General features: G+C 34.5%; 7 protein-coding genes and 3 long non-coding RNA genes across 17 annotated transcripts; 6 read left to right on the top strand and 4 right to left on the bottom strand.

The window, feature by feature from the left end:
• The first annotated feature begins 18,154 nt into the window (after positions 1–18,154).
• LOC114932449 (DNA helicase MCM9) lies at positions 18,155–21,702 on the top strand. 2 transcript variants are annotated; one of them, XM_085479835.1, is made up of 12 exons: positions 18,155–18,209; positions 18,316–18,461; positions 18,624–18,765; positions 18,901–19,062; positions 19,189–19,314; positions 19,377–19,483; positions 19,593–19,809; positions 19,901–20,134; positions 20,226–20,596; positions 20,669–20,878; positions 20,995–21,149; positions 21,247–21,702. In XM_085479835.1, exons 2-12 carry the CDS (start codon positions 18,367–18,369, stop codon positions 21,297–21,299), a joined length of 1,872 nt encoding a protein of 623 aa, XP_085335961.1. In that variant the 5' UTR covers positions 18,155–18,209; positions 18,316–18,366; the 3' UTR covers positions 21,300–21,702. The 2 variants fall into 2 exon arrangements, with proteins under 2 accessions (XP_085335961.1, XP_085335960.1); XM_085479834.1 differs by lacking the exon at positions 18,155–18,209 and having other exon boundaries at positions 18,224–18,461; positions 21,247–21,701.
• Positions 21,703–22,280: 578 nt separating this feature from the next.
• On the bottom strand, positions 22,281–24,801 carry Scamp (secretory carrier membrane protein). Its single transcript, XM_029304652.2, has 8 exons — positions 24,547–24,801; positions 23,736–23,999; positions 23,577–23,640; positions 23,369–23,497; positions 23,131–23,287; positions 22,952–23,053; positions 22,736–22,862; positions 22,281–22,659 (listed from the first exon to the last, which is right to left on the bottom strand). Exons 1-8 carry the CDS (start codon positions 24,601–24,603, stop codon positions 22,495–22,497), a joined length of 1,065 nt encoding a protein of 354 aa, XP_029160485.1. The 5' UTR covers positions 24,604–24,801; the 3' UTR covers positions 22,281–22,494.
• A 1,415-nt stretch (positions 24,802–26,216) lies between these two features.
• Positions 26,217–26,810, top strand: LOC146724477 (uncharacterized). The gene is made up of 3 exons (XR_014924047.1): positions 26,217–26,262; positions 26,473–26,554; positions 26,737–26,810. It is a non-coding gene; the product is annotated as an uncharacterized LOC146724477 (long non-coding RNA).
• A 6,566-nt stretch (positions 26,811–33,376) lies between these two features.
• Positions 33,377–45,846, top strand: LOC146724476 (uncharacterized). Its single transcript, XM_085479833.1, has 10 exons — positions 33,377–33,551; positions 33,837–34,055; positions 34,710–34,906; positions 35,833–35,955; positions 39,125–39,414; positions 39,852–40,062; positions 40,471–40,593; positions 40,684–40,904; positions 41,562–41,895; positions 42,418–45,846. Exons 2-10 carry the CDS (start codon positions 33,838–33,840, stop codon positions 42,597–42,599), a joined length of 1,899 nt encoding a protein of 632 aa, XP_085335959.1. The 5' UTR covers positions 33,377–33,551; position 33,837; the 3' UTR covers positions 42,600–45,846.
• On the bottom strand, positions 44,852–316,920 carry FoxP (forkhead box transcription factor P). Its single transcript, XM_085479832.1, is given in 20 exon segments — positions 44,852–51,232; positions 51,845–51,945; positions 52,301–52,376; positions 58,381–58,511; positions 61,666–61,767; positions 62,304–62,380; positions 64,025–64,093; positions 64,874–65,171; positions 66,705–66,891; positions 68,355–68,529; positions 68,655–68,765; positions 70,475–70,724; positions 72,156–72,218; positions 72,676–73,263; positions 141,654–141,788; positions 178,555–178,662; positions 284,002–284,050; positions 288,733–288,750; positions 288,752–288,804; positions 316,671–316,920. Coding segments are annotated over 20 exon segments (2,871 nt in total). The 5' UTR covers positions 316,701–316,920; the 3' UTR covers positions 44,852–50,982.
• On the top strand, positions 168,571–180,042 carry LOC114932531 (uncharacterized). The gene is made up of 4 exons (XR_003819914.2): positions 168,571–169,301; positions 172,677–173,097; positions 173,458–173,622; positions 173,866–180,042. It is a non-coding gene; the product is annotated as an uncharacterized LOC114932531 (long non-coding RNA).
• LOC146724475 (uncharacterized) lies at positions 223,421–274,809 on the bottom strand. Its single transcript, XR_014924061.1, has 3 exons — positions 274,056–274,809; positions 273,350–273,600; positions 223,421–223,479 (listed from the first exon to the last, which is right to left on the bottom strand). It is a non-coding gene; the product is annotated as an uncharacterized LOC146724475 (long non-coding RNA).
• Positions 316,921–370,821: 53,901 nt separating the features above from the next.
• Bin1 (histone deacetylase complex subunit SAP18) lies at positions 370,822–371,951 on the bottom strand. The gene is made up of 4 exons (XM_029304843.2): positions 371,707–371,951; positions 371,455–371,561; positions 371,142–371,336; positions 370,822–371,049 (listed from the first exon to the last, which is right to left on the bottom strand). Exons 1-4 carry the CDS (start codon positions 371,776–371,778, stop codon positions 370,956–370,958), a joined length of 468 nt encoding a protein of 155 aa, XP_029160676.1. The 5' UTR covers positions 371,779–371,951; the 3' UTR covers positions 370,822–370,955.
• Positions 371,952–372,463: 512 nt separating this feature from the next.
• On the top strand, positions 372,464–378,197 carry Ripk5 (receptor interacting protein kinase 5). 3 transcript variants are annotated; one of them, XM_029304759.2, is made up of 5 exons: positions 372,464–372,955; positions 373,495–373,668; positions 373,750–376,185; positions 376,553–376,798; positions 377,722–378,197. In XM_029304759.2, exons 2-5 carry the CDS (start codon positions 373,545–373,547, stop codon positions 377,751–377,753), a joined length of 2,838 nt encoding a protein of 945 aa, XP_029160592.1. In that variant the 5' UTR covers positions 372,464–372,955; positions 373,495–373,544; the 3' UTR covers positions 377,754–378,197. The 3 variants fall into 3 exon arrangements, with proteins under 3 accessions (XP_029160592.1, XP_029160591.1, XP_029160593.1); XM_029304760.2 differs by having other exon boundaries at positions 372,465–372,955; positions 376,553–376,696; XM_029304758.2 differs by lacking the exon at positions 377,722–378,197 and having other exon boundaries at positions 376,553–377,392.
• A 24,787-nt stretch (positions 378,198–402,984) lies between these two features.
• Positions 402,985–491,425, top strand: LOC114932492 (lachesin). 5 transcript variants are annotated; one of them, XM_029304719.2, is made up of 6 exons: positions 402,985–403,446; positions 409,745–409,841; positions 431,946–432,163; positions 454,459–454,670; positions 477,318–477,531; positions 486,203–491,425. In XM_029304719.2, the coding sequence occupies exons 3-6, from the start codon at positions 432,031–432,033 to the stop codon at positions 486,613–486,615; spliced, it is 972 nt and encodes a 323-aa protein (XP_029160552.1). In that variant the 5' UTR covers positions 402,985–403,446; positions 409,745–409,841; positions 431,946–432,030; the 3' UTR covers positions 486,616–491,425. The 5 variants fall into 5 exon arrangements, with proteins under 5 accessions (XP_029160552.1, XP_029160551.1, XP_085335957.1 ...); XM_029304718.2 differs by lacking the exon at positions 409,745–409,841; XM_085479831.1 differs by lacking the exons at positions 402,985–403,446; positions 409,745–409,841 and adding an exon at positions 404,701–405,080.
• Positions 491,426–495,430: the final 4,005 nt, after the last annotated feature.

The raw sequence follows: 495,430 nt of genomic DNA, 5'->3' as shown, positions 1-495,430 counted from the left end.
GCATTTTTTAGATGTATTGCAAAAAAGAAATTTTGCGTTTTTCAATTTAGAGAAAAAAGTCTAGATTTTTATACCGTTCAAAGTGTGTAAATGTTATACATTTTATAATTTATTGTTAGATTTGAAAACGCGAATGCAATTCTAATTAGTTACACATACTTGGTTGTATCATTATCATAAACATAATAGAAAAACATGTGTACCTAGTATATGGTAGATGTTGTTTAATTAAGCTCCTATTACATTATCTCAAATTATGTGTTTGTGCATTATTAACCATACAAATATTTTCTCGTTTGATCCGCGATGTTCGTATCCCTTGCACGCTCGCGATTCGCGAAATGTCAAATATTTTCTCTAAAATTTAAATTATAGAAACATTTTAATATAATATCATTGTTATTAATTTAAATGAATAAAACTAAGTGCTGCATTGCATAGACATACAAATCGAGCACTTTGTTACAATAGTACAATACACGGACGATGAGAATTGTCGGAAATAATATGGAGCAAAAATATTTCGTTGGCTACGATGAATATGTGGCAATCGCCCAACGATGAACCTGACGTCCTGCCTCGCTTAATCATATAAATCACTCGTAACGGACGGCTCGTCAATTCGAGGCAAGCAGCGTTAAAGGGTTAAGGGCTGACATCTGCACACAGTGAACTCTGCTTATCGGGCAACACGTAGTAACGCCGCGTATCAAGCGCGCCGGGAATTCGCGACCTGTTCATCGACGCGATCCGCGCTCGCAAAAGCGCAGCATCCGAGCGTGCATATCTCGCGCAATCGATCGTTCCCGACATTGTACGCCGCTAACCACTATTGCATACAGAATTTGCAAGTCATTGCGTCGAACGTGTGCTCCGCTTCTAATACGGGCAATCATAGCAGCGAGCTCGTGTCCCGCTCGCGGCAAACGCGCGACAGAGATTTTATATGTCTCCCGCGGTACACTCTTGAGACCTGTACATGAACATGAGAAGAGGCGCGCGCGTGGAATTTTTGTACGTAGGAAAATTTTATTAAGCGGCCCACTGAGCTTTGTGAAGTTTTCTGTACGTGGGTAAATTTAAATTTCCACCACGCGGTTTCTCTGACCGCAGGAAAGGAGTATTTAGTCTTTATCCTACGTATCTCGGGCATTTTGTATGCCAACTTGCTAAGCGCATTTTTTTTTAACAGAGAGCACGTCATATAGCAAGCAAATTAATTAATTAAATTCTTATTTCTAATCTTCGTCAGTGTTTGGGTTTTTAAATATTAAATATATTGTTACTATTTGTTATTTTACAGCAACAAATTCCGCTTTCAATTCTTTTGTTCAACGTTTACTATGTTGACAGTTTTAACATTTAATAGATCGCGAAAATATCGCTATTGATATTGCGACACACACCGACCATCACGCAACGTATACGATATGACATATATTAGCGTATAAAATCATGGCGCAACATACGTCGACAGCAAAACGCGACGCGTCTATTAACAACGTTTCATGGCAAACAACATTACTTTTGGCACGCAACATTACCCATCACACGCATCATGTAACGACGTCCTGACTTTACGTTCGGCCCATTTCGCGGCGGTCCATGAAGCTTGTTATCCCCTCGATTCCGTCCGACTTGCGGTGTCCGTATCCCTTGCGCGCGCGCGATTCGCGAAAACGCATGCCGTCCTTTTTCAGCTCGTGTGAAAATCGCGGATACGAGTGTGAGATCTTCAATTCGACACTCGACACACCGGCGCCGCCGTGAACACGATACGAGTCTGCAGGACGACGTACGTTATAGCCACCGTCTCTATAAGTAATGTCTAACGAGATGACAGAAAACGAGAGGAGACGGTGAAAGGGAGATAGAATCGGCATACACGTGCGCGAGTGTGACGTAACATGCCGCTGAATGTGTGTGTTGGAAATATTATGCAGATAAAATATTCATGGTTATCGAAACTCGGCGATCGAAACCGGCTTTATTTTGCGCGATGAATAGAAATGGTGCCACCCCATGCCGCGCAATCCGTGGAACGCGAATTCTTTCTTCTCCCTTCGGCGACGCCAAAAGGCACCGAATGGATTTGATATGCTATCATGTACGTGAAAATAATTATCGGGGTATTTGCGCACGTCTAAAGTAAGAGATTATCGATTATTACCCTATTATGTGTTAGACATTCGTTCAGGTTAATTAAATAATCATGTTTGTGCTTAATTATAGAACATTTACGTTCATTTAACAATAAGGTTTTCAGATTTAATTAATTTTTTAGCTATATACAAAACATAAATTTGAAATAGAATTCCTGTTTTCATTCCATGTGCTATGAAACAATCATGATAAGAAACAATATATATATTTCTAATTATTATTGCCTATTATACTTTATTAAAATATAACGTTATTGTTCGGCATAAATACATGTCTCACATTTTACTAACTTTTGGACTACTGAATTACAATTGGTCCATCTTATCCATCGCAAAAAAATGGAACTCCTTACTTTTTAAGTTCAACAATTGTTATTGAGTAACTATCGTAGATACAGCGAGACAGATTTTGTTTATTGCAATGGACGGAATTTTAGAATTCTATCCATTGCAATAAACAAAAGCTGTCTCGCAAAAATTTTTATGTTAATTACTGTTAGCTGTGATTACTTTCGTGATAGTACATACGATTTATAGACAGTTTTTGGACGTTGTAACAGACAATTGAATAAGCAATACTTATAATAAAGCATTGAAATTCATAAATTGTAATCAATTCTCAGTCATTTTTCTTTTTCATGGGAAACACAAGACTACGCAAATGATTTGTGGAACTTAATAACGGCATGTCGGATTTAATTGCCATTTTTGTGCGTGGCCACGGCCGAAATGACTGCCGAGATTTGATTAAATTCCTAATTTGCGTGGGTGAAATTAACTCGGTCGCAGAAATATAAGTTTGCGGAATTAATTATCAAGGGCTCGAAACTCATTAAGGAACTATTGAAATTTTCATTAAAGTACAACTTCTATATTTTATGATAAATTAATCCTACCTGCATTTGAATGAAATTAAGTAATATTCTTAGAGTTTAAATACGTCGAAATAACAACAAAATATAAATATGACTTTAGAGAAGTAAAGAAAAAATATAGCATTTGCAGTTTGAAACGTTTACATTAAATTTTAAACATTAAATATTTTTATTCTTTGAAAATATTCTTTTTGATAATAAAAGAAAGATCAATAAAAAAGCTAGATTGCAGATATTATTGTATAAATATCAATATATATACATATGATTGCTTCCGCAATTGATTGCGCCAAACATTTCGATTTGCTTTGAACTCTCATCAATGATAAACTATATTTAGATATTTTATTATCAGAGTCAAGTTATTTTTTCTTCTGCATTAATTTTTTATCGCAAAAAATATAACTGAAAAATATAATATAAATAATAAAATATTACTTAAAAAAATTTTTTAGACCGTTATTTCTCTTTTCTCAATATAGATGATTTGTAAAAAGAAAAAAATAAATATAATAATGTCATAAAGGATACATTTTATAATTAATCAAAATAATATTACTTTAATGTCGTTATATATCATGGTGTAATGCTCGAATGGAACAAAATATACGGATTTACAAAATATATATGAAGCCATTCATTGCAATGTAATTGCATATATATATATATATACATATATATATGTATATATATATATATATATATATATATATATGTGTGTGTGTGTGTGTGTGTGTGTGTGTGTATGTATGTATATAATTTCACCTATATAAATATATATAAACATAACAGACATAAAAAGGGCTATTTTAAAAAAGACCGACCGTAAAATCAAATGGGATTCTCTGGGCTATCTCCGTTTTTATAATTGGTCGAAAATGAAATATGATTAAATTGCGCCTACGTTACGCGCCGACTACGATGTAAGCCGGATGTGCTCGCAAAATAATTGGAAATATAATTGGACAAAGATACCGTACAGGTATAATAGCAGCAGTGATACCGTGCGTTTCTCTTTTCTACTTTTATAAATCAGCTCTCCCTCTCGTTATCGTAAAATCCAAAAATATTCCGAGGATTAAAATTCAATCACTCGAATGTTTAATATAGCATCCATAAAATAAATTTTAACTTCTTGCGTGATTGATCGTCGTTGAGGCATCAAATTAAATTCAATTAATTTCGTATGTTTACCGCAAGCTTATAAAATCACCGCTCTTCATAAATATAATTCAACTGTTCTTTTCAAATAATTGAGTGTATAATTGATCAAATTTACATACATATTTAAATATACACGTCTAGATATATGCATGATTGGGGGTATGATTGTATGTGGATGTGTGTGTTGTATGACCGAGATAGAGAGCCAACAGATTTAATCATCAAAATTATCTTTTAACTATTTTGTTTAATAATATGCAAAATTAATATTGCAGTTACAAAAATTTATTATATTTACACTGTTTGATCTGCAAAATCCTGTCAAAATATTACCACATACAATGTCTTCTGTTCTATGTTAATTTACGCATTCTATACGAAACGAGATAAGACGATGAAGAATAATAGACGACAGTGGCAGTGAATAGTAGCAGTCACTGTCTTACACTGCCCCAATATACTCGTCTTTTACATATGTTAATATCCGCGTATAACGGTTTCTAAGTTAATTACGTAATAGCAGATGGCAATTAAATTCTGTAAAAAAACAGTGACAACATGCAACTCGGAATAATAATAGAACGACAGATAAAATATGGTCTGTACCTCTCAGTGTCTTCTCCCCATTTCTATTTATAATCGTATTCTCTTTATAAGCGCATAAATGCGAGACCGTCATGGCGGGACCCACATTATCCTCGTTATCACGTTATATAATTAGTTTCTCTTTGCGCTACTGCCAGAAATGTAACCAGACGATATAATACTTTAAGGATCGAAACGATATGTTTTGCACACTTGGCGTACTCATTAAGAACGAGTCGTCTGTGTGAAACTATAGCTGTTTAATGCTAGTTTAAGTGGTAATTAGATTTTAAAGATGAAGTGAAATAAAGCAACAAAAGGATTGTATCTATTTATACTCTAGTATATGTATATAAGTTCTAATACTTTAATGATGCACGTTTTGTAACGATTATTGCACAGAATATATTCAGCTTTAAATTTTTGCTAATATAAATGCTATCGTGCATAAACATTTCATTGACCTGCATAGTTTAACGCCATTATTGCTTAGTCATTTAGCAAAAATTGCTGTTTAGTGAAGAGACTATAGATAGAGAATATTTGTCTACGATAAGAATGACAAGGAGATAATAGATAAATGATTATAGTTATAAGCTTTATAATTATCACGATTCTAATACAATTTTATGTACATATATACATACACAGGGTGTTCAGTAATAATCATTTCCATCGTCTGTAGGTAGAGCGGATTAAACTGACAATGAGTAGGAAAATTCTCTACCATTTTGTAATTTCGCATTGAAAATGGACTTTCCTATTTGGTTTAATTCGCTTTATCCGCACACGAGTTGCGATTATTCCAAGACATCATGTATGGAACTTATTTCTTGCGATTCGATTGTTTTACAGTGCGTTCTCGATTGGAACGAGTAAATAAAATAAAAATATATATTGTTACTGTTAATACTGAAAACTGTATATTAAAGGCAGCCACTTATGACATCCAAGAACCGTGATTCTATAGTACACCCTGGTGTGTGGTCGCGCTTAAGCAGCGGCAGATTTACAGAGAGGCTTATAGAGGTGTGCGCGCGCTGTAAGTCTTTGATTATGGCCCATCTGGGGAGAGTTTGAATCACGAGGAAGCGCGTAAGATGATATTCCTGAATGGAATGACCGGAAGTCGGAGCTGTGCGGTACACCCGCATGAAGGAGGAGAACGCTTTGCTATCCGTGAGAGAGAGCGCGTGCGGATACCGGTTCACCTCGCGCGCCAGGATAACGCCATAGTCAACGTGTATCGCGTCCGGTCCTCGTCGCTGGTAATGAAATACAGTAACACAATATCCGCGATATGCATTTGCGGTGTGCAGTTACACGCGATGGGTTATACCCGGTCCTGCGAACGCGATGCACGACTAAGGGTATCGTGTGATATCTGGATTAATTCGACTACGCGGAAACCTGCGACGGTGTGTCGCGGGTTTCTTCGTGGGAATCACCGGGAATATTAATCATCGTTCCCGCCGCGAGACGGAAATTACTTGGTTGCGCTCCCCGAGCTTTTTCGTTCCGAGTAAATCGATCCTGTTAACGTCCGGATTTGGCGACCTGTTTCCTCCTTGACGGCTTTCGTCGTATGTTTTAATAAGTAGCCTACTTTCTTCGCGCGATTCATTAAGTTTATTATCATTTTTTTGCCCCTTGCTCTACTTTACTGTTCTTCTTCACGAGCTCTTTTCTCGCTTCTCCGGATGATTTTTGTTTGTTCGTAAAGATATGTCTTTCGCACGTTAGTTTCGCGTAACTTTGACATTAATCAAATATCTTATATTTCTTTTTATTTCACTGTCGTTATTGGCGCAATTTCACAGTGTATTTGAACAATATTCACTTGTACGCGCGAGCGGCTGGCCATACGGAAGCGCCATAAAGCTAATGATGCCTAAGTGATCCGTACCACGACGACATGATGACTGTTGTGCCAGAGAGAATGGGACTACAAGCGAATGGAATGGATGGAACATCCTATCATTATTCAATGATCTACATCTCTTTACCAACTACGCAAAACACACCTCGAAATGAACACGCATAAAAAGTTTCACAGGACATTAAAGCTCGCAGACTTTATTGTCATTTTTTACTCCTCGTTAATTTTTTTATTATGTTACGTCTTTACGCGAGTAATATTTTACTTTACTAGCAATACAAAATCATATATTATTTACAATTCTTTTAGTTCATTGAGATAAAGTGAGATTTGTCATGATTATTATAAAGTTAATAGGTTTAACATAACTTAACATAACTTTCTTTGATATGGTAAATCAATATTTAAATTTTAAATATTTTTCTAAAAAGTGTATACTAAATTTTCTAAGTATTTCTCTCGACTAATTAGAAGTTAGAAATAAAAATAACGTGGGAAAGAATGTCGTTGACAAAGATGGAAAAAAGAGAATGCAGAATGATCTAAAAAAGACCACATGCATTTTAAGCTAGGAGGAAAAACACGCGCGGTACGCTTTGTGTCTCACAAATCATAGTGTGACGGCAAAAAAAGTTGTTGATTTGAGGTTTAATGGTTCTAGAGAATCAACAGAATTAATCAAAGAAAGAAAGAGAGAGAGAGAGAGAGAGAGAGAGAGACAGAGAGAGAGAGATATGTATATGTGTGTATGTATATATAGCCTGTCTAACATATATTATAATTTAAATTATGATTTAAAAAAAGTATTGTGGGATTTTCTAAATATGGAATTATTTTTTTCTAACCAAATACGTATATTAAAATTCATGCAATATATTTTTTATAGATTCTCTTAAACAAATTTATTAATTTTTTAGCAAAAAGTTAATTGAAGAAAATATCTTTCTCACAAGATCTTTAATGAAAACATAAATATGTGTATACATATATGTATATATATGTTTTATTAGAATATTAATTTAATTATTATTACAATTATTAATTTTATAAATATAAATTAATTATAATTTTCATTTTAAAAAAAATCATAAACTTCTTAAGTAATTCTTTTTTAATATTTAAAATAGAGAAACAAACTAATGTTTCTGCAAGTGTACACATGCGCGACGAGATCAAACGTCAAACACGTGGAATCTCGCAACGAGAACGCGCCGATGCATCTCCATAAAACGAGCACGAGGCTGCCGAGTCCGTCAAAGCTTTGTTAAACTACACCGAACGCCCCACCGTGTTAACGTATCAGTATGTTTGGCGTCTAAACCACGAGGCACCGCAAGATCGGTACCGGCCATCCATCAAGCTCTATTCCCGCTGTACGGGATGACCACCTGTATCTCGCTAAACAAGATTTACTCCGCTATAGATCATCCCGCGTGATCGAGTGGCCCGTCCGTGTGCTCGACGAAAGAAACAATTAGTCGTCGGATGATGATGAGCCGGTGTGCAACCCAAGGAAAGAAATGGATCACGTAGGGTATCGCGATGGTCTTGCCGGCTTAGCGCCACTTTTTTTGGACTTTGATGCCCATTTATATATATAAATCTTACGAACACTAGAGCCGAAAATAGGCATTGGAATCTAATCGATCAAATCGAATAAATCTATGCCGTAAGCGGTTCCCTACGACGAGGCTTTAAGGATTTGAAAGGAAGAATATTTAATGAATTTGATAAGATGTGACACACATCTGTTTAAAAAAAGGATATATTCGTAGGTAAGATAAATGTTTAGTGACAAAAAAATTTTACGACATATCTAAACTTTAATATGTGTATATTATACACTCCAATCGCGCGTGGAAACTATAAAATTATACGGTATTAATTTTTTAAATTTCTTTCATATTTATATTCAAAATTGTGATTGCATTTCATGTTCTAAAAATATGTAGATTTGCAATTGTATTATATTTACTTTGCGTGACGGTGCAAGTTTTAGAAGAATAATATCAACAGCCTTATCAAGCGTTTGTAATATACGTAATTAATTTATTAAATACCAACGTCATAAATTTTCATTAAAACAATATTAATTTTTTTCTCAAAATTTCAATAACTTTATTAATTTCGAGACGCTTCACTGCAAAATCGCGATCTTAACAAACTGTAGCCGAGTTGAACATTTAAACAAATCATATTTGACACAAAACTTGATTTGCTATAATGTGCATCGTAATGTTGCATTTAAAATAGTAGAGCTAAACATCTTCTTAGGCATCAAATATAAATGTCAAGGTTTAAAGACAGCGAGAAGTCGATCACCAACTGCGAGTTGCAGAGTCACCGCGCTCTCATAATTCAAAATTCTAGACGACTCCAGTCATCCAAAGTCATGTGCCCAAAGTGGGATCCTACGCTCAACTCCCGCTGATAATATATGAGGTGCAACCCTCGTCGAAGCTAGCTGTTCAATTTTTGAACGGGCGTGTAGTCATGTGTAATATCGGGAAGATTATATCGTATCCGTCCGCGTGAAAGTTACTGACTAAGAAAATATCGATCCCTAAGTAATACATCTTGTAGTTATACGTGAGAAGAAAGATGGACCATGTGTGTATTCTTTTATAGATTTGGTAAAAAATTATTTAGCGCATTGTTAATAACTTTCTATCTCTGGGTACCTCCAGTACAGTAATTGTGGTAATTATATAAATGAGTTTAAATTTCTCCTGCGTAAGGTCAATTATTATGAATATATCTTCTTTGAAATGTTTTTCATGCAGGCGTGCATAATATGAATAGGACAACAGAAGATGCATGAAAACGATGTTTTGTTTTCACTTCTACATCTCCTAGAAACTTTTTTAAAACAACGGTTATACTGCGCGCGCGTATAAAGTATAGCCGAAGGCAATGTGTTTTTATTATATCCGAGCATATTTTCCCTATCCATAGACCGAAGGTGGATAAAACATTATATCAGAATATTCTTTTTGGGCATAAAAGCTTCAGTCTTGACATTAAATATCGTAAAGTCCTTTTTCTTACATTTTGATAGTAGAAAGAACTATATAAAATAATGACAGAATAGTATTACTAAAAAGTATGAGAAATTATATTTGTGCTAAAGTTTAAAAATATTCAGTCATTCAGAAAATGACAACTCATTGTTAGCAGAATACAATAATGATTTTTTAATTAAAATAAACTTTAAAAATTAATTTTTTAAGTTCTATAATAAAGTTAAAATATTAAAAATATATATTTTCTGTTAAAACTATTAGATCTAAATTACCCTTTTTAATTCTATAAATAAATAATCAGCTAAAATTAGCGTTTAATCGATGTAGATACATCATCTTTTGATATTGTTGCATTCTTATTGTTAGTTAATAAATAATTATTGTCTCATAGTTCTTTCCGCGTGATGTCATCGCGCAATGCATTCTTAAGGTGCACAGCAATTTTTTAACTTTAAAGCATCTAAGCGCAGCATGAAGAAGGCAGAAGAAGATGGATGAAAATGAAGTTCTTTTCTCTGAACTTATAGCCACAAGAAATGGTTCTAAAGTACCGTTACACGACATAGCATGATGCACACCGTGAGAGACAATAATATTTCTTTATTATGCGTGTCCACATGTTTTGAGATTAATACAGCATAAAAATAAGTATCTTGGATTTTTTGTGTATAATTTTACCATTAAATAGTACGACTTAAATTCAAAAAATTAATTATTACCAATTTTATGTAATGTATACAAAATATGCAGAAAGCATTTCAACTGCTGCAAAATATGTTTTTTTTTCAAAGTGAATATTTAATGAATAAATTCAGCTCAGCGTTGATACGGTAATCAAAATACGCATATACCATACATGTATATACATATATATGTATGTACTTACATTGTACATATATGTATATATAAACGCAAATTTTTCTGAATAATTAATAAATAATGTTCACAGAGAAAAAACTTTAATATTCAGTTATTATGTAATATGAAAAATATACGTCTAAAAAATTATTGAGCGAATTTGTGGTAATTTCTTTTAGAAGCAAATCAATCATATAATATGTAGAAAGAAATATTGGAGAAAACGAATGTCTATCCAGTCAAAGAAATTAGTCAAGTTAACGTGGTCCGTTTGAATCTGCGAAATCAAAAGATGATTTATGGATTGATTTAATGTCTTTCTTCGAAAATTGTTAGAGATATTTCTTGGAAATTATTCGAAGTACAATCTCGAGAAAAAACTGTAAAATATTTATTCTACATAGATAGTAGCGAAGACTTTAAACTTATTGCGTAATATAATATCATAAAGCATAAAAAAATATAAAATCTTTTTGGAGATAATGTAACATCTCATTATTGTCAGTAACCAATTTAAATATAAACTTACTCTTTTTCAATTTCTTTTCTTATAAAAAAAAAATTTGCTTTTATATACTATTCATATTGATTAAAAATATCAACTATTTTGAATCGTTTAAAACTTGATTTAATTTCAATAATTTTAAATAGAACGACTACAATGTAGTAAGTTCTGATTGTTACGGACTCTGAATCTATCTATAATCTACGACTACGATTTATGATCGTTACTTTAAATTAAATAAAATTTTTCTCACTCACCGACACCGATGCACAACAGGGATAGTAGTTGATATTGAAGCTACGTTGTCTCTTTGTCACATACAAATATAAAATCTAAATTATAGCAGCATTCAAATTAATTACTATTTAAAAAAATATTATTAGACGCGTCGAACTTTATATTTGATACATAACAATAAATAAGAATATTTACCTTAGGGTTACTTCGATGGTGCTCGATGCCTTTCCTAGGCCTCCTCCTCTTCTCAGATTATCAAAGTCATCAAAATTAACACGCACGATACTTTTTACGATACTCTCGCACTCACACGCGCGATACTTTAAACGACACTCTCGCACTCATATGCGCGATACTTTTAACAGCACTCCCGAATTTTACATTGTCCTGCAACATATAAATATAAAATCTAAATTATAATAACGTTCAAATTAATTATTATTTCAAAAAATTATCATTGGACGCACCAAACTTTATATTTGGCACATAAACTCTATAATAGATTATATATAAATATAAATAATATAATTTTATAAATTAAAAAAAATGATTTTTTTAAATTGGTTCAGTAATTTTTTAGATTACCCCCGAAAAATGGAACAAAAAACTTTACCTTTTTCTTTATTAGTATAAATATGCATATAAAATGAAATATTCTCTTAAAATTTTTTATGCAAATTTTTATTTGTACTTGTATTCCTTTTTGTGTTTAATAGTTAAATATATATTGTTTATTATCTTAATAAGAGAACAATTATTATTTGAAAATATATAATATTTTAATTTTCCATAGATTATCACTTTCTCTAATAATTAATTCAATTAATTTATTAGATATAGGGCCGGTTGTTCCAACTCTTGATAAGTTTTACCCGACAAATAGCATATCTTTGTCTTTTTTTAGAACTTATTTGAAAAGAGACGAAAATATGCTACCTATCAGGTAAAACTTACCGAGAAGTTGAAAAAATCGGCCCATAATCCATACACACTATTTAAATTAAGAAAAACGTGTTTATTTCTGTTGTCATTTAAAATTGAACCGTGATTGATCAATCTATTTTATCTAAGTTTAGATTGCCAAATTACGTCTCAAATTGTCGGAAACACCTCTGTTCATCGAAATTGCCGACATTGCCATCATCGTCTTGATTCGGTTTGCAACAACAGATTCTACTCCCACGAGTGTCACACAAAGATCGAAAAGAGCATGTTTGAGAGAACATCATCAGTACAAATGCCGGTAATAACGAAGACTTCTTCTTCAAGTAAGTAGATAGTCCCCTTTGGATCAATATAATCAATATCTACGTGATCATAGAACCTTTCTCGTAGATCTCTATTGCTTTATAAATGGAAGAACAAAACTCTTCAAGATTCGAAGCTTTAAAACTACATTATTGTAAAAGAGATAAAACTTTGTTTTCAGTCGGAGATAAAATAAAATCCATTTTTTTATTTTTTATAAAATCAACAGTTTGTGACTATTACTATTGCATATTCCATATATTTTTTAGATAAGTATCAAATTAATATTAGATTATTATTAAGCTAACATACACTTTTAATTTCAATAAAATACTTAAATCGAAATATATCTATATATAAATAGCATAAAAATGTAGCATTATAAATTGGACGCAGTTATGTAATATGCAATCAATCACCAATTTTTTCGATTAAATGTATCAAGCACAATTTACAATAAAAATCTCGAAATAAAAAAAATTGATGATTGGTTCCATATTGCATAACTACGTCTAATTATTTATCAAAATATGCAACAAGTGCATACACATTTTGATAATGTATACGCTTATCGATTTATAGAAGAATAATTTTGCGTCTATGTATGTATATTGGATACTTGAAAGAATATTAATAAAAATAATATGAGAAAAAGTTAAGAAAATTATTTGCTAAGACTATCTGAATAATATCGAGACCTATACCTATATTCGATCGATATATTTCAATCTTTTTTATTTTTATATAATACCTCTGATGTGATTATGTACCCAGATTTATTCTGATTCGTTATATAATATATAATATAAACCGCTACAATGACACGGATATCTTATTGATTGAATATTATATATGTAAGTGCCCGGATTGGTTCCATTGCTATTCGCGAAGGTAGAGGACCACTCGGCCGTTCCATATATGAAGGAATCCGAATTGGTAGGCTATTGAGTGTGGCTGAGTGGACGAATGTAATGTACAGCCCACACATGCCTTTCACGAGTGCCTATAGCAGAAGGGTCGTTCACGAATACCCAACCCTTTATCGTTATTGCACGTTCAGGGTGGCGCACGGGAATCTCTTGTAGGTGGCACGTTTGCCGCGTGTTTCCCGACCGTTCATCATTTTTAGTGGTCGTCCCTTGGTCGGTGAAGTATTAAATTATATTTCATCGATGTGATTAACGGGCCTGAAATGTATTATTAAAGCACAGGACCCAGCAGGACATGGAGTCCTTGCTGGACAAGACGCAACCGCCACTTCTCTTTTACCAGTGCTTGTTCGCGAGATATTTCTTTCGGATCGCAATTCACTACCCTTCGATAAAATGGTAAACGGATGATAAAATGCCTCGCATGCTGAATGAAAATATTGTCTAATCGTTAAATGGTCATTTTTATAGAGAGATACACATGTGTATGTATCTTAATTAAAATATATTCTCCCCATTAAACTTTCTTGGATATTTTATAATAGTAATATGGTAATTAAGTTTCATTTATTTCAAAAATTTAAATAGATCAAAAGTTGTGTTATGAAGATGCAAACATTATAACTGTGTTTTCGATATGCATTATCAAATAAAATCGTCGAATAATCCTATAATATTACATACAGTTTTAACAAAATATAAATCACATAAAGAAAAAGTGGTTTCAAAATAGATTTTTTAAATAACTCTTAAAATATGTGATAATAATATTGTTCACATTTATTTTCGTGATTTACGCGATTTAATTAATCGAGGGCGACAAGTGGTTTTTAAAATTTTAAATTCACAATTCTTGTTGGAAATGAAAAAGTAGTTAAAGATATAATTATTATATAAGTACAGAAAAGAAATTTAATAACTTCATAATTATTTTGTGGAAGTTATTTATAAAATATTACGAAATGAGAAACACACAAATTTAAGTATAATTTAAATATAAGGATTGCTATGTTTTTCTTTTGGTAGTATCATGAATAATACATATTACATTTATTAGAATTTAAAGATGCGTAATGTAAAACTTGATTAATAGGAATTATAAAGTAATTTTACATTTATACAATAAATTAATTAAATATCAATTATTTATTTGATTAAAAATTTTATCCATTATATGAAATAATTAAAGAACTTAAGAAGAGTGAAATACATTAAAAGTCCATCTCGCGGATAATGCTTTTCCCAACTTGACAAAAACATTTCAATAAAAACGTAAAAATTGTTTCAGAAATAAATAAATATATAAATATAATATATAAAATATTGAAAATAGTTTCAAATTTATATAGGTACATGTTATTTTTATTTTGACTATTTATTCTACAAAATGAATTTGTCATACTCTATTTAAATAAAAATTGGATGTTAATGCTATGTCGTTCGACACATCTGTTATCGTAGATTTAATTAATATAATATTTTAATTTGTATTTGTTTTAGGAAAAGCTATATTTTGCTCAAAAATCTCATTGTGTAATTGTAAAAATCGATAAAATTAATGTGTGTAGAATTTATATCCGTATATATAACTACTAAACCAATAAGTTAAATGTCACGTTTCTGTGAGAAAGAATATTATATTTCAAAATATTTAAAATTTGATATTAATGACATATTTTTCTTACAATGGATAAATGTTATTTTTTAAAAGTGACATATAAAAATGTATTACATATTTGAAAACAAAATATAAAATTACATATACGTTTGCATATCACGCATAGAATTAAAGACGAAACTATGCAAAGTCGGCGATGAAGTAAAAGAACAATATCAATTTAATCGATTTTATTTATTGTAGATCAGCGAAAGATCCAGTTATTAGCAGTTATTTGAATTGTAATATTTGGAAATATATAATAACCGTGTATTATAAAAAGATTAACAAAATATATATAAAATTAAACCCAATCCAAAAATATTGTTAATGATTTAAAATGTATTTTCTTATGTGCAATATTTTCTAAAACTTTGATCTATTTTTCTTGAGTTTATTATTTTATACTTTCATGTTATCCAACGTTAGTAGATGCAGCGATGGACAAATAAATACGTAGTATATTAATGGTTCGAGAGAGAACGCAATATTTCTGGATATTCCGATGACATTCAACTTTCTGTAATTTCATCTGGAAAGGTCTAGCTGTGCAGCCTGCGGCTGACAACTTGTATAGAATTGTACTTACAGGAAATGCAGTATACGTGTGACTTGAATTCCAGCGATTCATCCTGCTACCGCTCGATGGAATAGGGCGAAAATTTGCGTTTCGTGGAATTTCAAGTACAAGAATAGACGTCTGCTGAGCGAATGATCCCGTAGTTATTGTTGGCACAACGTCGAGGAATTTCAATGGAAAACGATTTGTGTCTCGTTACGAGCTCATCGTTTACTTTTATCCGGATGGCGTTCCTCGACGAATCGTTAACACTGAAAAATCAAATAGTACGATCATACATCCTATATTCCTTTAAGGAGAAATAATGTTAACAGAGTTAAAAATGCATGATACTGTTTATTAATTCAATATATGTAATGCATATCGTCATAACGGATAGCACATTTTTTAATTTGTGCAAATTTATTATCTTTATATATTTTATGTTCAGTATATGGTTTTGTCAAGAATTTTTATTATTTAACTAGGATAAAAAATAAAGTTTTCTATGTTAGAAAAATGTATTGCAAACTTTGTCCAAGGAAAATTGCTTAATCATTTAACACATTTTATTTCTATATTTATATACATATATGTCCTGATCATATACATTTAAAGCAATACGAGCCTGATAATGTGATATTATAATTATCTAATATCTGCAGGTATAATGTATATAAATGGGCTGAAAAAATTTAAACAAAGCTGCTTTGAAGAGATTCGCGAGATCAGAAGACTTATGCTGGCGACGTTAAAGTACAAAACGGATGAGGCAAGTTTTGATCGTGTGCAGACCAATTATACATTCGCATATATATATCTGGTGCGCGCACAGTAACGCTAATTACACTGTTTCTCTCCACCATCGTGTATCCGACTAGTAATTTATAACTCAGAAACAGGTCGTAAAGGGAATCGTTACTAATGACATTGTAAAACCAATACAGATGACATATATTTAATGTACATTATCCCCACTTGAAACGTCGTCGTATACTCCAATTTAAATCAAATCCCTCCGGGTATCAAACTCGGAGAAGAAATAGTGCCGGATGAGAATCGACAAATAAAAAGGTGAGTTACGTTGCGCTACGTATCCCAAATCGGATATTGTTAAAACGTTGATTAACGAACGCTTTGTTCCCAGACACACGACTCTGGTTTACTGTTTTTTCTTTGCCTAATAAAAAGCATTTTGTTCGTGAAAGAAACAAATATATTAATAATTTGATTTATAAGTAGAGGAAACTGTGGGGTCCACAATAAAAATGAGAAAAAATTATAGTTTATATATGTATATGAAGGCACTATTTTAAATATATATTATGTTTTTTTTTCTCTTCTGCATCGTTTCAAGTAATTTTTATTTATATAATATTGTTGAATTAAATATTTAAATAACATTAATATAAACAATAAATACATATTCTTCGTTTTCGTTAAACAACGAAAAAAGGTGTATAAATATTTGGAGAACTTTTCGTTTTTCTCATCTACAAACAATTATTTTTATATATAGGCAGTAAAAAATCCGCAGCGTGAAAAATTGCATAAAAGTCGAACGGAAAACTTTCATCTCACTCGGATAGTATTATCATTGCTATGTGTATATATTTTCACCGATTTCCGTTTGCTTCGCTGCTATTTGAACGAGCACAAAATTCGATTTTATCGTAACTCAAATATTCGGAAGCCCGGAATATCTATTTTCAGCCGCTTACATTTATTTCCCCCAAATGTGTGTGTATATGTGTGTGTGTATAAATATGTGTGCGTATATGTGTGTATGTGTAAGTGTGTGTGTTCCTATTGAAATGCATCCCGCAAACACCCTCACGTTGACGAAAATTAGGAGCAGAAAAGGTTTCCGATGTTGCGGAAGAAGTTTCGCCGCAGAGTTCCGCACGAAACCGCGACGCAGAATTATGAGACAAATAAATGTCGAAACATAGAAATCGATTAATGGAAGCTAGCCATCAATGCGGTTTGGCGAAAAGTAACCGAAACTGCGACCAAGCCTCAAAGCGAGAGAATGCTTTTTGACTCAAATGGAATTTCAAACATTTAACTGATAGCTGAAGAATTTGCGGCATTGATAGTGTTTTAGCAAATAAAATCTTTATTTGCTAGGCGCAAAATAAATAAATGTGTTAAAAATACAAACTTGTTTCGACAAAAAGGAGAAGTCAAATGTAGGAAAAAATATGTGTAATAGATTTGAAAATACAAATTTAATTAATAAAAATATATATGTACCTTTGAATTCTTTGACCAGTGATCACGATGCAAACGGATGTTGCACGATATAATGACAAGAACAACGATAATCTTATTTATCCGCACTATGATTCTGCGATGCGTGCGTGCGTAATTCACTCCCGCTTTTATTACGCTTTGAAGTGAGGTGCGCTTTCTGCGCCACTTTCATTTTTGAAGTCAAATTCTTCGCCCTGATTGGTCCATCGATGCTTCGAGACTTCGAGTTACGATCTATGACTATCGATTGATGACTCTCGTTGAATGGTTTGGTTAGTATAGCTAACCTATAAATTGTAAACAGTTTTATGTGTTTAATAGGAAAATAATTTTGTTTGTGTCATTTATATTAATATTATAAAACATATCTTATTTCAGATTAAAGTTGAACTGTTGAGGATTATCACAGTAATATTTTATATAATCAATATGCTTGAAAAATATTTTTTAGAGCATCACACAAAAGATTTGGAAGAAATATTAAATGCTGCAAATGATCATGTATTCTATTCGATAGAAGTAAAGTAAGTGATTTTCTATATATTTGCCTTGCATTTATAACAAAAAAAATATATATATATATATAATTTAGAATAATCCGTTTTAAATGTATCATAAGAAATTAAGTTATGTGATACATCTCTTCTTTCCATAATAATGTTTTTATTATACGTTCTACTTTTCAGTTTTGTGTCGTTATTTGAAGCCGATGTAGAGAATGCACAAAAAATCTTACGCAATCCTAGACATTATTTACCACTGTGCGATGAAGCAGCAGTAAAAGCTCAGGAACAATTATGCAAAACAGGTCAAACAGTAAAAACCAAAGTATGAATTTTTATGTTATTAATTATTTATATAATTCATCAATTATGCAATACCTGATAAAAAACATTATTTTTATTTATAGTCTGATAACCGTTTTTATTATTAATCTCATTCTTCATTATAACATCAAAATAGGTTCACATGAGAATCACTACAGTACCAATAAAAATCGACACAGGTCAAATTGGTGAATTAGTTTCAACATCTGGAATTGTGGTCCGTATGTCTCAATCTACAATTATGAAATTGAAAAAACGTTTTGCTTGTAAAAAATGCAAACATGTCAGTGTGGTTAAGGTATATATAAATTTCATATTTAACAAAAAGTACAACATCAGATAAATTATTATGAAGCACATTCTCTTTTTCTAATGTATATATATATATATGAATATATATAAATTATAGATTATTTTGTTACAGCTAGAATGGGAAAGGCAATTGTTCAGAAATATTAAGTATTGTGATGCATGTCGTTCACCAAATATAACAGCTTTAACATCTTTAGAACAAGATGATTGTTCAGATTATCAAGAAATAAAAATTCAGGTAAAAAAGTTTTGTCTTATTACTATTATATATCATATTTTTTACATAAATATTTAATACAGGACAAATGTAAAACAGATACAAAGAATTATTGTTCAATGGGCCTACAAGTAGTTTTGTTAGATGATCTGATTGACAAATGTAAACCTGGTGATAATGTAGACATCAGGTTAGTAGCTTATTTATATTTAATTGTGAAATAAATGAGAAAAAAAATGAAATACAATTATTAAAACGTGATTTTAACTCTTTAGTCTTAATTATAAAAATTATTTTAGTGGAATAGTTATACGAAAATGGAATAAATTAAAAGTTGGCCATCGCACAGAAGCTACGACATTCCTGATGGCTAATAGCATCTCAATACGCAAAAAAATCTCAGAAGCAGCATTTTCTACTGCTGAAATAAAAGATCTTTTTACAGCATATTGGGAACATTATCGAGATAATCCATTAGCTGGCAGAGACAATATTCTTGCCTCTATTTGTCCCCAGGTACTTATATTTTCAAACATTTATAAAATGTACATAGTAAAAATATATTTTTTATATAATTTAAACAATAACTTCTTGATCGCTCTTACAGCTATATGGAATGTATATCGCGAAATTAGCATTGGCCATTGTTATGTGTGGTGGAGTAACAAAAACTAGCGAAACAGGAACACGTGTAAGAGGTGAACCTCATCTTCTTCTGATTGGAGATCCTGGAACTGGTAAATCGCAATTGCTTCATACTGCGTCTCGATTAACTACACGGTCTGTCTTTACAACTGGTATTGGTACTACTGCTGCTGGACTTACAGCAGCTGCTGTCAGAGTTAGTACATTTTAAATACTTTATATTTATCTTATTTTTCAAGTCTAAGCACAATTATTTCGTAAATAATCTGTCATAAGATGTATTACAGGATTCGGATGGTTGGCATTTAGAAGCCGGCGCTTTAGTCCTTGCAGATGGAGGTATATGTTGTGTAGATGAGTTTACAACAATGAATTCGCATGATAGAACCTCTGTACATGAAGCAATGGAACAACAAACAATCTCCATAGCTAAAGCCGGCATGCTGACCACTTTAAATAGTCGTTGTTCCGTCATTGCAGCTATTAACCCAGATGGTGGATGTTTTACGGGTGAAGAATGGAAAACCTGTTTAGGAAATCCTCTTTTGTCGCGTTTCGATTTGATTCTCCTTTTAAAAGATACTAGAAATCCCGAGTGGGATAGAATGACGTCGAGTCATATTATAAAAGCTGCCTGTGAAGATGAAGAAAATAATTCGTAATGTAACATATGTATTTTATAATGCCGTATAATTTACAGTATTAAAACATCTATAAAATTATTTTCCAGATATTCCGAAATATATAAAGGTCCCTCGAACTTAACAGGTCTGTGGACAGAGGAGACTCTCTGTGAATATTTCGCGCACGTGCATACATGGAAACCAGTGTTAACTGAAGAGGCAACAAAAATACTTAGTGCAGCTTATCTTTATCACAGATCAGATCCATATAGAAGGCCTGAGAGAACAACAGTGCGACTTTTAGATAGTCTTATCAGGTATAATAAAAATTAATCATTTGTGATAACTTTCTTGTATGCTATTTGTTCTAAATTATAATTCAAATTATCAATTATATATGAAATAGTAATATCAGTAAACTTATTGATTTTAGATTAGCAGAAGGTCATGCAAAACTTATGTATCGAACTAAAGTAGAAGTTATTGATGCTATAACTGCAGCAGAATTAATTGGAACTACTCTATTAAATAAGTCTGATGTTGGTTGCCCTTTTCCTACAGATCCAATTGCAACATATCATTCTAAAGGTATATACATATTAAACATTTACAAAGTTATATAAATGTATAACATGTTTTGACATTTCTTTTACATAATTAAATTTTTAATAACATTTTCTTGCAGCAAAAGACTTACTTAAAAGACTTGACTTACAAGAATTAGAATCATATATATAAATATCAATAAAATATTCACTAATTATACTAATAAAATATTTTTATAATAAATATCTATTAAGTTATTAAGAAGAAAAAAAACGAACTGTGATTTTAGAAATAGAAACTTATATCTAATATTTTAATAATTTTATAATGATTAGTTTTAAGATTTTCAATATAGTAATTATATACATATATAATGTTTATTATTATTATAATACGTGAAGAAATACAAATAAACATAAGTATATATCAGTTTCAACAAACAATAACCACATTATTTAACATTTTGATTGGAAAAAATATAAATAAGTTCTTAATAACAATCATGAATTATTTTCTTCGACATATTTGTATAAGTTATAAAACAATATGTTTATAAATATATATGTATGGGTATATATATATATATAATCATAGTTTTTTTTATAATAAACCCTAACTTCTTTCTGTTATATAACTCGCAAAAAACGAGAATTTAATTACAAAATAACAGAACAAAAAATTTAACACATCTATATATATATATATAAAAAGGAATGTATGTAAAATTTTGTAAGTTTTATAAAAAGTTTTGTGTTAATATTCATAAGTAAATTAGCGTTTATGTTAATATTTAATACATGAATTTAAATTATGTTTTTATAATCAATCTTTCGATTATTTGAATTTGGAAATAGATTTGTTTCGTTTTTTATAAAAAAATAATTAGTTTTATAGCTTATACATGATTATTGTTATGAAACTGTGCTAAAATATTAAAACTAGTTAATGTAAACAAATATATAATATTAAAATAATAGATAATTATAGATTATCAATAGCTCACTCATATCATTGTAATCTAATTTGTAGACCTTGATAAATAAATGTAATACATGTAGATACGATAATAATGATAATATGATTAAAAAATAAAAGACAGTTTTGAAAGATTTTAAAATATCCATTAATGTTTCAATATTTTGCTATAGCTGTACAATTAATGTTAATACAACATACATCAAAGAATAAATTTAATCGTGAAGCATAATTTTCGTATATTACAGTGTTTCATTGTAAGAATAAGTTTTGTAAACATATTTTGCATTTCTATGATCATCATTTTGCATAATCTGTAAACAGTGGAACTAATGAGATCTATCCACTTACTTGAATGATGTAAAGCCATATAGTGTATATCCGAAGAGAACAAATAAATGATAAAAGTTATTTAATAACGTGGCTGGCTAGCAGCATTAGTCATTTGTTGACGAACTGCACTTGCCGCGACGTTGCTCGCAGCATTTTGCACATGCTCATTTCGCAAAAATGTTGTAGCAAACTCTTGTTGCGCCTTCGTAACACTCGCATCAGAATTACGATAAATGCGATGAATCTGTAAATAAATAATCTCATCTGTGCTTCATTGAAATCAATAAATGAGTTTTTCTTTTTCGATGTATCTCCTTTACCTTAGTGAGCAATAAGAGATCACCACCTGCAGCAAGAAGAAAACAAATAGCGATGAAGAGCATGAGCAGACCAACAAAAATACCTTTGGCTGATGAATCCAATGTCTTAATAGCCGTTATTATACCACTGCAATATAAAAAATGCAATTTACATTAGCATATAAGTACTTATATGCCACAAAACTAAAATGTAATAAATTAAAGAAAATATATTACCAAGTTCCTGCACCAGGAATACCTATAGCCTGTATACCTGTGACAATTAGTTGAAAGAAGAAGACGAAGAAAAAGACCATAAAGTTGAAAGAACTGTCATTCCTGAAAAAATTAAAGCAATTTATTTCTAATTCTTATGTGATTCTTATTTGATTTTTGTGATATCAAACAAATTTTACTTGAAAGCCCTGTAAGCTGGTCTAAACCAGCACATGAAGGAAAATGGAGTAAAGAGTATAAGATACAAAATTCCAAGACCAAATGCTGAGAAATCCTGGTCACAAAGCATCAAAACAAATCCTCCAATTACATTCATTAGCAGAACACATCCATGAACTGTAAATAATATTATTAAATATATAAAAACATTGCTCATATAACATTAATAAATAAATATAAGTGTTTATGAAAACTTACACATCCATAGATAATACAATTGCCTCACTATTTTTTGAAAATCAGTATGAATTTCTACATCAATATCTTGATAAAAGCATGGTTGAAAACAACATTTTTCTGGTAATGGTGGCCAATTATTTCGCCTTGCTATAATATAATATTAAGAATTTCAATAAATGTTTACTATTTAAACTAAGAATTGTTAGTATAAAGATGGTATACTAACGATAGTAAGGAGTATTTCTTAGTTCTTCTTCTGCTCTAGCTTTCCATTCTGGTTCAGCTCGTTGCTAAAATATATTAAAATATTATCTTATCTTAAAACACTTGAAAAAGTTTATAACAAAAATTTCATAAAAAAATTAAATATTCAGTATAAACTTACATCTGATGAAGGTGATAAAGAACTACCAATTGCTGCATTGACTGTTTGTTGAGGAGTACGAGCATATGCAGGAGGAGGTGCTTCTTGATTAGTAGGTTGAAGTGTGGCTGGCTGTTGCGTTGCACCAACTCCACCATAAATTGGTGGATTCACTGCTCCTCTGACTTGTGTAGTTCCTTGAGTACCTTGATCAGCAAAAGGATTATAATCCTCAAGACCTCTACTAGCAGGTGTAGAAGTCACTGCTCTTCGTATCGCTGGATCCTATAATTCATATAATTCACTAATATTCTCTCTTACAGCTTTTGTTAATTTGTGTTTCATCTTATTATTCTATCTTCTTTATTACATTTAAATATGAAATTGTTTTTCCAAAGGTAGGTTCCAAAATACAAAAAAATATAGAATATATTCTGATAAATTATTATTAGAAGTTACAATTTTATAAATCGTACTTTAAATATCCTAAAAAAATATATATATTAGCATAGTATATTTTCAGTCCAGCATTACAAAATTGCATAAAAGATACATACTGATGCAATTATTCACTAATGACAGAAAAAAAAATTATTAATGTAAAGACGCACAAAGGTATTTTTACCAATTAGAATGACAATCAATAATCATCAAATTGAATTTTGTAAGTGTCACTTATCGTTCAATAGATCATGATTAATTTTTTCCGAGAAAGATAATGACAAAAAATACTGACACAAAAGGCCGATGAATTTTGACAGATACGCGAGCAATATTGCAGTACGGAGTTGCGTGTTTCACTTTCGTCATTCGTTGGACACACGCTACTTACCGAGAAAGGATCGTTAATCGTAGGCTCCCCGAAGGGATTCTCGTCAAAGCCGGACATCTTTTGTTCTCGTTCTTGCGCCAATAATATGCCGAAGTGAATCAGAATTCGCACGACTTCAATATACTTGATTAATCTTATCTACCTAAATCAGACGGACCATGGTTCAGCCGTTATATACGATAACACCGACTGTTTCATTCATTCCAGATGACATCTAGCATTACCAACCTATCACTACCGCAAAGAGAAGCGAAAGAGTAGAGTGGTTTTTCATAGAACGCACTCCGTCATCTACATCCATATTAAACTGTCTAGAATTACGCAAATATTTCTTTTAATTATCAATAAAATCAACATTATATACATAATTAAATAAATCCATGATGTCACAAAGTATGTCAAGTGTTTTTTTTCATATTTTTTTATTATATTTCGGAGGACCATTTTATCGATTGGTTAAATTTCGCGCTTCGACCAATCGGAGAGCGAGGCTCTCTTGATTGGTCATCACGCGCTTCACTCTGGGCGATATATTTCCGAACACAATTTAGAATGTTGCTGCCCTCTGGTGTACTTTCTCATTTCTCATCGTTCACGACCAACGTTCGCGCGCTCTTCATCGCCGGTCCGCCAAAAGTACAAGCGTGAGTATATATTAATTAATGTCTTTACGTCTTTAATTATCATACAAATCCGATCGCATTGCATGTATCGACATCGTGATCGCGATAGTACATGCCAGATTGATCTCGTTGGCCGCAAATCTCGCTCAATATTCGTCCTTCCAAACCGCGCGATATTACCTCCAATTCGAGCCGCCGAAAGTTGGAGAAAATCACGATCACAAGCGTGAAATTGATCATTTTGTCGACTGCGAATTTCGGACGTTTCCCTCCAAAAACGTGACTTCACAGCTCCGATTCGAGCCGCCAAAAGTTTATTTGCGCGTGCAAGTTTACAAGGACGAATCACGAGAATTACTGGGTGCTTTATTCGGCGCGAAAATTTTCCGTTTTTTTCGGCGTTCTCGTATTCTAATGCGTTTCTGGTTGTACTTTCTCATCATCGTGTCGAAGTATCGTTCGGCGACGAATTAGGTTCGTAATTTTGGTAAAAATCGTAGGTTGATTATGACAACGGTTCTTACATTGCCAATGGTATTTCAATATTATCGTACTCATTTTTAGTTATAATCCGGACGTCGTGTCGCCGCGCATCGCGAACAAAAAAAGTAACGCAATTATAAGTGCGTTAAAAAGTTTTAGAATAATTAATTTTTCTATATATTACAGATGAAAAAACGTAACAACATAGCAATAAAAAGGACTCAAAAGTTTGAAAGCCGCAAAAGAAATGGTATCCGAATGCCGAAGGAGAAATTTCTAGGTATTTATTATTATTATTAATTACATTAATAAATAATAAATAAATAATTACATTAATAAATAAAAATTTATTAATAAATGTATATATATTAAATATATATTGTATAATAAAATTAAATATATTTGTTTGTGTTTATTATTGCGTACATATCGAGTAAAAAATTCAATGCATATATAATAATTATTTTTTTACATGTTAATTTATTTTAGACACTCTTACAATATTGATTTAATTTTTATTTTACAGATCAATTTTGCTGAAGACATTATTAACAATTCTATAAGGATAAAGTATAAGAGAGACATAAAGTGCAGATGGAATAATTTTTGGGTATTTATTATTCGTTTATTTAATTGTTAGACTTTTTTTATTTAATTATTATAATTGGATGCACCAAATATAAAATTGAAAATATACATAATCATTAAAATTTTGATTTCAATAAATAATAATCTTTTATCTCTTTCAATAATAAATAATCTTTTTACTTATTAACAATTTAGGCAATCTTACAATGTGAATTTAATTTCTATCTTACAGATCTTTGTTGAAGATATTGACAATCTTAGAGGAGAAGAAAGTCTTTAGGAAAGGCATAAAACACAGATGGAGCTGTTTTAGGGTATTTATTTTTTTATTATTAAATAAAAAATCATAAAATAAATAAATTATTATCCTTATTGTACACATCAAATATAAAATTCAATGCATATAATAATTATGCATTGAATTCAATGGATAATTGTTTTACGTTAATCGTTTTAGAAGCTGCTACAATTTAAGGATTTAATTTTTATTTTGCAGATAATTTGAATACAGAGGACATTGACCTGAGAGGAGGAGGAGGCCTGGGAGAGGCATCGGGCACTGATGGAACAACCCTGAGGTGAGGATTTATTATTGTCTATTAATTGTATTGAATTAAAATTCATAAAATGTTTTAATTATACTTCTGCTGAATATTGTACGCGCGTAAAAAAATATATAATATTCAATGCACATACACACAATAATAATTTACTAAAATATTAATTAATAGTAGCGTTATTATAATTTGGATTTTATTTTTATTTTACAGATCAGTGCGACGTCGTAACTCCGCTGTTACGCATCGACCGATGAGTAATAAATTATATTATTACGAGGTAACGGTGTAGATTAGATTGTAGATATAGATCTAGATTGTAGATTGTAGATTGTAGATTGTAGATTGGTTCCGTTACTTCAAATTTTATTAATTACATAATTACTTATTGTTATAATGTATCGAAACATTATACTACTGTTTTGTAATCCATTCATTTATATTGATACCTACATAGTTTATGTGTATTACATAGTTAAAACAAAATTGTGCAAAATAATGTGAGAAAAGATATTTTGCGGATATTTTATCGCGATTATATAAAAAAATTAAAAATTTGCGACAATAATAATTTACGATAATAATTTACGACAATATTTTACAACTTTTAATACAAATTCTAGTACGTATTACTTTATTTAATTTTTCCTTACTTTGAAATTGGTCGGTTATACTGATTTATTATTGAATTCTCGATAATTGACGCGTGATAAAAATATTAAAATATTAAAATAATTTTAATACAAAAATAATAATTCTATTTAAAAATAGGTATAAAAAATATCGCTTGTTTTATTGTTAGTGTGGAAATACCGTTAAAAATATCGCACGTTCAGTGCGGGGTTTTTGCTGAAAGTATTGCGTATTTAATACGGGAGTGTCGTCCAAAGTATCGCGCGTTTAGTGCGGGAGTTTCGTTTGAAGTGTCGCGCGTTTAGTGCGGGAGTGCCTTTCAAAATATTTCGCGCGTGTTTCGGAAATGGACGGACTGTAAACAATGAACGAACAATTCTGATCAACTCGACCTGAGAGAAGGAGCAGCCCTATAGGATGAGGCATCAGGTCAGCCAGCGGAGCAACTCTGGGGTGAGTATTGTAATTTGTAATATTATATATAATACTTGTTATAAATTAGATATGTTATATTATTTTATTTCTATATATTAGAATGATTTAAACAAGAGAGAATTCAAAAGAAATACTTTTGATAAGTCGCTTATAAAAGTTTATTATAGTATATAATCTTTATAAAATTTATAAAATTTATAAAATAAATAAATTAATTAATTAAAATTAAGATAATAAATTAAAACTTATAAAGTTACTCAATTACAATCTACTGATAATTGTACGCATTTAATATAGAATTTAATGGACACATTAATCATTTTTTTAAATATTAATTATGCAAAGCGCTGCTATAATTTCGATTTTATTTACATGTTACAGGTCAACGTAGCTTCGATGCAGTGATTACTCCGCTGTTGCGCATCGGCCGGTGAGTGATTAATTATTATTTTATTAGGAGGTTTAATGCGGTAGAGAGTAGTTTGTGTATAGATGTAGATGGTAAATATAAATCCAGATCATAGATTGTAATTAGTTCCCGTTACCTCAAAATTGTAGGTGTAGATCGTAGATTGTAGTTAGTTCTTGTTATCTCAAAATGATTATTAAATTAATAAGAATATGTACATATACCACAGAAAAAATATACAACAGAGATTATAAGATATAAAACAGTATACATAGAACTGAAAAGGAAACATTTCATATTTTTATTACACATTCACTTTAAAAATCTGCAATCTGCGCGATTTTATACATATATATACAAAATTTCTATAATTTTAATTTAATAAATTCTATAAATTCATAAGTTTAAATTTATAATATAATTATCTTTAAAAAAGAAATCAGCAAAGTTTGTATATAAAATTATTTATATGAGATAAAATTGATTTTAATAAGAATGTGATATTAATGACGTTAAGTATGTTTTTTTACTGTTTCAATTAATTTAAGATGAGATTAATGTATGCTTTTTAATGTTACAATTATGTTGAGTTAGATAACACTAAATTATTTGACATTCTGCAATATTGCATTTCTTGCAATTGTCCCCCTACCGCGATATTTTAATATGTTTTCATCTTATATTGAAATAAAAATCTACTTTATACTATATAGGTATATACGCTATTATTTAAATATTTTAGATATATTTTCAGATATACATACCGTATTTAACGTAATGTAGTATTTATATAATTTTACAGTTGTAATAACTTAGTCTTATAATAGTACCGAATATATATTTTAATTTTTTGTGGTATATTATAAAAAAAATAATCTGAAAGATAATTTTTTTATCTAATATAATTTTTTTTATTAATAATGTAATTTTTTTACTCTAACTAGCGTAAAACTAAATTATCAATCAACATAGATGAATAAAAAAAAAAGACTACAAAAAATTAGAATATATTTAATGCTATTATAAATTTAAGTTATTACAACTGTAGAATTATTTATATACATATACTGGATTACATCAAATATAGTATGTATATCTGAGAAAATATTTAAAAGATATTTTAGATAGCGGATTCTTAAACGTGATCAGATATTTGTATTAAAATATTTCAATGCTAATCGTGCAAAGCTTTAATGAAACATTGTTTTGATAAATGACGAGAAATGTTATTGTAAAGCTTACAAATACATTTCTTCTGAGATTGCATTTTTATTCGCCATATATTTATCGCTCTCTTAACTCGAATGCATATCCTCCAATATGTGATATTGAAATATTAAGCGCGATTTATATGTTACAATTATCGCTCGTGAGGAAAAATTATAAACGTGACTCTGAGGTATCATAAACCTTATGTCTGGGATATTTTCTACATAACAAAACAAAGAATAGGAAGATTTCTTTTTTTAAAGAGTTTTGAGAACGTTTGTATAATATTTTATGTAAAATATTATTGTATTCAATATACATATAAACTCATCTGCAAAAAAATCCACCAAATAGCGCAATTCTTTTGGCATTTTTATTAAGTTATTATATCTTCATATTGAGATGAGAAACGAGCGCTTAAATTAAAACTTGAACATTTTTCTTAATAATACAAAAGATTAAGATTAAAGTATTATAAAATGTTGTACAAAATGTTATATAAAATGAAGGACATTGAAGATTAAAAAAATGAAAAAAAGTCTCACATTTTTTGCATAGTCCAGAGAAATCAGTTCCCAGATATTAAAAAAATATAAGTTTGAAGCTCATTAATTTCTTAACAATCCATATTTAAGAAAATTTTTCTACGATTTTGTTTTTTTGACAAAGTTATACCGTTTTGAAGAAAATGTTGCAAAATAAATCTTTTCTTGTAAAATCTTCAATTTAGAAACAAATTATTGTGAACAACTTTTTCAAAATGGAAATTAAAATATAAACTTTAAATCTGAAAACCTTTTTACCGATAATAAACAAAAAGAATAGCCGATAATGAAAAATTGTAATCTAGGTTTGTTACAAATGTTTATTACAATTTTTTTTATTTATCATTGGCAAAAAGGTTTTTAGATTTAAAGTTTACATTTAATTTTCTATTTGAAAAAGTTTTTCACAATAATTTGCGTGTGTACATACGTCTAAATTGCAAATTTTACAAGAAAAAATCCATTTTATTACATTTTTTCCGAACGGTATAACTTTGTAAAAAAAATTGTAGAAACATTTTAAAAAAAAATATGGATTTGTTAGAAAATTAATAAACTTCAAAATATTTTTATATTTTTTATATCTAGGAGCCAATTTCCCTAAGCTATGCAAAAATTTAAGACATTTTTTTCTCATTTTTTAACGTCTTCAACGTCCGTCATTTTGTATAACATTTTTATAATTCAATTTTGATCTTTTGATTAAAAAAAATATTCAAGCTTTAATTTAAATGCTGATTCATCTCAATACAATGTTTTTTACTGATAACTACAATAGATAACACAAGCGCGCGCTTTGCGCGCCGATTACGCAGCTGCTTAGATACTGCATTGCGAAAAAAGTTTATTTTTCTCTGTAAAGAGATTTAAACGACATCCGATACTCTAATTAATCGAATTACGTTTAATTCGACAATTTAGTCTATATATATAGAAGTATATGTTATTTTAGAATTTAAAAAACAAAGTACGCTGCCTTAAATTTGGGCTCTCTCTATTCCATGAATTTGTATAGCATATACGTAATTCATATCATGAATTATTGCCAAATCCTTTAGAAAGTACTATATTGTCTTAATATTGACAGATACATTTACGGAACTTTGCGAATTGTGTGACGTAATGTTTGTTAGACTTTTGCTAAATCTTTGTAATGCTTTGTAACGTTTTAGGAAGTAATAGTTTTGGCCATGCTTTAACAACAATTGCCATATCTCTTTAAAATTGAACCATAACATTAATTGAAATAATATATTTGAAGAGAAAATACATTTCCTCATTTTTGTATGTGTTAAAAAATATTCAATTATTATCAGTATTAATTGTCATTGAATACTGAAAAGACTCAACAGTAGATTGAAAAAAAAGTAGATAACTCTGTTATATACATAAAGATAAATTTTAATCTTTTAAATAAATAACTTTAAATAGCAATTAGTTTGCCTGTTTTTTCTGATACTTTTTGGTAATATGTGATTACAAACAAATGTAATTAATTAATTTTTAATTATAATTTTTGAGAAACTCATTTTTTTGAGAAATTATTTTCAGACACTAACAACATCTTGTCTAGATATTAAAATTAGTTTTTAATGCTATAAAATTATGCATTAATATAACGTAAAATGTGTAGAATTATATGACATCCGATATCATTAAGATTTTGACAAATAAATTTATTTAAATGCTACAAAATATTGACAATATTGTTGCAAAATATTGAATTTAAATTACTTTTACATTAATTTTTGGCATAATTATTGCCGCCCATAAAATTATATAAAATTTAATAATAATTATATAAAATTATTATTCAATTACGATCAATTTGCATATAAGTGGGTGTGCGTAAGGTACAGGGAAAGTGTTGGAATATATGTGACTACACTATATATACGCTTGATAGAGCAGACATCCATAGCTAATTCATTCAGTCATATGCTCTGACTTATTGTTACCTGTCATTCCTCTCCTATAATTTATGCACGCGACATGATTGCGTTCCTTTGTCCGTGAATTGTTAATAACTTAGATTTTATATCAAAAGAGTAGTAACGAATTGATATAAACTGTGTATGAAAGTTTAAAAAGTAACAATTAATGAGGCATTTTATATTATTATATGTTATATGCATTATTTCAGATTTAATTTTGAAGGACTTTATATTATATTTAGTAGAATATTATTTTACGACAATTATATAATATTAGATATTAATATATCAATAATAAATGAATTTGTTATTATTCTGATTTTTCATATAATTGATTTTATGTATATTACTTTTGGTAATTCTGTTATAATTAAGTTCAATATATTAACATTTTTGTAATTAATATTTAAAGAAATAATTTGATTGAATTGACATAAAACACATTTCCTTGCAGCAAAATATGCTTTTAGGTGAATAAACAAACGTATCTACATATAATAACATTAATATCTATGCAAAATAATGCATAATGTATACATGCAAAACGGTATATTATGATTTGATCGCAGAATTTGGAAATATCTATAATATGAAGTGTTATGTTCTTATTCCGTTCTTATTGTGCCATGATAGTAATGAATAGTACATGCACACACATCTAATCTTATTATTAATTAAATAATAATTAGAACAAAAGAATTTTATGAAAACTTAAGAAATTTTGGATCACTAATTCTGGATTACTAGCAAAATAAAAATTCATACTTTTATCCAAAAAAGTGCCAAATGTATAATAAAATATTTAAAACACACATTCAATCACAATATAAAAAAATTTTATAAATAATATTGTTCAATTTAATTAACATTTTATGTTTCAGTTTTTAATACGATTAAAATAGTATTTAACATTCAATATTTCACCTTCTTGGAATAATGAATATATGTATACATAAACTATTCATTTATTCACTGATTGCAATAAATTACATTCTCTTACAGGCTGTTGGATATGTATGATCTTCATTTATTAATAGATTTTATTTATTTATTAATTATTTATTTATGTAATTCAGAATTTAATGATTTTTCACATTACTAAATATTTCTAATGTGTGACTTAAACTTTTAATGCTTTTTTCTTTATGCGCTTAAAAAACTTAGGAAAAAATAGTTTTTAACATGCAATTTTAATTAATTTTATCTTTGTGATCATAATGTCATAGGCCTCAAATTGCATTTTACCGTATGTATTAAATTCTACATTTACAAGCATTTCGAATAATCGTACAAATAGCATATATGCATGCAAAAAAATTTCATGATTACTAGCTCTGCCCGACGCAGGCGCAACCCCTTTGTGTTTCATAGATAAAGCGGCGTTATGGTAGCGGAGCTGCCAGTCGCTATGCGCTTGTCCTATAGTGCGTTAACTTTTTTATATTGACCGCTTCGTACGTTAAACCCGCGTCGCGTGTCTACGTGCACGGTTTAATAGTTGATGAACGAGACTGATTAGTATAAAAACGATTCCTATTTTCGATTATAACTATGAGATGGATGAAAGGCGCGTAAACATTTTCACAAATGTATGTGTTATTATCTTGTGTGCTCACATTTCAAAAAATTTTTTTCAAATTGTTATAAAAATTTTATCTTTTTACGCTTAATATGTTATTTTACAAGAGCATGTAATTTTATGTTATACGTGAAACGTGATTGTTATTTGTATCAAAATATATTGTTATATATAATTCTTTTTTTTTCTTTAAAATTATATATTTATTTTATAGATTTTATAATATATATTTCTCTTAAAGTTTCTTTTAAATTAAAGTACGATTATTGTTATAATTAGGTTTTATTCGTTATAGAATGGATATAAGTTCATTAGTTCCGGCAGGTCTTCAAAGTGGGCAAACAGATAGATGCGAGGTTCAAGCGGGATATAATAAGTTTTCGGAAAATTTGCGAAGGTTTACACCACAGGCTATACAGTGCGCCATTTTTTGTGGTGGATCCAGATGCAAGTATGAAAATCCAAAGGCTTGGCCACCTGTCCACATGGCAATACAGAACATATTTTCACATTGGTGTGTGTGTGTGTGTGAGAGCACTATCACTATTTGTTAAATTTTAATAGGATAACAAGAAAACTAAGAAAATAGACAATATAAAATATTGTCAATAAAATAGTTCTTACTTTTTGATAATTTTATAATTTAATAGATAAAATTTGGAGAGAAACCATACCTTTTTAAATAAAAAATAATAAATAAATTCTATTATCTATAATTATAAAACATTATTATTTTTTAACAATTTTAATGTTAGATTAGCATTATTTAGTATTATATTATTGAATTATTGTGTGGAATGCATTTGCTTAAATATATAATATATACATAATTCTAAATGTTTTGAAAAATATAAATATTTATAATATAATATTATTCTCTCTCTGAAAATGTTTATAATTTGTTACATAATTTTTATTGCTAGAGATATGCAATCTATACTAAGGCCTTCTTATTGATGTTCTATCGATACTCAACTGCACCGAAGCCTTATAAATTATGGTTATAATAATCAAATATGTAATGGCCATATTACCATATCCCCTTCGTTGCATCGAGATATGAATAATTAACATAAAAATCAAACTTCTTAAATTGGTTATTACATGTCCAACTAGTATCGAGCAATACCTGTATTACGTTTCGATATAAATGATTCAAATATTTTAGGGTGACTGATGATGTCCTTGCGATGGCACGGCCTAATACCGCTCAGATAATAAAGAAAGATATAATTGCCCAATTTCATGGTTGGAGCATAAAAACTATAATAAACTTGCAAACACCTGGCGAACACGCGAGCTGTGGTGGTCCACTCGAAGAAAGCGGTTTCACATATGATCCCAATCTTTTTATGAAAAATAATAGTAGGTATTAATATTGCTTATTTTATGTAGAACTCAATTTCAGTGCTTATTTATTGTAACTGTATTCCTATTTTATTCATCACCGAGAATAATTTTGGAAAACATGGATTATGATCTTCCAAATATTTTTCGTGATAGATACAAGTCATATGTAAGGTATATATAACTTTTATATAATATAGGTATATAACTTTTATATAATATTAAATATTACATATTTTATAATTATTACTTAATATGATATATATTTACTACGCTACAATATATATGTATACATATATAATATTTATATATTGTGATATATAACGCAATAATAGTAATTATAATGTTTATATTATTTTTTAAAAATGCAACATTTCTTGTTTTTATTTACTTTTACTTATTTTCTACTTAGTTTTAACTTTCATTTATTATGCATTATTTTACGACAATATTTTTTATATTTTTATATTTTATAATGGGCTAATTAAAAAACATATATATTAATATTTTAATAAAAGTCGCTTTCGTGATCATATACATTCCAGATAATATAATATTCCAAAAGTTATTTAATTGTATAAATTGCTCTAACTTTATTGCGTCTCATTTGTATCACAATATGCAAATTGTATATTGATGATAAAGACTGTAATAAAACAGCAAAGAAATTTGATTTTATGCTAATCAAAGTCACTATGATAAAATAAAATGGAGGGAATTCTGACCTTGGTTAAAAGTTCGAATCGCAAAAGCGTCTCTTCCCCATTCCTTAACAACCACTAGCTAGATCGAAGAGCTTCACAATATAACATGCAATGCAGCAAACGCATATATCTATATGGAGAAAGAAAAGCTCCGAAATAGCAGCCGTTGCTATTGCTTATTTCCTCTACCATAGATATATTCAGTATCAAATGTAGTTCCAATTAGCGAATTTGTTGCAGTTTACTATTACAATTTTGCCTTGAAAGATTATGGTGATGCTACAATGGGAAAGCTCCTAGATATGGTCAAGGTTGTGGCCTTCGCTGTGCAAGAAGGAAGAGTGGCCATTCACTGTCATGCTGGTAAATCGATTTTTCACACACAATACACTTGACCTAATTGCATCCCTTATTCCGACTATCATGGCTTTTTGAGTGCACGCTTGTATCAGATGTTTATATATATACATATAGCTACAATGTTATTCGTAATATTTTCTCTTTGATATATTTTTATTCATTAATCCTTTTTCATATTAACTTTATTTATATTTTTATACGAATTTAAATTTATATGAATTTTTATTGGTGCAAATAATGTATATTTTTATCAACATTGCGATCTAAGCAGCGCATAATGTTTATCGTGTATGTATTACCGTGGTACATTGCATGCATACAAAATTGGCTGATGCATATGTGTACCGTGCATTTGAATCTTTACGCTGCACACGCGAACAACTTTTATTAAATATTAAAAAGAAGCAGTAAATATAATAATCTCGATTAAAAACGTACACTGTAAAATTTATAATTTACAGCTAGCAATATATTCAATATGATTTTTATTAATATTTTCATTAATTATTTGATGTTTTTTTTCATAATTTTCTGTCTAGTTACTAAACCAATTTTAATAATTATAGAAGACTAGAATACGAAATCAAAATAAAAATATATAAATTAAAATATGAAAAAAATTCTCCGAATAGTCCTTTATTAAAAATAAAATTGTATACAAAATAATTTTAAAATTTTATACAAAATACTTGAAACATTTTTTCAAAATATATGATTTGAAGCTCTTCTAAAGTGTCTCAACAATTGTTGAATAATTATATGATTTTTGTAGAAAGTAATTGGTTCATAAAAGTTACTGTTAATGTTACCCTATAATTACACAAATAATTATATAATTAGATAAAAAGGTATGATTACTGACGAACTAGTTTCTATTACGTTTCATTTCGCACGTAATTTATTAGCATCACGAACATACATTACCGCAACACAATGAGAGATTTCCTTTCCATTAAAGCACAAACGGGTGAAACGATAAGCGAACTATCGAACGTAACGGTGATATTTTTATACCTACATCACTATATCATGTTCGTTTACATGTTATATGTAAATAGTGTAGACGCGGAAGAAAATATTCAGACATACATCTAAGAAAAATTACATTTGAAAATTAGAGATCTAATCGCGAAGGTCAGCCGTAACAAATTAATTTTTTATGATGCGTAAAAAGAAAAGTTAATTGCCATTTAGATGGGACTATTTATTTTTAAATATATTAATAATGTTTCGTGTGCTTGGTTATATCGAATTAATAAATTGAGACTAATGAAAAATGTGTAATTCCAAATATGCAATTTTAATATAAAGTATGCCATAAAAATTTGAATTTTTATCATGTACTTATTTCAATATATGATAAGTTTCTATAAAATACGAATAAGGTAGGAATAATTCGAAAAAATTTTATTTTATCGGATTTTATTTTTCATTTATTTTAGCAGTTTTTATCAATAATTTTTTAGCAGTTATTAAAAATGTATATCTTAGAATTATGAGATTGTAATTTTTTTACTACATAATCAGATTTAAATTATATTAGACATAATAAAGTAACTTTAGAGGAGCATTTCAGAAAAAACCACGCGCAACAGTTATTAAAATTAAGTGTAGCTGCATAATTGAAAACAAAATTTAAGCAAGAAATTAAGATTTTCTGTTTCATTGCCAAAATATAATATTATGAAATATATAATATTGTAAAGTTATACATTTTTTATTTTAAGTAATAAAATATAATTTTGTTTAAAACTAGATTTATCTCGATACATTTATATTTTCTCTAAAATATTTTTTTTACAAATTTTTAGTCTTTTCGACACAAGTACACATATCGTATTTTTTTATCGAATGTTTAATTGATATGTTTTTATTATATTATATTTAATAATATATATTAATTAATGTATATATTATATTAATATAATATTATATTAATATATAATAGATTAAAATATGAAAAATATATAAGCTCTATTGATTTTATCAATCAATAATTAAAGAGATGTATTTTAGAACCATACCATTATTCAAAGTGGCACTATATAGGATAACTACCCATTTAAATCGATCAATTGATTTTCCCGTAAAGGTTGTTCTACAGATAGTTTAACAATCATAAAAATTAATATTATAGCTCACATTTAGTTAATGAAAGTTACAGGATAATTAATTTGTGACTCTGAAGATATCGCAAAATTAATTGCTCTATTAAAGTATTAATTATTCATAATTATATTCATTCAAGTGCTTTTGACTTCTGCGAAACTGATATATAATGTATTTTAATTCTTTTAACATTTTTTTATTGACATAATTTTGTAAATTTAATAAGATCAACTCCAGCAGAAAAGGATTATTAAATAACAATGCGAATATAATCAAATTAAATTACTTAAGAAATCAAGTTCAATTACGCAGAATTTATTCACATCGATGTTATTGCGCTTTATTATGGCTTGGTTAGAATTCTGTAATTCCAGAAATATAATATGTGCGCATATTACATAACTTTATAAAAAGGAAAATATAAAAGATTCCAATATTTTAATTTACATTAATCAGCCGTATATTATATCATTCAGCAAGTATGTCATTACATACAAATTTTTATTTTCTGCTTCGCAATTATAATTCACAGTTTTTTTATTTTTAATGCTTATACTAATTTATAAAATTTTGCAAATAACGTAGGATCGATAAGGCAATGTTTTATCAATAAAGTGATGACTATAGTTACAATAGTTAACACAGTTAATTAACGTGACTACTCTTAGGAATCTATAATGAGAAATCTTTCAATTCTAATTCTTAAGTTTTAAAAGAGATTGAAGAATGCTTTCACTTATAAATGATGAACTTTTGTTTCAATACGATCTCTTTTTAGATCTTATATAATCTAGAATTATCTAGATCTTATATAATCTAGAAATCGCTCCTCTTTATTTGAGAAAAAGATGATCACAGATTGATAAGCACAGTTTTATTGATTATTTTTGCATATACATATGGTATATAAAAATTTACATAATTTTTATGTTATCTCTTAATTATAATTTTTGGCTATAATTTTTGGCTTATTTTATACAACTTACTTACTTGTATTTGATTAATAAATAAGCAATTTTAGGCCCACAATAAGGAAACATTGTGGAAAGTATTGAACTTTCAGGTCTTGGCAGAACTGGCGTTTTGATCGCGTGCTACCTTATTTACAGTCTTCGTGTGAGGGCAAACGATGCTATAAGATTTGTCCGTATGAAACGCCCGTCCGCTATACAAACACGCGGACAGATACTTTGTATTCAGGAATTCGAGCACTTCGTGCTTCCGCAGATGATAGTATTTCCTTTACACAGTACAACCGGGGATCGCAAACCCTACAGTCTTCAAACATACCTGAAAAAGCAGTACAACATGCTTCATGGATATGAACAGCGGAATTTTAAGCATATTCCAAAAGTACGATGCATTTGCTTTTAATAGTTATGTAACATTATGAACGTTTTTAATGTTTATAATTAAATATTATTTATCTGTATTTAAATTTAGTTTGATGCATTGCATTAAATTTAAATTATATTTTTTGTTTAGAGTGAAAAATGTTGTGTTGGAATTATTCATAAAATCAATTTAAAAATTAAATTATTTTTACAGCTAATTTTTTTGAGGACATACATACGTACATATTTTTAATCTTATAATATTGTTATAAAGTATAAAACAATATTTGTTTTAAAGTTCTCTTATGGCTTACAATAGTATTATATTAATAATATATAAATCCATAAATAATTATTAATGTTTAATTGTTAATTTAATTGTTATAATGGTTATTATTAAAATTATTTTTATTGTTAGACGAGACATACAGTTATCTAATTGCTGAAATTTCTCAGATTATTTTCATTATTTGCGAACGGATACTACAGCTTTGTGATTGCCAAGAAGACAATTCGCCTTCCGAAATTGCATATATAGTCTCTAATGTGCCTTTCACACAGAAATTTATCTGCCACGTGCTGGAAAAATTCCGTGATGGCACGGGCAATATACGGCACTCCTATTCATGGGCGGAATCCCTTACGGACTCATCCTACGAATATTCAAGTGAGAAATATTGCACGCATTAGTAATTAAGTAATCTTATAATATCCAATTAACCTCCATCCGTGCCAGAGATTATCCGATTAAATAACTGAATTATGGTTCGTTATGGCCTACAACTCTATTATACGATATTATAAATCGATCTCTATATTGATCTATATATATAATTTGCAATAATTTTGTTTTTATTAATTTAAACTAAAAGTAAAATATATATATAATATACTATTGTTTTAAACATATTTCTTTATTGCGATTAATTTTAATGTATTTATTGTATACATATATGTACTCTAAAGTATTTAACATGTGTATATGGTATATATGCATATATATATATATATATATATATATATATATATATTTCGAAATATTATATACTATATAAGAAAGTTATATATATTACAGCATCCACTAAAGCTTGCAATAGTAGTCAAGGATCATCTCGGGATACTTGTGATGATATAGGAAGATTGAGCGATGTATTTTGTATGTCACCAGATACTCCTTCCTGTGATTCTATATTTGCAGGTCTCTTATTGACAAATTCAAGATGTTTGATTATTTAATCTATTTTGCTAAAATAGTATGCATATTTGACAGTATGATCTTATGCGACAGGTCTCGACGATAATTGTGTAGACGATGTCCTAGGTGATGGTATTCACGATCAGGATTTATTTGATAATGATTGTTATAAGGAAATTCAGTCACATATGGATTTAAGAAATGTCGCCCGTAATGATTATGAGACGGTGACTGCTGAGGAAGTTATCAAAGCATTTATTAGAAATAGCGCCTCTCTTCCGGATTCTATAAAGAAACGTTTGCATGATTATCAGGTACTTACACGTGTGCATGAGAATATAATTTTTAATGTTATAACATTGCAAATAAATAGAATTATTCACATTCTTCAAACCATACTTTTCATTTATTAATAATGCTCCATACACGATATATATCTCTGTGTTTATAAATATTCTATAATCGTGAATAGTGAATGGCACATGATCTTTATATGCTTTATCTAAAACACGCACATATGTACATATATATGTATTTCTAACTAAATAAATCAGTTTAATGTTTAGTATAGTTAAATCGCAAAATAAATTATGAATTGTACAGTTTTGATTATTATATCATCTACAATTATCTGTGTTGCACATATTAATTAGAAAACTAATACATTATTTCTCTTTCTCTCTTCTAGAAAAAATTAAAATATTTTTTCATCTTTTACATAAGTATTAATAAAACAATTAGTGAAAACGTGATGATATGACATATTTACTCGATAATATTATAATAATAATTAATTTTTAACTACAGTTTTTTATAATATAATGGCACGTTAATAACATTATATATTTATAATACATAATAATACATTAAATATAATAAATATAATATAATAAAATAATAAATAATACATATTTAACAATAGGTTGCATACATTTAATATTATAGTATTATTATTAAAAAAATATTTTTAGAGTGATTTGAATCATCGATGTACTGCCTGGCAACGATTAGAATTGGAAACTAATTTAGAGATATTGTCAACACTGCTGTTCGAATGGCTGGAAAATCTTAAACACCCGCTTCTTGATACTGACAGTCTTAGTTATATTGTCGTGTGGAATTCAAAGCCGCAGAAGTGTCTTGGAAAACTGCCCGTCTGTACAAGATACTTATTAGAATACCTTTTACGATTTGTTACTCGTTTAAGGCCTATGACAACAGAGAGTCAGAGTCTAATTACTAAAAGACTTATGGCAGCTTTGACACAACAAACAATCTGGATTAAAAATTCTTTTCATCCTTCAAGTATGTATTTTTTATTTATAATTATATGTACATTATTATAAATGAAATAGTTAGTTATGTATGTAACATATATTGAAATATCCCTAGCGAGAAATGATGGCCGAATCGATGTCAAATTAGTCGAATCAACGTCAAACCGATTCGACCAATTATTTCTCGGTCGTTCTATTAACCGTGCTAGTTTATAGATCATACATAATTATATATCAAGATAATACAATAGATAGTTTTCAAAAGTAGTATTTGCTCAAAGATGTGTTTAAAGTAAAGTGTGGAATGCTTGTTCTCTACTCATCGTTTCTACATCCTGGTTTGCGACATGTCATGAATACTCAAATATTGATTTATACTACAGTCCACTTTTAGTCTATTTATATTTCAGCATCAATAATCATAGCGTCTTATGACGACAGTAGGCAGATTCATATTCATTATTTTATCGCTGATATTTTCGAAACATCTTGAATTCCAAGATATATTTATAACACAAATTTGGAGATAATGAGAACATTTGCATTTCAGATAAACATTTTCAGAAACTACGACGCGGCACCGCTGGAAAGCTTAATGAATTTTTTATTCGTTTAATGAATTTGATAGAGGAAGTTAACACTCAAGGATTAGACAAGCCTCCATTGACATCTAAATGGGAATTATTATCCAAACATTTGCGTGATATGGATCATCAAAAAAACAACGAATGAGCGTAATACATTTTATATTTAGCATTCTGACGAATTTCTTTCTAATTGCCAACGATGATGTACCCTTCATTTTTTGTTTCATCAGATATGAACTACGAAAAGAAAATAACTTATAATTGATGCAACTTTTATTTATAATATGCTAATTTTCTTGTTTAAAAAAATATAAAAAATTTTTATCTAATAACAACTATAAATAGCTATGCAAACAGGATTTGACATTAAGACCAAAGGGATATAAGAGTATTGTAAATATAATATAAAATATAGTAATAAACAGTAATGAACAGTTTATTACTATACATACATATATCTTATATTAAGACCGATATTACATTTGTCATACAACAAACTTTTTAAACGCATTGATTGGCTGCAATATAGAAAATTTCTTTAGTCTCTATTTTGTATATAGTCAATTAATGTATTTCAAAAGTTTATTGTACAATTGTAATATTGGCCTGATACTGTAAATCATTGCTGTTCTGCTTATAAAAACTTGACAATCGCGCACTGCAATATATTATTTGTAAGCACTGTTAATTTTTTTAAATCTGTGATAATGTTAGAATTGATTTCCAATACTAGCAGCGATTACGCGAATTTCTAGATTGCTTAATTTAATAACTATATATATATATATTATAATACATGGATGCAAAAAATATATTCTTGATTAACTCTGAATGTTAACTATGATAATTCTATAATATTTATTTTTGTAATAAATTACATTATTAAAATTAATACAATAGAAAAAGGCTTTTACACGAGCAAATATGAATGAATATGTATAATTACTGTATTTAAATATAAATTTTACAATAAATTCATGCAAGACGACGTTTCGTCACTTACTTGTGATATTCAGCCTAATAGTCGATAAAGAATAACACACTATTATGGAGATCGAGGCAAAAAATAAAAAAGATATTGAATATTAATTATTACCGACCACCGAAATTAATACGAAGAACATGGACATATTAATATATTTTACATTGCCAACAAGACAACTATAGCTTTAAGATGAAATTTATAGACTGTTATTATATGTAATTGTATTACATTTAGCGATTGAGAAGTCACAAGTAAGTGACGAAACGTCTTGCATGAATTTATTGTAAAATTTATATTTAAATACAGTAATTATACATATTCATCCATATTTGCTCGTGTAAAAGCCTTTTTCTATTGTATTAATTTTCATTTGATACGAGCTTGATTATCACATTGTTATACATTATTAAATTTTATTTTTTTAAATCAAATAACAAATTTAATAAACACATCCTAGTAAGAAATGATCGGTCGAATCAACATCGATTCGACCAATTTGACATCGATTCAACGTCGATTTAATTATCATTTCTCGCTGGAATCATACAATATAAGCAATTTTATTGTATTATAATAAAGGAGAATATTTCAGCCATAGCAGTAGGCACTGATAAAATATTGTATGTACACTCTGCTATTTTCATACAAATGTTGCCATCAGATTACAAAATAATAGACCAAGACACGCATGCTAGGTAATATAAATATTTGAAATGCAGCACGTGTTGAATTATTCGAAATAAGTAGGCTACATTTCAACAGAAATAACAAAATATTAGAGCTTCGCAGAAATACCCTCGCATTTCATTTACAGTAAATTCAGATTTTTTTAAATTAAAAATAATAGCATATTATGTGCCAGCTGATAAAATTCCAACTGTAGATAATATTTTTATTCCTCATCTCGTTTTACCTTTCTGATGCCAAATTTTATATTTAAGCATCAGTATTATAATTTTATGACAAGTTTATAATGTATTATTTTATGATATTTATTATATTGTATTAAATTATATCTCCAATTGTCTATATGTACCATATAAACATATAACATATCAATATTATAATTCAAATTTACCTCCCACAATTAGTATTAAATGTGATCGTCCAAGTCTTATAATTAATTTGATCGCTGTCATTAATGGTGAATCTGATAAATATGTACAATCTAATACATATAATATTCAAAATTACATGCATGATCACATTTGATGTAAGATGTGGTCATAAATGAGAATCTATATATCTTGGCAATAAACAAAATGGATGTTAGAAAAATATTTTTTCTTGTTCAGTAATAGAAGAATTATAGATCGATATAAAATTTTTTAATAATGATAAGTACTTGAAATAATAAAAAGATAATAAAAAGCATTAAAGCGCGCGCGCAGAAAGTGATAACAAGTAGCAAGAAGTGTTTAAGATCCCTTTATTAAATGCATTAACAGGGAATTTGAAAACAGAATTCTTAAAGAGCATAAGGTTCTTGTGTTTTATATATCGCAGTTTTATTAAGTATATACCCTTTCAAGATAATTCTATATTAGCTAGGATCTTAATACTAACGCTTATATCGAACTAGAAAATGCGATTTCGTAAATTCTCTATTTACAGTATGATATAAGTGTTTCCTGCAATCTATATATAGACATATATTCCCTAGATACATTAATTTACGTATATAAATCTCGATACGTCTAATGGGATTATCAAGCATTATACAAACGATATCAGTCTTATACAAAGAAAGTACGGTGAAAATTATAATTTATTGGTACTTACAATTATTACTTTTAATCAACTACTCCTACGCTCCGTCATTACCATTCTCGACGTAAAGAACGGAAGTTGATAAAAACAGTTGAAGAGAACTTGTGCATGGTTTTCTTTCAGTAACACATTTAATTTCTTAGTAAAATCGGTACATTTTTACAAGGCAACTTATCATACAAATACTTAACAAAGTAATTCAGACAATAAACGTTCTAGAAGATTTTGTAATAATTTTTAACTTGTGCCGGCGGTCTCCTATTCGATCGATTATATACGGTCAATTTTCATGAAATGCGTAATTTTTATGAGAACTCGAATTGCGATAACAATCTCCTTGTTTTTTTTTCTTTTTACATAAGTTATTACAAATGATAACGAAAGAACAAAAAAAGTTAAAAAAATGTAGACGCTGAAGAAATAATTTCTAAATTTTTCGATGGCAGATTATAGAGGTATATTTTTTATGTTTTAAAATCATTTAAACATTATTGTAACACGTTTGATTTTCTTGCAAGGGAATACTTTATTTAATGAGAATCAGTATGATGTATTATGTACATATTTTCGTGAGAACGTTAAATAGGACGCGATAAAATTTGTCACACAAGAATATGCCCGTTTCAATCACAGCTGTGCAGTACATTGAAATTGTTATTCGGACATTATATAATTTATGTATAACAATACTTAATTATTCCATAAAATATAATAAACCGTTTATACGTTTATTTTGTCGGCATGTCATACTGCTTTTCTCTACAACAGTTTTACAGTGAAAGATGAAGAATTTGACAAAAAGTTTACAAAGTTTTCTTCTTTCAGGAAAAAGTTTTCCTTCTTTTTTTAATACGATTTGTTTTTCTCTACTATATCTTGATTCACTCATTAAATAAAAATTTGCATCGATTTGGCACAGTTCACGTCGGATACTTCGATCTTATCTGATATATAATTGCAGAGAATCGCCATCGCTATTTATTATATTATCAGAGCAAAATAATAAAATGTTCAAGTGATACATCAGGAGCCGTGATCGCTTATCGGGTTCGTTATCAGTAATTATTTTCGAGCATTTTATCAACAAAGTTCTATACGCGGCACAATGAATAGCTAGAATTTCTAGAGCATTGTGTAAGCAAAATAATGAAATATGAAATCGATTCGTCCGAATACCCATATCGGAATGATCGATCGCAATGCCCGCGTAAATCTAATAAATTCAATTTGCTCTCATTAAAACAAACATAACAAAAAAAAACATTAGTAATAAAGCATCTGTGTGTGTTTAACATTGTCACTATAATACAAAAAGATACAGAAATAGATACGTGTTTGAGCGGAGCTCGCCCAGGACACGTCACGCGACGCGGCGCATGATCGATCAATTAACCGATTATATTTTAATTAATTTTCCAGTCGATAGGCCCGCTCTTTCTTGCGACGTGACAAACGTTTCACCCGGCAAAACGAGAAAATGTCTTCCATCGAGTTATTCTCCCAGGAGGAAAATTTCGTGATCTCGAGTCGAAATTATAAATGCAGACGGGATACGGAATATACGCGTGCACTCACATATATGCAATTACATCCACACACATACACACGTATGTATACGCACGCACAAGCCGCGATATCGGTTCAATCATTCACAAATGACATATGCGCAAATTCCTAATGCCTCGATAATTTTAATTATTTACAGAGGAGTTTTCTCTATATTTTGTATGTGTGTTTGTTGTGTGTGTATATGCGTATATATGTGTATGTATCAAGTTCTTATAATTCATAATACATATAGACTTAGATTATTAATAGTACCATACGCGAAAGCGAGCCCAAACTCGCAAGTTTCATCGGTAAACGAGAGATGTTACCGAACTATTATGGCATTCTGCACAAGTGCACACATACACATACATACTCCCATTCTCTCTCGCTCTTTGTGTTTTTTTCTTTATTCCTTTTATCCGCGCGCGTGTGATTTAATTATTCCTTAACCCTGCAGATTTACATTCAAGACAAGTATATGCATTAGTTTCGTGTTTTAAATTATTCAGCGACAAATTTGTCAAGCCTCATAACGCAGATATGTATGTTTTGTTAATTAAAGTTGGGACTCAATCAATTTTAAATTATTTTTAACTTGGAAAATAAAATAGCTGTTTCCAATTTTGTAATATTTACTTAATCATTCATTGACAAATAATAATATTTAATAATATAAATTGTGACTGTGAACATAAAAAAATGTTTGCTAAATTAAGACTTTAGAATATATATTTTTTCTTGAAAATGATATGAATGATGAAATAATATTTGCAATAAAGTAAATAAAGCGATTTGATGCTATATATGTATTAGAAATATAAAATGTAAAGTCTCTCTTAATAATAGAAATTGCAGAATTGCAGATCGCTGATGGAAAAGATTTACTCGAATTATACATACAAGTTTAGTTGATTTAAATATCGAAAATTTGAAAATATAAAACTCACAATATTTGTATTATATCAATAATATTGCAATCTTCTTATTTTTATTTGATTGTTACAGAAACACTAATCCGTACATTCGCACTGTATTATAGTTTATTTTCCCGAAATAGGATTTGTTTATCTCGATAAACAGAGACGAGATAATTTATCTAAGGTAATAAAATTGAATATTTCCGAATGTCATAGAATATAGAAGTTTATGAAAAAAAAAATTTCACGCCTTGAGAGTCATTATGCGGATGATCTGAATATACGTTGCTATTTTGACAACGCTATTTTAGCATTTGATAAACTCATTGCGAAAATCCATAAACTGCCATACTCTATATATTTTTTTGTATCTTCATTGAAATATTAATATTCATTATTAATCCTGTGTACGCATATACGATAACGTTTAATAAAATTATATTAATTACAACGGAACTCTAAGATTGAATAACTATGATAATAAGTAAACGTGGAAATATAAAGTTCTCTTCTAAACTTGTCTCAAAGAAATTCTCACGATATTTAACAACGCAGCAAAATTACTTAGTTTGAAATGAAATATTCTGTGGCACAAAATATAACTTTGCATTATTTTCCCAAATTGTGCAAATAATAATTTTTCAAATTGCACATAATCGTCTCGCGTTATGACCTAATAAAATACATAATTATACTTTCCATCTCCATCAGTCACTGTGTAAAGATGATATTATAGGCGTTTTACGATGGCAACTAAATCAGCTTCTAAGCACGACAAACATTTATCGTTAAACACATATGGGGATAAAAAAAATACACTGATATCTTAAGACAGATTTGAATTGTCCGTGTTACCGGTAGACTGTGAACAATTCAAAGTATTAGTACCGATATGAGCGCATTTTCTATACTTGTTTTCGAGACCACGCACTCTTTAGAAGAAATCTACTGGCCTCGATTGGTGTGTTTATATAGTAGGACTAGGATTGGACGAGGATTGGGGGAAAAAAGTTTGATGGAGAGGATTATCGACATCTAATTCCTTATAATTTCGATACGTATACGTATTAATATATGTATATATGCATACATAGTGTACTTTATTTATAGACTTCATGTTTAGAGAAGTAGGGAGATCATTAACGTGATACCTTAGCATTTTTTATGTAATATTTTTCCATACATATATCTCAATAGCGTGTGGCACACATTAATTGCCTGTAATTGATCGATATAATATTGATATACAATAGACTTAGCAACCAAAAACGATTTGTAACGTATATATAAGTCCCTTAATTATATATATATTATATGTATATAATTAAATATAGAGGTCTTACTATATCCGTCACGTATCACAGAAGGAAGTGCTAATAACTCTAATATAATCTTCTTGAACGCGCAATGCCTAACAGTTCGAAATTTTATGTTAATTATCCAAAACGTTGAAATACTAGCTTTCAATGCATTGGAACTTGAAAAGCACCATCTCGCCACGGGATGCTGAGTCTATCTTATACCTAATATAATAGAAACGGCCAAGTTAAATACATCGTACAAAAAACTGCTAATATTTGCGTAAGATCTGAAATTTTATCTGTCGTATAATGTAATGTATACGCATATATGTAAATATAAAACGTCGCGTTAGCGATCTTCCCACTTATCCCCGTTCGTAACATTCATCGATCGTCTCGCAGAGCTACGTTCATCTATATCATATATCGTTCTGCATCACGGATTCCTGACCGGCTCGATCGGAAAGTAATTTGAAAGATCGTCGCGCGCGTGTTTGTCGTATCGTAGCGCTCATTTACAAATATCTCGACCGTGTCTCTCGGTTCGAGAGCGTGTTAATTACCGTTTAATGAATACGAAACTACTTACGTTCAACTTTGCTAGACTATACAGAGTGCTACCAACAGTAGCGGACGGGTACGCCGGGACGCATCCGGTCTTGTCACTCGGATGCGATTCTTAGTTTAACTTGTCTGATACTGGGCCTCTTCGAGACGGTAGGACCCGCTTAATCGCGAGAATAGTACTAGCATTGCTCTTCATTCGTCAAAAACGAACGCCTAAACTTAAAGACTAAACTCAGTCGCTCCCGTACGTACCCACCACCACCACCACCACCACGGCTTCATCGATTTATTTCCTAGATTCAATCCCGCCGGACTCTCTGATCGACTCTCTTCTCTGGAAGGAACCGCGCGATGCTTCCTGGCGATTCTCACTTTTTTGTTTATCGACAAATTTGAATCTGAGCTCGTCGAGACAAGCACATTGTCTCTCGCGTCAAACAGTATGTAATATGTTTTCGCAAAGCCACGTAAAGTTTTTTAATTATTCTTTTTTCATTCATTTTATAATTTATTCGCATAATCAAAATAAAAATAATGTTATTGTTTGGAAATATAAAAACATATACAGTAGATTGTATTAATATACATATAGTTAATTTCTCAATTTAACGTAAGAGTTTTATTTGTAGCAAAAATTATATTGCTATCAGTTCGGTGCAACTTAATGCAAAAAAGTTTGAAGATTTATTGATGCATTGCCGAATTACTGCTGTCCGAATTTGATTTATGCACGCATATCGGTATGCATATTCACGCAAATGTATAATCGCGAGGCTACATCGGTTCCTCCGGCGAAGAATACTTTCTGTCATACATACGTGCTCGCCGGTAAGGCGCGCCCTGTGCGCGGTGCCTCACTGTCGTCACATTAATTTCTAATGCAATGTACACGAGAGAGAGATATATGTATATGTATATGTATATATTTATGTATATATCTATTAGAGATATAACCGCGGCTCCGGAACGGAAAAGATCGAGAGGAAAATAAAATACATCGTTGTTCGCAATTGCTTGAGTAAGGATATGGATCGAAGGATCGCTCCCCGAATATCGCCGAGATTTTCACGCTTAACATCATCCGGTGGTACGCTCGTCACTGTCATCATCCATCGTTCAGCGTCTTTTCTCAAACACATTCGCGCTTGCCTCCTTCTCGTTATTTTAAAACCGCGATTGGGGTGTCGCGGTACAGATATGATACGTTGAGGGGGATTCGTACGAAGGAGAAGTGGAGGGGGTGGGTGGTCCTGGGGGGTCTTCATCGTCCTCTTCGCTTCCGTTATTCTCTGCTTCCCATCCTTTCCCTCTTTCTTCTTCTCTCAGCCTACCGTCTTTACTCTAGCCAGAGGGTAGAGTTTCCTCCTCTCATGACCGGAATAAACGGGACATCTTGTACATATCTCGTTTCTACTGGTTTATCACGACGAAGCGATACTACGCCTCGACCTGATCCTCCGGGATCATTATGTCAGGTGCCATCGATAGGTCCTCCGCCATGTCCTCGTCCTGGCCGGAATCGTGACCGTGGCTCTCCGAGTATTCTCTATCGTCCGTCTGATCTTCCTCCGTCTCCTGTTCCATAGGACCGTCCGGTAGCTCGCGCTTTATTAATCTCGTGTGTTTCCCTCCTTCCGGGCTCTGGCTCTCCTGTTTTATGTGCATGGCCGGTTCATCCAGCGGCGACCTGTTGAATCGACGAGACGCGCGAACGCGCGTTGTGTACGCTCATGAGTGAAAAACTTGCGAGTGCCGCGTGTCAGTATATTGACGTATGTATTTCATAGAGCGTGATGCCAACACACGCAAAGCGATATTTTTTTTAGCAACACGTTTCCTGTACCGCGCCGACGAGAGAATAACGATTTCGCTTTTCCGGGATTGTTTCGCTGCTGCGGTTTTAAGCGGTTTGTCAAGCAACGAATAGTTTGTGTTTCGCGAAAGTGAGTCACGAAAACAAGTGGCTTTTTCACGATTTCTGTACCGCGCGCGATGGAATTGTACAAACCGTTCGTAAATATATCCGCGAATGAAAACGAAAAATTCACGGTGTTGAATGAAAAATGAATAATCTAAACGCACGTGATAATATACTTATAAGCTGAAATAATGTTGTAAGAATATAAAAATGTAGATATATGCAGATACGGAAATACGAGTATTTTGTAACGCGAAAGAATCATTACGAGGATTCTAACAACTCTTTGTAAATTTAATAAAATGTATCTATATAGATAAAATATATTTGATAAAACATTCAAAGAAATGAACGAGTTATGCATTTGTATAAATCACTTACATTAAATCATTATGAGGTAACACATGTTCCTTATCGGGACTTGTCGCTGTCGACGTGCACATCGGATTGTTTAAAAATCCCATATTAGACTCCCCGAGCGCCTGAAAATACTCAAATTGCATTAGATGGTTAGTTATTACCGATTTAACACCAAAATCTACTAATATCTAATCACTTAGATATTAGTAATATTTTTTATCAATTTTTAATACATTTATTATCTTATCAAGTATTACAGCAATAAATTTCTAATTAATATAGCTTACTAAAATTTTATTCAAAAACATGAGAGTATGCGAAAATTCGTAAAATCTCTAATCTTCAGAAAAGGGTAATTCATTTAATATTAAATATTTTTTATTCAATATTATTTACCTAATCACGACATTAACAAGGTAGACGTAAAAGTTATTTATGAAAGAAATTTTTTACGCTAAATTAATTATTAATAGTTACCTGCAGGTTGGCATTAAGCGCATCACCGTACATAGTAGGACTGTGCGTTAGAGTTGGACTCTTCGATGGAACGCCCCTAGATATTGACAGAGAAAAATATGTTAATAATATTCGAAATTCAGCCATGCGTATTTCCTGAAACAAAACGCGTATGTGTTTTTTTTTAAATTTGTGTCAATGTTAAAACGGATTCGAGAAAGAGAGGGGAATTAAAGTAGGCTGTATATTGTGACCATGTGTTTGTGCATGTATTGAAGTCGTAGATATGTAGACGTATAAAGACAAAAGGAGAAAGATAGAGAGATAGAGAAAGAGATAGAGAAATAGAGAAGATGTAAAGTAGAAGAGAAGAGAGACAAAGAGAATTATATAAATATGAAAAATGTATACATATAAATATATATCAAAAAGAGATATTAAAAAAGAGCGAAAAAAGAGTTCAAAAAACTCTTACCTATTTACACAGTGCCTCTTACAGTTTGCCCTCCAGTATCGGTTCATTGGTGATTGAGTGAGATTAGATAAAAATTGCGAAAAGTGTATAAAAAAGCGCTCCCGTTTCGAAACTTTATAAATGACATTATATCAATTTGTGTCGATTTCTTTTCTTCTTTTATTTTTAATATAACATTACATCAGTTTCGAAACAAATATACTTATAAACGGTCACTAGGTTACCTGTGCTTACCTTTCACTTGTGTTATTTTGTAAAATCGTGTAATACATACTTGATTTAATTAAATGACCATTGACCAATGGTTTTTCTTTTGACATTTGGTAAAAAGAACACTTTTTTCATAGTATTCTTTATAAGAAATACCATCAAATAACCGGACAAATGTATCCAGTTTTAATATACATCGTCAGAGATCTTGTTCCGAGAGAAAAATGCATGCGAAGAAAAAGATAAGAAAAAAATTTTCCTGTGACCGTTTATCAAGTTATATGAAGCGCTAAATAGATAGAAAAGAGATTGTAAAAATAGAGATAGAAGAAGGAAGAGTTTTGAATAGAAAGAGAGAGAGAGAGAGAGAGAAAGAGAGAGAAAGAGAGAGAGAGAGAAAGAGAGAGAAGTTAAGAGATTTTTTGAATAAGAATAGATAAAATTTTAAAAAGTATTAAAGTTGAACAATAAATATATTTAAAGAATTATAATTATTAAATATTACTGAGATTATATATTGAGTCCCATATAATACCTGTGATACAAGACGAGTCGCTCGATGAAGATTGAAGAATTCCACTCGAGGAATATAGTTGTATAACGCACAGTATACACAATTTACACATGCGCAAATAGCTCTGACACATAGTCACTCAGATCAAGAACCATTCGCTCATTGCGGAAGCAAGATAATGTAAGATGCTTAAAATCTATACTGCAAATCTCAACTTTATTTGTTTTATTTTTTAATAATTAATAATCAATTATTGAAACATTTTATACATAACATAAGAATATTTTGTTTGATAGAGAACTTTTTTGAGTTTCTAACTTTAATTATTATTATAATTTGCTTTTGTCCAAAAAAATCTTACTCACATATATCTATTTTTAAATGTAATTACAATTAACCATTATATGAAAGACGCCTCTTAAGATAGTTATAACAAATTATATGCTAAAATTGAAAAATTTTTAGGCGTGCATCTAACAAACGTTAGCATATAATTCTAAGACATTTATTAGTTGAGAATTGCATCGATTTGCAAAGAAACTCGCATCGATAAAAATTGAAGAAACAAAACTTTGCCAGGGGATGCTATTACGACACTCTGTGGAAATCGATCAAAAATAAGAAGAATGAAGAACATAAGAGACTACAAACGTCTATTAACGTCATGGCAATTCTAGGCAAAAGAAGAGAAAAGTAATTCTCTGCTATTATGAGAGGACGGAACAAAGACGGAAACGGAAGAGCAAAACTTCAACACAAAAGAACGCTTGCCCGCACAAACACACACCACTTTCACACGAGAGATTACAAACAGCATCACATTAAGCATCATACGTTTATAAGCAGTGTTTTCAAACTAGGCGGGACAGTTTTAGAGGGCTTCATCGGGAAATGAATGTCAAGGATCCATGGTAATTCATGCAAGGCTAATTAGTACATTAGAGATCCCGCATCTCTGACCAATCGTCCTGATGCTGGTGTTCTACAGGACCGTGCAGGATTCAAGCTATCACGAAGTGCAAGAATTTTTAAGCTACAATACTAATCATGTATACGGGAATATCCTATAAACCGTGACCGTCATTTGCAAAAGTGCACAAGATTTTTATAGGAAATAGAGTAAAATATTTTTTTTTATTATAATATATTTGATCAAATTAAAATTGATTTTTCGTTAGCACAAATGTTTGGCCGAATATCTTTTTTCTGCTTCTAAATTTTCAACTTTAACTTACAATTAGCTATATAAATAAAATCTTTTTATCCGTTCTCAAACTCAACTCTATAAAACTTACAAAGTTTTTCTGTCTATAATCTCTATACCGCTAAATGTCAATCTGCAAAAAACTGTTGAGTTTAATAATTCTCGAATAATTCGAGACAAAAAAAATTTAGATACTTTTTATTTAAAGTTAACTATAATTTTATATATATATATATATATATATATATATATATAAATTTTAGATCACACCATGTACACACATATATATTAATGCTTAAACATATAGCAAACTTTTTAGCTTTAGTTAATCTTACAAATCTCAATTTCACAGAAAATTTGATTTTCATGTATCAGCACATATAATATGTATAGTATATATATAGTAATAATTATAATTAAATAAATAAACTAGATAAATTTAAAAAAAAAAATTAAAAACCTAAAAAAAGAAAATATAAGTTATATATACAATTTTACCTTATATTTTTTTGCATTTAAACAACTGCTTATATTATTAAGAAATATGTGTTCGTGTGTGTAATCGAAAATCAAGTTAACATTGCACACTTTTAACAAATAAACGGGCAAGGTAATAATGGTATGAAACTAGTCCAATTTTTTAAGGAATCGGTCTTTAAAGGCGCTTGAGGCAGGCATAATGCGGAAATCATTTCCAGAGGGATTGGATAAACTGCATAGAGCTACTTCCTGCTGCCTTAATGCCTAATATAATTAAGTATTTATCAATATTATTTTTAATATCAATACTATTTCCAATATAATTTATAATATAATTCAAAAATAAAAAAAAAATTTTATTACAAAGATGAAAGAGACATTGATATTTTATAGCAAATGATTTTTATACAATCTAACTGATCCAAAAAATATATATTTAATTATCACATCTATAATTGCAGCTGTTAGCATCATAATAGATAATTTAGAGTGAAGATCTCATTTAAGAAATTGTTCTGATGCATGAAGCATTTATAATTAGAATACTACAATTTAAGTTATTAGAAAGGTTGAAGAAAAAATATGAATATTAAATTAAATTAAAACGTATCTATTTTTATAAATTATAAAATATATATAATATTAAGCAAATTATATATATGTATTATAACAAAACATTTTATAAAATGTAAATTTTTTAAAAAATATTGTTTGTATATTCTAGTCTCTATTTCATTATATAACACGTTGAAACTTTTTTATTTAGTTTATATAGCAAGGATGATGCGATGGAATAGATTTACTATTTCAAAGATTTTTTAAGAATTTTTTTACAATTTTTTGTGATTGTTTTATGCTTCAAGATATAAACATAAAACATCATAACAGCTGCAATCATGCACAATTTTCTAGTAAGTGTGCACAAGACTTTTAAAGGCAGCAGGTAGGAAAGCCCATTTAGCGGTTCAATTTGTAGACAACGACCAAGCGAAAACGTCCCGGTCGCCGCGTTCATAAAAAAGTACCGCGGTAAGGTCAACGTCGCGCCAGCCAGCCAGCAGAATTCTAAAAAGTGGTAGTGCTTACTGTGCGGAGAGGTGGGGTGGAGTGGGTGATGGGGTTGGGTCATATTTCCTGGGGCGGCCGCGGGACAGATGCCGCCGCTTTACGAACTCGGCGTCGTCCACCATCCAGAATGACCCGAAGTCGTCCTCATAGCGCACAAAACACTTGTGCAATGATAGATTGGTGCGGATCGCGTTCTGTATACACAGACAAGACCACCAAGAAATAGAGAAAAAGAGAGTAAAAAAGACAAGGTTTCTGGTTTTTTGCAGTTGATTGCGCGTACATTTTCGCTTTTCTTTTTTTTTTTTTCTTAATTTGCGCTCGGCCCCCATCGCCATTCACTACTCTTCGTAACAGAGAGGAGCCTCACATATGCGCGTGCCCCAGTTATCGCTTGCCGTCATGCTCAGACGGACTCTGGATGCACCAATTAACCCCGGCGCGTCTTTCGCACCGACAACTCCATCGCTCTATCATGTTGCCGGGGACACATCATGAATGATCTCGAAACGTCGACTTTTAGAAAGAACAAACAGCAGCACAGATTCGCAAAGAAGGGATGGATAAATCAAAGAAAATAAAACAGAGACGTAGTAATAAATATGTAGTAAGGCGGCTTATTCTCTCACTACCTGACAAAGTGCAACACTGCGGTTCTCACTCTGTTCCGGGCAATTCTGCTTCCGGGCTTCCGGGCTTTCGAGACTAGACTTGGGCCAGATAGACTTGGCCCTGCCGTTCTCGATCGGGTTAGTCGCTGCAAAGCTCACATGCTCGTTATGAAAGCACATACGACGTACTACTGATTGCCCCGTTCTTCAAGAACGAGATTAGCATTTTTCAACTCTCTTCCTATCTTTTTTTCTTTTTTCCCCCTTTCATCTGTTGCAGCTCTTTCATCGGCGACGCACTCTCACGCACATCCACGCACCCATCAGACTGCCGACTATACCATCACATGACGACGGGCAAGTAAGAAGTTCACACACACGCGGGTTCAAACACAGTGATAGTTTCTCGAGTATTAATCGAAATGTGTGTAAACGTTAGATAGAGATTTATTTATATAAATATAAATATATTTTCCATCTATCATTAATCGATTGAAACAAAATTCCGAGATGTGATAAGCATATTAATGTCATAATATAAACTGTGACGTTTCGGTCTAAAAATAATTTTGCAGTGACTGATAGCTATTTATTGAAACAAGATACCTCGAGAAACTGAATTTATTAGCAGCAAACAGACAGACGACATAAGCGATGTATACTAAAGATTGTTATGGCGTTTAGGTGTATAAAAAGGTTTATACACACACAGATCAATACGTATGAATGCGCACGTATCAAGTACAAACAGGTACAGTATATACTATGAAGAGAAATGTAAAACAGGGAACACACGACGTAGAATATCGTGAGAAGGCGATTAAATATATCTTATGATTAAAAAAGAGAAAGAGAGAGAGAAATGCACAGGAGAGCGTGCGTGTATGTGCGTATACATACATATGAAGGCCATAAACGCACTGAAATGTGCGTTTGCCTTTAAATCGCATATGGAAATATATATATAATATATAAAACAGATATAATATTAAAAATACATATATAAATATATAAAAAGAGCTATATGTATATAAGATAGAATATTAAATATTCTTAATGTATATATAAACATGTGTATATAAATATTGATATAAAAATATGTAAAAAGTATGTAAAAAGTTATATAAATATGATATAAAATTGTAGAAAAATGGGGGGGGGGGCAGTATAAGGGGCGGGGGAATGACGATACGACTATAAATATAAGAAGAGTAAAAGCGAATAAGTGAATATATATATGTATATATATAAGTATATATAAAAAGGCAGAAAGAGAGAAAGAGAAAGAAATATAGACATATAAAAGGGAGATAGTGAAATCGTAAGGAAGTTTGTGATCTGAAAGAAACTATTGCTCCGACATCTCAAGGGAAGGAAAAAGGGTGGAGGTTTCAGTCCGTCGGTCTCTCCGAAGGTGATAAGAAATATTGGTGTAAAAGACAGAGAGATATAGTAAAAGAGAGAGAATAAAGAGAGTAAAAAGCGCGGTTGTAATTATATTTTTTTCTGATCGATGGAGCATGGGGATGGGCAACGTACCCGGTCGTGCTGCAAGCGCGCTGTGGCCGTCTCTTGTAAAACTCCACTTCGTCCACCGTCCATACGGCCCCTTTCACGTTTTCGACTCGCATGAAACATTTGTGGAGAGACAGGTTGTGTCGCACTGCGTTCTATACAAAATAATACACAGACTAAATAAGCAACGCAAAAAACGAACGAAGCCAACTCAATCACGGCCCCGGTAGTCGGCGGAGGAAAGAGGAGATATAAGGATCACGGCTGTTGGATCATGGAGCGCGTATGCATGTATGATGGCTTTGTGTTACGCAGGCGATGGAGAGTCCTCGACATCTCGGATGACGATGACCGGCCACGCTGATGAGGCAAGGATGGATGATGATCGTGAGACCGAGACGCGAAGTAGAGTCGCTAAGTGAGAACGTGCGATATTGTGCATATGTCGTATGATTTGTCAAGGTGCCAACGAGCAGCGTTGCGAACGATCTCGTCGAGTGCTCAAACATGAAATACTTTATGGGAGTATGTGATATGTGATGGATTTTTCATCAAAATATGTCTTATCATATTTTCTATTAGTATCTTAAATTAATATCCGTGCATAAACATATTAACTGTTATATACTTTTGCTCCATATATACATATATTTATATGAATTTGTATTATATAATATATTTTTCTTTTTTTCAGAAACTTTTTTTATATGGCGAAATAAATGCTTTTATAATATTGCAAATTGATAATTTTAATGATGAATAAAATTTTTGCGTTACTTGTAAAATATCAATATAAAAGATATAATAGCATTTGTTAACAAGGAACTAGTAAAATTTATTTATCCAAAGGAATATTGTGTAAAATATAATAAGAAATTTTATTTTTATCCGATAGATTTTAGCTTTGCAGTTTTATAATATATATTTTGATCTATTATATATTCTACATTTTATATTATCTTATTTTTAATTGCGATTAAAATTTTAGATAATAATTGAGTTGAGTGAAATTTAAAATAATCTATTCAACAACGCTGTTCTTAAGAGCTCATAACAACCATCTTTGAGAGTGTCAGAAATACGTCCAGGATATATTTATAAACAGACAATTTTGTATAAATAAACTATATAAATATCTTTATATATTTAACAAATAATATTTATTAGACAAAAAATACTTTTTTAAAAATATACGTTTCTATTTTGCTCATAAGATGTTTTCATTGTTCAAAGATAATATTTCAATTTTTAATTTTTGTAATATAAAAATTTTTAATATAATATAGGTTTCTCATTTTATTTTCAAAGATGGATGCAATGGTCACTCAGCAACCCTTGAGAATGTAAGCAAAGCTGCCACCTTAAGTTTAGATTTGTATGGCAAGAAATGCTGCTATATCGGTCTTACTTTTCTCCGGAATAGCATTAGCTCTTTCCAAAAATAATATTGTGCAACTTAATAAATATTCGCGACATTCTAAGAAAAATTCTTTCGCAGGACGTATATAAAATAGAAGCGCTAAGCAAATAAAAATATAATACAAATTAATACAAATTAATGTATAAACGATAAGTATAAAATAAGCACTGCATATCACTACATAAGTAATAGTATTGTGTAATACTATTGCGTTTTATCTATCTATAAATGCTATTATTCAAAAGCATTACTAGTTTTATTATTTCAGAAAACTCGGGGGCAAGTATTTTTTTAGGTGGCAGCTAACGAGAACGGAAATCCGCAATGCGTGTGACATATATATAAAATAATAATACAATAAATACAGAAAGTCTAATCAACTGATAATCAATAATAACTATAACGCGATATCTGTTGACAATAATAACAATGACGACGATGGTGATGATGATGGCAATGATGATGATGAGCACTGTTAGTACAGAAGGAAATTGGCAATAAGATCGCGACGTCGAAGCCCGCAAGAGGATATAACGAACCAAAATGATTAATCGAAAGAGATACGATTTGTGGCATTCCTTTATATATCGTTAATGCACAGCTAATCATCTAAATCTAGGGGCAACGACAACAATTATTCATGCCGCAGGGCCGAATAAAATTCAACGGGGCTGCACTCGCTGACGTATAGCCGCCAAGACATCGTCATCAGCGTGTAAATCTCGCTGCAGATTCTGCTCTGCTCGCCGCCTGGTAAACCTGTTTTTATGCGTCTTTATGTCTTCATGTACACATAACCATGCGAGGCGAAGCGTCATGGCAAACGTCAATTACTTTCACGCGCACTCGCACACACGCAAAGAAAAACGCACTCGCGCAAACATTCTTGCCAACAAGCGGATTGTCACGTCGGCTTAAAAATCAATCACGAACCATCGGCACATTATATTCCATTGTTTTTTGAAATGTTATGTACAAACTGTGATATGGAATTTTAATTATTGGTCGTTTATAGTTGGTAATTTTATTTTTGTCAATTCGTTTAGGATTAAATGATCATTATTCGTTATCATTATAATTATTTTCAAAATGCATTTTTTCCAGGTTGCATTAACAGCAAAATTTACTTTTAAAAATGAAATAAATTAATATATACGTTTATAAAAATATATATTATTATTGCAATAATTATCTATAAAAACTTTTTGATAATAAATTCTATTTACACTATTATAATTTAAATTTTTAGCCGACTTTTAATTTAGGTGCATTACTGTTATTCTGATATGCGATGGTATCGAGTGATCTGTGAACGAAAAAAAATAGAGAAGAATATAATGATAGATGGCTCATAAATGATTCGTAATATGTCATATTTCACATGTTACCAGTTCTTCTTCCTATTTAAGAAAGTAACACAACTATTATCTATTACCAGCTGCTCTGCCCGGCACGTCACTTAGCCTGTTAATTCAAATCAATACATATATATAATTATACGAGATTTTCATACCCTTTCTAGTTAAGCGCATTCAACTTAACCTGATCGTAAATGCAAATCATTTTAATCTTGCGACTCCCTTTGCACAAGAAGATTCACATTAAATGCATCCAGTTAAAGAAGAATTATTTCCATTTTGTCGCTATTAAAGATAGCCGTGATTTTCTTTTAATGGAAAATATTAAAACTGCTATAAGAAAATTAATTCTTTACCGAGATATTTTGCATCTTGTATAAATAAATAATTATAAATAACTATAATGCGTAAAATTAAAATCATGATGAATTTGAATCTCTTGATTATTAAATTAAAAGTTAATTTTCCTTTCATTTTCTTTCATTTTATGACGATTGTAATTAAATTATTATTTAAAATTATAAGATATACCTTCCACGTTGCTGCGTTGCGCCGGAAGTAGCAGAATGTATTTTGGAACCAGTTGTAAATTTCGTTGAGCGTCAGTTGCTTCTCGGGAGATTCAATGATAGACTATATGAAAAGAGCAACATTAGAATTATATCAACTTCTTTGATTTACTTCTAAGACAAATTTCACAATCAAGGAATTAAAAAAATAAAATTAAAAATAAGAATTTCTTGTGTAAGCAATATTGCTTTTCTTTCTTCCATAAAATTTTCTTTCGCTTCTGCATAGTGATGTTACATAATAATTCGAAAAAATATTCTAATTCTCTAATAAAATATAATAACTCGAATTAATAAATAATAGAATACAAATTTTATCGCATTTAGATAATTAAGAAATAATGATATAATTAAGAAGTATAATTTTTAGCATAAAAGATTATTATAAATTATAATAATATTTAATGTAACGCTTATAATAAAAAAATGGAAATTAATTCTTAATATATTTAAGAAGTTACTAAAGTAATGATAATAATACGATGCATTTATTTCATGTTGTGAGAGGAAATCCAGCATATAATTCCAGTAATGTTAATACAACGCGATGGGAAAATGTGATATCTGCAGGATCCTTTGATAATTTTATTAGCCACTCACCTGCCGAATTAAGGATGCATACGTGAACGGTGGTCTGACGTCTGCATTCTTGTAGAATTCCCTATTTCGCTGAATTTCTGAAACCGGACGCAATAAATTTCATTTACCTTATATTATTAAAAATTCTGGTAGGAGAGAACTAATATTCTTATCATTGATCAAAAGTAATTATATCGTAATTATTTTTTGCGCAAAAAGGTTGAAACAATGAAATCACAACAAACAAGCAAACATTGTGCTGGTCATATGAAATTACCATATGATAAAAATCTTGCCTTTAAATGCTGAATGAACTGTATATATCATGTATGTTTTGCATTAAATTATTTTTCTGATTACAATTTTAAACCTTTTTAGCAACGAATTTTTAAAGAAAATATAAAATACAAATAATAAATCAAATCAATTAAAAATTGTACGTAAAGAATGCTGATGGTAATAGAAAGAACAGAAATAAGATATTTTTAAAATAATAATATGATTTTTAGAATTGTGAAAAAAAATCTATAAATGCATGCTTTTGCAAGAAAAAAATTGTACTTGATGTCGGAAAGAGACAATCCAATCCAAATTAAAGTTTTCATAATTTTTAATATGCAACAATTGTTAATTGAGTATATATTATAAATAATTTCTATTTTCCTATTAAGGTTGTATTAATAATAAAATTTGTGTGCATATATTTGCAATGAATTGACATGGCTTAAACATGGATTGTCTCTTTTTCGCGTGAAAGAAAAAGCAAATGATAGACTTAGAAAATGATAAACTATGATTAATCAATTTATCCAGTCCCAAGTATTTCCATGGGATTTTGGAATATTCGTAATCTCAATTATCTTAGGAATTATCAGCAAAATTACAAATGATAAATGCGGTGCTACAAAGATGTGTGAAGATGAAGATAAGGAGGGAGGTGAGATCTCATGCAGGGTGCACACATCCTTTCACAAGAAAATCTTTAAGCCACAAAAGGGAGCGTGGAAAGTAGGTTGACAGTACCTTGTTGGACGTCAAGGCCAGCACGCTCCAGCATGTAGGGCAGCCCTACACGGTGGGGAGGGCAGGCAGCACAAGAAATAAGGAAACAACAAAAGCATCGATAAGAAAGAGGTTCGAGCTGGCGGATGTAAGAATTTTTTTTCATCTTATATTATTTTTCTCATCGCATATAAAATTCCTTGTATCTCTCTCTACACCCTATGCTCGTCCTACACCGCCAACAAGGTGTCGAATAATGTCGCATCACGTGACACAGTCGCTACCATAAGTAATCTGTGCGTGTGGTACAATTTACGACAGGAAGAGGCACGAGACCAAGAGAGGACCGTAAAGAGCACTTGCTACAGGATCGGTATTATTTTTCTTATTTCGTCGGAGTGAGAATAAATCTGCGACGAACCTCGAAATGCCAAAAGTAAATAATTTATGCAATTAACTTTATTATAGATTGAGAAAATCTTATACATTTTTCATAAACTTTTATTGTTTATCACGAACAAGAAATATTTTCCATATATATTCGTATTCTTTTTATTTTTCATGCTTTCTTCGATTTAATAATATTTATTAATCATTTATGTGTATGTTTAAATGTCATATCATCTCTGTTTGCTAAATACGTTTATAATAATTTAATAAGAGTTTGATTAGAAATGAGAAATTTTTCATGGTATTTCGAAGCTCGCATCACTCCGAGTATGATCTTGTATTATCGTTACCTTCGTTAATATCTAATCCAGATCTATCGACGGATACTCTGCGCCTTACAATGCCCTCGTCATACAGTCCTACGAATAGTATTCAATTTCTGAATTGTCATTTCTTTCGTTTCACCTTTCTTTGAGACGATATTAATCCACTTCCAAGGTCTTATTGTATGCATCTCAAATTAAAGCTATACGTTCGGAAAATGGTTATATCAAAAATATTTTAACTAAAAATTATTTACAGTATATTATCACGACTTTGGTACATGATATATGTATATCTATGAATAAATGAAATATGAACCATTATATTAAAAAATCGCAAAGGGATATCAATCAATAACATAAATTTATCTGACAGAAAATTCTAACAATAGTGTTATATAATATATTTGTCTCTTTCTATATATATATATATATATATATATATATATTATATAGCTGAATTTAAAAGTTTGATTAATAAAATATTAGAGAAAGTCAATATTTCCAAATTCGTGTACTTTTCTTCTAAAAGATTTATTACTAATAAGCGGCCAACATGGAATGTATATTATACATTATGCATTAATATTTAATATTTAAGTTATATATTTGAGCTATACTAGTTATATATTTATGCAAATATAAATATAAATTTTGTCTTCAATAATACTAATTTGTAATCAACCATTTTCTTCGAAACAGGTAAAACGGAAGAGCTTTTGTAAAATTAATTTTGATATAACAGAATTGATGCTGGTACGCGAAATATGCGATTCTGATTCCTCTATTAATTCGAATTATTCGAAGACGCTATTTCTATAATCTCACCTCTTAGATGACATCATTGAAGAATAAAAGATGGAAAGACGATCTTACCTCCTGCTAAAGAAAGAGCTGATTTATCGCTGATTCGCCGTCTAATTGGACCAGCCATGCTCGGCATGCTGCCGGGCATATTGGGCATCGGCGGTAAACCGGCCATATTAGGTATGGTCGGAAGTGGCGGTATCGGTCCACCACCAGCCGACGGGGGTAGTTGACCCCCACCAGGTGACCTCACAGCGGACACCAGAGCGGACATGGACACCGGAGACACCTGAGAGACCCCGAAGTTAGGTGGCGGTTGACTCATCAGCGCGGTAGAAAAATTCAGCTTTGGTAAATTCGAGCCCGTCTGAAACAAAGTTTATAAAATAGAAAACAAAATTAAAGGGCAACAATAATGTAAGTAGGTATAAACAGCGTATGAGAGTTTAATCGGTGTGACGGATATCGAATAGGTATCTTCTCGGTACTATAATAAGTTACGAGTTGCAGATAATTTGTTCAATGTATTGAATTAAGAATAATACTAGGTTAAAAAAATTAGATATCAAGAAATAGATAAGGTAAGAGAATCGAAAATATATTTGATTGATCGATTAAAAATAATATAAATGAGAAATAACAAAAAATAATTTCTCCTTTTATAGGCCTAGAGAGAAGTACGTATTTATTTAATATACAAAAATGAAAGAAATAGAGAAGAAATAAAATCTTTAATTATATTATATATGTTTGTGTATATAACAGAGTTATTCCTGCAGAGGTAATAGTTTTCATAAACTTGAAAAAATAGTAGTCTTATTAAAAAGCTTTGAACGCGAGATCTTATATAATATATAATCATAAGAAAAATATATATTTAAAATATTTTTTTTCCACGATAATATTTAATGCAGCCAAAGCGTTATGTAATGTAAAAAATGCGAATATCTTATTATATTTCACAATGGTCTGCAAACTTTACGATGTATATGAACTATACGCGCAATCCGATCTTCGTAGCGCTATCACTCACACAGCCGCGTTAAAATAATTAAACCGTCGGTCGTCGGGCGTTGTCGCTGGCGGAGGGCTAATGCGATATTGGTATTCTCCGACTGCCCAACTTGTTAGGGGTTTTAATTAAGGCGATATAAAATCACCGCGGCTCCGATGAATTATTAATGCAAACTTTATGTATAAATTAGCACTCGACTCGGCGGCGCGTTAAAACTGAAACTCGCGTTGTTGTTAGCGGGCCGCGAGGAGATCGTAAAATCTTCCAACGAGCTGGTCTGTCGTGAAAATTCGACTTTACGATCTTGTAGTGGTGCCACAGCGGGGAAAGTTTACGCGTCGCTCTCGGATGGTTTTTCCGGATTCGACTTTCAATATCCATTCTAAAGCGTACTCTTAAGTATATTATAATTGCGGCTTAAAATGGAAACTTTCTGTTGTTTCAAATATCATAATATTACACAATTGATTTTTTCATTCGCGATAAAACGAATAACAAAATTATTACAGCTTTCAATAACAATTAATTTATTCATAAAAATTTTGTGCAAAAAGTCTGTAGAAATGTATAACAAGTATTTACAAATTGTTACATTAATAAATTAAGTTTTATATTGTTATTAATAATAATATTCGAAATGAAATCGCATCAATTTGTCGATTAATTTCGAGATGCAATCATAAGTTAAAGATGATCATTGAATATTTAAAGTAAAATGTGTATTATTTTCATTTTAAATTTCTTTTGTAAAAAATTAGATTGCAAAAAATTTGCATTATAATTATTATCATTATGCATTTTTTCATTTAGTGCAATAAATAATTATAAATGGCAAAGTGCATTAAATTATGAATATAAAATTATAATGCAGTAAAGAAACCTTACCGATGATTCGGATGATTTTGGTGGTTCCGGAGAAGCCATCTGTTTCGCCATATGCAGATGATGCATCATAGCGTTCAGTCGATCTCGTTCTTTTTGCAATTGAATTTCTAGCTGTGATACTACTTGCATCTGGACCCTAGCTTGCGCTGTCGATCGGTCATCCAACGTGTGTTCTGTATTTAAGTGTCTGCAATATTTCACGATCAATTATATATCTTAGTATTCAATACATTGCACTTTTTAATTGCTAAATAACAGAATATTACATAAATACTATAAGAAAGAACTAACAAAGCAGGTATAATGCAAGTAAAATGTTTATAATATTTAACATCGTGATCATATATCGATCCTTCTGTTAAATTAGATCAAATGACACGATAAAAAGACATGCACGACCGCGATAAAACCAGAAATAAAACTGAATTAAAATAAATTAATCATATGAAGTGGCATTACACATTTATATTTCCTATAAATTTTATTTTAAGTTATATAATATTTTAGCGTAATCTATTTCCTATCTCGTGCCGTGTACTTAATAAAAATTCGTGTATCGATTTGAAAATTATAATCTTTAACACGATTTATAATTTTGGGTTCTCATTGAAAATTATATGATATTCTTGTAACAGTTTATGCGTATCGATGAAATCACGGAAAAGCAATGAAGATATAGCCACACAATTATCTTGCAAGAGCTGCGAATAAACTCTTCCGTCAGAAGAAAGCCACGAAAAATCCCGGACACGTAACGCTTTCGTTCTCCAACCACGGGGACCCGTTCTTTCACCGCCCCAGGAGACGGCAGGACAGAAAATTAAGCTTCGCCGCGTCATAGGAACAGGGATGGGGGTGCCAACACCGCCAACAAGATTCCGTATTTAAGAATTTCCGTAATCCTTCTTCGTCGTCGAAACGGCTGTATCGAGGGTGAGGAGAATGGTGAGGAGTGGGTTGGTCGGTTAAGAACGAAGATGCGGGAAGGTCGAGGGAGCTTGAACGGACGAATTGGCGGGAGGAGGAGGGCAGAAAGGGATTAGACTGAGGGGCATAACGATGCGGTCGAATGTCGTGAATATTAATGAGACAAAGGTAATTAGCGTTTTTTTTTTTAAGTAACGGCTTGTTTGAGGGAGTTTGCGCCGACGAACTACGTGATTACGAAAGATCCCTCCCGGCGAGACGGAGCTTGCGGTTGTGGCTCGAAGCCGATGGGCGAAAGCGTCTGATGTCAATGAGATACGCTGACACGAGCGATTTTTCTACACTTCCTTTGCCTCATCTTTTCCAATTTAATTGCTGACTTTATTCCCATTTCTTCAGCCTTTCATACTCGAAGCACTGAGCTTCTTCCGCGCATTTATCTACTTACTTGGAAACAGTTTCCCGCCTGCTAAAATATATCGTACCATGGACGACAAGTCTGACTTTTATGTAACACGAATAATAAATGTTTTCGTTTCGATTGATTTAAATCACTTAAAGATAAATTACTTAATTCTTCGTAATATTAATAAAAAATGTTAATATTGCGCTGGTAAAGATTTGCATCAGATGTACGAGCAAAATAATCGCACGACGATATGTGATTTTTAAATGTCGGAAACACAATTGACGCATATAAACAAATTAGATTGCAAAACTCACTTAAGGAATGCTTGATAGTCTTCACAAATTACTTCACAGCCTGGCCACTTGCAAACTCCATGGCCATAGAGGGGATGAACTTTATCGTTGCAGGAGGCGTCCAGCGGCTTCTCATCCATCGGCGTTGTACCATTTACCTCGGATCGCCGGCTTGAAACTATCGAATTCAGAATGCCTGCGATAGTTCGGCAAACGAACGTCGCATTCACAAAAGTAAAACATATAAGCAAGGAGAAATTGGAATAGAAAAACGAGCGCGAGATCGAGACAAACAGAGAGGCATGAGACTATATGTTTTACCGTTTAATCCGGAGTTGGACTTCGGCACGTTGGAATTCTGATGGGATTCCGGAGTATCCGACGGCTCTGATTTGATCGGCCATGATGATAGATTATCGCTTGGTGGCAAACCTGCTTAAAATTTAAGAAAATAATTATTTGAAAAACTGATTGAGTAAAGAGATTAGGCAAATGATTTTTATTGTAGTTTATGCGGACATATTTTTATCGTCAAATTTTTATAATTAGTTTAATAAGAAAACCATTTCTTAGAAATATATATAAATATATTTTATATATATAATACATAACATTCTCTCTCAGATTATGTCTTGATTTAAACAACGCTGTATAATAGATATTGAAATTTATAACATGAAATGATATTCGGCGCGTATCTCGAAATAATCACGTGTGAAGCAAACATGTGTGCGGACGAAAGACGAAGCTACGCGCCAGATGAGGAGGCATATGAGGAATATAATAAGAATAACAGGGGACGAGACATGCGAGGTGGAAGAGCAATGAGACTGAAGGAGGTAGATAGTTAGATATCCGAGAGATGAAGAAAACAGAAATGGGATACAGCAATTAAGTGGACCAACGGATACAGAGTCAAGGATGGTCGGCAAGTTTGTTTCACACGTGAACTATCGAATTCGAAGCAACCGTATATTACAGCTGCTATTTCAAATGGTCCTTCCTACATTTTACTTATGTGTATATACATGTATATATACACGTGTTAGAAAGAAAAACATCGTCGAAGCGAGTACCGACGTAATCGAAACACTTCTACGTGAAAAGCTTTGCCCAGGGTGAAATGGAAAGCAAGAAAGGGAGACAGTGAGAATGTGGAAGCAAAAGAGAGGAAGAACTGAGAGGTACCAAGACAAAAGAGAAGGAATAGATGCGTATGTAGGCTCAAAAGGGTTTGATAGAACAAGTGGATCGTTTTAGTTTAAACCAAGGAGATGCCTCCAACATCAGAGCTTACCTTCGTCTTTGCACACGTGCTGCCGATCACACGTGACTCCCACGGTAGCGTGTTATACGTCGCTGCAAATACATGCGTGTGTTTTGTTGTGACACGTGACCGATCGTCTTTGTGATGTTTACGCGAATTCTCCTATGTTTGTATGATGCATCCGTGTTAGAATGTAAAAGCGTGACAACGATACGCGATAGCTAAAAATATGCGTTTGCATAATCCCTTCATTTACGAACGTGAGCATGTGTTAATAGAAAACATCGCCTTCCTCATGATTGATTGTGAAATATACCATACATACATACTGACGCTGAGTGTATGTGCAAGACATTGAAACAATTGTATCAGTAAGTATAATCTTTAACAAAGTTGTTTATATTTTTGTAATGTGCGGATATATTCAATTAATAAAAAAAATTTTTTTTTTAAATCTTAATCAATTTTTTAGAATAAGTAATTCCTTGTATTTCATATATAGAAAATTTTATGCACCATAAAGATTTGTAAGATGGGATTTTATAAATTTATAAATTATTTTACTTTATTTTTTAGCTCTAAATATTTCATATATTATCGCCTTATAATTTTATTTAACATAGCTATTGATTAAGATTTAATATAAAACAATAATTGAATTATCATATATAATATTACGAAAATTCTATTATTTATTTTCTGAGGAATATAATTTTTTAATATAATTACAGACAGTTTTATTGTAATCATGAATATATCGCATATATTTGCAATATTCGCTATCAATATCTGTTAACAACATTTAAATCTATTTGATACTAAATACTATATTAGATCTTTAATAGAGCATTTTGTGATTTCAGTGTATAAATACCTGAAGAAGGATTATGGCCTTGAAGACTTAGTCCTTGTTGCAACAGATATTGCCTCTGTGTTATCTGTAATTGCTGTATCAGCTGCTGCTGCTGAATCGCTAATTGTTGAAGAGGTGCCGATGCCTTTTTCTTGTCTGCCGTTTGCAATAAATGCGTCTGCTGAAATAAATTCAGTTGCAACTGTTCCTGCAGTTGTTGCATCGCTTGCTCCAACTGTTTTTTATTGAGTTCCGCAAGTTGATGTTGATGCTGAAATAAAACAAATGTCGCCTTGTTTAAACATAGGTTTGTTCTTTATTGCTATTAAATCGGTAATTATATTTTTATTACCGATTTAATAGCAATAAATATATTTATATTTTATAAGTATTAATTACATTTTATATAAATTTCTCATAGAATATTTTTTTAAATTAAACGATCGAAACAATTAATTATGAATCAAACAGTATCGTCGGTGGTTTATTATTAAACGTCAGGGAAGTGAACAATTCATTCCTGTCAAATTAGTTGGCCGGAATAAAAAGGAAAAGAAAAAGGGCGAAGGCGGCACTTGCGTCTTGGAATGATGAATAAATCACGGGCGTAGATAATTCGCAGCACCAAGGGGGCAAAAAGATAGAGGGCAGTTGATGGGCACCTCGAAGACAAACAATGAGACACAACGACTGATGGCGATGCTTAATTGCTTACCTCATCCTCTAGACTAACCCCCTCTGCCTATTTCATTTCTCGGTCTCTCGTGTACGCCTCGAGGATATTTTAAAACAAACTTCGAGGTATATACATGCTCTTTATCATATTACTAAACTGTACGATTAATGAGTGCAAACACGTTCTCATTGATAAGCATCTTCCGTGTTCATGTTAAATAACATATGATCTTTTTATATCTCATATTTGTTTGTCATTATGTCGTGCATCTTTTTCGTAATTCTAAATTTGGATACTGAGGATAGTAAAAAATTTCCAAGCAAAGTTTTAATTTGTAAACTATAATTTAAACTTTTATTTATTGTTATTAATTTGTGTAAATATTAATGTCATGGTTTTATTATTTCATCTTTCGAAAATGATTGAGCCAAATATATATATCCGATATGAAGTTCGACACACTTCTTCTTCGAAGAATCATTTCTGCTGTAATAAACTACACGTTGCTATATGAAAAATATTTGTTGTCGGGTGCGTAGGTATTTTTGAAAAAGAATATCAGAGTGCTTATTGGATCGTAGGCGCCAAGATAACACCGCAGCTAGATAGCAAAAGTGGTTCGTGCGACGTGTATTGTTATTGTAACGATATAGAAGGGACTACTTGTTTACACAGACCGAGTATCAACCCTCTCGCTACAGCATTGAAGTTCCCAGCAGTTCTGTCGGCTACGAATTGCGCGTACACCGAAATTCAAAACCTCTTTTAAGATTAGTTTCCTCACAAAAGTATCTTATGTTTCCATTTCGTTTATTCAATCAGGAATTTAATTTAAAATTTGTCATCAAGTTACAGGCATAACAGTTGTGCTATAAAATGCATTATGTTCTCCAACTAGATATAAATATGTCGATATATATTTGTATAAAAACTATCAAAATACTTTGCTAAAAATTTATGCCTCTGTATCTGTCAAATAAATAACTTTGTAAAATAATACGTGTAAAAATTAAAAATTTCACTTACGTTTTTTAAAGAAGAGAAGTAGCCAAAACGTTCCTGGTTAGATGCATGATCGGAAGATGAATCCTGCAATTAAGCAATATTTGAATAAAGCAATCTAAATATGAAAATGGAAGATGCAAAAATAGAATGTAAAAGCTTTGTAAACTCCAAAATTATATGACAAATGTTAATTTTTAAGCTTTTGAAGAACAGATTGATCTATTATGTATCTAATAACATTCGACAACATTTAACAGCAATGTTTTACAATCTGAAGATATTATCACAGTACGCATTATAATAAAATAAAATTATAAATAATAATTGTTTCATAAAAAATATAACATGGAAATATATTTAGCATATATTCATCAAGATGTTTATCATCGATACCTTATCTGAAGTTCAAAAAATAATAAAAAGAAATAAATAATCACAATATATATCTTGCTGAATGTTCATAATTACATAAATAAAATATACTTATAAAGTATGTATAACGTGAAGGTATTAATAATAAAAGATAATAAAAGATTCTGACCTGATGATGCTGTTGTTGCTGTTGTTGCATATACAATGTGTGCTGCTGCATAAAGGATTGCAACTGCGTAGGACTGAGTATGTGTTGTTGCAGCAGCTGTTGCATCTGATGGAGACCGCTCGCCGAGCTGAGCATCATCTGCGAGGGAGTCTGCGACGGCGGTGCCCCTGGCGGGCCACCGGGTGGCGGACCCTGGGAAGGATTCGGCGGTGAACTCCTCTGTGGAGCTTGCGGACTCTGATGCGGACTAGGTTGGGGTCCTGGCGCCCCCGAGCTGGGCTGTTGCGACTGCTGCGTAATGATCGGCTGCTTTTGCTGGGTCATGGGTGCTGCTGTCACTGTGTGTCCGGCGGGACTGAGCTTCCCATTGCTTTGGTACCCGATACTAAGATCCTGCTGCTGCTGCTGCTGCTGCTGCTGATCAGCAGCCCCGTTGCCGCCGGTCTCCGCAATGTTACCCCTGCCGGAGTCACGATTGCGTGTCGTAGACAGGCGATCCCTGTCGCGACAGTCGCGGTCTCGCGACGAGAAGACGCTGTCGCGCGTTTGTTGTTGCTGCTGTTTCAGGGCTGCAAACAGCGAGGTAGCCTGAAAGACGAAAATGGAGATCGAAAGTTCGATCAAAGGCTGTTGCGAACTGCCTCGTGGAAGAATCATACTTTTTTGATAAAACGTTCGCCAAGAAGTTACATTTTCAACATCGAGATTTGAATTGGTATTTACGTAGCGACAAATTTGAAGATAAGGAACGAGGGTTAAATGAGAAAGATACCACGACACAGAATAGCAAGGGAGTTAAGAGCAGCTTCGGGCGGAATATTCATGATATAAATGCCATGTAATGTACATGCGTTAAACTTCTACCGTATTTTGAACAATATTGATCTTATCTAATGGTATTCGTGCGGGCCAGCTCTCGGCTGCTCCGTCATCATTGGCTGGCTCGAAGGAAAACTCGCTGTTGTCTGAATGACGTCGGCTCGAGTCTCCTCGGCTGTTTACACAGCGGGATTTGTTTTATTAAGTTCTATCATCAAGCAGATTGTCGAGTGTAAAGGCGGAATCGAGCACTCAGCTTCTCTTCCGCTCACTTCTTGCTGCGAGAGAACGATCGAGGGTCGAAACTTTCGAGCGCGTTCCAAATGTCTCGATAAGTTCTTCATTATTATTGTATTATTGTATGATAAAGTGGGACGATATTAGAGACACGATGTTTTAAAAAAAAGTTATTACCCTTTGTTATCTTAATCAAATTTATCATTATAGAAATAACGTGGAATTACAAACTTTCGATTCCGACAGGTTTACGCAATAATTGATAAATTTTGTAATTTACAGGTAATAACTCTGGATGTGTATATTGTAAGTATTGTTCTTCAAATTCTCTGTAAGTATTCTTTACATTCTCTGTATGAAGACATACATTCTCTTATGTTGTTAAAACTTAATTTTAAAATTTGTATAGTTGATTTTTCTGTCTGTTTCTCATTGTGAGATTTTTCAATATATAATTTTAAGAATTTAAATTGTAAAAAATAATAAAAGTAATTTTAATATAAATATTTTTTAATAAATTATTTTAACAGTAGATGTAAATATATTCTCATTGTGAGATTTTACAATATATAGTTTTAAGAATTTAAATTGTAAAAAATAATAAAAGTAATTTTAATATAAATATTTTTTTAATAAATTATTTTAACAGTAGATGTAAATATACCAAATAATGATGCAAACCGCAAATTATAATAAACACTGATAAATAAGCTACTTATTATATATATATATATATATATATATATATATCGCTCTAATCAATTACTTGTTTTTGTAAATATTTATCTTAAACATATGTTATATCACGTACAATAACAAGTGAAATGTTGTACAAGACACGCTCAGTTAAAAATATTTCCAATTCGAGTGCCCGTTGGCCTCGCACTTCGTGCCTTCGTCAGAGAACCGAATTGCATAACAAACAATCGTCACGCAACAAAGTAATTACCACAAACACACGTGTCTCGGGACGCATTGCTTGTGCAAATATTTATCAATCCAAGGATCCAACAGAACAGCAAAACACCTTGTCGAAGACAAGCGCATATGCGTTTTCCAATGTATTTATCCCGCAAAAATATTCCCTCGCTCTTTTACGTCTTTACACAGTAAAACTTTTATCGTATCTAACATCGCTAAAATATTAAAACACCGTCGACTCTATAAATTACACTCTAATCAATAGAAACGATTGTGAAATAATATGTATGCTCATCATACATCTATTTATAATGAAATTATGTTTGTGTAATTGCATACGTCATTTTCTCTGAAAAATTTTACAAAATTTCGTTAATATCCAGTAAGTAATTCCGTAAATAAATATTATAATTACGGTTGACAGCTGCAAAAATGATATAAAAATCAATTTTGCATAAAAATAATTTATTATTTGCGTTATAGATTTATGCGTAATATATAACGCATAATAACGTCATTTTGTGCTATTCAATTGTGTTGACTAGCCATTCTTATACGAGCCAGTCAAAGACTGGCTTTCTGAATCAAATATCCCATCGACCGCGAAAGACGGAAATAAATTTAAAATACGTTTGTGCCTTTGTGCGCGATGCTATGAAACGATTGTCTCGCGAACGGGAGGCCGTGTGTCTCTTGCAAATCCAGCATGCCGAGTCCTATGCTAATCTTATTTGTGTACGATTACGTATGTTTATAACATGCAAAGAAATTCCGTGGCTCACGTTATCAGTGTTTAGTCAGGAGCGCCAGCGCGTGGCGTTTCGGAGCGAAGTCTGTGAGGCAGAGGAAAGAAAGAAAAGGGGAAAAAGGACGGTATAAAGTTAGGAGGCGATGAAGGAAAACAGAAGAAAGGGCACATCACTTTGCAGAATTTTGCTCGTGTGTCTGAAGCTCTTTTCTTGTTTTTTCCCGTACTGTAATCACGAACTCTGCAGTTAACGTCAAAATTTGAATTTTTCCATTTTACATAGACTGCTCAATTTGTAATTCATATAATTATATATGTAGCCACATCTTTTTATTATATCATTGATAAACAAGAAATTCATTTTGTTCTATATAGGAAACCATATACAATTTTATTTTTAACTGCATTAGTATATATAAACGATAAAAATAAATATGTATGTTGTCTTAATTCGCCAAAGAATAACGTTATTTTCTAATTACAAAAATAATGCAATATTGAACAAGTTTCATTTTTATGTACATCAAGCAAATCAATCAGATCTTTGTTTTGTTTCAGTTCTGTTCTTATTTAGGAATATTTTAAGAGACTTCATTTTATTATTAAAATACAGCTCGATCACTAATGAATAAAATCACACGTATTCGCTCATAGATTACTCAGAATAATGTCGTTTGCCCACGAAATGCGACGATCCGTAGAATGGTTTAATCTACTTCGGCCGATCCTCGCAGTCGTCCTTTAATTCATTATGTCGACTCAGCGTCTCTCTTAATGAAGAAGCGAAAATATTCTTAAACCAAAACCGCGAACGTCGCGGAGGAAAGGGTTACTCGTTATTCGTCGCGAAAACGTAAGGGTTTTTAGGGGAAAGGGAGAGAGGACAAGAGAAAAAGATGATGAAACTCAACGTGTGTACACGGGGACCAAAGGAAAAAGATATAAGAGTACGGAAGAATGAAAGTATAAGGACCGACGTTGAAGGACCATCGACTGCAGATAAGAGGGACTCCTAAGACTCTTTTAAGAAAAGGTTAAATAAAGGTCGGAGGCCGCGCTTGTTGTTGGCTGTTCAGATTCCTACCCTGCCCTCCCCGCCCTCTCACCCTCGCGGGTACCTCGCGTAACGCCACTTATTTGAATCCCGGAGGCTTCCTCCAGTTCAACCCCCTCGCGCGGCCTCTCATATCTTTTATATATTAGAATTTTCACCAACGTTTTCTCTCTCCCCGCAAGCTCCGCTCTGTTTACTGTTTGGATTTATTCCTTCCTTCCTTCTTCTCCATACCGCAGCAAACCTCCCATACCAAAACTCCCATGGCTGTATATGAGTTCCTTATGTACACCCTCGTCGTGATACTTTCGGTTCTGCGCGCTGCCGAACTTTCTACTACGCCTCGTCTTCCGCTTCATCTGTTGGAATGAGGGTAGTCGAGATATTTAGACAACTATGACTCACCAATTTTCGATTGAATATGTAAAATATCGATTTTTTCACAAATATATAGGTATTTAATTTAAGGGTTTTTATTTCGTTTTCATCTTTAATACTTCTCTAAAATAAAAAAAATTCATGAATTACGCAAAAATATATCCGTGATAAATAATAATTTTCTTTTTATAGTCGCAAGTAATAACATTTTTAATTTAGAATTATCTATTTAATCGCAATGAGTTTGTAAAAATCATGCATTAAAAAAAAAAAAAAAAAACAAAAGGATATAGCGGTATAATAACACGATTATCCACGATTTCATAACGAACAATCAACCCCAATCGTTTTATAACCGCTAGGTAGAAAAAAGGGAAGATATCAATATCAGCCGATAGGCGGGAATGAATACAAAACGGGTATCGAAATTTCTGTTGTACAGGCGATTGTTCGATAGCTGGAGAGTGGCGAGCCTCGGCCGTGTTTCAAACCGATGGGATATCGTTAGATTTTAAACTCGTTACAAGCACGCTATCAGGAGTGTTTATTTAGCGCGCTTTTCTGCATGTCGACGATGCACGAGCTAAACTACGTGCGTCGAACCTCGTTCGACACGCTTCGTGTGTGCACGCTCACTCACGTTACAGATGCTTTTGCACGAGGAAAAAAAAAGCGACGTTTAAATCGACACTGGTGCCGACGATCCGCTCGCACGGTGAATTCAATCAGATTTGGCTTTTAATATATACATATTTTGCATCACAATATCTGCCTGTTTCGCAATCCCCTTCACTGTTTTACATGTAGTTGTTTTATCAAGACGTTCAATAGGTCGTACATTTTCGTATTTAAAATCTAATTTAGTCTAGATCGAAATTGAAAAGAAAACTGTGTATCGATAATTTTACTTATTTTTTATTTATAAACTCATTTGAATGATATATATTTTTTATATAAAAATAAGGCAGATAAGAAATATGGAATTATTCTTGGATTTAAATTAATTGAAACATATAGGACATTTATATAAGAGAGAATATCTTGTCTTTTCTTTATTCTTTAATTAATATCTGAAAAGATTTTATGATAACTCTTAAAATGACCGAAATGAAATGGAGATTGTCAAAATTATTATACACTTGTACGCGACGTAGATTCTCTCAAGATACAAAAAAGGATAATAGTATTAAAAACCGAAAGACCGCGTTTTCAACTGGATTAACACCTGGTCCCCTTCTCCGCTTTATCTGTCAGAATACTCTTCTGAGTTTCAGTCGCAGGAGCAAAAAGGGAACAGTTTGTGAAGGGCAAAACAAGGGTTGGCGAGGTGTCCCTGTCTCTCGTTTCGTATTCACGCGGTCGCGAGCCAATCAGAAGCGCGTCTCTTTACACCCGCCTCCTGTTGACGTTTGTCATAATATTTTAATATTAAATCGCGTTACGGGCAGCCATGCGCTCGCATAATCAGACGTTACTCACTGGCCCGAGTGTGTGTAAGAGTCTTACGGACGTACGTGAGAGAGAGAGAGAGTGAAAGAAGGGAGGATGAGAAAGCAGACGCGACACGAGTGTTCGACGCCCCCATCGTTTCGCGAGAAATGTGGAATACAAATTACCCCGCAGATTCCGACCGACTGTCGCCAAGTGTTCGAAGAGAACGAGAATTTGGAGATAATAAATAAACGGGACCGCAGAAAGTATTTGCTTCTTAAAGATGGAAATAATTTTTTTCGAGTTTTGCGATATACCTAATTAACAAATATACTTTGGCAGTCTGTATTCTCATAAAGATATACGATCTGTATTTTTATTAAGAACTGTTTTATATATATATAGTTTTTAAAACGATCGCGCGCGAACGAACGAAAGCTGTGCAATTAGAGGTGCTTTCCTCGAGCAAAAGAAAACCCGAGCCGTGAAATGTGTCCCCCGACTTTGCGCTTCCTGTTCGCGCTGCAAAACGTCCATCTCGGAGAAAATAATCGCGAATCGAGTTCAGTTAGAAACGCCACTTACGCCCTTTTGGCCAGCGAAGGGACACATCCGCCGGTGACTTGACGTGGCTTCTGAAAAGGACGTGCAATATTGAGAGGAATTAACGATTCCGCGGGCGTCCGTTTTGGTCGACGAACGTTTCACGTGCTCGGCTGCGGAAAAGAGAAAAGAGGCAGAATTGCCTGGGCGGTGGCGGAGGGTGCGGGCAGACAGGTTTCCTGGAACGATTGACCAGCCGTGGCGGATATTTGGAGAATGGCTAGGACCAAGCGAACGGAATGTCTCTGGTCTCAATCGTTAACGGGCTGTGTACATTATAGATGGCCCCGTGATTGGTTCGTCAGCCTCTCAAAAACTCGGACTCATCGCCGTCGACCTCTTCCGCTTTCCCTCCCGACTCTTTTCCCTCAATACCGGAGTTCCGGAGTTACCTGGTCGCCGCCGTTCGTTTCGAAGGTTTATTTTAGTGTAACGACGCGACCGAACGGATCACGATGACGACCCCAGACGGACTTTTATCGGAGCTGATTCTTTCGGTTGACAATGTAGAAACGCCCTTCCATCGGTATCAATTAGTACGATTCGCTAACCTTCGTTCCGCCCTGTCGTTCCCTTGCAGAGTTTGTCAATTGCCTGATAGTTTCTCGAACGTGTCGATCGTTACAAAGGTTCTCGATTCAATTATCGTCATCATTAGCGATCGCCTGCATATATTAAAGTGTTTGATAATAACTATATATAATTGACATTATTATTTATTTCCAGTATGTAAATACTTTTTGAAATAACAAAAAAAAAACTGATTTTCTAAATGCATATCATGTAATTTAACTATGTATGTAAGAGAGAATTCTTCATCAGAGATAATTGCAAAAAATAATTCAGCCAATTTATATAGTTTGCGTTTTTTTCTTGAATAATTAATGGTGCAAATAATCATCGCGCTAGCTATCTGCAGGAAAATATTTACACGAGTATTAAATGTGTTTACATTGTCCTCGACGTATTTTGTAAATGATGAAAGTTTAGTGAAAAAGTGGCCTCTCGAAATAATGTGACGGACGTGGCGCAAAGGAAGAAACAAAGATCGCCGGCATTATGCAAGGTAAACGTTGTGCCCGCGGTATGTTCTCCCGTAGGTATCCGTTGTCTGTGTGTACAGGAATTAACGCATAGAGGTATGGGATTGTCGCAGCTGGATAGGCGAGATACAGAAGGTCGAGAGTGGCCAGTGGAGAGACGAAGCCGAGGAGACGGAGGGAGCGAGAAAGTGTGCGTGCACCCGCGAAAGCGTAAGGCCGACATTCGGAGGAGGGTGAGAGAACGAGAACGGATGAACAGAGAAACCGGAACAGAGGGTGCATCGGAGAGAGTAATTTCGACGTTCTGCGGGTTTGCTTACATCTATCGGTTCAGCGATTTTCGCGTACGCACTGCGAAATGTGCGACGTCGTACGTGTCGCCGTAACGGCAATCTCCAATTTCTTCTCCCGTTTCTATACAGACGGGATATATGTGCTTCCGGCCGGATACACGGGTAGGCAACGAAAAGAATTGAACAAATATACAGGGCCTTTCAGATCTTGCATTTCATTCGCTTCTTTGAAATGCTTGTAGACTATTCTTCGACAGAAACCTTCTTCCTGAGACTTCGACAAGTTATCGAATAATTGAAAATTAAATATCTCTGCGATTATATATTTCTTAAAGTTCGAATTTCAATTTAAGAAAGCGGAAACGCGCTTTATTTTCAATGGCTAATGACAAAAAGATTACGATTTTAAAATATTTTGATGAATTTCATGAAATATAGGTACTATTTTATGTTATCATAAATTTTAATTAACAAATTTGTATAATCGATGATTCTAAATATTATATAACTATTAATATAAAAATTCATAATAATGATTGGAAAATCAGAATTGACTGAAAGCAAGAAATATTAAAATAAAAAAAGAGTTGATTTTCAACCGCAGCAAAGTGAAACGTTATTTGTACGAATACAAAACAATTTATTGTACTGTTAAAATAATATTTTCCTATTTCGGGAAAACGGGAACCAGATCCTTAGGCAATGGCCAGGTAATCTCTTCGCGCCGGAGGAGGCTGTGTTTTACTTTCGTTCCAGTTAATAATTCAGTACCAATTAGTGGCCGTTTGAATTATGAAAAGACCTTTCTTCGCTCCTGACTTTCCGGCTGGCGGATCTCGTGGCTTCCTTGCCAAAGGAATAAAGCAAAAAACGGGATACCTGAGCTCGCGCAGTGTATCGCGCCCTTTTAGATTAAATTGAGTCAATTGTCGCAATAACTACGTTCAAAGCGCGCGTTTTTACACGATTAAGAGGAAATTATTCGAAACGTCTAAGCGTGTCAAACTTGAAAAATTGAGTGTGATAAGAGTTTACATGAATTCTTAAAATTAAAGTATAATAAAATATCAATCTGTATATCGAGAAAGAAACATATACATCCTCGTAAAATCTCAAGTAATACGCACGTTTGAAATACTCTTTTATTTCGGTTTTCCGAAAAAGATAGCTCAAACATTACCACGAAGAAACAACAGTTTTCAGACTTCTGTTGTAATTGTGCAAACACAGTCCGTTAGACTTTCCCGTTACATTGAACGCGATATTGTAATATCGAGCAGCGGCAAACACGACTTCTGTTAATTCCATTTTCGCAAAGATACAGTAGATTAACGAAGGATGAGCGCAGGGAGAGAAGACCGAACAAGAGAGGAAGAGAAGAGGCTACTGAAAGAATATAGTGGACCAAGAGAGGCCGCCAGAAGCCCTCGCTGATGCAGTGGAGGAAAGGAAAGGCTGACGAAGGCAAAACCGCCCCTGAAAAGTCTCAGGGGTGGAAAAGACTGAAACGATGGTTACCGCCAAGTGGATGTAATTTTTCCGTTGTTTGATTTTCATTAACGACTTGTGGCCAACACGGGCTGGCAACAACGTGGCTCGAAGGCAGGGGTGGTCCAAGAAACGGGAAATTATGCTCCACCAAACAGATGTATCCTTTATTTCATTTTCTTCGGCGGAACACGTAGTCAGAAGTTTATTCTCGCCGCCAGAGGCGACTATGCGATAATGGCGAGAGTCAGCAGAAGAAACAAAATATCTCGTGTTTTATCGCGCGGCGTTATATATCGTTCAGCTACGAAATATCTGAAATAAGGTCGACGAAGAAGCTACGGAATGAATCTATTCAATATTAGAAACAAAGCAATGTAATGAAACGAGAAAATCAATTTAACAATCCTTAATTCGAATAAGCTTTTTGAATGTCTATTGTAATCAAAAGCTTCAGTGTATCAGACTGACTGATAGAGAAGGATAAACAGATTTAATTTAAATTGAGTTATCGATTTGATTGTTCTTTTATGTACTGTGTCGCGAAAAATGGTAACGCTGAGAATTATTAATGTAAATCATCCATAATATATTTAAAGTAAAAAAAAGTTAGTAACACACATATACAAAACTTTTAATATAAAATGATTAATACATATATATTAAACATAATTAAATAATAATAATTTACATGCACTAAATCTTGCATTTCTTATTGCGTATTCAACATAATTAAAAAATGTACATATACTTAAAAAATAAAAAATATTAATTATATTTTTGTACAAAAAATAGAATCGTATAATGTCAAAAGCGCTTTTTATTATATGCGTTTGATAAGTAGGAAATGTTCGACATATGTAAATAAAATATTGTAGTTTCCCTTAAAACAGGAAAGTGTTGAATTTGTTATAACTCTCACACGATTTTCACAAAAAGGCGAACGCGACGCGATAAAAAAAACGACGCAGAATAAATAATGGAAAGTGGCGAATTCCTTTTCTGATAGTCGCCGAGCAGACGAGCTCCATTAAAGGTCCCTAAATCCCCGACATATCCTGCCCCCTCGCACTACGCGATTTACTCATCCCTGCGATTCCTCCGCAGCCTCACCGCGCACATGGACGGATCATGACCCGGCATACGGGCATTCGCTTTTGCTCGTAGACGCATATTTATTCGTAGTCCATTTTGGTTTGTTTGCACAAACGAGAGAGTCCGTCAAGCCGACGACGAACCTCCGACCGTCGTCGCCTCACTTTTCCAGCACTTTGCTGTTGCATTCCTGCGCGTTTCCGCTTACAGAGATGGAAAACGCAAGAAAGGCTTTCGTCCTCAGCTTTGATCGCTTTATCTTTTATGGCAATGTTTGATACAGCTAATCAAAAATATATAATTTTTTAATATTTTCACTTTTTTAAAAATCATTGTACATTAAATAATAATTATGTTGATATATTTATTTCGTCGGACTAAAATAATAATTTGTAATTTTTTGTGAAATATATTTTTCTACTTATATAGAAGAGAACGACTCGACAATAATCCATAGGACATACAAAAGAAATCATAAGTAAGAAAATCATGATACACAAAAAAAAGGAGAGCATTCGATTTTCATATGGATAATCCAGTTTGAATTTCTAATCCGACGTGGCCGGAATACCGAAGGAAATTGCGGTTAAAAATTGTACGATATTATTTAAGTCTCGTCTTGCCGAACTCGAGTTCTTGATGATACAATTAAGTCGGGCAACAGCGGATTTTCTGACTCGGAAAATTATCCAATATTTTTCACGCGCTGCGCGAGGGTACGTCGCCGGTCGAGGGACGAGCAAAAAGGGTGAGAAAAATGCCAGGTTGTTTCAGACTCAGGAATTAGAAGTGAAATAGGGTGCAAAAATATTGAGAGAAGTACAAGGCGTCTTTAGATAGTAAGAAAGGGTAGATTTCTTCTAATGAAAGGTGGATCCGCCGAAATGTTTCTCGACAAGAATAAAAGGTTTCTTACAACACGTAACTTAAATAACATCGATCTCTCTTGATATCGTCGCGATATAAAAGTGATAAAAAAATCTAAGTGTTTGCGAGAGTTACGTGAATGTACTGTCTAAACGTTGCAACTATAGCGTGTGAAATTCCGTAGATGGTATAACTGATCTTTTATTATGCTGTTTGTAAAGCATTGTATGCTGACACAGATATTTAGATCTATAATGTTGGCTGTCGTATACATATCTCGTATAGGAAAATTAGCCTATATTATTATATAATTATTATCGATTTATAGTTCATGTATACATGCGCACAACTCAGAATGGATTTTACTTTAAGATATATGTATATGTAGGTATATCTGAAAGTAAAATTTATTCTGATTTCTAAAAAATTTAGATACCCTAGATATTATATGTAATTTAATTTTCTTTTCTCATATATACTTTGCAAATATTGCATTAAGTATACATCCAAAATTTTATTTTAAGAAATATTTTAAGAAATTTAATAACTAAGGTTATTAAAAATTATTGCATGAGTACAATAAAACGTCGTTTGTTTATATTGCGTTATGTATAACTTTTAGATAAAAGTAGAAATTGAATAGTGCATTAGAGGGTTAAAACGATTACTGCGTTTAATATTCATTTCGTTCGCTGTCTTGAATATTAACGTCGATATAAAGTAGAGGGTGTAGAAAATTCCAAAGAGCAACGCGAAAAGATACATGAATAAAATAAACAAAAACATTTTTGTGGAAAAATATTATCTATTCGATATTGAAGTGCAATAAAAATCATTTCATTTGTGTTAAAATTATCTTTTATATTTAATTATTAGCAAAATATAAAAATCAAACCATTTTCATGAAGCAATAATTTAAATAAAATTCAATATGTCAGTTTAGGATAGAAAGATTCACTTTTAGAGACTGAAACCACTGTAGATAGATATTTCCAAAAATATTTTTAGAAAATATTTTTAGTTGGGACATTTGTCAAAAGTTTAAAGACATGTGTCCAAATAAGTCGGCTTGCGGCAATCTGCGAAAACGATTATTTTCAGTTGTCTAAATATGTCTGAAATTTCTTTGGACATAATTAGTATACGTAATTGAAGATCATTTGAATCTCATAAGCATTTCGACTCCAGATATTCCGGAGTGTCATTGCAAAATTAAATGAGAATCGATCTCACGTAGCGCTTGTTAAAGGGCCGGAAAAATTTCCCTTGGCGTATCAGAAAGATCTGTCTAGAGCTGACGTGTGACCGTCGAAGACTAGCTAGAAGATACGTATATACACGCGCGAGCTTGAAATCACGCGGAGTCACGGCGACCCGTAAATCACGTTTCTCTCTAGCGGCAGGTTTCTCCTCGCCTCCTGTTTTTCGTCGCTAATTCACCGAGAATCGCATCGCCGCCCTCGCTCGCCGCATTTGTATTCAGTCGGCGTCATCGGTCGGATCCGGGGCGTGCTCTCGAGATCGTGGCAGATGAGGTGCTTTAAAAAAAAGAAAAGGAGTAAACGCGAAACGCGGCCGTGCACCCGAGAGGTCGTGGCAAGAGCCGGCGAGATGAATAAGAAGAAGAGAAGGATGGCGGTCGCGCGATCCTGCGTATATTTCATATGCAGGGGGAGGCTGTTTTGCTTGGCCTCGGCAATATTATTACCATATTTTTCGCATAATGCGTTCGCGTGTATGTCTCCTATTTTACGCGATACCTCTCTCGCTACTCGCTGCGACAAGAGGGTTGGCGGAAAGTATGATGCATCTTAACGTTTTATCATTCATTGTTCATGTCGTGTTCTTTTGTACACTATATATATGCAATATACCGATGAAAAGTTTATATGCTACAGCAACATCGGAGTCTGTCCTTTGACCTTGCAATCGATATGTGCAGGACAATAAAAATCCTTAATGCGATATTAGTTGGAAATTCATTATCATGAAATATCAGAAAATTAAATTTGAACTTTTGGGAGAAAAAGTTGTCGAAAGATTTATCACATTATTATTAAATACATCGCTTGGAAATAAATTATTACGAAATAATTAAAATTGCGGAAACGATCCACACATATACCATATATATATATATATATATATTATCAAAATACTATTTCGAAAGGCTAGCTTATTGATAAAGCTATTTTCAAAAAAAAAAAAAAAAAAAAGAAAAATTAAAATTCCTCTTTGGAAAATCAGAATTTAAAATATGTATATACGGTCCTGACAAATTTTAATGCTTCTCTCCGTATATAATATATCTGCTCTATGACACGAAAAAAAAATGTGAAATAGCAGAGTCATTTTCCGAACATTTACCAAAGCACTTCGGGCAATACTTCACCCCCGAAAACGGAAGGGATAAAATTTTAGAGTCGCGAAGCCGCGAATGATGAGAATGAGCGCGAGGATGACGCGTCGAATCGTATCGCCTTTCAATATGACTACGGCGGAGGTGAAGAAGGAGTATAGATAGAGGGTATAGAGATCCGAAACTACTCGCATCCCCTTTGTTCCATCAGGCGCACAGTCCGCGGAATCTATTCGTGTGTAGATTCCGGAAAATTATGGTCGATAAAGAAACAAATTTCAAATTCTATCGAAACGGCGCGTTATAAACATTATTCCGCTTGTAGCGGGATTCTCGCCATCAACCCCGTCATATTCTGTTTTCCCGAGCACCCTCAAACATTTCGAGCCGCGCCATCCCTTTAACTTGAATACGATTTTCGAGTACTCCTACGTGTACGATAAACAACGTATGGATATTGCAAATGTGCTTTCGAACGATCGCAACATCAACGAGATGATCGGTTAATAATTTATTGGTATATCCCTGTTTCAGTTTTCCTTCAAAATATTTTAGAAGCATTGCGCCGAAATGTTCTATCGTACATATATTACAATAACCGTATAAAACATAAAAATGGATACAATAGATTTTGGATAAATATTTCATTGTTCGAAATGTTTAAAAATATTTAAGAACTGCAATTAATATCTCAAACTTCTGTTTGCATTCGTTTACTTACGTATCCGAAAAAGTTTGGAAATTCTCAAAAAAAGGCTCACCTGAAAACAAAAAATAAATCTCGTTTTACATATCTATATATTTAATTACATTAGAAATTAACTTCTATGTATTAATTATAGTTTAATTAAAGAATAATTTCTATATATTTAGAGTTACGCAATTTATTTTCGTCTATAATTAACTAAAACTTCTACACATATCATATTTAGAAAAATTTTTAACAAATTACAATATAATTGATGTGTACGTTAATTATTATCCGAGCTACTCAAGAAAAATAAACGTTGATTTAAAAAAAAAAAACATTTATCTGTAGGAAACAGCTATTAAATCTTGCGACAACAGAATTTCGTTGCAAGAAATCCATCGAAAGTCCATGTTGCGTAAAAGTTTAGCTATGTGTTTCGAGTTATTTGTGCAAACAGGGCGCGTTCTATGTTTATTCTCGCATATACAAATGTGCTGAGTCAGTGTAAGGCTATTCTAGTAATATCGCAATCTTCAATAATCTAGCCTTATCTGAGTAAACTATTGTGTAAAGCAAAAAATGTGAGAAAAACAGAAAGAAAAAGAGAGGAAGAGAGAGCCCATTAAATAAATAATAGCAAAATTATGAGTTATAAAATTTAAAAGAGAATATCGCATAGACAGAACAAGTATCAACATTAATGTCTACACTCGGTTATCTTGATTTTTAGTCTCTTAAATTTGTGAAATAGATTTCTGATCTCTTCAAATGTCATTTACACTATATATTGATTTTTTAAATTCTAACATGTATTTACTTCAAAAATTTATTTTACATAAAGAGCAAAATTTTAAGAGTACATTGTAGTACATTCGATATTTTATAAATATATATTTAATTTAAAAATATATTATATTATTATTTTTAACAACGTAACTAATAGACGCGAAAATAGATTATGTGCAATTATTACAAGGAATCGAGAGAAATGGAGTTGTAAAAACTTTGAATCTCATAAATTCAGAAGTTTTTACTTAAAGTAAGTATACATGTCGCACTCGTTTACAATCGATATTTGACTCCACGACCGGATACTTTATCACTGAAACAGGGGGTGAGTTAGAGTGGACTTTGTTTCTAACGGGACAGAAAATGATGAAGACATGAATGGAGGTACCCGAAAGACCGTTGGTCCCAACAGGGTGCTTAAGTAAAAACATTTAGACCGTTATCCGATCGATCGCGTACGTGACTCAAACTACTTAGCAAACTTACTACTGTCTTGACGCTTTGTTTCGATGAATGGCGTACGTTGGAAAATACATAATACTTGACTCTACACTCTGTTTCAAGCTTTATGTTAAATCATCATGGATAATATATGAAATAATTCGATAAAAAAAAATTCATTGTTTAACAATTAATCCTTTATATTAAATCTCTATCTTAAAAAAAGTTTTCTTGACGTTAGAAATAGATTTTGCTATCCGTTTACAGAGATACAACTTTCGAGACTACATCAGAACTTAACATAAAATAATTTAATGAAACACCTCTCGGTTACTATCTTAAATTGATGTAAGATAAACGTTCGAAAAGTTGAGAAGCAATTGCGACAGAGGGAGAGGCGAGTGTACGGGAATTCTAATAACCCTAAGACGTCGCTCACAGATTCTGTAAAGGGGTAGTTTATATGCAGCCTACGGACGGTCAGCATTGGGTGGAGATATATATTTTTCAATATAACACGCGGGGGACTCTCTCGAACTGCGCGAATCGCTCGACAGAGCAGGAGTCGACGTTATTTTTTATCTTTATTAGATTGCCGCGGGTACCCGTTAGTTGAGGTTCGACGTGCTACGGACGAACGTGCATGAATATCAAGTGCCGGGTAACACGTGGCGCATTTTATCGTCCTCCCGGCGACTTGAGTATATCTTTCGACCGTAACAGACCCTTCCATATGTCAACCCTTTCGATAACAGACTAAGAGATTGCACAATTAATTTAGAGTTAATAGATCTTGATGATACATTAAAACTAATTTTAAAAAAAAATGTAGATGTGTCTGCAACTTCTGTAAACAATCATTTGACAATTATAATAATTATTTCGTGCTTTGGATTATATGATAAAATTCAATTCGATCAAATTACATAAATTTCATCTAATTGCGCAAACGTGTATCTATATATACACGCTTAATTGTATATCCTTGTGAAAATTAAATAATTTTTCGCTCTTATGCCATTGTTAGATAAAGAAGCCGAATTTTGAAGAAGCGGATGGGCCTGCCGCACGTTTGAACGATAAGAAAGTATAGGCGGATGTTTGTTTGGTGGGCCGTTAATGTCGCCATGTGTATTGTTTACAGAACAACCGCTTGCCTCCCCCGCCATCGGCGGTGCGGTTTGTCGATACTGAGAGAGTCGACGCGGCGGTGTCGTCCTTTGAAAAATACTCAAGGTAAACTCGTGTGTTGATTGTATGTTCAGCCTGTGAGAGGGCGAGCTCGTGTGTAAAGAGCGCCTCTCGGTGGAATTTCCAGGACGTTACATCGGCTTCTTCCAAAGTACTTTAGTTTCCGTGGGAATCATAATCCCAGTCGTGAACGACTCCGCGAGTTATCGGGGAATTTGCAAACATAAGGGTCGCTTGGAAATCTCGCCAATCGGAAATCTCGTTGGCATTGAGTAGCTTGAAACTTACTACGATTTTATTTTGTGAAGAAAAAACGCTCGAGATAAAAAAATAATACAAGTGTTGTCTCAACTTAAACATCGACGTCATTGTGAACCGCTATATAATACATTTAAAAACAATAGTACTAAAAGAAATAATAGTTTTCCTTAAAAGCATTAGTATAAAAATAGTTACAAAAAAAATATCAAAGAATAAAGTTTAATTAAATACAACTTATACGGTAAAAATAAAATATTGATTAATTATATAAGAATTGAGAGTTTAGAACACAAAATAATCACGAGGCATCTTTCAGCTTAGCCCGCACTCTCTCTCTCTCTAGCATCGTTCAAAATGCTGGAAATGCTTGCGCGTGGACGGTAATTAATGGAGACGTAACGAGTGGGCGTAGTCGGGGACTAATATGCGAAATAAATCTACGGTAATAGTAAGTAATTTGGCCAATAAGTCGATAACAAATTGGGTTTGCCAGCGGCAGTGCGCAGCTCCCTTAATGGCAGGCAAGTGACCAGATCCACCCCCTTGAACACCCACCACCCGTTTCGTTGTTCCTCGATTACGCAGAACCACCCCCGCGCGCACGTTACCTTTTACCCTTCCTTCACACGTTCGAGGAGCACTCCCCTTCGTCGACGTATTCATATTTCACAAACTTGTAATATAGGAAAGTTTTGTTTAAGCCGTAAAGTCCAAGGGTGACCGATGAAGGATGGTCATCTTTTAGAACGCTGTATGTCCGAAAAGGGTACATTTGAGAAAAGGGTGACATCGATAATTGTTACGAGAAAAACCAAATGTACATTACTGTGCATCAATATTGAGCACATAAAAATGAGTTTACTTGTAAATTAAATGGCTCAAAATATAATTTTGGGAATAGAAGAAATCTCTCTCGACATAACATTTGCAACACTCTCATTTAACCTAATAATAAAAAGCATAACAGTAGACGTTTCTTTGTCAAATTTTTTTCATTAAAAAGAAATTTATTTTTATATTCTCTATATCCGTTTCTCAATAATTGTACATTTTCGATAATATAATCAGATATTCACGTAAGATTAAGCGTATGACGCGATATACCGATAGATGCAACGGATCCAAGAAGAAGTAGCACCTTTCTTTATTCGAAGACCAAGGGGCATAAAGAAAGCCCGTTGGTCAGTCGTAATGAATAATGCCCACATCTGTTCGGGACATCCCATCAGTAACTGCGGCCCCTCGCCCTCTCACCTTCTATACCTCCTCACCTTGGTGCTCACCCTAAAAACCATTTCCACCCCATCGCTGCTTTCTCACCCGATTTCGCTGCATATCAAATTATGGAGTTCTGAATGGCCGATCGTCGCCTGCTGCTGCTGTGATATATTTGGATATATTAAATTTTTTTCGTATATACATATATATATATATATATATATATATATATATATGTATACCGGACACTCACAACATATATCCACGTTTACGTCTCAGGCGAATCAATACTTCCATAAAAGCTCAGTCCATTATTTTACACTAGTTTCTTCGATTCCTTTTCCTTCTTAAAGGTATAGTAATAGCTTTGCAAATTTAATTATTTTGAAATGTTTAAGAAATAAGTGAATAATAATTATTAGAGCTAAATAATTGAAAAATCATATTGAATAAAATCTTTCTTAATTAAATAGAGATTGTATCTTGTCAATTTTAAATAATATTTTCAATTACTTAACAATATCAAATTATTCTCTCAATTTCAACTTTGACAAAAATATTCTGACTGTTCGAAACATTAGAATCGCATCGGAATGAAACGACGAAAGAGCGGTCGAAAATTTGCAAGAAAAACGTTCATCGGACAATTACGTTTTCCCTTCGGCCTACCCATAAACCTCCACCCATAAGGTCGAGAGGCTTCGTTTGCATAGTCGCCGACACCTTGCGTGTCCATTACGCGGGGGTGGCACAGACGTGCGTGGGGGTAGCTGGTGGGGGTGGCCGGCAAGGGTGAGACGGTAAGAGGTGTGAACCGTAAACGCGCCACGTGCGCCAAATGGAAATGGACCAAATATCGCTGCAAACACTCGGCCATGCGAGTATCGATATACGACGCACCCTCCTACAGCTCTCCGATCTCCTGATCCTCCCCCAGACTCTACTACGATCAAGGCACACATGTGTATATATATATATACGAGTGCACAATCCGTGGACCTCCGTCTGTCGTTCATATACCATCTCCTAACACCCCGTCATCTCACGCACACGTGTGCGACGTTTTGCTCGAAAATTCTCCGATCATTGGAATCCATCAAAAGTCCGCAAAATATCGTGAGCTACTTCTCTTGTACTCTTTGAGGAATGCGGGTGTGTTGACACGAATGTATATGATGGCGGACGTGTCGAAGGAAAGTGTATGGCTTTTAAATATAGCGTTTATTTTGACAATAATCTTTTATATATTGAAAACCAATTCCAAACTTTTTTTTGTAAATCATATATCGCATTTTAAATAATATTAAATAAACTATCGCGTTTTTAAATAAATCGTTCAAAAATGTAAAAACAAACCTTTCCCAAAGTTAATTCAACACAAAAAAAATTAATTTTTTTTGTATACACAGTATGTATAAATTGCAAGTATGAAAATTTATAAAAATAACGGAAAAACTTAAAACTAAAATTTATTTGCAAGAAATGCTGAAAATAAATATCAGTAGTTAAATTCAATAGCTCAACGTTTTTAAAATAATTTTTTTTTTTTTTTTATAAAGAAAGTTTTATATATCTATATCGGTTTTTCCAATGCCTCTTCAATTTGTCATTCCACCATCATCTATCTAAATTATTCTCTACTGAATGAAGTCCTATTTCTTGGTGTGAATCTCGCGCATTAAAAGCATTATCGCGACGGATCAATTAATTTTCCTAACTCAGGATACCGCGAAGAGGGAAGGGAGAACGCGCGAGAGGAAATGATTTCCTTCTTGCTTCCATCCGCTTCGTTTCGTTTATTCATTCATCCAGGTTTACCGACGAGAATCGTGGAAAATGGAAACTACAGCAGAAACATGCAAAAAGGAGGAAATAAAATAAGGACGGAGGCATAAGATACGAATTGCACGAACAGAGAAAAAGATAGAGAAGAGGGTGAGAAAGCCAAGAGTAAGAGAGAAAGACGGATGAACGGGAGTGAGAGCGAGTGCTTCTAACTAAACAAATATGTACTCACATACTCATTCACGTATCTTCCAGTCAGTCCTATCCTACGCGCTCCTAGGGCCCTTTTAAAGACTTTTCCCGCTGCGCCCAACCCCGACCGACACATACTCGCAACGGTTTCCGACAAAGGGAAAAGCGCGGTTAAAAACTTGAAACGTTCAAAAGTAACTGTGTGTGTATACGCGCTTGCTCGAGCGGTTTTAAGCGGGAAGAGAATGTCACACGATGCGCGTCCGGAGCGCTCTTGCAACGATTGTAGCGAGTCATCGCTGCTATCATCGCATCGGCAAGGATTTCAAGTCCTTCAAATAAAGATTAGTCGATACTTGAACTTTGTAACATCTTTTGCTCCGTGTGAGAGAAGTCGCGGGCAATAGTTTTTCTATCATTCTTCAAGTGTCACTATACTATATATAGATGAGTCCGCGCTCCGATCAAAGATTATTTTTATACGCATCGCTATATGCAAACATTTTATCGTTCGTTATTGGCCTCAATTTTTTTATGATGCATAAACGAATCGTTTCGCGTTAAGAATTTGAAAAAATCTTTTCGCGAGAACTTAATAATAAATAATTACCAAAGTTTTTTTTATGATATGTGTATATACGATTTGATAATTTGTGCATTGAAATCTTCACGTTTGTTTACCGTTTAAAATCTCACGAGCAATCCAAGGCAAGAGCCTCGGGATAATCGACATCGGTATTCAAAGTGCGAAACTAGCGTATCGTTGCCAAGATTCGTGTCGATTTGGAAAATGACATCAGGTACGATTAATCGCGATGCGGGAGCGCGCCCCTAACGAAGAACGCGAACGTCGGGCGTAATCCGCTCTGAGAACGAAGGGAGAAGCTCGCAGAGCAGGGGAGAAAATCGCCGTAGCCCGCGAGGTGGGGCGGTCTCTCGCGCGCGCTAGATGATATCCAGAGAGGATTATTCTCTCCCGGTCGCATCACACAAACTGCCGTGACAAATCGCCCTATACTTTATGAGACGAGTCTTTCTTCTGTACGGCCCGTTCACTCCGCTAGGGCATATATCACCCGAGGCTGTCGATATATTATCGCCCGCGACGCCTACCGTCGTTGCTCTGCAGAGTCAATACACGATGCGCCGAAACAAATAGCCTGCGAGAACGGCACGGCTCCGAGCAGGCAAAAGTGACAGCAGCAGCCGGCTGCGTCAGACGAAATCCTTCGTGGATTTAGACGACGATGTATAGTCTCGAGAATCGATACGATCGCGTCCCGATGTATGTATTTTTCAGCAATGTCGCCGGTCAGGTAATACTCTCCAAACGTGAATACGGCTGGTGTGAGAAATGCAAGATTTAGTGCTTGTTTAAAGACCAAAGTTATACAAAGTTATAGAAAAAAAAAATATGTATATATATGTACATAGAAAAGTAATAAAAGTAATTTACATAGCACGATAATATTAATGTTTAAAACAATGAAGAGACGGTAGAGCGTGTAAAAAATTGAATTCCCTATTAAAAATGCGAGGAATATTCTTTACGTTACTCGTTGATAGCTTTCCTGCCAATAATAATTTTCGATGCAGCCTCGCTTTCACAATAAAACTTGCACATTTTTAATTATGTTCTTTTCTACTACTGTCATTTAACATTGTGTGCGGGTATCGTACAACTTGTTAATTTACAATTATGATATTCCTGGGCGCTTTGTAATCGCGCAGCCGTTTTGCCATTCGGCGTTTTCTCAGCCCTTAGCCATCGTAACCCTTCCTATAAATTTCCTGCTTTCAGTGGCCGATTTATAATTACCGCTTTCATATATCCGAAGTGTAATTTGCTTGTGTAAATTCCACATGCTCGCTCGATGTAATAATATTTCACGGACAATTCCGAAAGGTATACGGTTTACGCGAATGGCCGCATATTTTCCGCTGCCCGCGGAAGATAACGGCTCGCGTAAAATTTATAATACTTCTATATTTTATACCTGCGCACCTCTCTCTTTCCAATTTTATAGAAAAATCAACGTTCATTGACCTGACATTCGGTCTTTAGGAAAAAACGTGAAGTTTGTAAAATTTTCATGCATAACGCAGATATGAAAAACTTTTTATACTATTATGCTAATATTAGATTTACTTATAAAGTACCTTCCTTGAAATGCGCAAGCGCGATAGCATTCTCTAAATCTAAATTAAAATCGAAGCATTAAATGAATAACGAAGTAATTGAGACATGTGTGTCATATAGAATTAGCCGGTTTGATAATCCGAGTTTGTACCAAAATGACGCACCGTACAGCGAACTATAATGCAATTAGATTTTAATAGGACCGTACATTATTCAGCAACGACAGTTTCCACGTCGATGAAAATTTAGAAGCGATACTTTATGTTTTAATATTCATACGTCATATCAATGTCGAATAAATGCGCAATTGCTGTCCGATGCTTTATAATATGCGCCAAGTGGATACGTAACTAATGAAAATTGAGGTGGACTTGTTTCTTTTCGTCTCTATTTTCACGAAGACACTTTGTTCTCTCGTTGACAAGAGCCATTATTATTATAAGATAATATCGAATAGCAAAACTGTGCTAAATTAATCACGAAATAAATTATGAACAAAAAATATTAGTTTTACAATGTCGTTAGAATTAAACTATTTCTAATCTCGTCGAATTTATAAAATCTAAATAATTAGCCACCAAATTTTTAATACAAGAGTAAAATAGTTGAACATTAGAGGAATTATTTTTTTATAAGAGAATTTTTTTTTTATTTTACATTCGCTCTCTACGTCTTCTTTTAAAGTATCCTTTTATCATCTCTTGCATAATTTTTGGCGCGCGTCATAAAATATTTTTAATTAATATAAAACTAAATATATAATTATCTAATATATGATTCTAATACGACAAATATATTAGCATGCATGTTTAAAAAAAATAAATTGTATTTCAGCATAACGCAGATCGCTGCGTGTAAGAAACGGTAGCGCGCCGCGTGTAGCAGGCATGCAATCGCATTCTGCGGTTTATGGTCGCAGAAATCGGCAGCGCTGCGTTTTGCGCGGTGTTAATCGCGTGTTTTTCGCGTGGAAGCGTCTCCGCGGTTTGCCATCGGTTGATGTTTCGCGGTGCTTTCGGTGCGCACGGTGGCGCGGCAGCCACGCGACTGTCGAGCAGGTAGGAGCTTACAGCTTTTCCGGAGCATGGAGTTTCGAGGTTTCGCGGTTTCGGGAGGGATAGGGCGAGCCGTGAGGGTGAGGCGTCGGTGGGGTGGAGAGAAAGGGGACGAAAAGCGTCGGCGCCCGACGATACACTACACTACCCGACACAACGATGCGTACGACTATCCCAGTGCGTGCCACGCGCCCGACATGACAGCACGCATTTTCTCGCACCCCAAGCAACGAGGGTAAATTTTTCCGATAAATGCAGGCGGTTTGGGGAGCGATGACAATCTTTGTAATAACGCGAGACTTTGTTAGATATTTTGTACGACTACGTTAATTATTTGCACTGGATCAATTATAAAGAATAAATTGAAGTACCAGGCATTCTTGCAACAATTGCTTGTATTTAATTAGCTCATTGAGCGCGTTACTTTCTTAAATTCTCATGATATTGAATATCATGGATAAAATACGATATGGTTCGAAAGAGAGAAATAACAAGACCAAAAAAAGGAATTTGTATATAAGTTATTATATAATAAAAAAATTTTATATGTCTCGTTTCCTGTCACTTGCAAGGAATAATTATGAATGAAATACCATCACATAGTAAGAGCACAATGATGTGTGTTTCTATTCATGATCTATTCTTGCTAATATTAGTTTTCCTGTCAATGTCGATGATGATAATAATACTAATCATCATGAAACAGATTGATGACAGGCTGTATCACAGAGTGAGATTTATTTTTAGCTATCGGTGCGCGATTAATGCGGCAAGTGAAATATGACGTCAAATAGTTAAATTTACATTTTATATATCTTCTATATTTGAAAGTATTATTTGTTGCATTTTCACATATTGGATATTATTTTTTTTAATACAACTGGTTAATAGCGACTAGTTGCGCAATAATAATTTTATTATCGGTGTTCGCATGTATATGAAGATTGATCCAACGATTTTAGCAGTAGTTCACAAAGCGTCGAAAGAGAATAGCACGCTCGTCATTCCACACTTTTCATTTTTTATTCATGCCCCTAGACCTAGTAGATTTGTGCCAAGTTGTATGAGAAACGGAACGTATATCAGTCATCGTGCGCTTACTTGCTACAAAGAAGAATGATGACGAAGAGAGACAGATGTTGATAACTTCTTTGATTTATTATTATTCAACGATCTCTTACTCGCTTTTGACACAATATTACGTTTCGTGCACTGTACTCGATCATCGTCTTAAAAAAAAATCTAAGTGACTCAAATATTCTACACATTTAATAATAGTCATTCAAATATTTTTTTAATTGCCTATTTTTTTCTTTAACTTTTATTATTTCTTCATATCTTCCTTTATTTTCGAGATAATTTCAATTACATTCATTCTCATAAATGAAATAGCACTATTTTCCTATCCACTTGCTCGAAATTTCTAAAACTTAACATCAAGATAATCGTGATAGATACAACAAATATATTTCGTCGCAAAAAGGATCGTCATATTTAACTTGATTAAACTTTTTCCAATTTCGTTCAATGAGAGAGAAAGGCTATCGTTTAGAGACGTAGAAAGCGGACATAATTCAGAAACTTCTTCGTATATGTTCTCTACCGAGAAACTTTCATGGAATAGGCATGTCCAGCAGTTCAGTAGATGCAATTGCAAGCGATGGCTTACAAGATGACCTGATAACAATCGCGATCGATAAAGAAAACAGCTTGGCCGACGATAAAGCGTAAACACTGCGTTCCCCCTTTGTCAGCGTGTAGACGCTGCTTCGCGAACGTGAAACAAGATAAAGCGTAACAATACTTTCGTCGATTAAATGGATGCACTTAGAGAAAATTAATTTTTCGCGCTGGAAATAATGGCATCAGGTTGCTGACATAATTGACGGCGCTTTTTATGAAATAATAACGAACCTTGTACAAAGAACAAGAATGTAATTTGGTATGCGGATGCAAAGTTAGACACGAGCGTGTATAACTCGCAGCTTACGATAATTATAAGAAAATAATATCAGGTCGTCTAACTCTGCGGAATAAAGATAGGGAGATGCGCATCGCTAAATGATATTGTTGTAAAAAAAAATTAATATCATAATAAATGATCTCTCTGGGAAATATATTTTCGAGAAAGATGTAGTAAAATATTAAAAAAGAAATCGGAAAATATTGTTGATGGATTATCAAGTTAAAACGCCATGAAAATATTCTCGCGATACACGTTGACACGATCTTCGTGTTTCAAGAGTAATGACATAATAAGGCGTTGCAGAAAAACATTACGATAGAAACACACATAAAGGGCAGTCGCGATTATAAATATTGCTCGTTAAGTCACGTCATGTTTAAAATTCACGGAGTGTACGGGACACATTATCGGTTGCTTGCTTTACATACGCGTCGCCAGGCAAAGATTAAGCCGCTTATTTTAATACTCGCTCGCTCGCTGCCGTTAAGAATTTCGAAGCCGTGGAACACGAGCGTATCGATCATTGCATTTCGGCGAGTTTATGCTTACACACCTGTTTGATTGTCTCAGTCGCTGTTGCTACAAATTGACACGACGTCCTGATAGCACTCGCGACTTTCAATCAACGTAATTGCGCGTATCATTGGATACGTCGAGATTCCGCTTCACTGATACTGTTACATTTATATTATGATGTTTAAACATGGTATTTATCTTTATTTATAGCTCGTCCCACGTAGTTATTTTATACGGATAAATTTCGTGGATTTTTCGACTAATGCGTCAAAAACATTTCACTTTTCAACACGATATGCAATGCGCAGAATTTTTATTCAAACGTGGAGATTAACTGATTAAATTCCGTATTATTACGCAAACCTTATTTATCAATATCTTTGTACGACACATGAAATTGCATACTTGTCCATTTGTACGATCACATCACTTTTTCAATCAAATGAATTATGATAAATTTATAATATATAATTATTAACGTTTAAATATAGTTATTGTTACTAAAAATTTGAATGTTATTCACGTTATAATTTAAACGAATAGCATAAATGCATTTCGATAAATACAAATGCTTGCACTGTCACTCGTCTCTTGCACTTTCAAGACTCGAATCACCATTGCACTTATATACAGCATTGTTAGAATTATTATATCCTGCGTCAACTGCATCAACAACAAGACGACGATCAATTATTATCGACCGATCACTATTCCGCATCATCACGTCCTGTGTCCCCTCTTCATAAACCTTCGCTCTCACACGCGACATAAGTATTACTAGGATTCACACTCTCGGTCGCTAGCGAGAAACTCGCTAATTCCTTTCTCTATCTGTTTTCCTTCTTATTACGAGAAAAATGGAGATCGTTGCGCGAATATAATTAGACAGAGAGAAGCAGATCGACAGGTCGCCTCAAAACGAACTCGAGAGCAAGGGAAAGAGATGGACCGAGAGGGCAAGCGCGAGATCGTGCGAGGGATAGAGAGAGAAAGAGAAAGACAGTCCGAGCGCACGGACACACGTGTGGCCGATGTGTCAGTGTATGCTCGCAAGGAAGAGAGATAGAGAAAGAGAGGGAGAGAGAGAGAGAGAGAGACATACCCCAAAGGTGTCAGAAGGCGCTGGCAATGTTCCGCGGTATATCTCCCGGTTGTCTCGAGACATCCACGCTCAGTAGACGATACCGTGTTTGCCACGACGCTGCGAGGCACCCCAGGCAGGCCTCCGAGGGTAGCCTCGAAGGCGGTGGTAGGGCGACTTGCTGTGTTGTGTCGGATGCTACCGGGTAGCGAATACTTGTTGTTGAGATGCCGGGTACAGGGGTGTAGGGGTAGCAACGCGGGGATACGCGTGACAGAGAGAAAAAGGAAGAGAGAGAAAGAGAGAGAGAAAGAGAGAGAGAGAGAGAGAGAGAAAGAGGAACGGTGCATATACACAGGAAAAAGAGAGAGGGAAGGGATTGGTATACAAAGGGGAAGGAATTGGGGGGTGGCACCCCGGAGAATGGCCTTGCGCAGCTACCGCCGGCTGGCTGGCGGAGAAAGCGCGGGATAAGGCGGTGGTTGCGGCCGCGGGTTGGGTGGATTTGTACGTTGCGGGGGTGGAGGGTGCGCGCGAATCTCTAACGGGTGTTGCTGCTGCAGCCCGTTCTGAGCGGAGGCTCGTCCGCTAAACAGCGGACGCGCGATAGCACGCGAAACACAACTGGGTCGTGACGTGGCTCCGTAGTCATTCTCGAGCTGGTATAGGGGTGGCAGTCGCGATACACTGGCGGGGATGATGCAACGGGGTGAGAAGGGGAAGACACGCGGAAAGTGTCATGGAATGTTGACTAGGATCGTTGTTGCGTTAGGTTCGAGAGAAAAGGTAACTCAGGATGGGGGTGAACGACTACGGATTTCGCGGCGCCCGCGTTCACCATTCGACGACGACGCGATCGCTCGAGGATGCGACACAGAAGTGTACACGCGGCGCGGATGCGCGCAACTCTGCGGGCGGGCACGACCGGCTGCGCTGTTTTTCCTCCCTGCCGTTAAAACAATAATGCAATATTTAACCATACACACGGGGAGCGAGAGAAAGAGCGTAAGCGAGAGAAACCCGAGAGAGGGAGTGCGGGTATAGAAGGTAGGGAGGTAAGGAAAGTAGGGGCGGTTAGTAGGGGAGGCGCGGGGAATTTTCCCCCCTCCATCCGAAGCAAGTTGTATAATCTCTCTTTCTCTTTCTCTATTCTCCCGGCTAGCGTTCTCCAGCGATCGCGCGGCTGCTTCGCGCGCCCGTTAGTTGTCTCGGCGCTGCTTCTCTTCGTTTTGTCCCCATGCGAGTCGAGTCTCTCCCGCTTCGTCTTCTCCCGATATCCTTCTTTCTCACGCGTGGTGCAAGCTTTTAGGGGTATCTCACCCCGCATCCAGCGCTTTTATGTGACGCCGGCAGCAACAGAGAGAGGAAGGGTGCGGAAGGGGAGAGTGTGGGGCGGACGTCATAGTGGGGGATCGGAGGCGGCGCACGCCTCTCTCTCTCTCGAGAGAGAGAGAGGGATACCGGGGTGGCTGTAGACGCACTCTCCCAGATGCAGGTGGGCGAGAGCGCCGATAGAGAGGATGAGCAGTCGTGCACGCGTATACAATCTGTCGCTCGACGGTACTTCCCGAAGAAAGATTATGTTAGACTTGCATCTGAATGAACGAATACTTCGTATACTTTGCCGGATGGATCTATTCGCCTTTCGATCGTACTTTTACCGAACAAGATATCTAGTTATTATACTCCGGATAATAAGATTTAAACATGAGATCGATCCTTTTTCACCTGTTAAAACAATCGTAATTTTCTTGAAGAAAAAAAAAACACATTTTTAGGATCTTTTCAATAGAGATATTTTAGTATCGAAATATTGTGACGATTGATAAGAATTTTTCTCCAACAAGATACTTTACTGACATTTTTAATATATAAACAGTATACTTTTCAGAGACACCGTATTCTGAATTTAATGATTTTATATTGTGTTCTTTTTTAAAATTTTAACAATTTTTTTGCAATTTATTCATGTAAGATGTATACTTTCGGATAAATGAGATAATGACGATTTTTTACACTGTCTTTACTTCAATCAATCGCAATTTACTCCGATATAAGTTATTTCTATACTTGCGTGACATTATAATTAATATCGCAAGCATATCTAACTAGTGAATATAAACTCTTAAACAGTGAGATTGAATGTGGTATCTAAAATTACAATTTTCATCGATTAATCATAATAGTTCTGCTCCATGATAACGGAACCAAATTCGAGCTTAATTCGATTATATCGAGTGGTCGCGTCTGATATCGTCCGCTGTCAATGATTACTCTTTGCCCACAGACAACAAATACTGATTTATGCCATGCATTGTCTCTTAATACAGATACCACGAACAGATTATATACCATCCGATCAAGCCAGCCAAATTTCATTAGTTCGGTCAAGAGTTCAAAAGGTGAATCATCAAACATGAACGTTTTATTTGAACATAAAAGTAAAATAAGCGCATATTATGTAATAATTATACATATATCTAGCCATAATGTCGCAACCAAACCATGAATCTAATGGATCGAATATTGCAATTATTGCATCTTTAAGCTCAAAAGATAATTGACGTTGGCTAATATCTCAACGAAATATTTATTTCTCTCATCAATTTATTATATGCATAGTTACCAATTATAAAACATGCGTACGAGTTGCACATTTATCGATTGGATCATATTTTAGTGAATATCGCGAGTAAAAACGGACTTCTCGTACGAAGGAACGGTCAGTTAGAAAACAGAAAGGACACGGCGTTACGTTAATTAATAGCAGCGCCGAGCTGATTGTCATAAGTTAAGCCGTGGGGTCATAAGTTACGCGGAGAGATCGAAGTTTTTGATGCGAAAGCGTCTCGTAAAACGGGGGGGCTTCGACCTGCGTCATAAATTTGCAGTATAATTCCAGGAATAATCGTTAAGAGCAGATGTTGCTAACAATAATCTAGGTAGATAGGTATCACAGCGCATGTCTGCTAAAACATTCCGGAACCGATCCATTGATATACGTCGTAGCGCGCGATAGGTACGGATATAAAACTGTGTCGAGTAAGATTGTGCGCATGAATCGCGCAGTTAGATATGCCGCGTCGGTGATCGAAGTCGAATACGAGAGAAGCAAGAAATCGATACGAGAAGGATGTCTGTGCCCTGTTGAGTTCCCATTACTAGTTTCCTATTGTCTAGACTATAGCTTGCGCGACTACATTTTACAACACTCAGTTTTCATACATCTTTCTTAGCGCACTGTTATTATTTCGATGATGGATCTTTGATAAGTTGACAATTTGATTTTAGCAACAAAAATTTCAAATGCAAATGTTTGAAAATGCAAATTTGAAAAATGATGTGAAAATTATTAATCATTTATATCAAAACAGCATTACTTAGCATCATTAGCGTTAGTTTGAAAATGATTTAAATAATAAATTTAGAGGGTGGCGCAAAAGCATTTAGAGAAAAAAAATATTATTCCGTTCGCCAAGAAAAACAAGATACATCATTTATGGAAAATATGGAAAACTCCGCTAGCTATCTTGCCTGTTATATATATTTAAGATCGCCCGATTGATCTCGATTCTCTAATTAGATTTCTCTTAGTTAAAATTTTGGTGAAAAACATAGCTACATATCTAGCATAATCACTCATTAATTATTAACGATATTAAATGGCTTCTCCCCAAACTATTCTTACATTCCCCGGCATAATTCGAAACGTTCGCCGGATGTTGGTAGCTCAAGCAGCAAAATTAAATAAGAGTCACGCCTGCATTCTGCGAGGCATTTTCCCCCCGTCGTTACCAGCAGATACGAGGTTGGTCCGCGTACGCAAGGTAGGTACTCGGAAAGGGTCATCCCAGGGCCCAGTCGCTATCCGGGGAGGACGATCGAGACGGGTAGGAACGGTATGGGGGTAGCTTCGTAGTCCAGATAGCCGGTACACTTAGCCGCATGTATAGCCGTTCTCTCTCTCTCGAGGACACAGTAGGGGTGCCAATGGAGGGGGCAAGAAGCGGGGTCGGTGGGGGGTGGGTGGCAAGCCGTGGGGGTGGCTACCACCCTTTGCAACCCCCCACCAGCGCAGGAGTCGCGTCGCCGACGCTCGGCCAATAAGGAGGCCCGCCGACACAGAGACAATTCAAATGCTGCGCCAATAACAAACGTCTTTTGTTGTTACACGGCAAACTTTCTTTTCGCCTGGTGCTGCTGTTTGTGCCGTCCCAGGGATGCCCAACCCTGTGGGTACCCGCCATCACCCCCTGGCAGCAGCCTCCACACCACCCGACCGCCCCCTTACCGGCGATTCTGTCCGAGGCATATTTTTCTTTTTACCTTTTCTCTTCTGGTTCTCCTAGCTTTTTTCTCCGCTCTCTGCATCCCCTTCGTCTTCTCTCTCTCTCTCTCTCTCTCTCTTTCCCCAATTCAACGGAGCGTCAACATATTAAAACGGGGGGAGCCGATAGGTGGCCAGAGAAGGGTCTGCGCAATGCTGACACTGCCTTTCCGCGTTTGTCTGGGCCGCTGCCTTTCGACGCTTCCGTCTTTTTCTCGTTGTACGTCATAGAACGTCTCGACGCTTGCCTCGTGGTGGTTATGCCCGTGGTAGAGCGGAACCATCTCCATTTTCCTTTTTGCACCATCGTGCCGCTAATTCGCGCGTACAAAATCACGGGGCTTAATAGAGCCTGTCAACGATGTTGTGTATTGCGAAGTATTTATGCTAGTTATAATATAATTAAATGCATACATTAAATATCAACTTTATTCATTCGCGAAGCGAATTAAAATACTTTCAGGATAATTCACATCCGAATGAATAAAATGGTAAATATAAAATTTATATTTAGCAAAATGAGTTTTTCTCAAATAATTCGTACGCCATTCATTGCGAAAAGATTTTTTATGTGCCTTGTCGTTCTGGTTTTTAAGAACACGTGATTATCATGCGGCGTCAAGATGTCGGATTAAATACTGATAAAACTTCGCCAATCGACCCCGTTTAATGTCTCGTCTTAAAAGAAAGGAACCACCGGGACGAGGTTGAGGTAGAATGGAGCTTCGGCGGAACGAAAGGATAAATATTCATTGACGTCTTCATCAAGACTTTTATGGCCTGGCAGAAAGGATGAGGCGAGAGGAGGACTACGAGACACCTTGCACTGTCTTTAACTGGTTTGCCGTATAATTTATAGGAGTCAAATGTGTAGAGAAAAATAAAGACAAATGAGATATTTTTTCGCACGTGGTATAGAGAAGGAAAAATTAAATTATGATTACATCATAAAATATATAATAAACAATATTCGATGAGAATTATCGATGAAAAATGAAGATACGAGAAGTTTTTTTATGGTCTTAAAGAAAACTATCGTGTTCAAAAAAAAAAAGATTGTCAATAAAGTTAATCGTGCGCGATAATTTTAGATAGAGATGTTCATTTAAATTATGCAATTTAATATTCGAGATATATAATATCATATATGCACAAGAATAGCCACATTTTGACCAGTATAAAATATCTATTTTACATATTTAATGTTCGACACGACATGTAATATATATATGTATGTATATAATCCGTTAAAATCTTAATGACTTTCAGAATAAATAAAGATATAAAGTAGGTATAAATATACTATAATAAAAAAGTATGTACACGAAAAGGACGGCAAAATAACTAAGAATTTAGAATCGTCATATTTTCTTCTACAATTTTGTTTTCTCTCACAATTATACAAATTAGTCCTCTCTCAGAAAAATGTCTAAAGTTTCGCGCTAACAATAAGATCGAGGCTCGAAACATCATTAGCTGAATGCGCGAGTCAATGCGAAGCAGAAGACGCCGGAAATCGAAGGCGGAGGTGGTGTCGAGGCAAATTAGTCGCACGGATATCGCAGCCGGATGTGCCAAAATTCTCAGCGAGTGACGGTGTCGCTCGGCGAGGGGATGAAAGAAAAAGGGATCCGTCGAAAGGCTGCTCCTTCGCGGTGCGAGGGTGGGCGGCAAAATTGAAATTTCTTCGCTCGAGCGACGACGCAGCAACTCATAAAAAGTTTAAACGTTTCACTCTCTGGCTGGTGCTGCTGTTGCTGCCCGAGCCTTGCCCTTTTCTCCCAATATAAACTCTCTCTCTCTCTCTCTCTCTCTCTTCCCTCACCTCGCCTGTCGATTGACTACCGCGCTTTTCTCCACTCACCCTGATACGGCTCAACCCCTCGCGGAGATGCTTACGGCTGGCAACTTTTACCCCGAGAAATTAGGGGCTTACTGTGCTCCTCTCTCCATCATGCCACCCCTCGAGATATAGTAAAGTTTACGTGTGTGTCATCCGCGAATCGTCACGACACGATTGTTTTTATTTAGCAAGAGTAGGTCTCCTGATTTTAAATTAAGAAAACCGCGACAGCGGATTCGTACGCGAGTTATTTTATTATAATAAAGCGTCGTTAGATTTTGCTTCGAATCTATATAATTAATATCTGTTTAAATCTCAAATTTAATTGCATTGCGAAAAAAATTGATTTCTGCAACACATATATTTACAGTTTGCTATACGTTCGGTTATGAATTGCTAAAGTCAGCGAGAGAGCTGCTGACTCCTATTTACCAATATGCTGATGTAATTATTATATTGCCTTCCATTTCCCTTCCAACGTGGCTTCTTATTATTTGCAGTATTAATATCATGCGTATTCATTAGTTCAGATTCGAGCAGTTCGTTTGCTTGAGAGCTCAAATTAATTTATGCTAGTCTTAGAAATAATAACTTGATATCATAATAGATTTATATAAACATCTTGTGCTTATTGCTAATTTTCGACAATTTAATTGTAGATTTCTACTCAAATGCCATTTCTCTGATACGAGACCTTGTACGATTCTATATCTGTTGTTATCTATATATATTGCTGTCATTTATATACAGGAACTGCTCTCTCATGCCGTTTACAAAAAAAGATTATTAACAGTAAAATGTACAATATCGTTTTCATAATGGCTTGTGTCAGCCTCCGTCTTCCATTTCTGGATCACGTAGACCAAAATAGTTTCTCGACGTTACGTTCAAACAATACATATTCAAATGGATAATTTGATCCGTCGTGTGGACGCGAATGCGTGGAGGATGAGAGGAAGAGTAAAGGGTTGAACGCGGAGAGAGAGAGAGAGAGAGAGTGGACGGAGAAGCGTGTGCTTTACGGCTCGTTCCATTATAAAGGCAGAATGTGACGACCGTCCGATGAAAATAAAAGCGGGCACGCGGAAAAATGTTGCTGCAAGAGCGGCAAATATTGTTGCGCCGTGGCCGGAGACAGCGCGCAGTGGCGGATGCACGGTCGAAATTATTAATCGCGCGCCGCTGGTCCTTCGACCGGCGGCAAATGTTGACGTTACCGGTACACGGCGAACGTTGCCGGCGATCGCACACCGACATCGCGCATCTACGGTGAACGGCACGGAATTTAAGAGCTTCGGGAATTAATTGTATCAGCACCGGTGTCCCTCTTGTTTCACTTTGCGAGTCCACTTCCATTTCATTCGCGATTAAAAATCGTTCGCAATTCAATTTATTTAATTTGATTTAATATCCCGGCTGTCGTGTGTCGTTTGCTATTGATATCAATATTTGTTCCTCCGCGAAATAAGAATAAATCGAATCAAAGATATATAATCCATTAAATTAAAGGTATGTAGAGCCCGCTATATATTTCCTCGTTACGTTTAACTTATGCTTAATACGCGGTTTGTTAATTTAATACACCGTAACATCTCTCTTGCAATTTATTTGCTTCGTAACGTTTACGTCCCATCTCTTCAATGTTAAATTCAAATAAATAAAAGTAGAAAATCATTTGTATTACACGTGCAGGCAAAGTGGCACTTTGTGTGCGGAAAGCGGCCGATTTCCCACGCCGCCATCTAGCGGCGACACGGTGAGTGAATAAGCCGCGTTTAAAGCCATTGCCTACGGCTGAGCCGCGTTCAAAGTCATTGCCCACGGCCAAAGCCGTGGGCAATACATTGCCCACCTCGCGCACAGAAAACGCGCACAAAGCCACTTTGCCTGCACTTGTAATACAAAATAGTATGTGTATCACGTGCGGATTGACAATTGTTCACTTTCCGTACTTGATACACAATAAACTATTTTGTTTATCATGCTTTTAATGTGAATTTCTTCATCCGATAAATCTTAAACAAATCTTCTGGAATAAAAGATTACAGATTAACGAGACATTTCGAAAACATGGCCAATTAGCAGTAACCAATGAATCGACAAGAGACAACCGTCGCACTTCTTTCGCGAAGGAGAAGTCCAGTTCCTCTTCCGAATCTATGGGAATCTTCAACGAGATGGCGAGATGGGGATGAAGCGAAGCCCGGTTGTGCTTATGGGTCGCGTGGGTGTCAGAGTCGATATCTTGCCGGCTCTGTGTCACAGAAGGGACGTTGGTGGCGGAAGGGCGAAGGATGGGTAAGAGAATCGACGGAGGGGTGAAGCGGAGTCGCCGGGGGTAGGTGCGGCTGCGAGCCGTTGGGGGGACGGATACGAGCGAGGGGGCATGATTAGCATTACACTCTGAGTCTCGATGATCAATAGTGGAAACGTCTCTCCCTTCATTCTCATTCTCTCGCTGTGTTAGCCTTATCTCCCTACCCCCTCGCACCCTCTTGCCCCCTCCCGGCATCGGATATGCGCGAATCTCCCACCCCCTCCCCCGGAGCTTTCTGTCGCCCTCTCCCCTTCCCCTTTCCGCGCGTACCTATTTCTCTGCCACTCTGTACTACTCTAAGCGTCTTTCTCCCGCTCTTTTTGCCGAGTCTCTCTGTTTCTCTTTAAAGCGCGAATGATAGTCGCTGCTAACTATGTGCTATCTATTTTGGAGGGTCGATCACCGCAAGATCATTATAAATTATGAATTGATGAAACGTTATAAATTTATGTAACACAAAAAATAATTATATATAATATTATATTGGCTGTCAAAAAAACAAGATATAGATAAAAGCTTTTTTTCTTCGAAAATATCGAGCTCTCGGCTTTTCAGCGCGAAATATCTCACAAACGTGTAATGTTTGCTGCAACGGCAATAATCCCCTGACGAGAATCTGCCCCATTCAATCGCGACAGTTCCCGAAACGAAACGTAACGCCTGCAGGTTCCTCACATTTATTCCGAGTGCCTTGCGAAAAAGTGCCGAATCAGCCAGATGATGCGTAGTGTATCTATACGTACGTACATAAAGGACCGAGATTTCTCCTCTCGGCGTCTCGAGTCTATACCGGCTTGGCGGTTACACCTTCCTCAGGTCCGTTCCCGCGCCACCCCGAAAGACGATCCGGGGATGTTTTATTTGACGGTGTCAGCAAGCGGGAGATATTAACCGAACAGCTCTCGCCTGCTGGAATTATGTGGGCGGACGGGCGGCGCGAGATTCGACTTCCATGGAATTTCCGGAGAACGCGGTATTGTAGCGAAAGAGAGCGACGGGAATAGCGATGCGAGGGAGGAGGATGGAAGAAGGAGGACGGACGACGGGTCACACAGGGAATCTACCGGGCAAACTTCACCATTCCGGGATACCATAGTACCCCGGAGACACTGGCCGTGCCTAACTGCAGTCCCACTCCTACCGGTCGTTACATCGTCTGGGTATCTGCATCTGCATCGGGAGCATATCGTATTCGGCGGTAACTCACGGTTGGCCGACGTTGCGTCCTTGTCTGTCGCGCAGAGTCAGAGGTGATCAATGGGTCTGCCAGAAACGGCAGAAAGTTTTTGCGTGATCTACGCGAAGATCTCTCCGTATCTGGAGAGGTACTCGGCAAATTTTCAGACTCCACGAAAAATATTCTCGAGGGAAATATTCAACTATGTAATATGAAGGCAATTTCTTCAATTAGTGTGTTCATTGTTTTGTGGAATATAATCAAAAATACTCGTTGCTTTCGAATATAGTGTTAATCATTTATTTTTCAATGAGATATTTAATGTATTTTGAAAGTCGTATTAATATAAATATTCATCTTTGCAATATCTCATTCAACGTTCACCACCGAAGTAATTAAAGCGAATTCTGTGTAAACTTTTCTGTGTGTACTTCTAGCTGACTGCTTCAAATAAGTCTGAGAAAAGTAGCAGTTTTTGGAACTGGTTCTCTTGGAACTTTCGTAGAAGTGACACCGGTGGTAATAAAAAGTCGCAAAGATAAGAACTACCTCATCTTCTAAAGATTATAAATAAAAAAAAATGTGACGACACTTACGACCATTCTTCAAATATTACTCGGAATTTTTAACGTTACATTATATATCGCGATCTATATATATATATATATAACGCAGAAAAAATAAAAATATAAGTAATAAATGAACTTTAAATCTAAATTACTAAAAATAAGGTTTACTGTAAATTATGTAATAATTTTTTTTCATATATATATTTTTTTTGTTTATTTTAAAAATTGCATAAAAAATTATACTCTCATCATTTTTGTGATAAGCTGGAGGAAAGTACATGATAGCTCATTATGTCAAAAATTCATAATTGCTAGTAGTATTATAATTACGAGAATACTACCATGTCTCTTGATGAGAGATCGCGCAAAGTATCGGAATCTCCTCTCTACCATCATCTATCGCGCACTCCCACTCTCTCTCTCTATTTTCTCTCTTACTTTGACAATTTCTTTCATCGAATCTCCTTTCGGTTCATTTGACAGGACGACCTTTTTTCGTGCCCGCCGCACAAAGTGTCGATCCGTCGTTGTCTTAATGGGTGGCAGGCCACTCGTCCTTATTGCAGACTTAATTACTACCTGACGCCAGAAAGTTATAATGGCCAACAAGGAGTACTCGAGAGCTCTGGAACCTTTCAGCCAGACGGACAAATCACTGTCGAAATAAAATTTCTTATTCCAGTGATATTTCAAGTGATGCTGCCGATCCATCACTTTAACTTCTTAGCAGTCGCATCACGAGAGTTATGGCCTCATTTAAACAAATCTTAAAATTATATGACAAATATCAATATTTTTACGAGATTAAAAGATTTAATCAATTGTTAGTTTAATTTTATTATTATATCATTTAATTAAAGCAAGCCAATAATATTCATTTAATTGAAGAATGCCAATTTTGTATTTATACTTTTTTATATTTCCAACATTTGCAAAATTGTAATCAAACAAAATATATGATATTTAAATTATATGTAAAGTTTAAAACAGTTGCCGCAAGTAGAGAACAATATTACATACAAGATATAGATATATAATATGTCAAGTTATCTGTACAGTTTTTATTTTTATAAAAAATATTGTGTAGCAAGATATATCTCGTACGATTAGTAGAACGCAATAAAAAAATTATGCTTGCCCTCCGCGAAAAAAATTTTTTATCGCCTCACTCGTCGCAAACGATACTTGAACGAGTGATAACATAACGTAGAAACGAGCGGAATCGTAATCGCGCGTTCGCAGGGGACGAGCTTGGAATCGAAAATCGGCCGCGACGAACGGGATGGCGAGGGACGAAAACGGCGAGCCTAAACAATATCTTGCGGCAATGTAAGGAGCGTCTATTGGGCCATTACCGATGGTGGCTGACCATTTTGGCCATTTGGCTTGGACAATGCTACGTCAGCGGTTTCGATTCTCTCTCCCGCCTGCTCTCCGCCTATTTCCCCTATCTTCCCTAGCGAAGTCGATTTCGACTAAATTTCGCCCTTCCTACCCTTTTCTTCTTCGCGTTAGAAAAAGTTTCGTTGTATCGTTCAACGATTAAGGATCGCTTGTGAATTAAATTGTAAATATACAAATTCAAGTTATAAATAAAATAAAATTATATGCACTCTGATGATCTGTCAACAGCGAGTGTTGCGCAATTTCCGAAAACTCAATCGATTTTTATCAGTTGTTTTTTATTTTTTATATTCACGACCGCGTAAAGATGTCTATTTTTTAACAAAACATTTTCAGTTTCAATTCACGGTCTTAGTTTTTTCTCGTCCTCATTCCTCCTTCCCATTCGATAAATTCGAACGCGCGAACGTCCACGGCTTTTACGCTATCCACGACGTCTACGGAGCGCGAATCGATAGATCGCGCGATTCATTTCAAGACGGTGGAAGAAAGCGCGCGGCAACGACATTTCGAAGAATGGCAGACCGAGAAACCGAGCGAAATCGATCGCAGCCTTTCAATGTCTCGGCTTTATCGTCGGCCATATATCATCATGCCTATATCACGGCTACGGGATCTCGAAACTTTGCGTTTTTTTTTCCTCACAATGTATAGATACGCGTAAGATCCTGGGGCTTGAAATCACGAATTCGATCCGCAAAACAACACGGAGGAAATAAAAAGGCAATTTCCGCCGACACGCTCATCATATTGAGTTTATGACGAATTTAGTATATGTTATATATTTTATATATATTTGTATTTAAACAAAAACTTTTTTTAAACTCGTACCCAAAAGATTTTTCAAACACAAAGATAGAGAGAATATTGTTAAAATCTTGCAAGATACGTACATGTTACTTTTCTTTACTTAAATTTAATAATATTTTAACAACACGTTATTAGCGTGCACAGAAAAGCATGGTGAATGAATAAAATGATCGCGTTTCTTAAGCAATTTTTATTTCTCAGTGCGACACACATACACACACGCTCGGTCCTTTTTATATAATAGGAAATTCAAATTTTTCAACCACCAGACTCGTCGAATCGCCCGAACGTCGCTTCGACTACGAGGGAGCATTGAAATTCGATGCATGGCGCTCAGCGGCGTTTACCTTCCCGTATAAAACAAGAATCGCGCAATTCCCGGCGGAAGCGCGTATTATCAGCGTCTCGAATAAAATTCAAAGACAAACGCTCGCAGGGAACGCTCGTTTTCTTCCTCACCCCAAAGGCGCCACCCGCCATCCCGCTTCTTCCTCACGCTCTCGTTTCTGCTCCAGATCCAATTCTCGGTCGCTTCTCTTCATCACAACCCCCACCGGCGCCTCTCTCTCATTCCGCACTCTTCAGCGAGCGAAACATTGCGCGAAATAACGTTAAATATTTACCTTCGGGACGATTGTTCCCGTCGGTACGACGGGATAAACATCATTATGTAATGTATATAAAGCGAACGGAGATAGGAGCGCGCGAGAATATGCGGGTGGGGCGAATCAACTTTTGTGCACCTCTTCTCGCGCGCCAAGGATTGACCTTGCGCGCCAAGGAAGACGCTTGCCATCCATCTGGCCTGTCCGTTTGCGTATCGATGTTCACATCCTTCATCCGCGTGCCCATCCATCTGGAGCTTGTCTTTGATAACTTGTAATATAATCAGCTATCTTGCAAAATTCAATTAAAGTAGATATTGTGCGCATACATATGATTTTATGTATTTGCATGATATACTTTTTCAATCAATTTTTCTTACTTTCAAGTCAATCTTCTGATCAAATTTTAAGTTATTTCTTTCCGTGCGATATTTCCATTAAATTGGATGCGTTTTCACAATTTATATCGTTTTCGTATCACGCATCTCGGAATTGATGTCACTCATTAGTTACGCGAATCTCACAGTTGGACAGCGGACGAGACAAATCTCTGCGCACGTATAGGAGACAAGATACTTGGTCGTCATCAAGCATTAACCAGCACCGGTGACCCTCGTTTGTGTTTCTGTATTGCGAAATGCGAACTGAATGGCCGGCGAACAGTTCGCTGGGGGAGTTGACGTTGTTCCGCGAAGTCCCTTGGGGATGAAAGCGAAGGGTCGTCGCGCGTAGTCGTTGAAGGCGACGCGATCGCCACTATCCCTTCGAGAACGTCGTTAATTATTTCTCGACTTTCGTCTAGCATCATACTCGACCCGGCGGAAATGACTGTCGTTGCACGCGGCATGTTTACGTGCGCTTCAAAGAATCAGCGACGACAACGAGAGCTGGACTTTTCAAATCTTAGTCACGAGTTTAAAAGCTTCGCGCTATATATTTTGCGCGTATGTCTTTGTGTGTTTAGTTTTACTTTCAAAGAATTTACATTTATTAAAGCTTGATATCGATCGAATCACACTTTGTGTACCTTAATAGGGCATTCAATTTAAAATCAAGATAAAACGGTTTCTTGTAACTCGTTTTCTCTCTTATTCAATTTTTATGTTGCGTTAGTCTACTCACAGTATTGTAGAAGATTGCACATCATGAAAATTAATCCAGATAATTACCTGAAACAAGAGAAAGAAGCTTCATTTAATTTTTAATAATAAAATAATCATGTCGCAAAAATATGAAGATGTAATTTTTTATTTATGATTTAATATTCGTAGTATCAATAATCTTTGATATATTGATAAATGCAACGCGTTTATCTGTCTTATAAATAATTACGAAACTTTTATCACATTATTAAATAATTTACTTATCTTAATTATCGGACATCGGTTTCCGTTAATGTAAATTATACATGATCTGAATATCCCAATAATAATAATAATAATAATATCTTCATGTGCTTAATAAGAAATGTTATCCATGTATTATTTCAAGTGATTAGAGTAGTACGGTATTATCGGCGAAACAAACAGCTCGGAAGAAATGCCTAGATAGGATATTTCCCCCCGGATATCAAATCGTGGCAAAAGGTACCTTTGTGTCGTGACGGTCAAGAGTACAAACGGACCGTACCGATAAGTGGCTCTATCAATCCATTCGGTCAGATAAGGATTTTGCCATTGATCGCCGTTTCCCATATCGGTCCCTCTCCTACTTCCATGACATTCGTTCCGCTGCGATTAATGGACAACTATCAACGCCCTGGACGATCATCAATCACGATTCCCGAAACACTCGGACCGTTAATAGGCGATTTTATATTTCGAACTTCTGTTGAAAATTGTTTCCGACGCCTGGATTGTGTATTGTTTCGAGAAAAACCGCGGCTATTTTTCTCTCGCTCATGTAATAGATTAGACGAGTTTATGCATTATACATATAATTTTAAAATTTAACAGAGAACTTTGCTCGATATAAATGTTAACACAACATTTAAAATTTAACTTTATTTTATAATATTTTAAAAATCATAACCTACTCTCTTTCCTCGCACGACATAAAATTTAATTAAAGATATATTTTAAAAATGTGTGTAAAATATTAGATTTCTCGCTTATCTCTTTTTTGTGAAATAATCAAAATTTCAATACATAATCTAAGGCAACGATGTACGCTATTGAAGCGTATGCGTTTATGCGTCGTCGTTAAGTTGTGCCAAGTTGAAAGTGGATACCTGGAGAATGAGAGAGCGTAGGGGGTGGCGTGGTTAGAACAATATCGCATTTTATAGTTGTAATCGAGGATCATAATTGAGCAAGTTTGTATGCCTGCCTGTTTCTACGACCGACTACCCACTTCGGCGCTCTTCTGCCTTCTCTAAGACACCCTCGAAGAATGCCTCGGGTGTCACGCTCTTCGCATCCCCCTCCAATCCCCTTCAATCCGGTATCCCCGGCGGTATAACCCCGTGCTAACAAGATTTCGTATATGTAATTGGTCGAGTATTAAATTGCGTATTCTAACGTTGGAGCATAGGAAATTGGGAGGCGAGGTGGATATGTGGAGACGACGGAGCGGTTGGGGGTGTATAATAGCTGTGGGTTGGATCATTTAGTAACATACTGCAGTGTCGTGACGGTTAAGTTCTCGCGACGCAGAAAGACATATATACTCCCTTTTCGAAGCGCCTAACGTAACTGAATTTTGTGCTTTTTAACTTTAACATTCCGAGCATATAATATTATTTTGCGATCAAACGTTTAATGCGTACACTGAAACAAAAGGAATATTACAGTCCGATTACAATCTATAATTTAGTCTTCAGTTGTCGCGATTACAAAAAAGAGAATTTATTTTAATATAATCTGAACCACAATAAATTATCCTAATTATTATATTGGCATCTTTCACTTATTTCTATATCATGTGGCTGTTTTATTATATTTATTGCATTTTAAAAAATTAGTTAAAAATTTAATTTAATTCAATTATAAATTTTATACTAAAAATGTAATTTATCTTGGATGAATTCTTTTGTATAAGATAAAATTATAACAAATTTAAAAGATGCGACATAGATTGTGTGAAGCACACATATTATAGCAATTACATCTCTATTGCGTGTTTTAAAGGTACCATCGTAAGAACGGACAGCTTGAAGGAATTAGAGTTCCATTTCTCTCGGAAGGGTTCAGAATGACACTGAAGACACCCATGAGAGAATTTCTAGAGAAGATACGAAACACCTTCAAGCTGTCCCGAGGGTTTGCAACGAACGGTACCAATCTTGAACGGACGTCACGGCTAGCCAATAAACGCCAAAATCACTAAGCTAACTACTTTGGACCAGTGAGGCTTGTCGCCCTTTCGTCCCTTTCGCCACATTGATGCTCCTTACAGGCGATCCATCCCACCGACCTTCGAAATTGTCTTTTAGGCGAATACACTGCTTCCCTCCTTTCTCGCGCATTTAATTAAGCTGAGAGCGTCGCCGCGATCACGGCGACGTTACGATTTTCGAAGCAAGTCGGCACGAATGACTTGAATTGGATTGCACTGTGCGAAGCCGTAATTTTTCGGAAAAGTCCAGAGATATCGTCACGCTTATATAAAATTATTAAGTTATTGATATTAAAAATTTTTTAATTAATATTTATACAATAATTTATATCATAAGATCCATTGTAATTTTAACAAGTAGTTGAAAGATATATATAACTCAAAGCAATTTGTTTTAATACTTGTTCATTTAAAACTCATTCATAAATCATCAATGAAAAATAGACACTTTCTAAAAATTAATTTCAAAAGTAAACATAAATTTGTTATTTAGAAGATATATATATTTTGTAGGAAAAAAAAAATATATTTTGGTGTAAAGTTTCAAGTAGAAAATTAACAAAGTTCGTTGCTCTATAATATGAGCAGTTAATGATCCGAGAAATTTGAATTTGAAACTTTTGGAAAATATTTTTCTTCGTAGCTTATGATAATCCTGATAAATCGTTACGAAACATTTCATTTGAGCGTGAAGATAGGAAAAGACTTGGCTTCACACAAAAAAAATGTTGCGAGTAGCTCAAGAAGAAACTTTCGAGTTTCGGCTACGATCTGCGAAACTTCTATTACGGTAAAAGTAGCACGGCAAACAAAGCTATTTATTAACGTAATATCCTGCAAAACTTTCTCAGTTTATCCCTCTATCGATTCGTTAAATCTACCAAGTCTAGCCGAATGCTGCAGAAAAATCTTGCCTCTTCCTTTTTCTCTTTTGTATTCCAAGTATTAATTATAATTGTAATTAAAATATTATTTAATAATTTTTTCACTACTAAATTTATTAATTAAAAAAAAAGCAATTTTATATCTATTTTTTTTTTTCATTATTCTACTCTTTCTAATCTCTCTCTTTTTTGTTCTCATTTGTTCTATCTCTATAACGTTTTTTAAATTGACGTTTAATGCATCCGATGTACACGTGCTCGCTGTAACAAGAATTAACAAGCGCCGAAAAATCCGCGCCTTACGGAATACATCACAAGACGTATTTACACACACTCATGTTCACGCTTTAATAGCGGCATGATGATGCCCACCTTTCTGACCATCCTCTGATCACTCCCTTTCCTCTCGTACACCCACTAGGCAACATGCTTTATCCGTCGGCTTTTCGCGAATGTACACTCGTAATTCCGTGATGTTTGTTTCCATCGTTGGCTTTCAGAGCCGTTCTTGCATGATGAAAGATGAGGGTGGCGGTGGTGCTCAATCGTAGCCGCAACATCCCTGCTTCGTTTGTTTGCGCACTTTCTCGATCATTTGTAAATGTGCTCGTGATATTTTTTCCAGAGTGCACTTTAATTTTGATATTTTCTACATCAATGAGTAATTACTTTATTGATTTATTGCTTCATTGTGAGCAATATGAATATTTTGGCCATTTCTATTACTAATTGTATTCCTTTTCTATATTTGAAATTTTATTCTCTATTGTACAATTGTTGTAATTGTATCCCATCTAAAGTCTAGTTCTTTGCTTGGATAATATTTTTGTTAATGCGCGAATATTTTATATTAATTTGTCGCCTTAGTCGAAGATTAACTAATTATGCCCGTACTTATTTAAATGATTTATTCTTCCCTTATGCATTCATTTTCTCATCTATATTTATTTATATTCCTGTATTAACATTTTTATTTTCCCTCGATTTTATCTTTTATTTATCTTCTTCCAATCCGCCTTGAACCGCCCTTCGCTCTCTCATCTTACCATTTCTAATGTCTCCTTCATCTTTGCTAGTGGCGCGTAAGCTTAAAACGCGCGCACCCTGGGGGCAATTGTGCGCACGCCTTGTTTAACTAGCCTTTTAATTAGAAACGTTTAAAAATTAAACGGCAGCGCGAAATACACGCCGGTCTCCTCAAAATTGCGCGTGGCTGCAACCCTGCCCTGCCGGAATCAGAGCGCGCCGGCACCTTTTGTTGCGTTGCTACCCCATTGTGCTGCACGGTGCATTAATATTTACCGCCTAGACATTGGTATGTACGCCACTCCTGCGGCTTCATCGACGTGGCGAATATAACGAAAGTACGTGAGGAAACGATATACCGGGAAAATCATACGTACATATTTTTAAATACAAAATTATAGAACAGCCAGTGCAAGTAGATAATTAAGGAAATAGCTTCTTTGCTTCATAAATTGATAATTCTTACCTTTTCCTATATAGAGCTTATATATTATTAAATTACTTATATTATTAATAACTATTATATTTGTATTAAAACTTATGACTATTGTAGCGAATTATATCATAAAGAATTTAAGGAAATCTATATGAGACTAATATAAAAGATTATTATATAATATTATAATTATATTACGTTATTATAATACTATGTTTTAATTAATGTGTTTTTATCTCGCAAATATTACTTTTGTATTATAAAAATTAGTAATAATGATAATTAAGTAGAATATAATTAATAATAATATAAATATTTTTATTAGGTCAATATGCATTTTAGAGTACAAAACATTTCTTTATTAATATGCATCATACTACCAATCGTTTTTATATTTTTGTATCTCTTTTAAAAATTAAATTATGATAAATTTATATTAACAAAGCTTATTATATTACCTTCTTATTATAACGAAATGCCGTACGCTCAAAGATACCAATTTACAATAATATTATTGATCAATATTGCATAAAATCTCCAGTTTTACCTTTAATATATCTTACATTATTTAATATTTCACTTATTCCTTATTAAAAAAATCTAGCGTAATGCTAAATCACAATTTCCGTTATATTCAGCTTAACTGCATCTGCGCAACATTCGGAAAAATTTTTCGATACAGAAACGTATATAATTACGTATAATATTCCAACCCATTTAATACACTTTATGTACCGCTAATAAATGTAAAAAACGCAATCTCTCGCAGAGATCCCCTATACAGCGCGTTTGTGCGTCGGTGAGCTTGCATTTCGCTCACTGGAGAATATATTGAATACAATATGTGCCGCCTGGTATGGTATTATTTACACGCGAATTTTGTATTTTAAAAAAAAGCTGCACAAAGAGTTGAATTTAATTCGTTTTTGGTGGAGAATATTCATTCACCATTGGTTGCTCTGTATGAAAATATACATACATATATATATACATATATTTTTTTTTTTTTTTTCACAGAGCATGTAGCCGTTTGAGCGCGCATTATACACAAGCTACAGTGCGTCGATGTACTCCATCGGAGTTTAATAAAATAAATAAGAGAACACATAATCACAAGTGTATCACAAAATCACGAGGTTAAAGTATTGTGAAATTCTACAATAATTGAATAATAAAAGCGTAGCATTTTTCAAAGCAGGACACCATTTTTTTTTATCCTTTTTTTACAAAATATAAAATGTTTCCATTTCTTTAATCAAAATTTCTAATATATTCAATAAATAATAATATTTTAATTTATATTTCTTCTATTCGCAATGTGCATTTTAATTAATTTAAATAATACACTAAATTATCATGCATTGTGTGCGTGTTTAATTGCTTTGCATCAAAATTCGTAAGACAGAAAGAAAATCGAATGTATGTTCTCAGCCTGTATGAACGGAGCAGCGTTTCTGGAATCTTGGTACAATATTGGATTTATTCAAACCTATGAGTGAAAGTTGCGCCTTAAATAAAAAGGGTTGTCACTTTCCGACCGCACCAGCCAATCCCTCGCACATGCCGAGAAACTTCGCGTACCAACTCTGCCATTTTTCGCACCAACTTCTCTCGCCTTAACTTTAACAGCGGGGCAAAAATACTCGGTGACATTATTAAATATGATTATCCAGGCAAGGAGGAGGAAAGAAAAGACGGCACAGATAGAGGGATGCGTCAAAGAGGGCGGAAAGGAAAGGACGCCGAGGAGAAACAGAAAGAGGCCGCTGAGATGAGAAGAAACGACAGATGATAGGGTTAGGCTAAGAGTAAAAAGTTGCAGAGGGGTGATGGAAAGCGCGACTTCTGGAAGGTGGCCGGCGCCGGATACGGGGTGATGCAGCTTCAAAGGGGTGATGCGGAGAGAGGAAAGACATTTCGCGTTGAGCAAGCCTGGTGAGAGCCTGACTCGGCTCTCAAACTTTGATACGATTAAGACGAAACGAATTAATCTTCATCCCTCGCCAACGCCGTCTGCTGGCAGCCGCAGGGACGCCAGTGGCGAAGAAATGGTTTAAAAAAAGGGGTAAGAGAGAGAGAAAGAGAGAGCGATCGCGCCAGGTTGAGAAAAGCCCGAGCTTTGGTGTCGGGGCTAAGGGTCGACCTCTTTACGGAAACCCTCTTCGTTTCAGGGGACGAAGGTGACGTTAATTAGAAAGGCGCGACGAGATTCCTGATCCGTAACTGTCCTTACCCAAACCCGCACGTCCTTGTTCGAGGCTTTCTTAGCTCGCGCGAACAATTTTATCCACGCGTGCGAATATAAGAAATGATATTTATATTCGTTCGATAAAGCATACGAGATATCCAAATTTATAATGGAGAACATTTCTACTTTTAAATTTAATTCCATAAATTTAATTATGTATCGAATTATTGCCAGCGCAATTAATTTAGACGAATCTAGGATTACATCGCTTTTCTAGAGATAGGCTAATAAAATAATTTATTAAGTTTATTAAATTTAAGTAATAAATTTTTTAATCAAGCATGGATTTCAAACACTTTAAAGTAAAAATTAAATATAGACTGTGAACTTATGAAGATTGTGACATTAATTATCAATCATTAATTAACAATATTATTCTTGGACAATATTAAAATAAATAACAACAATAGAAATCATTGATTTGAAATCATTTTGAACCACAGACATTGTATAACAACGAACAAGTCAGACTTGCTAATTCGTTGCAGATTAAAATGTGAGTAGATTGAGCAAATGCTTGGTGCTTATAGAGAAAGGATAGTTCTAGCTACGAACGGCATGGTCAGCAGCGGTCTACCGGTCGTTTTTAATCCCATTGTGAACATGGCTTAATCGAGAAACCATTACCCCGGTTTGCTGCGCGAGCTAGAATGTCTGGAAGGGTGGAACCTCTTATAGCGGAGAGGGAAGGCATGTGGTTCCGTGTGGATCAAGCAACCGATAGAGAGACTAAACCGTTATCTCACACCTTCTGTTTCAAGGATCGTGATTGCGGAATCACGTTTTCAAAAGTAAACGTTCAATTTTCTCCTTTTGAACGACAAACTCATCAATTTCGCCGAAAAATACGTTCTTAAAAAATAAACGAAATATGTGTTGCGGTGTAAGAAATCGAACATTTCTTTTTAAATTTTAACAAAATATCATAAAAATTATTTATCATTATTAATCTTGTTTTTTCTTTGATTTTAATGTCCAAAGAAATATGTAAACAAAAGTAATATTGCTTCTTAAATTAGAAAATAAAATGTAATTAAAAGAAAATTGAATGTTCTTGATTAAAAAATTCTTAACATATGAAATTACATATCGATTTAAAAATATACTGCAATTTTCTTGCTACATTCAGTGTATAATATATAATCACAAACTTGATCAAAGATATAAAATAGAGAAGAGACAATGACAACAAAAATTATAAGACATTAAATTAAAATCTTAGAAGTTCGTCATATATGCAGTTGGCCATTTTCGCATATACAATCCGTTGCGTATATCCGATGGTCCATTCTCTTACGATAATTGTTACCTACGACACAGGCAAAGAATAAGTGCAAGCCAAAGGGAGGGTGCGAATTTGCTGATCGTATAGTATTTAGCAATAAAGTTTGATTCCCCGAAAGAAGCAGCCCCTGATTTCGTCGGGGTTGCGAAAATTACAGGCTACGGAAGTGGCCGCGTTTAAGCGTAGCGTCGTGTATCGACAGGAAGGTAGCAACGACGACTGGAAGGGCGGCTTCCAGCAGGTTGGTCAGAGGATAACCCCGGAGAGTGGTCACGAAAGTGACGGGGAACCTCGGACGGGGTGGCGAGATCTACGAGCAGGGATGACAAAAAGACCTCGGAATCGTAGCACACCAAGAGAGAGAAAGAGAGAGGGAAGGAGGTCGCCGAGATCGGTTCGAATGGCTTCGACGAGGGTGAGAGAGGATCTCTCACCCTGGTCATCGCTCTTGTCGTCGGCGGTAAGCTCGGCGAATGAGGTTCCGCGAGAAACGCGCCGGGACGGATCGTTCCTTTTTCGTGGACGTCGGAGTTCTTTCCCGAGGGCGGTTTCGAGCAGCTGGACAAACTGCCTCGTTACAGGGTGCGCCCGTCGCTTTTCGGGACGTTAGGAATCCGTAATTGACGTCGGTCGGGCGGATACGCCGACGTAGAAGCTACGCGATCGCCGCCTACTGGTCATTGAAAAGTTTTTCTTTAGATTGACATAATTCGATTAGGATTTTTCTGAATAACACACGCTTTAAACAATCTTCTTATGTAACATTTCACAAATTTCTGCATTTCTATTATATACGATATATAATTTTAATAATAATTAATTATTGCAACGGAATTCTTGGATTCAACGCGCATCTATAAAACCTGTAATAAAAATTATTTCGAAATTAATAAAAATTTAATTTTTCTTAATTTTAATGATATTGCGCAGTATAAAGAATATATGATTGATATTATATTAAAACTGTTTTGTAAGCAAAAGAATTGAGACTTTTGTATAACCGAACATTTTAATAAATTAGTTAATTTCATTTAACACATAATTATTAGCATCATCTTTGACATTTATTGATATAACATCGGATGTATATATATATACATATAAATCAACAAAAATGGCTCGATGGAATTCAAATCGCTCGAGTTTACGCCCGTGGAGAATACGCTTTCGATCTGTCTTGAAACAAGTCACCGCCGAGCGGGCTCTTCGCGACTCTATTTACTCAATCGGTTCGCTGATGATCGGGAACGAACGACGGGACCATGGAGCAGAAAGAAAAGTATGGAATATTTAGCGTTCAGTGAGCTATAAAAGCAATTATATGGCAGCCATTGTTTGGCGGGAGTGCGCCTCCGCGATACGGGGGTGAACGCCCGGGGGATACCGGGACATATAGGGCGGCAGCATCAATTCAATGAAAATCAGAAGTACGGAGCAATAAATACAGGCGAGTCAATCTGCCCCCACTATTTCAACTCCATCATCACGTTGCGGAAAATCCCGATTCGCTTTAAATATCAACTCCTTTTGGCATGAGGACCAGCCAAAGGACTTTGTTTTCGTAAAAGAGAATTCAATAAATTATACGATTTATTATAGTTAAGAAAAATATGACATATAAATATTGTGCTATAAATAAACCATAGATGCATAAATCTTCTAATTTAAATATTAAAAAAAAAAAAATCACTCCTATTAGAGCTCTGCCATATTTCATACAAGCAACTTGCTCGTCCTGATTGCAAATCTCGATTTGACGTAGCTCATCGTGGCCTACGAATAATAATTATTTAATGCGTAATTACGAATAACAGATTAGTTCGTCCTGCTCGTCGGAAGGCATTGCGTTTCAAATCTCGGGGAGGGTAAATGAGAAAATGCCGGAGTAAGAGCGGAACGAATGAAAAAAGAGAGAGAGAGAGAGAGAGCAAGAAAGCTGGCAACTCAGAAAGTAACCGGCTGTTGGAGGTGAGGAACAACGCTTCAACATAGAAAAAGGAGAGAAAGACAGAGAGGAAAGGCGAGAAGAGAGCGGTACGACAGTTCTAATATAAATGTCTTGGCCGAAAGGCGGAACGGAGACATTCGCTAATTAAAAAACTTGAAAAATTAATACACATTTCTCTCGTACCTCGGGGGTTGTGTTACTCCTCCCTTAATTCCTGGTATCTGATCGGCCATCTGTTCCCAGCCATCTCGAAACTGGCCCGTCTTTTTCGTCTTACTATCATTTCAACTTCAGATATTATTTCAGTGTATACTCGGAGCACTGCGCACTCATTATTTTATAATTCAACAAATTAATTCTTTACGATAAAAAGATTACGTGGTAGAAGCGTTTTATTTTTCGATTTATTCATATATCAGCAACTGTTAAAAGTTTTATAAATATATATTTGAGTACACCCCAAAGCCAAAAATTCATTTCATTATACAAAAGCATCAGGTATTTTTGTAAAACAAAAAAATCTTAATAATATAATAGATATGTCATGCGTAATAAATTTCATATTCATACGCTCGTGTGCTCTAAATATATAATATATATTCCATTATAATCTTTTCGAATCATTTTCAAATATGTTACATTACAATTTTTTTGCGGCACATTTTTCGAAGGGGCAAGCTTCTTATTCAGTCGGAGAGTGACCGAAAATTTCAAATTATTAATTGAATTCGAAGTACCCACGGTTATTATCCGCTCCCACGTTTCATCCACGAAAGAATGGCTCGCTCTTCCCGCAGTTTCCGCAACTCCACGGATGATCCGCCACCATCCTCCGAATTGACGAGAAGGTAACGAGGTGACGAGCAGGAACGAGAGCAGGAAGAGAAGGCATGGTTAGGATGAAAGGGAACCGAAGGAGAGCGAAACGACACTGAACGTAGCCCACTTCGTTTTGGAGACCAGACAGGAGCACTTAACTGCCCGCCTGACAATGGAGTCTTTCGCATTATAGCGTTCAGTGTCTTGAGGCCTATTCAGCGCGACTCCTGGCCCATTCTTTGCCATTGTCTGTCTCCGGCTGGTTATGGGAGCCACCTCCGATCTTCCATCCCCACCGTTAGCAGCTCGGGAGATCGCCGAGGGTACGAGAGAGCGATCTTTATGCCGCCATCTAATTAGTCCCGGCATTTAACGAGACATAAATAAGTTAAACACTATTGAATTGTTGATAACGATAGCTCCGGAGCCCTGTCGCTTCTTTTGCGAGTCCTCCGCTTCCCGTTTTGATGCGATCGACCAGGCGCTTCAACCCTTCCGTCAAATTCTCCCGCCTTTCGCCATGGTTCGTTTATCGAGGAATATATTTGTCTTCCCCTTTGTGCCTGAATGAGGTGTTTCGTGAGTGTGAAAGAGATTCGCGATTGCCCGCGACTTACGAGAAGATTTTCACTGATAATATACAAGATTTAACGTCAAGATTGGATAGAAATAACGGCTGGAAATATTAAAATGCGTAATATGTCAAATCTTTGGTATTATAGTTTTTACATAATTTACTTTAAATAATAAATATACTTTTTTATTAAAGTTAGTGAAAAAATTATTAACAGCTCATTATATAATGATTTTAATGTCTATACTAGTTGTATAAAAAACTCATTATCAATTTAACATTTTTCTCAGTAGGAGTCACGATATATAGAGAGCGTTTGTATTTATAACAATGAAAGTGCGACGAAAATGGAAAAGACGAAAGAGAAGAAGCAGAACAAGATGAGGCGGGAAAAGTTTCGGTATTCTGCAAAAGAAGCGCCTGACCAAAGCACAATTCGTAGATGATAAATCGTTTAAACCTTTTCGCCGGGATCGTTCGGCCGGAAATAAAATGAATTTAAGATCCGGCCATGAAGACTCACAGCTCTGTGGTCGGGTAGAGACGCGGAGGAATGAGAGATTTTCTTCTACAGTCGGAGAGATTTCTTTAATTCGCGGCACTAGCGCTCCCAAATTTACATATTAATGAAAAACGCAATCCTTAATTAGTTGCCGCCTCTTTATGTACTTTTAATTCATTATAATTTTAATTCTACCGTAATCTCATGATTAGATAGAGAAATCGTAAATAATTGGACAAGAATGATAAAAAATTTATATATATATATATTTTTTTTTTATTTATATAGCTATTTTCACATTTATTCTGTTTCTTCAACGAAATAATAAATACAATTTTCCGAATAGCAAAATGTATGAGAGAGAAATAAATATTATAATTTTTTTTAATTTATTGGAATAAAAAATTCTAAACAAATAAATAAAATTATTACAAAAATTAAATTTTTTATAAATGCGTTATTAATGCCATAAAAATGTCCAGAAAATATATAATATTTTTAAGATTCGATATATATATACAGTGCCAGATCAACAATGCAGACGATCAACAAATTGTGCAATATAGCGTACGTGATGTCGGTTCTAATCGAGTATTGAAGTTACGAAAATAATTTAAACCATACGTCAAGCAACGTTGCAGATTTATACAATGTACCGCAATGAAAAAAATCGCGCAGAGTGCATTATGAGAATCAACGATACGTACTAATGGGAGTGCAAAACAACCGGTATCCCCTCGCACGACCCTTTGCCCCACTTTTACGATCCTTCATAATTATGATGGCTATGTATACGTTATATCAATTTTGGAAATACATGACACAGAATCAATGCATGTACATAATAAATTAAAAATTCGTAAAACGGAACCGTTTCAATTTATTCGTAGCATTTGATTAATTGGGGTTAAATTAAACTCCAGAGAAACAACTCGCCGCCTAATTATCCCTTTATGCGTACCAAAAAATTGTTTAAAAATTTACATAACATTCATGTGAATTTTTAGTTGGATGTAAAATAGTTGTTGTCCTTTTTCAACGCATTATGAATAGACACATACACATGTATCATGTAAATGAAATGTTTAGCAGTTAAAGTTTAGACTTTCTATAATATTTATAATTGAATAATTGAATAATTCGCGTGGTCATCCCCCGAGCAAAATATTTGTGCGTTAACAAATCAGATTGTTATCGAGCTCCGTATACCTCCCTGGATGAAAAGAAGAGAAGGAAAAAGATACGAATGGCAGCCCAGTGTAATCTCGAATGCGAAAACAATTCCAAGTAGTAACCGTTGCCGTGAGAGTCTTGACATATCAGCAGTGGTGTTCGTTGTGCATGTTGGGTTCGTGAGATGTGCGATATCCAATTACCTTCCTGTATACACCAACGGCATGCACGAACAATTTCTTTTTCAACCAAGCTCGTAATGCCGCCGGCGACACGTTCGTCGCTGCGAACAACAACGATGCGAGTCTTGTCAGCACATTACGTGGTAAAATTAACGTTTCTGGTATACCGCTTTCGAACGGAAATGTACTTCGTTAGTGGAATAAAAAGAAAAGGAGAAGACAATATGTTCGTGATCAATCTCCAAGTTATTTCTAACGTAATCTTGCGACACCCTGTATAATACTGCTTACGTTTCGTCTCGCCACGATCATCAGCACCATATCTTTTATCATATCTGCTATCTGATATACGCACGCTACTATTTCAGTGATACAGTTCTCTGCTTCTTACGCATTTCAGTACCTTTCAGCAGTTAATTACAACTAAACCGCAGTTCTTTTACACGTCTCTTAACTAACTACTCAATCCGTACGTAAATGTGAATGTGAAAAACAGATTGGTCATGTGTTTAAAAATATCTCAGCAAGATAATCATTTCTAGAAAAAAAAATATGTCCGATATAGCACGTTACAGTGCGCAAACTTCAAAATATAAAAACTCTACTCTATTTCCCCACAAAAAAATCGCGTTACCGACACCGGTAGCGTTCTCACGACGCAATGATGTCCGCAGCAACCCTCTCGTTAACACCGATGTCCGGCGATGTATAAACGGCGAAGCAAAGGAAAACACTTGGAAAGAGCCACCTCGCCCTTTACCCCCTTCTCTCTCTCTCTCTCTCTTGAAGGAAAGGATAGAGGAAGAAAGAAGGAAAGAAAGAGCGCGTGCGTGCAGAGCGCAGTGTACTTGTCTCTACTCCGGAATGGCGCACCATGCCGGTCGTTCGTTTCCCTTATATTTCTGATAGGCGCTCGTAAACCGAATTAACAGTACTCCCGCTACTCGTCCGTATATACCCGCACGCACACACGTCGGTCCATCGCGATTCCCGTAAGTACGAGAGCGAGTGTGAGCAATAAGAGGAACCGACGGTGGATACGCGGCTTGCGAGGAAGCAGGAAGGGGAGGACTCTGGAAACGGAAAATGCATATCCACGGGATGAAGAGCCGGGGCCTCTCAGAGCTGGCACGGCTATCTCCAACCCCCCCACAACCACCGCCAACCACCCCCTCGTCGCGCGCGCGAAACGTATATCTTCCCTCTGTACACCCTTCATCCTACATGCTCATCCCCCTCAGTCGCTTACAGCGCTTCCAAATTCACGTAATAAAGCTTGCCGGCTCGGCAGCTCGCGCGCACACGCTAAGTACATTTACACGGATAGATGAAAATATCAGAAGGATCGACGGAGGAAGCAACCCTGGAGCTGGCGGGGATGAAAAGAGAAACTCGCGCGGCCGGACTACTTAACATTCTTTGCCTCGCGGACCGACGAGAAAATATCCGCATTATTCCCAAACCGTGATATATATATATATATATGTATATATAATTATACAATATTTGTTTATAGAGATATAGTAGATAATTTTTATTCAGCGCATTGCAAAACGAGCTCTCTTCTCTTTCTTCATATATTTTCTGCCATTTATAATTTCGACCATTTCCACATCGGTACACGTTATTTACACAGAACAAAGAAAGCACTGATACGAGAATTATCTCTTTGTCGCACTTCTTTGTGCTTCGTTCTATTTTCTATCTTTTTGTCTCTTTTCTTTCCGATTGTTGCTTTGTGCTTTTATTCATAATTCAGTAAATTGCAAAGTAAATCGAATTCTTTCCTTTTCGGAACACGCCGCTCTCTTCTCTTTCTAAAGATGATTTCAACGAGAATATATGTAACTGCCTCTTTGGTGGCGGACCACGCGCATCTGTATCTATTTACTCGTTTTTTTCGAAAAAAAAAAAAAAAAAACAAAGAAAGAATAGAGGTGGTAAGGTCGATGTGGGGTGGTTCATCCTATGCGATGTGAAGTGTATACCGGCACAGAAAGCTGGTACTTTCGCCGACGTGCAGCTGGACGGGAGTATGTACGATGTTCATCGGATACTCGCTGCAGGCTACATTGGAGCAGATTAACCGGAAGGGATTATTACAAGGGAGAATGGAGGATGTACGCGTTTATTCGGGGCAAGGGATGAGAAGGACCTACACGTTGCTTCCGCGATGCCCGCGCTGCTCGGCGAGTGGATACTTTTTAATTTCGCTTCCCTCTTTTTTTTTTTTTTTTTTTTTTTTTTTTTAGACTCACTGTTACTCCCGCCGAGGCTGTCCTTCAACGATTCGCGTAGCCGCGATGTGGCATTCGATCTTTCCTCGACTCTGAAGTTCCGCGGAACCGCACTGAAACCCCTCGACGAAGCTCTATACCGCGATTTGGATTTGATTCTTGTTGACACTTGTTGACCACCGAGTAGAAAATATAAAATCGTGTGTGAAAAGAAACTTAAAAGTTATCCGATGAAGAATATTTAACTGGAGAGGTTGTTCTTTTTTGCATGTCTTGGGATATTTATGTTTTATCACGCAACACAAATTACTTGATTCAACTCTTCTTGCTGGATAGAGATATTTGATATAATTTTCTCTCTCCCGTATACTAATTCAATCAGCTAATAATAAAATTAATTAATTTTGACGAGAAAAATTGAGACGCATCCATGAAACAAAATCATATTGTCGTCGAAAAAAAACAGATCGATTTCATGAATTTTTATTAATATTACCGAATATTGTCAAATGTAATGCAATACATATTCGACAAAAATTCACGATATAATTTCACATCTGTATCATCAATAAGTAATGAACCAAATGTTCTATATTTCTTTAGCCAAAATTCGTCGTCTAATTGTAAGATTTGATTACAAACAAATACAAGCGTGAACGAAAGAGAAAATCGGCATATCTCGGTGCGAATTGAGCTTTAGTTACACGCACAGGCATCATAGTCAGTACACACAGATATACTCTCGCGTTGTACCCATACACCGTTTCTATCCCCGACGAGAAAAGCAGGGATTAGCGCATGCACGTGCGAACTTCTCCCCGGCATATTAAACGATTCGACGAGTTTTATTTATTCAGGAAATGAAAATCCTAATAGACTTTTGCTCCGTTGTTATAATTTCTTGCCGTCCAACGTATTGACGTACCTACCTTCCGCACGTAGTATTGCCGCGTCGCCTGATATATCAGATACGTGATCGCGCTAGGTTACGGAACAAACGACGTACCGACGGTTAAATATCGAAATGAATGGATTTCCGGTGGCACAAGAATCGGCTGCCCACGGTAGCGACGTGAAAAAAGAAGATTGCTGCGATTTTGTTCCGATCAATCTTGATACAAGCAAACGCGACTCCTGCTCATCTACTCGCGATACATATATATATACATATATCGTTGTTCGGTAATAAAAGAGAGCGGATGGCAAATATTTATATAATCTTGCAATATTATTGATAAACTCTAACGCTCAGAAAATTGCTTCCTCGACAATTGTTTGTACCAAAGGGAACAATCTATTTGATCAATACAAGTTTGTGACTGTGTGATGAAATGTCGACGTTCCAATTATATTCCTGGTGCAATTATAAGTTTCTTGTGAAGCGAGGAAATTTTTTTAACTGTTTCAAATAACATATTTCAAATCTTTTATAAATATTGTCTATATTATAATCTATCAATGCCAATAATTATTGGTAATAATTAATTAATCAAAAATGTGTATTAGAGAGCATTTATTGTACAATTCAATAAAAATTTTCTAATGTAATTGAATTATACGCACGTAATCTTTTTTAAATAGTAATTAGGACAGAGGAAGTCTCTCTATTTTCACATCAAATGACGTCCATCCATCCGAAGCTCGCATATGCGGCGTGCATTAGCGTGTATTGTTTAAAAGGGCCAACATACGTGCGTGTGCGAGGTCGGTTATCCGGTATAAGAGAGGCGTGGTAAATATTAGGTGCCGTCCTGCAGCGCAACGTTAAGTGTATAAGGGTGAAACGGATGGATGGGGGCGCAGAGACGCAGGGGAGGAGTAGGGATACCTTTCGTCCGTAGAACAGCTGAAGGTAGAGACGGAGGCGGCGACCAAATTGAATTTGGGTTCTGGCCTCTGTTTAGATTCCTCGTTGGTTGTTTAGTTTAGAGGAACAAAGAAAACATCTATGTGTTTATTCTAGCCGACGCTTCGCCCCCCCCTCCCACCCCTCCCTCCCTCCCCCTACGACTGTATCCCATCGCGGCTCCGTCGCACTCTCACCCTGTCTTTCTCTTTCTCTTTCTCTCTTGTACGCGCGCGTGCGGATCCTACCCTCTCGTGGACACTCTTTCTCTGTCCCTTTTTCTTCATTTATCTTCACTCTGTCGTTTCTTCCTGCGGACGGCAGCTCCCTTCCGGCATACGTGTGCTCGCTCGTTCCCTCTCTCTCTGTTCCTACAGCGGGAAGCGATAACCCCTTCATCCCTTAAGCGTCTAACACGAGTGCCACGGCGTTTTCAATTGGCGGATCTCCCTTTCGGTTATTTCGCCAATTTTGCTTACAAGCGTGCAAGATTGTTTGACTAAAATAATTCATTTTCCTAATTTAAAATGGGACGATATTTTACGTAAATGATAACAAATAAGTAATAAATAGAATTGTCTATATAAATGAAAAACTATATAGATTACCTCCGTTAAAGTTTCGGAGTATATTAATTAATTAATTAAGAGTACATTAATTAATTAAAAAATATATTAATTAATTAATTTTACTCCAGCGCAGAGACACACATATGTTATGATTTCGTTGAATCTAAAAATAAATTAGCAATTTTTATTATGTAAGGTTTCTTCTTTTACTTCTGAATTTATAAACCGTATGATTCTCGCTTTGAGTCTCTTAAATAAAACACGTTTTCCCGCTTCTAAATATTCTAAGTTACATATTCCTGCAATTATTATTAATTGTTAAAAATCTGTTTCTCAGATTCATTTATACGGTATCTACATTTTCAGAGAGTTCTTTAGCATTTCATGTGCGGCTATAATGAAAAGGATTCCCAATCCGCTCGTGAGAAAGCGTCGCTTAGACGACGCAATTTCCAAAATAAACGATGAACGGTAGCTGCGCAAATAATCATCGCGCGTGCTTTTAATCAAGTTTCACTGTCTGAGGCCGAGTGTTCTCTCCCTCAGAGTCCGAGACTCCTTTCTTCTAATTCGCGGTATACGGAGGCAGATACATCTGTAACATGCTGAGGAGGCCTCGAGAGAATAGCAGGACATTTTTCGTTCGATAAAAAAAACAAACACGTGCTGACAATAAAATTATTTACATGTAAAAATTTAATAATTTAAAAGAAAGTGTTTTCTTTTTTTTTCAGACAGTGTGCTTACTTAATTTAAAATAGTCTTTATTTGATTGAAAAATATTGACGTCTAATTCTAATTAATGAAAGAAAAAGAGAGAAAACTTTTTTATTAATAGTAATAGCAGATAGTTTGAAAATGGATAAAAGAATTCTAGAATGTAAAATTGCAAAATTCATGAAGATTAATTTTAACTTCGATTTTTTGTGTGCCGTGCTAAAACAATTTTTATAACTCGATTTTTTGCACAATCATCAAATTGTTGCTTTTTCACTTAATGGAAACAGATACAGTGAAATATAAACCTGGCAAGCTCGTTTTAGGAATGAACGTTTTTTGAGAAGTGGTTGAGCAACCGAATCTGGAGAACGAAATTGCATATGAATGAAAGTGTCGGAAGTAGAATCTTCAAAGTGGAGCTTGAAAGGCATCAGATATTCCTCGATTCCCACGCCACTGGTAACCAATGACAAGCGTGATAAGGCAAAGTGACAGAACGCATGTGGTGACCGAGATGTGAAAAATGAACAGATGTGAAGATATCACATACACAATAAAGGTGATGTCGCCGCATGAATTCTATATTCGTCTAATTTCTTTTTTTATAATCAATTTCTTTTACGCGATTAAATTTGTGAAATCTAATGATTTTACCAATAAAATCAATATCTAATCTCGTGCTTGTCTTGTATATGACTTAGTTTTAAATAAAAAACATTAGTATTTCTTCGCGTAAATTATTAAATTATATTTTTTTACACCTCTTATTGTGTGTGTGTGTTTTAATAATAGAACAAGAGAAAATCTATTCTCTCTCTCTCTCTCTAAATACCTATTATATATATTTTTTTCTAAGTATTCTCCCTTATATTATTCTATTCCTTTGTCTATAATAACCTTTGATAAAAAAAAAATGTTTTAATTTAGCTAAATAATTAAATGCCTATGTAAGCTGAAACAATGAAATGTCTTTATTCGATAGTCTCGACCTACACATCCAACTGAACGTTTCTTTCATAATTATATAGCATGGTAGATCATCAAGTTGATAACTATCAGCACGAAGCAACGCTTGATGGATTACAAGAGACAAGGAACCGGTTGTTTCAGGTGCGAGGCATCGTCGTGAAGTGTTTGACGTCTTGGCGAAAAACCGTCATCGAGATTTGCCGTGATTCCAATGATGTTGTTGCAATGCGACGGAACATGTTTGGCTGCGATGCTGTCGTAAGTTATTTCAGGTGGCACATGGGGATCTGAGTTTTATCAACCGACGTTAAGCTGATTGTCCGAACTGTGGGAATCATGTCGACATCGTCATCGTTCTTGTTATAATCAAATAATAATATTCGTATTCGCTCTGTTTCTGAATCAAATAATTTGAGAGTGACTCACTAATAACACAAGGTTTGACAAATGCGTCAGTTTCTAATTTGTTCGAACTGCGCTGCAAAACAATTTAATTCTGCGAAATAATTAAATGCCTATATAAAGCTAAAACAATAGGATGTCTTTATTTGATAGTCTCGACTTACACATTCACATAATTATATATGACGCGGAACGATCATCAAGTTGATAACTCTGTCACGAAGCAATTGCACTGAATACAATTCACTTAGTCGGCTTTCAATTACGAGGATGTGAATAATATCATGAGTAGACCAACACTAATAGCGGTATATCAAATCGAATATTAAAGAAGAAAATTTTAACTAATTATTTCATGAAATATTTTTCAAAGATAATATAGCAAAATAAAAATATTAGCTCGCAAAAAATATATATTTGACGTTAAATAGACAATTAAAATTGCTAGAATTGTAAACACATTAATCGGTATTTAATAGAGAATAGAAGAGATCTGAGAGATCAATCTCCTTCCGAATTTAAATGATATTAATGGAGCGAATATATACTGTAATGTATTGTATTTCGGGGTGTATCGCTGAACATTAGAAGGATGTTCGACAACTTTCTCTCAGGTATCACTCAACGGTACGAACCGAGCGTGTGAATAATAGAGGGTAATCGCCCTTGCCAGTCTCCGTCGACCTTCGCTCTCTCCGAGGTTAGCAAAGTGGGAGACTGGAAGGGTGGGATTTCTAGATTGGATTTAAGTACACAGCCGTGAGGTTTCGACCGGTTAATAATGCAGATAAAACCGAGACTCTTGGAAGACTACACGAGACGTCGCGCTGTACTTGCGCCGCTTCCGAATTTCTGACTTCTGTCTTGCCGTCGAATTCCGTTCGACCTCAACACTATTATCGTACTTCGAGAGTTTAGCTTACTTGGATTCGATTATCAGCCACCGCATCAAGAAATTAAGAGAAATTGAAATGATGAAATAATATGTATATAGAGATCTCGTAATATATGCAATACATCTTACAATAGTTGTATTCAGTTTATCGTTACTATATTGGAGTACATTATCAATTTAAAGCACATTAATTACTGCTTAATTGATTGGTGTAGAAGCAAAATTGATATTATTATACAACACGTTATAAAATATAAATATATAAAAAATATAATAGCATTTATATTTATATTTTCATTATTACATAATTAACAAAAAATTATATTTATTGAAAATTCCATCTTGTTTTTTATTCTTTTGTGCTTACATTTTCGTTTCTAAATTTTAAATTATGTTGTGTCTTTTTATTTTGTTCAAACACAAATATAATTTGAGTTTTTCCTCACTCGCGACTTCTAAAAGTAGTATAACAATCGATAACTCCGACAATTTTCATGTTGTCATAAAGCATTTACATGATACATAACTGTCAAAATATTAAACGTGCTACGTACGTTTCCTCGCGCTAAGATCATTATCTTGTCATTAGTCATTACTTATTAGACATACAGAGCAAACAACAATAACTTTCACCATCAGAAACTTTCCACTTTGAAATAACAAGTGTTATATGTAGTCATGGTTTCTATTGGGTAATTGACGTTTCGTGATACAAATTTCTTAAAGAATCATTAAGAAAGTAAACATAATTGAAATAGAAACAAATAATGTCATTACAACTGTAATAATTTTTACCTCTCTTTTAGCGCATATATATTGTAGAAATATGATTTTGTATAATTTGACAAATTGTTTGGCAATCGCATTATTTTTACAAATATTATGTTACATTTGTTATATATACTCTGCATTATTCACGAGTATTATTTAAATTTATTTTTTCACTGCTAAAAAAATTAAATGTAAAAATCATGAAAAATTGCATATTAAATCACATTTTAAATTATTGAAATATATGAAAATATATTGTCAACATTAAATAATTTTTTTTTCACTAATGGAAAAAAAAGCATTAATTGTTTTTGTCAAACTGATTCGACGCATATACTTTAGCAAAGTAATCCAGGGGTCGAAACAATTCCTACTTCGAGAGCTCCCAGCAGCACCCGGCGCAAACGAGCCTAATCAAACCAGAAGCAAACCAGATCGCTACTCTTGGGAAGGAATTTCCATCCCCGACGATGCAAGGCCCCGAAAGAAGAATAAAGGCCACCCAAATCCACCCGTTTCGGTAATTTATTAAAATCCTCGTCGCTCACGTCGTACCGCGGAGTTCTTCAGCGCGCAATGAGCTACGGAGTGCTCCGATCCGAGACCTTTTATGCCCCGGCCAGCTGGTTCAGCACGACAAAAATTCTTTCAATTACAGAAAAGCGAGCTCTCCTTAACTCCGCCGGCATCGATATTCATAGCGAAGCGTGTTACGTAAAAGTTACGGCTTCGCCGGGAGAAGAGAGGATGCGAGTCGCTTATGGCCAGAAGCAAGGAAGGAGGCAGAGAAAATGGCACGAGGGAAAAGCTCGGGAAAGAAGAATTGATCGGCGAGGGGGAGAGTGCGAAGCTGCCTGATTGGGAAGGACAGCCTATCCGCAATTTGCGATCCATAAAACTAGAGTAGGAGGTGAGAACTCGCTTGTCTTTCATCGAAGCCCGTTTCTTCTTCTTCTCCCGCTCTATTATGTTCTTTTTTTTAATCCTTGTTCTCGTCCTCACCCTGTTGTTCGTTCATTCTTCCTTCGCGCTCGTCCTCGCAACCCCTTTTTGCATTTAAAGGAACTCGCCGATACTCCCTTTGGATTCTCCAAAGCATTTGGATATTAACCGGAGATAAACGGAGTCTAATGAAATATCGATGTCATTCGCAGGGAAAGTTTGTTTAATCTTGAAATACCGTTCATGCGACGGTAAATTACTGAATGTATACGAATAGAAATCACACAGTGATAAGCGTTCTCGAAATAATTCGGAGAATTTTTGCGAGATAGACGAGGGACAAAGTTTTGTGACGTGCAACGAAAAAAATAAAAAAATTATCACATTAACTTATTTTCAAAAGATATAATGTAATTCTTTTAATTATGATAATGCAGAGCGCGATGTATGAGTATTGTTATATTTTTGAATATACAATTATTTTAAAGGGAGACAATTTTCATTATTCATTTAACATGTTTATGTTATAATATTGCTAGAGGAACAATATACATCATCTTACGTATAAATAATGACGTTCACTAGCGGATAAATGCAAAAATAATAAGCGGTAGAGAAGTGAAATCACGAAGTGTGCTAGAAAATTCTGAATGTGTGTGCGAACACGCATTAGAATTACACGTGCGGCCGTACATCTGCTCGGCCATTGCTTGTGCAAACAAAGATTCGTTTATCGGCAAGCTAGCATATATATAGCATGATGTATTATGCAAGTATTCTATATTATTTTTTATGTATACATAGTATACATACAGTTATGTGCAAAATAATAGCACCGGTTGAAAAAATAAGGGAAATTTATATATTTCAGAATTTAATCCTAGATATAGGTACAGTCGAGACAGTTAAACATGGTACGAAGGAAACATAGAAATTCCCCTCATTTTGTCAACCGATGCTATTATTTTGCACATAACTGTATATATATAAAAGAAATAATATATGTATTATGTTACATGTTAATCTGTCCATACACGAATATAAAATATATAATGAGAAACAATAATGTAACCCACCATTGCTATAATTAAATATTTGTCATTTGGAAAGTATGCTATTAAGTAAAATTCTATCATTAATAATAATAATATTCAGATTATACGCATATGCATTTATTAATATTATGTTTATGTTTGCATTTATACTAAAATATGTATTTTTGACGAATGTTCGATGGACAAAATTTGGGAATGCAAAAATCATTGAACGATTTTTAAAGCCATTTTATTTTAAATGTAGAGGAAGAAAGTGTCAATTGAATCGAATATCAATGAACTTCAAGATCTTTACGACTTTATGAAGTTCTCTTGATCGTTTTGGGATCGAGTTTTGGGTAACCATTGACTTTTGCTGACCGTCCTACGATTCGACCGCGATTTCCTCACTTCCATTGTCACACTTGAAGCAATCTTGATAGACTTCGTAACTTCGTAGAATCTTGCTGGCTTTCCGAATAGTGGATTAGGTTAATGTCGACAATTGTCCTGTTGAGTCAATTATTTGCAATCTTCATGCAGAACTTTAAGGCGATTCTGTAGTTAACTTATTATCAAAGTTTAAGCAATAGTTAAAATTTCATATCATGTCGAGCTAGACATTACATCATTTTAGGAATTTTTATTCTTGATAATTGATAACTCTTGCTCTTAGTATATATAGAATTTTCTTTTTTATCATTTAACAATGTTTTTGAAGATTTTCTCTAATGCATATATTGTTGCAAAATCAATCAAACTTAAAAACTTAGATTTACATAAAAATGAACATTGATTGTTGAGAATTTTTATTCTGATCTATATAATCTAAATTTATATTTAATTTTAATTAAATTTATATTATAAATTTTGTCTGACAATATTTTAAGATATCTATGAAAAGAAAAATTATGAAAACTATTAAAGAATAAATAAAATATAAATTCAAGAAGAATGTATCGAATATGAATAGAAAATTTATCGAGCATCAAATAATGCAGAGTCTCTGATCTACCCAAAATATTAATTTCTCAAAATAAATTTTCATCTACGGAAATGGACGCAGCACGTAGAATATCCGCGCAGTATATTATCGTATTCCGACAAAGTTGTTCCGGTACGAGTAGTCGGAAGTCAAGTTTGCGTGGCTTGAGCCGGCCGCGATCGAAGTGCCGCGGTGTTGCCTGACACTGTTTATAATTTAAGGGGTTCTTGAGAGTCAAGAGGCGGCTGCGAGGGTTTGAAGTGACGCCAGCGGTGGCCTAAGACATCGCGAGGGACAGTGTCGTTCTACTGCGGTTACGGTGTAAGGATCGGCAGGCAAGGGTGAAGTACAAAGTGTCGAGGTGTCTATGTGCCTTGCCATGTTTCCGATATATCCGTGACTTTGTTATAAGAACGTGTAATTAACAATTTTGCTTCAATTTCGAATAGGATCGTTGCTCGCATATAAGAGAATAGAAAGACACTTTATCTTTTATTTCTTGAAGCTATTTGAAATATTTGATAAGCAGTATAATGTGACTTTTATTTAAAATTCAAAAGATAAGCCCAGGCTCAAATATATTTATATAATATTTTTTGTAATTAAATAATGAATCTAAAGAATAATTTTAAATGAATTATTGGCATAAATACATGTACTGTACATGTGTATGTAATGTGTAATCGAGCAGAATAATATATATTATTACTAATATTAAAAGTACATAATATTAAAATACAGAAAATTTATTAAATTTATTGAGCAATTTGTATCAAGACTGGAGTCATTCTCTGAAATTGAAACAATCGAGGATAAACAATTACAAAAATTGATTGTCATAAATTATTATATAAAAAATAATTGAATTTATATATTAAATTCAATACAATATTAGAAATTCAAATTTTCCCAACAACGATGATACTTTTTCGGTTTGACCTGAACGTGTAATAAAATATCGCGACCTGTATTCATTTTGATATATCTCAGCTAAACTCGGCAGAATTAATACGGTACATGCATTTTAATATTAGCTCGATAGTCGATCCTTCGGATGGGGAAACACGATTTTACTCCTTGGGTCATCAGGAATAGGAAAACCGAAAATAAAACTCGATGAACGGTTTCGTGTTACGCGGTTCTCTTGGTATTAAACCTGCTTATCTGCATTCATTATTAATTATCTCGTCTAATGTCGGACGCGTATAAGAATTATCTTTTGCTCTTCGATGTACGTATATAACAAGAGATTCGTATATGTATAAAAGAACAGGAATTAGAATAGATCGAGAAAAATATATTCGTAGATGAAAAGACAATATATATGTATGCGGATCAAAATAAAATCTTATCTAGAGATGACAGACTTGTTGCATTTTTGCCAGAGCTTTGTTTAGAAAGGATGAAACTAAAGATGGAAAAAGCAATTTTCACACATTGAATTGAAATACAGTATATGTATACCATATAGACCACCACAAACGTACATATACTAGACGCACATACATCGGTGAACCATATTATACCTTTTACGGAAACGAGACCGTTGAAAAAGGCCGCTTTAAGAGCCATAAAACATTTGTTTCCACCACCGCCACTTGCCGGAGTGGTATATTGCGTTCACTCACGAGTGCGGGATTTTGAATTGAATTTGAAATCAGGGGGTCCGATTTTATGGCAGCCGGGTGTCAAATGTCGAAGTGTCGCGCCCGGTACCGGCTTATCGCTGGGAAACTCCGTGATCCTGGGACTAAAGCTCCGAAAGGGCGTTATCGGTTTACTCCTTCATCCTTAGGTCGCGATACAGGATGCGGAAGACCGTTCAATTCCGTTTTCGATTTGGACTCCGCGTGAAAAAGCACGGAACGGCCGCGAAAGGAAGCAAGAGCTACTGTTTCGTTTTATTGGCTCCACTCTTCCTTCGTTCGAGATGATCGGATTATAGTTATAGCTCGAAGATTCGCAGCTGTCTTCCTTCAACTTGTTGCAAATGTTTTCTGTGAGATTCTGATTCTTGTTATTATTAGCAATATTTATTTAATTCTTTAAGTTCCGCATTTCTTTCATATAATTATATTCAAACAGCAGAATCCATTTTTTTCTTTTGTTATGTGTATATATAAGTACATTGGAAACAAAAAATTTTGTTGCATTAACAAAAGTTCTGTTTGAAAATAAATGAAACATAATTATTGTTGGATCTACTAAAATTCCTTTTAATGCAATGCATCTTGTTTGCACAACAAATCAGTTGTTTGTGCAAAGAAAATATTTGTTGCATTAAAAGGAATTCTGGTAGATTCAACCAGTAATTCTGTTTCGTAGATTTTCGAACAGAATTTTTATTAATGCAACAAAAATTTTTTCCAGTGTACATAATGGAACATATTTTAAAAATTTTCAATAATTTTTCATTTTGCAAATCTCTTTCGGATAATACGATATATGGACATATATCTAAGAATTTGCCAAAAATAATATCAAATTGATCTCTTTCGCGGTAATATTTGCAATAAGATCATATCTTACATCAATGTCAACAATGTCAGATTGTAAACCGTATTATTGGCAATATAATTATGTATTATACATCGATGTTTGCAATAATTCGCGTTAATTCAATTTGCATATACAATATGTCAAAATATATGCAATAATATAAATAATATCATATCATGTTTGGTAGATTTTGCACAAGATCAACATTGTTAATTATCAATATATCTAGAGACATTGGATTATAAATGAACTTGTTGCTAACGTATGTTTCTCTTGGCATTTGTGCGCGATAGTGCGCATCATATGTTACACGTTAACGGCAAATGCGACTAACAAAAAAAATGGTTACGATGCTACATTGTTGGCGCGGATTAACGTCTTGAACCTTATCGCGTATAAACAGCTGTGGCTATATTTAGACATTATGTGGATCAATGTTATCATATTTCGTCACCATTTGATAAAAGCGAATGTTTTATTGTTTGAATTAACACAAATTCAGTCTAATCACGTTCTAAACGACTACCATTCGCATAACTCCTGCGGCAAGTAAATATTTTTTATCAAAATATCTGTATTTCCAAAATATAACACTTTTTCTAGAACAGCGTTTCAATAATATTTGGTATTGACGCGTCGATATTTAGATTAGATTCGACTAAATATTGCAAGATATTTATCTTTCATATTTTCATTATTCCGTGTTTGTATCATTATTGATCATGTTTTGTTGTATATATTTTTTTCTTAACTTTATATAAAATAAATCTAAATGTATAAGTAAATAAAAACAGAATCATAACTTTTAATGATTAGCACATATGTGATTTCATCACATGATGTCATGTTAACTTTAGATTAGGAAGCTTCGTCAACCACCAACAGCTCTGACCGTCCGCAAGAGACGCGTCAGAAAGACGATAAAAAATAAATATTGCATGCGGCAATAAATCGAGGTTGTTCCCCGAGATTAATTCCTTACCTGATCGTTGTCTTGTTGATCTTGGCCGTAAGTGGGAGTATCACCATTAGGGGTAGTGGCGGCGGAGGGTCGTTGTGACGTTGACAAGTTGATCGCACCGTCTCCGTCTGTGTCATGATCCATTATGCCATCGTCCTGAAATCACGATCATCGTTACGTCAGTATTCTCTCGTGCACAGAACTCGATTATAAATGGCGCGTATTTCCAGAAGAACTTGCTAGTAGTGTATCTTCCTACCGACACATTGTTTAATATATTAAAATACTATATTTCCATATTATATATATGATAATTTATTTCAATATTATAATACTTAATAAGATTATCATGTTTTTCATCGAATATGAATTGCTTTAATATATAATATAATATGATCATATAATTATACATTTTCCTTTGCAGTAGCAATAAATCTTCCGATACCTGATTTATCAAGTGTGATATAAATTATATATGTACATATCATTTAACATAAAATCTCTCATGTTATATAAATATTAAAGATAGAAAAATAGAAAGAGAGAATATTAAAAATATGTATATAATAAAGCTGCGCACAGGTACACAAAAAATGGTATGTACAGTGTAAAATCTATATTTTAAGCATATTCGATCATAATCTCAGAGCTCACTAATCGTGATGAGATCTCGAAACATGCACTCTTATCCGACATTGCCCTCACGAGAGCCTCACGGTTTTAGATCGAATTCTGACGCACGTGATTCCACCCACTCGACGCAAGAGAAACAATGTTTCACAGTTGCGGAAAGCTAATAATACATACTTTCCCGGAAATTCGTAACACATCGTGCTAAGATCTTCTGTTAAATTCATGCTAAGATTCTGCTTCCCATCATAAGTAGAGTATAATACACAATACCTACAAGGTTATTGTAAATATTTCGGAGTACGCATCAAACGATGGTTCAGGCGCGTATAAATAACTCATAAAGCACGTCGTAATATTGCGCGCGAAATATATAAAGCATGTGCACACATATTCATGAGAGAGTTTAAAATAAAATAAATTATGTAACATTTGAAAATTTAATTAATTGCAAGTTTAAAGAAAAATTACATTTGCATTAAAGCATGAAAAATAAATGTCTTATACGTTATTCTATCGCTTTCGCGTGTGTGCAAAATAGAGGAATGTCCAAAAATCATTATATTAACATATTAATTATCCAAACTAGTCATGCAATATTCCTTCACGGATCTCACCGTGCTAAATAAAAAAAAATCAATCTTTTTCCAAGAAAGGAATAATTACAAGCGACACGCAACCCGTTAATTAAACATCATTCGCTTATGTGAAATTCCATAGCTAGAAAAGATACGTTTGGAGGAAAAAATACGTAATCAAGCGTCGCATAATTAATACCTATTCACAATATCGATTATTCGCGACGACACATTCACGACTAATATCACGGTGTACGCCTAAAGTCCTCTGAGACGATCGCTTAATTAATTCTTAATTAATGTACGCGCACACACCGCGAAAATTCAATCAAAATTCCTTACATCCGCTCCGATCCGCTGGCAGTGGCGTTGCAGTCCATGGGACAACGTTAACAATACACTTTTGAAAGAAGACAGATCTGCCGTTTCCGGCATCAAAATCCACGGGCCACTGCTCCGAAACTTCACGCGGCGGACGGCATTTCCGGTCCCGATTATTACAACAGGGCGGCGTCACAGACACTCGCGCTTGTGTCCATTGTAAACATCCGGTGTGTAGCGCGCGGAAAAGCCGCGACGGAAGTCGCTTCCGCGATTGTCTCACAAAAAAAAGCACCGATTTCACACACGTTTCTCGCACTGCATCCAGGAAACGGCACTTTGAACCTCCTTCTTCGCGAAACCCGGCGTCACTCGCGATGGAAGGGGAGAGGGTTAAGTCGAAAACGCACCCCCTCACAAATGGAACGGTGAACAGATAAAAAAAAGAAGGGGAACATACACCAAGAAGAGGACGGAAAGAGAGAGAAAGAGCGCGCGCGTTCTTGGATTCGCGTAAAGAAGAAGACGAAAGTCAACGTTAGCGCGCCAACCGAGTAGAACGAGGACTAAACACTAAAAGCGGCACAGACATACCAAGCAGCCCGACCGGGCTGTTGCTTATTGTGTAAATATAAACAAATATAGTTGAAACCAACCAACAGGCCTGCTTTCAGTTTCTCCCCTTCCCCCGCAACCTCCCCAACCGCCACAGTCCTCCGCTCGCTCAATGTGTGTACCCTACCTTCTTCTCCTTCATGTCCCCCATTCCCCTCCTCGTGCATCCCCTCTACGCGGCACGTCCAAAGAGTTTCCTCCCCTCGTCCCGCTTAGACACCCACCCTTCGCTTCGTCCCTGACCCCACTGCCGCCAGGCAAACCACTACATCATATGCGGCACATCGTGGTCTGACTCGTCTTACCATATGTTCGGTTTCTCCTTCTCTTTCCTGTGCTCTCCGACTATATCCTTTTTTTTCTCTTTTCCCCCCTTTTCTCTCTCTCTCTCTCTCCCTCTCTTTGGCTTTCTCTCTTTTTATGCCCGCGCATCACACATCGCCGACTCGTCACACACTGTCGCCGAAGTTGGTGGGTTGCAGGAGAGATCTTTAGGGTTCCTTTTTTTTTATCTTTCGTGAAATGCCTTTACGGAGGAAGGAAGCGACGACCCAAGTGCGTTTTTTTCCGATACTTCTGGCGTATGTTTTTTGTGAGAATAGCTATATAATTATTGGGAACCAATTTACGTGCCAAAGTTCTACTATGAATCAATTGGGAATTGGTTTATACCAAGAGAAATATAAGATACTTTCCAAGTGTTTTTCAATGAAAATTTTTTTAATGTTTTTTAATTGTGATATTATCAATATTTCAGAAAAGAATTTCTTCGAATAATTAAAATCATTCTGCTTCTTTTTTTCCGCGAGGAAACTTGAAGAAATCGAAGAAAGAGTGCGTATTTGATTTATTTTTAGTGTGCATATGAATTTACTAATTGTTTACTTTGATATAAGATGGCATAAAGAAATTTATTTGTTCATGGATTGACGTCAACGGAAGCTTCACAGAAATTTTAATATATTCCATTCATTAAATGAAAATACTGTTCATTCAAGATGCTCACATATACCTGTTTCGTTGTAATTCCAGTGTTTATAACTCATGTCCTATAATGACATCAGGACATCAAAATAAACTCACTTTACGAACAAATATCTATTAAGTAGAGATGTTGAAATTTCTTCTGCCATACCTCCATTTATCACTTTGACAAACGCGTGTTTGGATAGTGTGTTTTCTTTCACTGCACAATTAAACGTAAGTCTTTAAAATGCAATCTGAATTTTATTAATTAAACAGTCAATTAAATGATACGAAAGTAGTTTCCATAAAGATAGCTTTTAATAATAGAATCTTTATGATACCGACACATTATGCACCGATGAAGAATATAATCTCTTACTTTACGATAAGGATTTCACGACGACTCCAACTCACGTTTCGCGAAAAGAAACGAAGTGGACGGTGCAAGTATGGAAATTCTCTATTCTTTGGTTAGCTAAGTATATATACGCGCGAAAGGCTGTACACACGAGTGATAAATACGCGTGTACACACGTGTTGCCTGACGCAACCTGAACCACCGGCTCGAGTTTGTACAAGCAAACCGGAAATGGGGGACAAAATGTTCCTCGAAACGATGTGTCCTTAAATATTCCTTTCACTCGTGCTTCTCAGCTCCTCGACAATTATACGATGTAGAGCGATACCGTACTGTTGTACCTGTTGTGGAAAAGCCGAAGACGAAAACACACGTGCTCTCGAGAATTACTACATCGTGTATATATGTACATTCGTTTCGGACGAATTTGTTATTATACGGTGACACGATAGCGTTGCAGGGAATAAATCTTCAATGAAATTACTACGACAATATTTAGACTCTTTAGACATTAACGTTAGAGATAAGTCATTTATATAATAAATAAATAAATTATATATGGTATACGCGGCAAAATTAATTATGAAAATAATAATCTCGTAGTCCAATTTTTAACTCTATTCTTGGAGAAAACTTTGGTGAATAATTTATGTGAATAACTCAGTAGTGTGTAAGTAAAAATTTATAATGTATAAAATTTATATATATATATATAATTTTATTAGAATCGAAACCGCTTAAATTTTCTAGAGGTAAAAAGGTATATTGAACATTTTAAAATACTTTCTCTCAAACTCGTCAATATTTCGTTGAAAAATTTAATACAAACCTACTTCACAGAGTACTTGAATAAATAACATAAAGCTGAAGCCGAAGTTGGGAGGCGACTAACCTGCATAAATTCCCGGGAAAATCCGGCGCTCGCCGTAACGCGAAATTTTCACCGCATTTTCCGCAGCGAAGCTTCATGCCTTCGACTCGCACGTTCTGTGCGTGCGGTTGTGTAGGGAGACCGCGGAATATATAAAAATAAATTCTGCAAAATGCTCGAGAGATGGGAGGTTAACTGCGCGCAAACGAATATAACCGGAATTATACGCCTTGGTGCATAAAGTTCTTATTAAGCAGACTATAAGAGCTTATAACAACGAAAATGCTACCGCGTCTTTTTCTACCAGTTCTTCCCGAAGCACCACCGGGGAGGAAAGTTCGCGCGCGAGTTCGACTTTATTAGATTAGCAATACCAACTATTAAAAGTATTTCAAGCGATTCGGGTTTTAGTCATCCAATGTAGAGGATCTAGGTGCCCATGGAAACATCGCGATGAGCGAACAAAGTCCCATCGTCGGTCCTATGACAACAAAACTGGAGGCAAAAATAGACGCAGCCGGCTCAGGCAGCTTATATACGTCGTATATACTAAATATGTATTTATTAAGTAAACAACGAATGGGCTTTGGTCTTGGGGTACGTCTCGTTTCCTATTTCAATGTGGATAATGCGTCCGGGAATTTTGGGGGGGCTCTGCTTGCGCCATAATGTTGCTTCATAGGAGTGGCCACAGATCATATTTCGAGCGCGCACAAAGTGTGAATATGTGCTTTCTGAGCTAAAAAATTACTTACGTAGTTATTTTGATAAAATGATATAGACACGTTGTGTGTGAGGAAACGGATAAAGTGAATTTTAATTCAAAAGTCTAAAGAAGATTAAGGTAAAAAATTATTTTGAAATAATCTAATTTTATGTGCTATAAAAAACTTAAACTATAACAATTTTATACCATAAATATAATTATATAAGGTATAAAAAATCTATACAGTAAAATGCATAATCTTTCAAGCTGTAAAGATTCTTTTCTTTATGTAAAAAATTAATTAAAGAAAAAAAAATATATATATATATATATATATTATTGATATATACAAAATAATAAATTAATTGATAACATTATTTGGTTTCTCTATTAGCTGCAAGAAATATACAAGATCTGAAGTGACTGAACCATTTAGCGCAAGTGTTCACAATTTGGACAAAATTCTCATCATCTTTATTTGCATTACTTTCCGTTGTTCAAGCAAACATCGTATAATGCGCGGTGAACTTAACTGATTATCATTGTATAACCATGTCATATAAATATATACCGCTAATTTGCATTTAATATAATAGAATAAATGAGACGAGATTAAATAAAGAATAATGTTATACACTCGTTACGGAGCATCGCAAAGCAGTGCAGAGAGGCACGCGTACAGTAGATACAGACAGGCTATTCAGCCGTAAAGAAGGATAATCGTCGAGAGTCGAAGCAAGAAGAGCTAACGAGAGCTCATATATCCCCCATCAAACCGGCAAGGGCGACAAGGTAAACGCGCGTCTTCCCACGTGCTTACGGCTGTTTGAAGTCCATCCCCCGGCATACACGCGCACACCCATCAAGGGTCTGGTTCGCCCCTACTAAATAATAAACGAGAGGATTTACCCCCGTCAGGTCCGCGCGACGGTACATAAAAATACTTGAATCTGAGAAATTAGCGAGCTAACGGGCTGTCGTCCGTTGTGGGTGGCGCGAGAAAGAGGGAGACGAGGGTGTGGGACAAAGTTGAAAGAGGAGAGACAATAAAAGAGGAGACGCTGAAAAAGAGGGAAACGTGGAAGGGGTCGGTCGGCGGAGGCGTTTTCGGTCTCCGTGCGGAGTGGCCAGGAAAAAAGGGTACCTAAAAGGGTTGAATTAATGTCGCGATAAATATATGATTTAAGGTGGAAACGTTTGCAACTCCGGCTAATTTTTTATCTGAGAACCGCGACCGCTCACCGCCGGTGAGGGTTTTTACCCTAGAAAAGCAGGCGCGACGATCTATCCATGGGCGTTGGGCGCCGGCAAAAGAGGGAGGACGAAAGGGAGCTCGAGTAGGAAGAAGAGAGCGCCTCGAATCCACCGCTTATTTCTTTTTTCGGGTAATTTACTGCCGGCGAGAATTTGAGCGGACGCGCGCTTTTTAATAGTTTGCGCCGCCACTCTCGAAGGACCGGTGCTTTTTTTTTTCTTCGCTCCGCCGAGCCTACGCATAGGCTCTTATTAGTCCTTCTATTTATATGTGTGTGTGTATGTGTGTGTGTTGCTCTTTCCTCCCCGTTCGAAAGGACAATGAGGAGGCGTCGCATTCGCGGCCCGGCGGTTACGATGAAAATTACGAGACTATAAAACAAGCATCTATGACGCGCTTTACGTCATTCGACTTGGTGCGCGGCGAATTTTACTACAGATTACTCATCGCTTTTTTTTAGCGCCGTTTAACTTCGCGGATAACGGCGCGAGCGCGGGGTCAATCAGCGACGAAACGATCCTTTTATGCGCCCATAATGCGCTCGCCGCGCTTTTTATATATGTATATAATGCGAGTGTTCCTTGTGATACACGCAAACAAACATCTCGATGTAACAACAGCTCGCAACAGAGAGCAAAAGTCATATATGCGCGCATATCGTTCACGTTTTTATTCAGCATAATAAAATGCATGTTTTTGTTCGTCGATAATGTCTAAGAAAATGAGAATTTCTTGTTTTTCTTAGATATAATGATTCGTTTATTTTCTCCCTGGAGCAATTAATAGTTACATTAAAAATCAAGATCGTAATTTTCTACTTTTTTCATTATTAACTTACCAATTGATATTGATCTTAGTATTATTATGGAATTTATAATGTACCGAGCTTTTATATTTTTTTTTTATAATTTATACAGAAAAAAAAGTACGCGTTTAAAGAGGCAATTAAGTTATTTGAATTTAAATGAGAGGAAATAAGACACACTTGTGTTGTCATAAGTAAAACTAGTCGAGAATATTGCATCTAAGACAGATAATAAATGATACATTTCCTTATGCAAATTTTCATTATAATAAATTGATTCGGCATACGAATGCATTCTGCGAGATGTATTTCAAGATACGAATGCGTTTTATTAAAGCAACTTTTTTGGCAAAGCTTCCGCGCCTCGCCAAAAGGTTCTGAAACAAGAAGAAAGAATTTCTTCGACAGCAGATTCAAGTTATAAATAAATAGGAAACACCTGCGTCGTCACGTCCGTTTACGCGGAAATATTTATCGCAATTGCTATAGCGACGATAAACACGGGCATATACATTTACGTTTGCCACGTTACGAACGATAGCCAACCAAACATTTACATCTGTCTCGTATCGAGACGCGACGCGATAAACACGTTTCCTCGAATCGGAGGAGGAAAACCGGGCATCGTCAGCGTTCGACGACGGTAGCAGAAACGTTTCGTCACGAAAAGCGCAACTCTCTCTCGATATCCACCCCTTTGCGCGCGTAATCGGAGCAGCCTCGCACATACACCCTCTTAGACCAGAATATCCCGGCGGGACCGCAAACACGCGTTTCTCCAATCATCTACGTGGTCTGACGTTAAGCGTCGTTACTCCTACAGTGTCGGATCTCGCGTGTATCAACGGTATACGTGACATCTGGTCCGATCTGAACGATCGCGGAGAAAGGAAAGCGAACCGCCTTCATTTCTCACTGCGAGAGGGAATAAAACGAGGGAAAGAATCTAACAAAAAAAGATCCAAATAAGAAATAAAATACCAATTTCGAAGAAATAGTAGTAGTATTTATACTGTAAGCGAATAAAAAAAATAAACATAAAAATGTAAAAAAAAAAACACACACAGAAGAGTAATAAAGAAGAAAGCATAAAAGGAAGAGCGCAAATAAAGAGACAGTAAGCGAACGGACAGAAAAGTAACGGGACGGTGGGGGCCGGTCGGAGATCATCCGAGAATAACAGAGGGTGTCTGAAGCGAGAAGCAGAAACACGTGGGGAGAGGGTACAGCCACCCTCCAGGAAGCGAAAGGAGCGACGACCGCTTAGGTTTCCGCAGCGTCGACGCTTTTTGGATTAACCGCTCGGACATTAGAATACGGAATTGATATATTATGGTCGTGGACCGCCGTCGGCGGACCGTTTCCTCGACTGTCCACCCGCTGCCACCCCTTCTTCGGTCGCGGAACCGCGGGGGTCAGGCGGATTCACGAAAGAAGGAGGGCGGATGGTCCGGTTACACATACTCTTTAGGCATGACTGCTCGCTGTTCGCATCGTTCATCGCATTATCTCGCCCTCGTAAAACATTCCTTTATAGGTTGCCGAAATGTCCCCCTAGAAGAGAATGAGAGGGAAAAGTAGGCTGATCACTGCACTGTATCGTTACGACGTCTCTTCGTTGTTTACTGTTATAGATACAGGTATCTTTCTTAGCAATTGGAAATAAATAACATTTATATTTATGTGCAATTAATTTACTTCAGTATAACGTATATAATTCTAGTTGTATATAATCTACGTTAAAACTTTTTTTGTTTTTTGAAATGTTGTATTGATCGTCATTAAACATTTGTGATGTATAGTAATGAGATCATTTTAGAAGCTCAAGTTTAGTAAAAAACTGGATAAATTTTTAAATATTCTTTTGCGTCAAAATTAGTTGATAGAAATCATCATGTATTATTCAATATTTGCTTCCTCAAACACGAGTTTAACTTAATTATTACTAAAATCTTAGACAATCAAAAACGTCATTCTTTTTAAAGAGATAACCTATTTTACACCAATTATCATATTTAATAAAAAAAAAATTTTGCGCGATGATTATCTTCTACATTCGAAAATATATATACGCCGACGTGTCTATATATACTTTCGTTGGTATCGCGCGTATTTTTTCAAGTTGATTTATCACGGTGGCGATTAAGGAGGCGGTCTGAAAGCGAACGTTCGGGCCAAGTGAACGTCGATCGGCTCTTTCGACCCGGGTTCGATCGGCTAATGGCCCCCTGTAGACATTAACATTGACGGGAAAGTCGACGGGCGTTTATGTGAGCGTGGCGTTAATTCGGCTTTAAGGCATCCTCCCCCTATATATCCGTGCCGGTGGTTCTCTTGTTAGCATACTTATCATCCGTTCGTGGAATTAAGAGAGCGAGCGAGGTGTCTCCGGATGGTGATGGTACGATGGCACGAAGAAATCGCGCAGCTAGGGTAGAGAAAGACGTTAGGGGATGACTGTCGCGTACAGGGTAGAAGCGAGGATTGGAGCGGGCTGTTGATAATATCAGTCCGAGTGGGATAGGACGGGTATTGGCTGGCGGACTATTGTCGGAGTAATGTTGATTGGATTCAAGACCGAAGGCATTAATCTGCCTTCTTTTATTATGCTACCGAGAGGACCGTTCTCTCTCCCCTGCGTGTCTTTCTTTAGCGAGGATCGTGTCGTCTCCTCCCACCTTTGATACCCACTTACACGAAATACCAAGATTTCCTCTGTTTCAGAAAGAATATTCACCGAGTTTCTTACCTATTCCTATGCCTATATCCGCAGTCGTCATCGATCCGAGATGCTTCGATCGAGGCTTCAAATATGAAGTGTATCTCGGCGACGTTAAAACCTCGTTCGTTCTGGCGATCGCCCAAAATTTCGTCTCTCTACTCTATTTATTGAATATTATCTTCGCTTCGAAAATCTCGATATATTTTTAATCTTTTAAGATTATATATATATAATTTTTGTAAAATTCCCTCTTATCATTAAAAAAATTTTTAATCTATTTTCGCTGCGAGTCAAAATTTGAGTTTACGATTACTGTTTTTTTTTTTTGTATTTCACTACATTAAATTTGTTGTTAAAGCAAAACACATTTAAAGAGTTAATTAAAAAGATTATAGAGAGAATTTAAATTGATGGAAAACAAAAAATAATCAGTTGTATTTTGACATAAAAATGAAGCATTTGAAGTATAACATTATATGATAAAATAAATGATCTCTGACAATGAGTCAAATGAAAATTTAATCTCTAAAAATATTAAACAATGCAATCTTTTATTATCACATCATAAAATTTGAATCCTTCAATTAAGTTTCACCGACCTAATCTCCACGAGATTAACGATGATTTATTAACGTAACTAGATGTATCGCGAAAAAATCGAGCGAACAATAGAGGCATTGCTATCTCGTAGCTTCGGATTTTTCGCTTTAGAAAAGAAGGAGATCCAGATGGATGATCGTAAGTGGTGGACAGTGTCCGATAAGGGCAGCCGTCGGAACGAAAGGGAGGTTCGCGGCGGTTGCCGGTCCTGAAGAATGGACCTCTTTGTTTAGCCGTTTATGGTGGAAGAGATTTAGCCGGATTGCCGTCAACCGATAGCCACCGAGGGTTGAACAGGCGTGGGGGTGGAAAACTCGCACCAATACTCGTCCGCGGTTGACTTCCTCTGTCTTCCCTGCTTTTTACTTCGTCTCCCGTCCTTTTTGCCCGCTTCTTTTCCTCGTACGGCACCTTCCGAGAAGAACTTTTCGGTACGCTTACGAGACGACCCCTCACAATGGCCGGGCATTAGCTGACAACAGAGGTGTGGACACCGGATAGCCCTAACGTCCTTAACACCCGCCCTCGCTTACCCCGCATGATTGGCCGGTCAGCCAGCCGTGCGAAGCGTTTCGCATTTATAGCCAACCCGGCGGATCACCGGGATCTAAATAAAATCTCTGCCCATGCAGAGATAAGAGTAGCGAGATTCGCCGAGGAGCAAATCCTCCTTCGCCAGTTGAAGGAAATGCCGAACGATGTACTCCTACGATTTGTTGATCCTTTACCGAAATAAGATTATCGCAAAGAGGATGAGTAAGGCAAATGTTATATAAAATTTTACGAATTAGGTAAGAGATATCGCTTCTATATCAAATTCAATATTATACTTTTTTATTATTCAATAAACTAGTAAATGAAAGAAGCGATATTAAAAACCTGTTACGTAAGAATACTTATTAATGTAAAATTATGCATATACATAGCAGATTATATGTAATTTTATATATTATATAAATTTTATAAATGTATATTATAATATTCGTAAATATCCTCGCGACTCTTCTCTTGTGCTTCTATTAAAAAATGTTAACATTAATGAGTAAAAGATAGCAATTTAGAAGTAAATCTTGAAATCGAACCAGAAATCCTACACACATCCACGACTAAGCGGTTTTGATACGACCAGATACAGTTATGCAATAATGAGCTAATGTAGGTAATAGGATTATGTCGAAATCTCCTGTAATTGGCCGCTGAAAACGCGAGCTCGGTTTTGCTAATCACCCACTAAAAGGTAACTTTGGACGCTTTACAGTTAAGCTTAAGAGGTTTACTGGACTTTACACGCATACGGAGACTTTACGATTGTTTCCTTTTTTAGAATCATAAGATGCAAAGGTCGGTGATTATCATTTTAGCACAATAGGATTAGTTACACAATCCTATTTACATATATGGACAAAAGACTGTTCCCTTCTCTAGTTTCACAATTAGCATAAAATCGCTTGTATCAAGAAGTTAAGATTATTTCAACCATATCGAACATTATTTTAAACATTAATTTTCTAAAATATCATTAAAAGTAACTTTATGATGTGTTTATAACATTTATATTTCATTCGATTTATATTTAATAAATTATATTAGCTTACAATCTTGTTTAAAAAAATTCAAAGTATTGATGCGTTCCTTTGATTTAAATATACATTTGAATATACAATACATATATATTTACACGAAAGATGAAGACGTAGAAAATATCTTACGAATGTCATGACACGCTCGATAATACGCATATCGCGGAAATACCCTCATTTTGCTGAACATCCGAGAATTGAGAGCAGGGATGAAGCTGCCAGTCGAGGAAAACTCCATAAATCACTGCGGAGGCAGAGGAAACCCAAAGGAGAATAGCACGTATGGATCGCAACTGTGCGAACGTGCGTGTGCTACCGGCAAAAATATACACGTCTATATACGTAGGAGAAACGGATCCTTATTTACTCTAAAAGGTAAAGGGAAAAACCGACCACACCGGTCTCTCTGTTCATCCGTACTTAGATGGCCACTCCCATGAAGCCTGACCGTTCTCACAGTAAATATATCGAAGTGAATTGCAACTTCGTCCCTAATCCAACCCCATGTTTGAGACTTGATCCATAGCATCGCAGTAAATTCGCGCTGAATTTATAAGGACCGCTCCGCCGTCTTCGAAAACATCCTTCTTAATCCATAAATAGATCTTTTCCGACCTGCCGAGTTTTGTCATACAAATTTGCTATTGTAAACGGTGTTCAACAATAATAATTTGTCTAATACTTTTCGAGCAAAATATAAATAACAAAATACTAAAAATTGATTATATTTAGAGATTAATAATATATATTTATTATGTTACATATATATGTTATTTCGATGTTTTTTGGAGCTAACTTAACAGAGATGAGTTTCGGAGCTTCAAAAATATTCACCGATTTATTTAGTAATCGTACTTGAAAAATTCACACCATCTATAAATAAATTCTTACATTCTCAAATCTGTTGGCACACCGATATGTTTTATATATCCATGCTCGTGCGATTGCACGTGCGAGAAAGTTTTCCATTAGCACTTAAAAATCATTCTTCTGTATTCATTTATAATTTTCATTCATTCGTACAAAAAAAATCGATCAGTAATTTTTTTAAATTCCGTTAAATTAGGACATCATAAAAAATCGAAATAACATACTATATATATATATATATATATTAATACACATAATGCAGAAATATAAAAATTGAATCGTTTGTACCTATACGACTTTTTCACAATTAATGTTAGAAATATGAGTTACGTGTGAGTTTGTTGTGCGTAAAACGTTAATACATTTCCAAAGATTTCGTTTTGGTCGATCTGCAATTTTGAAGCAAGTCCAGGTATACAGCGCACAAGTACGGCAAGAATAATTCACCACCCTCGACGAGTATAGCGATGAGAACGAACTACTTTAACCTCCACCTTTTAGCCCGCGAGTTTCGAGGGTGCTCAGCCGTGTAGTGTCAATGAATAAAAATTTGCGGCGAGGGTGGCGTTTGATGCCGATTTTAGAACTTACCCTCCATCCCCATCACTCGCCTCCTACTCTTCGTCAGCGACGGGGACATTACTTTATACTACGGCGCAGGACCCCCGCGAGAGGAGTCATGGCCCACAATCAAGGACGCCCGTGGAGAGGGTAGCCTCGCACTTATTTTCGCCTGACTGCCCGCAACCCCCTCGAAGCCACCCCCTTTGGCGCCTACTCCCGAATAAGACGGTTTCGCCTGGAGATCATTACGCCACGCCTTAAGTCGAGCTAATATGTCCTTCTTCTCCCCCACCCCCTCCCCCGAATTCACCCTCCATCCGACCGCGACTCGTATATATCTCTCGAAGAAGCGAGCGTCGCGAGCCAGAAGCCGGCACCGCCGCTGTCGCCCGTTGCGACATAGACAATTTAATGCCGTTTTATAAATTATACATCGTCTGCAAGCTCGCGAGACGAGCCGATTACCGGGGTAGATCCTGCGTTCTCTATTTAATCCAGTCTCGTGGTATGTATGTATGCGTGTCGCATGTACGTGCGCACGTCGAGAAAATGTACGATCGCGACAGGTCGGCTGAATATGCGTGTACGGTGAGGAAGAATTTCAGGGAAGAGGATTCCTTAACAATCGAGATTTTTCGACAGCGTTTGACACTTTTAACGAGATAAATTTGAAAAAAAAAATAAAATAAAATTAACTTTGCTAATTATTTTGGAGTGATTTTTTAGGTTGATTCGTTGTTAAATAAATAAAATTGTGACGCTCAAGCAATCTATCAGCGCGGAATGAAAACTTTTCTCGGTTACATCGGAGTAAAGGAAAAAAGACGCTCACCCTAAAATCGATAAGTACGCCCGCAAATCTAAAGAACCTACTCCACCTTATCCGCGAAGGGAGACGAAAGGCGAGTATCGCTGTACCTACAGGGCCAGAGACACAACCCCACGTCGTATTATAAAAATAATATATCGATATCGTAATAAGGAAATGATTGGATACATCGACACCCTAAAAGTTCTCTCTTCCCGCCTCCATCTCGTTCTCCTACCGACTATTATTCATAACGTCGGCATATTTTCAAAGTGCCTGCGCCGTATCTCTGAAATGATGCAATGGCATTTTTTGAATGAAACGTGTTACATAATATAATACGATATTTTTATTATGAAATATCTCGATCAATTAACAACTCTCTCATGCGTTTATTCGATAATAAATAACGAAAATAAAGTCTGTGTATTTTTGTTACATATATATCTCTTCATCGCGATATCTTCGTCCAAGGAGACAATCCCTCACCCTCGCTCATCGAAAAAAAAGGGAAGAAGGGTGCGACTATTCCTTACGCTCGCACGTGTTACGGGTAGGAGTATCGATTCCAGGATTAGGTAGCAATTTTTCAAGCCTACAGCGAATAATTACTGAATCCTTCCCTCGACAGGCGGCCTCGAGCAACGGTTGTCGTTGCCACTTTTGCCTCCTTGGTCTCCGCGTTCGCCGACACGCGGGCTCTCCGTTCTGTGGAACGTCAATGAAAAATGTGGTGCGAAGAATTTGCTGGCGTGATTAACGGCCTTCCGCGCCCTTCCCCTCGACCCTTTTTTTTTTTATGACAAAGCTCGGAGAGATACATCGATTGTTTCGGATTTCTTCGGGAAATTGCATTTACGACGTATATAGGAGTGTTGCTCATCGTTCGCTGTTATTTCAAGTTTTTCAACGTATATTTTGAACAAAATCATAAGCTGTAGTTCTCTCGAAAGTTTGACACTACAGTGTTGAACACTGACGATTAATAAAAATCTTTCCTCGATGGTAAAAGTCGACCAAAACTGGCAATCATTTATTATAAATAATTAATTAAAATACAACGTTTCGGCTGTCATTGCAGCCCTTTTCAAGTGAATCTATGAAAAGTTAAATAAAAATAATTATAATTTTAATACACATTTCATCGCAACAAATAATTACAAATTCACATACAAAAATATGTTACATATACCAAACGTAAATGCATAATAAATTAATACAATAAATCAAATTTACTGCATACCACCGACAATATTCACCATTGTTTCAATGAACAATGTAGAACTGACAGAAGTAAGCAAGAAATAAATAGATGTTAAGCAAGAATCTTAGTCACTACGCGTTAAAAAATCGAGTTAAAACCTCATAACAAATTCGAATAAATAAACAAATAGGTAAAAATAAAATAAAATTTAAATAGCGTCAAGAACACGATCATTTAAATCCCACTGACGATTAATTTTCATTCCTTTTCAATATGTAATTCCAACTCTCATGACTATTACTACCAGTGCGACATCACGGTCGAAATCTGAGATTATCTTATATTAAATCACGTTATAGAAAGACACAATGGTCGTTTTGAAACAATGTCGCCGAATTCAACGATGCGTGTCCGACCGGACCCGACGAGGATTTTTCAAGAGCCGCGGAGGCGATACACGTCGGCGTAGTAACTTTCTGGAAAGGAAGCGGAGGGAAAACGGAGACTCTAGATGGAGGCCTTCATCTGCGGATTACTTATGCACGAGCAGCCGGGACTCATTTCATTGCAACGGAGCCAAGAGCCGGGAAGCGAGCGGAGCCAAGCCGACGGAAAAATGTTTCTATTTAGCTCGCTTAAGCTCTTTATTAAAGGTTCGCTTCTTTTGAGAGAGTCGTGCGCGGGCCGAAACCGACTCTGCGATTCGAGAAAAAGAGATTGTGGTCTCTTAACGACGACATCCCCCGCTTTCTCCTACGTTTCTTATCTCTGTTTTTCGCGATCTCACGCCCGGCGTCTTCTTCCAATTCTAACGGTTCACCCCGAGGTTTCAGAGTAGCTTCAGGCTGGAAACGAGGAAAGGGGAAAAGAAAGTGGGAGAAATTTCGTCAATTACTCGCTGATTTCGGCATCTGATCCGTGGATTACGTCCCGCCGCGGATACTGATCCCTCTCTCGTTTATTGAGCGACGTTTTCGAAATGGCGCAATCGGATACGGGGAGGAAGAGAGAGAGAGAGAGAGAAAATCTGCCGCCCCTTGACGCGCGAGAAGCGCGCTTCCGTCGCGAGAGATAAGAGGCAGCGAGTAATATACGAAATTGGATGTTTTAATAAACCACCGAGTAGCGCAACGAAGCATCGCGCGCTCGAGAAACACGAGCGGCTTTTCGTAATGGGACGGTAATATTTATAAGGGAAATATATTACCCCTGCAGTTTGAATTAAATGAATTCTCTAGCCCTTTGCGCTCAAATGTCGAATGTGCGCCGCGACGCAACGTAAAGGAGAATTAAATGATAATGTGTACAATGAGGCGAGGAGAATATAAAGTTTAGCTTAAATAAATTTCCGCTTCCGCGCTCGTATAATATGGTAATACCAAGGGTTTATATCCAATTTTATATTGCGAAAAAAAAAAACTGTTATTACTTTACGTTATTAAAAGCTATTAATAAATTCAGATTCGTTTTTCAGGATCAACAATCTGTCATCCCGCGTAATATTGCAAATGGTGCGACATTTATTTTTAATAAACGCGTAATTATCATAGATAAAATGCAACTAGCTCCATAATTTCTCTAGCGCAAATTTTAATTAAAATATAAAAATTATTAATGCCTGCGCAAAAGCTTTATTTCTGCAATAATAATAACATTTTCAGGATTTAAATAATAATTTGCTGCTTCCATCGAGTAATAATCCCGTAATCAGCGGGACAAAAGTTTCTTCTCATTTAAATCGTCGCATGACTGAAAATATTTTCAAAACCCAGCCCCGTCTACGCGCTAGTTCGACCCTTCGTGATCTCTCAACCCTCTTTTCCGAGGCCGATTGTCTTCGCATCGCGAAAGAGACGGTCGAAGGAGGCTACAAATAATTCCGGGGTGTTATTCGATGGCATATTTTCGATTATCGGCCAACGAAGCGTAATCTGCGCCGTAAATGGAGGATTGTCTCTGTGTAGCGCGAGATGAGGTGCTGCGGGCTCTTCGAGGGATAGCTCTTCGAAGGGGGTTGGTGGCGCGAAAGAGGGATTTACGGGGGGTTGTGACTGTGTATAGGAGAGGGAGCCATATAGCCACCAGCGACTCTTTAAAAGAAAGCGGGATAAACAGACAGTTCCAGCAGAGCAGGGAGGAAATGTAAATTTCCAGCGAGGCGGAAGGACGGAGAAAAGAATAAGGGCTCGAACACCGCGGGTATATTGAGTGAGCCACCGGCCTTTCCACCCGCACGGCGAGCTACCCCTCCTTTAAATTTCATGTGCCAATTGTACGCGCGATTGTCTTTACTTTGCTTCCCGCGCGCTTCTCCGACGTCGCGGGACGAGTTTTCCAAGTTGCGCCCGTTTCTTCCGCTCGATGTGTTCCGCGTTGCGAATCTTCCTCTCCTTTCGCGAAAACGGAACAGAATGAGTCTGCTGCGTGTGTAACATGCAAGACTCAGCAAGACTCTGATCGACAGAATTATTTGTCCAAGTTTAGAAACTTGACAATACAAAAGTGCACATAAGTAAGGGTGTAAAAGCTTCAAAATTAAAGTTACATTTCAATAGATATGATTATCTCGCAAATTATATGGTTACAAAAATAAACTAAACTTCAAAAAAGATATCACAGTAGAGTGAAATAGTCTTAATTGCAAAATAATATAATAATCGCGTAAATTTCTTTCCAGAGATACTCGCTGCTCGAGACGAATCGGAAAAAGGAACGTATCGAAAAAAGTTACATCACTGACGAGAGCGAAGAGTGACGCAAGTGGACGGCCGCAAAATGATATTCCGAAAAAAAAAAAAAAAAAGGACACGAGTAGCTGGAAAATGAGACGGATCGAAGGCGAGATCGCTGTCCATGGCGTATAAAGTGAAAGATTTTCTCGCGAAGGGTGGTTCACGTGACAGGGGTCGAAGCGACGGCGGACGGTCACCCTACGTGCCGGGAATTCCGTTCCGGGAAGAGGTTGCGGAGAGTACACGAACTCCTCTCCGGTGTTGTGGAACTTCGAAGAGCCGAACGGGAGAGAGACGGTAAGCGAGAGAGCAACAGTCGCTGAATAAACACAAAGTCCAGTTAAAGTCGTAATAAATGTCGCCCGCCTTCCGACGGGCTTTCCCTCTTAGCCCTTTCTCTCTCCCTCGCGCCATGCTTACTCTTCTTTCTTTCCCGGAGACAAACGGTATTGAGGACGAAAATTGACGGCTTTATCGTGCCGCTTTCGTGAGCGCGAACTTTCCGAGGAGTTGCGCTTTCCGCGTCCGCCCAGCTTCATATCCTGCAGCCCCGAGAGAACTCTAGGCGTCTCTTTCTACCGATCCGTGATATTTCTCGGCACGATTTCGTCGCTTGATTTGCAGTTATATGAAAGAACAGAGATTGGATTGGTTATATGCTCGTAAGAATTTTCGTACCAACAAAGGGATTTGGATTTTGCTGATTTTTCAATAGGCAAAACCGATCGAATCGAGTGTCAATTTTCAATTGTTAATTTTACAATATCTTTGAAGGTTATCGATTATTTTCCACGATAATTTTTATATCTCTTAATAAATTAATAAATTAAACAAGTAATTTATCTATAGATACAAATTAGATAAATTTGCACTTTCGACGCAACGAGTTTATTTTCCACCAAAGTTTCCTTACCGTAAATTTTGTTACTCATTTATTTTGCTGGCACAAATTAATTATATTTTATTATAAAATAAAATATTCGAGTTAATGTAATTCTATATGGATCATTCCCATTTCACATGTACACTTTACTCTAGAGAGTGATGAAATATACTATTCCATGTATAATATTCCAAATTACAATATTTCACGAATGAATAAATAAATATGAAAGAGAATTAACATGAAAGTGGCAACAAAATAATAACTCCGTGATTTCGCGGAAATGTAATCGCGTAACTGCCAAGTTTTGTAATCAGCCGATGTGTGTAGTTGGTTACCCGCGAAATCCGCATGACAAGTGACACAGAACATATGTTAGAATTGTTTATTCACGTATCTCGCTAAACCTTAGTCCAGCAGTATCACGATCTGGCGGGAAAATAAATTCTCATTGGCCATGTGTTTGTTCGATGTGAGATATCGCTATATACATAGCAACTCTATCGTAACGCTTTAATATCTTTATGACAACCCTAATCCGTCATGTGAAAGTATCTATTTTAATATATATCACTTCCGTTCACGATGCTAACGGTTTCTATGTTCGATTATTCAGGTGCTATCGACTGAATACAATGATAACTTTAAAATATTAAAGATCGCGTGAAAAAATTCCCGTTTCAGGGAAATTTATCTATTCTTGTATTTATTCTTTTAATTATCATTGTATATCATTTCTTGATTTTATCGTATAATTTCTTAAAAGAAAATACACTTTAATAAATTTTCTAATCTATTATTATCCTATAAATCAATCAAAATTGTTATCGCAAATTATGAATGTCAGCAAAATGTCTGTCTATATCGAGACGACTATAGAGCATCAGTGACGTACATAGCCATATTTTTTATAGATATCGGCGTAACTAGCTTTTGTAATCAACATCGTTCAATACATTTCTCATGACGTTTTGATGACGTCGATATATCCACGCGTATATTTTTATCGCACATTCATATAAAATTGATAACGCAAGTGAGCACTTTACAGGAAAGTTACTTATATTTTTACGAGAAGAATAATCTTTTTAACATTTTAGCTATAATTTAATAGAATTTATATGTATTACAATGTATTTTTATTATTAGATGGGCTAAAATTCATTCACACGCCATTGATAAAAATATATCATAATTATTTTAAAGCACGAATTCTTACGCAAGTATTGTGAAACTCTATAAAACATTTAGAATATTTTCAAGCCATTTCCTACAAAAGTCGTCTGATATAGGGAACATTCGGTGTCGATGTCCTGGAATATATACTTACCGAAATTCCTGTTGGAAAATTTTGTCTCGCAAGTTTTATTTTGTTTCCGGTTTCGTTGAAAATACGACGAAACTTTTCGTTCACTCTACCGCAATGATAGTGATAAAGTTTGTACTGTACATATTTAATTAAATATCTGTTCCAAAAAGTAATGCGCTTTACTCAAATGCTGTTTTTACAAAAAAAAATTAATTAATTTAATATTATGTTTTTATCATAAATTCTAGAGCGTTTTTTGCTAGACTTGCAGTCGCGTAAACACAAATTTATTAAATATTCGATTGCGAGGATATATTCATCTGAATCAATCCGAATTATTTATTGATTTTCCACGGAATCCGAGATCGTCGTATACGTAACTATTCATACCAGAGTCAATTAAAACTTTTTGACAATGTCGATCAAATCGATTTCATACGATATTTTGGTCGCTTTCAATGAAAAGCACGCGCATATTCCGCATTCGGGCCTCTCCATCAACGTTGTTTCGACTCGTCACAAATATTTACCAAATATCGATCTCACCCGTCGTGTGTCGTGTCGTGGTCACGATGATGTAAATTGCATTTGCCGGTCATCCGCGATGTCGATATTTGTATTCGTTTGTACATCGAGTAGCAGATTGGCCGTTCGCCAATTAAAAGCCGCGTTTATATTCTCGCATACTTGATACAAGAATCCTCATGCAATTCTGATGTAATAATGATAACCACATATGCAATTGTGACAGCATTCGGTTACTGTTGTTTTCACATATCCGTATAATTTATGCTTTAGAACGATAAACTCTTTTATATAATCACGATACTTTGAAATTCAATCGCGCCGATCTTAAAGTTAAATTAAATCTTGAAATACAATATTTAATGTGGTTTAATGACAATAAAAAAAGAATACATAAATCATTATGCAAGAAACAATTGACATTATATCGATATCGTGTAATTATCAATTATATAAAATGTCGCAGAAGAATGTTGAATAATTACTAGATTAATAATGGAAATATATGTATATACGAGAGTAATAATGATATTATATAGAAAGATCAGAGTGCGTAGTTTCCCTGAGAAAAAGATAAAGTTTAGAGATATGGCGAATGCTATAAGAAGCGTTTTATTTTTAACTAAATTGCAGTACCATATGGTCTGGAAATGTTAGTTTCTGTCTCTGCTCCTACGCGGAGGAAACGAGTTTTATTGATTTGCGCGCATCAGAAATACCGTGGATACTTGCCATATGCATTTGACTGTTACATAATGATCACCGTTGAAATACTCTACATCCGTATCATATCTTATAGCTTTTCCGAATTAACAATAAATATCCGTGTTCAAAAGAATATAGAAATACAATAAATAAGATGAAAATTTTGCCGAACGGATCTTGATACTCTGAGATTAATATAAAATGATCGAATTTCTTCAATATTCTAATAAAAAGAATATAATAAAAAAGATTAATGGCTGATATAAAAGAATCCCTCTGCAGCTCCGAGCATGTAGAGATCTTCATAAATTTTTGAATTGAAAATGATCCAAATAAAGTGATCGAAACGATTTGCTATAAAAAAGAACAGTCCTCTTCATTAACATCGCCGTCGGCGCTTAATTTTATCTTGCGCATTCGATAAAATAACGGGATATCGGCAGAGCTCGCTCGTAGCTCAAAAAAAAATTCACCCGAGATTCGATCGAGAAAACATGGATATGTAATTATCCCGCGGGAAACCGGTGACTGTCAGCACATCGATCGGGAAGACACGCGATCCCGCGCTACCGAAGGCGACTCTCCTCAGTCTCGCTACGTACGAGAGGTAGCCGAACAAAGGTGACGGAGACCCGTGGACGTAGGTCGTTAAAATAATAAAGGTTGTTATTGAACGGCGCCGCTGTTGAACCGCCAGGTATCCGTGCAAAAATTTGAATTTCTCCCGCTCGGCATCTGTCGGCCTCGCGCTTCACGTCTCATCTCTCGGTTCCGTCCCCAACCCTTCCTCCCCCACCTTCCTTTCATCCACCGCCGCGAACCTTGGCAATATCAGAGGGCGAAAGACCCGATATTATGCCATTCTCAATACTGCACGCGGCTGCGGCCGCAGTAGCGCCGTATTATTAAAGGCATCGAATAGACTGGGAGACTAACCGGGGTTCGCAACGAGAGAAAGACAGAAAAAACGGAGCAAGAAAGAGAGACGCTTCGCCCGATGATTTTGACAGTAGTAATATTGTTTTTCCTTTCTACATGAATATTCCGCAAAGTTTTAATCATATGAGAAAGAAAGAAGATATAAGGAGAAAAGAAAAATTGTCGAGCCCGATAGAAAACGAACAGAAGCTAATGCACTTGTACTTCATTTATTCCGAGAAATCGTCTAAATAGATTTTACGAACGAAAAAATTAATATCTCGAATTTAATATTAATTATTGTCACCTCGCGTGGTTGCAAGGAAAAACTCGAGGAAAAAAAAGTTTTCCTAAACTCTATATCAACCATATTCTCTTCTTCCACCATAAATACTGCACGCATCCGCGAAGAAATCTAAGAGGAGCGTTGGAGAACGAAGAGCGGCAGGAGGAAAACGTAGGAAAAAAAAAAAAAGAATGCCGAGGAGAAATATCCGCCTCCTTCCATTTCTTGGCGTCGAGGTAGGTCGGAGATTCGCCTTCTACAGTGACGTATTATGCAAGCGGGTGGAAGGTAGCGGTTGGGAGGGTGGTCGAAGGAGAGGGCGTCGTTTGGCAATCTTAGGGGATTCCGTGGATACAATGGGATCTCAATACATCACTTCACCTAACCCTCTCCCGCCTCTCTCTCTCTCTCTCTCTCTTTCTCTGTCGTTTCTCTTTCACCTCTCCGGCCTTCCCCACCTCTTTGGTTCCCGTTTCTGCGGAGCAGCACCAACGAGGCTCCCAGATGCCGTAATAGCTTAGGAGCCGACGTAATAGCTGCCACTGCCTTCCTAGAGAGAGTTATAGTTCAACAACGCAGAAATGGAATCGCGAGAGAGAAAGGAGGCGGGCGGAAGGTAAGGTAGCAGCAGGATGAAAGAGGGTGGCGTTCGCCTGGGGATGCCGGCGAAGAGAGAACACGGAGAGGAGTCGCCGAAGAATCGCCGATCCGATGCGATGATGCTTCGGCGAGCGGGATGCTCGAGGAAGGGAAGGGAACGCAATAAACCGCGGCGAAGGACGGATGATTACGGAAATGCGACATGTCGCATACGTTGCATCGCACAGAACCGAAATGTCAAACTTGCCGTCGCGTCGCGTCGGTTTCAAACTAAGAAAATTGTTAAAAACGTGTATTCGCTCGTCTATTGATTAAAATTAAATTTAGTATATAAAAAGGCCAACTAATCGAGCATTATTGGGTGATATAAACTAAGGATTTATTTTCACAATTAATTGTTGATCGCCAGTGATAAAATTTGAACAAATAATAAGATGCACTTTCTTGTTCAGCAATTATCTACTATCAGTAGCTAACAGATTGTCGATATGACAAGACAACTTTCATGTTTCTATTTTTAATTAATGTAATTGCTGAAAAGGACCACAATGTGGGTCGAAACGTAGTGTGTACTTATTTTCAATAAATAAATAGCCAGTTTTTGGTCGAATTAAATTGCATCTTATTATTTGTCAAGTATTTATTCTATATAAGATAATACAGTACAAACGTTTCGACCCACATTAGTGATTGTAAGTCGCAATTTTATCGCCGAATTAGTCGTGTTAAGTCAAATTAGAAAACGTCAGTATATTTCTTACGGATTGATCGCTCTATCGAGATGTTTGGCCGATCCCATAGATTTTATCGTTAGTATGCGAGAAATTATTGTTGTCATAACGCTTTTTTGATTGGGACAACGTTAAAATTTTAGACAGTGAAACTAAGCTATGATAACCAGCTATATATCTCTCTTCATAACGGTAATTGATATAATTTTGATACACATTATGTATTTAAAATCAATGCTTATAAAATATTTTATATATTAAATATGTGAAAATAATATTGCCCCAAAAGTATTAAATTCAAACATTTTTTATAAATAAGACTGTATTACGATAATAATTTCATCAAGTAATACAATCTATATAACGTGTAAAGATATATAATTTTTTATTTGTACACTTTTTCCTTTAATCAATTAGCTGAAAAAATTTTTCTTTAAAGAGAGCAAATAAAATATCTCGAGGTTAGATTAATTAACAATGACAATAAAAAAGTATATGTATTCAGAAAAGATTTTAGAGAGAGAGAGAGAGAGAGAGATATGGCCTCGTAAGTAGATATAAGTAATAGTTCTCATATTTTCTTAAATAGAATCTGCTGAAGCTATTCAAATCTTATGCAGTTCCAAATACGAGTTTCAAACATACATACATTACATTCTTCATGCATGCCTATTAATACGAATTATAATGAAATATCTTGTCTGAGCACCTTTTATCTAATATTTGAGCCAAATGCTCTTAAAAGATTCAATTATTCAATTCTATATTTTCATCCTATTATCGTATTGCATGGATTAATTAACATATGTTCATACACATAGACGCACACTATTCAATATTCATAATACTTGTACAGGTTATCATTTTATCCCTACTTTAATAAGTTCAATGCAAATTTGGTCGTTTATTTAATTTTGTCAGAATTTTAGAAACTATATACATATATATATATAGATGGATGAAATTTATGCGTAATGCATATATTAATACATATCTCTATAGATTTTGGATAATATTTGAATATTTTTGTACATGTCATAAAATAACTTTTTGTAACAAAGCCAGCTAAATTATATTTAACAAATGCGGTTTTTTTTTTTTTTTTTTTTTTTTTTTGAAAATTTATGATAAATCCTGTGTGTCTCATTTCTCATGACAAAATAAACTAAATTGAAATAAATGAATTTGATATTTTACAGAACACTAGCTGTAATAACAGTACTAAATTCTCTGTCGTATCATTTGATTAATATAAAATTAATGTAAACTTATAAAAAATTGAAGCATTTATAAGATTGTATTTCATTTGTGACACTTTTATAATTATGCGTGCATAATTATTCGTGCATAATTATTCGTGCATAATTATGCGTGCATAAATTAGCTGATACTCGGAAATGTATATCTCTATCCCATTCTCGGATTGCATTGCCTTCCATCGCGCAAGTTACACGTTGCTACTTCTTATATACGAATTATAAAATAAAATTTGATCGAATCCACGAAGGAAACGTTGAAAATAACAGTGCGAGTAATACAAAAGCCCATAAGAGAAGCAGAGACACTCCTCTATCGAGGCTGCGAATCCTTTCTCCGAAAAACAATTTATCGACTACCACCCATCAAATGGACCACCACCCGGCGGGTTGCACTTCCCTTTCCAGAAGAGAAAATCACGATCACGTCTGCGACCTCTCTCATTTCTGTTTACCGTGCACCGAGGCGGGCGCGCTACGTGATGGCGAATACTGTCATCCCGCATTCCAGTCGCGAGCATCGGGAAAGATAGAAAGAATCCCGTTGCGTCCCACCCGGTCCATCCCCGTCCGCGCCCTATAGCGCGCGTAGAAGGTGCATATTCAGGAGAGAGAAGCCTGTGGAAACTCCGGGACGTTGACACCAGAAGCTGGATTCTGAACGTGGGGATGGTGGCGATGGTAGGTCGGACGCGACCCGTCCGTTAACATAGTACGTACCCCCGCTAGGTAGAGGGTTGCATGGAGAGTAAGACAGACGCGGAGGAGGAGTGGAATTGGCGGAGAGGAAAGAGGAGACGCGAGTTGTTCCAGACATAGTGAGACGTTCGAGCAGGACAGACGCTAATACACCGACATCCTCGTCGTCTTCGTCGTCGTCGTCGTCGTCGTAGTCGGCGTCGTGCGGTCATGGACCACTGTTGGTACCGTTGGAAAAGGCGTGGCGACGTCGCGTTCGCGCACCTTTGCACCTGGTGCGCCGGGGAAGACACGCCTCTCTGTGGAATTCCTCTCTCCAATCCGCCTACACACCCTTTCTCTCTCTCTCTCTCTATCTCTATCTCTCTCTTTTCCTCTCTATCTCGTGTCCCTCTCAACTTCCTCCTTCTCCTATACTCGTATCGCCGTGTGCTGCGCTTCTCCGACTTTCTCATTCGAAAGCGTTCCTCGCTCTTCCATCCTCCTTCCCTACCATCGAATACCTAGGAGGAGATCAAGGATCTCTATTCTCTCTACCGACAGCTCCCTCCCGTATTCCTCCTGACCACCGTTGCCGTCATACTATCGTCGGCAGCAGAGAGGACGAGCCACCACCACCACCACCACCATCACCACCACCATCACGACTACTACTATCCATTACTACCACCTAGTGGAAGCGCGTCTCCTTCTAGGTAGGTATATCCTGGTTAAATCGCTACGCCAGCATGTTGCACATGTGTGTGCACGGTATGCACATACGCGTCCATCGCACGCATGCTCGCCGAGCTCTTTCTCAACGTCTAGTATACGCGTGGGCACCGTGTCTAGTCTCGCCGGGAGAGCGCACACATCAAAGTGCGCGCGCACTGCATTCTCTCTCTCCCTCTTTGTCACTTACCACGTACACACACCCAACACACTACACGTATACATACACACTTTCTCTCCCCTCTCTCTCTCTCTCTTTCTCTTCTCCTCTAGTCTCGTCCGCCCACTCGATATCCGCCGGTGTCGGTCCCGGCCACGTGATTCCCCTTCGTCTCCCTTCCTGCATCTGGCATAGGTTTTCATGGGAGGAAGAAGACGGGGAGGAAGGAAGAAGGCGGAAAAAGACGGAGCAAGAGTCTTCGGCAAAGTGCGATTACCGCAGACTCGCGGAATCCTTCGGCTTTTCTTCCCTTCTCCGTCGCGCCGCCTCTCCTTTCTCTCCTTTTTTCACTTCCTTCCGAGGCTACCGTCGGGATGTTCCTACGTGCACGTCTCGTAGCGAGGAACGAAAGACGTGGGTATTGATCAGAGCCTGTCGCGGCTGCGGAAGTAGCCGACATTACTTCACGAAGAACCGGCTGCCTTCTCGTATGCGTTTACTATTTAATATGCGCTTCCGTTCGCCTCGATTAATTAGACGGATATCTTCTGTTTTATATACGACATCAAAAAAAGAAAAAAAACTGGAAATCGCGAACAGATGATCCAAGAAGTAGAACGAGACACTGCTGTGCTTGAAATGTTATACACATCGTGAGATGGATAAAACTTCCACATAATCGTCATTCGTCATTTTAAAAGGTGAGCATTCATTTATCTACTTTCCAAATATTTGGCGTCTAATAATGACGATTATTTATTATTTCCAATTCTCATGCGTGTGTTTCGAAAAATAGAAAAATATTAAATGTATGCGTAAGAAAAGAAAATCTTTTGGCAATTGCATTTATCATTCTTCGAACCTTTCTCAGAGCCAACGACATCAAATATTGAAAATAATCTGCATATTTTTTCATTTCATTCTTTATAAAATAGCGAATATGTTAACTGTTTATTAATTCGATTAAGTTTTCAAGCTGCAGTTAATTAAAATTTACAATTTTATTTATAAAATAAAAAGAGATTTCGTATTTCATTTCAACAAATCTGAAGTAAATCTGAGGTAAAGAGGAATGAATGGAATAAAATTATACCAATTATATTGTATTGTGAGAATAATAAGACAAAGACGAAAGAAAAATCCGGGTTCTGAGAACAGGTTCATGAGTTATATCAATTTGTGATTATCTACATTCAGATTTTCTCTGATCATCAATCTCGAGTCTTATATTACACCAATGTGGTTGAATTAAGTACGAGGAAAATTCAACCTGAGGAAAAGAAAGAATAAAGCTTGAAATTTTTAAAAATAAACATAACGCTACTGATGAATGAATATTGAATAAGAGAAGACATACGACAGCGATACGAGGACTAACAATAAAAACATACTTTTGCTTGCAACGTCCCTTATTCTTGAGATTTGACAGTTGTAACGAGCACTGTCGAGCAAAAGTTGCGACGTGCCATATGAAAATGAAATGGTACCTGTCCGGCGTGAAAATGTCACGTGTCACATGCTAACACCTTCATTTTTTATAGTGCATTATGTATATCTGTATAATAATGAAGATAAACGTGACATTGATAGTTAATGCACTCACGGTTTCTATAAATAATTTATTATGACATTATCCACATTACGATACATTATTCTAAATATTATAAACTGCATATTTCCTTGCAAATCGCGCTATAAGATGCAAAAGTTTTCTTACGTAACGAGTAATAAATATATAATTGTCTACAATAATCCTAAGAAAATCGTGATATTTGCATAAAGTATACAAATTAAAAAAAAATAGTGTAACAAAAACGACATTAAAATTAATCGAATAATATTCGTACACATAGATATAATCGATGTCCTCGAAGAAACGCACACGCGCGGTGAGACGATCGTGTTTTATAGCGCATCGTAATTCAAATATCGTAGTGGATAAATAAAATTCAAATCGCCCGTCGTAAAGCAAAAACTCGTTCCAAGTCGAATAAGGGCGCTGCATTAGCGGTCGGATCTACGTAAGGCCGCGTTTAATGCACGATAAAACAGTAAATATTTTCTCATTGTACTTCTTTCTCGCCGGAAAAGTCCAAGTATCGTTAAAAATATCAACTTTTCTGCGCGAAAGCCTTCTGTCTATCAAATCAAGATCGCACAAACAACGGAAAGAAACATTAAGGAGCTATTTACACCACCAATTAAAACTGAATTAATTTTTAATCGCGATCTAAAAGTGCCGTTATTACAGTTATCAATGTCATTTAATGAAACAAAGTTTCAATTACAACTCGTAATTAATTAATTATATACTAATCCGAGAAAAAAACCTATTACATCACATATCAGAAAAATCAGAAATCTAAGACTTTGGTCACTCAACTTTTTTGTTTAATAAAATAATAACAAGAGCTATAAAGAATTGTAGATTAATATATAATCCAGCGTTTCGATTAAATATTCAAAGAATTATAGCATTCTTTAAAAATTACAATAGAACAACCTTTCCTTACAATTTTTCAATAGTACAGATATTTAGTACTTAATCAAACTTAAAAAATCAATTCTAAATTTAATGGAAGAAATTGTTCCGCGCATTGCAAAAGTTTGAATGCAATATAATTCGTTTTCCTTACGAAATATGCAAATTCTTCAGTTACGGAGAAAGATGTGAGCTCGCCTACGAAACAATAATAAACCTATCGCATCTATAATTCGCTGCAGAATCCGCATTGCATGCAATCGTAGCAGCAGCAGCGGCAAAAAAAGCGTCGTGTTATTACACACATACAATCGCATACGCGTCGAACTTCCAACGTGCAATTTTGTCGCATTAAAACGTCATAATGCCACAACGACACTCGCGACGAATCGCGCAGCGGCGCATTCGCACGCGCGCGCGCGACCGAAGCCATATTAAATTAATGCTCGGCGCGATTTCGCGCGCACGCAATCGTACTTAAAGGAAAGGAAAACTCCCTTCCCCTGCCCCTCGTATATCTCCAAGACCGAGCGGCGCCGAGCGGAGCGTGTTCGAGAGCGGCGAGAGCTCATGCTGGCAATTATTTGCGCAGCTCCTTACCCGCGGCGCGGGTTCATTAAGACACTAATTACTGGCGTGCATGCGTATGCGGCACGTAAGAAGCAGAATGTATATACGACGTGGTACAACAACGGGTATGGGCTTGCTCGCCTTACCCTGCGCGAACTTCCGCGACGTTGTACCCCTTCTTGCTCGCGTGTGTAGCGAACTAGGCAGCGAGAGCTCTGGCACGCTCCAGACATCTATTTACAAGGTTGCACGTCTCGGTTACGTTGTTAGACCTAACTTGGCTCCGACCGACCGCTTGCCTGCCTTGGGTTAGCCCGGAGGGAGGTTGGGCGCGCGCTTCCGCAAAACCAAACCCCTACAAGGACTATATAACGTTTCGCTGCGTCTGAAAGCTCTTCTGGGACGCATTATTCACGTACTTCCGATGCGCGTGTTTTTCCGACCCCGGGTCGATAATACGCTGATATATTTGTTACGAGATGACGGAGAGGATGTGCCGAAAATATATTTTTCAAAAGTATATCTAAAAAATTAGTATGTTATTTATAAATTATTCGTATAAGATTATAATATGTGATAGAGAACTATTAATGTAATGTAGGTAAATGATAACTGAAATATAATAATCGATAGTTCATTGAGACATTACTCCAATTTTACATATATATATATATATATATATTTAAAACACATTTTATATCATTGTGTAAAAAAATCACGATATTTAAAAGATTTATAATTAATCTATTCTTAGAGCGATTCTTGACTACTTTGATTCAACATGTATTTCTGCATTATTGATTGAAATATTACTCATAGGTTAGTGCAATTCATGTAGGAAAATGTGTCGTATCTAATTATTTTTTTTTGGAATCAGCCTATAACGAACAGTAATATACTAATGAAACTACGGGAGATTGAGAATAAAAATATTTTGAAGATGCGCTTAAACATATGTAAAAATGAATTAATCGCACATATACAATAAACGTAACGATTTGATGACGAGATTTTATTTTCGCAGCATCTCATTGCACGTGCAACATGCGGCATGGAAACTGTTGCAGCGACCACGTGGTGTATCGCGAGAGAGGCTGCGTTTCCCACGGGCGGGGAATGACAGGGGTGTATACGGTCGGCCGATCAGTAGGTAGAGGGGTTGTTTAGAGCGAGCGAAAGAGAGGAAGACAGACGGAGAAAGGGGAGAGGTGGAGAAACACCGAGGAGGGGTGAAAAGCACGTGGCGCAGGCGACGCGCGCCTCTCTGCTACGGGTGGCTGTATATCTATCGGGCTTTCCACCCCCAGCATCCCCCCCACTTGTTGTGCTTTACCGTGTTGTGTTGCTATGTTGCCTTGTATATCGAGAAAGTTCAACGCCGGCTAGACGATGTTTCCCATCCGTCGGATGGTTACCGTCCTCGGAATCAACAGGCTTTCTCTCCTGTGAGTATATTCGAGGAAGCACGAAGAAAGTCTCTTTCTTGATCAAATTAAGACTTGGAAGTAGCGCGAGTTTTCAGGATACTTTCACGTCACGACGATAGTCCTCTTATCCAAAATTCGCAACATAGACAAATGTGCGCGATTATTCTCGGGATTTAATAAAAATTTGTAAAATAACGAATATTTTTTGTAATTTGTACTATCGTTATAATATGTTTTACATTAAATTTAACATAGCTAGCCACAGAGCAAATAAATTAATACAAACATTTAATAATAATTTTAAAATTATACCACAAAGCTTTTGCAAGTTGAAAGAACATTGCTTTTAATATTAATAATTATGCCCATTATGAAAAGGTGGCAAGATACCGACTCCTTGAAGGGGATGTATGATTATTGGGCGACCCTCTTTGCTGGAGTGTACCATGGAATATTAAGGAGCAGCCCTAAAGGGAATATTCCGAACACCGGCTTTCGGGAAATATCGGATAATTTGATAATTTTACTTTTGTTACATAATTCGTAAGTATACTTCAATGTTTAACGTTAAACAAGTACAATCGAAGCATACACACATATTTATTAAAGATTATTTGTTGACTGATAAAATTACTTTTCTTATCTGTTCTTCCAAAGTTTCCGAATTTTTTATTTATCTTCGCTGTGTAGCTTCTTGTATAATTATCTCAATCAAGACTATAGAAACTAACTTAATCTAGAGTCTAACGCCATCATTTTTAATCCCCCTTATCTATTCTATCGCAGAAAGTAGCTCGAGCGAACTTTTCGCGTCGCTCCTGATCGCCCTTCGAGATTTAAATTCTCCTTTAACATCGGAGCAATTTCTTTTCACGGCAATCGCAAGCGTTTAATTGGTCCAACGGAGAGAGGCAGGTGGCTACATTAATTGCAGCGGATTGCCAGCAGCAGGACGGGCTGGTCAGGATGCCTAATCATGGGGGTTGTGCGGCGATAGGTCGGTCCGACGCGGCAGAAAAGGCGTCTCGCATTGAATGCTAAACAAAAGCTAATTTATATCCGGAGGTCGAGACTAACGCTGGAGATCGGGAGATGAATGGCTGTTCTCCTTGCATACCAAGTGGCACGCCGAGTCCTTCAGGACCGCGGAGTTAAAGATCTTGGGGGAGTGTTCCCCGTGGAATAGTTGCTTGTATCTTCAAATATTCGCGTACGGCGAGACGGCGAACTGGATTTTAGGAGCTCGTTAAAAGAGACGCTCGATCGCCGCTTGATTTCTATTCAGACGGCATGTAAATTTAAACGCCGTGAATAATTTTCATCCTACAATATCTAATAATCAACCCTTTATAGACGCTCTCTTTAAAAGTAAACTCCAAGAGAGAGAGAGAGAGAGAAAGAGAGATAATTTCTAGTAAAGTTTTAAGACGCGGAGGCTGCAAGCAATATATTTAGACGGCAATTTCAAATAATTTGAAGAAGCAAGTTTCCTTCGTTTCGAAAGCGCGATTAAAAGAATTTTCAGAATGAAATATATTCGTTAATATTAATTTTATATGCGACGAAAAAGTTTCGAAATTAAAAATGTTGATAGAAAAAAAATATAAATAATATATATTTAATGAATTCAATTAACAATTAGATGTCGAACGCGTAATCTATATTGTTACTATTCGTGAGCTTTTTGTCGCGCAAAGCAGAAGGGTGAAATACTCCGGTTTCTATCGATTAGTGAAAGAAAAAATTTCCGAGCACGTATTACCAGTGACGAGCAGGATTCGCATCGCGAGCTTTCGAATCTAGGCGGTTTAATCTATCATTGCGACGGCGAGACGAGAAGCCGGAGTAACTACCGCGGAATAATTAATAAATGCAAGGTGCATTAGTATGCGTTGCGGAGAATGAGTTCGTGCGGACCTAAAGTCGGATGTGCGCGCGGGCCCGGGGCTTGAGAGAGAATTATAAAATAATAAAGAGAAAATTACGTAATGTGAGGATCAGATGAGAATTAGAGGACAATGAAGACGGGGTAAACCTCCCTCATCGTCTAAAGATGGAGGGAGGGAGAAGAGTGGAAACGCGTTTGTCGGGGGTTGGCGGTGGAGAGAGAGAGAGAGAGAGAGAGGTGGAAAACCGGAGGTCGAGGACCAGACGTCTTAATGTCTGCATCGTCGGAAACTCGTCCCTCGCGCATGACTATCTCTGCGACCCTTACATCTTTCCGATAAGAACCTTAAGTCCCGAAGATAAATTCGACTCTTTCTGAACCTTTGATATTCGCCCCGAATTCCGGCGTACCAGTGTCTGGCACAAATCGGTATATCTAATTATTTGCGAAAGATAGGATTCAAATTTTTATCGTCCCGCAAGACAGCTCGTAAGTGACATGTCTCGTATATATGCGATTTGTGACCTCGACTGCGTCTTGTAAAAATAAACGTGTCTGTTGCAATACGTAAAAGAAAATGTCTCACACAAGATATCCAATTGAAAAATAGCATATATAATCTGTTTTATCAATAAAAATTATAAATATATAATATTTTTTTTAAATCAATCGTATATGTACAACTCTTGCAACATTTCCATTTTATGAGCAACATTAAAAATTACATAGTCTTTCGCAACTCTTTCATTATGAGAGCTGGTGAAAAATAGCATATATAATATGTTTTATCAATAAAAATTATAAATACATATATAATATTATTTTTTAATCAATCGTATGTACAACTCTTGCTTAACATTTCTTTAAAATTCTATAAAAAGGTCTCCAACGTCTATTTTATGAGCAACATTAAAAATCCCACTATTACATAGTCTTTCGCAACCCTTTCATTATGAGAGCTGGTGAAATGTCGCGAGACTTATCGAAATGGAATACGATGTCGCCGCGGGTGCTAATCGGGGATTCTAATTAGTAGTCAGCCGACGCAGGCTCGACGCGACTTTGTAAATGGTAACAATGTTATGTAATTAGGTAAAAAGTTCTGTAATCAAGAAGTAGATCTTCTGCCGCCATACCATCGCGCGCTCTCTCGCTCTGATCCTCCCACCCTCATTCGTATTAAAATAGTCTCGCTAGGAAAGCGTGCGTTGTGCTCTGCATATCTTAAAACCCAGGGGCTGCGGTGGGGACGGTCTAAGAGCCACCACCCGTTCTGATTTTTGCCGCGATTCATATTACTACACAGGCGTGGCTGAGATTATGAGGGCGCTCTTCCAACTTAAATTTCGACTAAATTGGAACGCTCGAAATACTCACTCGGTACCGTAAACTTAAAATTTCGCGAGCAAACATTTCTCGCCGATTATGTAAATTCGCGAAACGCGAAATACGCTATATAACGCGATATCACCGAATTATTAAAGAAAATTCACTGTTTTTCTATATCTATATAATTTAGTCATTTCAATCGTTTGCTATTATACGTATATCATTTTTTTTTATCGAATTTTTAGATTTTACAAAAACAACATTCCGGCATTCGTGTTAATTCGTCAAAATTATTATGTACTCTCGAGTCGAAAGCGGAACGATTCATGCCTCGCGGCGTTGAAAGTCGCGCGCAAGAGTTTGATTTTAAACGGGATAAGATCGGCGCGAGAAAACCGGCACAGAAGTGATACATGTTTCGCTACGCATTACTTCCTGAGATGCTGACAAATGGATACGTGATTGCAACAAGCGAACTTGCCGCACCGTCGTTGTCGCGTAGACATATACGATAGTGCAATTTGTGCATACGACCACACACACACATAACGGCATGCGTAAAAGGAGCTGCGCCACGTTGGATAAGCATACACGTATGCACGCATGAGATCATCGGTCGCGTACGCTCGCGGAAACGCTGACGTCAGTGGTTTCGATTGCTTTTGTTACTTTTGTAAACGATCGCGCTCGATATGATGGTATCAGGAAGACGAATGCCGATTGTGCACGTGCGCCCGACGATCTATACATGTTTAATTTTCTTTACTTAAACAAACTATGTCACTCGTTACAAAAATAGAACTACTGTTTATTGAAAATTATAGCTGAAGCGCATCAGAATTTTGCATACATCTATTATGTATCAAGTTTATATATATATATATATATATTTATATTTTATGTATGATACATTAGAATTTTGATCGGTCGAAAAATCTATGATCGAAAAGAGCAAAGCAATATAATTTGAAGGTATATGATTTTCCAAATGCAAGTTCAGTAAGCCAACTTAATGCATTAATCCTTCTCGTTAAATAAATATTATAAAAATGTATGAGTTTTTTTTTCTTATGTAACAACAGCACGATCACGCGCCTGCATTGTGAAATATCATTGGTATCGAACACGTGTAAAAATGCCGTGCAATCCACATATCGTAAAGATTAGAGATTGACATGCGATTGACGGAGGGAAAAAAAACCAGTGAACATTGAAATTGTTTGCGACTTGCACAAATTATAACGCGAGTCGTTGGCACATCGTCACGCAGTTCGAATTCGAACAGAGATTATACGAGTCGTGCAGCATGTGAGTCATGCGCATAATGATACGTGAATATGAAACTTTTTACACGCAAGAAACATCATCATCACACATTGTCACGTACTCGTAAATAATTTCCAATAACATAATAATAATAATCAAATGTCAGCACGCGAATTTAGAATTTCGCAAGACGAGAGAACGATCCGTCGAGCAAATTGGAGCGTCGGATGATTCATAAGAAAATATAAAAAATGATCTAAGCATTTGACATTCGGTCTCATTAAGGACTCTCCTCCTACGGATAAGTAACGAGAGCGAATCGCGGAGGGAATGCGGAACTCGACACGGTGGAATTAAATAAAAATAAAACGCGAGATAATAACGTTAGCGAAGGAGTCGAGAACCCAAGACAAATAGTCGAGGGAAAACAAAGCGTATTATAAATACCGGGTGACAGGACGAGTGGTGCGGGAGAGTGAGCGTAAGCGCAAGAGGGTAGTCGGCCACGATGGTCGAAGGGTGGAGGCTTTCGAGGAGAGAGAGGAGAATTCACGATATATAGTAGCCGACGACTCTTGGGAGAAAACGCTCGAGAAAACAGGGACCCCGCCAGCATTTTTGCTACCTGCCGACACAATGAGCCGCCGGATTTCTTTTCTCGTTCCTACCCCCATCCCACGCGAGAGTATTCTTACCCGCCGGAATTATAAATTTCACGCACCTACCCTCGCGAGAATTATATAGCCAATAATCTCGAAATCGTATTACGATTGAAATGTGTGACCGTTTGATTGAGAGAAATCAATCTGAGATTATTCTCTACGAAATTATTATATTTATGAAAAGTTCGTAAATCTCTTTGCGTATAATTTCTCTGTCTTCGAGAAAATATATCTGCATTTTAAAATTCATTTTTACTTGTCCGTTGAAGATTATTTTCTACAACTGTCATAAGATTTAATATAATCTACGTAATAAGCAAAAACACTTACACTAGGACGACCGTGGCCGCGTGGATTCAGCTGCCAGGGAACTGTCGATGGCTGAAAATGCTCCTTTCCCCACGAACCGTTGTCAAACGGATTTTCACCAATGTGTCCCTGAAACAAAATCAATATTACAATTAGCAAGATTACAACGACACATTTTTAATGTGTATATAAAAATATATATTTTGCTAAAAAAGTTTCTTGAAAATATATTTCCGTCAACAATAAAATTGTAAAGATCGTTAATATGAGAGTTTCGATGAGAGAAGTGGAGAAATTTACTTGTACGATTGCGAGTGACCGCGTATTTTTATTCTCACAGTCTCGATAAACAAGAAAAATTACACGGCAGGCCAGGTCGAGGGGCATCGATCTTCGAGGCTCCCCGAAGTTTCAAAGTTTTTTCGACGCTTTTCCGCATGCCGCGTTCTCGCCGGCGAGCTTATTTTTGTAATATATTCCGCGGCGTCTCCCCCTCCACTCTTTCTCGACTTTGCACCCCGTAAGCCTTATTTTTCTTTTAACTTTATTTTTAACCTAGAATCTCTTCCGCGACGGCAAGGTGGCACGCACATAAATCACCGGGTATAATGAGAACACTTCGTCTTCGGGTGCTTCGCCCTCTCGGTCGCGGACGCATCTTTTGCGCGAAACGGCTATTATATTATATTCGTTGCCTCGCCGCGGAAATCTCGACCGTCTTTATATTAATATTCATTTCCCTCATGAGGTGACACCGGCATTTCGCGCACGCGAAATAAAGAACGCACACCGTCGATTTAAAAAAGACCTCAAAGATCCATAATAACGGAAAGAATACACGAGCGAATGTAATTTAAATATGATATTTTACTAAACGTCACACAATGGAGTATTTTATGTGCTATTGAAACTGGCGATATTTTATGTTCCGTATTTTATGATGTAAAGTTTTATTTACATTGCCGTTATTTTAAATCGCGTTTTTCGCCGTAAAAAAACGAGACATCATATGTTGCTAGATTTATTAAAACATATATGAGGCACGCTTTTTTTGGTGCAGTTGTTCTCAATTTTTTTTAGCCGATGAACAAATTATTAATATTATCGAGATAAACTCGAGTAAATGTAATTACGGTTACTTGTATAATTAATTTTAGATGTATCGTTTATACATTTGTCAATAATAAAAACTCGTTCAGAGCAACGTGCCATCTTCTACACTTGAAAACTATCGCTCTAATCAATTATTTGACGTAATAGTTCACCATTTGAACTATGAGAATCAATTATATCTAAAGTCCGAAAGTTTGCCAGAATCATAATGATGCAACCATAATGATTTACAGGAATCAACCGAGGGTGGAATATGACCGAGATCCTAAATTATTTTGGCATGCATGATATAATTAGCTAAATGTTTGTTCAAGTGTTACGCAAATCTCAGAAATACGCTTAATGTCGCCGCAATAAATTGAAATACGAATACGAATAAAGGAAAATACAATCATCTTTTTGTGCATTTTCAAATATTTCAATTTTCAAATCAATATTCCGTATAATAATACTTACGAGAGAAAGATAATATCATTCTCGAATGTCGAGTTTATCGTAAAAAAAAAAAACCCCCCAGGAAAAAATAGTTTCTCCACAAAATCTTTATAAACGTAGGGACGAATCTTCAAGCGCGTTAAATAATGCGCAAAGTTACGGGGACTCTGGAAATCGTAAATTTTCAAGCGAGTCGCAGGGATCGATTACGTACTACGCGAAGTCGGCATCGATCCGAGGGGTGTAATTACAAAATGTAACTCCGTTTATTTCTACGCGTGACGCGCGTAGGGTGGCAAGGTAATGTGTAACGATCGTCGCGCGCGGTCGATGAAAACTTGCTCGCCAGGCGGCTGTCTTTCACTCCTCTTGTATTCCTTCAGTCCTCCTTTTTTTCCCTTCCCGTTCTCTTTCTCTCTAAAAAGAAAGAAAGAGCCTCGTGTATTCTCCGTATATGAGGCAGAAATAAACAGTCGCGGTAGAAAATGCCGAACCGGGTGAAGCATATATAAATACGCGGCGTGGCTATTGAAGCACATTATACGCGCGTTGCATTTGCATGAGCCGGTGCCGAGTTCTCAACGTGTGCAGCTGGACATACACGCGACAAAAACAAAAGACAACGCGCAAACAAAACACGCGAATGTACACCACCGTACCGTTTTCTCGCGCTTGTCGTCATATGCCTGGTTGTCGTCGTCGTCGTCGTCGTCGTCGTCGTCGTCGTCGTCGTCGTCCCGTGCACGGAATCATAGAGAATGTTGTATATTAAGTATTATGTGTCACGTGGAAATAAACAAACGGATCTTTTACCGCTGCGCGACAAACCGAAGATCCGACGTCTTTCTCTCCCGATACACGTTCATTGTCAAATCGCGTCACGTGCGCGAACGACGACGTGCCGCAAGGCAGAAAATTGACGGCGATTTTAATTAACTTCTCTGTTACCGTCTCCAGATCAGTTGCAGTTAATGTCTTTTATATTTATGTATAATCATTAACGCGTAAAATTGGACGATGCCAATACAGAAAATATAGATTCATTTTCTTTGCAGAACAACACTTGCATCGCTCCAATAATGCATTCTTTATTTATGAAAGGTAAAAATTTTTAAATAATTGAATAATACATGTTTTGGAAAATCAATAACGTATAAGAGCAAGAAATTAATGTATTTATTATATATATTTTTAGAAAATTGATGCAGAGATATCATTTCGCGTGAACAAATAATTATTCAAGCGAATTAGTTAATTGCCCAAATTAAAATATTTATAAGCGCAAATTAAAATAAATATATTTATGTCTATCCTCTGAAGATTAGTCAACCATACATGCATATAGTTCCAAAATTGATTTATGTACATGTCTGATAACGCGCATTACTTTTTCTTAAATGTCACACCGACATTAAATAATACGAAAAAACTGTCATGTACAACAACAATATAAAGAGACGAATATCTACGGCATAGGTATATAAAATACATAAAATGTAAGTGAACGTACTCGATAATCGCGCGCATGTTTTTCAGGGATGCGAATAATACGAAAAGTAATAATTGTATTACGATGGAAAAATGATTTAATCCGGAATATGACAGAAAATTTTTTTTCACGCCACGAGCTAATAACACTCGGCGTATAAATCACGTGGTTACGATCGCAGCCGCGTGTGTATTAAGCGGAGCTCTAACCGCGACCTAATTCGAAGATAAGATAAGTCGTTAAGTGCACGGCGCGGCAGCCCCTCGCGATACCTACCCGGTGTTTTATTGCCACGACGGCCCACCCTCCTCTCCTTCGAGGCATGGTGAGATTTATTGTAAAATTCGATAGATATTGCCAATTACAACCCCCGCGGCGCCTACCAGCGACGCTATCGACAGAGAGACGGGAAACGATCGTGGGCACCTCCCGGTCGTGCTTCGAGAATTTTAAATGCGTTTTATGTACAGAGACGACGCAGTACGTTGCATAAATCCGTTCCCCTGAAAATATGATTACGATCATTCCCCCCTATCACCTCCCTCCCACTCCCTTCCCTGCGAGAATGAGAGAAAGAACGAAAGGATGAACGACCTGGCCGTTTCCACCCTTTCCCGCGAACACCCTCAGACACACGGCACGACGATAAAACATTTCATTTCGTTCCGAGTGTCTCACGAGGAGGTCGAATAATCTCGTCGATTATTATTTTCACTACTGCCTTTTCTACATGCTAATTTTTCGCGCGCACGTATAGCGCGTCTCCAGCAGGATCATTGCAGGTCGAACGACGAAATGTCTCGTCCGAAATGGCGCACTCGAAATGATGAATATGCAATCCGGTCGGTCATCCCTCGAGATCGACACGGTTTCTAGTAATTGAGAGATTCGAATTTATTCGATTTGATTATTTACGGAATTACCGAACGACTGTAAGTATAAATGGATTTTTCCACAAAACGATATACGGATGTGATGCACAGATTCATCGTATAAATTGACATAAATGATGAAATCATGGAGACATTTCAAACTGTAATTTAGTAATTAATATACAACAACCAAGCCAATATCAGTAAATTTATGCCAAATCCAGGTAATAAGACTAATTTATCACATTAGTCAATGTGCCATCAATGGAAACCATTTATTGTCACGTCGTCTGAATGTTTAAACCCGCATTCGTTAATATGTATATGATTACCGTTAAATTCACGTCAACTTTTAATTTGACTTCTTTAAATTGCTAATTTTATCTCAATAACTTCAATTCGACGGCAGTATTTTTCGATATTATATTATTATAACAATCTCTGCAGTATCACCTACTTTATTAAATTTGTTTAATTCTCTATTATAACATATTATTACAACAAAAAATCCGTTGATATGTTCTACTCCTAATTACACACATAAAAGTCCTTTAAAGAACAATAAAATTATAATGAAACGATATATCAGATTATGTACTTTAGCTCGTTAGATAATCGATTTAGATTAAAATCGATAATTATAAAATTTCGCGTAACTCTTTTTATTTAACGGGCAAAACTAGATAACGAAGTGCTTATGTCACCGACAATTTTTATTCGTTCAGTCGTTAACTCATATGTAACGCCGACAAATAGACATGTTCACGCTCTTTCGGATGCGGTCGTCCGAACTGAACGAGTTACGACCGCGGGGCCTCTAAAAATAAATATGTTGTTTATTCACAAGTAAACCGGATGCCGTTGTTTGCTTTAGAGCAAATTGTTTTGTTAAGTTTTGCCGAGCGAGAACGAGCCGCGGATGCTCGCCTCCACGTGTACGCGCGAAAGACAGAAACGTGTGCGATATGAAGACGGGACATGAGGGACAACGAGAAGAGCACGACGAGATCGGAGCCTCGACCCGGACCGTCCCGTTCCGCTTTTTCCGGTCTGTTTTGCTCTCGTGGTGCTAGAGAAGCCTCCAGCTGTACGTTGATTCTAACACTAATAACCGGTGCTGACACTAGTGTGCGCACAACACGTGAAGACGCGACGAACAGCTGACGCCGTAATCGCGATTCTAGTAGTGATAGCCGGATCGCGTCAGCCGACTTGTAATTTGCATTATGATGACTCACGAGTCAAAAATACTATTTATTACTAATACTGGCATCCCGAGATGTAAGAATATTTATTATCGTTTTGTCATTTTTATTAATACACGCACATGGGCTGTTGAAATTATTTAATTAAATGAGTTTATTTAAATATTGTAAATAATGTTAAAATTATTTTCAGAGTCACGTAAAGGAAACTATAATTTGTATGTTAAAATTATATATGTATATATAAAACATGAGTTTTTGGTAGTTAAATTTGTAAATCTCTCTCTCTTTTTTGAATGTAAAATTCCGCATTGCGATCTAATAAATGTGTATACGCGTGTGCCAAAACAAACTAATAAATTATGTAGATTCAAAGATAGAAACAAGTCGATTCCCACGATTCACGGATCCATTTCCATTGATATCTGTGTATAATAATGTTAAAGTTATGCTATTTTCAGCCGAGGAACCAAAGTGAACATTGTAGTGCCCTCTTGGCCATTCGTGCTCGCTGCAACACGCGAGATATTCTTAGCATCCACTTCGCAGGCATAAAGTTGCGATATGCATGGATTCCCCGCATTTACGTTTACTTTCTGAGCGGCGTTGTGCATAATGCAAACAACGTGTAATATATCCGCACCGAAGATAGAACACTAGCAGCATATTCGAACTATTATTCTAACAGTTAACTCTTGAATTACTTTATCACACCTTATTAAAATTATATTTTCTCAGCTTCGATTATTAAAAGATTGATTTAAAGTCTAGCAATATAAATCAATGACTGTAATATAAGTAAATATTTTGTAATTTCATTTCTTTCAAGTATGAATAAATCTCCTTCTTTATTTTTATTCAATCAATATGATTCTTTCAATAATCTATATTTCATATTTTATATTTTGCATTTAAAAAATTTATGAAGAAATGTATTACTTTTGAATAGAAAAAAAGTTTAGTGAGTTACCATCATCGTATAAAAATTATCGTATTAGCTAAATTTTGATATTTATTTTTCTCTTTTGTCATCAAATCGATAAATATAGCTTATATACTTTCGTTTACATTAAAGAATGTTAAACCTTACAGAAATAATAATAAAATAAAATATAAATAATTTTGGTTGCAATGTAAAGAAAAACCGCATCTCAATGATGCGCTGCAAAACGAATTTAGCACTCTCCGTTGTAATCGCAAGACCGACGTGCCTTCTCACGCGAAGTCAACCCGGATAACTACACGTGTCCAGTGTACACAGCATAAAATCCGACAAATGCAATTATAAATCTTGCGGGACGCGCTCTCGAGAAACAGGACGAGCGGTGGAAAGCGCGTCAACGGTAGAAGGACGAGAGGAGAGAAAAAGGAACTACAGAAGCATAGAACTCGGAAGTTGTAGGGAAGAGGAGAAAAGGAATCGCTGGGGAAACCGTGGGCGCGTTGCCTCTTGGCTAATTACAAAACGTAATTTAAGCGAGCATCAGAGAAACGCGCTAAGTAATATCATTTTGCCGCGAGAGCCAAAGCGGACACCCTGTACAGATTCGCAGATTAATGCCCTTTAATAAACAGCGGCCCTTCGGACCGACGCTCGGGCGCGTTTCTCTGCCCAAGCACATTCCCTTTCTATTTTCTTTTTATTTACCTCGCAGTGGAAACAAAAGAGGAAAAACTGGTGAGAGCACGATCTCCTTTATCTCGCGATACACGAGTGCATTTAACGTATATTACGCTTTCTTCGCTGTTTATACAAAGTGATGATACGTTCATAAACCGTAAGAGAGCAGATCAACTTGGCAAGTACTTTACCACTAATATCATCAATTTTGTCAGATGTCAAAGAATTTACTTAACGGTTTTTTTTTCAAGCAAAATTACGTAATACTTATCGATTAATGTTTGAACAAAATTTTATTTCAAATTATATATTCTATATATTCACATATATATATAAGCAATAATAATCATGCACATCATTAATGTATATTAAATTGATAAAGCACGTGCATCATTTCTCTTCGAGCGTGATAACTTTGGCTGTGTTAGTTACTTATGTGTGAGTAACGTAAAAAAAAGTTATTTTATTGATCGTACAGATAATGTAGAAAAATGTTATGTAATAAAAACAAAATATTTTTAGAATGCTTCGAAATATTTACAAACAAAACTTTTCTACATAACATGACAGACTGTGATAGCAGAATTTCTGGTGCGCATTTAATAAATTCACTTTAACAAGCTATAAACCGGTTTTGTTGATAAAAACCTATTTATATAACTTGTAACTTGCAAGAATCGTGTGCATAAATTTTCTTGTTTGTAACATTGTAAATAATGATGATTAATATATACATTCTATACAGTCAACACTGCATTTAATTACAGCAACTATACAACTGCTGCAATAATATATAGTATGTACCTCTCTCTCTTTTATACATTAAATTATAATATAATAGCGTATTGTTAAAAATAGAAAAATCGATTATTATTAATTATTCAGTTTATAAATTGAGAACTTGTTCATGTGTATATACACATAAATAAAATTTATTGCGCATTATATCAGAATATCTCTCCAATTGTGGTTGACGACCACTGCATCATTGTCACCTGACTACATATAACATAACTGAAAAACGAGGCATGTCCATATGCCATTGAATATATTCAAACAACATTGCATGTGTTTCAACTTGTAGCAATCAGCATTTAAATTAAGATGCGATAAACCAATCCATACAGTAACGAAGTAGCATCGTCCAGTTTATTTTAAATTATGAAATGAGTTGCGGATTATTCGTCCACATCGATTATATCGGGATCACGTAATACAAAATATAATACAAAAATATTAGAACGATATATGTGTTTCTTACATCCAATTCTTAGCTATTTTTCGTCAACTAATAATTCCCTAAAGTTTGTGAATAATTAAAATAATGATTATCGATTTCGAATACCATGTTGATAAAACTGGATTGATCAATAAGATATACAATTTGAAGCTAAAGCACAAATTGGAGCTTTTAATAATTTGGCACGATCTATTTTTAATAGCAATCAAAATCCAAGAATAGATAAAATAGTCGCGTTTTTTTCTCTCGTATGAATATCGTGACGTACAATTCTGAGAACATGTGCGAACAAACATTTTCTCTTATCGATGTTTATATACCGCTTAAGGCACGATATCGAATTAATAATTGCGTTAGATTTGCCGTCGCGAGTTTCGAAAGAAAAGAGGGAACAGTTCGTGGCAGTACAATTTGCTGATTGACGTCCTTACCATTAGCCGGCTTAAAATTATTTGTGATCGTTGGCGCGTTCGTTTGCTGACAAACACTTTTTCCCAATTTCGACGAGCGTTGTCGTCATCGTAGCACACTTGTTCAAACACGAGTTGGCGCGCATAAATAACATCATGGCGTAAATAACATTAACACGTGTGCCCTATGCGTGGGTGTCGAATTTCCGAAGTCAAATCGATACGCACAAACCGGGTAAATGGCGATATCCATACCTTTCAATTTAAAGCAGTAAAAAAATAAACTCAATCTTTTTAACAATTATGCAAAGAGAGAGAGAGAGAATAGAGGAAAAGAGAAAAAGAAGATGAGAGAAAGAATAGAGAACTATATATAAATATAAAAAATATAAAAAATGTATATATTTTCTCTATATTTCCTAAATTTTTGGGAGATATGACGTCTTTATTCGCTTTATAAAATCCAAAAGTTATGTATCGATACCGATAAATTACTAACTGCGAATCATATATAAAAGCAAATTTATGGTATTAAATATTAGCGATTGAATATTTTATTAGTAATGTATCCTCATAATTAAATTATTAAATCCTTTAATTCTCGCGGTTTGCCATTCATATATAATCATATAAAAAAATTACGTAATTTCCACATTTAAAAGAATTAAATTGTTAAGAAATTAATAATCGCCTGTCATACGAAAGCAATCCTACATCGCGATTAATCTTCTTTTCACCGAGCATTCACCGCAATAAATTAATCAATGATAAAAAGAGCGTGGCAAAAAATATCTTGTGGAATTCATAAAGTCTTATAAGACGAAATGTTTGGCGCGATTTCAGCAAAAAAGTAGACGGTGCGAAAAAGATGCATCGCGACTCGGACTCGGTATTCATTCTTGGAAATTGTAGACCTGACTGGACGTTCAAGAGGGCAACAACATCTCTCAAGGCCATTCGACAAGAGGATCTGGTGATCCGATCTGCACAATCAAATTATCAGTTTAATTTGTATGCACAAGAAATGACTTTCCGTCAAATATTTTCACGATATTAATAATAATTTAATCATTGAACACACATTGCTAATTCGTCGTTTTATAATGTTCGGGAAATATTATGTATAAAATAACAAATATTTTTAAAAAATTAAATATCGTGTAAGAAAGCTCTTACAAAATAATTTTATACATAAAAATAAATTAATAAATTAATATAAATTTTACTCGCACCAAGACCAGATTTTCTCTTTATGATCCATATTTGATATAATTTTCTGTTTTGATTGAACAGAATTTTTAAAATAACTCTAAATATATTTGAACTAGATCAAAATGCGGGAGCTAATAAAATTAATGCAAACGGTACTAGAATCATCACATTTTTTCCTCGTCATTTATTAATTAAGTTAAATTATTTTGTTCTTACGGCAAAATTTTATGTAATATATATACGTTTTTTTTTTTTAATACAACAATGTAAATATATTCAAATAATATATTGTTACTTAAGACAATAATGTCTAACAAGTTCAGTTAAACAATTTTAATTATACAGGTATTTTTTTATTTCTCGAATACTCATACTTTCGCGAATACGATCTTGGCGAACTATTCGCTGCGATGTTCGAGACGCGACGTTGCGCATGATATCGTATAAAAACGAAAAAATAATAGGTTGGCATTGTCTCCTCTTCGCTGGGAGGGCCAGCAACTAAGAAGCGCGGTGGTGGATGGGAAGGGTGAGTGCCGAGCGGCGAAACGCTACCCGAATAAAAATGGGGTGTTTATAAGCGAGTATCCAATGTATCACGCTATATTTACATACACCCCGCGTTTACAGTCCTCGCTGTATATCTGTAGTGGTCTCCACCACCTTTTCTAGTTTCGAACTGCTGTCGGAGTCGCGGAGCAATGCATATAACTAATGCAATAAAAATTAAATATGATATTTCACCCGACACTTCATCTTCGAATGTATAATTCTTCGCGCAATTTATTTTTGCTTCTAACCAAAACATCTAAATGCATGAAATCAATATATTTTTCATATGTCAATTTTTTATATGTCGATACGTTTTTTTTAATCTTTTATTGTGTAGCTTATCTATATATATATATATATAAAATATATATAATTTCTAGTAAAATTTTCGCGACGCTATATATATCATACCATGTATAGAATATATCTCTGTGTAAATTAAAAGCATTTTTCCGACTTATATTTTATTGTTATATTATTAATTACAGAAAATATAGAGTTTACAGCAAAATATAATTAAAGTTAATAAAGAAAATAGTTATCGCGCATTATATTATTTTCAATATGGACTATTATAATATTTTTTTTATGTTTGATTATAAAATAACAAAAATTCAATTCAGACAATCCGCGGAATCACATGCCGATTTATCGAATATTGTTGATAAAAAGCCGCTTCGTGATACAAATATGTTTTGACGTCGAGCAATCCGTATTTTAAGCCGTAAAGCACAGCCAATTATATTTTTTTGCGCGTCGGTCAACGGATAATTGCGTAAATAAATACGAATATATGCGCTGCCCATTAATATGCCCCGTAATCCCACATTCAACACCGGACAATAATTTATATAAACAATAAAAATTTAGAAATAAAAGTCGGAGAATAAGCGCGCCACAGCTATCGATCGACGTAGCAAGTTTATAGTCCGATAACCTCCTTTATTTAGGGGAATTTCTGTTTGATCGAGCATCCCTTCGATGAGAAGGGTCCCCGTGATTTGCCTGATTCTTTCGCACGGCCGCTTCTCAATCTCGATCTAAGCTCCGGAAGGACCGTGCGTTCTACATTCCAAATCATTTCTTCTCCCGAGAATTACAGTAAATATACATAAGAGTGACAGAGTTGATGCAATCATAACAACCTTGTGAATATTTGTAATCAAACATTCAATTAATGCTATAAAATTTCTCTCCATTTATTGAGAAAACATCAGAAGAATTAAGTCATAAAAAAATCCATAATACGTAAATATACAAAACAAAATATTGTTAATATATCTAACAAATAAAGTCTTCCAATTAAATATATTGAAGAATTTTTGCAAACAGAGCTGTTATATAAGAAGTCATAAGTAATAAAATACAATATTGTAACGGAATGCAAAAAAGATTAAAAATTATAGCTAAAAATATTACGTGTATACTATGAAGCATGTGCATTCAACAGCATATCAAATAAAATAAAATAATATAGGTTATATATTATATGCAACCTATTTTATTAATACCTATAAAGTAATTTAGCTAAACTCTTTAATGAATCTCTAAATTAAATATTACATAAATTTTTCTTCTTCAATATTCCGAATGTATTTAATAATTTCCATATTTATATAAATAAAGAGCTAAATAAACCTTTTAGACATTAAAACGAAAAAAAAACCGAGAAAGTTTAGCTCACAAGTTTAATCATTAAATTTAAGAAAATTTATATAAAAAGTAAAAAATAAAAAAACGAAAATATTTTAGATTTAGATAAATTCTTTATGCGAAAATATAAACTTTTATTAACACATTAAATTTTAAAGTACTTGAAATATTCGATATAAAAGTATTGATAGGCAAAAATAAGTAACTTTTCTGCTTTTCTGGAGCAATCAATATGATAAAAATAAAACTGATATTTTTGGCATATAATATATGTAAAATACTTACTTATGATTATTCACATATTATGAATACATTATAACACATATATCTAACTTGTCAACGCACACAACAGATATTTTCGAGAAAATAATTCATATGCAAACTAGCTTGAATAGGATTGTATAAAATACGCCGCGTTTCCTCATGAATTCAGCGAGAATATGATAAACACACAAGATCTTTGACCGGTAACTGTTTCATGCACTTTTGAAATTGTAGAATAATAATACATCGTAACAGGAGAGTTCTGCATAATTCTCGGTATCATATACTTGGTATACTGCCAGCTATTTTGACATGGAATCCTAAGAACGTTGTCAGACCGCAAATAGTAAATAGCTACCGCATTAACGTCGCACATTCAGATGGAAAATTTACAGCTTGCTGTCTGTTACAATATATGCCAAATTTATCTGTCTCTTATTTAATAATTTTAATGAACATTTTTAGCAGACAGCAGTATACAATGAATATCCATTTAACTCCGTTTCATATTGCAACTGATATTTACACATATGCCAACTAATAAAAACAATTTTTTGCTGAAAAATTAAAAATTTAAAGAAATTCAGTCTTTTAACGCCAGAATTTTTTTTTAATTCAAATGTGTATTCAGTTGTTTTTAAACATTCATAGAATATATGCACGATATCATGCACATATTCTATAATAACAAATTAATGTGAGATTTGATAGAGAATTAATTTAATAATATCAAGAATAATATAAATAAAGAATAGCATAAAATCAAAACGAAGATAAATATTAAAAATTACACAACTGTACACAAATATTAAAAGTTAAAAATCAATCAGTCGCAACTCATACGAGTATAAAGTATGTGTTCAGCGCACGTATAACGCGATGCTTAAACATGTAGAAAAGGTTCAAAAAAATTTGACGTTCTTTGAGAAGGCCCGATGTTGAATATTACTCGTGCGAGAAAAGGTCGCGGTCGAATCAGCGTCAATCAGAACCTCGGCTTGACACCCACGTTGTAAACCGAATCGAAAATTCAATTTAATGCCACCGAATTCTCGCCAGAATATTAAATTCGCTAGACTTTGGCTTACGTCAATACAAGATAGTATAAGAGAAGTATAAACTTTATTCGTATGATGCAAAATTCAACATCTTTCTGTTAAATTTCGCTTATCTTAAAAGGTTTTGACACAAGCGATTCAATGAAACTTTTTTAATGTCATATACGAATTGTCGTTTTAATGTACGATCGTTATTATATTATTATATTATATTATTTGATGCAATGAACCAAAAATCCTTCTTATCCCAGTTAAAAATTGTCATCATCTAAGCGTTTATAGATATAGCAAAGAATGTCTGAAGCAAAAATTAAATATTTTTCAAAATGTAAAATCAATGGATATTTTATTAAATATAAGAGCGAAAAAGTTCCTTCTTCTCGTGCACCGACATTTGTTCGAAGCATTTTTACATAATAACTGTTTTGCGAATTACGACGAGTTATCCGGCAGTAAAATTCCGTCACTATAGTCAACGTCACGTACTGTACGTATATAACGAAACGGGCGACGTAGAAAGTATAACCCGGGGAAAATGTGTATCTCCGAAGTAAAGTCGACGTAAAAATAATGGCGTCGGGGCTTATACCCGATTATTTATTATTTCATATACAGAGCCGAGCCGATAACGGGCGCCGCGGTGCATTAGCATTTTTTTGTTGTTTAAAAATGAAATATACGGGGTGTTGTCGGCGAAAGAGTACCCGGTCTAAAGTCGTCTCGCTCGAGGGAGCTCCTGATCTCCAAATAAGTGGGTATACGCCTTCCTGAATACTAAGTCATGGATATAAAAACCCTATCGCGTCATTCATTCGGGCTAATAATACGCAAGCGCATCGCTCTCAGATTGCGATCGAATGAATCAAATGTATTCTTTCATCGCTTCATTCAAATTGCAAAATTAGACTAGATTTTAATAGTTTCGATCAATGGTATACGCGAAATATCATATATTCGTCTGTTCTCTTCTTTTCAAAAATTTACCGAGTCATATCGCGATACTAAAAGTAATACTAAAAGTATCGCGATATGACTCGGTTCATCATTAGGGTCATTAACCCAGCTCTATGTATCATTTACAATAGCTACGAACAGTTATTTAATATATAACGCAGTCATCTTATTTTCAACTTTCTTCAATGACAAGAATGAGATTCGGATAAAACGTGAAGTGTATAAGATATGCAAATTAAAGTATCTGAAAAATTAAAGAATCAGAAAATGTGTTATAATAAAGAGGTTGTAATTCAAAAAATTTTCAGGAGATCGTATTCTTTTAACATTTCATATCCAGACATGTTATAAAAAAATTTAAAAGAAACTAATATTCTGATTCTGCTATTGTTCTTTCTGCCTCGATAATCAAAAATCGCATTTTACCATACAGTTATTAGAAACAAAATTTTAAAAACAATTTAAACTATCTTCAGAAACAATTCCAATTATATTCAAATGCGCATTCGCAATTAAATTTTCCATATGAAGATTAAAGTTTGAATTTTTCTGATCGTTTCTGATGTTCCAAAAATAATTTCCGAGATACGACGAGAATGACACGTCTTCCCTATATAAACTAATAAAAATAAATTATCTTATAAGATGATCCGAAGCATATAAGAAAAATGACGGCAAGCACACGTACACAGGAGGAGGATCGCAGAATACGTTGGAAGTGTAAATACAAGGAAGACGGAAGCGCCGTCGGGGCGCTAAGACCTTCGGCGGTGGGTCTTCGGTGTTATTATTTGGAAATCAGACCGGGGCGAATATCTAATTGTAGTAACGACCGCGATACGCGCCCGCGTCATCTGGCGTGCCGTTTTCTCGCGCGGATCTGAAACTGACTCGCAAAGCGCAACGTTGGGTTGCCACCCGGCAGACAAAAGTTATGCGACCGCGGCCTCTCGGAGGGCCAGGGCAAAATCTGTGAGGTATACAATCGCCTTCGTCGCTCTCCTAAACTGTACCAATTACAAACACTGGCGGCTTCTCCGTCCCCGATGTTAACTAAACACTAAATACTAACGACACACATCCACCGCCGCCGCTACGGATGTGTTTCCTCTCACCAAGCATTACCGCGGGAATAAATGTACGCGAAAAGCCGCATATCCACCAATGAGCTGTTGATTACTCGTTACTGCATTTCGCTGCACCGCAACTAACAATATATTTTATCAGTGACTTTGTATTTTCCTTTTCACAACGCCAAGTCTGTCGCTGTTTAGCTCTTATTTTTTTAAGTATTAATATATAATTCGCCCAATTTTATCAATTCATGAAAATAAAGTTAATAGTCATCCAAAAAAATATTCCACGATTTTTTTCATATAAATTTTTCATCGGTATAAATTATTATTTGTTTATACGCCCTCTGTTGCGCCGTAAATCGATAGATATTAGGGAATATTCAAAGTTGACTTAATCGATTATAACTAAGTAATATTGATACGTAACAGAAACGACTGCAGCTACGGCTTCACGGAAAAGCGCAGCATGTTAGCGTCGACCGGTGAATTGCAAGATTCCGTGTTTATTGCATTTAGCAGATGGCATTGGCCGTCCGCATGCAACTTAGGTATAAAACGCTTACACCGTACACCAACGAGCCATCCACCATTCATAAGCAGGTACATCCGTTGTCAAAAATGTATACCATATTTGTTCACGAGTTTCATCCCACAATTGCATGTTCTATATATAAAGTTCGTATCTCATAAATATAATTATATAGCTCGCGTAAAATTGATTGGACGTCAGTATTCTTCTTTGCGAGGATAATCATTCTTCGTCCGAATGACAGTATTAATGCATTATTATCGTTCTAGTTTCGTTACGTGCCATATACGTACGTAAGAATAAGATTACTCGCACAGTTAAATAAAATCAACGCTATAGATTGTATCGTGCAATTAATGTTCGATCGAATCTATAACTTGCTCGTTCTTGAAGAAGAGTGTACGAGTCGAAATAACTGTGCATACGATATGCTTGAGTCCGTTTCTAGCCCTCGAGCAGGGTTCGCCACACCCTCCCATTTCTAGTATTAAATCTGATCCGATGCACAACCCCTACGTTATGTTTTATAGCCCCGTGTTCTCGCCATTCGCGCTTTCGCGTCCACAACGTAGATCTGGCGAATCTGCTGGAAGATGAAACGCGGGTATTCAATAGCCTGCAAGATTTACCATAATTGTAATTTGGCTAAACACGACAGACATATCAGGCGATCGTATTTGCATGCACGCTCATTTCCATACGCGCGCCTATGTCGCGTTGATATGTAACTTACGGCACAACTACGTCGTCGCTAAAAGGCGCGAACGCAAGTGTGTCTGATATCATTCGACCTCATAAACAGACTGTATGCGTAAAGTAAACGCGCTGCGCCGCGAAGATGTTCGATAAATAAAATAACGAGAACGACAGCGTCGTGTTAGGCTGCGCGAAACTAGCAAACAAACTCGCGGGAGAAAACTTTATTCCGATAACTTTACATTTTCATCGCACGGTTATTCTCAATTTAATTAGCACTGGTATTTCTTGTATTGAATATTCAATATTCATGTAATATTTTAGCACGCCAATATTTTTTTTTCTTTATAATATTAAATGTAAAAATAAAAAGTTGAAATTTTCTAATTCTAATTGTTTTATTCTCTCTGTCTGTCTTTATATCGGATACTTATTAATTCTTTGTAATGTCGAAACATACCGCATCTGATATAAAAGTAATATAAAAATAGATAACGGGAATGCGAAAGGTCAATTGTGAAGCTCGTTTTCTTGTAAAATACACTTGGCATGATATCGGTCTCTTTCTCAGGAATTTAAAGGATGCTATCTCCTTTCCCCGATACATCGCATGTATTTTACCTTCTCAAAGCGTCAGCTAATACGCGTCGCAATATGTTCAGTTTATTACGTTCCACTCAACTGCGTCGGTTAATTGCAGTTCCACATTAAAGAGAACCAAAGATAAAAAAACAATTAAAATTGAAAATTATTATTTGCAACATAATACACGACCAATTAAACAAATGTTTATATTTTGCCTATATTCCTTTATAATTTTTATTTTTTCATAATTTTTTTTTTTTTTTTTACGTAGCATCCTGCATGTATTGATATTTATATATTTATAAAAAGATATTTAAAGGATACGCAAGGAAGCAACCAAATTTCAAAATAGCAATGTTTTTAGAAAAACTGCTGTTTTCTGATGCCATCTATTTGTTATATACCTATATATCTCGCGAAAAGCAAGCGGTATCTATTTATTATACGCGTGATATTTAATGCGTTGAAGAATTGATCGCGATAACGGAATACGTCCTTAAAGAGGGATGATCGCTTCCAATAGCGTCGAGACTCGAAACGTCGCGAGGGCGACAAAAGAATGGCCGGGTGGGGATGTGTAAGGAGGGTCGAGAAAAATGCCACGCATTCCTAGGGACAAATTTACGAGGTGAAACCGCACGCAGCCACTCCATCCCTCTTCCCTCTCTCATTCTCGACTTCAACGTCCTCCGCTACACGCGGCCCGGTTTACTGTTTTACTTATTCGCCAACGGCAACTGGTCAGCAAAGATACTTTGTATATAAATTTTGGTTACTGCGGGGGTGGCCCACCAGAGCATCCTTTCTCCGCCGCCGATGTTCAACCCCTGCTCGAAACTGGCCAGTTTCGTTGTACTGCGGTTTTGGTTACTCGAAGGGAAAGAAGGAGAGGAGAGGACTCCCCATAGACAGTGGACAACGCGGGGTGGAGTTGTCTTCTAGCACATCCCGCGCACCTTCCGGGGTTGGCAAGCAAGACGTGGAATGAGTTATTGAAGAAGGAGCCGGCGAGACTTAAAGAGATGGCACGGAATGCTCCCTCAGTCGACGTCCGGCATGTTCAAATATGCAATTACGCGTTATTGTGCGACAAATATTTTATATAAGATGTATGTTTGTCCGAAAATATAAATAATGAAACGAGCTTTTAATTATATTTTTAATTGTATTTTTAATTAATAATAAATCGAAACCAAAAATAGTCTTTAACAATTATAATATTCAAATGTTATACAAAATAATCTCGTTTTTGGTACGACAATGTATTATTTATTTTTCAGCGCACGATAACATCTTGACGTCAAATATAATGAAACATAATAATCGATAAATGTATTAAGAATAAATAAATTTAAAAAATGGTAATAATTCAATCGACCAACTCTGGCAAATAAGTAATTTTATTGAATATTCACAACTTTTATTTTTATTTGTATTTTTCTAATAATTGTTAATATTATATTATAGCACTTGATAAGGGCCGAAACGTTGTGAATATTCAATAAAATTACCTATTTGCCAGAGTTGGTCGATTGAATTATTACCATTTTTTAATTATCATCTTTATAGTTTTATATCGTTGAATAAATAAATTTGTTAAATTCGTACCGCTACTTTATTTCAGACGCGTAATGAAAGTAATAGAAAGTAGGGAATTCTACTTTTCCTATGATTGCAAAATATACGTCATCGGCTATTCAATGAGCGCATTGTTGCATCGTACGTACACGCATTTATACACACGCCATTCGTGTGCGCGGAATGGGTAAATCGACCCGATCAAACTCGTTTTTCCGACTCTCGCTCCTCTCCCTCTTATTTATACGTACACGCGCATCCTGCGATGCACGCAAACGTAATCGCGACGATCGTCGAGCGTAACACCCGCGATAAGCCGCGAATATATATCGTAATAATTGCCGAAAGTTGGCACGAAGCATATCTCTTTCGCGTGAAGGGCTGTAAGCGAAAGTCCGAAGAAAGACTGTCGGGACGAGCTGAAGGATCGGTCCGAAAGGGTTAAGGAGGGTTTCGTACGCGATATACGCCAAGCATCGTGTCAGACGCGTTCGACTTCTCTTCCGGTCTTCTATCTTTCTCTGGCCAAATCCCACCCCATCGGCCTCTTTATTCGGCGCGGAAAGAGAGACGTTCGCTTCGGCTCGGCAAACTTGCGCGAAACTTCGATGCCGGAACTCGTCCATGGAACGGAACCGTCGGGACGGTGGAGGCTTTATAGTCATCGCCGGTGGAAGCTCGCAGGCACGCTGATCCGTATCGCCTAAACGAGGTTTGGCAACGGCGCTTAGCCCGCCCGGAGAAAAGAGTTTCATTAAAAGCGGGTAATGAGGCAGTCAGGACCGGGGCTAGGCACTACTCGCGAGATTCGCGTTATACGCGAGGGGTAGCGCCCGCTATTATTTTGAGGAAGAGAGTTCGATTAGCGTGGCCGACGACCTCTCCCGGGAAGGGTTTGAAGGATAGTCGGCAGTTTCTTTTTTCACGAAAGTTCCGCGATGCTCTAGTAGATTATCAAGAAATTAACGTCGCCTTAGATAATATCTATTCTTTAATTAGAATAATCCAGATTTACTCTCCTTGTCTGTCACAGAGAATAATTAAATTATTTTTTTTCTTCCCTTTCTACAAAAAAGTTTCGAAACACGTATATATTCGCACGTGTATTCATTTAAACAGGTTCATCCTTTTTTTTTTTTTTTTTTACCGCAAGACTTAACTCATCCTCCAGCTTTACACACACAAATATTATAATATTATATTTTTCATTGTAATTTAATTTTTCTTGTTTTCAATTCCGTATTATCGTGCGTGAGTTGATATATCTGTCAAAATATGTACTCAAAATATATATCTCAATAGCGGAAAAACACCAATAAAAATATCTCACATGTTGTTGTTTGTATCACGGCGCCAAATGCGTGGAACGATCGAGGGCGATCGAGGAATGGAGCCGTAGCTGATGGGCAGGGTGGCTATCAACGGATTTGCGGTATCCTAATCGGCAAGGGTAGCTAATCGAAGCGTTCCATCGAGAAACCGTCGGGACACGAGGATTACTCGCTTATGCGTGTTAAGCTTTCAACGAGCTGTTGTAGCGTAGAGCTCCATTAGGCCAGGCGGTCGCGATACGATGTCAGAATCGTGCACTTCCTGACAAACTGATCTCCCCTTCCTCCCCCTTCCTCCCCCCTCAATCTCTCTCTCTCTCTCTGAAATCGTCGCGATCGGTGTTCGCTCAGGGACTCGAGGACACATCGCGAATGATAAGCGTGATCGAATCTGAAATTCGCATCCCATCGTGACGCCTACGTATAACAGGTTTATTTGCATATTCCTGATGCGGCGCAGCGCTCAGCAGCGTTTATCGAAAAATGTTATATTAATTTCGCAGGTGAGATGCCTCAACGAATTAAATCAAGCGAAATCATGTATCTCTCGCGAAATGAATATCATTAAAGTTACCAAGTTATTAACTATTCATCAATTTTGCCTCCACACTTTATGAAACAAAATGTGCAAAATTATTTCATCAACCTATCATATATTTAGTAATAAAGCCAACACTTTTTATATTTTATACAATCTAGATGTGACTTTTTTGTCTCTTATTTTTCGGTAAGGAGAAAATTCCATTCTTTACAAACAATACATGCGAGCAGTTCTATTGTATGCAAATTATGTGCGTGTACGTATTGTTAAAACTTTTATTTGACATTTAAAATATTATCATCACATTCGTTTTCATTATCTATCCCGATTCTAAATTTTAAAATACATAAAATGCTATAGAATTCGATTACCGTTGCATCATTACCACTGCAATTGCGATATTTTCTATTATTGAATATCTCTCCTTCCATCATTATATAATAGAGTGGTACATAATTGCTAATCGGCTTCGCATCTGATATATAAGTACGTGTCAACATTATTCTGAAAACGCTCACGTTGTTTATGAGTAATACTGTAATACCTTACGCGCATTAGAAATGTAATAAACGGTGTGCATGTGTACCACTGGTGTACCGTGAGTATAAAAGACAACAAAAACATGCAACGCGTATGTATAAGTATGGGTGCGCCGTTTGCCAATGATTCACAGGCATTGCACCATTATTACGCCTTTATACACATTACGAGGTGTAGCGCTGTATCGGTTTTTGCGGACTGCAGAAACATGCAAGGATTAAATATACTGCAGTTGTAGCTGAACGAACGACTTCTCGCTGCAAATAATATTGTGTATGCTATTTTTCTCATGGTGCGATAATCTAGTCAATTAAGTTACAGATTCTGCTTGTTCCGCAGCGTGACATAATTATACGCGTAACAGTAATTTTAATGCTATGTTTCAAGGAAATAACATTTTCCTATAATTAGTTTTCCTTGTTGCAATTTTGATTTTGATTTCACTTGAAATCTTAATTTGAATAAAAATATAATAGAAAAAATATGAAAAACTCTCTATATAAAGATTTAGAACAAAGATAAAAATATGCATATATTTCATTATTCGTAGATTTTTTCTTGCGCGCGACATACATCCTGGAAGTAATTTTCTCAGGACTCAGGATACATATATCATCGCGTGTCATCTGTCACACAAGTGTTAATAATAGCATTGTAGCACACTCTTAAAATATCCAGAGAAATCTTGAAAGAAAATTCGCACCATCGCAAGGATTTAATTGCCGTGCGTGTACGCATATCGCGAGCTATGGTCAGGTCGGAAGAACAATGGGAAATGTTGTAGTATCAGAGAGAGAGATCTCTCCCGTCGCGATTGCACCTTGCGTATACATACATCACATACATACGCGCACCTCGACTCGTTTTAGAATTATACCGGAAGTAAGATGCGCCCCGAGACTGCGGCAACGGGGTGCTTCGAATTAGTTCCTCCTTCTCGAGTGGGTGGGTGAGTTAGGGGCGAGTATAAGTGCGGAGTCAGACCCCTAACGTCGGTCTACATCGCGGAAGAAGGCCTACCGTTGATGACAAAATAGCGTGATTACGGGCCATCAAATAAACACTAGACTTACCGTTATTCCGCGCCGCTAGCTCCTTCGAGCTACGCTCCCTCCCCGTCTGCTGCTGCTGCTCGGCGAACCAACCCCCCGGCCAACAACCCCACGCCGCTGGCCACGCCGAACAAATACTGACCTCTTCAACAACCTGCACCGGCCCGACTTTAAAAGTGCTACCGGCGGCGATCAGCGGATACTGCCGGCGAAGACGGGAAGCTACAAATTGTCTCATCTCCCCTCCCCTTATTGTCATTAAGGAATACGACGCGACCGAAAGCTGACTTGAAAAAGTTTTAGGTCTTTCTCGCGTGCGATGAAGGAATGCGCGCGTAATAAGGTTAATAACAAATTTATATTGCCCATTCCCTAAAGCAACCTTAAAGTTGCCAGACTATACTCGAGCTAGAAATTAGCTAGAAAATAATATCACTTTTTGATGCAATGCAGAAATTACTCTTCATTTTTTGTTCGATCGTACATCTCTTATTATGTCCATTCTACGAAATATAGAAGTCGTGCAACTATTTCAATATAAATACAACAATTCTATATTTTTTGTATCACACGTGCAGGCAAAGTGGCACTTTGTGCGCGTGTTTTCTGTGCGGAAAGCGGCCGATTTCCCATCTAGCGGCCACGGCTTCAGCTGTGGACAATGACTTTGAACACGGCTATTCCTCGCCTTCGGCTCGTGCGTCCATCCCCCGCACTCGTGACCAATTGTCAACTTTCCGCACTTGATACACAATATACTATTAAATACTATATATGGACATGCCATTACAAAAAGAATTTATATAAAACGACTATTTAATGTATACTAACTTTATGAAATATTTCTACATAAAACGATCCATTGTACGCACTAAAGATTCAACTCGAAAAGAGTATTTCACTTGGATGAAATTTCGTCAAACTTGTTCAAGTTTCCCAATTAATTAAATTTTCGATGGCAACATGAAAACAATAATCTCTTATATAAACCTTTTTTCTCGGTGTATTAACGGCCGAGACTTGTCCCGCAATCGTCCGGTCGTACTATTTAATTTTTTCTTTAATTGGCTAATCACGAAATTATCAGCCCCATAAAGCTCGAGAGAGGCGCCAACCCTTTGCGACCCCTATCGTCGACGGCGCCAGCTCCCGTGGGAGTGGTGAGCGGTGCTCTTAATTGCAAATTGGTGAAATAATTGAAACAACTCTCGTAAAAATAGTTGAAAAGTCGTAATTCGGTCGTAAAAGCTGAAAACCGCAACGCACCACTATTACAACCTCCGCCTCGTTCCTCTTTCATCCAGCGCAGCGGCTGCCTCTCGAGAAAGGGCGAGAAAGGGGTTGGCGGCGACGTTGGAAGAGTTCTGTCGGATTTTGATGGGGTTTGCTCGATCTTCTTGGCGGATAAGCCTTATGGCCTCCCTGGGATGAAACTATACGCGGGATACAGCGGAAAGCTGCGATCGCAGGAGCGATTATTAACATGGCGAGCTTAATTTGAAAGTTGCGATTATACTTGTCTATATATACGAGAAATTGTATGTTGAAAAAGATATATATACAGCGAAAAAGAGAGAGAGAGAGAGAGAGAGAGAGAGAGAGAGAGAGAGAGAGAGAGAGAGAGAGAGAGGAACCATATATTATTCTAATAAATATTCTATTATATTCCATATTGTATGCACGCGGAAAATCTATTTATTTAAATCTATTTTAGCCGTTGCATTTAAGTTACGAGTGCGGACAAAATACGGCAAACACTAACGAGCCACGCGCGTGAAAAGAGAGAGAGAAAAAAAGAAAAGATAGCGAAACTGTGCCAAATTGGAGTTACGGGGAACTTCGCAACCTGTCCATGCAAAATTTATCGCTTCATTTACATGTTACTGTTCGGCTCGTGCCGCGCGCTAATACCTTCCACGATCGATGAATAATTCATAAAATGAATGCCGCTTCTTCGCTGTGTGTTTCGACTTATTGTTAGACTTTTTCTCGTGTGTTGCAAACGACAGGATGCCCGCATAAAATTGGCTCAATTCTTTCGTGTCAGTAGTAAAAGCAGCATGAATATCAAGATCTCGCGAAAAAAAAATGGTCGCTACGTTACTCCCACATTGGCGCGCGTCCAGCTTTTCGAGTTACACGAGCGAAAAAAGACCGGGGCAAACGAAAAATCTGATTTTTAATTATACACGATCGATATCTCTTCAACGCATGCTCGGCAAATAGAAAGAAAGACAATTATGGATTTAATACACTAATTATTCCTCTAAAGAAATATGTATAATACTCGTACAATATATATGACATTGATCAATGTAATTTATGCAGTCAATAGCTGCACAAAAAATTAATTAAGCTTTTTAAATTTCCAGCAGACCTCCGCTAAGAGAGAATAATTTGCATTTCGGTTTTCTCAATTTGCTGATATGAAATCAGACAGTTTTGAAAACATTCACGTCTGCTGGTCGCAGAGAAGCGCATTGGTACAGGCGAATGTCCGGATTAAGTCTCGGTTATATTTCTTCCGACGGAAGTAAAATATTTGAACGCGCGCCGCCGCGAGAAATGCGGGCGATCGGGTGTTTTTCTTTGGAAAAAAGGGTGGGGAAAGAAGATTTGAAAACACGGAAGGAATTTCCACCGCGCTGCGATATTAGCCAGTGTTGTACCGAGCTGTTATATTTGATTGGGCCGCTCGTGTAAGAATACCCCGGAGCTTCTCCGATCCGAGCTTCCCCCGTCCCTTTCCACCCCCGAAGCACCCTTTGGCTCATCCACTCCCTCGGTCTGCGCAGCGAAATGTTGGTTAAATAATATCCGCGCTTCCAACCGTAATTATCTCGCTCTCAGATTTTCTGCCTCGCGGGGACGGCGGAAGGGCGAGAGAGGTCGGTCGGGAAAGCTTCGCGGTAAGAGATGAAGGGGGTGGAAGGGCGGATAGAACTTCGAGATTGAAGGAAAGACTGGGGTATGAGGGGATTAGAGAGATAGCGCTGATATTCGCGCTACAGATATTCACGTAGCAGAGATTTTATTAAATGTAGCGGAGTTGCTGAATAATACTTTCATGTACTTTTTGACGTTTATTTATCATATTGTTTCCGTGCCACATCGCGAGGTACACATATACACCACAAGCAAACACAAGCGAGGAAAAATATTTCAAAACCGTGAATAAACACCTTTTCAAATGATGAAACTTTTATGATTAACGAAATAGTTGCAGAATACGGCGAAATATATGTTCGAATGTTGATTGAATTTTGATTTTTTTTTTTAGTCTTTCTTTCAGTTCTTAGTTTTTAGTTTTTAGCTTCAATGTTAAATTATAAATTTTAAGTGTGATTTTAATTGGTAATAATTTGTGATCATTTTCGGATACTTTGCAATGATGCGTACTTTCAATTTTCGTTATAATGTGATTTCTAATTTCTAACTTCTAATTTCTGATTTACAATCTTCATTTATTAAAAGTTTAGTAAAAGTTTATTTATGTATAAATGCAAGGATTATTATAATAAATAAATAAACAATAAATATATGTTCAAATGTATAATTAAGTCCGCAATTTTTTTTACAATCTCCCTTTTCATTCCTCAGAGTTCAATTTTCTTCGAAATTTTCTTAGAAACACATATTTATTTGTTGTTACAAGTCTTAAATGCTTGTATCTTTTGATCACAATTCTATATAACGCGTACACAAACAACAGCGATCGTAATTATAAAATGTAAACGCGAGCAAAGAAATAATGTAACACAAACAACGTTAGCCAGCAATAGCGCGTTATTATAATGAAAGGTGCGGAAGAGGTGCTGTGTAAAAAAAAAAAAAAAAAAAAAAAAATAACAGTCAGTATTGTGCGTCGCCAGAAATACACAGAAGGAAGCCTATATAGGGTCGGCACCATCGTGCACTTTCGCGCGATCGATTTTAGCTAATTGCAAACCGGCGCTATATACTATAACTCGCACACGTTGGAAGGAGACAGAGGATCGTTGAAAAGGTGGCGGTAGGTAGATTGGAGGGTCTGCGAATGGAATGGGAAATATGCAAAGTGTTTACGATCGTGCAACATGCTGCCACCCTTCTCTCCTCCCATGTCCCACACTTTTATTCTGCCCTTTAGAAGGGATGCAAGGGAGTCTGCAAGAAAGTGCGCCACACACATTCACCGTTTCCATTATTAATGTACAAAAGCTTAAATTCTCCTATTCACGCCTTTCCCGTTTCCAACGATCACATTCGCGGAATATTTAGATTGTTATTTTATTTTATTTGTTTTTAGCATAGAGAAAATTTTCGAATAAATAAAACTGATCGAGATAAAACGTAGAAAAAAAATTATTTGTAGATTAACTTTACGTTTCACGTAGTCTGTTTACATTTGTTTCCAGACGAATTTGCGAAGAAACACGTCACAAAATAAATAACATATTGTTCTGATATAATTAAAATAATTATATTAAATGACAAAGTGTACGCGTGTGTGTGTGTACTTGCGTATCAAACTATACTGTTTAAAAAATTGTTTCGAAGGCATTTTCACAGACCAATGAATTTTGCCTTATACTGAATAATAATAAATAAATTCGTTGTCCAAAAGAATTATACAAAATTTCGAATTTTGTAATTTTACTGTAGAAAATTATGTTATGAAATTTTTTATGGGTAAAATAGATTTACGCGATGCAATTGGGGAGATTTTATTGTTTTACATGTTATTTTCAATAATACACACCGAATTAATTTTTATATTATTCTGTTCTGCGACTCTCTGCACGAGACATTTTTATATGGTATTTTAATAATGAATGCGCCACGCCTATCTACGTTTGAATAATAAACGATAACAGCGCCTTATAACAATTAGCAATAAAATCGTTTATCCGGAAAATCAAAGAAATTTATGTTGAATATTGTAAAATTAAATTTAGCATTTAAAATAATTTTTTTGATCGTCTTATACGTGTGACACAATTCATATATTATATATATTAAAATACTATAAATTTGTGTAAACTACATTTTTTTTAAATTAAATTTTTTAAATTAAATTTTTTTTAATTAAATTTTTTAAAATTAAATTTTGTCAAATCTTCTATATTGTAATTAATATCGTATAATCATGAATATAACGCAAAATCATTATTTGCTTATAATTTTTGTTAATAAATACAATATTTTACGATGATTCTATGCATATAGTTGTACTTATTAAACGATATATCGATCATCGCTTCTCAAGATAATCATTACAATTATACCTGACAATTTACAGCAAAACAAGGTAAGAGATACGCCCTTACTACGGTCTCTCGCTACGACTCCACTTATAAAAACGCAATTTCCTTGTAACAATATAGCATAATAAATGCCGAGGGTTGCTTTCTCGGGGGGCGGTTGAAGAGCCCACTTTCACCAGACGTAGCGGCGAACGGCTCCGATTCGCCATTACAGTTTGTAATGTACTTACGTAACTTCTGTTTATACACCAACTTTTCTCCGCCCGCACTTACCCCCATCTCGGCCTCTTCGCCGCTCAAAACGGCCCGTTTCATCCCTCGCCCGCGGCGTTCCGCTCTGATATCATTTTTAATGTCTGAAAATTATCTCCGCCACCTTCACGTTTCTACCCCTTTTTGACCAAAACGCTTCCCAGCAGCCCCGGTCTTGTCCTGACGGCATGCTTGTTCGCTACGTTTCTTGTTACTACTTGTGTGTGTCACACGAAACTCATCTTCCCGCCCGTTTATTCCTCGCAGTTTCCTTTGCATTCGCGACACATTCTTTGGATGTCGTGTGTACGTGTATTATATCGCGTTGAAAAGAAAATTCTTTGCCAACAACATTTAAATTTATCTGGAATTTTTTGTAATATATTAATTTATATATATATATATATAATTATTTTAACTTTTTAACAAATATTTGCGCAGCAACAAAAATGTTATAATTAAAATGAAAGGACTCCTAGTCAAAAGGTTGCAAAAAAATATTCGTCTACTATTCTTTATGTGTAATTTTATAAATATAAACAATGCGCGTAGCTATTTTTTAATTAAAAGTTCCTATCGGAGAGTATGACGATGCCGGAAACTGATGTACAGTCACACCGTTCCTCACTTCCGGTTTTCCAAAATAATCAACTTTGGACAATGTGCTCGCACACTTTAACGACATTGTTTATTACGCGCAAATTTTCGACGATCAATGCAAAACATTTTCCCGCGCGCCATAATTGCGATGACTCGATGCGTAGTTTATCGTGTTGCTCGATGCATTTTTCTCGTTTTAGGTCGGTCGTGACATTTCACAAAGAGTTCAGTTCCGGCTCGAACGGTAACGATGGGGATGAGGCATGGAGTTGGAATGCAGCTGCAGTTCAATGCAACTGCATTGAAAACAAGCCACGGCATCGCGCATCGGAGCCCCGGGCGCTTATAATCGTTATGTTTAGTCGCTTGTGTTCCTGCATTTTGCACGGTATTTACACTTCACTGAAATCTCATGAAAAAATGATAAAATAAACAGCGATCCGGGCATCGCGCGCGCGGAAATAGGATATCGTCATATTTATTCTGGCTTCGTGTCATGCGCCTATTTATAATGGACGGCATTTACTAACTCAGCTGCATATTTTATCCTTCACCATTGCAGTAATTCTGGATAATATCACCATCGCAAAAAAATGACGCTGTTCGTGGGTCAAAGCGAATATTTCCCACCGAGTTTTTCCAATGATTTCATATATATGGGTTTAGTTAGAAGGAAATTATGATATGTCATTGTGCAACAGGGAATAATATTTTACTGCTTATGTATATATGGTTAGCTTTTCTGTTAGATTATACTAATAATTTATTTTATTAATACCATATTTTAAATAAAAACTGACATTATGAGTTACCAGGAACACTTTTAAAGAAAATTAACCCGTGAAAAATAAGTATCGTTTAAGGAATTACAATATATTATCGTTATATTTAATTCATTCTCTTAATTAAAAATTTTAAAATCTTTCTTTAACAAAATTTCTGTACATAACATTTCTCCCGTATAATCTGCGCAATCTCGCGCGAAAATTTCTTTTTTCAATTTTTCTCTCTTATATTATGATATTTATAAACTCTGATAACATCCATTAAAAAAACATTATTTTTTTTTTTTTAGATAATTAAAATATTGACTCCTAAATATAATTTAACGCAATTTCCAATGAAATATCCGATTGCATCATTGCCTAACAATATTTGCTATTATTCTGCGAAAATAAAAAAAAAAGAGCTGCCTCGCGTCAGCCTCTCGCGGCCACTTTAAAAAGCGGTACAATCGGCAGCGGATGACGTTATCCACTTTGCTCGTCAAATAAACAACTCGATGAAACGGCGCGCGAATAAACTTGAGTCAAAGGAACGATTATCATCGCGTCGTATTTTGCTCGTCGATTTCGTCGGTTCGCACCACTCCGTGCTTCGTGTTTGTGCCGGCCATCGAACGACGGGGCACGACACTCCGCCGCGCAAAACTAAACAGACCACGAGGCGACGTTAAAGTGATGGCGCGAGAGTTAAACTGACAACCTTCGCCACTTTCCCGGAAGCATAAGCTATCTCGCGCGGCCTGTCGCTTTTGCCGCGAGTGTATTTTCATTGTCGCTTTTATCCTCCCTTCGCCGATCGGTAACGCGTTCGCGCCCCGCGCGTTTGATTGTTTTCCGAATGAATGAGACGAAATTATAAATAGACTCGTGATTTTCCGCCGCCAGTTTCGCGCCCTTCATGCGCAACTACCGGACACGATCGAGCGATGGAAATTACGCATCATCGCGCGGAAAGTTCCGCCCGCTTCACTGTCAATCCGTTCCAATTAAATGCATGTGCGATCGAATAAATTTATACTCAGTCTCTAATAACTAACTATTTTAGAGTAATTTATCGATCTGTAACGTTTCTACAATACACATCTCTGGTGCCGTGAAACGCGGTACATCATATATTCATTTTACTCGGGGTTGACATTTCGACAAATCTCAATATATATCATATTAATATTTATACGGAAAATCAATTGAATCAATGTGAGAGGATTTCATTTTTATTTTTTATTCTTGTTAAGCCTATCCTCTTATATTATCTATATATTTAATTTCGATTAAGACAGATGAATTTTATATATAAGTTTGATAAATACATAGATATATTGCCAACATTTATTTATGCTACATTACTTATGCTAGAGTCAAAAATAATGGGATACACGAATTATATAATACATTCGTGATGAAAAAATTTCAGGATTATTATCGCAGCCCGTATTATACAGCCATTGTACATTTATTTCACGTGCGCGAGAGCGTTCTGTCTGAAAAATATCGTATATAAGAGAATTAACTCGTTTTCGCGGAATTCGGACTATCATCGTCATCCCCCGTTCCTTCGCAGCGTTAGAACCCAACGAGAAACGTTTGCCGCAGGAGAGATTGCACGGCCGGTCGCGAGGCGTAAGAGGCGTGAGTGAAACGGCTGAATACCGGTAAACAATCCTCCGACCGGTCCGACCGAGCTGGCCGGCCCATCTCTGATTGCTAATGAATCCTAACACTATTATGCATACAACAACTAAAAAAAACTTAGGTCGGAGCACGAGGGCAGGAGTCATTGGCCGTTCGTCCGTGTCTTCGCCTCTTTGTGCACGTTGCATCGCGCGCGGGCGCTGCTTCGCACACAGGCGAACGTGCCCGTGCGTACTTCTGGGACAAAGAGTTGTGCAAACACGAGTTTACCAGCGGGGGACATTATTGCCCTGGACCCGGAGCAAGTTACCCCGTCAGGCACTTCGTTAGCGCAATCCTTTTTGCTCGTTACCTTGCCGGTTACTTCGACCTCGATGCGTTACGATCGTTACGATATACCTGTTTGTATGTGCGTACGCACATGGGCCCTCTCTCTTTCTCTCTCTCTCTCTCCCATCGCAGCGCAAATGCCGGCACGTCGAGATTTCGGCGCGACGCGTCTACGCGGGAATTATTTTTCACGGCCGCGTCGCGTCGCGCAATTGGCCGGCGAATTAAACAGATCAGAACTACTTTATCGCATTAATGCAAAAGTGGCGGAAAAAATTACTTTTACTTAAATAAATGAGAGAACGTGTTCTCTCATTTAGAAAGTTATATCTCTACCGAGAAATTATCTATTCGTGTTATCTGTATGATATATACAATGAAATACAAGTAAATGTCATTTCTATTAATCTTCTATGTTTCTGATTAGAAACTCTGGTTCTAGGAGAGATAAGTAACCTATAGGATTTTCTTTCATACATAATTACAACTGTGTATGTATGAATATAATAAATAATAAATACTTGTACATATTATATGAATTTAATCTGCAGTATATGATAAACTCTTTGAAGTAAGCTCGTATAAATAGAAAATATGTTCGATCTTTGCATACATATCTCCTAGATTAGTCACACTCTTTCCTCTCCAACGTATGTACGTCTTTGAAAAAATGCATATGTGTATTGCCCTCATCGGTAAATATCATTATGCATCGTGCATGCAATGGTTATTCCAACAAGCAGTTATCACTATTTTCTAGAATTTCTCTGAATGAACTCTCGCTCCTCCATTATTCCCAGGAATCATTCTCAATTATATATAATTGATGAAATAGCTGATATCTACACTCGTACGTCTCTGTAATTAGTAGATATATTTCAATAAATTTCATGTCCGAGTTGTGACGCTATCGGGGGAGCTCGACCGAGAGGCGATCGTATTCTCCTCAATTTTCCGTAGGCGTGCACGATGCATAATGCGTTTATTGCTTTTCGCAACAGTAGCACGTAACGTGCATTAACACCGAGCGGCGAGTCGAGAAGTAAGACTGCAAAAGGGCTTTATGCAGCGAGGTGTGCACGCGATGACGTGATTCTATCGATTATTAAACGAATAATATGCATTCGCTCGCACTGCCCTGTACCATGTGCATCGAGCCCCACACAGGCAATTTGGGTATGCATCGTATGCACGAGTTTATGATCGCGCGAAAATCCGGAATGTTCGGCACGGAGTGATACGATGGAAACGAAATAGAGTTCACCGCGAAACTAATTTCATGGAACGGTTACAGCCGACGCCTCGAAAATACCGTTGCGGTTTTCTGAAATTAGAAGTTATACGGGGAGAGGGAATTTTTTTCGCGCGGTCGATTTCCGACGACGACGCGGAGAAGCGCAATCGGTAAACATTTTTAACGGCGCGCCTTTAATTAAGCCGCGAAAATATTTCATTTTTCCGAGAATAACACGTCAGTTTTAATCGCTATTTCGCGATGTAATCAATAGTGCGGATTTATTAATTCGAGTTAATACATAGCTTATCATCACTTATCTTTTTCTCTCGCGCATCTTGATCGTACAATTTTTCGTTAGTAGCGGATTTTAAAAATAGTACTAAGTTTTCGTAATTTATTATTCTCCATAATGGCATATATCTTTCTCCGAATTCTCATCACACAAATATATAATAACGATAAAGTACTCGCAGTCTTTAGCCCACTGAATTACAAGATAATCAAGGTAGAGACGAATCTCACAAATTTTCGAGCCTTTTATTTCGATCCCTGGTATATGAGCGTCGCAAAGTTTCAGGTGTACCGGGTACGAGGGAGAGTCGATTTATCGCAAAACGTAGGAAGAATCGAACGGAAGAGCCCCGCGGGCTTCGCACACGGCACGATGATCCACCGTCACCCTCTTCCTCGCGCGCGAGGGCGTACAGCGCGAATCGAGAGGGTGCAACAATAGCGAGACAGTTACTGTCAACACACTCGGTGCACATTAGTTGTTTCGCGGAAGCGGCTAAAATGTAAAACGAGGATCCCCGGGAACAAAAGGAACGTAGCGGGTGGAAAAGGTATAGGATCAATACAATAGTATATTTGTACAGACCGACTGATGAGGGGTGGTGCCTTGCAAGTGGGAGACCTCGCTCGGGGTCGGCGATGTGCCTGTCCACGATGGGTATGCCTGTTGTTTACAGTGAAATACAGGAAGCGCAAGAGATCAAAAAGAAAAGAAAAAAGAAACGCACCATCAAACTCGTTTCGATGTCAAAGCTGATTCACAAGCACATCCGAAATGTGTATAATGTTGTATAATATAAGCCATCTCAATTTTTCAAAGATACATTTATGCATCGAATAAAAGTTCATAAATCATAAGATTCGCGAGTGTAACGGAGAATTGTGTGTTTATTTATTACAATACAACAAACAACGGTGATATCGGAAATGTAATATTCATTATTTCCTTCAGAACAATCGTTGCATAAATAATGATAATAGATTATCGATTAAGGAAGACAAACGGTTCGATTATAAACAAAAAAGTTACTAATGATTCCATGCATTATCAGAGTAAAATTGTCAGGCATAACAATCAGCAAGGCATTATAATTACATTGACTACTTCAGAATACACTAATTTAATAGAATACAGCATGATAGTAAGAATTATTATTACTCACTCGTAATAAAAACATGCGACACAATAAACGATGACAATTTTCAACGAGAGTTCAAACATCATTAGAATATGTATATGCGGGATCGATAAAGTGGCTCATATTTATGCCAATTTCCTATAGATAAGAAGAAATGCCTCGCAAATGGAAGACACAACCCTCTCGGTTGGCACTGCTTGTATATTGGTTGTTTACCGTGTAAGGGCGCCAAGAAGGGGTGCCAAGAAGGTAGGAGAGAGAGAGAAACGAGCACACGCCGTAATAATGCGTGTGCAGGGTGTTTTGCCATCGTAAAACCACCATCGCCACCGCTCAATTTGTATACCGCGTACATGTATCGGTTTATCCGCGCAGAGGAGGTGGAAACGTGTCACGGCGGCAAACGAAATGTCTAACCATAATTGGTAAATCGTTCCGTCAATTCAAATATGCGAATCGATATGCGTGACATTCGATCCATATCGCATAAACGGTTACTAATCGCTACGATTATTATATACATCTATATTTGTGTGCTTTCAAAATAAATATATGTATACAGGGTGTCCGGTAACTAACGGATCAACGATTACAAATGAATTCTTTGGTTAATTTGGGAACGATTTTTCCTCAGCGAAAATGTCGAAAAAGGTCATCATTTTTTTACAACTTTCCAATATTTGTCATTATGTATCTTTATAACTAAGCCTCGAATTAAAATTTTATTACAGTAAACTCTACCTGAAATTAACCGAAGAATGTAATTATGTTAGACTTTTAACTTCAAAACGTTTAGTTTTCAAAAAACCCATTTTTTTCAATCGCTTATAACTCGAAAATTATTGACTTCTCAACATTTTTGCTAAGAAAAAATTGTCGAGAACAGCCAATGTTATTTTGCGTACTGAGAATAAGTATTTTATTTATCCATCCAATTATAATATCTTTACCATTTGTGTCTAAATTGCAAAATGATGTTGTTTGTACTTGTGCCATGATAATAAAATATAATGTCCTAGAAAAGAAGCAAACCGCTCAAATTGCAAAATATCGTGTATTGTTTGTTGAAAATTTCTCGACAAACATACAAACTGTACATCTGTTTGCGATAGCCTCATTTGTACCGATGTGTAAGCATAATAAGAGCTTATTGATCTAGAGGGTATAATTATGGTTCTCATGCTCAATTCATGCAAGGGAGATCTACTGTTTTTATAGCAATTACCGCGAAACCGTACTGTATTAGGTAAGTCTTTGTCGTTTGAGTCTTTGAAGATAATCTCTCTCCTCGCAATATAATATATAATTTCAGCAAATAATACTCATAACGAGATGTATATGTGCCTTATTCTTCTTTTACAAATATTTAGAAAATATAAACGTATACGTGTTATTATGTCAAATAATAAATCATTCTCATTTGTCACATGTGTGTGTATAGTTTGTGTTTATATAAAAATCAAAGTCAACAGATTCAAGTTCAATCTAAAATTAAAGTTCAGAATTGTATAACTAACTTTTTTTTATTGCATTTTTTTTAGCTTTTACGTTTCGGTATTTATAACAGCAGTCTAACTCAATAATAGCGCATCTAGAAACCCAGGCGAGTTAAATATATTTAAACACGGTGCACCGATCGATGTAAATCGCGCAGTTTAAATCATCATTAATACGCTTAATCGGGTATTCTGCGTAGCGAAATGTAATGTTTGTTTTTGCCGCGAGATCAAATTGTAATTGTTCGTATCGACAGGAATGAAAATTGCAACGAACAAGGTGAATCGCGGATACGACCGACTAGCAACAATTCTCGGCGTACGAGCACTCGAAATCATTATGTCATATCTACTTCATTTGTCCAACCTGGTTGCGTATATCCGTGCTCCTATATCCCCTCTATATATATATATATATATATATATATTCACGTTGGTATGCACGCATTTGCGTTGCTAACCCCATTCTCTGTGACGTATACGCGCTTCATTCTTATTCGATCTTTTTTTTATTATATTTTTTCCCCGACGCTTTTTATTCTGGAGCTAAATATCAGAGAGAAACGTAAAGGATTTTTTCCCTTTTCACTTTATAAATTGCTTAACGTTTCGTTTGAACTAGAAGAAATCGAATCACAGATCTTACGATCGAATTGTCGATTGAATTATCATCAGCGATATTTGACTGTACGCAAAGTATCGTATAAAAGTATGGTAATGTTCGGATTGACAAATTCGCGCAACGATTGGATTCGCAAAAAGTCGAAGCAGTCGCCCATATTTCGACGCGCATTCCACCGATCATGTAGTTACGTGTAACAGAATTGAATTTACCAAGCGTAGAACATATTACGCGATACTACGGACAACGAGTCTGATAATTAGCAAATATGCAATACCTATGATTAGAGTAATAGTTTGGCAAATAGAATATTTTCATTTGACAGGTATGTATTCCCTGTGACGTTTACGACGGGTTTGGTAGGCAACAAAGAGCCTGGTTTGCAAAATGAGGATCGAAAATCAAAGCCCACTTAATAATGCGCTGATGAAATCATTCGCGCTCGTATATCCGGGCATCGAAAATGTCAGACGCTGAGAGGTATTGTCCGTAATATATTTTTGATTAAGTGGCCGGAATAACGGCGATAAATAATAAAACGATGCACTTGTTTACGGGAAACCGCAATTGAATCAACGCGAGTACGCCTGTGCGCGTCTACGCAATCACGAAAAATCAAACGCGCACCGATGCTTACACGAATGTAACAATATTGATAATATATGGCCTCGATGATTGATGCGAAAGATCAAAAATAATTTTGTTATTAAAGAAGAGAAAGGCTACAATATTCGAAATATTAAATTAAAATCAGTTTTTTAGAAATAAAGCTCTTAAAAAATTAACACTATATTAAACACTTTTTACAAAAATATATCTCTTTAAAAGAGAAAGTCTAGAAGTTTCATTAATATTATGAGAAACATATACCTAAATAAATTTCTGTTTTAAACATCTTACAAATATTAATATTTAGTTCTAATAGTTTACAAGAATGAATGAATAAAATGCGAGATGAAAATTTGATTCTAGAAACAGAAATAAAGCCGTAGGCGCGCAACGCGAAAGAATTCGGTGACAGTATCTCGATATACCCCGGAGACGTTTTCTCGCCCGCTCACGTGAGAGGGTTGGAAACGGAGATATATATATACGAGCGTGTCGCAAAGAACCTAAATCTCAGTCCCTCGATTCCCGACGCCTTCCTGAAATAATCCTCGCGGACAGCAACATCGGACGGACGGTTGTGCAGACGTGTGCGTGTCGAGAGGGATGCGAGACTTACATATGACAAAAATTCAGCACGCTCCTTCTCCCGCCTTCCTTGCTGACACTTATGGCCCAGGGCCACACCGCGTATTATTATTTTCATTCCTTCTCGCATGTCTGTCTGACTGACTGTCTGTCTTGTCTGTCTGCCTGCCTGTTCGTTCGTCGGTCCGTCCATTCGCCCGTTCTTCTTTTCCGCGTTTGTCTCCTCTGTCTGGCCATGCACCTTCTCCCACATCGCGAAAAATCTCTTTTCAGATGCTTTCGAGGGCTTTCCCCGAAGCGAGCTCTTAGTTTTTTGCGCGCGACACGTGACTGAAAATCCTCGAGGCCGCCTTTGTTGCCAGGACGTTGCCTCTCCTGCGACGCAACCTGCGGGATTCTTGCTCGTCGACGGGCTTTACGAGGGTGGAAAGTGGAACACCTACGTTGTAATTACACGCGTGACTTTTCCGCACGACGATATACGAAATTGGTCAAACCGATTAAAACATGCTTAAATTGTTATTAAATTCTTTAGCTACGTCATCGCGTAATAAAACTCTGTATAGAATTATATTAGACGACAATTATCGTATACATTGCTTATATGGCCATCATAAATGTCAGTTATAATATCATAATCGAAAGTTATTTACATATAATATATAATTGCTTGAAAAATTGACACGTACAATTTAATTTTTCATGGAAAATTTTAAAATGTTGTTCAAGAGTATAAATATAAAAAAATGTATTTATTTAGAAATGCTCGTTAAAAAAACATTTATCCGACGAGTTGCATTATCGCATAATTAATAAACAAGATTATCATATCATCTATAATTTAGACTAATTTGATCATTCATATTTCTTACGCTATATCAGAATATAAAAGTTCTGCTGAAAAGACGAAAAAATCGCCACGCTTCGGATGCATACGATTCTTTACGGTCTTAAATCATATCACCCGTACCGAGGCCCTTTTATCCCTTCTCTTATCTCCCGCAGACTCGTCCTTGTTCTTATTTTATTTGTTTCGCTTATCCACCGCCGTTCCTGAGGCTCGCTGAGATTTCGCGGCAATTTACTTTATGCGCGTTACATCGTTTTCCGCCCTCTCGCTTCCGCCTACCGTGGCATACCTACCCTAACCGTCTCTTCCGAAGACTCACCCTCGCCACATTCTTATGGAACTCGACAGTGTCCGATACATATACCTGGGTGTATCGCGTGTACGTGTAAACCGCGCGTCGACGTGTTGGTTTCTATCACCGAGGCGGCTCCGAATGTTCTCTTCTGCACTTATTTCCCGCTAATTCACCCCTCAAGACCGCTTACGCCTCTTACCACCGTCTACCAAGCAGGTTAGCTTGGTTAGGTTTTTTTTTCTCACGTGCCGCGAAGCAGTTCTCGTTAAGCGGTTAAGGGTGAACTCGGTAAAGAGGGGCTGTAAATTCATTGACTGGTGAAAATACCCCTCGGAATTCCCAGAAAAAAAGCGTCTTCCAAGCAATTCCGGTGCTAGGCTTACTCCGCATCACGCGTCCAAAGATAAGATCGAGAGTCTCAGACTTTGCTTGTATTTAACAAACAATTGCATAGATATATTTTTAGTATACACACAATAATTTATAATTTTGATTTAATTAACCTAAACTCTTTTAACAATGTACGCTGTCAAATGTATCTAAAGTATCATACAAAGTATATAATTCTAAAAATTCATGTTATCAAAAATATAATTGTTAAAAATTATTCACAAAATTTCTTATTCAACGATAAGGATATCGTTAAATACCGATGTGTCTTATTCGCTATAAATTGCAATTTCTATACTTGCAATTATCATTACAACGATCCTGCGTAAATCACACTAGCAACACCTTTCCGAAAGAAAGAAAGCGATATTCGCGCAGAGATTTGTTAAGCTTTAGTATGAAGAAGTATGAAAATATTTTCGCTGAGTGATAGATGCGGATGAATGCATAGGTCCGGTCGGCGGTCTGGCGTCGCAAAAATAACACACGATGGAAATTTGTCGAGGAAAGCGCGCTCGGGACACGCTGGCGAGCGATCGACGCGACGTCGAGGATCATTCCCTCTCGAAATACGACCGCGTATATAATTATCAAACAAAATCTACAACCCGAAGAGAGAATCGCGCGAGGGTCGCGACCGGGCGTTACAAACGCATTTACATTCGGTACTTGACAAGAGCCAACAAAGGGGCTCGGCCGCCGGAATGTTCACCGTAAATAAGCATTACGATATAATTTTCTGTCACAACAATGGCCGCCGGTGTTACAAAAGGTTTAGCCACGAGGCGGCGGCCGTCGGCTACCACCGGCGGACAATGAGAACGGCCGCGTTATGCCGTAAATTGATTTGCGAAAGCGTTCCTGAAAAAAAGCCCTCCGCGCAGCCGAGAACCGGGTAGCCCACCGCCGTCGTACGTGCCGGTGTAGATATATATATACATATATATAGGTCCCGCGGGGGTGGAACGCGAGCTTTTGAGCTTATACCGCAAAAATTACGTCGCGGCAGGGATTGTATTTATGTTACATAATTACACCACGCGCGACCGGTTGGATAGAGATCGCGGGGAAGAGGAAAGCTGGTGGCTGCGGCGCGAACGCACAAACCAGGGGTGGATGGAAAAAAAGCGGCTGGAAAAGTTTTTCGGCGGCTGGCCGAGCGGGCGAACGGGCAACGCCATCCGGCTAATGAATAGAAATAATTCTCGCGCAATTGTGCTTTTCGGTAGTTTTCAATTAACACAGTCGCCGAATCGGCGAGCCAAGCCGACGAGCATCGCGCACCGAATGGCGCGACGTGGCGCAGCTTTAAGTTTTTATACCACTGAAACGCGCCTCGCGGCTCGTAATTATAATTTTCTACCAGGCGGCGGCGCGTGCGTGTTGTATGCGGAGATCGTTTCTTTCTTTTTTTCCTCTCTCCCCTTCCGCATTTTTCCCCGAATCCTTTGTTCTCCTTTTTAGAAAGTGTGCAACGCGCTCCGATTTCTGAATACATTCGCGCATTCTCTCGCGATGAATCTGCAAATCCTCGTACACCGCAGACTTGCGAGGATGTACTACTACAACTCGTTCGCGTTTTTTCGAAATTTTATATGTATATACAACTTTGTTAAAAAAAATATTAGTTTCCGATAAGTATAATAAAACTATGAAAATACTTTTTGTCGCGGGATTAAAGATTATAAATGTCATTTATGTTATATAATATTAATCATTCGTGAAAAAATCGATCGCTACCTGCAATGCTTTAACTTTAACCATCTTTAACCGATCTTAAATCCGTGTCACCGGAATCTTTTCGCGACTGTCGTCAACGGAAAATCCCGCAAAATAAATCGCGTCTCTCGGCCGCTGATCCCTAGTAATATTTGTCTTTCATCGGGGCCATTTTACAAGATTCACTATCTGCTCGACTTTCTAGGCAAGAAAGACGAAATCAGAGGCGGTCATGGACGTACTCGGATACGCACCCATATCATGACAGGGTTGAAAAGGGGATGTCCTCGTGATTCCCTGACTTGTTGGTCAGGGTGAGACGGTAACATGGACGGGGCTCCCACGGGATAAAATGGGTTATCAGATGCGAAACTCTGCGTGGAAATGTAAAGGCATCCTGACAAATCGGTTTCTATTACCGAGCAGCGGTGGATCGTCTTTTTATATATCGATGGCATTATTTCGCATAAGGTTATATCCACGTATTTACTCGGTGTCTTTTTCTCAATAAAATAAAATATTATTTTGCGAGAAAAAGCCACGCGAGAGAAAAAACTCGCATATTGCACATTTCAACCTAATTCTTCAGTAATTACATAACAAAAAAAATATGAATATTATTTTGAAATTTATTAATATCTGAAATAAAGTAGAATGTCAATTATCTGGATTATTAAAATAAATCATCATAATAAAGTAATCAGAACTCGATTTTTAATGTGTAAACATATACACATTTTAAAAATAAAAATAATATATTTACTTTATTTTTCATATTTTATCTACTATATAATATTTTTTAGCTTTTATTATTACAATATGCATCATAGCACTGTAATAATATTTCCACAATGCATGCTATTTTTTGTACAATATTTTTTTTCCTTGATATAATTTTCAATTGTTCAAATCATCTTTATCACAAATCAATTTGCATAATTGACGTTCTACTGAAGTTGTAACGCAACTTCTTTCTGACATTTCTTGAAAGTGATGTTACCTTTTTTTGTCACATATGTTACACGTGGATAGCGACATAAAATCCGCTTTTGATTTACAATTAAGATTGCTCGTTACTTTTATTGCAGTTAATGGAATAATTGACCATGGAATTCCCAACGCATCTCTGCCCTCTGACACAATATAATCGGCGCGTAATCATCCCATTGTTTGCCGAGAAATTAAATGGGCAGTGCATTCGCGTTGCTGGAGTGCTCGCGGACGATTGTCACAATGTCCGATAATAGCATTTATTATTGCTATTCGCATTTTTGTTTAACGAAACGTTGATCATAGGCAGGTTATATTTTGATCGTCTGAATTGCTCCCGTGCAATCGATTATATTACTATATCGATATGTTACTATAAAAATCAATTTTATTACCACGTTTAATTTATAGTCGATCATGACAGATTTAGACGTCAAAACGTTAATCTCATTTAACAAATCGTGACATCGATAGCGAAAGATATATTAAGGTAATATATGTCATGGAGAGTTTGGCATATATATATATATATAACAGTTTGAGAAATATATTTGTGTAATGCAAACTGAGATAAAATAATAAGCAGTATATATATATATATATATATATATATATATATATATTATGATTCGATTTCTCATACATATATGTTCGAATTTTACTTCTCTTATCTCCTATTAAATATCTTTTACACAATTGAACCAAATATATATTTTTATAAAATCGATACAATCTTTTGCCAAATTAGAATTAGAATAAAGTATATTTTAAGTAGAAAATTTTATGACATTATGTATTACGAGATATAAACAGTGAATAATTTTCCAGGTTTCAAGTAATATTATCTCTTTACTTATACAGTGAAAGATATATTAGTGCAGATTATATACAATACATTTATTTCAACACATATGGCGAGCGTTGAAATAAATGTACTTATCTAAGAAAGTCAATTACAGGTTACTACCGAGAATCGGCAAGGATTGTATATAATATTGGCCGAGCAGTTTTTTTCCACGATTGTGTGAGATATTTACTTATAATTATTACAAAGGAGAACGCACACCAATTATTTTCAACCGCACAATTACGAATTACAAAAGTGAATAAATAATGTAAAAATGTTAATTGTCGTCAGCATTGGGCGTCACTGTGAGGACACAAAGGACAAAGGTATAATGATATATCGATACGGTATATATATTATTATCAGTTTCAGGGAAACGCAAATTTCCCGGAGGCGGGAAAGCTCTCTCCCGGCCGCTCTGCGCTTTTAAAAATAAATTCGAACGAAAGAAATATCAATTAACACGCTCAATAACGCAAGCAATATCCCGAGCGTTCATCCGAAACCACCCTCTATGCGGTTAGTACGCGGGCAGGCGGGAAACGCGTTGTACCCGTTCATATACAAGAGGATAAAGCAACCCCCACTTGGCCGGCAGCAAATAATTAGTATCTTAGTAATATCGGGAATGCGTTTAACGTTAGCGACTAACTTGGCTCCTTAATTAATTAAAACACAAGTGATGAAACTATTTGACCGTATATTGAATATGGAATTAAAACATAATTTGTAGTTATTTGATTTATTAAATTCTGATATATATATATTCGCAATATATTCTTTTTCTGATGTATATATATATATGCATATATCTTAAGAAAAAATATTGAGAATGTTTAAAAAATAAGTTTTACTTATATATACGTATATATTAAAAATATGTACAATATATCTGATTATATATATATGCTCTGTATTTTGATTATCATTTCCATTTGTGTTCACGTTTATGTCAAAAATGTTATTATTTTGATGCTCAAATAAATAATTAATTTTTACTTTTATAAATATTTTTTCCGTATTATTATTTAATAACAAAAGATATGAACATAATTAAATAAAATGACATATCAAATAATCGCAACATATCAAATATATGCATACAATAAAATATACTTTTCACATGCAATTTTTGTAATTGCAGCTTTGTTTTATTTTCCGAATGCTTTTTGTTTATGTTTTCTTTTGTTAAATTATATATAAGCGAAAAGGTTAGCAACGCAAAAAAAAAAATGTAAGAATGACTGGTGTAGAAAAAATTAATTGGCAAAAACATCTTTTGTGGAAAAAAAATTCGAGTCATCGCAACTGTATTTTTAAAACAATCAGATGTATTTCTCTCTATTCAGATCCGCGAGCAAAGTAGCAAAAAGTGTACATACACTGTATAACGTCCTTAACAGTCGTAACAGGCTAACTTCCAGCTGCATCATCCGTGTACGTAGTATTATACCGTCGATAGAGCAGACTTATTACACAATTTTCAGTTACGTTTTAATTAGGTAGAATACTAATGTACCGCGTGAGCAAGTAAAGCCAATGAAAGCCTTGTTGACCCGGACACATTCCGGACGCAAGCCAACTACATCCCCATAACCACCGAGCTCTCGCAAACATCCGACACGTATCGCGACTCCCCACACAAGTCAAAACGGATAGCGAAAAAAGTAAAACCTTGTCACTTGAGTTAATCACAATGATAATCTCTATTCTCTCACAACACTATTCCGAGAAATATAAATTATGCATATGTCGTAAATAATGATTAACTCTCTGTAGCAAACTCTTTATACATAAAAAGATAATTGAATACTGTCAAAATGAAAAAATACTATATATATGCAGCTTCATGCTAATAATTCTTTTATTGAGAGTAAAATGTTGCTAATTCACTGTATCTATACAATTTTATATTTTATGTTAATTTATGTAATATAAAATTCCTAATTTGTCGCAACGATTGCATTATCGGTTCGATGGGAGAGCGATAATTCTAGAGATCTCGGCGGGAAAAAGATCCTTCGGAAAACGACGGCGTAAAATACGCGGCGCAGATAGAGAGAGGTTGAAAGGAGCGGCACGCGAGATTAAGGGCGCGTTTTCCTTCCCTTCGCCTTTAGGGGACAGACGAGACATCGATAATCGTGTTTGTTGTACGACTGCCGATACGAAACTTCAAGAATGCCGCTCAGCCAAGAAGCAAGGGAGGTTTACGACTTAAGAAGTATTATGTCACCCAAATATTCGCGCGGCACATCCTCTCCTTATTCTCGAGTTCCACCCCGCATTCGCCCAAATCGTGGTTCCTTATGTGCATCGGGGGTTGTACGACGCCAAAATTTTGACAACGTTCGTCGCCAACAGCCATAACGTTTTAGGGTCGTCGCATATGAAGGGTGATCTTTGATCGCGCGAATTTATGAAGGCCGGGAAAACTTTGGCTCGCGCGTCGCGTTGCGCGCGACAAAAGTTTTAATATTTGTTGTTTAAATATTCAGAGAAGGAATCGCGATGTCTTGCCTGACAATAGAAATAGCGGTTCTCTTTTAGAAACCTAAATCAACACGTTTTACCCACCCGTTTTGGCTCAAATCTTTTTATGTGAGTTTCATCTTTTCAAGTTTTGGAAAATGGAATTTTTGCGCAAAACTTTTTTTATGGTTCAATATATTCAATACCAAATTGAATGTTTACTATCAACTAAATGCAAAATTCAATCTTTCATATTATTTCGATGTTTAAGTTAAACTTCTGCGACCTATCTTTAAGTGAGCTTTATTTTCGCTAAGTCGAAATTGTATTATTTTAATTAATTAAAAATAAATGAATAGTGTGTGTGTGTGTTGTGCTATTTAAAATAATTAAATTCTAATATTCAATAAAAGAACGAGCAATAATTTTACACATTCTATAAATCGCAGAAACTTAGAATATTAGATGGCACAACACTACGAAAAATACTTTCACTCACATCAACAAGCCACGCCACTGTGTCTCAGAAGCCAGGGAAGTATACACCACTGACCTAAAAACAAAAATTAATTTCAAGTCATATAAATGAAACATCATATATTAAATAAAAATTAACTCCTAACTAAATATTACTTCTAAACCATTATTATAAATATTCTATCGCATAAAATTGATTCTTTGTAAAATTAAAATACATCACCGCGTTATCATAAATAATCTAAAAATAAAACAATCGAATGTAATTAAAAACTCATACTAAAATTACACCCAGAATTCTCCATACTCGCATAATTTTCAAAAGCTTACGACACATGAATAGTCACGTGCGCGCAAAAGAAAAGGAAAATAAAAATATCAAAAGAGACTGAAACTTCCCAAGCGACAAACCGGGCCGCGGTATTCATTCCACGGCAGAGAAGAACAATACTCTCGTGTCTGAGACTATCAATCCCATTTCGATGCCATTACGATGCATCCTTCGACTCGGCGGTGCCGTTAATTAACGAACTCGAAAAGTACCGCGTCTCGGAGCGTCGATGAGCAGGAAAGAGGTGGCGCGGATCCACCAGGGTAGAACGGAAGCGCGCGCGTATAAAGGGTCGGTGTCTGGCCAGACGGGCAGAAATGAAGCAGCAAGGGTTTTGTTTGTCCGGCTGTCCACCCCTTTCCTTCCTCCGTTCAAGCCTTTTCCACCCTCCCCTCCTCGCGAATCGCTCCGTTCACCCTTCGGCACCCCTTCTTCATCACCTATATACTCTTCCCTCGGCAACCCCTCCTTACCACCTCCCCCGGCTATATAACAATGCACGTGTGTACACTGTTTGCCCATATCCTCCCGCATATATCTTCGCGAGCTATAATATTGATTACTTCGGGCGAATTTCAGGCCGAGCGGCGCGAGCTGAGACCGTTTCTCTGACTCAAACCGCGCCGACAACCCCTACGCGAGCCACCCCCGCGGCGTGCGCGGTCGGCCTTCACAGTCAATCTCTCGTTGTCGACCACCCCTCCTACCTCCCTCGAATCTCACCGACGTTCGACGTCGCAATGCAGACTTTTCGCTCATTGCGATTCATTCCACCCCCGGAAGATCTCGGTGTGTCCCTACATTTTGAAACAGCGACGATATATTCTACCCCGAGACGGACCACCCAAAGTTTCGTCGTATCGCAAAGTTTTAGGGACATCTGCTGAACACAGTTTGAAAAAGTCGATCGAATTTATGAAAAGGAGAAGAGAGAAAAAAAGAGATCAACGTTCGCGCGGATTGTACTGTGTGAAAGCTTCGCAGATTCGTGGTATAAATATATAATATTTGATGTAATATTTATGCGCACAGAAACGTGCAAAAATTATGTAACATTTTCACCATGCAGAGTTTACAAAATCTTTTTTTTTGTCGCGCAATGTATATAAAATTAAAAACTGTAGTAAAATTCACATATAATTAAAGGGCATAATTATTTCCTCTCTCTCTCTCTCTCTCGATAATTTTTTTTACCTCCCATCGCGCAACCCCCTTAAGCGGCCAATAAAAGCCGTGAGTCTCCTACTACTACACCGACCGACCTTTCAAATGCAACGCGTATTAAAAACGCGAGCGGCGCGCAGGAAAAAGCGCAACAATACCAAAAAAGCGTTATAACTATTGCACGTAATGTTGGACTCTTTCAGAGTCCATCGTTCCATTCCGGCAAATACCGCGCGCGACTTAAATTGCGTCACGGTCCTTCCAGCTATCCCCGTGAACATTTAATTCCATTCGCGAACAATTCTCCTCCGTCTCGTCCGCAACCCCCTTTCAACCCCCTTTTCCCATCCCCTCGGCTCGCATCAGCACCAAGTCCGTATGTCGCGAATCGAAGTACAAAGAAGCAATAGTAGAAATAAGATAATTGCTATTACAATCGCAATTTCATCCAGGACGAGACGGAACCTTGGTGGTAAAGGGATGCGGGGGATGGAACGAGAAAAGCGCGGGAGGAAGAGCGGAGAAGAACGCGACTGCCGCAGAGAGCTGAACTACAAAGTACGTTAATGTCGTGCTCACACCCCCGTGCACCCCCAGCGCCATTCCGATGCCGCAGACAGTTTGTTGTCGAAGCTTCGGGGATTACACAAATGAGGTTGTTCAGCGGGAGAAATGTACATTCCGCTACAAAGCCGGGCGCGCGCGCGCGCGCACACTCCGTGTGTGGGGGCCACGCACGGAATTAAAGAGCAGAGTGGAAGAGCGAAGGTGAAAAGTGCCGCTCTCTCTCTCTCTCTCTGCCGCGATCGCCCCGGCCTGAGCGGACAATATTTTCTTTGCTGAAAGCCGGCGCGCCGTAGAATGGATTTTCATCGGAGAGCGGCGTTTGAGCCCTTCAAGAACGGAATTCGTTTTTATCGGATACGCGCTCTCGCATGCGGAATATCGTCGCAGCGGTGTAGTTTTTAAAAATAGCATCCTTCGACCTCGATCATCGCCGTCAGCGACTCGAACATATCGTGACGCGTTGACGCGCGCCGCTAAATCTACGAGATCGTCTCGCGGGACAAATTCGCGTCCCGATTTTAAATGAACGCCTCCGACCGGAAAGCGTTGTCCGTCCTTGCGCGAGAATAAATACGGTGACGTCTTATTTATTCGTAATAGAGCAAAACTTATGCATTATTCATTTTCTTCTAATTTATCGCTCTCGCGATACTCCGTTTTTTTCACAATTGACTATTCATGAAAAATATAATGAATCACATTTTATGAAAAACAAGATACCTACATAAATGTACCTGTATGTTATATCACTATTTTGATATCATTGTGCACAAGAGAAAACGTTTATATAATATCACCAAATTCTACGAGCTTACAGATATTGGGGATGATTTGAAATAAATAATCATCAAAAATCAGTATTCGCGGAATAAAGCTCAACTTTGTCCGATCTTTCGCGAATATAGTAGTGAATGTCTATGCGAAGCTCGTCGTCCTTCTCAGGAAGGAACAGGGTGGCAGCGGCCGCGATAGTGACGTCGGCGGAAACTAGTTAGGTCGGGAACCAACAGTCCAAGAGGGGGTTGTAACGGAGGCGGCGCTCGTGCCAGCGGACCGTAGGGATAGTAATTGTATACGTACTAGGAGAATGGCAAGGTAAACAAAACTATGTAAGATTGCCCCATTAATATACATATCTCTTGGTTCAGTCGGGCCGTGAGAGAAGCAACTGTGGGCCGCCGATGGGGTGAGTACTCTTGGCCTCAGACTTCGGGGTTAGGCTCGCTCAAGAGCAAGGAGGGTACACAATGGATATTGAGACCATAATTTACGGCTGATTGTTAGCTTCGCGATCTATGGATTCTTGCGTCCCACCGCGCGCTTCCCGTCTCGAGCGCCTTCCAACGACTCTCGCTTCTACGTCGAATTTGTGTTAGGCCCGGTAATAAGTATGGGATACGAAAGCGGAGGTATTAGAGGAATCCGGGCGAGAGCGATCAGTATGGGTGTATGAAAGACGCGCTTATATCATCGCGCAGATTTTCGATTAATTTCTTGATCACGTTGTTGCGCGAGAAAGATAGGTGAGGAAAACAATTCCCGACAAAATGTATAACGTCGGATTTCTGTCATTAATATTTGATTTATATCGCGCAACTTTTTATTTCCAAGGATTCATCAAGATTCGCGTATACTTTTCTGACCTGAGAATGACTCGTGAGAATAACTTCTAGTTGATATGTAAATGTTATATACTGTTATATATACTGTTTAATATGCATTAAATAATTATGTTTTTATTCGCGTATTGCCTTGACAAAAAAAAATTACATTGAATTATGTATTCATATTGTATGATTTATGTGTTACATACTTATGATAATACATTAATTATACATTTTTACATTATTATAATATTATTATATTTCTGTAAATATTATGTTACATATATATATATATTTAAAAGTTAAAACGAAATAGTATCTTTGGAGTGATTTCCTGATATTAATTAGCAGACGTCCTATAAGCTAAATTGAGTAAAATTTGAGAAGGAGCGTATAAGGTCAGTTACCCTCTGCTTGCTCAACTAGCTTTGCAACAAGAACGACGGTTATAAATTAATTACGAGGGTCAAATTCACAACTGGGTCCCGTTCCGAATTGGAGGAGACGAATGTCTTACTAGTTTCACTCGGTAGCTCGAGGGAACGCGCAAGGAGGAGACGATGTTTGGTCTTCCTTACAAGGGGCCGACCGACCAACCTGCCTGCCACTTACCGAAGGATAATAACGTAGTAATCCTACCATGAGACACGGATGAAGTCCTTAATAACCCCATAAACCCGAGATATATCTTGCATATCAATATACGCCGGGACAAACACGTCGCTGCAATACATACATCCGCGTTATCTCTCGCTAATTAAACAAGCGATTCGAGTTAAATTCTCTCGCAATCAAAAGATATCGCGGCAGCGTTAAAAGCGTTATTTAAGTCATTAATTACGGTCGGCTAAGCGGTAAATGTTTCCGTCAATATTTCAGTCGAAATTAATTCGCGAAACGGATAATTAGACAAATTTTTAATATTCCTCCTTTAACGCGCACGTAAAATGGGGGTTTGACGTTTGATATTTTATAGTAAGTACTATCAAATTAACAAACCTTTACATACATATAGGTCTATAATTCAGTTATGAAATTCATCGAATAAATATGCATAGATATATAAATATGGCTCGCGCATAAATTATATATCGTCGGGGCTATGAAAATTCCACGTGCAGGATCAAAATCTGTTTTCTGCGCATCTATACGATATCGAGGACAACGAGAACGATCGATAATTAATAAGTCGATTGTCGGGCACGAGGCGGTATTTCATATTTGAGGGCGAAGCGGGCGTTACATTTTTCCGCATTCTCGCGAACGAAACTATCGGGAAAAATGATACGGCGAAAAATCGCAGCCCGCGGCGCACACGCCGCGCCGCTTGTCAATTTTGCACCTTTCAATTCGATTTGGAAAGTATCGCGGGGGAAATAGTATCGAAATATCGTTTATACGTCTCTCTAAATCAGGCACTTCGTATCGGGCTTGTTGAGGTCGGTTGCATTCCTATCGCGCTATGCAACGTAACATGAATTTGCAGGAATTCACGATATAATCACAAATTAATTACGACGGCTTTATTGAAGTTCGCGGCGATTTTTGAAAATTTCCGGAAATTACGGAAGGCCAATCTGAAATTGGAATTCGCGATGCGCACGCTACCCCCGCTGTAAATTTGTATAAGTAACGCGTTATGTAGTTCATTTAACGCGAAGTGCAAATCCATCTGAAAAAAAGGCCCACTCGCGAAACATCGTTCTCGAATTTGTTACATAATACGAATAATTGGAAAAAAAAAAAAAACAGACGCGAGGGAAATAAAAATAATAAATGCAGTGTATATATTCAAATAAAAGAACCTACCGAGCAGTGACAAGAGAATAAAGCGAGATATTAAAATCACGGGAGAAGCTTATTGCAGCGTTGTATCGTCCGTATAAACGCCAACGTAATAAAGCGGGAAAAGTGTCTTATTTACGATCTTCGAAATATTCTCGCGTCATATACGCGACTATCTTGTCGCGTCGACAAGTTTTCCCCGAGGACAGTTTTCACGTCTGTCGGAATACGACAAAAAGCGAGAGCCGCTGTTTTCCCGACCGATGGCGGACAGATGACAGCGGAGCGGCGGAGCTTAACAAATGGTCATTCGGTCGTTGCCACGAAACGCACCTACTTGAGATGCGGAGGATCTATGTCTGCCATTTCTCACCGGCACCTTGCGGCCGGAACAATACCCTAAGCGAACCGTGTAAGAACTGCTGAGACGTCCGAGAAGGACTTCCCAAGCAGGTTGATCACCGTCAAGATTTCCGTAGAATCTTGTCGAAATATTATCACAAAATACAAACTGGACTTGATGTACAAAATACATTGTAATTTGTAATAATCGAAAAACTGCAGAGCCATAGAAAATCATAGCTCATTATATTTTGCGAACGAAAATACTGGGGGAAAAAAAAACAAATATTTTAGCTACATAAATACAACGTTACGATAAAATAGACAATTATCTGAAATTTAACTCTTTTAAGACTTTGTAATAATTTGTCGTGACAAGGAAATTTGTACTTTTCAATTTACTTGATATATTTAATTTGTTTTCTGTAACAGTTAGTATAAATAATGAACGCGAGCTTGAAAGCAAATTTATAGATATTCAGTTATGCGACGCAAGCTGTCGAACGATCATCCCTCGAAATTTTCGGGTTTACTGGGACATCAGGCGTAAACTGCCCTCGGGGACCTTGTTAGTTCGATTCGCTTGAACGCGCGCTTTCTCTCTCTCTCTCTCTTTACAAACTCCGAAAAAAATTTGGCCCCTTTCGCCACTATCTTTCTCGCCTTTGCTCCGCTATCTGGCCACGTAGCGAGACGAGAACGTTGCGTTTACGTTACCGCTTATTATGTTGTTCCGGAAAAGAGGATTATTGCGATACGCCCGCCGTCGAAAAACAGCGCAAAGCGCTTCCGGCTATTGCGAGCTCGCGTTTAAATCGTTGAACCTTTATGTATACAACGTATGGTGTTTATTGTTTAACGTTTTGCGCGCGTTGGAAAAGGTGCTACGTTACGCGCCCATTTATGTTGGCGCTAAAGTTTCTCCCGCTTCTTCTTATTTTTTTCGTAAAGTCGGCGAAGAGAAAACGTGGAAATAAATGGAATTTTTTATACATGGAACAAGTTAAGTTTTTATAAGTTTAAGTAATTCAGAATATAATTATAAAAAAAAAAAGTAAATTTTTTTCTTTTGTGTGAATGAATACTATGTGCTTAATTTGATCATAAACATATTAATAAAAATCAATTTTTATGTCATTCTATATATATCCTATTTTATTATCTGTTGTTATTTAATTACGATTATTACGGACTTTTTGAGCTTGAAAAGATCCAATCTCGGTAAATAAAAATTAGTTTTTTTTTAATTAATATAAATCCGGTTTTGATTATCGAATATCATCGTAGAAATTATATATTCGTTCAGCGATAAATATTTCAAACAAATAAAAAATGCTCGCTACTGCTGCATATCTCATTTTTAGAAATATATTTGAGTTGGGATAAACAAATATTTATTTACTGCGACTAAATTTTCGAATAGATTCACATCCGGCCAAAGCATTTTCGCTTCAATGTATATTATAAACGAGTAAATATTGGCACTGGGAATAAGCCCCGAAAAAAGCATAATCTCTGTAACGATAAAATTGAGGGAAAAATTTCCCAATTTTTCCAGTAAAATATAACCTACGCGTAACTCTCTTTTATATGTGACGCAGTCACATAACGCAGAGAACAGAAGCGACATTGCCGTCAATGAATTCGCGTAAACTGGCTTCTGCAAATAAAGATATTTATTCGGATTTATTAAGAAATATTTAATGACGATTGTGCTCGTTTTCATCAAATTTTTATTAATGCATGCCATTTATTATAGAATTTACTTAAATAAAATGTTGTTTATATGCAATCATATATAATTGCGTTCAATAATATAAAAAAATAAATTTAATAAATATAATATGTGCATACAATTTTAATATCTGTAATTTTTTGCAGAGCTTAAACATCAACTTTTTTTACTTATTCATAATCATACTTTTTATTATATTTAATTTTTCGTTATATGTATATACATCGTTTATTATATTATTGCATCTCTATCACGATTGCAAACTCGTAACGCACAGAGACGCGCAATATTTTATTGATTACAAAATATGTAATAAGTATTCATATATTAATATATTAGTATTATGTTTGTACGCATGTATATTCTCTCACATGTTTTATTATGCATTTATACTTATTTATGTATTTCATAAAATTTATTAAGAAAATAATAACCCGTATACGCTTTCAGCGTATACAAAAGATCAAACTTATTTGACTAATATGATTGGCGCGTACGTTTGTAACATCAAAGTGAACAGCGGCAACAGCAGAAATCAGCCTTTGAAAGCATTCGCTGATGTTGGAGCGCGAACGAGCGCGAGGGGTTGGAAAACGGGGCAGGATAAAAAGAGTGACGCGAGTGAGGGGGTAGAAACCGATCGAACGAAACCCACTGGTCAGAGTATTGTCAAGGTATTGTCCTGCCCCGCTTCCGAAATAATCGTCAAGCCGGCCTAATGGGGTATGAAGTCCCGATATCAAAATAACTCATCCGTGTCCGGCACGTGGTCAAACGCGTCGGGCTTTCCTCTCCGCGCTTTTTCGCCGCCAGAGAGCTCCGGGCGTTAAAAATAGCGGCGTGAAAAACTCCTTTCTGCGTCTATTGTCCATCCGCCGAGATAGACCCCCGCGGAAAAATCTTCGGTCCCGCGTGATAACACATAAAATCAAGCTGTCGCCGAGTTTCGACACTCTCGACTACCGTATCAAAATGTTCGATATTTTTCAATATTGCTTTCGAGCGCTTATAAAAATAGAAGATTGTTATATGAACAAGAAATGTAAATTGCTATATATAATTATTGCAATGATATTACTTTTCTATCTCGAAAAGATACATATATTTTTTAAAATTGCAAAATAAAAATGTGATCAAAAATAGATATTCTTATCAGACCTGTCCTTAAGATAAATCTTAAAAATTTCAGACATAATTAATAATTTCGATGATTCCTCGGATACAAATATTTTTTTTAGTATACTTTCCAATCAATCGATCATAAAATTAATAACGAAATTGCATGATTGTAATAACCACATTTCCTAGAAAAATGTTAGATGTAAACTGTTGAAAATACATCCGCATATTGGTAGTTTCTTCGATTTCTTGGAATACAGGAAAAAAAAAACTGTTAAAAAATTGATAGCTAAAGCCCATACACATCTTTAACGAATGCAGGATGTATAGGCCGAAAGTAGTTACGATGCATCAAACACAAAGTTGCTCGAACAACTTCGCTAAATTGCCACAATGTGTCCTTCCGCACATACCATACATACGTAGCTCTCGCGTTTAGCGAGGCTTTATCGTACTTTTCAACACAACGCTACACGATGCTTCTAAATTATTGATTACGGAATAACCCAGAATAACGCATCTAAATTCATAATCGCTAAGAATTTCAGTATATCGTCGGGATACATGTAAAGGGCAGCTGTAATATAATGTAATGTAACGTAACAATGTTCCACGATCTCTCAAGCCTATACGATATTAAAACATCGACCATAGAATAATATCGAAAAATTACCCATTTATCCTCGGTGTAATTCACATCATTCGAATATGTCAGAAATGTTCCATGTCAAAGAAGTCAACGTACTCGATAAGTGGCTGTATATCGAGCACGCATGTTTAATGTATATCAAGTAGAAAATATCATGTGTCGACATAAGGCGGATTGATTACAAATTAATGAACATTTCGAATGCATCGCGCAGTGAAACAGTTATAATCGAATTCAATCTCTCTGCATACACATTTACGTTATACAAATTATGTATTACATATATATCGCGCGTATTTACTTGTTATCTATTCAGCTAACTTCTTGACATCCTTAAAATATGCTCGCGAAACGTGACTTATTTCCGCCAAAAGCGTATGAATGAATAATCAGATATTTTAATGCACGCCCGGACGTTCGCGAAATGCATATCGATGTAGCGGCGCAGATCGACCGAAAATTTGACTTGAAATATAATTGCAACGTTGCATGCGAAATCGAAGCCCTTTGTTATCGAAAGCCTTTCCCGAGCGGTGCGCGCGCGCGCGCGCGCGATCGATCGCGAGCGGTCTTGAAATCGCGCTTACGTAACGCGTATCGGAAAGTCGAAATTACCCTAAATAGCAACAATGTTGGTATCGGGAGAAGCGGAGGGTATCTACCGCCGATGGCGACGGCGGCGCGGCGAGGAACGGGGGTGGTTCCCACCCTCGCAAGCCGGCAACTCGAAAGTAGGAACCGGCTGAAGCTAAGTCTGTCCGTGTAATGGGGCATCGGCACGCGATTTCCTCCTCCTCCTCGTCCCTTCTACGTTTTGCCACCCCTACGCGATTCTAACTTTCAACTTCGCTCCCCCGCCAACCCCTCCATCGGTGCACCTCATCCCCGCGGGGTGTTGCGCTGTGACTTATCGGCTCTAATTATTCGCCGGCAAGAAAGCGGGCAAGCCGACGATCATGCCTGCCACCATCGTAAAGTAGCTTTTCTCCGACGCATCGCGCACACTTATATATATACCTATACACAGGTAACGTGCTATTTATTCGCGCCGACTTGTGTGAATGCGCAATGTGTTGTATACCGTCCGAGTCCGTCTTTCGGATTGATTAAAATGCTCATTAATCTCGTTAAACGTCTTATTAATGGAATTGTCGACGGCATTTTTATTGTAACGGATAAATATATGTATTTTAATGTTTTATATTTTTAATAGCAACACATTATAACAAATTTATATGATCAAACTGCACATATATTTAATATAACGTTTAATTCAGATAGTACTAATAAATTCAGAGTATTGATTATTTAATAGCAAAACGAAGAAGTTTTGTTATACATATATATCGTATAAATACAATTCAATGTTGTAATCCTTTAGAGACCATCTTCGGTAAATTAATTAACAAAAGTAATTAAATAAGGAAAATGTTGAGACAAATATTTGTTGCGCGCCTGATTCTTGTTAGCTCATATTTTCTATAAATGCATGATCGTACGTTAAAGAAATTTACGATTTTTCGATGAGTAATTTTGAAACCGCAAGTGGCTTGTTTCTCCACTCTTATATTTAGCTCGCAACTTGATAGGTATTTACACGCTCCGCGAGGACTTAATTCGTTCTGAAAGTTTGTGAGAGATGAAAAAGTATTTAGTTAAAAACTGAAACGCCGATAGCGTGATAAATTTCGCAGTCACGAAAAGGAATTCTAATTCTGGCCCGCATATCTTGACCTGTTTTAAAGACGATCTTAAATGTATGCGCGAAGACCAAAGACACAGATCAGCGAGAAACTGGGTAAAATCGTTATGCTACAACTAGTTTACCAAGCGGATTCGATTCAACACATCGACACGTGGAATTAATAATGTAAGCACTAAGCTATATCAGTGCTCAATCCTTGCAGGCGACACCGACATATAGTGCATATATAAGCGTAGATACCGTGAATCTACAAACAGATGTTGACGGAATATCGACGATCAAATCGGAATTTCTAACGAAGAAGATGCTACAACTTAAAGAAACGTTCATTTGCAAATTACATTCATATCCGAAGAAACATTTTCTAAATATATGACGTTAACTGGTTTCCGATTATAAATGCAATTTTGTTTGAATTTTTCAAACTTGATTCTTTCGCATCATTCGATTTATTTTTGGAACAATAAAATTTGTGTTAAATATGTGTATTTATAAAAACGAATTAATCTATCTACGTTAAATAAAAGTAACATTAAATCTAGGAGATAAAATATAAATTAAATAGAAAAAATTGAATTTTAAATCAAATATAATAATAGTCAATCTTTATGAAAGGTATACTAACAAGACAGTGTCTTGCAAATAAATGAATTACATATAGTTAATTTTTTTAAAATATATTTTCACTGAAAAAATGTAGTTATTGAATAAATATTGATGAAAAAAAAAAAAAAACACTTTAAAATGCTTCAAAAATAAATCGCACATTTTACATCAAAATTGCATCTAGACATCATATATTATTCTGGCGTATGATTCATCTCTTTTATATCTATAATAAATATAATTGCTCTCATTTTTTCACACATGCGTATCTCAAACGATAATAAAAATAATAACAGAAATAATCTATTTGCACAAAATTGTATAAAAATATATATCTCCTATAATCTATATGATCTATTCTTCCCATTAATGAATAATTACATTAAATATACTGTTAAAGTATTTCAGAAACAATTTTATCTCACGATATGCAAAAATCGCGCAAAAATAAATTGACAGCTGTCGAACAAACACAATCATTCGAACGTACGTAGATATTTATCCTGAGATTATAGAGAAAGATCCCTCTAGCGCTCGCGAAAAAATAAAACCAGAACGCACGTATAACCGATCTTCGGCTCAGGATCACCCTCTCTCTAAACAACGAGCTAGCTCTTTGGTGTGATAATTTTTCAATTTGGCTTCATGCGTTATTTACGTGTCGGTAGATGCTCGCGAACGACATCCAGCAGCTCTTTTGACGAGGAGTCTGAGTAGTCGCCGTTAAAAACAATGCTAACTCCAGTGCAAGCAACCCCGACTTGTCGTGTCTATCAACCCTATGTTTTAATTCCCTACAGGAATAAGAAGAGTTGCAATGTAAACAACGCATAGCACGCGTAGGACGCTACCATGTTTTTTACATCAGCCAGACGATACCCGCGTCTCTCAGGATAAGAGAAGAAGCCCGTTCGTGTTAAACGTCGGTGCACGATGCGCACGCATACGTAGAACTGTTTGCGGAAGTTCGTTACAAGTTCTCCTCTTGCTTGCTCATGATTCCCTACGACTTCATGATGTCGACGAGTCACCGTTGCAGTCAACAAATTCATCTTTTTATCTTACGTTATCGTATATGTACATCATGGCTTTATGGACTCTATAAATCCTATTATATAAACTTTAACCATATCAGAATATTGAGGTGAAATGTGTACTAGTCACTTCTCTGCCACGTTCTCGAATGGTTAAAATCTACAACATGTATTGTATAAAGCAACCACATAAAAAATCTGCTAATAATCATATTTGCGCGGAAAAAGAGAAAGAGAAAAAACGTTATTGTATATGTACATCATGGCTTTATGGATACTCTATAAAATTGGAGTAATAAACAATTATCTTAGAATTAAAAGCATCAAAGCTTCACTATCCTCCAAAACAATTTGAGTCTGTTTTTTTCGCATTCTTACAAGAGAAGAGTATCTCTTGTCACTTATACTTGTCTTCTATTATATAAACTTTAACTATATCAGAATGATGAGGTGAAATGTGTACTAGTCACTTCTCTGCCACGTTCTCGAATGGTTAAAATCTACAACACGTATTGTATAAAGCAACCGCATAAAAAATCTGCTGATAATCATATTTGCGCGGAAAAAGAGAAAGAGAAAAAACGTTATTGTATATGTACATCATGGCTTTATGGACTCTATAAAATTGGAGTAATAAACAATTATCTTAGAATTAAAAGCATCAAAGCTTCACTATCCTCCAAAACAATTTGAGTCTGTTTTTTTCGCATTCTTACAAGAGAAGAGTATCTCTTGTCACTTATACTTGTCTTCTATTATATAAACTTTAACCATATCAGAATATTGAGGTGAAATGTGTACTAGTCACTTCTCTGCCACGTTCTCGAATGGTTAAAATCTACAACACGTATTGTATAAAGCAACCGCATAAAAAATCTGCTGATAATCATATTTGCGCGGAAAGAGAGAAAGAGAAAAAACGTTATTGTATATGTACATCATGGCTTTATGGATACTCTATAAAATTGGAGTAATAAACAATTATCTTAGAATTAAAAGCATCAAAGCTTCACTATCCTCCAAAACAATTTGAGTCTGTTTTTTTCGCATTCTTACAAGAGAAGAGTATCTCTTGTCACTTATACTTGTCTCCTATTATATAAACTTTAACCATATCAGAATATTGAGGTGAAATGTGTACTAGTCACTTCTCTGCCACGTTCTCGAATGGTTAAAATCTACAACACGTATTGTATAAAGCAACCGCATAAAAAATCTGCTGATAATCATATTTGCGCGGAAAGAGAGAAAGAGAAAAAACAGTTTGCCGCATTATGTCGACGCGCACGACGAACGCATCACGATTGTTTGCAACTCGGCCGGCCTGTCGAGCTTACACTGTGTTTAATATATAACGATTGTATATATACACAAGAATGGACGGAGAGTGGCGATATAGACGGAGATGAATGGGGTAAAGAGGCGGAGGGTTGACGTTGAATACGGAAAAGGAGGACGGGGGTGGAGAAAGGGGGAGCAAAGTGGAAGCTTACACGTACGAGAGACGAACGGGGGAAAGGTCACGGAGAGGAGAGACTGGGCGCGCGAGGGGAAGGTGGTACCACCAGTCGTTTGTCGTCCGTCAGATAAACAACGTCGTTATTGTAAATGCATTGGGACAACACGCTGCGGGGCTTCATTGGCGGCTTTTCTTCGCGATGCGAGCCGAACGAGAGGGCTCGCCTCGTTGTTTACGAGATCGATAGTCCGGTCGTTAGAAGATCGATTTTATCGTATCACCTCTCGAGACGGGGAGAGACAATCGTTGTAACGTACTCTCTCTCTCTCTCTCTCTCTTTTCTCTTTTTCGGTACGCAAAGAATCGGCCGCGCGAACCCCCGACTCGCTGTCTTTCTCTACTTCGTTCTCCGATAATGCTCCGGCGTCGTCGCCCAACGTCGTTCATGCGCTCGCGCGCACCCTCCCTTTTTCACCCCATTCCCACCCCCTCTTCTCTCGGGGATATGATGGACTTGCACGGCGGACGACGGAGAATAACAAGGTAGGTCACGCGATACAGACGCGGATGCAACGAAATTACACACCGATCTCTCTCCGTTTCTCTCGCGCAATCGCGCATGTGTATATATATATACGTGCAGTATAAAATATTTGTTCCGGTATAATGTAATACTTGATTCGACGAATATTCCGCTGTTTTTTCCATTTATACGCGGGACCACGCGCGACCAGCCAGACGCTAGACATCGATCTGTATATCATAGCTCGTGAGCATCATCCTCGAGGATTTTGGTTTCACTGGACGTTGGTGGTCTCGCATCCCCGGAAAAATTTTTATATATATATACGTATACGTAATTTGTCGTCCTCACGTAAGTTCCAGCGGATTTTCGCGAGCTCGCTGAAAGAACCGATATTTATCGGGAACGAGGACTCTTTCATTTGACTGTAATAACATATCGCGCACACGAGACCAAGTGTTTGCAAGAGGGTAATTCGGAATGCAAATTAATGCGCGTAATGGCGATAATACGGAATTGGAGTTGCGGGCTCTTTTCCACGACTGAAACGTAACGCCGAGAGGAAGAAAAATCTGATCCCGAGATTTTGATGCACTGCCGGCTGCGCCAGTAAAGTGCATCTGCATACCCATCGATATCTTCGTATTGTTTGCGCGTGGATAATGATGAATCTTCAGTCGTACACTAATGATGCTTTATTAAACAGCTTTTGTACGCAACGTTTCGAGAAATCGTAAGGAAATTATTGGAAAATTTCCTCGTAATAGATAATCGCATCGAGCTGCTTGCGAGAACATCTCTTCTTTGAAATCACGATTAGCAACAAGGTCAAATGAAGTAATTGACGCCGTCGGGGCAACGTAATAATTTGTCAACGACGATGAATCAGCAAACTCGTTGACTCGATCGAATCGTACATAAATTGTACTATGGAACTGTAAATAATTTATATAATTTGACTCGTTGGAAATTTCTCGCTCGCTACGACGCAGCATGCCTCTCAAGCCGTTCTTTTTGGACAATGTGAGAAATCGCCACGACCGAGCGATCGTTTCCTCGATTTCTCAACCGCGCTGCTATGACAGACTGTACGGTGACCATGAGAGCTCGACGCCCGCTGTTTGTTCCTCGCTTTATCTCGAACGTAAACATAGCTCGGAATATATAGAAGGCGGTGTTAGGAGCGACAGAGAGGCGTGTATGAACGAATGCGTGCAATTTGCCACGGAGAGAAGAAGGACGGCGACGACGAAGACGACGACAACGACGGCGACAGCCGGAACACGCAAGGACCTAGCCAGAGGAAAAAGGAGAAACGAAAATAGAAGGACAGACACACATACACGCGAGACGGACGGACACTGGATAAACAAGGGGCAATAGAGATAAACAGAGAATATTACGAGAAATATGCGCAAACACGAAACTCTCGTTCCTTCTCTCGCCTACGTCTCCTCGCTCCCTCGACTGTCGTCCTCTTTCCGCTCGCTTTCGTTTGTTTGGCCGCGTATTCGCCCCCGCCATTCGCCGCTCATTTGCAACCTACTTTTTTAAGCACCCATCCGCCCCCTCGTGTCGCTTTCTACTCACATCCGAACTGTTCGCGCGCGCGCGCACGCGCTCCGTCACGTTCTACTGCTTAATTTATGCCCCGATGCCGATATTTCGTTCGGAATTTTTTTCTTTTCTTTTCGCGCCAGAATGTGAGAGCGCGAGTTAAGCGTTTCCTCACGATTATTTATTTGGCTCGACGAGTCTTCTCGGAGTGCGTATACCGCGGGAGTAGTCGAGTATCTACCATACGTGAGATTTATTTCCCAAGTTACTTGACTCTTCGTTTCAAATATACACGCGTGTTGTTCAATCTTCACGATAAATTAAAATTTATCGTTCGAATAATTTTTTTCTATTATTTTTACTTTCGATAAAGACTTCTTGACATCACTATATATAATCTCTTCTTTAATTCAAAGTAATATCGAGAAGAGTGAGGATGTAATCTAATGGAGATTGTAATATAAATTTTTAAAAAATGTCAATAACACTTACTGTAAAATTTAATGTGTTATTTTTTTAACGTACATGCCTAGCGTGACATATTTCAATTTACACAACTCGGTTTGCTTTGAAAGAAAATGCTTAGTATAGACTTCATCGACGCGCGATGACTCATAGTTACTGTATCAAAGATGTCTTTTCTAAGGTTAAACATACTATAATGCTTGCGATATTAAGTTGTATAAAAAGTTGCAAACATGACAACAATTTAGTTAAATGCGAGAAAAAAAAACGTAATTTCCATCGATACGGCAACATAAATCCTTCGTGGCGTTTAAGAAACACAATTTTGTAATACGGGCCGTAGGCGACGTTTTCAGTCGATGACGTACCTTGAAAATTTACATACGCAAACAAGTTGTGCTAATATAAATAGGCAGAAGCAAATAGCGAAGCCGCACTAACGAAAGTTTTATGAACGAGCTAATCGCCACAAACGATACATGTGACCGCAATTCAACAAATTTGCGAGAAAACATTATTGTCGAATTATGAAGTATCGATTATTAAGTATCGAACAATTCTTTATTACGCACACATAGACATTCTTTAATTATTTTATATAAATTAATCTCGACCTAAAAAGTTAGTAATGCATTAATTCATATCAAAAGTTTTGGAAGAAAATATATTCTCTGACACAAGATATTATATTATATACATGTAATTGTTATATTAAAATGTTGTTTTTAATTGTAACAGATATCTCGTTTTTCTCTAAAACGATTATTAATTTCATTCGTTTAATTCTTTTAATTAATAACATTGCGTATTATCTTTCTCATTATTGTAGGATTGAACTTTGCATAGAATATTAAATTTTACTGCATTTTATAATTTACTATTTTTTGAAATTTATCTTGATTTAAGAGCGCGCGCCGTATTCATCCGATTATGTTATTAAATAAATTGTAAAAATTTATTTAATATCGGAGAAAATAAATATTAAAACAGGATCATATTTCTTTTGTAATGGAACAACATCGTTCCGATCAAATTCATATAATATACTACTATAAGCACTTCATCATTTTCTGTGTACAATCTAACTAAGTAATAGCAAAATTAGATCAATAGCGAGGCGTAGAAAAAACTGCCAACTAAACAGAAAATTAATATGCAAAGCTTTTTTCAATTGATCAGCATTTACTCACTATATACCCTGCACATATAACCAATATCGATTTTATTACATGTAACACCGTTCGTTCCGATGAATTTAAAAAACTACAAATATCATTTCTCGTAAGGTTTCCTTTGCTCCTTATTCTTGATCACAGTTGATTAATTAATTTGTTTCGTTAATCTATCGATATACAAGCTTATGCAAAACGAATACGGAAAAGTTGCAATCGATCAAAGATTGATTTAAGTAATATAATGACAAACATATTATCATGCTATAAACTATCCAGTTATATTTCCGCCAATATTTCTTATATTTTACATAATAATCTGTTATCATAATGTGTGTGTGTGTGTATGACAGATTAATATTTTATATTAATAAAGGCAAGCTACATATAATATAAATCAATAAGATACTTGAATAAACTAAGATTAATTATTCGAATGTATCTCTTTATATCATCTTTCCATTCAAGTAATATTTAAGTTATAAAATATTATTATATTTAAAAATATAATTTCAAAGCACACGTGTGGTAAACTTCACGTATCAAAATGATACTAACAATAGTTATAAATTATAAAAATTAACAAACCACTAATAATCCATCGGATTAATAATCTAATAACCATATCACGTATCCCGTCATATTCAATAATAGACGTACGATCTCTCGTACAAAATTATAATTCTATCTAACCATATTAGTTCCCTTGATTTAAAACTCATCCTCGCGGAGACATTCGCAATAACCTCAGACACAAAAAACATCATGGCACGTATCCACTCGCCGGACTCTCGATTATCCGAGCACGGCCGAAGGTGTCCAAAAAATTCGCAGCGTCCATTCCGACTCTCGGACTACCGATATAGGGATGAGACACGAAAGGGAATGAATGCAGACGGGACAGGTAAGGTATTTGACGGTCTATGGTGCCTGGGGTACGTCGAGGGCAGACTATATAATTTCCCTTGAGGGAGATCGGGATGGGCGATATGGGGGTGGGTCGGAGGGGCTAGCGAAAAAGAGGAGCAAAGGGGGGTGTGTTTTCCAGGTGGGGAGGTGGTGCCGCGCTCATCCGCGAGCCCATCAACGCAACCATCCTCCGACAATCGATTATTATCTTTCCAATTTGCATAGCAACCGAGCTCTTGTTCAAATCTGCACCCCCTGTTTCGACCCCTTTGGCAACCCCTTGCAAATCCTGCCCTGGCCGCCAGCGTGACTCCTCGTCAGGCACTCCGTATCGTTTCTGTTACGCTGTCGGCTTTTTTTCCGTCCCGGGCATTCACGTTCAATCTCCTTGCCGGGGATGAGTCGGGGGATAACTTGAGGGCGCTCTCGAAATCGTGAGGCGGCTTATGCCCCGTTTCGCACGCGGCATGCTCATTTTTTCTACACGATCCCAAATTTTAATCTAACGTTTTATTAGAAGCAAAGATTTTCTTTTATTAGAATATTGAATACGATTATTATCAACTGCATAATAATATAAAATTATAGTATCTCTCAGAAAAAAATATATATACTTAAGTGTATATGATCGTGAATAAATAAGATGATTAAAAATGTCAATCTGCAGATTTTATATACAAACGTTCAGCTACGATCAAATAAAATAATGTATTTAGCAAAGTAAAATAGACGCGCTTCGACTAAATAAATTTATTTTATGCTACGCGAAATCAATCCGTAATATATTGCGTATGTGTGACGTTCCATATATTGAATTTTCTTCTAAATGCATTATTGATTCTTAAGTCCGCGCATTTTATGACACATGGCACTTCTTGCTTCCAATATCTTATTCCTTCATTGTCAGTCATACTTATCTGTTATTTAACATCATGCAATTGCACATATTTAGATATTCATCGCGTTACTTATATGCCAACGAGAAAAGCGCGCTTTTCTAAATTTTCATGATTTTATAACACATGTCTCGCAACGACACGTACCAAGTCTAACGAATATTTGTTTCTTGACATTTATTCGATTGCATTCCAACTACGTCGCATCGTATTTTAAAAGTATTATAATATATCATTTTAGTTAATTATCTTCTTCACATTTATCATAAAATAATAATTACAAAATTTCATTATACATATATGTATATATATTTATTTATTTTGTAATCAATTCTTTCGTGTTTGTTTAAAATGATTAACAATTTAACACACATTTTTCAGTTTAGAAATATATAATAACGAAACGAGTCATTAAAGGAAAAGATTAAATATAAAATATAAATGTAAAACATATAAATTCTATAAAGAAGATTCTGAAAGTATCTGTTACAAATATTTTAAAATAATATCATGTTTTTTCCTTGATTGTGTAAATTATTTAAAACCAAATTAAAATTATAATTCCCCAATAAAGAATAAATAAATTTTTTTTTAAAAGCAGAGACTACAATTCTTTGCAGAAGAAATCTAAAATTTATCTTCCATTGATTGTCTTTATCGACAACCATCATATCAATTATATCATTTACAACACCCCTTTCTAAATTCCATCAACGTTGAACATTTATTCGGCGTTCTACCCAACGTGCGTTAAATTACATTTCCCGTTTATTCCGGAATTCACGAACTGTATATCCCCACATTAAATAATACGATATCAAAAGCTGACCTGCAATCGAATATATCGACTGGATCAGGCGCATGCCTGTCGCCCAACCAGGTCAAAAATACGCGTGGCCAGATACCAGCCCTAATAGACTTTCCATGTCGGCGATAAGATTAAAAATGAAAACGACGCGTATTTCTGTCAGTCGGCCACCCGGTCGATTTCGTTCAACATCCGTGCGAATCACCTGGCAGTGATGCCGTCATTATTGACAGCTACCGGTATCAAAAAATTTATTAAAGAGCTGTTGATAATCGAATAAAAGTCATCGATCGCTTGACATATACGACATGCAAATCATGTTCGCTCATGTTTATAAGGATTAAATTTTGAATTGTTGCTTGTAATAGAAATATAGGATTATTTTATGTGTTATAAATATAAACTAACTTTACGTTAATTATTTAAATACAAATTGTAATAATTCAATAAACGTTCAAGTTTAATTTTAATAAATAAATGAGACATCAAACATAATGTCGCTTTCTCGATAGTCGCATCGACTTCTCAACTGTCTTTCTTCCGACAGTCTAAAGAATGAATGAGGCATGCCATTGGATGGTCCAGAGGGTTGGAATCCCTCCTTTATAAAATCTTTGACACGTCACCGAGCGAAACAGCGCCACGACAGTCATTAATAACTTTTAGGTGGCAGATTTTGCGCGTATTAATCCACCATATTATACCGCGAAGCTGTGCAGAAGGCAATCCCCCTTTTGGTGCCATCGCCTGTTGGTTCTCGCTCTGCACCCCCCGTAGGGGAAGGCAACCGGATAGCTGAGTCGACGTCTCCTTAATGAAAAATCTGAATCCGGAGCGCGTCTTTTCTTTCGTCCATCGCGCTCGACAAATTTTCACTGATCCAGCGGCAAGTCCCTTAATAATAATGATCGACCGAATCGCATTAAAAAAGTCTAAAATTTTATTTGTATTTTTTTCTTCGAGAGAGAGAGAGAGAGAGAGAAATTCGAATAAATAATGTCAGACGAAATAATAAATAAATAATTATAAAATGCAAACTATATTATTTTTTCCAGTATTATTAGTATTTTGTCCAAAATGGTATTGGCTTCAGAAAGTCAATACAATGGGTACTTTCTAACAATATATCTGATGTAACATATAATCAATAATTTCTGTTGATTTAAAAAAAGCCTTCTTTACTTCTCTGTATCATAATATGTTTTAATATAAATAGCTAATATATATTTCCATCTATAAAAAACAATAAAATTAAAACAAATTAAGGCAAATTAACTAAAATGTCAATCGATACGTTTTAATATTTAATCAATATTTATATAATTATGAAATAATAATTTTATAAAATAACATTTTATAATACAAATATAACAATTCTCTTAATAATTTTATTTTATAATTTCCCTCAAATCAAATTTCTCAGAGACAATAAAAAATAAATATCTCTTCTCGTATTAACAAGCAATACTTTAAACACTGTTCTTGCGTCGTAAGATCCAGAGTTCATCGACTCCACTAGATTCTCCCTTCGTCGCGGTGACAATAAGACAACGGACGACATCCATATCCTACTATACTATGAAGGTACGAAACCACCCCTGACTTTTCTCATTTCTGTTTGCAGGGACGACCAAACGGCCGTAATGTGCTCGCGTGGCAAATTAACAAACGCCCGAGGAATGAACCGACTCTGTTCCTCCTTCGCCATCAACCCTCTCCACCCCTTCCGGCGCACACCGACACGTGCCTCTTATATATACATTCTTTCTCTTTCTCATTCTTTTCCTCTGTCTCATCATGCTAAGGAAGTATATTGTCGTACAGTAGTGACGATAAACCCCTCTCTCTTTCTCTCTGCAAATTTCATGTACAATTAGAAGGCTTTTGTAGAAGCTAAACTGCTAATAGTCCCCGAGTAGACTCGCGCCCTTCTGCCACCCCCTTCTTGCCACCGTACACCTCATTTCGCGTGACAGTCGTTCTCTACGTCGCTATCCTTCTCTTCACCGCGTCGTACTCGTCTGTCTTTTCCCGCGCGCGTGAACCCTGGGTTCTTCATCCCTTACCGGAGCTCGCGTTAACCCATCCTCTCGGCTCACGTCATCTCATAGAACGTGCCCGCCAATTTACTCCTCCTACGAGTCGAGGCAACCCTTTCTGCTCCCGAATCGAGGTGAGAGAATTCGACGACGATGGAGGCGGCGCTACGAGACTTATTGTGGATTATAAACTAGGATTGTTTTCATTAAACGCGGCGTTTTCCGTCACCCCCTGCGAACAACCCTTTTTGGCGTATGTACCTTATTGACTCTCATAGGAACAAGGAGCAGGAGACTCGTCGACACTTTAGCATTGAACGCGTATTATATATAAACCATGTATAAATATATCTAATTGCGAATCTTCCCGACTATTTCATCGCAGAGAATACTTTAAATATTGCGTCTTTCGCGATTATAAAAGTTGATTGGAAGATAAAATATAATAGCGTGATTAAATTATTGCCTTCATCTTTTTCATTTAAAGTACAAAGTTTTTTTTTTACTGAATCGACAGTATAAAAATATTTACATTAAATGATGATAAATAAAAGGAATTAAGAGTTTAAGAAAGTATTTTGTTATTTTTGTGTTTTCTATATTAAAACTCGCTGCTTACAAATTTATTTCGTATTACAATACTATTGTGACTGAAATATAAGAGTTAAAACGCACTTGTGTTTTGACGGCCACTTAATCGAGTGTGACGCGTGAAGACCGCTTTGCCAGCGTGATAAAGAGTATGCGGTTGCACACGGATTATGCTAATTGGAATCTAAGGTCTCTTACTTGCGTCGTAACTGAATATATCTCACTTCTAATTATGTATTTAAACATTCTATCGAGAGAGAGAAAGAGAGAGAGAGAGAGAGAGAGGGAGAGCTAGACTGAAAATGTTACAATACTGATTAAAGAAAATTTAACTATCTTGCATATAATATTTATACCAAATGTCATTTAAATGGGTTATTCGTTTTTCTAAGAGAAATTCTAATCTTTATTATTTTTTTAAATTATCCTATGTAACGCATCTATCTTTGCGCAAAAGTGAACACGAAAAACAAATTTATGGGAGAGAAGACGGCGCTAACAGCGCTCTACCTTTCATGAGGATTCTAGAAGGAAAAGTAGAAGACGACCTGCGAAGAAAGGACTCTTTATTATATCTTCTTTTTTAATTCGGAGCGGTTTCCGGCACAGCGCAAATATACGACCAACGGCTTTTTATCTCTGAAGGAGCTGCTATTGTCGCGCGTGACTCTTGGTCTCATAAGTGGAGAATCAGACGCGAGCGCGGATATAATTATGCAACATACCATTTATTCAAAACCAAGACTATAACTTTAAAAAAACAATGATCAAAAATTAAATTCTTACTTTTAGCATTATATCAATCACAGAATTAGAATTTTAAATAATGTTTCCGAAATATCAAGTTAACTTTTTCTCTATTTTGATCAAATCAGAATAATAAAGTTCCAAGAATAGCATTTAATTCTGAATTGAAAAAATGTATCTAAATAATAGCAATCGCCTTCAAGAATATTTTCAACTATATATATATAAATATATATAAATAGTTTAAATATTCCCCAATATTTTATCATCTTATAGACAATAAATATACAGATATTAATATCAACTTCCCTCTTAAATTGTCCACACATATTCCTCTAAAAAGCAGGAACAAAAGCAAAACACTTTAAGCACAAATAATTAGATAAGAATAATATGATGTAGTTATGACACACGTGCCAATTAACGCATACCAAGCGCAGCGTAGAATTCGCGTTTGCGCCGCTGGATGCAGCAAAGACATGGCGAGCCAGAAGTAGGAGGTAAAGAGAGGACATGACGATAACTGGGCTAATGTGCAATAATGAACACGGTTGCTTATCAAATGGCCCTGACGGTTCTCTTCCTGCTGCCTGTATAACTTACGACCGCGTCTTTCATGAACCGCGAAACGCGATTGTAACGCGTGTAATGATGCACGGCAACGTCCGACTATTTCACGATATTTCGCAACTGGCGTGAAATAAGAAGTGCCGAACAATGCGACGTTAAGATACATGCCGCCAATTTCATGTAAACTTGGCAACTTAACAAAATAATAAATATACTATCATAAAGATTACATTAAAATAGCAAGATCAAAAATAAGATATAATCTAGGGTAGCAGAATAAAAGTTTAATTTAATTTAAAATTCTGGGTTACACTGGTATTTAAACGGTGAAATTTATTTAATAGAATTAAAACTGCTAAGCTATCAATATTTTAAAAAAAATACATATATCGCTAGGTATAAATATCTAACTTATTTTCTAAAATGAGAAATAATTTGAAGATCAGACCTAAATCATGAATCTATTTTTCTCTCTGTTATTTTTTTTTATCTTAAATATCTCGCATTTTCTTTGTCACAATAGGTATCAGTCTCATGTATATACATACACACACATCAATAAATAAAATTGCAATAAAAATTATATTTCCTCGAGATTAAAATAAAATTATAATTCTCTGAAGTGACATTTTATCACGATGTAATTTCTGTTTCCCAATATTTCTTTTTATACAGTATTATTTTATTTTTAAAATTATTATCAACATGAGCAATGAAAACAAGTAAACCTAGCATCACGGACGGAAAAGAATGCATGTCACAGCTGTTCGAACTATATATGAATTAATGCTCTAAAATCCCGTTGTTTTCGAACTTTCTAAAGATTAAACACGTGAACCTTTACATATATATGATCGACTGCGTTGGAAAATATTAAAACCTCATGAAAAAGAGAAAACATTTTGGCTTGATCACACACATACACACGCACACACACAGTCGTCTGGATGTCACAAATTATATCAATTATTGGATTCTCGTACGACCAATGTATTTTCGCGCATTGCGCACGTAACAGTATACACATTTACATACGATATGTACGTGGATATAGTATACATATGGAGCTCTTCGTGCTAAGAATAGGCAACATACAGACGGTCGGATATAGCTGGGACTTTGTGCCTATAAGCGAGCAGGTCATTGGCATTAGGGGTTGGAAGGGTGTGCATTTGTGCGCGATGCGCGCGTTCGTACGCGATTCAGTTTTCAGTGCCGATCCTGACTTCGATCGCCAGCATCGCTCAGTGTCAAAGTTCAAATTCAGAGCAATTTAGATTACATTCTGGCGCTATATGGGTCCATTAGATTAATGATAACAAAGTAATCTTTAGTTTTTTTAAGTTGATACTTTGCGGGAGAACAAGACTTAGTCGATTTACACGCAAATTATATAGTGCGATTTGATTATTCAATTAATTTATCGATCGTAAATCGGATTAAAATTGTTTTAACTAACTTGGTACGAGGTAATGAAACGGTAAAGAAATTACAATCCCATTTTTTTGAACAACTTAATTTTTTCCTATAAATCCGCGCGTTTCTAGCAGAGTAAAAAAAAATTCTCACGTTATGTGAAATAAGTACGTGTAATTATATACTTTCTCATTCCGCATGTCATCGTATTATGCGATACTGTCTGCATACTCTGTTGCAATAATCAACATGCCTATTACAGAATACGATTAATATTCTATTTTCTAAGTTATCAATCGCAAGATATACAAGCGCGAGAGAGGCACAGCTTATAGCCGTCTATATTTAAATAACCGCCCCTTCCATTAAAAACGACGCGGCGCACTTTCGCAAAGTGACGCCCGCTGACTTCGATCGGATCGCTGATTTCAATTTAATGGCCTGTCACTCCGCTCTTTGCCCGTTAATTTTTCCGATATCGGCGATCAACGCGCGGTTCTGTTTGTTCTTTCTGTTTTCCGTACGCGTCATGTCGCGCCACGCCAAGTTGCATCGCCGCACCATTCATATATCCCACCGCGAAACTTTCGTCTGTTTATATCCACATAAATTCTCACACTAGCCGCGCGCGATACTCTCTCTCTCTCTCTCTCTCTCTCCTCCCCCGTCCGTCATATATCGACTCATCGATCCGGTCTTTATCAGTCTCTTCCTAACCGCGATATTTCCCACGACCAATCTCCCTTGGAACTTTCGCTGCCAGGCTCTCCCGGGGTCTTTCTTTTTATTCCGCTACTGCATCGCTTCCGCCGCGAAATCGGAGAGCGAAATGCAGGCCGCGGCGTTACACTGCAATCAGTATGATACAATCGCGGCATTCGACTAACATCGGCATCACCGTGTATAGGATAGTCAGTATTTATAGTCGCTTACGTTCGCGATGCGGACTTGATTATTACCCGGATGAACTATTTATCTCCATTTAAGCCGGACTAATATATCTCCATCGTTATTTGTCAAATTAAAAGTATAATCTATTATTATTTTTTTTTTACTGCAATTATTTCATCTGGTAAGTATAGCATGCAGCGTGTTTAACTATTTACAAACATCGTTTAGAGAGAAATTTTTATATGATATAGGCACAATGATATTGTATATATATATAAAAATATTTGTCGTATTTTTTCTCGATAATGTATTAATAAAAATCTAGGTATATTGATATAATGTTTTATCGAATGTACAACATAACGTAAAATATAAAATTTCTTGTGTACAAAATCTTTTAAACTACCTAAAGTATTTAATCCTTTTTTCGACCATACAATGTAATAGTCAAGAAATCATTGCTAACAATTATGTCAGCAATAACAAATCAATGCTTTCGTATATATGCTATAATGGATGAATACATAACAGGACTAGCGAATGCTTAATGCAGGAACCAAACGGCCCGATGTAGGTTTATGGTATCAAGCAATACTGCGTTTACGATCGATACAAGTGCTTGTATCGGAATTAGAATGGTTTAGAGAGCATGACTAAATACTGACAAACTAATGTCGTCTTTCTATTGTTTGACTTTTTCAATATTACAAGAATTCGATTGTATCTCATTTATCTTTTTTTATTCTATATATGAAAATAATATTTTTAATAAATAAAAATATATAAGTATAATATTTAATCTTTTTGTTTTTAATAATATATCAATTATTTTTTTTTTTAAAGATATTTAATAATGTATAAATTTATTTTTTTATATATTGGAAATTTATACAATTTTGTTTTTTTATGTATATCGATTCATGTATAAAGCCTCAAATAGCAAATTATAAATCTGAAATACGTATTTTATAACATCTTAAAAAATGCATATCTATGTTTATAAAAAGAATAGACAATAATAATAACCACATGATAGAAATTGCAGATTGCATTTTACTAAAACTTAAAAAAAGCAATCGAATCGCGTTTTGATGCAAATTTTTTGACGCAGAGAAATTATTGATGGCTGGCCAAATATTAAAAGGCCCATTAATTTATCGTAACGTATCGTTGGCGGTTAATATGTTACACATAAAACACATGTATGTATTATACATAACTTGATGGCAAAACGCCAGTAATGCAAGGAATTCATCACCAGCATGATAGGTATGTAGAATACGATATTGCGGATTAAATACAGTCGTGATTTACAATAAAGCCAGCGTACACCCTCATCGTTACAATATTTTTATGCATTCGCATTATGGGGAATGTTTCCGATAAACGATAGCGTTAAAAATATGATTCTTTCAACAAATCATTCGCGTTATGTCTATCTTCAAAATTTCTGAAATTTTGATTTATTTAAAAAAATATTTTAAAATGTATACAAAATTTTTAAAATTTTAAATAATGTTTACTTGCAAACGAAAGACTTTTTTACACGATTTTGATAGTCACAAAATGATAGTCAAATAATTGTGTCGCTAAGAGTTTCCAAATTTTTATACATATATAATATATATATATATATATATATATATATATATATATATATATATATATATATATGTCTGTGTATGTATAAAACAATTTTTCAATTTCCAGAGATTTTGTTTCAGGTTGTATAAAAAAGTTTTTTTTTTCAAAATGTCAAATACCTACTAAAATCTTAGAACTTTGAAATATTTCAAAATTTAGGAAAGTAACATTGAAGAAGGAAATAATCCGTAAATAACAAGATCGAGCGCATATTGTCAGGTATACAAATAAATTGTAATAATTTCTCGCATAACGGTACGTGCAAATTTACAAGGCTACTCATTCGTTCGAGTCGCTAATTTCGCCAGTTAATGCCACGAGATTTTATCGAGTACGTAAAGTCTAAGTCCGGTTTAAGAAGCACGTAATAACAGTAAAACCGGCGTATCGCGTCACCGATCGCATCGCCGATGCTGAAATAACGTCGGTACACACACGTGGGCGGTGGTGACCTTAACGTAAATGCAAAGGCGGAGATATCGGTGTTGAAAGGAAGAGCCCGAGACAGGCGCGAAGGTGCGAGACGATAAAATACTGTTGTCGGTCCTCCAACTCGGCCGGCAGCGTTATCGAAACACGCAACGCTATACGGATTACGAGAAAACACACGTGTATGCACGCGTGTGTGCATGCTTAGAAAGGTGTACCATCTATTTCCTCTTCACCCCTTTCCTCCCTGCCACCCCGCAAATTCGTATCACCCGTATCCGACGATCCCTTAAGACTTTCGAGTACTCGAAGCACAATATTTGCTGTTGGGAAATTTGCATGCGACTCTTTGCGCGAAGTTAACGCCTACTGCGATATAACATATGAGATGCTCGGGACTATCATGCGAAAACTGCGTCGCAGAATATCGGAATATAAATGGAATAGTCAGTGAAAAAACGTACAGAATAAACGAATTAGCTGTTGGAACGTTACAAAATTATTTACATTTCTTCAAGATGATCAGAAATTTATATTTTGAAACAGAACGTTTTTATAAAGTACTTTTTTACACTGGAAAAAAATTGTTGTATTAACAAAAATTCTGTTCGAAAATCGACGAAATAGAATTTACTAATTAAATCGACTAGAATTCCTTTTAATATAACAAGAATCTTATTTGTACAACAAATCAATTGTTTCCATTAAAAGGAATTCTGGTCGGTTTAATCAGTAAATTCTGTTTCGTCGAAATATCACCATTTTTTTCAGTGTACTTTATAAATTAATGATATATATATAGTATAATAATTTGCGTTTTATGTAAAATATACTATCATTAGTTCTTAAATCAATTATGTAGCAATTTTTAATATAAAAAATATTTTTCATTATATCTTTATATTACATATACGCTTTTGCTATTTCACTAGTTCGCTTCATTTTTTTAATGTACTATTTTTTGTGCAATTTCTTATAAATAAACAGTTAGAATAGTTCATGAATTATATATTCAATATTCCATACATATAATTTTTTGACGAGAAAAAATTATGTACTCTTGCAAACATTAACGTATTTAAATTAATTAAAATTTTTGGGTTGAATTAAACATTAAACACTCTGGTGATTTCAAGAGTTAATCGATGTGATGCAACAATTTTCGCGAAATAGATATATAATGATAAAGATACAGAACAGAGATATACCCATACAAAGAGAAAACTCGTAACAGATGTTGAATGCCGGTAAGCCTAGTTTAAATACCGTTACCGGTCCGTACCATTAGCTATAACTGTTTTCCCCGCTCTGACATACCTCGTATCTCCAGCATTTAATTTCATTAGCTATCCAGCAAGCAAATATACTTTAGCGTATGTAATGTTCCTAATATATACACATTTTATTGGTAATTCATGATAGTTATATACGTACGCGTTATATTCTCTAAGAAATCCTCCCAAGACAGATAAGATAATGAAAAATATGATAACTAACTTGCAAATTACATTTGAAAGAATTTATCATAAAAAAATTAATTAAATTTTATATAAATTTTACTAAAGCAACAAATGCACAGAATATAAAACTGTAATTAATAAACGAATCGAACCATTAAAAAAATGACTAATTTAAATTAATTTCCATTGAAAATAATGTTCTGCAATAAAAATAATATTTTATATATCACACTCATATAAATCCTTTATTAATTATTATCGTACTTTTGTTGTGTCATTTTCTCTGTCGTGACTTTGTGTATCAAAGTGCTCGAGAATAAGTAAAATATGCGCACCACGAAAAAAAAACTAGTGGCAGGTGTACGATCTTGGCAAACTTGCTAAAACACGATTATCAAAGTAACATTGGGCATTCGATGCTCGTAGGCTCGATACGAACGCGTGTGCATGCGTGCATGCGTGCATGCTCCATGTATATGTCATCACGAGGGAGTATAACACGCTAGAAAATACGATTCGTTACACGAATAGTATCTGCACTTTCGCGCAAGTTGCACGTGTGCTATACGAATAATAAACAATGACCGACGGCGAAGATTGCGTGTCCCGCGCGTGCACGACCCCACAATACGGGAGCTACCCTTTCTCCTTCTATGCAGAAACACCGACGATTATCGATATGACATGTGGCGCAGTGATTTTCGCGCACGACTGACTCGCGAATCTTTTTTTTTTTCGTTTTAATCGAAGCAGAAGCTTTTGTCAGTTTAATCATTAAACGCATTAAATAAATTGTAAATTATAATAATATACGCATATGCGTGTATATAGAAAATAATATAGTAATTTGTAAATAATTAATTTTTCATTTAGTTGAATTAATTGAGCATAAAATTATAATTTTCGTAAATCTGCGGACTCCTTTAAGTAGAAAATTAAACCATCACCGCATTATATGAACCAACCGTTTATATAAACCAACCAATTAATAACATGATTTGAATAACAATATAAAATTGTAGCACTTGTTATGTACGTATTGGCGTTGGATTCTCGGAATACTCGCGGATACGTGGCTTATTTGTAAATCAGGATATCATTAGAGAAGTCGTGAGTATGAACAGGTTTGAAAATCGAGAGTTATACGTCAGATCCAACCGATTATCTTTTGGAGTATCCGTCAGCTCAGCAATTATATACATACATAAATTGAATTAAGTTGTGAAATAATAAAATATATATCCATCTACGGTTAAACACAATTAGAGCAATAAAATATGATATAAAAATATGAGTATGTCATCTTAATAAAAAAAATTACTTCCAAAGTCATTCTTTATTGAAGAGAGTTATAGCTTGTTATTTATATTGTATTATTGGATAACTTTCGTATATATAGTTTTAAAAGACTTTTTTTAATTTCAATAACATAAATTTAAATTTAACACATTAAAGCACAAATTTTTCGCATATCTTATTCATATATCAAAGAACATGAAACTGCGACTTTCGCGATAAAACGAAAATGTCAATGTGTTTGCTTGTTTCATCTGTTCTAATAATATTTTTAAATAGATTACTAAAATAGTACGGTATTTTCAAATGGTCACAATACATTCACAATACATGTAATATTACATTTATATCCCCCGTGTTCTATTATTATAGCCAAAGTATGTATACATATCGATAAATGACTATTTACACAAATGACCTAATTCTTATATTTCATATTATTTAAACATTGATACATCATCGTTAAATATAACGACTTTTAATTCCAATTTTAGAAATAAAAGCATGCATTATTTTATTGAACGAACAAAATGCTTAAAGTACTCGTAGAAATCAGTTACATCATTAATTACAATCCGATAATTATGCATTTTGAGGTCATGTTGTTATACAGAATGCAATCTAACTTATTAACGCAGCTATAGTTTTTTGAAAAATTTCATGTATTTGTTTACTGTATCATATTTTAACATTATTAAAAAATGACTAAAAAAATTAACTATATATACTTGCTGACGTAAAGCTAATGTCAAACTGATGTTTAGCTCATATTTATTATATTATACTAAATATTAATTTAATTAATAATTCAGAATAAGATAAAATAATTAGTTCCATTAAGAAATTAAAAGTAAGGTAATTGATTAATTTCTATTATTGATTAATGGATTAATTTTCATAATTTACGAAAGTATTAAAGAAACGTAATATAAAAAAACGAAATGACAACACGTTAAATACATGTGATTAAATACATCTTGTAAATATATAATTAAAAGAAAAATCGAAAATACAATCGCAATTGCTGCTTTATCGAAAGTTGTTATCATCACGATTAATAAAATATTATCTCGATGTGCTCGATGCTTATATCGATGATTATGACATTTGAATACCAATTATGATTAGAAAGTAAGAATCTGTCTCGGGACGAAACAGCCTTTCCACGTGAGTTCCATTTCCGGCGAAAACGTCGCTTCTCCTAATCTCTCGACGATCATCGAAACTTCGAACGTGTCTTAGCCGTCGAAACTTTACGGAAGTCGCGGTCTGTCGAACCCGAAACAAGAACTCAAGAGCCCGGCAAGAGACAACGACGTCTTCCCGACGTCACAATGCGATAGGAAGCGGGGAGTTTCGAGGCGTTTCGCAGTTAGTCGGTCCCAGGAGATGAAGGCGTAAGTAGGTAAGAAAGTTATTTCCCGACCGGACACGCTCAACCCTTCCTCCGAGGTCCGCGTCGCGGCTTGTACGCGGTGGCGACGCGACGCCCGGAGAACTCCTCCCTCGCCGTCACACCTCCGTCGTAAATCGTTTAGATGTCGTAATTACGCGGTGTCGGTGCCGGTGCCGAGGGAGTCGAGCATCAAAAATGGAACGAGACGAAAAGCGATTTTATAGAGTGCCTCCGAGCCACACGTTTTCGTGAGCTTGAATTATGTCGTCATTTATTTGTATCGCGGATTTTTAATGGCGCATTAATTTGTATATTAAATTTTCTCAATTCACAATTCAACAGAATCTTATGTATAAAACGTGTGACACGAAGAAGATCTCGATCCCGAAAATAATAAGAGCAATGTTAATTTATTTATCATTTTTTATGACAATTGTACGAAACATTTCAAGAGAGTTTGATGGTTAATTTAAGATCTCTCTCGTTTAATTCACAATCGTCGTCATTATTAGTCCTCAAGATTCCGAACTACAATATCATAAATTTCTTATTGATGAAATCATCGTCATGAAGAATTCTCATTAATTAAATTAAGACAAGTACCTACATGAAACGAAATCTGTTTACTTGTTCTACAGTGTGATTCTGAAACGTTTCAATCGGCGATCGTTATGTATATTCAAGCTGCCGCATTGCTAAATGCAGATGAATGACGTAGTACGCATCTCCACGTAAAGATAATGCATCGCGCTTCATTGTTCCCTTAAGCATCACGTCAACGCGTCGCGTCGCAAATCGTCATCGTTACAACACAGCAAACTGCCGCATCCGAGTGTCATTTACTATTGAAGGCAGCCTAGCCGTGATACGCTAAACTTAGCATCGGGCACAACACGTCTCTACAAAGGAAATGACGGGCCTCGCTTTATACCTTGCACGCTGTCGGGGAAACTATCACGTTGACGTACGCATTGGCAACGACGATAAATCGCACGATCAAATGAGGATTTATGCCCCAAATTACGGCGCGCGTCCGCGTCCAAATATACGTGTAAATACGCGCCCTCGCGAAATCGGCAATCAAATGGAATCTATCTAATCCTTACATAGATCTATCCCTGCTTCGCGTTTTAATCCTTTATGTTGTTTCACGTTCAATTAGCCAGCATATCATTACCGAAACTATTTACTTGCGTTTATTTATTATTCATATAAAGAAGAGTAAATGAGAAAAAGAAATGTAGGAAAATAAGAAAGAAAAATATTCAGGAAATAAATATCGAAAAAAAATGTTGATTATAAATATTAGAGAGTATGTTAATGAGAATGAAGGCGAAAGAAGAAGATATATTTTGCCAACATTCACTGTTGTTGCATTCGAGAATCAGACTCCACGTCGCGACGCGTATCGCGCTTTGTTATTTAATGTCTTCACTCGCTGCGAGGTATATATGTATATCGAGTAGAACGCGAGACGTCACGCGACGTTGTAGCATGCACTCGACTCTCTCGCATGGGACAAACCGAGAAACGCACGAGAATTTGCAGTAATACTGCATCGCTCACGCAACCGATGCGATGGGGGTTTGCGAGTGTGTGCTTCACTTCACGAGGAAAACCGCGATGACCGATCTACAGGGAGCGCGCGCCCAGCCGTAATAATTCAGCGATACGTTTGTGTAACGCAAAACGATTCCTAGAGGCGCGATTTAGAAGAATAACGATGTTTCGCATCGGTAGATGCGAAAGATACGCAATACTCATGAGAGGCCTTGTATAAATCCAAGAACAAATGCGCGCATTGTGTTATGCGCGCGTGTTGGAAAATCGCAACGGTGACCAAATCACGCGCGCTGATTATTGCTGCGACATTAACTGCGGGATGACAAGCGTATTGTTTTATGAACGATTTGTTCATGGAGAGTATTCCTAATTTTATATTTCCACAGCGCCGATATAATGAATAGTTCTCGTATAGTATCAATGACTTTTTGTACCTATTTTAAGCAAATTATGTAATTATATTCTATAATATATAATCATTTCTATTTTTAAAAAAGAAAAAATAGCCGAGGAATAATTTTATTCTAATTATATTGCGTTTAAACATTTTTCTATCTTATCGCAGATAAATATTTATTTTGCAACAATTAGTTTACATACATATATATATAGACCTATCTTGTCTCTTTTCTTTGGAAATATCGGCTCAGCAATTATATACACTATATAGACTAATTGTTAGTTGCGAAATAAATATTTATCTGTCATATAAAATAGCGTCTGACATAACTGGCTGTATATCTCCTGCGCTTGAGCTTGCACATATCCAGGACTCCTTTAACGAAATCTTGATTTGCAATAAAGCCACGTGTCCACGAATATCACAAGACACGCGTGCCAACACTTACATAACAGACACATATATGCAAGAAAGAATTTTTCCTTTCACCTTCATTTATCTTTCATCATTGCACGTATAAAAATTATCAACGAGCTTTATAAACTGAAGGAGAGATTTTCTTGCGATATCACACATGCAAAGCTTAAAGATCTAAATATACGAACATCGTCGAAGGCAAGAAGAATTTTTGTAGATTCTCAGCTATTCCCGATATATCCCAGATATTTACTCGCGAGGTCACCCATCATCATCCCCTCGTCGAAAAATACGGAAGCACGTGCGCGTTCTTATCACGGTGCTGCGAGGAGAGAGGAATAAAAAATAAGGAGACGCCGAGGAGCAAAATACTGCTGCATGGAGAAACGTGAGAGTTCAGTGACGTAGTCGGAAAATTGTGTCGGAGGAGAGAGCGATATACTATGAGATAAACAGAGAGACGGTGGGCATTTACGGATGAAAGAAGGAAGGATGTGTCGCGCATGTACGTTCAAACACGTGCGAAAGGGAGCAAGAGGGGTAGATAAAAGAAGAGGCGAGAGAAAGAGAACACGAAGAAAGAGAGAGGAGGCGGCGGTCGAGGAGTTTAAAGGCTAAATGGCCGGGATGCGCGCCATGCATAACAATTAGCCTGGGAAAATCATGAAAACGTTGCGGACCTCTTTTGACTCCGGAGAACTAGCCCCCGGTCTTTCTCTCTCTCTCTCTCTCTGTTACCCCTCGAGAAACCCCACCCCCGAGGCCCGTCGTCCGACGGAAGCACGCCGAGATAACGGAGAGTTACACTCCCTTCCTTTAACCCTTTGCCGGAGATTCTCGTCGCGCAAAACGGAACAGTGGTTCTCAGTGTGTTCCTCCTAATCAATTCTTACATTTATCGAAAAAAAAAAAAAATTATTTATAAATGCAATTTTGCACAATAGACGCGAGTATCTTTAGAAGTACTTAACGTTTTATCTGTATTAATATTTTATGTATCATTTGTAGAAAAATGATACGCAATTTCTATAAAGTGCATAAGCAATTAAACAATTATTGTTACACTCGCTCGAATATAATCAAAGTTATTTGTTATTAAATAAATAAATAAATAAATATAAGTTTATTATTATTATTGCTATAATGTTTGAATAATATTCTTCATATTGCTGTGCCATTATATATGTATTAATGTACACATGTAAATAAATTCTCTGAAATTGTATATTACAATAAGAGTGAGGACATCAACAATATGACTATTTATATTACGACAGAGTTGTATATGATGGACGTAAGCCGGAAATAAGACACTCAAGACAAAGGACGAATGGGAGGGTTGATATCGCGTCATCTTAAGGAGCCAGGTACCATCAGGGATGCACGCACGTACGGGCATATTAGGACCGGGATAATATATAGGATTCCTTCCAGGCATGGTGCTCCTTAAGGTGATTTACGTAATCTTACAAGACGGCGTGCCGGGTTATATCGGCCACCGAATATATTTTATGCGATTCCCTGTCGAAGCCCTTCTATCGTCGATAATAACAGCTTGTGATTATGTTAGTCCTTCGATCATTTTGAATAATGATGCTCCATATAATAGGTAGGTACTAAGTGAAAATAATTTTATTATTATCCTCAAGATATTTTTCTCTCACACCTGCATTAAATAAATGGAATTTATATCTCCAAGAAATCAACTGCTTGTAAAATTTTTTATAGCGTAAAAAAAGGTTAAAATAATTAATATATAAATTTCATTATGAATAATTTTGTATTTTAAAGAGAAAATCTATTTTAAAAAAACATTTTTTATCTTCTATGCAAACTTTCGTTCTTTTTCCACGAAAATATTATTATTTTATTTGCTAAATCTCACTTGGCAGACTAAAAAGTCATTTGCCTTGAAAAAATGTTGTATTTTTCCTCTGTAGTATGTTCTAAAAATATCATCATAAATGCTCTCTATCAAAAATAATGATGCTTGATATTATTACTTCTGATTTATAAGTCATCGCAATTATTCAATCATCAAAAAAATTAAATATTATTATGTATTTCGCATTTATATACTTTCCTATACATTGCGATAACTCGCGTATTAATTTATGCGAGACGTATTTCTGTAAACATCAATCACTAAAAACTTTTATTATTAGTTGCTTGGGATTAACAATATCAGTTTATAGCCTAGCGGAGTCATCATTGACGTCAGCGCGATTTTTTGTTGCACATATAAAACATATGCAAGTTATATTCGCAACAAGAGAAATCAGCTTTTTCACTCAAATGGACTGTCGGTCACATGTTTATCTCTTTTCATCGTTAAAATATAATATACATCGCAATTACGCGTGATAAAACAATCTCGTGTGTTTAAGACGTGTCACACGTTTCGAGCTGGCGAAATTATTAAATCTGCACATTAGGCGGAGTATATGCGTAATTCGACACAATGCTAGCGGGAATAGAGCGTATCTACGAACACCCACTTAATCTCGTGGCCTAAACAGGAAATCCTCCTTTCAGGTAATTGCGTGACTCAGTTAAATCTGCAAAGCTCGTTCAATTAATCTATTACAGAGCCGCAACCTAGATATCTTTAATCACGAATATTATATTTTTGTCGCAGCAATTTTTTGTGCTCTCCGTTCGTGGAAAAGCGTTATATATATATATATATATATATATATATATATATATATATATATATATATATGTTATTTATATTCTCTCAATTATATAAAACTCGATTATAATATGCAATGTTAATTATCTTATCTTACCTTACAATTATATACCGCAACAGAAAACTTATCTTTACATAATTCTCGTAAACATGTCACTTATCTGACAAGTTATTAAGCAACCTAACTACTATCCTATATAAATATAGAAAACAACAAAAAACAATATCTTACATCTTAAATATTATACTTATATTAAACCTTTCCGATCAGCGGCGATAAATGCGAATTTATGCGTCCGCATAATTTGCATATATAAATTCACGCGTGTTATTTCACGCGCATAAATCTTCTTTGGTATAACGTACGCTGCGCATAAACTTATAAGCGTCGAAAGCATATCGCGGAACAAAAAGATTTTAAAAGAGAAATGCGTTGTGCGTGGTGACACATACACGTAGGCACGTTTCTACACTGCGTGGAGCACGCGTGTAAGTAAATATGCCAACACGCGCGTGCACGATGAAACAACATAGCATATATATACAAACGCATGCTTATCCCGCGTAAAAACAAGCATGTACATATACGTGTACGAACACAATTGTATGATTTCTGAATCAGTATTTCAATCGCATAGCTTAAGGTCATTTCACACTGTTATGCTACATAGGAACACTCGACTGAAGCGCGTGAGTAGATCCAGATAGCCAGCCAAACGCACAATTGAACGAGCACGATCGGAAACAATGCAGATATGTGTGGATATGCGCTCTACCGAGGACGATGTTGTGAAATGTCCCTTAAATCCGCAGAAGAAAACACGTTAAGCCGGTTCTGAGACGAAGAAAACCGAATTAAATGGCATTCTGCATTGTTCTAAAACGTCATCGCACCGGTGTCCTTGATACCGGAAGGTAACGCGGCATTATAAATGCGTATGTAAGTAATAAATCGAAGGCGATGTCAAATAAACAACAATCGTTAAAATCAAGTGCTCGACCGGTAACGAATAAAATATTTTCATTTTCAATGCAACATATCATTTTTAATGCATCAATATATTATCCGATGCGCGCTAACACGCGGCTGTTCAATATTTCTTTTTCTACTTAAAACTGGGACGGAGTGATTTTACGCTTTGCAACGCACAGATTAATCTTACTTATACTTGAAGAGAAATGAATAATCGGTAAAAGAAATATCAAATGCAGAAATATTAATTCAGGAATATTATTTGCCCCGATGACCAAGTTCGAATCTTTTGATACGTGAGAAACAGTCTCGGTTCAAGTATATATTTGAAAATATATAACGGGCACAAACGTTGCACAACGGTATAAATGCATCTCGATTTAAATCTATCTATGCAGTTAAATTATGTGCACGTCGTTTTGACAAATAGATTACACGTTTTATCTGGAACATTGGGCATGTAACATTATGGATATCGTGCTGAATCATGTAATGGACAATTCTAAAAAATCAAATTAAAAAATTTTCTGCTCATTAGTAAAGTAGGTCCATATCACAAGCTATCGCGATAAAGATTACATCCTTAATCATAGCAATGTTTAATCTTATCGCACTTTTAATAATTGAAAAGTTTTTTATCAATAAGGTTACATAATAAATTATCATAAGCTATATTCATTGTTGTGAGAATAAGATATGCTATTATGTGACTAAAATTTCATATAAAAGAACATTAAAGTATATAAATATGAAAATTCTGTGTTGTTTGTGTAAACGTGAGAATTGAAAAATCCTTAATCATAGCAATGTTTAATCTTATCGCACTTTTAATAATTGAAAAGTTTTTTATCAATAAGGTTACATAATAAATTATCATAAGCTATATTCATTGTTGTGAGAATAAGATATGCTATTATGTGACTAAAATTTCATATAAAAGAACATTAAAGTATATAAATATGAAAATTCTGTGTTGTTTGTGTAAACGTGAGAATTGAAAACTTATTGTATATCTTTAATTTTTTGCATATCACTAAAAATGGCTTTAAAATATCACAGAACAAAAACACAAGCGCATTAATTATAGAATAATTTATTCTATAAATTCTTAGACTGATACGAGATACTTTTCGCGATACTTTTGTAATGATGTACTAAAGAGTTTAGAATTTCAAAGGCTCTTTAAAGAAATGTACGTTTGTACTACACGATTAGGGTTCAAGGGATTGGTGTCGCAACGTTGAAAAACGTTCTGTTTATAACGTGCACTAGAATTACTCCGGAGCTGGAATTTTTTTCCGGCACGGAATGCCTCTCATCGAACTCTTCGTACGACAAAAAGAAAGCGAAAGTGACGCGAGACGACGATTCGACATTTTGTCGTTTCAATGTGTGCGTATATGCGCGTGCGATCTGAAATATATATATATATATATAGGTATGTGCGTATGCATGTGCCCGGGTTTCGTTCCTCCCATCCGGTTAAAGCAGAACAAAATAAAAGGTGAAACAAAGCGGAGTACGTTTTCCGAGGGAGTTTCATAATACCTTCTTGAATAGAGACACCGGGATAGCCTTACACGCGCGTTTATAATGTCGTATGTGTCCGCGCGCGCACGCTCGCGCAAACAATGAGTTTACCTTAAAGCTTGGGGAAAAATGCGGCGGCCGGTGACACGCGGTAAGCCCGGAAAATCGACTGCGACACGCACGGGCTGCTACTTCGTCGGGTTTATATTGCGGGGACTATTGTTAAGAATTCCCCGAAATGGAGAGAAAAATATTTCTTTCGATGTTGTTATCGAGAAATTCGCAAAAAAATTAAAATATTTCTATATAATAAATACTTTGAAGTTTGTGAAAAAGTCAATATTAAACTGTGCGTTACAATAATTTTATTAAAATTGTAGTGTAATATGCTTCTTAAAAAGTTAAAGAAGACAAAAATGGAAAAATTTTATTGTCAAGTGTAATGTAATAAAATAAAACATTAATAACATAAAAACATGTGTTTTTTTTTATAATAAGTTTTTATAAATATTATCCCAAATCAATTAAAAAGAATAATTTTAGAATTTTAGAATTAAAAGAGAAAAAGAAAGACAAAGATTATTTCTTAAAGAAGATAAAATTATGGAGATTATATTTTATAATATAAATTATGATTTCAAGTTCAAGGGTGTAAATAAATAGCAAAATTTTATTTCTCAGCCAATTTCAGCTTGAGTTTACTGCATAGACATTTAATGCTTGTTTATTAAAAGATTTAATCTTAAATATTTAAAGACTGCTAAGAAAAGATAGCATTCCCTCATATTACTGAAGAAAAATCAATTGCAAATTGCCAGAGAATTTGTTTTTAATATATTTTTGAGTGACACACAAAATCATGTATACGGATTTGAATACAAGAGATTATAATAAAACAAATAAAGCAAAAAAAAAAATTAATTAAAAAATACAAAATTAAGGATAACTAAAAGATCATACATGACAACTCTAGAGCTTTACCGTTAACTTTTTAAAGCATGGGCTTCGAGAGCATGCTATGACGCCATGACTTTGTTATTTTCAGCTTATTGATTGGGCTGGTACTCCCAGAGGTAATACCAATACCAATACTCAGGTCATCGAACTTTGAATATCGAACATTGATCTATTACATCTCTCTAGATTAGTTTTTATGATGAGAATGTAGCAAATGTAAAATAAAAAGTTCTTGAAACCCTGGGGATGCTTTGAAAATTAGATCATTTGTATTCCTTGTTACAGGAAATCCGATTTTTCTGTAAAATATTGTTTGCCGCAAAAAAAAATTGTAACATACCACGATCGAGAGAGAGAGAAAAGAAACGTAAACCTGACAGATGTAGATTCAAAATGTGATTGATATAAATTTTATAACAATGCATAATTATTTATGACTGCCGCGTCGATTTTATACTTATGATAATTATTATAATAATTTGTATATTTTTAGATTTAATTTTCTTACACCTTAGAATTTTCTTAGATAAACTAAATTTAATATAAGACAAATTTTAACAAAGAAATGTGATTTTAAAAATAATAATTAAATAAATTGTAAAATGTAATTGAAGATAACAGAAGAAATATATTTGATGTGCAGCGTATAAACAATTTCTAAATAAACAATATTTTGCAGTTTATAAATAATTCCTAGTATTTGTATTCACTAATTTCATTATATTTATAGTCATAAACTCTCGTGATAAAATCCCGCGATAAAAAAGAATGTTTAGAGCAATGACAGATTTTCTTTTACTCGTTTAATCAGTCAATAATGTCAGTTAATAAATAATATCGTTGTAATTTATGCACGCGCAAAATCAATCTATGAATTTCATCGAGATTTTAAAATCATTGCTTTGTAGGATGTAGAAAACGATTTATCGTATTGCCATTTGTGTTAAGAAATCACATCGTGGGATTAATCTTAATTCCTTGCTCTTTAAATATCGTGAAAAAATTATTGCAATAATTGCAAATACGAATTAATGAGTGTCGGCTTTGAGAGCGTGAACGGACGACACAAATCCGTAGATCGAAAGTCGTTCCACTTGAAGTTTGAATAGCGTGCCTGCTTTGTTTGCGAATCGAAACGATGCAGGAACGAACGATTAATCTCTATTGGAAACAAAAGAGAAAGGAAGCGATCAAATGCGTGCGAGCTATACGGGGCCGACATCACCGAGACGCGATTGCCGGCTATTTATACAAACCAACTCTGTAAATCTCAGGCTACAAATGACTGGGCGTGGATTTTATCGAGGAGTGTGATATTATTTATAGAAAAGCGATGATAATGATACAACTACGATGCATGCAAAATGCATAGCGCCAGAATGTATGACTTATTTCGATGTACGTAAAAAATAATATTACCAATAAACAATTTTAATATTTTAATTGCAAAAGCAATTTTTCGTACATAAATATTTTTACATAATGCTCTTTCAAACATTAATTTTAATAATGAAATGTATTAAAATAATCATAAATCTATTAAAATTATCTATTAATATTTAATAGCTTGTATTTTAATAGTAGTGTAGAATAGAAATTGTACATATATATATATTTAAAAATGCATTTTTCACGATTAAATAAATATAATATATATATCAAATGTTTACGCTTTAGAAATGCACTTTCTTCAGTAATCAATACACAATAATCGGGTGTTGACACTTTATCAACATGAAAGCAAAAATAAAGATAAAAGCTATATTAATTCAATGCAGAAGCATTATAGATTATAGTGCACGATGTGTTTAAAACAAAAATTTAGAAATTAAAATAAACAAAAATTTAAAGCAGTAAAGAGATACTCTAATAAAAAATATAGAAAAAAATTATAAAAAAAATTCTATTAATTTTAAATGAAATATAATTATGAAATTTTTTTTAAATTTAGGATAATGTAATTAAATATCAAATGCATTTTTAAATCATTAAAATACAATAGAAGATAAAAATTTATAGATTTATCTTTCTGATAACAATCTAACAAGATTAAGAAGAGACAAAGAAAGAGAAATGCTAGATGATACCACAATATATCTATGAATCTTTACAGCATTTTACTTATTGTTAGATCTATTTAATGTTCTCAATCAACCTCCCAAAATAATTCCTGCCCCCTGAAAATTCAACGATTATCGAATCTTCCATCGCTATCGGTAGCTAAATCAGAATCATGTTAGTACAAAGATAGCCTTAAACGTCGATAGTTATGCTAATTCCACAATCGCAAAAAAAATATCACGAATGAGAATTTTCATATATACATGTAACACACGCAGCAAACGCGCCTAAAGAAATTCGCGACTTTTCATGGGACTCTGCTGTGGCAGGTGATGTCGCCAGCTCCAAACAGCTGATTCGCACGCGGCCGGACCGTCACGTCAGCTGAGAGCAAGGTCAAGTCAAGGTTAACTACGGAAAACGAACGTGTCGCGAGAGAGAGAGAGAGAGAGAGAGAGAGAGAGAGAGAGAGAGAGAGAGAGAGAGAGAGACAGAATGCATCTCAATCCCGCGCTCGCGCGAACGATTTCCCGGACAATCGGCGTACAACGCGAAGTATCCGAGCGCCGACGCGGGGACACGCTTTAATAACAACGCATTGTTAACAACAGCCTGACAATAGTTTCTTTTGATAATACGAAGCGTGGTGCTGTACCGTCGGGCCTGTGTGTATGCGGCGTCCATTATCGTGGCAGTTCAATGAAATCTTTAAACGACCGTCTCTCTTTATTCCGCCTATATCAGTTGTTTGCCCGATGCTGTTTGCGCCGTTGTCGCTACAGCGGCTTTTGTTCAGCTGATGCGTGCATTTTTTTTCTTTTTGTTCTTTACCGAGTAACAATACCTTCCGTCGAATTTGCATGAACGTGTCCCTTGACGCGCAACGCGGACTTTGCCGTTAAATAGGATAGGACATATTGAGGTTTCATGCAGAATTAACCTCCGTTTATGCGCACGAGTTTTCTTTCCATATAAAGAGATTATACTTATTAAATAAGACTGCAGCGAGATATAAATGAAATGCCTAACAAGCTTAATTTGTGTCAGATATAAGACAAAAAATCTTTCATTTTTTTTTTTATTCTGGGCGTTTAAATGTAAATTTGGTATTTAATGATTCATACACTTTTACGCGGCACCTGTTAATAACTCTATTAATATATTACAGGTAGAATAATAAAATATACAATATATTTCGTTTCTAGGCAAACAATGCAAGATGGTAATTTAGAAAAATTGTTACATTAATAAATTTAGAATTAATGCAGGAGAATGCAAAATGTCTACATGTTACAACGATTATGACATAAAAGAAAGTTTTGCGGTCATTTAACAATTATGACGTGATGTATGTACCAAGTACTTCGAGAGTATCTTTATATCATCTTTTACTTCTATTTATACGGTTGAATTTTTATCCAGATATGTTTTCGCCTTTTTGTAATCTCAATATTGTATTTAATGATTGTTTTTCTCTTTCCCTCTAAAGATGTATTACACTTTATGGCGTTTTATAATAATCTGAGATAATAATTATTTCATACATTGTAAGCACTTATCGTAATTCGATAAGGCAACCATTTGTTAAATGTCACAAAAGAATGACACTAATATATTACTATCGAATATTATTATGGTAATTTTCTCATATATAATATTGGATGTAAAAAAATAATTTTTCTTCTGCAATATTCGAAAGAAAGATTGTCCAAATTCTTTATCTGAATTACAATTTTTTTTATATCAGTAAATATATAAATTGTTCTCGAAGAGAAAGATAATTTCACATTTACATCACTATCACAATTAATGATTAATGATTCGTCAACGAATTGCGCGTTGTATGACGAAATATTTTAATGATAAGTTTGCTCATTTATTTGACATTTACTATATATTTTAATTTTTTTAAGTAGATTAAAATTAAATATATAAAAAGCTATACTAATTTAAAAAATAATTGAAGACGTCTTTAATGAATTCACTAATGCACAATTAATTCCACAAAGACTATAAATAAAATTTTAAATTCCACACAAAGTTACAAATCTAATGCTGTGGTAAAACAATTTGCTTTAATGCACCGATTATACGCGAAGGTCGGAACACAAATCTCTCTCGGTGAACGGTGTATAATTCCCCAACAGGAAACAGATTCCTACATTTCATTGTAAGCTGATGCTTGATACTTATCGAAGTAGGAAAGTAATGAAGTTTAACGGGAACTGTCGAGAGATGAACGCGTACAAATCGCTCTGTGCGTATGATTGAAGCAATTTTATTTTGCATGCGAATGGGCCCAATCATTCCGCAATCCAGCTAATTCAAGAAATAATTGCGAGAAACGACGGCAATTCCTCAACTCCGTGACAGAGTTTTGAATGTACGGCGCAGTCTCGCGGTTTTCCCCGTTATTCGCTTCACCTTACTAGTCGACGCACAGCTTGGCTATAAATAACCATCTGTTTACTCGTTGCTGCTCGCAAACACTTTTTAATGTATCTTATTCCCCACGAAGGTCTAAAAGTACAGACGGAACGTATGACAGCACGATAATAGAAGATTAACAAGAGCAGTAAAAGTTTACTCTCAAATTAATTTAGTATTGAAAATATTATTTTTTATAATAATTGGAAGTTAATCTCAATAGAGGAATTTAGACCAATCACATATTTCTTACAATACATATAGAATTTATCATGTTCAATTCAATTATCGTAATCATGATAAAAAATATTAATTAGTAAGAAATTAAATTTCTCCCCCTGCACGTATACACAAACGCATACATACATGTACGGATACACAAGTTTACGATAATACATAAAGCTTTCGATTATTTCTCCTGCCTATACAATTTCAAAACTATAAAAAAATATTCAAAAATTCGTTATTATTCTAAGATACGTGTTATCCTGAGGCTATATAAACTCTGTCGTAAAATTACATGACATACGGCTACAAACAAAATAAGATTAACTTCTTATCTTCAGCTATAAAACGATCGTAACTTAGAACAACTAATGAAAACCCACTTTAAATAATCTTAGTTCTGTTAACGTAAGAGAGAAATCATACGCATAAGCATTTTGTTCGTTTGTTTATTTGAAAATTACTCTTTGTTATCAACGGTATCGTCGCAGGTATCGTTCTAATACTTATCGCTTGAATGCTCTTACTACGAGACACAATAAATTTATATAGTAAGAATCTAATCTGAAATATTAATATCTAATACTACATATATATTTATCTGAAAAATTGTTATGTAATCTTTTAAATATTAAGCAATTATTTTTATAAGGAATTATGAGAATATAAAATTAATTACAGTTAAAACTTATTGAATATTTTGTATAATATCATATCTATAAACACCTATTAATAGATGCATTAAATATATCAACTGCAAACATAATAATAATGAAAATTGATTAATGGAGATGTGGATGAAATTTTTCTTTCTGCCTCTTAATATTTACAACGCTAATATGCTAATCTGTTTGAATTATTGCCAGCGAACAATAATCTATCTTTCAGAAAGATTGATCACGATTGAAAAGTAACAGTTTTAATTTGACATTTAAATGCTTGACCCTGTGCATGGACGTTGATACAATAAATAATTACGGACAATTTACGGACTCCGCGTTTCCAGACAAGACTGCAGCACGAATTTTGCCGATTAATCCTTTAGCACGAAACGTTAAACTGTTCAGATTCGATCAACGAGATCAAATCGACGACCGATCCAATTAAACGTTTTCTCTCATTACGTTTGAATCGAATTCTGGCCGGAGATCGATCCGACTGACGCGGTGGGATCAATATTTAAAACGTTATTTTTTTTCTATTACTTGGCAATAGTTTATTAAACACTAATATAACACCAAGAGGGGCAGTGTGCGCAGTCTCTCGAATCTTTTAGTGCGAAAAACATATATCTCGTACACGTCAATTTCCACTGTACATCATCCGCTTTATAAATCCACTATAATGATATCTGCCTGTACAATAATAATGCAATTCCTTTAATTTTTCCTTTAGTTCTTTGAATTAAATATTTCATCTTACTTGTTATTGTAATCAAATTAGATGAAATTTGATAGAAATTGTAATATAAAATTTATCTATATTGATTTTATGTATTTCTATTTAGCTTCTTATTACTGTTGACTCACTAATTGCTAATATTAATGTGACTACGTGACATTTGGTATATTTATCTAATTATATAACTGATTCTCGTTTTTATAACTGACTCATCAAACCTAATATGTTTTATATAATAATTGTTATATAAACATTTCTATATTTATAGATTTTATAATCACCTTCAATTTTTTTCAATTAAATACAAAGAAGTAATTAATTTTTTCAATTAATTTAAATATTTGTATATATTGGAAAGGCATAGCCAGATCAATAAATAAAATGTTTCTCCTAATATGCTCGAATCGAATGTCCATCGTACTCCAACTGATTTAACTATCACATATCGTACACGTGTATACGCGACCCGTTCCACGTGTTGCTGGACATATTCCATAAACGCACGCGAATGCAGAATAAATTTATCGATGCGCACACCCCCCATATATCGTCAGAAAGAATTATTATAATAAAAAGTTAGTATTATGTATTGTATAATCATTAGTTTAAATGTGTTTCAATACAATATCGATTATCGTTTTTGTTTCTCAGCATTTTCTTTCCTTTTTTTGCAATTAATCATAAAAACGTTTAAATGTAAACTTATTTAGGACTTGTAGTAGATATTTTAAATATTTAACATTTTTAAAGAAACAAATGTTACTTTCTCTGTTTTTTCTCTCTTTCTAGCAATTGAAAAATTCAGTACAAGGCAATCTAATATATTTTACTATCAATATATAAGAAAGATTAAGGAAAAATGAATTCGAAATTAATTCACTCAAGTTTTTAAAAAAAGAAATCATCATCTTTAAATCTGAAAATATTAAGACACAAATAGACAAATGTTTTATTAATAGCAAATGCTTTTATACTGTTCCTGCCTTGTTCGACTTTCTTTCTCCGTGCTTCAGGCTTCGGTGCAACGCAACGCGCCGTTCGCGCCATTCCGGATGATTCGAATTGGCAGACGGACAGGCAGTAGTGGTCGGGGGCTGCCTAGGCCGATAATTAATTGGCCGCTCTTAAATTTGGAATACCCGGAAAAGTGTTTGCAGGATCGGCGATTTATGAGCGTGAGGTAGTCGCGATAATAAGCGGATAATGGAGGAGCTGGGTAGTTTTCTTAAAAGATCGCGCGAACGCGCAATTAGAGAACGTGCGTATATACCGTCTCAATAAATCTTAATAAAAGCCCCGGGTAATGATTGCTTACTCACACAACGGGCCGCAAAAAAAAACTAATGATTCAGTGACTGGCCATCAATATGCGGATAATTTTTCTGTCAAGATATTTGCTACGTTAACACAATGATGCAATTTTTTCAACCCGTTGTCGGAACAATTATTTTCTCGAAGAAATATATCATTGTTTCTGATTCTCTCATGTGTCAGTGTAAATATCGAATCCTATAACAAAGATTCCACGCTAAAATGTACATTGCGTGTATCGCAAATTTCGGAGCAATTACATTCCGTCGCAATGTACGTACTTGGTGCAAAGAGCAAGGTTCGCGTAATCATGGCCTTTATGTGTTTTATTGACATTTAAACCGGAAGCAAATAGTGCGTTCTGCTACTTTGTGGGTTTGTAAAAGGTTATACTGTGAACTGCTTCAGATAACTTATCAATTATCTTGTTCCATAAACGTAACAAAACTCGAAAAGATATTATAGCATTCCTTGTACGAGAAAAGTCAGATCACTGCATTGATGATTAAATAAAATCGTAAAATACGATGAATATATTTTAATACTTTTCCACTATAAAATCAAGAAAAGTTTCATTTTCTGAGCTAACCTTTAGTTTTAAATGCAGAATAATGAGCAAACTATTTAAATAAAATAACTATTAAATATCACAGTAGAAAATTGTTTGATGCGTCAAATTAACATGTAATAAGATGCTCATCAATAAAATCGATCGAATAAATATGCATGTTCGATTATAACCTTTTGACATAAATTGCATACAAAGTCTAGCAACTAGTGTACAGTAAGAAATTTTAATATTGACAATAGTCAATAATATTCAATGATTAGTCAGTATTATCTGACTGACTTATTAACTAGTCAGTATTAAACACCTTATGATACAAATCCACGAAATTCAAATAAATAACCAGTATTGAATAATACTTAATGTTTGAATTATTTCTTATTGCATGTTATCATCTACGAAGCATGTGGTTAATATTACTTAATATCGATTAAAACATTGGCATTTTAATTTTATTGTGATATTTTAATTGATATTAAATAATTGATTATTATGTAAAATACACTCACCGAATTTAAAAGATGCAAAACATGCGATTAACTATTCCTGAAAATCTGAGCTTTTCACACGGAAATGTGTATTCCTCATCACTATACATTTTTTCTGCAGCACAATGTAGGTGCATGTGCAATGCACTATATCATTCATACACTGAACAATTGAAACTTCACCTTGTTTATTATCAAATCTTCTTCTTTTTGATATCACGTTATTGTACTTTGTTAATGTTTCCGACAATTGTCAATGAGCATTTTCAAATCTATGTAATCAAAATTAACACTTTCTGCGTTAAATTTTTGTATTAAACATTTACTTAATATCTCAAAAACTTTCGCGAAAATTCTATGAAAATAAATATTTTTATACATTTTTGTATTTTATATGAGCTTACATTTTTTTAATAATTAAAAATTATTTTACATTAATTTCTTTGTTATTCAGAAAAATTATTAGAATAAAGAAAACATATTTATATCATAAGATATGAGTAAGATGTTAGCTGAGTTAATTAAACTAAAAAAATATGTAGTAAGAAATATATATATAATGAGAAAAATTCTTTCTCTATTACTAATGTAAGAGAAATCATATTAATGTAAAAGATACCATATTAAAATATGTGACAAATTATAAAAATATTTATTTTCAAGTTAATATGAAAATCTCGAATTAGTCATTTAAATTTAACGAGGCTTCGAAAAAAATGCATCATACTTTTGAAATTTATTGTTAATCAAAATTTCGCGTAAATTTTTTTTTCCTCATTTTTTTCTTTGGTCTTTACACTATCACAAAGTTACCATTGTACTGACACTTATTAACAACGATTATCCTGAATAATTAATCAAACCCGCAATTTATTCCCGCACACAATTGTAATTAACGACTCGATGAACTGTTTTGATACACCATAGGCGCTTGTTGATGTTTTCATCGCGACACCAACAATTCACGTGTATTGCGAAACGCGTTATCAAATAAAAGAGAGTAGAACCTGCTCCAGTTTTCCCTTCTCTCTCTCTCTCTCACGTACACACTTTTCCCCGTTTCTTTCTCTCTCTCTCCTTTCACTAACAAGTAGATCCCGTCGAGCTATGCCGAACCGTCCCGATCGACATTGACCTCCCTCACTTCCGAATTTTCGGCGGGTTTTCGAAGCGCCACCGCCGCAGCCGCAGCCGCTACGAAGAACCCGCGCAGATACATATGATCGTCCGGCGGCTACGTTTAAAAGGCCGGCGCGCGCGATTTGATAAGTCGAACAGCGAGATAGACGAATCGACAGACGGAGCAATGGATGAACACACACGGACGGAAAACGGAGCAACGAAGCGAGCGAACGCAAGCCTGCTCTTGCCTGCCTGCCTGTCTGTCTGTCTGTCTGCCTGCCTGCCTGCCTGCCTGCCGGCCTGCCTGCCTGCTTGCCTCCTGCCTGCTTGCCTCGTTCGGCGGCGAACAGCCCGCGGCCCCCACGTTGTTTGTCTCGCGAGTGGCCTGTTTACATGTTGACTCTCTGTTTACGCGTTTTCCTCCCTCTCCCAAGCCGACCGTCGTCTCCCACCCTCTCACGGCCTGGCACTGACGAGACCCACAATTCCCTCTCCTCTACGCTCTATCATTCTCCTTCTTTCTCGGTATCATTGACGCTTTTGTATTTCTATCTCTTTCTTTCTCACTCTCGTGCCGTCTCTCTTTTTCTCTGTCTCCGTCTCACTTACTCTCTCTTTTTTATTTCTTTTTCTCTCTCTTTCTGTCCGTCGCGACGCGAGTATTCACGGTACCGAATAAAGCCCGGTTTACATTCTCTCACTATGCTGATAAAATTATCGGTTTACCCGAAAACGGATGTCTCTTAATGACAGATTGCGCGATTTTCGATTTTGGATCGCTAATTGGATAATCTGTTCGAGCACCGTCAGAACTAAGTACTGTAACTACTGAAGGGCTCGCATATGATATGGTACTACTACTACTTTTTTTATACAGCGCAGTGTTTCAAGATTTCAATTAGACTGTTTCACAAATATGTGCACGGCAATATTCATTGATAATAATAGGTGACTAATAAATTTTTCACCTCTCATATTAAGAGCAGTACTCTCTATAATACCCAAATTAATAATAATTTTCGTATTTATACTGCACGAAATTGTAAAAAGTATTTCACTCTCTCTCTCTATTGAAAATGTTCAATTTCTTGATAATGCTAGAAAAAAATAATTTATCAATTCTGACCGTTCAACATTCGCTGTTTGTTTTGCAAATATTGATATGTATAGTTAGTAGATTTGACCTACATAGACAAGACTCATAATTAATATGACAAGTGAAATATAACTGCATTGGTGTTTTTTATTTTAAACTTTTGAATTCAGCAACATTGAGGTGTTTTTGATCTCTACTTGCAGAATAATTAAATTCACAAAAATATCGATTCGATAATAATATAATATTAACAGTATTTTCAATAATGATCCATATTTATCACTTCTGTTTTATATTTCTCGATAATGATATTTATATATAAAGTCATATATTTTATTCATACTTTATAATAATTATAGATATTATATACTTTAATAATAATTATAGATAAGTCATGTATTATATTTCTATAAATATATTAATAAGGCAGTATATTAATAAAATAGTCATATTAATATAACTATCCAAAGAATTCATTAAATGTATTTTCATTTAAAAAATTGCATTCTTTTTCCACAATTCGAATATCCATTAAAATATATAGTCATTTAAATTGTTCAAAGAGAGATATAATCCCCCCCAAAAAAGATATCTCCCTCATATGTGCTTTCAATTTTATTAAATGATATCAATAATAATAGTAAAGAGAGTATTCAAATTGAAATAAAACATAAAATATAAACATGTAAGTAAAATATCAAGCCACAATTCTAAGTATCCTTACAAAGTAGCTTATAATTATGACTAAACGACAGTTAACATAAAGTCAGATAAGTAGATAAAGTCATAGTACAGTTCCTTACAGTATATAATAAGTAGTTACGCGCGCACGGACTTTTTGCCACAGTAGTCACAGACTGTACAATACGGTCAAGTTCTAGACGCCGCACGACATTTTTTTGTAAAATATACATACGTGTCTTAGCAACAATGATGAGTGAATATATGTACTCGTCGTGCGTAACGTTTATAAAAAAATAATGCACTATGTTTTTCTGTGAATTTTGCATAAATTAAAGATATATAAAATATGTCAATAGTTTTTAGAGTTCGAATTTGTGTCAATTGTGCTTGTACTTGGTGTAACGCGTAAGAAACATTAAAATGTTTAAATTAATATGTTGATAGTAAAACAAAAAGTACTTACTAATATAAAAGAAAGGGAAAATTCCCATGTCCTAATAAAAAACATATTTGTCATTTTAATTTTATGGAACAAGTCTAAATTGAAAGTTTGTTCGTTCACTAAATCTATCAATGAAATGTGTGTATAAAACTATCATTACTTACAATTTAATTTTCTTTCAACTATTTAAAATTAGATATGTACTCGTAAATATTCTTTTCTAGATTATATACAAATCAATATAATAAATGCAAAAAATCTTCTATTCAGATTTACCTTTTGATTTAATTCAATATATCTTATCAAGAGAAACAATAGTTTAATAAATGATCTGATATATGTTTATTGTCTACATCAATTTGTATTATCTAACCAACAAAATATTCGTCTCGATAAAGAATATGCTTTTTAAGTTCTATTAGTCATAGTTAAGTTGGAGTGACATTAAGTTCCCTTGAATTCGTCGCGCATTCGTGAAGGCTAAAGCCATCCCAAGCAGCACGTTTTCCAATGCGTGCGCCTACATTATTAAATTAACAATGGGTTCCACACGTTGTTTACATCTCGATACCTAATGTAAGATATTCGCGATATTAATAGATCGTCATATTAGAGAGGCGTCCGTCGCACTCTCTGGCATTTATTGAGGTCGCAACATCAATAGAAATTACGCGACACGTGCTCATTAAGCTAGCGCGCGACGAGAGAGTCGCTTAGCATGCGCAAATTGCCTATATCCTAATTGTTTATAGCTTCCTTATTCTATTTGCATAATATATTTACGTAATTTTCCTATTGAAGCTATAAAAATCGTGAACGTTGTCATGATAAATACTGAATTCCAAGTATTAGTGAAACATATCTGAAACGCGTCATTTTCGAGCAAAAAAAAATGTTAAATATAATCGGGAAATGTCAAATAATACAAATAAACTTTTTATCAAACATAAACCCATACTTTTTTAATTAAATACTTCAATTTCAAATGTATCATGTTATAAATTATTTCGTCTCTTCTTGCGGTACTTTTGTCAGCATCATTTTTAGAGTAGAGTGACATAATTCTTCATCGATCGGTTGCGCAAATAAATTATATATATATGTGTATCGTTATATCGTTGTAGTTTATATATATTTACATATTTCTCGCGGTAACTGCATTTGCCAAGTTTTCTTAAACGTTCTCATTTGAATTCTGGCCATTTATCGTTTGTTCAGTTATTGGACAGTCGATCGACGATATTGATGAGGCGCAGAATTCGCTGTAAAGCGGGCTTTAACCTCCTCCCACGAATTGCCATGGTCCGCTGCCTTCGTCGATCTCTGTCGCTCACGTTTTGTGCATTTGCGAGTGTGACAGTGCCGTATGAATGCCCTGTCTTCCCTCTTCGCACCTCGCACTGCAACAGCGTAGCATCAGGCGTTGCAGTGATAGTCTTCGACAGATGATGTTTCTTTCACAATGTTTTTATCGCCGACTCTTTAAACTTGAAATGCTACTCGGCCAGATAGCGCGGGTTTACTAGTCTTAATGGTCATTACAATTTACGACGACCACAACACGATCTTTGGATCGAAGCAGATAAAATGATAAAATGTCTTGAAAAGGTCTTTTGATAAAATTAAATTGTTGACTCGCTACTCATAATTTAATGAAAAGAAGTAGGACATTTTAATTATATGAAATGTTAATTACATTTACTAATATTGAAATACTAACAACGCGCAAATCCAGCGTGAAACTACAACTTTATCGCGTGCTTTATATATGTATAGCTGAATATATAAGTACTTTCTATTTAACATTCCTTTTGCTCGAAGCGCGAGAAGTAGTAATAAGTATCGGATGAAGTTACATCATTCGGGTGCGGCACCAATCTGTCTAGTACACTATTGTAATTTCCAAACGATAATTTTCTCCTTGTAGAATCGACCTAAATATCGTTTTGCAACGCGGTATACCTTCATCTTGTTGTTCTCCGAACGGCAACGTCATCGGAGTAACATGGCTATTCGAATACGTGAAGCGTGATGAACCTACGCACAGACTGTACACATTTGCCTTGCCCTCGCCGTCACTTTTTGCCCCACCATCGACAGGATGTCTCATCCACAGCAGCTTCTCGCCGCTTGATGTTCCTGCCTAGATAGTTTATTTGCTTGTTCTCGCGTTAATGCATGTTTTTCCCGGTGCTTCGCGGAAACATCACGACGTCCTCACAAACTGACGACAATCAATACACGATGATGCGTCGTTTGTAAAAATATTCGGCTGGACTTCTTTCCGGGAAAAGCGTATCGGAGTCTTTCATCATCGTGTATGTATGTCATATACGTACGTGCTGTGCGTACAAAATACTGATCACGTAACACACGATCACTTAATCGGAATATTTTATTTTAATCTGTTTTTCAAAGAAGCGCAGAAAAAATAGAATAATTAGAATCGTGTAATGAAAATTTACAGTGTGAGTTAATTATGCAATAACGCTGCTCCGATATGTGTATATTTTAATATCAATAAATGGATATCACAAAGCTGCGAAATTATGTAAGAAGAGAAGGGAAAAAATCGTCCCAATTTTTTCGGCCTAATTTGACAAAATCTATCGCAATATGTTATCGTGGGAAATGCATGCGGTGGATGCACGCGGCTAATGACCGATATTAACGCGGTAATGATAATCTTTCGTGTATCACTACCGTCCCGCGGAGTTACGTGCGCTCGAATTAAACCCGCGATTATACGGTTACAGCATCGCGCGACGAGATATTTATCTTGCCAGCCGGCGAGGCCCCACCGAGCCATCGTAACGAAACTACAACGGCGCCAATCGATTCAGCCATTTATCAATTAATCTTATCGACGGGGCCGTGCCGGTGCGCTCGTAACGAATTCCCGCTTTAATCACGTACAGCGGGCTATACTTTCGTAACGGCGGGCCTCCTGCTCAACGTCTGCTCCGCTAATAGCGAGTTAATTGCATCAGGTACCAGGAGAATCCCCTTTTCCGTCACTTCTCGCTCGTCGGCCGCAGCCGAGAAAAGTACGCGTCGTTATCCTTGGAAAAGAATTACGCGACGATATACGTGAGAACTCGCTGTCGCTCACCACGTGCTAATTTCGTTTCTAAACCGCCGTCAATTTTATGTACATTACATACCGCGACGTTCTCCAAGACTCGTAATATAATTGCGACTTCTCTGGAAAATCCTATGTTATGATCTTATTATTACTTTCTCGTCGCGTGCTTTTTTTAACAATAATCTACTTATCTATCATTCTATCAATCGTATGTGTAGAAACGTATTCTATTAGGTTACTTTTATAATACCTATGGCTTAGCAATTTTATATAATTAACACTTTCATTAAAATATAATCAGTAAAGTGAAATTAATTGATTGATTGACAATCGAGGGGAACTGGATCGCTTTGAACCTTTTAATATGTCTTTAATATCGGTTATTTTTGTATAATTATTTAATTATTATATTTATATTAAAAAATATGTGTACCAATTTCTCAAATATATAAACTAATAATTATTAACGCTATATCTTATTCTTATAAACGTGTTTTGCTTCTAAACCGCTGCTGTTAACAGCGGAATATAAAACGCGCGATAAGACGTAACCGCTTCCCGGATGTCAAATATTGAATCGCGTTATCATATGCAATTTTATTATTAAAACGAACACACAGCTAATTTTATATATTAGCAAACATAATAAAACGAGAAAGATGTATGCGAGTTTCATTATAATACTAAAAATATAAAGATATTATTGTAAGAAACATGGTAAAAATTCTCATACGACAAATTTGTCACATAATAGCAAACGATATCACAGCGTCAAACTAATCGTTAATAATCGTGAAGGAAACTTTTAATTTTATTGCTATATTTCCTCCACCACGAAAGGGTTTAACCAGCCAAAAGGCTTTCCCGGCAGGTGCCCGGCATGCGAGGGTGTTTTCGGGGATGTTCTCGACGAGTTTTCGAGGTCCGGATTACCTTATCTAAGAGCCTCACTCGCTCGCGCCAATTCCGAAACGAAATCCATGGCGATCCATATACCGAGGCGTTTACGCGGCGATTTAACCTGGAGAGAGGACGATCCCTTCGCGGGCCGCGGCTAAGTCCGGAGAGCGATTATTATGCGATATACGGACTATCGGGGCGCATATCCGCCACCCTCTTCGTCCTGCTTCACGGTTTCTACGAGAGTGATCCGATGGCTGCTATGTATATACCGACCTGTCGCGTATTGTAATCCGCTGCGTCTACAGGGATCTCAGGTTGTCGACTGTTGCTGGCAGTATAAGGGATCTTATCTTATTAGATTTTAAGCTTTCTAAGAATTTTTAGAGAATTGTCAATAGTTTTAATATCGACAAATTCACGGGGGTTAAATCAGTATGCGAATATTGTAAATATCAATAAGAGGTATCGAACAATAAGACATGTATTTATTTAATGTTAACTTTTAGTTGAGTCTCGAGTATACTCGAATTAAAGAGAATGAATGAAAAAGAATATTTATGATTCATAACATCTTTTCTCTTTCATACCTACCACAACTAAATTATTTTAGATTATATAAATCCTTGCAAAAATTTTTAGATAAAATGCGCATGTTTTTAAATTAAATTTTCATATAATACATTTTTTATTTATTATTCTAGATCTATGATTTGTAGTATTCATTATTCTTTTAATTTTCTCAAAACTAATAAAGCTTTTATCAGATAAACTTATCAATATAAATTGCTCGAAAAAATCCAGCATTTATATTACGAAGAAACATTTGAAAAATAAATTTATTATATAGGGTATAAGAAAAAGGTAAGTTAAATATCATTATGCTTCAGAAAAATTTCGTTTCTCGAACATTTCAATGTTCGAATTATCTTTGCATCATTGTGGCACCATTCAAATCTTTGCAACTATCATGACTATACGATGAAAAAACTTTAAAATACCGAGCAGAAGTCGTCGAGCGAACTGAAGGAAAAAGGCGGAACCAAGAAGAAAGGGTTTAGTGGGACCCGCGAAGTCCGATTGATTGATCGACGCACCCCCACGCGAAGGCAGATACCGAAAGACCAAACTTTTCCCATTACCGTCAATATGCAACCTAGACATTGGTTTAACGTTACGGGCGCCGGAGCATCGATGCTATAGTAAAAGGGAACCGGTTAAATCGCGTCGCCGACCTTTATTGCCGTCTTAAGGTAGTTAAGTTAATCCGTAGCGAAAACTACAGGGGTGCCGTGCGAATCGAATCGCCTTTTGGTGTATCTCGCTCTTTCGAGACAAAAACATTAACATAAATCACAGAACAGGGAAACGAGAGAGAAAGCGAAAGAGAGGGACGAACAACCCGGATTGGACGTTTATTCGATTCACTTTGTGCATCCCCTCGCGACACCCTTTTACGAATTTTGTCCGCCGCCTTAGCAATTAGTGTTGTGAAAATTTACGGGTGATTCGTTCTTAAAAAGAAACTCAAGTCGCGAAAATGTAAACTTGTATATACGTAATTATTGATCTCCTTGAAAATAAAAATTTGACAATTTAATCTTAGAACATAGAAAAATAACAATTTTGTCTTTTTCCAAACAAAAAATCAAATAAGATATGTAAATTTGTCTAAAAGTAATATATTTAGAAAGATATAAGAATTATCTAGAAATATAATTTACATATGTATAATAAAAGGATTTCAAATATCCTTGAAAGAGATTTAATAAAATTGTCTCACGTCTTTTTCTTTTTCTTCCTCGTGTTTCTACATTATTTTAAAAAATCTTACTCTTAAAAATGTTTGACGTTAAAAATAAAAAACAAACCGCAAAGTAATTCTAACATAATAACGTTGCATTGAACGGATCATTCTTTTAATATAAAATGCAGAGAATACTCTAAAAAAATATTAATATATATATAAGAAGAGAAAGTTTTGAATCGCATGAGAGAATGCGTGTACACGCGAGAATGTGCAAAGGGATAGAAAGGAAAAAAGGTACCACTTAACCCTACCTCCGCCGTTTCCGATGAACGCACCTCGCGTTGCACGAGTGCCAACCCTCGACCTCAACTCTTTCGCTTTTAGCGAGAATTCGATGAATTGCCAGCCGCTACGGGCAATAAATAATGCATTTTGTGTTTGCCCCCGGTAAAAGGGTCCACCCTCAACGAACCCCTCCCTCGCAACCCGCGTGCGATGTGAACCTAAATTTTAGATCGACCTTAGCTGAAGGCGAACTGAAAGTGTTCTAGAGAAACGATCGAAAATTGATGAAGCCAGTTATTGATAAAGACAAGAGAGAGAAGAGTTGTTTCATATTTGTTACAGAAAGATTCATTTATCCTTTATAGTACCAATATCAAAAATTTCTTACCTTTATGTGGCTCTCCATATATATAATACGAATGTCAAAAATTTCTCATTTTTATGTAAGATTTCTATACTGTGTTATTTTGTTAAAATATGTATATTATGATGATATTAAATCTCATTTTTATTTATAAAAGATCTATTTTCAAGAAAGAGCAAATCATAAACACACAAGACTTTAATACATTTAACAGCTCTTCAAACAATAATTTACATTTCAAATTGATAATATCATTGTATATTTAGTACTGTTTAATATTGTTACGCTATGATAATTAATTTTAAAAGAAGCTAATGTTTTATATAATCTTAATAAGTTCCCATTTATTGTACTCCCATTGTATTCTCATATAATGTTAATAAGTTCTCATTTATTGTACTATTTTCAAATCAAGGATTTGTATAAACAGCATTCTCCATTAATTTTTTTTAATTTACTATCAAAATAAATCATATTTATATATAAGGTACAATTAAATGTTAATTTATTATTAATTTTGTTGATCTAGAATTTATTGTTCGTGAAAGAATAATGAGAAATGGTTCAACGATCACATTTCTACGAGAATAAATTATATTAATGTAAAAAATTCAGTTTTCTCTTTCAGATTTCAATATTAATGTGTTTTCCGAATTTGTTGCAAAGTTATCAAGTTAACAAAGATCTCGTAATGTGCCATCGTTAATTTTATTGGATGCACATTTATGGACATAGATTTAAGACAGTTGTCTTAAAATATATATACATATAATTAGTCAGAGTTCACAAATTCTTATATTTCAAATACTACTTAAGATATAAAATCTGAAATACTTTTACTATTAAATTTTTCGAAAATTGTTTGTTACTGTATTTTGTTTCGCAAATTTTGAAACATCTCGCAAAAATCTCGCGAGAGATTAAAATGAAAAACTTAACACTCACCGGTACGCGCGCGATGTGCAACGGCGAAGTTGTAGAATATAATGTTAATCTGTAAAATACAAATATATTCAAATTATATAAAGCGATTTAAATAATGAATTCTAAAATTTTTAAGTTTATTCCAACAAATAATTGTTGCACTTTATTAAATTTTCTGTTTAAATTATTAAAAGAAATTTTCAGAAAAATTTGTTTTTAAATATAAGATTATATAAAATAAGTAAATTTAATTTTTTTATAAGTCATCTCTAAATAATTGCAAATCTCTTATTATATATATGTATATATGTTGTTTCTATGTAACAAGAGTGTATAACAATAGGTCAAGTATTATGTATATATAAATTATTAATTTTAAGTAATATTTAATATTAAATATTTCTAGAATAGATACACATTATATATATATATATATATATATATATATATATATATATATAATATTACATCAAATGATGTAAGATGAATTTTATCATAAAGATAAACGAGATATTTTACAACTGGCAGATAATAGATAAATAAAATTATAAGTTGCTCACCTTATGATTGTTCCGCCGATGCCTGATGCCTCCCCGGGCCTTCTCCTCCTCTCTTGTTTGCTATTTATTGCTCTTTAATTGCACTCACATGACATTTACTCGCGAGAACAATAATTACGATTATGCGAAAACAATAATTACGATTACGCGCGCACTAATCATCAAAATAAAGATCGCGTAACACTTTATATAGCACTTGCTATACTAATTGAATATGATACATAATTACTATGAAAATTCGTGAAATCAGGTTACGAATACGAAACTATAATTCATTAGACACTAAAAAATTGCGCGACCAACTCTTTACACAATATTATTTCTACTATTAAGAAAAATAGTATCCGCACAGATTTTATAACACGTTTGCTAGTTTTAATTATAATACAAGTAAGAATGACGATATAATACGAAGCGCCTTGCGATGTTACCTTTCCACTCGATCGCCTTCCCGCCGCGTGAATGTAGCCACGTATAACCTTCACTGTCGCGCGCTTACGTCACGAGGAACGCCAAATACCATGTGTCAAGAAAAAATTCGTAATAATGTTGATATCGTAAAATACTTAACGCGTTACAAAGTAAATATATATATGCAGAATACTTTTTTTATTTCAAATTTTATAATTTTATATTATTACATTGTTTAATATATGATTATGACAACTTACAATTAAATCAGCAAAAAATTCAAAAATTAATGTAAGAAATATTAAAATAGAAGAAAATTCTTTCTTTAAAAAAATATGTATCGCTCATAAAAATTGCATAAAATGATAAATAATATAATTTCTATCTCCTGTCATTTCTAAATATATTTATTCGAAATATATATATATATATATATATATATATATATATATATTATTAGAAATATTTACTTTAATAAATAGTCATTTTATACATAGTGTTTACAAATTAATCATTCATTGTGAGAGTTAATTAATCGCAAGGATTTATAATTTTCAATTATTCATAAAAAATTGTTTGACATGATTCTAGTTCATTTGTCATACTAATAAAAAATCACTAAATAATCATTTTCTATAAATAAGATCATCAGTCCATCTAATTATTTTTCGTGATTAATAATTCATAAGCATACCGGGATAAACTGAGGCGATGACTAATTACAAAAGCAAATATTTTGCGAAACGTATACTTCTCAAGTAGAAATCAAAGCAACAGATTATAGAAATTATAAATTACAATTTTATTGCAATTTTTATTTGAACAAATTATTTCTTGAAACAGACGCAACTTAAAATTTTTTTTCATATTTTATCACATTTATTCATATTTTTTGTACTCTAAATTTTATTTCAAATTAAATTTGCTAATTATTCAGTTCAGTAAAAACATAATAATACAAAAATTAAAAAGAGTGATTCAACAAGCGAAAAACTATGATAAATCCATCATTTAGTAATATTTAATTTTTAATTTTAAATTCAAAGAATAGAACATTACGTATACATTTATTTCATATTGTGTCTAATATTTTATAGTAAAAATTAACTATCTTACGTTGTCATATGCGCTGCTTATTTTTTGCGCGCATTGTACACACTGTCATTTTGTTGTCATTTGCACGATAAGAGTAGAAAGGTAACAATGCGAAGCGCTTCATATATCGTATTGTCGTATTCCTTGTATTATAATTTAAAAAAAATTATCATAAAATGCGTATACTATTCCTTAATAGGAGGGATAATATTATATTCAATCGCACGAATTTTCAATGCGGAACGAATCAATTTCGTGTAATAGTTTTAACGTTTTTTCATCATTATGTAATAAGTATATGGTACATCATGTGCAATTAACGAGTGACGAGTACTAAATAAAGTGCCGCGCAATTATACTCATGTTAATAATTAACGTGTAATCGTAATTATCATTTTCGTGAGCGTTAGGTAAGTGCCATTAGAAGCAATAAATAGTAACCATGAGAAGGCGACATCAGACATCAGCGAACCAACCATAAGATAAGTGACTTATAATTGTATTCATTTATTTGTTATTTGTACAATATCACTTATCTTGGCGATAATAAGTCATGTTATGCATAATATGATGCATAAAATATTCTAGAAATATTTATAAAATAAATAACAAAAGATTACTTATAATTAATAATTATATATATATATATATATATATATATATATATATGAAATTTAGAAAAAAAGTTTTTTAGATTATTTATATAAAAATATAATGCAAATATTAAAAATTTTTTTCGGAAATTTCTCTTATAAAATATCTGTATAAATGGAAATATATAAAAATTTAATAAAGCGTAATAATTATTTGTTGGAATAAATTTAAATAATTTAGAATTAATTATTATAATTAAATCGTTTTATATTATTTAAATATATTTGTATATATTCTACAAAAAAAATTATATTCTACAACTCAGCCGTTGCATCATACCTATGTTAACTTTTTCATCTTAATTTCTCTTGAATATAAATTTGCAAATTATTACACAGATATAAGCATATATAAATTTTAATTTATAATAATGCAACAGTTAAAAATATTGAATTACATTAATATATTCTATTTTTCTAGCGATACAAAATGAAGTTGAAGTGTTTCTTATTATTCTTTCAATGTATTTTGCAAACAATAAATTCAATAAAAAAATACAGATATTGATAACAAAATCTCACTGAAAATTTTTTCTTAATTATGCCATACATACAAATTAAAGTTATCATGATGGAGATGCTAAATTAAAGAAGGTAAAGCTGCGTAAACATTATTGAAATGCTATAGAAACGGATTCTCGAGAATCGATGCTCTACGACTAATGAATGATCATTGAAAGTAACGAAACAATATAACATAGAATAAAAGAAAACCTTCAAACTCAGATCGTTTCGAGATAAATTTCTGGACAATGCCGACGTTACGTAGACTGGTGGACTTGTTACAGGCAACGGAAAATGGGAAGCAAAATAACGCGGAAGGGAATGGCAGAATATAATGGTACCGCACAACATTATAAGATGTGCATTGTCTGTAATTTAACGGGGCAGATCAGTATTGCCAATTACGGACAACTATTATATAGATATATATTCGTTCGTACACAAGAACCATCGCTCTATAAGGCGATCAGACTTGTTAGCTCTGAATTCATTTGTTTACAGGAACGAATAATCGATATTATCTTGTTAACATTTTCAAATAAATTTTAAAGCGCACACAACAATAACATTTGATGCATTTGATATTCTATTTCATTATGAGTCTATGTCCAAAATCTTTATAAATAACACTGCTACCATAATAATAATTTTTATTAATTATGAAATAAAGTTATTTGTTGTTCTAATTTATCTCTTTGCTGAATTTGATAAATTTATTCAAATTTTGCACTTCAAAAATTTCCTTGTTTTATATTTCTAATATATAATGTTTAAAAGTTAAGAAATTGAAAGAATTCAAATTAAGAAATCTACCTTTTATTTAAATTTCATAATTATAAATTAAATCATAAACTAAATAACATATAATAACTAGCAAAAGATTTGTACTTAATAATTTCTATAATTAATTTATTATTAATACGTACCTCTGTTTACTATTATCTTAATACTGACATTGTAAATTCAAACACAAACGTATTACGTATCCATACAAATAAAAACGATGAAAGAAGGAGATTATAAATCTGATGGATTTTTAATTTCTTCTCAATTTTTATCTGACAGGGAACGGCGAAGCAGAATAACAGCGAAAGAACAGAATTGGCAACTTATCATGGCAATAATTAATGCGCGAGAGCAGAAGGAAGAAAGATGAAGAGAGGGCAAACTTCCACATCTTCTTTTACTTAACACAAACAAAAATTGCTGATTTAATAGATTATTAATCGACAATTTCGGCCACTTGTGGCGTGATTACCGGGTCAAAGTTTCTCAAACAATGAGTTCCATATTATGCCCAAATAGAAAATTATAATGTTGAATAAAACAAAAATTTGCAAATTTCTAAAACTACGATAAGATTATGATACCTTCGAATGTCATTAATAATGATCAATAAAAATAATGTATTGTACATCGGGGAACATCTGGATAGCGGAAGACTAAGAAGCGTCGCAATACGAGTAAGTGCGGCAAATAAATGTTTGTAATGAAAACTAAAATATCGTTTCAATAATAAGGTATCGTACCTGGAGTCGGGTCGCGAAGAACGAATGTTTATCGCAACGCGAATGGTAACATCGAGTAACAGTTGCCCTTACCTGAAACAAACAGAAAAGGTATACTTAGTTTAGCCAAACATCCCAGAAAATAAGAAATACTCATATTTTCAGTACATGAAGATAGCAAAAACCGCGAACAATGGTAGCCTCGGAAAAAACAGCTTTCACGCTATTAATTACTTTCTCCGCGTATCATGCCGTAAAGCACGAAGGTTTTGTTAGTACCGGGGTTTATATTTTCCATATTTCAAGAGGTTCATTAATCATGCGTAATCAATGGTAACCGATCGATTAAAACACCCCCCGCTTCTTTCCACAAGCGCCGAGATAAGAGCGGGATGACGAAGAAAGGAAGGAAACTTTCTTATTAACACAATCAATCAAATCGCCTCGAATTTAAAGCATTTTTCACGATTTTCCGCGTTTCTGAGCAGCCCGCTGAAAAAAATTCCCTTCGAAGAGGCCAACGATCGGCGAAGGGAAGGGAAGGTATAAGTTCTGCCAATCGATGCGGAATTAAGAAGCGACGCTTACTTCTCGGGCGGCTAATTACGAAAGCGCGATCACTCGCCGGAAATGATTGCTACATACCACTTTGTCTCTGTCTTATTCGTACAAGTAAAAAAAAATATTTATTTCGTATAGTTTCTAAATCTAATTATACTCCATTCTTGTCCCAAGAGAAAGAAAAAAACAACGATTTATTTTGTACGGAAGAGTAATAATTTTACAATATAAGTTCTTATATTCGTAAAAGTTAAACGTATAAACAAAATTCTATAATCGAAATTAAAATTTTAATCTAATTAGAAAATTAAATATAAATATCCTTTTTTTTTATTATATTACACAAACACTCATACATAATTATTTTTCGACGTGTATTTAACTTTCCACAATTTCTTCCATCAAAAGCACAGCGAAAGGTTTTAGGTCTGTCCGCTTAATTGTTTACGAAATATCGGTGAGCAAAAGAAAAGAGGGAAGTTTTAAACTCGTAAAAGTCTGGAAAATGAACGCGAGCCACTTATTCCCTTTGTTTACCGTGCTTCCCGCGTCGCAAGTCTTATTACATTTCACATTACGCTCGCCTATAACGTTCTAAATGTCATCAAATTGCTTTCTTTAATTAACTTCGAAATTTTAACGCAGTAAAATATTAGAAAGAAGGAGTCGTTTACGATGCTCAATTTACACCCTTGTCTTTTATGAGGGTCGTGGCAGCAGTACGTAACACCGTGAAAATTGCCCAATAAATTTAAATGTTCGAAATGATGCCTCTATAACGATATACTAATCATATTCCAACCCTCCTCCCAAGCCCTATCAACTGTCTTCATTTGCAGATGGCTTTGTATATAAAAAGTGCCCCATTGTATTCTTATATTTCGTAAGATAGGTATAACAAGTGGCACAACAAGACCTAATTACGTAAAATGTATTGAACATTTTAGTACAATAATGAAAGTAAAGAAAAAATTTTATAAAATTATATAAGTCATTTTACTTTCTATAATAATCAATTTGAAAAGAAATATTTTATATAATATAATTTTTCAAATCTCTGTCATTTAATATTAACAAATAATATCTTAAAATAAATAAAAGTATAAGAGATAAGTTTGATACAAAGCAAGTAAAATAGCGAGACGTATATGACGTTACATGTTTATCAAAGCGTCTCTTGCGGCGGATGAGAATGCAATGTAGCCTTTCAATATTTCACGTCCGGAAGCATCAAACCATATCGGATTATTCCGAGTAATAAAAATATCTGATTCGTAGAGACAGTAATGAGTGATCAAATATTACATGTAATATTTCCGTAACATGCCGTCGCATATTCTGACACAGCTTCGTTAAATATCATATCCCAAATGAGAGCGCGACAATGTCTGGCGAGATTTCTAAAGCGCGTCTACCCCCGCGTGACTGAGTTTAATATTTAACACCAGTGACGGTTAGTCGCGGTAGTTGGTGGTTCTCAGACGCAAACTCATAGATAATCGCGGACGACGATGAATTGCATAATCATATCTGTGCGAGGTAATTATGTTTGGAAAGTCCCAATGTAACAATTATACACGTTAGATACATGTTAGATTGTAATCTAACATGTATGTCGACAGAAAAAGTTGATTTATTTTGTAGTAAAAACTTCTTTACAATAGTATGATATATTCAGAATATTTTTTATCACGATATAAGTTTAAGGAGAATTCTGATCTTAATATCGGAATAACAACTACAAACAATGACAGGTCATTCATCTTCAAGGGATTAAACCGAATTATAATTGAAATATATCTTAAATCTGTATTTGTCGCGTAGACATTAATATTTTGTAAAAACAATGATAGATCAGTGATAGAATAGCTATCTCATTCTACTCGACGGTAGCCTTTCATGCTGAATTAATTAATCATGTACGTCATGATATTCGAGGAAAGAAATAAAAGTGATGTGCATAAAGCGATGATAATGTCAGATCTTTATCTTCGCACATAAATGAATATAAAGCGATATCCTTTTTTATAGCATCTGAAATATCAAGGAAAATTATTTTCCTCGATATTTTTTTCATTCTATTTTTCATACATTTTATAAAACAGAGAAAGAATACGATACACGAAGATCTTTTTTATATGTACATTCCTGCATACGCGTTACTCTCACTTTTTCATAGATAAAATTAGAATTTCCTAAACTCTGGACGACGCTAGGCAGAAGGAAAGAAACTTTCAGGATCGAACCGTAAAGTCGAGGAACTCTTTAGTGCATCTGCTCGCCTGCTCGTGGCACCCGCCGACTCGTTCTCTCGACTCGTTCCAACTCAGTTGGGCGGGATGGCAGGTGAAGGAGCTCGGGGACGTTTTCGACGTTTCCTCCCTTTCGCACATTGCGACAGCCTGATAGCATCGCAGTGTTATTTTACATACAACCTCACGCGCGAACGCCCGATAAATTCGCCCGATCGATTTTCCACGGGTTTGCACCTCGCAGCGCAGAGTTAATTGGCCGGTAATCCGGTAAATAACGAAGCAGCCGGTGATAAATCCGAGTCGGGCGGTGTTCCTTACGATGCCTGAAACCCTGTTACCAACATCATCGTAATCTGTTCGCTCTAGCTAGTTGATTTAGATGCGCGAGCGGAGCTTCTAGAGGTACGCACAATGTTTGTCGCATGTGAAACGATGTGTTGCACGATAATGCGTGTTGTCGAGCACAATATGTCTTTATTAACAGTATGGCGTGAAAATTGCAATTTCAAATTAGTACTTGATAACTGATTGAATTATTCAAGTAAGTTTCACAAGTAGAGAACCTCTGTGCTGCATCTACTTGCAATTCTAATTATTTTGTATAATTACTTTTAGATCAACGCGAGATATAGAAAATAAAATGTAGAAAAGTTTGCAATCTTGAGATAATGCGATATATTATATTATTGTACGCAATATAACATATAAAATGTAACATAAATTACAAAATTTTCTTTCAAAGAGAAATGACAATCTTGCTCTATATTGTCTTAGCATCGATGTATAAATGCTATGAAACTTTCGGGATATATTCATAATGTATTTATGACATGTTAAATTTTTAAATTAATTAATCATTTTTATTAATTTTTTACTTTTTATGATGTTTTAGTCGCCATGTAATAAAGATCATTGAATTCTTGTTCAGTTTTATCGTGTATATCTGTATATCGTGCATTATTTTCAATCATTTGCATACGCATACTTTTCATTTCACATGCCATTTTATGAGAAAACACGGCAATCGCGAAAACAATTAATACCGTGTGGAATTTCCAGCAATTTGGAGCGCAAAATATTGCCTATTGGAGAATAATTGATAATCAAATTATCAAAATAAGAAGAATCTCGCGGAAATATTTCATAATTATGCGTGATATAAAATCAGTTATGAAACTATTCCACGCGCTTTATTTGTTTTCATATTTACTGTCTGATAATACAATACCTATAGGTAATAAATATATTTTTCTAAAAATAAGTATTGATTAAAAAAATATTTAATAAAAGATTATAATGTTATATATGTAGAATGTAATTAGTATAAAAACTTTGTGATAATAATACTGTGTATAAAATGCTTTATAGTATATACAAAATTAATTTTGATAATGTAAAATCAGAAATATTTGATTCTTTCCTTTCCTATCTGTATCTATATTTAAATTCAATCTTTCTTATTTCTCTATGGCAAAATATTTTGTTAAGCAAGTAACAATCTGTCTAAAAACTCGAATATTGTATCTTTGACAATACTGTCTCTTCATATGATCGATACCGGTCGTGTTGCCGTATCAATATCGAATTCGTGCTCACGGCTAGAGTGTCTCTCGTTCCAATACGGTCCGGTAACGCTTAACTTTGCCTCGTTGTTTTACGCGAAGCTGGGCTGATGAGGGGACGACACTCGACGCCGATTCATCCGCGACTCAGTCACAAGATGTGATCAGCACCAGTGTCATCGGGGAAAAATAATTACAATCGGCCGTCTAGTAAGCACACCACCCTCTCTGATCATCCATCCACCCTACATATATATATATATATATACATTCAGCCCATCACCTTTCACGACACCACTTCACATGTTTGCGGTTCGCCGACCCTGTACAAAATCCTAGTCGTCGTTATTATACTCTTGGCTCTTTATTATTACTTTCGTGTAAAATAACGATGTGTCGCCAAACGCGAACTGTGGACAACAACGCTAACGACGATGTGCCCATCATTTATATTCGTATACGCGTTTCACTCGATAAATGCAAGATGCATGAAGAGCATCATAACACAACATTTTGACATATTAAGATTATGTGCGAAACTCTGAGCATATGATTTCAATATTTTTTCATTATTTTTATATCAATATATGAGGAGTTTATAATAAAAAATAACATCAAAATTGTATCTTTTAGTATAAAAGTTTAATCTATTGATATACATAATATTTATACGAATTATAGAGTTGCGTTTTATTTAATTACTGCCGCGAGCATTTCAATAAAAAAACTTGAAGAAAACAATAGATTTCAGATCATTACAGGGAACCTACCTAATTCTAAAAATATAAAATGTGTTAATAAACCGACCACAACTGGCAATGTTATTCTTTAGTTATTTATTCAAAATTCAGACAACGTTTCGACCTTAGTTCAGGTCCTTATCAAGTCTGCTAAGAAATAAATTGACGCACTTCTACATAATAAAATTCATACTAAAATTTGTCCTACGTTTGTTGGACATTAACGTCGTGATATTAGAAAACGAACTACCTAATTCTCTCTAATTCACAAACACACATTCTAAGAAGACTATACTATAAATATATCTGAAGACAAACAGAACACTTGATCAAAGGACTTGATTTAAATGATCAGCTAAAAAATCTTTCACACATTAAACATACAAAACTATGTTTCGATCAATATAAACAACAGAATTCTTTAAATCAAAATTTTAAATAATTAATTTATGTGGGACATTATCCACTTGCTTTTAAGTAGGTTAATTCTCACAATTTCTGCGACTCATAAATCATATTTAAAATTAACCGTACATAAATTCTGGTTAATGGTGTGAAGTCCAAAACTAAGATATGTGACACTAACAAAATTATTCATATATAATATTACATAGATTATTTCAGAAAGCTAACACTTCTTCTTATACTGAGAAATACACATTTGCCACAATTATTATAATGTATTGTTTATTTCCCATAAATATGCAAAAAAAGCATTTCCCTCAATAAATATGTATATTAAGTATAACTAAAATTTTTAAAAAATCTTTGAAAAATATTCAAGAAAATTGTAAAAAAAGATGATAAATTTAATTTTTTACAAATAATATAAAGCTTGTAAAATTTACAATTTTAAACATTTTTTAAAATTGATTATTATCTGAATTTAAAACATGATATTTTTAGTCGTTGACGAAACATCATAGTGATGGGACGTGTTCCTCTTTTAACTATTAATTTTAAATAAGATCGGTTTTATGTTGCGTTAATCTCATTGATGGAATTCTCACTTGATAAGGACCACAATCAAATGGTCGAAACGTCGTGAAAGTATTGAATAAAATTGCTAGTTACGTCGAAATCAATTTTGCCAAGTTTATTTTCATCACTAGCGTCCAATATTAATTTTGATTGATGATATTTTTAATTCATTTTTATTTCATCATCCATCATCTCTGCATTATATAAAATCCGCAAATGTGAAGCAAACTTGAAATAACCTGTAATGAATCTATAATAAAATAATGTGTAACGTTAATAACTGAAAAGAAAACACAATATCCCGCATAAAATCACTGTTAATCCCCTGATTATGAGCGGCCTGAAAAGCTCGAGCAGCTCGTCTAGTGGGAAGCGTTTATCCGATCGCGAATGCGAAAAACGCGCTCGTTCGCATCTGCTCGACCGTTGTCGCGCTTATATATGTATGTATATGTGTTTCGCGCCTTCACACGCTCCGTACCGTTCACGCGCGCTGACACGCCGAGATCGTTAACCCTAATGGCATTCCCAGCGAGTTGCGTAGAGACTTTAGGACGAGCGCGATTTTCCGGGAAGCTCTTCTTCATCGAGTTTATCGGCGCGATCTTTCTTCCCGCGCGAGTTGCGCTCGATCCACGACTCGACGATCGAGACTCCAGCAGGAGAACTTTTTAAAAGCGACTTTTAAGCGTTCCTTACATTTGCATACGCATCCTATCGCGCATAAAAAAAAAAAGAAAAAACGCGCGCGGATACGAACCGAATCGCACCTCGCGTATCTACATAGCAGCCTGAATATACGTTCTATTCTAGATTCATAACTATTAATACTAATGTCTCTGTGCGCACACGCGGTCTGAGCCAGGACTAGGTTCTTGGCCGACGTTGACCACTTCTACCTCTCATCAATGGCGCATTCAGACACACGCAAACGTGAATTTATCAACGGGAATGAGCCACCGCCAATCCGCTGTTCATAGTCGTCGTGCCATGAGTTCAACGTGTCCCGTTCATAGCGTATTCGCAATACCACGTGCGCCGTAGAAAAATCATCGTGCCGATGTAAATTAGCCGCTGCGACTAAACATAGGCGAGCGCGCGAATTTCCGGAATCCGTCTGTCGATTTTCGGGAATAGCCATCATCGCGAGAGGTATTTGCATTGCAATAAGCTAATTCGTGTGGAATTGTATTAATAATTAACATCCGCGTGCTAATAGATGAATCATTTTTACTACATTGTTCATAATAATATAATTTATTATTTTATTTATAACTAGAATAAGTGTATGGAATTTTTTTCAATTGTAACTGATCTATTACAATTCCACAAATATAATAATCAAAATTTTAATTACGTTCATCAATTATATTAAATATTTTAACTAATAAGATATCGATTTCACTGAATCTCAAATTAAAACACGAAAATACGACTTAACAAAGATAATAATTTTATTGAAAATGATATCTAAGATTATTACGTAAATGCATTATTGCACTATTTAAATAGGATCTAGCTTCGAGTATTAAATCATTCTCAAATTCATTGTACTTATTATAATTGCGAACGTAAATCTTGACGATTAAACACTTGAATTATAATTTGTTTAATGTTTATCTTATTTTTAACTTAAATTAATTCAAAACAAAATCTGAGAACAATATGTGATGCACAATATGTCCATGAAATCTATATTTTTTACAAACGTGAGACAGTAGAACATTATTTGAAGCATCAGTGTATCCATATACATATATAACGATTCATATTTTAATTTTCTCTTTCCATTAATTTTTAGATGACAGACAAGTCTGCAATAATTATAAGATGATAGAAATCTCTCTAAAAATTATCTCATCTAAATGCATATATTTTGCATAATAAGGATTGTTAATTGCTTGATTTCTCACATGCGAAAGAAAAATTTTCGATTTTCAATAATAATCGAGTACTTCTTCAGCAGTTTCGTATTATTAACAAAGTATAATTCGATTCATGCAATAAGGCAAACATAAAATGAATAATGTTTTGTAAACACCATAAATTATAAATTAGAAGCTGTAGTGAAAGAGGGAAGTTTCAAGATAACTTGCGACTTGGCAAATTTTTCATTATCTCGCGCCATAATCTATTTACGAAAAAGATTTAAAGCCCGGACGTGCGGTCCAGGCAATCCGAATTCATTATTCCTTTAAAAATATTAACTTCCACTAAGTCTACCATTTTCTGGGAGAAAAACAAACCTATGCAAAGAAGTGATAAAAGTTTTCTATCGGCATAAGTGGGATTTACATTTTCTTCGAGGTTTTGCAAATATTCATATTTTGGTTTCTATTGCATAATGTATATTATATGTGTATATATATATATACCTCGTTCTCATAATTACTATCTTCGATTTATAAAATCAAATTTCAATTCATATGTTTGCGATGGAATACACTTTTTAGTATTTAATAATTGCAACGTAATTAAATTTTGCACGTCACCTAGATTTCAAAATTACCGAAATTGAAATATCTTCATCAATACATATCATAACATATGCTTTCATAGAATTTCAATAAATTTATTCCAAAGATATTTCCAAAAACATCGATACATCGTCTAAGTGTAATAAATTTCTTAAACTAATTTCGAAATTCAGGTCTTGAATAATATAGTTTTCAATACTATAAATAAATTATTTTCCTAAAAATGTATTCAAAAAGTGTTGCCTATTTTTAATTTTTTATAACTCAAAGAAACATTCTGATAAAGCATCTATTCTGTTAAAGAAAAAGATGATTGTAAAATTAAAAAATGCTTATTTTTGATATGTATTATCTAATTTGATATAATAAAAATTATACTTAATGACTGTCTTTCAAAATACAATAATCGAATATTTTTGTTCTTCGATAAAGTTATCAGTAAATATTTTCTTTTTATATGTTATAAATTTACATATACATGTTAGAATTCGAAATAGTTTAGTGACAATTCTTCGAAAGCTTCCTGTCCGGAGAGGAATAATTAACTGAATCAAATAATCGCCGTTGCACCGTATTTCCAAGTCATAATTCAAGCGCGATACATATTTACAGCTGTGAGTCGCTGCGCTTGTCGCAATTAAATTTATGCCATTCTAAGAATAAGTGTCGTTGAAAATAGAGCCCTGTTTTCATTGTTTTGTTCGATATATTTCGCGCTCATAATCAGATTTGAAATTAAATTGAATTAGTTGCTGTCGACGAAAGGCTACAAATTATATTAAAAGCTATTCCATTCACATTGCCTCTTTATATTATTAATTTTTGTAATGCTAATTTAAAATAAAGTGTATTTATCTAATATATTAAGAAAGTCTGTTAATTTCTCTACCAAAATAATATTCTTTGCCAAATTTCAAGTATAATTTAAATCTTGAATTATGTCTTTCTTAATTGTTTTAGTTTAAAAGATGACCCACAGTTCTAAAATTAAATATGTATGATGATAATATTATTAGAAAAAATATTCCTCGATAAATAATTTTTCCTTCAATGTAGCTCTACGTGTTTATAATTTCGCATAAAATTTCGAGAAACAAAAAAGTATTTAAACTCTTTTATTTTCCGAATGTAAGATCTGCATTTTATAAAAGGATTAAATTTTGACTTTTTATTTCTAAAATTATATTATCCTCTTTATGTGCATTAAATATCGCTATTTAATTCAAAGGTTACAATATATGTAATTATTAATTTTGTTTATCTTTTTACCACCTTCAATATTACAAAAACATATTCAAATGTAACTCTGTACGACTTTGAAAAGCATCATATCGCATAGAACGAGTCTATTGCACATATCTATTAAGACATTTATTAGTGCGAATTAAATGGCGCGGTGTCATAGAAATAAATGATTCTGACAAAAGAAACGGCTACATATACCAGAGCCCAGTAAGCTCGTGATTGCGGAAGCTGAAACACATTACTACGAGCAAAGCGAAATATATTAAAACCTCTAAGAATGAAGAGTACACAGTAAAGTTGTCTCGTTTGGCACGTTTATGCCTATATCCTCGTGTAAATGATTTACTTATCAATTATTAAACGCACGACATTACAAGATTTACATCATCGAGTATTTTTCGCGATTCTATCACACAATATACATATATTGCATATTTTTATATCTCAATACAACCTGATGAATTATTATGAAAAAAGTGACATAAATATGTCTTTTTTTAGATTCTATTTAAAATATTGATTGATGGTAGTCATACGTAAATTCAGGAGGATTCTATTTTGGCGAGATTTTTGTGAGAAGAACAAATTATCCTTAGCGGACCGAATGCGATAATAAATTTGTCAACAAAGGGACAGTTCGTGTTCCGCGCGGAGTGCAAAGAGCAACTATTCCCGTGAACGCGGAGTGAGGAATACGAATAAGAGAAAGAGAAAATGCAGCGCACGGCAATGCCACTATTTGTGTGTGCGAGCTGTTCCTCCGACTTCCTGAAATAGGAGCAAAATGGAGCAAAGTCGACGAGTAAACGCGGCGCGGATCAGCCTCAGCTCGGCTCGGCTCGGCTCGGCTCAACCGCTCGGCCGGGACTCGAGTATATCGACGTCGCACACAGCCGAGCGGTAAATCCATCGTGCCGTTCGGTATGTAAATCGCTTATCGCTCCTAGTGGACCACTCGGTATAATTAGGTAGGTAGGTAGGTAGCTGTGGGGTAAGTAAGTATAGGTAGATAGGAATGGCATCATGCGCGCCGGGCATGTATCTGCACGTCTAATGGCGAGGAGGACGAGAACGAGGCAGTCTCGCGGAATTAGGTTCTTCCGTTGTTTCTATTACAAAATAGATGGCACGATATTGCGAGGCAACGTCGTCGCGCGGCTAATCTCCGTTTTTTCCACCGGAAGATAGTGCAATCGCGCGAACAAGCTCCACGATTTGTGAAAACGAGCGTAGGAAAAAAAGAAATGTAATATATAAAAGAGCTGCTACTTCATATATAATTATGGTTATCTGATTGTTCGTTTTTACATTTGTCATAATTTAATGCTCATATCATTTTTAGAGATTTCTTAGAAAGAGAGATTGACATCATATAAATTTATTATATAAGGGATTTGAAAAAAATGGCGCATATATAAAAGTAATTACGTTTCTATCTATTAACACCAAATTATTATTTAACACATAGTCAATTAATTATAAAATGTGCATTAAATTAAATATTTACGACTTTTAAACAGAATTGAATTTTTGTAATAAAAATATTATCGTCTATTCACGTAAAACTGATGAAATTTCATTTGTGACAAGATGCAACAAGAGTCACTAGAAATTCTTATATTATATAAACGATTTAGCAGGAAAAATATATTTCAATGGAACTCACGTATTCGGAAAATACGCTAAGATGGTAATCTGTTTATCGTCATCGTCGCGTTAAGATTTTCCTGGCATTATAAAATAGAAATAGAATTATACAATATGGTTAAATTTTCCATCAAATAGCAACTTTTGTTTTCTCAATACTCGTTTATCAATCTTTTTGTAAAGTAGCTGGAGTTCTCTCTCTAGCCTACGTAATCATAATAATTCGTATTAGTATACGAATAGACTTGGATTGAAGTCAAACAAGCCAATGTCAACGCAACTAATTTACCTATCAACGTGATCCATCGAAATTACAATTTGATAATAAATCTGTTTTTTCTTCTCCATACGACTTTGTTAGGTCTCTCATAACGTCTCACGCGATCATGCTGTCATCCACTTATTGTTTTCGTAACGCAAATTGTATTTGTAGAACAATTGTAGATAAATTGTCGGATGTTATCGGCATGGGATCAAAGTATGACAATAAGATTCAAATTTAGTTAGTGCTTGGAATTTATTACGAAACAAGATATCCGTAAATTTACGCGACAATGTATTATTTATTAATTTTAGCATAATTTTAACCTAATTATATCAAGAATTAGGTATATCTAACGTTTCATTATTTAGGTTTTTCAATTATAATTAATTTTATGCACAGCAGAGAGTAAAAGTGTTTGTTATGTATGACGAGAAAAAAATATAATTCATTATAATTCCATCTAATAAAATATAAGTCTAGCAAAAAATTTGAATTTAATAATACGTGAACGCAATGAGCTTTGCACTGTCACGCCGACAATTATAAATGCGTGTGCAATGATAAGTACATTTTCTATTCAGCATAACTAGGTCAAAAACAGACAAACGAAGAAAAGGGTAAATTTGCGGAACCACGAGTGGAAGAAAAACTTGATGAAAAAGTACAAACTTGAATAAATTTACTAGATACGTATATACTTTGAAAAACATCAGATGCACATGTGTGCGAATAGAAATGAGGCACGACAAAAAAGCAGAAGAAAACGGAGGGAATGCACTTATGTGAGCGCTTACATAGTATTTTATACTAATGTTCCTATTACACTCGTATTTCTTTTATTCCAAATTTAAGAATATCGCAAGAAATATTTGCGACGAACAACACGGTTGAATATGAGCTTTCGTGTGCGCGTCACAAGCTTATGCGTTTATGCACTGAAAAAGAATGCGTTCTTATTCCTAACACTAGATACAAAAGAAGAAAAATTGTCCTATATAACATATAATATGTAAAATGATATTTAACAATATATTCTAGAGAATTTTTTACAACACTTTCCTCCCACACACACACACACACACACACACAACCAGTCATTTTAATATTAAATTAATTGAAATACCTATAAAGTAGAGTGATGACAGTTAATGACACGCTGTAACATTAGCTTAAACATTCTCGACGGATCTCCTGGTCAATTGTAATTAGTAAATGTTCGCTTGTGCATACGTTAATCCGTCGTGTGTCACACGGACATAGTTAATGATACCGGGTGAGTGCAACGAATGTCATCCTCCGCAGCCCCATGCGTTCGCCGCCGTTCCGCGATGCAGGCCGGTCACGTGACCGACAGGAAGTTACCAATCGTCTTGCACGATTATCCCGGTGCCCCTGCCCGCGTGTCGTACATCATACGTGTGCTCGTGCATGTACGTCAGCTATGGCATCAGGGACGGCGTTAAGTAGGATTCACAAACGAAGCAACTATATCGCGCTTACGTGTACTCCTCAATGCGCGCGTACGTGTGTACTCGCGGGTTTATATGTACGCGTGTGCATATAGCATTGTTCAGGAATCAGGACATCTCGGACGAACGAGACGCGATCGAAGGAGATGACCGGATTAATTAGATGGACCTTCTTGATCACTCTGATCGTGATGACCCATCAGTGATCGATAAATAATTAACGTTAATGTGACATACAGTTTCATGAAATTTATGATTACATGACGAATAATATATAATTAATGATTATGTTCTTGTTTCAATTCCTTCTTAAGAATTCTTAAGAATTGCAATAAGAAATAAGGAACTTGGAATTTAGGAATTTAATGCTTCGAAATAATAATTTATTATCTTTACCATTTGACATGTGTAGAACACATCAAAATTTGTTCCAATAATTTGCTATCTACTTTTTTATACATAAATGTTTGCTATGCGATAATCAATATCTCTAAATGCATTTATGCATGAGAATGTTAAAAGAATCACCTTGAACCATATATCATTAAAATGCATTAAATATATTTAGTAGAAAATTAATTGTATTATAATTATACGTAGTACAAAATTAATTGTATTTTGCGAATTTCGCGTCTCGCATTAATCCAAATAAAATGATTTATTACGTCTTAGAAAGCGAAAGATATGCAACTCAGGGACTCGACAATCAATTCTGAACGAAGCTGTATGCACTCGCACTCACGCACGCATGCACGCACGCATCGAGGCATCGCGTCCAGTAAACCGCGCTACACATTATCATAAATGCCCGAGCCGGGCCCGTCCCACGCGTAAATCTGTTTCGCAAATTGCGAGAGTGGGATTATGTCATCTTTCCCCTCTCATTCGTCCCGCGCGACCGCTATGCACTCCTCCACGATGCGCTCGCCTCGTTTCCACGGAGCGAACCGCGCGATCAGATCGCGCTCATTCTTTCCTCTTGCCCTTCTTCCTCACGACGCGTAACAGTCAGAATAACATTTCCGGATATATCGCGAACAATGCGTTAGCCTTTGGAAAAAATTCTCTTTAAAGTTACAACTACTGTTAATTAATTATTTAAAAGATTTGCCCCTTGTTTCAAATAGAAATATGAAATTACAAGCGCGCATGCAACATCTTTTATGAATATTGGTCATATTTAAAATCAACTGACAATGCTGCAACTATGCAATGTAAATAAAAAAATTCAAAAGCAGAAATTTTTATAATAATTATGGAGATATTAATAATTAATAAAATTAATAATATTATTTTTGCAGAATAATTTGATTACGAAAACGATTTTAATACTTAAATCAGGTAAGATTTACACGATTTTAATATTGTAAAAATCAGAAGAGAAATATATAACTTTTTGCGAAATTAGCATTTTAAATGAAAGTAAATTAGTATAACCTGTAAATGTTCTAGTACGAGTTCTTGAACCAAACAGAAATGAGTCAAGCAAATATATGCTCGGTGGCACGATAGGCATATGGGGGATACTTATCTCGGACAAAACAATGTTGTGCAAACAATAACGAGCGCAGATAAGAGTGCAATACAAGAAGTAAAGCGACTTCTTTTTCTGCAAATTCGCAGGAATTATTTTTCGTCGACTATATTTTTAATTCTAGTACAATTTCATTAATATAAAATGACAATGATAATTTAGTATTAATTAATCAAGAAATATGTGAATTTTAAATATCTTTTCTTTCTCTTTCTCTTTCTCCCTTTTTTTTCTCTCTTTCCTAGATATTTATAAATTTCTTTGTGAGTTATTCGATAGAAATTCCGTTCAATGTAACAATTCACTATTATATATAAAATTATAATTATAATAGATCCGAATTATTATAAAATTTTAATAATAGTGTTCATAAAATTCTTCGAGAAAGTCTTTTATTCAAAAACACTTCGAATAATATATAATTTTAATATTTTTTGTTTACTATAAAAAAAGGAAAAAAGCATTAAAAATTGAACGAGGAATTTTACATTAAGAGATACGATAGTTTCTCTATTAAAATCTTCTCTACAAATATTATAATTAAAAAAGTTTTTGCACAAAAAATGCTACTATGAATTTTTACCGAATTAAGATGGAAATATTAGATAATTTTACGATTGTAAGCAACAAACCTTAATGGGTCTTCCACCTCATAAATTAGGAATTTTTATGCCGCCTTCGCGCCAGCCAAAGAAGAAACACATTTCTGAACGTTGCTCGATTACACTTGTATGTACAAGAATGCAAAGCATTGGCGATCCATAAAATGCCACGATGTTTTTCGTTTTGTCTTTTTTCGCGCAACAAATTTTTCACGTATTTGGATGAAAATAGATATAAACAAGTTTTATTCAACAGAATATCAAAATAATATTTTTTAACAAAATAAATATGTAAGGTCAATGCACGTTTAAGACGAAACGATTAATAATATTGACATTAAATGTATCGAGATAAGCTATATACGCTCGAAACAATCGCGAAATGCAAACGAGAGATGCATTTTTTAGAACGCGTCAGAAATTTGCACGTAGTTTGGCTTGTTAGCGACAGACTGACGCGAGAATAAAACAGACTCAAGTATGTATCACAAATGCTATGCTCTCCCCAGACTTCTTCGATCTCTTTCCAGCGCAACTCATAGGTGTCGACAAACTGATAAGAACTGCTTGAGCTTCAAAGAATTTAAAGTAAGCCTCGTGGATATCGCGAATGGATTTCTATTCCTCGATTGGATGCAACGGTTTTATACGATTTTATCGTAGTGAATGCATGCGAATAAATATAATTGTGGCTGTCTCTTATCTGCCGGACCGCTAACGTAAAATTTTGACGAGGCTCAGGCAGGTCTATATAACTGCGCGACGAGACATAAAAAACAAAAAATTTCCGATACGACACGATAGAAGTGCGAAAGCACTTAAATAGCTTCCATTTTGCATTTGTTCGCATTTTTGTCTTACAAAACAAATCAGTTGTCATAATTTAATGTAGACTATCAGAACAGAGCGCATTTTAACAATTAAAATATTACTGCAATTAAAGCCCACTAGACACAATTCTGTATATAATGTTAATAGAAATGATATCCCCGTATATAATAAATTCAATCTGACGTCAAATATTGAGACATATAAGTTATAAATAAATATAAATATCTCTTTCTGATCAATAATTTCAACGATGAGAGTTATCTTAAGACCGTATGGCAATCAATATCTTCAATTTAAATGCAGAAGATCTGTGTAATTATGGTAAAGATTAACTATAAATGTAGGTATATAGTTGTACAGGGAAACAAGAATAGCATGGTATACATTGCGCTCATTTATGAAGGCTATTCGAAGAAAACAGATAAGAATATTAAATAGTAAAATATCTCGCAGCTTGATTATTTATTTATTCATTTATTGAATGTTTCGTTTTATCGTTGTACCAAGCTATAACGAGCTGCACCGAGTTGACGTTGTCATCCGTTTAGATTGCTGACACGATTAAGTTCTTCTAATACGGACGCGCTTCTTTTTTATCAGTAGATAAAAAATGATGTACGATAATCGTGTCGCGCAATAAACAAGAGTAGAATTGAATTTTTTATATGTTTGTTGATACGTATCTCGATTAATTATCATATTTATAAATGCATCATTTTTAGCTATACTATTACGTTGAATTATTCATTAGCATCAAGATTATAGATATAAAAATTTAAGATTTAAATGTTAAAATTGTAAATAATATTACTAAAATATTATGATAATATCAAAAGAAATAAATAACGGAACAGTAAAAATATGTATTGTATTTTGTTAAAGATCAAAAAATTATTTTTATATTAAGTGCCGATTTAATATTCAATAAATATAAGAACATGAGCAGAAAAATTTTAAAATTAACTTTAATAAAGGACCATTTAATAAAGACTTAAAACTTCTCGTCTAAACTTCATAAAACAACTCGTGTAAATCCTCAAAAAGCAAATCGGTCAAAAATTGACTCGGTAGACTTAGAACGAGAGAGTCTGTCGTTATAAATACATTTCCGCACGAAAACAACTCTTCGTTAGCTTCTCAACTCGTTTAAATTAAATTTAGGCTACGACGACTGGTGTTGCATAATCAGTTACTCATGACAATTTATATATACAAAAAAGATGAGCTAAGATATGAAACTTTCCAAGAATTCACTAAACGATGACGGATGAACGACGTGTAGACACAAATAACCAGATCTTTGTAAATGAATAACAAATGATAAATGGAGGAGGAAAACAGATTAAAAGTAACTATTGTGTTTGATCCTTACATAATCTATAGACTATATTTACGCAATCAAAATCTATTTTTTCTTAATTTTTCTTAACAGTGTAAACGTCATTTCGCATAATTTTCTTCAACAAATTTTTTATTTGAAAAACATATTTTTAAATTGTTTCTAAAATTCCACATGTAAATTTAAGTTTCTTTCTCAAAAACACGATTATATATATTGTTAAATCCAAGTGTTCTCTGCCTTATAATGTTATAAGTTACTTATTTTTGCTTAAATACTTGTTGATAATTAATGATACTGTATTCATTATAATAATAAATCTGTTATTAAAGCAGGAAAGTATACATCTTATGTTGGTCTGCTTTTGTGACATAATGATAATGATGGCATGTAGTGTACATTGTTCTCCACTTTAGCAACGTGTGGTTTAATAATGCCACGTTCAATATGTTAATGTCATATGTGGCTAAGGCTAAAGCGCAGCGCAAATAGGATATAATATAGCTTTCGCTTTAGCAACATGTGGCATATTAATCGTGTCGTGCTTTAGTCGTTATTTTTCACATACCAAAGTCACCACTAATGTTCTCTGTTTGTCAATTAACATCTTAAAAGCTAGACAAGGACAATTTTCAACAAATATCAGTTTTCTCCATAAATACGCATCTTTTGTACAGAGAGTCTTAAGATAATTAATGAATAGCTTTTATATAAAATTCTAGAAATAGAATGTGGAATAGAATATTTTTACTGAACCGTTTTTGACGACTAAGAAAGCTCTCTGTTAGTGCCTATAATGCAATTTTTATTGCTCCATATAATAATGCAATTACGCGCATAGCATTTAACAAATAGGTACATTCAAAACCACGACGACATTTACGACGCGGAAGTACCCTCGCTTCGTAACGAATAAAGAGCCACCCCCGTTCCTTTACCCCTAGGCTTTTACTCTGCACGAAATCCTCCGCATTTTTCTAGGCGTGACTTCAACGAACTTGCGCCATCGTTTCGAATGGGCAAAGTTGGATAGGATGATTATCGTAGGAAAATAAAAAAAAAAAAAAAAAAAAGAAAAAAGAGAAGCGTGGCAGAGGCTGAAGAGGAAAGGGAGAGAGAACGCGAAAGAAGGGTGGAGAAAAACGAAACGATCGGTGTATACGACGACGATAGCGGTGCATTCGTGCAGAAACGATGAAACGTTTCGAGCATAGGGGGATATGCGAGGAGAGGAAGGGTGACACGTTCGCGTGTGCAACAGCGACACACTGACGCACACTGCAATCCTTTCCCCTCCTCCACATCGACGCATGCAAGGCCTCCCTTTATGCTCCCCCTTCCTCATCCTTCACGCGCGAGCTTTCGCCGTTGTGTACGAATCCGCGCGGTAATTGATTCATGATGGAACCGCGAATTCAAACACGGCCGAACTGCATTTTGATATGCCGTCGGTACCAGGGCGCGCGGCGGCCTGCAGCGTCTCTCTATTATGCCGGTGACGTTGCAACGAGGTGCATCGGGAAGCGCGACCAATGCGGAACAAGTGCGTAATGATCGGCTGTTTCAATAGCGATATCAACACGACCGATTTTCCTATCCCAATGGAGCCTGAGAAAAGCATGCGATGGTGCAGCGAGAGAGGCTGCAATGGTATGCACGCGTCATTGTGATGCAGGTACCAATGATACTCCAATTTCGGGAAGTTGTCACTTGTCGACGTTTTTACCAATAATTCTATGTCCCGTGAGATTAATTGTTTGACAATCTTCCTTAAAATTCGTCATTAAAAAAATTCTAATTTAATGAGATTAAATTTTATTTTTTTTAACATTTTGCAAAAAGTAATGCATTCTTACATGGGTACAAATAATTAAATTTTTTTATTATTTGTGTTAATTGTAAATATTTTTTATATTGATATTTAACGCTATAACTCTCTTCATATTTATTTCATAATTATTAAAAAAATGAGTTAAGAGATCGACATGTTAAACTCTTAAATAATTTTTATTCTCAAAAAAAAATAAAATTTTAAATTTTATTATTTAAAAAATTAAAATGTTAAGTATATTTATAAAAAAAAATTAATTTCATATTTTCGATTATTTTGATTATAATACTTGATAATTTTTCCTAAGAATATAGATTTATTATTAGTCACAATGAATAACTCTAAAAGAATCAGGTTGAGATCGTTATCTCGGTTAGAAACTAGAGAACACTTCATAAGATCCGTGCGTTTATTAGCACTTAGGGCGATGTAACCCGATTGCAGTTGGTATTCGACAGTGAAAACTGACCTACTCATGTCAGACCAAACCGACCATAAGGCAGGAGATACGGACGGTTATCGCAGTTTATGTTTCGCTGGCACATCGACCATACTCCCTTACACACGTATATCTCCGTAGTAATTGGTACACAACGGGGCTGCGATTTCAGATACAGGTCATTTACATTCGGGTCAATTCTTCCCCTCGTATTTCACTACTATTTTTTCATAAACTTCCTTCTTAGGATAACATTTTTGCAACTATCACTTTTATGTGCAATATAAAATTTAATCGATCTATAAAGCTAGTCCGTCCATGACATATCAATAACTATCCATAAGTGCAAAAATAATACCGTATCATTTTTTGAACTTGGGACAATAAACTTGCACAATTTGATGTACAAATGTTATATTTGAAAAATATTCGGAATAATTATATAATCTAAAATTATTTGATAAGTAAACTTTTTATTAAACTATCAGAGTTCTTAATAACATCTATCGATATACTACATTATAAACTGATACACACATATATTTTCTTGTTCTTTATACTCTCACAGAACTAACGCGGAAAATATGTTAAAATGTTGCTGATAAAGCTTTCACGTTATTTTCAATCCGAAATAGAATAGCGTCTTTCGGTATCCGATTCTCTCTTCGTTTAGCAAAGAGTCAAAGTTCCGTATTTTTGTCGTCGACGATGCGGCGCGCAAAAAATCGCTCGCAAGTCATTTAATAGCGCTTCTGGCGAATGCGTTCGGCCGCGTCTTCCGATAGTATACCGTTACACGAGGTTTTCTTTCAGTAGAAAAGGACGACCACCCTCGTCATTGTGCTCGGACGAACGAAAACGCGAAATCGCGACGTACAAAGCGCGTTTCACGTTCCCTGCGGGACGTCGGGGAAAAAGGGTTGCTGACTTTGTCGGCGGGGCGATCCATGCGGGAGGTAGCCGGGGTTGGACTTAAAAAAAAAGCCGATCATTATCCACTCGTTCTGCCTGCATTGGTCGCGCGCTTCCTGATGCATCTCGTTTGCGATGCGTCCGTGTTATAATAGAGAGCCCGGTGAACGCCGGACAGTGGACGGCATATTAAAACCACTGTATATATATGTGTGTGTGTGTCTGTGCTCGCGGTCCCACCGTATATCAATTATTACATAGATTTGTACACAAAGGGGACAGCCGATACCCCCCAAACGAAATATGAACTGGCAACATTCCGCGTTTCTCTCTTTGTCTGAAACGGTCATTCGGTCTGACACGAGTGGGTCAGTTATCACTATTTTTTTTTTCCCGTCTCCCAATCAATCATTTTAAAAATTGATAACTTAATACTGCATAATAATGCAAGCGTATTATACCACAAACACAAAACAATGCGTTAATATAAATATTAATTAATAAACTAGACCTTGAAATTTTATTAAATACTTTCCATCAGATTAATTTCGAGATGAACAAAAAAAAAATATCCCGGATCGTTATCGAGATCCCAAGACATATATACTGTTTAATTCGCCTGGTATAGAAGCGGAATTTCGATTAGCGTCGTTGGTGAACGGCCATAACAGTCTGTAACCTGTCACAATGAAGATTCACCAATACATCAGTTATTGACGTCACCGTCGTCAAACGCGTAGTGGTGCACGAGTTTGCGTGGACGGGTGTCTGTTTAACGCTAATCGCGGCGAAGAGACGAGCGCAGAACCATTATCGTGTTATAACGAGTCGCCGTACAAACTGCCGGTGCATCAGAGAGAATCACGGGATGATAATTTAATGTAACGACGAGAGTTAGTGCGCCGATCGCAAATGAGCCGGCCATGTTAAGCTCGCACACGGGAACAGCTAGAGGGCACATTTGACACGGCTCCGTCATGGATCGACGAATCATCGTCGATGCTTGACAACATAACGGCGAGCCATTTCATTGTTATTATATTTTTAACGCCGCGTTAGATGCGACATTACGAATAGATCGAAACTATCTCGATAACGATTTGCACGATGCAGATTTATCGATGGTATGATAAAATGATATGATGAAATAAGTATATATAATACTTATTATATATTATATATATATATATAATATTTATATGATATAATTTATAATAAATTTATATGTGTCGCGTATATACAAGAAGTAGTACACATATGCATATTAATTTTTTCCTTCATGTTATGCAATGTCTTTGAATATTGTGTGATTAATTTAATTAATTAAGCCTAGCTATTGATACCCATCCAAGTAAAATTTCTATGTTCAGATTTAGATTTAGGCCAATTGAAATATTAACTTAATCAGCTGTCTTAATACTCGCTCGGATATTCATATAACACGTTGGTAAAATTCGGTCACTCGCGAGCGTGTCGCGCTTGAATAGAGAGACATTCGCGAAATTGCCGCGACGACGACGAGAGGGGCCATTATCGCGGCATAACGAGTCGAAGTACAAACCGGCGGGCGCATCACAATCGCGACGGATTGATAATCTAATGTAACGACGCGCGTTAGTGCGCCGATCGCCCCGAATGAACGACGGGACCGGCGTTCTCCGTGTTAATGCGCCCGCGAGAACGGCCGCCGGTCATATTTGACACGGGACAGTCGCAGATCGGCAAATCATCGAATCATCGGCGGTCCGCGACAACGTAACAAGTCAACAGCCGGACGTTATGTATATTGACGTATACTTGCCGCGGTTGCGGCCTGTTTCTATTGACAAATACCCGTCGCGGGGGCGATGATGCATTGCCAAACTACACGCGCCGCCGAAATGACATAGAATGCGTATTATCGCGGCAAAATGAACCGGGTCGTAGGAATTCGGCCGATTCGCATCGGCGATGTCAATTTCGCGACGCCCACGATATATTTTCGTCCGACATGCATGCACTATTTTCAATCACATTTCACTGTGCTCCGCGAAATGTAAAAATCACATATCTATTTTTTTGTCGAATAAAAATTAAAAAGACTACTGTAATTTCAAAGTTTAATTAGATATCGTTTCTTTCCTTCGATTAAAAATGAATAGTGAAAAATAGCATTTCTATGGACTATATTTGGCTTGGCTTTCGAACAATCTTCTCCATATCAAAAGCTATAATGAATCAAAATTATAGAGCAATCAAATGTAAACATGATAAACCTCCATGAACATTATAATTTTGTCTTTAGAATGATTCTTCGGCCTGCTGTGTCAGTAATGTGTATTATAGTCGGGGTAGCACGCTACGATTAAGATCGTCGGGGTGAAAACAGCGGACTTTGCTGTGCGATGTTAAAAAGGGAGCAGTAAGGTGTGGTAGGTCGGGAAACAGTGGTCACGACATAGAATGTGTAACGATGAATATCTCATGCTAACATTGTACCTACTAACAAGTATGAATCTTTCGTTTTTTAGTTAAAAATTAAGTTGTAAAAATTTTACTATCCTATACAAAAATTATAAAATTTCCTTAAATTAATTCGTTTTAATTTAATTCAAATTCATTAAAAATAATTGGACATTATCGAATGAGGCAGTATCATATCATTTTCTGTAAAAGCGATATATTCGAGTGCTCGATGCGTATACAATCATCACAAACTATCTGACACTACAAATGTTATCGGCGCTGTTGTTTGACAGAAAAGGGTGCAAAGCTGTCAAAAGAAAAATTAAAAGCGAAGAGACCACGAGGTGGAATATCAATGAGACCGAAGTGGTGGCAAAGTGGTTGCGACTGACGGAAGCGGTGGAGAAACAGTCACGATATACGACGTGTAACAATGGAGCCAATATCTGTTGTGTAGGAAGGTGGTTCATAACAGCCTGCGAACTCCACGCGCAAAACAAATGTCGCGCCTATGCGTGACGAGCCTTATTGCGGCATGAGGGGCACGAGCTGCGTGTTTATTGCTCGACCTGGTAATAATAACAGGTTATTATTCATTACTCCGGCACCGAACGCACACGAAACGCTGTGTGTTCTTCACCTCATCGCGCGTCTGGTTCCAACGATCCGCTTTTTCACCGAGTCTCTCTACATAGAATTGTCATTCTCAACGAGACGCGTTTCTGTGCATTTAAAAAAAAAAAAAGATCAGTGAGCTTCTGCAATTAATGCATAAAAGTGTAATGATATATATCATATCGAACGATAAATCTCACATGGGCAGATATGTATTGTATTTTCAAATGACGCGGTGAATTTTAGAAGAATATTATGATAAATATTAAACTCTGAATAAAGAGGGAAAATTAATTTATTCATACCAGGATAAATCCTCGCAGAATATTGTTATCACCATTCGTCATATCTAAATGAATGAAACTATATATCTTTATGATGCATCCGAGAAGCCAAGAATTGCAAGTTCATCCGCGAACAGCTATACGCGAATATCTCCATCAGGCTTGCAGCGTCACGTCGTAGAGAGCATCGTCGCCGTATTTCCGCAAGATCGGCAACGAGATGGGGAGGAGAGGAAAAACAGAGGAAGAGAAAGAGATGTCGAGGTCCGCGTCGCAAGGCCCGGGACATGAATAAGCCAACGGGTAAAGGTGTGGTTCCCAGGCGTCCGCGGTAGGAAATCGCTCACTGGGGAAGAAAGATGGAGAACAGAAGCCAGGAGCGAACCAAGACGTGATTAATATAAAAGTGGGCGGAGCCTGGCCTGGCCGGAAGTGGCCGAAGAGGGATGCTGTGCCGTGCCAAGCAAGCGCGAAAACGGGGGGTTATGCCGCAGCTGTGTTGGCTCCCGTTGCACTCAGCGCGTATCCGTGTATATGCACCGATGGATGTGTGTGCAACACAGCGAACGCATACTCGGCACGTACGTCTGAACCGACGGAGGAGGTGAGAAAATGGGCGAAGCCAAGGTGGCGGGGATGATGCGAAATATATATCACGATTGACGCGCAACACCACCCTCTTCACCGTGTCTGCCTGATCGGCCAGGCGCGACCGTGAAGAAGGCGTGACAGCCAGGCCGAAGTCATCAACCGGGAAGAACCGCGCTCGCGAGAGTTCCTCCAAGACGATGAGATACCGCGCACAAAACACTTCCCGACGACACAAAATCGATCGACCGGCTGCGGAAGCGACTTGCTGCAAGCGGTTCCTCGCGGTTCGTCCCGTCGAAACGTTCGGCTCGGCCGCGCGAACTGCTGGCTGTCTTCGCTCCGTCTCCTGCTCTCGGCAGGCTTGATCTTTGAATTTTGAAGAAATCGACGACGGTCAACCGAAGATGCCAGACAGCCAGATACTCACGCCGGGCAACTTCGCCGGTGGAGGAGCGGGATGGGTCGGCTGATTGGCGAATATGAGATCGAAGAGATCCGGGGGGGCACACGAAGCTTTCGGAGAAAGCGGGGTGTAAGGGTTGACGCGCGGGGGTGGCCAACCCCATCCACTTCTTTAACGCCCCCAAGCAGGGTAGGACCGCCTCCGTCTCTGGTGTTCCACCTACTACACCACCCGGAGCTTCTACAGTCTCGTAGACGAGCCACCCACACATACTACGACCGACTACCTCTATCGGCTGTATACTTAAAAAAAAAATCACCCCTATTCCCTGATAACATGGAGCGTTCGTCGATTGAAGCGCAACTGCCATCACCCTTTACGTCTCACCCCCCTTCGAAACGCGAATCTCCGCGATGTCTCGTTCGAAACAGTAAAAAAATTCCGCTATCAAATTTAAAGAATCATCGACACTGTAAATTCGAGGTTCCGCTTTGCACATATTTTATGTTTTTCAGAAAAATTGCACCAAAGTATCGACAATGGTATCGTAATGCCATCGATAGAAGACATTTCAAAAACAAATTAATTATTTGCAAAATTATGTCAAAGAAAAATATCGTTCTTACTTTAATAATTATATAAAAAAGTGTATTCTAAGAAAAAGTATAATAATAATATGATATCGTGATCTATGTGTCAAGAAAATGCACGTAAAATATTAAATTTGTCTAAAAATCTCATAAAAATTTAACTTTATATTCACATTTTAAGAACAATTCCTATAGCTAAGTATATACAAGTGCATTTTCCTTGCTAAAAACAATGTTGGATTTGTTATTCCGAAACGTAAAATTTAATGCCTTATCTAATATCTTGTCCAGAGTAATATTTTAAAACGTTGCTAATTTTACACATCAATTTCAAACATTATCAAATTTGTTACCATGACTTGCAAACGGGTTTAACGATCACTATTTCGATATAGCAAACATACGTTTCAAAGTAGCTCGAGCATAATTCACAAACGTGAGTAATGATTACCGATCTCTCCATTTGATCACTTTGTTTGAAGTTGCTCGCATGGTAGCAAAGCCCCAGTGAACGCCATACAGGCCTCGCGTGACAGACGATGAAACACGAAATAGGAATTTTTGTCAGGTTGTCAGAAACGTTTCGAAACAAGTCGTTGGACTTCCTCAGCCAATAACGCGGTGATTCATATAAAGTTAGATTATTCGAGACTCCAGGCAGCTTCAAAGGCGGCGCACCTCTGCCAAGATTATTTTCGGAAAAATGCGCTTTACCGCAAAGATTTCTGTACCGGCGCAGGTACATATTTAGTAACCCGAATGTAGTTAATCTTAGGTCGATGTATAGTGAGATTTATTTGACCAACCATTTTGCTTGTCCGGCGCGCCTATTTGTCTTGTCACGATCGTTAAAGTGTCATTTCCACGAATATCGCTCCGATGAAGCACAGGTTCAATCAGGAAATCGAGAAGCAAAGAACACATTTGTCTGCATTATACGCAAACGTCGTATTTAATTCATTTAGCAGCACAGAAGGGATGCGCTAAATCATTTCGTCTTGGCAGCTCTTATTGGCGATAACGTGATAACGTTTCTATTTTCATATCCACAATTTTGGCAACGATACATTTGTGTGATTATTATTGTTAATTGCGAGAGAAATAAAGAAACCCCGTTAAGATAATATTCTCTACAACGTGCAATGCAATCGATAACTTTTAAAATACACATGAAATTAAAAAAAACGAATGTGTTTGAATTCGTGAATAAAAAACTGAATAAGAAATAACATTGAATAAAGTATCGCTAAATACGAGTTTCTTCTTTCGCGAGAGCGATCGATTAATTCAAAATTTGTATCGTACTATAATCTCCTTTCTATTTTTGCCACGACCTAAATTCGATTAAAGTAAATCGCGCGAAATATTCGGTTTCTCCTAGCGTCCGCACTTTTACATTTCTATTTAATCCCGCGCGCGGTGATGTCCATATTTATAACGTAATTTATAAGATTAATAGTGACGAAATCGTGCCACGCGACGAATATTCTAAACTTAGTGATAGCTCTAAATTTCAAAATACACAGCAAATCTCAAAATGTTACAGAAGAATACGATTGTTCATCAAATTATATTAGCGATTATATAGATGATTTAAATTTGTATATTATTATGAGAAAAAGTTATAATCTGTATTACAATCACACACGCGCGCACACATACGCAAACAAATAAACACACACGCACACAAACAAATAGACTATGTAACAAGATAGAGAAAGAGTGTCTCTCTGAAACAACGTGTACAAATATACACATAACATACGCATAACATTAAGATAAAAAAAGCTGCATATATTTAAACTTACAGATGTCAGTGTCTCTTTTAATTCGATCGAAAGAAATATCTATCTCAATTGATTATATCTCTCAGAATATAAATCTGAACATGAATTAAAAAAGTAAATATCGTGACATAAATATTCCGCACGATTAAATTCTTAATGTGCCAAATAGAAGTGAAGGGTTCGTCGCGCTAAATTGTGGAGGAAAGCGCGCGTTAAGCAGAAAATGTTAAAAGGATTACTCCAAATTCCAGCAGCAGCGTGCGAAGGGTAGCGCCGGTGGCACGTGGCTGTCACCACTGACTACAGCGCGACGCAAAGAACATCAAGAATGAAGCTGGTGACGAAAAATAAAACGCAGCAAAATCGAATAAGGAAGAACAAAGTAGAGAAAGACAAAGAAAGAGAAGAAACATCCAATAGATCAGAGAGAGAGAGAGAGAGAGAGAAAAGTAAAGACAGGTAGAGGATATTTATGTGCATTATATAAACGAGCCTTCGCAGGCAGGCAGACAGGCAGTGCATTGAAGAAGTGTTGCAGGGTGAAGTAAGGCTACCTGGACGGGTCTCCAGCGTGGTTCCAGCATGTCCCGCTTCCTCCTCGCCAACTCACTTGTGATCGTCGGTTCCTCCGTCCTTCTTTACGTGATAAGATTGACAGAAAAAACGGAAGGGAAGATACGAGGCTCCCTTTGTGGTTCTCTTTGGTGACTTCCTCTGTTCGCCGGAATGTGCAGTTCCTCGTGCTCCGTTTCTTTTCCTCTCTATGTCTCTCTCTCTCTCTCTCTCTGTCTCTCCCTTTTCCCGCCCGCCCCCTTTCGGTCTTCGTCTCTCTGCCACCTCTCCCCCTTTTTCCACCTCTCTCCACCCCCTCTGTACCACTCAATGTTTCTCTCTCTCCTTCTCGCCTGTATTATTTTCCTCTCACCCTCTTCTCGACTTCTTTAGCTCGCTACCCCTATCCACCTATCTGTCTCTACCTATATATTCTGTCTTTCTCTCGAAACACCGCGTGCCACGCGCGCCACGTGCACCGTCGCGATGTTGAAGAACGATGCCGGCCCTCGATCGGACGCCGCTTTCGATGAAAAGGAGCAACCGATCCTCAAAAACGCCGACGGCGACGCCGCTCTCTTTTTCTCCCTCCCTCCCTCTCTCTCTCTCTCTCCCTCCCTTTCTCTTTCTTTCTCTCTCTCTCTCTCTCTTTCTCCGGGGATGAATGCCGGAGGGGGGTTGCGGCGGGCAACCGCGTAAGACGCCCTCTCTCTCTCGCTTTCTCTTTCTCTCGCAACCTGGTGCAACGTTCCTTCGCCGTCGTGGAGACAGGCAAAACGTGCGCCGTACGTAGCGGGGTTGCGTGTGCAGGTTTGAAGAAAAGGGGGTATAACCGCGCGCCGGTGGCTGCCGTCGCGACTGTGCGACGCTCGGCACCGCTTAGCCGCGAAACCCTCCGGCCGCGGTGAGCACGCGGCTACTGAGTCGGCGCATTGCGAAGACCAGCGTGGCATCTCCCTCCGCTTGACGGCCACCTCTTCTCCGTCGCTCCAGCGCCAGGTTGTCCTCGTCGCGCGCGTTATCGCGGTACTCTCGCGGGTTGATCTTCCATCTCCATTCAGATAGTTCTCCGTTTCTCTTTCCTCATTCCTTTCCTCTCTCGCTCTCGCGTACCGATCGGCGTGGGTGTTTCTCGGCCCTCCGGAGAGAGGCAGGTTCTGTCGGTTGTGCCGCAGCGCGCTTTGGCGAGTGTCGCTTGGCGTGCTGACCCATGTGGACTGTTTTTCAATTTCTATATCGCATTTGGTTTCTTTCTTCGTGCAGCTCAATCTTCGCATTTCTTCATCATTGTCGATAATTGATGATGGGATAGTAAATTGGTATTGCTGGATATTTCTGAGATTTATGAAATGGGAATTTAAAAAATATTTAACGCAGTACCATCCCAAAAATTAAAAGGCTCGTTCTTCGTAGGAAGAATATCTCTTTCTCTATCTTGTTATAAAATACGGAGATATAAATATTTAATTTATATTGCATTTTTCTCTTTTCTTTCTCATTTTTTCATACAGTTTTATATTTTAATGTTATACTCTTAAGATTCATGTAATATAGTTAATTTTTTAATTTAATCCAAAAGAAATTTAATTTCAATTTAACTATGTGTTATATACATCCTAGCCACTGAAAAATTGTCGCCTCGTAGATTGCAATTATTTTTGAAAATTATTTTAGAAGATGTTACTTTACGCAATTTATTCCGCGTGTTCTGTTTCATTACAGAATTTAATTTTAAAAAATATTAGAGTCTGAAGTATAAATTAAATTTAATTGCAGTTATATTATATATTTCACGCATTTTTATCACATATTGCAAATTAGAACATGTTGCACCTCTGTAAGACTGACAAAATTCCATCATCATAAACCTCTGACATCGTACGTGATAGGAGTATAGATGTCCATGTAGTTATTGTTATCGATTCGACCTACTCCTAAGACCAGACTAAAGCCGACCTGTTCTGATGTACTCATCATGCTCAGCATAATTTCCCATCCCCCTGTTTAAGGCGTCCTCGAATAGTTTCGATGCATCTGTAATTTGCAACGTAACCGAATAATCGAAATCTAAAATTGCTATGCTACCTATCGAAAATTTAATAATTGTCAAAATATTAAAACTTTTGTAGTTTTCTTAATGTCATTTTGTAAAGTATAATTTACTTTTTTTTTATGAAATCTAAACCATCAAATATTATCGTCATTTACGGCAAATGAAAGATGTTTAAAAAGAAACATAATATTTATAATAATAATTATTTATCATAATGAGAATAATTTATTAAAAAAGAATGATAACGTAAGAAGAGAAAATATCGATTTATTAAATGCGTAACAAAAATTTAGTGTATAATTTTTATTTATATCAATACACGGAGAAAATTTTCTCTTAGAATTTACCGTGAAAATCATGGACAATATGGTATTGGAAAAACTTTATAAAAATTTCTCTAATTAATATTTATCACAATAAAAAATATTAATATGTACATAGTAAATTTTAGTATGTACATATTAAATTTTAATATGTACATAGTAAAATTCGTCGAACATATTTTATATTTTATTGTGGTAAATATTAATCAGAAATTCTTATAAAAAATTCTTCCAATACCATATTGTTCATGATTACCATGATTTTCAGGATAAATTCTAAGAGAAAATTCTCTCTGTGTATCTACATATATAATTGTCCAAGTATTATAATAATTATATTATTTAAATATTTAACACGTATGGGGAAGTCTGACATAAAATCTGTGTTTGATCGCGACATTTCATCATATGTCTTTTCTATAGCGGCAAGATAGAAACTGTCACGGCTATAAATCGACGCGATAACTAAAGATGGGCTGGTGACAATGTCGAGAAAGCAGGTCGCGGATAGGTAGATAGGTAGGTAGCTACGGACAGTGTGCGACAGACTTTATAGCGGGCTAGTTTGTTGTTGTTTGTTGTTGTTGTTCGCGTTGTTTCTCGTGGCGGTACCGAACCGCGACACAATGCCGAGAGCGTGACGCTGATATTGATAACAGCTTCCCCGATGGAGAGGGAGAGATGCCGGGAATACCAGTGTGATTGAAGATACATACTACTCCATTTAGTACTCGCCAACTTACACTTAGAGAATTGCATTGAAAATAACTATTTCTGTAGAATTGCATACGTCAATACACGCATGCAGAGCATTTCACGGTATATCGTTGAATTTCTTTTAATAAATATATCTTTTTTCTATTACTGCAAGAAAGTGATTCTTATCTTTTCGTCAATTGCTGCCACATCTTGCAGTATAATTAAAAATAATTTTAATAAATTCATTTTTATATTAGTAAACAAAAAAAGCCTGTGTGCTCTTATGCTCCAGACAAAATTCCAAAATCATCAGAGCACGAGAAAAAATTAAATATGAAAAAAATTATATCTCGTTTAATAAAACAGCGAATCGAGCCTTTGTGCGTTGATGCCGACGATGACAGCGCACAAAGTCCGGCATGATTCGTTATTTATTAAACCAGAGATACAGATATCATTTTGTTCATATTCAATTCTTCCTCGCGTTCTGCCAGTTTTCGACGAGATCGCACAAACACCGTCATCCCGATGAAAAGATTGTCAATAACCTCTAACACCTGTTGCGCAGTTTAGCGACGGATTTTATTCTCACGCATGGGTTATATTCATTTATTGGTCCGCGGATTTGACGGGTCGCGTCGCGTCGCGATGCCGCGCGCACGTCGATACATGAATGACACACGAAAGCCTCTAACGCGAAACGCAGTTGCCACACGCGTGTCGTAATAAAATCATATTTCGTCAGAATTTTTTAATAAAATACAACGCAAAATGTAGCGAATATCCTGTAAAAGACTGTAAATTAATTTTGCGTTTATTCCCTCTGCTCTGTACAACGTACACAGTCGCATTCATGCTTTTCCTATGAACAATTTTGTTCGACGAACGTCGAATTTTTCATTTTATAAGGTTAAGAATGACTAATTATGAAAGTATCTACTATAGTAATATTCTTACCCAAAATTGAAAAATTTAAAATCGTTAATTATTTTTAATATTATTTTCGTATTTAATTGAATAAAATTTATTCAAAGTTATAGAATTCGAAATTATGCTCGCGTTGCGTCCCTAAAGCAAGAACGAAAAGGTTCGGAATTCCGTAACAGGAGACTCATGTCGTTTCAGCCGCAGCATGGGAGATGCATTTCGTAGTGTTGTTGATTTTTGCATAATTTATCAAGGTTGTTTGGTTAAGCGAGCCGTTAGGGTGAATCGCAGGGGTTACTGAGCTCGGGAGCTGCGCTATGGGGCGACAATTTCAGACACCCTTCGTCAAGATGATTAGCATCCACGTCAGGGACGGACTTATCGTGTTCCAAAATATTTTTTAACATCATGTGTCATTTATTATGTAATTAATAAAATTTTAAAAAAGTTGTCTTACTGCAGAAAAATTTGCAACTCGTATTTAAAAAATATATATAGAACTATTATAATGTAAATAAAGTTATTCCATTATGTATGAGGTATAATTTACATATTTTATTACGAGTTTATATTGCAAATAGTTCTGATGATGTAAGCAACTGCTTATAAGCGTAGCATCGTTCAATATCAAAGTCAATAACCTATGTCTGACTACACGCGTCTAATACTACTTGCGCTTAAATTTATACATGCATCGTCCTCACTTCCTATCTTCCCCTTCTCTCTCTCTCTTTCTGGTATATTTTGAACTGATAATTTCTTCAACATAATTATATAATGTTACACAATTACAGAATATATCTTTCCAAGAGTCAAACTTGTGATCAAGATTGATGTAATGAAAAAACAAGTATGTTGTATCATTTCGTACAAGTTATATTTACTTCTATAGATGAAACTTTGCATTATGTATTAAAAGAATGGTTTTTAAACTATTTAACGTGTAGGACAATAGTAATAAATAAAAAAATTTGTATGGATATTAGTACTAAGAATTAAAGAATTATTTTCTTGAACTCTTTTATTGATTAAAATTCTTCTTTTATTCTATCACTTTCTATACCCAGAAACTTTTATAATAAAATCCAATAATTATATGCAAAAAGTTTTTCTATAAAAACAAACAATTAAAAGACACAATAGCTTCTAATTTATGTAATGAATAATATACAGTATATTATTTATAACTTATTTATATATATATATTAATATTCTATTATTAAAAGTTTAAATGATCAAAAGTAAGGATTGAAATTCTAATGACAAGTCCGTATTTATGTTTTAATTAAACAAACTCGGGTACTTGATTTCGTAGATTGACTGTTCGCGCGAGCATAAAATTAGATAATTATCACTGCGGTGCAAAATTACCGGCGAGGATCACCTGCGGTTTGAAATTCTCTTGAAAAGGGTGCAATTTTATTTTTTTCGAACAATTTGCCGACAAGGGTCGGCCCTGCTCGACACGTAAGCAGGCATATCGCGAGTATACGGCGACGTTGTTGCGGATAGGAGCGGGTGGACGCAAGGGTCGGCATACAGAACGAAGGGGTTATGCGACGCTGAGCAGCGAAAGGGAAGGTGGAGGGGAAGGGCGAGAGGGTCCTGCGAGGGTTGGGGTGCCGTTGTGGGACAGTCGACGGTGGGGCGAGAGGAAGGAGGGATCGCAGCCTATTCTATACTATACTACTCTACAATAGTTGTTTACCAGAGTCATACTGATCGATACTCAGTGTTTGCTATCAGAGGGAACCATGCATGCCGGGCGCTACTTGCCCAACACCAAAAGTAAACACCCACCCCCGGTCGCTATCACCCCAACAACACACCCGCCGCTCCTCCATCTACCAGTGAATTCTCACTCGTCTCCCTCTCATCCTCCGCCTATCTCGCTTCTGTGTCTCTCTTATCCATTCCTGGAGACCCTCTTTCCGGTCGTATCTGCTCGCCACCTCGTAGGTGCATAGACATTCACCAACGTCATTGCACCTACGGAGCGTCTATAAACGTACCGTTATGACGCACGTCGTCGACATGCCCAGCACGTGGATTTTTGCCACGAGTAGTACGGAACGTTTCCTTATCTCCAGTCAATTCGAATTAAATGATAAAAATATCTTTAGTAAGAGACTAATTATAAGCAGTTTTTCTTCATACTCAAATCGATTATTTTACTACAATAATTTACAGCATTTGTAATTAATTAATCATGCGATCACAATCGGACTGAAAAAATATAATGTAATCCTCTTCTTTAGTTACTCAACGCAAAAGTGTTACTACGTTGATTTAAATAACTGATAAATAGTTATTTCTTTTTTATTAAATCACAACGTTCTAGATGTACATAGAGAAGAAATACAGTACAGAGATTAATACAATTAAAAAAATTACTTCGCTTAACAATATTACAAAATAATAAAAAGAAGCGAAACATACTTGTAAAATTAAAATGAAATTATAATTTTATTTTTATTTTCACAAATCACTCGATAAAGACTCAAAGAAGGATCGAAACGTTGTGATTTAATAAATAATATTTGCCAGTACGGTCGAGAGAAGAGTTTTACTTTTTTACATTCCGTCTGGCGATTCTCAAATATCTACAAACAAAATTGCTTACTATTTATTATTATTATTGAGAGATTATCGGTCATTATTAATTCAATTAATTATTCAAAAAAGTAATAAAATCTTACTAAAGATATCTATATATTTAAGAAATGCCATGTTAAAAAATAGTAATCGTTAACTTAACATCCCATAAAATCAGTAAATACGAGCGCGTATAAACCGAGCACGCATGTATCGCACACAGCCCATTTCCTCCACGGCTACCGTCTCGCACAAGGTGCAAACTACTCCCATAGGAGTGCGGGGGTTGTCTCCGAGCGATCATAGCCAGGTCCAGGCCGTTTCACCTCGTACATTTGCATAATAGGGCAGCTCGTGTCCGGGAACACGACGTTGGGGGAAACAAGAACGTTAAAAGGTGTAGCACAGGAAAAATTGTACGTGTCGTGAGATTTTTTTCGGAGAATACGAGATTTGCTGCTAGTGACCATCGTTATACCGAATATAGTATATGTACATATAGCATCATCAAGAAATATGCAAATCTAGAATATTAATAGTCGCATATATCACATAATATTGAATTTAAAAAAATCTACAGGTAATTAAAACATATGTACATTAGCCTACTATGCGTAATATACTATTCGTACGATGAAAAGTTTTATAATTTTCTTTGCTTGTTAAAAAATTATTAGGAAATGTTTATATATTAAATTCGGTCTAATTAAAATTTAAAAATTAGCATTGTAATACCTGACCATCTATGTAACTTTCACGTACTTAAATGAACGTATTTAAAAATATTAACTATGTTAATGCATCTAGTTATTTCGTGAAAAAAAGTATTAAAATTTAAAAAAAAATTGATATACAGTCTATAAAATAATGTAAATGAATATTTTATCTGGTGTTTAATGCCTTTGCAAAAATAATAAGCTTATCCTCTATACATATTGTGTACATTTGTACATCCGGTAAAATTCTAAATAGTATAAGAAAATAAAAAAAAATTTCTACGCGCTGCATTTTTAATGCAGTATAATTAATGTAAATGTATATTTACTTATTATAGAATTTATCTTACGATACATTAAAAGATTTTTCACGCGCATATATAATTCCTAGTATCGTAAAATAAAACTTTAAATCTGTAAATTTATATTTAATTTTCATAATAAGTAAAAACGTACGAATTTTTCACAAATTACTTTTATAATAACTATGAGAATATAAAGATAACGCGACAAACAAAATATTGCGTCGCAAAACATCTTCGAATAATCGATATAAGGCGGAAGACGAAATTTTCGGAGGAAATGGCGTTCCGGGAAATGATTTTAATACGGTGCCGACTGAGAAAGGGTGAGACACGGCAAAAGCCGGAAAGTCGCCGCAAATCCTGCGCGGACGGGTACAGAATAGGGAGCCTGGTAAACAAACAGTGAAAATAATATAATTTACAGAGGATTAGGAATGGTCGGGACGGTGCAACGGATGGCAGGGGGAAGCAGGAAGGAGTAGAAAGGGTTTCGGGTGCACAGAATAACTGTTTCTGGTTATAATTGATATCCTGGCAAAGCTCTATAATCCCTCCCAACCCGGCTGCCACCCTCTTGAAAGTCGAAACCAGGTACGGCAAAAGGTGGAGACCGCAAAACCACATCACGTTTGGTTATGCTTCTATTTACGGAACATTTTCATAACGGTTTGTTTCCATTAATATGGCCCGCCCCTCGGAACAGGAGATATATTTTCTCGCAGATTTTCAATATGAAATCATCGCGAGATCTGTGATTAATTCATTCATGGTGTTAATACAGTGTAATTATATTTCCAGAAGATTAGAGTTCATCATTCTCCAATTATATCCGATTCATTTTTAATTAACAATAATCTTTATACTTTACTTTTCCATACATTAGATACGTTATTATAAACTGGCGCGGTTTATTCCCATAGATGTACTCGAAAGCTTAATGCAAAATAAGACTATTGAAAGACGACAATGACGAAAAATCGATGGTAGCAAAACAGCTGAAAAAAGCACAATGAAAACAGAATAACACAGTCGGAATGGCAGAAGAAATGAGAGAACGCGAGAACACAACGCGACGATCGACAGGCGAGAAGAGAACAACGAAGCAGAAAACAGAAGATGCAAAGAACGAGGTTGTATAAAATGGGAGGAGGAATGGGACGAAAAATAGGAAATACGTGGACGAGGAAAAATGAAAAGAGGGAAGAGCGCGGAGAGAACGCAAAGGCAGTGCCTTTACCTAGCGAACATGTAATTATGATCCCATTGAAAAGTTGGCCAATGCGGCCTTCCGCGAGCGCATTAATGCGCGACTGACCGCCTCTCCCCAATTATAAAAGTCTTGAAACAATAGGAGCGCTGCGAGCGCATATACGTACAGATAAATGATACGCGCGCATCTGTCCGCTTCGCGCTCGACAACTCTTCGACGCTGTTCTTCCGGCCTTCAACCGGATGTCAGTCCCGTCTCCGCGCGCGCGTTCGCCGGCACGAGAGGAGTTCGCGTCCCCTCGGCGAGCCTGGCCCTTTTTACGTAGATATTTTATGCCCCCGCAATCCTTTATTTCTTTTATTACCCCAACGTCGACGCACAATGGACTGGACTTTGGTAATTGGACAACAGATTCGGAGTGGAATTCGATAATTAGGAAACCTAAGGAAATTCTCTGCGTCGAAATGCCGAGCTCCTCTTTTCCCTGCCTGCTGCTGTGTGATGGCTCGTTTTTATCATTTGGAATTTAATCGATTGTGAGATTTATAGAAATACAGCCCGTATTATTTATTTCTTTATACAAAGGACTGTATATTGTTATCTATGTGTATATGCAACGAAATATTATGTAGTAAAAATGTTGATAATATTTTGAATTATTATATTAATTAATTATATGTCAAATATTTGGAACGAGAAATTCAGGCAAGCTCTTTTGAAAACAATCTCCTCTTTAAAGATATCTATTAAAAAAAGAATCGCGAATATATTGCTATAGAAATTTTGTACATATCTCATGCCCGAATCCAAACTGTTTTCGCAATGCTTGGCATTGATCCGTCTTCAAAAGATCTAATCCTTATAAATTCATCTTTCTCCAACATTACGAAGAAAACAAGAGGCATCGTCGACGAATTCTCACGAAGCAAATCGCTTCGCGAAAGCGCCGCTTCAGAATGACAAATTAACAAGTCGTGGTTTTCTTGCGCGTCACCAGAATCCTTCGCAATCGCGTAGATCCACTCCCTCTGTACCTAATCCTCGACAAAACTTGGACGAGATCGTTAAAAGAGATTGATCGTCATTTCGTCACTCGAACAAATCGAGTCGCGTTGCGTGAAAAGAATTCTCGCTTCCTACTGCTACAAATTCTCACTACAAGTATCGAGGTACTTATAAGTTATGTATTTTATATACACACATCTCTCAGAGAAGTAAGATGTCTTTAAAATTTTTTAATTTCTTAAATGTATCACCAATTTTTAAGCTTGCGATCAAAAAGAGTGTATTATAAGAATGTTATATAAAAAAGAGGATGAATATTCATATAAAGGTTTACATTGGAAAAATTAAATATTTTTGCGAATAAATATTGAGAAAAATATATAAAATCAATATATAATTAGTACTTTGCAAATTTTATTTATATAAAATGTATCGCAATTAAAAAAAAAAATTGAGAAACATTATCTGCAAAATTTCTTTCTAAATTTAAATATCCACGTAATCAACGTGATATCGTATATTAATGACTATCTCATATTAATTGCACTGGCCATTACGGGCTTCGTAGTGACTCAAGTACTTTTAGCGTCACATATTTTATATCGCAATTTTTTATATCAGACGAAAAATTGTCTGCAAAGAGGTATCAAGAAGTCAAGGATGCCAGGACGCGTGAATGCCAGTTCGAGGATGAATTGCGGCCACGAAGGGACTGGAGGGGGTGTCATTAGAGATCCGGCGGGGTTGCCAGCTACCTCTCAAAACCCCAGCCCTCCCGCGGACGGTCCCCTTATCCGAGGGGAATTTCTAACTGATTTACGAGAAAACAAGTCTGTTTAATATTTCTCTTGTTCCCTTGGCGCCGGCGACGCGATCGCGTCTCCGCGCCTGACTCGCCGGTTTATAATCTCTCCTTCTAAATCGACTTACATCTGCGACAGTATCCATAATGCACATGTATGGCGCAGATTAATTCTTTAATTATTCTTGAATGTAAGAAAAATTTCATTGTTATATTTTTCTGTATACACGACTAGCTTCTTATTTGGAAAACTGTCAAAATACATTTGATTAACACATTTAAAAAAATGAGAATAAAGTACGATATAAGAATAAAGATTTTTATAAAAATTATTCGTAACTTCACTACACGCACACAGAGCCGAAACATCGCTGAAACAACCGTCTCGAGACATTTATGCCCGAGGATTAGATATATTCCCGATTTACGTGACGGCGCGCTGGAAGCTGTATCGTTTCTTTATATAAATCTTCCACTTGAAATCTACTTAGAGACCCCCAACCCTCGCGGCTTTAACCCTCTGCAACGTTCTCACAACCAAACAAGTCGCTTTTACTTCCAACCCTCCTGCCTGATTCCATGACTCGGTAACGCATTTCCCAAAAGTAGCACTTCTCCTAGAATTTGTCTTTATTGCTGCTTTATTTTTTATTTTAAAAAATGAACATTTTTCTATTTTTTTAGATTAAAAAAAATAAAACAATAGTTTAACAGAAATAAAAACAAATTAACTTTTATAGAATTATCATAAAAAAATATCATCAAATTTTATGGCATACTTATTTTTTAAATGTAACAGACATCCATATGAGATTTTATCAATAAATAATATGTTTTTAATTAAAAATACTTTTCTGCTAATTTGACAATGTACATAAGTTTACGTTATATACTGTCATAAATTTAATATGACTTATGTACATACCTGCAATACAAATAGCACAATTATAATTAAAGGATAATATTTCTTTTTACGTAACCGAAATCAAATCAGGTTTTGTAATCGCGCTTTATAGTGAATGATATAACGCTTCGGATATATGTATGTATATAACCTGTGAGATAAAACGTGCAAAACACTTTGAAAAAAAAGTTGAGGAAAACACCGCTTTTACAGGCAATTCTATATCATTTTAAAATGCAATAAAACACTTCCTGCTATACTTTCCTACTTTTTAAGATTCTTCGCATTGAATCTTTTTATCTGGTAAAGCAAACAAAAAAGAGTTAATAACATTCCATAGAAAATATAAAAAACAGTATATTATTAGATAATATGCAATAACTATTATAAAAAAGCGACTTGTAATAATAGCTGAACAAATAATAAAATAATTTAATTATTTCTTTAGTAGCCTTAAATTAATAAAACTTCATTATCTGTATATATGCAAAATTTTGAATATACTTAATTGCAGTGACATTTAAATTAGTTTGACTTGCCGCCTGTGTTTCTTTGTCTACTGCCGGCTCTCTAGTCATTCGTCGCTTTAACGTTCTAATTATCATTAGTGCTAAGCGGACGGATATCTTGTAATATAGCGTCGCGTTCCTTAAACCATCCCTTTATCCCCGAACATAGCCACGAGTTTCTTAGGAGTTAGCGGGAGATATTGCTCGCTAGGCGCCATACTAATGACCCCACGTCTTGGATACAGGCAATTGCTTAAATATAGATTAAATGCGAGTGCACACATAGCTGAATTTACTTTATAAATATATTATATATATAGAGAAAGTTATCCATGCTAATAAGCGATTTAAAACAAGAGAAATATTATATATGCATATACAACGTATACGAGAAGAGAAGAAATTTTTTTTTATAAATGTATGTCTTACTCTAATATACATATATATATACATGTGTCTTATAAAACGCGTCTCGTTAATTTTAATAATACTATTAAACTTGTGGATCAGTTTTTCTTTAATAGAAATGTTGAGACGCCGACAAACTTGAAATAATTGTGGCAAAATTTTTTATCGCTCATGTAATAAATACCACCCTCTCCCATTCTCTTTTCCGCCTCTTTACGTTGATTTTGCATAAAAGAGAAGGAAGCATTCATTTCTTTTCTCTTATGCGAAAAAATGCTTAATAGCTTCCATCGCGTTTTTTGCAAGTACCTACTCTCTTAGCTGTGGTTTCCGTCCTTCCACCCTTTTTTCGCCGGTTTCCTTTCCCTCCCTTCGGATTATCCTCAATTGTTCACTAACAACTACCCCTGTTTTCCGCTCCTCTCATATCAAAGGATATTAAAATTGAGATATACTTTTTTGTGGATTTATTATAAATATATTGCACATAAATTAATTTGATTAATGGAATAATTTAGACTAATAAAAGTAATCCTATAAAATTGATGCAGTAATCGGAGATTTTAAACTCCAACAACATTTTAATAAAATATAATAATACTTAATAACAAAAATAAGAAGAAATAGAAAACATCAGTTTTTGATCAATGCATTTTTTTTTTTTTTATCTGGCTACCTGCATGCCATTGCGAGAAAAGATTATCACAGATTTAAACAATTGTTGGAGAAGCGTGCGCGCGCTTGTTATCTGAAATAAATCAAATGACAAGCAAATATAAGCTAGTACGAAGCATATTCCCCGGTAAACTTTCTCTAGTAGCTATACGAGAGTCAGGGATCATAAATGCATTTACAGGCGCGCGATACGGGGCAACCAACAGGATTTACATAGCTGCACCCGCGCTTCATCACGCGCGTTCATCGCGCTCGCTTCGTTTTATTGTGCTCTTCTGGCAGCTGCCGGCAGTAAATAGCCGGCTTATAAATAACAGAACTGGCAATATTATTGCTGTGCCGCGGGCGACTGCATATCCGCACGAAGCATCGATGCATCGGCGACTGCAGCAATGCAATTGTCACTGATAAGAGATGCTGCCAAGAGAGAATCGACGCGACTCTGTTGACGGGTTCACCGCCATTCATTGCGAGTTTAGTTTCGGTAACTATCTGATTCAATTCATAATGAAGAAAATGAATTTATGACTGTATTACTGCAATTGTATTAGGAGCTTTAATGATGTATATGTATAGTCTCGAGCAAATGTTAACGTTGATGAAGCTTTTCATTAGTTTTAATTCGGAAGATTCATTACAATGCATGATTAAAGAGATATATTTAAAAAATGAATCCGGTAAAAAAAAAAGATATAATTTATCGAAATAATAACAGAACAAACATTTTATGCAGATCGTTCATCAAACTCCATTTTTATAAAAAGATATTTATAGAAAGAAAAGAATTATAAATTATGTAAAACCTTATAGAGAGAAAGCTTATTTTACATTTAACTTTTCCACTCTTCGATCTATAATTTTTAGTAATTTCTGATATCAACTTAATCATACATGGAATGATCGTGCCATAATCGTCTTTTGACTTGTAGAGAATTTTATTTGCCAACAAATGTTCGACGTCTTTTTAGAGTTTTTCTCGTTCATGAACAACTGTTATAAATAATTTCAATGCCTCTTCGTATTGTGTCGCTACAAAATAGGGAGAATTTCGCGCTCACTTGTGTCTTTTTTCAACGTCGCACCCACTGAGTGGGCTATAAGAGGGTGCCTTGGCCGCCGGAGCGAGTTTCGACAGCAAGATTCTCGAGGATCCATCCATTTGTTTCTTTATTCGCTTATTGAAAAAGAGTACCTTATCCAAGAAAGGTTGAGCAATTTTGATTGTTATTGTCTGCTTGCGAAACGTGTTTCTTTCGTATAAATGTTCTCTTTTATTTAAAGGAAGAAAGAATTAATAAGAAAAGAAAAGCTTTAATTCAATTCTAATGAATATAACATTTGTATAATATTATTTAAAAAATTTCTTTTGTTTTTATATATTTTTTTATCAAATCGTTTAATAATTTTTATTTTATTTTTCTAAATACGTAAGGTGTTAGAAGGTGATAACACGACTATAAGTACCGAGTAAACCTCACCATCTTTTGCTACCGGAGAATCCAAAAATAATAACGACAATATAAGAAAGTCCGATTCCTATCTCCCGACGAAACAACCCCAATTTGACGCGCCCGTGAGTTTAGATGACGCGGAACGTTCTCAGAGGTGGTTGAGGCGATCGAGACGAGACATGAAGAAGCAAGACGATAAAGCGCGAGAGGGACGCGGGGGTCCAAATTAGCCCAGAGGGACTTCTTAACAACTGAGGAAGAGAATAGCGGAGGAGAGTAGAAGGAAGATGGGTGACTCTTACACGCAGTTCTAACCACCCTTGCGAGACACAATCCCGCCCTCTTATGCCTCGGTAACTCTGTCGAATTTGTAGTTAAGGTTGTAAACGTAAACCTGGGAATTCAGACCAACCTCCTGTGCGTCCTACGCGAGCTCCTTGTCTCCTCTTTCGGTACAAACCCCTTTCGACTCTCTTCGATGGCGGTCTTGCACACGCGCGACGCCGCTGCGCAAATGTTGGCTTATGTTTGCAAACCCTCTCCTTGTTCGTATAACGCGCGTTTCGTTCTCCCGTTCATTCCGGATGTATGCACCATCCCTGCGTCTTATAACTGCTCTCGTCAAGTAACGAACGCGACATAAAACCATACTCGTTTCGCTTCGACCAATAACTGCTCTCCTATTTGAGGTCAAATCTTGAACCAAAACCGAATGCGCAATGCGACAAATTTTAAATGTCATTTTCTCTTATTATTGTGTACGTACACGCAATAACGTTGGTATCAAAAAATTAAAATAAAAACAGAACAAATTTTCTTCATTCGCTCGAGATTTACATTTCCATACGTTCCCATACTACGTACCTCGCTACATGCTTACATGAGATATTTTTTTATTCTCATTGAAAAGGAGCATTATAAAGCATGCACGCAGATATCGGCCATTTAGAATATTACAATCGCGCAATTAATAAGTTAAACGCTTCTCGTCGCTTCTCCCTACGTATTTTTCCTCACGTATTCGCGCAAAAGGACACAAACACAGTCGTACGATCCCGCGCACACTTAGCGACTAACACTCGACGTAGCGAGTATATCGAATCCGCAGTGGAAACGTGCACGGGAAATGGTTGCGGATATTGGCCATAGATATATTTCTGAGGGAGCGAAAGGGAGCGCGTTGGAACATAAAAAGATCGGCCGCCTTATAGCAAACGGTGACCAGTTCCCCAATGCCCACCCTTGCTCAACCTCGCCCCCTCCGATTTATGGAGCATTCTGTACATTCGATATTTTCTATTGTCGATCGCCCCTATTTGTCTTATTTATGTTTCTTTTAGGGTCCACCCTCGGCGACGATCACCCCGCGCCCGCCTTGGCTTGGCCGGCGTCCACCCCGAAAGTACCTCGTCCACTCTCGCGCGAAATTCACCCCCTCCCGAAACACTGGTCGGCCACTGGATATTACGGTGGATTTGCCCGTGATGCAAACAGGCCGCTATATTAAAACGATATATTTCGGCAATGCCGTATCACGGAATACGTGATCGCTAACGTCGACTATTAAATTATATAAATATTTATACACATATATATATATATTTTTTTTTTCTTATATATAATATTATTAAGATATTTTTCATTATACTTAACTTTAACGTTAAATATTACCGCCACATTAATTATGCGGCTAAAAATTAAATATTTTCTTTTTCTAAGCTTTTCAAATAAATATTTTGTCTAGAAAAATTAAAAAACTATATATATTCTAAATTGATGGCAAAAACTTTTGATACATAATACCATATGATAAAGTTAATTACTTAACCGGAACGTATTTAAATTAGTTACTTAAATAGTAACATTAGAGTAAACTGAATTGTTGAGTATTAAGAAATTGTGAATTTACTTTGTTATATATTGGCCTTTTCGTCTCAGTCTCATTTTAAGGAAAATATCGAGATGACTCGGTAAGTTTTTGTCATAATAGGAAACTCGAACCTATTTTCTGCATAATCGCTTAGACCTTTCTTCCTGAAATTCCTGGCAGTCTTGTATGCGAAGGCGTGAAATATTTAAATCGATTACACTGGAATATCGAATATAAAGGAAAAATTTTGTCGCTGAAACATATTCTCAACGATAAAATTTAATATTAAAATAAGAAATTAATTTTTTATTAAATACATGCAAATTGTTTGTACTTGTCATACAACAATTATTCTGCTTTTAGATAACTATTAGCGCAAAGTTTTTTATTTCATTAATCTGCTAGATAATAGAGAAATTTAAACAGATTTAAATTGCCAGTATTTTGCATCGATTGTTACGTCGATAAAATTGTCAATATCTTAATTATTAAAAAATATTAATAGAGGTAAAATAAATGTGTTTCACTATTTTATTTTACTCTATATAATCGTGTATTTATCATTTATATTAAATAAAAGACGTACCAATCATTTGATTCGCGTTAACACGATAAATCAATCAACCTGAATCCTTTAGAGCTTATCCTGAGGGTCAAGCTCAGTCGAGTGCCTTCTTCGCACATAGTGTACACGATTTGTCTTCGGATAGTTTAGGCACGGTGTTAATACGAGAATAAACAGCGAGCTAAGATCCCTCCTGGCTTAACGCGTCTCTCCTTGAGTAAGCCCGGTTAAGTCGAGAGGTAGGTTCGAGATTCGGGGTTGCTGGTTCCAGGTCTGGACGGCCTCGAGCTAGGATGAGCAAGGGCTTTCTAATTAAGATCGTTAAACTGCCATGAAATTCAAATTACGTTTACTGCTGTCCTTACTTCTCTTCGCGGACCCTCTTGCGGACAGCGCGGATTTTAACGTCTTGACGGCGGTCAGCGCGCGAATGTAATTATCTGTTTTCTTTTCCATTCTTTTGATATTCTGCATTTCTGAATATATCCGATTCGGTAGAAAATATTCCTCCGACGCAATAGATTTCTCATTTCTAACATAATATGGTTTGACATATTTTTCTCAATATTAGACGACATATGTACTATATACCTTTTAATTAGAATCTTTAACTTGTTATTATAATTTCCATTTCTCTGTAGCATCTTTGAAGTGACAACTGCAGATTTGGCCCATGTTGAGATTCCGAAGGATATTCGTCGTCTATGAGGGCGGTTTGTGAATCTTGTTTAATCAGTTTCTACGATTGCGATATCGTATGTGCGGGTCGCTTCTGAGAAGTTCTCGCACACATGCACGATATTTATTAACTATCTACTTGATCAATACAATAATATCTACTAGATTAGTAGAATCAAAACTTTGCGCTAATTATTATCTAATTATGCTGAAATTCTTGCAATCAGAATTCTTATTGACCCGATATTTATCACGACACTCTTCAGTCTGTTATCGAGAAAATCAATGCAGAGGCAACATATGAATAGTCAAGATTCGGCGAGCTAGAACCCGTTGACCCAGTGTCTAGGGCGGGGGTGGTTTCCATCCCTTTACCTTACGTTAATTTAATAGAAGGGACGCGTGCTGTCCCGAAAGGACCCCTTCCTTACCCTTCTTCGTCGGTAGATACGCTGACTTACAAGGGGCGGTTATCAGGCGTCTCTGCTTTCGACCCCTCAAGATTCGGAATTATCTACTGTCTAGGAATCTATGCTAATATCGTCAGATTAGTGCGGAAAATACCCTCAGATTATTGAAATTTCAATATTATTGATAATATCTCTCTTTACTAAATCGTGCACATCATGGACCATTGCTACAAAAACAGTTTCAATTCTTGAATTACTTTAACAAATCAAATTAAATAATATATGTATATAAAATGGTTAAATTATAAAACATACATTTCTTTTCTTTTACCTCATTTGATACATCGATATCTTTATGTTAAACGCGTTATATATTTAATGACGAAATTTACTATACTGTCACATATTTATTGTGAAGAGTAACAAATTGTTTATAATTTTGTTGCGTTATATTGCTTATAAGTTTTTAATTTAAATACTTATAACAATATTCATATATGTAGAAAATTAAATTTGTACTGCTACTCGTCAAAAGCATATAAGCGGTTATTTCTGAATAATTTAATCATCAATCGATATAATCATTGAAAAAACAGACGAAATAATAGAACATAATACAATTAATTCTGTTCTAAAAAATGCATGTTCATAGCATTCTATAGAAAGATCCTGTACAGAAGATACATCTTTCGATCGCGAGATTTATAAAATTCTAATGTATATACTAAATATTCCATACGTCCCCGTAATTTCTGACAATCATCTCGGTTCATCTCAAACACAGACGCATTGCCGCACATATTCCAGCTAATAATCATCATGGACAGCTTTATCGAAGTTGTAAAATCTTAATAATTGATTTAACCAGAGAGTTAATTCATTATTGAGCTCGAATCATGCACCATATACGATAGTTCGAAGTAAAACAGAAGTCGACCTACTTTCGAGTTTTTGCTGCATTAGACAGAATATTCTCAAATTACTCATAGATAAAAAAATCCGGACAGAAGAAAGATACGAGCAAAAATACAGAGATTAATTTAGATTCTTATTTTTTCACTCTTTCTTTCTTTTAATAATATTATAAAACGAAATATTTTCTTTTTTTTTTTTTAAATGCCTACATTTAGTGGAAAGCAATTATAAAATTATCACGTGTTATCGTCGCTTTATATGTGTCAAGTACGCATGACAAATATAACTTTATCTAACATGAAAATAAAAATGAACAAGATAGAATGCCGCAAAAAATAAAGCATAATGGACGTATACGTGGCATGTTAGAAAGACCGATGTCTATTTCGATTGCTACCCTCATGCTCGGTCCAGAAACGTCTATATTATCCATCCACCTTTTCCCCTACATGCGGGCATCCTATTATGCAATTAGAGAACGGGTACCACGAAATTCTAAGGGAGCCAAAGCCCAAGGTATATCGCTATCGAACATGACAGGACACGGCCGTCCGACACACCCTTTCTTCGTTCGAACTCGTATGACTTGAACTACCCTCTCGCATCGCTTGCTTATCTCGAAAACATTCTCACAGCTTTTCATTCGCGTTGTCGAAATCATTTCTTAACACTTTTTACAGCAAGTTGTGCAATTACTGTTGAGCGCAATTTATGTGTCTTTGATATAATATATATATGCCAATACTATATTTATATTTATATTTTATATTTTGAATCAAGAAGTTTATAATCCACTTATATAAGCTTCCAAAAATGTGCTTATCTAGATATTTTCTTAATTATAGAAAAGCAAAGTAAATGTTGATTCGAGAACTTAAGAAAAAATATTGGATTTATCTGGAATTGATAGAAAGACAAATCAAATAGCAAGTTATTTGATCATTTTTCCCCATAAACAATAACAGAGAAGATTAGTAACTTACTATTTAACTTGTGTTCTTCAATAATAAAATGATATTCAAATATCCAGAAATAAAATGTTTTTAAAATTAATTCAGAAATACAATAATACAATAATCAAACACTTTATAAAAATTATAACAATTTATAAAAATATATTATAAGATTTGTTGTATTAAGTTAAAAAATGATAAAATAAGCAATATTTTGCAATATACTTTTATCAAATATTGTTATCATATTTTATATCACCGTTTTCCTTTATCTCTTCCATATTTTACGTTTCGGCATCTATATTTTTTGCATATATAGAATCATCGTTCCCATAAATTACACAATTTTTAAATTCATTCATGGTTCTCGTACATAAATAAGATATCGCGAAAAATACTCGGTAATGTCATCCAGCATCCGTGGTTGTTTCGTAGCGGCAGAAAATTTCACGGTACATTTGGTTTCATGAAGCGGCCCGTCGTAACTTATACGAAGTATCCGGAAAATAGAGAACGTTGTCGTATGAAGAGCATGGGGCCCCATATCAGCGTGAAAAGTCCCGGTAATCCTGCAATTTGTATTTATTTCCCACCCGAAGCTTTTTTTCGTCGGGGAGTAACGATGAAAAACTCGACTCGTTACCCAGTCTTCGCGGCTTCTTCGGCGGGAAAAAAAATTTTTTAGTCTAAGTTGCCGAGACTTATTGCCTTCTCCCGTGATCGATCTTGCGCATCCAGTTTTAATCTTTCGTTTTAGATCGTGATTGAACAAATGCATTACTTTCATCGAAAACACAAATAAGAAATTTCGATTTATTATTTAATAATTATAAAAATTAAAGCTAAAATATGCAATTATATCATAAAAATATATTATAAGATTTGTTGTATTAAGTTAAGAAAAAAAATGATAAAATAAGCAATATTTTGCAATATTGTATCCTTTTATCAAATATTGTTATCATATTTTATATCACCGTTTTCCTTTATCTCTTCCATATTTTACGTTTCGGCATCTATATTTTTTGCATATATAAAATCATCGTTCCTATAAATATATTTTTGCCTTTACAAAATAGCTGTTTCTTGAAAAATTTGCTTGAATGATACAGAGCCGAGATATACAACGCGCAGCATTAAATATGAAGATTATATATAGATTTTGAATGTAGCATCGATCACAATTGGCCACTTATCGAGACTTGATGTCGCGGAATATATATCGAAGCAGAACAACGGAGGGTCTCCGCGTGAAGGGCCAATTAATAACGGCGGCGAGTGCCGGATCGTTATAACGTAGTCATCTTATTACGAGGCTGCCGGTGTCTCATCAATTTATTGGTAACGTCCCTCAACCACTCGACCGTTTTCAGCTACAGAGCTGCTTAAAATTGATAGATAACATTTCTCTCTTCTCGCGTCGTCCTCCGGGCAATTGGAATATTTTTTCAAGAGAGAACCAACGCGAGTTTAAAACAAGCGCGCGATCAAAATGGCACCTTTCGATCTCTGATTAATATCACAGATGCGTTGAACGCGTCTGCAACCTTTGATCGTTATCGTTTTCTCCCGACGCGACGCCGACGCTCGCTGCTTGTGTATTTTAGGTAATTGTAATTTGCCATCTTGCGGCGTCGACGACGGTGGAGCGCGATGTCAAGATGAACGACGGCGGGGATGATCCAATCTACGAGGAGCTGGTGCTAATTGCTATTACAAACAGACAAACAGACGCGATTCCATTTCTAAGGCGAAAGGGACACGCTCGCGAAGCGAGAGTTGTATCTTCTACATTTTACGCTAAACTATATTGAATAATGCGTCTTGATTGAGGTATACCACAATCTGCAGGAAATGTAAGTTGCCATTTATATTAAACAGAATGCTCATAAATCATTTATTTGTCATCGACGAGACAAGTATCATAAATAAACTACCCAGACGCCAATAACCTACTACCTGTATTTTAACCTGTATATTCCTCTAAAATTATATACATCAAAGGTAAGGCTATAAGCAAGTTGCATCATAGATTATTTATGTGTGTGCATATGTTATCAGTTTTTAATACTTTAAACGAATAATTAAATATCTTTTCTATTATTGCCTTAAAAAAGTTACATGTATACATTATCCTAAATTGTACTACACACTTTGCACTATACAAGATTTTATAAAATTATATAAAAGTGAAAAAATAATCTTTTAAATGTAATTTAGAAAAATAAATGGAGAGAAAACAATTGTAAACATACACACAATATGTATATACGTACACGATGGAAAATCATGTTTTTAAAGTATTTTTTGTACGAGTAGTATACACAGATGCATTTAGCATTGCGGTCGCCTTCGTACGTAAATTTTTCAAATATGTTCGCAGGAAGGAAAAAGTCGAAATAAAAACGAGCGATAACGAACGAACGGGCGCGCGGCAAGGCGCACTTTGTTAACCAAATTTGTTAACCAAAATAAACCAAAATCGCTATTAGAGAGACCGTGGAGGATCAACAAGAAAATCCGACGGACCCTCTAACGATAAAGCGTTACGTAAACAAGCCACTCTGTCCCTCTCTCCTTCGTATCCCGCAAGAGCTCTACTACACACCCCCGGCTTTTCCACCTCTTCCACCCCTCTGTGTTAATGGAAGAATACGGTTCCGACGTACGCTTCTCTTAAACATATTCTCGTGTATTTAGGTCGCTTTTAACGATCGTCCATCATGAATTTCGGAGGCAAATAGTCACATATTTTCGAGAACGAAAAAATATTCAAAGTCGATTGATCAAACTATATTGTCGTAAATTTACGAATACATAAACAATGTGCGTAATATACGTTTATAAATCAACTGTTCTCAAATACGTAAACGCCTAAATATTTTATGCCAACGCGCGTTCCCTTCCCAAAAAAACATCTTTGTCTCAAACACATGCTCGCGTATGTTTCTACTAATTAGGTTTAACTTTTCAGATCGCGTGTGTATTCTCAATTTATCAAGCTAATTGGCGAAATTACAAAGGACGAAAACTGTGGCTTTATACGAATTTTCTCAGAATGAATACATTCCATATCGTATTAACGTAATATATGAGACCATGTTTTATATCAAATAATTATGCAGGATATACATAAATGGATTATTCTGTTGCATCTCGTGATAATTTGATCGAGAAGAATATACTTATGTATTACCGTTAATTACTATATGTACAAAAAAATAATTTTTTTCAATTAATTAATTAATTAATTACCTAAGAGTATTTATTTTATAAAAAAAATTTAATATGCTTATAATAAAGACAATTTCAGAATATAAAGAAATAAAAAGTTTCCATCGAGTGATTGAATAGCTGCTTAATTTTGTACGACGGTGTAACCAGTCGATTATTCATGGTATTTCATTACGATCGCGGTCGTTTATTGGCTGTTTTCACCGTAAATCGCTTTACAACGCTCGACCCTCCCTTCGCCACTTTGCAATCGAGTACGCTAAAGTCCTCGGAAATATTGTGGCTGGCCGTAAAAAAAAAAAAAAAAAAAAACGAGACTTCGCTTCAACTTTTATAACGGCGAAATAAAAGTGCGGAGACGGCACAAATTTGCATTTTGTTCGAACGTGGCATTACGCGCTTGGATTCGTCATCCGTTTTTCACGAATCTGGCGTTTATCGGTTTATTTTGACGGCGTATATTTTGTGATGAAACATAAAAACGACGTTAATGCATGCTTATCGACAATCTCGTAAACTTTATTCTCTTCTCTCTCTCTCTTTCTCTCTTTCTTTCTTTCTCTCTTTCCATATTTTTATCGTATAATATTTTGAATATATTTTTTATTTAATAAATATCTAAAGTCTGCGATAAACATCTATATCTGTAGCACAATTTAAATATCCAATGTATTCTGTAAATTCATTTGCTTTTATAAATTTTTTTCAATTAATTTATTGAAAATTTATTTATTTAGTGGTCAGTACAATATTAATATTAATGATGCAAATTTTAGAAAATTATTCATCAAACTGTTATCGTAATTATATTTGAATATTCATTTTAGATTCATACACATTTATAGAAAATTAATCGCAAAATGGCTTTATCGATTATTAGGAAAGCGCGGACTATTGTATGACATCGTTCCAAAGACGAATTATAGCGTCTATTTCCTGAGTAAGAAATGTATCAGTAATTAATGATTGATTGTCAGTTTCCTGTTCCGCATCCATTTTCATCCCATCATCGATGTTTTCAATTTCAATATAGGAATCCACGATTCGGAATTATACAAAATAATTTTTAACTTTAAAATCACATTTTCGCAATATTTTATAACAATCAAGAATTACGATGGTACAAGAATTATTATAGCAAGCACACAGAGAATGTATATTTACAAAGTTGGATTTATGAAAAAAAAAGATAAAAATTTAAATTCGTTGAAAGCCGCACATATTATCGTTCGGCATCCGCTGTATATGATTTTACTGGACGCCTATCGATCAGACGTGTTAATTAAATAACTGACTGAGAGTTTACCAATAAAGTGGGCATGTGACACGTACCACGAAGAGGTAAAAGGCCACCGCGATCATCCGACGTTCGACAATGTGTGGCCGAGGCGGTAGCCGCGGATTTTTTTGGTTTTTACTTTAATTAAATATTTTCCGCGCGTCTGTCCGTCGCTGTTCGAAACATCTCGATGAGAAGGTAGCTCGCGCTGTCCACGATGGCATTTCATATACCCTCCCTTACCATTTTAGTAATGGAACGTAACATCTCTAAAGAGAATTAATTATATATATTAAGTTGATAATATTAGATGTGAGAATATTTCAATATTATTTTCAAGCATAATATTTACATCCAATTGATTGTTCATTCAATAAATGTGAGAGTAAATACTTGGAAAAATGTATTATTATATTCTTTCAATTAATTATTAAATTCAATTAATTATTCAAGATTATTTGGATGCTATCAAATTAATTTAGAAATTGCTTAGTATATATAAAATTATTAAAATATGTCAGTATAATTATGATGACCACTGACAATCAATTTCAGAATGCTATTTAAAATTTATCGAAAGATTGGGTGTATATATATATATATATATATATATATATATATATATACAAGATGGAGCGTCAGCTGTCAACTTTCATAACTCTTGATAAAGTAGCAAAGAGCTTCAACAACAGAATTAAAGAAGCGTAGGAAGGAACGGAGGCAAGGCAGGTCGGTTTGGCGGCCGCTAAAAATGTACATCTTAATAGATTAATTAATATAATCTCTCAGCCTCTCTCCGGGTTTTCTGGCAGACGAACAACTTCGTTTTGGTGTGCGAAATGAATATTATTAAGGTTAATTATAATTGGGAGAAACCACGAGCAAATATTTCAACTGCCGGGGCTGAAGGACAGTATGGTGGACGGGGAGAAAAAACGGAAGGAAGTCCTACTTTCTTTGTTTGAAAGAGTTTTTGTCATCCCGTAATTCGGAAAGAACGAGAATGCGGATCTAATGTGCGCGTAATTTTTATGAATTTTATCAGCAAGGCACGCTGACTTAAAAAGGTGAATCTAAAGTTTATTTTATGCAAATAATAAGGAAAAAACGCGATACAATTATAAATACATTTTATAAATATAAGAATATAAATTCAGAAATAACAAATTAAAAAAATAATAATTTAAATATATATGTATGTATATATATATAAGCAAATTTTATTTAATTTGATATAAATAGCAATAAATATTGATCTATTTTTTCATTCTTTAATTATAATATATTCTTAATAATATATAAATAAAAAATACAGATTATTATGTTAAAATAAGCAGAAGAGAGAAAGACAGAGACAGCAAAGAGGATTTTCTTAAAACTTTGACTAAACTCTACCGGTGGCTTCCTCGCGAAACTTACGCGCCACAATGCCGCCGATATTAAATGTGGATGAATATTTATGAACAATAATAGTATTTATACAATGTGTCGGCGCACGCCCACGCAGAAAGTCAAGACGCACTTATTAAATTCATGCTAATAAGTATGAACGAAATTTCTTTCATCTCGCTGTCTATTCAATAAAATCCGCATAAAATAATTATAAAACGTGTCTTTTGAATGCTTTTACTTTATTAATAAATAAAACCATATTTGTCGCGCAAAGATTGATTTTCACTATAAAATGAAAAATATGTAATTGTCGAATAGTTATTTAAAAACAGATTTAAGTCTAAAAATCATATAAATAATCAAGAATGCTGACGTTAAAGAAAACGTGGCGCTTGCTTATTTTACAAATGGATAGAATGAGAAATTATAGATTATAATAGTGACGTATTATATGAGACACGCGAAACTGGAAGTCAAGACACAGCGTAAATTATTTAGACAACCGTGGGTCGCCACCCCTACTTGTGGCAGTTAATTATACTTCTCCTGGGATATAATCGAGATCGTGAAAATCTCTCGTGGAAAGTCATGTTTCTCGACTTTCTCTCTCTCTCTCTCTCTCTCTTTCTCTCTCGCTCATGCAGACTTAACTCTAGCCAGGTAACCCTCAGTTTAATATATGTCAAAGATAAACTCTCCTAATTTTTACTACTTGTTAAGAGATATTACGTTAAACTCGCAAAAATAAAATTATATTTTGCGACTTTTCATCTTGCTAATTAATTAATATAAATTAAACATCTGTACATTTTTTATTTCAAGACCTTCATAACACAGAAACTTTTACTCTTGTAAGATTTTATTAAGATAGATTTGTTGTTTATTATTTATATAATTAAATAACTGATAAATTAATAATATAAAAAATATAAACCTCCATACATTTTTTTAATCAAAATAGAATAGTGATCAAATTTTGTCAATTTTTATGTCATGTTAGAGTTGGCAAGAGCTGGCTAATTGTAAGTTGGCTACCTGGATCATTTGTATAAACGTAATTATCGCTCGCGTAAAAACTCGATTGAAGAAACTCCTCAGACAATAGGGGAGGATAAAAGATAGGGTTGGTTGACCAGGCAATTGCAGTTGCCAATTGCATGCATGGTCGGCAGAACCTTTGGCGACTCGAGTTCTTTATGCATACAGAAACAGGTTTCAGCCACAGTCATTACGAGTTGCATTGTTCGAGTCCGCAATAATTAAAAGGCTTAATTATAGCTTAATTATAGCTTTCCTACTAATATAGCAATTAGTATATTCACAATTTAGAAATGATCTTTTTACTTTAAGATAATTATGTTGTATTTATATAATTGAAATATCAAAGCAAATATCATTAAAAGCACTCGAAAATCGCACCACAGAGATGCGGCATTCTTCATATCCAAATATTTTATTCAATGTGTGTTAATTTATAAAACGCTGCATGTTTTTCTTTCCCTCTAAAATAACTTATTACTGCAAATATATAATATGTTGAAATTGCATATATGTATTATTAATATCATACATTATATCTTACAAATTAACGTTATAATTTTGGCTTTATATTAGAGAGATGTACGCTAAATTACAACTGTGAACACTTATTAATTACAAGATTATTTGAACAAGCAAATATTATTTTACGCATCTTTAAGAGCTCCTTTTTACATTACCGCGGTTGAGTAAATAGATAAATCGGTGTTTGTGAAAAAGTATCCGTTCCCCAACGAAAGATCGCATCTCTGCGATAATTGTTATTACCATAACATTTATTATAAATGAATTCGGGAGATTTCTCCTTTGATTGTTATGTCCTGTACTTAATAATAACTCGTCGCGCGAGACGAGACTTTGTCGAATGGTGAAGAAATCAAGCGTGACGGCCCAGCCCTTTTAGCCGCGCTTTTAAATGTCTTTCAAGTTTTCAGCTGCGCGCAGCATTCTTATCGAGCCGGGGTTCGTTCGCTGCCCTTTTGTCCCGATAATTAAATCTAACGATTGTCATATTTTAATTGTTCTTCTTTAGTGTTGGACACAGGCGATAATGACGACGGTGGATCCGTCGAGGGTACGGCGAGAGGATTCGGAGGCGACTTTTGTTCCATTACGCGTTTCCGTCATTTGGTTTACGATGGTCCCTTCTTATGTTCTTAATTGCTAGCTCGTTGTAGCGCTGTTTGTCGGAGAAAAATTCGCGATGAAGAATTTGTTTTCGCGAATCGTCGCTTTAAAGCGGGCTGCATCCCTAAGGTAATTTTCGAGTACTTTTAATTTTGCTGCTGAATTGAAGCAGGGATTTCCTAATCGTTTGGATTATTTAATATTTTTATTTGTTAAATAAAGAAATTTATTTGCAATATAGGCAGCATCAACACAAATAACTTATTTATAAATAAATTATATATATATATATATATATATATATATTGTTACTCGACTGATTAAGAAAAAAAAATATTGATTTGACAAATAAAAGAAAAATAATAAAAATAGTTTAATAAGTAAAGACGATTATCATTATTTGTTGCGTTGCATATATCTGATACGAATGAAAAATCATGTTTAAAATTTGAGATGAGTGCACGAAATTAAATTGACACCTGCGTTCTCCGATCCGAACACGAAGGAGTGAAGGGATGGATGAAAGAAAAGGGGAAAAAAGAAGAGAAATCGAAGTAAATTGAGCGACCGACGTGCTTTGCGATGTGGATAGGGAATCTTGGAAGTGTTTCGGCACGGCTGAGAGGTAGCCTCGCGGAAAGGGAGTGAAAGAAGCGACCAGGTGGCAGGCCATTACCGAGCGAGGGTGTATCTCGTCTAAACCGGGCTCGAAAAAGGGTAAAAAAAGCACTGGCCCTTGCATGTCTCATTGCAATCTGCAAATATCGAGAATGTTTTCCGGCATTGCGGCCGCTCGAACCAATTGCGATTATCTGGCAGAGATAAAAAAATCCCCAGGCTGGATCCATCGCGCCCATCGTTCCAATCGCCGCCGATACCCCCGTACATACAGATATATATATATATATATAACAAACGATTCTCGAGAAATTAGGTGTTCTCGTGTCCCGAAATACACGGAACAAGCGGCGCAGAGAAAAAAAGGAAAGCGAGCTAAATGGCATTTCTATCGGTTAAGAGAATGCGCCTGAAGCTCGTTTAAGTTCTTAATGTTCTATCAGCAGCTTATCAGCATCTCATCATATCCAGGAAATGAGGTAATTAAATTGATTCTCTAGGTGACTTTTCTTATTCAATTATATGTTTGTCTCTGAATTATGATCACACTAAATTGCAAAACTATATAAAATTATTTCACTTATAACTTTTTATCTTTTAATTTCTAATGTTTTTAGAAATAAATCATTAATGCTTTTTATTACACATACACAAACGATATTATTATATTAAATTATTTATATAAAAACTTATCAATACAATAAACTATTTGTATTATATATGATCTCACATTAAATCTTTATTTAAAGAAACAAAAGAGAATTGTCTAAAATTTCTGATAAAAATTTCAAAAATCGTCTTACGTTTTCTCATTTAAGGAATATAAACTATAATTAAGTAGCAATGAGAAGTTTTTTCCACGTCATCTTTATTTTGATATTCTACTCAAAAGTTTTCTTTGCAAGACATATTAGACTTCCTTTTAACAAGATGTATTTTGAGAAGAGTCACCGAAACTTTATATAGAATAAAGGGGTTATAAGTAAGACAAATTTTTCTCGTAAAACGCAAAAAATAACTTTAAAAATTATAAATTATATTTAAATAATATTTAAAAATTATGTTTAAAATAATTTAAATTAGATAAATTTCACAATATATGTATTCTTACAAACATGTGTACCATATACACACACATACTAAGCGCATGTATAATATTAACATGTAAAGATTGTATAAAAATATTAAAACAAAATTCTCAAAATATAGAAATGTAAAAATTGTCCGTTAAAATAAATATCTAACGCACACATCCTAATAATAAAATATATTAAGTTACGAAAAAAGACATATTAATTACAAAGAGAAAAAAAGAGAGAATTATAACGAGAAAGTCATATAAAACATAATAAATGATACACATATGCACGTATAAAATAAAATATAATAAATATAAATAAAAATATATAAATTCAAAATTGTATAAATCAATATGGACATATTAAAATAAAACAAAGCAAATATCGCAGAAAGAATAAATACATCGTAATCGAAAATAGGTGCACAAAATTAAGAACAGCGATATTTTGGGCGAGTATCATCTTCTGTATTACGAATAAGATGTCCCCAATGTTATTTTCCAACGTCACATCGGGTTAATCATCTCCCGAAAGTTATGGAAATGACATGACTGACGGGCAAACAGGAATTCGCTCGTTTCGTAAGTTTCCTCGGGGAGCAATGAGACAAGAGACAAGGTGTGTTTAAAAACTTTTCAAATTTAACCCCATCTTAGACGAGAGGCCCTTCAAACGCCGCGGTAAAAAAGAAAAATACGGATGTAGTATACACGAGGTGGCGAGTATAGCGAGGAATCTCGTAAAATATCCCTCGAGATAACTAAGTTGAGCCACGTTGCCTGCTTCGTTGTACTTTCCACTGATTTTCATGATGTACGTTAATCTTACTTTTTTTACACATATATATACCTATTTTATCTATGCGCAAAAAATTTTGAAAAAAATTGATTCTTTCGATAATAACAGTAATAATGAATCAATGTAAATTAAGATGAAAAAATTATAAATAAAATAAATAATTCTAAAGGAAGCAAGTACACGTACGACATAAAAGAAAAATAAAACAAGACACATAAATACAGCAAACAAAAATTTAGAAATGAAATCGAAAAACTGAAATAATCTATAATAGATAAAGTAAAACATTATACAAATAATATTTAGTAATTGAATGAGACAATCAAACTCTAAATAATAAATAATAATAAATAAATAAGGTATAACGAACATAAATGAAGCAACAAAATGTTAAATTGATGAAAGGGTGCTGTTAATTTTCAATTTTAAATGGTCAAACGTATTCACACAATGACAATGTTTTATTCAGAGTATCGTTTATCGAGGTAAACAAAATAATGGCGATCAATGCTTTTCATTATTCTATACGTAAACAACGCAACCGCTCGAATCACCGAACACTGCAACCAACGAAAACAAATTCGCGGCCCGGCGGCCTTGGCGGCGTGGAATGAGAGGGGGTGGTAGCCGCGATATCTCACTCCCGCGATTTGTATCGGCGAGGGAGGCCGGTCGAGGTGAAGTTTTCCAATTAAACGCGGATTATATCGCTTTGTCTCGGTATTGAAAATACATCGATAACCAGGCCGGTTCACCCTCGTGTCTGCTCGGGTTGGCGCCGTCCACCCACTCTCACATAATCGTCCGAGCACGAGTTGAATCTTTCTCCGGCTGGGATCATCGAAACTTCGGTCAACAACGACTCGGCGATATCTCGATGTATCACGGACTCACGGAGCGAAACGACCAGAGAGGCGGGATCACCCTAGCTCGCCTTTTTTTTCCTTCTCTGGCTCGTTTTCTCTTCGACGATTGTTTAAACCGTCTGCCGCTCGAAACGGGCTCGACGCCTGGCCTGGCCCGTTTTCGATTCCAACGCGAAACGTCGACTACGAATAGGGAAGAGGAAGCGACCGCTGGGAGGAGAACGTGCAAAATTTCAAGCAGGCCTTGCACTCTCTTCTCGTACACACTAACGCGATATATATATATGTATACGGAAGACTGGGAATCCGCGCTATGTCAACTAGGTACCGATTAACGTTGCCCCTACAATCGCGAGAAAGATTAGCAGTTTCGCAATTTTTGTTTCCCACCTTTTGTCGCCAACGTCTCTATATCGAGAAAATACATGGAAATATCGTAAACTTTTATTTAAGACAGATTTAAATAAAAGATTCAAATTTTATACGTGATGGAGAGAGGGTTGAACCATTTTTATAAATACATATAGTGTAAGTACAAATATAGCAAGAATATTTGTACTTATCAAATTTAATTGGTTAAAGGCACACGTATATTTATTAAAGTCTTTAAAAATGAATATCAATTATCAATAATGTAAGATGAGAAAAAATAATAATAAGAAATTGGGACGCATATGTAATATGTACTATACTATATTTTACTTGTGAAAAAATATGTTATTATGTCATTTAATATAGTTTCTCTCACACAAGAAATCTTTTTATAATTTATTAATAAAACTGGAAATTGAGAATACTTTTTAAATAATTTTTTATTCTTTTTTTAAGATAAATATTTAATATAATAGCTCATGCTAGTATTAATTATTTATTTTATATAATTATATATTATATAATATATATTTCTAATAAAAATATAATTCTACTAAGAATTTATATTCGGAAATAATTAATTTCAATTTTTTCAAATTCAAAAAAATAGATCGAAATAGAATGCCTAATACTTTTGTATACGTGATGAAAAATGTTGATAAAATTGCCGAAATTATATAAAATTGCAGAACGCCATTATTCTAGGGCTAATGTTACTGCTGGAAATCGATGAAGCAATTTGAATGTGATATGAGGGAATAACTTCCTATTGGCCAGCTAGTGATCTGTAAATACATCGACTCAATTAGATTGGCCCCTATCGGTCTAACTTCATGTGTACCGGGAAGTTTCGTACTTTTCCAAGCTCACTCCCTCGGAAAAAAGCTCTTGGTCCGCATGTAATGGCTACTCAGCTAACTTCACTATAGTCTACGATGGACTTCTACGTTTCATTCATTACTTTCCATCCAAACAAAACTATGTCCAGGCATAAAAAAAAACTCACACATCACGAATAACAAAAAGAATTTAGTATAATTACGACTTTGCCAAGTTTCCCAATCAAGCACACAAATATCTTTAAGTTATTTGATATATCAATATGCGTATGAAATACACGTAATTTTCGAGATATTTGCTCAATTAATTTGTTTTACTTCTACGTGTGCAAATATATTATTAATGTAAAACGTATTATGTTGAAACTCGTATTTCGATAAAACGATTCGGTTTCTCTAAAGTATTTTAAAAATATTATTTGTTAATATACATATATGTATAAGAGAGAGAGAGAGAGAGAGAAGATATCCAATTATATTAATTTTTGTCTACTTTGCATATTATTTTATACAAATGTAACAAATTAAAATACTGTAACAAATTAAAAAGTAAAGTAATGAATCGTAACGAAAGAGAATATAGGTACAATACACAAGTTTGAACTTAAGCCCGATGAGCCCTCTTTAAAGACTAACGGCTCTTTGATAGGGGGAATCGACTGTCCAGAGGGGTGAAAATGAACGTACATACATAGGCGCGCATATGGACTCTATCGATTACTGAAATTATGGCAGTAGGTCAGAAAAGGGTGTTAGAACGCGCGTAACAAAAGCTTCGATGAAAGTGTAGATAGATTCGTGTTAACAAATTTTCATTTTCATAGTTTGTAAAGTAAACAATTTAAAATTAATTTATATCAACTTCTTTTTAATTAAATATTTGTTGGATTTTAAAAAGTAAAAATTTTATTGATAATTAGATTACACATATATAATCTATTAATCTCTTACAATATATATATCTTTATTATAAAATTTCCATTTTTCCATCATTTAACAGATCTTTCATGTATCGTATTTTGAGAATATATATGTATGTGTATATATATATATATATATATATATATATATATATATATATATTTGTTATAGTCTGTCGTTTATCCTTTAATTCTTCACGCAGTTTTCCCCTACGCACGCGGCAAAACGATATTAAAACAATCGGGCGTTGTAAAGCCTGCCGGTCCCCTTTAAAATTTGCAAATACACAAGTGAAGTGCGAATTTATTCGTCAGTTTCGAAGAGGATCGCGATTCAGTCTCGGTTCGGCGCCGTGAGCCGTTTGCGCGAAATGGAAAAACGGCCTCTCCTTCGTCGCTGGGTAGGAGAGGCTCAGCTGTATGCCGCGAGACGGATTAGCATAGCCCCCTCATTAAAATACAAACACAATTTCATCGGTACGCGTATAGAACGCCGTTTTGCCCTGCAACTGCCAATCTCGAAAACCAACCCGTTTCTACACTAAAAACGCATATCTCTCCCTTTATCTTCATCTTTGTTTCTTTTCGTCCTTCCAATAACACCCCTGATATTGCCTGAATTTTTAATCTATATTTTTGTTAAATCGTTCTAAATAACATATATATTTATTTATTACGACAATAATGCGAAAGAATAAAATAAAAATTGGTTTAGAAATTATAATAAATTTATATAGTACTCAGCGAAGAAATATTATGTATGTATACATATATTTATAAAGTATGAAAAATATAAACAAAATAATAAAAGAGAAAGACGTATAAAATGACTAAGAATATTTTGACTGTATCCGGAAAGATCACATGAGAAATCCAACTAAAAAGAAAGCGCGATGGAGCGAGTAAAGCTTCCACGTGGCCGATCGCCACATGCAAATGCTCTATCTTCGTGTCACCCTCGAGCCTGTCTACCACTTCCCTCTATTCATCTCTTTTGTTTTTTTGTAAGCAACGTTGCGGCATATTCGCGACGGTATTATCGCGAGTCATATTTATTCTACTCTTTTTTCTACCCAAAGTTCAGTGAAAAGAATATTATTGCAAAGCAGTAACAACGTGAATGTTGCATTTCATAATTTTATAAATTTAGTAATTTTACAAAATTAAAGAAACATAAAGGCAATTAATATCATATGTTATATTTAATTTAAAAAAGGAGAGCATTCGAAAATTGTCTCTTTGAACAATTTTTGAGAAATATATACATATATACATTTCATTTGTAAAGAAAAATTTTAAGTTAATCATAATAAAACATAGTTAAATCGCGCTTTCTTATACCTATGTTGCGACTTGTCCAACAATTTTGCATAACACAAAACTTATTTCGATCAATGTGAATCGAAAAAACTTTCGACAAATATACCATCATAAGAGGAGATTAAAGACACATTTCTGTCGTTAGTAAATACGATAACACTAGTCAATGGTTGCATCGTCAGCGAACAGGAAAGACAGACCGAATGCACAGATATCACGCGGTCTTTTGCTGGGGTAGTTGGACTTTATTGACCGTAGAGAGAAAGTAGCCGTAAACAACTCTCCTAAATACCCTCGCAAGCCTACAATCATCAGTATAACCGTTGCTTTAACGACCCTAGCTTGTTTACCGATCGTGGATGCCTCTCGGGTGATTCGACGATCCAGAGCGTGGCGAGCCAAGAGATCTGCCCCGGAGAGTATCTATCGTTACCGACTCCCATTAATTTTACGTTCTTTCCGCGGAAACACCTGGATCCACTTAATTACTTACGCGTTTGCTTACCGCGCATTTCCGTGGCTTTTTCCCAACTAACCGCGAGGAATATGCTTAATAGCAGTTTATTCACATAAATGGTAACATTATAATTGAAAATAATTTGAATATTCTGAAATTGATCTAGCCTTAGTAAAATTTTTGTTGAAATGTTAAATTTCGCAATTTATTAAGTTTGAAAAATGATCATTCAATTAATAACTAAAACGCGACTCGTATCATTTCTATAATCCATTTAAATTAGTAAGCTTATTAATATTATGTACACATGAATTTCTTTTCATTATTATTTTAATTAATATTTCATTATAAATACATATAAATTTATATAAATTTATTTAAATAACTACCATTTTCTCATTCCAAATGTATATTTTAAATGAGGCATTTTACGAAATAACCGCGGTGAAATTCGTTAGATAAGTCTATTAAGGCATATAATATATAACAGATCTCCTTGATCTGGTAGAATATGAACGTCGTAAACACCATCCCGCCGAATCTATCCAGGAAATCGTCAAAGACCAGAGGATGGAATATTTTGAGGGCAAACAACCCATTACATGCCGGCATTAATCATAGGAAACGCGCACCATGCGAAATACGTGGCATTTCTTTGAAGGGCGGCAGGACCAGCAGGACTGGCACAGGCCCTTGCCAAATACAGAATCCGTTTGACCGTCAAACGTACAGAACAGAAAGCTTTTATTCTTTCCACCCTTGACTCGTCCTGTGCTCTGCGGAGAAGCCGCTCCAACCCCTTTCCAGCCTCCGAGCTCTTCACAAAGAGAGATATTTACAAATATTTCGCAACTAAAAACTCGTTCGCGCCGCAGATGCTCTCAATACCCTCTCGAGTGCCAGCTGACAGTCGATTTCCCAGCTTCCTTCTTTCCCGCGATATTCGAAGACGCGCTACCACCCCGACTTTCGCATCACCGAGAACGCATCGCTCCGGAAATTCGAGAGAGAATCGTCTTTGTCTGTCGGAGTTTGACTTCCCGTTCGCTCCGTGCAACGAATTTCTCTACATGTTTCATACACTTGTGAAAATACTTTTCAAGTATTATCAATAAGAAGAAAGAACTGTCAGATTTTATGTAACTCTTTCGACTAAATTTGAATACTCTGTTTAAAATGATTATTTTGTGCCACGCATGTAAATAGATGGGATTTTCAATTACGGAGATTTAATTTTAAATTAAACTTTAACACTAAACGTATATAGAATTGTTGTATAAACAATTTTTTAATAATAATATATAAATATTCTTGCTACAAATTGTAATTAATTATATTCGTTATATTTTTCTAATGTTTATAGGCTCGTAAATAGCATATGCTATTACTAATTATATTATTGCAAAATGTTTTAAAAATCAAAGATAAAATGCTGCATAATATTTCCCTTCCTTTATAAAAGTAGTACATACAAAATACACAACTTTACAATGTTTGTTTCACTTCTTTATCTATTTTTAGTTGGCTGATACATATGCAGAGCCGATATCTTCGGTAGTTATTCTTTGCTGGCTTACTAGGGACCGAGATAAGGCAAATGCCGGCAGTAATTTGAACTTGGAGGGAATCGCCGATAACGCGACCCCACAGTGTGTTCATTGAGTGCTAATACTGTTTATGCTCTTTTGTGACATTTCTATGTGCAAAGTTTCTAATAGTAAAAAAATTAGATATTTTATAAAAAAGATGTAATATATAATTTTGTAATCTCAAAAAGATAATATATCTCGTCAAAAAACTATGTAATCAGCCAAAATAATTTACAGAATTTTAAATAAAATACAATTAGCATTTAGTTTTATAACATTAGTTTATCTAAAAACAAGTATTGACTTACACTTTGAATTTTGAAAAATAATGATAAAAAAAATAATAAATAAATAATGAAATGTAAACGTTAATTACGAATTAAAACGCTTAAGTCGTGCCGACGGATGATTACGTAGTTCAGGTGGCTACTTCTCAAACTAAATCCGTACCTCGATTAGTATGAGAGATCGAAGGGACGGAGGGATGATAAGTACTCACCCTTGAGGGGTAGTAGGTGTGGCTAACGGTCGAGTAAATGAAGGGTCACATTACGAGTTAATGTTCAGCTGTTACATGTAATTCGCTTAATTGTCCGACCGGAGGGATGCAAAACTATGCGACAGTTGTGCCGCTCTCTCGGTGTTTAACCCGGAAATACCCTTATGCGCTTAGTCTACGGTACCGACAATTTCAATTACGCGACATAACTTTACATATTGCGCGCATGCTCAAAGTTGTATATTCAGAAATACTTTGTACTGATCTAAAGTAAATGCTACGTTGATCCGTAAACTATGTTAAAACCTTAAACTGTTGTATGTGTATCTTTTATATAATTACCGATTATATACTGATATTGATATATAATTTGTAATGCAAGCATTTAAACTTCTCCGTATACTTCACGTTTCATTTTAATTACACATATTTGTTATTTAATTATAAAATGTATATAACTGCAGAATTTTTTGCTATTACGTAAAATAAAAGTTAATATGAAAATTTTAAGATATATAATATATGTATGTAAAAGAAATATATGTATAAAAATTTCACGATTTTATGAATTACATTATTTTCAACAGCTGAGTTCCATAGGTTTCACTTTGTAAGATATTTTATAACGAACATTATGTCCCGTGTCCCTTTATCAGATTGCACATTTACAATGGCAAATTAGATAAGCGAGTGTCTCAATTAAATTCCAAAGCAAGAGGTTAAACGTCAATTGCCATTCTGTATTTATACCTTGAACCGCAACTCGCGGTGTCTCGCGCCTCATAAAAACCGCTTTGTTTCAGAGAAAAGCGGACTTTATTTCGCTCCGCGTAGCCCGCGGCAGCGCTGGATACTTATAAATGTTTTGCGCCCTTTAATGGAGGAGGCGGCAGCAGTGTTGTGTAATTTTCCGTTGCGATAACAAGCCGAGTACAAACATGTAACATTACCGTCCGCGAATCTTATTATGTGTTAAAATCAACCGGCCGAACACAGAAGAGTCCGTTGAGAGCGCGGTGGCGGAGTATCGCGGGGGTGATAAAGGATCTACGCTATCTCGAATCTTCACAAAGTGATCGCCCCGGGACATTGTATTCCCTCCACCTGGAACAAGCGTGCGAAGTGTGCCGTACTGATTACGTTCTCGCAGAGCTGGAATTTTCACTTGCACAATTTACTTATTTCTCTCGGCTCGTATCAAAGCAAGCAGCAGCCATGTAAAACGTTAAAGTAACACTCCGCCGAGTAAACTACCACCAGCCAAATGAAAATAAAGTATCATTAATATTATATTTGCTGTTTATCAGAGCAATACGCGACGCGATTTTATTTTACAGATTCTCATTTACTTCGTATTAATTATGAGCTTATTAATTAATCTTTAGGAGGAGAAATATAATATTATAAGCACGCTCTTATCAGTCTGATCAATATATATTATGTATTCCAGAGAATTCTCAAATTAAATAATTAAATCATTTTTCCATTTATCTTTTTCAAGTAAAAGATGAATGAAAAAGATAAATCAAAATTTAAAAAAATTATTTTATTTAAAATTTCTCAAGAAAACATCAAATAGAAGAATATAAATATTCGCGGCAATAATGAATACATGTAACAAAGAATGTATACTCTCTCTAAATTATTTTTAGACTTTCATTTTAGAGAGAAAAATCTCGAAAAGAAAAACTTTCATTATAAAGTACAATAAGATTTCCCTAATCTACTAAAACGTAGCTAAAATGAATTATCCAATTATAATATCAACAGCAGTAAACAGGAACGTTGGATACAAATTAGCAAGGGGTCGTTCGAATCTTGGGTATCATCTATCGCATGGGTTGACGCGTAAGAAGCGAAGAAAAGCGGAGAACTGGCGGGACAGGAAGCTAAAAAGGGCGGTTAACAGGAGCTTCAAGGCAATAAGCGACTCTACAAGCTTTGGGAGGCGACGAAAGATGACCGCACAGGAAAAGCCGCACTGGTCAGCAGAAACAGCTCGCAAAAACACGGCCGGCCAGGCCTCTTCTCTACCCCTCGAAGCGAGCGACCCTTAGGGAGAAAGGTCCCGCCAATCCTCGCGTATTCCTCGATCGTTTCTTCGTCGTTTGACTGCTTCTTTTCGCGCCGATCAATGCCACGCATTAAAGAGATGTGCGAGTTCGTATATCTCGGCATAAGCGACATTAAAATCTTTATTGCGGCTAAATTTATTATTATATTTCATTTTTTTAAAAATTGCTCAAACTATATCCATTCATCGCTCGAAATGCTATTGTCGATATACTTTATTACGTATATACTTTATTGCATATAACGATATTAATTTTACTTATATATTATATTTTATTTATTGTGCGTAGCTAATAATAATTAAATAAGGGAGATATGAGAAATACTAGGAAATGTGAAATTTCTAAAATTTCAACCCGCACACAGCGATTACTTTGCGCTTAAAGGTGCGCTCATGCGTGTGCGTGCGTTTGGCTGTTTCGCTTCTTCTTCAAGATACGTGACTGCACCCGGGAGCGCCATCCCCCATGCTCCACACCGAGAACTAACGGAACCCAACCCAACCTCCGCCCTCGCCATTGCATACTTTATTGTGCGCATTATTTAAATGAGCGCAACTTCCCCGTAATCTTGCCACCGAGCAACTCCCACTTTTGGTCCCTGCTGCTCGTTGCCGTTTCGGCCTCTTCCACTTTCTACGTAGATTACCTAACTTTTAAGGGATGCGTAACCTTGAATTTCCTACATTTTCTCTCACCTCAATCATCATGTTATATCATCAAATGAGATTTTCCTTTTAAATAGTACTTCCATTTTTTTCTCGAAGCAGAATAATGTATTATTATGAAAAAAGATAAAAATTTGCTGAAGGCCGCAAGTGCGAAAGCAAAGCTGCGTGTAAAAGCATCTTAAATACACGCCATTTCACCGTGATGAACGGTAGCATTTTCAGAGTACGATGCAAAAAGAGAGAAGGAAAGAGGGAGTGTAGAAAGGGATAAAAAGTCATGGGAGATGCAAGATTACCGGCGAAAAAAAAAGTTTTACTTCGGTTAGTAGGGATTTTCTTTCGAATCCTCATATCCTATCGAAACGGGTCATTCAACGCAATGTCCACGGTTGGAAAACTCGAATGACCTTGGGAATCGCGATCGATCGGTGAAGCTTTCGGGGGTAGAACGCTTAGGCCCACCCTTCTGATCCTCGCGCGATAGCAGCCGTAGTTTGCGACATGGAAACGAGCTATGCAACACGGCAGAGTCGAATGAGATTTATGCGCGGAGGAAAACCGATAAGTCAAACCCTTGTATATGGGATAGCTACGTAACGTCTGGTATCCTGCAAATGTCAATAATAGGTTGGAAATTATGGATGTTTGCCATCCCTATCCACGCCAACGGCATTATCAATTTTTGCCATCTCTACTTTCGTTGGAAAATATCGGTTCTTACAATACGCTTTAATTAAGAAAAATTGATTTCCTCTATTACAAGAGAGGTAATAATGTATCATACACACGTTTGAAAACGTTAATAATAGATTAAAAGCTATAAAAAGAAGCTTATTCGATTTAAAGAGTTATATACAGTTTAATTTTTTTGCTTTTAATAATTTATATTATAAACTATTTTATATCATAACTAATTTTTTTACCTAACTGTAATTTTAAAATTAAAAGAAATTACAAGAATTCATGTAAAAAAGAGAAGAGAGAGAAATTCATTTCTGCTATTATATAATATGATTATATAATATTCTTATTATACATATATATAATAAAAAATATATATATCGATAAAACATATTAAAATATTTGTCGTGTCAACATTATTTATGTAATACATTCAATTAAAAACAATAAGCTGGAATTAAAGCAATTGTTTGTGCTACAAAATAATATAATATATAATATTTCTAATAAAATTTATTTTGAATAATAAATGCCTATAAGATGTTTTTTTTTTCGTTATGTACTTACCATTATCAACTAAACAAGAACATTCTTTGCCGACTTCGGCTTTCCGAAGAGTAAGCGAAAGAAATAGCGAGACGGTAGGAAAACAGGGTGAAAGATAAAGTATGGCCTTCCCGCCAATAATATGCCGACAAGCTTTATTTTATTTAAGCAGCCCCAGTTTTTCATTACGTTCATTCTCGCGCCTCCCTCTTCATCATAAGACGCACGCCGCCCTGCAGGGTGAATTGTGCACGCAAAGCGCGGCAGCCCCTATTACTCGAATATATTATTTACTATTCTTATTTTTGTCGGCCCGTACTCTTGTCTCCCCTTTATATAAATTTCTAACACTCTTCAAAGAGAATCGATCGCTACCCTCTAGAGGCCACGGCTTTGTGCATCGCGAAACGCACTTAATGCAGTTCCGTTTATGATAAAAGTTAGATGTTTTTTCTTGAGAGAACAAATTTATTACTAATCCATTGTTTTTAATTCGTTTTTAAACAAATCATGTGGCATCGGGTTTATATGAGAATTGAAATGTTATTTATATCTACAATCTACAACTAATTGTAAGATTTATAAATTTGTTCGTCTCAAATTTAAATAAAAGTTTGTCTCACTCACCGGAGGATGCACAACAGCGGAGTAGTTGATGTTCTGCGTTCTGATGTAATTGCGTTGTCTGCAACATACAAATATAAAATCTAAATTATAGCAGTGTGTAAATTTATTACTATTTCCAAAAATTATTAGACGAGTCGAACTTTATATATATTTGGCGCATAACAATAATGAACTATATATAAATATAAAATAATTTAAAAAATTTTTTAAAAGTGTTTAAATAAAAACTTTTTATAGGATTTATATAAATATTTATATAAACCTCTTGAAAATTTATATAATATTTCTAAATTTCTCGTTCACATTATTCAAATAAATGAACTGAATTAATGTGATTTGTAATAATTAATATATAAATAATAATATTCACCTTAGGGTTGCTCTGCCGATGCCTGATGCCTCTCCTAGGCCTCCTCCTCCTCTCAAGTTGTCAGGATTGAACACACGCGCGATACTTTTAACGACACTCCCGAATTTTACGCGTTATCTGTAACAAAAAAATATAAAATCTAAATTATAGCAATGTTTAAATATATTAATATATAGATTAAAAAATTTTTTAAATTAGAAAACTAAATGTATAATAAAAATAAAATTAATATTTATCCTAAATTTTACAATAATATATATATATTCATGCTAAATATCTTTTTGAAAATACTATGTGTTGTATAATATATGTTGCTATTACATGTAATATAACAAGAATATTATTGCACATCCATTTTGTCCATTATAAATATACACTGAAAAAAATATTTACATGATTAAGCTAGGTTTTTTTCCAACCCAGCATAATCATGCAATATTGATACTTACATGGAAGATTACAGATTATATGTAATTTTATACGAAATATATTCTTAAATATTTTCAAGATTAAAAATATTTCACTGAACATGTAATTACACATAGGAAATGTTAGGAATGTACAGATGCTATAAAATAGTGTTATAAATAAAATAGATAAATACTTATAAAATAAAATTCTAATAAAGTAAAAATAATAAATTTAAAATTACATATGATTTTTGCATAAAAATAATAATTTTACCTATATTTTACATGTATTTTTACATTAATATGTATTTTCACTTTAAAACAAATGGAAAAAAAATTACAGTGATAAGCAAGTAACTTTTCCAGTTCTGACTTAGTAATTTCTATGTAAAAGTACATGAATTTTTTTCAGTGTATTAATGACTAGAAATAAACATTTTTTCGCATATTGATCGTTTATTACAATAAGTAATACTCTGTGTTTCAATTGAAACTCTCGACATCATCCTCCCATTCCTCATAAGATAATCGGTCTCTCAACTATTAAATCGCTCAACAAAAATGACAAATAGCGCAGCGAAGGAGACGCCTAATTTACATATCTGCTAATCTCTGCCTCTCGTCGTGTCTCCGGCACTAATTCCACACTAATTCGACTCGGCAGGAAAATGCCGGCAATGAGATTGTCCGAATCTCCCCAGCGCCTTATTCATTGAGTGAGTTACATTACGGCACAACATTCGCCTTAACCCTTTGCCGAGACAAATAATAGGTAAAGAGAAATCCAATTCCATTAATACAATTTTTTGTCTTATTAAATACTTTTACTAACATCTATCTTCGTGTGGTTACAATACGCGAGAAAAAGAAATAATTTTTATTCGTCTGTTATTATATTCGATACGTGTAAATTAAATGATGCTTTTGATTAAAAAGAAGCATATTGACAGGCTTATTCTACTTCTTTATATATTGCAAAGACGTTTTAAATAATAAAATGAGAAATGCTCAGATACAATAATCGTGCGAGGTCTTGATGATAGCATGTGCCGTTGATTGCCGAACGTAATTAGTAATACTAATGTCACAGCGCGTCAGTTAAACTTGAATCAGTTCGTCATCTCATCCGTTCGTCCTTCTAATGAAGGATGTAACAGCACCGCCCCCATAAACATTTCGGAATCGTGCAGGTGTTGTCCCTGATTTATGACTGGCAATTAGAATCCGACTGCCTTATTTGCCATCGCCGTGTCTAAGAAGCGCGCCGGCATGTGAACACGACGCATTCTAATCTATGCCCGAGACCCCAATCCTGAATTCTAACGCCAGATGACATGCACACTCAACGCTACGCATATAATCCTTTATTAACAATCAAGCACAAACGAGAAATTAAATTTTATTTACCGAAATTTACATAAAAACGGATTATTCTCCTTTCAACAGATATTATTCGCTATTATTTCTGACTATCATTCAACAATGTTACAAGTAATGAAATCTATATATTATTGGCAAATATATAGGAATTATAAAATGATTAATTAATGTCAAAATGAGAATTGATTTCTAAATACGGTACCCATTGATCTCTCACTTTTTTAATAATAGATTCTTATCAAAACACATTACCATAGTATTAAAACAACAGAAATAATGCAAGAGTAATATTGCAGGGACTATAATGGAGAAACGGTAACAAATTCTAACAGAGTTTCACAGCAAGCAGACAGTGTCAGCTATGCGGATAAGGAGAGCTGACTTTACACTTCCGAGAATAACTAATAAGAATACGTTATACGCGGTATTAATAATGTGAGCTGTATAATGAGTCCATACCGTAAGCGGATTATAGAATCCAGGGGTGAAGTCGGAAGGAGACAAATGAAGAGAGATGGCTTGCGGAGACTGGAAATGCAATATTCTCCTGCAAACCCCGTCATCGTGGGGCACGCAAAATAAATAGATATACGTCGTTGCGGTTCCTTCGACGATTCAATAACTTTGTCACCGTGTAATATCGCGCTGTGTAACATCATGTTCTCTTGTAATTACAATACCAGAGTTAACTTATAACCGATATTAGCACTACGTCGCATTTATTGCTCTTCGAAAGATAAAGGGTCTTTTTAGAGCACAGAAAAATTCAAATTTAAAATCTAAAATATTACCATTTAAATTCATTCTACGACGATTTTACACACGTTTATCAACTGTGTCCTTTAATTGACTTTCTTTGCAATTTTTCAGCATTAAAATTTCGCGTCAAATGAAATTTCGAATCGGAATATGATATAGTCTCAAACGAAGGTAGACATCTCAAAAGGACATCACGGGAAAAGAAAGAAGCCGATTCTCATCATCGGAAAATAAGAGAACGTCGTGGCGCAGCGAAAAAGGCGCGAGAGGGAGAGATCGCACAATCTGCTTCGGGTGTCCTATCGGAGGTCAGGACTTCCAGGAGCGTATAATTAATTTCCCGTGTCACTCGGGCGGCCCCTACCAACCCCTTCCGATCCGCCCCACGCAAATCCCCCGGACCACGACGACAATATTGCTGGCCATTTCGTTCGACAGTGCCCGAGCGCCTCCCAAGCTTCTCCTCCGCCCGGATCCGCACGGAGAAAGGGGTGACTTTGCGAACAAGCAACCGGAACCAATCCCACCCTCCCCTCTTTCCCTCCCTCCCTCCCTGCCGTCGCGGTGCCGCGCTTCTCGAGGCACATACCGACCCGTCAATATCAGCCCCTGTAATTAAACATAACAGATCAACATTCGGCATTAGGTATATATATATACGTAATGGAGCTTTCTCTGGCATCCGCATAGACGCCCTCGCGGAGGAACGCGGAAGGGCGCGTATGTGTGAGTGTCTGTATAGGTATCAGAACGATCTCCTGACCCCCGGTTACTCGACTCGAATCGGTTAATTGGATAAATGTCCGATGAACGCCCGGGTCGTCCTCCGACGTCTCTCATCTCCTCTCCCTTCTCTTCCCTCCTCTTCCCTTTCCTTCTCTCTTCCTCCACTTTTCTTCCTTCCGTTATTCTCCCGTTCTTCGAACTCGCGACGGACTCATTCCCATCTTCCCTATCTCTCGTACAGCCATTTCCGCTCGTATCCTTATTCTCGACTCATCGGGAAAACAATCGTTTATTCCACAAAGATGAATTTATCAGCTTATCGTTATATTTTCTTCGATAGACGAAAGTTCTCGCAAGAGTTGCGAGATGCATGTCGAGTTTATAGAATTTTAATTTAAGGTTCAAGATTATAATTAATGTTTATTTTAACTTTGACATTTTTCAGATATCAAATCTGAGACATGTTGCAGTTTTAATTAATCACAAGTGAAAGACGATATTTATTTCTACTAAATTTTTCTTGTCGCACAAAAAAAAATTAAAATTTGATAGCAACATTATATTAAATAAATTATTACTTGAATAATTTCGGATGTAAACTAGTGGATATAAATTTGGTATGACAATATTTGGAATTAAGAAATTTATTATTTAATAAATGTATGCAAAAATGTATTCACAGTTGAAATTATTTTCACCAACGTTGTAATTAATCAAGATTCACTTCTGTGTTTCGATGATGCCGCGCGCGATCCATCGCATTTGTCTGTTGAGACCTTTCGCGCAACGTGGAACTTTGACACTAAGTCTTGCTAATGACTGGGTATTAATGTAAACAGATGTGCAATTTTTTATCGCGGAGAATCCCAGCGTCATTTATTTTCCTACAACGTCTCGATTCACCCTTAAATCTCCCCCCGCCATCGTTGGTTTCTTACGATGCCTCATAAACAACGCGGTGTTAATGTCTTTCATCAAGAGGGAGACTAGGAAGGACTTACGAGAGGGGAAGACTCAGCTTACTGATTTTAATACAATGATTCCAGTATCAATGCCGTTTTCTTCGGTTTTAAAATTAGACAAATATCATTTACTTGAATAAGAAATTTTGTTAATAATAACTTTAAGTTTATAGCAAAAACACAAAATTATGATTCTTTGTATCTTATTATTTAGTATACAAAATTTTGCGGCTAACAGTATTTTATAAAAAGAGATTTGATACAGAGAATTCATTTTTAAAAAATTAATTCATAAGAAAATAATTTATTAGAAATATCCAGCAAAGATTTTCAGCCATGTTCGAGTTTTTACTATCTGACTGTCTGTTGGCTGACAGGCCAAGACAAATATGACAAAGGGATGAAAAAGCTAAGAGGAGGAAAAAAAGAGGAAAGGGGTGTGAACTGCTCCGCAAGATGTTGCGGTCCATTACAGCCTGCTGGGTTCGAAAAGAAGGAGCACAACCGCCCACGACTTATCGGTAAAACATCATCGGCACTGTACCAGAATACTAAACAATATAGCTCGATAGAATATGAAACTTTTTCTAAAAGAAAGAGTACATTTTTCAATATCTGAAACTATTATTATTAATTAAAATGTGTAAGTTTTGTAAATCTTTCATAAATATTTATTTATGTTTTTAATTTGATTTAAAATTGATTTATATAAATCGAAATAATAAAAATAAAATCACGAAATTTAATGATATTAATATAACAACCACACTACATCCTTATTGTAGTATCGGTATATCTTTAGACTATTTTTTATTGTAGATACTGATACGAAATAATGAATGCGTCTGTATCGTGAGCGGTTGGTATTAGAGCTGATTCAGACCCAGGAAACATTCACTCCAGGAGTATATCCGAGATCCATTACCAAGATCTTGGAAAGCAACCGCCCGAGACCGACCAAGATTTGTGTTTCTGTTTTTACAACGTATCCTAATATTAGTTCGAATTTCAGAGTTTCAACATTATTGTGTATTAAAATTATAATTTTTCACAAATTAAATTAATAATACAATTCTAATATATGACATTTAGATTTAAAAGCAATACATATATTGTACAATAGGATTTAATATTTTAAATGTGTTGAAAAAAAATGTCTTGCTTCGCTTATTTTTAAAAAGTCCAGACGCTTGATACTAAAAGTAACAACAATCAGGCTGATATTTCGTTATCCATTAATTCAGAATAATTAAATTGCATTGTAAACAAATATGTATTACGTGTAGCTTTGATTGTGGAGACTAAAGAGGCGACATAATCGACGTAAGAGACGAAAAGCAGATGTAAATCATTACACGAATCCGCGCAACGATGTATGCAGCGCACGATCGTTCATAAATATATCAATTGCCGAATAAAAATCCATGCAACAGTACAGCAGAAAACGACATCGGCTTCTGAGAATATCGAGGTGTCCGACCCTCGCCACGAACCATACACGTCGAGTTTATCGGTCGTTCTATGCACGAGATTTGAAAAAAACGATTTATTCGGAAATATGTCGACTTTATATATCGTTATGGAGCATACAAGCGACATCGTGCCTACCACCTTTTCTCCCCTTGCAAACGCACGTACTTCACCGTTCCCCATTCGTCCCGTTCGGTTCGCATATATGCGGAATATTTATTTTTATTACAACCATCTCCCGCGCTCCTGAGTCAACAGATTTCTTGTCACCGCATCGGTGCGAATCGATCCTGACGCGCTCGCGTCTCTGACGCTTCCAGAAATTAATAAATCTGCAAAATTTGAGTTATTTCCTTCATTCTCTTTCGTAATTTCACGACTTTCGTGGAACATATATCCCTACAAATTTTATGAGTAGATTGGATTCAATATTCGCTTTTCATAAAATATATTCTATTCCCTGTGTCTAATACTAAAGAGATTCGTGCATTTTAAATTTAATAAAATATTTATTATATGATTGTTTAAAAAAAATAGTATCCAATTAAAAAATAATGAACAGAAAACACGCATGCATTTTGTTGGAAAATATGTCGACAAAAAATAGAGAAAGTTATATAGAAAGAAAGTAATATAAAAAGAAAGCAATATAAAAAACCTAAGTATATACTTATATAGATATTTTTTACAATTTAAAATATTATCAAATTTGAGAAATTTATGTAAAATTTAAGTAAATTAGAATTCTATACCTTTTCCAATAAAATGAAAAATATGATATTTTAATTTCCTGAAATCATTAATAGTTCACTAATCAATAATAATTAATATAATATTAATTATTGAAATCTCTGAATATAAATTGCACATTTGAACAATTCAAATAATTAATTAAAAAAGCTATAAATTAATTATAGAATAAGAAACGATTACTTCCTAATAATCCCTAAATAATCGAAATATCCAATAAGTTCGGTTATGAATAATTGAAATTGCTGAATAATAATTCGACGAGCAATTTTACATCATTCTCCAAAACGCCGTTTAAGTTCTCGCGTGCTCGCATTATATCGCTTTAATGTTTTCGAGAAGGCGTCCCTTGCGAAGTTGTCGGCCACTAGCAGGTCCAGTAAATCTTGCCTCTCCCCCGCCTCTCCTGCCGAAGAACCGAGCCACCCCCGAAACCACCCCCGGCCGCCTAGCCATTCTTATTCCCTCGTTACTCGCAGCTTCGCTCGAGGCGGCTCTCTCCTTATTATATCGTCTTTCCACACCATAAAATCGGAAAAGAATTTCGCCCCCAAGACAATAGAAACTAATAAATTTGATTACTGATTACATCCGCGAATTTTCGAGAGAAGGTGCGGCCCCTAATGCACGCCAAATCCACTCTACCGTCTTCGCAAACCTCCCCCATGCGCTCGTTCTCTCTCTTTAAACTTTATTTTCTGATTAACAGTTTTTCTGTGCAATGTAATATGTACCTTATAGTAGCTAATATAATATGATACTATACAGTTATTAGTATATTTATTGAGAAAAATGGACTGCTTAATATAAAAATATTAAAGAAAAATAAATTACTTGAGGTAGTTTAATTTTCTGTAATTTATTAAGATTATTTTTTTAATGAGTTCTACTTTATATTGAATTTAAAATATTTTGATAAAGTTTGTTAGTTGTTAGAAATATTACAATAAAAATATATTATCTAATAAAAAATATATTGTTACATTTATCGCAATATTTATTTACAATTATGTCTAGCAAACCATATTAAAGTATTTTAAATTCCTAAAATAAAGCCTGTACTAAGAAAATAATTTTGATAAATTACATATAAAACTAAATTTATAAATTCAAAAACGTTATATATAATAAAATAATATATCATCATAGAATAGTAAGATTGTCTCTATATATATATAAGAATTGTTATGTTAAATATTTCGTATTATCGTCCCGACGGTAACGTTTTACGCTATCGTATATATTTATTCGGGGAAAGTAAGTATTTTTCACGAATATTGTAAAACGGAAAGCGGCAATAACGCTATCGAAGTTAGATAACGGTCGAAGAGAAATCGTAACGGGAGGACTGGGATGGGTTTTTGGGGTGTGCACAGTTTAAACTTTCCGCGACCCTAAATCTCCGGGACCCGGCTTATGCTTCGTAATATCATAATATCGTAATATCGCGAGAGCGGTTTGGTATAATTAAAGTGGAAGTGTCTTTAAAATAGCCGCAGGTGATTGCGGTAAGAAACCCCCCCACAATCTTTCCGCCGTTTTGCGCTCCTTCTACTTTGCAAGCGCCAACAACTAATGTAGAAACCGCCTATAATGTGAAGCTTTCCTTACAAGAACATAATAAAAATTCAGACTAAATTTGTGTCAGAGTCAAAATCTTGAACAGTATTTCAATCAAAATGTTTTAAGTAAAATAAACTTGAATTTTTAAAATTACTGTTAAACAGTATTTCAATCAAAATGTTTTAAGTAGAATAAACCAATATAACGCCGACATCGTCTTGACGCAAGCGTTTCGTTAAGAGCACATTAAAAAGAAAATTTTGTATATCTTTTTCTTGACAAACATATTGATTGTACAATAATTTATATATATATATATATATAAATTATTGTACAATCAATATGTTTGTCAAGAAAAAGATATACAAAATTTTCTTTTTAATGTGTTCTTAACGAAACGCTTGCGTCAAGACGATGTCGGCGTTATATTGGTTTATTCTACTTAAAACATTTTGATTGAAATACTGTTTAATATATATATATATATAAATTATTGTACAATCAATATGTTTGTCAAGAAAAAGATATACAAAATTTTCTTTTTAATGTGTTCTTAACGAAACGCTTGCGTCAAGACGATGTCGGCGTTATATTGGTTTATTCTACTTAAAACAGAAATTTTAATATATATATATATATATATATATATATATATATTAAAATTTCTAATTGCAAAAATACCTATTGATAAATAATATATCCAAATATATTATATTATATATCTTACCTTTTATTATATTATTTTCACACAAATGACCATAAATATATATAATACTTCTGCCAATAACATATACGGTACATTAACAAAATTTCCATTAATTTTATATTCTCTTAGAGTAATGAATATTAGTTCTTTAGAAATAATCTTATAACATGAATTATGTAAAAATATGTATTTATATATATTTATATAATAACAAAATTTTTCATATAAAATTTACTTTAAAAATTGATAAAAAATGAATAAAATTGCATTCAATTTATATACATTTCATTCCAATGAAATACATATCATAAAATTAAGTTGTTTCTGACTCTGTGTAATATACTGTATTGCTTATAATAGTATTATATGTAAACGATATCTCATGAGCGGAAAATATGCTGCTTGTCAAATACAGATGTTTATATAATCTGACATGTATCATACTCTTATATTCTCCGTTTTTTCTGACTTTACTGGTAGGCAATGCCTACAAACAAGATTTAAAAGCCGGTTTTTACATCTCTTTTATCCGCTCATGGCAATGAAATTAATCAATATCTCAATGCACCCATAAAAAATATTATTATACTTTTAATAATGTCAGATTTAACTTTAAATAAAGAATTTTTAGTTAGAGATTCGTTAATTCATCAGAATAATTTTCCTTTTTATATCATGTTACAATTTATATATTTATATTTATATTCTATTTAAAAAAACAACTTTGAATTTATTTTTCGAATTCAATCATAGCATTGTAATAATTGTATTATGCACTTTTTGCTAAATAAAGCAAAAAAGGCAAATATTTTATAGAATATCTTTTAGATGCAAAAATTCAGATATTTTTTCAGAGTTTTAAATATATTATAATTGCGAAAATTATTTATTGTTCTAATTAATCAGTAAATTCTTTTTTCAAATGTATATATGGAGAAAAATATCAATTGTAAAATAAAATAGATTGAAATCTTGATCATCTACTCATGATAATATAGAAAATTCATGTTATATATGTCTAACTAATAGAAATCTAGTTTATCAGTTATCATATGTTTATCGTGCAAGGATTAATTGTGAATATATCGTGACATATATTATCGACAATAAATTGGAGTATCTACGAACTTCAACATTCCCAAGCGCCGCAAAATCAGAAACGACACGATATTCATTTATCTGTATATTCACTTATTCAAATACTGGAAAAAGTATAAGTGACAATTTATATACATAAATTTACACACCTGGTGATGATCACTTCAATATCAACTCAACTTCTCTGCATTTCTGAGGGAAGATATGATGTTGGACATACCATGAGAATCCCCAATACACAAGAGCGAAGCGTCGACACTGAAATCACAATATTTTCACGCATGTAATATACAATTGCACACAATACATATTCATTATATTATCAACAATATATTGCATTTATGAGACTCAACATTTACAAACGCTGCAAAAAAGCATGGCAACATTCATCATATTTATCTATCTAATATATTAGCTATTCAAATATTAAAAAAAGTATAAAATCGAGTACTAATTTCAAAATGACAAAATGTATATAAATATAATCACTAGCGGATCCTGACATCGATTATATGGGAAAGGGGGTTTTGCAAAATTATTTAATTAATATTTTTTGTTTCATGCTTACAGCTTTTACTCAAGACTCAACAATGAATTCTTTTTAATTTGCAATCCCTTCCCTCTCCAGAATGCGCTAGTAAATATAATATATAAATATAATACTGACATCGATTATATGGGAAAGGGGGTTTTGCAAAATTATTTAATTAATATTTTTTGTTTCATGCTTACAGCTTTTACTCAAGACTCAACAATGAATTCTTTTTAATTTGCAATCCCTTCCCTCTCCAGAATGCGCTAGTGAATATAATATATATGCATAAAAATATACACATACCCTGCGATAATCACGCAGCAGCTCAGCTTCTCTGCATCTTGGCGGGAAGACGACGATTGGACATATCATGGCGATCTCACACACGAAAGCAAAGTGTGCGCGCATCGACACTGAAATCACAATATTCACACGTAATATACGACTGCACGCGATATATTCAAATGTCTTCGACTACAACGAATGTCCAGCAAGACAAACTCGCAAAAATTTGTACAATATTCACAGTATTAATCAAGAAAAATGTACGCAACATTCGAGCACAACTGAGAGACCGCCGAGCGCGTTTCACGAATGATGATCACGTGACGTCTGACGTCACTCGAGAGCCTCGCAATACGCGCCGCAAGATGGCATGAAATATCGAAACGATCAAAACTACAACAACTTTGCAATAATCCGCGATTTCTCGTGAAATTAGGAATGCTTCGAATTGTTTGATTGATTAATCGTGATTAGGAAATCCTTGTTCTTTTTATCAATACTCACTTTTGTATGATAACAATCTCAGAAAAATATATGGAGCAATTCAAATACGGCTGAAAACTGTCCTGACGCGTTTCGCGAAGACCGAGGGTCGAGTGACACTCGAGAGTTCGAGTCTCGCAGTATCGAGATATCGATGTATCGAAGTATCGCAATATCGAAAGATGGTTCCTTCAGTATCGAAATAATAAATATATGCATTATAACTTTGCAATAATCTGCAACTCCTCTTGACATTATTATAAATATTTCGAATTGTTCAATTAATTAAAACAAAGAAATTTTCTTCTTTTTATCTTAATCGATCGATTAAATTATTCAAAACTTATTTGTCATATAAATTGCGCTTTGTGTATCAAATACTCTTTGTACTTTTTAATTATACTTCCTGCACTTAATATAAAATGAATGTATATTTAGTGACTAAATATACATAAATATATATACATATTTTATATATATATATATATATATATATATATATATATATAAAACATATATAAATATAAATAAATATATATTAATATATATTGATGAATGTCTGACATTTTACAAACATAATACATTTTATCATATACTAAAATCGTTCATAAACAGAAAATATTGATACTTGTCGGCCCTGCTGTAAAATTTGAAGAAATAAAAAAAGTAATTCTTTATTTTAGTTATTTATAAAAAAGTTTTGGAAGTCTTTCTAGCATTACATTCATATAATTATTTCTTAGAAGAAACTTATCTTTATCATAATTTTAAACTTTAAAATTACCACAATAATTAATACTGACGCAGACCACCACGTCTTATTGCCGGTTGCATCATTCTATTTGGTGGAGTTATTGATATGTCCAAGTAATCTCCTATTGTAAATCTGAAATTGTAAAAAATACACATATATGTAATCATATTATAAAAAAATATTTATATGAAAAAGAATGTTTCTTACTACTTAAGGCTACTTACCTTGCTTGTGCAAGCGTCTTGTTATCATCTGCACCTTTCTGTCCAGAACATGTAACTCCAATCTCACGCATACGGTAACCAGAATTACGAAGTTCAGGAGTCACCAATGAAAAATCAAAGTATGTTCCTTTACTGCGAGCATCTGGATTTACTTCCTTAACTAAACCCGTAATTTCTCGCAAAGTTGCATCCATCCTTCAAACAGAAATTATAATATTAGAGATAATATTTCTCTAAATAATAAAAATTAACATAAAATTAATTACAACATGATTGAATGTTAGTTCCTCTAATATCATATAGATAAATATACCATGTATATATCTGCAGCTCATTTGAAGGAACATTTCCTCTGCTATATTCCATTATATTATGATGACGTCCATTATTACAAAATACTCGTAATAAAAGTGGACATGTCTTAAAAATAAACAGATATCATGTTTATGCATAGTTGTCTAGTAACATATATTTAATATAAAAAGCGATAATAGATATTTCTAGATATAATACTTATTATTGTTTGTTATTATTGTATTTATCATTCATATATATGTATATATACTTTTTCTCTGTCGACCGGCTTTTCAGGAAGTTGTTTTTCGTCGACCACCATGGATTCCAAAGCCGAGGTCATTTTATAAATTATGTAATCGAAAACACAACTGTAGCAATTATTAAATCTTTTTCGACAAAAAGATGTCAAAAATGCGTGATAACTCGTTGAAAATTCAAGAAAAATACCAGCACTGGAGCAAAGTTATATCAACACACAGAGGTTATATCAACACCGTTTATAAGGGTGATATTCATATCTTACGACAAACTTGTCATACGCATTCTGATTGGTGGACATTTTCAGGATCTAGAAATTCCCTATCCAGTAACCAATTGGAATGCCCGATAAACTCGTAGTATAGCATACAGTAAAACAACCCTAAGCACAGTCCTTTCCCCCCTTCAATTGATAGATATTGAAAATATTGATAGTTATATATATGAATGATTGGAGATTTTCCACAAAATAATCACTCAATAGACATACATATACATATAATGCAAATAAAATTAAAATTATAAAAATATTTTTTATATTAGGAATTATTTATCAAATGAAATAAATAGATTAAAAATATTCAATTTTGAAAATTAAAAACACAAAAGTTATTTAAATTATACAAGTAGTAAATCAATTTTTATATAATTTCAAAGCAAGCGAAATTATTTAAAAATTATAGAATTACGAAATATATTTTATATGCATTAATTGAAATGATATATATAATGTGCGCATAACTTAAATTCCAAATTCTAGTTGTATGACAGCTGCTTGTAAACAGCTGATCGCTCGATACCATGTTTTTTTCCATTTCTCATTTTTTATAATCCAATAAATATACTTACATATATGTATATTCCATAATTCTTATGGAGAAAAAAAAGTGTAGTCCCGGGATCCCGATAGGGGCATCGTGGGAAGCGGGAACGTGTGCGTACATACATGAAGCTCAAGTAATGCGTGCGGTTTATCGCGCGTCGACAATTATTCATCGTGTTTTCTTTTCGCGAGAGATTGATTCGCGTCTCGCCGACAATACATATCCCCTCAAATCAAAGCTGAATTTATAATTCGAGTTCAGTCGGCAGAAATCAACAGCATGGGTCGTCGATGTACGTCTCGTCATCGGAACGCGATACGCAGCGATCTCGCGTGAGCTATCTCTTCTGGATTACTCGCACCCGGATGACCTGCGCGAACCGCAATCTTCCCCTCGTACATTCATATGGCTGCGATCGCGAAAAATCATATTCTGGTGAGCAAAAAAAACGATGGGTTCGGTGATCGTTTCTGCGATTAACCTGCCTCACGCACCGCCTATCACGCTTATAAACAATGGAGCCTTGGAGCCTCATCCCGATGCTCTGATCGCGGGATAATGACATTTAAAGTAAATCCCGCGATGACAATTTATTTGTCGAGAGAAATCTCTTGCTCCAATTAATATACACGAACATTTCTATGCATAAATTTATGTGAGCGTATTATTAACACTATTCTTAGACATGATTCAAGCTGTGACATACGTTGTCTATATTTGAAATTTATATCCTTGTACATATGTGCTATTGCATCATTGATGAGGCTGATGAAATTTATAATTTATTGCTATTTAATCTGTTTCATTTGAAATGAAGAAGCTATATCAGTTTAAATTCAGCCTTTTTACTGTCACAATATTTATATTTTCAAATTTGTTAGAAATTTTATTTTATTTTTTTCTTTGTTAATATGTTCTATTGTTGTGTTAATTATCAATATTTTATTGTTAATATATTTGTATAATGTTGGCAGGGCATGAGCATTTTGTGGAATACATAAATGACTAAAGTAATGTGAGAAAAATGGTAAGCAATTTACCACAAGAGTTCAGAAAATATCAGCGAAATAGGAATCAGCTACGTCATATATTTGAGGAAACACAGCGTACATTGGAACTTATAAAGCTTGAAAATTTTTTTCCTGGAGGTAATTATCATGCATTTATTTAAAATTTAAATCAATAAATTGATAATTAATAGTTAATCTTAATAATAATGCTTTTTACAGAAAATATTATTGAGGAATTATTGCCTCCTTTGAGCTTGGATAGAGTGACACACATTCTTGAAAATTCTCCAGCGATAGTCATTTTTGGCCAAGATAATAAAGCCAAAGCTTCACTAATTAATAAATTACTTTCAGCTGATATTTTACCATTGTCTAATGATTCTTGGAGATGGATTAAGATCACTTATGGTCATGCAAATCATGTTAGTCTCACTTTAGGTTTGGAATATGAAGTAGTTGAGACATTACAGGCCAATGAACAATCATGGACCACACTTCCCATCGAAGATCTAGCAAAATCAATAGACGAAGATGTCAATTGTCCAACAGTGCTGGAAGTTAAATTAAATCAAGCAATATTGAAAGAAGGTGTTCAGATATTCGTCGTTCCAAATAATGGTGTGGTAAAAATTCTCGCTAAAGGTTTACTCAAGATTTTACCTATTTTTCTTTATGCTCTTGGAGAGCAACCATTGACTGAAGAAAATTTGGAAGAATTGAAAGATTTGAAAGAGACTTATCCATATAACCCAATTTTATTCGTATCTTCATTAGCAAATATTTCATTGGATGGTACAGACGCGGAATTGACCGAGTCTGAGCAACATAGTTTACAAAGTCGGACAGAAGTGCCAAGTGTTTCTACAGAATCCAAAAATGATAGTATTAATATTGACAAAATGAATTCACTTGGTTTAAGATGGCTAGATCAATTAAGCAATCTAGGATTTCTAGGCATGGAAGAGTCTGTGGAAGTTCACCAGTTAACGTGGCTTGTTGGCGAGCAATACGTTAATAACTCGAGCGATCTAGTGGATTCATGCAAAAAGACAGACCGTGTTTTACATTTTACATGTGGCTGCTTGCAAAGCTATCTGATTAATGCCAGCACTTATTTGAATGAAATACATACAACTAGTCTACGTAAATTTATTTTAAGTGCATTTGACATGGCACGAAAAATACAAATCACTCCTAGAAGAATACAATACGCCCAACAAAAGGAAAATGAACTTTATGCTAATCTAATGAAGGTTGTTAATGAGCAGCAAATGGAATTGACCGAGTTAATACAATGTATTATTCAAGAGATGAAAGACGATATATCAGGATCTACCAGTGATGTTTTCCAATATCAAACTGTTCTTTTCGATAATAATGAACAAACAACAGAATGGACAGTTACTGTTCGCGTCGCGACTTCGGAAGTTCAGCGATTTGTACTAAGTCGTTTAGGCGAGAAAGTCGCAAAGGAGCTCGTAAACTCAGTTAATTGTCTTCGTGAGACTTTCATCGGAACTCTTCAACGTTGCTTGATGAGTCTCGAAAAAACTTATGAACACGACAGTGGTCTGTTAGCTAGTGATGCCTTAAAACAAATACTTTCTGCAGCATACAATGTAGAATTACACAATTCGTCACCATCCTTAGTGCATTCATTCTTAGAGAGATTGAGGCAACTCTTCAAGTCCTTACCGCTACCATGGACACCCACTCCGACTCTGAACGCGGCTTGGAGAAGGAAGGTTACTATTGATATTTTAAATTCCTTATCAGCAGCACGATTAGCGAGAGCAATTTCTACACAGTTTAGAGACAAATTAAAATCATCGCATGATGCTTTTCAAACTGCTCTAAGATCTCTGGAGAATTATTACTCAGGGAAACTAGAAAGAACCGAGGAGCAGAGGATAGCTATACGAAAATACCACGCGCCCAGACTAGCCAAACTTGCATTAGAATCCACATCAATGATGGACGCAATTCGTTTTGGGATTCCTCAGTATAACAAAGAAATTGGTAGAGGACAGTATGGTGTAGTATTTGCTTGCGAAGGTTGGGGAGGAGCACCAGGACCTTGTGCAGTAAAATCTGTTGTTCCACCAGACGAGAGACATTGGAACGATCTTGCGATGGAAGTTTATTATACCAGATCGATACCAGATCACAAAAGGATAGTGAAGCTTCGTGGATCGGTTATAGATCAATCATACGGCGGAGGATTCGGATTAGGTGCTGCGGTTCTCTTAGTCACTGATCGATTGAGTCGTGATTTGTATTGCGGTATACACGCTGGTCTTTCATGGTTGGAACGTATACAAATAGCAATAGACGTGTTAGAGGGAATACGCTATCTTCATTCGCAAGGTCTAGTTCATCGAGACATCAAACTGAAGAATGTCTTACTTGATATAGAAAATAGAGCTAAATTAACGGATCTCGGATTTTGTATTACCGAAGCTATGATGTCAGGGAGTATCGTGGGAACACCTATTCACATGGCACCAGAACTTTTGTCTGGTCATTACGACAGTAGCGTTGATGTCTACGCTTTTGGCATCTTATTTTGGTACATATGTGCTGGGAAAGTTCGATTGCCATATGCATTTGAGCAATTTCATAACAAAGAACAATTATGGACGAGTGTGCGGAAAGGTAATTGTTTTATTATATATACAGATTGATTTATTCTTGTTTATTCCATTTAAAGTTTTATAAAGATTCTAATGGAAAAAACTGCTATATATTACATTTTAAAAAACACATTCAAAAGATTTAAATTCTTTAACTAAAGACTGAGTTTGTATTGTATTCAATATAAGTAAAAACATACATTAAAATGAATTCCTACATCTTAAATTTAATTAAATACTGGGACAAATTTATCTCGTTTATTTTGGCTAATTTGACTACAGATTGACAGAATTTGAGTTTAATTTTATTTCTTTTGGTCTCAATTGATATAGTGTTATTGTATATTCTTGTTGTACAAAATGTTAAATGCATTGTCTACATATTTTAGGCCTTAGACCTGAAAGATTGTCACATTTTGATGAGGAATGTTGGACACTAATGGAACAATGCTGGTGTGGAGAACCATCCAAACGACCATTGCTTGGTGCTATTCAACCAGTGTTAGAATGTATCCAGCAAAAAGCAGAAAGAGGCAAGTCCTTACAACAACTCGGCACATTGAAATTACACGAGAGTTCATCATCTGAACGAACAAATCCTGTGCTAGCATTAGCAGAGCCTAATAACCAAAGAGGTGCTGTATTTACTCAGCTTCTTCCTAGACGCAAGACTTTTAGAACTGTGAATCCTATCATATTACCTTTTCACAAAACAAAATTTTTTCAAACGAGTATCTATTCTCATATGTTTGTTCAAATGCGAGAATTTTAGGCAAGAATCGAACATATTCACACTATATCATATTTTCTGTTAAATATAGCCTATTGATATTTATTACTTGGAATGCACTTGATATGCTTTTTACATTTTCGTTTTCATTGATTCAACAATAGTATTTTAAGTACAGTATTAAAGTGGCGAACTTTGTCTGACAATTAGTTTTGCTATGGTTTTTGTACAGGATACAATATATTTATTCTCTTTCTTTTTTTATAAAGTCTCATTGATATATCCAAAATATAACACAATTTAAAATAATCAAGCTGTGCTTGCAAAGTCATTCCAGATAGTATATCAAAAATAAATATTTTATGGATTATATTTTAATAGTTTTACATTTTATAGTAATAGAGAAAATCTTTGTTCTTTATGCTACATATCTGTATATATAAACGTCTGATATAAATATTTTTATTGATAGTTAACAAAATGCATGTTAAATTTTTTCTTTTTTATATTAAAATATTTATTGTTGTAAAGCATAGTATTTAATTGTTAAATTACGTTTTAAAACTCTTGATTGTGAAGTGACTGCATGATTTTATTAAACTGGGAAATATATATGGTTAACTATAAATGTATATTATTGAAAAATGAATAAAGTTTCTCACTTTTGTACTTGCTATTGACACATTCATTCTGTCTCTTATAACACCTGTCATATTTATATTATTTATATATATATTATATATATATATATATATATATATATATATAATTTTATCTATAAATGCTTCTGTGCACTTAATTATAAAATTTATTTTATATTGCTTTCAGATACATTCTTCACAACAAAATCTACAATTTGAAAAGATTTGGGCAGATATTACCATTATCTATGTTCAATGGAATATAAAAATGAATTGTATATTTTTTTATTACTAGATAGTGATACAAAAATAATACAAAGATTATGTATGGAATAGTTTAATCAAAACTCACAACATAAGTGTAAATAATCTGTATATATTTTTTCTAAAAAAGGGAGGATCTCTAATCTCTTATGATATGAGCTTTTATTTTATTTAACTTTTTTAGTAGAATAGTTACAATGTACTTATAGTAGTAAATATCTATAGTAGTCATAATCTGTCTTATAAAATATGTTATCAATATTACTTATTATTAGATATTTAGATAATTATTATTTATATATTGTTATAACGATCCATAATTCTTTCTAACTCTATTTTATCACATTTCAAAGAAAAATTTTTTGAAGATTTATTAATAAATTAAATGGTGATAAACGACCTAGGCTGTGAAATTATCCAATCTTCTTTTGTTAAGTTCCTCTCATTTATTTCACTGGTTCTTAAAAGAATATATATATATATATATATATATATATATATATATATATATATATATATAAGTTACACGAAATATAATAGAATCTATTTAGAATATTTTTTTTTTTAAAGAAAATTATATTCTATTTGTGAGATATAAAATATCGATAATATAAAAAAAAATTATATTCAAATTAATAAAAGATATTCTAATAAATAAATAGTTAGAAGATCCAGATACAATATATAAAATTTCTTACATGATATAATGACTATATTTTTAATAAAGTAGTTTTGATCGATTAGATCAAGTTACATTATATATAAAAATTTCGAGTTAATTACTATTAATATGATATTATATCGATATTTATGAATATTATTTAAAAAATGTTACTTAAAAATTTTATTTTTTATTAAAGTATTATTATCTTTTGTCAGAAATAAATTAATTTTTACTTTCAAAATAGTAAATATTTTTATTTTACATAACAAATCACAAAAAGAACATTAAAAAAGATTTTTATAAATACAACTTTACTTGTAAGTTTATAAATAATATATCCTTCAGCAAAATAGTTAACATTATTGTAACAAATATATATTTGCTTACAGTAATAAATCAAGATTACATTTTGCCTTTTCTAAATCATGTAGAAATTTATAAAATTGTCCAATTGTCATCTCAGTAAATACATTCTTGATTTTACCATCATTGTCAAGACGTAATTTAAGTTGTAGAAATGACTTTGCAACATTGTCGGAATCACTACTTGCTGCGGTAACTATAAAGAAACAATAACATTATTATTATTCATCAATCTTTAATATCACTAGAGTATTGTTTAATATCACTACTATGATTGTCAAAATCACTGTTCAAAAATAAGAAAATGAAAAAAGAACATTTATAATTAATATGTAGCAAACTATATTATTATTCATTATTAGTTTGTTAACTTCTGTATAATTTCTGTAAAATATTGATAACATTAATCAAATGTAATAAGTTTTACAATGCATTGTGTCAGTGTTAATACTCATTGTATATATATATAATTTTTGTAATATAATAAATAAGAAAGGAAATAGTAATTCAATAAAACGTTTAATAGAGATTGAGTATTTTTTTTAGTGCAGTATATTTAATTTAAAATTTAATGTGAAAATAATACGAGTTCTTAAGAAAAAATGATAAATATTGATATTTTTTATCTTAACCTTTATAACAAAAAATCTCACCTCCGAATCTCCAAGATACATCAAGTATTTTGCTGATATTTCTTTCCATTTCTCTCCTTTTTTTTTGTTTTTAATCCAGAGCACAAATTTTATAATAAATAATTTATAATAAATAATTTATATAGTGAATTTTCAACTTATAAAGTTGTTTTGATAGGTTAGGTTCAAAACAACCATGTAAACATTTTTTTGTTAAATCCCTTGCAGCTGTGCCATTGCATTCACTTTTGAGAATTGGAATTATTTAATCGTGTATATAATTCACTGGCAGTAGAATTATTTTTGTAAAAACAGTTCCAACTTCAATTCGATAAATAAAATAATTTGATCACAAATAAACGATTCATAAACGGCGCCACATTACGTCAAAAGAAACTTCAGAATGTATTCAGAAATCTGTCCGTCAAAGTGCAAAATCTGATCGACCAATCGGAGCCCGAGGATCTCTTCATCCTTGATTGGTCAATCGAGCGCTAGACTTTAGATGAACATATTTTCGAACACAACCTAGAATGGTGCTGCCCTCTGGTGCTTTCTCATTATTCACTTTCACCTTTTAATTAGTCGCGCTCGTTCGGGTTTATTACTTGTCCGTGAAAGTATATTAATTAATATCTTTGCGTCGTTAATTATCACATCAATCCGATCGTGTGGCACGTACTGACATCGTGATCGCGATGGCAAGCACGAGATCGTCCTCGTGAATCTCGAATCTCGAAATTCGTTCTCTCGATAGCTCCGACTCGAGCCGCCGAAAGTTTGCGCGCGCGAATTTCGGACTTGCTCGATCTCAAAGGGCTGCGATTCCTGAGTGCGTCGCGAGGAAGTCGTCGTCGTCGTTCGATAATAAAACACGGAGCATCGGTCTCATTCGCGCACAATTAACCTTTCGTGAAACTCGAATTTTTTACCGAAACGCGAAAATGTGAATAATTAATGACCCGGATGTTGCAAACGCGCACGCGCGCAAAAAATGTAACGCGAGTACAAGTGTTTCGAAACTTCTACAAGGACGAGGCCCAGGGTGGCATCGGGCAACTGCAGAACAACTATGTGGTAAATAATATATATATATATATATATATATTATTTATTTAATTAATTAAATTTTGAATTAAACCTATTCATATTTGATACATGATACATTTTGTGCATTATTTTACGTAGAGTATTATATATATATATATATATATATATATATATATAATATTTTCTTATTTTATTTTTACAGGGGAACAAGGAGAAAAGATGAGAGGAAGGAAGGAGGCCTGAGGTGGCATCAGGTAACGGCGGAGCAACTATATGGTAAATAATTAATTTATTATTTATTTTCTTATTACACTGAAAAAAATATTCATTTTAATACTGCCAAATAAATTATTTATTTGAAACTAATAATATTGATTTGATGTAAAAAATATATATTCATTTGATATAAGAAAATCTTTTTAAAAACATCAATATTTATTTGTTTCAAATAAATGATTTATTTATAGGTAGTATTAAAATAAATATGTACTATTATATACATATATATATATATATATATATGTATATATATTATGTATACTGTTATTAATCTTTATTATATATACTGTTATTTATTTATTAATTCTTTACTTAAGCAAAATTAAATATTCTACATATAACAAGTATATAATTTCTATGTATTTATATTTTACAGTTTACAACTCCGCTGCTACGCATCGTATCGGTGAGTCTCATTAATGTTTATTTAAATTTTGGGTAATAATTTTGTAAAAGTCATGTATGAGAGATGTGTATTGCAAATAATATAAGATTGCGAATCTTGAAAAAAAATGAAAAAAATAGTAATATTTATATCGGCAATTTATCATGTTCATTTTCTGTTTAACATACTCTTGCACAGTTATTATATTAGGCTTATTTGAATACGCGCTTGACAATAAATAATTGTCGAAGCTTCTGCGTAATATTCACGATTTCTTTGTTGTTGAAAATTCAGTGAAATATAAAACATAATGAAATGTGCTCAATTTCTGACAATAATTTATACCGACAATACATAACATTCATTTATGTTTAACACACATCCTTGGACAACTATATTATTTTAATACGCGCTCGACAAGAAATAATCAGCAAAGCTGCTGCGCGATCTCCAATTTCTTTGTCGTTGAATATTCAGTGAACTATAAAACATAATAGTATTTATACTGGCAACATCATGACATTTATTTAATATTTAACATATATCCTTGCACAATTATATTAAGCCTATTTTAATTCGCGCTCAACAATAAAAATAATCAGTAAAGCTTTTATGTGATCTCTGCGATTTCTTCGTAGTTAAATATTCAATGAAATATACAACATGGTGAAATGCAATGCTCATCAATTCTTGAATATCGATGACTCCCAAGTGCGTTGCGGGGAAGTCGTCCTCGTCGTTCGATAAGGCCCTCCGATAAATGGGCCTTGAAAAAAGCGGCGACGCAAAAATAGAGCATCGGTTTCATTCGCGCGCGAATAAGCTCTCGCGATTCTCGCGTTTTAACGAAACACATCGAAAATGTGATAGTTAAAACCCGGCGTCGCCGCGCGTCGCGAACGAAAAAAATAACGCGAGTGGAAGTTTCTTTCTTCTATGAGGACAGTTCCCGACGTAGATGTTTTCTATCTACAGAAAATATGAAGCTGGAATGTGAGTTGAATTATTTTTTATTTCATTGTTTATTGATAATAATTTCTTTCATTATTTATTGATAAGCGATAGGAAAAATGTATACGCCTTAATATTGACTAGATAACAAAATAAACACCATATATCACGTTTACAATATTGTGTATCTTTGTGCGTAAAATGCAAATATATAAATTAAAATCTAACCCCCTACGAGGGAAACCACTGCAACTTTTTTCCTACTTGAAAATGACAATTTTATAATTTACAGATTTGTGTTTTACGTATACAAAAATACAAGCAATATTGTAAAATTTCGGCAAAATCAGAGAGGATGAAGCTCTCTTTTAATATTACCAATTATTTAAAATTAAAGCTTTTCAATATCTCGGATTTATTATAGTACAGTCTTACGTAAGAATTTTTGCATCTTTTATTAGATTATATAGAGTTATTTCCCAAATAGCAAATGCACATTATTTGGCGTCAAAATAATGTGAGCTATTTGAAATAATTACGTAAACATATTCGCTTTTATATACAATTTTCGCTCTAAATTTTGCGACACACAATCAATCCTTATTCCAGATATATCTGCAAGCTGTCACAAGGTAGTAACAATTCTATTCCCATGACACGGTTTCGATTATTCGCAAAGATTGACGGACACTGTCCGCAACGTATGTAACATATATGATTCGATTCTCAGAAATTTCTTATTAGAAGCAAAGAATTTTTTAAAGTAAAATTGATCTGTCAATCACAAGAATCAAAACTGTGCGAATTCGCGTTTTGCGCGCGCTTCGAAGGCATTTCACATAGAGAGAAAGAACGTGAAGGAATTCAAATTACTATATACTTTCTGTTCACGTCGTCACCTCTGAGTGGAATAGTTATGCTATGCTATTGCGCACAGCGTAAGGAAATGAATTTTATCGACTCTTATTTATGACTTCCATCTTTTTTCTTGGTCTTTTTTTCTATAGATTCTATATAAATTTATTATTATTCGAAACAGCTTTGAGTTCTACAATTTTATAACAAGATTTTATATAAGAGAAATAATTAACATTAATAGCAAACATTAATATTTATTAATATTTTCGTAATTATCTTTTTAAATTTTAAAAATAACTAGATAATACAAGCGCCTGCGAAGTGCGCGCTAAACAAACTTTTTGTCCGCGAGTGCACATAATTTTAATTCGCCGAATTTCAATTATGTACATAACTTTAATTCTTGAATTTCTATTATATACATAATTTTAATTTGCCCAAATTCTATCGCGTCGGGATACCTTTAGGACCCAATGTACGAATCATTATGTTAGGTAATGTAACGTGTCATTCTGCAATATTTTTTTATTATCAAACTAAGGACCATTTCGAGGATATTTTCCCATATTTTGAAGCCTGCTCTTTTATTTTTTAATTAGTGTCAGTCTTTTATAGCAATAATTAATTTTTCAAATTTTAGAACCCAATGTACAAATTATTATGTTAGGTGTTAACATGTCATTTTGCAATATTTTTTTATTATCAAACTGAGGACCATTTCGAAATAAAATTTCAAGCCATTCATTTTTGATAGTATAGAATAGTATTGATTATACGTGATATTAGGTCTTGAGTCTTGACATGGATGACAGATATTGATTTTCGATGGTATGGAACTCGATTAATTACCAATAGTATGGAAAGTGAAATTTTTAATTGTATTAGTGATTGATTTCCAGGTCGCATCGGAAATTTTATTAATCGCATGACATAAATCCCATTTCAAGAGTTCTATTTATCAATAGTCCACTCTCTTCCTTTAAATCATAATTCATAATACATTTCTGATAATGCATATATTGCTTGTAGTTTAGTTTCATAATCTAGTCAGATTATTTTGATTGATTTTTATAGAGAGCGCTTTGAAAAATGGCATTACATGTGGCATTAATGATTCTATATATTTTTGCGCTCTTTGTTTAATAAGTTTTAATAAATGGCAATAATTAATTTTTTCAAAATTTTAGAGTCCTTATTTAGATAACACAACGTTAGGTTACAATACGTCTTTTTTCAGTATTTTTTATTTTCGAACGGAGAACTATTTTATTAATATATTTATATATATTTTTAAACACGCTTTTTCATTTTTTCATGTTTTAATCATTCGCGGCGATAATTAGTTTTTCCCTAATCTTATAGAAGCGACTGCTCCTATACTTTATATTATGTAACGTGTTGTTCAAATATTTTTTATTATCTCTTGGAAGACAATTTTATTAATGTATTTTGATATTTTTAAAGACGCAGTTCCACTTTCTGACAAGTTTTAATCATTAATGATGCGATCATTAATGTTGCGATAATTAAAGTTTTCAAAATTTTAGAGAGTTTCCATTTAGATCTCATAACGTTGGGTTACGACACATGTTTTTCAAAATGTTTTATATTTTTGCACGGAGGATCATTTCATTTTAATGGACTGACTCCGCCAGTGCGTTCAAAAATATAAAATATTTTGGAGGCATCCTTCAAGAATGATGATCAAAATTAAGATTATAGCCCTTTCTTTTCAAATTAAAAGAAATAATTTAATCCAATCTGCGCAAATATTTTTATTATTAGCAAATAATTTTGTAGAAATCTCCCTATTATTGACTTACTAGTGCATGTGGCTATGATCAGACTTAAACTGTTACGCAATATCTCGCGGTAATATTTTAATGATGATAAGATCTAATGGTACTACACAATTTTAGTTTAGACATATTTTAGTTTACGTACGACTCTGGAGATTCTTACTAGCGATGGTGCATTAATTGGTAGTGAATTACAAAGAACCGTCATAAAGATAAAGTTTATATACTGTCGCAAATTATTCAGCTAATGTCTTTGTTGTGTCGCTTCTGGCAAATGGAAAGAAAGATACATAAAAAGTTTTATTGTTTTAATTTTTTGGCGAGTTTCCTTAAATACACAATATTATTAGTGATTTATTTTTTGGACAAAGAGATATTCGAAAAATAATTGTTTAATAAAATATTAATAAAAAGTTTTATAAGATTATAATTAAGTACATGTTATTTTAGAAAAAGATTTATTAAATGACAAAAAAGTTACTCATATAACTTTAAATATCATCATATAAATAACTGTAACTTATCTTACACAATAATTCATGTTGAATGTTTATTTATACGTATATACATATATGTGCATGCTAAATATTATATGATATTTTAAATATATTTAAAAAAATAATATTACAATTATAAAATTATTACATTATTGCATCATAAAGTTATTAAATAATACGTTACTATATTACTAACGATTTAATATTTTAAATTGCTTGACAATTTTATTTCAACTATATAGTAAAATTATATGAGGAGAGACATTTAATTAAATCTTAATTTGCTCTGTTTGTTGATGGAATATGATGCTAAGAAATCTGGTAAATTATATACATATTACCAGTTCCTTGAGAAAATTTTGTTACTCACTATTTCTACTGTAATTTTAAAAATTGCTACCTTTATTTTTTTAAACTAGTACTTAATTATAAAAAAATCTTCGTTGCAGAAAATGGTAGATAAGTATGTGACCGAGTATTGAAGCACATAATACATTTCTTGGTTTGATCGGCGAATTGGAAATGTGCATCATTGAATTTCTTTGTAAATTTAGCGTTTCATATAGGTTACCGTGGTATAAGTTACATTTCAAGCGAGTTATTTTGGATTTCGTGCATTCTTCATGCTTCAATTTATATTCGACACACTCAAAAAAGCGAATGCACTATTTTTGAAGTTAATATAAATAAAATATATAACGTCATAATATTTCAAAATGTGAATAGTATATTTGTATATTTAATGAGATAAATTAAACATACATAATGCAACATATATTATTTTTTATTATACGATTTCAATCAACTGCATGATCTTTTAACAATATTACAAAAATATTAATAATTAACATTTAATATTAAAAAAATTGATATTTTCAGATTATACCGATTACCAGAACCACCAGCTGACCGTAAGAAGCCCCATTGATTTTGGACCTCGACATTTCCCGCAGCCTCAATACCATCATTTCTCGCGTCTCCACTGGTGAGTAAAACTTCCAAAACTCAGTCCAACAGGCTCCTGGAAGCTTGCCCAGTCTCAGTGCGCCGTTCAAAAAGAGAATGGCAGAAAGGAAGAAGCGAGCCGTCTTCAGATACCGTCTCGCGTCCTCCTAGGGCGTCTTTTAATATTCCGGCTTGTTGCAACAAGAGAAAAAAAACCTCCAAAAGAGGAACAAAAAAGAATTGGGTTAATGACATGCAGCCTATTTCGCTCGCGATTTATCATTGGCAATGTCGATCTTCATAATATAATTGCAATTCTCGCGTATCGCACATGATCGAAATCTGGCGTGCAGAATATTTCAAATCCTTATCTGTCGGGCGGGTTTAAAAATCTTGACCGATTTACTTCAAATTTAAACTGTAGCTTCTAAGATACATTTGTCAGCGAACTACGTACGGATTTTACGTTCCGTTGTAAACTTTTTTTTTTACAAACAATTTTGTGCAAAATTTTTCGTCAAAAAATGAAACTTTTTCTTCAAACTTGTGTCATTTTTACAAAAACAATTATTTTTTAATTTCCGTACGTAGTTCGCTAGCTAATGATATAAAGAATTAAAAAAAATTTGGTTTTTTGTTCTACAGCAAAAATTGGAGCAGCTAGTAGGTCGCCCGTAAGGCACTGTCCGAAACGAGTGGTCATCGTTGCAGAGCTCTGTCACCGCCATTTTGTAAAAAAAAAATGCAAAAAAATTTTTTTATATATTTCGAAGTATGTAAGATTAAGTACTTAAAAAGGATTTTCTATCACTGTTTTTGTTTTATAGTAAAAAATTATCAAAAATAGGCCTTTTTTGGGCGCTCTACAGTGGCCTAACCCCTTAAAGCGACACCGTGAGTCGCGCAAAAAAAAGGGAAATAATCCGAAACTTACCGGAGTTACGGGCGCGGTTATCACGAGAGGAAGAGAGAGGGTCGACAGGTAACCCAGCACCAATAAATCCTTCGAGTGGCGCGCGCAACAAAAAGCGTCCGGCAAAAAGGGAAAAGCGAAACGCGCTTATCCCTTCCTCTCTTTCTCTCTCTTTGTGTACTCCACAAACGCGGAGGGATAGGTAACAACTTCATCCCCCTCGCTTTCGGTTCCTCGATTGTGGGCACGAGAACTAATAAAAGGGGATGTTTATCCCGGCAGTGACCATGACTGCCGCGCAAGCCGGAAGTAAATTTGCGACGCGAGCGAGTTTATTTGTTTGGCATTAAGCCGCCATAAATTAAGGGCCGAGTACAACCGCGTTGAGGGTGTGCAGGTATCGGATACGCGTCGTTTTGCAGAGTGTAGCTTACATAAACCGTGGGCATTGTTTGCGGACAATGTTATGCTCATTTAAGCGCTGAAAAAAAAGTTCGTACGAACGTATGATAGAAAAAACTGTCTTTTCATGTTGCAACTGGCCTGAATTTTGATATTATATGGTGTCTGTTCATTTAAACGAAGAAAAGTAAAAGTATATATATATATATATATATATGTATATATATATATATGTAGTTAGTAAAATTATATAATTATCGTTCTAGTTCATAGTTTGGCCTCGAAGTAGCTGAGGCAACAAAATCGATACGAATTTGCAGTTATCGTATTGAATTCTTTACTAAAAAAAAATTTTACTCTTTTCTCTTTAAAAACTTTCAAACGAAAATTTAAGAATTTTTTACTCTCAACATTAACATAGCGCTCTAGATTTAAGAACAAATTATATTCCCATCTACGTAAAATAATTTTTTCGCACAATCTGTGAACTATATCCAAGTCTTAGAATATATTTTGCATACGTGCACTAACGAGTATGTCTGTTGTCATGCTAAAGAGGGCTGCCTTTTGTTCTCGAAGAACTGATCTCGATGGCGCCGATAATGATATATTAACCCGGAGCTTAAACTCAATTTTGATGTCACAATTTGCTGCTCATTTTAGAGAGCAATTTTGTGCTTTTGCATCTCCCGAAGAACCGATTACAACCACGAATTTATGAGAACCGAAGTAAGGGTGAAAACGGAAAGAGGAACTTGTTGCGTTTGCAGCGTTAATTAGTTGTGACGTACTCGTAACGAGCTGCAGCAGCTTGCGCGTGATATTTCGTATTGCAAGAACGTGGTTTCGTAATGGTTCTTCAGAAAATGTGTTTATCGTAACGTTTCTAAAATATTCATATGTGTGTATCAAAATATAAATCTATATATATAATAATTTATGAAACAATATTCTCAATTCTTAAATATGCAGATTTATCCTTGAAATATGTGCAATTAATATTCCGCGAAATATTTTTAACTACATCAGATATTTTTAGGGATTATTATAAGGTATCACGTGGATATAATTTTCAGTTGCAAAAGTATTTTCTACAACTAGAAGTAGGAAGAAAAATTATTGTTTATACTTTTAGTCTATAAGTTAAAGTCTTATATGTTAAAGTTATAACATTTTATATGCCGGTAAACGGAAAAGAAAAAATTAAATTAAAAGTTACGATAGAGCTTCTTATCGATCAAATCTCTGTATGAAATGATTGGTATGAGCGAGTTCAAGCTCGTTCTATACAGAGCGATACTGAAAAGTAGATTTCAATTTACGTTCTAGGTTAAATTCTATGTATGTACAACAGAAAGAAATGTGAAAGAATAAGATTGAATGGCTCCGTCAACATTAATTTTATGCAACTGCATTCTCCGATATTTTTATTCATTGAAATATTGTGAGAAATGTAGTTCTATCACTGTGATTGTTTATTCGCTTATTGTGTTATACATGTAGTGCATCTTGTTTTGACATTTAAAAAATTTTTACATTGAATATAAAAACAGCAATACTAAATCATAAGTTTTTATTACAAAAGGTTACATGCTCCAAACAAATCTAAATCTCGAACAACATATTGCTTTTTAATAAAATTTTATTTTATTGTTAGTTAATATTTAAAAATGTGAGACGTTAATATAAAAAAAAAATTTTAATGAAATTTGCACTAAAAAATTTTAGAGTTTATATACTAACATTGCAAATAATTTGATTTACGATACATCGAGAATCGCGTAAATATCCTTAGTTTCGGGCAAAGCGCAGTATCCGATTAATATATCGCCACGTGTCGCGTTATCCGGAAAATGTTCCGCAAACATTTCCGCTCGTATTCTGTTACAAGATGTTTGCAACATTATCTGTAACAGAGAGATGAATATCACCAATGATATCCGTATATTTCGCTTGCAAATAGGAACTAGGAAAATATTGATTGCGATAGTACAAGACAATAATCGATTTGTTTGAAAAGTTTACTTAGCAACAAAGTACAAAGAAAAAAATACAGTTTAATGAATTTCGCTGTATTACATCTTTTCATGTTTCTTTAATTTATAATAAAGCTTAATTGAATTAGATGCAAAACTAATGCGCATGGATAACGACACAAAAAATAGAAATGCGGTTCGTGACATCATAACTGCAAATATCATCCGTGTGAAAAGTATTCACGCAAAAATGATTTTTATTTCGATTAAAAAAGAAGGATGATCGATATTACAAACGAATACACTCGTGTTTTCGTGCGTCTATCTACAATATTATCTGTTGCGCCAGAATTGCGGAACTGTCATGCTTCGTGTTTGTACCGCAAACAGAGATCGAATTGATTCAGACGAACACGTGTTATACACGATGGAAAACAATTTAAATCTTGTTAAATATGATGCAAAGCGAAACCTACACATGAACAGGTGAAACTTTATTTCATTTTTTAAGCTCGCTTCTCATTGCACTTTTTATCAAATCAGGTAAATCGAAATATAATTGACTATCTTTGAATTTTATTCATATTGTGTCTTTTTTAATATCGATAACATATTACTCCATGATAGATATTTTTTTTTATTTTACTTGTCAGAATATATAATATGGTTACTTATACAAAATATTTTTTAATTGAAAAATTCTTGAATTAGTTTGCAGTTAATTTTTTTCTCATAGTATTTGATTACAAATTCTTTTTTAAACAATTTTTAATTATTATTTTTAAGTATCTTGTAATGTTTAAAATTTATTCAATAAAGTTTTGTTTAAAAATAAAAACTTTATTTAAAAATAAAATAAAAAAGAAAGTTTTTTATTGATGCATGCATATATATATAATTTAATTAGTAGAAATATTAGCTATTTATGTTTTGTTTTGTTAAAATTGTTATTAAAATCAAATTAACTTCAAATTAATCAAGGCATTAAAATACACAAAATTATATGCTATATATGTGCAGTTTAAATTTGTGCGAAATATTACAATATAAATGTATAATAATTAAAAGGATTTAAAGCTCATCATTAAAAATTTAAATACGAGTCCAAAAGTGATTTGAAGCTCTTATCGACTAGATCAAACTATGGTCATTAGCTTAGAAGCTACTGTTTCAAGGTAGGTTACGAGCCATCAGGGAATTACGGTATCAGGCTGTCCCTATGCTACTGTAACGTATCTTGTTAAGTATGGTTCTTAAGAAAATATAAAAAGCAAAATTCTTGTTAATTTCTACTAAAGTAACAAATAATGATAATTTCTAAATAGGATTAATTATCACTTATTTATAATATAAATAAAGCATAAATTTATTTAAAATAATATTTAAACTGATAAAAGATTATTACTGACAAATTTAAAAATAAAAAAATATTAAAAATTGTAATTTTATATGTTATGTTAATGTATTTTTTGAAATTATATATATATATATATATAAAGTATAAAAAGAATAATTTTATATAAAATTAATATAAAATATAAAATAAAATATGAATTAAAATTATATATGTATGTTATGTTTATGTTTTTTTTTTTTGAAATTATGTATGTTTTTTTAAATATATATAGCTGTTAAAGCATAAAAAGAATAATTTTACATAAAATTAATATAAAATATAAAATAAAATATGAATTCAAATTATATATGTATAATATGGCTATTAAAGTAAATATAAAAGCAATAATTTTATAGTTACTTTAACAGCTATATAATTTTAAAATAAATAATTATTAATATAAAGGACTAATAAAATGTTAATTTTTAAAATTTAGAGAAATATATGTATATTTCTCTAAATTGTTACAAATATATGTTTTAAAAGTTTTTAAACTTATATTTTTCTTTGTTGTAGATACAAGCAATTATAATAAGAAAAAAAGTAAAAAAATTTATCACAGCTTTGAAAAGCTTAGAAGCATCAGTACCTCGCAATACCTATAATCTGTTCGCGCCACGTCACTTGAAAAGCTCTGCGCTATAAGGACGTAGTAGATACAGGCTATCATAGTCAGCCATATATCACACGTGTCCATCATAATCAATCTAGTTTTCTTGTACACGATGCTATATCATTCCTGTTCAGTCTAGTCAATGGAAAAAGAGTATAACGTACAAATCACTGGATTCGTATAGAAATAATCGTGAAACTCTATACAATTTAATCGTATAATAAAAATACAATTTCCTGTTGTGCCAAAACGTCCCTCTTCTTTCGTCCGTCGATATCGATCGTCTTTCGCAATTAAAGTAGTCTCATGGGGTTTAAGCATTAATTACGTCGCTTAGCGCAATAAATGAAAACCTCGGGGAGTCGTCGTGAGCATTTGACTCCATTTTCGTGTATTGCGACGTTAATGACCATCGCACGTTATATAAAAGAGGGTGAAATGAGAAATTTCTAATTTTGTACGATAGACTGCTTTTCAAATTCTATTTCACAAAATCCTTAAATTAGGCAGTTTGTTACGGATTGCACAATAAATGTCGCAGGAGTCTTAACCATTTATAGAGGGGAATTTTTATAACTGTGCTTAAAAACCTCAGATTCAGAGGGTTTTCTACACTTATTTAATAAGGAGTTAAGTGATACCAAAATTTGAAATAATGGCTTTGAGCAGCTTGCTACAAAATATATTGCTCCTTCTCAGTCTTCATTAAAATACACATTTTTTATTTAACATAGATTGCTAAATTGTGAAATTAAATAATTATATGTATGTGCATATAAAATTTTATATAGTTGTATAGTATAATGTTAATATTTATATACAGGGTGTTCCTGAACTCCCCTCTACGGCACAAAATATTTTTAGAATCTTAAAAATTTTTTAAAACTTTTAAAAATGTTCTTCTTTATATCGCTCAGATAATATTTTCTTAAATATTTGATTTTTGAAATATTAGTTTAAATCTATATTTTAAGATATTTCTGAAAATATTTTTTAAACATGAAAAAGTGGACATAAAAACATTTTAAAAATATTTTCTAAAACTTTTTTATCTTTTAAGAAATATTTTTAAAATCTTTTAAAATGTTTCTATGTTCGCTTTTTTATGTTTACAAAATATTTTCAGAAATATTTTTGAATGTAGATTTAAACTAATATTTCAAAAATATGTATGAAATATTTAAGAAAATATTATCTGAGCGATAAAGAAGAACATTTTTAAAGATATTTTTAAAAGTTTTTTAAAATATTCTAAAAAATGTTAGCACAAAAAATTTTAAATAATTTTAAAATATTCCTAAAACTATTTTAAAATGTTTTAAATGTTTTCAAATTATTTATGCAATATTTTATAGAAATATTTTTTGAAAACATTCATAATATTTTATGCTGTATGGGTCAGTGCCAAAATTGATAAAGCATAACTTTATCAAATGAAAACAAGTTAAAAATGTTAATAAAACATATGTTCGAGTTCGAACGGTTTCGGAGTTACATATAAGAAATTAAAATTACTTTCTTAAAGACAATATAAATTGAAATAAATATTATTTAACATTCTTTATTCTGTTTAAATCTTTACAAAAGATGATCAGAAATTCTTCTGTCGATTTTGACACACTTTCTAGCACAAATTAAATAATAAATTATTTCGAACTTTTTGAAAAACATCATCCACGAAATTCCAAACATTTTTCAAAAAGCTCGAAATAATTTATTAATTCGCAGAAAGTGTGTCGAAGTCGACATATGAATTTTTGAGTATTTTTGGTAAAGATTTAAACAGAATAAAGAATTTTCAATAACATTTATTTCAATTTATATTGTCTTACAAAAGCATATGTTTATTAATATTTTCGACTTGTTTTTATGTGTTAAAGTTGTATTAGTTTTGTCACTGAGTTCAGAGACATCCTGTACATGTATAAATCTCTCTACCTATTTAAAATAATAGTCATTTTTAATAAATGCATGTAGTATACTCTTAAAATCACAGAATATCGAATCAACTCATTTAACCGCTACATGTAAATCTTGGATTAATTTTATCATATTAAATATAAATTGCATTTTTATTTAATTAAATGTGAGACTGCATATCTACTTAACTTTTGGTATAAAAGTCACACGAATAAAATGTGTGACAAATAATTGAATAAAAAGAAAAAAGCATGAAGAATGTACGCATATAAATCATAAACAAGGATACACTTTCCAGTTTTCAAGAAATATATAATAATGTAGGATAAATAAATAATAATTGTAGAAGAAAGAGAGCAACTTCACTTTCTTGAAATTATTCAAGACACATATTTAGTCAACTGTGTTGTATTACACGTACTCTTTGTAAAGTACTGGTTCTAGTTCGGGGTGGATCTGCACGATAAGTCGTGCGACCGCCTAATAAACACAAATGCGCGTACGTATTCGTGGCAAACTGAAAATAATACTCCTGGCCTCGTGGAGTTCTCGTTTCGTCCGTAGGTACGATAAGAAATGACTACTCCCGGAAAATGTCATAATTGCAAGGCAAATTGGCGAATGGAAACGTGATATCGTTTTGAGGGTGGAAATGGAGATTGATTGCACGTTATTTCGCGGGTAAATGTAATATTACAGCAAGCTAAATTCATGCTACGCGAATTTTTTCTTTTTCTTTTTTGGCTCTGTAAAAGTTTTTCCAATGTTGATACAACTGATGAAAATTGCTGTTAACGAACTTCCTAAAAAAAAAAAAAAAGAAAAGAAAAGAAAAGAAATGAAAAAATCGACTTTGATATGTGTTTATTGCATAGCAGAATTTTGTTTTGAAATATGAAATTCATAGAATATTTATTACGAAAACTCATTAAGAACCCTAATTAAACCACACACGAAAGACAAATCTGTCCTAAGGCGCTTCGGATCGCTTCGCGGTAACAAGTTTACAAAGTTTCTTCCCACGTACTTGGTAAGAAAGATTATCATCGAGTTATTATAATTATGGACTCTAAACGTTTCTCTCTGGTTTAGTTGATATGCGACTTGCATCGACAATTATCCACTCTGAAAAATTTATTCAAGCAACAAAATCTCTCACTCATTATACATATAACGTAATAATTTCAATTCAAAATGATTATTTCTTATATGTATATTTCGCTTGTATATGTATAATTATTGCATAATACGATTATGCAAGATGCGCTGAAAGCATGTAAATTAATTTTGAACTGCTTTTAGAAATTCGAGAATGTTTAGAAGGATGAAGGGTTGACATTGCAATTGAGACGTTAGTACAATTAACAATTTCAAGAATTTGAGATAATTTTCAGGCTCATTCCACTGTACTAGAAATGATGCAGAAAAGAATGACGCGATGTTGTAAAAGTTATTTAAATATAAATTACAATTAAATCTTTTTATGATTATTTAGTGAATATATTAAAGTCAGTTTTAAGTCGAACAAAAATTACACATATGTACATGACATATATCTTACTAAATAATGTAAGACTTTTTTATACTTATTGAAAATTAATCAAATTAAATGTAAAGTTATATAATAATAGATAATGAATAAAATCATCATCGATATATGCAAATTTATATATTTAAAAAGCTTGTTAACAGTAATAAAGGTTATTAAGTAAATATGATATTATTAAATTTTAAGCACATTTAGTAATTGCATTCGTAAATGTAATTACAAATATGTGAGCTATAGTTGATGTGGTTTTATTTAACAGTAAATTATTTCGATGCAAAAAGCATTTTATTGTTCTTATTTTATTATTACAGTAATCACGAAAATCAATTTAATTATCCACTATCTATCAGATTACTATCAGATCGAGTTAATCTTTTATCGAGTAAACTTCATAACACACATAGCCACACCGATGCACACTGTCTATCTTGACTTTTTCCTTCAACTTTTTAAAAAGAAACGGATACTGTAAAGTATTCACTCCATTTGCATACTATTTTACTTAATTAAAACCTTGTCGAGTCGCGTTAATTAAAACATTGATTTCCGCTGTCATTATCGCGTCGGTATCGGTTTCTGCTTCACCCTTCGCTAATCTAAGATGACCTTGTCCCATACAAAGATAAATACTTGAAAAGAATGTTGTATGATAGTCTAAAATCGATGGCACCACGTATCTCGGATGCGCATTATTAGACACCGTCCTATATGAAAGCATCATCTCAAATACTTGATTTGCATATCAATTTCGGAACGGTCCGATAATTAAAATATCAATCGCGACCTCGTCTCGCGCTCGCGCTCACGCTGTTCTATATGCATATGGGGTAAATACTTAATGTGTTTATTCTGATCAACTGTTTGCACCGCATAGAATACTCAAAGGTGTCCTTTAATATGGTAAACAAGGTCCTATTTAGAGCATTGTCATTACTACGTGGTAATGGTTCTTAATTAAATTCAAACGGATAATTAAAACTGTAATGTAGCATAGTATAGTCTTTATCTTCTATATCTTTGCTTATCTCAGTATAATATAATTTTAGTTTAATTAAAACGATTTATTTAATTTTTTGCGAAAAAATTCGTACTGATTACTTTAATTCAATATTATATATCTATACGCGATTTAATATAATGTTTAAAACAGTGTTCTTGCGTCAATTCTTTGCAGTCATCGTTATAAGAATCGCATCAAGGTGTAATCTGTATCTCATTCAGATGATACTCATCTATTACTTTTATCAGAAAGAATCTTTCGAAAGAGTAGAAAAGAAAGCCGAAGTACTTCCTTAGAAAAAGCAGCTAAAGAAAAATCGTTACGTGTTTATCCAGGTTTTTTACAAAAAAAGATCCTTTTATTAAAAAAGTCCAAGTAATCTCAATATCTTTTTTTTAAAGAATGATTACTTGATGCAATCAGATAATATAAATTTTTTATGCTATTTAATAGTGCAATACTAAGTGCGCAAAAAAGTTAGTGGTGATAATATATGTACATACCATGTTACATAGCTAAAATAAAAAAAATAAAAAATAAAAAGAATAAAATTTTGCACTCATGGTTTATATAGTAAATATTGATAATATATTGTACATATCTATCTTAATAACTTATTTTAATATCAAGTTTTCTCTTTAAATTCCAATTGATATTGATATTCAATTTACATTCAAAATCTGTTTATTGTTGGTATAAATTTACATATTACTTTAAATAAAATTACAAAATAAAAACTATTATTTTAATTAACTGATAATATGAATTAATTGATACGCGGCTTTTTTGCAGCATTTTATTTTGCATACAATTTTCAAATATTTTATACATCTGGAACAGAATTATCAACAACACCTTCAAAATCAGAGAACAGAACGATATTATAGAATCTCTCCATCAGTAGGGAAAGTTTACTCATAAATAAGAAATCTTTCATCGATTATTATATTATCGAGTTCTTTACAAAAGAATATAATGCATTTTGTATTTATCTAGACATTTATGTAACGCATCTTTTATTTACTTTATTTATTTTACTTACTTATTCTTTTTCAATAAAGATTCGATACGTCATTATTATTTTTTAATTGTTTAATAAGTATAGGCTGTTGATTCTCAATATAAATTATTTTCATAAATTAATAATATGAAAATAAATCATATGTAATCATAATTATACATAAATTGATGAAAATTAGATAATTCGATCTTGAACGTAGTTGAGATAAATTTTTTTAAATTTACGTTATCATATATATAGAGTTGAAAACTTTAAACAAGATTAAACATATTGTAAATGGATGCATATGCACGTCACGCTATACAGCAAAGTGTTAAAAAGTGTCGCCTATAAATACCTATCTCTCGTTTCGTTGGCTTTCGAGTTTTTGCACGATATTTCGCCGAGAATCCATCCCTGTTTCACCGATATGCTTTCCGCATATACGTATATATATGTACATAGTAGTCACGTACACTTCTTCGATAAGCGCGTGTAAGGGCGTTTCTCGGCTACGGTGCACACTCTCATAATTTTCAACCTGAAAATTTATAATAGTGCTGTGTGAACGTACGCGCATTTTTTGAACAAAATGTTAAATATAGATATTTTATTCATCGTAAAATGTTTCTTTTGTTCTTTTCATGGCGTTGAAAAAAATTTAATTATAACGCGATATGAAATTGTGGGTAGCTCATATTCTATTGATATACATAACAATTTAATTTGTTATGTAATTGTAATTATACATACGACAAATGTAGACATTATATTAGAATGTTATTTTTCTATATTTTTGTTATTAGTCTAATATAGAGACGAATATCAAATCTTTTTTTTTCTTGGAAGTGACGATGTTTTCAAGTCTATTAATATTATGCGACGTTGTAATTTCTTTTAATTGGGTGTTAACAGGGTAAATAATCAGTTGAGAAACTTGTTGACTTTCCATCGTTTTGTGCCAATAATATATCGTAGAAAAAGAATTCAGAGAGAAGCGTTTTTCTTGCCACGACCTTATGGCGCCACACAACAATTTTCTTCTCTACGTTTAATTTTCTCAATCAATCGATGTGCACCGTCGATGCCGCGAATCAATATTACTCGACAATATTTCACGATATTGTGCAGCTCTTCCCTAGATTGCAAAAAATTGAAACAAAACATATAAGTGTGGGCTCACCCCTCGGCAAGAAAAAAAGCAACAGTAATAAAACGGAGCGAATACGGTGCAAAACTCTCGCACTTTTACCCTCGCGATAGTGTTGGCCTCCCCTGACAACAACGCATGTCCACGTGCACATCGTCGTGTCGGTGAGGATTCCTGCAACTGGGTGGGGCGGTGCACCGGCGCCTGCGTTGGATATCCAGGAACGTGTCTTTCAAGTTATCCTTCAAATATCCCCACGCTATCCTATTATCATGGAATTTAAATCGTCGACGGGTTATCATTAATCTTACATTTTCTCCTTCCTTTTCTTTCTCATTTTCTTCCTCTTTCTCTCTCTCTCTCTCTCTCGCTCTGTCTCTTTTTCTCTTCCTGTTTCCGGATGACAAGTCGATAAGTCGTGTCCTGTTCCACTCCACGTATATCCATATAGGTTTTATACAGGTTCTCCACGTGCACATATTCGCTTTTTCTTTTTCACAGTCTACCCTTGACTATACACATCCCCTTCTGCTACGTCGACTCACCCCTTTCATTCTTACTCTCTGTCTGCTCGGTAAACCCGGCACGATTCACGTCGGTCCGCTGAGCAAAATGATAAATCTACGGACGATGAGCGAAGTGTTTGCTCGCCTTCGCACTTACGGATCGACTTTTATCTCGAAGTCCGCGGGTCAGGCCTTACGTTACTAAGAAGCAGACAACCGGTAGCAGCGAGAGGAAAATTTATTGGAGTCAATGTCTCTGCGGATGTATACCTCTATCGTTACGCATGAATATCCGCTGGATCGGTAAACTTGAGAAAAGAAAATTGCACAAACGCAAATTTCCCGTTAACTTTCAGCGTTATATTACTTAATAATTTTCTTTCCTTTCGTTTCCGTATTTCTTATAAATTATATTTGTAAGAACGATTCGCGAAAAGAAATTATAAGAATCTGTTACGAACGTTCTACTTTGTAAACAATTTATTTAAAGAAGAACATTAATTTACGACATATTTCTAATTTGTTTATATACACATACACAAGTCACGTTTGTAAATTCTCAGATTTTTTATATTTTCTGTGAGCATATGTATGTGACAAGAAGAAATTAACTGACGCCGACGAAGTTTGAAAAGATTAAGAATCGTTACGTTTTATAAAGTTTCAAGAGAATATTGTAAGAGCGTAAAGAGAAGGAACGCTCATCTCAACTTATTGAAGTACGTAGAAAGAAACTTCCGTTTAAAACGTTGTTTTGAGCAAACTTTCGAATCTTTGGGAAGAATGTTTGATAATTTTGAACTTTGCGCAAGATTTGATAGATATAGATTTTTCCATAGATGATTAGCTCCACTTGTGAAACTTTTAGACGATCCGACAAAGATTTAGCATCCTCTGGTAGAATAGTTGGGGGTTGAAGGAGTCAACGAGCGGTTGGTACCCGTATGTGACGTGAAATTTATGGTCTGGTAATTTAGCGAGAATTTAAAACATTCTGCCGGAATAAAATTGCGGGAAACACCTGTGCGCCATTCTCGCGAGGAGTCTATCTCGCGCGTTTTGGATTACGAGGGTTGAACGTTGCCGGAACATTAATGAGATACACACGGTACAGAGATCTGCGATTTCGAATCAACTTTTCTCGTTGGAATTGCAGGAACTTATTATTATCGGATCGCGTACTTATCGCGCCTGATGTATTGCGCTCTTCGATGAAGGAGCTAACGGATGAGATAGGAACGGGGGTTGTTAAAGAAAGGACGGATAAATCTCGGTAGGAAGAACGGATAAATCTGCACCCGTCCACTAAGTACCTATTCTCCAATAAGAGAAGCACCCTTCTCTCTCTGTCCATATAAGCCAGACTAAGGCTTCTTATCTTGCGCGCGAGCGCAAAATCCTATGTGACGATACAAAGGACGGAAGAAATTTTTGATGTAAAAATAAAAAGTCAAACGTGATGCGTGTGTGTGTGTGTGTGTGTGTGTAAATAGAAGATTCTCATCTCATCGCAGGGCGCGCTGTTGTACCGGTGGAATTAAAGCGAGGGTAGATCGACCGATAAAAGGAGGACGATGGGAATTGTTCCGCACTTGCCTGTCCGTGACCAGCTCTTTTCTCGTCTACACGAACTTCAATCCATCCTCAACATGGCATTCTCTTCGAGAAATTTATAAAAGCATATCGATTAGTTTGCATATAACTGAAATTTCCTACTAAATGTCAGGATAATAAAAGCTTTATTCTTTAATATTACACACAATTTTCGAAAAATATGATACCAAGGTCTCGCGTTTATTCTTTCTACATTATTTTATATTATCATTTCTGATTAGTTTTACCATTATTACAACATTGTACGAGATTAAAAAATAACTAGATATATATATATATATATATATTAAAATAATTTGTGGAAATTTAATTTTTCTCGCACATCGTCTCTGTATTATACCCGAAAAAATATCAAATGGTACCATCTCGCGAAAGCATGCATGAATGGATTAAGCTCGGTTTACGGCACGCACAAAATCTTCGTTGAAGCGTGTGTCCCGCGATAAAATCCGTCTGGTTAGCTCGTATGTGCGCGCGATTCGATTTTATCCCCCGCAGTCGGTGAAAGAATTAAAGAGGCGATAGAAAAGTCTCGCGAGAAATGGCGGAAGAGTCGCGCACGTTCCGCGAGCGTTTATACGTCCGCAATAAGACGATCCAGTTTTTCCTTTCTCCCCGTTTTCTTTCGTTTCCACACCCTCGCAACTTCGATTTATCGCAAACGCGCGCGCGAAAAACCCTCGTCTGGCACAAAGGGTGGCGCGGAAAAAATAGTTGGAAGTCGGTTAAAAAAAGATATTGGCGGAAGTTCCTCGTCGTTCAGCGCGCGGCAGGCGAAGGATTAAAGAATGGATAGATAAATCTCGTGAGAAATAGCGGATAAATCGCGCTCGTCCACTAAGCACACACCCTACCCTCAATAAGATCCTGTCCCCTTCTATTTCTTCTCCCTCGTCTCCCTTCTTCGTTCTTTTTACTCGCGTTCCAAAACTCGATTTATCTCACGCGCGTGAAATTCTTCCTGCAATATGAAGCGCGCGAGAAAATTCTCAAAGACGTATGAGTAAAGACAGCTCCACTCGAGCGAACGAATTTCCCACCTTGAACTTCCTGCTTCGGTTGGAAAGTTGGTCGGCAAGATGGGAAGACAATGGGAAGAAACTTATGTATATATATATAAAGTTTCAACAAAATGGTGAAATGATATAAATGAAGTAATGCGTATTCTGGAGGTTCATGACAGCATACATTTTGCAGGCAACATATTTCGTTTACTCTGTTTAATGATTATGTATGGTATAAAGGGGTATTCTTTTACACGACGTTATTATGCGTAATGATGATAGCAGTTCTAAAGTATAGTTTATTCAATTTTATATTTATAGTACTTAATGCGTATAAAAAGAATCTTATCGTCATTCATCGCGTTATATTATACGCTATGATTGTTTTATAATCACGAATTTCGTGTTAATCTTTGCCTCCCTCTTTCTCTCTTTCAAACCTATTCGACTGAAATATAATTTAATCTGCTATAATAATATAACATATTGTTTAATAATTAATATTATAATGGTATACGTGTTAACGCATCAACACGTGATTTTGATGGAAGAACAAATTGGTATGAAAAATTAATGCAGCAGTTTGAAATTGAATTCCAACAACCTTCCACTTTTCTAGCAAATAGCGTTAATTAATTTAATTATCAGAAAACGATATAGAAAAAGCGTATTTATATTGGTACTAATTTTCATTTGAAATCTCAGGTTGGTTTTCCAGAGCTGATATAGATAGACATTTATAAGACATTTACAGACCTGTATAAGTACATCGGAAATAGATAGAGAATTGAATTTTACTTTCGATTGCACGTACCTTTGAAGGTACATCGATTCACCGAATAAAATTTCAGAAAAAATGCGAATGCATAGTAAGAGATACGGTAGGTAAAGGGCATAATCGAACCGAGGGAAATATATATCACTCAATTATATCGATCAGCCGATAATCCCAATAATCCAATTTAAATTTTCAATTTTTCGCAAAGCGACAAAGTCGCAAAGGGAGAAAATTTTTCAAAGAAAATTGAAGAGACGATGTGGGGTAGACGAGAGGAAGAAAAAAGCCCGCGTTGTCACCTTCTTGCGCGTCTTTTTCGTCGACGAGCGTGTTGGCGGGCAACGTACCACTCGTAATAAACGATAAAGGGAAATAAAAGTGGCTCCACCCAACAAAGAAGGAAAACCAATGCGACCGGGTACGGAAAGAGGACAGACGTGGTGCGCGACATCGTGGTCGGGAGCAAGAGACGAAGGGAGAGACGTGGTGGAACGCGTCGGCGTGTGTACCAGTCCGTTTCCAGCGACACGATGTGCTTCCCTATGCTTTTTTGTTTTAATTTCCTAGAGGCCACCCATTTCGCTCCCCTACTTTCGCTCTCTCTCTCTTCATTCTCCCCAGCGTGTCTCCCTATCCTCCGTCACTGCTCGCCGTCCCTCGTGGGAGCTCCGCGAAATGTACCACGGTGGTTTTCAGCACTGTGTGGATGCTGCTAGGTATATATCCTCATCCTCCCTCTTCTTTCTCCCTGCTCTCCTCCGCGTCGGCTTTCCTCCCACATCATCCCCACCGCGCCCTGTCTCTCGCTTTCTGTCTCACTCGCTCTCTCTTTCTCTGCTTTCCCTCCTACCCGTTTATCCCTTCCTCGCGACGCGTCCTCTCACGCCGCCACCCCTCTGCCTCGAAGTAAAGGGCTGAACCGGCCAGTGCAATTCCCGACGAGATCGACGTCGAACCCGCGCTCCTGCTCCGCGATCGCGCGTCAATCTCCGACGCTTTTCGCGACGTCTTTCTTAAATCTCGACGTATCTCGAAGAATCGTCTCTCTCTCTCTCTCTCTCTCTCTTGCTTTTTTTTCTCCCATCTCCTCAAAACGAATTATCCCTCTTCTGATTAAATCAACGATATGATAATCTCTCTCTGAAATATTATCGGGACTTTGTGATACTTCAGAAAGAGATGGGTGGAGATTAACAAAAAAAAAGGAGTGAAAAAACGATATGGACCAAAAGTGATACGTGGACACGACGCGGGATATATATACCTGGGAATACGGAATACGTAAACTCACGCTCGGAATTTCGGAAGAGATTAATCGCCGCGATGTCAACACCGTGCGATGTTCGCTACGGCGCGCGGAACCGCGATCCAGCGATCCAATCCAGCGATGTCGTGCCACGACACGTAAGTCTCGTCCCATGCGACGCCCGCGTCACGACAGATCGGTGGAGGATTCTGCGAGAATTCGGTGGTCGCTTCGCGGTCTCGTATTGATCGGATCGACATCGTGGATCGTGGATGACGGACTAGATCCTGGTGTAGAGGGTGGTTTCCGCCACCCTTTCCATTCACCGTATATAGCTCCAAGTTATTTTCGACGCTCTCGTTTGATGGACGGGTTATTCTATATCGGAGTATCGTTATCTCGAGGAGACGGCGCATTTCGCGAGATTTTCCGCGGTTAAATTTTCCGAACGCGCAATTCTGTTCTCCACATTTTCGCTAATTGAACACGCCCGTCGATCGACCGATCGGCCGAATCCGCTTAACTCATGAATCCGGGATTTGGTCCTTTCTTTTCTCTCTTTTTTTTTTTTTATGCGAGAGTCCTTATGACTGTCGTTCGGATGCACCCGCGATTAATTAAAATAATCCCTTGGCGCGCTCACCGCGTTTGAATTATTACACGATGGTGCCAGGCGTGTCCGAGAACTAGGTTCTAAGACCGAATGAATGAAACGGGAGATCAGAGCGAACAGAGAACGTAGATTGATATTGGCACGCATATCAATCAATTGTTTCGAGATCAATTTTTGTTGAATTACTGTCTACATTACATTCGCGACTTATAATCTATCGCCATTTTGTTAAATGAATCTCTATATGGTATATGTAAAAACCGCAATATTTAATTTCAATTCATCGTTATTTAATTTTTCATGTCACGTTATATCGAATGCTATTGTACAGATAACGTCCCTCCGACATCGCTTTTCGTGATAAAAACCTTTGTCTCGGAGAACTACTCTTTATATTCGCTTGATTTTTTTAGACATTGTCTTATGACTGCGGATGAAATTAGCATGAAAAAGTAATAAAACTTGACATATATATTAAAGTTATTAGCTACAAATTACACAAAGGGATTTGTAATGCATTATTCAAAATTACCAAAACGAACAAATGTGAAACATATAATTAAAGATAAAAACAAAATGAAGAAAAAATTGCCCATAATAATATGAGGAAAAACTATTAAAAGCTATATTTTATGTGCGAAATTGCTTTTTTAATTCTTTATTGCGACTAATAAAATATTATTAAACATTTAAAATATTACGTATTTTATAAAAACATAAATTATTTTAAATAATTAAAGTTTTGAATCTGAATTTTATAATTATGAATATTAAATTAAAAAAAGATTAATTGCAAATTAGTAGTCAAATGTAAAATAATAGCTGTAGTAATCAAATAAACTGTTACGTAATTATGTAAAGTAGACAAAAGCAAAAGAAAGAGAGGGGAGGGAAAGAGAGAAAGAAAGAGAGAGTGTTATTGGCAGAATATTTATAAAACTTTCTTGAGATTTTTTACCATCACGTTTAGCAATCAGTAACTGCGCGTTACATTCTTTCGGTGAAAGATTTGTGATGTTCTATCCAAAAGTCCTGAAACTTTTATTGGACACACCTTGCAAACCGTCTGACATGGACGTCGTTACAATACGTTGCATTTCTAGGGGACGTCGGGATCGTTGCTGGATTGTATTAATTGAATCTCGGGGTAGACGAGACTTTTCTGATTTACATGGGGAGGTCTGATTTCTTTTAGTGACATTTTATTTAATTTTTTTGCGGCACATTGAAATATGCATGATAGAATTTTATCGAATACTCGGACATTTATATTCGATTCAAAGTATTTGATATTGAATATATTCAGGAACATTAGATATAACTTGGAATTCGTTATCAGTATATTCCCTAAAAAGGAATATTGTTGGTTTTTATGTGTTGGTTATTTTATAAATTAGGAAAAGTCAATGTGTGTTTTATTACTATCTTGTATATTAAACATATAAACGTGATAGCTAAAATATATATAGAAATTATAGATTAATAAATTACAATTACATATAAAAATAACAATTGTGCTTTTTCATCAGAATACTACATTTAGAAAACATTTTTTGACATCTAGTTACATCACATATAATTAAGTATATCCATTGTATATATTTTAATATTCATTATTTTTTTATATTGCTGAATCTAAAATCAATATTTTTGCTCAATTTTGTATTAATTTTTGTAAAAATATCAGAATTTTAATTTGATGATTAAATATCAAGATATTTAATGGAAAAAATAAATGAAAGAGTGTTGGAAAAATCGAGTTATTCGATCAAATTTTAAATTGAAACTACAAGTTAAAGGAATATATATCTAATTAACTATGCAATAAAGATGGAGCAAATATATATATATATATATATATATATATACAGTAATGCGCAAATTCTTTGCCGCAGAAAAACTTGATTTTTAATATTATATATTCGTATCGTCATGGATTTCGTCTCATACCCATTTGCTCTTGCCGTGATGAGTTCCAACTAATCTTTCGAGCGTATTAATTGAATCTCGTTGCGAATTCGAGAATCAGCCTAGTTATCATTAATTCAGGACGTACTTGGGAGCCGCGGAAAATATTCTCGCTCCTCCGATTTCTGCTTGTTATATCGTTCACGTGAGCATTTAATTGCGTACGTTTGTCTTCGCAATATCGCTACAGACACGAAATTCAGCTGTTCACTGAGGTGTACTAACAAGATTTTGTCGTAGATCAGGATAGACTGGATCACATTAATTCACGTGAAGCTCGTAAGCTGTGAAAGACGCTGCCGCATTTTCCGCCTTCTCCGCGTTCAAATTTTTGCAAGGATTTATGGAAGGTGTCTATTAGATAAATTTATATTATATGTCGAGAAGCGTAATTATGTTCTTTCAAATAATTTTATTTTTAAATATTTGTTGCTCCTGTTATATTAATTATATATCTTTCGCTGTATAAAATTGTGTAATTAAAACAAAATCAATTTTTTAATAACTTAAACATTGAAATTAATAAATTTTATACATTTTACATAAGAAATTATATAAGAAAATACTGAGGATTTTTGATATTTTATATTAATACCAATGAGAATTTTACAATTATTAAAAGATAATCAATTATCAAAATATCTAATTGAAAATGTGCTAATTGTGACGAATCTATCGAATTGTTACTTACTAGTATTTCATAATCAAGTTCTCCATTATCCTTCTATTCTCTCGGTGTATAAAGAGAATATTTAATACTGGAATTGAAATGTTACGTGTGTGCATGCATGCATAACAAACAAATTCCACACAGGATTACCGTTTACACAGTAAACGCATACGGCGAACCGCGATAACGTAATGTATTTAATCATTCATTCATTCATTCGTAGCTGCTAATTAAATTGTTATTTTGGCCAACATTTTTAATTTGACCATCTCTAACAAATAACAAGCCGACTCGTTCCATGTAACAAGCATATTTTCGATTCTTGGAAAATTCTTGGTCGTAACGCGCTCTCCCCGAATTTCGTTCCAAAAATATGACCGCTGTGCACCCGTATAACGATACTGCACACACTACTCCGACGAATTATTTTCTAACCCCTATAAAAGTTGCACGTAAGTCCTCCCTCGGGTTGCGTAAGTTTTTCCACGTTACTGGGTCATGTCGTCATGCTCACCTCTGTGTTGGATCTTTAATAATTACCTCGGTTGGATTTGAACTGATCCTCACAACGTGCAGCATCCCATATTTGAACACGTTAATAATTCCGGCGAATCAAGATAAAACTGACACCTCCTTTTATTTTCTCCGCCTTATTCCACTGCACGTGTGCCCATTTCGCATGCACGACTATGTGCGGATTATTCCGTTCTTGCATATGTGGGATATATAGGAACTCTCTATACACAGTTGGCTCCTTTTTAATTGAATTCCTTCAGTACAGTTAGCTGCCTTTCTTAAGTAATACTGAATAATGTTAGAATTTTGTATATCTGCTAATATATTCAAAATGGATATGTTTAAAGTTGTAAAATGGGATAATGATAAAAAATTATGATATATAATTGAGAAAGAAAAAGATAATTTTACATAAAAGCGAGAATTATTATTTTAAAATAATTTTAAAATTTTATGACTTAAATTTATGTATGCGCATTAACATTATTTATATATTACCATGTGATAAAAATTATTCATATATTACTACAAGAAAATTATTCATATATTACTACGAAAGCTGCTTTTGCATAGTGAATTTTAATAATCTGAACAAAAATATGTCATGAATTAAATTAATCTTTAAAATTGTTTTGTATTGAAAATTGAAAGTCTTGATTTTATTTTTACAAAAAATTTACTTTTTGGCATATATAATATATACTTTAATTTTTAATTTATCTGATGTTGCTTTTGCATTATTTTAATGTATGTACTTTGTTTTTCTTACATCGATTTATATTTGATTTTTATTACTTTTTAAAAAATCTTATATCTATATATTTTTAATTTGATAAAAATTTTATAATTTCAAGTTATTATAAATATTGTAAAATATCTTTATTTCAATATTTTTTAATATCTTCGTAAATAATAATTTCATATTTTTGGTCATATATATTATAATGATTATTAATAATGCATACGATAACACTTTCATTAGTTTATTAAAATTAATTTTAATTTTAATTTTAATTTTTCATTAGTTTATTAAAATAATCTCACTCATATAAATAATCTCACGAGGCGCTAATTCTTATCTTTTATTAACATTCATACATGCACTGAATACATACACGTACATATTACATATTTTTTCTTCTTGAAAAATGCATGTAGCAAAAAAAAAAGAATTTGCGATTCAAATATTGGGCATTCTCCTATTTCCGTTTAAAATCCACTTGATATAAAAAACCGACTCAAGAGTGGATTTAATCCGAGTTATAAATTTCCGGCCGTGGAGGGCGTCCAAGTTATCTTGAGTAATCAGGTACGGGGTTAATGAAGGAGGTAATTTCGGGCCGTAATTTGCGAGCTGCGAAATGTTGTAGATGATTCGGTTGGCGGAAGAAGTCGGACTAGTTAGAATATTGAAAAAGAGAAGCGAATAGTGATAATTCCCCTAGGCTAGCGACTAGTTCACGATAACGAGTTGATCGAGGATGCAGACGAAAGGAAGCAGCCTAACTTGATAATCTTATTTTCTAGTAATACAAGCAGAAGCGAAGAAGCGCTTTAAACAATCGCGAATTGGATACGATTCTTTTCCAAAGTTCTTCAAGTGATTGTTTGATAAGAACGTGAACTTCCAATACAGCTTATCGTATTCCAATAAAAGCAAACTAATGAAATAAATAATGAAAAATGTTCATGGATTTTGTGACTGTATTATTAAATTCTATCGGAACTTTCTTCCTCGTATACATATATCTACATATTCTCTATGGCATTTTTCATTTTTAGTTGTTTTATTTTCTAGCTTTTGTATCATTACTTTTATTTTGCTTTTACTTTTTGCATTAACATGCTTTTACATGAAATATATGTCAATATTTATATGTATATGCAAATATAACAAACACAATCAAAAGTTTCATGTACTCAAGATATTTTACGTATATCATTAACAAATTTCACGATTGAACTTTTAATAAAAAAATATCTTAATTGTTAAAAAAAAGATAATATTTTCTTTTAATTTTTATGAAAAGAATAGTTTATCTTCTAATTAATATTGTTATTTAACAGAATTGTTAAAGATTAAAACAAATTCTTGAAATGATAAACTTTGACTATTGTTCAATTATGTGTGTGCACGTATGTTTTGTTGTTTCATATATCATTTATTTTTATACAATTTTTATATCTAATTATGAATTTAAAAAAACAATGTTTTATCAAAATTGCAATGACATTTGGAACTTTCGAAGGTCTCTTATATTCGGCTATGTCAGGATTATTATTGACACTTTGTGCACTTCCGTTTTTATTGAAAGTAATAATAACCTGTGAGACAGTGTCGTAAAAATGGACGAGCAATTACATTGAAGAGGAAAAGAATTTCGCGGAGAAATTTCGTTTCTGTTGTTTCTTGCGTCTCCAGTATTTCTCTTCGCTCGAGAAGCGCGTTTTTCCGACACTCGGCTGAAAAAAAAAGTGGAAGAGAGAGAGAGTTCGGTTACATCGTATTTTACAAGATTACGCGCCATAACTGGACAGGTCGCTCGTCGAAAGAAGTTCGTTGAGAAAAACGCGAATAGGAACGAGGGAGAAGTACCCGATGATGGGAACTGATTAATCCCGCATTTTGGCGCTAGATAATGCTAATTTGTCGGAACTTTCTTATTTCTTCGTTATCCACTCCACACAGAAGTCGACGATTGAAAAGCTTGGACATTTAAGTAGAACAAAAGAAAGAAAGTTGTTAGTCGACGAGGGATTGGTGACAGGGATCGAACGATGAAAAGGTATGGGGTTGAAAAGGGAGAGAAGAGAGACAATTAAATGCCAATAATTGCGGCGATTACCAACCGATAAATCGCTATTATCGGTAACTTCATTTAATGTGTTAATTTCTCTGGCATTGAGTGCAACATGCGGTTACGACTCGTAAATGATTATTTTAATTGCACAATATTGTGTCTCTCCAGGCTGATTGTTCGCTATTCAAAGTGATAATATGCAATAGCAAACATTGCGTTGATAGTAGGAGTAACAGAGAGAAGAAGAAGAGAAACGGGGAAAGAGGTCGAATAGTTTAATATTTGCTCAGGCGGTTGTAAAAGATAAAAGGGAATAGTCGGTTACAAAAGAGAATGCTACCCCTTCCGCGGTCGACAACAGTGCAAGGTTTGTTGCATTATAAAAGAGGCTGATTGTTTGAACGGACTCCAATTTTAATCGCATGCGACTTTGCGAAACTATGCCACGGATACGTTTGCCCATAGTTCTCCCCTAAACAGTAGATTAAAGGTGCACAATGCCGGGCTTCTAAGGTATAATCTCTTTGTAAGAAAAGCACAATGCACCGTTGGAAAATGTCACTGCCTGTTTGTTGAAGTTATTTTCCCAGAGGATATCGCGCGCGATCCCAGATCTCAACAATTTTCTACTATTCTTTTTTTTTTTATTTTCTTTATCAGATACGTTTCGGTTGGCCGCGCGAACAATTGCATCACATAGAGGTTCTCAATAGCTCCTTAAACTCGACCAACTTCTTTAGTTGCGCAAACATCTACAAATCGCATAATTTAATCATTTTATAAAAAACCACTCCTCAATGTTTAAAGTCGACCAGACTGGCAATAATTTATTATAAATAATTATTTGAAATACAACAACAACGTTTCGGCTGTCATTGCAGCCCTTTTCAAGTACATCAAATTTAAAACAGTAAATCAACTTCTATGCAAACTACCGACAATGTTAACGCTTGTTTTGATGAACAATGTAAGACTGCTTTCAGTCTTACATTGTTCATCAAAACAAGCGTTAACATTGTCGGTAGTTTGCATAGAAGTTGATTTACTGTTTTAAATTTGATGTACTTGAAAAGGGCTGCAATGACAGCCGAAACGTTGTTGTTGTATTTCAAATAATTATTTATAATAAATTATTGCCAGTCTGGTCGACTTTAAACATTGAGGAGTGGTTTTTTATTAATTATTACTGGCAACCTTAAGGATTATTATTTATTTAATCATTTTATTCTAACAAAACAATTGCAACAATACTTTGACAGGAGAGACATAAAAAATTTATTTGTACGTAATTTTCTTTTTTTTCTTCAAGAGATCTAGAAGTTTGGAGATTGATCTAACATTCAAAATTTTATCAATGAGAATAGAAAAAGTTATACAGAGCAAAGAAGAGCACTGAATCTCACACAAATCCAATTCCCACTAGTCGTTAAGCGAAATCGAACATATAACTTAATAAAGTATGTTCGCACCGATAAAATTGGAAAGCACTGATATAACGCACGCTTTTTTGCACGCTCATTGGTTTGCACATTTTATCACCTTTGTGCCGCGATATTTTCTATGTTCAATATGAGAAGAGCCGCAATCTCTTACGCAAACTCGTATCTCTTACACACATGATACGCATACATAATCTTTACGATATATATTTCTATATTGTCCTAATATTATCTTTTCGACTAAGTGCAAGTTAGATGTTCAGATCTTTCTACCAAATATATTTCGTAATTATAAGAAAATTTATACAATTATCTTTCCTTTAAATACACAAGGTTCTGGTTTCTACTGAAATGTCTTTTAACAGAATAGCCATAATTATTTCAGGTACTTAAATAAAAATTATGAATCCGGATTTGAAATCCGGAAATTCAAGATACAAGATCCGGATTTGTCGCAAAATCCGGTTTCCCGGATTCTACAAATTTATGATAATAAATTTGCGTTTTTATACACTTACAGTATGAAGAAAATTGTAATCAATTCAGAACAATTTTGTTAAGAAATAGTTTTAATTAATTTAATTAACGCATTTCTGATGCGCAGTAAAGTAATCCACTTAGCTTTTTATAATTTGTCTAACAATACGAGAAACTGAATTTCGGAATAGGATGAATTTAGATCTCATTGAATCTGTTACATCCATTTACTCGAATCTGTCAAATCTGGCTTATCAAATCCGAATATTCGGATGCGCGGATATTCTCACATACTCTAATTGTAAGATCTAGATAATAATTCTCTCAATTCACATTATATCCTTTGCGAAGTAAAGAGAATTATTAAATTTGCCAGAAATGTGAGTATATTTTATTGAGAAAATTATTGTAAAAATTTTTATATTTATATAATATTAGTAGATTTTATAACTTCTTTTTACGAAACATAATTGATTAAATTATTATTATTGTTTTATTTTTACTTTATTATTGCTCTTTATTCTTTTTTATTTAGCTTTGTAATAAGCTTTGTAAATAAAATGACATATTCGATATTTATAATAAAATTGTACGCGCTACGCTGCACTTGTTATTTTCGTTGTTGACAAGTAGATATTTTCCTGTCATTGTCGGGCGAATTTAGGAAATATATCTTGTATTGTTAAACTCCCTAGAGATTTGTTTGTTCAGCATATTTCAGTATTAACAAAATGTGTTTAAGTTTTATAAATTGAATGATATAGCAAACTTTGCAAATATGTTTGTGCTTTAGATTTATATATGTATATAAACTCGCAAATTATTTTTTAGTTATTTAATTTTTTATCTACTAATATTTTATTAATAAAAACGAATCGTATGATTACATTTGGATTTACAATTTACATTTTATTTTTTATATTATTATTTTAGTTGTTGTTTTGAAGAAATAAAACTGAAAATTAATTTGTAAATATATTGTCCACATATTTAAATAAACTAGTTTAGTTTCTTTATTTTGCTCGATAATATTTTAATAGTATTATCTTATCTTGGTATACTAACTTTAATTTTTTGCATTTTAAAAAATTGCATTATATTTTGAAGATATATCTAAATATATATTTTCTGACAGAGAGGTATTATATCTTTATGCCCATACTTTCTTTGCAAATTGAATACATAAAAGTACGTACCTAGTGTTTTTGCACACATTACATAGAAATATAATTTAGAAATGCAATTGTTCAAGAAATATAATGAAGAAATGTAATCAGTGCCATGCACTGCTTGTCATAAAATGAGGTGCATTATCGAAGCTATCACTTATATCTGACCAACCACACTTTCGTTGCACATACATAGATATATACAGCGTTGCTACATTACTCTTTACTGTGTACATTTTAGCACCTAACTTGGTTATCAGGACCGACCCGCTCGAAACTTTAATGGCACCTTAAAAGCGCGACGTTTTATACCACGATTAAATATATGTATATTTCTAATATGCATATATTGCGCTTCCATTATTTGCTCATTGTCAGAATTATCATTTCTCCTGACGTATAAATACTTACGATTGGATATGATCAGAGAAATGACCGATTACACGAATGTACCATTCAACGTTTAACTCGTGCTGTAGAGAATTTCATTATTGTTAACAGTATTTTCAGTGTTTGTCACTGGCATAGACACAAGAACACGCCTAGTCTGTCGGTGAGATAGATCGAATGTCCCCGCTGATTGCTTCCTTCAGTTTCCCCGGCGTTCCACGATGATCAATGATACTGTCGATAATGATGAACGACGTATCAGAACCATATTTTTCCGTGGTCAGCTTCCTCTTGAAACACTCGATCGAAATTTCATACGCCGTTTGAAAGAAAGTAAAGATTTGTAAGTGCTTCGTAAGAGAAGTGATTCGTAAGCCTCATTTGTACACTCCATATTTATTTTTTTCATGGCAAGATTTTATTGTTAATCGACGAATTATAAAGTGATTGCTTCGTCAAATATTATGAAGATATAAATTTTGAATAAAATGCAAGTGCATTTTTTCTCGAAAAATATGAAACTTCTCAGTTAAAACAATTTCGTGGTTGACGTTATCCTGTACTCATATACTCTGACATGTTAGGCAATTTAATCTCGTGCTCTCGCAATTTTTAGTTTTCGCACCGATCACGTGTCGACTTTGGTCCGTGCTTGGTTTTGCAGTTTTCAAAAAATTTGATTGCACATACACTAGGATGAAAAAAAAGATGAAAAGTTTTTACGATACAACAAGCATAATACAGTTTATGGCAATTTTGATAGCAGTGCAGATTTTGATAACTTTTACAGATTTAATCTTTATGCGCAACTCGGCAAGAGATGGCCCGAACAAAAAAGAGAGCACATCGAGGTCTCTAATAAAAAAAAAAAAATAAGTATACAGTGACAATATATACGGCGTTATTTTCTACAAAGCTTTCAAGCGAGATAATAGTGCCAAGAAAAGCGAGGGAGTTAAGCGACACGTAAACAAATTACACGTCATGGTAACATTTTTTGCGCTACCGGAAGTCTCAAGCAGTAAGAGAGTGAAGACGTCTCGATCGTTCGTCTCAGCTGTAAGCTGATAATATATCAAATGTATCACACACTTTTCTTATCATTTCTTCAATGTATTCTCAATTTAGGATTGCCTCGGGACAGTCTTTAGCATTTTCTGTCTACGTGAATAACACCGAAAAACGCTCTTTCAATATCAATAACATCGTAACACGTTATACACAAAATCCAGACAAGTGATAAATAAATCATAAATGAATAATAAATAAAATAAGTGATTTTTAATCTTTACATCGTAAACAGTATATTGTATTATGCTAAAATAACTCATTGTAAGCACAATTACTCTTAGGTAATAACTGCGTAGTAACGTCATTATGAGAATTATTAAAACGCGCGCAATGGATAATTGGCTGGAATACTTGTATAAAGTAATGCGAATTTATCTTGCCGTGGCTAATGACGTTTATGTAGCACATTTTATCCTTCGTTGAACTAAGTGCAATGTACTGTATAAATTAATGATTATATTCGTGCACGTTTCAAATTATCTTTTAGATACATCTTTTTAATCCGCCATTATTTATCAAGGAATACGCTGCATAAGTATTAGTATTTTTTTGTTCTTACAAGTTGAGTTTATTGTGCAAATTATTTTGCTATCTTATATATTTATATATTTTTCTATATATAGATTTCAATTTATATTTTTTTGTTTATTTTGCATTTATATTTGCATTTGTTTTATGTAATATTTGTATGTATTATTAAATCTCGAGTTTTACTTACTCTCTTCTTTAGTTATATAATTTAATATAAATGAAATTATCTGTATTAATCTTATTTGTTTATCAAATTTTTACTAATTTTATACTTAACGTGTTTTTAAAATTTTTTATTTTATATTATTTTATTTAATATTTATTAAGTGTATTGCTTTATTTTTTCATAATTTGAACATTCGCACAAAGTTATTCATTATCGCTACAAGAAAGATTTACTTTAAAACACTTTATTAACAAAACAGAAAAATTTATAAGAAACACAACGTTGAAAAGTGTCCCACGATCTTGACAACACAACTTCTATTTTGTTATTCGATTATTACGTCAGGGAAAGTTTTCCGCGCCGCAGATAAAAAATCTCAGTAGCGAAGGTTTAGAAAGTTTCGCTATTACGGAGTTTCTATTTCTATCTCTATCTTACTTTTGGTATCTCTCTCAATTTTTTTTTCTGCAAAGTCGGTTACGACGCTTCGTTTAATTTTTGTCCCCATAGCCAAGCTTCTCTGCCAATTAAATTATCTATTCCCCATTGGTGAATTCCATGAATTTATGGCAATTTAAGTACATTAATAAAAGGATTAGTCAGCATCAATTTGCGAGAAACGAGCGGAAATCAAGCGTAGTATTGAATTTTCTGGCTTTTGATGAAACCACGTTTTTACATGGCGCCAACATTTTTCGCTCTCTGAAAACCTCGAATATGAAGCGTTTCACGTTGAGGTCAACGATACATATGCGGAAGGCTCGATAATCGGGTGCCGCGTGTGGTAGAATTTTTTATCAAAAGCATCTTTTTACCAAGATCCCGAAACGTTTCTCTCTCGCATGCATTTTTCAACATCTATCTACGCTTCGTTTGCGGCGCTAATTATATATTTTTCCGACATTAACACTTTTGCAACTGCTTCGTTTCAAAAGAATTTGAAACATGTCAGTTATACTTTAAATATCCATGCAATTTGCTGATCGCTGTTTTTGTTTTGAAAAATATGATAGGTCGATTTTTCATTAAGTTGTAGAAATGATATTTGTATAAAATGTAACAAATTTAACATATATTTGTGTATTTAAATTTTGTATACATATTTATACCTATTTTGCTTTACGTACATACATTACATTACGTACGTTACATTCACGATACGTAATGATTGAAAATGCGCAAATACAATTTCAATTTACAATAAACAATTTACAATAAAATATTTACAATAAATATTTGAAATAATATATTAAAATCGTTAAAAAATAATGTCACTAGTAATTATAACAATATAAATCGCATTAAGTTATTTTACAAATATTTTAAAATCTACAAAATTTGTCATATAAATTTTTGACAAATTTTAATGCACAATTGCAAAAAATTTATTTTATTAGTTTTATTTAAACATATACACACATTATACATATATACATATAAATGCACATGTTTGAAAATTAATAAAATATTAACTACATCAAACATGTGCGCTTTTTACAAAATACATTACAATCTTGTTTTTGAATAATTCTAATTTTTATGCATACATGTTTCTATCATATTATTTATATTTTAATATTAGTATTATATTTTAACATTTAATTTCATAACATTTCTATAATAGATGATAAATTATGATACTTTCTCTTTATACATAATTTTATAGTTAACATGATTTTTAAAATAAATAAAATTTTAAAACTTTGAAGGATACTCAGGTCTTATCATATCATAAAATATTTCATTTAAAATATATTATATTGTATCTTTCATAAAACATTTGTAATTAAAAGTTTAATTAAATAATTATCTATACAAGAGGAACATAATCTTCACATTAACGTTAATATTAACATTAATGTATTGGCTATAAACTATTAATATGTAGATACATCAGTTTACATAATACAAGTCGATTCTAAAAAAATGTTAGCGAACCGCGCAACATTTGCGACAAATTATGCACATGTATAATATGAGTCGATATCCAGTGCATAATGAGATCGTGTAATATGAATGAATATTAGACATCAAGAATACAGATTTTCAATTGATTACTTTTGCATACATTATACAGCTTTACAAGCTGTTTTGACATAATTGATAGCATCGGTGGAAAAGAACAATTTTAATTTTTAACACGTTATTTTGAAAGATGCTATTTACAAATGTTCAGAAAATTAAAAAAGCTTTGTAAACGCAAAAATTAAATCGAGGAAAAGTGCAGTGGTTTTAATTTCTTTTCTAGTTTGCGGGCCGTTAATTAAGATAGGAAATGTAAAGAATGATGCGTGTGATAATTGAAATGTAAATAATATGTTAATTAATTAAGTTGATTTATATCATATTAATAATTAATTATTATAATAAAAATATATATTCACATATATCTAGCGCATATATTTTTCGCAATAATTAAGTTTAGAGTGAGAAATAAATTTATTTTTATACTTTGAGAAACGATAACAATATAATTAAAAATTTTCATTCGCTATTTGTGAGTAATTAATGATATTTATTTACAATGTTCTTTTGATATATAATATAATTTCAATATTAATCGATATATAATCCTTATTTAAAAAAATATAGTTTTAAGTTTTTCTCTTTAAAAGTTTTCGCGTTTAAGTTTTTACATACTTATCGCCTCCTTTCTTTTGTGCCATAACATTTTTTAATCATATTTAACATTAAGTATTTAAATCTCGAATTAAATTTTTGTAAAAATAAAAGGAAAATCTGTTATAATTAATTCAAAGCTAAAGATGCAAAAATCTTTTATATTGCAATTTAATCTTAAAGTAGACAAACTTTGGTATCAGGTAAAATTAAAACTTAGGCAAATTGACATTATTGAAATGTGTTTTATTTGATTCACTTCACTTTACTCTCAAATATGAGCATCAGCTTTGCAAAATTGTCGAAATTGTCTTGAGTGATCCTTACTTTGCCGCTACTTCCGGCCAACGCAAACTACCGACTAAACGCAACATTTGACAACGATTGACCCGGGTAATTGATACCAAGCCGTAGGTTAAATTCGTGCTCAGCATCACTGGTTCTTTAACCGACGTGAGCGACCGCAGCGCAATTTCCCACACAAGTGCACATAGAGATACAGAGACGGAATTCAGCCCTTAAGTAGAGCAGCGACGGAATACAATTTCGGTGGGACGAGTAGTACATTCGGGAAGACTCGATACTATCGGATTAGAGAACGAGATATTTTATTTTCCTCGCGCGTTACGATAGGACCAGATAGAATTCTCGCATATCGCAATACAAATCGATCCAATACCTAATTTTAAGCTACGAGCCGCTGCACTGGAGGAATCTCGCGATTTCTCTTGTTCGATACGAACGCTTTGTCCAATTTAACTCCGGCACGTTAACTTTCGAATATACTAGAAATTAGTTCACGCAGCTTTAATCTAGAATTACAAATATACAGCAGCATATCAAATATTCAAAATAATTATCAAATCGTAAAACTAGTACTTGTTCCTTTTAATTAAAGTTTATAAATTATAACTATTAAAATTGCTAACGCGTTAGAATGCATTTGATCATCAAAATAATACTCAAATATAGGAATTTGGATTGCGAGAGAAAAGAGAGATTTTAAAGCTAACATATTATAATATCATAAAATGATATGAATTTATCATTGAATCGGTTTCGTTCCTCTTATGATGGTATCATTTTCTGTCAATAGCGTTTAGATTGCAAATAAGCGACACGTGCCATCTGGCAATTGCCCAGAGAGATAGTAGCTGTTGGGGATTAATTTGAACAAAAAATTCGGCTTTTGGAATAGCACGGAATACACGAGGAAATGGTTAGCCGTACATGGTTCGTGGGATTCAACGCTTTGACGCAGTACTGTAGCTGATGCTAGAGTTAATTGCCGGATGCAATTGCCAGATCCAAGCCGGCAAGCTGTATGCATGCATGCATGCAAAGATATGTTACCATCAGTCATGAGGGTTGCGTTTTGATATCTTGGTCAAACCTTATAGGTATATACTCAAATTTAATGTACCTACTCTCTAATTTCATGTTTCTCAATATCACTTTATGATATATTCATATTCTAATAGATTTTATTTTTTATTTATGGACGAGATGTTATGATGTTATATTATCAACTTTTATTCTGAAAAATTGAATTACTGATACCGATGTTTATATAGATTTAAAGGATAAAAACATTTTATAATGGATTAAAAAGAAGTTAGAATACAGTTAAACTTGCTTTATTCAAATTTATCAATAAAAGAAATTTATTATACTCGTATATAAATATTATATATAACTAGGACATTCAGTTTTTTAAAGTTTAGTTTTATTGAGGAAAGTTATCCAAAAACAGAAAAGTGTAGATCGGACTTTTGTCTAATAAAAAATTCTTTTAAATATGCGAGATCGCAATATATGAAAAATTTCAGAAATACATTTTATCTACCTCGATACAGCCCGAAACATGCTTCGCAGTAACTTTTACTATCAAATAAAGATTAGAATAAAACGATATTGTTTAAAATACCTTTAAATAATATTTTTCAATTTAAAGTTATATTTTTATATCAAATGTCAATATTGTATAATATTTATATGATAATTTTAATACAGATAATTGTATTATTTATTATAATTAATATTTTATTATTAAAAATATTTATTGAATTAAACAATTTAATAACTTTAATAAAACAATAATTTTTGCCGAAGAGAAAATATACATTTTATTTATTTTTAATTTTAATGTTAATAAAATATTTAAACAATAACAGCATCTATAAAATACTCTCGCTAAATAGGTCACTATTACTTTGTAAATGGCCAGATAAAATGTCATTATTGCATGAAATTGTTATTGTCACCATCATCAGCACACGAGACCGCGGAATTGTTATCCTTCTAGTGCGCTTTAATTCTGTAGCGGGTAGCGGTATGCGCGTTGATGCCTTTGCCTTGCGCATGGCATGTTCAGCTTATAACTGATGTGACGCTTATATTAGGAACTATATAAAACGTATTACTCTATTATATAAAATTGCACTGTCAGCGTCATTTGCACGCTATTGTACGCACTGCTTGAATTGATGGCAAAATGGTGAATAGTTATTTCTTCAACCTCATCTAAAATAATTGGCAGTGACTTTATAATTTTAATTTTTGTAGAGTTTGCTTGAGAGAACAAAATAATTATTTCGCGAGGTCCTTTGCAAATATATTTAACAATTTTTTAAATTATTTTATTAATGAACAATATTAATTTTAAAGCAATATAATTTTATTAATAAACACAAAATGTTTTAAACCAGAAAAATGTGTATCCGTTTACGACAATTAATAACCATATTTTTTAAAGATGATTTCAAGTAAAGCAAAGTAAAAAAGAAACATGTTTTATCTCTATTTGTTCATGTGAGACTTGCTTTTCAAATAACATGTGTTATAATTATATATAAATATCTCTTTTCCAAAAGAATTATCGTTCTTTCTCTGTAAATAATAATCTACAGCTTAGATCGACAACACGAAATTACCATACATCAATTACATGAATGCAATTATCATTTAAATCATAAAAAGTAATAGTAAAACGTAATTAATGTATGAGCATGTTAAGCTAAAATGTTGGAGAATTAGGAAAAAATAGATTTCACTTTTTTTGTTCCACAATTTAAAAGTTCCACATTTGCATAAAGTAAAAAAAGCTGACAGAGAATAATCGAGTGCAAACTATATATCAGATCTTTTACAATTTTCTGAATTTTATTTCATCATATTTAAGTTTCATTTATTGGAAAAGAGTAGAAAAAATGCATGTACGCGCGTAACTCAATAAAATAACGACAAACTAATTATAACATATACAAGAATGTGGTTTTTTTTTAATGCAATTATTCATTCACTTATCTCAATATAAGAAAATAATATTAAACAATTATCTATATATATAACTTTTCGTATACACCTCATACATGTTATTCCTTCATACTTTGCAAAACCACGGATCTCGACAACATAAATCCATATTTCCGCAAAGCCGCCTGCGAGCGCGTGTTTCACGTGAGCTGCTATATCCGCAACGCTCGTAATTGTGTATATGCAGATAAAAACCTATTCAGAAGTCTAGTTTGTTAAAGCGCTTGGCGTGTGCTTATATACGAGCGCTTGTACGGCTATAATACATACGTATCACAAAAGTGCCAAGCCGATAGTCCCACGTCAATTCACAATATACACGAATACCGTAAAAATCTAATTACCAAAAACAGATAGCAAAATTTGGGACGAAATTTGAATCCAATATTTTTTTGCATTTATTGTTAGTATATAGGTATATTCTACGCGTATACATATTTGCATATAGACGTATACTTCGTTAATTAGACATAACATCGGCTTATTTGCATATCACGATCGTAGATACCTCGCTCGACGATGACGGAGAGATATTTCTTTGCAATGAGGCCCTCCGGGAATATGACGGGAGAGCGTCCGGTTCCCGATAAAGCCGATAAATTTCCGGCGCGGCAAATGTCTTCTCCGATAGCAATTAGTATTCATAAAGTGCGCGCTGCGGGATTCCCCGGGGAGGAGTTTCGGCTGAAACTTAATCCACCGTATTGCCGAACAAATGTCCACAGGTTAATCTCTAAGCGCCGCTGTGTGTGCCCTGATCTACCGTATATTCGTGCCATGTCGTTACTTTCAGCGGTCGCTGCACCGCGTTGCACCGCGTTGCACCGCCGCGCCGCTCTGCAACGACGATCGTATCCGTTTTCCGCTGCCGTTACGCCTCATCTTTTTTCTTTACTGCTTGTTCTTACACTGCTGAGGTCACTCGTTAGAGTTTTCACCGATGCTCAGTCTTCCGCAGCTTAATGCTCGCTCCGTAATAGAGAAACGAAAGCGCACAGTAGTATGGCCCTTTTTTTATCAGTATACAGCAGCCATTGAAATCGAGATGTTTCGGGATGATTAACAGGTATCGGAAAATCTTCCGGTGATGGCGCGCGAAGTACGCCTTACATTTTTCGCTTGCTTAAATCAGCTAGAGAGCGTTCACACACATCGAACGATGTACGAGCGTAAAATGCATTTCTCCAGATTCGAATGCGCGCGCGCGCGCGCGCATACGGCTATTCGAGTCTCTGATTGATCGGTGTACGTCATTATCGATTTGGCGTAACAGTGCAGTTTCAGAGAAAGCGAGGTTTTACGTCATGCTGATGCTCGAGCGGAGTAGAAATGTGTTTCGCATCTTTTTCGAAAACACGCAGACCCTGCGCTATTGCAATAAAATTTATCTCGAAGCAGTGGCGCAATTAAATTCATCATTTCATCTGTATAGATTTTTGTTTATATTTAAGTAATTCAATTAAATTGCTTTTTTTGAATTTTTCTTCAAATATATATATATATATATATATATATATATATATTATAAATATGATATAAACTAAATATTATAGAAATATTCTATTCGAGGTATTTTTATCAATTGTGATTGCTTCTTTTCATTCTTATGATATGATATTTCTATGATTTCCCTACAAAGAAAAATCATAATAGCTTCAATATTACAAAGTCTTTGTAGAAAGATTGTAAAAAGAAGTAGATGTCACAAAGAAAATTTCTCGAATATTGAATTGTTTCCAATGTATCATTTCACATTGTTCTCTTATTGTTTGACATCGTAAACTCGTTAAGAGAAGATGGCTTTAGGAGCTTTCCTCTTTTTCCACGTAGAGCTCTGAGATTTTTTTTATACGAATGCGCTAATTAAGTCGAAGCGTTATTTCTTTCCTATAAGAGACTTTTTTTTGTAAAATTAATATATGTAAGTAATGTCTAGCCTTTCAAAGAATATATATAATAGAATGAGATTATTATTTTAGAATAATAAAAATATATTTATATTTTTATGAAATTCTCATGACAAATATATAATAATAATTGTTGTAAGAACAATTTTTTAACATCTTTTATTTTTTTGATAAATCTTATAGATTCTCCTAATTGATGAGCAATGTAAAAATTATCCCATAAATTGAGCATTAAACCTTTTAATTATTATTTCTAATTAGTTCTGTGTACGTATAGTTTTCTTTATCTCTAAACAATGTTTATGCAATTATACAAGATATTGAGCAATATGCTATTCTATGTATACATATATTCATGACTTGCTGAAGCTATGTGCTGTGAAATACAGATATAACTTGGATTTTGTATTTAATGCTGAATAAACGTCGAGTCGTCAATTGACAATTCCCTCGCAAACACTCTGCACCGTAAAGACAGTTCTTCGCGTTTATATCAGATATATCGCGTTCACTTGTTGAAATCCAGAATTACGGTTATATGCGATAAATCATGATATACGCGCAATTATATTTTTACGAGGTGCTCTTTAAAGTTAGCGCCATGTCCGTGGAAGCGCATCCCTTACATACCAAAACCCTCGGGCTTTCTACAAAAAGCAGCTTATACCTTCAACATTTTACGACAGCCCGAGCGAAGGCCCTGGCTACAGGACCAAACCGAATTGCCCCTGCGAACTATATCCACTTTGCTCGAATTTCAAGAGCAACGGTGGATCCTTAAAGAGGCAACTCCGTCGTAATCCTCGAAGCCGCACATTCGAGGGAGGCCTTAAACCAAGATATCCTCCAAGAGCACCGGTTCGGGTTCCACAAAGACGCGAACTGCCCGCGGACTTGGATATCCGACAAAGACATTCGTATAATGTCTTCTCTCGCAATAACGATATACTCTCTTGACAATTTACCGGGATCGCGTTTACGTGCTGTTGCAGTTATGATGCTTTGATCGTTTCTATCGATCTTTTGGGATATTTTACGGGGAACGTATCCTGTATATTCTCCACACTTTATTAAATTGATAGCTGCCTTTGATACAGGTACTAAAAGATTCCTGTTATTTTGATGTCTTATTAATCAAACTTTTTTCACATATTTTGAAAATGCAATTTGAAATAAAATATCTCCGTGACACAGTTTGTGTGACAACTTTTTTTGATATTTTCACAAAAATGATAAATTTGAATTGTTAATTGCAAACATATAAATACCTAGAGATGTATTGGAATCGAATTATTTGCGAAATGCGGATTTACATCCGCATGCCTAATACTGCTTGCTTTCCATACACATACAAAGTAACAAAGGAAACATTTCTTCACCTGCACTTTTCCACGCGTAAAAGTAGCGACAAATGTCTTTCCACACGCTTACCTCTGAATTCTTCTCGATTTTTACACAGGCAAGTTTATCCGTGCGAAAAAAACGTAATTTTTCTTGGAAAGATAAATATGTAAAAAAAATTATCCTCAAATATCTAGAAGATAAAAAATTAGCTATATAAGCATATAACTGATTTATATTGTATACATAAAATCTATCGTGTGTATATATAAATTAGTTTTTATTCTTCTATTTCTATTCTTACATGTATATTTATTCACACAACCAATTTATTATTACGATTAAAGTGATGATTGTGAAGCTCTGCGAGATGAAGGGTTCTTTGTTAGTTTAAGATGATGTATACTAGGTTATTTTTTCACTAAATTGCAAACAATTTGAAAAAAGAACGCGCACCCTCAACGATGAAACATGACGATATTATTCATGGTCATGAAATATGCGGATATTATTCGACGTCAGAATTATAAAGTCTAAAAGAAAGTGTTTCGAAAAAATGAAAAATAAATTTATTCTACGCAAAATTCTCGATCGAAAATTAAACAATATTACTCTTAAACAATCAGTGATTATTCTCGTTTCTTAAAATTACATATGCGCGTATTAATATTCTCGTTCTTCTTCTTACGTTTTCTTGCATCCACATCCTTCCTTTCACGAACAAGTTATATTTATGTAAAAGATATAGATATTTACGATAAATTGGAGGATCTATAAGTGTGCTTACGTGGACCCTCAGGTACGATGTCTTTCTCCCTGAAGGGCATAACTGCGTGTTCTAGAAGGCTTTTGCTAACGCGTAACTTATGCCCACTCTCGCGCAATATCTCCAAAACTTGTACAATATCCGTGAAACCGGGAGAAGGTCCACGCGGATCTTCGAGTTTGCGTCTTCCGTACTTCCAAGAGGAGAAACTTTGACGCTACTCGACGGGAAAGAAGAAGTTCCGTGACCTAGAGCGCTTCGCGTCTCTTGTAATATTCTACGACAGACGTTGCACGCTCTCGAGGCTGCATCTGCAATACTAGTGTGTCGGGTAATGAGCGAGAATTAATATTAATTACAAGATTGTCAACGCACAGTTGACTTTCGGTAACTCGCTCGAGCACTCGTCGGAATTGTGCAACTATTCAAAGTTCCGGGGAAAGGAGAAGTTTGACTTTAAGAGGTGTTGAATAACAGAAAAGTCGCGCGTACGATCACATTCGTATACCCAGAGGTATACACTGTCAAATAAAGTTTATAAAATATCGAAATTATTGAAATTTATTGCTGTCTTTTTTCGATCATGCTAATTGATTATCTCGATATGCATAAATATTCTTAAACTTTTGCCCCACCAAGTTTTTCTCTATAATTATTTCTAATAGATTTTTTTTTTAATTTTATAATTGCTCGTTATCAATCATAATGTTGGTTTTATTCAAATAATATATTAATTTTTAAAAATATTATTACTTTTGTTCGAGTATACTAGTATAATCTAAATTGTGAAATAAAAAGTGCATTAAATTGTATATTTATTTGTTTTATATTATATTAAATACTTTGAAAAAGATAAAAGACGGAGTAGCAGAGAGAATTTCACCGTTCTCGACAGATTTATCTACTTAAGCATTGTATCTCTCCAGTGAGATCCGTTTTCACCTGATTTATGCGTTACTGCACATATCTTCGCTCACAGTTGTCTTCTGTCAAGATAGAACAACGCAATGCAGTTTACGTTATGTAAATTGTGTGTACTGGTGTCCTTAAATATGTCTCCGATGTTTTCTTAAAATGTAGGGTATCTGACCTTTTTTCTCTCTCAATATCTCTTCTCTTCAAATTAAATAAATTATCACTCTATCTCTTTTCTTTCATTGCGATGGTTCGATGTCACAGTTCATTCATGACGCAAAAACAGAAACCACTTTCGACACAACCGCCAGTCACCTCATGACATCTCATGACAGAGAACGCGTTGACATTTGGATCACGTAGTTAATATTATGTCCCGACAACGAAACACTCTAGGTGACAGGGCTAATGGTGTCCCGTGAACATTTTCTTGCATGGCATCGTCTGTCTTTCTGATGTCGCGAATGAATGTCTTCGAGACATTCCAAAGTGGCGTAACCTCGGCATGAATATTATGAGAAGCACGAGATATACATTCTGCAAGTTACGGAATGCAACCTTCTATATAGATAACTCGTTGATACACGGTACATTGTCATGAATATCTCGAATAGAATAAATAAAACGGTGGCTGCTATCTAGCTTTGCTGTAATTTTCATCACTCAATCCAGGACATATTATTCATCTCTAGATCTTTGTACTTGCGATGTTGCACAAGTTAAAATCTACAATAATTGTTTGTAAAGGAAAAGTGTGTTTTAATGAATAATATGATATTGGAAACAAATGAAATAAGCGCGAATTTTTTTCTGTATTTTCAAGCATATTCCTTTTTTTAAAAATAAGTATAACGATCTTAATGTTGAGTCAAATGTTGCGAATAGTGCATCTTACATACATAAAATTTGTCCTATTTTTTGTTCTAGTTTTTCTATCGCGGTCGCACGCGTACGTCAGTGCAACATTGAAGTTTCTACTTTTTGAGCAGAACATTACGCGACACGAATTTAAATAGTTCACTAGCATAATACTGTGTAAATGAAATATATATATATATATATATATATATTTTACACAATACATTATATTAATGGACTATTCGAATTCAAAGTATGAGTGTGTACTGTATATATAAAATAACTTATTAAATATGATAGTCGCCAAAGTTTAGAATTTTATGTAATACGGGTTTTTTCTATTTGTGTAATACACAAACACGTTTGAGCGATAATTCGGTAAAAAATATTGTTAATAACTAGTAAGTTGTATTTTTTATGCTTTCGTATATATATATATATATATATATGTATATATATATGCTGGGGATACATAATTTCCTCTGAAAAGTCTCTCGATGCGGTAAAGCAACTATTATTCTTATTAAACTGTCGCGAGACAAGAAATATGAACACTTGAAGGATCCTCGAAAATCCTCTTTCCACTCGCTCTCTTTCTCCCTTTACTCTCATCCTTTCGTCTTCTCGTGTTACTTCTTCATTCAAACTCTCTTAAAACACTCTTCTTTACGGGAATCTTCAAGTACGACGACGCTGCGGCGAGGCGCATCGCCACGTGTTGTTTCTTCTACTCTTTACTCAGTAACGACGCTGCTTCTCGGAGCGAGACATCAAAGTTCCTGGTTTCCAGGAGGAGAAGGACGTAGAGCAAAATGCAAGCTGCCAAATGGAAGATCCGCACGCACGGCATCTTCTCGGCGCGGCGCGGAGTTGGTGAACGCTCGGGCGCTCGCTGAAAAGCTTCTTCTGGGTCACGAGAGCGAAAACCGGGAAGGTTACGCCCCGTGTACCGACATGTGTCTACTCCGTTATTTCCAACGCTCTCGCGAGAAATACACACGGCACGTCGGCGAAGCGGAAAGCCGAAGTTTCTTTCCCGCTCTCTTATACGGAAGTGCCCGTTGCAAAGAGGGCTCGCTGTAACGAGCGACCCGACTAGCGCTTACAAAACGTAAGCGCGCGGAAGTTATCGGAGTAGTTCCGAAAGGCGGGATGGGAGAGATGGGCTGCCTCCGCAACGAGGCGAAGACGCAGTCGGTAGATCGCGCCGTATATAGGAGCTACGTATACGGAAATCTTATGATTATGGTCATTGCGCCAGTTTGAACTATCGCATCGTATCGCCGCGCTGTGAACATCGGGTTAAGACGAGAGCTTCGAGATCTGGCGAATCGTTAACGCGGTTAGCGTTGCGCATTAGGTGATGAAGTTATCATCTCGTCGAAGGTGACGAAGTTAATATCGTGTCTGAGATGAGAGATATCATCGCACCAGTAGCGGTAACACGGTCTAATCCGAGAGCTGCGGGGGATATTCCTCGGAAACACCCCTGGAGAAAATGGAACTTCCTTTGGAAACGTCTATACCTTTCCTACGTCGACGCCTAAGTTCCCGGTGAGAGCGGACGGATTCGTATGTCGAAGAACTTGTTGAACTTGAAGATATCAAGAAAGTTATACATAGTGTTCAAGCTACATAGTATTCGAAGTATGCGGCCGATCCTTTATATAGCTAACGTTACATTTACGAGGCTGCTGAATTTCATGTCGAGTTTCAACTGACGAAGTTGACAGTATCTCTTCTACTGAATCTCTTTTCGGCTCGTATTCTCGACTAAGTTTACATTGAACACAAAGTGCGAGTCAAGTCAATTGTTAGCGACTGTTTACTTGAAATGAAACGCCTACGTCAAGATTTACTGTGTGTGGTTGCTTCAACTGCAATGGGACTTACTTTACTTTGTACATACATTGGCAAATTAAAATATTTGACTTTACTCTGATACATTAAATATTGCCTTTGCTTATTTGCTTTTGTTTTCACGGCTTACAAAATAGCGAGGTCGATTTGAAAATGATATAATATCAAATGTAGAATAATATAATTATTAATCGACAATGCAAAATTACAAAAGGAATCTTTCTGTAAATTGACGTTTTTGATCTCGATATAAAAAACGATCGGAATAATGTTCAAGAGGTACTGAAATATATGAGAACAAACGTTTACAAAAGGTGTAACGTTACGCTTGCGCGAGATTTGGCCGATCATTAGAATAGAAGCGGTGCTGTAAAACGTCCCCGCGACCCTTTCATTCAGCGTTTCGCATTCGAAATTAGCAGTCAGGAAGGCAAAGCTTTGATGTTCGACCGTTAGTACACTATGTCGTCATGCTTCCGGTATGGTGGTCTTCGAGTAATTGCATCGGTGTAATGTCGTTTTACGTGACACTAGGGGACGTTATCGGACAGGGAGGAAAAAAGTGTTGTAGTATAGAATCCTGAAGAAATATCTCACGTTCCTTTCTCGAACTCGATATTAATCTCCGCTCTCTTTCTCCAAGTCGCCGGAATTACGACGATGTTGTGCAAATAAGCTGCAAAAAAAATTCGATTTATTTCCGGAAGTAGCGGTTAATTACTGAATAAGCGTTCGCGTTGTCTGAAGGATTGCGCACGACGGTTCGTTCCTGCACGTTTCCGACCGAAAAAAAACACCACATAAAAAGAATGAGCGATAAGTCCTCGCGAGCAAAGAATGGAGCTCTGAAAGAAGCTCCGCGACATCAAGCTCGTTAACAGAAAATTATCCAGCGTATCCGGTAAATAGAGCTCCCGGACAAATATCAAAGCGGTGTCACAAGCAGACGCAAAACTTTTTCCCAAGATTTTTGTACGCATAACTAAAATATGTATGATTATATATATATGTATATACATATGTATTTTTTATGTTTTTAATATTTTAGAAGAAAATTAAGAAAATTAATTTTTGGTCATTTTAATCAAACATATCTTAATTAAACAAATCACAAATTATAAGATATTAACATTATTAACAATATCAAATCTTATTACACTTATGTTGCATCCGATGAAACAAACGCTGATTTATAAATGTGGTTGATATTTCTACAGGATTTTTCTTTGTTGTCAATTTAGATAATTTAGTCAATTTTTGTAACCTAAAATACAAATTTTCTGACTTATATTATTGTTGGTAAAGCGTCAACCAAATGAAGAAGAACAGGAGATAGGCGGTGCGAAGCAAGATTTAGGCGAACAGCATCGCTCGCGTTGAGGTGACACGCTCTAGACATGTCCTCCATGCAAACGAGCTCTGATATCTCCTGTTCCGTGAGAAAGGAATTTTCGAGCATGTGACAACTAGGAATTTGGTTTGTGTCACGCAATTCCTTAATATATAAAAAACATGGCACAATGCATCGAACTAGTTTCAAGAAAGAAATTGCATATAACAATGTTTATGATATTTATACATTGAGTAATTTGGAACAGTTTGCACATTTTACATTAATTTCTCTTTTCAATTAAAACTAAAAATTCAAAACAATAATGATTGATTTGATTTATTTATTTCAGTTTTGGGTTTTTGAATGTTTTATATTTGCTTTTGTTGAATTTAATTTAATTAATTATTCTTTTTTTCAATTGTTTAAAAGATCAAAGATTTATTGAATGAAAAATTACATAATAAATATTGAAGAAAATATTTACATATTAAATGACTTGCGCTGGTTTTTTTCCGGTAAATCTGCGTCTATATTCTAGGTACATAATGATGTAGAGTGCAGACTTTTTTTTTTTACTTTAAACCTCCATTGACCCTAATCTGTTTTACCAAAGCATCCACGAGAAAATTCTTAAATTTTTTATTTAAGCTTCGATATATCGGATAGATATCTCTGATCGGAAACGTTATCGATATTGATAGAAATTATATCCGGAAAACTTGTCTAATATCTCGCGATGGAGTCGAGAAATTTCGCGAAATCAACGAACCTGTTTACTCGCATTAATACGCATATCATCGACTCCCTTCTCGGATACGGTAGGATGATCATCAAACTATATCGCATCTCAAATAGATGCCTTCCGATCGATTCTGATTCACCGCAAATGTAGAACTAGGTGATCAATTCCAATGTAAGATTTGGATGTAAACATTTCAATCTTAATTTATATGTTTCTAATATACATAATATATGTACGATGAAATAACTTCTCACGTTCATAGTTTTACATATATTGATAAGAAATTAAAAATACGACAAGTGAAGTAAAAATTATATTAAAATTATATCTTTGAAAATATATCTTTATATTTCCTGAGCAATATTCAAATTATATTAAATCTCTATTAGTCGGCGAAATGTCATATGTTAAGATTAAAAATGTCTTACAATTTTCCAAACTAGGTACTATATAACATATTGACAAAGAATGCGCAAAACAAAATCGCGACATATATATGTAGTTAATTAGTTCTCTTTAAACAAATATTAAATTAATTAAGCAAATTATATAATTATAATATAATCAAACTTTGATTGATCACACTTATTCGATTGATTCAATGAACACGATTATTAATACAGTTGTATTGATACATGATACGCTATTGTACTTCAATACAATACTCTATTTATTCCAAAATATTACACTGTTTCTCAGCACGATATATCAATTATTTGCACGTAATATTTATATTATTAGGAGAATCTTATCAATTATTAGTATTTAGTGACTAGTATTTAAGAAAAAGTTCACTAATATAGTTCTGAAATTAATGTGTCACTGTTTTTTCAAGATAATTCTGATACATACAAATTCAAAAATTTTTGCTGAAAAATGATTTCAAATCCTATATGTTGTCGAGAGAACCACGTGATGCGTCATAGACGAGATAGAATTCACACTTACGTCTGGTGTAATTGTAGATGTAACAAGAAGCTGTAACAGAGTAAATAAAAGTCGCATCAAATTTTTGAAGCATCCAACTCTCAACAACTAACTTGTTCAAACCGTTTCTCTCGTAAAACGAAAACTCTTTCGACGTCTCGATTCGCGTCAAGCGGACGGGAGAATCGACGTTTCCGCAGACGCGAATCGAAACCACGCCGATAACTTCCGTGTTTACACCGTCGTGATGGTTTACATCGTAGAGTGCTGGTGAATGAGGACGCGAGGGACGCACGACAGCTACGGTGGCGGCTTTGAAGCGGGTTTGAACGGGCCAGCCGGAAAAATATGGTGCACGAGGGCACGGGTCTATGGCACGCAGCGGGATTCAACGCATCGAGGTGGCTGATGATCATAATACACGGATACCGAGCCACCACCCTCATTCTGTACGTCCTGCTCAACGTATTGGTGCGCACTGGTGAGTATAACCATCTTCCGGATTTCCCGCTGCTGGAGTTTTGTTTTTCCGCGGCTTGTTTGCTCACGCTACGTCCGTTGTCAAAGCTGAGCGGATTCCGAAGCCACGTAAAGTAGATACAGCCTCGAGTGTTATTCGCATCGACTGTTTCTTTTTGCTCTACATATTTCACACACATGCACGCACATTCTTCCATTGCGTATTTCCCTTTGAACATTTCTTGCATAAGTCTCAAAAATCTTTCAATTGAATTAATACTTTTTGTAAATCAATTATTATATACGTATGCTTATTTCGATAGTAACAAGAATAATAATAATTGTTTAAACAAGTGTCATATTAATTGACAATTAGCATTGTATTAATTGATTCTTTGAACTTTGCTCATTAACTTAAGTTAAAAATTTATATATGTATGATATTTCTGTATATATTTCATCACCTCTCTGTCATTTACAGCCTTAAAGTTATTTGATGGTTGTAAAAAATAATTGGAACAAAATTTTTTCCTTTTTCCTCGATGGGATTTTATCACTTGTTTATATAATATATCGGATAAAACAAATTTACAGTTTATTTTCGATACTCGTACGCCATATATAAAATAAACACTTGTGTGAAAGAAAGAAGAAAAATTCAACCGCAGACATTAATATACTTGAATAAAAAAATTTTTGTCATAATATTGCGATAAATAGATTAACATTTTTTATAATCCAAATAAATTTGTATATAATTATTCATTTAAAAAACGGTTTATAAAATTTTATCTAAAATTCAAGTAAACCTGTCTTGTTTATCACTTGAATATTGTAACAACAATGATAAATTGACGTTAGCAATCCAGACACACGTATGATATGATGATACATCATAGTTTGCCATTCAAAGGATTAATGCATTTAAATTACGTCCTAGTATGCACAGATATACTGCTGCATATCGATACGAGTATTAAAAGTGGAATCTGGCTGCATTCATATTCGTCATATTATATGTTTTATGAATTCGATACCATCATTCGTAAATAAAATGACGATACTCTTGCCGTTCAACCACTTGCAATAAAATTTATAAAGACATTTATTTCTCTATGCAATATCAATCACGTTATTAATAAAATTTTAATCATTTTACACGCCATCAATTCCATTTTAAAGACACGATTCATAGTTAATGATCACATATGTGCATGTTTCAAAAAATCATAAAAAATATTTCAAGAAACCATAAAAAACATTTATCTATTTTTATAAAATAACTGTATTAAATTAATAACTGCATTAAACAGGAAAAATATATATGCACATTATGCATTCAAATCCAGCGCATATTTATTTGAAATATACATAACATTGAGATTGCTATGAAAAATTAATGTTTTAAAATTTTCATTGCATATGTCAATTCTAAAAATGCTATATAATACTATATATGCAAAACATAAACGGATATATATAAAAATGTGCGAAAAATATTTTGAACATCTGCACTGCATAAAATATGCGGCCAAAAATGTAAAATTTCGCTCACGCTGTATTGTTAAAAAACACAAATGCAACTGTTCGCTTATAGCTATGCTTTTAGGGTAGAAAAACTTTGTTTTTTGACTGTAGATGCAACAGATGAAAAATACAAGTTGCGTTATTTTAATATTGTAAAATTATTGAAGGAAAGAATTTTGCAAATATTTTTGCTGCTATATACTATTATTCGAATCGTATTTTTTTTATAAATATCGTTATGTTGATTTTTCTCTACTATCGAATAATATTTAAATAATATATTTATCTCAATATTATTTTTATTTCAATAAATAAAAAAATTTTATATTATAAAGTATATTAACACTCACATACATGTATGTATATATGTTTATTTCGCGTTCACTACAACTTTAGTTGACATGCTATTATATTACGAATTTTTCGAAAATATGAGCAATTATTATTTCAAAATCAGAAAAGATAATCATCTCTAGTTGCTAATAGCATAATTAATTGCCAATCCAATATTAAATGGAACATACACATAACTCTTAGAATGTTATATGTAAGGTGAAGAAGTATAAAGAATTGATATTTCAAAGAGTCTCGCAATTGTTCATCCGTAACAATTTTTGCGCGAAGACAAATGGATAAGTCACTCCCTTGTTCAAGTCTGAAAATATTGCACAGCTCGCAATAAAACGCTCCTTCTTAAAAAATAGATTCTATAAATCTACGCGGGGAAAAACTAGCCGTGCGATAAGAAAGAGAGTAAAAGCTAAAAAAGGATAAAACGCAGCTGTGGCGGAGAAATTTGGTGGAATGCTTTTAAACGGTCCACCATACGCGACGCTTTGCCACAGTAAAGTCTTTATAGCTGTTTGAAGTTGAACCTTTGAGATCATTATTTTTTGGCAAGTGTATCTATAAAATCTCCGATATATGCGCGGCGATATCCACTCTAGACTCTTTATTAGAAACGCTTCATAAAAAAAATCCAGGATCGCGCACCGTCTGCTACCAAATCAGCCCTTAACATACACTCTATACACTCTCGGTCCGACAAAGCAACGATTGTGTCTATTCGGATACGTGGCCCAATAGAGCGACGACCGCTATCCAATTATCGGCCTGTAAGTTTCAATCAGTTCGAGTAGAAAGTATTCGCATCCGACAGTTTCGATCAGCATCCCTAGAGGAAAAGTTTTGAACGTGAAATTTCCGATTTGTGTGATCGTAACTCGGACATTTTGGAAAAACTCCATAATCATGTCGCGGAAAATTCAACATGGTTATAGATAAGTGTATATAATGATTATGAAAAGAGAAGAAGAGAGAGAAATTTGAAAAAAAATAGGGATAGATACTTGAAATTTTGAATCGAAAAAAATCATCAGTTCATCCTACGCGCGTTGCTACACGGAGAGAATTTTCTCTGAGAATTGACAATCATGGTAATCGTAGGACAATATGATACTGGAAGAATTTTATAAGAGTTTCTCCGATATTTATCACAATAAAAAATATTAATATGTACATAGTAAATTTTACTACATATTAATATTTTTTATTATGTACATATTAATCAGAGAAACTCTTATCAAATTCTTCCAATACCATGCTTCATAATTACCATAATTTTCAGGGTAAATTCTAAGAGAAAATTCTCGCTGTGTATTAAGAATATACAATAATAATACAGATTCACCTACCTATATATGATTGATGGTTTTTAAAAGAAAATAATGAGTTCCTTCACTTTCATCATGCATGAATAAATGGTTGAATAAATGGTTTGCGCATTGTGTTCGCATCGTAGCACGATTATATCATTTCCTGGATATTGCGAGTTGATAGCGTCAGTGGGAAAACGTATTTTCCTCGAGAAACGTAATGGTGAGAACTACAAATCGTTGCAATATATGGCTTTCGTGATGTTTGAGATGATCGTTGCGCGTATGTGTGAGCGGATAAAGTTCTACAAAGCCGACGTCTCCGTTTAGCGGAAATGGTGTTCAAACCTCCATTTCCCGAAACAACGCACGTAAAAGGACTTTTGGCAACAGAGTTGCGAACTATTTTTGTGATACACTTTCATTTAAATTCACATATGTTTGTTATGTTGATTTAAAACATTGCACGCATGTTATAAAATTATTTCATTTTAAATGAGTAGTATATTGCATCTGTTTGCTTAAACAAATTTTCATTATTTTTTTATGCCAAAAGAAGAAGAAGGAACATTTGAAAAAAAGAGAAAGTGATATTCCAAAGTAGAGTCCACTAATTAGAAAACTTTCTTGTAGTATAAATTATTTAAATAATTCTTATCTATTATTTGTAATTAATAATTAAAAAAGAGAATTTAAATTCTGTTCTGATTAAATTGCGGCTAAATTATAATGATATTTAACGATACGTAAGGGTCATAAAAATGTAAAAAGAATAAAACAATAAAAGTTATCTTTTAAAAGCATGATGTAAGTACCGGAAGTAGTTGAGGTAAAAACTTGGTTCAATAACTAACTTCGAAGTAAATGGCAGGTATATATTAATCATTAAGGACTTCATTTAAGCGGTTTTTATCGAGTGAAAAAGACGAAACTAAATATTTATTTGCAAATTAATATTAAATATGCTTTTAAAACTCGTCTCTCGAGTTCATGAGAGTCTTAAATTCCAAATACTTATTGCAATTATAGAATTTACATTAATTAAAGTAAGTATCAATATATATTTAGTAATCGCATTTAAAATTCGCAAAAATTATTAATTTTTACATTCTCAAATCTGTTGGCACTATGTTTTATACATCAATGAAATAAATTATACATCAATAAATGAACAAATGTATTCAACTAATCTCATATAATAATAATCAAGAGACAGAAGTTACTTTAATCGCGTTGCGTGGACTAATATACATATGGTACATACCATACTTGTAGGATTGGTACATACGAGAAAGTTTCCCGTGAGTGCTTTAAATCATTCTTTTAACACCTATTGAATCAAGTGTTATTCATTCAATAACATTACAATACGTTTTGTCACATAAATGCTAAAAATAGCTTACGATATTTTTAAAAAATTCTTTAAATACCATAAGCTATTTTTAGCGTACACATAATAATTCGTATAATGAATAAATAAATATAAGTATTCTAAAAATGTCATTGATAATTGAGAGACATCTTTGACACATATATTTAAAAAAGTCAGGCTCGTATAGTAATCGTATTGAATGATACACCTGATTGAATGGAATAGAAGAATGATTTATAAAACGAACGAGAAACTTCTCGCATGTGCAATTCTATGAACATCAATACATAAACTCGCGTGGCGCGGTGTTTTAGAAATCACTTTATAGAGTTATTTCTGTTCTTACTTATGAGATTGTTTAAAATTTTTGAATACTCGTAGGTAGACACAATCCACAAAAAATTAAAATTGATTGAATTCAATTAGAAAGAAAAAAGCATATGTGTGTGTTAGCAAAGAAAGAATTAATTAACAAATTGTGCGAATTTTAAATGCTATTACTAAATAAATAGCTGTAACTCAGTAATTGGCCTTGGTGGATATTTTTTAAGCTCCAAAACTCAGTAGAAACTGTAATCACTTAGGATTTATTTAAATTAACAATAGATTATCTTATCAATATTTAAATGACATCTTGTTTTCATATGTATATCTAAGATAGTATCTTGAGATGATATTTGCACATTTATTTTCCTACATTTTTTACTATATATATGTAAATACAGAACGCATAATTAATATTATTATTAATTTTTTAATCGGACATTCGTAAATAATATCTTATTGATTGCTGTTTTAAGAGGGTCATTCATTTTGAATCGGTTCTTTCTCTTTCCATTTTTCTCTTTATTTTTATTCAATATCTCCGAACATGTAAGTTTCAACTTCCTATAAATTCATATATTCATCCTAAGGACGATGAGTATGCTTGAAATTGATTTACTTGCATAATCACACATTTCCATATTGTCACTTCTACCATCGCCATAGCGCGCTAACTTGATTTCTCTCTTACTCTTTACTCTTTTCATCTTATACTATGTGGCCAAAGGTAAATGAAAAAGTACCTGACACTTACTTCTCAAGATTAATAGATTTCCGATTGGCAAACAAAGACGATTTGCGCCGATTTGTTACAAAGTAGCAGTTACATATTTTTAAAGCGGAAAATATTGAAAAAAAGATCTTTATAAAACACAGAGATATGAATTTTTATGTAACTCTTGGCGCGTTTGAAATGTATTAAATTTCTTTTGATACACTCAAATAAAAGCTAAATCGAAATATCACGCACATTGTCATTTCCGCAAGATATAGTCTTCTCATTTACGTTAGTGAGAAAAACGAAAGCAACACGTACGATGTTATCATAATACGAAAGTCAATCGCTAAAGCGAGGGTCGGAATAACATTGCGGAAATAACCGTGAATATATGTTGGGGGTGACAAGAGAATGAAAATAAACACAAAAAATACAGCTGTAATATCGAAGGATCTTCAAGAGATGATTTTTAATATTCGCGAGTACTATTGCGAGCGTTGAATTTTTTTCTACTTCAGTGGTTAAACTCGCGCCTTCAATAGTAAGGATTGAAGGATTTCGATGTGTGTATTTCCGGAAAACTCGGTTGCATACTCTAGCACGGCTTGACTGAGGGTGTTTCGGGCGCACTAACCCTTAATGTCATTGCACTAGGTCTTACGCATTGTTGAGTTACAGACCTGAGCGCATTGAATAGATATCTTGAGCGTGAACTTACCCGCAACACTCGATTCCTGATCGATGACGGCGAGGATATACGAGTATGTTTGCTTCTACCTTGCTTAAGACAACTGTATATTCAACTAAGATTTTCTAAATATTTTTTTCAAATCTCTTTCTCTCCACCTTCTCAATTTTCTTCCTCCTTCTCGGTGCTTCTTCAAATAAAAATTCTTATATCTAAAAAAATATTTTATATAATTTTAAAAGATAATTTTTTATATATTTTAAAAATATTTGATATATATTTTTTAAAGATAATTATAAATGAAAAATATAATTATAAAAATAAATTTTTTGACAGCAATAATTGATGCAATTTTCCAAAAATTTTAATTTCTAAATGACTCTAATTAAAAATAGAATTCTCTTGTAATATATACTTTTTATTATTAATTACCACCTAGCGAAAGATTAAAGTGTCACATAAATATATATCGCGACAGTCGACCTCGAGAATTATTAATGTTAATTCGTAACATCGATAACGCTAATTCACACAATCGTGATATCCAAAATGATATTTGGACACAGGTTGATTCGCGCAATCTGCATTAATATTTCTGATTTATAGAGACACTTTTCAATATTTTGATAACGAATGTTGCAGACAGATCGCATGTGAAATAACCGAATGCAATAACCTGATACGCATTGTGTGCGCGGGTCGACCCTATGAATGGAGTTTAGAAAGTACTGTTTTAGTTTGAGACTAACTCCATGCGGGGTCCGAGTGAACATCGCGAACGCAACATCGGAGAGTGCAGTGTCATTGTTTTCGATCCCCGAGACAAAAAGCACTCGATATGCGAACCTACACGTAGCTTCTGAAGTAGAGTCTGCAGTCTAGACGGAAGTGTCAATACATAAAGCCGTCGTGCCTTACAGGGTCATAAAGAATTTAGAACTGCAAAAAGAAATCTAGAACTCGAACAAAAAGAATCTGTTCAAAAAGAGAGAAGAGGAAAGGATTCTGATCTTAGAGTGTGTATATTTCTTTCCTAAACTCGTAATCCTCAACGAAAGCATGCTGTACATTGCGAAATGAAGTTTTGCGATATGAATCGCCACGTAATTCCAAGAGTATTATTATGTTTGTTGCAAACATTGTATCAATCTCTCTGACGGGAAGATGCACTCCAATCCTGATGCAAAAACGTGCGCGGCGCAAAAAGCTTAATGGATCGATCATCGCCCGTCAGGAATAAATAATAGACCCCGAGCGTGGCGTGAAGTTGCGAATTACTTTATAGGGAAGGATAAAAAGTCGAGGCGTGAAAGATTAATCGGCGTGCGACACGCTCCTTCATCAAGTGTGCGTCTGTATGTGTGTGTATTCATCTTTGTGAATTCATCTCTGAAAACTGTCACCAAACGCTGATTCGCCCCTGCGCGCGCGTATTTGCTATTCAAATGAGAGGAGGAACGTGTCGATAGAAGTCCTTAAGTGCATAAACGACAACCAGGGAGAGGTTCGGCTCGGTCGAGGCGATGCGCCGGCGATAAAGCGACGGTCGACCGCAAAATTACAAAGACGGAGACGCAGTTTCGCGCGGCGGAAACTGCACCGAGCTCTCCTGCCTGATAATCGAGAGCGTCAATAAAGTAGCGGCTCCGCCAACAATTAATTATGGATCCTATCGACGTAGCCCGTATATACCTAACTACCGTTATTATTATTAGACTGCCGTTAAATCGGAATGAGATCGAGTGGGGTGTCCGAGATATGCGGGATAACGCTTATGCAAACGTCGACAGCTGCGTGTTTTCTAGAAAACTGTCGACTCGCGGAAAATCACAGCATCGTACGGTCGAGACGTTCCTCCTTAAGGAAACTTTTGTCTACCTCAGCTTTTTTCTATTGGATTGATTGCGAGACATTGCTCCGCTGATCCACTGTTATTGCCACCCAATTTTTACGTATTATACGTAATTTGGCAGCGATTTATTACCGATGATTTGACTTCAAACAAATTGTTATTGGTTTAGACTTGATTTTTAGAAAGATCAAGACATCAACTCTCTTTTATGTATATGTAAAATATTAACAGAGAGAGAAAGAAAGAGGGAGACAGAGATATCCGTCTATAGGAAGTTTTTATAGACTTTTTTTCTATATAAATAACACATGACAGAAATTGACTCATTAATTTAATTAGTAACTCCTGAACTTTAGCAAAATTTGATATTTTCCACACATTTGCTGCAAGTACTTGTTAATCTGTTTGAGATAAATAACTACTGTGTGTAGCAGTTTTGATGTGGTTTGTAAATTATGCAGATATATCTGTTTATACGTACGTCAGATGTGCATAAAATAAATTCATTCATAAATTAACTCGCCGCGCAAATCCCGCGAAAAGCAGCTCCGCTATAAAAAGCAAGCTTGTGAATGATTAATTCGGATCGCGCGCTCGAAGCCGAATATCTTATTAACACGTATTAGAGGGCATATAAAATCCTGCCAGCAAGAGAGTGCACTTAAATTTCATTCCGGCCCGTTTAAGAATTAACACACTCGAGAAATCATTAAGGTCGAAATTTCACGCACGATCTCCGCGAAATTATTCTCACGCTCTTCCCAAAAAGCGATGTTATAATACAGCGTAAAGCGTCGAAATACACACGCGGCTCTTAGACGCTTCTCTGCTTTACTGATGCAAATAAGACGGCTTATATGTATACACAGCCACACGCACGTGTAAAATCTTCCTCTGTCTGCCACCGCTGCTTGCGAATTACGCGTTGCCGTTTAATACGCGCGGCGCATACCGGCGCGGATGCGCGCGTGTTAGCGGATTACTCGCTTCGATACTTGGTAACAAACTGCTCCGAATTCGCGTGCGACAACGATATTCACGTGGCGGCGCGGCGTAATAAAGCACGGGTTGCGGCTTCGATATACCGTGAAATTCGGGACGACGGGTGGCTCGTGCGCGCCAGGTGCGCTACTTCCGTTTATCTTACACATTGATTTGTTTCCGCAGCGGCTTAAGCGCGCGACCCCCGAGCTCTATCTTCTCGAACCCTGTTGTACGCGTTCAGGAAATTTCGGCGCGCTAAAAAGCTTACCGCCGTAAGCTCGCCTCGGAAGAGTTTCTCGAACGGAGTTTCTCCAACTGTTTAAGATAGTACGGTGGTGCCACGATGGCGATTGAAGTGACTCCATCCGGGATTCCACCCTCTTTTGCGCGCGAGGGATAGAAAGAGAGGTTCGGAATTTTGAGAGATCGTGCTTACTTCGTTAAAGTTACGCCCCGCGGGCAGACTTCTCGAGATCTTCGCGCGAGTTCGTTTAAAGACTTTCGGTACTGATTAGTGGGAATGTTAGATTCGCGGACTTATCCGGGATGATTTGGAGTAATTGGCGAAGGCGATGGACTTGAAAACTTTTGGAGAGAAAATCAGATAAATCAGAGAGATTTTAGATTTCCTATCAGAAATTAATTTCATATTGATAATATAGATTGAAATGTCTGTTAAAAGGAAATGATATAAAAATGTAAATATAAAAGGGAATTTATTTGTAGAATTATTCGTAAAATAATAGATATATAATAATGTGTTTTACATGCAAACACATTGTATATATTCATATTGTGTACGACTAGTGCATTTTATTTACACACACACTACTATATACTATGTGTTTGATTGTGCGGCTTATAATCAATTAGTTTTTAAATCCTTTTAAAGTGTGATACAAGTTAAATGATGTAACAGAATTTGTCTCTTTCATTGTTTTAAATATTTTGACCATATTTTTTAAAGTAGTTCCACTTCTCTTTTATACGAATCGCATATGGTTAAGGCCGCAGGATTAAGTAGCAACGATACAAAAGCTCAGCTTTGGTGAGACTTTCATGTAATTATTTTAAAATTAATGCAAATTCCTCAACTGTAAAACCTGGAATCTACATAACTGCGAACTGTAGGATTCACAAATGCGATATTAAGCGAAAACTTTTTCACGGTTCTCGTTGCACAGTTACCTTACGCGATAGTCATAACGAATATAAACGTTTCTTTCACTAGTGTATATGTGTGTGTGTGTGTGTAAACGCGCGACAAAATTTTATTTTTATCAGTGTTATAAATTAAAATTTCACCTTTCTGTTGTAATTCTCCTAGCGCGTTAAATTTCACGTCATGTGCGTTTGTGACACGTATTGTTTAATCTGGTTAAACATGAACATTTGTGCCATCCATTGAGCATACCCACGCAGGATAGAAAAATATTTCACTGAAAATATTAAATCTAGAATTGAAAATTCTTTTCACATGATGTAAAACTTGTTAAATATTGAAAGAAGATATTTGAAAAATATTAAACGAAGGAACGATTAAATTAAATAGTGCAATTGAACGTATAAAATTCAACTTGAAATTAATATTCTTTGGTTCAGTCAAACGCTAACTAATCACTAAATCCGAATGTCCCGTGGCTCGCTGCACAGTTAAGCCTCCGGCGAAATTTTGAAACTCAATGCGTGGCTGAAAAGCAAATTAATTGCCGTAACTGAAACCGATGCTCGTTTGGCCGCTGGCTAATTTTAGCGCGATTTATTCGTATTCGGGCGCGCGCTTTCTCGCAGTACGAGAGTAGCGTAATTTCGTGACACTAAATAAACTCTCTCTAGCTAAAAGAAAATCAAGACTATACGTCATACATGCCGCTAAATATACTTGCGCGAGCGAGAAGAGGCGGACCCGGGTGTGTTTCATACTCTATATATCCGAGACCATCTGCACGTTCGCTTGGTGGGAGTATATTTCTCTTTCCCTCCTGTTACTCTCATTTCTCACACTTCTACAAGAATCGTCCACACATAGAAATTGTATATTTAAGCGAAACAAGATTAGTGTGTGCAACATGACAAATAAATTTGGCAATCTGAGGGATTTAGACGGGAAACGCAGGGAATGATATAGATATGTCAAAATAAAAAAGGCCATATAAATATATATATATATATATATATATATATATTGATGACTTTTTGTACTATATTTGTTAAACGCATCGTAAAATTTGGGACCCCGAGGCATGTTTTCTCTCACAAAATCGGTTTGATTCCGTTGAAAAAATATCGCGCTAATATTTTCCACTTTTGATTCATTTTTTATATAAAATAATGCGCTGCATCGAATAACTAGCTGCGGTAATACTGTAAAATTTGTAGATTGTATAAAAACCTGTTATAAATTTCATTATACAACAATTCAATGTTCAATATTGATAATTGCATGAGATCACAATATTATATTATAGAATAACTAAGAGAAAACCGCGCGAACGGTTTATAACTTATATTTAAAAAGAAGAATATAAAGTCGATTAGTAGAAAATATTTCAAAGTTGTTTCTTTTCCGTCAATAAATCTCGATATACGCTCCGTGTTATTTCATAGAAACGAAGATTCATTCAGCAAAGATTGTGTAATTTGATCATGTCGAACACCACATTGAATCAATGTAGAGTATGAATAATTTTTTTATTTGTTTGAATAATTTTTTAATTGTGAACTTAATATTATTGCTTTTGAAGAAAAGAGAAATAATATATTTTTTAGTTTACAGCATTGTATTGAAAAATTGTTATCGCAGAAATTGAATATTTTGACAGTTTTTTTAATATCAAACTTGTGGCAATCAAAATCCATTTTCATAGCACAATAAATTGCGAGATGAAATCAAATAAAATAAATAAATATAAGATTATTTAAATAATATTATTAGAAATAGTGTTTGAAAACAAGAAGATACGAATTGGACAAATTTGATATTATAATTAATAACAAGCAATCAAAAATCAAATAAAATCTATTAAAAACGCTTGTAAATTATGTATTTTATCCAACGTTTATAAAATCTTACATTATCTTCGCTATACTACAAGAATACAGTTTTTATCAAGCGCCATTAATTGTATTACTATTAGGAACTGGAAGGACTGGCGGATATATAAAAAGGAGTCATAATATTTTAATGCGATTTGTCTGCCTCGAAATGGAAATTCGAGACGAATTATTTTGTAATTTGAAAGTGCTTTGTGGTTTTTATAAAACTATATATACCGACTTTCCAGTAAAAATAGCGCAACTTTATTGTACGGCGACGATTTGCAGCTGTATATAACTTTCCACAGTCAGTATTGTTCAATCAACATAAATCTCTATCCATCTTAATTTCAGAGTAAATACATCTACAATTCTTTCGCTCGGAAAAAGCATCGCAGACTACTCGTCTAGTGGATTAAGTATCTTAAGAGTAGAATTGATTAGTACTCACCGATAGCTTACGAGAATTTTGAAGTAGAGAATATTTCATCAACGTTTTTTTTTTTTTTTTAAACAATTAAAATGTTTAAACATTTGCATTTTAGTAGTATTAAGTGAATTCAGTAGCCGTCTATTTTAACAGCTGAACACGGCTTTGATAGAACTATTCTTTGTATTGGCTGCACAGAATTACAAAAGCTTTTACAGGCAGGAAGTACGTACGCAAATTTATCTCGGGACGATCGAAATTGTATTCAAAATGAAAAACAATGGAATAATTATTTCATGTGTTAGTTTGCATTCGATATGGCACCTCCAATTATCGTCTGCAAATTGACGTGCAAAATCTCATAACACCTTAATTGTTTTTCATTTTTAGCTCAATTACGATCGATTTCCGACAATACAGTTGCGCACCTTTATGTAACGTAAAAGCTTTTACAATTATATATCGTCAATACCGAGAATGTGCGTTCTAACGAAACTGTACAACTATTCAAATAATAGAACAGACAATTTTCAGGATGCTTTTAGCTTGATAAAATCTAAATTCAATAGTTTGTTTCGAAATTTCCAAATTCAGTCTATGTTTGGCAAGAGTTACAAATACAATTATAAAATAATTAATTATGCACATAATTAAATATATATTTACAATGACAGGAAGAGAATGTGTATATATATATATATATATATATATAATATAAATCGTTATTATATTTGAAATACATCAAATGCTATTACAAGATAATCTTGTGTATACTCGATATCTCAACATTGCTCTAAGAAAAAATTACATTGTTTTTAAAAAGCGACCTTATTTAAATATATTTCTTGAATATATCTTGGTATTTCTAATTATAATGAACACTCTTTGACATAAATACATTTTTTAATATTTTCCATCTACACAATATTGGAATTTCTACTATTTTTTAATTAACGTATTCATCAAAATGTTCCGTACAAAAACAAAGTTATTTTGTTTCACGTTCTATTCTAGATATTTTTATTTGTTTTTATAAAGTACAAAACATTGCTGGTGATACTATCCACTTTTCCTAAGCAATATATTGTCACATTTGTATTTTTCTATTATTGTCTTTTCCATATATACAATATTATGATAAAGTTGTAAATTATTTATTTTCATTCATAAAGGTAAATCACTACGTTTTGACCATTGATTTCGGTCCTTTTCAAGTGAACTACAAATACATACAAAAGATTTTTTGTTAAAAGTTGTAAATAACAAAATGTTCATATATAATATATATTTAATGATGTGACAAATTTGAATGACCGTAAAGTTGTGCGCGCATTTGTGAGTGAGTACGATAAAACGAATATTCGGGACGATTCCAGTATTTTAGCTCGGCTTAACCAATGTTGAAGAGAAAGTTCGCAGCTGAAATTAGTGCGAAAGATGCACGTTACGCGGAAATTCAGGGAAATTACAGTTGCTTAATCGCATAAATTTTCGAAGTTTCGAGGTACACGCGAGCATTAAATCATAATTAACGAATTTCACGGCGAGGAAAAATTTCCACTTCACTCTTGCAACCTGCGAAAAACTCGTCAAGAGATCAAATCTAATTCCTTCTTACCAAGATCTAGGTCTTGGCTGAAGATGTACATATTATTTAACGAATATTATTATTATTGTACATAGTGCATTAAGATTACATTTTTCCATGTTTCTTCCTTAATATATTATAATATTATATTGCAGAATTTTTACAATTAAATAAAATGTAAGAAATTGAAATGTAAGAAAACATACTCATGAGATTAACGCATCATTAACCGAAATATACAGGAAAAGAGAAAGGGAAAGAGCAATTGCTCTTGTTGTTCGTAAAAATAAGTCCGTTTAGTCGCGTGATTACATAATTCATGAGAGTGACCAGAGTTCGCGAACTGACATCAAACTTTTCCGGATACGTCTAATTCCGCGCAGCACGAGGGCATCTCGCTATTCCGGCTGTGTCACTTGCGGCTAACGCACCGTAGCCGCGAAGTGGTATGCGCGAGCTTAACGTCGTAATTTAACATACCGTGTTTCGCGAGGAAATGCATGGCAATTCTCCGCGGCCGACGCTTTTAACGAAGTCGGCTAGTAATTAATCGGAAAACGCGACGTAATCACGGGTACGTCAGAGACGCAATCGTTGAAATTGCGAGGAGATAATTATAATTGCTTTACTACATTGCTCTCTATTGTGTGATAAATTACAACCGGATAAGTAAATTTAAATAAATAAACATACAGAAAATCAACTCTTTAAATTTATTTTGTTTGTACTTTCGAATTATAATCGAATCACATCAATCAAATATATGACAATTTTCTTCGATTCATTTTTTCATCAATCTTTTTCTATTTTATACATCTTTATTGAATTGCTTTATTGCATAAAGAAAGTATAATATAAACAAAGTTAAATAAACTTGTTTCATGAAAAGTTTTGAATGATTGTGATAAGAGAGAATTATAATTTTCTGATCAGTAAAGCATAAACAAAAAAAAATCGAAACAAAGAGTTACAAAAGAGCATTAAATAAAATACGTGCTAACTCGGAACATGGAAAATTTGGTTCGCATAGCTTCTAAATTGACTATATAAAGTTGCACAAGTTTGCGCTCCCATATAGGTACGCGGAAAAAAGTTGGCGCAACTTTCGTTCGGAAATTAGCTCAGAGATAGTCTTTAAGCGATTCAACGTTAAAAGAAGGATATAGGTTAAATAATTTTCGCGTACATGTTTAAACAATGTTACAAATTTCGATAACTTTGATGATATAATTATAAAATTATTTAAAAATTTGTGATGTCTTTATATTCTTATATTATAAGAACTGACAATAATTCATAAGCAATTAAAATATGTTTTCTGATTGAAAATTTAACAATTAAGGGAGATACAAATTTAACTAAAAATTAATTACAAATTGAATACAGCAACAATATGTTTAGGGATAGCAATTTTTAATCAATTTAATAGCTGCTAAAAAATTAATTTCAAAATTTAATATTTTCACGTCTATAACTTTTTATAATTTTGCAGCTAATATAAATGTCCATGTTTTTGAAATCATTCGTTACTACATTTTTCTTCGTCCTCGAATAGATAAGTCACTTTTTTTTATTGTATCTGAAAAAAAGAAGATAGATATACGTATAAGCTTTTAATCGATAAACGATAAGCCGCGCGAAATTGTCTAGTTTTGTTAAACGTTTATCCAGCATTGTTTTATTAAAAATACGTAGCACGTAACCTTTTCGAAAATAATGAAACTTTCTTGATGTCCTTAAACTTTTGCTATTTGTATTTGCCGGCCTCTCGGGGTTTATCCTCGTGTATTTCGCGGCAATGTGATGCTTGAGATTTAAAGTTGAACGTGAAGGGAAAGCAAATGAAACAAAAGGGAAAACGCAAAAGGGGAAAAGAATAATATTGTAAGCGGCACAGTTAAGTTTGATCTAAATAATAAACGAAACTTGCCCCTCTGTTATTTGCCATTTGTATTTATCAAAGTACAGACCAATTTTATTGGGGCTTCGTTATATTAAAGACCGTTTGCTCGCTCACCATGTTCGGGAAACGCGCGCGCCAGAACGGATTCGTTTCATCCTTCCGCAAAGCGAGGAAGTGGCGGTTAATATAACCCAGCAGGTATTGAAAGTAACGATCTCTGCTTATAAAAAGTTACTGCGAAGGATAATGTGCCCCACGAGTATAACGTAGCAATGGAATTGGAACCTCTCGCCGATCGCCAATTGAAATCACCGTGAAAATCATTTCCTGAGAGCACAAAGCACTCTCATCTTTGCGCTACAACGTCCAAAATTAAACGTCGCGCATTAGCGTTAATTAATCAGTTTTTCTTATAAATTAAAATAAAAAAGTCACTAAAATTATAAACAATTTTTTAAGAAAATATATGACTGTCAAATATACTATACAGATAATTAAAGCTCTTCTTTAGGATGTTATAATTAATAATAAATTTACAACAGTTTAAATATTTTATTCCTTGCTACTAATAATTTGGAAAATTACATTCTTTTTTTAAATATTTAAATTTTAAAATAAAAATTTAAAAAAAGTGTAATATGTAATATATAATCGTTTTGAATGTATAGGTCTCAGAAACTCTAACAATAAGGTATTAGTGTAAGATAAAATACAAAATTAAAATATTTTATAAAACTTATAAAAAAATATACAACACGTGATAATAAATTTATTTTTCTCTTCTTCACCGAAAAATAGCGCCAAAAGGATTCTCTTAATTTAAGATGTTATTCTTAATTTATTTTTATTTTCAAAAAAAAATATATTAAAATTTAGAGAAATTTCTTAAATTAAGAGGAATTCTCTTGGCGTTAAGAATACAATTTTTTCGGTGTTTCTCTCTTTCTCTCTCTTTCTCTGCAAGATTTATTTTCTTCAGTTTGCATCACGTATTAATTATTACTTATTAAATAGTTTTTCATTGATTAGAGAAATATAATTTTATTATGATACAAGATATATCGCTATTAAATTATTATAACCACGTATAATAGATATATAACACAATGTTTGTATTGTTTCGTGTTTGATTATATAATAACTAATTCTGATTATAATCTCTCATTATTATTATTCACCATGAAATAAAGTTTATCGAACTTATTCACACTCTTATATTTATACTCTTCAGGCAATATAGGAACTTGGTGTAGAAACTTTATTAATTAAGCTTTACATTTATCTCAAAAGTATATATTTTTAATAAAAATTATTTTATTTGTTTCACCATGTACATTTATAAAAAATTATCGTATTGCAAATATATTTTTGATATAAATTTTTCCATGAAAAATACACAAAAATAATCTTATAACATAACATTTAAAAAAAATATTCTTGCGCTCTCTTTATCTCCATGTATATAATCCGTGTGTGTTTGTCTGAGACATTATTAAATTTGTTATGATAAAAAAAATATTTATTATTTACTTTATTTTAATCTTCCATTTTTTTATTTTGATAATTTAAAGTATATTTTATTTTTCTATTTCGTAAGTACACACAGATAAATCTTTTTAAGTTCAAGCTTTCAACATACACTTATACAGCTTACCTGTATATCATTGAGAAGAGGAATCGTTGATGTATTGCTCGACTCGTTTAATAATATTATTCATGTCTTACATCTCTTTCAAGTGTCGTTTTTATCTTTCACATATATTTATTTTGCTATCGATTTTATACGAGAAATAGATATCAGTGTCGTTAAATTTTCGCTAGAATGTTTCTTTGAGTGAATTTTACTTTATGCAAAACATAAATATATATTTTAGAATACAAAAATATTCTGTCATATCAAGATATTAGAATTTTATTATTAATATGACACACACACAAATATATATAATATTTATATATTTATTATGTAATATGTACATAATAAATATGATATAAAAAATAACTATAATAAAATATGAAATAGTGATCCATTGAATTTTTTCAAACATGTATTAAACTATATATACACTAAATATACAAAATTCTCAGTTTTTTATGAACACAGTTCTAAAAATGTGGATTTTAATTAAGAGTTTAACAATGGATTTTAATATTTTACATTTTTGTTATCGAATGGTTTGTTTTTTATTTACATTCTTATTTTTTATTAACCCAAATTCGGACATTTCTATTTTTCATTAATCTGGTATAAAATATTATTTATTATACATATATTATATTTTAATATTATATATATTTTTGATAACTTCGGATACTTGGGTAATATATGCAAACACGTGATACATTCAATAAATAATGCATAGCGAATTAATATCATAACACTTTTATCATATTTTTTAAATATATATGTATATATATGTATATGTATGTATATATAAAATGTAAGTATATCTCTCGAAATTTGACTTTATAAAGAATGTAAATTATCAAGCAACCATTAATATATTAATTAATGCAAATATATAAGTATTAAAGGGAATTATTTTACCATTTAAAAACATATTCTTATAGCTTTTAAATTTTGCAATTATGAAATATTATAACTTATAACTTGACATGTATATATGCATACTTACTACATTGTGATTTTTATGAATAAGATCTTTAGAAAATCCCAGATATTATAATCTCTTCCAAGATGGAAAAGATGGACCAGTATATTAAGCATATTATGTGTGTACGATGTACATCACATATAATTTTCGAAAATTTATGAGCAAATCTGTAATATTCGTGTAATATAATTGAACTACTTTACTATGATAAAAAACAAGAAAAGAAATTGCGTTACTTAAATATTTTTCTAACATTATCGACCGTCTTTTATGAGTTGACTGTCACACTTACTTATAAGAAACTCGATTTTTCAATGTCGATAATAGCGTCCTCATTTATTCCTATCTTCCGTCATAAAAAAATAAAAAAACTTTATCAGTTTTAATGACAGACGAGATTGCGCAAGCGAGTGGTACCTTTCTTAACGTAAATTTCATAAAATGTTTTCGGGCAACCAAGCGGGTTTTAGGTCACTGAATACGCCTTCATCGTGGATGAAAAACGGGTCAAGAAGGACTAGCAACTCAGATCAAAGGACATGAGCACAAAGCTAATATCTCAAATGTATATCGCGCACGTTGCTCGTGCCTCCGGCGAATGGTAACGTTTGTAGGAAATCGCATACGGAAATTTCATCGTCACGAAACGCGAACAATATTCTCAGACATTCCTATGTAACCGGAACAAGAGCCTTCAGTAGTGTTAAAATGCGCGCACCTAGTCTTACATTTATGTATAATTAATTATACATTTCATAAATTCGTAATCACGTATCCTTGAGAAACGATCACAGTACTTAACCAAGTAAATTCTTGAACAATTAATCAATGGTGATTAGTGCTTTGCCCGTATAGTTTCAAACTTTGACACTCGATATTTCGACTTGAATTTCACATGGTAATTAGGAGACTCTAGGGGGTTCTATTGTTGAAATTTAGCTACTAGCGTTATTGATCGGTATTGAAAAAGATGTGGAAAAAAAATTAAATTTTTTATTTCAAAATATATCCTCGCACTTGTATCGATTTAAGCAGAAAAGGAAGGCAGGGAACTTGAATTAAGGTGTTACAGTTTTCGATTTATTTCGCGCTCTTTCAATATTTTACGTGAATTTCTTTTTCGTACTTTTTGTACAGTTTATATTGAAAGTTGGCACAATTCCAGACATCAGCTCCCATACATAAACTTCTTACATTTGATATCATCCTTTTTACAAATTTCGTAACGTTTCGACTTTTTGAAGTTATCAATTTCTTGAAGTTTTATTCGAGTGGAATGGCAAGACCATCAACGCGCGCGTGATCGTTAATGGCGTAGCTTGTCAACAAAGGTCGTCGACCGGAGGACTTCCTGGTAAGCATCTTCTAACGAATTCACCCCCGCCGGTCATGCCATACCACTAAAGCCCGCGGTAAGCACCGGGTTTGAAAAATAGGCGTTAAATCAAAGCAGTCGTTACGAGGTCGAACGAGGTTTAACGGTTGCCCGCTCAAAGCTCCGGCGCCACGCCGAAGGGATTCTCGTTAAGAGGCTTTCCGCTGGACTTTAACCACCCTCGCGCCACGATCGTCCCTGCACAAACATTTGTACGCGTGGGATATAGATTTTTTCCTCGGTATCTTCTTCACGGGAGCAAAAATAAATGACGATCTTGCGGGAATCCGCGTGGCACGGACGGATAACCACCTTCCTGCGTTCAATTTCTCTCTAACCATCTTGCATCGGGAAAAATAAAATTACTCCAACAAGAGATGACGCATCCATTGTAACGTAGCCTCGCGCATGACCGGCAATATTCCGTAAATTTTCATGGATGAAAAGTGATGCATATGGCGGAAAGTACTTTTTAGCCATGTCAGTCTTGCAAGCATCCTCAATGTATTGAAACGCTTGCACGTCAAGATCGATAGACATGGATATGAAATAAAATATAGAAGAAAAATTTTTTGCACCTACACATCGCTTATTTCCGGTTCAAATGATTAAAATGCAAAAATATGTAACGATTTTTCGTGTATGTTTTAACTGCGCGATAATGCGTTCGCTATATAGATACCGCGTATACATATAGATATCACATACATATAATATTGGATTTCATAAAATATGCAAATGTAGTACGCATTACATAAATATTATATCGTAACTTTTTTCCTGAAATGATATAAAAATTAATTTATTGCATACACACGCGAGCTTTAAAATGACATGAAATGTGTTTAACTATAATTACAGGTATAACATTTACAATATGCCTCATAATTATGAAACATATAAGAATATTTTATCTTTTTGAATAATTACAGCTAAAAACAAACATTTTTAACCACTAAAAAGCTGAAAAAAATATAACATAGTAATTAGATATTTTTGTCAAGTATGTATAATGTAATTAAGTACCTACTAGTTAACCTTAACTAGTTATGTTTGTAACTGCATATTTTATGAAAAAAATCAATATATATATAAAATACACACACATATAATTATTTTTCAAAAATACATTAATAAAATCTTTTTTGTTGGATGAATATAATGCGATTAAAACTCAAAGTATTATAAATAATGTTATGTTGCAACAATTAATACATTGTTGTTTCGACGAAGAAAAATGATAAATTTGTAATATTCCTCTGCGTGTTTCTACAAAATAGAATTTTATATATTTATAGTTTGAAATTGCTTTATAATAAGATTCAACATTACAGATAAATATTTTGATTACAAATTTATTTATGCGCTATACTGATATGAAAATTATTGGCATTCAATGAAATGTGTTATGATTAGATGCTGCGTTAAAGTCGAAAAACTAGAAGGATATAAAACTAAAAGTTTGACTCATACTTGCGCAGATGAGCTCATATTATAACGAAGTTCGACCTCGTAAAAGCCATCGTGATTTAATGCCAATTTCTCGGCGCATCTAACGGCGGTAACCATCGGATAGTCGATGACCTCCGGCACCGAAAACTCGGCCAGTTTTAGCAGCCGTGCGATAAGAGACTAGGCTCGTTATATTTCATGTAAAATTTCGTGTATATGATAGATACGTTGCCGTCAATTACTTAAACTTAACGGATAATATTCGTAGAATATATATTTCGGTATAATACTAATTGTTAACAATTAATCCTTGACCTGCATGAGACAAATATACTATTATTTAAAATTTAATAGGAGAACTAAAATACAGTAACAGTCACAGTAGAAATTACATCATTGTTATATCAACGAAAATTGCTTGAATGAACATTGACAACCGTTCAGGCAAATATCATGTTAATTGTACGAATGTCATGTTAATGTAACCATACATTTTATCAATAGTTGTAATTATTGAATTAATTATTTCACAAATTAATAATTATAATTTATCCAAATTGCAATGACATTTATTTCAATTAAGTTAAAATTTGTCTTGTTTATATGAATGGAGTATTTTCAGACATAATATATTTTCACAATTATTCAACATTATTAACTGTAGTGTTTTTACTTATTTTTCAATTAATTTTTTATTTATTTTTTTCACTTACAAGTTTCGTGTCTGTAAATTTACATATTCAAAAATGATCGAAAATTTGATTGGTTGTAATATAATTAATAATTAATTCGTTTCAGAATATCCTGCGGCAGTAACGGCGGAAATAGTCGATGTTAATATAAATGTTAACATAAATTCGTTGGATGGCACAACTGGGAGACCGTTGGACGTCGATTTGCCACCAACTTTGCCAATGACCTTCGGCACGGAAAATACAACATCAATTTCGGCGCAATCAGGATCCACAGCCCTGATGCCTTGTGTTGTCCACAATTTAGGAGAAGGCACGGTAAGGCTTAATTAGCAAGTTTAACCCATTGATTAACGTGTGACAATTTGATATACAAATAAGCAATTACATTCCATTATTGATTTCTCCATAAATTAAGCAAATAAAATTTGTTACTTTTTCAAAAGTTAATATGAATAAGCACACAAATTTCTATTTTTTCTAGAAGAATAAACACACAAAAATGTATATTTACTCTGAAAATTTAGTTGCAGCTTTTTATGGATTTATCATTGCGGCATAAATATACCCGCAATGAGAAAAAGATAATTTATTTAAAGTATTAGTAATATCACAAGCACCAATCGATGGATTAATTGTTTTCAGATAGACTGTAACCATATGGTCACCAATATTCTATAATAAGCACAAACGAGCTTTCTCTATAACTATCACTGCGAAACTCAGATTATATCCATTAGTTAGATCCGATTTTGTAGTGATCAGTATTATCATAGAGAAAATCGATTTTCTCTCACAACATAAATGATGCGAATTTAATACGTACTAACCAGCGAAATTGATTGAAAATATCATGTGTAACTTAATAATATTTAATTTAATATATACCATAAAACGTCTCATACAGTAATAAAGGCGACAATAGAAAAATAGCGACAGAGTAAATTAAATACAATTGAACAATTCTTCGTTTTCTGTTGCTGATTATTTATTTAAACGTTAGATGGTCATAAATTATTATTTTATCTTCCATCATCTTATAAAAATTTTAGTAAAGTGTCCATTATGACTGATGTTTTTTTCACGAATAAGAATAATGTTTATTCTCAAAGCTATTCTGTATGCAATACTAAATTGACATTATTGTGTTGCACTTTTATCGTTTAGATTTTTTCTTGAAAGCAGCTGATGTCGCATATAAAGAATGAAACAATTTAGGTACACATTGTGTGTGCGTGGCAATAATATTAAAATTGTTATAAACTCTTTGAATAAGAAAACTCAATCATTAGATTGCTTCAACGCGCGCCGTTGCATGTTCCTTTTTTAGTTGACCTCGAGAGACAAAACAGCGTTACGCTTATTTGCGCCTTAATTAGGTATGCAGGACGAACTGGAGGAATGTTCTTACAATTGTACAAAGTAAAAGCATTAGTGTCATCTAATTTCGACGCAACAAGATAAAAGCAAAAATAAACAAGATTTCGTTGGTCTAAAGAATTTTCAACTTCAACGCTTCTTTTCACAAATCTTGATAATACAATGACAACTTTTTCTCAGAATCGATGATACCACTGAGCAAATAGTTTTAGATTTATAGGCAAGAGATACACGTGCAATGAAGAGTAGTGACGCAGAAAAAGTTTACAGAAAATTAAGCAATTCCACTAAGTTACATAAGATGTGAAGTTACGACTTTTGCTAATGCAGAGATGAAACGATATACATATACATACATATATGTATATTGTTTATTTTCTCTTTCTGCATATTTTATTCCTCTTTACATTATATTTTCTAGATCTACATAATTATTTACCTGACACATATTTTTAAATATTTCTTACAACAATTATATTTTTATTATTTCTACAAATCACAAAAATATAAAAATGCAACAATGTTTTATAAAGAAGAAAAAAATTAAAATGTGAAAAATAATATGATGTTATAGTATAAAATAATAATATGATAGTAATATAAAAGTAATAATAATATATTTTATACTATAAAATATAATAAGAATAATAATAATATTATCATTGTGTAATAATAATATATATAATAATAATATTATCAGTAATATTATAATATACATAATAATAATATTTAATAATTAATATGTGTTACATTAATTACATTTTCTGAAAAATATTTTAATATATAATATCTACTTTCTCCCTTTCTCTTTCTCTCCATCCTCTCTTTCTCTCTCTTTCTCTCTAATTAAAATAATTTTAACCGATTTTAAATGTAATTTGTTTCTTAGTGAAATAACACATTGGTATAAATTTAAAAGGCACAATTAAATTATAAATTTAATATTAAATAAATTGCATTTAAACATTGAAATATTTTGTATGCGAATATGTTATATCGTGCAATTTACAAGCGGTAAATTAGTAACACGTGTAACTTTATACATAAATTGAATCACTTATTCGGAAAGTTATGTAAGATTAGTTTTAAAACATCGTAAATTTCAATAATCTGTGAATATAAACTGATGCGGTGTGTTGATTATAGCCCGAATTCTCGATGCTAAAGTTATAGCACTTTGAATTTAGACGACTCAATAGCTTTGCGGATATCGATAAGCTATTAAGTAAAACAGATGTCTCCGTAATGAGATTGTGTAGAAGATAATAAAGAGCAATTCTCAACATACACACACGCACACACACACACACACACACATACACACGCGTAGCAGACAGACTAACTCAGATTAACTCTAGAGAAACTAGGGAAAGCATCCTTCTCGTCCTTTATAAAATTCCGCGGCGTAATCTCATTTTCAGAAGAATGCAATTCGTGGCAAGAGAATTAATGCCGATTACAAGTTTAAAGCGTCGTTTAATTAATCCGATGTTTTCGCAACTGTATTCGCGGTTTCTTACGCAACGCGGCAACTTTACAATGTAGCAGACGCGCGAAACTCTTCTGACGGTTCGCAGCTAACGTTGTTACAAAGTTTGTTTTCTTTGTTTGCACAATAACTTTGCCCGCGCGCATATTAACGCGAGGTTTTTCCCACGAAGGATAGCAACGCCACGGATTTACGTGTCGCGGTGTCGACGATGAAATGGAAAAACTCTTGTTCACGAAAAAGGTATACGAGTAATAGGGAAGGATCTCGGGGAAAGCAGCCAAAGTACCGTTGTCATTTCAGCAGACGAATGTCAGCGCGGCCTGTCATAACTTAATGCAAGTTGCACTGGTTTGCCCGCCGCAACGTTACGCTGATTTAACATGCGACGCAAACACGAAGCAATACAATCAAATAGAGTTTAATGAACCGTTTAATGAACCTATTGCTTGTTCAACTTCATTTACCACTACATACACGTACATCAAAGTTGGATAACGTGACATAGAGTATTAATTATTAACTATGTTTCAAACAGGTATAATAATATGGCAATTCACTGTGATTCGCATAAATGCTCTTTCGATAAAAGTTTACGATATAATAAATTTTATTATTTAATAGCCATCGGTTCACATAGTTTTATTGTATTAAAATGTATATTTTTGAAATTTTAAATTGCGTAATTCAATAGGCGTATTTTTAAATGTAATCGTAAATTTTTGATACTTTTCCTAAGTTTATTAATGAGATATTCAACCATTTTATAATATTATAGATTTAATTTTGTAAACTTAAGAATCTCTTGATTCTCTTGATTTTCTAGAAGGAAACTTAAAAAATGGCGTCGCACGAAAGAATGTAATCCACTCTCGCGTACGACGTTTGACCATTTCCAGAATTTCAAGAATTTAATTAATTAATTTACAGTACGTACCGTCGCGGTCGGATCTTATTAGAAATAGTTCCTTTTGCTTCCTAGAAGAAGATGTAGTTACGTCTAGGCGCAAATTACCGCGCGACCGAAATTCCAAACTGCAATATTGCATTAACGCGACGATAAATTTTAAAATGCCATTTTAATTAATTCAATATTCGGGGTGCATTGGTCGCCTCGTTATTTATACGCGTCAAACATAAGTGATGGCATGCGACGCTGTCACGAGCAACATGAAAAATAGCGCGTACGAACATTCTTCTTCTTTATCTTCGCTGTTTTAATTCAAAAAAATGTCGGAGTAAAGCTCTTCGGAGTGATGCTCACACGCGTCGGAAAAAGTTACCAAAGAAAAATATATTGGAATGTCTCATAAGATGAAAGACAAATAAAGTCAGAGCTGTGGAGAGAGCATTTCCGACACGAAGAAAGCAAATCCGTTCGGCGAAGTGCATTGATTACAAAAATCAACATTTGTTTCTACATGTTTTCTATATTTCTGCAACATTTTCTATTTATTAATTATTAGAAAATATATATATTAATTAATTAAAGAACTAATGTCATTATCTTTTGATGTTTGTCACACAATCTTAGTGACGGATATTTTCTTTTTATTCGACGTGACTTGCTTTCAAAAATAGAACGCTATCATCGCATTCACACATATTTACACAGACTCGCGTCACATATATCGTCGAACAAATATGAAATGCGCGGCGTAATTGTAAAGAGTCTCCTGATATATAAAAAAGAAAATAATTAAATGAACACGCAACATGTAATTTAAATGATTCGACGGAGGGATTTAAATGCGAAGCATTTGATCGATATATACCTATATATAGAGACGTGGAATATTGGCAACGGAAATTGTACAACGAGATATTAAAATCGGATACAAATTGTCGGGGTATATTGTTCTCCGAAAAGTAATTGGAATCATTCGCGGCATCTCGTTTGTCAGTTTTGCAGCCGTTCGCCATCGCGCACGTTGTTCCTCGGGCGATGTTCCGGAAGTTATTACGGAATTATTACGCCCTTCCCACGAACGCTCGAGAATAATTGGCGCGTTATAGGGCAGAGGAGAGAGCAGGCGACGCGCGTGAGTCAAACGCAGGTGGAAATCGATAGGGACAGCCTCGTCGAACGACTCGACTCGCCCGTTGTCGCTCGTTGTTATATGGTATATCGCATCGTCGTTGTCAGATACTACACGTCGCGTCGTTTGGCTTGGCTCGGCGGGAGCATGTAAGATCTCACAAACTGAAATGAGCGAAGGAGGAACGTCGCTTCTCACAAAGGGAGTCGAGAGATAGATAGAGATGGACCTGCAATAATAAGAGTCAACGTGCGCGCTTTTCCATTTCATCGAATTGTTATATTTCACAGAAAATTAGATTCGCCTGATAAACTCACGGATGGCCACGGATGGTACGCTTTTGCTTATGCTGTGTAGGTATGTATATACGGCAATGTGAGAATCTCGTGCATACGTTGAGAGCGACGTGAATTATGATGCTGCATACGGATAACAATGAAAATGATAAATGATCTCTCGCATACATGCAAGAAAGAATATTCCTCATGCAACCCAAATTTGTTAGTTCAATCAGGGTGTATGACTAACAAAATTCTTTCATTCAATAAATAATATTATTTTTCTAAAATGCTTCTTCATCAAAGTAATTCAAATAATCTTAAACGATTGTTTAAGCAACATTTAAATATCATAGGTGAATTTTAGGTTCTAAAAACATTTTTTTCCGTTTTTTTATTGTTCATAGCTGGCGAGTGTCGCGATGCTCTAAGATTGACAGTTTGCGAATTACGAGGAATTTATGAATTACGACAATGAGAACGATGGGGAAGATCGATATCGCTGGCAGAAATTTAAATTCGCATTAATGCAAAATTCGGACACGTCGAACTTGTCGTAAGTTACACGGTCCGCTCATACACTCTTGCCCTTTCCCGCCATTCCCCTCGTGGTGATTTATTTTTTTTTCTTCCGTTCGAGCGGACGGAAGTAACGACGTTACCATTCCGAGTGCTGGGAATTGCTGGTAGGTTGCGGAAATACAATCACGGCTGAGCGAACTAGGTCGCACACCGCCAACCTTTTTATCCGTAATTTACAGCAATATTTGGAATTCGTTCAAGAGAGACGAATGCTCGGGCATAAATCTAATTATAACCAGGTCGGCTAGATTGCGGAGCTCGACAATCCGGAGACGTCTTGATATGAAAATACATACGGATGAGCTCGATTTCTCGACGCATCGATCGACGCGATCTTAATGGAAGCGATTGCGTGTATCTTCCGATCGGATACAAAAAACGTCAAAAAGTCAAACCGGAACGATCAATCAAACAACGTCGATAATAATTTAGGATATTCTGTCATAGCAGCTGCAATTGAAACTAGGACGGAAAGAGATGATAGGGGATGAAAGGGGTGATTTTGATCGGAAAAAACATTTTCTATACTTGTTCAAACATTTTTCGCGATCGAATATTTACACATTATCATACAATAAATTATATATTCTGAAATTTTATATATTTTTATTGAGTTTAATTGTAAATTAAATACGTGCATTGGTTATTATAAAAAAAGATCTGTTATGTTTTACATCGCGATATTTTTATATATGTGTATATTTGTATATATTTTCTTCGTATTTTATTACGTATTAATATAGTGGTGTCACCGGTTGTCACTTATTGTAGAATATTTTTGTTTTATATATTTATATTTTAACAAATAATATATTTGCTTCCTTTAAAGTTATTTTATTGAAAGCGAGTAGAAAAGAGAATGTTTTAAAAATACAGTTTTTTATTAGATAGCTAAAACTAAAGAATTATTAAAATATTCATGAGATATAACTCAGTTTAACTAAAGAATTTGATAAAAACTTCAAAATTTTATAATTGAATAAATAAAAATGTTGAGTAAACATGTCTTGAGATTATTTCTGTATTATTGCTACATTTTTATTAAAATATACAGTCAAATGTTTAAAATTACGCGACGTAATGCGAAATGAATGAAATATAACTTGAAAATTGCCTTTATTTGATATGTTAATGCAACTAGCTTAAATATGTATGGTTTTTTATCTGTTCTTAAATTGAGTACTGCTCATATACATAAACATATATTCCATTTTTGCAAGCACACATCATCACACAATACACACACAAAATGTCTTTCTCTTTATTAATAATGTTATTACATCTTCGTAAATTTATATGAAAATACGGTTTTGTTCCATTTCTCATTTACTTATTTACCGCGCAACAAGAGATTAGAAGAAACGCGACTGAATGAGAGAAAGAAAAAGAGAGAAGTTTTTTTGCATATTTTGTATTAAAATACAGATTGCATAAAGTTAAAAGGACTACTCTATATATACAGAGGTGACCTATTTAAAATTACTGTTTTTGGAAACCTTATAAAAAGATGAGTCTTATATATAAATAGATATTTATTTTGTTCGTTGCAAAAGTTAAGTAGATTAGCACACAAATATTATACAATGTCTATTTTATTCCCTTTGAATTATCAAAAGTGATTAAAAAAGCAATAAAACATGTACTATACTTTCATGAAACAGGAATATATCATGCATCTTTGCTACGTAAGCAAACTTTGTTACAATAATACAGAAGAAAAAATAACATAATAAATAATGAACATAAAAATAAAAACTATAAAAATATAACATATTAATATCGAATATGATAAAAGAATTAAAATCTCGATGAAAATCTCTCTCTCTTCTAAACGAGAGAATACGAATGGGTCCAATATATTTTACTAAAATTATATAAAAAGCTGCGGGGGTGCATTATTCGTAGAAAGCGGAGAGTTGAAAAAATACTAAAGAAATATCACCGATAGAACGAATAATAATAAGAAAGAAAAATGGAATAATTATTCGAGCAGGTGTATATATACGTATTGATGCATTCGAAGCGTTGGCACCGTCATTACATCAAACGCAATCTTTTTCTCGTCACCCGTAGTCGCGCCACGTCGAATCGGGCAAGACCGACTTATAGCAGAAAAAAAAAAATCACATAACAACTCGTCTATTTTCTCCTTTCCTCTCTCTCTCTCTCTCCCATTTCTCGTTCATTAATACCGCGCTGGAGCATTGCGGAGAAGCGCGCTTATATACGCGGTGCCATTAAAATATTCAAATCAAAGCGAGCACCGCGGCTTTTGTTGCCCGCGCCGCTTTCTTTTTTCTCTTCTTCTCCTCTCTTTCTCCTTTCATGCAAAAGTTGATTTTTTTAAATTTTATTTCTTCGATGATTATTCGAAGGAACGGTACTTCGCGATCTTGCGCGCGAATAATCTCCGGAAGCGCGCGAACAATGTCGTAATCGACGAACTGCGCAACCCTCGTATCTCGTTATGCAATTTATTTTCACGATGGCGAATGATCGGCATATAGAGAGACGCGGAATGAGGGAGAGACCGTATCGTATATATTGTGCGGTGAAAACTCTTTGGAAATCGCTAACGATGTGCAAGCCGATAATTGGGCAGCTGCATGCAACGAGAAATCTCATCTGCGCGTGAACGCGACGCAGGGCGTCGGCATCGGATATGCCACGCCGTCTCGCGTTGCACTTGCATTCGGATATCGCTCGATAAGCGTGCGCCACGTTCGGAGTAGACGTTCCGACAGGTTGAGACAGATAAACCTATATGATCCCGAGGAGGCATTCGGTATTCGAAGATGCTGCGGAGCGCACATCTGCTCGCGCACGTCTTGAAAAGTCGCGACGCGACCGACGAAGCACGGAAATGACGTGCGGAACTTCCGCGAAATTTTATCTTCGCGCGACGATGGAGAAAGTGCATCAGGTGCATAGCCTGCTAAGCGGATGAAACTGCACGTCTCGCGGCATATCTTCGTGGGTGTGGCTATTTTCTTCGAAGATTTTATCGAGAAATAAATATGCATATATTTATTATCAGGAAGCAAATATATATGTAATGCATGAATTTATAATTGGCGTTGTTATATTTATTTTATTTTTATTTTTCTAGCTATTTTATACATATAATTAATGTTATATATTTTACATGACGAAAAGGACACGCTTTCAACGTTTATTAATTTCATAAATTTCACGCAATTTTTACCAATTCTTTTAATATTTTTTTTTTTTTTGCATGTTTTACAAAGAAAAATATAGATAACTGGAATCAGATAATGATCAATTTTGTTAATATCCGTGAACAATAATTTCTCGAAACTCTTGACTCGATATTTATATTTCTGTGCGTTGCATCATTGAAATACATCGCCGGTCGTCTAGAACATAAATCGATGTCGCAGGTGACAGTCAGGTAATTTCTTTTATCGAGAGAAACGATTCGAGAGATGCAGGGCATCGGGGATTGCGAAGATGGACAACGGGAACTCGTGCCATGAACCGGAATCGCGCGCGGCCCGTTTCGTTGCACATAAATTGTACATGCACGATCGATGCAGCCGATACTTTCTAAAGAGTAAGACTCACCCCGCTGGCACGTATGAGGCATGATGGCTAGGAAAAATCGCGTCGGGAAATGTGACGGGGGTCGAATGTTGGAATATAGTATTCGACGAGAATTTCCAACCGCCGCGCGATGAACATGTGTGGCATAACGTGAGAACTGACAAATACCGCGCAGATGCAATGGATTGCGGGATCCATGAAATTCTAGGGTATATTCTAGGGCCGGAATAAGATTTGAAATAGTGGTAAATCGCAGTGCTATAAATCAATTTGCGCGCTTTGCGTTGCCAACGCAGCCATTATCGGAAAGTTTATTCATTGGGCGAAAATATATATCTGTTTAGATGGGGCGATGCACAGTAAATCGTTAAAACGTTTCATACACGTATAAAGTAAAAAATTACATAACGTACATTTTTTTAAATTTATTGTTTTATAAATTAATATAAGAGTATGAATAGACAGTCATATCGACCTAATGTCATTGTTTTTCACTTCATAAATATATTCATAAATGCGACTTTATTGTTTATGTGTTAAATGCGCACGCGGTGCACTTTATGCATAAATGATGCATTCAAATTTACCACCCCCGAGGAAGCTTATGCACGCGCGAAATTATATTCGCATCTATCATTCGCCGTGTTTTTCTGCATCGAGATAATGAAAATGTACAATAAATACGTTAAAAAGAAGGAAGTAATATGCTGGGGCAATTATATGTCAACGGGATGATTTCCTCGATGTTGGAACGATCTTAGAGAGCGCATGCAGCAAGCGACTTTGCAATTCACAAGCAACGTCGGAAAATCTGCATAAGCATTTGTCCGTCTGCATTTGCATCCGTATCGCATATAAATAGATAAAGTTATGTCGCTCGTATGCATATATTGTGTGCATTGCTTAAAAAAACTCGCGAATTTAACCGCGATAAAAAAAGAAAGAAAAAACAGAAGAATACGAAGAACACGGTCACGAAATGTGCATTATATGAAAAAAAAAATATACTCGTGTTGCACGTGTAAAGAGAGAGATAAATAAAATGTAATAAATAAATAATTAAATATCATATGCATGACAAGAGCTTTTGGTGTTCGATAAATATATCCAATCCAATCTTTATGACGTAAATTATTCGCTGTTTTATCTCCTGTGAGAGCGATCCGTGTCGGTGAAAATTGCGTGAAAAAAGAGGCGCGCGCGAAAGGCAGACGGCGGTGCATGCATTCATTCAAGAGGCGCTTTTATTGACGTCAGCGAGCGCTGTAGGATCGATCCAAATTGGTCGAGCGCCGCGCATTCGGCGGTACTCTCGGAACAATGAGTACGTAGTTAATCCATTTTTTTCTTAACTGTAGACTTTTGCGCGAAACTGCATCGATCGCAATTCCGTGGCCCATAGGCGTCCATCGATGCAGAAAATCGATGACGCAATGAGAACGGGGAAAGAATGCAAATGCAAATACACACACACACATATATATATATATTCTTACGTGTAACAGATTAAGTATTCCGTGAATATGTACACACATATGTATATATATATATCGTCGTTTGTACGTGTGTGTTCACAGGAATTTGTGCACGTACGTGCATTTTGTTCGTTTTGAATGATTTAACGATACATTTTTGAAAGGACAACATGTGATCACGAAGAGAAGTATACACTTTAACATATTATTTTATTTTTATAGAGATTCGTAATATTTTTCTCCATTTATTTCCTTTAACAATAATTTTCTATTCGTAAAACTTAAATTAATTAAATTTATATATATATTTCTACTCGTAAAAAAATATTTTTTTCTCTTTGCAGAGAGAAATATATTACAATGTTAGTATCCATTTTGTTAGTCTTCTTTAATGTTATTTTTAGTCCAGAGTTTTTGCGAGTAGCGCCATGGAAAAATATAAAAAAATAAATACAATACTGTCCATACACTGCGAGTCATTATTGGAATGTATTTTTTTTTTTTTTTTTTTTTTTTGCGATTCACCGTGAAGGACGGTATTTGCATTTTCGAATTTTAAGTAAAACGCACTGTATACTAGGGCACTGTAAGCGCCAGTTGGTCAAAAAGTAGAGCGGGTATAGCATGAAATGCATAAATCATGGTGCAACGTGAATTAGGAGTGATCTGCAAAAAATAGTACTTTTAGTTATATGCATACATATAATATTATTTGCATCCAGTCAGGGAGGGCACTGGCACATATACAAACGCGACACATATGTGACGCGATGGTAGAGAAAATGAATCTATAACCCGACGAAATGCATATTTCATTGTAGCACGAGATAAGTGCACTTTGTTAAAAAAAAAAAAAATCAACTTCGAAGCGGAAGCGCCGGTGAGAATTAATCTTAAATAAGGAAATGTATTTAAAAAAATGGCTGCTAAAGGTATAAGGAAGAAAATTCACAAAGCGAAGCGCAATTATCGCCCATTTATATATTGGCGATAAAATTGGTGCTTTAACGTTCAATGAAGTGTCATGTAATGCTGTTAAATGAGACTGAACCTTACGTCTACAGTAGGCTATTATTTGAAGTACGGTACATTGTCATGAAAGTACATTCCACATGCATTACGCTTCTTTATTCTTCGAGAAACTGCCCGAGGGAGAAATTACTAAGGGCGAATTGGAGAGGTACGAAAGTGTTATTATAGCTAAGCAGTATGTTACAAATGCGAGGCCTTGTATTTATCGCACTATTTCGAGAATGAAGGAAAAAGAGGAAACGAAAGAGGGTCGAGAGAAATTGATGTCGGAATATACAGCTTTCAACTAATGATTTTATTGTTTTACACGAAAAATTTTCTGAGACAATATAAAAAAAATTTATGATAATACTTATACTTGATTTACTTTTCTCTTACAAGATTGTCATAATTCAATATGAGGTTTAATACTATATCACAATTAATCTCTTTTAAGAGAATATTAAATCATAATATTAATATCATTGCGTAATTAATTATGCTATTAATGTTGCTACTAATTAATTCATGAAGCAACGAACTAACATTTCCCGAATAAAATTATTTTACACATGATAAGATAAATTTTGAAAATAAATGGAAACAAAATTATCATTATTATTATCGTCATCACATTATTATAAATTTTTATCTTATTTTATTTTACATTCTCTTTTAGCTTTTATTTGCAATAATTTTACTTCGAAAATAAATAAATTAAAATAATTAAAATGACATTCAATCTTTTTAAAATCAGAACTATTACCTCATAATTTAATTGATTGGAATCCAATTGAATTTAAGATCAGATTGAAGAAGTAGCGAATAACCATTACTGTTAACAGCGCGTACTAAATACGCGTTCTCCCATTTCCGTAACCAATAAATGTACATACATATTTATCACGATCCTTCGGAAACAAAAGGAGAGAATAGCCGTGTTCTTATACATAGGTATATACCAGAATGGACTTTGGTAGCCGCGCGGTAATATATGTATATAAACGAATAGATCGATTTCAATGCTTTGATTGTACATCTTCGTATTTTCCTCATGACCTACCAGTCAATACATTTTAATTCCTACAACTTTCCTACCTTCCATCACCTTTCACCGCGTATCGTATTCGTCCCGGTTAAAAGTATCGTCTCCCTTATTGCAACGAAGAGTCGGAACATGCATCGGGGAAAAAAATTCTTCAACAAAAGAGCCGGATGAGCTGTTAATTTCCGCTTTGTGTAATTTTCGCTACATACGATTATTTTCGATTCTACCGTGGATACGTTCATTAATCAAGTGGACGATAAAATCGATTAGAATATGGGCGTGGTTGTTTCAACCCCTCGTGTCGTTGCCACAACCCGCTCTGTATCTTTTCTTAGATTTATCTCCTCCGCGTATTCCTTCCTTCGGAAATAAATATCTGCTTGTCCTATAACGGGGAAATATGTACCGCGGCGGATGACATGATATTTGTTTCACCGCGATAGGATCACGAGAGAAGGGAGATGACCCAGGGAAAGGGGAGAGAGATTGTATCTGGAAGCTGTAAAGTGCAAGGAGTATTTATCACTTCGCTAAAGCAGCTTAATGATCCGTAGGAGCTCGTACCGAACGGAATCCTTCTGTGCGCAGCGTATTATCCTGATGTCCAAGAGACATTAACGTACCAAGCGCTATTTATAGACAAAATATTTACGGAATGAAAGAACATGCTTTTTTAATCGAGAACTTTTTAATAACGATAACACAAAGTAGACACTAATTATTTGTCAAGTACAAATATTTATAGAGATAATAAAAAATATAGGATAACGCAGTGTTCAAACACACCCGCGCGCGATTTGTTCGGGATTTACATGAGAACGAAATTTGAAGAGCCGCTCTGAAATTTTATATTCATAGAATCATAAGCTTTACTTCTTCTAACAGAATATCAATTATCCTGGTTGATCCATAATATCAATCATCTAAATTTTCGCAATTCGGAAATGCTAATTTGCAATTACATTTATTTATTCTTCTTGTTCCAAGAAGAATTTAGAAAGAGAATTGAAATAACTTTTATATTATTAAAATAATAATAATAATCCATAAGATTCTATAATTATATCGTAATTATATATTCTCTCTCAAAGATAAGGTTTTTTTTTTCTTCCTTCATCTCAATTATCGGAAGCGTATTCTCAATACGATTATGAACGTTATACTTTTCTGCGCAGAAAAAAATCTGTTTTCGTAAAATGTACAAAATTGTTGAAAGCAAGAACGATTACTGAACAACGTAATAAGCTCCGAACGCTCTCAATAATTCTACCTTCGAGTTGGAGTAAAATTGCTGGTGGCTACGTAATACCTATTCGCGAATATGCCGTAAGGCACCTCACGTTCGCGCTCGATACGCTTCCCACGAAACGTGCATCACGTTTGACGCGTTAAGCGCGTCTCGATTACTTACTACATCATCGATTCATGGCGTTGTCGTTGCCGGATTTGCTGTAAGCTGCTTTAAATTTCCGTGACGACGCGCCCGACTCTTCCTCTTTCTCTCTGTGTGTGTTAGCCCTCACTCCCTCGTAAGGACGGAAATATCCCGCTCTCGTCCATAATTAGCCGAAAATCGAATTTGCCGCTTAATGAATCCCCTATTAGGCGCAATGCGCTATACGCGCTATTACCTGCGTTCCGATGGCGCGCGGCGTCGGCCCTAATAAGGGCGCAATGCGTTACCCACCTTTCCCCAGCTTCCTCCGGAAGGGTTTGCCGCGTCAGCCTCGATCGAATTCAGAAGGCACACAAGAATTCACCGACGGCCATTCAGTCCCTATTTATCCGCCGCATCCCTCTCATCGAGACCCTACGCTCTCTGTTTTCCCGACAACACGGGCAATTCTGTTCACGAGCTGTGCAATCATTCTCCTTTCTGCAACTCTTCTCGCCGGCTTTTAAACGGCGCGCATCGCGCGTCTTCTCCCACCCTCTTCTCGCTTTCTCTATAAAAGACTCCGCGAAGAAAATATCCGCAGACAGTGAGTAAACATTCATCTCGGAAATTGCGCGAAATCGTTCAGGCAATGCCAATTTTAGCATCGTGCCGTGATGTCGGGATGAAGAGAGATTGAAAAGGAGCAGTTTAAGAAAATAAGGCGGATAGGAAAGAGGAGGAATACAAGATCTTATCACCGGAAAAATGCCTTCCGAATTTCACGAATTATTTATCGTGGTCGTTTCGAAACTTTATCGTCATTCGGATTATTTACATATTTTGCTTAAGTTCACAAATCGTGAAAGCAAAATAAACAATAAAAATTTTACAGAAATGTTCTCTCTCTGTAGACATATATAAATGTATATAGAGAAATATAATTTGCTATATTTTATATATTTACGTTAAAAACTGATACATTACGATTTATTTTGACTGCAAAATTTAGAATTTCTCTTTATATTTGTAAATGTAAATCAATGGATGTCAATATAAAACATTTATATTAATATCAATATTTCTGTGAAAAGTGAAAATAATCATGAGTTTCAGTCCATATGTACTTTATTGAAATAAATTTTAGCGATATTTTTCATTGCATAACAATATATGACATATACGAAAATGCATTAAAGTTTAAAATAGAAAAAAGTAAAATCTGAAAAACAAATATGAAAATTGTATTAAAATATCAAAGATTTACAGAGGATAATTTAATTCAGAAACAAAATCTCATGTAATCTAAATGTAATCTTTATTTAAATTTTCAAGTGACATTTCTATGAATATCAAAGTCATAACATTTCGTTAAAAAGCTGCACATGAATATATAGGCAAGACTAAGAAATAGAGGATTATATATATATATATATATATATATATATGAAAAAGAAAAGGCACTGAATAACTGAATATATCATATAATACATAATACAAATGTAAGAAACCGTAAAGCGATAACGAAAAGGAGGCTGAAGAAAATAGAAGAATAGAAATATGCATGTAAGAAATAAAGAGAGAAGGGTAAAAGAATAGGAATGCAATAAAAAAGATATATGTACATATAGCGCAGAATGAAAATAGTAGATAAATCATAAAGGGACGAAAGACAAAGGATAAGCTTAGAATGTGTGATTGGATTTTTAAATTGAAAAAATAAGTATCATATATTTTATATTATATTATATATACATATACTTATACATATATACACACGTATATATATATATAGATTGCACGCTTGAGATATTTTGTGCTTAACGGAAAATTTTACATAGACTTCATCAAAACTCGGTATAGTCCATTAACTGTACGAAATGATTGGAAAGCTTGCATCTAAAGTTGTTTGCGAAACCAGGACAAGAGATTCATTTTCGACGATAAGACGCTCGCTGTGCTGAAGTTCATTACTGAATCCCGGACTTTCGTTAAATAACTCGAATACCTTTCTCTCGTTTCGGTAGCGATAGAAAAAAGTACGCCTTCATTCAAAAGGAGCCATTTAATTTGTCGAGCATAATGACGTTCCTTCGATGAATTTTTCTTTACAATTTGCATAGTACATTATTGAATTGTGATTAATTATTAGAATGGTTGTCAATATATAAAACTTAAACTTAAGTTTTTTATTATACATCGTTACATCGAAGACAGAAAAATATAAGCTATTTTCACGTTACATTTTTTAATAATACAATATATATAGTCTACAAAAAATTTAAATACAAAAATGAAGATAGTATATATTTTATATTCAAAAAATGACATTTTAACTGTTATACTCTGTAAATATATTTCCATCAAATATATCATGTTATATATTCCTCACATGTTTCTATCGATTCAATGTTGCTAAAGTATAACTACACAATAGGTTGGCATCAGTCCAAAAGAGCCGAACCCAATTAGTAATCTAAGCGAGTTAGTGACCGATATCTAACGCTTCTCGAATTGAATAGGGCAGCGTACAACAATACCGCTATTCGCCATCATGTCACGTGAAGCGACAGGGCCATGTCATGCCGACAATAACAATTTCTGTCATTTACATTAATATATCTCACAGACGTCTTCCGACAATTTCGCAATCATTACCTAAGCGGTCCCTGAATTCATATCACTCAACCAACAACAGCAACCGCCTGTCTCTTTTACCAGCGAATTTATAGTAGGAATGATTTTTTGTACTTGAGACGGAGCTTAGTCCGTAAATGATCAATTCATTTTTTCATTACAGCATTCTCAACTTTATATGTTTCTGATTATCGTATCTCGAATTATATTTCAACTATATTTCTTATACACAATTTATATATTACATACAATGATATATTTTATTTTCAACAGAAATATGCTTTGAAAAAAATACATTTTGCAAAATAAAAATGCTGTAATTTTGTTTTAATTTGAAATAAAAAAATACATTCTAACTAGAAGACAGAAATAAAGTAATATTTTTATATCTGAAAAAATGGTGGATGAAACAATATCTTCGTTAAAAATGAATGTGATAATTTATCCCAATTTATCGTCTTTCAATGCGCTCCTCATCGTGCTCTTAGAAGAAAATTGTAAGCTTCAGGATATAAAGACATGTTTAAATAAATTGCTACATACATGTTTGCTATAAAACATTTCGATAAAGATAAGGAAGTCGAGTACTCTTATTCTTGATGAAATATGGTTGGCCCTGCGAATGAATAAATTCCCGGGACAATCTGACCGAATAAACCATGCGAAATAGTGTATGTGGCGGCAACGATATTTTACGTTCGACTTACAGTACGGTGGACATATTTTCATATTGTGGCATGCCGACAAATGCGATGACACTTAATTTATTTCAACCATCCATTGATATTATATCAATAACAAATTTATTACTACTTATTATTAATATGATATAAAAATAAATTTTAATATTAAAATTTTTAAAATCGTAAGTTGTGCTAAATAAATCGTAATCAAAAAGTTATTAAACATGATGTCATTTTAATTAACAGAATAAATATAGGAAATCGTTTTCTTTGGTAAAAAAAATAATAGAGAATATATCTTTCTCGTTACTTTCGTTGAAATATTAGTTAATAATTGTTCCTGCGGAGACAAAGCAGAAATATTTGATGCCTAAAAGTAAGGAGATTTGTCATAATAAAATCTAGAATACTTAGAAGAAAGGATCATTAACGGAATCATGATTACGTGAGATTGATTGAAGCGATTAAAGCGATGTCATCACAGACCCGCACGATGGCAGGACGTATGCGCGATCGATGGAATTCAATTTTCCGCGAGAAAAAGCTCCTCAATCTCGCTTTAGCAGGTGCTTAGAACTTTACGGGGAATATAAAGGTATATATGGACGAAGAGATGCTATCGTCGCGAACAGACCTCTTCCTTTCCGATTTTGCTGGTCAATTCTGTCTACGAGCGGTGCCGTCATTCGAGTAGCGCATTGTGCGTTCACCGGATAATCTCTTCTCTCTGATAGCTCTTCTTAAGATGGCATATACTGATGGTTTTTAGGCATTATAGATTGTTCGAAAACGGATATCGATTCTTATGTTTATTTCCGTTCCATAATGGTTGATTATTCCGTCACAATGATACTTCTCAAATATTTTCTTAGGAGATGCTAAGAGTTTAAGAAAATATGTATTTTTGTCTTTTTTTATATTAATCTGACATTTATCAACAAACAATATTTGATATCAAAAATATATGTTTACTTTAATTATTTAATAATAAATCAATCAATTTTATCGTTTATATCTTTTTATAAAGCTTTCTTTTTTTAAACATGATAATAGATATAAAGGAGGTAATAATCTTTTCTCGCAAAAATTTCTTTTTGTTGTATATATGTATGTTTTATATTTGTATATGTTTCATGTACATTGTCGTCTAATTTTCTCGAGATTTCAGAGAGTACTTTACTGTGTCCAGTTGTGGAAAATAGTACATATAAACTCTTTTCTCAGGTGCTTTTGATGTCTATGTTCCTCGAGTTCAACGTTTTACTTCAGACTGTGAATTTCGGGTTTTCTGTACTATCTCGCTATATCGATCGTGTGTTTCCTCGGGCAAGGAGATTATTTTAAACCTTTTTAATGTGGAACAATTAGAATATATGATTAAGTTTGCAATATTTACTATGATATATTAATGGACGGTTTCCATATTATATACTATTTTGTAAAATATTGTTCCATGTTCCATTAAAATTACAGATTAATGGCATTAGCCATTCAGATGACACGTAAAATATTTTCTCGTTAAGATGAAAGAGTCTGATCTAATAGCATGCAATATATAAATGACGGATTATTGGAGTCAAATAAATTGACCGTTTGTATTTTTAGTTGTTATAAACAAATATTAAAGTAAATATTACAAAAAGTGCTACATAAATTATATATAAATTTTTTTTAATATTTTATAAAGAAAAATATGAATATGATATGTCATTTTTAGGTATATAAATTCCGCATTTATATTATACACACATTTACTATTAAATATCTAAATTTTAACCAGATAAAATATTTTCTTTATGAGACATAAATTTCAGAATTAAGCCGCTACGTTTAATTTTAAATAGGAACATGCACACATTTTATGAATATGCGCCTCTTTATTTAATACCCAAAATATATATTAAATATAATAATTAATTTATAATAACAAAGATGATAAAAAATAAAAACGTGTAAAAGTCGAGAGATGCCGTCAATTAAAGTAAATGAGTTAATCACATTTGGTTTTCTATGTGTTGTGTGTATGTATGTATGTATGTGTGTGTGTTATTCTTTCTCTCTATTTCTCTACATTTCACACACAGTGAATTTTCCCAGAAAAATTTTTCCCTTCATTTCTTATGCAAATTTTTCGGTATTTCTTCTAGTATACACACATACGAATACATTACGAATATTTCGTTCTACTGTTTGCGAAACACTCTGTGTTTGCAGACATTGTCTACATATTAAATCTACAGAGACGGTTCACAGTTTGATAGAAAGTTTGCTTTAAAACTTTTCAGTGTTTACTATTGTCGATTTTGATTTTTTTTTTACATCTAGCACTCGGTTACGTTTGATATAATTTTTTTCAGTTTAAATAAAATTAAAAAATAAATTACTTTAAAGCTCTTATTTCGTATGACACATTAAAACGCGTGTTATCTGTCGCGACATTTCCAGCGAACGACTGGGTTTAGGTTTACAAACTGCGGACTTCCGTTTGGCGAAATGCAAAAATGGATACCGGCCAAATTGTAGCCAAAATATTTTCCTACAAAGATATATCTTCTGATCGACTCCGCAGAATATTTCTCTGCGGTATATCCTTCTACGAACAAACATCACCTACGGTTTATACTGCGCGAAAACGAAAGAATGCCAAACTGAAGCGAGAACGGACAGAATATTCGAAAAGCGATATTCGAACTTTAATTTTTATACTATTGCCAGTTGTTCGAGAATAACATTAAAATTAATCAAGTCAATTTAGATGATGTCTCAACGTTTCCGATGCAAATATTTTTCGAATTATAAATAACAAGTGTTTATGTATCACGGTACTCTGTTCAACACATATCTTTTTCTTTATCGCGAGATAAAAACGTGATAAAGGGGTAAGAAATATGTGGTTATCAAGGGGAATGTGAACGTCTTTGGAGTTTGCGATCAATTCCGGTCACGAGTCCTACAATCATCTCGCGGCACAGTCGTCGGATTATTCTGGCTGAGGGCGTTTCTTGGTGGCTTTCAGCTAGTCCAAGTGAGGTGGAAGTACGTACAATAGTTACCGAACGTTATTGACGTGCTGTAACTACTGACCCTTATGTACGCGTGTATGTACGTGTGTATGTAAATATGTATGTCGCGGTTACTGAACGTTGCAAATTTTTATCAGTTATACATGAGTCTTCGTATTTAATAGTTATCGACGTTAAGTGGTCCATTGACGTTATAAACTTTGTAACATCTAATTTGATATAGGTAGTACGCATCTCTCTCCATCTCGCGCGCACGAAATGTTCGTAATTAACTATAGTGATGAGACAACGCTAATGGGAGTATTCATTGTTTAAGCTTTTAAGCTGATATTCACGCATCAAAATGACCCTGCGCAAATGCGAATTTTGCGGCAATGTAATAATTGATGCAAAGATTTTTAAATGTAGAGAACTCTGTTATGGATTTGTATGAATTTTGCGGAAAACAGCAATTCAAAACAAATGTGAAATGTATATGCGAAAATGCACAAGAGGATATGTCATTTTTTTTTACAAAAAACGAAATTTTATATGAAAAATGCAAAAATGGTATAAAACAAAGATGTATATACAGTGATAAATTTTTTTACACTAGGAAGTCACTAAAAATTGCAAATGAGATATTACAATAAAAGCCGGTCTTGTGTACGATTGAAATTCCATAACTTATGTTTTTATAGATGCAGTATTTATATATACAACTATATTTCTATAACAATATAAAAAAATTTATTTATAGATTTGCAAATTATGTACAAAGGAAATGCAGTTATTTTTTCTAAATTATATATGTACCCTGATAATTATATCCATAGCGTGATTTTAATTTTATATTTTAAAATAAAAATTTTATATTTTATTGAGACATTATTTGATGTCGACACAATCTAAAAGAAACAAAAAATAGTAATTTATACTTTATTTTATTATGTACCGTTTTTTAAATCTATGTAATTTGCGGATAGAGATTTGCTAAATCTTGTTAAATATCACAATATATTTCCACGCATAAGATATACTTGTTTGTTTACAGAATAGAACTAATTCTTACATAATATAATACACGTATGCAAAATTAAGACACGAGTCATTAATGTAATAACAAACATATAGTCGCAGAACAGCAGTTACACTTAGCAGTTACTGTTTGTGTTCTATGGACGTATCAGTAGTTGCGGATCGCCATGTCGGACAGTAGTTAGTAACCGTTATAAACGGACAGTGATTACTGTTCATTATACACGGGCAGTAGTGTGACTGTTATGGCTAACAATTGCGACAGCTACGTTGTCTGATTATTTCAACTAATCATATGATATAAAAGCCAAATATTATAGCAAATTATTATTTATTGTTATTTATAAAAGAATTACAAACAGTGAACCCAAAATTTATTTTAATTATTCGCGCAAAATAAGTAAAAATAATATGAAAAATTGTTATACATAGTTTTATATATTATATTATTTATTACGTGCATTATACGTGTTATATTATACATATATCGTTAAATGTTATATTATTTATATATTTGTTATATTATAAACTGAATTACTGAATTATAATCAATATACGTAAATTATGTAATAATTTTTGTCTTTGTAAACTCAATTACATTGTGAATATTATGCATAATTGTAAACGTAAAAAATTGTGAAAAGAATAATCCAAATTGCGAGATAAAAATATTTTTTAAATTTTAATTGAAAAGTGACAAAGTTAAAAAATTCCAAAATTGTATATATATATATATATATATATGTATGTAAAATTTATATTCAATTTGTATATACGCATTGTAAAAAGAATCGATTTTAAATTGCCTGAAACTCTCTCTTCCATTGTTGCATTGAAATCGAGAGTTTCAGGCAATTTAAAATCGATTCTTTTTATAATGCGTACATACAAATTGAATATAAATTTTACATACATATATATATATATATATATATATATATATATATATTGAAAAGTGACAAAGTTAAAAAATTCCAAAATTGTATATATATATATATATACAATTTTGGAATTTTTTAACTTTGTCACTTTTCAATTGAAATTTTAGAAATATTTTTATCTCGCAATTTGGATTATTCTAAATTTTACAATTTTTTATGTTTACAATTATGCATAATATTCACAATGTAATTAAGTTTACAAAGACAAAAATTATTACACAATTTACGTATATTGATTATAATTCAATTTTTTAGTAAGGAAATCAAATATTTTGCTCGACCGATAGTCCAAAATTGCTAAATATAATTGCACAAATATAAAGTCTGTCGTAAAAAATAAACATTTTTCTGTTTTTTTATTGTATTAATATTGTCCACAACTGTCGAATCTTTAGTAAGAAATTTTTCTTCTGTGACTCGCAGGTGTCGTGGATCAAGCGAAAGAACGTACAGGAGTTACTGACTGTAGGACTGACGACGTACGCCAACGACGAGCGGTTTCAGGCAATTCACTTCCACCACAGCGAGGATTGGACCCTTCAAATAAAATATGTCCAACCGAGGGATGCAGGACTATATGAGTGCCAAGTGTCTACTCATCCACCCACGAGTATATTTCTGTTGCTTGACGTCGTCGGTAAGCGCAACATTTCATAGCAAAATTAATTAACAATTATGCACTTTTTCTTCTTTTTACATTTAACAATTTTTTATATCGAGTGATTTTTATGTATAATACTTCCTTATTATATTAATCTCTACAAAATATTATATTACAAAATTTTATTTACTTTTATTTAATATTTTATACACTCTCTACAGCGCGTGTTTAAAGTTCTGTTTAATTATAACTTATACTATTGTTATGAATCTGAGTGAGTTTATATATATATTGTATTATATGAATTTGTATACCAGAAAAATAAGCTGTGCTTTCCTATATTATCCCATTTTTTATATCTCATATTTAATTTTCTAAATAAGTAAGAGCTTAAAGGATAGGTAATGAAAATGGATTATACTTAAAAGGGGAAATTATACTTTACATTAAGAAAATCTATTTGCAATAACAATATTCACTTCATAAATTGTATTACAGGGTATTTTTCTTTGAAATTCAACGTTTCAGACGTATACGTTTGTAGTGCGAAACTGTTACGATCGAATAGTGATAAATTATTTTTTCTAGCAAAAAAAATCTCGTCGACAGTAACGTCTTGGCGTTTCCTTCACATCTCATCGGGTTTCCTTGCATATGATATTCAACTCACACTTTGTCCGGAATAAATATATGTATATACGTATATACGGGACGCACATACAATTCGTGCGCAAACGTATGAGAAAAACGCGCAAACTTTCTCGTATGCGGTCTCGCATGTACATTCCGTATATCTTAGCTTTTCTATGAAAAGAGGGTCGTGAAGAGCATCGTAAGCAAAGAATGCCGCAAAGCTTTTGTTCGTCTACTGATAAGGGCGCGTCTCTATGAGAGTATAGCCCTCTTTATCCCGTTGCTTCTAATGCCTATCTAACTGTCTCAACAATTTGTGCGCTCCTGTAACATTTTCTAGATGTTTCTCGCGTAACTTTTCTACTTTTACTCTGGAGGAAAGGAAAGGGAACGCGACATTTTTAAGTGTGCTCTCGACGTTATCCTCCCCGGATGAGAATCGCGCAAGCTATTACCTGGCGACAGACATTTTTATTTAGATTTTATTAAACGACAGACGCGCGTAAAGAGGGAAGATCGATAGCGCGAAAATACTTTCCCGTTGTTGTGTCGCGGAAATTTCACGAAATACGCTCTCGACGCGACCAGCCCCAGCTCTCGATGCACGCGCCAGCCAGCCAGCCGCATATTTGCATTTAGATTCGGCTTTTTCCGCCGCGCATCTCTTATGCGCGAGGCTATCTAATTTTCTCGGGATTTCGGTGCCCTTTTTTCGACGCGCTCTACGCGGTTTCACCACTCTTTTCCTAAGGATGCTTTTGATATTTATGTTCTCGCAGCACGCGCTCTTGAGCCTCGGTCATTTATCCAGCCTTTTGAGCTTTAGCACTCTCGATTGCACTCATGATTTTAGGAATTTCTTCCAAGCAATAAATTTCTAATAAAGTGCTGCTGGCGTACAGATTAATTTATGAGGATAATCACGATTTCTGACAATTTTTAATACTTTCAATAAATTATATTTCTAATATTTTTTACATATTTTTAAAACCTGTATGGTGCAGATTAAATTATCGCAAATGTTTGTATTAAAAAAAAATGAGTTATGCATATCTACAATATATATAATATTATAGAGTATTGACTTTTATATTTTGTTGTTTGCGAAACAAACAAAGATAAGAGAAAGGATTTTTGAGAGAAATAAAATAGAAATATATATTTATCTAAATCCGAATATTTTTTTTGTTATGTTCTGTCAACATCTTTATTTCATCAATTTAGTATGGAAATAATCTTCATATATATGTATAAAGACAAAATAAGCGCAAGAATAATTAAATGAAATAGCAACAGATGATTTTATCTACTTGAGAAAATGAAATTTGTTATAAAAAAAATATCTCTCTTGTCTAACAATAAAATATGACATCTCTTTTTGAGCTTTTTATCCAATATATAAGTGTATTTTTATCGCAATAATTATATTTTTTTAGAAAGTACATGTCTCTTTAGTATTTCGTTTCTTAAAAAGAATGTTATAAAATTTTTAAAAAATGACACTTTTTTACTTTTTTTGGGATCTTTTATACTTCTTTTTGGGATGCAAGATTGTAATAGGAACATAGCGTGATTAATATCATTTTTCAAGAATATCTGTTACGTATTTTTACTTGTTTACAGTTAATATTAATTTTCACAGCTTTCACATATTTGTATAATACATATATGCTTTAATTATTTTAACATTCTTTTGTACATAATATTTTTAAATGATCTGGTGAACATTGTAATTTTATCTGTATCATTTTCTCGAGCTTTCATGTTTGCTTTTCACTAGTTCTTCCACATGTGAATTACATTCACATATATGAGGCTTCCTTACTGCTTCTTTCATGTTTATGTATCGTCGTCTAAAATGTTTTCGATATGTCTCTGCCCACACACGCTTCTTTTAGCCTCAACATCTCAAAAGACGAGGGTGAAACAATTTAAGAAATTGAACACGACGGATCAAGTCCCACATTGATCGGACTGATCCTACATTACGTTGATGTGTTGCGTAACATAAATATCTAAAATAAAAAAAGACGATATGCAGAATTAATTTGACAATTTCATATGTTATATAATAATTATGACTTCACACACTAAATCCATCTTCATAAATATTACTCGACTCTTTTCTCAGCTAATTGAGCTAGTTGATTTATGCTCTAATTATCAATTAGGTTGTATATAAATAAATTAAGAAATAATATAAAAATGTCGTAATGTAGGACACAACAAATTGTGTTACACATATGCATGAGTGTGTGTATTATTTCATATACATATATAATATCTAAGTAACAATTTTTGTAGGATCGATTTATTAGACGACTTATTATAAGACTTATTATAAGATAAATCACTCGCGCTCTGATTATGTTTTCTTATTTATATCAGAGTTAATTTATAATATGCCAAGTTGTTTATAATGCGTACTCTAATTCCTGACAGTATATATTTTATGTATGCAGCACCGTAATTTTCTCGAGATGTCGGTTCGTGTTTTTGCTTAGTGCATCTTGGCGCGCTACACGTAACTAAAGTCTTTTCTTACGTGTCTTTAATATTTATATTTCTCCCCGTAAGTGCTCTTGTCTGCAGAATTTAGGGTATTTTTCCGCTGTTGACCTTTCTATCGCACGAAAGCTTCGGAAAAAAGGTGGGACCTCATAAATTATCTATTATCAGATATTAGAGAGAACGCTCAACAAAGTTAACAGAAGTATGAGCTTTTGCTTTCATTCTTCAAGTTTTAAAGAAATTTTAACACAATTTTATAATTTAAATGATAGATGCTTGCTCACTTAATTTTAAAGCTAATTATTCCGGCTTTCATGTTAAGTAAGTTTTATTTAAATTTCTACCTTGCTCGGCACGCAATTAAATTGAACATAGTAAAGTCAAAAATACAAAAACGGAAATGAATGAAAGTTCTTACATTTACGAGACAGATTCTGCTAACTTTCATAAATTAATATTTTTTTTTGCATTTAATAATGGGAATTGGCAATTATTTCTTATTATTAATTTAATTTCAAGTAATGTCACGCGTGAATAAATTTGCATTATTTTGCAATGTGGAATTATTTTACAAGATTGTACGGTGCATTTGATTATCCTTCTAATTAACTAAAGATGACTGTGCGTCTCATTTATTTAATTATGCAAATATAATACGTAGTTGCATGCTTAACCAAATTTAAATTTTCGAGAACACACCCTCCTAAAAAGAATTGAGATAAATCTGTCGAAATGCACTTACTATATCGGCGCGCAAGTGGATGAGAAAAAATCCAATTGAGAATACTAAGAATGAGAACTCAGAAGGAAAGGTGAATTTAATGAAGGCATCGAATCGGAAGGAATCCGGAGTATAACTTTCGAATCAATATAATCGTGATATTGTCTTTGAAATGAAGTTTTAAACTCGGCCTTAATGAGCTCTCATTAAAATACAATCGACGCGCCGAGTGAGACGCGAGAAGACTCCTTCGTCCATTTGTTCTAACTCCAAGCATATTTCGTTCTTAGAGGATCACCTCTCTCTCTCTCTCTCTCTCTCTCTCTCTCTCTCTCTCTCTCTATGTCCCTTAGCAAAGTTACTCTGATTTTGATCACCTGATAACGGCACATCCTTCAGCTTCCAATAACCGATGTGTGAGTGTGTGCGATATTATGTTCCATGGTACTTTATATAAGCCGCCCAATTCCCCGAGTAACATCTCGAATTTCTAATTTACACAGCCCTCTTAGTTCTCCATTTAATTACTACGGATGGCATGCAGCCACGTCTGATAAGTCGCGAATGATACTCTGCCAACCGTATCGCCGTTATTAAATAGCGCAACATTTCTTTTCCACGCCCGCGAGAGACTTTGAATTATTAATCCTTAGCGGACCGATGTTATTTCTCACGTGATATAGAGTCTATCTACGCCGCGTCATGCGATATTTATGTCGGTTTTATTACACTTTTGTGTGAGGGAATGAGATAGCTACGTTTCGCTTGCATTAATGGTTCGCATTGAGAATTTGTTGAATTTTTGCGTTACATAAAAAAAAAAAAATATCACGAGGATATCGGAAAATGACAAAGAGAAATAGAAGCGTGCGAATGTATTCGATTATTTCACGTTTGCTATTTAATATAAATCAAACTCGAAAAAAATGTTGTAGTTCAATCTGTTTGTATATGTATATAAGGCGTGAATATATATGAAGGTAAAATAAATATTGCAAAATAACATTTTATTTTTTTTTAAATTAATAATTTTATAAAATGTTTTCAAAATTCTTTAAATATAAAAATATTATAAAAATACATATACACGCGCATGTAAAAAAACCTATTCAAAAGATATTGGTTTAATTGTATTTTACCAATTATAAGCTATTTGCAAATCCCATTTTTTTAAACGCATATAGTCGAGCGATATTAAAAAAGATGAAAATTTATCGCGTCGAAATATTCTGTGCTGTTTTGTTGTCGGAGCATCAAAAACCCAGAATTTCTCGTGACGAGAAGAAAGCAAGAAGTCTGTAAACAAAAAGAGGAAATTTATCACGAACCCGGAGCGGGTTCATAATCGAAATGTCGCGTTTTACCGCGAACGACACCAGAATCTCTGGTCGCGATAAAGCATCAGAGGGTGGCCCGCGTAAACGCTCTGTAAAGGCTGTCAAAAAATTGTTCGGGCAAGCATCGGACAAGGGCGTACGCTCTAGCGGTTCGAAACTGCGACAGCTCCCACAGGAATCGACGGTATATTCACTCCAGGTCCCGGGGATACCCTCAGATCGCGCGCAAACGTTTCGAATCACATTTCGACTATCGTACGCGGTCGTGACAGTAGTCGTCCAGTAGTAAAAGCTAGTATCCAGAATGGCTCGAGTGCGCGAATGTTGGTCGGCGTGTTTACAGCCCTCTCCCCCTGCGCACACCTGATCCACTATAATGTCCTTCGCCCTTCTCTTCTCCCTGCAACCCACCCTCATCGTCGACGCGCGGCGTGTCAGGTCGCGTCGAGTGAAAGGGTGAAATGCGCCAGGGCGTGAGCGGACTTAAAATTCGCCCTCGCTCCTCGCGAGATACCGCAAAACGTGAGTCATCTCGACAGTATTTCTCAAAGTCAGGATCAGAAACTCCTTCTTAGTCAAAATTCTCTCGTGTCACGAAACTCAACCGATGCTTATTATAAATGATGCCGGCGAACGTATAAGACATCGTTCTTATATCATTCACGTTGAAAACGAATTTCATGAAGTTGTAATGTAATAAGTAATGTGGAAAATAATAATTTATGCAGTGTAATATACATGTATGAATTTTGTAATATATATATATATATACCTATGTAGATACTTTTACAAGATGTAGAGTCGCGATTTCTTTTCTGTCTTTATACTTTTACTATTGGCGCACAAATAATATTTATCACTGATAAAAATGTCTAACACACACTGAATTGTGTCTATAATATTTATAAAAATCTACTATCGGATCGAATGTTTTTGAAAATCAATCAATCGTTTGAAATTGACATCTAATACGATGTGCTTCGCGAAAGTAGATAACCAGCAGCAGACGTAAATTTTTTTTTTTCCAAAATGTGCAGCTGTCAAAATATCAAACCATATCACGTTCGTAATCGCTTTGAAACGCTACACTCAAATCATGAATTTATCAATCCTGTGTTTCGATTTAAATATTTTTCTGAGAGTTCGGTGTCATACACTGCTATCGATTTACAAATTTCAAAATCAATATAAACGATAGAGAATCCAGACGAAAGAATAAATGGCTTCAATTTACGATAGAACTTGTTAAAAATTCTATGCGAGTACAACAATTGATAACAGGAACAGATATTAAAAGAAGATTATCTTTTCATGATTGATTCCATTTTTGATTGATTAGCACTACATGTCGATAATCCGTAATAGTATAAGGCATTATCGGTACGCATACGCAATTTTCAATTTTCATTAATATGTATCATTTTCATTCAAATAACTTTGTTAGGTTTAATTAAAATAAACAGCTTTTACATAGTATGTATTAAATTTCCACAATGATTAACATAAATGAATATCAGATATCGATATTGTTGACTTGGTTATTGAACTAATAATCCTTTTAAACTGATTGTTCCAGAAAATATCACGTTACATTAAACACTAACTCGTAAAGTAATTAAAGATAGTAAATTTTGAATTATGAAATTCGTAATAATATTCTCTTGACGATATTATTTTATCGCGTTTGAATAGTAATAGCAGCAATTGTCACTCTCGAGCGTTAAGTTGTCATTCTCGCCAATATAAATTACAATTTCCGTGAATAGCAATATTTATCACCGGGTGACAACTATTGTAGAGAGAAAAAGTACTTTATGGAACATATTATCCCAGAACATCATCTAATTGAATACTTAATTAATAGACAATTTACTCAATGGGGTGAATTGTTCCAGAAATTAATTACCTCAAGAGATTCACTCTAACTAGGTAATTAATCACGATAGAAAACACGTTTTGTTGAATCATATTGTCCAGTAAAAAGATCTATCCTATTGTTAGATCTATAAAATGTTTTAAAGTTTCTTTCAATATTATTTTAATAATACGTAATAATAATAAAAAATAAAATTTTTGTTCTGCTCAGTCTGTATTTTACACAAAGCTTAAGTTGAAATAAAAGATTAAAAAAATATTTTTATCATTGTAATGAAATATCATATATCGAAGTCATAATCGATATTCTTCAATATCTGAATGTCATAAATGCAATTGGCATTCGACTAATGGAAATAGCAACATGCGGACTTGTTACTCCAAATGAAAAGTTAATTATCAATCGGATGCTTTCATACAAATACTGCTTACAAACGCATATGCATGTGTAATACATTTTGCGTGTTAATTATAATTTTAATATCATTGGATAAAACATTATGTCAGCATTTCCGATAAATCACCCTGCTGTGGCAATTACATCAATTGCCTATTACACAAATCTCATAGACCAAATATCATTGGGGTTTCCCTCGTCGAGAAGTATCGAATTACGATCATTAATAAATTACCGTATATTCGATCGTTCATAATTGCCAAATTACAGCGCATACATATTTAGGCAACTATTTTGAGAAGTTAGTCGAGTATGATATAAAGATGAATTTGGAAGTAGCTAAACTTTTTCAAAAAGTCGACGAATTAAATTATTGTCGTTTGTATCTTTTGATAAAATTTGAAAGCAGTTTATTAAGATTTATTAAAAGATTGGATTTATTAAAAAACATTTCGTAAATTATACACTCGAACAGAGTACAATATAAATATAAAATCAGATAAGACATATTTTTTATCGGCTCTCGATATTAATAATAATATAAATAAGATGTTTTTAAATCGGCCAACAGAGCCAAAGAGCGAACAATTAATTACTCGGAACTGTATCTCTTGGTTTGAGATCATTCCCGCTTCAGCGACTTTTCGGACCTATATTTTTCGCGCCTATTTCTCCATATGTAAGTTCGAGATTAATTTTTATATGGAACTTAGTGATCTCAAACCAAGAGATACAGTTTCGAGTAATTAATTTTTCGCGCTTTGGCTCTGTTGGTCGATTTAAAAACATCTTATTTATATTATTATAAATATAAAAATTGAAATTATATAAATATTTTTTTCGTGATAAGAAGATTAGCACAGCGAGCGATTATCTTGAAAAATTTATCGCGTTTAAAGATGAATCTTTTTTTTCAAATGCTACGACAGAGTGATAAATACTGAATGATACGGCATTTTTGATAGAAAAATTGTTTCCAATCGAGATAATAATTTTCTACGCGACGAATTTGACTGGTTGAATTTTTTGAAGATAATCCGTTATGCCAATCTCCTTAGCACGGTAATAATTTGAGAAACCCTGATGCTACGTGCCCGAGATCCTGTCGCTCCCTCGTACGAGCTATTCTCTCTTCCCGTTTCCCGCACAGCCATAGCAGTAAACAATACCCCCGACGTCTATCCAGGGCTATAAGCGGCTCACGTCTCACGTGTCACGTTCGGCCATTTTCAGAAGCCAGAACGGAGATAGCCGGGCCGGTGGAGAAATTCGTGAGGCCGGGCAGCACGCTGCAGCTGCATTGTCTGGTGAAAAAGTCGACGGAGACGCCGTTATACGTCTTCTGGTACCACAATTTCCGTATGATCAACTACGACGTCGATCAAGGCGTCAACGTGAGCACCGATCTCGCAAATCGGGAGAGCTGGCTGGAGGTGCCAAGAGCGTCCGACCGTCATTCGGGTAATTACACTTGCGAGGCCAACAACGCTCAACCAGCCCGTGTCCTGGTGCACGTCTTCAAAGGCGACAATCCAGCGGCTATGCAGCACAGCATGGCGTCGTCGCCGTCGATGATGGCTTGCACCGCTTTGCTCACCATGTTCGTCACGCTTAAGCTGGCACTGCAGACGAACTGGACCTTGTGACGTGCGCGAGTGTAAAGACTAGCTCCCGTGCGTGTTGGAATCCGAAATGTGTGTTAGCGAAATTGTGTAATGTCGTCATTTATCGTGTCTCATCCTTTCTCGCGGATTGTATTGTGCAAGGATGTGAGTGCCCTAGTTCGCTCGCCGAACTTGTAGAACGGCGGCATAGTCATGGTGTTTCCAGTTGAAGACGCATCGTTGTTATTGATATCGGTGACATCGAAACTCTCTTCGAGCTGCGAGATTGCCTGTGATTGATTACTATCCCTTCAGATCATCAACTTTGCGCAGTATCGAACAAAATACGGTTTCGAGCAGCTGTGATCATTTGCGCCATTCGAGCCATTTAGTCCATCCTACGCGCGTTTAATTACAATTCAATGAGGGATATGTAACAATGCAGCATGCTAATGCAAAGCAGGATATCATCACCGCAAGATTATTAATGATCGATTATCATCTGTTAGTCTCTCTCCGTGTGTATCAATGAAAATTTCGCAATTTAGGAGATATCATGCCTCAAATAGAGATTGATATAATAAAAGTATCGTAATAGCTCACCTGTTCGCGCACGTAATTGAACGGTTATCTGTCGGACCAAAAAAGTTCAATCCTATCCTGGAATAAAGTGCCATCATAACTTTCAGATGAATCACACTATATCATCCGTTCTTCTATCGATCGATCGCTTACATTCCGTGTCGCATGTTGGAACGAGAAATATTAGGTCGTAATGCAGAGGCAGATGGTATCGAAAGAGTGCTGGATTAACTCCCGCTAAGATAATATTCACGATCGATCGATGTCTACGATTCGCGTGCACATTCGATGGAACAAAATTAACGTTAATACAAACGAAGACAGCCTCATCAATTCTCTCTTTCAGTAGCTGATACGAAGAGTTCGATAAACGCTCCGCATATCGACTTCGATGAACTGGAATTTTTATCGCGCGTGAGCATGAATAAACGTACACGTATACGAATGAAAATTGTTAGAGAGAGAGAGAGAGAGAGAGAGAGAGAGACCCTGATTTATTTACGCTCATCGGACAACTTATGTAATTAAGCGTTAAGTTTAAAATGGTAGAAACAAAATCACACGCGCGATATAGATACTTTATCGAGAGTGCTCGTTCTACTTATGGCGCGTGTGAAAGTAAGATTGATAACACGGGTCGGAACTATTCGTGATACATCAAACCACGATGCGTGAGCATCAACGATCGCCAGCGACGGATGCATTAAAGTAACGTCGATGATACATTCGCCGTCACGACGCAGCATCGTTAATCGTTCGATGCTGTTAGCTGCTTTAATCACGTCTTGACAGGTGCCGTAAATACAGCAAGATGGAAGAAATACAGCTCCGAAAAGTTACGAAAGTAACATCTTTCCTCACGGACGGCCTAAGATGCTTTACCGGCAAAAAGACTTTAACGAGGATTAACGAACATCTTAGAGTGTGATAGTATTTCCGATGTGCACCGAGCTTGATGAGTGGTAAACGGTGGACATAAGTGAAAGTAATGTCGAAACTTAAACAAACAAACAAACTCAACTTGCTACTATGTGTTCTATAGAATGGCTCTTTGCAAGCCGAGCGCGCATGCAAGTGAACATCTATTAAGTGCTCCAGGATGTGAAACTATCGTGCCAAATTTCTTTTATAATTCAAAGTTTATTGAAAGTCAAGTTTAAGAATTCTTCAGACTTAAACCGTTTGCATCGATCAATAAAGTATGTTTGTATTTGTGAGAAAATTATTTCCAATAAAATTCAATCCGATAATTTCATCGGAAATTACGTTAAAATTTTTGCATAAATTCTTTAATTACAGTGTTGCTGATTATACATTCTTCTATTTCAATTTCTTTGATTAAAATTTAATAATTTAACAAATCGTTATTGATATGTGAAAATATAGGTATTAATAAATTAAATATAAGTCTTTCTCTTTCTCGCATTGAATAAATAATGAAATATAATTAAACTTGTTAATTTTGAATGTAACAATCATATTATAATGTTTTTGGAATATGATGCGTACTATAAAATTAAATTTCATATTTATTATTAAATAGATTTTTAAACGAAAAGAAATTATTTATATGTGCAAAAATCTTAATCGTAAAGATCAATTTGCATCTTTCAATAATCAAAGACGATGCGATCGGCTTAAGTAATGTTATGCATAATTAACGACGATAAAATAAGTGCAGTACAATCACATGTCGCGTTTATTTCATCTTTGCATAATTCAAAAAATAGACGCAATGCTCGTTCAATATTCATCGTTACTGCTTCGTTCGAGAAATTCGAAGAAGAATCGCAAGGTTTCTTTTTCTAATGCGCAAGTAATACTCTTTTACGCTCCTCAACGAGCATGTACTCGAGCGACAAACTGTCCGACGTGATTGATGTTACAAGCAAGAGTGCGGTGCACGTGCTTTCCCGATAATGAAACGATAATTGTTTAATCGGTCTACGACGAGTGTCACAATTAGCGACGATATTTCCAGTCCGCCGCACCGCCATTTCGCCGGCATAATTTTCCGTAATTTGCCCGGATGCGACCTTGCTCCGAAAAGCAGAGCAAGCTGCTAACCTTGCACGCGTGCATCCCTCCGATTGAAAGTGCAAGCGCTGGCTGTCGATAATCCTTAACCGCGCGCGAATATCCTGACACTGACAAATTACGGAGTTTAGAACTTGTTAATCTTGATTATCACCCTCGTCACACACGTACAGACGCACACAAACACGGTGCACCGTCGCTGATGCGCGCGATGAAAAATTGTAGGAACGGCTGTTGTAGGAACGAACGAACGAGCGCGAGGCCGACAAAGTTAAGAAGTATGTGTATATTGCGTGTTTTCGGAAGTTTCCTTTTAAAGCTAACGGTAAACTGCGAACTGCCGGAATCGCCGAATTTAATGCACAGCATCCGCCGGAAAGTTGGCACAACGCGAGCGAACTTGAGCCGACTCTATCGCCGAACGGAAAGAATTAATTAACTGACTTTAGAAACTTTGGAGATACATTTGTTGTCAAGAATCTCGAGACAATAATAAATTTTAGATTTTTTATATATCTTTGAACACACAAGCAGTCGCTTCATTTTCCTCGCGAATCGTACACGTTCGAACCTTTGACTAAAACTCGTACAAAAATTATTAATTAAAAAAGGTAGATGCAACGTAAAATTTTGATAATTACATATGTAAGAATATTTTTTTTATATTAATATTATATTAGAGAAATCACATTCGCAAAATATCGTATTCACTGTTACAAATGATTACGGAAATCCTTGATTTTGTAAAGTTCTTAGTAAAAAATATAAAGAAGGAACGATCTCTTGATTTATTCGCAGTATTCGGAATGGTAAAATACATGTGATCCGTAATAGTTCCGTAATTTCTGTCGGTCGTGGCTCGACTTGAGCGAATTCAAGCTGCATCCGAATGTACAAGCGACACACGCACGCACAGAATAATCTTGTATATTCGGTCTACGTAGCCGGCGCACATAATTAATCGCGATAATCCTGCCCTGATGCAACGCAGCCTAACGATATTATCCTACGTCGTTGCGCCGCTGACCTTGTTTATAACGTCGAAATTAGTTATACCCAACGTTCACGAGAGAGATCGTGTTTCTGGTTACGAGTTGCAAGGAACATCTCCCTGTGGATTTCAGCGTACCGTTGTGCATAGAACGCGATGCTCGCGTTTAACCTTGGGGCGTTGTGCTAGGAATAGGACCAGGTGGTGAAAATATTTGATATTAATAAATGCCAAATGAAAGTAAAGGGAAAAATTCGGTCTTACTCGGCGAAACTTTTCGCTATGCGTGTCAACTCTACCCGCGGTGCTCGACTATGATTTTCGCTCTCGTTTTTTCTTCCTCTCGCGCAGCCAGGTTTCTGCTCTTTTCACGTGTATTTTAGTGGTGAAATATCATGGAAAATATGTCGCGCTGGATTTATTCGCTGTCGAAGCAGCAGACTGATGCGATCATGACCTATTGTCCGTTTTTGATGATTGCTACTTTTTTGTACGTTTTGCCGAAAAGCAAAATCCGCTGGATCGCTTCGATCTACTAGACTTGTTTTCCAAAATAAAAGTGGCGGTCATGTCACTGTGCGCTTGTGCGATGATTGATACTTTTTCGGCGTTTTGCTGAGAAACAAAATCCGCGATTTTTATCGTTTCGATCTAATCCGTGTGACTAGACATCAAAAATGGAATGGGTGATTTTCGTTTCAAAAGGTTTATCTTTTGTAAGCTATTCCCTTTTGGAATGACCGCTTCAATTAGGCGAATGATCAAATAGTCCGCGTATAATTACCAAAAAGGAATTTATGATCGCAATAAATTTTTCTGCCCATCAACGGGCGCAAAAAAAACGAGAAAAGACGTCATATCCGGCGATCGGCGGTGCTGCGAGTTTAAATATTTGTTTCATTTACCCCTGTCTCCATTAATTCATTATCCTGCAATAGGCATCCCCAATGGCCATATATCGCACATTTTCGACGGGAATAATCCCTCGTACTGCGAATGGCACTCAACGAACGCACCATTCAGCGTCGTTGAATGAAGAGTTCTCGCTGATGTGTGAAAATCCACGCAGCAACTTCTCCCATAGACTAAGTAAGAGAATGTTAATGACTGGACAATGCTTTAAAAGAGAATCTCGATCGCTCGACGTGCGATTTCAAGTAACTAAACGATAATATCTCTGTAACTACATTGTCTGAAATATTGTTTAATCATTAAGCGTATAATAAATGGTTTAAACAATCATCTATCGATTATTCAAGTGCAATTACACTTTTTTCTATGTTATGTTTGAAACATTTTTCACAATTATGCAAGATATTTATAATTATGAGAATTGATTTAAAAAAGTAATTTACTTTTAATTTTAGATTAATTTTTTTTATCTCCATAAGACATATTTAAATAGGACACAATTTCCTAGAAGAAAAACAATTTTGCATTCGAACATTGTGTAGTATTCTTAAATACAAATTAATGTTAATGTTATATTAAACGATATATATAAGAAATGATAAACTATGATGTCTATTGAACGATATATATATAAGAAATGATAAACTATGTCAGCTATGATGAGATAATGTAACACATTGCAGGATTCAAACAATTTACGTTATTGGTATCTCCGGTAAGTGTAATTATCACGTTGCAATTTGATGCGTTGACCTCGATAATATCAGCGTGCTAATGACATTGTTTACCACATTAAAATTGACGTTCCCGTTCGACCAGCACATGTCGATCATTGTGCCATGCTCGAATAGCGCACAGATGGATAACTTCTCATTAATTTACGAAAGGAGACAATTACGTTCCTGAATAGTCTCGTGAAATTGAGGATATTGTCAATTAATTGCACTACATTTTTAATAATACGTTGATTTATGATTATCGTTTAGTGTTCATTTAGAGATTAATATATTAAAAAATTAAGCATTAAAACTCGGAATTTTCTACAAAACCTTAGATTGCCATGAAATTATAGCTTACAATTATATTTGAAAATTAACTTTATGCTATTTTAAACAAATCACTGAAAAATATAAGATAATCAATATTTATCTGTTATATATATTCTTATTCTACATCATTGCATATTTAAATATTGGAATTAAAATTTAACGTTTTTTTACAGTTTAAAATGTAAAATATTTTTCAATTTTTAATTTACATATAATTATTAAATACATGTTTAATTGTGTGATTCCATTTTGGAAAGATACACTCACAGATATACACTTTCAAAAGGTAGGATTCAAGCGTAATAACTTGTACAGGATTCCCTATGATCTCTCTCGTTCTGTACACAGAGTTAAATTCCGATAATCGTTTGATCCGTATAGACTATTAGATTAAAGCCTCGTATGTTATTCCATAAATACGAATGCACTGATGAAACAGTTCGTAGCGAAGAGCGCTGATTACCTTGAGAAAATCAAATTTGCACGATTATGTTCAACGAAACATAATCTTATTCACGGTGCGGAAATTGAAATTTTAATTTCGAAATGTCGTTTCCTCGTGACCAAGTTTGTGCAATCTAATTACGATCAAAATTATTTACCCTGCACGCCGTTTTGACGAATTTAATCCTTGATACAATAACAATACGATAATTTCGATAATTTATTTTGTTTTTACACACTCTCTGTTCGCAATCAAACATTCAGCAATTTAATTTAAATTTTTACTGTAAATATTTATAAACATCAAGAATAAATTAAATGAATATTAGCTTAAACCGAAGAGAATAATTTTTATTATTTGTCTGTTTTAATAAACTTATTTAGTTTAAGATTTAGTTCAATATATTTCTATTTTTTTACAGGATATGTATAACAAAATAGATTGCATATGAAAGAAGTAATTTTATTTTTTAAATGAACTTTTATTATATTATTTATGAAGTATGTATAAGTTTGATTATAATATAAGTTTATTTTATCGATTACTTTACAGTTAGTGACTTTCTAGCAACTTTACAAGTTTCCTGCCTGGCAATACGAAATTTCTGTATACATACGTGTTACTTTGTAAGTAATACATCACTTATACATTATAATGGATAGTTTCTGCAAAGTATCTAAACAATAAAGTAAGTATTTCATTAAATCATTATTGTTTGACAACATATCGATATTTAATACAGTATACAAGGTGTCCGGTAACTAACGGACCAACGATTACAAATGGATTCTTTGGTCAATTTGGGAACGATTTTTCCTTAGCAAAAATGTCGAAAAAGGTCATCATTTTTTACAACTTTCCAATATTTGTCATTATGTATCTTTATAACTAAGCCTCAAATTAAAATTTTATTATATAGTAAACTCTACCTGAAATTAACTGAAGAATGTAATTATGTTAGACTTTTAACTCCAAAACGTTTAGTTTTCAAAAGACCCATTTTTTTCAATCGCTTATAACTCGAAAATTATTGACTTCTCTACATTTTTGCTAAGAAAAAATCGTCTCCAAATTGGCCAGAGAATCCGCCCTTAATCATTGGTCCGTTAGTTACCGGACACCCTGTATATGAAGAGATATATGGTTATGAATATTATATAATAAATTATGATTATATTATAATTTAAATAATTTATATTCAAATAAATGTTTTTTCAAATATTCATGATCATACATCTGATTGGAAGAATATCACAGAGATTTCTCTGAATGCTTGTGTTATTTCGGTTTCTGTAGAAAAACATCATTATTAAAAATTAATCAGATTATAAGTGGCTTTCAGATGATTGATTACAGGATTTTTCGCGTCGACCAGCCCGGCAGGCGTTAATCTTCCAATCGCGCTCTAAACCCGTTCTGGTTTCACCCTTCCAGCCGATCTGCAAATAACGGTGCATAATCAGGTGAGCGCATTCACGCCGAAACACAAATCAACAATTCCGGAGTGAACGACTACCCCTTTCGGAGTCATACATTCGATACGCTCGACTGGGGGAAACAATCGATTTCGGAATCTCTTCTTTCTCCAGTGCGGTGAAACCCTTCAACCGATCGGGAATTGAGCGCCCCAGCATCGGTCCCGGCCGACATCCGTCGATATCTCTGGATAAATATGAAGCTCACCCGCACATTCACGTGTAAACACGTTGCATATCGATGCGGCGATTCCGTACAATAAAAGAGAAAAAAAAAGAAATAAAAATTTCAACACACGCGAACACGTATAGAGACGTCGACTCTGTCGCGTTGCCGCGCGCGGCAAACCAAATGGATGCTGCATTTGCAATCAGCGTCCGATATCCGAGCGTGCTAAATTTGAATCGTTAATATCGCGCACCGACACGTCGGTCGTCATTATTCCAGAAAGATGACTCTAATCTATCCGCGCCGTCTCGTCATAGGCGTAGGACCGACTATATTGCTGATTCATGTCTTCGATAGGAATACCGTGTAGTTAGTTAAGCGCGGTGAAATCTCTCTCTTTCTCCCTCGGCTTACCGCTCGAGATTCGTGACAACCTTCCTCATCGTATCAGACTCACCACGGATCTCGAAGTGGCGCCGGCTGTCTACATTGGGATAAAACCCGGATTATTATGTGTACCAGCCATATATATCTTCCCGGTACAGAAGGGAGTGTCAGTGTGAAAGCCATGACGGATACTGCCCTCGCTTCTGATAACAATGCTGATAACCGGCTGCGCGAATCCAGTCGTGCCATGGTGTCCGTTGTTACGTCCGTTGTTACGAGCCACGGTTGATTAATTCACGTTGATTTTAATTTTCTCGCCGGCAAACCGGAGAGCTCAAAACCCACCCAATTGCGGAACAACAATGTGGAAATATCTTTGTTCGACAATCCGATTAACATCGCATCGCTTTGTGTTAGAGCGTTAATTAAAATAAGCTATGTTGCAAAATAAAGTGGTGCGAAAATATACGCGCGCGAAAATTGCAGAAGCAACATAGATATACAAATTACATAATGCAGAGATATTTAAATTGTATATGATAGAAATGCAGATATGTATATGTATTATATCTATAGTATATCTAATGCAGTTATTTGCAATTCTGCGTTACTTTGCATATTTTACGGCCAGTCATGACACACAATTCCAGGAGACTCTCGTATATGAGATTGGATTAACGTCAGAGGGAACAGCTTATACTATCCGCTACATTCTTACTTATAATAGATTAACGCAAAAACAAAATTATTATTATTCTATTAATGTATGCATGCGTTTAACTAACTTTAAAAATACTCGTGAACAATTGA

The sequence above is a fragment of the Nylanderia fulva genome, unplaced genomic scaffold, assembly GCF_048542155.1.
Source record: "Nylanderia fulva isolate GAGA-0341 unplaced genomic scaffold, ASM4854215v1 Scaffold13, whole genome shotgun sequence".
In the NCBI taxonomy this organism is placed as follows: Eukaryota; Metazoa; Arthropoda; class Insecta; order Hymenoptera; family Formicidae; genus Nylanderia; species Nylanderia fulva.
This window is presented reverse-complemented; position numbering and strand designations above follow the sequence as displayed.

What these genes read in the sequence shown, in the direction of transcription:
- LOC114932449 (XM_085479835.1), top strand. Translation starts at nt 18,367, where the DNA reads ATGCTTGAAAAATATTTTTTAGAGCATCACACAAAAGATTTGGAAGAA. An exon ending in TTCTATTCGATAGAAGTAAA is followed by an intron (nt 18,462 to 18,623) that starts GTAAGTGATTTT and finishes TCTACTTTTCAG; the next exon opens with TTTTGTGTCGTTATTTGAAG. An exon ending in TGCAACATATCATTCTAAAG is followed by an intron (nt 21,150 to 21,246) that starts GTATATACATAT and finishes ATTTTCTTGCAG; the next exon opens with CAAAAGACTTACTTAAAAGA.
- Scamp (XM_029304652.2), bottom strand. Translation starts at nt 24,603, where the DNA reads ATGTCCGGCTTTGACGAGAATCCCTTCGGGGAGCCTACGATTAACGAT. An exon ending in CGATTAACGATCCTTTCTCG is followed by an intron (nt 24,000 to 24,546) that starts GTAAGTAGCGTG and finishes TATGAATTATAG; the next exon opens with GATCCAGCGATACGAAGAGC. An exon ending in ATTGTATTATCTATGGATGT is followed by an intron (nt 23,288 to 23,368) that starts GTAAGTTTTCAT and finishes TATTATTTACAG; the next exon opens with TTCATGGATGTGTTCTGCTA.
- LOC146724476 (XM_085479833.1), top strand. Translation starts at nt 33,838, where the DNA reads ATGGATATAAGTTCATTAGTTCCGGCAGGTCTTCAAAGTGGGCAAACA. An exon ending in GGCCATTCACTGTCATGCTG is followed by an intron (nt 35,956 to 39,124) that starts GTAAATCGATTT and finishes TTGAACTTTCAG; the next exon opens with GTCTTGGCAGAACTGGCGTT. An exon ending in ATTTTAAGCATATTCCAAAA is followed by an intron (nt 39,415 to 39,851) that starts GTACGATGCATT and finishes GAAATTTCTCAG; the next exon opens with ATTATTTTCATTATTTGCGA.
- Bin1 (XM_029304843.2), bottom strand. Translation starts at nt 371,778, where the DNA reads ATGACCTCGGCTTTGGAATCCATGGTGGTCGACGAAAAACAACTTCCT. An exon ending in GAGCTGCAGATATATACATG is followed by an intron (nt 371,337 to 371,454) that starts GTATATTTATCT and finishes TTCTGTTTGAAG; the next exon opens with GATGGATGCAACTTTGCGAG. An exon ending in AAGACGCTTGCACAAGCAAG is followed by an intron (nt 371,050 to 371,141) that starts GTAAGTAGCCTT and finishes TTACAATTTCAG; the next exon opens with ATTTACAATAGGAGATTACT.
- Ripk5 (XM_029304758.2), top strand. Translation starts at nt 373,545, where the DNA reads ATGGTAAGCAATTTACCACAAGAGTTCAGAAAATATCAGCGAAATAGG. An exon ending in TGAAAATTTTTTTCCTGGAG is followed by an intron (nt 373,669 to 373,749) that starts GTAATTATCATG and finishes TGCTTTTTACAG; the next exon opens with AAAATATTATTGAGGAATTA. An exon ending in ATGGACGAGTGTGCGGAAAG is followed by an intron (nt 376,186 to 376,552) that starts GTAATTGTTTTA and finishes TACATATTTTAG; the next exon opens with GCCTTAGACCTGAAAGATTG.
- LOC114932492 (XM_029304718.2), top strand. Translation starts at nt 432,031, where the DNA reads ATGGTGCACGAGGGCACGGGTCTATGGCACGCAGCGGGATTCAACGCA. An exon ending in CAACGTATTGGTGCGCACTG is followed by an intron (nt 432,164 to 454,458) that starts GTGAGTATAACC and finishes AATTCGTTTCAG; the next exon opens with AATATCCTGCGGCAGTAACG. An exon ending in TCTGTTGCTTGACGTCGTCG is followed by an intron (nt 477,532 to 486,202) that starts GTAAGCGCAACA and finishes GGCCATTTTCAG; the next exon opens with AAGCCAGAACGGAGATAGCC.